General features: G+C 43.2%; 4 protein-coding genes and 2 long non-coding RNA genes across 15 annotated transcripts; 2 read left to right on the top strand and 4 right to left on the bottom strand.

Annotated features, from left to right (window-relative positions):
* Positions 1–9,574: 9,574 nt before the first annotated feature.
* On the bottom strand, positions 9,575–20,373 carry LOC146766576 (uncharacterized). Its single transcript, XR_014957269.1, has 2 exons — positions 13,256–20,373; positions 9,575–10,196 (listed from the first exon to the last, which is right to left on the bottom strand). It is a non-coding gene; the product is annotated as an uncharacterized LOC146766576 (long non-coding RNA).
* Positions 20,374–110,065: 89,692 nt separating this feature from the next.
* LOC110484836 (glypican-5-like) lies at positions 110,066–458,986 on the bottom strand. Of its 6 annotated transcripts, none has more exons than XM_085586962.1 (10): positions 458,503–458,722; positions 435,387–435,548; positions 376,381–377,075; positions 342,325–342,455; positions 337,922–337,981; positions 336,342–336,467; positions 262,655–262,775; positions 202,622–202,772; positions 179,141–179,389; positions 110,066–114,557 (listed from the first exon to the last, which is right to left on the bottom strand). In XM_085586962.1, exons 1-10 carry the CDS (start codon positions 458,666–458,668, stop codon positions 114,358–114,360), a joined length of 2,061 nt encoding a protein of 686 aa, XP_085443088.1. In that variant the 5' UTR covers positions 458,669–458,722; the 3' UTR covers positions 110,066–114,357. The 6 variants fall into 6 exon arrangements, with proteins under 6 accessions (XP_085443088.1, XP_085443090.1, XP_085443091.1 ...); XM_085586964.1 differs by lacking the exon at positions 458,503–458,722 and adding an exon at positions 458,049–458,286; XM_085586965.1 differs by lacking the exon at positions 458,503–458,722 and adding an exon at positions 440,963–441,067.
* LOC146766575 (uncharacterized) lies at positions 351,368–376,374 on the bottom strand. The gene is made up of 2 exons (XR_014957153.1): positions 361,713–376,374; positions 351,368–361,649 (listed from the first exon to the last, which is right to left on the bottom strand). It is a non-coding gene; the product is annotated as an uncharacterized LOC146766575 (long non-coding RNA).
* Positions 458,987–532,975: 73,989 nt separating the features above from the next.
* Positions 532,976–536,546, top strand: OTOS (otospiralin). The gene is made up of 4 exons (XM_085586983.1): positions 532,976–533,141; positions 533,449–533,539; positions 533,921–533,947; positions 536,055–536,546. The coding sequence occupies exons 2-4, from the start codon at positions 533,488–533,490 to the stop codon at positions 536,237–536,239; spliced, it is 264 nt and encodes an 87-aa protein (XP_085443109.1). The 5' UTR covers positions 532,976–533,141; positions 533,449–533,487; the 3' UTR covers positions 536,240–536,546.
* Positions 536,547–539,038: 2,492 nt separating this feature from the next.
* On the top strand, positions 539,039–540,827 carry COPS9 (COP9 signalosome subunit 9). The gene is made up of 3 exons (XM_085586984.1): positions 539,039–539,121; positions 539,192–539,264; positions 540,526–540,827. The coding sequence occupies exons 1-3, from the start codon at positions 539,059–539,061 to the stop codon at positions 540,561–540,563; spliced, it is 174 nt and encodes a 57-aa protein (XP_085443110.1). The 5' UTR covers positions 539,039–539,058; the 3' UTR covers positions 540,564–540,827.
* Positions 540,828–547,520: 6,693 nt separating this feature from the next.
* ADIPOQ (adiponectin, C1Q and collagen domain containing) lies at positions 547,521–553,852 on the bottom strand. Of its 5 annotated transcripts, none has more exons than XM_085586978.1 (4): positions 553,430–553,785; positions 552,647–552,726; positions 549,680–549,912; positions 547,521–549,312 (listed from the first exon to the last, which is right to left on the bottom strand). In XM_085586978.1, exons 3-4 carry the CDS (start codon positions 549,888–549,890, stop codon positions 548,786–548,788), a joined length of 738 nt encoding a protein of 245 aa, XP_085443104.1. In that variant the 5' UTR covers positions 549,891–549,912; positions 552,647–552,726; positions 553,430–553,785; the 3' UTR covers positions 547,521–548,785. The 5 variants fall into 5 exon arrangements, with proteins under 5 accessions (XP_085443104.1, XP_085443107.1, XP_085443105.1 ...); XM_085586981.1 differs by having other exon boundaries at positions 549,680–549,899; XM_085586979.1 differs by lacking the exon at positions 552,647–552,726 and having other exon boundaries at positions 549,680–549,899; positions 553,430–553,852.
* Positions 553,853–555,353: the final 1,501 nt, after the last annotated feature.

The following is a 555,353-nucleotide window of genomic DNA, read 5'->3' as shown; positions in this document are numbered from 1 at the left end:
CCCTCTGCTCACGTTCCCCCAGGAAGCTTCCCTGACATGCACAAACAGCACGTGTCAGGTTGTTTTGATCACCAAAAATATCAGATCAATCCCTTCAAACTGCTGGGGCATCTATGTACAACTGGCAAATCCAGCTTGATCTCAGTTGACTTTGTAAGACACCATTTGCCTTCCCAAAATACGAAGACCTTTTGGGATTTGTGTGCTCGGATTAATTCATCAGGGATAGCGTTCAGTAGATGTACAGAGCCTCAAGACCTTCCCAGGTCCTGAGGGAGCCAGACTGAGGCCCCAGGGCAGTGACAATCACAATTCTGGATGCTGAGGAGCAGAGGAAGAGGGGTTGCACAGAGGACAAGTGCAGCAGTGTATGCCAAGGCTGTGCCAAGCTGCTCTTTGACCTTTGGTGGAACAGACCAATTCCCTTCAAATGGAATTTTCATTTCCCCAGTGTGGCTCGTACTAGGAATATTAGGAACAACTGAGTAATTTCAGACAGAGAATCAGGCTAATGCAGGTAATTGCAACTCTGTGCTGTGTTTTGAAGTGAACCACACAATTTTACAGCAGCAACTTAAAGCAATGTATTGCTTAATGACCTCTTACCAATGACTCCACCCTGCCAGACTGTACTTGTGTTATATAAGAGTCAGAGATTTCCCAGTAGAAAGAAGTCTTAAAGGCCAAAAATGAAATAAATGCCATAAACTCGTTAGAGAAACTCCTGTTAATTGGGTCTGCCCCAGGAAGTACATTTATCCTTTCTGGGAACTTTCAGTAAAGCTTTTCCCACTCTCGAAAACATATGCAGCAATGAATAAAGAGTATCGACATGCACTTGAATCTGATTTATGTGTTATAAGCACAGCTTTAATAGTATGAAATGCCTCAAAATGGTCCCCAAAACTAGATGAAAAATCTGTCCTTTCAGCATGCCCCTATGGTGATGTGTAGAAGATTCCTTCCCACTTCCTGCAAAAGTTGCAAGTAGATGATTTCCTCTTATAATTCAAGAGGTTATGTCCTGAAGTTAACTGGTTTGAAAGAGATTTTTCAGGTGAAAACCGTCCCTCATTGTCATTGTCATCTGTCTGTGGCACTGAGCAGGAGCACACTCTGTTCCTGGGAATGCCAGCTCTACAGCCTGTTCCTGAGCACTGGTCCAAGGCAAATGGGTGAGGGATAAGCATCCCAGACTTCTTTGAGAAGAAAAACTCATTTTGATATCCCATATTAACACTTCCAAATTTCTTTATAAAGGAAAGGATGCTCTTGTTTCACTTGGAAACTGAAAGAGTCTCAATCAGGCTGTAATTAGCTTTATATTCCCCTCTCATATTGGGAAGAAACTAACAGAGTCCTCTTTTGGGGAAGAAAATAAAGGAATACTTTGGGAGTTAGCAGTCATTGAAAGGACTCAAAGCCACAAAATCTGGCCCTGATTTTAGTCTCCAACCTGAATCTGTGTTCATGTCTGTTGAAGGTGCAAACATCAGTCACATCAGAATGCTATGGATGCAAGTTTATTATATTGTAAGCTTTTTCTGGTTTATCTTTTCTTTTAATTCTGACAGGGAAAAAATAGGTGAGACTGAAAAGCAAAGAAAATAAAAAGTGTGGAGTCACAATATGGGCATCTGGCATCCCCAATAGAACTTCTCAGCTGGCACTTTATCCTCAGCTGTTGCTACATTAAACACCACAGACTAAAGCACTTTGATGAATTAATACAATTAATTGAGTTCTGCTCAAGTGTGTATTTTTCACCCCTCACATTCAGTTAGGTACAACATAACCTGTTTTTCTAGGGAAACTGACTGTGAGGAAATGTCAGAACTCACAATGTCCCTCAGACATTTTTGGAGGTTCCAGGCCCAGGTCAGAAGCATTTGAGGCCCTGGCAGGCAGCTGGAAACAGCTGTGATTTTGGATTTGAACCATGGAATGATTTACCAGCCTTGCAGGAAGAACAAGGAGTCACAAAAGTTTAGATATTAGAGTAGAAGTAGGCACAAAGTAGAGGGAAGAATTTTTAGTGCTGTACAGGGGATTTTGGTTTTGTACATGGGGGTCAGAGGTTTTAAGATGGATTTGGGATTTGGGCCGGTCCTGTCCTCCCTCTTTCTCCTTCCTCACCTCCATGTTCTTGGTGATGTTGGCACTCACAGATTGGTTTAGAGTAGAAAAGCACCATTTAATATAGGTAATAGGCATTGGGAAAAACTGTAACCATGTCACACGTAATGTCCCATATAAAAGAGAGCAGCAGCCCTGGGTGGGGGGAGAGAAGCAGCAGTCGGGGTCAGAGAGGATGTCAGGGTGTGTGTGTGCCTCTGCCTGAGCTGTGAGCAAACCACAGCAGCCCCAGAAGAAAATCTTTTAGATAACTTGCAATAAGCTGCCTTGGGACCAGAAAACAGAGCCTGCTGAGCCTTTATTTGGAAGCTTGGGTGGGAGGAGAGACTTTTCCACCACACAGAGCCACCCCCAACCCAGGGTGAGCTCTGGCAAGGAAACACTGACAGGGGTGGACTTAAAAGCACCCAACTGTCGCTATAGGACACGTGAAAGCACGACATGAGCCACCTGCTATTTGCAAGGTAAAGAAGAAAGTTTATTTCTCTGATTCCATCTTTTATACTTTCCTAAAGGTGACATTGGATTGGATAGTGAATGGGCCACCCCTCCAAAGACATTGGACATACTACTAGTACATTAAGTTTCTCCACCCCCATAAAGGAATGTAAAACAATATGTTGTTTATAGAAATTGTGGGGGAAAGTTCTCCAACAGAATGTGAACTCAGAAGGCTTTAGAAAATCTTAAGAATTAGGGTGACACCCAACAGCTCCAGCTCGGAGCAGAGGCTCTCCCACTCCAGGCTCTGTCTGTGCTGCAGGAAACCCCAGCTGGTGGCAGCCAGGGGAGCAGGTAAGCCTGCCTTAGCACCAGGCAGCTGGCAGGAGAGCTCAGCAAATGCTGGGTAGCTTTCCACACACAGGGGAGAAAATATGACTTGCAGTTTGGAGATGTGTCCTTCCCATGTGCTGCTAGTAAGGTAATTACCAGGTGACACACATTTTTAATGTGTGCCAGCCTCACTGCTGAGGTAACAGCACGTGAGCAGAGTAACAGCTGAAAGGGTTTGGGCCAGTGTGGTTTTTATTCTACGATCATTTTGTAACACAGAGACAGTGAATGCATCTGCTGTGGCTGTGTCATCTCAAAGGTGCCCTGGGACTGAGCCCACAGGGCAGAGTGATGCCAGTGTAGGTGCAGCAGCTCATCCTGGCTGCAGGTTAGGTACCCTTATAATTCAACATCCTCCTGGAATGTTACTGTTTCTTTGCTCAGCATCACATAAACACCCAGTGCTGGATTTTTCAAGATGCCAGACAACACAAACCCATCTTCTTAAGATTAAAAATAGAGCTCTTAATCTGATTTAATTTCCTCAACCTGCTAGATGGCAGAAAGAATGAATACAAGGAGATGCAGAGACATGGAGTGTTAGAAATGATAGAACTCACCAGGACACTCAGTTCTTTTCCACCAGCTTTTCAGTTGGTTGCTTGGTTTGTTTTTACATTGCTACTTTTGAGCATAGCCTTCAAAAGAAATTGTCTGTAAAAGCTATGTATTTTCACACCAAATACATAATTTTGCATTAGGAGGGACTTACCTTCTGTGGCTGCAGGAGCAAAGCTTCATTCCCTTGCCTCTATTGTAGCAGATTCCAGGAACATAGCTTTTTAAAGCATTTTAAATTGAAGTTGATGGACTGGGGGACCCTGGAGCACACTTTCAAATCTTCCTTGCTGCCTCACAAAAGCTAAGCAGTTAGGTGCAATGACTCACTCACACTGACATTTTTGGGAGAGAATGATGCCTTTTATAATAACATTGATATTCCTCCATTGATGTCTCAACACTAGCTAATATAGAAAAGAAACATGTAGTGCAAGGTTGAAAGGTCACAGGCCAGCCAAAGAACTCATGAGATCATGGGACCATGAAAGAGGCCTTGGCTTTAAAATAAAATACCCTTTTTTCTTTTTGTTTCCTTTTTTTTAAGGAAGAGAAAACTTTTCTGAAAGGCCAGGGATTTAATCTGAACTCTTCTTTCACATGCTGTACAAATAAAAACTACACTGCAGAACTACTTGGGGGGGGTTCAGTAGAGTTTCTCTCCAGAGGTCACTTTAATCTATATTGAGTATAGAAATAGAGGGAGAAGGAAGGACACACATTCACTTTTAGAATGCTGCCAGACCTCTCTTTAAGCTCTGACGTTACCACTGTCAAGCCAATAACCTTCTTAGATTATTCTTCCCACAGTCTAGTGGGGAATCTGCAGCCTAGTGGGTGTGAAATTAAATTATGAAATATTGGATTATTTGTGGCTGTTGTGTTCTGCTCTATCCACACTGTTCTTCTCCTTTTTCCAGTCTCCCCTATTTCTTCCCTGTCAGAATTAAAGGAAAAGATAAACCAGAAAAAGCTTACAATATAATAAACTTGCATCCATAGCATTCTGGTGTGACTGATGTTTGCACCTTCAACAAACATGAACACAGATTCAGGTTGGAGACTAAAATCAGGGCCAGATTTTGTGGCTTTGAGTCCTTTCAATGACTGCTAACTCCCAAAGTATTCCTTTATTTTCTTCCCCAAAAGAGGACTCTGTTAGTTTCTTCCCAATATGAGAGGGGAATATAAAGCTAATTACAGCCTGATTGAGACTCTTTCAGTTTCCAAGTGAAACAAGAGCATCCTTTCCTTTATAAAGAAATTTGGAAATGTTAATGTAGGATATCAAAATGAGTTTGCAAAAACGGAGAAGGCCTAATGTGCTGTGTTCCCTCTTCCTTCCAGTGCAGCAGCTAACAGATATTATTTGTTGATGCAATATATATAGTCCATATATCTTTAGAATGAGAATTTGTTATCAAACCAATTAGGCACAAAGTGCTTTCATAACTATAGCTCCTCAAAATGAAAAAGACAAAGTGGTTTCCTAATGGAACATGTAGTTGATAAGAGAAGAAATTATTCTTTCATGTTTTCAGATATTAAGAAAATAAAGACTAGCTTATACAATGAAGCACTGTATATTATCCCTGCTGTCCTCCCAAACTTCCATAATCAAATGCTTCATTCCTGTGCTTTCTTGTTTTTATTACATTAACAAGGTCCATAAGATCTGAAGAAACCACGTCTAAGTCACCTGTAAAGCTCACTGAACAGGGAGAAGAATTTACCACTCTCATAAACAGCATGGATTTGCTTAGCCAAGGAAGGCCTTGTGCTGGCTCCCAGCATATCCAGAGTTCTCTGCTTACAAGGAGCCTGACCCAGTGTCACAAGAGGGAGCATTTTGAAGTCTCTGTCTGTCTGTCCCTCCTAACTCCAGCCTGCTGGAACAGGAGACTCCGTCCTGACTCCTGACACAATGTCTTAGGTTACAAGATGTGGCTGGGGGGTCTGTATTCCATTTGCCATCTGTCAGAGCTGGGGCAATCTCTGCTGTTCTTTGGGCAGTTTTTTCTTTATCTCTCCCACAGCCAATCCTCCCTCCAGGAGATCTCTGCTGTCCATGGCCACTGAGTGTCCCTGCACGGCTGAGAAAATTCCATCATCCATGGGGAGATGCTGTGCCCAGGGGAGGAGCCAACATTCCTACCTGGATCCAATCTGACCTGGGAACAGCACAGCAGCCTCTGCCCTCTGCATTCCCAGAGGAGCAGCTTCCTTCTCCCTGCATTCCCAGAGGAGCAGCTTTCTTCCCCCTGCATTCCCAGAGGAGCAGCTTCCTTCCCCCTGCATTCCCAGAGGAGCCCAGGCCCATCTCCCCCAGCCCTGGAGCTCCAGAGGAAAACTCCCCCCTTGTGCAGGATCCTGCTCCAGCAGAAGCACAGCTGGCACTGCAGGAGGCTGAGCCCCCCTGGGATGGGGCTGAGCCACCTCCCTGCCATGTTGTATCCCAGGGAGCTCCTCTCACACAATTCCCCGAGCCGTGCCAGGCTGGGCGGCGAGGGAAGAGAACGGGCAGCCGCTCCCCCTGTGGGCTCTGCTGTCCCAGCTGTCAGCGTGGGGACAGACGGCAGCGACACGGGACTTGGGGTGTAACAGGATGGTTTTGTTCAGTGAGCCCCAAGACCTTCCAGGGAGAGCAAACAAAGGTTTTATATCAGAACTCAAGAGGAGGGGTGTAGGAACAGCAACCAATGAGGGTAGAGCTGGGGAGGAGTTTAAGGAGAGACTAACATATCACAAACCTATCAGGGGAAACAGGGGAGGGGAATAACACAAAGTAACCAAAAGGGTGTTGAGCCTCACTAAATAGACAGGGAATGCTCTAGAAGCAGGGGAGGGGGCTAGAAGAAACAACAGGGAATGTTCTAGGGAAAGGGGCAGGGAAAGGGAGGATTGACAACTTGGAGAGGAGGGGGTTAGGGAAGAGCTTGGGAAGATTGACACCTGGGAAGGGGAGGAGATTAGGGAGTTGGGGGTGAACAGACACTGAACAAATACTAATTAAAAGGGAAAACACAGCACCACACTGACACACAGGGGGTCAGGGCATGTTCTCACTCTGGCAGCAGTGTTTCATATTACTGCATTTGTTACTTTCTTCCCTAATAAAGAACTGTTATTCCTACTCCCATACCTTTGCCTGAGAGCCCCTTAATTTCAAAATTATAACAATTTGGAGGGAGGGGGTTTACATTTTCCATTTCAGGGGAGGCTCCTGCCTTCCTTAGCAGACACCTGTCTGTCCAAACCAAGACAACAAGAAGCTGATGAGGTACTTGCCTGTAATAAACGTGTGACCTGCCTGGCACTGTGACAGCCTGTCCTAGTGCACGCTGCAGGCTCTGACATCCCTGTGATTAGCACCAGCCTGAGAGCTCAGGTTCAATCACCAATGCCAGGGTCAGAAGTTAGAGCTGTTCATTTAAAGCTGCTCCCATGACCTCAAGACAGACAAAAGCAGAGCCATCAATGGCTGCCATTGATTTGATAGGTCACAAGAAAAAAAACACCGTGCAGTTTGTCCACAAGGGCCTTCTTGGCTATGGAAGCACAGCAGTGTCTGTAAATCCTTATAAATTATACCAGTATGCTATCTAACCTTCTTACATAGGCTTGGACAATTTCCTCCCTCCTCCCATTGCTCATTTTCCACAACTCACAAATGTCTGTTTCACACAAACAAGAAAAATGAGCTGGCAAACACCCTGCCCATAACTCAATTTTAAGGCAGAGAAATACAATTTTCCCCAAATCTTTCCTTCCTAATGTTTTGTGAAATGAACTGTTCAAAGCTATCTATTGAAAAGAAGATGAAAATCCTTCCCTTCAAAAAAGAAGCATAATGAATGTACTCTTCACTCTTCAAGAGCTGCAGCACAGCCTGCCAGAGAAAGTCCTCTTTTTCTCTGTTTATGGGGCTTGATTAAGTGCTCTGTTCATATGGATTTAAAAGTTTTGATGCCATCCTTTTAACCACCCATCTTGTGTATGAAAAACAAAGTTTGAGGTGGCCAAAAGCAGAGGTAAAACTGCAAAATTCTCTTTGTCAGCAGGGATGACTGGAACCTCTTTGCTCAACCTGCCCTTAACATGGATGGGAATGTCACTTTGCTGTTTATCCCAGATCTGACTCTTGGCTGGGGAGATGCTGAGGCACAGGGAGCTCAGAGGGTCAGTGTGGCAGCTCTGTTGTGTGCTCCTCCTTGCAGAGCCACTCGTGGTCATTGCCAAAGCCAGCCCTGTGCTCTGACCCCTCTCTTTGCACTCTTCAGCCTCTCCATTTCCTCCTGTGGGTATCTGAAGCCATTTCAAGTTACAGCTGCACGAAGAGCAGCAGGAAGAATTCCTGGGTGCCTCCAGAGCAGCACATCAACCCCAGCACCAAGCTCCAGGCTCCTGCATCCCTGGAGGAGGATGCTGGGCACAGGTCCTGCCCTCTGTCCTGTCCTGCAGGGTGCCAGGAGCCTCCTGGGCACAGCTGGTCTCTCAGGCAGTCCAGAGAAGAATGCTTGTGTCAGGTAATGCTTAGGAATAATTTGAGGCAGGAACAGGTACAAAAACCCTCTGAGGTTTGTGAATACCTTTGGTGTGTTTGTGAATGTCTTTGATGTAGTGTTTGGGTAAAGCAGAATGTTATCAAAACAATTAAAAAAAATGATGATAAAACATTCATTTTTTGGGATTATTGAAAGAGAAAGGAGTTTAAGTTGTAGTGGTTTTATTTTTTTAATTACTTTATTTTTTTTTTTTGAGATTCTGAAGTAACTTAAGAATTTGAGGGGTTTTTAATGAATAATAAATATTGGAGAACTTTAGGGATTGTTGGTTTAATGTGGTTTTTTGAAATTGTTTTTTAAATTATTTTTTTAGGGTACTTAATTTTTTTAGTGGTTATTTAGATGGGATTATTTAGATGGGATTGCTTGTTTTTTAAGTTAGTTTTAGAGTGGTGAGTGTATTTGTGGTCTTTGTCAAAAACTTAGTTTTACTTTTTATTGAGATAATATTTTTTTTAACTGCAATGGGTTTTTTTAATAAAAAAGGATGAGTAATTGTTGGGTTTTTAAATTTTTTTAACTTTAATTACAGATTTATTTTGTAGGTAACAAGTGGCAGTTTTTATATTTGTTAGGGTATTTAGGGGTGTTATTAGTCTCTAGATTTTTTAGATGTTTTTCCCCTTCCCAAATAGATATTTTTCTGTACCACATGCATATCATGATGCCAGCAAAGAACACAAGTTACAGCTGTCCAGGAAAATTCGTAAGAACTATTCAGTCATCTATTGTGATGAAATCTCTGTCTGTGCAAAACCTCCAGTAACACTGGAGTGTCCTGGGTTGTGAGATAAGTGTGTATTCCATTGCCATCTGTCAGAGCTGGGGCATTCTCTGCTGTTCTTTGGGCAGTTTTTTCTTTATCTCTCCCACAGCCAATCCTCCCTCCAGGAGATCTCTGCTGTCCATGGCCACTGAGTGTCCCTGCATGGCTGAGAAAATTCCATCATCCATGGGGAGATGCTGTGCCCAGGGGAGGAGCCAAACATTCCTACCTGGATCCAACCTGACCTGGGAACAGCACAGCAGCCTTTGCCCACTGCATTCCCAGAGGAGCAGCTTCCTTCTCCCTGCATTCCCAGAGGAGCAGCTTCCTTCCCCTGCATTCCCAGGGGAGCAGCTTCCTTCCCCCTGCATTCCCAGAGGAGCAGCTTTCTTCCCCCTGCATTCCCAGGGGAGCAGCTTCCTTCCCCCTGCATTCCCAGAGGAGCAGCTTCCTTCCCCCTGCATTCCCAGAGGAGCAGCTTTCTTCCCCCTGCATTCCCAGAGGAGCAGCTTTCTTCCCCCTGCATTCCCAGAGGAGCCCAGGCCCATCTCCCCCAGCCCTGAAGCTCCAGAGGAAAACTCCCCCCTTGTGCAGGATCCTGCTCCAGCAGAAGCACAGCTGGCACTGCAGGAGGCTGAGCCACCATGGGATGGGACTGAGCCACCTCCCTGACCCACAGGGGGACAGGGCATGTTCTGACTCTGGCACTGGTTGGTGTTTTTTTGTACTATTGCATTTGTATTTTTAATTTTCATAGTAAAGAACTGTTATTCCTATTCCCATATCTTTGCCTGAGAGCCCCTTAATTTCAGAATTATAAAAATTCAGAGGGAGTGGGTTTGCATTTTCCATTTCAGAGGAGGCTTCTGATTACCTTAGCAGACACCTGGCTTTTCAAACCAAGACACACTGTATGTAATCTTTCTCTTCCCCCACACTCCATGAATTCCCTTGCTTTCCCTGCCTGCTGGTTTTGTTCTGTACTCGACTAGAGGGTTTGCTTTAGGATGCTTTTCCTCCTCTTTGGGTAGGTTGCTTTGCCTTTCTGATGCTCCTCCTGGTCCTGCCAGTCCTGGGAGCACGAGGCTCAGGAGGGGAACTGAGCTCACATCTTCCTAAGAGCAATCCCAGAGCCTGAGGTGGATGAGCTTTCATTTCCCTTGTTTTGAATTCCCTCAGCAGTGACCCACTGCCATGAAGAGATTTTCTCTGCATGCAGGAATCAAGAAAGTCAGGAACTCACCTGCTATGCAGGACTGCTTGTAGCCATAGCTCTGGCTCAATGATTCATCAATTTATATGATTGACAGGGTTGGTAGAAGGTCTTAAGAGCTCTCCTGAGAATCAAAATCAAAATAAAATCCATATGTGAGGGTGTTTATATCTGTCTAAAGCTTCTCTTATTTGGGAACTAAGCTCATCTACTTTTAATTTCATATAATGAGAAAGTATGGACTTACCTTAGTAAGAACATGGCAAATATTAATTAAGTACTAGCAAGTAAAAAGAATATCAGTAGCTACCAGGGAGGATAAGTCTGAGAGATTGGGGTTTAGACTATATGAGGCTGAAAAAAATAATAATATCCAGAAAGCACGAGAATTAAAAGAAGTGCTTGTTAATTAGAGAATATTGAAAGCAGGGGGATATTAAAAAATGTCCACTTTTCACCTGTGACTATGGAGACAACTCCTTCCTGGAATTAAGTCTCTGGTGTTTCTGTGCATGGTGCTGTTAGGGTGGGGTATCACATCATCACTGTTAGATCACTTAATGATATGGAGGCATAATCAACCTTTAATGGTACCATAATGTACCTAATGTCCTCTTCTCCCCTAAACCCTGTGGTCATTTTGGGCTGACCTCATGAAGCTGAAATACTCATTTCTAAGAAACTCCCTCATGGAGAAAAGTCAAATTTCTGCCACTGTTGCTCCTGCACTGGCAGAGTTTCAGGGGGTGCCTGCCTGACTTGCTGCATCCGTGGCTCCCTTCCCAGCTGAGCCCAATCAGCTCACATCAGCTGAGGACCTGCATCACTTCTGCTTTCAGAATTAAACCTGTTTTATTGGGAGGACAGAGACAAATAAACTATAAATAAAACTGCATAAGGGCTTCACAAATCAGTGCTTTAAAAACTTAACTTTTCATCAATCTAACTGCTGCTCTGCTCTCTGTGATGCCACTTTATCTCAACAGAGACACAGGCAGCCTGTATTCTTTTAACCTCAGCAGGCTGTCACTGGTCTTTGATATAGCAGCTGTCTCATAGCTACCACTTGATTTCAATTAAACCAGGCTATATTTAGGGTGAAAATATGGCTATTTTAAACTGCCATACCTGCCAACTTTTATTCATTCTCAGCAGTAGTTATTTTATTTGATGTACCTGGTTTTAAGCTGTGCCATCCATAAAATTAAAAAGATACCCAAATCTGTGATGTATTTCACATTCAGAACACCAAAAATCTATCATTAAAAGCAGCAGTTCTCCAGAGAAGAACACACTTTAAGGTGATAAATAACAAAATGCTCTCTATGCACAGCCAGGGTTGCTAGCACAGCCTTGCTGTGGTGAGGTGATACAAATGATTCTCTGGTGCCAAGGAGAACTAAAATGAAAAATGTATTTGTTTTTCACTGATCACAGGGGTCTGTTGCTACCATGGAAAGCCTTGGTGTGTGGAACATCAGCGGAGCACTTTTGCTTGGTGATCCAACAAAAAATGCTTGTTTTAGGGACAGATTATGTGATTTGGGATTGAAGAGTTCTGTCTCCTCACAATTTCACTTCAGACAGTCCTTCCCTCCTCCTCTATCAATATCACGTGTGGTCTGTCAGCAGAAAGTGGGGGAAAACCCCATTAACAGGGACCTCAACCCTTTTTCCTCTTCTTAATGGTGGGGAAACCTTATTACAGTGTTCCAAAATACTGGAATGCTCAGGTCAGTGTGATGCATCAACTGCCATAAAATCTGTGCCATGCACAGACACCTTGGGAGTGCCCCTCTGACAAAACATGTGAGGAACCCATGTGTTTAGATAATGCAATTACCTGCATGAAAAGATGGGGCACAGCTTTACGTGAACAAGAAAGAAAATCTTCTTTGAGTCATCTAGAATTTAATAGGCTACGAACATGGCTAAAGCAAAAGATAACTCTCTCATGCAAAAACCTTCTCATAAACAGCCTGTAATTACACTTGCTGCTGCTGTTTGGTTGATGGCACAGGCTTTATTAAGTGCAAGAGCTGTTTTTCTGCAAGGAAGCTTACTGGAGAGTGGATTAAAACAAGCATGATCACATCCTGACATGCATAAAATGCTGATTGTCTCACTTGCCCTAAATGCCAAGTGCTTACTCTTGCAAGGTATTTGGAGCTGTCAACGCCAGCTGAACTCAGAGGCAGAGAGGTGCTCAGCACATCTTAGAAAATCCTTGGCATGGAGAGCAGGCCTCAGACACACTCGATGTTTGCCAATAAAACATACCAGGGGAATGATGGCAATTACAGAGCAGCTATTTGTGTGAGCATTACTGGAACTCCATACCCTCCTTCAGAGAAAGGATGAGACCAAAGGGTGATGCAGAAGTGCTCCAGCTCTGGCTCACAGGCTGGAAACCTGCCCAGCCCTGATAGAATAAATAAAGTGAACCTGTGGCTCACTGCATGCAAAATACAACATGAAAACAAGACTGTTCAAAGGGCCAAATGGAGCCACCCTGGGAATGCCAGCATGGTTACACCTCGGAGCTCTGCAGTGCATTGTGCTGCAGCCTTCAGCTGTGTCTGTTTGGGTGTATTCATCACCTCCTTCAGCTGGGGCATAAAAGGGACAGGACACACCAGGGCACACTCACTGGAGCACTGGGACATTATTCAACATTCTGCTTCAACACTGGTATTCCAAGCAAGGCCCTAAACACTGCCTTGTTCACTGTAATTTCACCAAGCCCAGCTATGAAAACAGAACACTTAATTTTTATTGTGTCTTTTTCAAGTGGCAAGATGGTATCATAGCACTTCAAAGCCTAATGGAATTTATGTCCACAACAAAGATACCAAATGCTCATCCTGGCTGCTTTTTTTTAAAAACAAATAAACAACCCAAAAGTTGTTTGGTTATTCTCTTATTCTTATTCTCAAAACACCACTACAAGTATTTCCTTACCTTGAAAAGAAAATAACCCTGACTGGAAAATGAACCCAATGGTTCCCCTTTGGCAAAATGATAAGCAATTGGTAAGAAAAGAATCCTACAGTGAGAAGCATGGGGCAACCATCATACATCCCCAAGGCTGTTAAAGAGGGAATTTAGTGTGTGAGTGGAGAGGGAATTCCTCAAAGCAAAGAAGGGTTTCCATTACCTGAGAGATACAAGCATAACACAAACCTCTGAATGGCAGTGATTCAGATGAGATGAGACTCTTCTTTTTTAACCACCAGGGAAGTAGATGTGAGAGCAGCGCGTTCAGGGATGTGCTGAAATTTCCATTTCTTGAAATCTTAGAATCCCCAGCAGACATACAACTAAAAATCCATTGGTTCCAGCAGATGCTGGGGATCAGTGCCAGGATGTTCCAGTGCAGTGGCCAGAGCTGTGTGGGCTGGTGGGCTGCAGAATTCCTCCTGCCCCAAACATTCCTCTTCATGCAGTGAACACACTGAGTTACCATGACTGCCTTGTCAAGTGCATGAGATTTTCTGTTCTGAAACCCATGGCTATTGCTTTTTGGGTAGTCAGAGGTCTTTTAACCCTTTTTCCTCTTTTAGTGTGCACAGCAGAGCTCTCCTTTCCCTGGGCGTGATGCCACGGGAGTGGTGGATCCACACAGGACCAGGGTGCAGCAGAGATTGCCTGGGAGCCTTCAGAACAGTTCTAGTGAGTAGGACTTGAGGATGTGTTAAAATGAGTATTCAAAACCCACTGGCTTCCCCAAATTTTGTCCATGTCTCTGTAATCACTGACAGACACACAGCAGTTATTCTGCAAAACCTCCTGGCATCCCACAGCTCCTTCTTCTGTACTAACCAGAGCAGAAGACCAAAACCTTGCAGTCTGTTTTTCTGCTTGATTACCATAATTTCTGCCTCTTCTGGATTCCTTTTGCTGGAGCTTAGCACCATCTCTTATATCTTACCTTTTCTTGGCAATGTTTACAGATTCTTCACCTTTTGTTCTAATTCAGAACCATTCCTGATGTCTTAGAGCTTGTGTGGTTTTTAACTGCATGCCTAAAATGCATCTTTAGTTCCTTGCTGGATTTTCAGTATTCTTGAGCTCCAAGGCCTTCATGCTTCTCTAACCACTCCTTATCAATTTATTCCACCTCTGATTCCCGTGTGCCAGTTGCCAATTTTTTCCCGTTGTTCTTTATTGTGAAGCTGACAAGGAGCACAGCAAAAGTGACACGGTGAGGCACAGAAATGCTGCAGGAGCAGCTCAAAATTGACAAGTGACAGCCAGAACAAGTGGCAGTGACCAGCTTTTCTCCCTGAGATCTGATTTAATGTTCAGCATTCCCTGAAATGAAATAGGAATAAAGAGGTATTTTGGTTTTAGTCCTTTTTGTGATCTCTGGTATAAAAATATGATGAGTTTAGACCCATTACTCAGAGGAACCTCAGTTTGGCTGGAGTTATTTGATAGACATCAGGCTTGTACTTATTTCTTAAAGCTCAAACAACAGATATATGACTAGGGGAGAAGAGGAGGACTTCAAGGAAGGCCAGTGGGTCTAAGAAAATCTGATGGAATGTGATGGTAGAGAGGAACCAGGCAGAGATCCAGATTCAGAGATTCAGATGAGATGAGATTCTTCTTGTTTGAACCACCAGGGAAGTAGATGTGAGAGCAGATGGGTTTTGCTGGCCCCTTGAAGGCTCATCAGAGGCTCATCAGTGTCAGGAAAGGTGTGAGGCTGTGGCCCCAGTCCCCAGGGCTGTCAGGGCCAGGGCTGGGGGAGCTCCCTCTGTGCACAGGAATTTGACCATGGAGACAGCTCAGGCCAGGCCCTTTGTGCTCCACCTGCCTGGGGACACGGGGACAAATGCAGGCAGGACCTATTGCAGCCACGGCACATGAATAGTGCCACCCACTGTAAGCACTGCCTTTGTTCTTCTCTACTCCAGTCCAACACATAAGGCTTCAACAGCAGCCTGACCTTAAATCTCAATTCACTCCCAAATCCCAAGGGAGAGGGAGCTCTGTGAGAACTCCTGGAGATGGGTCATTAAATTAACATTTTTGTCTCATTAGCTTTTGAAAGCAGCAGTTACAGCACGAGGGACTTGGCCTGCTGATATACCTACACATGCACAGCATGCTTCTACTAAACCCATTAGACCACATCTGCCTAGAGTACATCCTTGTGGCCAGAACCCATAATGTTAATCTCTGCTGTGTCCTACATCCAAAATCTAATTTTACACTTACTGTATTGGGAGATGCTGCATGAATAAAGGGATATCATCCTCCCTCCTTTTGCAGACGGTGCCACGCTGGGTCCCAGCCCTGTGCTGCAGGAATCACAGTCACTTAGGCAGTGACATGGGGACCCAGAGGCCACCAGGAGCCCAAGACCACTGCTGGGAGCAAGGATGGATGGGGCTCTGGCACAGTGGAAGGGTCCCTGCCCATGGCAGAGGGCTTAGAAATAGATGATGTCTAAGGTCCCTTCCAAGTCACACTGCGATTCTGAGAAATTGTAGAAAAAGTGTGCAGAATAAATGTGCAGAATACACCATTCTGGATGAATCTGGTGGAAAAAAGACAAAGCTACCTCGCTCTGCTAATGCTGATGTTTCTGTACAGATACAAAATTTGATTAACACATCTAATAGGACAGACAGTACCTAGCAGCTGTCAGTAATTATTTAGCCTCTGGCTGGCTTGCTTATCCTGAAAAGATTGAAGAAGCTGCAAATGTACTTCACAGCAGAGACAAGGAACTAAACAAGATTATTAGCCTTTATGAGAATGAACACCAATAAAATGACATGGCAGGGCTTAATGCTGTTTCTTGAACAGGAAGTCACTATTCTTTATAAACTGAATATTTCACAAATGCCACGATCATGTGTCTTGGGAAGAACAGTGGGAAGTCCTTAGGATCACAGATCCATTCCCTAGGCACAGGTACTGTGTGGGATGCAGTGTGTGAGAACAGGGCAGGAGTGCCCCAGGATGGAGAAATGCCGTTCACAGGAAATATCAATTTCTGACATGATGGCACAGAGAACAGGAGTTATTCTCAGGAACCAATATCCCCTACTGCAGAACTGTCATTAATCTGATGGTGACATTTGGGGCTGCCTCATTTCCCTCCTGCTCTGACTGTTAGGATTGCCCTCAGCACAAGTTTACTTCTAAAGCTTGCTGCATGCTGAATCCCCAACGCTCAGGAGGATTGATGCCAAAATTTTGGGCAAGGCAGTGAGGAATCTCAAGAGTCTCAAGCTGCACCAAGGGAAATACAGGTTGGATATTAGGAAAATGTTTTTCACAGAAAGAGTGATAAAGTTCTGGAACAGCCTGCCTGGGGAGGTGGTGGAGTCACCATCCCTGGGTGTGTTTAACAAAGCCTGGATGTGGCACTGGGTGCCAGGGTTTGGTTGAGGTGTTGAGGCTGGGTTGGAGGTTTCTTCCAACCTGGGGATTCTGTGAATATTGTATTTCCCCAACAGCCAGGAAAAGTCAGAGCAGAGAAATGGAAATGGATGGAAAGCTATCAGCAGGGAATCTAAGTGATGCCGTGGATATCTGGCTCTGCCAGGCAGTACCATACTAAAGGTTAAACCTGGTTTTAAGTGAGACACTACACATCTAAAGCACCTCCCTCTACTTAAAGCTTATTACAGCAATCTACAAAGTCAGTGGATTGCCTTTTGATTACATCCAGGAGACTGCAAACATCCCAGAGATGGGCTCTTTCCTCAGTATTTGCACAGCCTGCAGGACCAGGAGTGTCTTTGTCAGGCACTCAGGACCGTAATGAAACACAAACAGCAGCTACCAGGAGGCAGCTGCTCAGTGCCACTGGTACCTTAGGCAAGGATAATGCTTTGCATTAGCTGAGACATGACATTGGAAACAGCTGAATTAACCCAGTATTAGAGGTGTGTATTCCATACTGTGCTGTGCTTTGAGGAATTTGTGAGCTAAACGTATTTTTTTGTCACCTACTCATGAAATTGTGATGTCAGAAGACAAGAGAATTAAATATTAACTGATTCCCCAGAGGTTTAGAGATTATTTCTTTCTAAATAGGCTAAAGACCCCACAGTTAAAAATTATAGCTGAAATTTTAAAACTCAGCAAGTAAATTCAAGTTACAGTAAATAACTGGAAGATCAGAGCTGATAATAGAATTGTCTTCCCTGGCTCCTGGTCATCCTCTTTTTCATTGTTTCCCTCTTACTGACACAGGTAGTGGTGAGTGACTGGTGGCAGGCAGGGGGGCATAACATGTAGCACCTTAGCAAGTGTAAATTAGCATTAATTAGCATCCCCTTTTAGATAAAGTTAATGGCCAACGTAGTTGTCAGTTAACTAAATGAAATTTGAAATTAGAGTCTAATTATCAAAGGAAAAGTTTAAAGAGTATCTGAGAGTTTTTCTTGTTTATTTTTTTCCATCTAATTCTGATTAAAACCTAAATCCGTCACCAGGTATAGCACAAGACTGTGTTTTAGTTTTGCTTTTTTGGCTTTTAAAAAAAATCTTTTACATGGAGCAAAGTTAAATGCACTGATTTTCCCTTGAGTTTAAATCTGACGTGCTAGCTGTGTTTAGCAAAAGGATGCCATATTTGTGGAATACTAATTAAGAAGCCCCAACCCAAAATAATTCTCTCCCCTCTGTTTAAATAGAAGGCTGGTGCATATCGAACTCTGTCATCAGCTATTATTCAAATTGAAATAGGTCAGGTCCCTGAACACCTGGAAATTAGCCTGGAAATTCCCTCAATTAATGAAACTCTGCCTGCCTGAATTTATACTGCCTTACCCATAACACTTGGACAATCATAGCTGTAGCATGTAAAATTAATCTCGTTCTGCAGCTTTCTGTGGAAGGGCATTTTGATTGTGCCCTGACCCCTGAGAGGAAGGTTAATACTTGTTCACTCTCCTGCACACTCTGCTCAGCAGAGATCAGCTCCTGCAGCCCACGGAGCTGGCAGGGCACAGAATCCACAGCTGCCCCCAGGACATGCCTTCAGAGCAAGATGCTTGCCCTGGTTAGATGAGACACCAGGGTAAAGCAGCACTTTATTTTCTTATACTCTATTGACACAGAAATTTTCATATTTAATTTACCTTAAAAAAAATTATTCTTTTACCAAAATTCCTTCAGTTAAAACTATGTGGTGGTTTTAGTTTGAAACTGTGTAGAAACACTAATTTTGTGCAATGGTTTTGGTTTGTTAATTTGGGATTTTGTTAATTTTGAGATTTCTTGGGTGGTATATTAATGAGTGTGGTGGCTTTTAGTGTTGGTTAGTCACTGGTGTATTTATTTTTTGTTGTGAGGTAGGAGTAGGAGAAAGGTAAAGCAGGTTTAAAATTTTAAAAGGCTATAAAGAAAAATTTATTAATAGTAATTTAAAGAAAGAGTAATGAAAACTAGGATAAAACTTTTAGACTATTTTTATTCTTTTTACAACAACTATCAGTGGTTCTCTCACCTTCTTCCCTTTCTGTACACAGGATTTGTCCTGGAGCACCTCACTGTGCTGCAGGGTGATGGAATTTAAGCTTGGTTTAGGGGTTCTGAGCAGTGGAAAAGTTTCTCTTTTAACTTGTGCTTCTAAAGAAAGGCTGAGTAGTCTTTTGTTGTTTGGTCTCATGGTTGTTTATTTTAAGTTATCTAAAAGATTGTTTTTTTGGGCTGCTGTGGTTTGTTCAGCAGCTCAGGCAGAAGCACACACACATTTTGACATCTTTTTTGTCTCTCGTCTTCTTCTTCTCTCCCCCCACCCAGGGCTGCTGCTATTTTTTATATGATACATTATGTGTTACATCTTTACAGTTTTTCTCTAATACTTATGACTTATACTAAATGGTGTTTTTTTACTCTAAACTAATTTGTGAGTGCCAACATCACTAAGAATATGGAGGTAAGGAATAAGAAAGAGGGAGGACAGGACTGGCCAAAATCTCTCTATCTTAAAACTTCTGACCCCCACGTACAAAACAGAAAACCCCCTGTACAGTACTCAAAAATTCTTCCCTCTACTTTGTGAGTACTTCTACTCTAATATCTAAACTTTTGTGACTGCTTGTTCTTCCTGCAAGGTTGGTAAGTCGTTCCATGGTTCAAACCCAAAATCACAGCTGTTTCCAGCTGCCTGCCAGGGTCTCAAATGCTTCTGACCTGGGCCTGGAACCTCCAGAAATGTCTGAGGGACATTTGGAGTTCCCACAGCAGGGTGCCGCTGCCCCTGGCATTTACAGGCAATTCCACCCAAGCAGATATTTATTTGCCTTTCCTGGAGTTTGCTCCAGGCTCCCCACAAGGCTGAACTTTGCTGTGCTGGGTGTGAGGAGTTGGGCCACTCGCTCTCAAGCAGTGCTGCTGTTTGTAAGCAGCTCTGAGCCTGTCTCAGATCCGTGCTCTGGAGACTGAGAATGAACTCTTCATTCAATAATGTGCCAGCTTCGACAACAATGTCATTGTCACAGTGATTCAAAACAAACAAAACAGGCACAGTGCAAGTAGCTGAAGTTCAGGGGTGGATTAAGTTCAGCTTGTGCATAACACCAGCATCCCTGGTCCTGGTTTTATGGTGTGGTCTTCAACCACATGGAAGAAAATGTTCATTTGCACTCACTGCCAATGTCCTCGTCCCATAGCTAGGGTTAAATAAAGTCATATGTGAGAAAAATATACATGGACTGGGAAAGTTTAGGTTGAAATATTGGGCTAGGATCAGAGAAATCCACCTTTCCCTCAGCCTGTACGGGGTGTGCTGTCCCTCCAGGGCAGTGAAGTGCTCAGCTCAGCCTTGGCCCCAGACTGGCTCTGCCATGGACTCCAAAGGGGACTCTGGCCAAGGCTTTGTGCTGCTGCTCCCTCAGCAGTCAAATCTCCCACCAGGCCCCCTTCCTATCACTTTACCCCTTCTGTTCCCAAAGTTTCACACTGCAGATCCCACCTCTGTCCGTGTGCTGGCAGATTCCTTCTTCCAACACAGCCCTGAAATGGAATTTTTATCCACAGGCCCTAATTCAATCATGTTATGCCAAAATCTGGTGTTGAAGATAACTGCTGCAGAAAATTATCAAAGTGCTCAGTCTTCAAGGAAGACTCAGTTCTCCTCACAAGAAAGAAACTTGTCCTTTCCTTTCTTTTCTAAATGTTTGAAATCCTTTATTTTATCTAAGTGAACTTAGATTAAAAATGAGTTTATATATAGATATGGATATGAATATATATATATATGATGGCCCTAAGGGACTCATCAGACATGAGCTGAGAACAAACCTTGAATGATTTAAGATGTTTCTGCTGGTCAGGACCCAGCTGAAACAAAATGCATTCACTTGGCATGAAACAAGTTAGTTTTAAGTCACCTTCACTGACCAGAGGTGCCCTTAAATCTCTTTAATGGGGTAGTCAAATTAGCGAAGAAGTTAAAAGAGCATTTCTAATTTACATGCATAATTACATCAACCATATAGCAAGAAGAGGATGAGGTAGGACTGCAGAGTAACTCAGGGCAGCCCAGAGCTCAGCCTCCTGGCCAGAGCCCCTAATTTGGAGCACAAAGCCTGGCTATGGCACATGAAAACCTGGGCTCTGGTCCTGCAGGGCTCCCTGGGCCCATCCTGCCCTGCTGGGGATGGGATGGGTGGGCTGCTCCATGTGCACAGTGCTCACACTGCTCTGCCACATAACCACTGCTGCAAGGAGAGCTCATCCCAGGCTGTGCTATTTCTAGACAGGCTGTGCCAAAATAGCAAAAATCCAAGAGTTTAAGAGATGTAGAGCATTTTGCTTAGGAACTGTCACTCACTTGAGGCTCACCCTGCCCTGTTCAGCTGCTGTTGCCATCTGTACCCTCTGTTTGCTTTTCTATTCCTATTCTGAAACTGAATTGGTAAGCAGAAAATTCGAGTTACTGAATAAACTGCTGCCAAAAATCTCTGAAGAATACACTGAAAAGGAACGAGGCTGCTGTGTGATAGGCAAAGAACAACTTCCAGTCCAGAGAAACTCGGGCAGGGACAGACCCTGAGCATCACGGCCACGCGCCTGTCCCACAGGAGGTGGGAGCTGAGAAATTGAGAATTGTGCCATTTTTAAGAGCAACCTCGGAGTGAGTGATGGGATCAGCTGTCCCAGAGTCTCTGGTACACAGCAGCTGCTCCTACTGGACCTGGCACCGAGGGCCTGGCAGCAGGAGCCAGCTCAGGGGCTGCCACTGCCCACATGGCACGAGTTCTAAAGAGCAGCCTCTGTGAGGCTGGCCTCAAGGGCAGGAGGATTCCTTGTGGCTCAGACTCTTGCTTCAGATTGAGTTTTCACTTACTTCGCTGCGATGCCTGAAATTGGCTTATTAGGAGCATTCAGCTTATCAGTTAAATGGATTTTTGAGTAGCTCTTCATCATCTCCCTTCAATATTGTCAGGTTTTGAGGGAAGATGTTTATAAGCCATTATACAGAGATGTCTTCTATGTGTGATAAAGAGCTCTTTCTCCAAGATCTCTACACTCACACTCCAACATATAATCAGCTTTTACAGCTGTATTAAAGTCTTCAGAATAGGTGGTTGGTTTCTACAGTGGGAATCCCTGGTATATCCCTTAATTACACCATTGCTCAATACAAGAGTATAGGAATACATTTAATATAATACATACAACATTTTATAATGAAAATTGCAATTACTTTCAATAGAACAACAGTTTCCAGCCAGAAAAGCTGACCTGACTGTTCTTCTCCTGGCAAATGCTGAAACCAGCACATGCTGAAACCAGCACTTACATGCTGCAATATAGAAGAGAATCTCTCCTCTGACAGGACAAATTATAAAAACTAATGCTTATACTGTAAATAGCTTTAAATGCCATAGGACCTGTGTGTAAATTAGGGTACCATTAGACTGTGCTCATTTACACCAAGCCTCTAAGTAGCCTACAACCCTGAACAACTCCAGGATTAATTGCTGGTGCTTTGTTAGTGAATGGGCTTTTGTTAGTCCTCTCAGCAGGCGTTCTGCCTCCCTGGGTGGATCGCCTCACATGAACCTGATACACGGAGAGTTGTGGCATATCCTGTGCTCTCCCTGCACGGGAAAACAGAAGTTTTAATTGTCTTTTCTTGTTAGATCTCAAAATTCGCTTCCTTTGTGCTCGTGGAGCATGGAGCAAGAATGGCAGCAGTTTAGTAACAGTGAGCCTTTTCCTAATCTTTGCAATCAGATCTTTGGGATTTTGCTAGCATCACACAGAGCAATCACTTCACACAAGTGAGAAATCAGCACAGCTTCAGCTCCTGATGAAGCTCAGGACAGGAACCAGCTGAGCCTGGGCATGCCACATCTATCTTTCTGCTTGGTGCTCTATTTTGACAACTGCTCTGTTTGTGTCCTTTCAGATAATATTTGTCTAACACTACCATAATCAATCTGAGAGTCAAATTTAACATGTCTCAGTCTCTACCTAGGCTCCATATGTTGTGCATTCTGGCCTGTATTAACATAGCTGAGTGCCGCAAGGCATATTAACTAATCTCATCTGTAATTTGCTACTTGTTTTAAAAGAACTTTGTTGTAGAAGTTCTGCAGCCACTTCACTACGCGTGTGAAGTCAGCAGAACAACTCATTTCCTACTCTAATAAGACTCCAGTCTCTGGCTGGGATGGTTGGTTGCCAGAAGAAATGGCTTTCTTAAGAATGGAAGCACACAATTGCCCTTCTTCGCTGCTCTCTTATTCAATGTCAATCTAATGACTTTGCCATTTGTCTTTTCAGCGTTGATTCAGAGTTTTCTTTTGTGTTGAAAAGGTCACATTGCCTTCTCCTCTTCCCCTCCCATCAGACAATTTTCTTCATTTTTGTTACTACTCATTTTCAGAGCAACTTCACTCACATTTCCACCTTTTCCTCATTTCTCCCCCAAATCTCTGTACTGGCCAGCTCCTCAAGAGCGTACTCGGATCTAATTCCAGTCACTCTGGCAAACCCACTCCAAATTATCTCAAAGTTTGCCACACGTTCCCCAGAATGATCAGGTAACTTCTGGAAGTCATGAACACGAACAAATAATTTATCCAAAGCTGCTGTGTGTACATCAGTGTCAGTCTGGAAGGTTTGCATGGGAACCAACATGGTTTGATGAGGAAGACGTGCATCTTCCAACAGTCCAAATCATACATATTTTAACTTGTAGAAGCTCTTATTTACTGCCGGTATTTTCCTTTGCTCCCCAGCAATATTACATAGTCTAATAAAAACGTTCAGGTCTCCCTGCCAAACTTTCTCATAATTAGTAACTGTGAGCAAGCTAGCTGCTGTTATCCTTGGCCACTCTGGTGACACTTGGGACATAAAACCATAAATTAGGTCACTTGTCCTCAGCAGACTCCCCACTTCCTTTCTGTATTTTCACTGCACTTTTACAAAACCGCTCAGTACAGAGAAAGAAAAATAGTCTCATACAGAGAACTTTTAAAATTCAGGTTAAAAAGGCAGGGAGAGAGTAAAGGAGTATTTGAGAATTTTATGCATCTGTGATTTCTGGGCACTGATCAGTGAGAGGATTCCCTGATCTGTGTTTATTTTTCCGGGATGTCAATTTAATTTCTCTGTTTGAGTCCACTGCATTTTCACCTATTGTTCTTGCTTTTCCTTTGGGGTTAACTGATGTGGTTTTTTTTTCCAGCTTAGAAACATTTACTACTTTTCAAGTGTCTATCTCTAAATGAAAGCAGAAATTAAAGCAGTCAGTTTGTCACAGAAGACATTTTGTTTTCTTTTATAGCTGTCCTGGCTGCTCAAGGGAAATACAATCGGCATAGAAGCATTTGTAGTCTTGATAACAACTGATAATTTTTCTGTTAATTTTCTGACAGTCTTCTGTTACTGCATTTATCTGAAAAAAAAAACGGCCATGAAGTTTTCCATTCAGTCCTGGCACAAACAGCACAATTCCCTTGGGCACTAGTCCATATTGCACCTATTAATATCGTGACATGACCTGAGACTACATTTTCTCCTTCAATACCCTTAAACAGCTCTGAGAACATGGCAAGGCATTGGATCTTGTTATTAACTCATTCATACCAACCCCTCATTTCTGTCATGCTTCAGCCACATCGGGACAATAAAGGATTGTTTTGTCTACCTAACTCAAAGCATTAGCTCTTTTTATAGCTTTTAATTTTAACTTAAGTAGGATACCTCTTGCTAAATCCATCTTCCTTGGACTTGCTGTCTGTGTGGAGAAAATTAAGCCAAGTTTGGTGAAACAGATCAACTAAATATTAAAAATATGCACTCATTTCTACCCCCTCACACACAGAGCAGGCAGCAGCATTCGCTACTGAGACACATAAAGGGAAAGGATATTTCATGAGTAAAGTTTTTCCTGAGCCACATGAACTTGTCTGCCTGCCTTAAGTGTGCTGAACTCACCTACAGGCTTCCCATCAGCATTTGTAACACCTTTAAGGGAATTACATATCAAAAATATAAAGTTTGCCCCAGGAAAAGTGATGAAAACCTTTATTTAGCCCCTATCTGTAAGGCTACAGAATACTCCTGAGACCAAAAAATTATACATAAACAGACACGGTCAAAGTTCTTTGAGACAATGCAGATTGCAGAACTTCATTTTTACTAATACATTCTGTTCTGACACCAGTCTTGATCCTGATACTTATAATGTATGACTGCAAAAATCATCCAGAAGTATAGAGAAATGAAATATTCTTTTTTAATTCCCTCTTCATAAGGAGTTTGACTCCAGTGCTTCAGTGTATCTCACAAGTACTGAGTACACAAGAGACTTTGGCTTTCTATCATTAAGAATTAATTAGAATAAACTGTGAATCCCAAAGCTCTAGTTAATAGAAGCATGAAGAGGAAATTGGCAGGTAGCAGTGAGGCAGTGGGCTGAATGGCTGCCATCAGCGAGGCCTATAAACAGATTTTTTTTTCAAAGACATACACATTTTATTACATGCAAACATAATACATTTTTTCCACTTTGGGCTAGTAAGAGATCTCATTGTTAAGAAACCTGGAGAGCACCACTTCACAAGTTTGCCTCAAGAGCAGATTCAAGCATTGCATTTTTATTCAACTTCCCACGTGCTTCTCACACCTGCTGTCTCTGCTGCAGAACAACACAAAACTGATGTGTGACTCTAACTTCTCCTTGGACACATGCACTCCCAAACTGCATTTATGTGTTGGAGGTTTGCAAAAACCTCCAACAGGACTGCTGGGATGTGCTCCTTGAGTTTTATTGCAGCATCAGTTTCATTACATGCTTGAGACAGTTAAAAGATGGCAACAGCTCACGCACAAAATTTCTTTGCTGCGGAGTATTTTAAAAACTTCCTAGCCAATAGCATATTGCTGAAGCTTACAGAGATTTGTTTTACCTAATCACTAAAAGCACATGTGCACCTTTACTTACCTTTACTGTTTCCCACACATTTATAAGCACTTTTCAATGCAAATCTGCCAGGTCGTGTGTTAAGCAGAATCTGTGTGTGAGCAGAGGCAGGTCATGCAGTGCTGCTCCCCTGCAGCTCCCGTGCAGCATTGCTCCCGTGCAGCGCCACTCCCCTGCAGCGCTGTACCTGTGCAGCACCGTTCCCCTGCAGCATCGCTCCTGTGCTGCACCGCTCCCCTGCAGCACTGCACCCATGCAGCATTGCTCCCGTGCAGCACCGTTCCCCTGCAGCGCCGCTCCCGTGCAGCACTACTCCCGTGCAGCGCCGTTCCCCTGCAGCATTGCTCCCCTGCAGCATTGCTCCCCTGCAGCGCTGCTCCCCTGCAGCGCTGCTCCCCTGCAGCGCTGCTCCCCTGCAGCGCTCACTGTCCACCTTGGCTTTGGCAAGCAGAGGCAGCAGGGCAGGAGAGGCCCGAGGGCCATCGGGGAGTGCTGTGAACACTCCAGCAGAGCAGGGCAGCTGCAGAACCCCTGCCTGGGCTTTTCAAACCCACCTGCATGCAGCAGACTTTGCAGTGCAGCCAACAGCAGTGCTACCTCTGCCCCAGCAGCAGAGTGATCACACCAGTGCTGAAGTGCTTTCAAATGCCCAAGCTGTCCACACACAGATGGTAACGCAATGCAAAATTGCAAAAAATATGCAGAAAAAACCTGCTCGTGCAGACACCAGCAATGACTGGTGATGACATAAAAACTGCAATAACTGCAGATGACATCAGCTCAGATTTGGGCACCTTGCTCACTGAAGCACCATGGAGATGGATTCAAAATGATGTTATGCTCTCTGGGAAAGTGCAAAACAACCAACCTGCAGCTGGAGTGGATCTGTAGGATTTACCTCCCTAAACCAGCCTGAGGTCCAACTGCACTTCATGTCGTGCCTTTCACTGTAATTATTCCTGCCAGCCTAGGTGGGGTAGTACAAAAATCAAATGTAAAAGGGTACAGTTCTGGTCAATCCTGCTCACTGTGCAGGATGTCTGATTTCCACCTCTACAGGGCATTGATGAACCCAGTCTGATGAGAATTCACTGGGAGAAATTTTCTCCAAAAATACTTCAGGATGGAAGCTGCCTCAGGAGAGAAACTTGAAGGAGGTGCAGGAGACAAATACAGAAGGTTGATGAAAAATGCAATAGCAGGTGAGAAAGAAGAAACCAAGACATACAATACACATACAAAAAAAGTAGGATTGGCACACAGGAAGAAAATAAAGCAGATTGAAACAGGTCTTTTCAGCAACCTTTTTGTTGGTTCTGGTTTGGAAATAAATATGTTGCTTTAGTGAACTTTGGAGGAGTTTTTGTTTGTTCATTTCTACCTTTCAGAAATCAACAGCTTTCAACCTTACAGTCTGAGCTAAATTCAAAGGCTTTAGAACACAGGCAATAAAAAATGACATAGTGCAAAGAAAGGAATATTGTGTTGTAAGGCTAAATACACCGTGCAGACAGATATAATTACTCAGGTTTCCATACACCACCAATCTCAGAGCAGCAATATTAAAAGAAAGAAAAAAATGAGTGAATGTCACTGAAAAATCCCTGTAGTTACACTTCTGTACCAAACAAAGGCAGAAACCAAAGGGTCAGATGCTTTTGTTTGGAGTGATGTTGTAAGCAGGGTTTAAGGCTGGCCACACCTGCCTCCTCCTTTGCTGTATGGGGCAAATGATGTTAAATCCACACTGTAAATCAGCTCCAGGCAAAACCACAATTCAGGCAATAGCCTTGTAGGTTTCCATTACAAAATGGACTATTAGGATTAATGTTTTTGGAGATCATTTTGTTTAAATGCAATTTTGCTTCAGCATGAGCTCATGTTGTTCTAGTGGTGGGAATGATTGCTGTTCTGAATGCCCTTGGAACCAAGATCTCCATATATTAACCCCAGTTTTGAATCAGACTCCAGGGAACTTCTTCCTTCTTAGCAAGTCACAACATGGCTGGGTACAGAGACTCTGCTTCAGCTGGATGCTTAATAGAGAATCTACTCAAATTCAGGTACACAAGAAAAAAAGCTGTGAGCAGCTCTACCCCGAGTCTCCAGGGAAATCACTTTTCATTTTGGGTATGTTGATGGATCATAGGGCAACAGCCATGGTACACACAATGAACTATTAGTGAGTTTGTCCCATAAGTTATCTGCACTTGAGATAGAGAGAGAAAAAAGTTTCATTTGCCTTAAAGGCAGAAATGTTCCACCAGAGGGGAATGATTGACTGACCTTGCAGCACTAAGGCTGATCATTTGGCACCAGTGTAAATGAAAAATTCAACATAACCAATGATTTTTGACTGCCCTAGAAAAGCCAAATATTAATATGGTTTAATGCAGCACAATTGAAAATCCAGAATGCAATAAAACTTCCCTATCATGTTAGCACAGGGATTTCTTCATGCTATTCATTCAAAGAGCAGGATATTATCCCTCTCTGTTTCAAGCTGCTGTTTCTGGAACTGAAACAATGTGGAATTACACCAGTACCTGTCACCACCCTTCCAATATATGGGCTCACAGATGTTTTCAGTCTCACAGAAATGATAAAACTCCTGTTTGAGTCTTCCAACAAGTTCTGAACACAGAGTCCTTGCATTATTTCCCTAAGAAATATTTGGATACATGCTTTGCAACAGTCTGTGAGGTACTTTGGCAGTAGGAAACTCTGGTCCAGAAAAAAAGCTGAGACAGAAAAGGGGATTTTCTCCTGAGACAGGTGATGGTGACCTTTAGAGGCTCAGAACTGGCAAACAGCCCAAGTCTGTGACACAGAGACCCTCAAAAGTCAGAGGCCAAATACAAGATTTCATATTTTTCCTAACCTGTAATTGGGATGCCACTTGTAGAAAAAAAAATAATAGTCTACCTTGGAATAGTGTAAAATACAAACTAGCCACAGGGGATTCATATTTTCTAATTAAATGCTGATTAAAATCAATTAAGAAGCTATAAAAGTCCTGCACTAATGAGGGAAATCGTATTATTACCTCTGCATTAAGTACTGTATCATCCACTAATTCCATTTAATCACAGTGAAATTTTTTTGTAATACAAGGACCTCAACTAATATTGCAGCTGATTTGAACAAAAAGTGATGCAGTTGCAGTGTTTCCCAGCCAAAGGAACACATTTTCCTGTTCACTACACGCTATGGTGACTCTAAATGCAATCTTGTGACAATTATAAGAGGCATCATCTCAATTTTTTAATTCCTTCATGTTTGAATAGTTGGGGTTTTTTTAACTCAAAGGATTGCTAGATTTTACTTGTTAAAATGCTACTGTATCTGAAGGCTCCAGTAAGGAACAAGAGAGCGCAAAAGGTGAAAGCAATATGTAATCTAGAAAAAGCACAGAAATAGGCTTATTAATCAAGGTGTTAGGGGTGGAGACAAAAAGAGCCAAACATCTTCAGGGTTATATGATGTCCTAACTTTCCAAACAGAAGAATCGTGAATGAGCAAGGAAAGAAAGCTGGATCTTTCCATTTGATTTATAGAAAAGAGCAAATAATCTTGTGGTCTGGGTGGCACAGACCCAACTTCCAACAAGAGCAGGATAGACATTCCAGCAGGAGTTCTCCAGGACACATGAAGCCTTGATTAGGTTCAAATTACTAACTAGCCTCCTCAGGAGCAAGGAAAAGGCTGCAGAAGTTAAAGAGCATCTCTTTTCTTCAGTATTAAATTGGAAAACACACTCTGTAGTTTCTTTTCTTTGTAGCTTAGTGTCATTATCCCAGAGTATGTTCTGGTAGCAAGCAATAAAGCTGATTCTCTAGTAACCTACAGACAGCCCAGCATCCCTCTGCTCCTTCAGGGAAAAGCAAATTTGTTACTCACGGGTGTGCTGCCCAATTCCTGGAGTGTGCCATCCCACTGCACGGCGGTGGGAAGGTTTTAAATGTCCGGAGAAGCCAAGGCTGGAGCTGCAAAATTTGTTGTAGCAGTTTAGCAGACCTTGCCCATTTGTAGGGAATCAGAATTGAGTTGTAAGGGGAAGAGAGGCTTTGCCAATGGGAAGAGTGAAGTGAGGACCCGAAAGTCAGAGCTCAGGCTTGCAGTGGTCTTTGCTGGCTGGATTCTGGTCTCTGTTTTGTAACTGCAGAACTGAATTGCAGCTTCCCACACTCACTAGCCACTAAACATAATTGTGTCTTAAAATGCTTTATAGTGATTGTAAGGTTAGGCTGAAAGGTGCTGAGAATTCATTCAAGGGTTACCAATAATGAAGATTTTAATAGGATTTCTGTGCTTCCCCAAGCTTTTTTATGCAATCTCTCTGTGAGACAGCTTTACTCTGTCATTACACAGAGAACGAGAACAGAAGAAAATCTACAACTGTGTTTGCCAACATTATTGCAACTAGAGGGTGAAAGGGAACAAATGTTGTCTTGGAGCCTGGCAGCGCTCCCCACGCTGATGCTCACAGAGAACAGGTAGGATCCTGTGTGCCACAGCATGCTCAGAATTTGGGAGCTGCCATGCTCCACCCAAGCCAGCTGGCCCTGCAGCCACCTCTCAAGGGTGCCCAGCACGAGCCACTCATGCAGAGCCACACAAAACTGCACAGGGAGCTTGGAGAAACAAAGTGCTTGTATTGATCATTATTTTAGAACACAAATTCATCAGTGTAACATTCCTGGTAGGTGAAGAAACACTACACCTCAAATTTAAATGGAGCATAGTGACTCAGAGTGCAACAGATCCAATGATTTGTGGTGACTCAGGGAGCTGAAGATGGGATGAACCCACTGTCATGGGAAAGATTATTGTACCATTGCATGTATTACTTTCAGAACACTCAGCCCCTAGTGAACATTGCTGAAATCTCTGCTGTTGGCAGGCAGACTTTACTGGGGATCCCAAGCAGAACTCCAGCAGCCCACGAGGACTGTAGTCCTACACACCCTGGAAACTAAAGCATTGTCACTGTAATAATTCATGGGGTTTAGAGAATTAGAATAAGAAAATCAGAGAATTAAAGAGGAAACCACTAATAAGCAAAGTAATAAGCTGCAAAAAAATCTTTAAAGTGAAACAGTGTTTATCTAAATATCATTCTTGTGAAACTTTCAGCCTCTTCATAAGTCTTGACCAGAATAACCAAGATTTACAGCCTGGGCAATTTAAGTATTTTCTGTCATATAAGAAGAGACTAACCCACATGAGTTCTCCTTGTTTTGGGCTCAGCCTTTACACCTGATAGAGATAAAAATCCAAAGAGGGGCTGGAAATACAGCATGCCACTGACAGAAACACCACTTTGAATGGTGTACATTGTCAAAAAAATTTCCATGTTGGCTTTTTATTAAAAAGCTTGCTAAGCCTTTCTAGGACTGACAGAGAGAAGGAAAATGTCTTGCAGCAGTCAAGGCTCACAGGGCAATTGTTGCAGTTTAGAGCTCATCATTTTTCCCTCCTTTCATTATTCCTCAGCCCGCTGTGGCTGACATTATGCATAAGCAGCTCACAATCACTTCCTCATTGCATTTGATTTCCCATGTTTCACACTGTGGATTTTATCTTGCTAATGAAACCCAGGGTATTTGTCCTCAGGTATTCACATGGTCCCCATTGCCAGAGAGCCTGAAGACCTGAACATCTTAATGGAGCCTTACAAATTCCACTGGCTGCTTCTGAACCACCCGAGATGAAAATAGACTTTAAGTCATTCAGGCTGGGTCACTGGTGTTGTGTATCAATTATGCAGATTCCCTCAAACGGATTCTGAAAGCATCTGTCACACATGAAAGAAAAGCTCTGTGAGCCTTTCCAAACAGAAATGTCCTTTGTTCTCCTACGACTGGGTACATAAAGGTGTGAAATGAGATGGTTGGAGCAGGCTTTCCTGCGGCACGGAGCAGAGCCTGCTGCAGGGCCGTGGGGACGATGGCTTTGCATGGATCCTGAGGGCTGGATGGGCGAGGTGGGGGCTGCCTGCCCCAGCCCAGGCCTCACCCCGGGGCAGTTCCCACTGAGGGAAGAGCATAAAGGGAATTCTGTTCCCTCTCCGAGCGCACAGGAACTTCCCAAGAGGAAATGCGCACAAGCACAAGGCTATGGAGGTTTCAAAGGCTCTATAATGAGAGCGATATGCCGATAATCAGCCTAATTCCCATTTCAAACACCAAAGTCCTTTTGTGAATCCGGCCCTATAGACTTAATCCTGCATATAGCTTAATTAGCTTAATTGTTGGCCACGTCTGGTGAAGGGAGGGTGGGCAGGACAGTGTGCTCTGGGGAAACTGTCCACACCCAGCAGGTCAAAGAGAAGCTTATGGTGGATGGGGCTTGGAGGGCTCTAAATGGAAATGGCTTTGTCTCAGGAACAAGAAGCCTGGGAAGAGGCTGCAGAAGTTTGTGTTCAGATAGGCAGAAGTAACCCGGACTGAATGAAGAGGAACCTCTTAAAGCTTTTCAGGACCAGAATGGTCCCATGCCACTGAGGATTGCTTTTTCTTTCTTGTCTCCAGACAAACGTCTCATTTCACTGCTCATCGATGGGAAAGTGAGCAGGCAAGGATCCTGTGACTTATTTCTGTACACTCTGAAAGAGCACAGCTCAAACCTGGCTGGATTTCCTTCATGTGGCCCTGGGACAGTCTGTGTGCTGGTCCCTTGGGTCACCTTACAGCACCAGCACCCAGTGCTCTGCAAGCTGCTTCCGACAGGCAGGGAGAACGTGAGCTCCTCCTGTGCAGGGGATCTCACAGGCATGGAAAGGGCTCTGGCACCAGAGCTGCTCCTCTGCAGGGACAGCCTGCCAGCCTCTGCTGACCTTCAGTCACCCTACACTTCAGATACCCCAAGTTACACTTCCCCCTGTAAATCACTAATAACTTGGCAAAAGAAACACTTGAGCATCATCCTTTCTTTAAGAATAGTTGGTATTGTCTGGGCAACTTCTGGGAAAGTATTTTCTGTTGCATGCAGGGAACATGCAATGTTATTTTATGGAGCAAAAGGCAGGTGTGTAATTGAATGTATATCTTCCTAAGTATCCATATAAACATTTTTAGGTGATTGAGACTACCAGAACTGAAGTGGATTTTAGACTTTTTTTTGATTTACCCTAGTATACATGGTTAAACAAGGAGAAAGTTGGGTCAAGCTGTCTCAGTTTGTAGAAGCCTCATTAAAAAGTAAAATAAGCTATCCTTCTGCAGTGAAGAAACCATTAAATGCAAGTTCCATAAATATTTACTCGCTGAAAGAAAACCTTAATCCAGAGAGTTTGAGAAACAGTCTTGTTTTACTTGTCCTACTATAAAAAGAATCTGAGCCTGCCCAACCTGATCAAGCTGCCTCTCTAATATCATAAACATGCGTATGGAATTGGTTTTTACATTTTCCCACGATGGCCCAGAGGACAGCATCATATTGCATTACACACCAAAGCCACAAGCATTTAAACAGACATAAAGTTCACCCTGGCTATCAGCTAGCTCCTCAGCCAGTCAGGCAAGGCAGTGAAACTGGAGTTAAAGGATGTGGAGTCATCTACAGACCCAGATCTTCGTTTACAACAGGAACTATGAGACTCCCAGGCACATTTAAACAGCCAGAAAAGGAGAAGCAGCACCCCAAACTCCTGTCCCTGTCCCCAGGCAGTGCTGGCAGTGTGGTTTTGCAGCAGATGATGGGTGCCAGTGGAGCCTGGGCTGGGGCTTGTCCTTCCTCCTGCCCAGCACAGCTCACCCTGGGGCAGATCTCCACAAGCTCAACAAGGCTGCTCACCTACCAGCCAGGTGCTCTGTACTCCTCAGCACAGGCATGAAAAAGTAAATCTCCTGCTTTGGAGCTGCACTCTAAATGCAATGTGAACACGCACCAGCTTCAGAGCGTCACCATTCCTGCTGAGGGAGACTGGGGCCTCCCAAAGACCTCCAGCTTGAATGTTTGAAGCAAAGCCTGGCTCCTGGCAGAACCAGGCTCCCTGAGTGATGGCACTCCCACCGGTGCTGATGGACCTGTGCAGGATGGGCACTGCTGAGTGTGACAAGCCCCCTGAGCTCAGCAGCACTGCCTGTGCACAGCTCTCCTTTCTCTCTGTCCCTGCTGAGCTGAACAAAGTAGCTGTCAAGCACTGCACCTTCTCTCCCCAGTGCTCGACTTGCCTGTTATTTTGGCTCCTCACACCATACTCTTTGTTCAAAGTGCTAAGTATTAGCATGTCTTTCTCCCCCCACCCGTGCTCTACAATCTGTTCTGCTGCTTCAGACAGGTGGCATGCCTTGGTAGACCATGCAGCTCATCTTCTTCTCTGTCCTGACAGTCTCTGACCCCTGCACACACTGTTCACACTTCTAGTCAAATGGGCATCTGTTTTCTCCTCCTCACGGGAAGGTTTCACCAAGTGCTCACCAGACTCTGCTCTCTAACAGTCATTCAGTAACTCAACAAATAAGAATTTTTTTGAGGGATTTTGTTTGACTGTTCATACAAAAGCCTCCTTTCCTCTTGGACACACTTGCTCTCCTGTAAAAATAAACATATGCACTATGCTTTTTCATTTAAGGTATAACTATATTATTATATTAATTTTAGAAAACCCATCCTTGTGTACTTTTCCATTATAAAATTGTGGTCCCGATTTGCAATAAACACTCTTTACTGCAAGCTTAATTGATGCTTTAGCACAGGAGCCTATTATCATTCAGTGTTTGCTAATATAGACAGTGGCTAGAATTTATATTTCTCACAGAAGTAGTGTTTAATTTTCTCCCAGCGTTACCTACCATTAGCAGATTTAGCTTATCAGAAAATGCAGCAATAAGCATCCATAACTCCCAGCCTCTAACTGGAGCAAGTTCATATTCTTCAGTTGGGATAAAGAAGAAAAGTGAAGGCAGCTTTTTGAAAGGCCCCCAATTTTACTTTTTTTCTGATTTAAAAATAAATTAACATTAATGAAAATATAATTGGCAGTAATAATTTCTAAGCAGCAGAACTATTACTGAGCCTACCTCCTCTCACTCACATCAAGCCACTGGCCATGGCCTCAGGTTGCTGTTTGGCTGCACCCTTCTGTTGCTGGGTGCATGAAAGATTAATGGGCTTGGGGTAACTGGCTTGAGACTTTTCATGGGATTGTACAGCAGCCGTTAGTTCACATGAACATGAGGAGCACTGTTTGCTCTTTTGCCTTGTTCCTCCTCCAAGAAGGGTTATCAGTTTGCAGTCTATAATCATCAAGGGACTGAGGAAAAATATACTTTATTTCCATTAACATAGACAAAGTTCATTTAGACCCTCTAAATATTCAGAAGAAAACTAAAAGTGAAGCTGGAGAAGCTCTATGTAGACATGGCTGAGTCTTCAGAATGAAGTTTGGAGGAGTGCACACACATATGTGCATGGAAAATGTGTGTGATTGTATTGATATTAACTTACAGCTTATGGAGATTATACCTAGTATCTCCATTTTTTCTGGAGACATATATAATTTATAAATATATTCATTTATAATAATATTCTGGATCATACGTGTGAAGTCACCACTTCATCTGGCTTTTCTGCAAATACTGTGGGACACTGAATATGTTTAAAAGACATATTTTCCAGATATCGTGTGAGGTAATTTTGGGAGGGTGTATCCTTCTTAGAACCAACCAGTATTACAGAATAAATATATGCAAAAATATGTTCTCATTTTTTTCCCAGTACTTTATATAGGCAAACACATGCACATTATGGATTTCCACAAAGCCTCCATACAAGGTGCATGTGTGATTTTATGCACATGTGAACTATATGCAAATTATGTATTTGGGTTCCTGCAGGTAGGAACTGACATGGATGGATGCAGATACATTAAACTGGACTGCAGTCTAGTTTTATTTCATAAAAACTGTATAGGAATAAGTTGGAACACTTCATAAAGGGATACAACAAAGGCCCCTGTATTCCCCCCAAGAGCAAGGCATGGGTACTCAGAAGCCCTGAAAAGCTGCCAGTATTACAGCACAAGAACAGATATTTAAACTGCTGTTTCTGATCTGCAGAGTTTCTGCAGCAGGGACAGAGGGAACGACTCTGGGACACAAGATCCCAAGGCTTTGATCAATCTCTGCTCATGTTCTGCTCCCGAGTCCCAAGCAGTGATTTTGTGTGAGTTTATTTTTTTTAAGTGACTACAGTTATCCAGACTTCAACTATTATTTAAAAAAAAAAAATTGCTACAGAGAAACACAGATGCAGCACGAAACTCCTTCTGAAATTCTGTGTGGGGAATCCAGAGAGAGTCCCAGTCCTTTCTGAAGAGGATTATCCATGTCCTCATTCCCCTCTACAGGGACAACAACAGAAGCTACTGCCATTAGGCTGTCTCCGTTGCTCTGCCAAATCCAAGAGGCAAGGTCCCTGCTGACACAACTCCATTAAAATCACTGGATTTTCACCTTTAGAGATTTTTCAGGGATTTCCTAGGAGGCAGAGCACAGATCGACCTTGAAAAGAAATTAAAGGCTCTGTCATTGATTGCCAATATTTGAAATTCAACCATAAGCTCTGGGAGGAGCAACACCTGGAAAGAATTCCACAAATCCTGTGGATAAAAAACATGCCTAAACAAAACAAGCACGTTTCTCTGCTTAGCCCCCAGCAATGGGAAAGTCATGTATAATGTGTGTATAAACAGGTTTATTTCCATATTTTGAGAGCCTGTGGTACACAACGCTATGGGTGCTCCACTGAGTAAAGTCCATTAAGCACACTGTCTAAACACTTGCAAAACAACAAAAATGAAGAGAAACAATATATTACAAATCTTCATTTTCAAAGTTTGGATTCCTGCGTTTGAAATGATTCACATTGGAAATTAACATGGATTAAACGTTCTTAGGATCTCTTGATACTCAACCCTAAGTCTACATGAGAAGAATTCAAAACCAAACCTCCTTTTTCCACCCAATCTTCCTCCTCCTGCTGTAGTTTCCAGTGAGGTCACCACCCCCTGTAGCTCAGCACAGTTTCACTAAGCTCAGTGGAGCTCTCTGGGCTGCATCAGGGATTTATTTAGAATGGGAATATTTGGAACCAGATCTGCATAAGAAGAAAGGGCTATTTAAAATAAGCATCTGGGGAAAAATAAAGGAGACAGGAGAGCCCATCTCGAGCTGCTAACAGCTAGGTTTGCAGTTATGGTGGGTAGGCTACACCAGGGTTAGCTGGAATCTGTCCCTGGGAATTTTCCTGAGTGCTGTCAACAGTATGCTTGGGCTGCATCTTATTTTAGCCATCCAGCTTAACCATCATCTAACTCCAGAAAAGATGCACAGCCTTCTCCTTCCATTGTGGTTCCTCTCCAAGATCTAGAGACAGAAAACCCTGCCCATGTCTGTCACCGATTACCAGACAATCCCATCCACGGGCCAGGGGAAGGAGAAACAAGGTGGGAGCCACGTGCAGTGACAGGGAATTCCCTGCACAGTGCAGTGACACCAGGCTCAGGTGCTCGGTGACACAAGAGCAGTCATGTGCCACCCCCAGCCTGGCTGGCTGCCATCCCCTATTGCCCTGACCTGCTGCTGGTGGGCTGTTCGTCTGCTAGGAATGCAAGGCAGCGAGGATTTGGCATCATTTACTACATGGATGCACTCCCCTGGCAAGACAAGCAGCAGAAATATTTCCTTGCAAGGAAAACAGAGCTCCTGAGACACAGCAACCACACTGAATGCCCTCAGTCCTGCTCCCCTGCTCACACTGGATATGAGATGGAAGAGACTTTCCTGCTGGCTGACTGCTGCACAGCTCCAGCCAGCTTGTTCACATCAATAGATCAGGCTGCTGAAAGATGAGATTTGAGGGGGGTCTGGCTGATCATTGAACCTCAGCAGACTGGTTAGTTATCAATTAATTAGAAACAAAACTCTCACTTGCTTAAAAAAAATAAGAATTAATATGTTTTATCTCAGTCCACACAATGATGTGTATTTTACAGTTTAAAAAAGCAAGAAGAGATAGAAGATTAACTTCTAAGGTAAAAATGTGAAATACTCTTTACAACTACTTTTTAAAGCAATTTTGACATCCCCAAAATGAGAAATGTTTGCTTTCCTAATAATCTCTTCCTTTTCTGTAGTACAGAGAAAGCAAAAGAGTGAATGAAAAAAAAAAAATCCACTCGATTTTTTCCCAAGAGTTTGGATCACTTGGAGGACAGAGCAATAGTAAGAGTGTGCTGCTGGCTCTCAGGAAGGACGAGGGTTTGCAGCAGCCTGTGGAGCCTCTGTGTGCAGTGGCTCTGAAACTCCCAGTGCTGCATCCCAGCAAGGGCATCCCCAGCACCAAATCTGCCTGGAGCCTGCTCCTCAGCACAGCCACCAGAGTTTGTGCTTTTCCATGACCTGTTCAGGCACTGGCTGGGCTGAACCTCAGCCTGTCTGGGGCCTTGGTGGTGTTTGCAGTCTGAGCTGGAAATGCATTTTCTGCAGGCCAGCTCAGACGTGTTTACTCAAACAGCAATGGCTGATTTTCAACACCTTTAGAAAAGGCCTTCAAACTGCTTTCTGTTCCCTTCTGGCTTTTACACAATCAGCTAGCTCATCTAATTCTGCAGATCCCACTGACCACCCATGAAAACTCTGTCAACGTGTGCTGCCTCAGTTTCACCTTTGGAAGCTTTTCCAAAGAAAAATTTCCATAGTATTTATCCAGTGAAAGAAATCCTGCAAGAACGACTGTACTCTGTTGAAAACTTGACTTTCACAGAACAGTGCCTTAATCAATAATCAAGAGAACAGCTTTGAATGCATACAAATGATGCAGGTCCACTTCACCACAAATTTATGCTGAAATTTATTTTTGAACAGCAAAACATTTTCCAACAGATTGTATGCTAATGACACTGCTGCTGGCAAAACAAACTCTCTTCACCCCGAGCTGCTTCCAGATGCTAAACAAAGCCTTAATAAAGCCAGACTGTCCTTTAAAGGTAACTATCTCTGAACCTGTGTGAATGATTTAACATACAGTGTTAGACATTCACTATCACTGCTATATAAGATATTACCTCTGAATATGCAATGAGAGTTTTCCATTAAAGCCTAAACAGAATGAGAGATTAACAATTTCTGCAAGGTTCTGCAGCTGGGTTTATTCAGCAGTTGCAGACACTGTATAGAAATTCACTTTGTCCAAGATAACCATCTCAAAATGCATTCTCTCTCCGTATATATTTTTTCCATATTATTTATTTGTTTCACACCTATGCACCTGCTCCAATACATAGAATGAAAATAAATTCTGGGAAAGTCCTGCTGCTGGAAGAATATGGTAATCTCAAAAGAGTGATGTTTAATCCTTGCCATTTTGCCATGTAAATATTACACCCCTAATTTCTTTGATGAAGCCAGAGAAAGATAAGTCAGTTTACACCTCTGAAAACATCTTAATTCTTAAATAATTAAAAAAATAAACATCATAATAAGCCACTGCATTCTCTTCCAAAGACAGATGCGTATTGGTAGAAATAAACTCATAAGATAATGCTTTGGCAAAGAAACAAGCACAATCCTGGTGAATTTGGCACCTAAGGTGTTAATAACTGTGCACTCCACACCTGGCATGAGTCTCTAACTTAGAGAAAAAAAAAAAAAGAAACAAGTAAAATAGAAAAAACATCCTTGTGTTCAGGGCAGCACAGAAAAGCAATGCTACAACAAATCAAACCCTGATCAATGTCCCCGTGGTCACCTGTTAACAAACCTTTGCTGTGCTTCCAGTGCACTTTGTATTGGAGCCAGAATATCCCCTTTCCCTGATGCTGTATGGAAATTGGACACATCTGAAACCACTTCTGGAAGAAGGACAGTCCTCCTATTTTGCTTTCACACATCCTTTGTGGTGGTGCCTACGTTACAGATGAGGCTGGAAAACAGTGCTTGCAGCTAGATCCGAGTGAAGATGGCAGAAAGCCATCCCAGTGACAGATCTGAAGGACTTCAAACAGGGTTCAAACAGAGTCACTTCTGTCACGTTTTGGTGCCATTAGTGTCTGTTTCAAGCAGTTTCTGTCCTTCCCTCTCCATTCACATGGAGCCTGGAAGGCAGAGAGCAGGGTGGGGACTATTTTGACTTTCTTGACTACAGAGGAATAAAATGAAAGAATTCTCTTTTAAATACAAGGACCTTAATTTTTAGTTCTCCAGCAGGCTGTTTCGTTTACAAGACCTATTAATAATGGAGTAAAACCCCCTGTTTGCTCATCCCACTGCCAGATGGGATTTGTCAGGGTAGCAGAGTTGCCAAGCCCTGCTGCTGCTGCCTGACCAGTCTCCTTGAGGAGGCAGCCACTATCCATGCATGAAACTTTGGGAAATGGGCACCACCAGGAGCTCAGGGGTGCTCCTGCCTGGGCACAGTCTGACAGCAGAGCAGCTGATCCAAGTCCAAGCACAGGGTTGGTGCTGACACCTCCAAAATGACAGCAGAGACATCTCTGTGCCCCACAGCTGGCCCTGCAAGCCTGGCTCCTACAAACACCTGCAGTGGAGGAGGTCCCACCCTGTTAATTCTGGAACTGCCAAAACAGCAGCCAGAACATCTTTGGACATTTCTCAGTAAAAGGTGACAGGAGGCTGGGCTACAACAGGAATCAAGCAGATGGTAGGAAAAAAAACCCAAAGCAAACCATGCCCCATGCTAAACATGCTCAGTCCCTCTGATTTCCCACTGCTGTAATCAGAGCCAAAGCCACCCTCGAGCATCCCCATGGCCAGCCACACTTTTAACTGCAGGCTGAGCCTCTGCTGCCTTGGCTCAGGCCTGGAGAAGTGTGTTTTGGGCAGCCTGCAACTGCAGGACACAAACTGAGAGCATCTTCCTGCTCCAGGGAAATTCAGCTGCATGTGAGACCCTTCTTGAGGTGTCTCTGCACAGATCTTTGCTCCAGTGGGGATGCAAGACAGGCCATTTTCCTGGAGCCCAAGGTCATGAATGAAAATGTTATGCGAGTCAAATCAGATGCAACTATTTTAAAGAAAAGCAATTTTTTTTTGTAATATTTGAAGCCTTTGAGGAGCTGTAGTCTCTCTCCCTTACCTTTAGCAAAGGACTCTGCAGCAGAAGCAACCCCCACCCACAGCTGGACTCCATCCCTCCATGGTTTGACAAGGGTGGGTATGTTTTTTGTCTAAGGCCTGAATTTGACCCCCTGGCCCAGACAAATACTTGGAAAAGACAAGGAAATTTTGGACTGTCACCACACCCCATTTCCATGCGAAGCTAAGCTCGCAAGCAAGGCTCTTGTGTAAGAAGCTTTGCATAAAAATACAAAAGAAACAAAATCAGTGTTTTCTTGATTGCAATGACTTAATATCACATTATTTAGGGTCCTACTTAGTTCAATACCTTGTCTTTATAGAAAGAACATAAAGCCCACATTTTGTTTTGAAAAAGCATCCGTATTTTCTTCAGATGTGCCTCACAGTCAGGGGTTTCCCATTAGCAATATTCTATGAAAGATCTGATTTGTCAGGATAGCTTCTCATTCCTTTCAGAGAGTCTCTATAAGATGCTTCAAAAGGAAAACTTTAGGGATGCCCATGGAGTGGAGAGTTATCATTAGTAAAGGTTTGTGTTGGAACCCTGGTTTCTGAGAATTTTCTGCACTGACAGGCACTGACCCCCAAGAGAACACTGCATTTGACCTGAGATCGTGGAGAAGACTTCCAAAATTAAATAATAGAACTAAAATAAGTGTATAATTTGAAAAGAAGTATATAATATCACATAATGGAAAACTTAGTGTTTAAAAGTTTAGAATGTAATAATATATATACAAAACAAGATAGAAGTTTTAGAGCAGAAGTTAGTCCTGCTTCATGAATTTGAGTAGTATTGTGTAATGAGATAAAGTCCACATGGCGGACCACAAGTAGTTATTAAGTTAAAAGTAAAAATAATCTAAGTGACATTTCTTAATTAAACAATTAATACTTCAAAAACCTTGCAAAAATAAAGATACACCTCAATTTTTAGTAAATTAGAATACTGTAGAACTCACAGTGCGTGAGAGACTGTAACATAGATAAAAACTAATAAACATCTAAATCCAAACAAAAAATACCATCTCACATTTAATCTCAACCTTAACAAAAATACCCCAAAGAACGCACAGGTTTGAACTATAAAGGAAAGATTAGAACTGCTCATAATTGCAACTGTGCTGGCACCACACAGAGGGAACAGAGGGGGAAGAGCCCCATGCCGTGTGCCAGGGTAAAGGACACCTCACCTGTGAATATTCTACTCAAGAATCTCCCCTGTAGACCTGTCTCCACATAATTTTTCTGTGCTTTACTGGAAGCATTTAATTTTTTAAACTTGGGGATGCAAATTTCTACTTTTGATCACAAAAGAACAGAGGCTGATGGAGATCGGCCCAAGCACGAGATCTCTGTGGGAGACAGCTGGAAGCAGCACCACCAAGCTGTGATGCTGAAAGTCTGACACAAAAATCATCTCCTCTTCTCTTCACAAGCTTCAAAAATAATTCATACAAGCCTGTCCACCATCTAATACAACTGTTGCCCTTCCAGTTCCTGGGATTCCATCTGCTCCTCTCACAGATCCAGGTGACCAACTCCCACCTTCTGCAGAGAACTGCATTTTGGAATAGCACTGCAGACCAGAAATGCAGGGACAACCTCTGGCATCATTTAGCAACAGGCTAATGCTGGCTTTGGCCAGCTTGCAGACAGCATGAAACAACTGTGCTCATCACAGCCACTGTGGTATTTTAGGGAAGATCTTAATGAGGCAACACTACTGGGAAAATGTAGTGCCTTTGACAGAAAAAAAAATAAAACAAGTCTTTAAATATAAAAGGATTTTTTCCCGTCTAATCTAGATAAAAGAGGTAAATAGGTAAAAAATATGTAAATTTAGCCTGGCTTGAGCCCAGGTTAGCCGTGGAAGAAAGGGATGTGCATGCATAACCATTTAGGTTGTTTTCTTTCTGAGCTCACACAAAATCTGCTCTCAGTGCAAAGTTTTTATAAGGACAAATGGAAATCATAAAACTCTCTCTAGAAGCAAAACTCCATGAACTCCAGGGTTATTGCAACTCTCTCCCACTTTTTTGTGATTAGCGCACATCATATCACCTGCCAAACCTTCTGTTGTTCACAGTAGAAGGTCAAAGTGCTTTAATAAGAAAAGATACAGCAGATGTGCTTTGGATAAAACTACATTTTTGATCTGGCCACAGGCTTTATGAATGCCATTCTAATTACTTCATAAAATCTAACTAAGTTTTAATCCTACTCTTTTAGAGACTGGCTTTCAGTCATGCTTTAATTAGAGATTAAAAATACACTTTCAAAAAAGCCTTCTTTAGTCAACAAAGCACCTTCAGAGCACAGTGCACACTTTCCCACAAAAATCCCATTATAAATCACTTCTCCTTAAGTCAGACAAGGACAAATCACAGAAAAGACTCACCCCTGAATTCCCAGGAACATGTGGCTAGAACCACAACCTCAAATTCCCCCATCATCTCAGTTTGCTATTGACTACTGCCACCCCAGCTAAAAAACTCAAGCCAGAGCTTTCAGGTGTGGCCAGTTCTCCTGATTGCCAGACCCACCCCACCCCCCCCAAAAAAAAAAACCACCAAAAAAAAAACCCCACAAAACAAAACAAACAAACAAAAAAAAAAAACCAAAACAAAAAAAAAAAACCCCAAAACTTCAGGTGCATTCAATGAAGCAACAATACAAACAAACCCTCAGAAGGCAAATCCTCTGCCAATCCCCCCAGCTGATTCCAATTGCACAAAAAGCCAAACCAACAGAGGCTTCCAGGTCAGTTCCTGGTTTCCAATGAATTTCCAGTGAATGCCATGTTCAGGTTCACATAGTTCTGGGGAATCCTTTACCTACGGGGTATCATTTTTGATTTATCACCCTGCAATTTCTGAAATTCTTTCCCACTAATGACAGCAGCAGCCACCTTGACTCTCCAGAGCTTTGACACATAGAAAATTAAAACTAAGGCATAATGGCTGATTCCCTGCCCCCCTCCAGAGCATGTTACCTAAGAACAGAGCCTGCTACTCTTGTCTAAAGGAAGACTCAGATATTCCCATCTTACAGATCCATGTTTGTAGGCAGGGGTTTGCAGAAAGAGTGCTGAAACTCCATTGGCCAAAGCTTAACTGGGAAGACGCAGCTCTTAGCTCACAGAGGTACTTTTTTAACAAGAAACAAGCAGAGGAATGTTCTCAGTCCCTTGGATTTGCAGCAGGTACATGGGCACTGGTAAACTGTTCCCAAGATAAATGAGTGGAACAGTCAGGTCCAGAAATGTTGGAATGTTCTTATCAAGGAAACTAGCCTGGATATGACATACCAGTTGCAATCTGTTCCCTCAAGCTCTCCTTTCATTTTCAGCAAGTCCCAGCACGTAGTGGTGTGAATTATAGAAGGCACCAGTAAATAACAGAATATGAGACATTGAATGAGAAGGGAGCAGGGTTTTGCAGGAATTTTTTTTTTTTTTCAAGCAGTATAGACAAGCTCTGACCCACAGTGTATTGGTGGCCTCAGTTAACACCTTTTCAGATGTTTCCCATCCAAGCCCTCCTGTAGCACTTGTGTTGGGTCTCTGAACATGAAATGCAGGTTTGGTGCACAGGACAGCTCTGCTGAAAGCCCTGCTCCTGTTCATGACCATGCAGGCAGCACAGAGGGAAGAGCACATGTTCCTTGGTTTGCAGCAGAGAAGCTCTTTCCCCTTTGGAAATGCCAGGCTCTCCTTTCAGAGGCAGCTTTTCCAGAGGTGCTCATCTCTGATTACCCCAAAAGTACCTGATGGCACAGTTTAGTAATGAGGGGACTCACTCAGGCACTGAGTCTCCTTAAGTGGAGGTGATTTCATGATATTCTGCATTCTTTTCTTACAAGTCTTTGCCTCACACATAAGGAACAGTGGTTTGCTTGCTGCTGCCATAAATAAACAGCAAACTGAGGGAGCGCTGAAGTTAGACATCCCAGAGAGTTCAGAAGCTTCTCAATAATTGTAGGGTAAATGTTGTACAAATATCTATATCATGTCAAGTGTGGTCTATGTATCTTGGATGCTTTTTAAAAAGCAGACTGGAGTCAGTAAGTCATGCTGACACGTTACCGATTTTGGCCCTAATTGATGATCTGCCTGAAAAGAACAAAGCTGCTACTTTGGTTTTGGTTTTGAGACTGACCACAAATGTTCACATCCCAAGACTGCTGGATTTTATTTGACTGCTCTTAGTAACAGAAATACCTCTGTTACAGCAGAGCCAAGAAGCCAGACTGAAACCATATTGTGTTCAAGGCACTGCACAGAGACAAAAGTACAAATAGCCAAAAGAGGGAAGGGGGAGAGATGAAGAGGATCAGCAATAGGTAAAACAAGTAAAAGAGCACACTCCTGGTCAGCAGAGGCACTTGAAGCACTGACAGCTTTTCCCTAATGGGCTTGTTCTCTGCCAGAGCCATTTGTGGAGTGATGCTCCTCTGAGCCTTACCTTGCTTAACAAGCTGCTTTTCCTATTTCCCTGCCTTCTTGGGGAGAACAGACAATTGAGGTATCTGTAGGACACAGGAGGCTAAAAGCAGCTTTTTACTAGGAGTGGGAGAAGACAAAGGCACAGAATCCACTTCTTTAAGGGGGGCGCAGACAGCAAGAGGGTGGAAAGCTCCCTGTATCCTCCTCTTCTGTGTCTGCATCTGCCCCACAGCCTGACTTTTGCAGAGGGGATGCCATTCCAGTGGCATTCTCAGAATGGAGCAGGACAGAGCCCTGGAGTTACATGAGAGCAGGAAGACACTACACAGTTTTACAGAGAATGTGAGCATGTACAATGTGGGAATTCTTGATTTGGGGAAAATCCAGAAGATCCACACCACCAGGCAGCTTTTTAGATAAATCTGTGTAAGATGACTTTCCCTGAGTTCACTTGGGGAAATTCTGGCTGCATAGCCCAAATCATTGGGCTTTACATTTCAGAGAGCTGGCAAGAGGAACAGCTTTGCAATGTGTGTGTGGCAATTTCAGAAGCCACGCGGCCAAGGCAAAGCAGAGCTCCTGGCTTTTGGGGCCAGCAGCATCTCGGCGTGGGAGGTCTGAGGGAGGACTCTGGGTGCACTGCTGGGTGTGGTACCAATTGTATGGTCACACCCTGAGCCCATACACTACACCCAGACTGCACAGGGAGAGCCAAATGTGCCCGAGCACAGGGAGCAGCACAGCTGCACTGGCAGAGCTTCCTGCCCAAACACAGTGCCATTCCAGGGAGGAAGCCTGGGCACCTCCACTTGGCATAACACTGGATACATGCAGCTCTCTAATTTCAGAGTTAGGGTATTAGAATAGACACAATATGCTCTCATTCTTTATGTAAGACTTTAAAAAAAGAAAAAAAATCAACTCAAGCAACAAAGCAAATTTGATAAACGTTTGATGATGCATGGACCTGCTGCTTTGGACAATGTTTGGACAACACTGGGTAGGAAACTTTCCATCATTTTCCCACGCAGCACCCCTGCACCCACAGGGAACAAGGATCAGAGGCAGCCAACAAGCCAACAAGATCTGAAGCAGATCAGCAGGACACTGCAGGATTATATTATTATGCCAGCCCAGTCATTCAGCTGAATGCATGTTAATTCAGCAGTGGCTGGGGGCCAGCCAGCTCTGTCCCCCCGGGCCTGAGGAGGCAGCAGTGTGAGCAGGAGCTGCCCTGCACAGCCCGGCTGCCGGGCCCCGTGCGCCGCTCAGCGCTGGAGCTGCGGCACCTGAGATCCCAGCTCCCGGGGAGCCCCTGCTGCTCCCCACCCTGCACGGACCCCTGCAGAACGAGTGCCTACCAATTAGTGACGCTTGCTGATTGTATCTGTGGAGAATCATTGTGAAAAATGCAAAGCATCATGCGCCCACGATTAATCTTCTGCTTTTGTTGCGTTTACTCATGGTTTATGGCCCTCTGAGGAGGATAAATGATCAAGGCATGTACTCACGTTGTTATTTGTCTATTTGTCTGTGCAACAATACACGTGCTCAGCACTAAGTAGAAGTTATTTTTCATGAGGAATGCAGCTTTAAGGCTTTTCAAGGTCAGAAGGCTTCCTGAGGAAAAAAACCTGCAAGTGACTCGGGCTCATTTGCTGCCAACTCTTCCTTTTAAAGTTACAACCCACACAAGACCATAAGCAGGCTAAGACTCAGGAGGAATGGCCAGAGGAGTGCTGAGAAATTTTTGTCTTTTGCTAGGGCACAGTATGGCACACAGGTGTGTGCACACAGATTGTAGTTAAATGACAGCTCCTCTTCCAAGGTATTTAACATATTGCTGGAACACCTCTTCCACTCTGCTTTTGGGATAGTGAAATCTCTCCTCTCTCTTCTGCTCTCCTCACTAGCTTATAGCTCATTGGGAGCAACTATTTTGGCCAAGTTTTGTTTATATCAGGGATTTATTTCTGGAGGTTAAGTTCTAGCAAGTTCAGGCTTTTGTACATCTGCAGTGGTGTTTAACTAGCCAGCAGACACTAACAAATAGCACTAAGAAATGTTCTTTGGCACTGCACAGCTCTTTGCAGGAACGGCCGACTCTGTTATGAACACAGAGTACTTAAAACAATATTAGTTCAAACCTGGGAATGCAAAAGCAATACAAATATTTTAGTAGCTGCTACAGAAACTGCATTCTGGTTAAAATGATCAGATTTCCATGTTTACTCTGAAAACATGCAGATGTAAGTTCAAACATCTCCTAAGTTTTTAGTCTTAATATAGAAACATGATACTACGGTAGGGGTGGCACTCTTGTTTTTTGAAAGATGATAAAGATGAGAAGCAGTATTTTTCATCTAATAGTTACATGGCAAAACATTTGTCCCTTCCTTGCTCAAAGAAAGAGCAAGGCTGGACCAGAGCCAACTGTGTCAGTGCAAGTCTTCCTGTCACTTCTGCAGCTTTTGGATCTGGCCTGGAAGCCCCACAAGACTATAAATACAAACCATGGCCTTAGCACCGTGTCACACAACAGGGAAGTGAAACCTGTTGCCAAAGTAGCTATCAGGTAAGGCCAAATATCTGCTGCCTGATTCCCCAAACAAAGCTCCATTCAGGCAGAGGGTTATAGCAAATATTTATAAAACACAGTCAAAGAGGAACTCGGTTTCACACCTCAGGATTATCTTTTCTTCCTGTAGTTCTTCCTCTCTGTTTCAAGTCAACCAAAAATAGCAATAGAAATAGGAGAAGATGACTTTTCCCAAGATACTTGTTAAATGTATTCCTTAAAATAGGTTTTGTTTCCAGAAAACTGTCAGTGTTCACATTTGCATGTATCAGATCCCCTCAGTCATTTCCATTGGTAGATCAGTAGTTCAAGCAATCTAATTTCAGTAAGTCAAGATGTGCAAAGAGCAAAGCTAGTGGAGTATTTGACAATAGATATTCAGACATCATGGAGGGCACATATTTTCAAATCCCTTAATGAGATATGATTGAATAGAGCTTGCCAGGTGATAAATAGGCACTGTTTTAATAGCAGGGAGTTTGCAGAACATTATCAATGCTGTGCCATGAATATTGTATTGCTAACAATAAATGTTTTGACAGATAATGATGCATATATACATAAATCAATCAGACACTACACTCTCAATTATCAGACTGTTAATTGTTCAATCTTTTTAATTGTTGTGAATGGTGCCTTCATCAAGGATTTTTTTCTGTTATAAATCAAAATGGTTCATTTAATACCTCAATTTACCTTAGTCAAAGTGCAGGGATGTGAATAGAGTGAAATTTGGCCCATAATCTTTGGAAATGATGGATTCTCTTAACCTAAAATGTTCTCTCCTTTGGCTTCATTTACAGCAGCTGCTGGCATTGGTACCATGCTTTTTTGGAGACTGTGGCTATGTCCATGCTCCAAACATTATCCTGCAATTACAAAGGTGTAGGGCAGGAGAGTCTAAACAGTTCTTCTAACATCTGAAAGTTAGTGCAAAAGCCATACGCCATCTTCCTATTTATATTATTTAACTACAAAGACAGATTTTTATCCCTGCCTTTGGCATTACTCTGAGTTGCCTACACCTTCTCCTATTACCACTCCTGTAGCTGCTGTTCTCCCTCCTGGGCACACCTGGGGAAATGCTGTTGTCTGTGTGCTCTGATGGGATGGCACCAGTGCTTCCAGAGTGACCTGACCTACTTGCCACTTCACACTGCTCTACGAGTTCACTTGCTGCCCACCATCATTTTTGGGCTGCACATCTGTTGCCCTCCGTGCCACTGAATCTCTGGGTGTGGAGTTATTTTTCCTCCCAGATGTTCTCCATGTTGGTTTCTTCTCAAGCAGATTCTTACCAGTGGCATTTAGGCCATATTTCTAGTGCCTATCCTTTCTGCTCTATCTTTCCTTCACCTTGAGCAGTATCCATACCAAGTCCACTCTGGCATTGTATCTGCTTTCAAATGCCAAAGAAAACATGTTAGGCAACAATGGATCTCATATGAATGTTGTAATTTTAACTAGAGATCATCTTCATCAACTCCCTGCTTTTTTATTTCTAATAGCTTCTTTCCCTTCTGCCTGTTAGCAAGAAAAATACACTTATGAATTCCAAAATATTTCAAAAATAAATCTTATGTGTAAGATTTCACCAGGAAGTAACTTTCGTATCAAGTCAAGCTTTCTTCATACACAACAATCCAGGTTTTAGGTCAGGTTTCACTCTTACAGCCCAGTACAAGGCATGTGTTTGTGACTTTGCAGTGGGTGCTGTGCAAGGTACCTGAGCAGTCTCACATGGAAACCTCTGCTACTGGAAAAGGAGAGATCAGTTCCCTTTTCCAACAGGGGCTCAGGACAGGAGGAGAGCAGGAGAGGAGGAGCAGGCATCCCTGTGTAGGGACACTTTTGTGCATTCCCTCTGAGCACTGGCTGCTTCTTTGAGGCTCGCAGGCGTGGCTGGAGTGCAGGCAGCAGCTCCAGCAGAGCTGCAGCTCCAGCTGGCTGGATGCACAAACAGCCCCCACACCAGTGCCACGTGTCCTTGCACACACACACTCCTCTCCTGGGGCTCACCAGAACTGCCAGGAAAGTCTTGAACATGTACCCAGATTATGGTGGGGCAAATCCTACACAGGAACTGTTCAGAAACATCAGACCCACTACACATCTGTAGGACACTTTGCAGAGGGTTGGCGTAGGCTTTCATTTTCATTTGGAAAACCCAGAAAATGTATTTCAGCCCTCCCTGTACAAGACCAGAACTTTGTACCAACCTGTCTCTGCCCCTGGAGCTTCCTTAGTGGAACAGATCTTTCTCTGCTGTTGCAGGAGGGACTGGGTGTCGGCAGCAGACCAAAGGAAAATGTGAAAAGGAAGAGGAGACTTCTGCATGTCAGACCTCCACCTGTTTTTGGAGAATCTGTAATTGTCAGGTGTGACTGACCTTTCTGGTCATCTCTGCACTGAGGCTTCACTTTAAAGAGAATCACCTGCTCCTAGAGCTGACCTTCAGTTTCTTTCCATGGTCTCACTAGAGCTTGAAATTAGATATACTAGACAGGAACTGCCAGGCTTTTCTGAATTCTGGTATTTCTAAAACATTCACAAATGCTGGATGTGTCTCTCCCTCACCTTACACATCCTAGAGGTCAGAGGGAAACCTCAGAAAAGTGTAACAACTCAGAATCCAGAAATAAAAGTTGTCAGACAGTAGAATTTTATTAGGGTAATGAAAGTTATCTGATAGAAATAAACGAACCCCTAAGAACATTCTCCTGTGCACACACACTTAGAAAAATAACCAGCAGAGGGAAAAGAGAGCAACCAAAAAAACCTTTCTCAAAGGCTCCTGTTATGTCTTTACTTTTATAACTTAAAAACTGAACCAGAGAGCAAAACAGTCGGGGGGCCTGGTTTTGGAGCCTGACCTTTGTTCCCTGGCCCTTCTTCCCTTGCAGTGCACAAACGTTTGCTGCTCTGCATCCTGCAGAGCCCCTTGCACAGGAGGCAAGTGCCAAGAGGAGATTCCTGTGATGCAGGAATGAGCTCCTTCCCAAGGCTTTCCTTCCAACCAAACACGTCATGGCTCTGTCACCGTGGCTCTGTCACCGAGAGGATGGGAAGGATCTTGTCACTGCAAGGTTCAGGTCCTCCTTTGACATTTCTCCCCTCTTAGCCCCTGAATTATTAGGCTAGCCCAGAGATCTTGAGGGGAGGAACATCAGGAGATGGACAAAGATTTCCAAAAGAGGCTCTCACCTCGATGTGGTTTTCCAGCTCTTTATTCTGTCATGTCCAGGGGAAAGAGCAGGGCAAAGAGAGCAAACAGGAAGGGTCAGGGGTTTATCCAGGCTCTGGACAGGGACGGCTTCCCTGGCTCTCCACCAACCCCGTCAGGGCAGGAAGGAGGAGACCAGGCTGATCTGATCAGTCACAGGGGCCCCAGGGAAAGGGGGGAAAATATGGCCTGAGCACACTGGAACACTCCTTCTACCTCTATTACCTCAGAAATATGCAGTGAGCTGTCACTGTCCAGGCAGGATGGGAATGAAGAGACTGATCAGAAGCTGCTGAGAGTAAAACTCCTGGTTTTTCAAACACACTGCTCTTTTATACAGAGCTTCGTGAGGACCAACTCCATTGGTTCTGAAGTGAAAACAACTCAATGCATTGGTGCAAAGTGCTTGACACACAGTGATAGAACTTAAGTATAAACAATGTGAACAACAAGAGAGATAAAGAATTACTTACATTCTTCTCCAGCTCTTTCCCAGGTTTCTGCCTGGCTAGAAACTCTCAGTTTCTTTCGTTGACTGAATCTGAGACCCACAGTGAGCCTCTATCTTTCCTACCCTGACCACCACTTTCCCTACACAGCCTGCTCCTCTCTGAGCTCTCCATTCCATTGTACTCATCTGGGAGCACTGGCACTGGCTTTGGAATGAGAAGACTTCCTCTCGGAGGAGTTTTGTGCCATGGTTCTCTGAAACACAGCAGGTTTCAGTGTGCTACACTTGCATTGCATTGCCAGGTAGCATTTAGGAATTCCTCTCATATGGGCCCTAAATTCTGCATGTCCTGCACTCATTTTCAACCCCAAAATGTAGAGGCCCAGGTGGTCCTTTGGGCTATCTTCCTTGGGAATCCCTAGAACAGGGAGCAGGTGGATGCAGCACGGTGTTGCTCGTCCTCTCCTCTTTGATCCCCATTGTTTCTGTGTCCCTCTGCTCAGACCTGTGTGTGCAATCAGCCTGTTTCCTGCCTGGACTGCTTCTCCCAGCTGTATGGAAATGAGGGAAATGAGGGTCTAAATCCCCAGACTTCATTACTCAGGTCTACATCACCTACAAAAACTAAAACCTTACGTACATTTTTTATCTTGTGGATAAAACTTCTAAGTCCTTCCATGTGCTAAACCATCTCATTTGGTTTGCTTCTAAAACTTCAGCCTTATATTTCACACAGCAATTAATTCATCCTCTATTTCTCACCACACGGAAGGCTGTACCTTTATTGAAGTCTGTATCTGAGCAGAGCTAGTAATTCATCAGCACTCCAATATCTCCACATACAATGTGCTCATTTTGCTATAATGGGCTTTTTTAATCTTGCTGACAATTGCAATGTTGATATTGTTAAGGTTAATGACCCACTGATAAATACCAGAAAACACATTTACCCTCAAATAGTTTTTAATCACAGCTGTTGCAAAGTGTGACAAGAATGCTTTGTGCCTACATAGGCTTTAGGAACAGCATTTTCTAAATATCTGAAGCGCCCTTTTACTACACAAGGGGTTTCTCTGACAGTTACTGGGTTTGCTTGCATGCCAAGTTCTTAGGTTTATTACACTGAGTTTGTGTAAGAACTGGCTAGTTTTTCTTTCACACTTCTTAATGGCCTGCATTGTGTGTTAGATGTGCTGAGATGCCTTTGATCTGCACTTTACAAATTATGAAATCAATGCAGCAGAGCAAACTAATGGAAAAGAAGAAAAGCCTGTGAGAGTTTTATTGGGGTACAGTCACCCCAAAGGTGCTCTCCCTGATGCAGCTCTGGGGACAGGGTCATAAGAAAGCAGGACCAACACTGATTTTTCAGATTCTAACACAGAGTTGCATGTGAGGAGAAGTTTGCCCTGTACTAAGCAAAAGGCATGCCCAGTTAATTCATGTGATCACTGAGCCAGTATGCAAAAAGGGCTAGAGAAGAAGTTTCCATTTTTAATCCACATTGTTTTTTGGCTTGATTTCTTCCAAGCATTGAACCAGCAAATGAATTATGAAGCACTTTACATGGTGTTCTCAGAGATACTGTCCCAACTCTTTATAACCAAAAAATGTCAATATAGCTCCACTGGAGCCTGAGCAGCACGTGCCTGTCAGCTGATGATCTGACCCTAAACAGAGATTTCTGACTGCGTGAGCTCTGTGAAAACAGACAGCAGAAATGGATATCAAGGAATGCACAGTATGAACTGATGGGAATGCAAAATGAAAATTTGCATTCAAAGCAAGAAGTATTTTGCAGCACTTAAGGGATTCAAGAGGGGAAATGAAATCAAAGATGTGGGTCTTATAAATTGCATGTATTGTCTCTACATGAGGGAAAGAGAGCCCTTTGCTTAGGCTTTTAGTGCCCTTGATTTGTCCTCTTAATTCCAGCTGAAGTGGCTGTAGAAATAGCTGGTACTTGCAGAGACTTTCAGATGAACTGAGTGTTTCAGAGCATGTTAGCCAAATGCCACTCAGATCCATCTTGCCTCACTCTGAAGCCAGGCAACTGAGCCAAAGGACAGTGCTGGGGAGGGACAATGAACTAATGGAAATGGCTAGAGATATATTACCTCTGGAAGTAAGAGGCTTGGTGAGAAATGATCCTTGCCATTTGCATGATGAAGTATAGCTGCTCTGGAAAAGTCAAGGTAACCATTTTCCCTAGGGAGAGTGGCCAACACGCCTCGGCTGTGCTCTGAAACAGCCTGTGCTCCCTGGGCTAGCACAGGGGCAACAGAGGGACATTGCAGGTGTGACAAGGAATGGGAGCTGTGGCTGCACCTGACAACTTGCACTGCTCAGGTAAAATGACAGAAACGGGAGGATTTAGGAGCTGCTTCTGGGGTGAGACCAATGGATGCTCAGGCCCAGGATCCTGACTCTGTGCCAACAGGAGAAACTGCTTAGAGAGAGCCTGTCAGTCTGGATACTCTCTGCTCTGCATTGCATTTTACTCCCCCAAAGCTGTTGTGCCAAGGATGCTGCAGTGTGTATTACTCAGCCCTCTCAGTATCCATTTCTAGACCCTTGCTCCATGAATGCCTCATCCCTTTCTGCACCTGCTCATACTGCCTGCCTCTACCAACACTTATGGCCACAAGATCCAGTTCACCACCCACTGCACAAAGAAGCACTTTCTTTTATCTATTTTAAACTTTTTTTACCAGCTCCACTGAGGTTTGTGAACACTTGAGGGGATTCAAACAATAATTCCTGCCATATCTCAAGGTAACAGTAAAAATACTTATGTAGTCCCTGTTCCAGACATGGGAATTCCAGAGTCCTACAGAACATCTTGAAAGTCTCCATGATCAAAGAATTAATCACACTTTTGGACTGATTCAGTTTTAAAGTACACTAGCAACATTATGTTGGTTTAGCCGCATAGCAGCACTCAGTGCAAAGGAAAAATAAAAAAAAAGCTCATTTTATACATGCATACACACATACCAGATGTTCTATATTTTTAGCTTGTCTGCAGGTGTTTGTAAAAGCAGTTTTGGGACTCATTGATTGTGGAGTTCTCCAACCTGTCTTAAGCTTGAACCATTCAAAAGGAGATATAGTCCTAAGAGCCTTCCTGCTAACAAGCTAAGCCCTTCACAGGAGCTGACTTTTGGTTTGGCTACATTTATTTCAAACTGTGTTATTCTCTGCTAATTAAACCCTTGAAAATGAACATCGCTGACAAGAAGCTCTGAGTAATTTGCTCAGTCCTTGACATTAGTCAGGGAGCCTCAAAGCAGAGGCTACAGAAGTACAAGAATACTAACCTCCAAGAGAAGAGACAACGGTCCTTAATTAGAGTCTTGCCTCAGATGTTGCTGGGAGGGGCGAGCTGAAGATATCAAAGATATCCAAAACCCAGATGATGCTGGTGGTAAGCCATCAGTTCAGACACACTGTGGCTACTGGATCCCCAGAGGCAAAAAGAAATGGAAGAAAGTCTGAGTATAGCTTGGAGACACAGATGCAGACTTGGCGTTTGCCCTCTGGAATTCTTGGATGCACTTGAAAAGTTCCTCTCAAGGATGAAAGTGCAGGCTCTGATTGTTTTTCTGACACCATCATATTATCTCACTCATTGCCAAATGGTCTTGTCCAATGGCTGCAACTGTTATTACATTACAAAATATGCAAAACGATGGACATCTGCTGAATTAATTGCCAAATGATTAACTGCATGTTAATGAAGCAAGACTTTAAGAACAAAATTCAAAGAAAGAATCGGGTATGAAGGGAATATGAAAACTGCTGCCTGCATTTTCAGGCTCTATCTTGCTGAAGTGCACCATTAGCCAATGAGGCACTTATTTTTAAAGTTATGAGCAGCACATAAGTTTTTCCCACTCAGAGCAGGGTTGGTAATGTAGGGAGACTTTACTCTGTCCTCAAACTTCAGTGGAAGACACTGCTTAAAAAATTAGTTAGAAAATACTCTCCCCTACTCCCTTCCCCTGCTCCTGCCAAAACTACCCTCCAGAGGGATTGGCCAATGCAGCCTTTGTGGAGATTTGGAGACAGCCGTGCCTTTTTTACACAGCCTTGTGTGCACAGGTCAGAGCTGTTGATGTCTACAGCAACAATGGACTGTGTGAGTAAATGACAGTAAATTTATTAAAAGACATACCTTAACACCTCCCTCCCACATGAGCCACAGATTTACTGGTACTAATTATTTGGTACCAATAATTGGTACCAAATTATTACCAATTTGGTAACTACCAATTACCAAATTGGTAATAATTTGGGAAATATAGGACTTATTGAAAAATGGAAGGGCAGTAGCTCTGTCATTCAGCAGTACGAAAAACAAAGGCTTAATTTAACATTTTAGAAGCAGCAATTGCAGGCAAAAAGCCTATGGCATAAGTCAGACTCAAACTCATGCCTGGCATTGTGGCTTCTTGGCACCCAAACTAAGGGAGATTGCAAGCCCAGCCCAAAGGCCACTCAGCCTCCCTGCACTGGGGCCAAAGCCCTGCACCGTGTCCCTGCCACCCCAGTGCAGTGGGAGCTGCAGGGCTGCTCTCACACTGCAGCAGGCAGAAGCACTCTCCTGGCCAGCACTGGGAGTGAAAATCCTGGCAAGCCTGGTGTGTGATGGAAATCCCAAGCCTTCACTGCCTCCCATCTCCTCCAGATTGGTGATAGGTAAAGCCAAAGGCACTGGAAGGAGGAAAGGCAAAGCCTTTCCTGTAATGGCAGTCCCCATTTTTCTTTTCACTTCATATACCACTGCACACAGCTATGTATCTTCAGTTTCCAGGCTCAGGCCAGCACTGTTGGCAGCTCTCTGCCCACCCAGCAATGCAAGGACATCCCTGGAGCACTCTCAGAGTCAGCTCAGGCTTGCAGCTCGCACTGGCTCTGCATCAGCCATGAATGCAGTCAGGCTTCAGCTGGAGACACCCAGATGTGTCCCAGCCACAGCATGTTCCCTGGCACCCCCAGACTGGTGTCTGACAGCAGGGATCGTGTTCCTTTCTTCCACGTTCAGTTAATTTATATAAAACAGCACTGACATTTATTTAGCTCTGTGTAACACTTTCTGAGAGGCTCTGGAAAAGCAGGGCTTTGTCTGGGATCCTGTCAGGCCTCAGCACAGGAGCCAGAGAGGTGGGAAGGGGAGTACAGAGCACTGCCCAGTGTCTCCAGCCCCCCAAGAGAAATCTTCAAGGGATGGATTACTGTCAACTTGCATAGCATGATTCCTTAAACATTATTGTTCTGCCCTAGGCCACTGTCAGTGTATACAGCACTCAGAGAATTAACAGCAACTGCAGTAAAACTTCATAGGAGCTGATTGAAGACTACGAGGAAACAATGTATGTTCAGGTAGTCAGAGCCAAAGGGGGAATTTGCTTGCTCCTATTCATGTTGCAAATGTGTGCTGGCAATTTTAACTTTCCTAGATGTAATCTTTCGTGTTTTGAAGGATACAGCAGCAGAGCTGTAGGACTCTTTTGCATCCCACAATCGGCATGTAACACAGTCCTCTTCCAAGCTGTCTGGCTGTTAGCACTTAGGAAAATACCAGAGCTCAAAACTCTGTTAAGACTTCCTTATTAGCCTCACTGACTCACCTCAAATCCACAACTTTGTACAAGGACCTCAAAACTTCACCAAGAAAAATACACTTCTTCTGTTCTCTTGGGTTTCTGCCAAGCTGCCTGAATGCTTCACCCTCCCCTATGTGATGGGGAGCCTTGTTCTTGCTGTTGGCCTGAAACACACCAAAGAAAAACCCAGTTTGAATCCCACTTTCACTTGGCTTCGGAGAACTTGGTAAAGTTTGTTTTGGGCCATGTCACTATGGTCTTTTTCCTTTTAGTTACCACGGCTGCTCGAGGGAGACGTGACGTGACAGAACATCTGCAGTGCATGTAGTTCTCCTCCCCAAGAGCCAGACCAAGAAAAACAAAAAACAGTCTGGCAGTGAAGTCAGGTAAGTAGCAAATGACAATTTGGGTGCTTTTTGCTGCTGTTAAACCGTTCAGATTCCTCTGGACACTTCTACTTTGTGTGTGTGTGTGTGTGTGTGTGTGTGTGTGTGGTCCTACGTGTTTCTAGCAGTGCTTCAGGAGATGGGCTTTACCTCTGCAAGCAACGTGGTTCCAGCTCTCTTCTCCTCTGTCCCCACTGCTATGCTATGAAAACACAGTTGGCTGCAGTTATGGGATGGAAATAAAACAAGCAAGGGATGCATAGAAGGAAGATGTATAGTCAACTTTCGGGGGGAAGAAGTGGGAATGACCTCCCAGCAAACATTAGCTACTGTCTCAATTTTTTCAAGAGCTTGGGAAAACAAGGAAAGAAAAAACATGCACAGGTAAATGGCTGTATATCTAACCTTAATTACGGTAATGGATCACAAGTGGCTTCTGGCACTCAGTTGAAATGTGTCACCCTGTCAAAGACCAGTGAGATGAAGCACCAGCTTGCAGCCGTAAGCCTGACCACGACAGGCTAGCAGTTGTGAAGAGAGCCTCAGGAAATCCAAAGTAGGAAAGAGTCCAGCAGCTTCACAACTCTGAGCACAAGCAGGCTGGATGCCCTGCTCAAAATCATCATGCACGGTGGATTCACCACATTGCTCTTTTATGGCAAGCACATTTCTCTCCCTCTCAGGATTTTTCATAGAGGAGCAAAGAGAGAAATGAAAGAGAAAACAATTTCTATTTCTGGTCCTTGTTTTCCCATGTGGAATGTGTTTGGAGAATTGTTTACCTGGGGTGAGTGCTTGATTGGATTCTGGTGAGGATTGTTTGAGCCTGATGGCCAATCCAACCCACCTGGGGCTGGACTCGAGAGAGGGACACGAGTTGGGAGTTAGAACAAGTAGGTTTGTAGTTTCAGTATCTTCCTTTATATAGTATAATAATGTAGTATAGCATAGTTATAATAAAGAAATCATTCAGCCTTCTGAACTGGAGTCAGACATCATAATTTCTTCCCACTGGGTTTGCCTGCATTTACAATACTCTACATGCATCTTTCTGCATCAAATGGCACTTGCAGTTAGGCTGTGTCATTTCACATTGCATTAGCCTGTATCATCTGGTATCATTTGGCAGTAAAATGATATGTCATAACACGTACATAACCTGGGGCATGTCACACCCTATATTTACAGTATTTAGTATATTTTATTTGATTATGTGACCACTTTCTCCATCTTTTTCACACCTTCCTCTTACTGAAGCTGATGGAAGAAGCATATGAAGAACTGACAGGATAATCAGGATCCAGAAGCAGAAGGAGAGGATGAGTGACAGTCTAGTTCCACTGACTTATTACCAGCAGCATCATTTCAGTTAACCTCACATAATTCTAATTCCCCTTTCTGTCTGTGGAGCATCCCCTGTTGTCATAATGTTAGCGAATGCCATTAAGCCTGGATAGTCATTTGCAAAGTCCTGAATAATCCAAAGGAATAATACTGAATGTTATTATGTTCAGCTTCTTCATTTGGTCTCTTGCTTCCCTGAAGATATCCTAAGGAATTTGATTGTTTTCTTCTTGACAGATAAGGTCTTTTCTTTCCTGGCCTAAATGAAAGACTATATGGCAGCTCTTGTTGATTACCCACAGCCAATTACAACAAAATAATGTATCTACATATAAGATATATAACATGACGTTGCATAACAATGTAACGTCATCTATATCTAGAAATATGATTACATTACATTTACTTCACTTTTGTCCTCATCTGTGACAAGACAAAAGATTTGAAAGCAGACACTGACTAGATACTGTAATAGCACTCTGAATTTCCTCTCAGCACTTATTAGATCAATATCAGTAACTGGAAAGAAACTGGTCTGGAACAAGACATGAGGATACAAATTTGTCATGATGCTGATGAGCCTCCAAGTAGAAGCACATTGCCAAGGTGGTGATGAGAAGAGACACAGAAGAGCTCTGACAATAAAACACCATTTCCCAGTCTCCTACAATTCAAGTGCTTCACTTCCAGCACACCTGTTCTTCACAACTAATATGCTCTTGGATGAAGACTTGTACAGAATTAAAATAAAAAAAATATCTACATCGCTCCAAGTCATAGTCACAACCAGTCACAATGGACAACCAATAAATGAAATATATAGTATGTTCAGTAGAAGACAGAGTAAAATTAATGAAGATGCCCAGCCCTAGAACCCATACACAATCATAAAAGCAGAGACAACCTCTCTTATTAAAAAACAAACTCTGTATAAAATTGTATATTGCTGTGCACAGGCAGTTTCTGGGCAGTTTCTATGTTACAGCACAGCAATAATTTAGCTGTACACAGCAGCCCTGCCTGGCAGTTTATGGAGAATCTATAAGGCAGCACAATATCCAAATAACATGTCGGGGGGATTTAGATGGGCACAGTGCAGTAACTGGAATTGGATTTGGGATGCTCTCACAGCCTCGCTCACAATCAATTACAAGGCCCTTTGGAGCTGCACACGATCAAATCCTTCATTCAAACCTCCCCAACAGGCTGCTCTCGGGCACACACTTAGGAGTGGGTGGGCATGACACAGTGTCCCATCCTCCTGCCTCATCTTCCCTGCTCACAGCACCCCAGGGATGCCAGGCTGGGAGGCGTGGGGTGGAGTGGGAAGCACCAGCTGTGCTGGAGGGTGGTGGCAGTGACAACAGCTCAGGGCCACACCTCCCCCTGGGGATTGAGTGCAGATCATCACCTGGTTCTCCAGTTTGGTTAACTGGGTGGCCAAATTATGCTCTTTCTTTTAAAATCTCACTAATAAAACAATTCTTTGCTTCAGACGAAGCCTCTGACTCTGTTTCTCTAAAATGACCTTTTCACGTACAGATGAACACTGTTTATGTTCTCCCCACTCCTGTCCCCAGTTTAACAGGCAATGCTCAGAGCCTGAGGTGATCTCCATCAGACCTTCTGCCACCTAAGAATTATAACACAGGAAATGATTGAGATTAGAGCCCAGGAAGTCTATCTGCAAGTCAAACACGCTGTCTGTTGGTGTCAAAGGCCAGCACGTAACGATACCCGATGACTGAATTTCAAATTCATTTCAATCAGCTAATACTTTAGCAAGCATGGGAAGAAACAAAACACAACCAGTGCAGCAGAAAGATAAGTTGAAGCATCCAAAAAGGTTGACAGACCCCATTTTTTTTCTGGACCATAAAATGTGCCAACTCACTCTTCTCATACCTACATCTGGCAGAGTTCTCACACCAATATGCCTTAAAAACCTGATTATCCCCTTTGAGACAGGACGACACCACTGAAGCCCACTTCTTCGAGTTTTCCCTGCAGCTGGGTCTATTTCTGACCATCTCCAGCTGCTCTGTGGGACAGCTTTGGCTGTGGGGTATGGGGGCTCCTTCCCTGGTGTAGTGACTGTGGGAGATGGGATGGGAGGTCCTGACAGTCAGCCCAGGCTGTCTGGGTGTTACAGAGCCAAATTTCAGTGGCCCATGGGCAGTGCTGGTGGGAAGGGGGTGATTCCCAGCACTGAGCTGGGACCCCAGCCTCAGCAGTGGTGCTGGGGGATGCTCTCAGTCAGTTCCTCAAGGAAAGTGTCTCAGCTACAGACACAGCCCTCAGCCACTGGAGGGAAAACATCTGCTAACTTGGCTCTGCATTTCTTTAATATTTCATATGATGTACTTCAAGTCACTCATTTTCTGTTTGTTTGGGTTTTTTTATTTTCCCACACTAGATTGAAAGCTGGATGATTTCCTGACCCAAGTGGGGCTTACCAGGTTAAATTTCATCCATGGCAAGATGTTGCAGCATCTCAAATCAACAGAACAGTTTTGTGCCTACTGCTTAGTTCAGAGTTAAAGAGAAACCTGCAAGGCTAACAAGTAACAGGAAGCAATTAATTAAAGTTTTGCTAATGTAATGTTTCTCTCTGATTTCACTTCACAATAAATTTTACATCTTAAAGGAAGAACAAAACCTTGGAAAAATGTGTGCCTAATGTAAGAGACTGGCAAGCAAGGTGGACTCCTCAGCACTGTCCCCGGAATTTTGGCAGCTTTAACACTGTTTATAGAGTTCAGGTCTTTATTCAGAGAGGCTTAGTCATTGAAGTGCTTCCTTAAATTGACTTTTTCTGATAAAATATTCCATAAAAATTTGGATGCCTTCTCTTTAAAAATTCACTTCTGTTTGATAACACCCTCAGAACATTTGCAACATAAGTTTCACGTTTCTTTACCTTGAGAATGAAATCTTTTTACCAAAGAAGTGTAGCACATGTATCTTCTGACACATTCAGTGTCAGCCCCTCCTGCAGACAAGATGCCAGACTGGACAGACGTGACAGCTGCTTTACTGAGGTCGTTTCTACAGTACCAACACACATGAAGGAATTCCTGCAAAGCCTTGGAGCCTGCAGTGGGCTCCACGAGTCTAAATAGTCTTGCTTTCCTTTTTAAACCAAAATTCTAGAGTCTAAATTAACTTCTCAAACTGAAAAATCCACAGATTTGTCTTTTTAGCCTAATGAGGATTATCACCTAGAACATGTTTCTAGTTTCTGCATCTCCCTACTTTCCCAAGGTTTTTCAGAATACAAAAAGCCCCTCCTTCTTAACCAGTGAATAACAATAGAAATATGAACGTGACAAGAAAATGTGACAGATGACAGCTCCTGCAATAGCAATTAAAAGCTGGGGCCCCCAGCACAAACTAGTGAGTGCACAACATGACTATTAGTTACAGATGAGACCAAGGGATGGACTCATGTATGCAGTACTGATTTTGCATCTTAAAACATTGGTAGCTGGCATTCAACTTCCGGAACAACAGCTTAAATCTGGCCATTAAATTCATTTTAATTAAATGTTTGTGAATGCTTTTTGCTATTACACACCGCAGAGATCCTGCAAACAACTGCTCCATTAGTCTCCACACAGCATTATTCCCTGTAGCAAGCCCCTTGCTGCTTTGCCCTGTTTTGGGGAGGGTGTCAGCATTAATCTTTCTGCACAGGGCCTGGTTTTTCTGCTGCTGCAGGAAGGCATCTCACTGCTCAGCCTGGCACTGCTCACCCCTCGGCAGGGCAGGGCATCGGTGTCTGGTGCTCCGGGAGCGCTGCCGAGGATGGAGCAGGCTCGCCGTGCTCCCTGCTCTACTCCTCAGTGGTTTGTCCTGCTGCCCTTCCCCTGAGGCTCCTTGCTTTCTCGTAGGCTTGAGCAGAGCTCCTGGCTCAAAGGATAGCACCAATTTCCAGAGGGTTTGGTTTTGCTTCCTTTTGTTGTTCCTTTGTGTGCATCCAGACAAGCCCTGGCGCACACAAAGGAATCCACAGAGGTCCCTGCAGTCACTCACCTTTCATCTCCCCACCTCCCCCAGAACCTCCCACAGCTTGGAGCACCACAGCCATTCAAGAAAAGTGGCTTTAGAGCCTGTTGTCACAGCCCAGTGACACAGAAGGAACTGCCATTATCACCAAGCTTATCACCATGTCCACCCCACTCCTGCACACAACCACACCACCCAAGGAGCTTCACCAGGTGATCTCTTCTGACAATCACATCCCCTCATCAGTCCTGCTGGGAGCTGCCCCAAAGTTCACCATGCTTACAGTAAAAACTTCCATCCACACTCCAGAATCTGTCTTTGGTTAAGGCCCATTTGTTTCTCTCCCTTAAGCATGAAAAATTTAGATTTAAACAATTATGAAGGAGAACTTTCTAATACTTCCCTGCCTCAGTCACCTCTGGTGCTATATAATTGTCAGATATAGTAGTAGTTAATATTTTTGCTAATACAATAACATGCCTGTATCACAGAAGAAAGAGGTTTAAGAATATATTTTTTTAATCTACAGTATGATTGGTGTTAGGTGGGTGGAAGGTTAAAATAACACAGGGAGACAGAACACTGGGTGGTGAGTAAATCCCAGCTTCTTTGCTGGAAGTGGTTAAAGATGATTTTGGAAGGGGTATCACAGCATGACTTGGTTAAGCTTTCTGTAAACTTGACAAATAAAACTCTGTCAGAATAAACTGAGAAATACCGTTTTCACATGCTTAAAGCACTAATCTCTGGAACAGAGGGACTATTAGCAGGACAGTCATTTGTCTGCAGCTGCCAGAAAAGCCAGGAAGTGGCAGAAATGGTATTCTCTGCTGCAAATGGAGGGATGGATGAAACTTTGCTTGGGTTAGTGGGTAAATGGAAGGAAGATCAAGTCTGCATTTGCAGAAACAAGAAATTACAGCAACAGCCATCATAACTTGCTGCAGAAAGCACAGGAGCCTGCAGCCGATAGGAGCTCTGAATTCCCACTGCATTAAAGTTCACAGACACAATGTAATTGGAAAGAAGTTAATTCTCCTGTTTAAATAACCCTTAAATTTTACCACAAAAAGAGATTTGAATTGAAGAAAACTCCAAGCAGATCACTGAGTAGCACACTGAGGAGGGTTGTCAGTAATGAGTTGGTACCTGTTTTCAATATCCCAGTCTTTCAATCAGGACTGGGAAAACCCTGGGAACATGAGCCAGCCCACTGAGGTCTGTGGTCACTGCTGTAAGTGCATTTAGGACATCCTCCAACAGGCTCAGTCCAGCAGCAGACTGCTGGGAAGGCAAATGTTCCCATTGGAGATTTGTGAATCAAACCCCAAGTGTATTCCAACAGAGCCTTTATTTCACTGCATACCTCGACTTCCTGCCTGTGATGCCTCAGGTTTAGCTTTTATATTTTTCACATTCTGTGCTGCTGTAGTGTGTACTTCTGAGCTTCATATCAGGGGATGGTGAGCTCTCTGCACAGAGCAGGGAGACAAAACAATTCCTTCTCTAGCTGGGGACCAAGGACAATTCATTCAAATCTCATCCCAGGAGAACAAACAACGTGGGCTGAAGAGAGAAAAACAAGCAGGATGGGACTTCATGGGCTAAAGCTGGAATTGGACAATGAACTCCAATATGCAAATGGAGCAGAACTGATCAAAGTGAGAGACCCCGGGAGCGCTCGTGCATTTTGTGACCATTTTGGGTCATCTTGGGTGCAGCCCTGGCTGGGCTCTGGTGCTACCCAAGGTGGATCTATTGAGGAGATCATTTTAATAAATCCCTGCTTTATAACTCTCTCTAGCCTCTGTTCTAGGTCAGCTTCCACAAGGCATCACCTGAGGAGCCTGAAGACTTACTGGAAGACTGAGCATCACTGAAGATTTACACTGTGCTCTGGGCAGGATTGCTGTCAGGACACCGATCAACTGAATCAGAAGGTCCTAAACTGAGGAGCAGTTCAGACACATTCAAGGAGAAAGAAAAGGATTTCAGAGAAGCATTTCAAAAGTGGCTCCTGAGATGCTATTTCAAGAAAAGAGACATATCACTTCATTTTCCAGACCACTTATCCCACAGCTCCCACTGTGATGAGTAAGAATTTCTGGATGCTCAGCAGTTTTGAAGAGCAGGATGCCTCATTTGGGAGCGGACGAGCAGTGGCAGCAGGAACGTGGTGGCTCAGCAGGAGCTGTGCAGTGCTGGGGAGGTGGCAAAATGCTCACCTACTCCCATCCAGGGGGCATCCCCTGCCAGCTCTGGCATTGGCATTTCCCAAGGCTCCATTCACGGCAGATTTCCCTGAATTCAGCTGTGCTATCCTGCAGAAGACCAGGCTGCAGGAGTTGCCCAATTTATTGGTCCAAGGCAGGTCCTTGCACGAGGAACACGGGCACAGGGTTTGCTGCTGCTGCCTGCAGGCTGCAGGGTTTGTCCCTGGGGGGGATTCAGCCCTGAGCACCAAAAGGTTGTCAAGACATCAGTCTCAACCTTCCACTTTAAAGAGAAATATTTCACATGAGTCAGTGGGAAAGAATGAGCTGCTATGGATTCAGTGCATTGCTTCCTTCCAAAATATGCTGATGCTGAATTTACATGCCCACCCAAAAACCCCCTAACACAGGTATTTTAGCTGATTCAGTTCCACATCCAGTGTGATGAAGAATCTGAGGTTCATGTTCTGGAAATGAAGGAAATAGTTTTTGGAAAGCTGGAAGAACATGGGAGATAGACTGAGGCTTTACCAAGCCTTTAAAGTACCAGTGAATTATGAAAGAGAATTTTTTTGTTTCAGACTTTCAGAGTACAAAGCCTGAAGGGCTGACTTTAATTAATTTACAATTTCTTGAAACAATCTAATTTAGATGTCAAACAAAGTTCTGGGTTATTACCTTTTGGAGAAATTACAATGTAATTGTCATTGTTTTCTGCTATAATTACTCTGATGGAATTAACAAAGGATATGTTTAATAAGATTTGCTTATCTGAGAGATAACATTTGAATGTAATATAAAGAGAATTTAGCCTTCATTCAGTGCTGTAGTATTTTCAGTAGATGTATTCACAGCAATATCAGAATTTAGCTAAAGGGAAACCTGTTTCTCTGTTAATTTTTCATCTGGATATATTCATATATATAAGCAGTAGGAAGTGGACAAGAAAACTCTTGCACAAATAATAAGATTGCTATATTTTCATTTAGAAATTAATATATTAGGCAAAATGCCATCACTCTTGTTTGGAATATGTCAACATATTGCCCTGTACTTCAGTGAAGATTACAAAGTACATCTGCATAGATCCTGCTGTCTGTCAAGGCATTTACTTAATAATTGTCCTGTCTTTAAAGAGAGTGTGCTAGCCACTGTTTTCGCCTTGAACATCAAATATTAACTTGGACAAATATACTTTGTAGACATGATTACACCTGGAAGCATGGACTGTATACATTTTGTAGGAAAATCACAATGCTTTATCACAGTCAAGAGTTTCCAGTTGTGATTTCAACCTGGAAATCTGAAAAGCATCATGAAGTTGAATTTAAAGGTCTCCAAGTTTCAGATTTCAGCATTGCTCTCTGCTATTTTTCCCCCTTTTTTTGTGGGGCAGCCAGCATTCTGAGGACCAGATTTGCACAGAAGTCACTGGCTGAGCACACATATGGGTACATTCTATTCCACACTGTCATGTTTGCTGTAAAGTAATGAGGTTTCTCCTGGGATTTGAAAGCTCTCTTCATATTTGTATGCAACTGGGTGGATAATCTCTCTGTTTCAGCTTTTCATCTCTGTGGCTGGGGCCTGGCCTCTCTACAAAGTCCTGCTAAGGGCTGTGTCAGATCTCCAATACACAGCAGTATTTTCACAGACTTAAATCATGGGAGTTCCCACAAGGCAGTGACCTCTGTTTATAGAGCTAAAGTTTATGAGCTATATATTTTATTATATGACTGTCTGAAAACCATATTGTATTAAGTACTCTGCTTTGTCATCAATCACTGTGGGACTGGCTGAGAAAATGTAGAAGGGTCTCTCCTGCAGGGTCAGGAGTACATTCCTCTGTGACCCTTCACTTCAACGTGAGGCAAGCATGGAAAATACCAAAGGCTCTTTTTCCACTGATTGGAGTGGAAATGGTCCAGAGTTTATTAAACAGAGACAATTCCACTATCAATCTAGCATCTTAAAATGGGAAACCACCAACAGAGAATAGACAAGCATGAGCCAACATTAAAATGTAGATACACACAGAGAGAACCTTCTATTTGAAGCAAGCAGCTCTAATAAAGCTATTTTGTTTTCTTTTTTGAACATATTCCTTCTGTTGCCTGAATGACTGTGGTCTTTTTTACCTTAACTATTGTGCCCAGTGAATTATGGCAATGTAAATTATTCAGGTATGTCTTGTGAATCTTTAATGAAGAACCTCCATAGAGAAAGAAAAAAAAACTGAACATGGAACTGTGTCCATCTGCAAAGGCCTTCCCTAATTCTATTCAAATACATTATATTAGAGAGAGAGATCATAAAAATAACATTTTGCTACTGGTCTATACATTTCTGAAATCCTAAGAATAACATGATCTCAGCATTGTTTTTACTGTCAGATTTTTATTATTAGAATTCTGAAGAGCTTAGTACATTTACAGAATGCTGGAGAAAGCCTAGAAATTGTGTATGACACTAATTAATTTCTGAACATGAAGAACAAAATCTCCTCCCTTTCAAGGATCTCAGTTTTTCATTTTAACAAGACAGATATTGTAGTATCTAATTTCATAAACAAAAATACTATCCACTTTCATCTACTGTAAGCACCTAGAATAACTAGAGGAGCTATGTTTTTATATATTTTATATATTTCATATGAGTTAAAAGTGTTTTTCAGTGAAGAGATAATTGATATTGTGCTTTTAGAGCAAACTAGTGAATATAAATGCTTTGCAGATAAAAGATGCTGAAAGCTTTAAAACAAACATACACCTTAGATAGCCTACCCTAATTCATCAGGCAGTTATTCACAATGGCAGGAAATACAGGCTTGAATCTTATAAGAAACTGCAATTTTTTTCTTGAAATTTATGAAAGAAAATATTTGTTTGGAAGTGTAAGTGTTCACAATGAGGCTTCCAGAAATGGCTACCCTCAAACCCTTGGTTTGAACTGGGCAATAAAAGCAGTGATTAATGGAAATTCACTGTATTTTCTTAAAAATACTCCAAAGAGAATAAAGTCCTGCAGCACGAGTCTGACCTGACATTTGTTCTCAGATCATTCAAAGTCAGCTGAAAGGTGTGGAGTTTTTGTTTTGATTTGTTTGAGTGGGTTTGTTGCTGTCGTTGTTGTGGTTTTTTGTAATTTTTTTTGTTTGGTTTGTTTTTTGTTGCATTTTTTTGTTTGTTTTGGTTTCTGGCTTTTTTTGTGGGGTTTTTTTTTGTGGTTTGTTGTTGTTGTTGTTGTTGCTGTTTTTAATGGGATCATAAGTTTCAAGGCATGTTCTTACTTTAGGCACCCAAGTAAGATGGCTTGGTCCTCAAAAAGACTTAGTATAGTGAAGTCTAAAGAAGCAACATCTAAATGGTTTTTTAAAAAATAAATCTAACATTCCCATGCTCAAATATAGCTTTATGCTTCTAGCTGTAAAATATGAGTGCTAGGACTTGTGATTTTCTTCTCCCAGGTGAGTGGCCTAGTTGCCAGGCTATAAAAGGTCATTTACTCCTTCAGTTTAGCCCAATTAATATTTAATCATGTCAGGCAAAGTGGAACAGCCTCAGTGGAAGCGGGTCTCCACAAAGCCAAGCGTAGCCCAAACTTACAAATTCATGTGGCACAACAAAAACAAAAGTGAATCCAGGTCTTCTGCATCCTAAGCCAATGTCCTAAATTGCTGGCTAGCAAAGGAAAACCAGTATTGCCTCTTCTGTCAGCTCTATTTGGTGCTGAGACCAAACCACAATAGATTTGCTCAGAGGCTCAAGATCCTTTGGGAGAAGGAAGACAGACTCCCAGGTGAAGCCTGGCAAGGATGAAATACAAGAGCAGTGCCTACCTACCCCTGAAAGTGTCAGAACAATGCTCAGCTGTGAGTGCTGAGAGGAGCTTCAGCACCAGCAGAGGATTCCTCATCTTGGATTCCAGCAGCTCGGTGCCAGGCAAGGAACCAGAGCCCCTCTCTGACCTAAGCTCTGATCTGGGGCCAGATTTTGACTTGACAATCAGAAGTGACAGGCAGGGGAAGAGAAAATGAATCCATTTGCCTGTGCACCTTGTCTTCTAGCTGCCATTCAATGGTTCATGGCAGGTGTTTTATATGCAGGAGGTTACAAAGAGAACTGCTTTGTGTTTTCTTTATGTCTAAAAAGGTACTCTTTGAACATTTGGTTTTGTTCCCTCAATTCAAAATACACACTTGCTGGACTGAAAAGGCACATCTTCCCACTGATACAAGAGAAAAATGTCCAGTTCCTATCACCATTTCATAAATTCAGTTAGCAGTTCCTAGTAGAAGCAAAGCTCTGTTTATGCTTTTATTTTATACTGCACCTGAAAGCTTTAGGCAACCAAAGGCTAAGGTGAATTAACTCGGTGCTCTCTGTTGTTCAGAGAAAATGAAATGTGGATGTTAGGGATTAGATATTTTGCTGACAGGCCTGTGTGTATGAATACTCCCTACATTTAGACAAAACCCTAATGTTGAAAGAGCACAACTGAACCCAAAGCAGATTCTGGGCCATGAGCTCACGGTGCCCATGGATCAGGCAGGGAGCAGGGAAAGCAGCATGGGGAGTGGTGGGGGGACTGTGCCTGCTCCCAAGCAGAATCCCTGGCCAAGGTACCCAGGTTGGGAAGGGTTTGTGACACCTCCCAGCCTCGTGCCCACAGTGCTTCCCTGAGCCCGGGCCTCTCACATTTGGAGCTTGTCTCCAAGCCCTGCAGCTCCTCCACTCTCCCAGTACAGAACTGCTTCCTGAGCTCTTGTCCCAAATCTACTCCAGCCCATGTCCTCCCTCCATCTTTTTTGTTCCAAATTGTGCCTCAAAGCCTCCTGTATGCCACAGACCTGAGCTCCTCAGTGTTTCTGTCCCACATCCCCACTCTCTGCCAGGCTCCCTCCTGTCTGGCTCTGTACCCACCATGGCATCCCTTCACTGTCAATGACTCCATCCATACCCACTCCCCACCTCAGGCCACAAGCCCTGCTGGGGTCCAGCTCTTCTGCTTGTGCTGATTATTGACTATTGATTTTGTGGTCTCTGCTGTTCCTCACCCAAGCTCTGACATCCCCTCAGCATTCACTGCCACCTTCTGACTTCCCAGCCCAGCCAACCAAACCCGTGTCTGCCCAGGACCCTGCAGGAAAGTTGTTCTGACTTTTGCTTCTGGCAAACGTTTTCAAAATCTGAGCACAAGCTACACTTGCCCAAAATCTGTCTGGCTCAGCTCTGAAGAAATTAAAAATGAATAGGATGTGTGGAAGCTATAAAGATCTACTAGTGTGAATTGGCTGTTGGGCCCCAAAAATAAGCAACTACCAGTGTGATTTCTCTGCACACAAATGTGGAACCAGCTCTGGTTTCCACAGTGCATTTAGTTCTATCTGCCAATGACTGGATGGTGTATAGAGGCATGCATGTTGGAAATACTGTGAAGAGCCCTGATGCTTTAAAATGTGACATAAATATCAATAATCTGTCATTACAGTGCTAAGCTGTAAGCAATGCATGTGGGCTTATCACTGTCACAGCTTGGTGCCTGGGAATGGCTGCCTAATATATAACTCCCTTTTGCCTCAGAAGCAGCAGATTAGAGTATTTTGTGACTTCTTTTAGCATGTGTTGCGTATTTTTCAGAGTCCAGGCCTGAAAATGAGTTATCTGTAGGATATTCAACCAGGCCTGACATCCAGGTGGGACAGGATTTCTGTGGACATCAATGCTGAACAGGCTGACTGCTCTGCTAGTGCTGCTCACATCAGTCCTTAGTCAGCAGTTGGGGATGGCTCACATCCTGCTGATGTTCTCCAGTTTGGGGATTTTCCTGCATTTAGCAAACCATGTAAAAGGGTCCGTGGTTTAAGTATTGCCTTTGGGGTTTCTTCTAAATATTGTGGAAGAATATTACATCTTGATTTTAACGGGTCTCATCTCCAATCTTACTTACCAGTAGTTTTATTAATTATAGGAATTTTAATAAGTATTTTTAGCATTTCTAATCTCTATTAAGTTGATGAAATAAATATTTGTTGGTATATTTAGATATGCATGTACTCAGATTGCTATTAGTATTCCCTGTTCAGTGAGGCTAGTCTGTGAGGAGAGGAGAGGAGAGGAGAGGAGAGGAGAGGAGAGGAGAGGAGAGGAGAGGAGAGGAGAGGAGAGGAGAGGAGAGGAGAGGAGAGGAGAGGAGAGGAGAGGAGAGGAGAGGAGAGGAGAGGAGAGGAGAGGAGAGGAGAGGAGAGGAGAGGAGAGGAGAGGAGAGGAGAGGAGAGGAGAGGAGAGGAGAGGAGAGGAGAGGAGAGGAGAGGAGAGGAGAGGAGAGGAGAGGAGGGAAGGGGAGGGGAGAGGAGAGGAGAGGAGGGGAGGGGAGGGGAGAGGAGAGGAGAGGAGAGGAGAGGAGAGGAGAGGAGAGGAGAGGAGAGGAGAGGAGAGGAGAGGAGAGGAGAGGAGGGGAGGGGAGGGGAGGGGAGGGGAGGGGAGGGGAGGGGAGGGGAGGGGAGGGGAGGGGAGGGGAGGGGAGGGGAGGGGAGGGGAGGGGAGGGGAGGGGAGGGGAGGGGAGGGGAGGGGAGGGGAGGGGAGGGGAGGGGAGGGGAGGGGAGGGGAGGGGAGGGGAGGGGAGGGGAGAGGAGAGGAGAGGAGAGGAGAGGAGAGGAGAGGAGAGGAGAGGAGAGGAGAGGAGAGGAGAGGAGAGGAGAGGAGAGGAGAGGAGAGGAGAGGAGAGGAGAGGAGTAATGGTAATGTTATTACCCATTTTTTTTGAGAAAAGGGACACTTCAAATGTCTGCATATTTGAAAATCTGCTACTGACCTGAGACGTTAAATACACTTATACCAATTTTGCTATTTCTACTGTCACTACAATTTATGAATGTTATATAGTAGCTCTGAAACTGTTCTGTGAACTTCTTGTGGATGCTGAGTCAAAATTTCAAATATTCAGCCCACAAAGATGGACAGGCATTTTAAATAGGCTTGATGTTCACACAAGAAGCTGCTTGAAATAGTCTGAATTTCAGAACAGCTCATCACCAGCAGCTGCTACAATCATCAGCACCTTACTCTTGTTCAGATCTCACGCAGTATCTCCCCTAGTTCTGCTCTAAATGCAGGCTTGAGCTGCAGCTGAAGCCAAAGCACACTGTTTGTCTCAGGACACCTCAGAGAATGCATAATTCTGCCTAACAAAATGCCCAGGCAGCCTGCAACAACTATATTCTAAGTGCTATAAAAGGCAAACAGAGACTTATAAAACCTTCCCTTGTAATTTGGGGAACTTTGTGGATCTCTAGAGTTTTATATAATAATTTAGTAAAGAACTGAATCCACAGAGATTTTTCTATGAGGCTCCTCAGACCAGTGTGTATTAAAGCAGTAAATATTTCATTTTCTTTATAAATGTTAACAGGAATAAAACGGAGCAAGATGCAACGAGGCTGGGATATGTAGCACTTGGCTGGGGACACAGAGTGTTCTGTCATGTCTGTGGAAGTCAGGGAGCCGCTGGAGCAGCAGAGGCAGCAGTGATGCTGAGCTGCTGCTCTGCCTCCAGAAAGTGTCCCAGAGGAAATCCCCAGCACACTCTGCATCCTGTGACCTCCTCCCACTGCCCCACTGCATCACCGACCTCCTCCCTCGCCCAGGGCAGCTGCCCCTGCTCCCCCTTCTTCCCCTGCCCAAGGGGAGCTCTGGGAATGCTGCCTGGGAGAAGGGAGGCCAGCAGTGCTGGGAACAGCTTCCCTGGCCAGGCAACTACAAAGGAACTCCAGAGTATCAATGAGAGCCTGGGAATGCCTCAAAACCAATTTTCCCTCCATCTCTAAGACAGCAGGGACATTTACCCACCTTCTCCATAAATGCTCAGGGAAGGAGCTTATGCTGGCACTAGCATCATGCCACTCCAGAATAATTCTATCAGATTTATTACATCTAAGTACTTCAGTAAATATTTAAAGAATCTGATTGCAGCATATACGGTTCTAAGAGATTAAAGAGAAATGTTACCTTACATTAGCATATAATATTATTTACTTAAGATAATTAAATCAACTAAATTTTCATTACCATGACACGCTTAAAGAGTACAGGTGATGTCTGGTTAGAAATGTTAAAGTAATAATAACAACAGGTGGTTGGTGGAGCCAAATTAAAGTGACATTAAACCTCACAAAGTATCTTCACCACTAATCTTAGACAAAAGTCAAGTTTGCACTGCTGTAGAGGAAAGTACTCATTCAGTTGTGAAAAGTATAGTTTAGACTCATTTACCACTTTCCCCCCTATAAATACTAAATAAATATCACAGTGCCCTTAACCACTTCACAAGTGGGAAAGCAATGCCCTGCAGCACACACCCTGCAAAGCAGCCAGTGGTTTTCATGAGGCCTAATCTTCTGACCTTTTATTTGATACTGTACAGACAACCCTTCATTGGAGTGCTTACAGCTATTGAGTCATTCCCTATTGGCATGCTTAGGATACTCCAAGGTGATTATTCAATATAAAGGTGGCTGGTTAGAATCATTTTACTGCCAAAAAATTGAAAGTAAAGGCATAATAGCAGAACAACAGCCAGAGAAGAATGGTCAGAGGAATCAAATCTGGGAACAGATGAACTACTGCCATTAGCAGCAGGAAAAATAGCTTTTTTTCTCGTGAAACAGTGCCACTGTATGGCTCCACTTCCCATTTCGTTTGCTCTCTGCACCTCTGTATCAGATAGTACCTGGATGCTGCTGTACTTGCACAGACACTCCTTCCTCAGGAGGAAACTGGCAATTGTCACTGCACACAACAACAGCAATACACTCAAGGAGTCAGAGCTTTCTTCCAGGGAAAAGCTGAGCTTCTACAATTTTACTGTTCTTTCAAGATGTAACTTCTGATTAAAGCTTCCTTCAATCAGAGACATTCACTGGCAATACTATTGTACCTCACCAACATCTCTGTGGCAACTGATTACAAAGGGAGCTGGTTCTCAGCAGAAAAAATATCACAAACTCTAGAGCCCCAAAGGGGAAGTAATCCAGTTTTGATTGCTGACCACAAAAAAAAAAAAAAAAAAAAAAAAAAAAAAAAAAAAGAACAAAAGGGAGCATTAAAATTAAACTCTGAATTTTTCATGGTTACTAATAAAATTAATAATAGCTTTTCAGGAAGACTGGAATTCTCTGTGCATTTTTTTTTCTCTTAACATCTCCATAAAACCTTTAGTTGTCTTTATTCTTCCAGTTATAGTCCTGAGAAACAGAAATAAGGTCATTCCATCAAAAGCAATGGAAAAAAATGCTACAGCAGGACCAGAAATTTACTTTAAATCATTATTAACTCTTGTAATCTACTGGTTACTACATATTAGGAACCTTCCTTCCCTTGTGCTGATCCACTGGGATTTTTAATGTCTTGCAGTCATCAGCCTGAAAACCATCCTCATTCAGGCACTGCAAAGCCTCGTATTTTTAGCCTGGATGTGTTGATCCAGGTGGAATCCCCTAAATTTCCATTTCCTGGGTGTCCCTCCAAGAGGAGATGGAAATCACCTCGGCCAAGTGCATTGCAGGAAAGGGGCCATGAGTGCAAAACCACGGCTGAGCATCAGCACACAGCAAGGAGTGGAGCTCCTGCGAGGCCAAAATGCAGGAGGGAGCTGGGAGGGAGGAGCTGGAGCTGCCAGCACAGCCGAGGGGATCTGGGCACAGAACCTTTGTGCTTGCTCTGCTTCATCTGTGCTCAGTGCTCTCAGTTGTAATGCAGAGTCTCACCCCAGTTATTCTGACAGTGTTGGAATCTACTGTATTGATGATTCCCAGATTGTAGAAAGTCTCTGTCAGCCCCCTGCCAAAGCAGAAGCCATAATTGGTCTGTGCTGGTTTCCAGGTTGTTTATTCTGTTTATCTCTAACATGTTCTGCTGCCCTGCCCAGCTCTGTCCTGCAGGGCAGCGTGTGGGGCTCTGCCCTCAGTGGGATGTGACAAACATTAAATACCAGAAACTCCCTGGGCTGGATTTACAAGAACGTGCCAATATCTGTCACCTACGTTGGACAGTGTGTCCCCAGCCTGAACCAACAGAAAAATGCCAACACCACAGTGACACATGGAGGGCATGAAGAAGGAGAAAAAGGACAAGACACACCCAATTTCCTCCATCTTGTCCCCTTTGGACCCCTCATCTAGAATCCTAAAATTTTACTTTTGCACCCGTGCCACACTTAATTATTGCTTATATCAAACACTCAGAGCTGGTAATTCATCCTGTGAGATTGAAAACTCTTTTCCATGGGCAGAGATCACAGCCAGTGTCTCTGGGGGCTCTGTCCAGGGGAGTTCCTGACCCCTGCCAGGGTCCCAAACCTGCCAGGGAGCCAGAGGGAAGCCCTGGACTCCCACAGCCAAGAGTGAATTCTCTGATCAGATGAACTAGGGGACAGCTACATTTCAAATCTTTAACCCTTGCAATTTAGATTCACCTTTTGTGGCTCATCCTTGCCAGCACTTACTGTATTTTCTGTTCTAGTATATAATGTACAATTTATATTCCTTTATTTTTAATCACCTTTACTGTGTAATTTTCTTAGGTACTTATCTAGCATTTCATCTCCCTGATTTGCCTAATTACCTGTCCCTTTCCTTCAGATGGTTCTTTTATTCCCATCTTACTTTTCAGAATCATTAGCATTGCATTATTATTCTTAACAGCAGCACATTTATGTTTATTATGCAGTGTTTGCAAATAAATAGAGAACTGAATTTCTGGCTGTATTTACCTAAAGCTAAAAGGAGAAAATGGAAATGTGGGTTGAATTCTCATTTCACTTACTTGCGTATTTTGGAAAGAATAATTTTTAAAGACTTTTAAGACCTCTGCTTTACAATTAGTACTTTTTATAGCTTTGATGCTTCAAGGAATATTAGAAATACTTATCAAATCATATCATTCCAATATACAAAAAAGTACTAATATTGAATCCAGTTTTCTTCTTCCTTGAATACTGCTCTTTTTCTTAAGGTAATTCTGGTAACTACATCAGATAACTGAAATGATCCTGAGTAAATGGTGACATTCTGCCCTGTGAAGCACTTCTTGCATGCCCATATTTGACTCTGAAAACCTCATAAAAGGATAACCTTACACACACAGTGTTTTACTGCTGTAACCTGTAGGACTGTAATTTTTTTTCCCCTGGCTGTGTGGTTCCCTTGCCATGGAATAAGAAGACCAAAGTGATGCCAGGCCCTTCTCCCATTCAGGTGAAGGACAAACACTCCTACAAGATCACAGTGGAAGCAAAGCTAAATTCACCCAAGCTCCCCAGCCAGGCAAGCGTGTGGCTGTGCAGTAGCCACATTTTTGTCCAAAGGCCTGTTAAATGCATAAAGATCAATCCAGACACCCCTGCCTGATCAAGGCCCAGCACGTCTGCTGATCACAGAGACACAGATTCATCTGGTGTTCCTTTGCAGAAGCAGGAGGAACGTGGAAGCTGTTGGAGTATACCATTGCTTTGTTTGAGCTCATTTTGCTTAAAATTAGCTCAGCAATTATGGTTTTGTATAAGCTAGTCTTGCTCCCTGACAGCCTGAGCACTGACTGCCATACCCACGGCAGGCTCTCAGCCAGACTACATTAAAAAAATTGACACTTCACTTTCATCAAAGGCTGAGAGAAACTTAGCCTTTGAAGAAAGAAAAATACATTCTCTCTTCCTCTGGGTTAGGCAGCAGTGCTTTTAATTAATCCAGGGAAACAGGGAACTTCTTCCACCAGGGAAGGTCCCAATTGCCCAATTCTTAGTGAACCACTCACTACATGACTCCATTTCTCTTTCTCTGCTGCTCTCTGTTTAAAGCCTGAGCTGTGCCCCGTGCCCTTGGCTGCTCTCACCCCATCCTAACATGGAGCCTGTGGATAGTCTGAGTCTTTAGGTCCCTTCTATTGCTCATGTTCATAGGAAAGAGCACTTTTTAAACACTAAAAACTAGACAGGAAGTGACCCCAACATATCCAAAGGTGATTTGATTTGTTACGTGCATTCTTTTCCCTTTGTCAGCAGCAGATAAAACTATCTGACATTTAATGGCAATTCTGTGCCTTGCCCATTAAGTGTTGTCTGAGGCTGCCAGGACCAGCTGTGTGTGAGACGTGTGAGATGTTGTATGAGCACAGGAGGCTGGCTGGTGGCTGTGCGTGGCCCTGCTCACACAAGAACACAAGCCCAGGCTGCAGCTGAGCTCACAGGACCTGGATGACTCTGGCTGCCAACACAGCAGGAGGTTTGAGCTCAGGGGATTCCATGGCGCTGGACAGAGGTTGAAACAACAGAGTGGCAAAATTATTGCTTGTTCTTCTCCTAAGAGGTATCACTGGGCTAAAGCTGCTGCTTCCATTTCTTATTTTGATCTTGTTTTTTTTCTTCATCCCAGAGATATTACCAGTCAGTGAACACATTAAATGATATACAAAGCAAAACACATCAATCTTTCCCTAAGAAGTTCCAGTTGTGTTTTATTAACAGTAACATTTCAGTTTCATAAATACTTAATGAAGTGACTGCTTATAGCAGGGAGACACTCCTGAGCTAATTGTTGCTGTGGTCAAACCACCAAGGTGCTTAATATTTGCTTGCAGTGTCATGTTACAATGAACACAGCTGACAAACAGGTTATTAAAATATTGGAAGCATCTCCTCAAAAACTGGGATTGTTTAGTTAGCACAAGTCATTGGAATGACGTGGACTGAGAGCCTGGTGCAATACTGCAGCCAAGGTAATCCATGCACCTGTACAGTAAAACCAGAGAGCTCCGATTCTGGGCAAGCTGTCGGTGACAATCTGTTTGTGCCCCTTCATGCTCACCAGAGGAACTTGAGCCTGAAGTTATCCTGCTGGATATACAGGTGGAGCAGCCAGCTACAGACCTGCAGGGGCAAGAAAATGAAATCCAGAGGACAGAGGTGATCCCAGGAGAGGTCTGGCAATATCCAAAGGCTGCCGAGCTCTACAGCACTGCCAATGAGAATGGGAGAGAGCAGCCACTCCTCCCAAAGGAATCAGGGGGATGCCTTGGGATTTCAGCTTGTATATTCTTCATGTATTTGTAATCCTCCAATTCTTTAGTGTATAACTCTAAACTCCACACACAGTGTGAGCTGCTGCTTTCCCATTTTGGGCAGACACAGCAATTCCTCTCCAGGCCTGGCAGTCAAGGACACCTCACTGCCTCAGGCCAGAGAGATGGAAACAAAAGTGAGTTGGGGGGAGCAAACTGGGGGTAAATGACTTCATTACCTGAAGCTGGAATTGGAAGATGAACCCTCAATATGCAAATGGACCAAACATATAAAAGTGTGAAAACCTGCGAGCCGTGGTCCATTTTTGGGTGCAGCCCCTGGAGGGCTTCATCTGCCCAAAATGAACCTGAAGGTCCTTTATTAAATATATCCACTTTTTATTCTCTTAATTTTGTCTGGCCTCTGTTTTTAAGTAAGCCCTGAAAAAGGCACCAAGGGCAGTGCTAGTTGCCCATCTCTTCTGAAACCAGGCAACACAAAAAGTTAGTGCAAGATGAAAGTAGATGCAGAGGTTGTACACGCGAGATACTGTAGAAGGGAAATGGCAATCCAGCATCAAAGCTGAAAACATCAAGGTGTGAAGCCTTACAGTCAAACCAGCCAGCCAGAGGTTCCTTTCACTGATGATAAAATAAATTTCTTGTATGTTAACTTTGTAGGATGCCGAGACACATTGATACAATTAAATTTATATAATTTTCTCTAAGATAATTTATACCACATATGCATTCTCATACCTAACAGAAGGGCACAAAAATGTAAAATGAAGGTAGATTGGTTTTTTAGAATTTGTTTAATCCTTATTATTATTATTGTTAGTTAACTGGCTGACACTGTTTATTTTGGCTTGCCCATGGGACAAAGCCTGACTGGTGACCTGAGAGGACAAAGGAGTGCAGCAGAAGCACACCAGAAATCCTGGGTATGATACAGTAGTCCCAAAATTACCTCCCCACTTGCTGCAGTGGCATCCCCATGTTCACTCAAAAAGCAGCACAAGAGAATTCTCATTCACACACAGGTTTGCAGCCCAGAGCAGCCCGGCCATAGTGAAACCTCTGTGCATGAAGCCCAGGGGAGAAAACAAGTAGCAAATAGTACTGAAGCCTGGAGCTTCCAAAAATAATCATCTGCTGGTCCCACTGTGGGATGGGTGAACTCCAGATGCCAGAATCACCATATAGGGCCTGAGGTATGCCTAGATTAGACTGACTGGATACGACTGACTACAGATTTTTTTGCTGTTTCTATCATGACTTCTTCCTGCTACACTACACAGTGAGTCAGATTTCATGGTTAAAATAAGTGTGAGTCATACCAAGAATCACTCCCCAAACCTGTAAAAGTTAATTTCTTTATTTGCCTTTTCAGAGACTCTTGCTGATCATCCACTGCAGCTGAGAGGTATGTAATTCAGCAATCTGATAGGATTCAAATATTGAACCAAAAAAATATAAGCTGAACCAAGCACTGGAAAAAACAGTCTCACTGAAATGTGATTTAGAAGTAAGTTTCAGAGGGAAAAAAGTTACGTCAGGTCAAAGTCTGTTGAGCTGTGAATCTGCAGCTGGCATTCTCAAAGGGTCGCCTACAACAGGCAATCTGTAAGAGTACTGGATTTCATTTCCAGATGTAACAGGGATTAAAACAAGGAAACACATCAGAAAATATAAAGTGGCATTGGAAGACTCTTCTGAAAGGAAAACACACATGGTTGATTGAAGGAAAATTTAGTTGTTGATTATGTCAGCATGTTGACTACAGATAGATATTTAAATTGATAAAAATGCATGTGAGAAAATAATCTGTTCAAAGTTTTGCTTTCACCTTGTTCCTTTCCCTTATGCATCACATCTCTCAGTTGATAAGTTCCTTTTATAAGTTTTCAAACACAGCTCACAACTTGCTATGGAGTTACCCATGGAACAACACTGCTCCATGCACGGGCACTAAGCCACATGGGACTGGTTTGTACTGGGAAACTTCCCTGTGCAGGAGCACCCTGGCTTCCCACCCACTTCTGTACAGCACATCCCAGCAGGCACCCAGCACAGGTCTGGGGAAATCCTGCTGTGAGGTCAATGGCAGCAAGGACAGCAGCTCATTTGGTGCTTTCCTTGTGTTTGGTACTGTTGAAAAGGAGATTTATGCTCTGTCGTGGAGAAGCTGGCTAGGAAGCATATAAACAAACAGGCAATCCAAGCCTGTGGGGATTGATGGAACGTGCTCCAAGCACTGAGGCAGTTGCCAATGTCACTGTGAGGCCACACTCAATTATCCTTGAAAGGTCATGGTGATCAGGAGATTGTTCTCAGGATTGGGAAAGCAAAGCTTCCTTTTATCTTCCTTCTAAGGAAGAGGATCCAGGGATCTACAGGCCAGTCAACCTCACCTTCATCCCTGGGAAGGAGCAAATCCAGGGAGGAGTCACAAAGATGACTGAGGGACTAAGGTGGCTCTGGTGTGGAGAAGCTGAAAGAGTCAGGACTGTTCATCCTGGAGAAGGAAAGGCTCAGTGGGACTTTACCTGTGTCTATAAATACCTGGTGAAAGTATAAAGAAAATGAGCCAAATGCTTCTCAGGGCACCCAATAAAAAGACAAGAAGCAATGGACACAAACTGAATAAACGAAACCCTATTAAACATGAGAAAAAACTTCAGACATGTCTTTTACTGTGAGGATGGTCTAACCCTGAAACAAGCTGATAGGACTCTGCATCCTCTAAAATACTGAAGACCCAAGCAGACTTTTTTCTGAACAATCTACTTTATATAGGTTACTTCCAAACACCAGGTTTCTGTGATTTTGTGTGATTTGGATTTTGTGTTTAAGCTGGACACTTTAGCTCAGACTAGATTCTCCTGGATTTATTTTCCTGTATGAAGATTTTAAAGTTCTTTTCAAACTTCTTATGATCTTCAAATCTGATGACCTTACATTTGAAAGGTCTGCGTTGTGGACTAGCAAACTGAAGATTATCTTTCTCCAAACCAGTTTTTTTCCCCATGAACACAAGGTACACCTAATTGCAAGGAAGAAGTTAGATGTGACCCATGTGGTCTGTCCCCTCCCCAACCTTGTTTACTGCTTTATTTTCTAGACTTTTGTGATGCTGTGATTCTTGCCAACAAGCTCCAAGAACTAGTAATAAAACTTAAAATCCCAGACTCCTAAAGGTTTTCAAGTGGTCTCTATATATCACAAAATTCTACAATGACAGGTTGATAGGAAGCTTTTTTTTAAAACATTCTTTACTATAATCTTCCAGATAGCACAGGGAGCCCTAGCTATAATATTTTCTTTGACTTAATGTAAAATTCATTAAATCCCATTACTTTAAATTACTAGGCTGTTGGAAATTGGTGTAACTCTACTGAAACCAGAGGAATTAAATCAACTGACTTTAGAAGATGATCCGACTATTAACCACAGTGCAATGGAAATTCACATTAAATCTGGGAATGCAGGTCTTTGGTGACAGCCACAAGCAATCTGATTAAAAGCCATTCTGACTTTACTCCACAGCACAGAACTTTATTTCATAGACTTCTCAGGAACTTTAGGGTTTATAGGACTATCTGACAACCCAGTGATTTCAAGTCACTTAAAAATAAATCCTGTGAGTCTCCCTTGGCCTTAAATAATATCAAGATTGAAATTATAGGCTACAGCACCTGACCTCATCACCACATCTTTCCACAAACTAACCAGGAAAGTGATTAGTTTCCTGATTAATTTACAGTTTTTAGTATTGCTATGCCTACACTATTACTAGGTTCAGCTTTTCCCCCTAAGTTCTAGACATCAGCCATCAGATCCTGCTTTTTTTGCTTTTATGGAATTGGTTCTCCACCCTGCCTCTGATACTACCCCACAGCACATACCTGGGGAACAATAATTTTGCCAAAGTAAACCAGCTAAGGCTGCTTAGTCTCCACTTAAGGGACAGGCTTTCCACCCCCGAGTGTCATTGTAGCTTTTTCCTGGACCTCTGAATGAATCCCTTCTGAACACAAACACCTGAAATCATTCACACTGTTTAAGATGAAGTTAACAGAGAACCTACAGCTATGCACAGTCTCTAGCAGAATAATATTTTAGGTTCACACTCATCTTGCTTACAGTGACAGGCATCTTCTGGTAAATGAATATATTTATGCCTTCCTTCTCCTTTATCTTCCTTTCCAAATTTAGAGCTCCAGCAGCATATAAGAAACTTATCACTGCTCCCTAGCAGCACAGACTTGCCCTGCACACTGTGGAATTACTGCTCACTTTTTAAAGTTCAGTTCCTAGAATTCTCTTGCTTTTCCTTTATGTTTTGATCCAATAAATTTTTGATCACATTTATAAGTGTACTCTCACCTAACCATGCCATTAGCAAATAAATTAAACAAGATCAATCCATCTGTGAATCTACTCTGACCTTTACTCCCCCCTTCAGCACAACCTACTGTTGTCTCACATTCAGCCCACTTAATTCTTGCCTTGTCCCTATCTTCATCATCCTGACTATGAAGTTACCATCTGGCAGGGCCACATGGGTTGCACACTTGCTGAGGCACAAAATACATGTGGGCATCCAAGGAAGGAAAAATGACTGTCAAAGACAACAGAATTAAGGAGAGGCTCATTTTAGGAGTCTAATCAGTCATTATTACTGATGTGTGCTTTCAGCATTAATATCTGAAGATACAAATATCAGACCATTAGTTTTTGGAAATTAACTATAGGATAAAGTTTACTTTATATCCAGCTTTAACTGAATTTATGTCAGTACCTTTTGCTCACACATCTGGAGATGAAGACTCAAGAGAAATCAAGCACATGAATGGGGACTGGGAGACACGGCTTCCAGTGCCAATTTGACCTCCTTTCCACCCATACCCAGCCCTGTAAAAGGGCATTAATGCCCGTAAAGATCTTTGTTCAATGTTCAGAGCTATGGATTTCTAAGCATTTCCCCTCCATACAGTCCTTGCCTCAGTTCTCAGATCCAAGCTCTGCTCTGTATGACTGCAGTATTACTCCCACAACCTGGAAGGCAACAGAAAGCATTCAAGGCAGCAAACACACAGCAAGAAGGAAAGTGAAGCTAAATTGCACATACTTACAGAGTTAAAAACATACACACCTGTGGGGTCCATTAGCCACAGCTGTCTCTGAGTACCACATGCAATGACTAATACCACATGAAGTGAGGCAGGCTTGTGCCTGGTTTCTCACCCCATCAGACAGTGTGTGGTACCATATGCAGTAAGCTTGCTATCAGTGAAATATAGCATCTCAATTATCATAACAGAAGAGGATTTATTGACAGGAAGATTCCTTGTGTCTTCCTTTCAATGCTGTGCTGTTTTCCCTGCTCTGTGTAAGAAATGCTGTGTGCCATTGCTGTCTCTAGAGCAGCCACAGACTGGTACTAGAGGCTAAAGAGGAAGAAAATGAAGCTATGTTGGTGCTGCCAGAGATGTCCATTTCCCCTACAAAGCATATCTGAGCAACCTCCTGACAAGGCAGGGAGAAAAGAAAACCTATATTGCTAGCCTGTCCTTGCTCCTCACACTCACTTGTAACACCAGTTCCAGGTTCCACTACTCCAGAAGTAGCAGAAAATCATTACTCTGCACGCTCCCAGCAGCAGCAGACAGACCACCTGTGCTACTTGGTGCAGCTTAGAACAGAGTGCTGAACACCTGAACCCAGAAAAAAAAATAATCAGGTTTTTTGTAAATTATCCCTTGTTTTTACCATCGCTCTACTAAACCTTTCAAAAAAGCAATCTGCTAAGAACCATTGTTCCACAATATTGTGCTCCTCTATCAGGTTTCACTAACTTCTAATAGGTTACAGGAGGGGTAGCAGCCACACACACAGCACCAAGGGAATACAGCCCTCTGTCAGGCTGAATCCTGAGATGCCAACAAAGGACAAGGCCTTAGGAAGTGTGCTTGTTAAAGCCCCTTGTTTTCACATGCAGTGCTGAATTATTTGTTAAGCTCCCACAACAAACACAAAAGACAAAAGGAAATAACCACAGGGCAAACACCCACCTGCTGCTTTTGAGATGGGAAAAATTAGGTACCTTTTATATTAAGACCTTTTGTTTCATGAAATAATTCTATTGTTCTAGTTAAACAATCCACACCTGGCAAGGGCTCATTCGCATTGTTCCCGATGGTTCAGAGGGTTCACAGAGTAGAGAAAAACCACTCTGCTAATGTTTAATTTCACTTCCACTCTGATGCATGTTGTGAATGACTAGAAGTCAAACACACCCTGTTGGGATTAGAAATGATAAATTATTATAATCCTCCTACTGCTGGGCAGAATGGTTAGCAAGAGTATAAATGAAAGGCTGGTACTTTAACACAACAAGCAACTGTGAACAGAAAAGGGATGGAGAGTTGTGGACACATAGTTATGTAGGAAAATGTGCCATGATTGATAGTCATGCTGTGAAGAAAGAAGTAAAAAGCCACATGCCACCTGGAAGAAATGCCTGTGCTTTGAAGGACTTAGAGAGAGAGCATGGTTCCCTTTATCAGCAAAATTTGCGAAGCAGTAGGAGGAAAGTATAAAGGGAGAAAAGCAGCCACTAAGTTCCAGCAGGCATTACACCATATGAACAACAGTTTGGTTATAACAATTGCAGTATTTTTGTTATTTTACTTCTTTCTGCTCCTGCCACACAATAGACATGTGTCATCTACGTATGACATTTCACTAATGCCAGAGTATTGTCTCAGCTCCATGTGTTTAATGAATCATCATAAAATTTGCAGTGCAGATTTATTCACAGGAACTAGAAATTATTCCCCTGTTTGTTCTGGGAGAAGTAGGGGGCATACAATCACCCTTGCACAGCCTCTAACCATTCTTGATCTGAAGAGCAATGTGCTCTCAACATTTTTTTTTTCCCCCTAAATCTCTTCTGAAGCCTGCACTCAATAAGCAGATACTCCACACCCTTAAGTCTGCTCACTTAGTACAGCAAAACCACAGGGTCACTTGGTCTGTTCCTGCAGAAATACTTCCCTCTCAAGTCTTTAGGAAAAGCCTGGAAATGTCCTGGCCTGGCCTTTGAGGTTCTGCCGCTGCTAAAGGTGCAGTACAAACCCTGTGAGTGTTTCCAAAGAGAAAAAGGAACTGGAATAGCCCATGCTATGGTTGCCTTGTAGAGTACTTCAAAATAAAAACCTGCAGAAGTGGCTACTGAAATCTCACTATTTATTTTACTGCTGAACTGAGGCAGATTTAGAAACCATTTGTACGCTGTCAAGCAGTTGCCAACATTCATGCTCAGAATGGTTTCTTTTGCATGGGCTGAAAAGTTAGTTCTTCCATTTACATGAAAGTTTAGCCTCTGGAGAAGTGGATGCTGGCAACAGAAGTCTCCCAGGAAAGTCATGTTCTGGCAGCCTTCTCACTTTTTCCAGGGCAGACGGATTTTGCAAGCCTGTCAGCAATGAACTGTGCTTACTACCTGTCTTCCAGGGGGTTTGTATTTTGAAGCCTGTTACACTCAGCCAAGAACATCTGACACTGATGCTTTAAAGCTGTTAGTGGAGCTTCTTGACATCTCTTTCAGTGTTTGCTCCTTTGCTGAGCATGGATCCTACACTGGTTTTCACACCTGCGTCAGCTCCAAACCTCTCAGAGGTCGACAAAAGCATTTGTGGCTCTGATGTGCGAGGTGGCCCCAGCTGATCTGGAAGCTGACATTCCTCAGTGCCACCTCCTCCTGCCTCAGGTAACAGATCAAACCAACCAAACCTATTCCAAGCTATGCTGTTTACTGCACCCAACAGCACCCAGGGGACTTTTTTCTTCTTGCTCATTTCAAGAATTTGTCCACCAGAGAGAAACTTTCAGTGATAGCCAGCACTGATGATGAGATGCAACACTAATATTGCCCCAGTGCAGACCCAGGCTTTGTTATGGTCCCTAAACAGGGGTTTGGCTGAACAATTTCATTCATTTTTGCAGAAGCCTAAATCAGAAAGATGCTTTCACAATCTTTAACTCAAAAACCTCTACATAAGGAAGGCCTAATTTTTCAGCACTATGAACTTCAGCTAGAGGCTAAATGAATGTTCAATGAATGAATTTTGGCCCTGTGGTCCTGCCTTTCCTCTGGATTACATGGATTAGTTGCCCTTGAAACAATTTATCAAAGGGATTAATTGTACTCATGGGTTATTTCAGACACCTCATACTCCATTACATAAACTATATGTAGTTTGAAAAACTGATATTGCTGGCCTTGATAATTAAATGTTGCAAAATCTGTTTTATTTTCAAATTTTAAGATTTAATGAGGCAATAAGTAATAAAATGGACTGGGCAGTTTCCTCTTTGCTCCTCCTTCCCAAATGTCAGCTCTGTTTAGCAGCCATTCCTGTGACAAGAATACTGTGAGAATCCAGTGTAAATAATACACTCCAGATCCATGCAGACCAGACAAAACGGAGCAAATATGTGGCAGAGACAGAAGTGACAACTGTGCAGTTTTGTTGCAGAAGAAATACTACCCTGTGCCTTAGAGGTAACAGCCTCAGTTAAAGGTTTGCTGTCAGCTCAGCCCAGAACATAATCTAAAATCATTAAGTGCTAGACCTGACATGCAATGAGAAATCAGCTAGACAGGGCCTAATGCAATAAAAGCTTTATTGTGTGTTCTGTATTTTAATTTTAATTTTTTTTCTGTGTGAACTTTAATTCTAGAAATAGTTTAATTAAAAAATAATCAAATAAAATATGAGACATTCCTATGCTGGAATAATGAAGTCAAACAAGGTTATAATGTGCATCACCAAGTACATATGAAGGGGTAACAGGATGCAGTTTTAATGACTGCTTTAGAATGCTGTGAGGAAAATAAGCAAAAGCAGGAACACCCATGTTTCCAATTCATCTCAACAATGGGTCCGTAAATGGTTCTTAAAAAGCAAAGCCCAGTCAGTGGCCTGCTGAAGTCTTATTATCTCCTTTGCAAGCACCATGCCCACAGGGACCAAATCCAAAGACATTGTACATAGACTGAGAAAACTCAGGATCTCTTTCCTATGGGAAATTCTGCTATTTTGTGAGAGCTTTGTTCTGAATTAGAACAACAAGAAGAATTTTAGAAATATCCAGAATAAAGGACATTGTGGAAGAAACAAAAAAAAAAAGTAGAGAAGAAAACTGTTTTGTTTTGGTTTCCCCTGAATGAATCAGAACAGTTTAATAACAGTTTAACAGCTCCCAGCTCTGGAGGATTTACTGTTTTCTTACTCTGAGGGATTTTGCAAGTCCTTGAAGTCATCAGTGGCATCCTACACAGAGAAGGACAAACCCTTGAACCTTTTGAGGGTCTCTGCCAAGGAGATGACAGTAAGCCACCTCACACTGAAGCCAGGGGGCCCAAAGCTTCTCCCTTCTGGACCCCATACCTGAGAACCCACAAGGCCTGAGGATCCAAAACTCTCAGACCACACGGAGAGCCTGCACTTGAATGGAGCCCCTCAGCTCCCCAGCATCAACAAGGCAGCAAGAAACCACACAGCTCTCTACTAGAAATTCATGATTGTGTCAGCAATAGGTTGTCAAACAGCCAGGTTTCCTCAAACATTTTGGTTTCGACATAAGTGACATTTTCCAGCAGACTCTCTCTTCTAGGGGGGAAAAACCCCCATGCTTGGAAAGTTCCCATCCAACTGTACTTGTGATATACACCTACAGAAATAGCACTGCATTTAGAGCCATTTCAAGCTTGATTTATATGAACCTTACAGAAAAAGAAGTACAAATGCATGTGCTGAGTTCTAATAGCACGTAATATCCTCCTGGGGAAAAGCACCTCAGAGTGTAACATATCTACGTAACATTCCTGTATCACAATCTGTACATGTCTGGCTCTTAGTCATCAAAATAACACCTTGATCTTTCATTTTTGTGACTGCTAATTAAAGCATACTACCTTTCTTTGTGGCAACATTCTCATGCACAGCTTGACATTACAGCGCACACAGATTGCCCAGAGAAATGCAAGCTTTTTCTTTTTTTTCTTTTTTGGTGTGATAATTGATCTGAACTTGCCTGCATTCATTTCCCTCAAGATGTTTCAGATTAAATGAATGAATCTCGGAGCTGCAGTAGAGTGAGTATTAAAAGGATTATGCTCACCACAAGAGACCCAGTACTCCTGAATCCACAATCACTTTTACACACTTTCTACCTGCTCTTCAGAATACAACGTCTCCTCACTAAATGTCAGCAGGTTATGGAGTTCTGCTGAGTTTAGAGATGCTCTGACATATTTTGCTCAGGCAGACTGCACACTAAGAAGTACTGCTAAGGTTAAAGACCTAATGATAACAGCAGAAGACACCTTTGCAGGCAGAAGTTCACTAACAGAATTCCTGAAATGATGATGAACTTTGCTCTCTTCCAGTTTTATTCATCCCTGCACCCTAGGAGAGTGCAATCTCCTCACAGAATTGCAAGTTGTCATTTAGCAGCAGTGTCTTTACACTTAGCGATGGTTAGGACAACCCTTTGTCATCTTCAGGAGGTGGAATCACTGTCTTAGTTGCACTAAAATGATTTCTGAAAATGTAGGATGGAACTAGCAATTATAACCACTGAAGGAAAGGTCACGAAACAGCAATTGCCACAGGTCAGCAGCATAGTCGAGTTTGTCAGCACTTGAATAGAGGAGATAGTGGCATTAAAGTGAAGTCACCAGCAGCAGGAACACCAGAGAATTAGAATTATGTCTCACCAGAGAATTAGAATTATTCTTTGCCACAGATGTCCCTCCCTGCTCAGCTGGACCCTTGGGGAGCAGATCAGTCTTACAAATGGACCTCTGGCCTCTGCTCTTTAATCTCCCATCTGACAGAACCTGATACAGACCCTCAGCAGGATCCCCCTCCAGACCCAGAACAGATCCCACAGAACAGATCACCCTCTCCAGCTCTCTGATCAAAGCATCTCATTGCTCAGAGCCTTCTCTGGTAGACTGAATGTCCCAAACATCTCAACAGCCCCCACACAGCACCTGCACTTCAACTTGAGCCCTTGAGTCCCCCAGCACCAGAAAGGCAGCAAGAAAACAGATGTTCACTCTCCATTGGGATACAAACAATTCCATTTGGTTCTCTCCAGAATGGGAACTTTAAGTTTGTAAATTTTGTATTCATATTAAAAGTACTCCTTATTCCAGTGTTGGACCCAAAGTTATTTCTGAGAAGCTACATACAGAAGCAAACAAAAAAGTCAAAATAAGTATTTTACCAAACTTTACTACTTAAACTACCCATGAACCAGGCAGTTAGTGTTGGGCTACACCAGAGACAGAAAGGAAGATCAGTAAACTGACAGGGCAGATCAAATGAGAGACTGCAGAGAACACCTAGTCACTGCTTTAAATGTATGCATTAGATGGCATTTTATAGAGCAGGAAAGGAAAGTGTTTCCTCACCAGCAGTAAAGAAGCAGTCAAATCAGATAGCAGGAATTACAGGCACCCAGGCATTCTTAAACTGACTTTCCCTGTTTGTGTGCCAGAAATAAGAGGAGGGGAAAAAAATGTAACTTGCACATATGCTGCCTCCCTGCCTACATCTCCAATGAAATGAAAAGTCATCCTGTAGCCACACATTTTCCTGGGAATGATGACTTAGATATGTCATCCCATCCTTCCTACACACACATGCACATAAAAAATCACCACATCTCCCCAGTTGTGACCACTGAATGTTGCCATTTTTGTGTTTAACCATCCAATTCCACACAGCACCATTCTGACCTGATGGTGCATCCCTTTTACCTGCATTTCAGTGGCTCACCTGGGGAATTTCATGTGGGAAGACAGCACCTTCTTCAAAGTGTGTGGCAACTCTGCACAACACAAAGGGCTGGAAAGAAACCACCGCTGGATCCTACTGAAACTGCAGGTGCACCACTCATTACACCAAGCACAGCAAAAAGAGGGCCAGGCACAAAGCCAACACACACACTCTTGCCAAGGGCACCATCAGACCTGCACTTGTCTCTAGCACTCAGTGCCTAGAGACTCCACCTCTCACCTTGTCCCCCAAACATGCTGTACTACCTCTGCTCTAGCAGGAGAAACAAAAGGAACATCCATGAGATAAGGAGAAGAGGGGATTGATAGAGGTTAAGAACTCTCCCAGACAGCTTTAAAATGCTGCCTGTATTTTAACTTCCCTATCCCCCTTTCTGAAGGGTGAATCACTACGGCCACAAAATCAGCACACGTGTGTATGGGTTGGGGGAACTTCAAGTGAGTGAAACAGATTGCTCTTTAAAGCTCTTTTACATAACATGGCCACAGAATCCCTCAATGGCCCTTAAAAACACTTCAACCAGAAAAACACATCGGATGGCTGAGCAGCACAGGGGGAACAAAGCACAGCTCTATTCTCAGCCTGACGTCTGTGAAACTTTCTAGATAGAAGTGGGATGGGAAACTCTCACATTTGTGCTGGGCAGGAAATTAATCAGGACTCCATGGGAAGCATTCCATTAAGGAATCAAGAGTATCCAGCACCTTCCCATGCTTCGGAGAGTGTGGGCCAGGATGGACAGCAGGCTTTGGAACAAAAAGGATGAGAGAGTGGGCATTTCTGAAACTGATTTTTTTTTTTTTAATGGGGTTGACACAAGAAGTAACCTTTAGAACATCCTAGCATTTAAAAATAATACTGCCTATATTGACACAAGGTAATGTCGAACTATTTTTTCAAGGCTTCTTTAAAAAAAAAGTATATGATATATTGGGGGAACCATACAAAGTATGCTTTAGCAACCATAGCAACATGAAAGCTGGCATTTAAAGGCTACTTGGATTTTCCCCTTTGTTTTTAAGAAAAGCTTGAAATTTTAATAGAAAAATAGTATGTACAGAAGGCATTTAAGTAGTTCTTGAGTAAATATCCTCTGCTTATAATGGAGCTCTCCCCTGTGGTTCCTTGCCCACAGGGAACCTGAACTAAGCAAATTCACCTGTAGGTCACCCCTTGCAAGGATACAATTATCTGGTTTCTTAAAACATGAGCGAGTTGCTATTTTCAGTGAAGCACTGGATTTCCTGCTCTCTTCTGCTTTTTCAGGACAAGCTCCCTACTAGTGCTAAGTTCAATCTGTTGGCTTAGCAGAGAGCAAGGTTGGAAAAACAAAGAACAAGGCTGGAAAAACCCATTTCAAGGAACTGAAAACAGACTGCACTATCAAATCAGAACAAGATTAAAATTGCTCCATTTGAAGTCCTGGAAAAATGTAATTTAGCTCTAGGGTGAGCGTCAATAAAAGCACTCCACTATGATTTCACACCTTATGTCAAAGCTTTACTATTCTTGCTGCAGGTAAGCTAGAAGGAGAAATTTATTGCTTTTTCACACTGACAAATATGTAACTTGTGTGAGTTGTGAGGGTGTGCTAGCCTTGGAAAAATAAAGCAGCTAAAACGTGGAGACCAACACGTTCCCCAAAAGTCACCCGTGCCAGGTCCCTTTGCTGTCCAAGTGTTTTCCGCAGCCAGAGCTGCAGCCAGCAGAGCCTGGGCCTGGGAGAAGCACAGGCTCTGTTTACCCAGGTGGGACAGGCTCTCTTGCACCACTCCAGGAAGGAACTGGCACATTCATTAGCTGCTCTTTTGGGAGTTGCAGATGGCATCCCTCCAGCAAAACACAGTTTTCAAGTACTGACATGAAAACCCTGGAGACGAAATAAATGCACAGCACACACCTAATATTAATAGCTCTGCTTCAACTGGCCCCAGTGCCCCTCCTTCCAGGAACAGACACTGATCCCACAGGGCACCACATCAGGCACAAAACCAGCTCACTGTCCCTTTGCAATGGAAATATATAGAGACAAGCAGGGAAAAAACCAAAAAAAAAAACACCTCTCAGTGTGACAAAACAGGTCATTATTTTTCATTTAATAACAAAATACTTTGCAGATGGTGCCGCCATCACCTGTGGAGAAAGAGAGCAAAGCATTCTTCTCACTGTGAATAACATGAACTGATCACCACAGGATGGCTGGGAACTTCCCTTTCTCAGAACACACCACCCACTCCAGCCTCATCTCCAACAGCATTTCAATTACACGTCTGTGCTTCAGGGCTGGCAATAGAGCCAATGCACTGGGGAGGAGACGAGACATTTCTGGGGTAGCACAGCTCTCATTAAAACACCAGATGCCTCGCTCACTGTGAGAGAAAAGCTGCGTCATTTGGCTGTTTTAACTTAGTCTTTGTGTGAGACGATGGCAAGAAATATGCTCTAAACTCAGCTTGACTTTGGATCTTCATAGAGTCATATAATCATCGGGGTTGGAAAAGACCTCTAAGATCATCCAGCCCAACCATTAACCCAGCATTGCCAAGCCCACCCTAAATTGTGTCCTCAGGTACCACAGCTACTTGTCCTTTAGATCCCTCCAGGGATGGTGACTCCACCACTGCTCTGCCAATCTCTACCAATGCCTGAACACCCCCTCAGTGAAGAAATTTTTCCCAGCATCCAATTTAAACCTACCTTGGAGCAACCTGAGGCCATTTCCTCTTGTCCTGTTACTTAGGAGCAGAGAACAAACCCCACCTTGCTACAACTAATTTTTCAGGTATTTGTAGGGAGCAACAAGGTCCCACTAAGCCTCACTTTCTCCAGGCTGAAGAACCCCATCATTCTTGCAATACTCAAGGCACTGCAGGAGCACTAAAAAGTCGGATCCACATTTTTGAATTTTCAATATTCTGAACTGCTTATAACTAAACTGCAGCCTCTTGTGAGACTAAACCCCAGTACAACAACAGGAACTTAACATTCTTTAAGCTTGATTTCTTATCTTCCTCCAGTTTGTCAGTTCAACTCAGTGGTTTCTCACGCTTTTCTCATGAGCTATGGCCAAATGCTCCTCCTTCTGCAAGCAGCCCTTCAACTCCAGTTTGTGTCTATCCTCACACCCCAGCAAACAAGCCACTCCCACCTGCATTCTGCAGAAGAAGCCTGTTCTCCAACATCCTTAGCCAAGTAGCCACCGTCACCCAGTATCCTCTCCAGGCTGTTGCCAAGGAAAGTGGTGCAGAGTCCTAGGCCAGGGAGGCTGCAACTGCCTCATCCAGAAGTTTATCTCCTGATGAAGGGAGACACGGGGCAGAGAGTCATCTGGCAGGATCTTGCAGATCCTGGCTACTGCGTCCACTCTCATGCCTCTATTGGGGCATCATCAGCTGATGCTCTTCACTGAACGGTGGCAGGTTCCTGGCAGATCCTGCTGCACCAAGTACTTGAGCACAGCTTGCTCTCTCCAGGGAAAATGTGACAGAACACCTGGAAGCATCCCAGGCCAGCCCTGAAATCAGGCATTACCACTTAGGTTCCTTTATCAGTGTTTGTGAAGGAGGCATTGGATGTAACCTCCAAAGGAGTGACCTCCATATGAAAGGGTCCAATTCCTCTGTTCCTTTAGGAAGTTGACAACACATTAGAACTCCTGTCTCTTCAGAATTCAGGGTGGGAAGAGAGAACAATTTTCTTTGCAAAGGACACAGCTTATTTTATTTTGTGGGTTTGATCCAGCAATTGGAATAGCATGAGGCAGGTCTGACATTTTAATCTTGTGATACAGCTATTAAGTAACCACTTTTGTTTATGGAGAATTTAGGTAGCAGAAAATCGGCCTTTGCTCAGACAAACCCCCTCAGACTACAGCAAATAGTGTTAGTGAGCACTGACGTGCAATGACCATGTCATTCTCCAAAGGAACTGCTTGTATCCCTGGCAGAGAGGGAAGAGAACAGAGACTGGGCATCACATACAGGTCTAGGGTGGACTAGAAATAGAAGAGAAGACTGAAGAAAAAAAAATAGACTTGACTAGTTATGCAGATAAATGGAGACATTTCATACAGACCTCTGTCAAAACAGGTAATGAGAGGCAGACAGCAAAAACAGCCCTCATGGACAGCAGCATGGCTTATGTGATCTTCAGAAACATGAACATGTAAATGAAATAAATTGTCCAGTGTGTTAGTAATTTAAATAAAATGTCATGGTTTAAGAAAGACTGTCAAATGTCACAACAGTGTACAATATGCTGTCCTCTGGGCAAAATAAAGCCAGAATATTTTTCTGCTTTAATTAATTTTTAGGAAAGAAATGTCCACATCAAACTAGGTCAAGATGACAAATCACAGTAAATAAAGCCTGCTATGTTGGTTCATCAAAATTAGGTTCTGCAATATGTTTTTGGTCTAATTGGGATTCCACAGCACCCAGTAAACCTGGCTGGGCAGTCCATGTTAACCTGTGGGAGTAGGGCACCAGAAAAATTCAACATGCCTGGATTTTGGAAGCTGCAATTGTGCCTGCAGAATCAGCCAATTAAGTATTCTTCTTCCAGGGGAGAAGTAAAGTGTTCCCACAAACCACACTGAGGTGTCGTTAACACTGAACAAAAGTACAATAGTGCTCTTGAGCAGGAAAGGGTGATTTCACAGCACTTGCAGATGAAAGACAACACGCCCCATAACACAGTATAAAAATATCCCCAAGCCTCCTGCTTCACAAAGTGATTCAATGAAGAGCTATAAATAAGCAGGAGAGAGTCAGATGTTACAGGGAAAGAACTTGGTGACTTAGCGACACATCAAGCTGATTTGGATAGTTAAGAATCAGCATGTCCCCCCAGCAGTAAGATAAACAGGCATATAAAGAAATATGTAAGCCTTTCCATGGCTCTTGACAAGGTAAACAGGAGAAGACTTTTCTATATACACTGATGAGATTATAAAAATGTGACCAGATGTCTTCTATGCTTCATAATAGCCCATGAACTCTCCAGACATCTGCAGAAAATGCTTTGAGGATATCATTTTGATTTGCTGCCTTCTGCTTCCCTTCACTAACATTGTTTCCCTTAACAGTGGACACAGATTGACTTCAAGCAGCTGTTCAACCCAGAGCAATCCGATTCTCTTCATTTTAACAGGATAAGGAGGCTACAATAACTGCGTTAAGTTGAAGGCCCTAGAGAAATAGTTTCTTGCTTAAATAGTACTTGCACTGGCAATCAATATCAATACAAAGTCAAAAATGTGGAACTTCCCTCTGCCAGACAATGCCTGTATTTCCAGGTTAGTCACACAGCATCTTTAAAAGCTGATCTATCAACATTCTCTTTAGTGCTCAGTGGCAGAACTCAACCAACAGCATAAGATCAGTTTTGTCTTATTTCATTTTATAATCCATATGAAGCTGGCAATAAAGCAATGGATGATTTAAGGATTGGCTCCAAGTGCTGGTTTCCTATGATGAGGAATACTTGTTACTTGAACAAGGGCTGTCAAAAAAAGCAGTTGGTATTGGTGACCCACTGACCATCTGTTGGATAAATAATGCTACTTTATTTTTAATTTAATTTCAGATTACTACAAAAAAAAGAAAAAAGGAATCTGAAAAGTATGAGAATAAAACACATCCAACAGACAGTAAAAAAAAGGTTACATAAATGCATGTTTTAAAGTTAGAAAAGGACACACATTACCTTGTGGTGAAAGAATTCCACGTATCCTGAAGATCCCCAGATCTGCCAGGGAGACAGCAGCACTGGCTGCAGTAACCAAACCTGGTGCTGCTGCTGCACTCCAAGGTGAGCTCGGGGGATTTCACTCCCCCAGCACAGCAGCTCTGGGGCTGTGCAGGACTTCAGTGAGAGCCACCTTTGCATCTCTTTTTGCATCAACTTCACAAAGACCCAACTGAGGAAAGGTGTTTGGCAATTCATGTGCCAGACAGATGGGTGGGAGGAATGGTACTTGGAATGTTGAGTGGTGTGAATGAAGCATTTGGGGATGGATTTGAAACATTATATAGTGAGCATGGTGTACTGACAAAATCACTGGAGCTAGAGAATCTGATTCTGCATTAACAGAACAGCTAGTTAGGATTTTACCCTGGTTTTGACTCTAGGCTTGCCTCTGTAGCCTTTCAGCAGCCACCACTCCTACTAAAAGTCAGTCGTATTTACACCATGGTGGAAAAATGCATTGGTGAGTTGCTAAGACTAATTTTAAAAAGAACTGACAAAGTAAAATTTAATGAAGAGACCAGGGACTAGAGAGCGAACATTATTTACATGTTTGTGGAGGAGTAAATCTGCCTTTAACTCTCAAAAAGTCAAGATAACTATGCAGCTAAAGATTAACACAAATTCTCTAAATAATTTTATTTTCTATATATGTCTGCATGCATAGGAGAGAAATGGGAGATGGAAACAGGGAGACCTGTAAACCAGAGACAAACTGAACAATGTTGCACTTTTAGGGGGTGTCTGGGATAAAATTATTTTCATTCTCCTTTTTTTGCTCAGGTTCAAAGCAACCACCAAGGGATGGAGATATCTTTGGATGGAGATAGCTTTGTACTTGGGATTTGTGGAGTCCTTACTTAGTTGTTCTCTCTTATTTATTGCCTGGACTACCATAACACAGCTTTAGCTTTCATTAAGGGTTCTTAAAACAAATCTGCATTGACTGAAAGCTTCTTTATAAATTTCATGCTTCTACACTGCTGTTGGTTATCAGTCTCTGAATTCTCTTAAACTTTCTGTCCATAAGATTAAAAATGCAGCGATACACACAACCATGAGCATCACTTTTCTTTTCACAATTGCCAGCACATGCACAGTCCAAGTTGTTCTTCCCTAAAATTTCTATTTCTGCAAAATCATTTGAGTTACGTCAGAGAAACCTTCAAGTCTGTGACACCAGATATAGATGATCACTGACATCTATTCATGCTGCTGTGTCATCACTGCCAGTGAACTGGGGATCAAGGAAAACACTGCAATTGTCACTTTTTTTTTTAACCACTTAATTAATTTTTTTTTTCCCAGTGACCTCCGCATGACCTTGCACAAGTTGTTTTCTCTTTCTTTTACTTCCCCTCTACTTTTACTTGGAATTTATCATCTTTAGGAAGGGCCTGTCTACGAATAGGCACAGCACATAGCACTGTGATCTCTCATTTCAAAGCAGTGAGTACTGGCAGCAACTGATGACAAAGGTCTCAGAAATTAGGGAAGATGTGACATAAGATATTTTGCATTGCCTTTTTAGATCCCCGACAACATGAGAGCTTTTCTTATGTTGGGTTTAGAGCTGGAACAATGCATGCCCGAGAGTGCTTTACAGCTCACCTATGCACTATGCAATGTTTTACACTTAAATTTCTGTTTTCCCCATGTTCAGTAAGGCGGTTTTGGTGAAAAGCGAGGGAAGAAGAGCACAACAGTAGAGCCGGGAAGGTGAGGGGGGCAGGAGGAGCCCTGCAGGTGGTTTCTGACCCACGAGGACGAGCACCCCGGGGGAACGCCCGGCGCTGCCGCTCCTGAGCCCGGCTCAGCAGGGACCGGCCCGAGCGCACCGCGCCGAGCCGAGCTCGAAACGCACTTTGTGTTGGTGACTGCTGTGTGTCGTGGATATACTTCGCGCCATCCCTAGTATGATAGATGTGATATTATTGAATATTTGTTGGAGTAGACACGTTTGTATCAGGAGTCCCCCCACCCTCACTGAAACCTGGTGCCTGTTGAAACCCGATGCACACGTCAAAGGACGGGGCTCGGCCGGGGATGGGCCATGGCTGGAGAGATCCGGGGGACCCCAGGCGCTGATCATGGCGTGAGCGACCCGGGATGGATCCATGGGAATCCTCGGGCAGATCCATGGGAATGCAGCGCTCCCGGAAATTTCATCCAGGGATTCACCAACTCCTGACATGGAATTGCTCTTCCTCATCACCAAAAAGAAAATCTTATTAACCTACGGACTCTGAATGGAAGAAAAGACTGACTGCTCAAATCTTGGCCTCGGGCGGAATTTTCCCTATAAAACCCGCTCGTGCCAGGATGGAGGTGTGTGGGCATGAGGGAAACCTCTGCTGAGGCTGACTCCTTGTTGCACACCCAGGGCCCACCCCGGGCTTGGCTCTGTTCTTTCCTTGTGGATGGCTAGATAGAATTTGATTGCAAAATAAATATTTTAGTTTTTCATTTTAAATTTGGCTGGACAAATTTTCATGTATAACAGTGACCCACCAACACCGGGGGCAAACCGAGCCGGCAAACACCGCTGAGGGCACAGAGCACGCAGCCGGCCCCGAGGGCAGCGGGAGGGGAGCGGGTGTCGGTGTCCCGGCCCTGACCAAACCAGAGCGGCACGGGAAACAGCCAGACCGAGCTCCCCGACACCACTGCGAGGACGGGCCAAAGAACTCCAAGTGAACAAAAGCAGCGCCCAGCAAGCCCGGTGATGGGCAGAGCGGCCGGGCCGGAGGAGCAGCTCCCCGGCAGTGCTTCCCTCAGCCCGCAGGAGACGAGAGGACACCTTCCCTTCCCTTCCCTTCCCTTCCCTTCCCTTCCCTTCCCTTCCCTTCCCTTCCCTTCCCTTCCCTTCCCTTCCCTTCCCTTCCCTTCCCTTCCCTTCCCTTCCCTTCCCTTCCCTTCCCTTCCCTTCCCTTCCCTTCCCTTCCCTTCCCTTCCCTTCCCTTCCCTTCCCTTCCCTTCCCTTCCCTTCCCTTCCCTTCCCTTCCCTTCCCTTCCCTTCCCTTCCCTTCCCTTCCCTTCCCTTCCCATGTGGGCCAGGTCCAGGAAGGAGAGATGTCCCCTCCTGAACCCGTGGAAAGTGTACAAAAACACATGTAAGGTTCTAATCAGGCACCTGTGCCTTAGGAACAGCCAACCTTTTTGAAGGGTGGGACAAAGCCAGTCTATTTTCTAATCTATATTTGAGCCCCAAACTATCATTAAAAACAACCTTTCTTCTCCACTTGACAGTCACTCAAATAGGCCAAACTCTCTAGTTGGGTTTTTTATACATAGCAGGCTCAAACCATATTGTTGTGAAGCTCCCTTAGGGTTTGCACACCTGCTCTATTTAAGTACCTTTTAAGTATTCCAGTCTTTATTGATGTTTTTGTGAAATTTTGTGTGAAAAGAGTTCAGCAAGCCTAGTCCTGGAAATCAGAGCTTACTAAGTATTTTTTCACTATCATTTTTCCCTCCTGTTTCCTCAGCTCACCTTCCTTTCCCCTGTTTTTTGCCTTGCCCAATGCTTTTGCCCCTGCTCACTGTAGTGTATGTCTTCTTTCTCTCTCTGTGCTCATCATCTCCAATTTTCTTTTAGAAGAAGGAAAATGCCACATGATGCAACTGTCTAATAAGTTACTTCAAATAAACTATTTTATTCCATGTGGGAATAAATCAATACAACAGACACTGGAGCTTCTGACTTCTTCACAGGGCTTATCTTTGCCTTTGGTTGCAAGTGAGAGGGTTTATTGCTGAAGGAGCAAAAGATAAACCAATATTATTTCTTTTTCACCTTGATGCTGGCTGTTGGTTAGTGCATCTGGAGGAAGATGAGAAGCAGGATCAAAGGGGTTTGGGCACATGCATCTGCCTTAATATGGAAGTGGGCTTGGTCCAGCAGTCTGGCATTAGAATAGCCCTTGGTATAAATTGCTTGAATTAAGTATCTAAGTCAAATGTGGATCTTGCACATAGTAGGACTGCTTAAAAGGAAATGTCTGAGGGAAGCCATTAGGTGAGGAAGAGAAGCTGAAAGACTCTAAGGAAGGTTAAACCTCACTAGAGAAAACCTGATAAAATAAATTTCCCCATCTTCTCTCCTGCTGCACACACAGATGTTTGCCAACTCCAGTGGAGCAGGACAGATTACAAAGGAATTTCTTCCAGAGGATATCTTCAAAGGATGTGCACAGATGTATTTTAAAATAAATTGGGTGGGTATTGAATTCACATCATTATACTATATGTACTGCTCGTTTCTTCTTTAGTGGGTGACTCTTGGGGATCCTTCTCTCATTAGGTCCCAGACAGGAAAAAAAGCACTTATTCCTTAACTGGAGAACTGTGTAATCTGTTTTTTTCATTGATCAATTAGTCATCATGCACAAAGGCCATAAAGTCCAGCAGACACCAAATCCCAAATTTCCATGGATAGTCTTTCTTTGGTGAATGCACAGTAGTTACCAAATATTCTTTATACAACAAAGAATAGGTTAAAGATGAACTTAAACCTTCGCCTCAGCTCATGAGTTACATGGATTCATAACTGCCTTTTGAGTGGAATAATAAATTTGTTCCTGTGTATAATTTGTACTGAAAAGGATAGTAAGAAAAAAAAGCTGAAGTTTAACAGAGAAGCAAACCCAATATAGCCTTAAGAGAAAATATTTACCTTTCAATAACACAAAGCATTTTATATTTTTCTGTGTATTGTTAATTTTCCTGTCAGATTGAGAATTTTCCTTTATATGTAATAATATAAGGTGTTAATAACAGGAATAAAATCTGAGAATGTTTTTGCCCTGTGACTTTTCTCTGGTGTTAGAGTATAACTTTTCTTTTTCTCCACAAATTACATTTTATAACTTCCTACTTAGTTTGCTTAGAACAATTCTGGTTTTTTTTCCCTATCCAGAACAAACAAATGAATAAAGATGACTTTGTGCAGTTTGCTTCTTTCTGTTATAATGATCTGCTGCTCTTTCTCATTTTATTCCTCCTACTCCACTCCGAGATGGAGAAGATGAGTCTGGGGCAGACAATATTGGAATTTGGTGGTGATGAATTTAAGTGAGAGGTTGAGAGTGGGAGGGGGAAACCACCACCTCTTTTTTGTTGCTTAGGGGAGGGAATGTTTCAGCTGCCTTACACTTGCTGGGCATACTCCAGACCCTGCTGAGGAGCCTGGTTGAAGACTGCTGCCATAAGTTGGTGTTGCTTTCCCTCCTGAATGACTTTGCTCATGTCTAGACCTCCCTTCAAAGGCAGGTGCTAAACACTGATAAGAGGCAGAGGGAAAACTCCTCTTGGAGTGGAACTGAAAAAGAGATCTAGACTGATTATTTTAATAAGAGGATATTGTAAAGGCAGAATGATTAGTAGCATGCAAGGGGTTAATGAATATCTGTTGATATTCTAACAACAAAATGAGGACAAAGTGTTCTGGAAGACAGCCTGGATCTAGGAGCATGATGGTAGGCAGTTCAACATGCGAAATGGAAATGTTTACAAAGCAAAAGGGATGTCAAAACCAGGTTAGGGTTTTGCAGTGGTTCAGGAAATGTGCCCTGCATGGGATGGAACAAGGATGTTGGAGACCCTGGATCCATTGCTACAGCAAATTCAGAGCATAAAGTGAGATCCTGAAGGCAGATGAAATACACATCATGCATGACTAATTCCATTATTCTCCTTTATGAGTTTGCAAGTTTTTTGAATTTACCTTGTACCTTTGTATTTTCTACTTCCTTTTCTGAGACAGGATATTTTACAGAGATGGGCCACCAGTTCACCCAGGAATGCATAATTCTTTAGGTCTTCTCTCTGGGACTCTTTGAGGTGTGCTATTTTGGTGGGTTTTTTTAAGCTTTTTTTTTTTTTCACCTTTTAATTGTGATTCCTTCCATTTACTGATTTGCCTTCTTTCTAAACTTTATGCTTATTGATTTTTGAAGATAACCACTACCGATGGGTAGTCATTACCATGTACCATGAAGTCATTTGGGAGTTCACAAAAGAACATTTGCCCAGGTAATGAGGGCTGACAGTTCACTGACCTTTGCTCATGTGACAACACAAGTACTGTCTCATACCATCATTAAAGTGAAGCACCTTGAAATAAATTATTATAGCACTGCCTTGTTTTGATCTCAGTAAACGATGAATTAAGCACTTTTATATCTAACCCAGAGTCTGTAATTCAGCCACTTTTACATTTTCTGTGGCCTCGTGCCCCAAATCTGGCTCCCCAGAAATGCTAGCAGAAATAATCTCTCTTTATTTTTCCCTAGAATAAGCCCCAGATTTGTTGAGGACTACAAGCTTAGGTATCCACAGAAGAGTGCCCATTGTAGCTGGCCAGTATGAAATGTTTCACAGTGGTTTGTGCTTTTGGCTGTTTAAAGTGTGGCTTCGAGTGATTTCTGCGTCCTTTTTCAGGAGAACAAAGCACACAGCAGTGAGCAGGGCTGTCTCTGACCTTCTGTGAGATCCCACAGCCCTCTGCTGCCTGAGGAGCAAGAGGTGTGCCCAGAAACAAACCCTGAGGGACTGCTAAGACATGGGAGGCTCAGGTGTGTCTAATTAACTTGTTCATTGAGAGAAATATTCCACTTGGTTTAGGGGGATTATTATTTTTATATTTAATACATTTTTTCCTTTTGAAATTGCTGTGTGAGCCATCCCTCTGGAGTCTGGTAGATGAACCAGCTTTTCTCACAAAAGGACCTGAAGAAACCTGCAGGTACACACAGATGTTTCTGCACAGCTTGTTAGCTATACATGGAAAGAGAAATTGGTAACAGTGCAAGACTCCTGCTGATCTGTCCACCTTCGTGACAAATTTACTTTCTGAGGCAGAGTTGAGTACTAAGTAATAGCAGGGCTGAGATGGCTCCTGGCTGCCAGCATGGGCAAAAGGTAAAGGGAGAATGACCCTATAGGTGTGCTCTGCATCATCTTGGGGCCACCTTTTACTCTAGTGTCAGTTTTGGGGGCCTCAGTTTGGAATGTAGCTGTTTACTGAGGCAAAGAGGTGACACTGACAGGTTTTTCAGTCAGTACAGGTTTGAATCTTGCTGCTGTTGCATGGGCTGCCATGTGTTTCTGTAAGGATGGAGCCCATTTGCAAGTTCTGCTCTGCCCAAGGATGAGTGATCAGGAGCTAGCAGGGAGCATCCAACAGGAGGAATCATATTCCTATTAGCTCATTTTGGTCTGGGCAAGTATCAGCCTTGTGCTTTTGACTGTTCAGGCAAAGCAAGCTGCTACTCTTAGTTCCTTGCCTGTCTGTGGATAGGAACCTTTTCTTGTGAGTAACATCAGAAAGTCAGTATTTACCAGTGCATTTAACCCTGAAGAATTCCTGTTCTGCCTGTGAGAAAAGATCAGGGAAGTAACCACTGTGTAGTGAGTTAGCACATGCTGATATTCTTAATTTGTGTTGATTTTTTTTGTTTGTTTTCAGATTTCACTCACACCAAATATAATTTCTTCTTTGCATAGAAAAAAAACGTAAGGCTCTGGGAGGTTAATGAACGTGTTAGTTCACACTGTTCTAATAGGTTACATGCCAGAGTAGGAGCCAAAAACATGAGTTCCCATTGTGGTTCTGACATGCAATGTAAGAGTGCTGTTCCCTGAGGTTCATTTTCCCAGACAGACAATGAACTATGGGGCTCTTCATCTGAGGTTAATTGGAGTCTCTGCACCTTTCCTTAAATTAAAGAAATTCCCTGAGGAAATTGATGTACCAAATGTGTCTCAAGAACTGTACATCCAATTTAAGGTGGAACTGAGAAAGACAAGTGCTAAACTGTGACCTCACCAGAGGAACACAACAGTGCATACCAGGTGTGTGTGTACCATGGATGCTTTCCAGGGAAGAGCAAAGCCACTGCCACTCTTAGTAGTTTCTAATTCCTGAAAGATCTGAGGTCGTTCACATTTTAGACCCAGTAAGACCAAGATACTTTCTAGTTCTGCAGACCAAGTTACTCTGTAATGGAAAATATTGATTTTGCAGCTAGAAAAGCGACCAACTTCTGGCTGAGAAAACAGAGGGAAGGCACTGTAACAGTTTGTATGATATGATAAGGGAGCAGCTTCCTGCTGCCCCAGCACTTGCCTGAATCAACAAATAATGAGTCATATGAAAAGGAAGGCCTTTAGTTTTTAAAGGATAGCTCTGAAACTGAAGGGTTGTCTCAGGCATAATTCCTTCCTTCCTGCTCCTGGGTGGAGGAAGATCAGTGGAAACTCTTCTCCTTTTCTTCATGCCCTGTGGGCTACCTGTGGAGCATCCATAACATTGTCTTCATGTACCTTAAAAAAGGGAGTGGCAGCATGATGTGGGAGCCACTGAGAACCCAGGGACAAAACAGGGAGCCCTGCTGTGAGAGACACCCTGTATCCTCACCCCCTTGGGATCAGGGTACAATGCCTGTGGGACCAGGGCAGGCAACCCCATAAGGATTGAGTCTTCTCTGAGGGTTTTCAGGTTCTAGGTGTTACCTTGGATCTGTGCTGCAGAGCCAAAACTCCACAAGAAAACACAGAGTAACCACTGTGAGTGAACAGGGTTCACATCTGGTGTAGTCTCCTTCTGCTTGCTCTGGCAAATTCCTTGCATCCATATGTTGTTTTCTTGAAAACAGGCAAGATGGAGAAGTAGTAGTCTGTGTTCGTAGGACATAATCCTGTAGGTGTAGGACATGGGTATCTCTTCCTTTGGAATTCCTTATTTCTTCTAAAGTTAACTCTGAGTCTCCTTCAGGACATAATAAATGCAAATAAAACCTGTCTTTTTCTTACAAAAGCAGAAGTATTTTCGGTTTGCTCTTTTAGTATGGTGGTAGTTTATGCTGGGTTCCTGAGTTAATCATGACTTCACAGGCGTTCTTTCCAAAAAAAGACTGTTTATTTTCAGATGTAAAACTGAAGTGTAGGAAGACTTCCTACACTGAAGTCACAGTGCCTCTCTCAGTATCATAAGGCAAAACATCATTCTGGTAAGTCAGTGGTTGTATCTGGAGCTGTTCCATGTTGGAACCCCTGGGATAAGGTAGGCTAAAGGCATTCTTTTCTACCTGGAGTTTGGGTATGACCAATTCCAGATGTTTCAAAGCCAAACTGACATATTGCTCAAACAACAAGAATAAATAAAAAACCTAAAGAGGAAAGATTTAGATTCCTGATAGGAGAAGCATGAAATGGATCCTGTGTCATTAGGTTAAGCAGAAGAGCCAGTTGCTCACTGCAGTTAAAGATCTTCAGTCCAAGATAAGAACTCCAGCACGACTATTAAAGAATGTCCTTGAGGCACCTCATCAGATCTGATGTATTCTCAGTATTTTTGGAAAAAACATATGGAATCAGGTGAGAAGCAAATCCTTTAAATAACCCTACAAATTTAAAGTGTCAAAGAAGCGCTTTTAAAACATTTTTGGGAAAAGAAACAACATCCTTTGAAGGGGAGGCAGGTTGGATTTCAGAATGAAGCAGCTTTGCAGATTTAGACACCTGCTTAATTAGAGGATGAGTGTGAAATCCTTAAAAGGCTTTTATGAGGCAGCACTTCAGAGAACAAGCATCCCTTTAGCATCGGCAGAGAAGAGCTGTTGGCTATTATCTTTGGAGCTGGGTCAAAACCGAATATATGAGCAAAAAGCACTTTGCATACATGGTGGGCTGAGCTGTATGCAATTCCTGGACTTCAAATAGGAAGCCTTTCGAAAGAGCTGGGGACAGCTGGAGTCATGGATGCTTTAGGAGGCAATATGCAAATCATTATGCAATCAAAAAACAAACTAAGAAAAACATGGGTAGGTAGACAGGAGGCACACATTCACGTAAACACAATCAAGGTACATTTTGGATACTGTTGTGCTTCAGTGGTCTGTCTACAGTCTTCAACCAATAGTACCAGAAGAGGAAGTAAAAGAGAGAAAACCTTTCCCATCAACTTCTAAGCAGGAAAAAAACATCTGTTTTGACAGGGCAGTGAAGAGAAAGTCATGGAAATGAGCTTTAAGAAATGCTTGTAACAGCAAAGGTCTCTGCTGTGTCACTTTAGGTAGAGACATCTGAAAAAAAAAAAAAAGATTTGTTTACCCCCTTCGAATGCAGGAAAACTGCAAAGTTTGTAACTGACAGTGATGAGAACATGGAGCTGACAGAAGGGAGTTCCTTTTTCTAGGACACTGGCCTATATGAAGACAGAGCAGCAATGTGCTCCTAATCAAAACCATGGGAAAGGCACACAGTGATTTAATAGGGCACACAGTGATTGCAAGAAAGAACTCAGTTCTGACTGTTTATGTAGGAATGGAAGTTTTTTTGGAAAAATCCTACCTGTTGTGGGAGGTATGTGGCCTTTACCCAGGAGACCACTGCACGTATTGCATCTCTTCAGGGGTACTGAGAGCTCCCAGGAGAGCAGGTAGGCACCTTTACTGTGCTTATTTCAAGAAAGGAAGAAGAACAATGATGTAGTTATGTGCTGAAGAAACAGACTTTTCTTTGCCAGACTATGGCCACAATACTGAGTTCCTCACCAGTTCTCAAGGTCTGTATCCTTTAGTCAAAGCATCATCTCAACAAATTAAAATATATTTAAGATTTTATAAACTTTGTAACTTACATCACTGATGATGAAAAACACTAAGAGGGTAAGAATAGAAATTTTAATAGACAATGACAATTTCCTGCTGGAAATTCCTATGGATTATTCCACAAATTAATCCACAAATTCCTGCAGATTATTTAATCCCAATTGCAGTTCACAGTCTTTTACAAGGCACACTATTTAATTTTTCAAATTAGCCTTGTTCTTCTTTTAAGATACTGTTCTCAGACTGTTTCTTTAAATTGCCTGTTTCATATTCAATGCTGAAAAAAAACGGAAGAAAATTAACAAATTTATGCAATAAAAATATACGCAGATATACCACAAATAAAACATGTGCTTGGGAAATAGAAATACATATTAGAGCTTGAATACAGCTTAGGGCAAAACCAATCTATTTTGGAACTTAAAATACTGAAGATACAACTAATGTAAGATAAAAATGGAGCAGCCTATTAATTCCTGTAAAGTAAAATGAACTAAAACAGACTAGGAGGCCATAACTAGTTATTTAAAAAACTGAATGGCAAAGCACATATTTTACTAGAGTTTCTATCCCAGTGTAGTGTAAACATTCATGTTGTGTTAGTTCTGATACCAAAGAACAGGAAGTAGCTGTATTATACAACAAATTGCAAGGTTTGGTGTACTGGCTTCCATTTTTATTCCAGTAGGGCTCCACAGAGTAAGTGGGATACAAGAAACATTCTCTGTAGTACTGCTGCTCCAAAAGTCTGCTCCCACCTGCAGCTGCAGTGTTCTGGGAGGAGGTTTCAGCCCTGTTCCAACCTCACCCCTAATGCAAAAGCTCAAATAAGTCAGTTAAATACATCTGATTTTCCAGTGAGCCCCCACTGACTGCCTGATGGCTTTGTGGACTTGTCTACATCTTTTGCCTACACATGGTTTGTCACCTGTGAGCCCTAATCCTGAGCTTTTTTCCAGCCCAAAACAGAACTAAAGGGTAGATGTGCTCTTCCACAACAACCAGCTGAACTCTGACACTTGCACCAAACCCAACCCCACTCAGGGGGATCTATGCCTTTGTGAGGCCTAACATCCTGCTTGTGTTTCCTTCCAAGCTGGGTGTTTAGCATAACATAGAATAATGTTTGTTTCTGTTCAGAAGAAATTTAATTTCTTCACTGTAGAACTGCAGTAACTCGGGAATTTGTCATTTTGCTAATCTGGAAACTCCTGGATAATTGTACCTGAAACGGAATGCAAAGACACACAAGCTTCAGCTGAGGCAGAACTCAGCTGCCTGCCCTCTGCTGCTTCCCTCAAGACATCAGAGCTACATCAGTCTTCTCCAAGTCTCAATTTTTGAGACCAGCTCAAGACCTGGATCCTGTTTTAACATGAAACAGAAAAATCAGACTTGATCTGCCTCAAAGTTTGATCAGTATCAGTGAACCTGCTCTGAGAAAGAATTTCTACCCTAGGAGACACTCGCAGAATAAATATCTCCTTGTAGCCCAGCTACAAAGGAGCAGAACCAGCTGCTTCTGGACAAGGGCCCTGCTGTGCCCTAGAAAGGGAAAATTCAGAAGACTCAGGGCAACCCATGTCTTACAGATTTGTGTTACAGGCATGAGATACTGTAATGCAAAAGTCAAGCAAATTTTGTAATCCCTGCAGTTACTCTTGATTTTCTGCACATGCAAAAAGATGGGCAGGAATTGCCATTCTTGGGCTAGATACGTATGTCCGGGTAAATTTACATTGTTAAACTGAAATCAAGGAAACTGTACTATCTATAGGAGCTTAAAGTCTCTTCCCACATTTCACACCTCCAGAAAAGTATCTTTATTTTTGATTTCTCAATTTTGTATGCATGGAGACTAAAAATTTTTTTCAGATCTTCTTTTTAGAAAGGTCAAATTATTTTCCTCAGTATTTTGTGCATTTAAATAGAAAATTACTATTTACCTAGAAGCTTCCTTGCAAGACTGAAGCAATCTGGTTTAATTTCCACAAGTTTAACATGGTGTTCTCAACTTTTGAACTGTATATATGTATACAGAAATGTGAAAATTACACTAGTATCTATATTCTTGAAGTCTTACTGCTTTCCTTTTTCATTACTGAACAAAACAGGCTACAAATCTGGGATACTGTAGTTAATTACGGGAAAGTGGTATCAGACTTCCTCCATCTTAACTGCATTTAAAATGTCAGTAACTATTTTAGGTGAAATAGCCTAAAAGCCTAGCCTAGCTCATAAACCCAGAAGATGTATGAAAACGTGTTTTTGCATTCCCCTGAAAAGTAATTTTTACAACTGTGCATTTGCAGGGAGTTCACAAAACTAGCAATGCATTTATTTTTCAAATGAATTGTTCATAGCCTGTAGAATAATTCAAACAGGTGCTAATTAGGTGTACAGAAAGGCCACTGAGGACAATTTATATATCCTTCTGCAAGAGAAAAAAACCCGAATAAATATTAATCGCTAATATTATACAACTAATTATTTTTAAGATGGCACTAAATTAACTGCAAATATTATAATTACGAAGTACTGGGTAATTTACTAAAGATTAATTGAAATGATTAAGTGCAAACAGCATAATTTTGCATTTTCTACATGGAAAAAAAGAGACCAACGTGGTTGTTAGTGGGAATTTAATGAAGCACTTGGAGCACATTGTGAGAGCACCAGTGGCCTCTCTTTGATGTGCTCTTCTCATAGAAAGGTATTAGGATTTCCATGGGCATAAATCCTTGTAGTGCTGGTAATGACCAGAATGCCTAAACCAGGCTATTTTAAGGACAGTGACATGGAGTGATACAAAAACATTGCATTATGATCTGTCCAGCAGTCTCTTCTCAAACTACAGCAGCTGCAGCTGCTTCCTGAGTAAGGACTGAAGCAGCTGCATGTGCAGTTGGAATGCATTCCTTGCAACTGGCAAAAGGACATCCACTGCAAGCAAGATATTGGAAATATTGCTGTGCATAGTAGTTTTAATTCACTTTGCTGAATTCAGTACCAGCTTTCTGCATGCAGCTTCCTGCTGTGCTGTGTCAAGGTGAAATGGTGATGTACCTGGAGAAGAGAGAGGGGCTCAAAAAATTGTTCTAGACCATGGGTGATTTCCCTCCTAAGGGTATTCTCCATGTCAAATGCAGGATCTTTTTCTGAATTTATTCTCTATTTATTACAGTCTCTCCCCCAGTATTTATTTTTATGGTGGCTTAATATTTAATACAATTCAAATGTAGTTATTTAGAGAGTGACAATGGAACACAGAAGAGAATTCAGTATTGAGAATAATTCTAGACTTCTGAGGCAATGGGAGGAAGATAAACTTGTGCTTTTTTTGACTGAAACATGTCAGAGCAGTAATGACATTGACTAGAAGATGTTTCACTTTTCAGTGACAAATATGCCATATGTCATTACAGGAAGCACGGAGAGCAGCGAAATGCTATAAATGAAAATAAATGATTTGTACTTATGGCCAGTTGTAACATAAAGCACTTACAATGTGCAAGATAGGGAATGTCTCCTACAGAGCTAAACTTGACCATGTGAGGAGACATGAGGAAAGCATGTATATCAACTGATTTCCCCTTTAATATGGGTAGATGCTTATCAATTTTCCATAAAAAGCTGGAACCCCTCTGACAGCATGCTAGCTAGGAAATTTTGACTGTAAATTCTGTTTAATGTGAAGAGTTCCATTCAGGAATGTAGGAACTTTCTGGATTTTTTGTCCTACTCAGTATCTCTCTTCTATGTGTGTTTCAGCTCCTTTCACTTGAGTCGACCTTGCTTAAACCTAATAATGTGCAATACTGAAAATCTCAGTAAATATGGGCAAAAAGGCTTGACTAATATTAAAATCAGGTCTGTACACAACGTCCATTAGGATAACATGAAGAAGACTCATACAGGATAGGAGCATCAAATTTTAATTTTCTCTGTATGTTGCAGTCTTGGTATCAAAAGGCAACAGGGCAATTTTAAACACAGATCTGATTTAAGAGATCAGAGAGATGTGAATCTCACAGCCAGATACCCACACACAGAGCCTCTGAAGTCAACACAGCTGGACAGTACTATTTGTGTGCCCTTATCAAGCTCTGACAGACATTTTTACCTCAAAAGGTTCATTACTGAGAGATCAGAATCACAGTTCCTTATGCAATAACGAAGCTGCACTAGAAGAGAGGGCACAGCACTGGCAATGTGCAAGCCAGAAAAAAGTGCGAGAGGCCAGACTGTGTAAAGCATCTAAACTGCAAAAAAAAGTCCAATTCCTAGCAGGTGGCTGTGAAGTTGTCTGAAAGTGCAGTCTCTTGATTCTCTGCTGCTCTTTGCCTGGCCAGTCTCCAAGAGATGATTTGGAGAGGTGTAAAAGCTGCTTGAAATTAGCTGAGAACACTGGGCTCGGGGCTCAGAGCAGCCAGCTGGAGGCTGCCGTGCCCTGGCACCCTGCAGCCACCCACGCCTCTGCCACCCCTGCTCATCCTGCCCTGGCACTTTCACAGCCAGGAAGGGGACTGGGGACACGCAGACCTGAGCCTCTTACAGGAACACAGAGCCTGAAGAGCACTGGAACACTAAGAACTGACACTGTGCCCACGGCAGCTTTGTCTGATTTGGTAAAAAGCCTGCAACACTCCCAACAGAAAATTGTACATTGATTTTACTCATACATGTGTGACAGCAGTTACTTCCCAATGCTGGCATTTACAAATGTGGGCACAGCAAAATATTAAAAGAAAATCATAGCAAAACAATAAACAATCAGAAAGCATTGGTTAAATACAATTCGTAACTGTCAGGCATGGCTACAGCAATGTTCTTAGACTGATACCTTATTTTACACTGAGATTACATAGACAAGTTCAAAAGTATTTTGAATTTAGACCTTTGTAATTACAGTGTCCTGGGAAACAAACTACAACTTCATAAAGCAGGTGTATTATTAATTTGAAAATGAATGCTTGCTTTATCTGACACAGCCAATTGGTTTTACCTTGCTGGCATAGATAGTTTGTTTGATGGAAAACATTATGTAAATGCAATTGATCCTGAGGGAAAAAAATATCATAAACCACCACTAAAAATAAACTGCATTGCCCTTTAAAAAGGCACAATTTTTGATGTTCATAGTGAACATATTTCATGCTGGTTTGACCAGTACTCTTCTTACAGTGTAGAAGTGTTTTTGCATGAAATGTATTAATTGATGTAGAGCCCTCTTCCCTCATTCTGCAGCAAGTTGTGTCTATTAAAATATTGGTTGAGTCCAATGAAATGAGTTTATTCTACCTCACCCCACGATTTGAACTTGTGTTTTGTTACAGAAACTTTGAAAGGATTGTCTTGTTTAGCTTGAGAGATGAATACAAATATTCGCCAACCAATCCCCATTCCAAACCCTTGATTTTTCAGAGGTTTCTGTTCAGCAAAATTATGCCATTTAGCCACAACAATTAACTCCCTGGGTGAATTATTGCATACTTGCCTCTTGTGGGATTTCTGCAGCTTCCTCTGCTGCAGCTGAACACACGGCTGGTGAGATCGCCACTAAAATCTTTTCCAGAACAGACCTCAGAGACACACCTGGCTCTGGCTGATCAAGTTCCCTCTCTGCAGGTGAGAAAAATCTGAAAACTCCAAACTGCACAGCTGACATCTGGCAGGATTGGAGCCCAGCCCTGACACCTTATCCGCAGGAATCCTGAGGGACATTTCCTGAATGATGACTGAGCACTGTAAGCATGAGAACACTAAATCAGCAGTCAGGCTGCAAGCATCAGACAGGAATTGCTCCAGTGAGCCAGAGTACTTGGTGGGGCAGGTGGTGAGTGTGAGCACCCAGGGTACACTTCTGTTTGTGCACAGAGCTCCTGTCTGACTCAGCCATCACAGTGCAGGATTCTCTGAGAGTGCCAGGCATTACAGAGTCCTTCCAGTGCACAAATGGTGGGACCTGCACATCTCTGCAGGTAAAACAGCACTTTTCCAAATGGCACCAAAAATGAATGCAAGAAGCAGCATTTTAAATTATGCTTCCATAGATTGGTGCAGCTCACAAACCCTGGCAAACACAGGAGAGCCATTTAAATACTTGTGGGAAAACTGATTTTCACTGATTGGACTGGGAAGCACTCTTTAGGGATATTAATATCCTTATTGCTGTGAAAAAGTTAAAACATAAAATACTTGATGTTAATGTAAGTATCTTCTCCATTTTATTTTCTTGTTTCAATATTACAATTGAATTATCTTTTAGAAAATTTAGCTGCTGCCACTTCAGAGATGCTGCCTTTGCAGCTGGGTGCATCCACGGCTCTGATCATACCTTTATGTCATAAATATGATCTAGGAACCAAAACTGGAAATGAAACTCAAGCCCCACCTTTGCAAACATAATTAGACATGTTCACTGATGCTATCTGGAAACATGCAAGTGTAGTGAGCCTTTGTTCACTTTATTGTCTGCTTGTTCTGTACTATTGTCACCTCCTGTGTGGTGACACCCAGCAGTAATCCTGGCCCATGGCACCTTCTTTGAGTCAAGCTTCTATAGTCAAAGTTGCCAACAAAATGCCCAAAGCTGGTTAGTGAGACACAGGGCTCTTCTTTTCAGTAATCCCAGTGACTGGGTAATGCCAAGTATCAAAGAGATGTTTTACAAAAACCAAAGGCAAGTGTTTTACATTAAATCTTACAAAACTGTACATAAGAATAGTCTACAACATGAAAATGGCCATTAAACAGTTGTAATAGTTACGAAATGTAGTAAATATAACAATTCTAATGTTTCATATATTTAACATATTAATCACTGTATTCATACAGTTGTGTTTGTATACATATATTCAATGGCACTGTAAACAGTTGTTGGAAAACACACATTAACTCTTAACCCATTAGAAGTTATTATAGTACTTTTTCATTCAAAAAGTTAAAATGCATCAATGTATCATTGACTTAAAAAAAATAGCCTTGTAATATAATGCACATTTGACATTTTCTAGGGTAGCAATCAAGATGAAGCATAACAGAGAACGTTCTAGATTTCAGAATGTTTTACATTTACATCTAACGTGATACAAAATTTTAAACATTAAATGTAATTAAATAATACACAGTTTATGAAACAGTTGATTTCAGAGATCCATAATGCACAAAATCTAATTAAGTGTCTAATGGGAGTTCCCAATAATTTATATCTCTGGGACCTTTATGGAAAACTTAAGTTGGTTTCTATGTAACATCTCATAGGCAAAGTAATTTTGAACTGAATTATCTTTTTTTTTCTTTCTTTTTTTTTTTTTTTCCTGTACAGAGCTGCATTCAAGTGGATAAAACATTATTATGTTTATTTATGTTTCCCTTTGCTGGACATTCATCCAATAATCCTCGAGCATATGCTTAAGCATCTGGTAATGACATTTTGTGGGGCAGGGAAATTCACTATCTATGTCTCTCAGTAAACAAAGTGGTTCTATTTTTTTCCACAGTTAAGGCAACTATACTGATATATTAGACACACCATATGTTTTTATGTTGCTTCCTACAATCTAAACAATAAGAGTGAAAAGAAGTTTCAAACATGCTTTGATCTTCTTGACCTCTCAGGAATTTCATCAAGCTGGTAGAGAGCACTTCACCCTACATGGGAGCAACCTGGTACCTGGGCTGGTGGGAGGTGTCCCTGCCCATGGCAGTGGGGCTGGGACTCGATAATCTTTAAGGTCCATCCCAACCCCATAACATTCTATCATTCTGTGAACTGTAGCACAGCTTGTTAGCTGTTCACTTAAAAAAACAAAGTGTGGATTGCCTTGAATTTGAAGACTGACCATTCATATAACTTACCAGAAAAATTAAACAAATAAAGAACAGCCAGTCAGATTCTAGCAAACGAAATTGATAGAAACAGTAACACACACATACACAATTTCTGTGTTTTCAGTTATTTCTACCCCATAACTTGAGCTATGCAGACCCTTGTGATCATCCTTGCTGTACCTTGGGTGGGCTTTGCCAAAAGCTATCTTCAGACATTGAAAGTGATGACAATTAGTATCTGCCAACTCCAGCATTTCACTTTTATTTATCCTATCACATCAACTAGAGAGCCATTTCCATTTGTTTCCAGTCGGGTAAGGCTGCAGGTGTCAATGACAGTGAAGAGGAGCACTAGCACAGCATCTGCAGGGCAATGAGCTACAGGGGACAGTGCCACAGAACTGCTAGTGCTGCCAGAACAGCAAGGGAGGGACTCGGGGCTGGGCTGCTCCCATTGCCAGTTACACTGTGTTTGGAGGATGACTTGACAGTGCTTGTGGTTGTGGTGTCAATCTTCTTCATGGTTGGTTTTGGTTCATTTCTGTTTTCCGGATGGGTTTTCTTGTCTTTGAGTATATCTGAAAACATGAAAGTAAACATGAGATTAATCACACATCTTTTAAATAGTGCTTGAACATATTTCGATATTGCTGGAACGTGGTGTACACTCTGAATAACTGAAACATGGATGGGGAACGATGGGGCACTTGCACTCATGTTTTAGTTGGGCTCAGTGTGGCTGCTCTGATCTCAGCACTCGCTGTTTTGCTCAATAAGTCTTCTCTGCCTGTCTGGTGGCTTCTCACAGACACAGCCTGAGCAGAGTAACAGGTATTCTGCATTGCAGTGGCTGGCTCAGAACCTGATCTGCTCTCACAGAAAGTACCTTCAGTATCACCTGGGCTGGGAACCAGCTCATGCTTTACAGCCTGGAGCTCGGATTGAGTGCTTCTGGAACACGTCACAGGGGGACACCCTCCAGGCTGGGGGCTGCTGCAGGAGATTGGATATTGACTTAACAGAATCCCAGAAGGGTTTGGGCTGGAAGGGACTTTAAAGATCACCTTGTTCACCCCCCTGCCATGGGCAGGGACACCTTGCACTACCCCAGGTTCCTCCGAGGCCCATCCAACCTGGCCTGGGACACTTCCAGGGATGGGGCATCCACAGCTTCTCTGGGTACCCTGTGCCAGGGCCTCACCAACCTCTGAGTACAGAACTTCTTCCTAGTATCTAACCTAAATCTCTCCTCTTTTCATTTAAAATCACTACTCCTCATCCTTTTCACTGCCTGCCTGTGTAAAGGGTCACTCCCCTTTTTGTAAGTCTCCTTTAAGCACTGGAAGGCTTCTCCCTCCAGATGCATTTTGAGGCAATGCCATGTATTTTCATATAAAGAATTGGATTCAGAAGAAAGTAGGAGTAGCCCTTTATTGCAAAAACATTGATTTTTTTTTTTATATAGGGAGAAAATAATAAATCTTTGGTTATGAAGACGTTTCCAAGCTATTTGCAAATACTACAGATACCATATTGCCCTTAAACCCTCTCATTGGCATTGTGGAGAAAAAACAAACAAACAAACAAAAAGACTATTTCATCTGCTGAAGGGATGATGATCAATCTGTAAAAGCATACCTGAGTGCTCAGAAAGAAGAAATGCCTACCTGGAAGAATTTATAATTAACAATAAATGTTCAGGTCCAAGTTTAAAGGATTTGTGATACTAATGAATGCAGAGCACATACAAAAGAAAGCAAAAGGCATGGATTTGTAATGCAGATGAAACAGCAGTCCAATCTTAAAATGAAAACTCTGAATCACAGAAGCAAGTTCCTGGCAGAAACTGGAAAGATGGAAAGTATTCCAGAAATGTAAATGCAATCTGAGATCATTGTCTGCATGTCAGTAGTTCTGAACAACCATCAATAAATTCACTTGATACTAAAAATGAGCTATTGTATTGGGAAAGCACACATTGTTCTTTTGCCAGAATAAACTGTAAAAGAAAAGCAATGAATTCCTCCATTTTACTATAATATCAACATTAATCCCAGAGGAATGTGTGATTCCTACACCTGATTCAAGAGGGACTGCAGTGAAGGGACAGCAGCTGGCAAGGCATACTTTGGGAAAAGGGTATTCTGACATTGTGCCTGAAATTCCTTATGGCAAAGTGCAGGCAGAGCTCCTCTGTGATTCTGACTTGCAGTGGAGCTCACAGAAAGGAGGGGGAGAAAAAGCATGCTCAAATATTGAGAAAATATCAGTATTCTGAGGACATTTAAAGAAAAATGGACAACCTTCAGACTGTCATTAAAGTAAATTAAGAATAAATCATGGAAATAGGTGTGTTCTGACACTGCCTCGAGTCCTTTCCATCACTGTCACTCTCCTTTGCAACTGCAGTAGAGGCACTATTTCTCTGCTGCCTCTTATATCATCCCAGCCTGCTGACTTCAGCTCTCTGGGGCCAGCTGATTAAATTAAGACCTCACTCAGGTAAATCTATTCCCTTCTTTCAGCTGGCCATGTCCAGCATTGTAACTTGATTGGCGTCTATAAATCGGGCAGACTGAAATGTATTAATTCGTTTATTTTCTTACTATTGACTTTAACAAAAATCTAGGGTAAGATTTAATGCTATCAGAGAGACTGTTGGTTTTTAAAAGCTTTCCTCTCAGTCACTGCTTAATGCACTACATAACAAGCGTTAAATAATACATTAGAAAATTCTGGCTTTATCCTTTCCAGGGAAGGACTCCATTCTGAATTCTCTCTCTGTATTCACAGCAAAGGATCTTCCGATGCTATTCATGGCCAGTTCTAATTTGGGATCTAATTGTGCAAAATTGGCATTTTATTTATAATGATCTGTTTTCCTCTTTCTTAAAAATAAATAAAAATAGCTTAACTTTCAATTCAGTTCAAAATATTTTTCAATCCTCTATTTGGTTTTTAAGGCAAAATTTCAGCAGTATAAGGACTTCCCATTTTATTCCAGTTTCCTCAGAGTTTCTGTTGCTTACTCACTCCACGATTTTGGCTGAGAGACTCTGAGTTAAATGAGTTTTTCCCTCTTAAATCTTTTCCTCTGAGTCAGAGATGGTTATGTTCAGTCTACTACTGACATTCAAAAGGAAAAAAAGTACTGATCATGCTAGGAAAGAAAAAAGTGTTAGTGTGAAGACTAGCACAGAAATGAAACTTCAGTCTCAACAGAGCAAACCCCAGATGTTCAGCACCCATGAATGCAGCCCCCGGAGTATGACTTCATAAAACCAACCCACCAAACCCCACAGCTTTGGTTTGTTCTCTTATTTACCTTCTGAATTTTAAAGGCTTTATGGTTGCCCATTAGAAGCTTTCTTCATTGCTAGAAACTCCCACCATCAGTCCCCCTCTCTGTTCCACAAATGGAGTGGCTGAACTCTCTGGAGGCTCCAGCTCACCTCAGCCTGACAATGGGATGGCCTTTGGAGCCTGGCATGTGAATATTGCTCTGTGCTGTTTATTGTCACTGCACCATGGTGGTGATGCAGCCACTGCAGCAGCCGCTGTGCTGTTCCCTCAGCCAGCTCTCAGGGAGGATATTCCAATCCTGCCAAAAAAGGGTGCTTAGTGAAGGCAGCTGCCTGCCAAAGCAGCCTTTCTGAGCAGCCTTTCGGGACTCCTGCCCAGGACAGGGTCTGCTGGGGTCACTGAAGATGGCTCAGAGTTCCTCCAGGCCCCGTGATTACAGCTCAGTTAGTCCAGGGGATTGAGTCCACTTCCTTAGCTGAACCCTCATCTGTGTTAACTGCTGCTAAACTCACATCTTGACAGTATAAACAAAGCACAGAATGAAATGACTTGACCTCACTGTTGAGAGTGTTCAGGATTATCTTCACCTCTGAGCTGTAACCACAGATTGCTGCTCAGTAACGCACGTGCTGCTCCGATGGCACCGAGCTACTCATAAATACCTCTATGGATCAATACTATTCCTCAGAGAGACCAGTTTAGGATGACAGGAGAACCAAAACTGCACTGACATCTAATTTAGGAACAGGAAACCTCCCCTACAGTGAGGGCTGATTATGCCTTCAAATGCTTTCAGTGAGCCGCATGCCGAAGTACACCTGAATTGGAGGCAGTAAAAATTCTGGGGTAAAACAGTGCCATTACAATATTTTTAGGTTATTACCCAGTCATCAGACAGAAGTTCAAATCATATTGATACCCAAGCTGTCAGCTCCCCGTTCCTAGGCCAAATAATTTTCAGTTTGCTACTGCTAGGGATTATCAAAGATATAACTATTTACTGTGTTCTTGCATGCTATTGCTCTCTAGTCAGGGTATCAGCAGCATCTGCTTTAATCTGTTCATTTTTCCTACTGTCCTGCCAAGGGATGAACAAGTTCAGCTACTTAACAGAAACTTCCTTCCATTTTTGTCCTTCTCCTGATCTCATTTGAGCTCGGTCCTTTTTCTGTGATGGTAAATGATGACCTCTGCTTGTCAGGCACTGCACTCGTGACTACCCAACAGCCTGAGTGCCTCTAAGGCTGCAGATCCTCTCACCAGACAGGGGTACAGCCCCTGTGAGGGGAGGGGGAAAAAAACAAACCAGAGAGATTTGCCAGACCAGTCCTATAAATGTTAATTACAGCAGCCTGGTTGCTAATGGAGTGGGGCACTGGCAGCAGAGAATCCATGCTCATCAATCCACCATGGGGATTCTGGACACGTTTCCATCAGTTTTAACCTGGAGCTGCTAGAGAGAACTTTCAACCCAGCTACTTGGGGAGACAAAAGAAGCAGAGATTGTTTATTTCTGCTTTCCCCACATTAAATACATCAAGTCAGACCATTTCTAGACTCTTTTCTTGTCCATTTCTTTCTAGATTTTCCTGCAAACACTGTGCTTTGAAAAGACAGACTGTCAGCATCTGTGATAGCAAATTAATGCCTTGGTCTTGAACGCCTCATCATGGGTGTAATGACACTGATAATACAGGTCTGAAGTGAACTGGTCAGCATCTGCAGTTACTCCCCACCTTGGATCTCAGTTGCTTGATAAATTTCCCTTCGATCACAGGCTTGGGTTTGGCTGACAGCTTCATAAGAAATTAAAGCTAGGTGCAACTTGGTGGAACAGGCTCTTAAATTACAGTAGATGCTGCAGTGTTATTATTAGCTTTTTATCACCTCGGGTAGCAAAAGCTGAAATTACTTTTACATATTCAAAGGAAGAAGCTCTGAAATTGCAAAACAATGCTGTCGCCATAAAATGTACCAACAATTTCCAAATAATCCATTATCTTGACATTAAGACCAGCAGTAATTATTTCCAGTTACAGCTGCAGCAGACAAATGGAAACAGGAATGCTGTGGAAGTGGGAATGTGAGAACTCCTAAAGTATGATAACTCGTGATGCAATTCTCCAAATTCTGTAGTCTGTTATTTTGGTCTGTATAATACCAGTCAGTGAAAGGTGGGTGTAATGTATGCTTTGTGGAGCCAGGAGAAGGGAGCAATGAACAGCTCTGTTATGTGCTGTTCCACCATTTTCTATTTCAGCCTGAGAACGTGGTGTCCAGAGAAGCCTTTTCCCCACATACCTTTAAATGGAAACCTGGTGTTAGGAGGGAAAAAAATGATCTTTAATCAGAAAAAGAAAGAACTCCGGGAGTTTTGAGTACATAGACAACTCTCCCCACTGAATTCCTGAGTGGCATTAGCTTCAGGCCAGCCTTTCCAGACAACCTGTGGAACAAGATTATGGGGGTAAGCTGATGTGTCCCAGTTAGATTCTGAGATATTGCCACTTCTCTTTTTAAGAACTTTCTCTATTTTTAAAGAATGAGTGAGGGGATAATCATAAATTGGGACCAGGATTATCTGTGTCCAGGTTTTAATTCTATATTAAGCTCTGTGTGATCTTTGGCAGATTGCCATTCCCTGTGAACCAGTGAGAGAACTACTTTATTTCCTGCACATTTTGCACATTCTGGATGCAATTTCTTCTGTCGGAGAGCCATACCCACTATCCAAAAGCAATAACATTGGCTGGAACTTTCAGGAGCTAATTCAAATGCAATAAAGAAAATGCAGGAACAGTCATGAGACAATTTGAGATGTCAGGTGCCTAGAAGCCACACTTACATGAAATGGCAGCTCCTTCCCCTTCTCCCAAGCAATCTTTTAGTCCATTCACATCTGAGTGCAATATACACGTGCACAGAGAGCAGGACGTTATCTCAGCTGTCCTGCTCTAAGGAAACCTGTCACTCTATGTGTTTGCCTTCTGATATACAGTGGCCATAGCAAACCCTGCAGGATTTTCAGGAGCCACAATACAACTGTATTAGTTCTGGGTTTAAAAGTAAACCTGCACATAGAACTGCTCCTGCCATGGTAAATGTCAAGCAGGAACAATCCATCTTTTCCTTGGGAAGAAGTAATCCAACCTAACAAACCTCGTGTGATTCAGCAGTACGTCCATTAATCAATCAGTCATTTGCAAGAAAAGTGTTTGTCATTTTGTTTATATTAATATGGGACTTACTCAAATGCAGGCAAGCTGAAAGTATAAGCTTAAAACATGCCAAACATATTTTACATTTCCTGGCAACATCTGCTTTTAGTCTAGTCCTAGGCACATGTTTGTGGTTGCATGTTTATGCTTGTTTAGTTTGCCAGATACCTCGTACGTAGTATAGCACAGCTGACATGATATCCTGAAACACAGCATGGATGTATCTGTAAAACATGATGTTCCCAGTAAATCTGTGGAACATTTGTTGTAACTTTCTTGTAATAAAAGAAACAACTCAAAAGCCCTGTAACAGCCTTCTGCCTTCCCTATATGGTGCAATTAATTAGCTAAGTTTGGAAATTGTGTACATGCCTCACTGGCAATATCAGGAAGACTGAGAGCGATCCTGATCCCGCATGCCTCACATGCTCCAGCTCCTGTTAAACTTAATGGCAGTTTGGGGGGACGCAAGGAATGCAGGGCTGACCTTTATGGTTGGAGATGAATGTGAGCTCCAGACTTCAAAGATTAGGTGCCCCTGCCAGTCTGGAGTGTGCAAGTGATCAGCACGCCAAGTGCTGAAGGCATCTGCTAAATATCACGCCACAGCTCAAAGCTGTAATTAAGAAAAATATAAACTTGCTTGAGGAAGAAAAATATTAGTAATAATTGAAAATGCTTTGGCTCTTGCTTTTGTCCTGATGATCTCATTAGTTTTGGTTACAGAAACAGTTCTCACACCGGCTGACGTGGGGCATGCTTTGTTTGTGCTCTCCTTCTACCCACATCTTTCCCAGTTAACTTTTATTGCTCAATACAAAGGTCAAATTGAAGGCTTAATTAAATTGTATGTGGGGAAACTATAAACTTATTTTGGACGGGAGTACAAAAATATTTAAAGCCATCCCCACTCCTCTCCCCCAGACACTCCTTAATTTCTCGTGAAGAAAAGGAGCATGTGTTATTGGCACTCTTTCCCTTAAGGAAAAACTGCACCTTTTCTGGCTTCAAAATTTACATTTTATGAATATCCAACCTTTTTATAACCTGCTAATTGTATTTGCAATTGACATTGGTAATGAGGATTTTAATTTAGTTCTGCTGCTCTAAACATAGAGAACTCCATTTTTTAACAGGCCTCGATATGATCTTATACTTCAGTAGTGTAAGTTTAACTTGCAACCAGGATTGGAAGTTCCCTTAAACTTTGCTTAACTTTAAACAGAACTCAGAGCACCAGGATAAATACTATTACCCACCTGCTTAAGTTAGGCACATCTCTTAGCCCTCAGGTCTAGAACTGAAAAGTAGTTCTGAAAACCCTCAGAGGTCTACCTAAGCAGCATTTAGAGTTTCTTCATGCCATGAGAAGACAACCACATAGCTGGAGAGTGTACAGCAAGGCCAATCCTCAAGGAATTTCAGGCTTCCTTGTGCCAGGCTACTACCAGAGCTGTGTTCACGCACCAGTGAGATTCTCAATGCTCCCACTCTAGGGAGCCCAGGGACAGAAGGATTCTCTGCCCAGCCCCAGGGATAGAAGGATTCTCTGGATCCTTCTCCATCTCCAAAAGCCCTCCATGGTTTGTCTTTGTGCAGCTGGCAGCCCTGGGAGCTGTGCTGGAGGGGGAGGATGCTCTGCAGGTCTGCAGACCTTGCCAGCACAGGCCTGGGGCTCACAGCGAGGGCAGGAGAGCAGAGAGGAATCTGCCAGCTGGGGCAGCAGTGACAGATGATACCAGGGCTCAGACCCTTCCTGTGAGTGATCTACATGGGGTGCTTGCACCCAGGTCTCTTGGGCACTGTCCAGTCAGAGGAATTGTGCAGGGAGGGCATCTCAGCCTGAAGCAGGCTCTGCTTTCACTGCCTGGGTCTACCATGGAAGCAGACTGGCCCAGAATACACTGGAAATGACTAATCACTTAACTAACAGGGTGTCAGCCAAAAGAGAAGTGACAATAGGGACTGCTCTGTGCCCCTGCAGGAGATGTGTTCATGCCTCCCCAAGGGGAGGGCAGCGAGGGGCAGGAGCATGCACTGCTCTCTGCTCATCCTCTCACATTTAGCATAAGCAGATCTCATATCTGCAAGGAGTGAGCAGGAGAAAATCAGCCCCTGCAGAACTTCCCTGCCACCAAAGGGCTGGGATCAGGGCAGAGCCCTTTCAGCTCAGCAGCCTTTAAAGAGAGGCAGGGAGAATTCAACACAGGCACTGCAGGAGGCTCGGCCAAACCTGGAGTGAATGGCCACAACTCACAGCAACTCCAGCATGGCAGCCACAGGAAAATGATCACAAGCATCTCTAAAAGATATCTGAAAGGGTCTTTTCACCCTGCAAGCAGGCTGCTCTCATCATTCCTCATTCATTAAAAGACAGTTAAATTCCTCCAGTTATTCCCATTGCTCCCTTAAAACTTGGGCAGATACAATTCTTGCTTTAAGATTCTGGAGTCACCAGATCTCAATGGCAACAGGGAGGGTTTAAAAGGCTTTCTGTATTTCTGCCATTTCTTGAGCAGCCACCGAACCACAGAACCTTATACTAAAGATCTCTTAAGGAGGTTCAAATAGGAGATAATAATAATAATAATAATAGATGTTTAATTACAGAATAAACATTGAAATCACCTCAATCTACATAGCATCTGATTGCTTTTAACCTAGATAATAAAAAGGATTAGTTGTAATGCCAAACAATACTTCTAGTCCTTGTATCAATCAGTAGGAATTTTTTTGTATTGAATCTTTCCAGTATTTAATTTCACTCAGAACTAAAATCAGAAGAAACTGTGGCAAGATATTATCCTGGATTAATAATTTTAGCCTGAACATCAGGAATAGTATAGAAGAACATCATGGCATTAGGCTTGCTTCAGCTCTGGTATGGGAAGCTTTAGTAAGTCTTTTCTCCTGCTGTAGACTGGCAACTCCTCAGCACTGCACATCCTCTATTTCACATTGCTGGTTTATCCAGCCAGCCAAGCCCCAGCTCCATCACAGCTGACAGTTATTGACAGGGAGGATGATTAGAGCCATCCCTCTGCTGAGGAGCTGCAGCAGCAAGAACATGTTTCATGTGAAAACACCAAAGGGTTAAAAGGATTATCTCATTAGTAGCATGCAGTGAAACTGATGAACTCTTATCACAGTCAGCAGGATGATGAATACCCAAATCAACACAAATGGAAAGGAGATATACAACCAATGCAAAAAAATCAACTTTTCTCATAGAAAGTCTTACAAAATGAAGCCCCATCCATTAGCGTATGCATAAGGCTATGTTCTGTCAGTGTTCAGGCTGTGGGACAAATTAAAGGAAGGAAATTCTTGTTTGGAGCTGGCAATGATCCCTTTCCCTGCTCTGTTTTTGTAAGCATGTGAACTGCTCCCTCCAATTTTCATGGAGTCACCTACAGCAAAAGCACCAGACTGATTTGAACAAGTCTGCCAACACTGGTACATAACAGACTGAGGGCTACAAATCATCCCCTTTTTTGGGCAACAACACTGCTTAACTTTACCTTGGCCAGGGTTCTCTCACTTGGCCAAAAGGAAAAACATTACTGCCATTAGCCCTCATGGGCTAACCCCTGCTGAGGCATTATGTCCATCATCAGAATGCTTAAAAACATCATTTTGAGAGTGATAAATCCTGCACTGGAACCCAAAGGTCTGGCTTCTCTCTGCACTGATGTGCTCAAGCTTGACTGCCCAGGTGACACCAGTGACAAAGCCCAAGGTCGTTCTGCAGGCACCTGTGCATGGATCCAGGGGATCATGCCAAGGGCCTTAGGGTGGGTGGTGGTGAGAAAAAGTGCTTGTTTTTAAGGACAAGGAAGCTGGAGAGCGTGCAAGTGTCAGGGTGTGGCTGGAAGCATGTGGAGAGCAGTGGGGACCCCAGATCAGGGAATTTAGTGGGCTTTGATGAACATGAAGGACCATCTTTCTGCTTCCATGCACACAACTGGCATGAACATACACAGAACACTTCTCAGGTGATTGAGCAGGTGGCTTGACCTCTGTGTGTTTTCAGCCAGCCAAAGGAGCTCTGACAGGCCCTCAGCCTGCTCTGAGATGTATCAGTTATATATATTTTCTTTACTGCCACTTCCTGTCACAGCAGCTCCAATAAAGAGAAAAACCCACTGGAAATTCATGAGAGCTGACACTGTGCTGCAATGGATCTGTTGGCACTGCTGTGGTCTGTTATGCAAATACACATCAGTGGACTTTGTACAACATAAATTATGTAAATACCCATGTTGAGGCTCTTCAAAATGCAGATTACTTGCGTGATGTTTGGGTACAATAATTAAGATCTCTGATGTGAACCTGTAGTTGGGATTGCTGTGCAACTTGGGCCAGCCTGTGGGTGTCCAGGCCTAGAAAACCTCATGTCACATGCAGATTCCATCTTGGCATGAAGAAATTTGCAGTCAAAGTTGACTGTGTCATAATCTACTTAAGCCACATATCACTGACACCACAGGCTATAAGAAATCCTTGAATTTACAGCTGCAGAAGGGCTCCATAAGATCCTAAGGGATCTTATGGAGCCCTTCTGCAGTTGTAAATTCAAGGGATCTTATGGAATTTAGGTATTCACTTGTTCATTTAGGATTCTGAAGGGTTTTCCTTTTTAATGAAGGATTTGAATTTCACTTTGACGTCTGCATGAGGACAGGTGGCTCATCCTTCTGTGGGGCAAGGGTTGGAGTTCTCCAGGGGGTTCTCCAGCCCTGCAGTCTGCTCCTGGCCTTGGCTGAGACCTGAGTCACAACCAGCACAGACAAACTGGACTCTGGGCTGGACCACGAGCTCAGGTCACCAGTGTGACACAGCAGGCAGGGTCTGCTGCTCAGGGCTCCTGCTCAGGAAGCAGCTCAAGCAGTGGGGTGGTTTCACCCCAGCTGGCAGCTGAGTGCCACACAGCTGCTGGCTCAGTCCCATCACTAACTCTAAGGGCAGGAGAATCAAACAAAAGAATCTAAAAAAGGAAATCTAGCAATAACTGCACTGAAAAGGAGAGAGGAACAAAAGCCAGGAGAAGTCAGTGGTGCAGTGCACAGCTGCTCATCACCTACTGGCCATGTCCAGCCTGTCCCCAAGCAGTGACCTGTGCCTCCTGGCCAGCTCCTCCCGTTTGCATACTGGGCATGTGGCATGGAATCTGCCTTGGGCCAGCTCAGGTCATGCTCCTTCTGCACTTCCTCACTGCAGAGCATGGGAAACAGAAGGCCTTGACTCAGGGCAAGTTCTGCTTAACAACAATCAAAACATCAGTGTCTTATCAACATTATTCTCATCCTGAATTCAAAACACAGCACTGTAGTAAGATGAAAATTAACCCTATCCCATCTGAAAACTGGGTAAGCAGTTAAGATTTTTTTTCCCCAGAGAACACTAAGCACCTTGGATTGGGCTCAGTAGGCCCATTCCTGTCATCTGACATCTTAGAAAAATCTAGGCCAAGAAATACATCCTTTGCTGGAACAGAAAACATCACAGACTGCCTACTTGTGTAAATAATTTGGACAAACTAGGTTTTCAGGAATAGTAAACTGAGCATCTGTTGGACTTCATTAAATTCTTATTTAATTTGAGTTGAGATCAGTGAAATTAACCTTTATACCTCAACTGTGCTCTTCCTGCTTGAAGCAGCTGAATCAAAGCAGCTTACCATCCTTCTGCTTTATAACTTCAAAGAACATTTGTTCAGAGATAGTATGTGAGGATCACACAACTGGAGCCAGATGATGGAGAAAGCACAGCAAACTGAGGTAACCGGTAAAAATATCTAATTTAAAGATAAATTGGAGATCTGAAACAAATGTTCATAAAGACTGGTGTGTTACAAAGCAGAGGTAACAATTTCCCAGACAGGCAGAGACAGTGCAAGGTGAGTGGAAGTCTTTCTAACCACTGCTGCTGAGTAGTGTTCCCTGAACCACGAACTATAAAAAGAGAAGGAGCTCAGAAGATGGATTTGCAACCATGCAATTTTCTTTACTGGCCTGTGCAGGCTCCTCAGGACGTGGACAGTAATGTCTTTGCAACTACAGTAGCCAAGGTTGTGATCTTGACTGAGGCATTCATGCACTACTGTCAAATCAAAAATGGGAAGATATAAACAATGGTAAATTAAAGGGCAGCAAAGAACAACAGTGTACATTTTAACATTCAATTAAACCTCAACATTTACTGGTATCCAGAACAGTTACCAGGTTACCAGCTATCCATAAGGGTGCAATCAAACCCTAAACTAGAACCCCCACAGATTTACAGTTACAAATTTGTATTAGAATCATCCAAAATAATTAGAAGGGCTAGAACTGATAATTTCACCGAATCTTCTCCAACTGACCACGAGTGTGTCCAAGTCTGGGATATGCACTGAGACATCCCTCCACCACTGACCTGATACATTCAAGCACTACAGGCTCCTGACATCTCCAAAGCTGAATGCAAGTCAAGGCTGTTGTAGCAGGAAACAGAAATACTCCTGTGATGTGTACCCAGCCATAAGAACCCCTCAGTTCTACCATGGATATTCCAAAGAGCAGAAGATTTTGTGAGATGAGACCTTGCAACACTCAGAGCATTTATTTCTAGCTAGGGAGTGGGAGAAGGCAGGAGAAAATACGATCTTGTATCTGTTTCTCTGCAACAAATTGTTGCACCTCACTGAATATCAAATGGCAGTTTAGTTCTGCCATTGAAAGGAAATGAAAACAATTGCTGTGGAGTGACGGTGGTCACACAACTTGGTGCAACTTTAATGGAACCAATAACACAGTTTCTTTGTAAAATACCAATCCTTGTTTGTGCAAGGATTACTGTAGTGACATCCCTTAGGAGCAAAACAATTCTTTGTACATGGGCTGATGCACGCCACAGTCTCTTCCCCACACCACGCTTCCACCAGCTTCCATTAAAAAATTAGAAGCAAATTGATGGACTTGTGAGTTACAAGCCTTACACCGTGTGTTTAAAAGTGGACTGGGAGAAATGCCTGAAGTTTGCTCTGGACTTTACTCTCACTATCCAGTTACACAGGGATGCTTTTTGGTAATAGGTTTTGCTTAAAACTGACATCTCTCAGAGAGAAATAATTTTACTAAACTGTCTCCAGTTAGTGTGGCAGAGCATGGAAAGGCAGAGAAGTGGTGGCCCCACACAGCTCAATAAGGAGTCCCCCTGTTCAGCCAGCCAGGCAGAGATGGGATGGGGCACACAGTGACAAAATGGAGAGCAAAACCTCCAATTGCACTGGAAGTGGCAAGATGTGAAGGGCCACAGGAAAGGCCCATCCCCAGTGAAGGGAGACCAGGAGAAATGTGAAAAATGGTGACAGAGGACACTCAAAAATGGAGGTATTAAATGCCTTCTCTGCCCTGACGTTGCTAACAAGTGATTGCTCAGGTTCCCATGGCTCAGTCTGGGGAGTGAAGACTCCCAGGGCAGAGGAAAATCGAATTAGGGACTGTGTGTTGGCAGTGGGATGAGGACCAGCACCAGGGCGATGCAGGCAGTTGCCTATGGGATGCTGTGAAAGTCCTCTTGGTGAAGGTTTTAAAACCCAGAGGAGGCACACAGGGATGAGTTTGTCAGAGCTGGCTCTGGCCTGGGACACTAATCCATCCTACAGAAGCTTCTCCATCACTGTTTTCAATCTTCCAATGATCCATTCAGTTTGATGAATCTACTCCATGTGAAAAGCAAATGAAAACAAAGTATTCAATCAGTTTGTGACTAAATTTGTAACTATCTATAAAAACCAAGGGTGAACATCTTGTAAAAAGAATATACACTGGCAGCTCCTGCTGATGAAGTGCTATCGATAGGCATTAAAGCTGCAAATGGCAAGGTGTTGGCAAAGTGAGAGGAATTGCTGCAGAAAGTAAAAAGCCAATCTGTATGATGAACAGAGTGTACATAAAGTACAGCAAATTACCAGACACACAGCCATGAGAGTACAGAGGCATGGGAGCTGATTAAGAAGTCCTTGTGAAGAAATCTTGAAGGCTGGCCAGTTCCCCCAGCTCTCTGGCAGGCGCTGCGGCGCTCCGCCAGTGAAAAGAGCACTGTCTGTGATGTGAGCACACGCAGGCGTGGATTACAGGGAGATGATGGATGTGCCATACCACAGCGAATGGCTGCTTGGAACTGGCACCCCCTCAGAACAATCCTGCTTTTCAAAGCCTCCGTGCTCCTGGCTGAAGGCCAGCGAGGGAGACTCGAGCAGCTCCTGGGTTCCTCCGCGAGGAATACGCCGGGCGTCACCGTCACCTTGCCCAAGTGACAGTGGAGGCTCTGCTTGCTGAACACCTTACCCTGCACGTTTGTAAGCTGAGAGGGAGATGATGGCCATAAGACCTCAGGAGCCAAACAGCTGCTGATCTTCTCTAAACCCAGGAGCCTGATTTTTATTTATTTTTTTCACTTCCTGGGTTTTCTCAAGACGTTTCTTCTTTCTATTTCCTTCTAATTAAATACAATGGAGCCTTGCTCTTTAACCTGCTAACTAGAGAAAAAAAAATAATGACTTTCTGGTCATTGTTTAGACTGGAGAAGACCTTTAACATCATGAAGTCCAACCTCTAATCCAGCACTGCCAAGTCCAACACTAAACCCTGTCCCTAAGCACTGAGGCAGGAGCTTGGACTAGATGACCTTTAACAAAGGTTCCTTCCAACCCAAGCTATTCTATGATCTTATAAAAATATGAATTATTTGAGTACTGCTAATAATGACTTGTGCCAAGGAAAAATTAATTGGACTGAATTTGATGTAACTGAAAGATGAGCTTGGCTTAGAGTGAAGAAAGGACTGATTAAACTCAGGGTTTGTACTGGAAGACTATTCTTTGCTTTACCAGCTCTCCAGGAAAACTTCAAGGCAGCAAAATCACAAACATGACTAAATTTAGTCTGATTTACCTGTCAATTTGAAAATTACCAGTGCTTTAATTCTTCCCATTGCTGATACAGTCTGCTTTAAATGAAAGCTGAGTAGGCAGAGGTAGCCTGGTAAAAATTCATTACAGTCTTATTGCTTACCTATTGAAAAGGAAAGACCACCCCCCCTCCCCCCCCAGATTACAAACATAACTGCTTTAATTGGGGATTCTGGGTGCAGCATCAATGGAAATAACAAAGCATGCATGAGATTATGATTGTTGAACTTCCATCAATTTACCTCATCGCCCTACAGCCAAAAATAATCGTAAATAGGCAATTGCAGACATCAGCCAAATGCTAGTCCAAGGGCATGTCTAAGTAATTTGTCTTGTTTTCAGACAAACCAAGTATCTGTAACTCCCATTAAAATCAAGACCTTGAAATGCATCTCCAGGAAGATCCCCCTGCAGCGCTGTGGCAGGGCCAGGGAGCACAGCTGAGCAGTTTTCAGTGCTGTGCATGCCCACAGCACGGCAGCAGCTGCTCTGTGCCCAGAAACACTTCCAGGAGTGTTCACTGCCTCTCTAGCAGGGCACACACAGCCACAATGGGCACCACTTGTTGGAGGCAGCTCAGTACCTGGCACAGCTTCCCTGGGAGCCCGTCCTGCCCAGCACAGCCCATGCTGCACACAGGTTGCAGCACAGATTAATGGCAGATCAATGGCAACGTTTCTGCTCTTCCTGAGTGGAGTGGAGAGGAGGAAGAAGGGGATTGTGGAAGAGTGTGGGGATGGCAATGGGATGGGAGGGAAGGTACAGCTGTTTCCTGCACCTTCCAATGTGCTTTGGTCTAAACCAGCAGGGCACGCTGAGCTGTGGTTTTCTTTTCCAAAGTGCATCTTGCACATGCAGCTGAGGGGATCTTCCACTTCTTGACACCCTCCTACATCACATCTGCCAGCCTGCCTAGCACTGCTCAGCACTGTGTGCACCAGGAGAGCTGGGCTCCTTCTGGCATGGCTCTGAGCCACAAAGGTCAAAACACTTACAAGTATAAAATACTTTTGACTCAGGTGTTGTTGTGCCCTTATGTAGCCTTTAAAACCACTAAATTAAACCCGTGGTTTTTTCAATAGCTCTGAAGCTGTGCTGCAAATATATTATGTGACTTCTGAAGGAACTGCCTGTAAAATGTGACAGAAAATGAATGCAACTAAACCCAAACAAACCCATGTCTCACTCCCAGAAACACCACATCTTTTACATCCTGGAATTTTTCAGTAGTTAAAGTCATACTTCAGCTGAATTTTAACTGTTTAGGTAAAATTTATGATGCAACAGCCAAGTAATTTATATTCTTGTTTGTTATGAGATTTCTAAATTCTGCTTTACTACAGATGTCAGCCACTATACTATATTCTATCATTTGCCAGTGAAAGCTTTTCTTTGGAGTTAAGACATTCAGATGAATCATGTCTTCTTTGCATCTTTTTTAAATGAAAGGTTTCCTTGTCTCTGTAATTCCCACTCCCCATCCTCCAGTTTCTGTTGCTCTCACTCTACAGAGACAGACTGAGATATTTATTCCCTTACTTAACAATGAATAGTACAACATATCAGTGAGAGCCTTTCTGAAATCAATGAGACTTTTTATGGAGTGTGGTACTACTCACTGTGAGCAGGAGTGTTTCAGTTTGGCCTGAAGAAAGCCCCAAGATGACATAAGCTGCAATGAATAGAGTTACTCAGCACTACAATACACGTGTTAAAGAGACCTGGGCAGATGGAAAACCATTTCAGCAGCTGCCAAGTGTTCTGACCCCCTAGAACAGGTAACAAGAGAACCTGGCAGTTCTTATATCAAAGCATGACCATCTTGACAGTAATTTAAGAATAATCAATGGAAGAAGTAACTTTTTACATTCCTAAAAAGTCTTTAGTTTGAGTCTTAACAGATTATTACAAACAGTAAGTATGGCAGCACTCCTGGGAAGTATCATTCCCATTTTTCAGATGAAGTAACAGACATGGAGTGGCTAAAATGATCCAGGTGGTGTCACAGCAGAAACCTGCAATGTCCCTCAGAGTCCGCACTATACTTCCATCTTCAGTCCAGAAACCACTGCAGCCAAATGTCACTCCATTCCAAACCAAATGTCACACCATTCCATTTACTAAAAGCTAATTTACTGTAGCTCCAAATAAAAAATAAACTGTAGGTGGTGACACATTGGCTTTCCAGCCTCTAGCTCACATGTAGCTCATGGTTCTTAGCCCACAATATCTGATGAGGGATTGATTCTCTTTGTTCTGTTTGTACAGTCTGATCTAATACCAGGGCTCCAGGAATATCTGGATCATTCATGTGTTGTAATTAGCTAGGGTGTACCATATCTGAATGCCTGTCCTTGCTAAAAACAGGATGGACATAGAAAATAAAAAATGTGGAATGAAAAATAAACAGTAATAATCAGATGTGATGACAGAAGTACACAACAGCTGCTGCTCTTGTGAGGTGCTGTGAAGTCCAAGCTGGAAGTATCAAAGCAGAGTTACAGTGGAGAAAGCTGTCAGCAAACAGACATGGAGCAGTGTAAGATAAAATAACCTTCCCCAAATTATGCAGTCTATGAGAAGTTTCCCATGTGATGTGATACAGGTTACCCCATGTGATACAGTGAAGTTTCACTAAGTTCAGTATTTCAGTGTGTGGGTGTGTGATTTGGGGTTTTTTAATACTTCCTGCAGTGGGAATGAACAGTACCAGGTTCCTGATGCACAATTTGATAGACTTACTACAAACATCCACTTAATTCAGACATTCTCAGCGCCTGTGAGATGTTACAAAGCCATGCAAGCTACCCCTAAAATTAAAGGTATCCAATGACAACATATGCCTCAGCATCTGGAGATCACCATGCAGCACGCACATCAAACCTTGCTTGCACAGGCTGACACAGGCAGGAGTTTGCTTTTTATCCCACCTGCTACACTGTTAGATTATTATCCCTGAAACACACTGGATGATTATGTAAAGAGAACTTCATGCCTGACCAACTATACAATACAATTAGCATTTTAAAGCCACTCTGTACATGTCTAATCTTATTGCTGTCTTCATCTTTGGCCATGTTCCTGTAGTGACCAATACTTATCTCCCTGTGTCTCAGTTTGAGACACTGGCCCCAGGCTTCTGGAAGGAAATGAAGATTCTTTCCTCAGGTGTCTCTAAGCAATTTGCTTTTTCCTCTCTCATTTCTGGCTTTCTGCACATCCTGATTGCTTCCCCTAGTCAAAGTGCTATTTCTCCTGTTTGCTCCAAGTGGTTTTGTGTTCCCTGTGTGCTAAGGGGAGCAGCACAAGTTCTCTGGCAGGGAGGGCACAGTCACCAATAACACCTGTGTAGAAACAGAGCTCAGCCTTTTTCTGGGGCTGGGCATCTGTGTAGGGAGCTCTGCTGGGGGGCACTGTCCTGGCACAAAGGAACCTTCATGGACTGCTGGCATGGAAAACCTTAACACCTGCCTTGCATCAGAACAGGAGAGAACACTGATTAATGCAGAAATATTGAGTATCATCTGTTCTAAAAGACAAAGGATGGTTAGGCTTTATAGGGAGGCTGTGCAACCCCAAAGCTCTCATTCACATCCCCTCTCTGGAAGTGGCCTTGCCCATATCCACACACTGCAGGAGGGACTGCCATCCTGCACAGCCACGGGCTCTTTCAGGCTGCAATCAGCCACTGGAAGTGAAAGAATTCATTTGTACACGTAGAAATGCAGCATTAGGAATGTGCAGTAGCACGCAGAGCAGTCATTTCAATTTTACTTGTTTATGTACCTCTTGTAAAAATAACCATTTATGGTCATTATAAACCCGCTCTGATGTAAATCAAATGAACAAACCAGGACATTGCTGCTGTCTGCTTTGCTCAGGTTTATTTGGCAGCTGGGTCTGTCAGCTCTGTCAGAACCCAGGTAATCAGTCACCCACAAACGAGGTGGGGCTGAAGAAGAGGGGAGTGCCACGCTGAGGTTGAGTATGGAGAGTGAGCCCATCCCTCTCTGTGCAGGAGGCAGAGAGGGGCTGTTCCTATGATGCCTTAGGAGTTTAGCTTGTAAATTTTTCATATATTTGTAATCCTGCAATTCTTTAGTGTGTAACTCTAAAGTTCCATAGCCTGTCAGCTGCTGTTCTCCTATTTTATTCTGACAAAACAATTCCTCTGCAGGCCTGGCAATCAAGGACACCTCACTGTCTCAGGCCCAGAAAAGTGCAAACAAAACTGAATTTGTGGGGGAGCAAACTGGGGTAAATGACTTCATTACCTGAAGCTGTAACTGGAGAATTAACCCCTGATATGCAAACAGCCCAAAATTATATCTGTCTGAAAAACTCATACCATTGTCCATCTTGGGTGTATCCCCTTGGGGAGGCTTCATCTGCCCTTAATGTACCTGAAGGCCCTTCGTTAAATATATCCATATTTATCCTTTTAATTTTATCTGCCCTCTGTTTCTAGGTAAGCCCAAAATAGGCATCAGTTTTGTGTTTCTTTGCACTCAGAAAGCAAAGGAATTACAGAACTTCACATGATACTAACCCCATCCCTTGATAATCTTCTTCTCATTATTCCCTCCCAGGTGACTTCATTCAGTGACAAAGTGGCAAACCAAAGAGAGATGAAAACATGGGGAGCAATGCCTAAATCAAAAGAAAGCCTTGATGGAAAAATCTTTCCCTTGAGACTTCTGGCATCTCAAAATACGAATTACTTATTTTTACTGGAGAGCTGCCTGGAATAATCTGGGGAGAAATAAGTGCCTGTGACTTGCTCCAAGTTAAAAACATTGTTGAGAGGAAAGCTGAGGGCACTTTTTGCTTGTAGCCAGCAACTTTTCTATGCAGCCTGATAGGTATCACATTGTGTTATGCATGAGCACAAAAGAGAACACAGAGGAGCCCGCTCCTTTAACAGAACCTCAAAAAATAAAAGAGATTTGAAAGGAGATTTTTTTCCCCCCTCTTGAAGAAGTCACTTATCAGCTCAAAAGAGTCCCTGTGGGGAAATAAACCTTCAGAATCCTCCAGTAAAAAGCTCCAATGCATTTAATCCTTCTTGAAATATAACCTAGGGTGCCATGCAGGAAAAGAATGGGATAATGGGGAGAAGAAGTGCACACACCAAAATACCCCTGACAATAACCTGGGCTGTGCCCCTGACAAACCTTGGTGGGTTTCAGTTTCCTATGGGAATGTGCCCCTAGGCAGAAAAATCCTCAAACCAACCCTATTTAGAACCTCTGTGGCTTATTTATCTCTATCAGAAATACAGTCTGCATCTTGGTCTGGCTCAGAAATGAAGACATTTGTAAAGCAGCCAGAGCACCTCTGAGTTCTACAGCCTTTAAGGAAAGATGTTATGAAATCCTGCAGTTCTCTGTATTCCCTGGGCAACATCCTGCACAGTGGTGTTAGCTGCTCAGCATCCAGCTCAAAATGAGTACAGACAGGTATTTGCTCTCATAATTACCATTTGATAGTAGGGATTATATTCTGTCCTGAATCTGCCATCTCCCTCTAGAGCAAACCTGCCTGGATGACGAGCATCCATCAGAAATGAGCTGAGCAGGAGCTGGACTTGACACCCATGGTTTCCTCCCTGCTACTCACACGTCCCTTTCCGTGTTGGGATCCAGTAACTCACACTGGCACTGTGACCCAGAGCTCAGGGGTTAATGGGATGAGGCCTGGCAGTGCACAGCAGAACACAGCACACACATCTCAGGAGTGGCACTGGCAGGTGTCACCCTGCACAGTTCCACACGCCACAGGAGCACTGCCAGCCCCAGTGAGCCATGCAAGGGGGCTGCAGCTGCAGCTAGAAGCCTCACTGCTCCCTTCCCTGCTTGCTGCCATCCCTGTTGTGATTCATCTGTAACTCCCCATGAGGGGCAGCACTCTGGTTGTTCTCTCACACTCTGGGCAAGGAGGTGATGAGAAAGGAAGTCCTGTAAACTGGAATAGCATCATCTCTGGGTGATGTCTTCTTCAGAAAAGCCAGACTGTGAAGGATCTAAAGGATGCTGTGTGACACACCTACTTCCAAAGATGACACCTCTGGCAGAAGGAAGCTGTTACCCAGCATGGACATGTCACCAACAAGGCCACAGAACACATGCAAAAGGACTGGAAACTTGCTCTCTATAGAAACATTTCCTGTACCCCAAACTCTGCCCTAGAAAATCAGACTTCAAGGCAAAGCAATTCCCCAAACAAACATCTCCAACTGGCACCTACTAAGAAAATCAGCCTTGCAAATCACAGAATTCACAGAATGACTAGGTTGGAAGAGACCTAAAGGTCTCTTCATCATTCAGTCCAACCCAGCCCCAATACCTCAACTAAACCCTGGCACCAGTGCCACATCCAGGCTTTGTTAAACACACCCAGGGATGGTGACTCCCCGGGCCATTCCAGAGCTTTATCACTCTTTCCATAAAAAACTTTTTCCTAATATCCTACCTGTATTTCCCTTGGCACAGCTTGAGGCTGTGTCCTGGTTCTGTCAGTGCTGCCTGGAGAAAGAGCCCAGCCCCAGCTGGCCACAGCCACCTTTCAGGAGCTGTGCAGAGTGATGGGTCACCCCTGATCTCCTTTTCTCCAGGCTGAGCACCCCCAGCTCCCTCAGGGGTTCCTCACAGGGTTTGTGTTCCCAGCCCCTCCCCAGCCTCGGTTCCTCCTCTGGATGTGCTCCAGTGTCTCAACATCCTTCCCAAACTGAGGGGCCAGAGCTGGGCACAGCACTCGAGGTGCAGCCTTGACAGTCACAATCTGGCAAATCTGACCCCTTCTGGATCCCATTTCCAGCACTGTGCAAGGGATTTATCTTCTTCCCAAGGCTGGTGAAGGAATAAAATCACTGTGTAAGTGTAGCTGCTACAGTGACAAGTCAACCCAGTTCTTTATTATGTCCTACATCCTTCTGCATAGGAAAGAGATTAATCCCTAGGGACTGACACTGAAAGGTTTTTATGCTTTTTCCTCCTTAAAAAATAGAACAGGAAAAAGCACAGCTGAGATTCTTGGTATTTGGTGATGACTGATGAAGGTCTTACTGAATTTCCCCCCAAATTTTCATGTAAGCATTTGATCAAAAGGTTACTTTTCTACAGTAGGAGGGGATAAATTATTTATTTATTGTTAAAGGCAATTCCATATGTAGGGAGATGGGATTCTTCAATGCTTGTAGCAAACTTGTAAGAGGAAAATTCATTTTCTAGCAGTTTCATAAGTCTCAAGGAAATTTTGAAAGTTTGATGCCTTAAAACTTCTGTATTTTTTAAGCAGTTAGCCTTGACTGTTTAAAATACTGTTGCAGCATATTTACTATATGTAAATAGACCTGCTAGCTGAGAAATCTTAATTACTTTTCAACTGGAAGCAAACATTCATCAATACACCAAAAAATCTCATGGATTTGATTCTTTGTTGTAAAAGACAACAAAGTGATGATAAACATGAATGAATGAATGAGAGAATGCAATAGAAAACTCGTCCATTTTTTTTCTTCAGAGATTTGCTAATGTAGTGGAAACAAGAACATACATTAATGAAGTTTCACTGCATATTTACAAATAGTGTGGGAAACATTGCTTTACTGAAGCTGTCCAAGAGTTTGATTTTATCTAAGCCACATTACCAATGAAAGCATATTTTAATTAAAATTCTTACTGCACCAAACACCTCAAATCAATATTTACATCCTATTAACATCAAAGAGATACACTTCAGTGCCCTGCTGAATAGGGACAGTCTGGTCATTTTGGGACATTTCTGCCATGAATCAGCTTCTGCCAGCTCCAGAGGAATCTCCTGACAGCAGAGACAGCAGCTCTTAGGTCTGAAGTCTCAGGAAGCTACTCTTAATGAAACAGAGAATTAAAGAAAAAAGAAACAGTGCACAGAGAAAGTTTGAATTCCAAGGAAAGTGCAAAACAACTGATAAAACATTGCAGTTGCAACTATTTGCATGGACAAGATTAGCTTCTGCACAGAAATAGAAAGCATTTGACTGCACTCCCTACAAATATTAGTGTCTGTGTTGTATGAGGAAAGGAAAAGAATTGGACAGTTTTAGGCTGAATCACCTCTTGTTTTAAGCCAGCTTTACTGGCTTCAGCGAAAAGAGACTTGCCACGTAGCTTTGAATCAAAGATTTTAGGATTCTTTTGGGTGTGACTGTACAATTCCTAGGACTTCTGCACACTTTCTTTTCAGACTGCCAGCTTTTCTCTCCCTTGTCACTGAGGAGGTGGCTGCTCTCTGCCACTCTGAGCTTCTCACTGCTGCAGGTGCCCACCATGGGCTGGACATCCCCGTGGGAGCTCCAGACCCTCAGAGCATCCCTGAACAGCACCCCCTGAGTGTTCCTGATGCTTTTGCCCATGTCCCTGCCAGGGCATGCAGGCTGCAAGCAGACAGATTGTCCTCAGAGGCACCAGCTCCATGGCCAGCAGGGCCAGAGGGGCCTCAGCACCTGGCAGGATTGTGCCCATCCATTTCTGGAGCCTGGGCTGCCACCAGAGTGTCTGACACATCCTCCTCCCTCTCTGCTGCTCTCCAGTGCCCTGGAAAGCAGAGGTTCAGACACAAATGTGGCCCAGAAGCAGCAGCTGACTCAATGAGCTGCCTGGGGAAACAGTGCCCTTTTGCAAGCCCGTGCTGGCAGCTTCTGAGGTGTCTGGATCCAACGAGGCAACTGCTGTTTGCTTTTACCATCACAAATACAGAGAAATGCAACTTCACTTGAAGAATTTGCTGAAAACATTCAGACCAGTTTTCATCCCATCTACTTGAACTCTACATGTGCCCTTTTCCACTCAGCAGCACTACAATGGGAAGTAATGGTCTGTGACTGCAGAAGCTCTCAGGTAAGATAGGGCCCTCTCAAGTTCACAGGCATCCTCAAAAGGTCGATTTTGTGTATGTCTTGCTCCAAGAAAATATTTGGAAGAACAGTTTAAGAGATTAATCAATTTTTTCATGATGTGGGATTTTTCACTGTGTGTATTTTCCCGTCATTTGGTCTTACAGAGATGACACTGCTCTGATAAACAGACTGACTTGGTGTAATTCATCAGGAATTTGAACACTCTCTCCAACTTCTAATTTCTTCCTCTTAAACCCTGTACTATGGAAATCCAAGACCAGATTTTGCTTCACCAAGCTCTAATAAAATGTCTCTGTACAACATTTATATACAAATCCTAAACCATATCCAGGAATGTGATTTTAATGGTCTGAGGTCATATTACTGTAGGTGCACAGCTCACGGTTTACATGACCTGCTGGCTGCTTTGTTTATCGAAATGTGATGGTGGCTAATTCTGTTTTATGTGTCTGGGCTGGGCTGGGGTGAAGGTCAGCTGGAGGAGACAGCCTGGGGCTGCTGGCAGTCACTGAGGGAGGGACAGACAGACAGACAGAGAGAAGGCAGCACCCTGTGGACACACAGCCATGGGAACAGGGCAGAGGAGAAGCTGGACAGAGCACAGACGTGGCACGTGGGTGAGGGCACAGGAAGCCAAGCCCAGACAAGGAGAGTTGTGCTTTCCAAACTCACCTCCTGCAACAGAACCACGGCAGAGAGAATTCCAGCAAAGAAACAAGAGGCAGAGGCAGAAAAAGAACTGAGAAAGAAAACTGATAAAGCATGTGGGGAAGCACAGGGGTGAGAGGAGAAGGTGTTGGAATCTGAGGTATTGATGATTCTGAGATTGTAGAAAGTCTCTGTCAGCCCCACTGCCAAAGCAGAAGCCATAATTGGTCTGTGCTGGTTTCCAGGTTGTTTATTCTGTTTATCTCTCACATGTTCTGCTGCCCTGCCCAGCTCTGTCCTGCAGGGCAGCGTGTGGGGCTCTGCCCTCAGTGGGATGTGACAAACATTCAATACCAGAAACTCCTTGGGCTGCATTTACAATAACGTGTCAATATCTGTCACCTACGTTGGACAGTGTGTCCCCAGCCTGAACCAACAGAAAAATGCCAACACCACAGTGAGACATGGAGGGCATGAAGAAGGAGAAAAAGGACAAGACACACCCAATTTCCTCCACCTTGTCCCCTTTGGACCCCTCATCTAGAATCCTAAAATTTTACTTTTGCACCCGTGCCACACTTAATTATTACTCATATCAAACCCTCAGAGCTGGTAATTCATCCTGTAAGATTGAAAACTCTTTTCCATGGACAGAGATCACAGCCAGTGTCTGTGGGGGCTCTGTCCAGGGGGGTTCCTGACCCCTACCAGGGTCCCAGACCTGCCAGGGAGCCAGAGGGAAGCTCTGGACTCCCACAAGAAAGCCCAGAAGGCAAATGGAGAGGACAAAAAAAAAAAGGGTGACAAGAGCATGGCCAACAATGGCACAACTGTTGCCAAAGAGGGGTGGCTGTGACAGAACACTCCAGCCTTTGGATGCACTCAGCAGTTTCAGAGTGGCCTGGTGCAGGCAGAGCTGACACGGGGCCAGGGCAGGCACACAGGGCTGAACTGGGACTGCCCCATGCCCAACGTGGGGTGGACCCGCCGCCCGCCAGGCTCGCTGCCACCGCGGGACAGCACCTCCAAATCAACCAGGCTGAAATGCCTCGAGGGGGGATCTTCCTTCCTGATTTTATCATTCTGTAAAAAGCCTACCCTGGATTTGCTTGGGTACTCCAAAAAGCTCTGTCTGTATCTAGAAGGTCCTTTGAGAATTTGCCCCAAACACAGATTTGCACATCTGCATTCCAGCATTGAGGTTTGGAAGTGCTGACAGAGTTGCCCAGGATAGCGCTGGGAGACTGGCTGAGTTTCAGAATATTGACTAATGCTGGTTTAACTCTAAGAACCTTTCCAGCCAGGATTAAAAAAAAAAAAAAAACCAAAGCCACAAACGTACCTCCAGTTCCCTGTATGACATACGTCAAAATACTTTGTACCAAAAAACTTTTCCAGAGTAATTCTGGAAGGACAACCCTGTTCAAAGATACACTACATGTTGGTGCTGTCATTTCCCAGACTACCCTGTTCCACTTCAGCTCAAAATAAGAGAAAAAGATAATAAATTAGAGAAAAACTACGTCCTTATGCATGTGTCTGCTGAGAAGCAAGGAAAGGAGTTTGCCTGTATCATATAAAAGAATTTGAGTAAGATCCATTAAAGCCAATCTTTAAGACCCCACAGAATGCATTGCACAGGGTTTCATACCCAATACTATAAAATTTCTACATACAAACCCAAGTACACCAGCACAGGTACACATGCACAAAGAAAATAACATTTATCTTCATCAGCTGTAAGTTAACACATCCCTAAAAGGGGGAAGACTTGTATTCAGCATGTGGATACTCTTGGGTTTGACATTTAATATCTGTAAAGATTTCCCACAGAATCCCTTTTTTCTTTCCAAAAATCCTCATGCAAAGCACATTCGAGCCACCCATTTAAAGAGAAACTGTCTACTTGAGATAAGCTGCTCCCTACACATTTCTGCATTTATAAAATATGACTTAACTGAGAAAACAAAATGAAAATCTATTAGCTGCAATTCAGAGCTGTGACTGCAGTGTAATGGCTTCATTATGAGCGGGATGATAAACATGCCCAACTGCAGGCTGGGTCTCAGCAGCAGCTACCCAACAGGAGCTACTCTGGAGCTCAGTGACAGCACACAGTGCCCAGCCCTGCTGCAGGGCAAGGACCTCAGGCTGGAGCTCCCAGGAGGTGCATTCCATCCCCTGCCCTGAAAGATTTCCCCGGAGCCTTTGGAAAATCACTGTTTTCTGTGTCCCTCCATTCCCAGCCTGCACATGGGAGAATGAATGCAGACGAGGACTGTGAGGCTCTGTTTTATCACAGCAACTGGCCACGGAAACATCTTCAGAGAGTTAAAGATTTATGCCATAATGTATCAGCAACCCTGGTGTTCTAAGAATTTTCATCTAGCCCCCCAAAAGGAGTCTGAGGAGATATTGCCATGGTTTGGGAAAGTGGAGCTGTTTGCTGAGGACTCTTGAGAAATTGGAGACTGAGCTTTGTTAGACTCTGATGTGGCAGAGAGGATCAAAAGCCACCCCCTCTCCCTGTGACACAGTGTTCACACCCCAAAACCCAGAGCTTGGGGCCAGAGCCTGCTTTGTGTGAGTGATAAACTCCCCCACCACAGCAGAGCTGCAGGCATTCCCCGTTTGGAGAATCTGTTCAGTGCGAGGTGCAGAAACACACGTAGAGTTCAGCTGCCCCCATGCACTCCCTTTGTGCTCAGCTTGAATTAATTGCTTAAAAATCCAAATATGAATTACTCACATATTTGCCTGTAAATTAGAAGCATTCACAGCAAACATGGGCAAGTTATTTACTACCCACACAGAGCTCAAAGCAACCTTTAATAGTAGTAGCCACAAGGCCAAGTCCTGAGCTAAAAAAGCATCAAGCTTATGAGCTTTACAAACACAGAGTTAAAAAACCTGCTCCTAATCTGAAGAACAAATAGGGGATTTATTCAGAGAATGCCAGAGGGACTGTGGTAATGCCAGCAGACTGCTGCAGCCAGCCTCGTGGAAGGTGAGCAAAGTTCAGACTTGGTACACTGAAGCTTTTAGTCCAAGTCAGGACAAAAAAAGGACATGAAAAAAGACAGAAGCTGCAGAAGAACTTGAACCAGTGTGGTTAGAGCTGATCAGGGAATAGACCAGGCTGTTACAGGTAAGCACAGCATAGAAGGAGGCCAAGCTTAGACCCAGACTCCCAAAACCAGTGACAAATTCAGCAAAACCACATTCCCTGTGTGTAATGCTGTGGCTTTATGCTGTTTGTTAGATAACACCCTGATTGCCCCAGGGCTGTGTTCCCTGGCACTGAACTCAAGTTCCCACCTACAGATGTAGAGACACCCCTCCTTCCTTCCTTCCTGCAGAACTGGCACATGGGGCAAGGTGTGGTGCTCGTGGGATGGCCTCTCCCTGACCTTTCTGAACAGCTTAGAAATTATGAGAGTTTTTAGATAAAAGATTTTTATCTTTCTTAGACTAAAAAAAAAACCCCAAAAATCAAAGGAAAAAAAAAAAAGAAAACAACATAACCAAAACCCACACAAATTCTTATTTATTTTTTGTTTACAAAGTATGTTGTATTTTAATTCATTTGCTTCTACATTTCCCATGACTGATATTTCTGGAACATCCCATTTTTTTCTGGAATTGATTCCTCCAAGTGGGGTACCTTTCCCTAAACTCATAATTCCTGTTCCCTAAGCCCCTAATTCCTTGGTGAGGAGGAACAGGGTGAGTCTCACTCACTAGGGAAAAGTGATGTTTCACCTTTGGAAATAACTACACACAATAATGCAACCTGAAATTTGAGAAATGGAGCATTCAGGGGTCAAGAAATGTAGACAGAAGGTGGAAAAATTACTGTCTTCAATTTCAGGCTTTTGTCATACACTCTGATTTCTGTCCAAGAGGGAGAAAAACTTAAAATTTCTCACAACACAGAAGCAATTCTAGGAAGTCCCTAGGATACAGACTGATACACCAAGGGAATTGTCACTTTTACATTTGTGAGGGTTTTTTGTCAGAGACAGATCTCTGGCAAAATTAAACTACCCTTACACTCGTAACTTCTGATTCTAAATTTTAAAATATATGTCTATGTTTACCTTAAAAAATAGAGACTGAAACATCTCTTACAGAAGTTTGTTTTATGAAATTGAACAACTTGGCCAGCTCTCCCTAAGTTAAGCCCACCAAACTGCAGCTGCACAATTGACAGAGGAATGCCCTGGAGAACACAGACCTTGGCACCTTCAGGTAGTGCAAGATGAACTCTCAGAGTTTCAGTTCTATTAAACACATCTTAACTACTTGGCACTAGCAGAATTTATTCCCAGTAAACTTAATTTATGTTAATCAACACCATTCTCTATCATTAGGCAAAATCAGTTTTCTGGGAAAAGTCATAGTCTAGAGGCAACTTCATTTCAGAGTGTTCCAACTCTGAGCAGTGTGTTGTAATAAAAATCATTTTTGGGGAGAGGAGAGGAGAGGAGGAGAGGAGAGGAGAGGAGAGGAGAGGAGAGGAGAGGAGAGGAGAGGAGAGGAGAGGAGAGGAGAGGAGAGGAGAGGAGAGGAGAGGAGAGGAGAGGAGAGGAGAGGAGAGGAGAGGAGAGGAGAGGAGAGGAGAGGAGAGGAGAGGAGAGGAGAGGAGAGGAGAGGAGAGGAGAGGAGAGGAGAGGAGAGGAGAGGAGAGGAGAGGAGAGGAGAGGAGAGGAGAGGAGAGGAGAGGAGAGGAGAGGAGAGGAGAGGAGAGGAGAGGAGAGGAGAGGAGAGGAGAGGAGAGGAGAGGAGAGGTTTATGGGCTCCCAGCACATGGCAGCACTTTTGTTTGCCCACGTGGCTGAGATTCCTGCTGCTTTTGTGGGAGCTCAGCTAAGGCCTGGGAAATCCTGCCCATGCTGCTTCAGACCACCAGCACAGGACACTGCAGTCATTACTTCTCCTTAAAACTGACTGTCCTGTGGAACAGCTGTGATGCTCTTTAGAGTAAATTTCTGCCTTTCCATAAGTGATTTAGAAGTCCTTTAAGAGTTCTTTGTATATACACTTACTAATTGGTTCCTGTAACTTTAAAATGCAAGTGTCCCAGCAGCTGCCTTGTCCCAGCCTCTGTAAGCATGTGGTCATCCTGGTGATCCAGAGAATGCAGGAATACAATATTCCAACTCATTGTCCAGTCAATAAAGTGAAAAATGCCATTCCTATTTTAGCAGATGGCAGCAGAAACGCAATACAAGGAGCAAGAACACTAATATAGAAATCAATATCTATTACAGTTTAAATCACATTGCAGTCCTGAAATGATAATAGCAATCCTTTAAAAGCTAATGCTGATCCTGTTTGTATTAGAAATCGGTTCAACGTATTTCAGGTTTTAATTCTGTTACAAAAATAATTACCTTTTAACCTAGACCCCCCCAACCCCAGCCCCCTCCCCCTTCCCCAGCCCCTGATCCCACAGAAGAAAAACAAACCAACCAGCAAAAAAGCCCCCAAACAAACAAATTTAATCACTTCCTTCCTTCCAGTCCATGACTGGGGAAGGGATTTTTATAACGGGAATTCCCACAGGCATGGTCAGTGCAGAGGGATAGCTCATTGCTGTGCAAAGCCTTTCTGGACAGCTACAGAGCAGCATGAAGAAGGAAGAAAAGAAGTCTTCAGAAAGTGCTGACTGAGAAAATGCTTTATTTTACTTCTTTGAGTAAAACTAGTGTTTTGATGCTAGAACAGCATCTTTTGATATAACCAGAAGAGCTACTTGCACAGCAGTGCTGGTAACCCCATCTCTGCTGGTTAATGGTCTGCCAGGATCAGCACAGTGAGAACTGTCTGGGGATCATTTCCATGACAAACAGCAAAGAGCAGACACCGGGAAACACCCACCAGGCCCTGGGTGTGCTGGGTCACCCGGGGAGCCTGGCAGCAGAGGGAGAGAGCCCCAGGCTGGCTGCAGCACCCCTGACCCGAGCAGCTTTACAGCTACAGGGACCACAGGGGCTCAGGCACAGAGCAGGGGAAAACCAAACCAGTTCTATGGCCACTGCAGCCAGCAAAACCCCACACTCAGCACTGGTGTTCACACATCAGGGGAGAGCGTGATAAATTCCCAATGGATCTAAGTCCTGAGACTGATTAAAGGATGGGAAAACACATTTTACAGCGACAGTCTCAAGGAGTTCAATTTATTTAGTTTATCAAAGATTAGGTTAAGGCATGTCTGATCACCAAGTAAATACTTACTTGGGGAAAAGGAACCTGATAAGAAGAGGCTTTTCATCCCAGCAGAGGTGCAACAATCCCAGAGGCAGAACATGAAACCAGACAAATTTAGGCAGGCAAAAGCCACATTATTTTAATAATAGAGGAATAAACCACTGGAAAAATTCCTGATAATTTTAGAATTATAGATGGGTATTTCTTTAAGAGATACATTATACCACAGAGTAAAATTTTGGCTAGCTCCCAAAGTTGAAAAAAGCCTAGAATAAAAGGTAATTTTATTAGCTTTTTGATTTTTCATTTCCTCTCTCTGTAGCATTCAACAAATGTTGTTTGATTCAATAAAAAAAAGCCTCAATGTCATAGATGTTGTTTCTAGCTCATTTTACCTCTCCAAAACCTACTCCTTTCTATTTCTGAGTACGAAACTACTCAAAAACTTCATCTGCTTCCTTCTTTGAGTAACTGAAGTCTTTTTATGTGAGACAATCTTTTTTGCTTCATTTGTTTCTTCAGTTTCATTTGGAAGAATTTCTGTCAGTGTCCTTAATGGTACATGTGTGTATGCATACACACTTCACATGACAGGGCAGAGGGGCTGCAGGTCAGGCTCCTTTACACCATGTGCCTTTCAATCCTTGCTGTCCTTCATCCACGTGTCCAAGTTCTCAGGAAGTTCTCTCTCATTTTTGATGATTCCCTGTCCTTCCCAGTGAGCAGAGGTGGAGGGTTGTCTCTTCCTGGGCTGGGGAAGAGGAGCCCTGCACTTCCTTCAGCTTCACTCCAGGCTTTATGGAGTGCACTGACCCCAGTGGTGGCTGCCGGGGTCCTGCCATCTCCTGGGGGCTTCTGGGAAGATCCAACACCCTGACTCAGTCATTTCCCCCTTCCACTTGCCAAAAACAGTGTCTTCTTTGCCTGTTGCCATTCAGACTGTGGCTGGCAGAGCCCAGATCCACTTCCCTCTGATCCTGGGCTTCTCCTGCTGTCTGCTTTCCTCCTCCCCTCCCACTGCTCCATCCCACATACAGGGGATGGCCAAGAATGAACCTCCAGCATCTGCCCCAGAAAGAGGAAACTCTGAAGAATAAACCTTTGAGATCAGCCTCTCAAAACTTGCAGGCAGGCAGGTCCCAAATCCTTGTCCCTTGGAAAAGCCACTCTGCCTGTGACAAGCCACTCTCTGCAGCAGCCAGGAGCAGAGAGCACAGGAGACAAGGGCTTGTCCAACACCTTTGAACAAAGGATTTTAAGGAAAAAAGGCCAGGCTGGAGGGACCGCCACCATGTCCTGCCTTGGCTCCCATCTGTGGGACTCACCCAACAGTTCCATGTTTGCTCATGTGGGATGCAGCACATTTACTCCATTACCCCTGATTATTGCTAGCTGAATGGCCAGTGTCTGTCTGTCCAGCAGCTCTGGGAACAAAGCCAGTGGCCACCCCTTGCCCAGGGCACAGAGTCCCAGCAGGGTGGGGTCAGATCACTGCCAAGAGCTGCTGCCCTGGACAAGCCCTCACCCTCTGCCTCTCCTGCTGCCAGCCATGCTTCCTGGATGGGAGCTGCTGTGCTTGAGTAAAAGCTTTTTGTTTTTGGGGGGAGGGATCAGTGTTTGTCCAGGGCTGTGATCCTTGACAACAGCTCCTATTGTAAATGCAGGTGAACCCAATGGGAAGAAATGACGATGTCTGTCTCAATTAGAAGGCTGAATTATTTCTTTATTATAACTGTGCTATAATACATTAATATACTATATAAAAGGAGGATACTAAAAGTACATATTACTTTCTCTGACCCTAACTCTGACACAACTCGCGACCCTCTCCAGAGTCCAGCCCCAGGTGGGTTGGATTGGCCATCAGGCTCAAACAATCCTCACCAGACTCCAATCAGGCACTCCAGGTAAACAATTCTCCAAACACATTCCACATAGGAAAAACAAGAAGCAGAAATAGAAATTGTTTTCTCTTTCATTTCTGTCTGTGCACCTCTATGAAAAATCCTGAGAAGGAGAGAAATGTGCTTGCCACAAGCTCCTGCATTTTGCAGTGACAGGAATGACATGAGAGCCACTTGTCCAAATGGTTTTGTCCACAACACTCTAGACACCAGAGATCTGAGCAACAACTGTGCACATTGGAGCTTTTCTATTCACTGATTTGAGAAAACTAACCAAGTGTCATTGTTAAGAAAATCCAAACTTAATTTCCACAGTCTTAGCCCAGCTGCAGTGTCTGGAAATTCTGGGTTTAACTTAATTTTTTTTTTTAATTTTCTTTATTGTCAGTCTCATATCAGAGCCGAGATCAGTCAGCTTACATAGCAATGTAACATCAGCCTTTGGATAAGGATCATAAATGAAGATTTTTAAGAAATCTTGACAAATACCGAACAGTTAAAACAAACACAATGGCTAATAGGTTACATACATCACTTAGTATAATAAACCTCTGCTGATTTATTATGTTTTTAATTCTTGCAATATGCAAAAACCTTAAATTAATCATTTCTGTAGAGGCATAATCATATTGGGCTCCAATGTCATATCTCTGCAGTGCAGTTTGCCTGGAGGACTAATAAAAACTGATCATTAAAACAACTGGATTTGGCTTTGATTAGAATCACCATAGAATAAAGGGAATACAAGGAATTACAAAGAAAAATGGAGAAAGTAAATGAAACAGACAGATACTGCTGAATACTGTACATTAATATTTACTGAGGAATTAGGATAAAAACTTTTAATATGGCCAGCAATGAGGTGTGAAATACACCATATTAACAGGTTACTCACTGCTGCACCAGAATATAAACCAACAGGATAAGGTGCAATCAGAGGTCATTTCCATCCTTCTACACTAAATTACCCTCTACCCCATTTGGAAACACAAACAAAGCTTTGAAACAGAACCAAAACCTCTCTGCATATACAAGAATGAAAAATAAATTACTTTGTTAATCATGTTAGACTGAAGATCAGATTTCACCCTGCTCCCACCATGACTGCTCCTGTCACCATTCTCTACATTTCGCAGTCAAATGTGTTTTTCCTCTGCAAAGTGGCAACTTTCTACTTGAAAAACTACCAACTGTTTCTTTAGCACAAGTGGCAAAATATTTAATAGGAGGTCAAACACTGATTGCTCTTTTTAAAATTTCACTTAAGTTAGCAGTTCCCACATCTCCCTTTCAAATTAGTCCCACTAATATCTAGAGGTGGAACATATTGAAATTTACACTTAATAGTGTTTTGGCAAGGACATGTTTCTGGTTTGCACATTCCATCCTGCCTTCATTTATTATGAGGAAGAGGGTGCAAAACCACCTGCTTTGCTGGGGTACCTGTGCTGCCCTACCTGCACTGAACTGGTTCTGCAGCTCCTCACTCCAGCCTGGGACCCCAGTCTGCAACCTGCCCAAGTCACCACTCACAAGCAGCAGTTTTGATGATTTCAGTGCAACTAAACCTCAGAGGAGGGGATACCTTGCACCATGGAATATTTACAGCATTGGGGGACAGGTTCTTTCTGTTCTGGAAATGGGCAGCGAGAAAAAGTCTTTAATGTGTCAATATGGAACACAAGGGATTTAATGTTTGACTATATGCTGGTAACTCTTTGGACAACGATTTTAGGACTTGCCATGTGAAAATCTCAATGCCTGAATGTTCTCCATATGAAAAAGCATTTGGATCAGGCTCTGAAAACAGAGGTACTTATTTTTTGACTTCCTGAGCCTTGACCCTGTACATTAAGTTTCTGAAACTCAAATGTAACTTAGCTTCACTCTGGATCTAGGACAGAAAAACAGGACAAATGCCTTTTCCCTAAGGCAGATGATTTTCTCCAGGCACTGGCTGAAAGCCTCAGGTATGGTGCTGGTAGCTGGGATGAGGATGAAGGTGGACAGTATTGGCAGTGTCACCTTCCCATCGACATCACTGCCAGTGCCCCAGCACTAACAAAAGAAGTCATGACTTGTTTTTCACTCTCTTCTCCTGGAAAGATACCTTTAACAGCTCATCAAGGGAGATCAAAACTAGCAGTGGTAAACATTTTAGGCTAAAACCCATGCAGAATCAATGTAATAAGCATAACTCCTATTGTCAGTCCTTCCACAGCCCCATTCATCAGGTCCCAGCCTTTGCAGCCACTTGGGCACGGGGCTGAGCTGCACAGCGTGCCCCAGGCTTAGGCACCTGTGACCCCTCAAGGTGAGCATTGCAAATAACTGCAAGCCAAAGAGGTATCTACTGATTAGCTAAACAAAGGAAAATGCACTCCAGAACCTGTTTTCAGAAGGTCCTTTAAGAAATATTTGAACTAGAATCCACATCCCTATTTTATACTGTTCCTCAAAGTACAGCCCTGAAACCCACCCCCAAACCTGCCACAACAAAAGGCCTCACCACAGCTGAAGTGGTGGCTTCCAAAAAGGTCTCCCTTGGATAAAAGTGGCAGATTTGAAAGCTCCTGGGGGCAGAGCCAGAGTGAGTGTCCCCTCTGCCCTAAGCTTGTACCCCATGGACAATCCCTGCCCATCCCAGTGCACTGCCTGCAGGCCATTGTGATAAGCAGGATGGGAGAATGGGCAAGTTTTCAACCCAGACCAGTTCTTCAAACTTCATCACGTGTGCACAGGCAGAGTTATGTGAAAATAATGGAAAGGGAGGAGCAGAACAGGAGTAAACAGGGAGGCAATAATGCAAACTACCATTTCAAAACCCTTTCACTCTTCGTGCCTTGCTCCTGTTAGGAAAACCAATGAAGAAACATGCCTAGGTCTCTGTGTGCTTTGTTGGAGTGTGGATTCCCAAAATTCAGTTGCATCTCCAGGGTGGCAGAATTGAGACAAAGGAGAACTTTCAGGCAGGGTCTCAGGAAGGGCAGAACAGTTCAACACATCCAGCCCAGGCAAAACTAGCATAGGGAGCCTGAAAGATGCAGAGGAGCAACTGCCCCTTGAGCCATGGACTGGAGGGAAACCATCTGGAAAATGTATTTGACAATATTTAATTGCTTAAGGTACGAGCCACAGATTGGTTTTACTGTTCTTGTATTTTGTTTCCCTCTCAGGAAAGAAGACAAAGCAGAGCAGGAGATGCACAGAGCAACCCAAGTAGAAATTAGAGACTGTGAGGGAAAACACAGAGAGCAGGGAATGTCACTGAGGGACCTCTTGCTTCCTGTGATACCTGCAGATAAGATGAAACATTTGTATTTTCCACAGCAAATAAAGACTTGCTTTGACATCAATTATCTACACAGCACATCCTTCCAGTGGCACAGACACGAGGACAGGGTTAGAGCAGGGTTAGAGGACAAGAGTTCTGCTGCACTGCAAGCAACCTGCAAGACTGCAAGTAATGCACAGAATGAAGCTGTGGAGTAGGTAAGCACAATTAAAGTCAGTTAGTAATTTTATACAAAATGGGTGTTGTGAATAACAAATCAAAAAGAAAGAAAATTCCCTGGTTACACTCCACATGTTTGATAAATAATGATCACTTCATCATTGTGATAAGGCTTTTATATGGGGTTTGATTTAGTGCACCATAATATTCTGGTTAAAAACAAATTATAACAAGTCAACTGAAAAAATTAAAGTGCTAGCTTGCCAAAGGATCATCATTAAAAGAGCTTTTTACTGGGGCTTCCTAATGAATTGTTATTGGTCTCCCTGTATCTTTCAACACTTCCACCCATACTCCAGATGGGAATAAATTATAACTGCTAGGAAAACCTGGGGGTAACATAGGTAAATAATGAAAAAAGGGTGTATATACAAAGGAATACAGATCACCCATCTCAATTACAGAAATTAAACTTGAACAGAATCAAATGTGACATGGTAAACATGTGTGAACATGTTAATCATCCTGATGTGCATTTTACACTGCCTGCAGTTCACATCTTCCTCCAGCCTTCAAACAACTTCAGACATGGCAGCTACTGGGAGGAGAGGCCCAGCAAAGCCAAGTTTATGTCTGGCTTTTGAAGTTTATAGTTCATTATTCCAACATTATGCACACTGACCAATGAGATATGTAATTCCCAATACCAAAGGCACTGTTGGGGAAAGCAATCTGAGTAATGAAAACCATTACTGCACATTTTGTACTGAGCACTGCTGTGCTCTAGTGTAAATGGCTGCAGCAGTGCCTGACAAAGGAAATCCTCCTGCCTCTCACCATTTGTTTCTGCTGTTTCTGTGCTTTCTGCTCTTTCCTGCTGCTGCCAGCAGCGAGCCTTGGTCACCTGCCTGTGCTGCCCCATGGGAGTGTCACACATGGGAGTGTCTTCCTGAGCCCCTCTCCAGTTCAATGTGCTACTTGGAGGTCTCTTTCCCACTCCTTTAATTGTTCTAACCCTCCAACTATAAGAGCTATCATTGTTAAGAGTTCATCACTTGTTCTCTGTTGCCTGAAAGCTATATAAATAGGAGCAGCATGTGGCCTGACTTGTTTGAGGATACAACTGCTATGGAAATTGTTAAACACAATCAGATTTTGATTGTGTTGCCTTCCTTTCCTCCCTTAACCCATGTCTCAAATCTCTCCCAATCCATCTTCCTTATCCCTTATCCTGTACTCCCCCATGCTGTGCCCCCAGGACAGCTTCCCTGAGTTATCTCTTGTACATTTTACCTCAGAAGAAGGCCAGGCACACATAAGCATGTGAACAATAACCCACACACATGGCTTGCTCATGTGAGCTGGGGGTAGCCTGTAGCCTAGGTCCCCAGGGGGAACTCACACAAGCACATTTCCCTGATTCCACAATCTCATTTGCTCTGCTGGAAAACGTTAAGCATAAGGAATTATGCAGAGCACAGAATGCTGTGTGAATGGAGGTCTGAGCAGGGAAAGCTTGGGTGTTCTTAATGAGCACCTGCTGCAAGAGATGCTGCCAATATCCTGTGCAGATGACACCAGCGAGAGCAAGGCAGGTATTGATTGGTGCCTCCAGGGTGCAGGAGGAATTGTTAAGGGTCTCCTGAAAGCACAAGCCCCAGCAGTTCCTCGGAGATGTGTGAGTTGCTGGTAATAACATTATCCCTGCCATCCCAGCTCCCGGATCAGCAACGCGCCGCGGAGCAGAACCAGCAAGAGGCTTTCCAGAAATAGAGATGCAAACAAGCATCCCATTTACCAGCCCTGTCACTTTAAAGGAACTATAGATTAAATAAAGTCCAACTTGCTGTTTCTGAGTAGGCAGATTGTTGTGGGTAAGACACTTCCTACTGTGTTGACTTCTTAAATCTACCAGAGCCTGCTCGAAGAGGGCTGAAACCGATTAGACCCAATGTGCTAAATGTCACTTAGTCATGATATGTGAGGCTTCTTCCCACCTCCTGTGGACTGGGAGAAAACAGGCTGAGCTATAATTTCCTACCAGTGAGAGAAAGTTCGGTCACCAAAGGGCCAAGGAAACATTGCCAAGCTGGTGAGGGTGGCAGGAGGTGGAAAGAATGGGGAAAGAAGAAATAATAAATACGTGAACTGTCGTGAAAGCTTTAAGGAGCTACAATTAAAAAACTGGGGAGATATTTTAGGGAGATGAAACACTTGTTAATGTGATGCTTATATTAAAATTGTAACCAGATTGGATAGTGGTATAAAACATGTCATTGGAACCAGCATTTCCATATTGTATGTTATGAATTTTGCCTTAAGGGCAGAAAAAGCAGCAAATGAAACAGGAGATTTCCACTCCACCACCCCAGCTGAGTTTCATGTAGTTATTTCAGCAGGCTTACTTAGCAGGAGGCATACTGCAAAGAAGTATTTTTAACAGAAGCTATCAGAATCAGACAATTCAACCCTTTTTTTGACTCTTTGGTGATAAGATCTTAACCTGAGGAAGGTGGTTTTAATTTTGTTTGAGTACTTTTTTATCTCAGTAAAATGCTGCAATATGGGGCACTTCAAGTAGCTCACTTCCAAAATGACAGCAGTATTTTATTATTTGTTGCAATGGATCTCTGGGGGAAGCAGCTGTGAGGGACAGAGAATGGAAAGGAAAGAAAGGTCAGGGGATTTCTTTGGGATGAACCCAAGTCACCCCCACTCCAAGAGGAGACAGGATGCCATGCTGGCATTCCTGCTATTGCCAGGCACCTGCAGGGACACTCTTCTGAAGGGAAGGAAATTCCCTTTTTGGGACTTCTCAGTCCAAATGGGAGAGCACCTCCCAGCATGGTGGGGGCTCACTGCTGAAGTAGTTTCCTTTGTCTAAAGGTTTGTGACAGGAAGGAAATGATGAATCACCCAGACAAAATGATGCTGTCAGCACAAATCGAAGGCTCTCTCTCAGCAGAAGAGAGCTCAGGGAACCTTCACTGTAGGAGAAGCTGCCAGTGCCTTGTGCAGCTCCACAGCAACAACAGCACCTTTCACCTCTGGCTGTATCCACCCAGATAACTCCAAAGGAGGCATATTCTGGCAAAAACTGGACTTCTCTTATACCTCAGCATGAAAAAAAAAATTGCAACCGAAAGACTATAAACAAACTTCTGTGGATCAAGTTTACAGATTTTGAAAATAGGTAGTAATAAAATACAGAGATACTCCAGCCTATTTTCCATGCCATTTATTGCACTTGGACAGAAAGAACAAGCACCAGGCAGATTCTTCATGGGTGGGGAAAGAGGGTATTTAGGATGACAGGAATTACAGTAAAATTGTACTGAAGACTAATGGATATGGCACCTCCATGTGTGGAATGCCCCAAAGCTGGGCCGTGACTAGTAAAATAGCTTATTTAAACCCCAGACTCTCTGTAAATTTATAGAAATGTGGATAGCAGTGATAAGGCAGTTGGTATGGAACCGAGAAGAAGTTCTGGCAGCCCTCGACTTCTCTCTGAAAACTGAATTCTGGCTGCTTCTTACGTGATTCAGTGTCTGCTAAATGTTTGACTCCCCCTCCAACTTACAAAATATGTTTGGCAGAACATTGGTTATTTCTATGCTAGCCTTGGGTTAAATGCCCCATAACCTCTCAAAAAGCAGGCCCAGCCCCAACACCCACGCCACACCCCAAGTTGGGCTCCTGTGCTGCACACAGTTTATCTGGAGGCTGAACTTGTCCTGAAGTTCACCCTGACACTGTGAGGCCCAGCAGGCAGAGGTGCCTGAGAGGCAGGATGGGTCATCCCTCTGGGAAACACTTCTGCTCATTCCAGTCAGATCTCTGCATCCCTCAGCTGTGGCAGAGGCTGTGCTTTCTTCTTTACCCAGATCAGAAGATGGCCAGGATTCTGAACTGCACAGGAAAACCTTGGCCACACTGGGGGGAGTTTCGCCATTTCCTCAGGTATTATCTTTAAAATCTCTCACCTTTCAGTGATCAAATCACACTCAAAGCATTTTTTCCAACACAGAAGTAAGAATCCCTCTGGGTTTTTTCCCTGAGATGTGAATCCCCAAGGCAGTGCTTCTCACAGATCTTGCTGTGGAATGGTTCCAGCAGTCTGAGATCCTTTGCTCACTGCTCACTCACTTAGAGCCCCTGATACAGGAAGTACTGACACCCTTGTCATGATCCCAACCATATTAAACCAAGCTTCAAGAGTGATTCTGTGGCTGCAGCTTTATAAATATCAGCAGCCCATCTGAAGCCCAGCTACCTGGGTAATTATCACTGAATTATTAACCTGGAGGCTCAGTGTGACCCCTCTGGGACAAGGGTGGCTGCAGTATGGGGGCAGTTTCCCTTGGCCTGAGGTGTCCCCTGCTGCCCTCCTTCCCCAGAGCTCTTTCAGCCCCACCTTGGGGTGCCAGCACCACCAGCTCCTTGGAAGCCCTCGGAATCCCATCAAAACACACCAAGACCTGGCATTTTCGCTCGTGTCAGGAGAAACACTGCTCCTGAACAAACACGTGCTCAAGATCAGAATTTCTCATTTAACCCAGGTCCACTCCTAAGAACTCATTAAGAGAAGCACACACTTATCTCTAATAACCATTTGCTTTGCTCTGTCCTAAATTCAGATCCTTTTCACTTTCCTTCAAAAGATATTTATCACGGTGAATTTCTCCATTTTACATCTCATCCCTTTAAAGGTCAGGGTACAATGCTGTATTTATAGAAAAATCATAGTTATCAACAGCTAACATATGGGCTGCACTGAATAGCAGAAGTCACGGTATTTATATCATATTTACTGAAAATGTGTTTGCAGCCTCATCCCTCCTGTACTGCTGGGTGATGTACTAACTTACAAATTAAACATTAACAGTGATGGCAACTGATTTACTAAATAGAAATCATAATGATTCACTAAATCACAGCAGCACCTGCTGTTACATATTGGCATTTATGAGCATTGATGAATTTTAACACTACAAAGTGTTAGAGATCCCAACTAATATGCTCTCCACTCAGATCAATAGGGCTCATGAAAATCAGTACCAATTACTCTGTTCCCACTGGTTCCAACGTTTGCCTTCATGTTCAAGGTTGTACAGTTATATCTGCTCAATTCCAATGAGAGGCACCAGGACAATCCAAATTAATTCTGTCAGGAGAGCAAAGCTCAGCAATGAAGCCGTGTTCTCCCCTGACTTACACCTCCTGTGACATCCCCAGCTCATGCCCACCTTCCCCTGAGTGGAAAGGAGAACTGCAAACCCCAAACCACTCTGATGTTGATTTATGGCAGTGGAGCTGCCTCTGCTGCAACCTGTCCTGCCTCGGTGGGAAATGAAGGTCTTTTAGAGCTGAACTGCTCTTTAGAGAGTGATTTATGTCCTGAGATGCTGCAGGCACTAATCCTGTGCCATGTCTGGTGCCAGCAGTGCCCTCCCAGAGCTCCCACACTGCTGCCCAGGTGAGCCAGCTGCTGCCAGAACATGCCAGCTGCAGAGCCACAGAGGCACCGTGAGGCTCCAAAACAAACTCAGTTTGGGGCTTATTGCTTGTTTGGGTTTTTCAAAGCTTGGCTTTCCCCCAAGAAAACACTTAGTATGGGCTCAGTGCTGCACTGTAAGAACAAGTTTCTCCTTTCACCCTCTCTCCTGTGCCCTGTGACCCATCTTTGGAAAACCAAGGAGCACCTGAATGAGCGTCAACAGCAGAGTGGCATCAGGGCACATTCTGCCTCTGATCTGCCCACAGGCACTGGCCTGGGCTATCAACTATTGATATCCTGGGTTATCAAGTACTTAATGTGCACTGCTGGCTGGTGGTTCTGCAGGGCCTCCAGCAAATGGACTGGGGCTCTGAACCCAAACACTCCCTCAGCCTCAAGGACAGAAACTGCTTCTCCTCCTCTTGCATGCAAGCTCACCTAGCTCAGAGGAGAGGTTTGCTGGCTTGCAATGTGAGAGCTCAGTGCTGCTGAGGGCAGAGCAAATGCCTTGCTTCCTCTGATTTAATGGGAATTCTTTTGGTCAGCTTGTGTTACTCTGCCAGTCTCCACAGATGCTGCGAATCAGATCTGAATGTGCTCAATAGTTACAGGACTGGATCTTGATTGTTATGCACTGGCCTCAATCTGTTAGAAAGGAGAGATAAACCTGGTTGTTTTATAGCCCTTGAAAAGAAACATTTGAACCCACTAAACATATATAATGTGAAGAAGCTGCTTAACATGTCCACAGAGACAGTATTATGGGAAGCAAAGGATGCAGTTCTCCCTGCAAAGCTGACAGTCATGACATGGAAATCTCACTGCAAATCCTCTGTGCTGCCACCCTCCAAACGTGGCAGCCAGAGCTGCTGGGGAGTGCTCAGGATGGCAGGCCCACCTCATCACAATCACCTTATTAAACCATCATCTGTCATCGTAATTTAATTACTTGGTGCCTAGGCCATTCCTGCTCAGGATTGTTTTTCAACACCTGTGGTAGTAGATCATTTACCCAGATGACATTTTATTTCATTTTTACAGTTCTAATCTAAGCTGCGAGCTAGCACGATTGTTTTAGCTGTCGTGAATTCAGAGGCACACCAAGAGCTTCATTAGACATCAGACTCTTTATTTTGCTGATGCTTTAAGAAAAATTTACTAAAACTAAGTATTCCTCTCATTTCAGTATAAACTCTCCAATTCTCTTCAGATTAGACTGAAAAGTATAGCACTCCATTATCACAGTACATTTCAAATATGCATTAAGCACAAAACTACACCTAATCATGTTTAATGCCAACATAAAGCCAGATCTGTTATCAACTTGAAATGCTAGATGGTCTCTCCAATTACTTAGTGTTTGAATTAAAGAAAACTATTATTTTCATATGAAGTACCTGATCATGCAAACAACAAGCCCTCCTCACACAGGCTGGGGAGTGGTGGAGGCTTCACTTTCCCCCCTCAAACACCTGATTTCTGTCTGCTGTGCCCTGCACAGGGAATCCAGGAGCTCCCCAAGCCTTTACAAATCAGACTTCACTCCCTTGGGAGCTGCACAGCCTGTCAGAATCTGTGGGGAACTGGCACAGCCTTTTTGGAAGAACACTTCTTTTATTAACCCCGCAGATTACAGAGAGCTGAAGCCTTTGGGTAGCAAGGGAAGGAGATGTACCCAGTGATGTGGGGATGCTGGCAGCCATGCCAAAATCAAAACTCTGACCTAAAATGCCTGGCACCCTGTGCTGAACCCCTTGGGAACTGGCATTGAATTCCCTGGGTGAAATTTTCAGACAATTGAGTGATTGTGTGTCTCCTTCCAAGCTCTGGCCACGCTTCTCTCAGCAGCTCAAGGTTATAATTCAGTGGCCTCTCCCTGCCCCACACAGGACCTGCTGTGCCAGGCTGCCAGCCACACAAAGAGCCCTCCCAAGCTCCACACAGCCTCCCCTCCACAAAAGCCAGGGGCACACATCTTCTGCCCTCCAGGGTTCCTCTGGTATCAGCACTTTCCTACACACAGTGCAGCTCACACCTCTGATCTTCCAGCACAGAAACTGATGCCTTAGGATTTTAGCTTGTATATTCTTCATGTATTTGTAATCCTGCAGCTCTTTAGTGTATAACTCTAAACTTCACACACAGTGTGAGCTGCTGCTTTCCCATTTTGGGCAGACACAGCAATTCCTCTCCAGGCCTGGCAGTCAAGGACACCTCACTGCCTCAGACCAGAGAGATGGAAACAAAAGTGAGTGGGGGGAGCAAACTGGGGGTAAATTACTTCATTAGCTGAAACTGAAATTGGAAGATGAGCCCCCAGTATGCAAATGGACCAAACTTATAGAAGTGTGAAAACCTGTGACCCGTGGTCCATTCTTGGTTGTAGCCCCTGGGGGGCTTCACCCTAAATGTTTCTGAAGTCCCTTCAATAAATAGAACTTCTTTTTATTCTCTTAATTTTGTCTGGCCTCTGTTTTAGGTAATCACAAAAAGGCATCAAAAGACTTCAGCAGAACCATAAAACAGGGCTTGTGCTCCTTGTGCCCAGGGCTTTCCCAGCTGCAAGGACTCAGGAGCCTTTGATATCATGGATGTATCCCTATGGATGTGCTGGGGAGTTGGAGCAGTTGCTAAATTTCTTAAATTGAAAAAAATCTAGTTTATGGATCTGCCATATGAAATAAAAAATATGGTTTGTTAATATTAATTAACAATAACCAACATTAAGGCAAAACAAACAAACAAACAAACAACCCAACCCACCAAAGTGTCTAGAACAGCCAGCACAGGCACACTTGTTCAGAAAAGTCACAAAAACATGCTCTGGGACATGGAGTGGGCCCTTCCATCCTATCCAAGGCCTTTCCTCTGCCCCTCCTGCTGAATCACTGTTAAATTCCAGTTTCCCCCTTGTTACCTGTTGGTTGGGGGCTCCTGGCAAAGCCTGTTTGGGCAGGGTTAATAATTTGTGATCCCTCCCCAGGGCTGCTTCCTGCAGCCAGCATTAATCACTGCTGCCAGCAAGGCTCCCACTGGCCTGCAAGGCAGCCTTATGAATTAATTGTTCCAGCAGGGATCTCACTTCCAGGGAATGATTAAACATACTTTTACTTATTTATTTATTTTTGAGAAGTGCAGGATCCAGCTTCTATTTCAGGTGATAAAACTCTTGCACACATTTACCTCTCTGGCAAATTTGTCCTTACTACTCTCTTTTTTTTAGTCAAAGCTCAAAGATTTTTCCTAAGATATGGTTATTCACAACTTTTCTATCATCTCAGTATAGCAGTTTGATGCTCCACAGGAGCTCTATAGTCACCTATGGGTTATAGAGAAGGGATGAAGGATACAGTCTTGAAAAGAACCTACAAAAAACCCCCACCAAACCCCAATATAAAAACACAGAGAAAAATCTCAAATTCACAAAAACCTCATTGATCTTTCAGGATCCCTAAGTTACAGTTCTTCCAGAAGAGACTTCATATTTGAAATTATGAAGGGTTTATGCCACTCTTGAATTTCCTTTTCAAGCAATGATCTCTTTTACTTTCCTTTAATGATATTCTTCAGACCTCAGGGTATCCAGAGGTACTTTTGTCTGCAGTGCATTTGAAGCTGCACAGAGACTCACAGGTTCTATCCCATTTCTGAGGGGTTTTGTTTTGAAATCTCTTCCCACTGGTTTAAGATAATCTTCATCTTCTTTTGATGAGATGTATTTGCTTCACTGAAACTCGAAGATATTGAGCTGGGAAGTGAAGATTCCTGTCCTGGCAGGAGCAGCACTGCTAACATGGACACTGGATTGTGCTTCCATTCCCAGGGAACCTGTCCCAACCTCCTCCTCCTCTTCCTCCTTTTTACATTAGTGTAGCAAATGGGATGGAGCCAGAAGGGAACAAGGACTACAAATAAATATCACAGCTGGGAAAAGATGAGTCTTAGCACTTTTCCGTTCCCTCCCTACCACCCCAAACCAATACTGAAATATTTTTTCTCATTTGTTACTTATGCACATCAGTAGTCACCGAACAGCAAACAAACCTGGGATGGCATCTTCCAAAAAGGAAGCTGCAAATGGGCCTGCTGAGGCACGTGGAAAGATCTGGCATCCAGATCCTGAACTAATTCCCCTGCAACAACCAACCAGGACAACTCTGTGCCTTTTCCCACAAAACTTTGGCTTTTCCTCCTTCCTCAGGAACAAAGCAAGAGATTTACACCTGCCAGCTGAAGTTTGGGGACCACAGACTGATTTTTCTTTCTGAAAACCTACTCAGACTATGAAAGTTGTATCACATTAAAATGAGAAGGTACTTAAGAGAAGCCCATTCTTTTGCTCTAAACCAAGAATCAAACACTGCAATGATTTATATCACCTGCTCCCTTCCAGCATCAGTATCACTTACATGTGACTGAGAAAAATATTCCATCATTTTGGTGGATCAGGGAAGATAATTAACAGATGCATAGGCTAGTCTGCATCTATGCATAATAATCTCTAACTGTTAAGGCTACCTTAACTGTTAAGTCAGCCTTAAGTGTACAAAATAAGAGATTGCCCATGGCTTCTTGAAAACTCCTTTTTGTCCTGCAGAACTGGACCTGCTCCAGCTGGGAGGTGACAAGATCCACAGGAGAGCTCAGCACAAACACCAGCCTGGATGGCTACAAGATCCTCAGAGAGCTGTGCCAGAAAATCTCCCCCCAAAGGTTGCTCTATTGGCAAACATAGTTATTCAGGAGAAAATCCCTTCTGTGCATGAATAAGGTATCAGCACAGCCAGGATCCAGTTCACCTCTGTGCACAGAAAAGCCTAAAGTTATCCTGAACCTTAGGACACATGGGTCCTTTCCTCTGGAAGCATCCAGGAAATTTCAGCTTCATCCATCAGCATGAGCAGACTAGAACAGACTGAAAGTAATCCATACTGTAAAATAACAAACTTCACTGATTGATTACATCCTCATTTTCTCTAACCATCATCTAATATACACCTGAAGAAATCCTTTTGCCTCAAAGAACCAAGGTGACTTCTTGACACCCCATAAGGGAACACAGATGGAATACAGCAGCAGGAAAAGGACAAGCAGATCAGATTTGTGGCTTTCCCACCCTCACTGGCAGCTCCTGCAGCCTGGCAGCCACTGCCCTCCCCTGCCCTGGGCCCTTCCAGCTTCCCTCACACCCATGCAGCCTGGCATCAGCTTGACTTGATGCACCTGCCCTTCAAAATATCCTCTGACTGGAGAGAAATACGATATCACAGATAACTTACACAACTGTTTGCAGACAAGTTATTTGTTAAAAACCATAAATAAATGTGGGCACAGGAAGGGGACCCTTGCTTAAGTGAGGAGGGAGGAGATGCCCTTGTCAGAGAACCCTTCTGAGCAGAGCAGCCTGCAGAGCAGCACACCTTTGATGCCTTAGGATTTTAGGATTTGTATATTTTCCATATATTTGCAATCCTGCAGTTCTCTAGTGTATAACTCTAAACTCCACACACAGTGTGAGCTGCTGCTTTCCCATTTTGGGCAGACACAGCAATTCCTCTCCAGGCCTGGCAGTCAAGGACACCTCACTGCCTCAGGCCAGAGATGGAAACAAAAGTGAGTGGGGGGAGCAAACTTGGGGTAAATGACTTCATTACCTGAAGCTGGAATTGGAAGATGAACCCTCAATATGCAAATGGCCCAAACTTATAAAAGTGTGAAAAGCTGTGAGCCATGGTCCATTTTTGGGTGCAGCCCCGGGGGGGCTTTGTCTGCCCTGAATGTACCTGAAGGCTCTTCAATAAATAGAAATGCTTTTTATTCCCTTGGTTTTGTCTGGCCTCTCTTTTTAGGTAGCCTCAAAAGCATCACCTTGCTCCTGCTGGATTTCTGGCCAGAATAACTCTGTGTTATTCACACAAAGTGTGCTCCTGCCCCACCACTGATCCCCAGCCTTATCAGCTGATCTGTTCTCCCTGCCTCTGTAACCATCTGGGGATTTACTCTGTGGGGAAAGTGTTTAATTACACACAGCAGGGTGGGCTGCAGTCACACAGAATCCACCCAGGCACAGCGCTGACAGCTTGGGAAGGTCTGAGGTGAGCCCTGGCAGGAACAGCCAATGCCCCCAGCACAGCAAAAGGAGCCCCAGAGTGCTGTAAAATGTGTGCAACAAGATGAACTGTGTTCATTATTTTCAAAATTAGCATCAGAAAACAAAGTCTCGAGTTTTAATCCTGATTTATTTCCTCATTTAAATATCACCTACTTTTCCTGAATGAAGCCTGCAATATTTTGATTTAAATTACAGTCATCAGTTAAATCACTCATTTCAGGTATGACAGTAAAAGTGATGTGTTGTAAAATTCATTCCTCTGCTAACTTGATTTTCCTGTGTGTGACTCAAACAGCTGCTGCTTTCTGCTTTTGCCTTTGAATACACCTCCAGAAATAGTGAGGCTGAAGAAATTCTGTGGTAAATAAAAATTGCTTTCTCTGGACTGGTTTCTGGCAGCCTTGGATGTGTAAAGAGAAAGACATTGGCTTTAGGAGCTATCCATGTTTATGAGAATGCTAAATATATTCATGAAAAGGCACACTGTTCATGGACAAGGAAAGCAAGCTGTTTTCAGGAACAATTTGCATGAGATCTTACCCACTAACCTAGAAAAATAAATAGTGCATCCTAACACACTGAGGAAAAAGAGCACAAAACCAAAAACAACAATTCCTCCAAAAGAGCAACATACCCTTGTCAAGGAGAGAAACCAAACACATAACACAAACTGGCATCCTCTCCTGCCTTGACATCTCCTCATCACTTTTATACTTATCAAAACATTCTGTAAAGTCCTGACTCACCAACAGGGCAGCACACATAGGGGTAGAACATCCAGCATTTCCACCTTGCTTCCATAGTGCTTGAAGGAGGGAGGAAATATCCAGGTTTGATGGTGGCACCCCAGCCCCTGCAGCAGACAGGAGCCACCTTGCCCAGAGCTGTGCCAGCTGAGGTGGGCAATGCAAGCCCAGATGGATTAATGCTCAATAAATCCTTCTCTGACAATCACAGAAACCAGTTTAAAAAGCAACAGTACAGAAAAAAGTCTGGTGAGGTGACTAATTTGGTGAGTGAGCACAAGCAGGATCCACAACAGCTGCAGGAGGCTCGCTTCAGGCCCAGGACAGCTGTTGCTACAGGACACATGAAAGCACAACGTGAGCCACTGCTATTTGTAAGGTAAAGAAGATTTATTTTCTGACTCCAACTTTTATATTTTTCCAAAGGTGACAGTGGATTGGAGAGTGAATGTGCCACCTCTCGAAAGACATTGGACAAACAATTAATATATCAAGTTTCTCTACCCCTATAAAAATGTAAACAACATGCTATTTACAGAAAGTCATGTGAAAAAGTTTTCTAACAAAATGTAAACTCAGAAGGCTTTAGAAAATCTGAAGAATCAGGGCGACAGTCAACTGCAGGGAAAATGCAGCTTCTCATCAGAGCAATGAGGAATGCAGAGCAACCACACGAAGCCCTTGTTCTCGGAGCAAGCCCGGCACTGAAGGAGGGAGCAGCTCCCACACAGCCCCGGCTCCCCTGGGCAGCCTCGGGGACACGGCACGGAGCCAGGCCGGGCTGCCAGGCTGGGATCCCCATCACACACCTTGAAAATGAGCCCTCAGACACGGGGCATGGCCCCTGCACTGGGCGACAGCCATGGCACTGAGATGTCGTGTGGGGACACCTTCAGCAGGACACAACAGTGCCTGCCCACAGCACAGCCTGCCCAGCCCGGCCCAACGAAGGCCAGCCCCTGTTACCTGTTCCCAAACCAGAAAAAAACAGAAAGTTCCTAAGTTTCTTTCGTTTTTTTGTTGGAATCTGTGCTATTGATGATCCTGAGATTGTAGAAAGTCTCTGTCTGTCAGCCCCCCTGCCAAAGCAGAAGCCATAATTGGTCTGTGCTGGTTTCAAGGTTGTTTATTCTGTTTATCTCTCACATGTTCTGCTGCCCTGCCCAGCTCTGTCCTGCAGGGCAGCGTGTGGGGCTCTGCCCTCAGTGGGATGTGACAAACATTAAATACCAGAAACTCCCTGGGCTGCATTTACAAGAACGTGCCAATATCTGTCACCTACGTTGGAAAGTGTGTCCCCAGCCTGAACCAACAGAAAAATGCCAACACCACAGTGAAACATGGAGGGCATGAAAAAGAAGGAGAAAAAGGACAAGACACACCCAATTTCCTCCATCTTGTCCCCTTTGAACCCCTCATCTAGAATCCTAAAATTTTACTTTTGCACCCGTGCCACACTTAATTATTACTTATATCAAACACTCAGAGCTTGTAATTGATCCTGTAAGATTGAAAACTCTTTTCCATGGACAGAGATCACAGACAGTGTCTCTGGGGGCTCTGTCCAGGGGGTTCCTGATCTCTGCCAGGGTCCCAGACCTGCCAGGGCAGCCAGAGGGAAGCCCTGGACTCCCACAGTTTTTAACATGTGTTTTTCACAGCAATGTGTACAGCTTTCCAGTAGCTCAAATTTTGCATCGCTTCTGTAAATACCTCCCATACAAAACCAGACACAGCCACACCTGTAAGCTGGGAAGTGTTTCCACAGCCTCCAGCATATGCCCCTGTGTGACAGATGAGTGATGCCACGGCTGACTCTCACAATGAAAAGGCAAATATCATGTATATATGTTAAGAGAAGTTCTATAGACTCACAGTTATGTTTTACCCCTTGTGCTGCTATCAGGGGTGCCCTGGGTCTGGGACATTTGGGAGGGTTGGCTCCTTACTGTGGCAGCTCCTGACCTCCAGTCGAGATGTCAGAAGTGATCTCCAGCACTGGGCAGTGAAGGACAAGTAAGGACAGAACTTTTTGGGAGCTAAAGGGTTAAAAAGTGAAACTTCCTTTGTGTGGCTGAGCACATGGTGGGAAAAATCCTCTGCTTCCAGTGCTGTAATAATTTCTCTATTCAGTCTTCTGTTGTATGTTTGATAAGGTTTTAATAAAAAATATAAAGTTTTGGAAGTGAGCATCATTTCTCACACCTGTTTCCCTAAACACAGTCCAGTCCTGCCACAGACACAGCAGCTCAGTCTGGGAAACTCTGACTCCATGTCCTTGCCCTGATCTGGTGGGAGAGGCTGGCACAGGTGTGTCTGAGCAGAGCTCCTCTCTGCACAGGCCTCAGAGCTGTCCCAGGCAGTGTCACTGATGTGAGAAATGACTGCTCACTTTTTAAAAATGTTATTAAACTTTAACAAAAACTACAACAAAGAACTAAATAAGGAGAAATTACAGCACTGGGAGCCCCACTCCCCCCCGTGGCTGCCTGCCATGTGGCTGATCTACAAAATTGATGTTCTGCCTTTTATATGCTTTGCCCCTCTGAAAGTCTTGTCAGTAAACTGTCTGTGCCATCCATTGGTGGAGATGACTTTTTACACTTTGACTGGGGCCCAGGTGTTGTTTTGCTGCATCTCCTGGTAACAAACCAGCCTCCTCTAAATGTCTTGACTACTAAGGCTATTACAAGGGGGGAAAGAGGACTATGGAATGACATATTACAATAACATTACTGTACATCTGTATAATATCCATCTTTTAAATTGTGAGAGCCAACTATTACATAACTTATCTGAAACACTGAGAACAAGGCTGGGGAGCTGGGAACACCTTTTGCCTTCTGAACCTGAATGCTTAAAAACAGATACTGTGTTTGTAACTGTGTGATGTGCCTACACTGAGCACCAACCCCTCCCTTCATGCCTTAAAGGTGACTTTGCAAATGTTCCCACCCTGCTGCAGACAATTCATTGGCTAGTTGTGGTGAGTGGAGATTCTTGTAATGGTGGCTTAGAAGCTGCACCAAGTTTTTCACTGCGTGCAGAGACCACCACAGACCTCAAAGCAGCAAGCAACACTGTCACCAGGTGCTTCCCCACAGCCACACACACACAGAGCCCACCTTGCCCCTGCTCAGAGGTGACACACAAGGTGGCAGAGCCTTGGGACAGAAACCACAGCCCCTTTTGCCATGCTGACTCTATCCAAGTTCTGCACAATACCCCTGTTCTTTAGCCACCTTTTCCTCCTGCTCTACACTTCACCATCCTCCCTGCTCCTGGGCAGCCCCAGGGCAGCTGAGGAGGGTGGCAGCAGCAGGACCTGCACCCCCAAGGAGCAGAGCTGGGCAGCAGCAGGGTTTGCAGCACAGAGGGGGTGCTGCAGGGTGAGGGGTGCTCCCCTGTCACCCCCAAAGGGAGCAGGAGCTGGGCAGCAGCAGCTGTGCAGGAAAGGGTTTTGCTGCCCTGCCGTGTTACACAGACACAATCTCATTCTAAAGAGCAGGTGAAATGCACTTTGGAAAGCTCCAATAGTTCCAAGTTCATCTTCCCACGCACCCACTCACTTATCTGAAAATTTAAAGGCACTTTACACAGCTTGTCCTCACTCAGAGCCTCTCCTGCCATGTATATATTTCCTTCCTCCCATCTTGCTTTCATTGTTACACTGCCACCACCACTGTCAAAAGTAATTTTATTTCAATTTCATGGCTTGATTGGGTTGAATGTAATGGAACCAGATGCTGTGAATGAATGAAAGTTCTTTCTGTGAAGACCCATCATCTTTTTGAGCTAAGTGGGCCATGTTCAGCTGCATATAGGTACTTCATATGCTTTCAGAGTATTAATCTGTCTGCACCAGGTATGAAGCCAGTCCAATGAGCCGAAACTAAAGTAAAAGCATTAAACTGGCCTTTGTTGTTCCATAAAGAAAAATATTATAAAGCTTTAATTGCTAGGTAATCAACATACTCCAAAATAAATTAATCATACTATTTTTCTCGGTGCTTACATGGTTTAAAATAGCCAGAAAATTACACGCTCGTTTTCCTCCAAGGGCTTTCAGTTGCAAACTGTTTCAAAGATGAAACAATTTACTCAAAACATTTTATTTCAGTATAATCATTAGGCCACTGCTGAATAAGGCTGCATAAAACTCAGTATTAGAGAGTGCTAGTGGCTGGTGTGCTGAGTATTTCCTTCAGAAACATGATTTTCCTGAAATCCTCTTTTATGCTCCCATCCAGTGGAATGACAGGGTTGTACTGTGCCAGTGAGAGAAGCCAGCCTGCATGGGCAATACTTTGGAGACTACTAAAGCAGTGCTTGAAATTATTTGAAGGGGTTTCAAAGCAGCATTTTCTCTAACTTTTCCTAGTGGCTGCCCAGCGGCAGAGTTCAGGGAACTTGGTCCAAAGATATTCATAGGATTCCCTTTCAGATAACTTCAGCAGCAATAAAACATAGAATTCAACAAATGAATGAAACATAATGGAACAAACCCACTGCATTATAGAGGTATTTAGTATAATACTTCCAAAATCAATCAATGAACAGGAGTATTAATCTTCAAATGTATAAATTTTTAAAGCAGTCTCAGGTAGTGAGATTCCAGCCTACTGGAGGCAGAACTTGCCCAAAGCTTCAAAATTATGTTGGTGGGGAAAATGAATCTCCTTGGATGTGTGAGTGGCCTGAGCACAAGCAGGACTGAGATGTCAGAGGCCATCAGAACTGAGCCCTTCCTTTCCTAATGGCTACTACAGCACTATTCATCAATATCCAGTGGCAGACCTAAATGCCTATAAAGCATCTTAATGTGCACTAAAAAGCTCTTCAGAAGTCTGCTAGCCTTATTACAGTCCTTCTGCCTTCTGGGTATGCATTTGAGTGCTCTGTGGGGCAGGAAAAGCTTCCTGCTCTGTGCCCAGCATCCAGCACATGAAGGTAACAAAGACTCCTGGGCTCTCCAAGGCCTCCAGGCTCCTGCCTTTTGTAGGGTTTGGCTACTAAACCTTTCCAGGAAGATTACTAGCTGGTTTAGGAATAAACACCCCAATTTAGGTGTAGTTTCATAGAGATGGGAATCTGGATGTGAGGAAGCCCTGGATGTGCAGCAGTGTTACTGACAGCAGCTCTGGAACATGGTACATCTAAGTGCATTTCCTACTGCTGATCTTATCTTTGTCCAGAGTGACAAAGACGACAGAGCATCAGCAATAAAGACGTTTTTTCCTGAGGGTTTTCCTTGGGTTCCCCACATGGGCAGCTGAGCATGACCCTGTTCCCAGGTGAGATTTGGGGTGTCCCCCAGCCTGTGTGGGTCACAGCACACACTGTAATGGAGCAGGTGACCCTTTGGATGAGGGGCTGAGCCCTTTGGATGGTGATGGATCATCACCACCTGTGATGCCTTAGGATTTTAGCTTTTATATTTCCAAATTCTGAACTGCTTTGGGGTACAACTCTAAAACTCCATAGGCTGTCAGCTACTGTTCTCCTGGTTTATTCAGACAAAACAATTCATCTCTAGGCCTGAAACCCAAGGACACCTCACTGCCTCAGGCCCTGAAAAATATAAACAAAATTGAATTGGGGGGCAGCAAACTGGGAGTAAATTACTTCATTAGCTGAAGCTGTAATTGCTGGATAATATGTGAATGGACCAAACTTATAATTGTCTGAAAAACTCATAACCATTGTCCATCATGGGTGTAGCCCCTGGGGGGTTTCACCTGCCCTTAATGTACCTGAAGGCCCTTTATTAAATATATCTGCTTTTATCCTTTGAATTTTGTCTAGCCTCTGTTTCCAGGTAAGCCCAAAAAAGGCATCACCTGGACAGTGATCCCTCACCCTGCATCCATAAACACACAGGGGCTGCTATCAGTACATGCTAGCAATGAACCCAACCAGTTATCACTAAAATGAGATTTGAATTCAAGTAACACTTATTATGGGAGGGTGAGGGGTGCTAAGAATTTGAGCTTCTAATATAAAGCTTGAAATTCAGAGAGCTGCCTATATTAACTCATCCACTCAATTTCCACATTTAATTGCAATACAAACTAATTTTGTAAATTTAAAAAAATATCCTTCTGAGGTTAAGTTCCATATTTCAATAGCATCCCAACCGTGTTTCAAAAAATTCTTTAGATGGCCAACTGACAATTTTCCCCTCAATATTTTTGGTAGATGGCTCGTTATGGAAAATCAATTATGTTGTTTCTCATTAAATGGTCCAACAGTATCATGAATGTTAAACGTAATAAATTTCACATTGCAAGACAATTTCCATAGTTGAAATCATGAGGTTAGTGACATTATTAGCCTTTTCCCTAGATAAAGCTCTTATATTACTTCTGATTTTCTCTTCCTCCTAGGAAGATATAATTTATGAGGGCAACCTAGTCTAAGCTGGGTTACTACTTGAATTCTTGCTATTGAGAAACAGTCTTATCTACTAAAATAACAGAATAAAACTACTTAAATATTTCTAGAATATGGATGAATTTTCCTGTTGAAAAGAGATTAATTTAATATACAGGAATAGGCACAAATTTGACTGAATTAATACACCAGGCAAAGCGAGGGAAAACTGCTTCTCGTGCAAAGAAATTGACAGTCATGGTTCTTGTGTTGGGCATGGAAACCTCAGCAAGGAACTAAAATTATAAACAGAATGCTTTCTCAACACTGAACACAACCTTTCCTTCCTGCCCCGGAGCACATCCAGCAGAACCTGAATCCATAAACAACCCCATGGTGTGCATTAATGGATTTTCACCGTTCCCAACGTGCAGAAATCCCTGGCCATGGGGGTTCTTGCAGCTGCACAGAAGCTCTGCCTGTGGCCTCGAGCTGCCACTCCTCTGACAGAAGGTGCTTGCTGGGGTCACAGACAGGCTCCCTATCCAACACACCACCAGTGCCATTTATGTTTTCCAAAACCAACAACATAAACAATATAAAGTTATTTTACTTGACGTGGAAAGCATGACATGGTCTGTGAAGGATCCAGAACAGTTTCTGGAGCAGTCATCTCCAAGCAGGCAGAACCAGCAAACACACAGACCTGGGAGGATGCTCTGGAAACCACTTCCCACAGCCAGCAGCAAATCCTGCACTCCCAGCACAGCCTGGCAGGCAGGGCAGCTGGGGAATCCCTCTCCAGAAAGCACACATGTCACAGACACACCAAAGGAAAGAGGAATCCTGGAGCACGAGTATCCCTGGGCAGGGCTGGCACTGCTGGACTCTGCCAGAGGTTTGGCAGTGCCTGCCCTGCACCCAGGAGAGGAGCTGAGTAAGTCTCAGGCTGGAGCATTGCTCTCCTGCTACCTCAGGGCAGCTTCTGCAAGAAGGATTTGTGTGAAACTGGAGCAAGCCACACTCGATGCTCCTGGCACTTCAAACCTGTGAAATTCAACTGTGGAATTAAAATTGGCCAACCTGGGATTAGGATTGGAGGTGAGTTCCGATCCCAGCAGGACTGCCCAACACATCCCTGCAGCTGCTGCTCAGAAAATATCCTTCTGCCCTCTGCAGAACCTTGTTTGACTGCAGGAAAGGAAACACTGAGTTTGCTTGAGTCCTCAATGACTTAAAATGAGCACTGGGATTTTTACCCCCTCTCCTTTTTGCTTCCTTAGGTCTTTTTAGCTGTGGATGAGTGGATGAAAACGTGTTGTGGTTGAAACCATGCTTCAGGCTGAGGAAAGTGTCTGTGGCTTGCAAAAGCACAAAGGCATAAACCTAAACCTTTCTATTAATAACTGAAGGAAAGAAATTTCTTTGCACATTATATCCTTGTAATAGCTTTTGTGATTCTATTTTTATAGCACCATGGATTGCCTTACCAATCTCTGTTGTCTAATAAATTTTCAGAACACCTCACATAGGCAAACAAGCATTTTCTAATGTATTCCTAACTGTAAATATAGTACTACAGAACACAAAATTAACTAAAATTGCAAGCAAGACCAGGGATGGAAAGCAAACCAGCTTTGATACTTTCCCCAGAAGAGAGAACAGTGTCTGCTGTTCTTCAGCCACAGTCAGCCTACCTCACCTGCACAAGAGAAGAGCAGTGCTTCACTTCAGCTTAAATCCTGCTTCTCCAGTGTTACAACCCAAACTGTCCCCTGCACAAACTGAAATTCTGGGGCTAGAACACGCTGCAGCCTGTAGCTAACCCAGGTGCCTAGCACAGGATTTCAGCACAAGCATCTGCCTGTTCCTCGGGTTTACCCTCTGAACTGCAACACCACACACAAAGAATGTTTTATCAGAATAAGGAATTCCAACTGTACATCTTCTCATCCACATAAAGTGAGAGGAAGTTTACAAAAGGCAATGAACAAGCCCTGTGTGACATTTGCTCAGGCAGCTTGCAGCACCTGAAAGTCCCGAGGCAAGAAGCTGGCACACACATCAGTCCCAGCCCAGTGGAGCTGCCATCTTCTCCAGGAGAGGAAGGTTTCACAGAAAGTCAAGTGGGAACCTGAAAGCATTGGGAGCCCTGAAAGGTGTGGGGACAAGGAGCAGCATTCCAGGCAGAGGGATATGCAGGCATCCTTCTGGGTCAGGAGCTGGGGCACTGAATGCTGCTGGAACCTCTGATGTCTGGGTGGCGGGGCTAGGCTGAGAAGAATAAGTACTGAAGCCCTCATTAGCTGTACCAAAAACCTGGAGTTTACTTGGGTGCTCAAACTCAGCTGAGACTCGGCCATGGTGGCTCCACACATTGCACACAGGACAGGCAGAGCCAGCTTGGCTTTGGGGGGCTCACTTATAGACCAGGTCCTGAAGAGGGAGAAAGGGTTTTAAAATACTGGTTAGTGCAAGGGAGAAAGAGGCAGTGAAAATAACAGGCTTGGGGAAGGATCTTGAGCAGTGTTATTTCAGAATGTAAAAATAACTGAAGAAAACTGAACTTCTCACATAGCACAATCTGGTACAACTCAACTGCAGAGGCAGCACCACTTCCAGCAGGCAGGAATCTGGCCCAGCTCATTGTCTCTGCTCAGGAACAGCCACTGTAAGATTTGGGAGCTCAAGGCAGAAAAGAACCCCAATCCATTCTGCTCAGCACAGGTAGCATACAAACAAAATATTCACCATGTGGGCCCTGCCCCTCGTGAATTGTTTTATCCTCCATCACTCAAGGCACAGATCTGATCTCTTCCTTCAGCCCATCACCTGCAGCCTGCACAGCACTGGATGGTGCAAACAGGTACTGCTGGACCTTAGAAAGTCTGTGCTGCTCCAATCCCCTTGGCCAGACATTAAGGAGTGTGGGGAAAAGTCTGAATACATTCCCTGGAAGTTTGTCAAGGAACCCCAGCTTCTTTACAAGGAATATCATACAAATTCACCATCAAAGGCTCTCTCCCTAACAAGCAGCAAAAGGAAAACAGTGTCAAATACAGTATGCCCCGAGGCTCTATAAACCTGAAAAATTCTCTTTCCTGGTTGTGTGAACTGTCCATAACCCAAGTGCTGGGTCAGGAACACCAGGCAAGAGAGCAGAGCAGGCACCAGAAAAGGTCATGAGATGGTGACCATTGCACTGCAGTCTCAAAGAGCTTCTTCTCTGCCCAGCTTAACACCTCCCTGGCAGAGCATCCTCTGTGAGTTATGCAGTGTGAAAGTAAATTCTAGGGGTTTAACTGTGCAGTCATTAAGAAAATACAACTTCAAGAGTGAGGATAAAAACTGTGGAGTCATTAAAAAATAGAGTTTGAATAAATGACTGGTAAGCTGAAAATGCTGCAAGATACTTGTTTGGAAGAATCTGCACACGCTTCCCTTTTTAGGGCTGCAGAGACAGGACTGCTCATGGTGGGAAAAGTGCAAGATCCAGACAATCTGCTGCAGCAGGTAATCAGCTGGATAATTTAATATGATTTAAGGAAGAACAATTAGACATCTAAAGCAAAATACATCATGATTAAGGTTTTTCTGGAGGAAATGGGAAAGGCTAGAATACTCTAGGAATTAGCCTATAGAGAAGAATGATTAGCACATCAGCTCAGTACAGATGACTTCTTGCAAAGGGAGATATAAGAGAAAGAATCTTGCTGCTGCTCCAACCCTCCTAACAGAGAATAATGTAGTTCTAGGCTCAGCTCTGGTCAGTGTATATGCAATGCTAATTTCAGTTTTAAGATACTCTTTCATATTAAAAAAGTGCAAAAAACCTCAAGGCACAACACCAAATCAGGGACCTATAAAAATATTTTCAGTAATTACAGCACACTTGGATGAACAAGGCAAATAGATGATACTTCTTGAAAGCTCATCACTGTAGATTCAGGATGCCATCCACATTTTCCACCAAAATTAAACATTTTGCATAAGATACTGCATTTACTCAAAGCCTTTTTTGATGAGGATTTTTTAAAACTGTCTATAGAAAAGAAATGGCATCCTGAATGCTGCAGAATCTAGACCAGGTGCCACTTGACAGAAGGAAAGTGCACACGACACCACTCCTGAGGCACCATGGAACATCTGATATAGAAAGTTTTTGATTTTCACTTCCAGGGTTTTGCTTGTTTACTGATTTTATGGGGGTCAGTTAAGCCTAAAAGCAACTCATCTGCCAACCTGTCAGAGGTATGAAACATACTCTGCATCTAAAAAGAAGAATATGAAGTTTTAAGGAGGTACCTGCATGAAAGACCAGTGAATGTCTTTAATTACATTAAAAAAAAAAAAATCTACAGCACTTGCCCAAAGCTCAGGCTGCAAGTTTCTGTGAGTACCTGCACTCTGCAGCAGCCACTGCATGCTGGAGTCAGGAAGGCCAGAGCCTCTTGCCACAGCCCCTGTGCCCTGGGGGGAAACCCAAACCCTGCAGGAGAGGCAGGAGAAGCCCAGTAATGAGGGATGCAGATGGAGGGACCTGGGATCTCTGCACAGTTAAATCTGTGAGAACTGAAAGCCACTGTGCCTCACTCTCCTTATCTACAGAAGGGAGATTATCACCCTTATCTCTGCTGAAGTACTCTGGCATTTATGAATATAGAGGAAGTTGAGCAGTCAATCTTTCCTTTTTTGAGCAAATTAAAAAAAATAATGTGCTGCTATTTTAACACTTCTGTTTTCCCACATGCAGAGAACATCCTGGAGCTTTCTCCTCCACCAGTGCGCTGTCTCCCTGTCTTCAGTTTCTTAATACACCAAAACAAGAGGGCACGAGCAGAAAGCAAAAATAATATTCATTTCACAAAAAGTAGAAAACTAACTCTGGGTGTTAAAATAGCCCACAAAATTGGTATATTTTCAGTAAATGGTTGCACATGAACAGTTTAATTTTCTTAGCTGTAAGATTTATATAACAGCATTTCTTACACATTCAAAGCCTCACAGTGTTTACTGGTTCATTGTAGAATATTTAAAACCAGGGTCTGCAAAAGAAAAATATTCTGTAGAAAACAGAACAGGACTTTTAGTGCTATACTTATGTCCAAATAACAAGGCAGATATCATTTTTGAACACTTTACCACATACACTCCTTCTCATTTCATTTAAAAGCATTAGGGCTGTTAAACCTGTAAATGGCAGCCCCAGAGCCAGGCAATAAAAATGCACTTAGAGCTATTTTAGCCCCACATGTAAGTAATTCAACCCTTCAGGTTATTAGAAAAGACACCAATTGTGACAAAAGTGAGAGGCTTTTTCCCACCATTCATACAGCAGGCTGAGGAGGAGAGATGCTATTTCTCCAACCTGCTCCATCCTCACTTTGTGCTGATAACCCTCTTCTGGCCAGGGGTGGGTTTCAGTCTGTAATCAGCCTGCTCAGAGACCCTTGCACACCCCAGTGCAAGCTCTGCCCTGGCCTGACAGACACACCTGGAATGCACAGACAGAAATGTTCATGAGAGAGGTCTGAGCCTGGCTCAGGGCAGCCTCCAGCACAGCTGGACGGGCTCACCCTGCTGGGATTTTGTCCCTGTGTGCTCACGGGCTGGGCCAGACAGCACTGCAGAATTCTGCACTTGTTGCCAATTTTCAAGGTCAAGTCCTAGAAAAAAGCCTGGAAGAAAGGAGGGTGAGGGCTCAGAGGTGACCTTGTCACTCTCCACAACCCCCTGAAAGGAGGTTGTAGTCATGGAGGGTTGGTCTCTTCTCCCAGACAACAACTGACAGAATAGGAAGATACAGCCTTAAGCTGCACCAAGAGAAATTCGGGTTAGACGTTAGAAAAAATTCTTCACTAAAAGAGTGACTGGGCACTGGAATCGTCTGCCCAGGGAGGGGGTGAAGTCACCATCCCTGGAGGTGTTTAAAAAAAACCTGGATGTGGCACTCAGTGCCGTGGTTTGTGTCATGAGGAGGTGTTAGGGCATGGGTTGGACTAGATGATCTCAAAAGGTCTTTTCCAGCCTCATTCTTTCTGTGATCCTCAACTGTGAGGTTCCCAGGCACCCCAGCCCTGCCCCTGAGCTGGGTCACACCCACACAGGGGCTCTCCCTGGCATGGCTGGCAGACTGAAACCCACCCTGGGGAAAGCCTGACTCCAAACACAGCCCTACAGCAACTGTGCTTTCCTGCCAGTTCAGCATTCACATCGAGTATCCTTGCTGGAGCAGCCCTGATATTGAACGTGCCTGGTAACATCTGCTGGATACTTGAATGTATTTAAAGAGTTAAATTACAGGAAGCAAATTAATGCCTTGCAAATAGAACTCGGACTAAGACACATCATAATATGTAATTTCAACTAGTACAGCTAAGCTGGTAAAACCAAATGCTTTCTCAGGCAGTAATTGAATTTCTTTGGTACAAAGGGCTAAACAAGGACAGTATCATTGTCACCATGAAGGTATAACCTGTTTCTGTCAAACCCCTTTCCCTCACTTATTTCAGACCTGGTGGAATGAGACATGGTTTTGCCTCTGGTCAATGCACTGGAATAAACTCCTTCCAACAGTAACCTGTGCTGGCCTCAAAATCATTCCTACACGGCAGAGCTGTTCCTCTCTCCTTTGGGCACATCTTGGAAAAATAAAATTACTGTTTGTTTATCTGGCTTTGTTCAGAGCCCAGCCAAGTTAAGGATGGATTTCACTCTCCTCCCAGTGACCAGCAAATTAAATCAATAGGATCCCTGTTTCCCACTTGGAGGAAGGGATTCCAGGGTAAGCTCTGCTCTGCACTGCTCCATAGCCAAGGGGCAGGAGACATCTCCTCAGGTAATTTCTCCTATGGAGTGAGGAATAAATTGCACATAGTGCCCCTCAAGGGGAGCACAGACAGCCACTTGCAAGGAGAAGCACTCCCAGCTCCCACTCAGTGAGCTCAACCAACACCTCCTGTTCCCCTTCCCAGCCAAAGGCCAGGCACAGGCTCAGCTCCTGACACCAGAGCACTGCCAGGGCTCCCACACCACTTCTGCAACCCTGCTCAAAATGCCTTTGCTAGATTCATTTCAGTGGGCATAAGGATGCCATCAGAAACATTCACTGTCTCTAATTAAAAGAAGATGCATCATAAAAAACAAGTGCAACTCTTTATTCTTCATTCATAGGACTGGAAAGGGTTCTGGCACTGAGGTCAACCCACCTGGCTACTCAGCAGTGCTCTCTGAGCCAACACTTGGCCATTACAAAGGGTTGGTGTATTTTTGTTTTGCTCTTGGCTTTTTTTGTTTGTTTGAGGCTTCTTTGTTTTGCTCTTTTGTTAGGGTACTGGAGAAGTTTAGTCCAAAAGGGTGGCATCCATTTAACAGAGAACCTGGCTGGAGATCCAGAATCCTTTTATTCTGGGTTCCTAAAGCTCCTCCTCCACAGTGGAAAGCACAAGCCTGCTCACACCTGCAGGGTCTCAGACATCAGGGAAGTTCCTTGTTCCTCTCACACTTCTGAGAAGGCAAATCCAGCACTTAAACTGCAGCCAGCTTATGCTGGGCTGATGGCAAGGGACTGAGGGCCAGACACCACATTTTGGACACTCTGGCTTAGAGAACCCAATATGTCACTGGGGCTTCTCATCCATTCTGTTATTGTGATATCATTATAGCCCAGGGGCAATGAAAAACATCACTGCTTCTAACCAGGCTGGTACTATAACCACCCCAGCCTAAAGGCTGTCCTGAAGGCTCTGCATTTAGGAATTCAAAATAGCAAGTGTTGGTCTCTACTCCTGATCTGTGCTTTGAGTTCAGCCTTTTTTCCTCTGGGCTTTCTGACTTCCAGTGTGGTTCCTCTGAACCAGCAGAGCTGCCTGTCTGGATTGGCCAGAAAGGAGCCTGGGACACATCAGCAGCCCCTGCCTCTTCCAGCAGCTGGGATTGCCTGCAGGGAGGGCAAGAGCAGCCTGGTTTGCTGCCAGGGCCAGTGATAAGGAAACAGTCCCTGATTAGCTGTGCTCAGGCCTTGGCCACAGCATCCATCACAGAGCCACTTCCCCTCCTGAGCTGAGAGAACACCCAGGAAAAACCTGATTGTAACCAAGAGGCCAAATGTCCTTCAGAAGGAAGCTAAAGAACTCCTGACACATCCACAGATGCTTAAAAAAACCTGGTGAAGTCCCAAAATAGTAACCAGTAAAAGTAGCTTTAGGAGCTACTAGCTTTGTTGATATAGTATCTTCCCAGTACAATAATATTTATTCATTTCTGGTGAAATCATTATTTGTTAAATTGAATCTCCAGAGAGAGCTTTTACTGATGGCTGAAATAGGTGGATGTTTAGGAACTGAGTTGGTCTGAGTGCAAAAAGATCTGCAACAACAACAAAAGACAGGCTTATATAACACTCACATTATCTCTGCATCTCTGATATCAACTTGTTATCATACTAAGAAAGCAAGAACCTTCCTTTAGATGCCAGAACTTATCCAAAGCTAGAAGAAATAACACTCATTACAGATCAGCCCTGTTCCTTTAGAGCAGCTGAGTCCTGGAAGCAATGCTGTGAAGCAGCCCCCATGCCAAGAGATGGATTGCACAGGCTGTTTTCATAAACCACCCTCAAAACCAAAGACCACATTTCTTCACTTTGGCAATCGGTAAACCTAATTAAAGAGGAGAAACATTGCAAATGAATGCACTTAATTTTGAAGAAAATGTGCAGCGTATGCAAACTTGTAGCACACTGAAAAGATGGCTGGGCATCCTTTTTCCTCTCCTCAGGTCTCAGGAGCTCTGCAAGAAAAACAGCTACTGAGTCAAAGCAGGGGAAATGCACCAATTCTTGCCACCCAGGTGTCACAAATCACCCCAGATGCTTCTGCACACTCTTTTCCAAAGTCATGGAATCACTAGTTTGGCTTGGAAGGAACCTTTAAAGGTTCCAGCTCCCCAGAGTAAATAATTGATCTACAGAGGCTTGCACACAAAAATTCTGCTCTGGATGAAGAACCCTCAATGAGCAAGGGGCTGATTCAGTGTGGCCAGAGAGGAAGGAGCAGGGCACCCATCCACAGACAGGCTCAGGGATCAAATTATGTGAAGGTAACTCCCCTGGGATTCACAGACACAGAATTTCCTCCCAACAGTGAGGGAACAGCATTGCCCTGGTGTCCGAGCAGGGCAGGGCTCAGCTCCAAAGCTCACTGAGTACATGCAGTGTCACATGGGGCTCGTGTCACTGCCAAAACTTCTGGCCACAACCTATTTAAACATGTTGTGTTTTTAAACACTTCTTTCCAAACAACAATAACAAAACAGTGACTGGCAATAATAGAACTGGAGGTTGTATAAAAAGGAAATGGGGAATTGTTTAGGCTAATCTTTAAAAGGACCCTTAAATAAGATAACATTGCCTACAACACACGGGGCCAAAGATTAACATTATGTTGATTTTGTACTGTGGTTTTTGTTTTTTAAACCACTGCAGGAAAGGAATAAAGTCCTGTTTATTAATGTTAGCTTGACTTGGAGAAAAAAAAGAGGGTAATCTGGCAATATAAAACTCAGAGGGGACAGGGGTGGACCTAAAACCTGAAATCATGTGGATTTCAGCATTTGCAATTACCTTAAGGTAGGTAAGGATTCAAATGCATCCTTAAGCATGGACTGCCATAGTCTGTGGAATCTATGTTTCTGTTGAGATGGTTACCAGTCCCTTCAGGCCTATTGCAGCCCCTAGTTAATCAGTTAATCAGCCCCTAGTTCTAATAAAGCGAGGGTTATGGTATTTGCTCACTGAGTTATGGCCTGCAAAACCTTAGATGGTTTATTTAGCATACCTGATTTCAGCAGCACAATGACCTCGTGACATGAAAGGGCTCTGCAGCACTCCATGGCACAGCCTGCCAGCCACAGAAAGGTCTCAAATGATGCTGCAGAGTAAGGACTGCTCACCCCTGCAACTACAGAGAGGCTGGTCTGATGATTGGCAGCAATCAAATTATACTTTCCAATATGGCAAGCAGTGGAAAAGGCTGCTCCAGATGAACACACTGCAGCAGAGACTTCTTCACTCAAAGTTCTGTTACCTAAAGCAGCAGGAAGGGAGAAACACTGCAAGGAGTGAAGTGTTTGATGTAGAGTCAGAGCCACAGGATTGCTGGGACATGCTTCATGCCCTGGAACCCCAAAAGTGACAGCCACACCATGGAATATATCTGGAAGGGACACTACTGGTTTTGTCCCATTTGTTTTGCCTGGCAAAACAGATTTCTTGTCAGCTCCAGGCAGGTTATTTAAAATATGATGGAGCCTGTGAAGGACATCAATATTTGCAGTAGCGCCATATTTCAGATTTTCCAGACATTTTTTCTATGCCCAGATCCAAACCAAAAGCAGATAGACTGTGATAGATTCTGTATCTTGAAGCTCAGAGCAAAAGGTCTATGGAGAAATTAAAAAAAAAAAAATACCCAACCAAAAACGTAAAGAAGTGAAGTCTCTGCTTGTTTTTCCCTTCCCTTTTCCAGGGGGGAACAATCCTTCATTGCAGAACAAATGAGGCTCCAACTCCTGACTTGCAGCTGGCACACAGAACATTGAACAAGATTATGTACGGCACAGAATGCAACACAAACCAGTTGTTTCCCCAAAAGCTCCAGAAGCATGGAGTCATACATCTGATATGTACTGAACTCCAAGGTCTGGCCCAGATTTTTATCTGGCTATGTGAGTCCTGCCAATGAACACCACTCAAACACTTGGCCTGAGCTGTGTATTTCTGTGGAAGTTGGTTGTGTAGAACTGAAACCAATGCACATGGAGTCACAGAGCACTGCAAACACTGCACCAATGCTGCTTCTCTGCATTTCTGAAGCCTGTAGCTGCAGGAGTGCCAGGCACAGGCGAGCATAGCACACCCCATGCTACTTCTACAGAGGCTCCTCTCCCCCTGGAGCTTGCCAGGGCTAAACACACGCTTAAATCCCTGGGTCACCCTCCCAGTTTGTTGCAGTCCTCATCACCTATCAGGCTCTGAGTGGGTGCAGCTGGTCATTTATCACCTATCAGGCTCTGAAGTGGGTGCAGCTGGTCATTCTGCTCCCTTTATCACCTTCCCTCCAGAAGGTTATCACTCTCCCTTCAGAAGAACCCTTCAGTGACCAGCAGCACAGTGGAGTGGCAGCCAGGCACCAGGAGAGCCTGGCTCTGTTGGCAGTCCTGGTGCTGGGAGATGGCAGCACAAATCTCAACCCTGCTCTGACCCTCTTCCTGCTCCCCATCCCTGCAGCCTGGCACAGCTCTCCCAGGTGAAAGTGCAATTCCTCATGTCACAATACCCTGGCATGGATGCATCTTCTTGACAGAAAAGCAATGCAGCTTTTAAAAGGCTGGAAAGATTTCATAGAGTCAACATCTGGCAGCAGTTGCCAAAACAAACACAGCATAGGAATATTTGTAAAATAGCTGAGGAGCATTATGGATAAAAGGGCATTATACTAGAAACAGAGCAGCATATTAATCAAGGAACAATAAAGCTTTTAATTATATTTTAAAGAGTCTCACTTAAAACCAATACAAAACATAACTCATGTGGAATGACTGGCCTATTTCCCATTGGCTCCCTATGCCAGTTCTCCAGCTGTAAAATTAAGAAAACAAGTCTTGGGGGCATGAGGAAAAAAAGATTAAAGTCTAAAGAGCTCTAATAGAGGTGTAATTGATACCATGTTAAGTAGGTGGGCTGAAGATCACTATCCAAGTACTACATAATTGTGTTTGTTTGGAAGGAAATACCACAAATATGAGAAGAGGACTTGTGGCCATCGAGTACACAAGTGCAGATTCAGTGGGGAGGTCAAACACCCTTCAGCTCTCTCCCACCTCCTGTGACACTCTGAGAGCTCACACCAAACCTTCTGAGAACACTGACACTGCCTTCCCACAGCCACGAGGCCACTGTCACCCACTCACTGCATCCTGTGACAGCTGGCCTGCCAAAATATTCCTTCTTCTTGAGCTTTGAGCAGGCAGAAAGAGATAAGGCTGTGACATGCTCCTAAGCTGCACCAGACAGGGCATTTTACACCAAGTATCTGGAGCACACATGAATCAAAGGAACTTTCAGACATAAAGGAGAAAATATTGACAATATCTGCTGGTTTGAGGTGCTGAGAAGAGAGACTGTCATAGTTTACTGTCAGCTACACAAGGTCTGTATGGCCCTCTGCAGCACCCCCCTCATCTTCAGCTTCCACCAGAAGTGTCAGATTGATGGGAAGCCCTGCACGAGCAAGGTGCATCTCCATGGGAATCCACTGTGATGAAAGGATCTGCCACAGGAGATGGAGACCAGAGCAGCTGGGGCTCAGTGACACTGAGTGACACCCAACCGATGAAATGGCAGCACTGCCACAAGCACTTTATGAGTTTTTTGCCTTAAAACCCACCCCACTCAAACCCACTCTGTTCAAAATGACCTTCCATCTTGAAATTTCAGGATAACTATTGTTAGAAAACATCAGGGCAATAAAAGCTGTAACAACTCATCAGATATTACCAAAATGAGTGCTCTGTGTGAACACTTCCCCAGGCCCCACATGCCCAATGGTTTTTCCTATTCCTATTCAAGGGACCTAAGCGTTCTGTCTTCCACAAAGCTCTTCTTTGGAACTGCACACTTCCAAAGAAGCAGGACAGTAATTTGCAGTGTGGGTTTAACACACAGGACTCATGGGAAGTGTTCATGGCACAAACTCACAGTCTGGTGTCATTTGAGAGCCTCAAGGAAAAAACATCACCCCAGCTGAACACCCAGAACAAGTGGGATATTGCAAAAAATGGAAAAAAAGGATGGTTAATTAGATTCTAGTGACCAAGGAGTGTAAGGGTAGAATGTGAGATACCAAAAGTCATTCTGAGACTCGGCTACAGATGTGAAAGCTCATGACATAGATGTTCTGCAGCTGGATTTGTTAAAAGGGAACAGTAAAGCAGAAGAGGAGCTGCCTCACTGTTCACCATGTGGCTACACAGTCCCTCAGCTTTGGGATTATTTATGATTATGCCAGTGAATTTGTACAACTGGAAACAGAGACTGGGATGTCTTAGCAGGAAATGGTCTATGGAAATGGCCCAATGTCCCATGTTCTGTCTGGGAAGGCACTGGAAAACAGAGATGCCAGAACACAGAACTTGGAACAGAACAGAACTTAGCACAAAAGCAGCCATCCATGGTGATGTCTCTGATGGAAAACAACAACAGTCACAACTCCAGGTCAAGCTGTGATTATATCAAAGTCTGTAACAAACCCTGGCTGAGGGCAGAATGTGTCTGTAGGGGAATAAGGGTAGAAACCCACAGGACTGATTTGTGCTCTGGCCTTCCAAACTTTTTAGAGCAGGAGACAGATTGTATTGCTGAAGGCTTCTCTTGTCCAAACCATGCCAGCAAGAGCCTAAAGTTATTTTCTGCAAACAGGGGAAAAGTGAATCAAATTTCCAGCACTGGACAATGAACTTTTCAGCTCAAAATAAGCAGCAGAGATTCTCCTCTTTCCAACCAGGCTTCAACTGATGAATCCCTCAAAGAGAAGCCTAAGTGGTAATTTATATTTAAAAATATGCAGACACCATCTCATGAGTAATAGGATATTTAAATTACAGGCTAGCAGCACTGTAAACAAGCCAGGTCAGGCCCAGGAGCTCTCCTGAGGATGGGGTCCAAGCTTTGAGCAGGGCTCCAGGATGTGCCCTGACACAGGCAGGATGAGCACCCTCCACTAAACCAGGCAGAGATTACCCTGCCTTGGGGCACTTTTAGTTTTGACTCTTCAACTTAACCCAGCAGCCACCTGCTGCAAAACCACTTAGGATGATACAGGCTGATTCCAGGATCATCTCTGTAAATTACCCATGCTGGACTTGAACAGAATGAAGGCAGAAAATAGTGGTGCCCAGGTAAAAGGCAGGAGAACACTCTCAATGCTGGGACAGCAGATAAGCTCAATGGAGAGAACCTGAATTCATTTTGCTGTATTGCACAGGAGACTACACAAGGGATACTATTATACAAAAGAATTATTCCTTATCTAATTTCTGCACACCCAGAGGATTGTGCCCAGTGCCTGCAGACAATACATCTAGGTAGAATATTAGCACACTATCCAAGAAGCAGGCTGAAAGGCAGTACATTTTCACTAGGGCCTAATTCCACAAGAGAGTATATTTTTATGGAAAAATCCATTTTTCACTTTCACAGTGATGTTTAAGTATTGCAATACATTTTATGATAGTTTCCTCAACATTAAAAATACAACTTCAAATAATACAGGGCAATAAATGTGACACTTATGAATATGATGGCAAATGAAGCAGGAATGAGTTCTGAGTTCAGTTCTTTAAGGTGGGTTGATATATTGGGCTGACATACCTGTAAATGCCACTTTTCTTTGGCTTTGTTTTTTTCTTTCCTAGGCTTAATATTGCCAATGTCTTCTTGATTGGTGTTGGGTATTTTAGAGAGGACAGAGGAAAAGAAACGAGGGGCAGGATGATGCCAGTTGCTGCATCTGGCACTCGGTTGACAGTTTGAAAATTACTTTTAATTAAACAAGTGTTGATTTTTAAAGTCAAGAGTAATCTGAGCCTGTAACATGCAGCTGGGAAAGCAAACAGACATGAGTTCAGCTGATAAGCACGTGCTGCAGACAAGGAGAAGGAGGATAGAGACTGGGATCCCACATGATGCAGACACTCAGAAAGGCTGGGGCTGTGTGTGCACACGTGTGTGAGCACACGTGCACCAGCAAGGCCTGAGCCAGCCAGGCTGGGGCCAGAGCTTCAGTGAGAGGCTCTCCTCAGAATGCCAACTGATCAGAAAAGCAGGTGATTTGCAGGGATAATGTGACTTCTGATGTGACATCACCAGATACCACACCACCCTTGGCAGCAGACTGACTGGAGGAGTTGCCTTAGAGAGTTATCAGTCAACAAAAGAAGCCCCCCAGTCCCTGTCCATCCCCTCCCTCACTGCAGCTCAGAGGAAGGGGCAGGAGAACCAGCCCTGGCACACAACAGCTCTGCAGAGCAGGGAGCTACATGGGCAGGCAGTGGGGAAAATCCCACTGCAACAGAAGGAAACACTATGGACACCTGGCTCAGGATGGACAAAGCTTGTTCTTATCTGCTCCAGAGCCAACAAATCAGCTGAAATCAGGCCCATGGATGGCCTGACTGCAAAGGAGAGAGATGGGATATTTGCAGTAGCTCCTCTGTGGGTTGGAGCCTCTGGAAGGCAAGCAGCCAGCACTGCCCTTGCTCTCCCCACTCTCAGGCACTGCAGGTAAGATCAGTACTGTGTGCTCTCTCCACACTACTCAGATCTCCTTTCTCCTCTCACCCCAGATCACTACCAAATCAAGAGAATGTCCCTGAGGACTGCCCTGTTGGCAAGCCAGAGTCCAGAGGAGCTCAGGGCTCCTGCCCTGGTCAGCTGCTGCTGTCCATGCTCCACATTTGGCCAGCCTGGCTGCAGCTGGAGCCAGCGGGGCTGAGCCAGAGGAGCTGGGAGAGGGATTCCTTTGGGGAGTCCAGGCTGCAGAAAATGCAATCCTTCAGCTGAGAGAAAGGGGAGAAAGGGATGATGAAGTAGATTCTAGTGAGCAAGGAGTGTAAGGGCAGAATGTGAGATACCAAAAGTCAACCTGAGACTGAGCCGGAGGAGCTGGGAGAGGGATTCCTTTGGGGATTCCAGGCTGCAGAGACTGGAATCCCTCAAGCTGAGAGAAAGGACTGTGTCTGGAGGATGTTGGAAAGTTATTTCTGATAGGCACTGAAAGCTGGCACAGAATTAGCAGAGAATTAGGCTGAAATGGAGTTATGGTGCTCAGATGGGTGTGATCAGGCTGCAGCACTTCCAGGAAGGAATGTTTGAGGGAGCCAAGGCATGGAGCTCAGCCTGGGCACAGCTGCAGGAAAGGCAACCCACTCTATCAGCAGAGCCCAGGAAAGCAGGAGCTGGGACAGGGACACCAGAGGGGGCTGGGAAAATGAGGAGCAGGGGCAGCTGGCTCTGTGAACCTCCAGAGCTGTGTGAGCAGCAAAGGACTCTGGTGCTACGCTGAATATGTTCTTTACTGCCTATAAAAATGCCAGTATCTGAACCCAAAGGCATCAACAGCTTCTGAGATAGTGTCAGAAAATGAGAATTTAACTTTTTACCCAAAAGCAACACCAAGGGAACGTTAATAAGGAACAGAAAGTGAAATATGGGTTCACAGCTCACAGCCACAAGAAGAGCCTTGCTCTTTGAAATGTTCAGCTGCTCCCCACGCCCCAGCACTCCGTAACAAAGGCTCTCCTGGCTCCTTCCCTTGGCTCAGCCAGGAGGGTCTGAGAAAACCTGGCAACCTGGCCAGCACCCAGGCATTCCCCTCATGTCCCTCAGAGAAATTCACATTTGAGACTGCTGAGATCCTCAGACTTACTCATCTGACAAAAGTGCCCAGGAATTTCAGATAAAATAAAGAGATTTTGAATACTGCATAGATTCTTGCTATCTGTTGTGAAAATTGATCATTGTACTACGTTTTCTGTGAGGAAAAACCTAAAAAGAAATAATAATAATCAAAAAGCCCCAAATCCCCAGGCTGAGATAGTGACCTCTAGAGAGGTCAGAAGAGATGAGATCTGAGAAAATGAAAACTATGCTGCCATTTATTCACATGGCACAATTAAGGTAGTTTGAGAAAATGCACTGAAATTTCAACACTTCTTGTAAGCTGTTACACTTTAAAATCAAGGCTGTTCACAGACTGTCTTTTTAAAAACCAAGTATTTTTTTTTTTTTAATTTCAGTAACTCAGAATGTTTCATTTCTCAGTCATAATTGCTAATCAGGAAGATGTGATACAATCTGCTAAATCTCAAGAGTGCTAAGATATGAAGGGCCTTTAGCAGTGGTACAGGTAATTAAGTTTGTTATGATTTTCTATATATTCTGCAGCAGAAAATCTGATTGTTCTTTTGGCAAGGGGCTATGTCTGTTCATCTTCAAAAATGACCTGCTTTAAGTTTCAAAATAAATATTATTTAAAGTTGAAGGTAATTTTATTTTAATAGAGCATACAATACCAATGTATGTTCTTCATTACATACAGCAATTATTGGTTTTTGCTGATTAACCATTGCATTGAAAATGTGTCTGATATTTTTAATACATATTCAAAAGATGGAAACACTAAAGACAGGTGGTGTTAACTAAGATGACAGATCCTGTGGAGCTGTATTAACATACTGCACACTAAGAGTCTGGAATTTCATGCTGGCTGTAGTAAAGGGGAAGATTCAAGGAAGAGGCTTTGAACAAAAGGAGAACTTAGCACAACTTTTTCCTAATTATTGGTATTTCTCAGCAATTTCCACAAGACATTATGAGAAACAGTGACTGTGGGAGCTCTCCAGGGATTTTGCTAGTTGACAGTGGAAGGAGAATGTTATTTTGGGAGGATCATGGGGTTAGGGGCTCCCATTTCTCTGGACTGGGGTGAATACAAACCCTTTGTGCCACTCCTTGGGAGTGTTTCACATGGAATTAGAACTACCCTGAGACCTAAAAAATTCCACAGGTGTTCAGTACCTTGCGCAGAGGTACTCTAAACTCTCATTAGAGCCAGCTCAAAGGTGATTTATCTCATTAAACAGAAATTTGCACACCCCCTGATCTTAACCCTTGAAAATTCCAGCCAGTATTCAGAATAGAACCATTCTCAGTGCCATTAATGCACACACGTGCCATTAATGCACATCTGCTTCCAGCCAGCACATCCAATTCATTTTCTTCCTCAAGAAACTGTCTCAAGTGAAGCCCCTAACCACATGCATCTCACCACTTCCTGAGATTTACTCCCAAAACTATTTGACAAGCTATTAGAGTGAACTGAAAAAAGAAAAAAACAAACAAACAAAAAAAAACCCACCAAACCCCAAAAGATCAGTGCAACCATGTAGCTGCTTTACTGTACAGACAGCTGCTTTAGCAGCTCCATAAAATTAAAAGGATCTGACCAATTCCCATGCAGAGGCTTTGTTAATGTACAGGCAAAATTTGGATTTCTGGAAAATGCTTACTGTCGTCTATTTTGAAATGATACTTTTGCTTTGGTATATTATATTATTGAAGTCTCCAACTCTAACAAATATGTTAAAAATAAGCCAAGCTTGGTGCACAGTCATTTAACTTCATCATGTTTGTGTATTTTTCCTAAAAAGTATTCACTTAACACAAGGCAATAATCAAAATTAATTTATCTACACCCTGTAACAACCAGGTTTCCTTAGCACAGACTAACATACTTGCACTACCTTAGCCCAGGGAAGAATTAAAAAGAAGAATTAATGCAGCATTTTCAAGAAAAAGGTGTGAGCTTGCCAGGGATGCATCAATTATTACATTACCACCTACTGCCTGGGAATTTAGCCATCGTGCTTTTGATGATGGGCATTTTAAGGCATTAATGCTGGGCAATTTTCTCAAAATTCCTTTCAGGACAAATCTCCTTAAGCTCATAACATCTTAATGCTTTCCAAGAACAAAAGCCTTCCGTTCTACGAGAGCAGTGCTAATGCAGGATGCATTTGTGAGGAGTGACTTGCACCAGACCCCAGGAGAAAACAGATTACACTGCTGCTGATTCTGTGGGGGCAGCTAGAGAGGCCAGCAGGCAGAGAGTGATCTGCCGTAGCCACACAGCCCTGCCATGGCCAGAGAGCTCTGCCAGCTGTGGCTCTGCCAGCTGTGGTTCTGCCATGGCCACACAGCTCTGCCAGCTGTGGCTCTGCCAGCTGTGGTTCTGCCATGGCCATACAGCTCTGCCAGCTGTGGCTCTGCCAGCTGTGGCTTTGCCATGGCCACACAGCTCTGCCAGCTGTGGTTCTGCTATTGCCACACAGCTCTGCCAGGTGTGGCTCTGCCAGCTGTGGCTCTGCCATGGCCACACAGCTCTGCCAGCTGTGGTTCTGCCAGCTGTGTCTCTCTCAGCTGTGGCTCTGCCATGGCCACACAGCTCTGCCAGCTGTGGTTCTGCCAGCTGTAGATCTGCCATGGCCACCCAGCTCCACGGGCACTGCCAGGGCTCTGTGTGGCCCTGCAGACTGCGAGTCCCAGAGAGAAGATTGCCATGGGAAATCCTTCTGCCTCAGAAGGGAATTTATGAGCACATGCCAAACCTCAGGAACCACTGGCATGTGTGACAGGGGTGAAGTGAAAAGAGGAGAGGACCTGAACACTCGCCAGGGGAGGATTTTTGACTGTTTACCTTCTAAACTCACTGGCATTTACCCAGCAGCTGTGACCAGTGTGGAAGAGGATCACTGCAAAGACTTAACCTCAAGGCTCTTTCAGGGGAACATAGCAAACACAGAAAAGTTACCTGCACCAAAAACCAAGGCATGTATCTGCAAAACAGGGGAAAGAGCCCTTAAGTAAAGACACACCTGTGCCAGTGCTCAAGCCTTCTCTGTAACACTAGGGAACAAATAAAGAAGGATCTCTGTTTTATTACAAGCTTCTGCTTTTAAAAAATTACACTATTAAGGTGTATAATCCATAAGTCTATCTAAAAAGAATGCACATGGCAGAAAGAGATGGTATTTGATTATGTAAGTGGTGGCGGATTACATTGCACTCCAGTGTCTGCAGAACATAAAGGATTTGAAAATAATGATTTGATTTTTAACCAGATGCAGAGAGTTTGTCCATGGTGAGTCAGAAGCATTGTACTTTACATAAATGCTTCACAAATGGTGACACAGTAATTACAGCACAGAAAATGGCCACTATCTGTCTGCTCTGCACTTTACAGACTAAATAGAGATTTCATGCATAATGAATACACTTGTGTTAGCTCAATTCACTTTTTCAATATTATTTTATAAGGTGAGAATAATAAAAATTTAAAATCGTTATTCAAGTGTTACATCTATTTTATCAGGAGTTACATTTTTAATAAAATGCAACTTTACTTGAAGCACACATAATGTTTGCATAATCTGTGGAAGAAAATTGGCACTCTAGGAATTTATAATTTGCTTATTTCTTATAAAGCCTTTTGATGTATTCTGCAGATTGATAGGGTTTCAGTGTATTTCTACAGATAGAAAAATATTTTCTGTGGCTGGGTATTTGTTCCTTTGAATAGACTTATTTACAGTTTGCAATGCATTTTCATATAGTTTGCAAAAATAAGTTTATGATTTATCTGCAGTTTAAAAAATTCATTTCAAATCTTCTTTGAAACAACACACTTCCAGTTTCTGTTGTGACACAGATTATGCAAATGTGCTTGACAAAGAGGATGCAAAGTGATTTTAAAGTGGAAGTTCTGCTGACAGTGCCCAGACTGCTGTGTGAGCTCAAAAGGATTGGGGGTTTACAGCCCCATGGATGGACATTGATTACTTGGGGCTTTTCTTGGATTAATGGGGAGGCTCCCACTGGGCATTTCCCAGTGATGCATTTGGGTGTGATACCGAACCACTGCTGTGTCCCCATTAGTGTCACACACCTTTCTCATTTACTGACAAGCTGTCAGGGATCTGCTAACATGTCAGGACTCTGAAATGTGATTAAAGTTTTTGTTTGTTTGTTTGTTTGTTTTTGTTTTGTTATGTTTTTGTTTTGTTTTTGTTTTGGGGGGTTTGTTTGTTTGTTTTTGTTTTTGTAGGGGTTTTTTGTTGTTGTTTTGTTTTGTTTTTTTGCTAAAGCTCTTTTCAGTTCATGATATCCATGTGGAGTTTGTGTGAAGGCTTAAAGCAGCTTGAAGGCAGCCAGTACCTTCCTACTGAAGTGTGGAGGACTGCACATGCAGCAGAATCCCTGGAGCAGGACAGAACCACACAGGGATGCTGCCATCAGAGGAATCTCACGTGCTGCTCACCAGTGCAGGAATCCCCTCTCAGCACCAAGGGACCTGAGCAGAACACTGCTCCATGAAATCTGCATTCCCAACCCCTCAGGATCAGGAGGTTGGGGGGAACCACACACACCAGTGGCTCTGGGTTGGAGAGAGAGAGGAGGGAGTTCTGCCATGTGTAGTCACTGAAACTGTGGAAGCAATGCCTGGACTGCAAGTCATGCCTTAGGATTTTAGCCTTTATGTTTTTCAGATCCTGTACTGCATTAGTGCACAACTCCAAACTCCATACAGAGTGTTTGCTACTGTCTTCACATTTGGTCAGACAACACAATCCCTCTGGGCCTGAGATCCAAGGACACCCACAGCCTCAGGCCCCAAAAAGTACAAACAAAAGTGAATTGGGGGGAGCAAACTGGGGGTAAATGACTTAATTAGCTGAAGCTGTAATTGGAAGATTAACCCCTGATATATAAATGGACCAAACTTATAATTGTCTGAAAAACTGGTGCCCATTGTCCACCTTGGGTGCAGCCTCTGGGAGGTTTCTGACTGCCCAGGGTGTAGCTATTGAAGGCCTTCAGTAAATACCCACTTTATTCTCTGAATCTTGTCCAGCCTCTGCTCTAGGCAGCCACCCCAAGGAATCCCAGGGGTGAGAAGCTGAGAAGCTGTCTGGCTTTCCTACAGGGCAATGCCATATTCCACCCTGTCCTAGGGGAAAACATACAAATGTGATAGTGCCAACCACAGCACTGCTCTGCAGCTACAAGAAAAGCCTCCAAACGTGAGGCTTTGACCATGAGGACACAGCCTCATGACTCTGCTGATGCTCTTCCTTTTTGGAAAAGCAAAACCCAGGCAGCACCTGGCTGATGCCATGCTCCAGTGCATCCCTTGGAGGGTTGGAATGAAATCTGCAGGGACAGTGGTTGGAGAGACCCTGGCAGGCAGGGATAAGGCAAAGAACTTCCTAGAAAAATCCCTTAAAGTCCATGGAATGAACACAAGTGCAGCAGGTAGTGACCAGACTGCTGGAACACAGGGATGTTTTTCACACCAAGGACTCAACAAAAGGAATGATGTTCCCATGGCTTTAATAAAAAATGTAGAGCTCCATGAAGAGAGAAAAACTTACTTCCAGTAGACATGAGTAGTCGATAATTTTCAAAAATAGTTATTTTTTTAATGCTTGAATAGAATATTTCAATTCCCAGGACTGTTCAAGTACTTTTTATGATAAGTGATAAAATGTCCCTGCCTGGATGCAATTGTACTGAACTATTGTAATGGGATTCTCTGCTTGAACTTGCAATGAAGCTGTATCCCAGATTTGGGGCTGCATCCTAGTTTTGAGAAGATACTTTATTATCAATAGCTGAGTTTCAAAAGGGGCCATGACCTGTGTAAATGAGATAAACCAGGATGTTATAAAAAGACAGTATCACAGCTGTTTAACCTGAACCAATGGACTTTCTGTGCTGGGGCACAGGCCAAGCTCACTGCTGCAGATCACCATGGCCAGAATCTCTGCAGCAGCCTTGGGGTTACCACGCTGGGCAGGAGGGAGAAAGGGCTGCAGAACCCAACTCTTGGCTCAAACTGTTGTCTCATTTAGTCAAAAGCAAAATTCCCAGCGATAATTACTGGGTCAGAATCAGGCCAAACTCCCCCATCCTGTTTTTTTCTGGCCTTTATATTCTTTCTTGTGAATTTTAAAATGCAATGCCTTTAAATTGAGAACTTTCTGGCTAAAAATATCAAGCTTACTATACATTATTATTATTGTTATGAAAGCTATATATTATTTGCAGGGGGCAAGATATTCCAGCTTGAATCAATATTTTCCCTTTTGTGTTCAAAACCTACAAGAAATATCCCCTGAAATTAGCATTCTTCCAATTGCATATGTACAACAAATGTTTCCATTTTTCAAACTGAAACCTTTTCGATCGAGAAACAAATTTGTGGGTTTTTAAACAGGAAGAAAACTGCTTTCCCTCCATCAGCTCTACTGTTTTCCTATTGTGTAAGAGATTTATCCTGATGGAGTTTAGCCCAGGGCGCTGTGCTTGCCCCTCCACGTTCAGGTTGCTGCAAATGTTCTTTGTGCTGTTGTAGCAGTGTCCTGAGTGTGCTGCAGCTCCATACATATTTAACCAGGCTGTTGCTTTACAAGCACATGTTCAAAAGATTTTATCTAATCAAATTTTAAAAAGGAAATTACTTGTCTGACTTCACATCAGAAAGCCATTCCTTTCCCTGCTGCTCCAGATTGGCTTATTAGGACTTCACTGCCAAATGGTCAGCAGCGTGTCTGAGTCACCACTCCTAATTCTGGGCTATAAATATCAGATGATGATTTATTACTAGGCAGTTGCAATGCTGCAGTAGCAAATTCTCTTTAATCTCTTTAATTTGGAGAGGAATGACAAATAGTTTGGAAAGCTGAGAATTTCTAAGGCTCTCTGTGCAACTAACAGTTTTATAAGCTGATTTCAGTGTCTCCCTCCACTTTCTGGTGATTCCAAGAGGTTTTCATGCCCACACTAACCAGTCCTGCTTATGTCTGTGAATTAACTGCTAACTGTGGGCAGCAATTCCATGGTAAGTGGGCTAAAGCTGTGATGGTGAGAATGTTCACTGACTTACACAAGTAAATTGAATAAACTTTAAAAGAGTAGTTGTTCTCTTGTGTGCTACCTGCCTCACCACTGTTCAACACTCCTACCTCATCTGGACTCAGGTGAGAGTTTATGGTCTGCACAGTGACAGAAATGGTACTGTCTGCATATTCAAAAGTTGGAGTCTGAATATCCATTTACTGCTTTCAGCTCTTCCAAAATGCTAATTATGTTTCTCCTAAAGGGAACCAGACCAATGTGTCTCATCCTTTTTGGGAAAGGAGCTGCCCAGGCAGGTTACTGGTGAAAGAGAGGTTTACTTGTGCAAATCACACCTGGATCAAGAACGTGCATCATTTCAGAAAGCACAAAAGCAGGAAATGGACTTAAATCTTGCTGAAATGAAAAGTAATCTGCAAACTTAACAGGATTGTTTACTTAGAAGTAAAACTAATGAACTAATAAACAAACTAATGTGACACAAGATACCTCAAGAGATAAAAAAAACCCAAACTGAAACTATTTTCTTAATTTCATAATACCTTTTTGACACATTCAAAGTTTGGTTGGTTCTTTATAGTTTTTTATTTCAGAAATAATTAAAATTTGGCTCGACAAACTATTAGGCATTCAGAGAAGAGCAAGCTAAATAGGGAGATTAAAGAAGACAACCTAAGGAATGTCAGACAATCTGTCTAAATCCTAAAAGACAGGAAGACAAGGAAAGAAAACATTTTCTGATTGTGATATTTAGGAGCCTGAACTAGGAATAGAATGTAATTTAGAAAAATAAAAGCTTCTGATACAAGTAAACATGAGGGGCAATTACTGGAGGCAAACAGAGGAAACCAGACTAACAGCAGTGTTACAAGTGCTGTAGGATCTTGTATCCAGCTGACTTTTCCATCACTGAGAACTACAGCAATGACCCTCAGTTATCCATAATTTAGGGACTTCACTCTGTTTGTACAGATTGAGGCTCCACTCTTCAGCACCTCATATAAACACAAAAAGGTTTCTAGCTCCCCTCTTTTGCAAGTTGAATCTGGTTCCTGAGTTTGGGGCTACTGGATGATGTTACAGCCCAACACACCCTAAAAGGCCTCTGAAAGGTGTCAACTGTCCTGTCCAAACTGGAGATTTCAGGGAAATATTACTTGGCTGCTTTCAGGATCAAAGGACAGAAATAAACACTCCTAAAAACCAACAGACAGGAGACACTGTGGGATAACCCAGATGCAAAACCACCTGCTGAGGAATAATGTGCTTAATCTTTGAACACTTCACAGGGAAGGTATTTAAGTACATGCAAGATCATCAGCTGGCTTAAGTTATTTTAAAGTACCTTGATCTCAAGGCAGCCAGATCCAGCCCTATAAATTCTTGATCCTGTTGATATGTCACATACTTTCGCCTGAAGTTCTGTTCCTTTTGTAGTAAATCGAGTCTAGAGTACAGAGCAGTTGTGCTGTGCTCTCTGTTACTGTAAAACTAAACTGTGCTTTCTTTCAGGGTATTGTTTTGATCCTAAATTTCTCAGCTGAGACATTCTGATGGTATATCTGCTGGCTTCAGGCACAACAAAACTCTTTTAAAGAGTGTTATGTTACCTTAAAATGGACAATCAAGGAATAGAAAACCTCCAAATGTGCACCTGGTGTACTCAAGGCAGCTTCTCCCTGAAAGCAAAGACAAAGCACCCCCAAGAAACATTGGTTCAAGAGAGAGTGGGAGGGAAAACAAACCAGAGCAGTTCTCCTCCTCTAAAAGAACAGTGACTGCTTAGGCTTTCTTGTGAACCATAAAACAAGGGAAGGTGTCAGCAGGGAGAAACAGAAAGTGTATTTTCATTGCAGTAACTTTCAGCTCTATTTCCACTGCCAAGCAGCTGCACTAGCTGCCTCTCACTTGTGTGCAATGAGAGATGACAGAGGGCTTCTTAAAGCCTTTAAGGTTGCAGTAATTCATAACCTTACCTTAATTAACCCAGCAGAATTTACCTTTGGAAGAAACAAGGCCCAAGGTTTGATTTTAGTATCTTCCTTCCTTGGAGAAACGTGAGGAGGGGAGGTGGCAGAGGTGCCATGGGTGCAGGACATGGAGCAGAAACAACGTCCCTGTCACCCGGCTCCTAACTTAGACTTACCTGGAGGGAAGTCAGTGCTCCTCCCTTGTGTGGCACCAAAACCAACTGGCAGGGGAACATTTGCCTTGGGCTTGCAGGATTGTTTTGGTAACTTCTAATCTAACAGCATTAATATTTTTAAGAGAGCTTCCTCTAAACGATATGTGTTATCTGTTTTGGAGCAATTTGAAGGACCTTTCACTCTTACTCCTCTTAATTAATTTTGGATTTATGGCCTTTTGGGGGCAGATTGCTTTAGCCTTCACATTTCCCCTATCACTGTGTGGCATGACCAAGATATTGGAGCTCTCAGGTGAATTCCTTGCAGAAGGATACAAACCACACATCTCACAAGAGCTCCATGTGAAGGATTGCTTTTACTCTCCTGTGAACTCTGGGTGCCAGCCTGCTCCTTCAAATTACATTCTCAGAAAAAAGCACCACAACTGTGGGGTCAAAGAATTCACCTGAAGAGTGCTCCCACAGCCTGAATCAAGATGTCCTGCTTCATGAGTTTAGCAGTGCAATTTTTCTTAGAAACCTGCCTTTCTCAAATTTTAGCCATCAAACACCAAGCTGCTTCTTTTTGTTCATGGTCTTTGGGGTTTGACTATGGCCCTGTTTAGGACCATTCAGCTTTGTGACACTTCTGTTTAAAATAAGTTCTTTTTATTAATACTTGTGAGAAATGCTACTGAGTGGGAACTCACTGGAAAATGAGATCAACGAGTTTTCAGTTTAGGGCTATTTTCAAAACCCATCTCAGAAACAGATGTACACATGGAATTACTCCTGTGGAAAGTAACCAGATAAAATACTGCTGACAAGGGCAGTGAAAATTGTTCTGCTGTAAAAAGTGTGTTCAAGGGACAGAGATTACTGGTAATATTTTTAGTAGAAGGTGGTAAAAGTGCATTACCCTTCAGTGATCTCCAGTGCAATCCCTGATAGCTGCTTATACAGAACTACTGCAAACACTTGAGCCCCAAATGTCTTTATCTTGATCTCTCCAATGTTTAATTTCCTCCTACAGAACAAGCATTAGAAGGCTTAGGGTACCTTAAGCAACTAAAATGCTTTCCCTTTTAATTTTGTCTAAATGCTGCTAAGACGATCAGAAATGTGCTGTAATTTACATTTCTCTGGTGAAATGGTAAAACTGCATTTCCCCAGTTACCATTTTGCCTCCCTGAAGGCACCAGAGATAGCACCAAAGCTGTTCAGAGAGTCACAGAGCTGGCACACAGTCTGTTGCTCCTCTAGCTACTGCTCTGCTCAGCATTAGGAGAAATTCCTGCAGGGGATGTGTTTATCTGGTCGTGCAGAAAGACATTTCTACAACTTGGCAGAAACTCCTGTCTTGAATGGATCTCAGCAGGAGCCCTGGTGGTGCTGGGAACTCTCACCTCAGGTCTGGGACTGAGAATCTCAAGGAGCTGAAATCCCATTCCTTTACACCTCAAACTGTCACATCAGTACTGAGGCTGAGGATTTTTCTTCTGTTCATTTCAGTTAAAATTATACTGTGTAATGTAGAACACTAAACAACAAAAAATAACTTACTCCTGTATTGCCAGATTATAACATAGATTTATCCAGGGACAGAGACGAGGAAACCTTCTATCTCTCTCTCTTTTTTTTTTTCTCTTTTGTTCTCTCCCCTTGCAACACTCTCTTCCCTTCTCTGAAGCCCCTCTCAGCTGCCCTCTGATCCCCACAGCACAGAGCAGAGCCTGCAGGAAATGCCACTGCCACCCAGAGAATCTCTCAGCCAGGTGTACCCAGGAGGGAACGGTGGGACACATTATGACATCAAAATAACTCACCTCAGGACCAGACCTTGCCAAGTTCAAATAAATAATCAAGAATTGGCACTTTTATTTGGATTATTTAGGTTTCTCTGGTTTTCTCCGCTCCCTTGTCTCTTCCCAAACTGTATCATAAAACAGAAGCCAGAAATTTGCCAGCTGTGGAACTACCACTGATTCTCCTCCACACGTGCTGAAGACCCTGGCAGGGTTTGCTTCTGCTTCTCTTGACAGAGGCTCATGTCTCTCTACCACCCCAAATGGCAAGCGTAAGGTGGAGTTTGCCTGAAAAATCAAACTTCTGTAAAGGCTTAACCTGTTACTGTGCTGTTTTGAGGACAGAATGAGGCATTTATGCCGAGGGCAATCTAGGAATTTATAGGCTTTCTAAAAACAGAGTTGGAGATAAAATATCTTGAGCAACACAGGATGTAGAAAAATGGCTATGCAAAGCAGCAGGATGGGGAGGAGGTGTGATGGAGAGGTTTCTCTAGGCAGGAAGATAGAAGACACTGAAAATGCAGCATTTCTGCGAGCCAGGATCATCTGTGAGGACGTGTGGCAATGAGAAGCTGATGAGCATGGCTGACTGCCAGCAGATATTATGATCTCAGAATATTGATGTTTTGTACTAATAATTACAAAATCAGCAGCTGTACAACTGCGTATTTGGATAAATACAAGTGTAAGTGCAGCCTGTGACACAGTGAATGGAAATGAAGTATGATTAAAATGACAGGTCATACAGTAATACTGATGCCAAGAAAAGACAGACAAGCTGGGAGAATGATAACATAATAAAGCATTAAAGAATCTTGATATTCAAAAGGAAAAAACTGATAATGGAAACATTCATAAGCACTCAGAGAAACGCATTAACTTTCCATTGCTGTTGAGAGCAGATACAGATCAGACAGAAGACAATAAGAAAAAAGAAAACTTTCTTGTCTGCACTCATAAAAGCATATTGGGGCAAAAATGCATCCTTCTCATATGTCCTAAATAAGAAATCTACAACCAGGATAATCTCTTCAGATACTCTGAAAGATAAGCAGAAAGCTGGGGATTGTCTACACAGCCAAGAAGAATGCCAAGAGTTGGAATCATGTAATTGGAATGTTCCAAGCAGATTTGTTATAGATTCCCACCCAGGCAATGATCTGTGACAATAAGGCAGGATGTTCAACTGGGATGTCCAAAATTTGAAAGTTCTTGTTAAAGGGAGGGAACTTCATGAATTAGGAAGAAGTGCAGAGGAAAACTGTTACTGGGATTAGGTAAGCATTTGGCAAAAATCACAGCAATAAAACACATTTAGCCCACAGTCATGGTCAAAGTCTGGCTGCGATGTCCCAGGATTTATTTTTATTGAATGCCTGCACTGACAGACATGATTAGAAGTACTGTAAAAATCTGGTGTGCCTGAGGGTCAGGCACTTGTTATTTCATGGACACCCACTGCTTTTGGGATGGGGACACAGCAGAAGCCCATCTCTGTGTGGAACAAGGCAGTGAGCCAGGCCAAAGGAAAGCTCCATATTTCCACTTTCCAACAATCTCAAGTTTCAAGGCATGTCAGAAGGAGCGGGGCTAACACCTGCCCCACCTGAAGACTGAGCTTTTTGAGCCATATACAGATTCTAACCTCAGAGAGGTGAATCTGAAGACTGAAGTTCAAGTACACCAGACATTTGGGGTTGTCTGCTCTGTTCAGTGGAGGAGCTGTTTGCTTGCCCTGCCAGGCAGAGCACAGCTCCACTCCCTGGGACTTTGCACCATGTTGCATCAGGCTGGGATGAATTTCTGCCTTGCACTGGCTGTGTGAAACATCCAGCCTCAGACACAGGGATACAGGAATCCTTGGGTGTCCCCTGCATGCAGGGTACTCATGGACTCGTGCCCAGAGTGGTGTCAGCACAACCTTCTTCACTACAGTGCTCCACAACTTCCACACAGCCCAGAGCTCCACACAGCTGCCTTTGGCCTTGCACTCTACACAGGCTGAAGCACATCTGTGGCCTAAACATCTCCTCCACCTTTATTTAGGAGTTAATCACCTGATGATTTCCCTGAGCTGACACCTAATGTTGGCTGGCACTGCTTGGGTGTGGCCTCATCACAACACAGAGCTGGGAATTGGAATTCCTTGCACAGGCTTCCTTCCCACTTCTCACCAAACATTTTTCTCCTCTGAAAAGGAGGCAGCAGAGGCAGGACCCAGTGTGAACCTGTTGCTGCTCTCTTTTCATGAGCAGCAGGACACTCACTCCTCTCCCTCAATCCTGCAGGGCACTGAGCACTCCCTGCTCTCTCCATGGAAGGGCTAAAGAACAAGGACTGACACCAGTAGACTCACTGATCACATCCATGGAAAACAATGGCTCTGGGAGCAGGCTGGGCTCAGCAAGGCTCAGCCTAAGATGCTGCTTTGCCCTTCTGCCTAGAAACCTGCAGGAGTGCAGCAGGGCAAACCACAGAGCAACTTCCCCATCCACGCTCAAGATTTATATGGCTGGCTTTCCTCTTCTTAAATCTCCCCCAACAAAGCTTTGTTCAAAGATGATTCACAGATGCTGTCATTAAAAAGTTGGGACTTGCCAACAAATAACACATGGGCCTGCTTGAGAAACTGCTGTTCCCACAGCTTTCCCCAGGAAGAAATACTTGGGGTAATTGGTAAGGCCTGTGAGAACGGGACATTATAAAGCATCTTCCACCATCCGTAATTTTTGAAGAGAATTCTGGTTTCCTGAGAATTTATCTTGTTAATATAAAAATCACTTGGATAAACACACATGATAGAGAATAGATAATTAAGCCCACTATCATTAGTGTTGTTCTTTTCAGGTAATAGGGAATGGGTCAAACAAAGACTTATGTGCAACAAACACAAACAAAATCCCAGCACCAGCTAATAGACAGCCATGTGCCTTAATTACAGCCACAAAATACAATGATTAATTGACATGCAGGCATGAGTCTCAAAAAAAGGTGACAAACAAAAGGACAGGACTGTACTGTCCACTGCAGAATGAGCTGAACTACAGAGATTGGAAACCCCAATGAAAGAGAATAAAAAACAACAGAGGGAAAAGGGTGTTACAGTGACCTGGCTGGAATATACACATGGAATCACTTGTGTGCTCACCCACTCAGGACATGCTGAAATCTAAAACCCAGGAGCCCAGCCCTCTGTTAGCAGCTTGGAAAAGCAACGTGGGGAGTCAGCAGGGGACCCTGTCTAGGGAGATCTACAAATAGCTATGAACAGAAACATGTCATGATGGTAACCCATATATTGACAAAATTCTTGGTCATTTAACAGTAAAGAAAAGGATTTTTTTTTTTCTTGGAGGTGGAAAGAAATGAGTATTTGGTAGGTTTTCAAAAACTAAAAGCAATGTCAGTCTTTTGCAATGCTCTCAACACATAGAGCAGTAAATAAAATTTTCATATAGTTTGGAATAAATGACAGATGTAGTACATATTTACTACATTCTCAATTCTGCAATTAAAGGCTGACATTAAAATATTTTCCTCTGTTTTTCATGGGCCTGTTGTTAAAAGCATGACTGCTCTGGCAGAAAGTTTGTGTTTGGAAAGGCTTTTATTCCTTTTTCATTCCTTTTGTCCTGCTGTGTGACTCCATGCTGCAGCATGCCCTGAAGAGCTCGGTGGCATCTCACAGCAATCCTTGTGTCTCACCCACACCTGTGAGGACATTCCCACTGAGTTCACCACCCTTCAAACCAGAGCTGCACGTGGGATTTAGCTTTAGAGCCAATTCACCTCTCCATTTCCAGGCAAGCAGGAGCAGGCAATGCTGTCATATTCCACTTCCACAAAACTACGGGTAGAGGGACTGGATGAGTTTCAGCTTAGGAAATACAAATTCACAGACTGTACAACTGCCAGCATCATCTCACAGACACGCAGCAAGGGGAAATTCAATTAATCTGATGTTTGTTTTTCTTTAACATTCTATTAAAGCATAGCAGCTCCATAATGAGATTACTGCATTTTATCTCTTAATTGTATCCAGATATGGAAAAGAGATTTACTGCTAGTGGCTTGTATATAGTACAATATTTTAAAGCTAATTATGATAGAGCATTACTATTGTCACACAATGAAATACTTATTCTTATGTTATGAATCAATACCATTTTCTAAAATTTATTGCAACTACATTTTTAATTGGATATACCCTGCTAAATTCTGAAACAGACAGTTATATAATTATTTTAAATCCAGGATGATATCAGCATAAAATATTTCAATTAAAAAGTTTGCAAAAAAGGAGAAAAAGTAACATTAAATAGCTTTCCATTATTAAAGTCAGCTGAAAGTCAAGTCTTGAAAGCATTCAAGTTTTTATTTTTTAACTGCCATTGTCCATAGAAGCATGGATACACATCCTTCCCACATGGTGTATTAATAGTTTGATTGTTCATTGAAGGCTATGAAGCACCTGACTTTTGTTTCTATTACTCCACACAGAGAGGAAATCATATTACAGTATTTATCTTCCTAAATCCCCAGGGTCTAAAACCTCTACAAGTATTTTCTTTGCTTATGGATGAAATACAGTAAACAATTTAAAAGTTACGCAACGAGTTTTAAAATAACATTTTATCCCAGTTTCTTCTTCAAAAATATAGGTGAGTAGTATAGGTGGTGAAAACCCCTGCTTGATCTGCCAATTGTAATTACTCAACAATTTTTAAAAACAGTGTCCTTATGTGATGAGACCCTGATCACACAGGGCACCAATGCAAAATAAAATTCAAGTATTTATAGGCTGGTGTTGCAATTACCTGTAACACTTTGTACACATTCCAAGGTACATCTCTAAGCTTGGTTTTCCTGCACACATATTCACAACAAGGACAGCTGAAGTCTTGACCACAAGCTGATCACAGCAGGTCTGCAAATCTTACCTGGGTATGAGACCTCCTCCCCCTCTCCACTCAGTGGCAAAGGCACAAGGAAAACGCATTTGTTTCCCTCAGCAGAACCAAGCAGCAGTTTAAAACCCGCCCGAGCTCCAGCCATCCCCATGAGCATTGTTTTTAGCACTCACATCTGTATTTCATGTATTTACACATCCAACCCACATTATATTTACACTATGGTAAATTAAACCAGTTACATTTTGGTGAGGTAAAATGAATCAGAACTTAGAGATGAGGTAAACCATAATATCAAGTATTTAGAAACATCTTACTTTTTTTTAAGTTACTGAAAGGATTTAACTGCATATATATATTTCCAGTATGCTGATGGAAGTTGTTCACTATTGAAGCTGATTCTACACTTGATGACATATTATCCAAGTAATTTAATGAATAAATATTGCAGAATGCAATATCTGAGACTATCAAGAGATTTCATTTAACCAGCAGCTCACCACTATGGAAAAACCCCACAGTATTCCTTAATGTTTTTTTTCAAGAATATATACATTGAGCCAACTCAGGATCATCCTTCAGTATCATTTTGTAATAAATAAATGTTTATGTTAACACTTAGCATACTCTATAAGGTCATCAATTTTCTGTTTATCTGAAGGACCCACATCATCTAGGAAGGCTCTTCAGCATTCCTGTGATTCAGATTTCACTGCAGACATTATTCATTTTACATTTAAGTCTTTTATCTGCATGCCAAATGTTAAATTATATTGGGTTACTGGCCATATTATTCTATTTTTACTGCAGCTCTTCACAGACTAAGATTCAAATCCTTTGAATTTAGTAGGATTTTGACAGCAATTCAAGCAGTGTTAAGTCTTAGCTCTGTCCACCTAATTGTGACTTAGGAATTTCTAAGCTCTCCAAGCTGTATTTACCTGCTGTGTGCATCCTGTCCCCAGATCCTTGGCAGCCATCCTCATCATCACAGTCTCCACTTGACTCCATCTCCTCACTCCTTCCAGCCCCACTGCCAGCATCTCGGGCACCCCATCTCTCCAGCTTCATCTTTGCCTTCTCAGCATCCAGCTGCAATGGAAGAAGTGACAAACCAACCATGGTCAGACTATTCACACGGTTCCTACCCCTGGCACCCACCTGGTTTATGCAACAAGCACTTTCTCACGCATTTTCAAGAGCAGCTCCTCAAGCTGAAGGCCGTTTCTGGCAATGGCATTCAAATATTCTGGAATAACAGAGTATGCAACCAAATGTTCTGCACCATAGATGACCAGGAGCACTTATCAAACTTTTAATTGAAAATATCACATCTACCATTACTACCACAGTGCTGTTCCTACATCTGGGGAGTCTTTGCTTCTTTTCTGCCAGGGTTGGGATTAAATGTGTGAGATGGAATTTCTTGTTTGGACTCAGATGTTTGTTAGTTCTTATCTATGTCACAGTCTCACAAACTGTCAGTTCTGCAGCACTTCACTCTAACAAACTAAAAATGGAGTTGTATCTCTCGCTCTACAAAGCCTTTTAAGGACAAACTGTTCAATTAAGAAATTACACCTAAATTATTTTTACTTTTAACCCAATAACCAACCACCCGTGCCCGCAATGTGGACTTTTTTATCCAATTGCGCAAGACCACCCAAACCCACGGAGAAGAAGGTGAAGAAGAAGGTGAAGAAGAAGGTGAAGAAGGTGAAGAAGAAGGTGAAGAAGAAGGAGCAGCCTCTACCCTAAAACCTCCGTCTTGCTTTATATATATTACTATATCCTAAAGCCTTAAACTCTTAAGTTTCCACCGTGTGATATCACACACTTATATTCAAACTCCACATCCACAATCCCAGTTCTATCATTCCATTTTGGAAGCTTCTCCACAGCCTCAGGTCAATGCAGTGTTCTCCTGGGGGTCAGTGCCTGTCAGCACAGAAAGTCTGAAATTCTCATCAGCCAGGGTTCCAACATACAGCTTTTCCTTTGCCAAGCACAGTTTGGGGAACACTTGTTAACGATGGAACAATCTGCCAGCTGTCCAAGAACTTGTTTTGAGGGATTTACAGTTGAAGACCATGACAAACTTCAGAGCTGAGAGCATTTGCTACTTTTCATGATGGGCTTGGTCACTTGGAAACCTTGCCCCTGGATATGACTTTAAGATGCTGCCATTTAAGATGCCTATTCCAACTGCAAGTTGTTAATTAGATTTCACTTGAAATATTTCCAGGACTGAGCTAAAATAAATCTAAATCTATCACACCAGGTCATGTTTGCTCTAACAACATATTTACCCCCCAACACTCAACTTTTTGATGTTTAGCTAACTCTTTCTCTTGCTGTCACCATGAACAGCTGCCTACTAGCAGCACTGTTCAAATAAATGATTTTTCATCTCACTGGTAGTTCCAAAAGATGAAAAATCCCATTTCCTTGGGAGTGAATCTGAACCCAGTCTGTGCAGGTCACACCAAGAGCAGCACTACCTGGAGGAAAGCGCAAAACCAAACCCAAATGGCTTAGACTAATAAATTGTGTTATAAGGCAAATATTCATCAAGAAGGATGGTCCAGGAGAAGCCTGAACCTTTCCCCCACACCTGAGGAGCACTGACCAAATGGGAAGACTGTACTGCTCTCAAAGCCTCTGCACTGCTGCCAGACTGGATCTATCCAAAACCCTTCAGCACAAGTATCTTCCTCCCAAAGTACTCCAGACCCATTTCAGGCTTTGTGATCTGCTCCATCCCAGAGGACTGATTATTCTTGGAACTGAGCAAAATGTACTTTGGAATGTAACACTTTGGAGATTCAAACACTACAAAGGAGCTGTTCTGGGAGCTGTGGGTGAACTGGAGCACAGGGCTAATACAACTGTATTAACTGGGCTGAAAGGATGGTGATGGATGCAGCAGTTTCTCTCTAGTGGGAACCTTTGTGTCACAGTCTCCTTCTTCTTCAGGGTCTGGAGCTGCCATCCTCCACTCCAGGGCTGACAAATTCTTGGAGCAAAGATCTGTGGAACAACAGATGCCAACTTCTACAAGGCAGAACTCAGCAAATTCTGCACACTCTCACTGAAAAGCTCAGTTTGCTCCTTCTGAAGACACAAATAACTGCACAGTGCAGTGGGAAGGTCAGTAAGTGGGAGCAGGGGCATGGACTCGAGTGGGGAAACATGCTGAACACTCTCTAATTGTTCCTTCATGTCTGGTTTTTATAAACAAGTTGCTTAATGTTGAGCCTTGGTATTCACAGCCATAAAGACTGATGTCACGGCAATACAAAACAACATTTTGTTAAACAATTGGAAAAATTTGCCTATGAGGGAGAAAGATAACTCAGTTCTTTCACAAATTTATTGTGTCCTGGTCATATTAGAAAAGACTCATCCATTCTCAGTTATAATCCTTCAGAATGAAAAGAATGGCTAAGTGGCAAACAGAACAGACACAGATTTAATAAAGGCTTTTAATGACTGTTTGTAAGTCAGAGCAGAAATGTTTACTGCCTATTAAGGCACTTCTCCTTTGCAAGGATCTGATTTCATTCATTGCTCATGGCTCAAATCCTGCCCTCTGCTCAAAACAAGCAATACTTGAACCAAACAGGCCCCAGCTCCAAGGAGGAAGCTGAGCTTTCCAGCATGGTGCACTGCAGCATTTCTGGTTCTGGTGCCTTCACTGCAGCAAGAGAGGAGCTGGAGCTGCATCTCCTCTGCATCTGTGAAGGTGCATCCAGCCCTTTCTTGGCTGGTCAGTAGAGAGGGGCCACCAGATGACCCAGAGCCCTGATATCCAGGATTACCATTATCACTTCACATCAACTCAGGTGCGACCTACAGACCCTTTGCACCCTGAATACCCTTTCACAGCCTCTTCACAACAGGGCTTTTATGTCCTGTGGTTACCACTCCCCTAGAATGATGGACCAGAGCCTGACTTTGTGCATCAGTAATGCTTTATCTACAAAGAAACTCATTCCAGGAGATGGGATAGTGTAGCCTCTTCAGTGAGGAGCTCCAGACACACTGAGCATCCCTGTTGAGAAGGCAATGTCACCTTTTCACAGTGACTTGTGACACAGCATCCTTCTCTTTTCCACATTCTGAAGGCAAAGCTCTCCTTTGTCATTCTCTTTTCCACATTCTGAAGGCACAGCTCTCCTTTGGCTACTGCCACAGGACTCCAGTGAGATCAGTATTTCAGATTAATAGCAAAACTTATGGCAGCATGTCCCAATCTCCCAATCGCCTTTTTTTTTTTTTTTTTTTTTTTTTTCCACAGAATGAAACCTGTCTCAGAGGCCTAAGACTGCACCCTGGAGGTGTTTAAAAAAAGCCTGGACGTGTCATTCAGTGCCGTGGTTCAGCTGATGAGGTGTTAGGGTATAGGTTGGACTAGATGACCTTAAAGGTTTTTCCAACCATGATAATTCTGTGATTCTGTGATAACAGCACCAACTGCATTGGGATGGACTGGGAGCTTTAGAAGACCATAATGGAAGACACTAACCATCACTTTTCCCTCTCTGGTCCCAGGGGTTGGGTGTGGGCAGGTAATGGCTGCTGTGCTCTGTGCCTGTGGGACTGCAAGGTCCCCAGCAGAGGAGCTGGAGGTCACCTGAACATTCAGATCATCTTCAGAGACAGCCTGGCAGACACAGGTCTCTTAAAAACCTTGAACAATTCTCCAGGCTGCTGCCCCCAAGCACAAATCCTCCTGCTTCCCCAGATGGCTGTAGGGAGAACCAGAGTGCCTTGCCCCTATTTAACACTGGGGAGCAGAGATGGGAGTCAGACATGGCATTTCTATCATTGCTTAAGAGCCACTCTTAAAAGGTATTATTTTGGTGGCTCTTTCCCTGCTATCCAAATGATGCCATCCAGCCACTCTGGCAACTCTGCACAGCAGCTCCTGCCTGGGGGTGTCCTGCTCTGGAGCTGAGAATTGATGCCTCAGTTAAATAATTGCAATGAATTTCAGGCTGGGCCCTGGAGCTGGTGCCTAGATACCTGCTGCCTAAGGTTCCAGGGAATACTGGAATCTTAACAGTTTAAAAATTAAGTCTTCAAGTTTTTGCCGTATGTGAAAGATTATTTTTTTTTCCCCTCTTGAAAAGGTTATATAAATAGATCAATAAGATTTGTACAGTCCAATTGGAAACTGACTCAAATCAGGAATTTTCCCAACTGCAATAAGCTTTGGATAAGGTTCATAAACCTTTGAAGGGTTTCTGAGAAACTATATACTGTTTCTGTGGGGAAGTTTTAGGGACTGTATCTGACTCAGCTGAAGGGTAAAAAGCACATATTACTATTCAGCTCTGAGTCACACACAGATGACTCTCCTGCATGGATTTTATTTATTCCAGCAAAGGTCCCAACCTTAAGTGACATTAAAATAAAAAAAGAACTTCTGCTGACATAAGGTTTTCTGCAGAAGAAAGAATTCATATGAGAGTGGCTCCTGTCTTTCTCCCCTATTAATACTTCATGATGTAGCACACGCATTCCCAGTCACATAAAAGAGTCCTTCAGACTTCAGAGGCTTCAAAGAGCCCCTGACACACAACCCCTGAGCTCTCCACAGCCAGTCTAACCCTAATTCTCACTCTGAACACAGGTGTGACAGAATACAAACTCATTATCGTGTTTTTTATGAAGCCACGTTCCACCTGAATACATCCACACCTTAATTAAATAATAACTGCTTCACTCCATGAAAACCATTGTAAAAAAGGTGCCAATTTCTATCTGTTTCATTGATCAGTCTATTTGCATCATATATGCATATGTATGACTTCAAGCTGTAGGATAATAACCCCATTTTATCAGAAAATAGGTTTTAAAAATGATATTTTACACCAGTTTCAGATTTCTCAGGTCAGTGAACACAACAATGAAAATATTTTCTCTGAATAAAGCCACTTAAAAGTTGTGTGCTTGGAATATTCAGAGAGAAATTCCATAGAATAATCGTTCCTAGGGGATTTGTTAATTAGATTTCTACACGACAGATTGCACTGTGAATGCTTTTTCCTTCTGAAGTGAAATGTGACTTGTGTCCACTTGCCATGTGAGCACACACATCACTCTCTGGTCTTTCCAGTGGGAGGAAAAACCAGTGATTGTACACTGCATTTAGGAACTGTAAGCTAAGCATGCTTTTTTCTCAAGGTACTTACAAGTAGCTGCCTTTTTAAAAGTGCTCCAGTGACATAAATATGATTTGCAGAAACAAAGGTTTTGCCAGCTTATGCACAAATAATACACAAAGCTTCATCTTGAAAAGAGGCATAAATGACTCAATCCTCCCATTCATTTCTTTAAAAATAAAAATGAAAAATCCTTTCTAAACCATTATTAGGTCAGAAATGACTACAACTGGAAAAGACAATGTGCCTTTGTTTTTGGCCTGTTATATACATTTTTTGTTAGGAACTGACATACTACTTTAGGCATAAAGCTGCATTTTACTGGTGCCTTGTGACTGAGCAGATGTTCTGTCATTTCACAAAACAATAGCAACATAACAAATTTTAGACATAACTGCCACATATACGCTTATTCCAAGTGGGACCTCTCTGAGATAACATTTATGGTTCATTTTCCTCCACATATGCTCTTATCTCCTTTATAAAAGCATGTGGCAGTTGCTTTTTCTTCTTCTTTTCATGTCATCTAGCACTCATCTATTACAACGTTAGTAACAAAAATAAACTTATGTAGCTTCAATTTTGTCAGACATTTCCTTTGGTTCGTTCTTCCTTTGTCTCTATTTGACAGAAACTCAAAAAGGCCTGATGAATTATCCCCTTCTAGTTTCTTCAGGATGTAGTACAGCTCAAGGAGGTTTCTCTTGCTGTCACCACAACAGCTGCCTACTAGTAGCGCTGTGAAAATAAATGATTTTTCAGCTCACTGGTAGTTCCAAAAGAGCTCCAAAATTCCCTTTTTAGCTGAAGGGAACAGACATCCAACCTTCTGCAGCAACCAACACCCCCAGCCCTCCTTCTGCTGTTTATTCAGATCCTTCCAATAACCTTTCATGACACATCCTGCTTTACAAGTCACCTGGACACATTACAATAATTTCAATGAACAGCTATACATAATTTATGGGGCACACTTAGGGGCTGACAATGGCTTTGGAATTTTGTTCACGTCCCCCCAGAGCAGACCTTTCCAGCTCAGGAACTGGACCAACACTGGTAAATTCCTTTGTTCTGTGGTTTTCTCTCCAGCCTAAGCACCTCACATTTACATACATTGATATTTGTATTTATTGTCTGCTGTGCTCACGCTCCTAGAATATATAAGTATATATATTCTTTATATACACTGAAGGGAAGGCTCTCTTGAAGCACATGGAAACATGCTAAGTGCAAGTCTCAAGAAGTGGGGCCTGACACCTTCTTTTGCCCTCTGCCTTAGTGCATGTCTACTCAAGCTACACACAGGAATTTCAAAGTTCTTTTTCCATTTTTGGCAATTTTTTCCCTATTTTTTTCTAGCTATTCTTTCATCAAGTTTCTCAGAATAATCCTACCCTCTCTATATTGGTTTGGGACATTGTAGCTCCCCACAGAACCAGCCTTTGGATGAACTGCACCAATTTCTGGTTGAGCAGGACAGGTTAACAGATCCACCAGCAGGAGGGTCACAGTGACAAAAGCTCCCTTGGGATCACTGCAAGTGGCAGGGGAAATGACACAGCTGCTTCTAGTGTCTCTTCCACGTTGTTTTTAATCTTCTGCTTCATCCTAGGATTATTTTGTTCCAATTATGTTGATTATTTGACCAACCCTTCCACTGTTTCTGAGCATCTCCAGTAGGAGCTGTACATCTTCTGGGATGGTCACAACTTGTTTTCTGATTTTATCAATCTTTTATTAAGCCAAAAAGCTGTTGGAATTGGTGTTTTCATTTATTTTGACTTGCTTTTATTCACATCAAATCACTAAATTACTGCTTTCAGAAACAGCATCTGTATTCCTACAATGGCTTTAGATTCTTACGGTTTCAGTGGAAGTTTCTTGTAAACATTCCTTTATTTTCTCTATGTTTCCCTCCTAATTTTATAGCCTTAGCTTCTCCACACACACTTTCCATCTTCTGACATTGAGGCTGTGTATTTGCCCACATCTGTGTATTTGCCCACATCTGTCTCTACCAGTGATTCCTTTTGGCTCTCCTGGTTTATGCAGATTGACTCATTAACCTCTTCCTGATATTTTTATTGCCAGGTGACACACTGGACACCTACAAATCCACACTTTCACTTATCTTTGACTACTTTTCATTTCTTCTCTGAGTCCTTTCTCTAACCTGGCTGTGTCTCTCCGATTTCCTGGACATTCCACTGCAGATCCATACCCCAGAGCAGAGGAGCTACAAGCATTTATTTTTTCCTGGTTGGATTACAAATGTTTCAGCAGGAATCTAAAGATGGTTTTTAGAGATTCACTTTGTTACACTGCACAATTAATGCTTCAATTTTTGCAGTTTATGGTTTCTGTTTTCCAGCTGCTTATCCAAGGTGAGCTAGGAGACTGCTAGCACCAGGATCAGCTCAATATTCACTGAATTAAATTACACAAGCTACAGATGTTCTCATATTTACTGATTACACTGTGAAGGAGCAACAGGAATGTGCACTCACAGAATCTTAGCACTATTAGCAAGAGCTTCATAACAACAGTTTGGGTAAAAGGGTCACCCAAAAAGCACTAATTGTGAGTGAAGTGAGAACAAGTTAAAGAAAAAAACAACTTATTCCAGTTAATAACGTGCTTAAACAGATGTTTAAAGAAAAGAAAGAAACTCTGATTTAAATTCAGCAAGTCAACTGGGGCAAGGGAGCAGCAGACACCTCCCCTCAAAGTCTGGTCATGGTGTTGGGCTGTAACTTTTTGGTATTTTATGATGCACTAAAGAAGAACCTTCTGATCTGGTATCTAACATGCCTAACTCAAACATAAATATTGGGTTAGTCCCTGCCACAGCTGTGAATTTCACCTGTGGACAGAAAATGTAGCCCAGTGTTGCCCAAAAAAATAACTGGCTTTTTAAGAGTCAGCACGTGTCGTTTGAAAATAGAGCATATGGCAAAAAAATCTGTTGTGTTACATTGAAGACTCTCTGCATCTTGTTAAGGTAAAAAAAAGAGGTAAACACTTGCAATAAAATTGTAATATTTTGTAATAAAAATGTAACATAAACATAATTATTGGTGAGGAATAGGTAGTAGTTGCTTACAAAAGACCTTAGACTCTTCAAAATAGTTCACTTTGGGGAATAAAAAACCCTTTAAGTGGCATAGTGTACTTTTTTCCTAAAATAAAACCTGCTCACAAAAGACCTTTTACCCTTCAAAATAGTTCATTATTTGGGAGAGGGTCTGTTTAATACAAGAGCTTCAGAGGCAGAGGGTTTCCCACAAGGTGGTGAGAATGATATAAAATCCAGAAGTTTGGTTTAAAGACTAAGAATGTTAATGATCAGAAATTGTAGGTATTTCTGACTCTTTCCAGTGGGCTCTTGCTTACCCCTCAGCTCTCTGTGCATGATGTTCACTACAGGATGGCTCAAATTCCAAGTTTGTATAGATAAAATATACTAAGATAAACTACTTATATAAAATAAACTATATTTTATATATATATATATATATATATATATATATATATATATATATATAAAGTTTATTTATGTAAAAGATTATATATGTAAAATATACTATATTAAATATATATATAGTATTTTACTATATTAAATATATAAAATATTATGTATACATAAAATATACTATATTTTACTTAGTAAAATATACTAAGAGACTGAGAAGACCATGCACAAAGATAACTGGGACAATCTATCTGGTTATTGCTGGCAAAAGGTATTTTGCCTTTCCCTTAAATGTAAACATCTCTGAGAATAAAGGAAACACAGGAAAAAACAGGTGGAAACAAGCAATTTAACTATCAGAGTGATGAGTTTTGGGAGCAGCCTCCCACCGGGAAGGTGGGGACAAAAATTCTCAAGCATTTGCAAGGCCTGGCTGAATAAATGGGTGAGGGGAGTCGCCTGTGGTGTCAGTGAGCTACATGTGGTATTCCAGGAGGTCTCTTCCACACTTCTATCCTCTAGCTCTACACTCTTCTGGTTTCTAATATTAGAAAATTGATTTGTAAAATCACAAACCAGAACTACCCCCATTAGCAATTAGGAGTGGTTTTTTTTTTTTTTCTTGCTTCTCTGATTTCTATGTGGGAAAATTGTGTCTACCTAGCAAATTACATCCATTCTTTCTTCTAGGCTAAGAAGGAAGCCTCTTAATTGTGCCTGAAGTCAAAATGTGGTTCAAAAAATGTATTAATTATTACGAGGGCTTAACAGGGTTTACAAATGAGCTCTGACTCATCAGGGTTTAGATGTCTAATAATAGGCAAGGACCTGTGTCTGATCAGGCTTGGGAAGTGTGAAATGAGAAGTGCCCGCAATCAGCAGGCTGGTCACACTCCACCAGCCCTGGAATGGCACCCTTCTGCTAGGCTGCATGTTTTTATGGGCTAAGTGAGTAAACAGTGGCCAATCTCCATTTTCTAAGGAACAGAGCCAACCTTTCTCCTTGCTTTGTACTCTGACAGCAATTACCTTTGTTATTTGCTGAGGGAAATGTTCATGACATGCTCCAGTGCATGTTAATTCTGTTTCATGTTCTTGGATAATTATCTGTTTTCAAGCTCTATGTTGGGGAACATCATTTTCATAGTATGAAAAGTTTGACATTTCATTGGAAAGACTTGTGAACAATCAAAGTCTCTCATTTCTTGGTAGTGCTCAACAGACCCAGGCTTCAAATTTGACATTTCGTGTTAAAACATGACAGAAACAGGGATCTGCTCAGGCTCCTCCACACTAAATCACAGCAACAAAGCACTAAAATACAACATGGAATGAAGTATGGAAAATATGGAAAGAAGATGGGTAATGATGTTTGTTATCCATTTAGCATGTATCAATGTTGGGAGCTAAATCACCAATTATTCATTACACGAGCTAACCAGCTTTAATGACACTACAACCCAAAGCCACATATAAAAACAATCCCACTGTCTCAGGGCCACCACGGTTCTCTGAAATCCTGAATATCATAAATATGTTATATTATTTAGAAAGTGCCACATGTACAGGAAAAGAAAGAGAAAATAAAGGATGGGAGCCTATGCTGCTATGAATCAGCAAACTGAATTCTGTGGAGCTGCTCCAGTTTATTCCACATGAAGGGCCAGCCCAGATTTTTTCTGTTTGGGAAAGCATGGTGGTGTAACAGAACAGACAAATGAATTTCATGTTGCATAAGTCTGACAGAAGAAAAGACTCTCTTTCCAGATGTTGTACTCCCACAGTTTTGTGGTAACATCTGAGGACATGATTGAATGCTTTTGCTAAATCATTTTTATTTAAAAAGGGAAGAAGAGGGAAGAAAATATACTTCTGCAAGCAGCAGCTGTCACTGGAGCTTTTTTCTTATGATTTTTCCTATGGCTTTTCATTGATAGCTTCCATGGAGGTTCTGTGCCCTCACAAAGACTTAGTTCACAATACTGTGTTTTTACCAGCAAGTGTCTCTCCTCTCAGAACTCAAGATCTGTTAAATTTGATTAAAATTGGCTAAAGAGTAGGAAAGATCCAGCAGAAGTGGCAAGGCTGAGAGGCAGGGACATGGCAGAGCACGTTACATAAGCCGTGTTTGTTTATGAAACCAGGTTAAAACACAACGAGAGGGCAAACAACCAACTGCCCTCCGCAGACCAGCAGTGAAGTTTCTGGAGAGCAGGAAGAACTCTTTGTCTGATGCAGCTTTGCTTTTCCCTTCCCAGGTTTAAATTCTGTTCAGGCTCAGAACAGGCACAGTAAGTGGAAAAAGGTCAGTGCATCGGTCTTCACAGAATATCATCTGCTCCTGCTGCCTTTTGAGAGCCACTAACAAGATAATCTGATCACAAAGATCAAAAGCTCTCTGGTGGTGCACTGGGAAAACTGATAACTGCATTCTCCTGTGCTGAATATCCTATAATTCAGAGCTGGGAACTGGCCCACATTTACCAGAGATGTAAAGTGGCTTTGAAAGTCTGTCTTTATCTCTCATTCACACTATATAAAGGAACTGATATTTCCTGGGAGAGAACAGGAATGTTCAGAACAGGGCTGCAGACTTGTGCTACCAGCACTTTACTGCAGGACTCATTTAAGCCATTTCAGCACATCCAAGAAACCACCACTCGCCCTGATGCTTTACACTTATATTTTATACTTATTAATTCAGAATGTTTTCTTGATAAATGACTAAGCTCCCACTTAATCAAACAGAATATTTTTCACTGACATATCTTCTGAGATTTCTGAACTTCTCCATTCCATTTTTTGTTTCACCAAAAATTTAGTTCTTTATTTAATTAAAACAATCATCCTATTTTCTCCATTGATGGGTCTAAATTAGATTCTGCTCTTGTACAGCTCTGCAGACCTCACCTAAATTTCAAGCAGTGTTCAAAAGGAGCAAAGAAAATATGTCAGCTCTGCTAAAGACAAGCGAGAATTCTGGACTGGAGCTGGCTTCTATTATTGTTAAGACCTAGTTTGGAACAGGTGAAAACCCAGGAAAATGACCTGAGAACTACCAGTGTATGACAGTCAGTGGAAAACAAAACATTCTACCGATCGATCTTGTTTTCCCCCTTCTCAGCAAGGTGCCCTCCATTTCATTTGTATATCATCTTTCTTGCCAGTTCTTCACTATTTACTCGTGACCCACCCCTCTTCTTTTTGCCTTCTCATGGAACAGCATCCTCTTTCCTGCCTAAATGCAGTCATCATCCCACTGAGCAGGAGGGCTCTTGGTCCCTTTTTGAATGCATCACTGGGTTTTACATGTGGAAGCTCCTCTTCTGGAGACCAGTCCCTGGTGGGCTGCAGCAGCTCTGCCCAGCAGACACTGAGGGCTGTGAGAACCCTTCAATCCTCCCCCGTGTCTCTTCCCTGCCTCAGATCTCTGGAGAGCGAGGCTGGCCTGCCTTTCATTTTGCTCTCTCACAGCTTCTGAACTGTTGGAACCCTGGATGCTGAAAATTCCAGACTTTCTGTGCTGACAGGCACTGACCCTCAAGAGAACACTGTGTTTGACCTGAGGCTGTGGAGGAGCTTCCAAAATGGAATGATAGAACTGGGATTGTGGCTGTGGGGTTTGAATAGAAGTATGTATATCACATGGTGGAAAACTTAAGAGTTTAAGGGTTTAGAATACAGTAATATATAGAAAGTAAAACAGAAGTTTCAGGGCGAAGACTAGTCCTTCTTCTTTACCTTCTTTCTTCTAGGTTTAGGTAACACTGTGTAATTAGAGAAAAAAAAATCCACATTGCAAGGCACAAGTAGTTAGTTACTGAGTTAAAAGTAAAAGTAATTTAGGTGTCATTTCTTAATTAGACATTCTTAAAAAAACTTGTAGAGAAAGAGATACAACTCCATTCAGTAGTTTGTTAGTAAAGTGCTATAAAACCCACAGCTCGTAAGAGTATAATATAAACAAGAACTAATAAACATCTGAGTCTGAACAAGAAATACTGTCTCGCAATTTAATCCCGACCTTAGCAGAAAAAAGCAACAAAAAAATCCACACTGTACCACTCAGAATCTTCCTTTCTGCAGGGATTCTCAGTGGAAACGAGGTGGAATCAGCCCCAGGGATCTCACCAGCAGGTTTCCCCAGGGTCTGGGAGCTCCTGGATGAGCTGTCAGCAATGCAGAGCTCTAGGGGAGAAACATGGGCTGGGCAAGCTCACACATTGTCATGGACATGGTCCCATGAAAGACCAGATTCATGCCTAATTTGGATCAGATGACCAAACACACAGCGGGCTTCTTGCTGTACTTCATGTTCTGTTTCAGCAGGCATGAAATGACCAGACCCAGGTTCTGGCTCTTTGAAGTATTTCTGAGGTAATACAGCTATATTTAGCTGCTGAAACGTAACATGAAGCAAAGCCATGGACCTCATAAAACGGGAAAGCTGGACGGGACAGAACGCACATCCAACCAATATCATTAATGCAACGTTCTCCCCTTTATTATTGAGAAGATGGCAGTTTATATACACTTCTGTATAGTTTACAGGTTACAAAGGCACTCTGATTGGTATGCTAACATTGTTTACCTTTGCCTTAAGGTGGTCAGGCTTTTCACACTGCAGTTCTACTCTACACTCAAATAGGTGATTACTTTGTAGTTACCTTGACATAATTTCTAACTGCGCCACAACTGAATTCTCACTGCCTCAAAGGCTTCTAGGCCCTGTCAAGGCTGCTTATCAGGGCTAGTCTAAGTGGGTAGCTCAGTTCTCACTCCAGACATAAATGATGCCCTCTCTCTCTCAGAAATTCTGTAACAATGAAGTACAGCAAGAAGCCTGCTGTGTATTTGGTAACACAACATTTCCATGCTATTCAAGGTAAGATGGCTCTAGGACAGCCCCAGGTGGGGTGCGTGCCCCGCTGCCAGGGAGGGCTGAGGTGTGGCTGTGCCAGGGCTGCTTCTGTGCCAAAGCCCTGCTCTGCTCCCGCCGAGCTGCGGCCCAGAGGCAGCACCCGAAACAAACACACCCTGGAGACGCCGTGCCCTCCCAACAAGGAGCTGAGGGTGACAGGCCCCGGATTTCAGAGCTGGCAGCAAACACCGAGCCTGTCAGTGCTCCTCCCTGGCCCGGCCCCGGCACCGCGGTGACGGACGAGCTGTGGCACTGTCACCTCACCAGCTCACCCCAGCCTGCTCGCCGCACCGCTGGCCCCAGGCACGAGTGTGCACACACAGCTCCGGGAGCACCCATCGCTTGGGATGGCAAAAAGGATGATCTGAGCAAAGGCACGCTCCGTGCCCTTGTCTTCTCACCTGATGCCTGAGCAATTGTTGGAACCTGTGCTATTGATGATTCCCAGATTGTAGAAAGTCTCTGTCTGTCAGCCCTGCTGCCAAAGCAGAAGCCATAATTGGTCTGTGCTGGTTTCCAGGTTGTTTATTCTGTTTATCTCTCACATGTTCTGCTGCCCTGCCCAGCTCTGTCCTGCAGGGCAGCGTGTGGGGCTCTGCCCTCAGTGGGATGTTACAAACATTAAATACCAGAAACTCCCTGGGCTGGATTTACAAGAACGTGCCAATATCTGTCACCTACGTTGGACAGTGTGTCCCCAGCCTGAACCAAGAGAAAAATGCCAACACCACAGTGAGACATGGAGGGCATGAAGAAGGAGAAAAAGGACAAGACACACCCAATTTCCTCCATCTTGTCCCCTTTGAACCCCTAATCTAGAAACCTAAAATTTTACTTTTGCACGTGTGCCACACTTAATTATTACTTATATCAAACACTCAGAGCCGGTAATTCATGCTGTAAGATTGAAAACTCTTTTCCATGGACAGAGATCACAGACAGTGTCTCTGGGGGCTCTGTCCAGGGGGGTTCCTGAGCCCTGCCAGGGTCCCAGACCTGCCAGGGCAGTCAGAGGGAAGCCCTGGATTCCCACAAGCAATCACATTACAGAGCCCTGATTCTGCCCTGGGCATTTTCCTAACTGTGAATCACAAAATGCAAGGCCGAGATGGCATGGAGAGCCTGTGAAGAATTCACCTTCAGTACTCTTGCCTCCTGTCCCTCCCCGGCGCTCGGACATGGCTGTGCCTACTCTGGCAGCAGCCACACCAACCAGCGCTGCCTCCAACCCAGCTGGGAGGGAGCAGCGGTCCCCAAAGAACCCCGGCACCACTCCTGCATCTGGGGGAGTTGTTTGGTCTGGGTCTTTGAAGTATTTCTGAGGCAATACAGTTATATTTAGCTCCTGAAACGTAACATGAAGTATAGCAAGAACCCTGCTGTGTATTTGGTCATCTGATCCAAATTAGGCATGAAAAAGAAGGGATTTATCTTTAGTTTAACTTCAAAGCCGAGGCCACGGTTCTTGCTGTCGGGCAGGTAGGCCCGGCAGTGACAGCTGTGATTGCAACGTGGGGGAAATTACCCACGGGGAAATCTGAGGCAGCTGGAAAGGCTCAGCAGCACTAATGCTCCTCTGCCCCTCTTCCCTGGCTGCTGGCTAAGTTATGGGGCAGGCCAGGGCTATTCATTCCCATTATTCTGATGTCCTCAGTGCCTGAGTACCAAATCAAAGCCTGCCAACTGATTTCAGTCAAGGTGATCCCTCAAAAAATCTCCCCTCCTCAGTCCCCCGCCCTGCCCATGCTGTCACACAGAGACACAGCCACCAGCACTCAGAGGGACACAAAGAGAATGGTGCTACAAGCCTTTTTATAGAGCAAAGTGGGCAAAAAGCCACTGTGGGAATTGTGTTAAGATCCACCTCCACCATAAAGCTCTCTTGTGCTCTCTGTCACCCTCCCCAGAGCTTTACCTGGCCTCCTGTATTTGCAAGCTCTGCAGGGACTGCCTACTCTTTAGGATTTATTACCACCTTAGAAGGCTGTTCTTAGTTGGCCCCTTATTCCACCTGTAATAAACATGATTAATCAGAATAATTAAAAGGATATCCTCCCTGCTTTTTGTTCTTTTATTGCTATACAGATGGTAGGTGGTTTCTTTCTGTTTTCTGTGATGGGTTTTTCTTTTCAAATCTGATCTCACCACTTCTTCACTGCAATGTATGTACACAGCAGACAAGTAAATGCAATTTTAATAAGGGGAATGGTGTTCAATTCTGCCCATTTTTATAAATCATGTTTCCTCTTATCCCACTTCATTTGACACATTACACTCCAAGTAATGTGGAGCTATACCAGTTATGCCATGACAACACATATTGCAAGTTTTGTGGTGATTATTTAAATACATGGTGTCCTGATTCTTATTCATTTCAGCTGGTTTTTGTTAAAAGAGATGGGAATATGGAACCATAATGAAGGACCTTGTCAAATTTAATCTTCAAGGAGGTTGGATTAATGTGAAGCACACAGCTGAGGTATCTGTGTTTTGAAGGGCCTGAGAGACTTTTTAATTGCTGCAATCTGTTGTGCCTCTCAGATGTGTTTGGGAAGGTGTTCAGCACGGTGTGTGCTTTGCTGATCAGCTATTCTTTGTCTCGTAATGAAGAAATGTTTTGTCTTCTGTCAGATATTAGAGCCACTGATATTTAAATGTTTAAGAATGGGAAATGAAAGAATGAATATTAACAAAAGAATGAAAACAGTTATGATAATGGCTGATAAAACATTGTAAGGTAGTGTTTCACTATTTTATTATGTTTTGTTTATCACTCTTCTGTTCATTAGCCAGAAGCCCGTGAGTTTTCTTTCAACAGATCCTCTAATGCTTTCTAGAAAGAGGCAGTTTATTACCTACAAATAAACTGTTACTATGGGCTACATACATATGTTTTCTATATCCTTTCTTTGGGTCTACAGTGGATGTTTTACATTAGTGCTCTCTCTCAGAAGTTCCCATTTGTAAGATGTCTCTAAATTGTCTTGAGACAGGGAAATACACAGCAATAGTTGATTATGCTCCCTAATTCTTCTTAGTATTCTATCAAAAATGAGAATTTATGTCACAACATGGGTGGGGCTACCACTGAAGCAGAAAACTTTCATAAATGTTGATTTTATACTACTAATAAATCATGCCTATATTATCTTCATAGTAATCTAATATTTAAAATAAATGTCCAGTGTAGAGCAGACCAAGTCACTGCTCACTTGTAAGGAAGGGGAAACTGAAACAACCATATTTTGCTGTAATTTTCATGAAGTCTCCCTTCTCCCTGTTGTATTTCTCCCACAACCTTCTGATGAGTAATACATATCCCAGATAAACACCCTAGGGCTTCTCCTCATCCATCCCACCCCTGCTGTGCTCCCACAAGCAAATGTCTCCATTCCCCTCTCCCACCACTCTGGGGTCATTTCTTCCCCCTTTACCTGATCTCACACAATTTATTCTGCCTGCCCTCGCTGCAAAGCCTCCATCACTGCAGTTTGCTTCTCACACCTACTCCACGTCCCTTTATTCAGTTATGAAAGAGTGGAAGTACTCGGGGTGCTGATCTGGAGTTGCTGCCTTTGTTAACTTTTTTTTGTACTACAACTCCCTTTGTACAGTGTCTTCTAAATTGTGGTGTACCTGATACTGGGAGCATGATTTAATCTCGTTTAACTCTTTGGAAGTTAGTGCAGCCTGCAAGATCAGAACTAACCACTCTCAGGCTACTCATTTTCACAGATCGTATTAGTCAAGAGTTTTTTCATTTCTCGTTCAAGTGCCAGAACTGCCAATGGAAGGTGAGGACTAATGATGTACCTCCAGAACAGAGCTTAATATTTAATGGTCCATGATCACTATTTAATTTGGACCAATCCCATATTGTATGCCATAGAAGTCTCTCTCTCTACTGTTCCACATCTGTTCAATATTTTATATATTTTAGCTTTATATTTATGTAGCTGAGGTGCAGTATAATAAAGCCTGTTAAAATCAAGAGTGTATGAGGTTATATTGGGTATTCTGAGAAAGACAGATTTAGCAAGCTTAATGGAAACCATTCACTCCTCTGTGGAGACGTCACATTTGTTTCTCACAGTTTAGCACACTATGTTTAACTCAGTTTTTTCCATCAAAGGCAACTGATGTCTTCTAGCAACACATTCAGACATGGTTTCCTTGTTAGTTCCAGCTTCTCCGGAATCAATTAATATGACAGACAGTGGCATGCATGTGAAGAAGATCATTCCGTATGCAAAATGACGTCTCCATAAAAACATAAAGGAGCACATCTTACTGTCTACATCTACTGGAATCCTTCCTTCTAAGTTTCTACTGGGCTTCTTGTTAACATTTGGGCACCACATTCCCATTATGGCTAAAAACTCTTGCTCTGATTTTCCTAAGCTTTAATCAGCCAGGAATGTCAGGCTAACACCACAGCAATGCCTCCTCATTTTCAGCAAACTGTTCCACAAAGCTTGAGTGTCATTAGGTGGATGGAGCATTACAGATGTGTCTCTGCCATCAGGATTCTGTCCACAACCCTCTGCTGTCAGTATTTTTGCTAAAATCAAAGCTTTTATCCTCAGGAAAGACTCCTACCCTGAAGCAGGACATCTGTCTTTACCAAAGACCAAATTCCCTAATGATATTAGGGCAGGTTTAGATGAGTGAAGACAGAAGTACCCTCAGATCACATCCTCACTGTTACAACTGTGGACACCACAGTCTTGGAAGCAACTGAGAAATGCAGACCCGGCCAACAAAATGTGGGAACAACTCCCACTCTCACTCCTCACTAAAGTGTTTCATAGTGATCTCACTGGGCAGGGGTACTGGGCAAGGCCTAATGATTAAAATGGATGACATAAACTTGGAATTTGAGCCCTACTACAGCAAATATGATCCTCACAGACAGCTGAGGGGGAAGCAAAAACCCACTTAAAAGAAAGAGACTGGCAGACATATCTACTGTTTCCTATCATTTACATCCTTAATCTTTAAACCAAACTTCTGCATTATTTATTTGTGCAATTAAGCAGATTATTTCATCACTGGCTGTGCACAGAACTTGGAGGATTTAGTTAAGCTCTTAAGCAATTCTGAAACGTACCGTGAATACTTGTCCAAAAACGTGCCCATACCATATAGCATGGACAGGTAAGAGAGTTAATCAGAGAAGAAAAAAGCTGATGTTAAGGAGGAAATGCTCTCAGGAGACATGAACACAAAGCAAAGGACACATTATGGCTTGTGTGAATTACTTACAGAAGCATTTGCTCTCTTATTGCAGCATTAATCTTTGCAGTGGCGGAGTTTCTCCTCCCCCGTGCCGTGCAGCAGGCAGGGAGCTGCAGGTCAGCACTGCCTCCTGCCCCCCTCAGCCCCTGACAGCACTGACCTCCTGCAACTCCTGCAGTTCAACAGTGCCTCTGGCAGAGAGAAGAGGATTTTTACCCTCTCTCTCTTACAGGTACCATTCAGACAATGCAGAGAGTGTCGCTGGACCTCTCTCCCATGTCCCAGAGGTTCCTCTCCTCTCCCCTTCCTTCCCACAAGCACAGGACCACACCAGCTAATATCATCTTGGCCATGTCCACCCTGAGTGCCACACTCCAGACCCTTGTACTCTGCTCCCATTCACATCAAGGGTCATGAGGACCTCTCTGTCCCCTGAACTCCTGCAGAAGGAAGGGCTGGATCAAGAAAATGTGGCACTACACAGGCAGAGGTACAAAATCCCCCCTGACAAGCTCCCACGTCGCTGTCTGGCAGTGCAAGGCCACTTTTGCAGGGCTAGGTTTTTGTCCCAAGTAGAAAATTTAAAAAAACCCTTCTGAATCTTGGAGGTGTCAAGCACAAAAAAGAGATAAACAACATCTGCTCTTCATAAAATAATAAACACACCAAACTTTTCAAGCTAGAGACTTCCTGAACGCAAAGCACAGCCCCACATAACATGACCTTCCAAAAGAGAATTATCACCTCCTGATTTATACTTGCAATATCACATCTTTTCTGCATGAATTTCAAAGTGTATGATAATGTACTACAAGTCCTCAGAGCCAGAGTGAATTGCTGAATAGCTGGCTCGGGATCAAAATGATCAGTATGCCATAAAAATGGCCCTACAGGTTGAGAGAGGAGTTCATCCAGCCTACTATTCTGCTCCTGATGGTGGCACAAACCTGATACTGCTCCGTGCCCCTTCAGGCAGTGTGTTCATTATCCCAGTGACACCAGGCAAAGGAACTTGCTGACTCCCTCCTTGGGGAGCTGAACTGCAGCTGGTGGGGAGCATGGGGACACGGCCAGAGCAGGAGGTGTGGCAGGCTCAGGGGACAGGTGACAGAAGGCTTCAGGAGCCTGTGGCCAAACTGCCTCTTCCTCCTCACAAATCTGCTGCTCTCCCAGCACTTAGGTCTGCCTGAGGGATTCCTCCCCACTCTGGGACTCTGAAGAGCAGGATGGGCAGGACATGCTGGGTAGAGCGGAGAGCCATGAGGGAACTGCAGATTGGAGACCAACACCATCAGTGAAGTTTCTATCAGTGCAGCTCTTGGAATCCTGCAGGTGAAGATGTGCACCTGTGCCTGTCACACTGTTCCATTCCTGAGTCTTCCCGTGGCCACAGTTCCCAGAGGGCATGTTTGGCACGGCAGGGCACTGATGCCTTAGGATTTTAGCTTGTATATTCTTCATATATTTGTAACCCTGTGGTTCTTTAGTGTATAACTCTAAACTCCACACACAGTGTGAGCTGCTGCTTTCCCATTTTGGGCAGACACAGCAATTCCTCTCCAGGCCTGGCAGTCAAGGACACCTCACTGCCTCAGGCCAGAGAGATGGAAACAAAAGTGAGTTGGGGGGAGCAAATTGGGGGTAAATGACTTCATTACCTGAAGCTGTAATTGGAAGATGAACCCACAATATGCAAATGGACCCAACTTATAACCTGTGACCCATGGTCCATTTTTGGGTGTAGCCCCTTGGGGGCTTCGTCTGCTCTAAATGTACCTGAAGGCCCTTCAATAAATATATCTACTTTTTATTCCCTTAATTTTGTCTGGCCTCTTTTTTTAGGTAGCCCAAGAAGGCATCAGCAGAGCTCCATGAGGGCTGTGTTGCAGGCTCAGCTGGCTCTGCAGCACTCACTGCCACCAGCTTGTGTCTCCCTCTGTCCCAAACACACCGGGGTGCTTCCTACAGAGCTCCTGACAGGCTTTAAACACCACAGCTGCAGATCTGGTCCTGCTGACCTGCAAGAGCCCCCACCAAAGGGCACCCACCGAGACCAGGGGAGAGCCCTGGATGTGCCATCCTGCTCCAGCACAGCCTGGGAGCTGGGAGGAAATGCAACCTAAAGTGTCCATTTGTAATCCCTGATAGCTCCCATGAAATAAAAGCAGGGGCGTAGAGGAAATGCCTGACTGATGGTGTAAGCACTCATGTAAATGTGTGCAGGCTGGCAGGCTGAGTTTCATCACTCAGGCTGCTCTATTCTTTGAAGATATGTCACTTGCCTGGATCACGCAGCTGTGTGTTTGAAGCTCACACTAGTTGGACAACATGATTTGTTCATGATCTTAATGTTGAGCCCTTTCACAGGAAAAATTTCCAGCACTTCAAGCTTTTGTGAGTCTGAAAGGCTCATTCAGTTTTTACAGTTCTGCCTTCGCTTTTCTATTTCAATTATTTATTTGAAGCCTGAACAGGCAACTTGATGAATGAAAGAGAGAGAGCATGGACAAGAGAGGACACAAATATCACACTGTATATAATTTTGCCAATTATCACGCAACAGTCCTCACCCAGTTGAGAAGATTTAGTATTTTTGGTATGCTACTGCACGGGGTTTCTTTCATTTTCTTGTTGCTTTCCGCTTTCCTTATTATTAATTAATCTATTCAATCAAGAGAGAATTTAATTTTAGAAACCGATCCTGATGTTTTTGCCTACACAGAGCAGTAGTTATGCTATGTTATCTTTAGGAAACCAATGTCCTGATCCAAGAAAAATCAAAGCACTGGATTCCAGAGCTGGAGGGATATTCACTTCATTCAAAGCTGTTATTCAAAGATGTTGAATTTCTCACCCCTGCTTCTTCTGTGCATATTTTTACAATTTTAACCCTCTGCATACACATGTGGCTGATCTCCTCCCCTGCATCTCAACCAATACACAGAAATTTTAATAGAAGATGCTGTTATTTCAGGAGTGTCACTAGTGCAGGGAAAGGTGGTTGTGGTGTCTCTCAGTGAGGCAGGTAAAGCACAGAACATCCCATCAATGTAGTTGAATCTTCATCTGACTCACTGTGAGGCTTCACTCTTTCTGAAGTGACACATTAATCTGGAAGTGAGACCCAGTGCAACTCCTCCTTTATTGATGTGAGTTTGGCCCTGAGAGGATCTGCCCCTACACATCTACAAACCTGCTGGCTTCTCCATATGATAAAAAGGCATTTTTAGAGTACTCCTTGCAAAAAAAAACCCAAACTCAAAAACAAAAAGAAAAACAAACAAACAAACTCTGAGGGAATACTTTAATAAAGAATGGTAATTCTTGCAGAGCTCTTAATGCCAACCTATTTCCCAGCAAAAATATTAATTCAACATTTTGCTGAATTTCCTTGTTTTGTTCATCAGGACAATCTCTACAGACAGTGCCATGCTATTTCTTTTCATTCTACATTTTCCAGAGGACTTCTCTACTGGGGAGTGTGAAATTTAGGCCTGAAAGCACTGACTATTTTTTGAAGCTTACCCTAAGCCTCTGAGCTACTAAATTATTTCTTAAGCAGAACCAGCACACTCTTCATTTAAGATCATTCAGCATCCTCTTGATTACAGTCTGTCATTACTTAAACTGCTGGAAAACTTTAGCTAGTCAGTAAGTTTTACACTGATCGTATTTTGCCAGTAAAATTTTAACTGTGACACAGTTAAAGAGACATCTTTCATAGCTGCTGACTGAATATTAATCTGATTTTTTATTTCCACCAGACTCCATTAGAATGTAACTAAACATTAAAAATGAGCTCTAGATTCGGTGACGCTTATTCCCCCATTGCCCATCATTATGTGACTCCCGAGTCCTGTTTCTCTTCATCCCATTTGAGGTCCCATCCATCTGATTTATGGAGCAGGCTGTGGCAGGAAGTGGAAAGGAATTCTAAATCAGCACTCACTCGTCAGACTTCAATACTAAGTGCAAAATATGGCATTAAAGCAAGACTGAAAGCTTTCTTAGAAGAAAACACCGCCTTGCTCAGGGCTGCACGGAACAGCAGAGGGAATGGGATAAGTGGTCAGGAATTTCCAGCACTCAGCTGCTCTGCACCTGCGTGCCAGCAGCCAGGGCAGAGCTGGGGGCAGGCTCAAACATGCAGAGTACATTCCAGTTTTTGACTTAATTGTGCTGAGCAGCAGCACTGTTAGGTTGGATCAATGGTGCTGAGAGGAGCATTTCCACGTCTGGGAGCTTCCCACACCGATTTGCAATCACCCTGCAAACTGTCCACTCACTGCACTGTCCTGCACGATGATGCCTTTTCCAAGAGACATTAAGGGCTTTCATTTCTGCTGCTCAGCTTTCTTTTCCATCTTAAACTTCCAAAGGATTCATGCTAGCTGACATATGGTGCTTATACTATCTGCACTGCTGAATTACTGCTTCAAAAATGATACAACCCATTTTAATTAGATTTATGGGAAATCTTCCTGAGGCAAATTCTTCCCAGTTGCAATTACAGAGCACACCTGAGATAAAGGGACGACAGTGGAAGGAATTATCTTCTTTCAACATGAAATATAGTTTATTTGGCTATTTTCATTATCAAAAGAGGTAATAATATTTTCAAAAGAAGCAAAGTGGCTCATCTTTATGAATCATTAACCGTCTATCCATAAATATGCACAGAGCTGCAAGAAATAAAGGAAATTAGGTTTCCTGCCCTAGAGAGTGTACAAGATGATGCTATAGACAAACTTGCAGTGGCAGCAAAGCACTGGGGAACACCTCTCACTTGAACTGTGTGTGCAGAATGAGCAAAGACTCAAAATTACCACAGCAAAATTTCCCTAAGATCTTTCAAGACAAGCAGATGCCTCTGGACTTTGGGTGCTGAACCCTGGGAGTGCAGGACTGCCTCTCTTTGGGATGAATCCAATGTGATGCCTCAGGTTTTAACTTTTATATTTTTCACATTCTGGGCTGTTTTAATGTGTGGGTCTGGGCTTCATATCAGGGCATGGTGAGCCCTCTGCACAGAGCAGAGAGACAAAACAATTCATTCTCTAGCTGGGGACCAAGGACAAATGATCCAAATCTCAGCCCAGGAGCACAAACAACGTGGGCTGAAGAGAGAAAAACAAGCAGGATGGGACTGCCTGGGCTGAAGCTGGAATGGGACAATGAACTGCAAGGTGCAAATGGAGCAGAAGTGATCAAAGTGAGAGACCCCGTGAGCAGTCGTGCATTTTGGGACCATTTTGGCTCATCTTGGGTGCAGCCCTGGCTGGGCTCTGGTGCTGCCCAAGGTGGATCCATTGAGGAGATCCTTCTAATAAATCCCAGAGTTTATTCTGTAACTCTGTCCAGCCTCTGTTCTAGGTCAGTCTTCTCAAGGCATCAAATGCACCTTCCCAAGTCCTGAGCAGGGCCAGGAGCAGCAGTCCTGTGTGAACCTGCCTCTTCCCATGCTGCTGACAGCCCTTTGCCCTCCTCTGCCCAGCACAGCACTTTGGGAGGCACAGCCCCACCCCAGCTATGCAGAAGGCAGCTCTCACAGACATGAGAGCAGGGCAAGTACAAGCAGGGGGAGAAGATGGGGTCAGGAAACAGGAGAAAACACGTGAACCATTGCCTTTTGCTCTCTTCATTACTCAGAACTGAGCAGCCTCCATCAGCATAAGAAGTTTGCCCAAAACAAGGCAGACATTGAAAGGAAACCCCCCAATGGTGACTTCAGGACGCCCCTGCACTGGCTTTGCAACGCTTACAAGAAGCAGGGCTTGTTTTTATCACTAGCTGCAGAAATGAAAATTGTATTTCATGCAAAAAGCTGCTCTGCTTAAATGGAACAGCTGATGAGAAGTAACCCCCTCAAATTGTGTTAACACCTGGTCCATTTAGCTTCTGCTTTGAATGAGATTTTCCAGTTGAATTCTGAGTTGCTCAGGGAGGGAGGCTGGGAGGGAAGTGCTGACATCCCCTTCCCACGGCTGTGCTGGGAAAGGTACAGCAGTGGCACATTTGGGATGTGAGCTAAATGGGAAGTCAGATGTTGTCACTAATATAAACCACAATTTTCAGCACAAAAGTTATCTTACATTTTTGGAAATGCAGTAGCAGTAATGTTAAATTTAACAAAATGCTGGCATGCAACCTTCATGCAGACTAAGCACAGCTAGGACTATATATGCAGATCCACGGCCTCAACTGCATTTTGTTAGGTAAGATCCCATGATATCTATATTATTACACCATAAATGTAGCTTTTTTCTAAATATAATACATGTTAATTGTGGCAGATATGATGTCACCAGGACAATGACCCGAACAGAACTCTTAAATGATGCTGCAACAAACTGCAGAACAACAAAAATCAACAGCAAACAAGAAAACCCCAAATCAAGAATAAGGTGATCTTTAAGGTCCCTTTCAACCCAAACCACTCTGTGATAATATCTGTATTATATATCACCAGGATACTAAACAAATCTGACAGAACAAGAACCATTGAATTCATCATCTGAGAGAGGCAGAGCTACATAATATGATGCAGGATCTAATGAAGTCCTCATGCATTCTCTGCAAGTAAATATTTTAAAGTATTCATGTAAGAGCTGCACACAAGTTTCTTATGTGGAACTCTGGACCAGCTCTCTCTCATTAGCAATACTAAATCCCTGGAAAAACCAATACAAATAAAAAATATTCCTGTCCTTTCAAACAGTGATTTAAAATGTTTTTCAGGAACATGCAATTATCCTAGCTGGGAATGGAATGAAACCTAAATAGAAACACGTGTAATCATCTCCTTAATAATGTTCTGATTTACTAGATGGATAAGCTCAACATCCATTCCATGCAGGAGAGATGATTTTAGCTCCTTGAAGCTATGGAAGTTCTGGCACAACCTTCTAAACCCAGCACAGAGCAGTGCTTGATGAGGCAGTGGTGACATCCTGGCGTCCTCCACACTGTCACACTCCATGGGGCAGCAGGGGTGTCCCAAAGGATGGATCTCAGATCTCACAATCCAGTCTGAGCATTGCTCCGTGCCACACAGAAACGAAAAGATTTTCATTCTTCGGAGAGATGGTTAAAAGTGTTTCTTTTTGTGCTCACTATTATCACATCCACAACTTTTCTGCACACCAGGGACTGCCGTACGTCTAATGTTCCTCCCAGCCCGACTTTTTTTTCTTGACAAACTCTTACTTTTTACATATTACATATATGTTTATATATAATGTATATACATATACATAACATGTATATGTTATGTATATACATATACATAACACATATGTATATACATATACACATATGTATATACATATATAAAAACACACACATACATAATATATATAATATAAACATATGTATTATGTATACACATATATATACATATATTTTAATATTTTATATATCTAAAAATATATAGCATATATAATATAAAAATATATAATATATACTATACTATACTATACTATACTATACTATACTATACTATACTATTATATTATATTATATTATATTATAATTTTATCTACATATACACATCTATCTATCTATCTATCTATCTATCTATCTATCTATCTATCTAAATGTTTAAAAATCTGCCCTGAATGTGTTCTTCAGATGCTGAAGTGAAGATACCCAAAATGGAAGCAGCAACACACGTACCAAATGTTAGAGTGGTCAAACGGTCACTTGTACAAGTATTAGCTTGTTTTGCAGCATTCAGTATTTCACTCTTGGCTCAATAATCCTGGTGCACTCCTCAATCCCAGTCAATATCCATTTAATATTTCATGCTCGAGCTCAGCAGTGAGCACCAGATCAATGTGCCTCCCTGAGCTCTGGGGAGCACACAGCAGCCCAGGGAGCCAGGAATGCTCCCACCTGTCCCCCAGGGCTGCCACCCCTCACCCAGGGCACTCTGGCCTGTCCCCAGGGGGAAGCAGGTGACAAATCTTCCCTGTTGGGCTCCTTGTGCTCCCTCTGCTCCGAGTGCTGCAAGCACTCAGCCTTGGCTTAGCAGAACAGGGCAGCCTCAGAAGCTCAGAGCTGTGATCCTGGTGGCTGTCCTGCTGCTGGGAGCTGTGCTGTCCCCTGAGGATGGACCACTTCTGGTGGCTGTCCTGCTGCTGGGAGCTGTGCTGTCCCCTGAGGATGGACCACTTCTGGTGGCTGTCCTGCTGCTGGGAGCCATTCTGTCCCCTGAGGATGGACCACTTCTGGTGGCTGTCCTGCTGCTGGGAGCCATGCTGTCCCCTGAGGATGGACCACTTCTCCTGGTGGCTGTCCTGCTGCTGGGAGCCGTGCTGTCCCCTGAGGATGGATCACTTCTCCTCAGTGCATCTTCTCCCGTGCCTTCCAGCTCCATGGGGCTTTGCTTGGGTTGTTTAAGGAGTACAAAGGCTTTCATTCCTTGTCACTCTGCTTTGCCTGGCTGTGCTGCAGAGTGGTGGGGGGGGGGGGGGGGTCACCTTTTAGGTATTCTCCATCCCCAGCTGCTGGCCAAGTGTTTGGGCTTTGCCTGTCCCCCACATCCTCCCTTATTCCTAAGAAGAATAACTGGGTTTATGCAAGGGAAGAATAACTTTGCTCTCAGTGGAGGAGATGTACTTGCCAAAGCAGAGGGAATCATGTTTTACTGTTAGTGTAGTTCAGGTGCTGAGAACACAACTGGCATTGCAGCCTCTCTGAGGTGATGGCACAGCTCCACCACTGCAGTGGATTCACCTCTCCATGACTCCTGGGAGGTTTGCCCTCATAATGCCCCTATTAGATAAGAGATGCTATTTTTCACCTGAAAGCCTAAGAGCAGGTAACTTGTCCAAGCACAGAGATGGTGGCAATTTCCTAATTTTGGGAAAATACAAATTTCTGTCCTTCTCACTCACAGTGCTTCCAACCAAAACTGAGCAGATAATTTGATTTTCAGGATGTGTACAGGGAACTCCACTCATTAGCCAGCTGAGTGAGCACAAGCTAAACAAGAACGCTGACGTCCAGGACCACACTTCAACTGCTCACTCTTTTTACATTTTCAATTTAGCAATTACATTCCAAAGGTTTGTGTGTCACAAAAGAAACAAACAAAAAATGAAAAAGGTGAGGAAAACCCACCAAATTATGAAGAGAAAGGACAAAACCCATCCAGCAACAAGCATTACTTGCGGGACCAAAGGCAGCAGCAGCAGCAGCTCATGTCTCAAGTGCTCTGGAGCAAGTGGAGGAGTGGGAGCAGCAGGGACATGCTGGGACAGTCACTGCTCCCCTCCAGAGGCACTCCTGCAGCCCTGCTGCTGCTGGCAGCCAGACCCAGCCTGCAGCTCCTGCTTCTAATTACTGTGCTTGCTGTGCAGTACTGCTCCTCAGGAAACTTCTCATTTCCAGCCCTGAACTCTGGAGATCAGGCTCCTTCCTAGTTATGGATTGATCCTTTTGAACCCAGACGCCTCAGGGATGTTTAAATTGCACATTTTGTAGTGGTGACAGAGACCTGTGCTTTTCTTACAGTGTGTGATTGTGCCTGCAAAGTTCTGAGCTACGTAGAAACTTCACAATTTATTTTGGGGTGAAAAGTCTGAACTTGTAAGCTTTTAAGAAAAGCAGAATTGTTTCAGATTTAATTTCTTTTATGTTACTGCTTCAAGTTTTGGCATTCAGAAACCTCAGATGCAGGGGAACAAAATAAAAAGGGAACTCAATTAAATTAGTGGCTCCCAAAGTTGTGTCTATACCATTGGCTTGCCTCCTGATCTCCAGCTGAAATAAAACAGATGTGAGGGGAAATTAAGGGAGCAGCCAAAGTAAACGGTGTGACTTGGTCAAAAGGAACTCCCTCTCCCCTGCCAGATTTCAAGACTCCCCCTGCACCAGAGTCAGCTGAAGGGATATAAATACTTTGCCATTTACACCTGGTTGAAGCTTTCTGGATTTCATTTCCCCCCTCCAATTTTCCCTCTTCCTTTCATGTCCCCCTTATTCCAGCCGTGCTCGGCACAGGTACACATGCACGTATGGAAACACACCGAGAGAGAAATGCACATTATGGGCTGAATTAAAAAAAACCCATGACTTGCAGGGTAATGTATTCTGAAATGTAAAATCCTATCTAAATACTATGCAGAAAATTGCAAAGTGAGTCATTAAGACAATTTTTGGAGAGAGAGTTGGGTGTTGGAGCTGCAGCATTAGATATTAGTTAGTATTTTGTGCAGTGTGGCTTTAAGTTAACACCAATTACCGTCAGCCCTGTCACTAAAACAACTATTTTCTTTCACATTGCTTGGACTTTTCTAGTGGCACTTCCTTTCAAACATAAATTGTGCAAAGCATGTAAACAGCTACGGTGTTTTCATTAAGCACTATTGATATCTCAGTTTATTATTTCATCTTGTTCTGCTTGTAAGCTGCTCTGCAGTTTGGGAGAGCAGAACAGATGCTCAGCACCACCTGGGATGGGGCTGCCAGGGCGAGGAAAACCATTCTGCCAGCTCAGTGGAAAGAAGCAACACGCCCCTCAGAAGGGGACTTCAACCAGCTGATGTGCACAGTGCAGGCTCATCTGACAGCAGAGCTGATTTATGGAAGAAAAATTCTTTAATGGGAAATCTAAGAGAGAGACAGAGACAGAGCCAGGATGGAGGTGAAGAGCAAAATGCAAACTTTTGTCATGTCCAGCTGTCAGGGCTCACCCAACAGCTGTCTGTGAGAGAGAGGGATGATGCTCCTGTTTGATGAAAAAGCCACAAACTGCACCATGGGCTGATCTCATCCCAAAGTGAGACAAATGTGTAGGCACCTGTTATTGAGTCTAAATCTACTCGTTTGTTGTGCAGAGATAATTCAGCAGTGTTTGAGGTGTTTGGGGTCCATTTGGAGGCTCCAGGTTCCCATGCTGCTCTCCCAGTTTCTCTGGAAGGTGGTACCAGAGGGAAAGAGAGCCCTGGGGAGCAATCTGTGCCCTGACATACAAGCTCTGTCTGCTCCTCACATGCCTCGTGTACTTTGGGTTCACTAAAAAGCCTGCCCCCGCCCTCCTGTTCAATTAAACCCGGGGAAAATCCACAGCAACCATTTGTTGAAGTGTTGTGAATACCCCCACAAAATAAACTTAAAGCCAACGTGAATTGGCAGGGCTTCATTTTCCCTCATGAATATGCATAACTAATATAGAAAATGCTAATCTTGCCCTCCTCCACTTCCTTTCTGCCTTCTCCGTCTGCCCCTTTTGGAATTAAGCACTTATCTCCTATGGAGTGAATAGGGCTCCATTATGTGGAGGGCTGCAGAATTTTAATGAATTGCAAAATATAGTTAATTATGGAAAAAAGACATCTTCTGCACTTTTTCATGTAAATTAGACAAATTAATTGGTGTTCGGTATTTTTTTAAACACATGCAGCCCTGGGAGGGAAGGAAAAAAAGCCACTTGACAATTCAGCATTGGAATGGTGACAGAGAAAGGAAAACTGAGGGGGCATTTCTGATCATGCACTAATCCAGGCCCCAAAGTGACAACCATAATTCCAAGCAGAATCGTGAGAAAGCCAGGGAAGGCTGTTTCCACAAACTGAGTTATTAATTTTTGAAGTTTTCAGCTCTTTGAGCTCCCAGATCTCAAGAACACGTATGAATAGCTGGGTCTGAGCGGAGCTCAGGGTGGGAATTGTGTGGGATTTCCCCAGCACTGCTGGTGCCACCTCCATGCCCATTTCCCTCCAGGTGACACTGGTGGCACCCTGGATGGGAACACGTGTCCTGCTGGGGCTGCAGTGACTGCTGCATGAGGTTTTGGTTACACTCTACCAGCATTTGCATCCTGCATCTTCAAAATGATAGCAAGCTTGTTCTGCTTGAAACCCTGTCCACGAAGAAAGCACTGCAAATTGCACAGGCTCTAGCAGTGAACAGTAAAAAATATTAAATATACTCCAGGAGAGTCTGAGTCCTTCAAAACACAACGTAAATCTGCACTGCTGACCTAAATAAAGCACCTACATCCTGCTCTGGCTGCCCAAATCAATACTCATGTGTGGAAGGAGACACTATTTGTTGCAGGTGGGTTAAAGGAGCTCTGTTTAACTGGAGCTTGGAACAGAGCACTCTATCAGCTGCAATAAAAGGAATGGGTTTATTTCTCAAAATGTAAAATTGACTCTGGGTAGTTTCAGAGAGGGTTACTGTCACAAAACAACACAGCAGCAGCAATAACAGCATCTATTAAAATGACTATATAAAACATGCCATGGCCTATTAGGACTGCTCTTTATAAATAATATTGCACTTTTACATTGCAGCTGGCATCTGTAACAGAAGCATTCAGGCTGATTTATTTCAGTGCAGCAAGGCAGCATTACCACACTGTATTATTTTTTTAATCTGGCTGGAGAAGTGCCCCATTTGGAACAACTGAACCCAGAATGTGCTGACATGGAGTACAATTTCATGTCCTGAGAACCTCTAAAGCAGTGCACAAAAATGGGTATTGGAGGGATCTGGGGTATGATCATCTGGGAATGCTGGTTGTCCCCACACACCCTGTGGTCCAGCACGTTCCTCCCCTATTTCATACAGACATTCTTTGTTGGTATGTGGAAAAAAACACTCCCCTTGGAATATTTCCCTCCCACAACTGGTACGGCTTCTGGCTTTATTACCTAATACTAAAAAATACTAAAAGCTTCAGCGAAGATTTGAGTCTTTGGGTACTCCACAAGCCCAAGAGACAGGAGATGCTCATGAAGATGAAGGTGCTGATGCAGCTAAGGGAGAGAGGAGCTCCTTCCTCACAGGGAGATGCCAAAGCAGGAACTGAACTCAAAAGGGTCTGAATCTCTTTCAGTATGTCTCTTCCTCTACCCTAAACACAGAAGGATCCTGTGGACACTAAAAAGGACTAACATCAGCCTTTAACAGCATTCCTTTATCTCCTCATTAAAGAGATTAGATGAAAACACCTGAAGCGATTCCAAGTTTAAAATTTATTACAAATACTAACAAAATGAACTTTAGAACATTAATATGAGGTAAACACAAGAAAATTTTCTTTCTCGTTCTACAGATGGAGTAATTGACATTATTTAGATTGATCTTAACATTTAAGTAACATTAAAAAAATCCAAATTAAAAAGTAACTTGGCTCTGATGGAAGAATGATAAATGCTGAATGCAATTTTATCCAAGTAAGAGTTCAAAGCCCTGCAAAGCGCAGCTGATCCTCGCTGACATGAAGAGAGCATGCCTCAGAGACATCAGGGCTTGTTTCAGGAACTGATTTATTTGAAACATGAAACACTTCTTAGAAAAAAGCTGCTGATTAGAACTTTTTAAGAGGCAGCCAGTAAGTCACTCGGTGAGTTGGGCAGGGGATGAACTTTGTTGTGGGTCATCTGCAGACAAGTTGAGACATGGAAGTGCTGAAAGCGTTAGGAAGCATTAGCAACAAACTCCAACCAGATTAAATTCTTGTAGGAAAACCTGCCTCCTCCCAGGAAACATTTGTGCCTTGTTAGGAACTTTAGAAGATTAGGAAGGGTTTTGCATCACAATTTTAAACACTTGAGGGAACTTCTGCTAACCTTTCTATGTTTCATTTTATTGATCATGATTTTCCCTCCACACTGTTCTTTTCCATCCTCAATCTTTGAACTATGCTACAGCTGTCTTACGTTTTGTTGTCAGATAACACACCTAGGATCAAACATCCTTGGAAATCCATACAGGTTTTTAGGGCTACCTGGATCAGGCCCTGAATTAGCATTGAAGCACTTCAGCATCTCCTTAACTCTTAAGCAGATGCTACATCCCCCTCTAGCCAATGATGAAAATTAAGATTATTTTAAGTCCTTTTGATGCCTCAGGTTTTATCTTTTATATTTTTCAGATTCTGTGCTGCTTTAGTGTGTGGATCTGGGCTTCATATTAGGGGATGATGAGCTCTCTGCACAGAGCAGGGAGACAAAACAATTCCTGCTCCAGCTGGGGACCAAGGACAAGTCATCCAAATCTCAGGCCCAAGAGCACAAACACTGTAGGCTGGAGAGAGAAAAACAAGCAGGATGGGATTTCATGGGCTAAGCTGGAATTGGACAATGAACTCCAAGGTGCAAATGGAGCAGAACTGATTAAAGGGAGCAAAACTGATCAAAGTGAGAGCCCCCGGGAGTGCTCGTGCATTTTGTGACCATTTTGGGTCATCTTGGGTGCAGCCCTGGCTGGTGGATCTATTAGATCTGGTGGACCTATTGAGGCTTCCTAATAAATCCCTACTTTATTCTTTAACTCCATCTAGTCTCTGTTCTAAGTCAAGGCATCACTTTGCTGAAAAGAATGGAATGAAGCACCTTCCTCCCAACGAGGCCTAGAAAACAACAGAGCCAATGAGCAGAGCCCTTCTTTGTACAGACACTTTAAATGGGAAATGCAATTACCTTAGATAGATGTATCTGACAGAGCATTAGAAATCACCTAAGCAGCATCACATGAATCAGCTTTGCTCTGCATCTCCTTCTAGCCAGACTTGTCTGGGCTCCTGTTTTCTTAGGGTACCTCATGAAACACAATCACATCTGAAGCCTGTGAGGATGCAACACTTGTGAAAGTTGTTGAGTTTAAGTTTCTATACTAGTGGTACCTCTAATTTAAGTCTTAAGTAACTCAAGTTCTGCTGTGAACAGGGAGAGTGTCAACATTGAACAGCAAAAGCTGCTAAAATCCCTTCAGCAGGTACTCCACAGCTGGAACACCCCACAAATTAATGGACTCTGCTGGTGAAGAGTAAATCAGCCTATTTCAAGTACCACCAGTTAGCTCTACACTGCAATTTCATTTGTCAGCTAAAACATCCTGAATGTTGCATTATCAGTTGCAGTGTGCTGATTTGAAAAGGGTATGAGATTCCAGGCTCTGTGTTTCCTGCACTGCAATCAGGAACAGCTTCAGCAGCACTCCTGTGGAAGCAGGATGTGCCTGCCTGGCCACAGCTGTGCAGAGCTCAGCTCCCCCACGCAGGCTGCACTAGCATGGCAGCAGCCTTGAGTAAAGGGAGGACAGAGCACCAATCTCCCTGCCACACTGGAGCCTCTGGAGAAGCACAGGACTGCCAGCTGGAATTACCCTCTGACCCTGAGCCAGCTGTCAATGCAAGGTCCCAGCCAAACGTGCATTAAAGGGCTGCAGCAGAGCTCAGAGCAATGCAGGGCACCTCTGCAGGCTGAGCTCACCCACCTGGGCAGCTGCTGGGCTATTCACCCAGGTAAAATGCTCAGACAAAATTCTGTAAATCTTATTACTATTCCTGAATCTACTTAAGAAAAAGCAAGTTGAGAAAAGTAAATCAAAAGTACATTTTAAAGAACAGGTTATGTGTAATAATGAATTCAGTTCCCATTATCAAGTTTCATTTATGTTTGTCTAGATAATGAATGAGATCTATCTTCCTGATGCTAAAAAAAATATTTGAAAACAGATACTTCCGTTGTCCAAACCACTAGGAGATGCTTTACCTGATAAACAGACATTGTACAATATAAATAGCTTTGAATGGCATTTCAAAGATATGGTTCATTTATTTCTACTTTATCTGCCTGGAACAAAAAAGGAGATTGTGATGTTTTTGCTTGAATTCCTCATCTTAGCCTGTTTCTTGCAACAAGAATTAATTATCACAATCTATCCATTATATATCCATGACAGATGCCCTTCATTTTTTTCAGGTATAGACAGCAGAGAAGAATTTCAGTGTCCTTTTAAATAAATATTCTAGTGTTAAATATATGTTGTGTACACAGAATAACCATTGTACAGCATTGTTCTGCATGCACCATTTAAAAAAATCTGTTTTACCTTTAATTGTTGGTGAACTGATCATAGTTATGAGGAATTTGAGATGAAGTAATGTCTTGAACTGGTGGTAAGCCTGCTTAATTTTCAGGGGACAGTCTTCCCTAAATAAATCTGCATTTTGAAATAAGTGTTCTTAGAAAGAAACATTTTAAAACAATGGGATTACAAAATCCTAAAAGACGGGCTAATTAGTACAAACAATCCCCTCCCTCAAAGCAGAAGGAATCACACTGCACTGGAAATGAGGAAGTTGCAGTTACTCCTCCAATTCCCAGTTTTCCAGGAAAGCTTAGAATTCTGCAAGGTCAGAAATGCTGGCAAAGAAAAAGTGATTTCTATGAAACATGTTCTCTCATCTGTCCAGCCCAGCATTCCTCCTCCACCACAATGCCCACTATTGCTTTCTAACCCAGAAATAAAGGCAGTTTTTCCAAGGACCACATCATCCCTTCTTCAACAGCATTTCCAACAAACGATCTAATGATCCTCCAGTGAAAAATGATGACTCTTAATTCCCTATTTAATCTCATTTTTTTGTTTGATCACAGCTTTTTGTCCAACCTACTTTCTTCAAAAGCCTTCATTAAGACTGAAATTAAGTGTATTTGATGAGCCTGTAGATAAATTTCACAAAAACTCCATCTTGCCTGAGCAGAGCCACTCAAACTCCTATGAAATCTGGTTTCCCTTTCAGTGTGACTCTACAAATCTCTATGGCCTTGTTACAACATTCTGTCCATGAACACTGAAAGTCTTTGGAAGGGAATGGAAAGGAAAAAGGGAAAGGAAGGGAAGGGAATGAGAAGGAAAAAAAAGGGAAAAGGGGAAAGGAAAAAAAAAGGGGAAAGGAAAAAAAAAAGGGGAAAGGGAAAAAAAAAGGGGAAAGGACAGGACAAGACAGGAAAGGACAGAAGGGAAGGGAAGGGAAGGGAAGGGAAGGGAAGGGAAGGGAAGGGAAGGGAAGGGAAGGGAAGGGAAGGGAAGGGAAGGGAAGGGAAGGAAGGAAAGGAAAGGAAAGGAAAGGAAAGGAAAGGAAAGGAAAGGAAAGGAAAGGAAAGGAAAGGAAAGGAAAGGAAAGGAAAGGAAAGGAAAGGAAAGGAAAGGAAAGGAAAGGAAAGGAAAGGAAAGGAAAGGAAAGGGATCAATGTCTACCTGTTCCCAGCAAGGCTGTGGCATGCTCAGCCTAATGCCAGCCTGGTGGGAGGCTCTGAGGTGGCAGGAGAGTCCTGTGCCTGTCTCCAGCCCCTGCTCATGGTCTGGCAGCTCTCAGCAGCCCCACCAGCAGCACAGCCTGAGCATCTCCAGCTCTCCTTCCATGCAACAGCTGGGCTTGCACTACCACTGACCCTCAGAACACCACAGGAGGAAGGGACTGTCTGTCTGTCACACAGGAAATGCTGTGAAGGACAGACATGTCCTTGGGAACACCAGGGGCTTGTCTCCAAGGTTATAACTAAAACTGAATTCTCATTTGTCTTCTATATCCACCCCGAAAACTTCTCCATTTCTGACAGATAATCATCCTTGGCTTCCATTTGACTTCCCCAATTCCTGCAAGGCTGCCTTCCTCCAGCTGAATGCTGAGAGGGATGCTCATGATGAAATAAATGGCCTTTTAAAAAAAGAAGTCAGGATATTGAGCCTTATTTGATCACCTTGCTAGTAAATGGGCTGTTAGCAGCTCAGCCTCAGCGTGGAATATTTTGTAATAATAATCATGAGTTGTGGTGATGAGAACTCTCACTACCAACCTATTCAGCCTCTCTCAGGGACTGGGAAAGATCAACTATTTCTGTCTGGATTAGCAAATTTAAAATCAGAGAGCCTGCTTTGTTTACATTTAGCAGCATTTACCATTGACAGCACAATGTTCCAAGTGTGAAACTGCTTCAAGTGAGGCTTTGCATTTCCTCCTCCTCCCTTTCCACACCAGCTACACCTTCCATACAATAAATTTAAAAGCACCTTGTAGAACTTCATGTAAGAGGTGTGTCTCTCCTGGGCAAGGCCAGTAGGCAGATCTGGACTCTCACCCCTCTCCCACCGAACACAGAGCTGGAAGGAAACACCAGTTCAGTGCCATGGCTTTCTCCCCTCTCTGGGACATGGACAGACACTTCAGGGCCTTCACACAGAGAGGCTCCTTCCACTTCCACCTGGGAATGGGCGCTGGCAGCCAATTCTCTGGGCACTGAATGATTAATTAAACAATAGATACCAAGAAAAAGGAAAGAACCCCCCTTTTAACAGAATATATATTTCTCTGAAGTATTTCCTTTCCCTAGCATAAACAATGAATACAATCTTTGATACAGGTTTAAGTATAAGGCTTCTATACTTCAAACCACTGCATCCTATAAAGAACCCCTGTTCCACTGGCAAGTGCCAAATTGTTCCCAAAAATGTGAAGGAAGCTGAAAAATTTTGGGAGGAACAAGCACAGAGATGCAGATAACAAATGTTCCCATTGCTTCCTTGGCATTTCCCCTGCTGGAAAACTGGCAGAAACAGAGGTATTGGAACACCAGGAGGAAACTTGTTTTCACAAGACTCCTACCAGAGGGCTGTGGGTACAAACACAGAGGACAGTTCCTACGTGCATTCCCAACCCAGGCGAGCTCAGCAATGTGAACTCCTGACAGTTTGGCAGTTCATTCATCAAAACTTAAGAGCTTTCCCCCTCCTTGAAAAGGTTTTTTGTTTGTTTTTTTCTTTTTTATGAGTAACCTTTTGCCTCCTTTTGTGACGCACTTTCCCATCCCTTTTTCATCTCTTCTCTGACTCTTTACCTTTGCCATTAATCTGCAATAGGCAAAATTGTCAAATGTCAGCAACACCCAAAATGTCATTACAGGCTTGAAATAACTTGAAATAACTTTTTCTTTTTCTTTCTTTCTTTCTTTTTTTCTCTCTTTCTTTCCTTCTTTTTTTTCTCTCTTTCTTTCTTTCTCTTTCTTTCTTTCTTTCTTTCTTTCTTTCTTTCTTTCTTTCTCTCTTTCTTTCTCTCTTTCTTTCTTTCTCTCTTTCTTTCTTTCTTTCCTTCTTTTTTTTCTCTCTTTCTTTCTCTCTTTCTTTCTTTCTTTCTTTCTTTCTTTCTTTCTTTCTTTCTTTCTTTCTTTCTTTCCTTCTTTCTTTCTTTCTTTCTTTCTCTCTTTCCCTTTCTCTAGTTTCCTCTCCCTTTTCTTTTTCCTTTCCTTTCCTTTCCTTTCCTTTCCTTTCCTTTCCTTTCCTTTCCTTTCCTTTCCTTTCCTTTCCTTTCCTTTCCTTTCCTTTCCTTTCCTTTCCTTTCCTTTCCTTTCCTTTCCTTTCCTTTCCTTTCCTTTCCTTTCCTTTCCTTTCCTTTCCTTTCCTTTCCTTTCCTTTCCTTTCCTTTCCTTTCCTTTCACGTGGCTCTGACTTTCAGCATGACTCAAAACAATTATTTTCTAAAGAAATGCAATTCTAAATCCAAAGGAGTTCAAACTATCATCATTTGGTTTGGAGCTCCAGCACCTACATGTCCCTAAGCCTCTATTTAAGTATGCAGAGGCATGCTCCAAAACACAGTAAAAGTGAAACTTCTGTGAATTCTAAATTTTTCAATATATCATGGTATGAAGCAACATGTCATGTATAGAGCTTCCAGTGAAATTTTGATTACAATGGGATCTTGATATCTCCTATTAATTGTGTAGGAAGGAGGCCCTTTTTGAGCTGTTTCCTGAAACCAAAGTCATTCTGATGCCCTGATCTTATTCCTAATTTAGCCCTGAGCCTCTTCTAGCCCTGACTTCATGGATATCTGGCTGCTGCCCCAGATTTCTGTGCTAGGGAGACATGAGGCAGCAAGTGATGATTTCCTCCAAACAGAGCCACTTTCCCAGAGCCCAGCCCAGGGTGGGGATACTCCACAGGAATCCCCACCAGAGAGCCCTGGAGCCAGCCTGCAAGGAGGGAGGACTGGAGCTCAGCAATTGTGCTCCCCACCCCGGCTTACTTTGCCTCTGTAGTGACCAACTCCCTCAGGAAAGCCCTGTAGAAAGAACAGGTTTCTATTCTCAAGCCAATAAATCAGATTTTACGAGGATGGCTATCCAAACACCAGGCACAAGAATTTACAGAAACAATCCTATTTTGACTGGCTCTGAAATATTTCTGCTTAGACTTTGAAGGCTGCTTCAGACACATTGCCCACATTGGGCTTCTTCAAAAAGTTCTTCTTTATCCTGGGCTTCTTCAAAAAGTTGCGATTTTTCACTTTTTTTTTCACAAATCTGCCCCAGAAGTTACAGGCTACAGTAACTGGTTTCTTGAGCAGAAGCTGAGAGCTGTAGCATCACAAGCTGCAACTCAGGGGGATTTCTCTTGGGTTTCTTTGATGGTTTTCCTGCCTGCCTGAACACCTCAGCTTTTCTTTAAGTTGGGAACTGCACTTACATGGGATTGGCTTTCCGGAGATCATTTTCCGTGTGTAACCATCTGTCATTGCTAATTATTGCCACGTTGTTGGTCTACATGAAAAATAATAGCCAGGTTTTTGAGAGTTTTCTAACAAAGCTCTCGCATTTGAAGCATTGAAAGGCTCTGTGGCATTTAAACATTAATAATTCAGAGTCATTCAGTCCAAAAAGCACAATATGTGACTGACAGATGTCAAATATATGACATCACCCCTCAGTTATACAATATCATAATTTATGGTCCAATGTGTTCAGTAAAATGAACAATCCACAGAGAAGCACAGAAACTTAAAGGTGATATCCAGGGGAGAGTTCCTTCCTGAGCTGTTAATTTAGATTTTCCGGAAACAGTGGGAATGAGCAGTTCTTAGCACAGCAAGGCCTTTCTGAAATGAAATTAACTTTCAGCATGTGACCATTACCCCACAATGGTCCAAGATCACTACGTGAGAAACTCAAATTCTGCTCTGAAAAATACACAGAGAACATTTTCCTTTCAGTGAAGTGAAGCTCTTAACAATTCTTATTCATTACTGTGTTATGCAAATGAAAACCCAACACACAAATATTCAGTGTTTTGGGTTGCAGATGAATTTACACAGAAGAGGCAGCAGAAAGCAATGGCTGGAAAGAGTAAGAAGAGGCACATGGAGTTACTTATCTGACAGTAAGGAGTTTAACTGCTCTCACTCTCCAGCCCAGGAAACAGGCAAGTTTAAGCACGTTTTTGTTCACCAAACTGCTGAGGAAAAGGGGAAAGCACAACTGAACACAGGCACAAATGAACAAGATGTTCTGTGGGAAGCAGAACACAGCCTGAGCACCTCTGGTTTTGTGTTCATGGCTGGATTATCTCACCTGCACTAAAGCAGGAGACCTGACTGAGGCTTTCTCACAGCTGAGCCACTGGTGACTTCTCATTCCTTCCCCTTAATGTGGATTCTTTGGGATGCAGAACACAGCTCAGCCTTTCTCTCTGTGGGACATAAGCAGGATCTCTCTCTCCAAACTCCTTCAACTTCTATGGTCTCAATTTGTTTTATATTTTTGAGGCTAGAGCAGTGGTTGAAATGACTGACAGGCCCAAGAGTTTCTGGGAGGCTGAGCCAGGCACCAAGCTGCTCACTCCCTGATGCTGAGCAGGGCGTGCTGCCCCTCCCTGCACCTGTGTGCCACATCCCAGGCAGAAGCCAGGGACTAAATATGAATTTGCTAAATCTCCCTCTTACTGCTCTTCCCTCTGACAGACACTGAGGTGCCAGCTTTGCTAAATTCATATTATTTACCATTATTTGAATGGTTGATACAAATGCTGCTCACAAGGCTTGCAAGGAGTGAAGGGAAGCTCCCCAGAGCCCTGCTCTGTCTGGGCATCTGCTGCAAACACTTCCCAGGCCTATGCCCTGCTTTCCAGAAGAAACACTTGAGCTTCTGCCACGTGGAAATGCCATGTGAACAGCATTTGGACCAGTGAACTTCCCCCTTTATTTCTGCTGCAGCCATTTCCCCTCTCACCAGCTTTTTCAATTGTTATTAAAAGAACACAAAGAACTTGCAACTATAGGAGAAGATTGCTCTCTAACAGCAACAACAATTCAACATTTTCTGCAATGGTGAGGGGGAAAAACCCAACAAAACAACCTAACCACCCAACCCTTTGAAAGGCACTCGTTTGCCTGAAGTTATACCCTTACAATCTGGGGAGAGATGGAAGGGAACCTTTATCTTCAAAGAAAATAATGATTTGCAAGATGCCTGTATTTAAAGATACCACGCAAAATTAGCCACATAATTCTCATTTTTGGAGAGGAACCAGCTCCAGGGATGCTGCAGAAATCCAAATTTAAATAGTACAATCTTACTACACAATGAATATCGGATAGGGCAGGCCAACAGAGAGTAGCAAGGAATTAAGGGCAGCCCTCGACACATTTTTAATTAAAAGAATCCAGAACAATAAGTGTGTCTAGAAACCTCCCAAAAGGCCTGAAAAAGATAGATCTCAAGGACAGAAAATCCTTTTCAGATCTGCACCCTTGTAAAGGTCATACTTTGTAAGGGTAAAGTGCAAAGTTACAGAAGTGTGTAGAAACTTGGCATCCCAAAACACTCAACAACATAAATTCTTGCCCATAGATTGAAAATTTTCACTAAATTGTATTAAAAGCCTGTAAAATTGGTTATACTAGGTCTTTCTACTGGGATGTGCAGAGCACTTGGTGTATCAATTCAAAAGTATTCCCAAAGGAACACCCAGAACTCAGCTGCTGCTTCAGAGGAGCTGGAGGGATTTGCCTCTCTAGCCCCTGTGCAAAGGGCAGCTTGAGCCAAAACCTCTCTGCCACAGTCAGGTACAGCCCTGTGCCCCTGCAGATGTAGCTGTACATAACCATGGCAAATTTAGATTTGGGAAATCACATTTTAATCTAAAAATGTGAATAGGCATTTCTGCCTTAGACAGGAGCTACCATACCCTGACAACAACTGAACTAGAGCAATGCCATCGGACGCTGCTGAGACTTTAGTCTCATGTTAGAGCAGTGCTCCAAAAAGTGGCACCCAGCCTAAACACTTAGTGAGCTTAGAAACCTAAAGAGAAAATGTTGTCTTGGCTAGAATATGAAATAATAGTTATTGAATGATTTTAGCTTTTATATTTTCCAAATCCTGTACTGCATTCGTGCACAACTCCAAACTCCATACTGAGTGTTTGCTACTGTCTTCACATTTTGGTCAGACAATAAATCCCTCTGGGCCTGGAACCCAAGGACACCCCACAGCCTCAGGCCCCAAAAAGTACAAACAAAAGTGAATTGGGGGGAGCAAACTGGGGGTAAATGACTTAATTAGCTGAAGCTGTAATTGGAGGATTAACCCCTGATATGTAAATGGACCAAACTTTTAATTGTCTGATAAACTGGTGCCCATTGTCCACCTTGGGTGCAGCCTCTGGGAGGCTTCTAATTGCCCAGGGTGTAGCTATTGAAGGCCTTCAATAAATACCCACTTTATTCTCTGAATCTTGTCTAGATTCTCTTAATTAACTAATTCTCTTCATTCTCTTAACTTCTTACCTGTTCCAGGTAGCCCCTCCAAGGCACCAATGAACTACAGGTGCAGGTGAGCAGAGGGCAGGGTGGAAGGGATAAGATGCATTTTAAGGATCAAGTACCAGCCATGGAGCTGCAGTGGGCCTGCAGGATTCACAGTGGGAGATGCTGCTGTCCAGAGTGAACTCTCTGCATGGGAAATGAGCACAGCAGATGGCAGAAAAAGGCTTTTTTTGTGGATAACCAGCCACTTGTCTTCTTTCAGACACAGAGGGGGGAAATCTCCTGTCAGTGTGACAGCCCCAGGTAACCCACCTACTGACAAAGTTTGCAGTGGCATGTGAGCATCCAACTGAGCAAGCAGCTTTTGATTCTGCTGTTTTCAGTCTGTGATGCTCAAAACTATTTCCATACACATACACACATCCACAGACGCCAACCCAGCAGATTACAGCTGACAGCTCTCTGAAAGCCACCAGAGTCCAGATAGGATGGAAGCCTGCTCAAGCTGTTGGAGATATTTCATCTGATTTGTGTCTCATCCAAATGCTGTATAAAGCCACAGTGAGGCTCCTCAAACCACAGACTGAGCTGCCACCAAGCCCTGTGGACTAGCAAGTGCTAATGAGGATTTTGGGGTGAGGGAGGGGCTCAGAGGCAAAGGGTAAAATTCTTCCTCAGTCCCTCATGTTGTCAGGACTCATGTTGCAATTTTCTGTTTAGTCCTAGACTGGAAAATTAAAATACAGCACATTTGAGTTTTCAGGATTTTGTGTTCTTGAAGAAATCAAGGCCCTTTTTTTCTTCAGGAGCCAGACTAACCCTGCCTTCTCCCACTCCTCTTATGGGGCTTCCAAAATGGTGGGAGAAACTTGGCTGATTTAACTGCAGCAATGGAACTGTTATGTGCTTGTAGCTGTGCTTGTCACGGGTTTAACCCACATCCCAGGCAGAAGCCAGGGACTAAATATGAATTTGCTAAATCTCCCTCTTACTGCTCTTCCCTCTGACAGACACTGAGGTTCCAGCTTTGCTAAATTCATATTATTGACCATTATTTGAGCGGTTGGTACAAGCAGAACAGAGGGATGCTGAGAGTGACCTGAATTCTGGGGTTTGCAGTGATTGCCACATCCCCAAACTGCATCCTCCACCCACCTGACTCTTCCAGGAGAAGCAGAGCCGAGGCTCCCCCACAGCCCCACTGGGCTGCTTCACACACGTGGGGCTCCTGCTCCACCCTGCTCCTGCCACCACTTACCACAGGCAAAATTAAACATTTCACTCAGCAGGGACGAAAAGGAGGGAGCGAGAAAAAAGGAGAGTAGGAGAGAACCAATGCCTTCTCTCATCCTCTCGAGTCTGTCCACAGCCATTTTTACTCCACCCTGGAAACATTCTCTAACACTCAGACCCACAATATTAATAGAGACCAGGCAAGACTTGCTCTTTTTAGAAATTTTCTAATTCCCCCATAAAAAATGTTGCTGAAATCTGCCCTGAGATGCAACCAATCTCCTATGGTTTTCTGCACAGACCAAAATTTCCTTGGATTCAAGGTTCTAGAAAATGATCTTGTTGTTTCTCTGTGTACCAGCCAGGAGAACAAATGTATTGATCATATGAACTCTCTGAAACTGCCAGAGCCTAACAGCAGGCAGCACAGCAACTGCACACACTTTAGCTCCTTTTCACCAGTTTAACTCCAGCCTGACAGTTCATATGGAACTATTTTAGCTCACCCCAGTCATTCAAATTTTTCCCTGCCTGAACTGATAAAAAAAAGCATCCACACACAAACCTGTTCTCAGTTAAAAAAAACAGCACCAGGGTCCCAGCTGAAAGTGTGCCCAGGCAATTCCCAGGCTGAACACAATGCCCTGCATCCTCTGCCCCCTCCACATGCCCAGTGCATCTCTCAGGCATTCCTTCCATCAATCTTTTCCAGGAATTGAGGTGCCATATGTGCTAACCTGTCAGTGCAGCCCAAAACCTCCTGAAACAGGAGGAATGGGCATGGAGAGAAACCTGCCCAGCTAAACAGGCTGTGGAAATGTGGTTGGGCTCCATCACTTCCAAATGCTGCTGGAGGAGCAGGCAGGCAGGACAGCTTGGGCTGCCTGAAAGAACACAGCCCAGAAATGGCAAAGCCTTTACTGGACCTGAAATGTTGCACAGAGCTACTTTTTGCCTCCTTATTAAATAAGGCACTTTCTTATTTTCCTGGGCCCTACCTGTCACAGGTTTTACATTGCACCATTTAGCTCTTCTAATTGACTTTTACGTGTCATAATTTCTCCTTCATTCACTTCAGTATTTTTCTTTTCTTACTTTTGCTACCTTTGAAATCGTAAAGTGCTTTTTCTTTGCCCACTGACCTGAGGTGGTTTATGACCAGCTAATCCCATTTCCTGAGTGTGCACTCACGACTTTCTGGCTTTTACCATTACACTTCGAAGCTAAATAGAAACTTCTTATTTCCAAAATAAATTATTCACATTTTCAAATTAATGGAATATATTTAGTCCTGCTTGACCGCCTCAGAATTAAGCAGCAATTTATTACATTTTGTTTGGATTATTAGTTAATATATCATATTGCCAACACAGAAAGTATTCTATATCACTGGTTACTGGTGTGCAATTTGTAGTCTACCAAGTGCTTGAAAGTGATTAGCAAAGCTAGACAAAAAACCCCTCAAAATATTTTAACCAATAACCAAAATAATCTTTATAATCAGGAAGTATAATACTGCTTCATATGGTTCATAGGCACTGTAATTGAAGTCCAAAATTGAACTTTAATACCCGAAGTGATTAATTTTATACACCTCAGTTAGAACTTCTGTATGGTGCTGCATGACTCAGAATTACCCTTGAGACCAGAACTTCATGCAACACAGCTCCTTAACATTAAACTTTTATTTGAGGGACTGGCACAAATGGTCAGCTTCATCAAGGGGTTCAAAGTGCCTGCAGCTCACCACAGCCCCTGGCCTCTTTATGACTTCATCCAGCCCCAGTAATAAGGCCTAAGACAAACCTCAAGCTTTCCATTTACCCCTCTGAAACCCATTTGATATTATTAGATTCTCTTATTTTAAATGCCACATCAAATATGGCTCAGCTTCATTTTCCTGCAGCGAAGCATGAGCCATATTTCATTATGTTACCCAATAATGACATTGTTTGTCTCCAGTTCACTCCCATGAACATGTCACTTTGAAAAACTGCTGTGAGAGGCTCCTCTTATAGGTCCTGAAAGCAAACAAGACATAGCCCTGGAATGATGTTGAGCACTTTCTGATTCTGTTTGCAAGGCTGATCATTTGTATCTGGACATATGGCAGCATTCAAAACACTCCCTGCTTCCTTATCAGCAGGCTACATTCTGCTTATTTGCTTCTGGCTATTAAAAGCTCTGTTCAAATTTGTCTATCGTTTGAAACCACTTCAATTACTTATTAGACATACTTGTATAACTGTGAAAAAGTCCTCATCACATAGAAAGAAATCTTCCATATCAGAGTTATTAATAATAATTAATAAGCTGGAAACCTTTCTTAAATGTTTGAAACAACAGATTGTGTACATCAGGGTATTTTTCTTTTAGTTACACACATTAAAATCATGTAGAGGCCGACCTAAATTCATCTTCAGATGTGCCTGAACTGTGTAAGACTGAGGACACGTTGTGGCTGCTCTAAACAATTCAAGCCTGTTACCTGTCCCCCTGGGGGTGTCTGTGTGTGCTGGGGCTTGCACACTGCTGAGAGCCTGGCACACACAAACACCTGGGCAGGAGCACATGGGGACAAAGCTGGGGAGAGGCTGGCAGGGGTTACTGTGAGCCTGGCCAGAGCACCCCTAATCCCCACTGTTGTTAATGGAGAAGGGTAATGCAGCAAAAGCCTCAAGATTTTGATTTATCCCCTCAAAGAAGGCAACAAATATACCAGGAGTTCAGAAGGCTCACAAGGCCCTGCATCCTGCTTATTTCTGAGCATGCATATAGTCTGTAATTCCACACAGTGTGAACAGCCAGTGCAATTATTGACATCTTTCGAGTTAGGGACACAGGTGAAGATCAATTCTGGGCTCGAGCACAGTTACACATGCTGGCTCTTGTTTGCTTTACTAGACCAATGTTACCTTTTGCAAACACTCCCCAGGGCTGCTGTGTTATCTTCTTGTGAGCTCTGAGCTGCTGTGAGAGGCAGAGAACTGCAGCACTGCTGCCCTGCAGGCACCTCCTGCACTGCTGCCCTGCAGCACTGCAGGCACCTCCTGCACCTGTCTGGGAGAGGCTCCTGCTCCCTGAGCACAAACCCCAAACCCCCGGGCTGGGGGAGCACCTGGGTGAGGAGTGGGTGATAACAGGCTGCCCAAAGGATGGATTTCCTCCAGAGTGATGCCTGGGCTCCCTGCACAGCTCCCAAGGCAGCCTGGGGACACTGGGATGGAAGTGATGGAAGTGTGCAATTCCTACACATCATCACTGCCTCTCAGCCCTCACCTTGATCACTGTTCAGCAACACCAAGGCTCCCCATTTCTGAAGGGACTCACAATGGTCTCCTGGGCCACTGTTCTGCATAATGACCAGTTCATCCATGACATATGGGACTGGGAATAGTCAGCTCCAGCTAGAGCCACTCCCACATAACCTGTACTGAGGCACAGGCTCATTTCAGATGAAGCAAAAAGGCAAGTGAAATAAATGTATTATCTCGTTTACAATGCATACAGTCCAGGAAGCAGGATAGATTGGAGGTGTCACTGAACGGTGCATAGTAAATAAATCATATTTGCAATGCAAGACACTCCAGCCAGCCACAGCCTGAGGTGGTTAGGGGCATAGAAACTGAGGGCCTGGACGTTTTCAGGACTACAGAGCTCCAATCTTTAAGCAGCATTTTCCACCATGAAATCACAAATAAAGGCAGAAGTCCCATCTGTGTTCAGGAGGCAGAGCTGCCTGCAAACCCACCAGAGCTGTGGCACACAGCTCTTACACACACCCCACTGCTATTCAAAATCCAGCTCCTCGCTGTAAGAGCCCAGGCTTTCCCAGCACCATGTGCACAGTAAATTTTCTTCCAACCCGCCAGTATATGCAAATTCTGTGCTCTGAAAATGAGGTGGCTGCTGCTTAATCAGCATTCTCCATTTATTTACCTTCAACTGTCTGCTGGGAATCCAAGTCCCAACAGGAATCAGCTTCACACAAGATCTGGAGACACACTGTCTGCCTTGGCTGCCATTTCCTTTGGATGTTTTCCTATAGGAAGCAGAACTTCCAGGTGTCTCGCTACTGAGCCACATAAACATTCCTGTTTTATACACTAGGACATATTTCAGTGTATAAAGGTACGAAGTGCCTATACTATGCCTAAGACTTATTGTCCTGGAATTCAAGCTGGACCCTGAGAACACAATAAACAGGAAGAAGTGAGGCATTTAAGAGTAGCACACTTATTTTCATAGAGATAAGCAAGCAAGCAAACACAAAGCAGAGGGGCACCAGGGAAGAGATGGAATCTCTCTCTCTGGAATGATGCAGGACCTGGTTTTACAGGGCCTGGATAACCTAATCTAAAGCCCTGCTTTCAACAGAAAGCAGTCTCCAGACTGTCCCTTCCAATCTCAAATTATCTACTACTCTGTAGTAACTTTACAGTCTAGTAAATGCTGGTACAAGATGCTAGAAGACTCAGAATTAAAATATATGCCTCTAAAAATAGTTTTATTGCTAATGCACTTTGAAAAAAAAACCCTTTAATCTCAACTGACTATTACATGACAGCCATTCCCATCAGAGCTCTGTGGGGGTCTCTCTGCATTTTGTCATTTGAGCACCATGTAATCCTGCACACACAAGCTGGCTTGGACCTGGACTTGCATAGGAGGCTGAGGAAGGTCTGATTTTTACCATTCCTAACTATGCAGATAGAACAATGTGTTGGAACCCTGGATGCTGAGAATTTTAGACTTTCTGTCTAAAATTCAGACAGACACTGACCCCCAAGAGAACACTGCATTTGACCTGAGGCTGTGGAGAAGCTTCCAAAATGGAATGACAGAACTGGGATTGTGGGTGTGGACTTTGAATAGAAGTGTGTAACATCACAGGGTGGAATACTTAAGAGTTTAAAGGTTTAGAATAAAGTAATATATATGGTGCAAGATGGAAGTTTTATGGCAGAGCTGGTCCTTCTTCTTCACCTTCTTCACGTTCTTCACATTCTTCTCCATGGGTTTGGGTAGTTTTGTGTAATTGGACACAGAAGTCTGCAATGTGAAGCACGGGTGGTTGGTTATTGGGTTATACGTGAAACTAATTTAGGTGTCATTTCTTAATTGGATAGTTTAGCCTTTAAAGACCTTGCAGAGAAAGAGTTAGCCATTTTGTAGCTTGTTAGCAGAATGCTGTAGAACTCACAACTTGTAAGACTGTAACATAGGTAAGAAATAATAAACATTTGAGTCTGAACATGAAATATTGTCTCGAGTGCCTTCAATCCTGACCTCGACAGAAACAGAGAAAAGAAAAAAAAAAGAAAACTGTGTCTCCTAGGACCAAAGACATTCCTTGCTATGTTTTCCTCCTCAGCCCACGTGCTGGTACCTGCACAGGGCTGAATTGAGTTAGGAGCAAACTGCACAGACTGTCTGGAGCAGAATGAAATCAGCTGATACACTCAGTTTGTCGTGCCTTTAAATAATACAACTAACTCAATTGCTCTACTATTGGCTCAAATGAGGCTGATTTTCAGAAACAAAACATTTCAATATGGGCAAGAAAGGCCAATCAAAAAGGAAGGTAAAGACTAGTCTATATGCTCCTAAAAGTAACAGATGGTGAAAATAAGAGTGTGGTAGGGTTTGTAAAATTCCTACTAAAGCTTCTCATATTAGCTGAAGTCATGATCTTTGCAAACCTCCAAGCCTTGACACGAAAGCAGGGAGACAAAAAATAAGAAGCAAGCAGCTATAAACTGAAGTGATACTCCCTATGAGATCATTCTCTCACTCCTCATGTGTTAAGAGTTCTGGATGCTGAGAATTTTAGACTTTCTCTACTGACAGGCACTGACCCCAGGAGAGCACTACATTTCACCTGAGGCTGTAAAAGGCTTCCAAAATTGAATGACAGCACTGAGATTATGGGTGTGTAGTTTAATTAGGAGTGTGTAACATCACAGATTAGAAAATTGTGAGTTTGGAGTTTTAGGATATAGCAATATATATAAGGCAAGATAGAGGTTTTAGAGCGGTAGCTAGTTACTCTCCTTCACCTCTTCCTTCTTCTTCATAGGTTTAGGTAATTTCTTATAATTAGACAGAGAAGTCCCCATTGCAGACTTCAAGTCATTAGTTATTAGGTTAAAAGTGAAAATAATTTAAGTGTCATTTCTTAATTAGATCGTTTAACTTTTAAAAACCTTATAACAAGAGATAGTTAGCCATTCTGCACCTTATTAAGAAAAGACTACAAAACTCACTGCTGTGCTCACTACATCCTGACTGGTGTAGCCAGCAGGCAGGAAAGGCTGCAGGCACCTCTCTGCCTCTGGTGTCTGATGGGAAGCTCACTGTGGGAATTCTGGGCAGGGATATGGTGTGCAGCATTAGGCTCTGCAAGGAGAAAACAGGCTGGCAGCCACACAGAATTAGTGCTGCTGATGGAGGGGTGCTTCCCTGGGGAAGCAGCAGTGTCCCAGGGTCAGGGTGGCAGAAGGTCCCAGCTCTGCCGTGGGGCAGGGGGCAGGAGGGCACCTCCCTGCACCTGGGGGGCCCAGCCCAGCCATCCTCAGCACCCACAGCTCTGAGATCCCCCTGCTGAAATGAAGCTCCAGAGGTCTGCATCGCTGTGCTTTTGATAAAAGAGAAGTAGCAACAGTGATTGTGTCAAACTGGTGCTTTTTGATTTCACTAATTAGGTTGATGCACCTATACACATCTTGCTTTTTTGATTCCAGCTTGGCAGAGGAGCTTGTGAAGAGATGAGGAAAATGAGAGGCTGATAATCTAGGATCAGTTCTGGGTTTGGTGAACTCTGAGCCTGGCTCAGGGCTGTGTGAGCTGTAAGAGACTCAAACCTTCACAAGTACAGTGCACAAAGCCAAAACAGTGCCAGAGTGTCAGAAGCAGAACAGGCCTATTTTAAGACTGAATTTCTTTGAAGTGACAAAAAATGCTGTTTCACAGCAGTGGTTCTGCTTGAAACAAGAGGATTGTTTCCTTTAGTCCCCCAATTTACTAATTACTTGTGAATGTTTCCCTAAGTAGAAAAGTTCTTCCTGGCATGGCCTCTCTCCAGCATTCAGCCTTGCTCTCTAAATTCCAAAGTGTAAGGCAATGAACACTGACAGAAAAGCAGGGTAGAGCAAGAATTCCTTTGCCTTGCTCATGGCTCTGTCTTCTCCTTCAGGGACCACACAGTGACACTGGGAAGTTTGGACAACCTCACATCACACCCACCATCAGCTCTTTTCTGCTCTCCAAGAAGGACACGACTGCTCACGTGAACACCAAACATTCCCAGGTTTTACCTCTCCACAGCCTGCAGCTTCACTGAGGAGACAGATTCAAAGGGTGCTTGCCTGGGCAGACAGGCAAGAACCATCTCACTTGGAGCTGTCCCAGCTCAGAAACGCAGACCTGAGGCTGCAGGTGCTGTCCAGGAGCTGCTCCTGAGCTGCTGGCTTGTGCAGGGAGCTTCTGGGCATCCAGGTAAGGGAAACCTCCCACAGGGACAGCTGGGCTGGCTTCCAGCCCACGTCTGATCCATCCAGCTGTGCTGCAATACAACCCAAATTGTTGCTGGAAGCTGGTTGTTTGCTGTAGCTGCAAGTTGTTGCAATGTATTGGCAAGGGTTAGGCCACAGAGTGCAGCAGCCAGCCTGCTTCTAAGTTGTCAAAGCCTCAGGAACTCATCAAGGCTGTTGGAACAGAAACTGTGCTAAAGTAAGAAAGAAGAAGAAACTGAATACCAAGACCACAAGAAGTAGATAACAGAGGGCTGTGAAACACCTGGACTGTGAACAATCACACATTCAGAGAAATGCAGGAAGAAAAGGAGTGAGCAAGACGAAGGCACCAATCAAGAAGTGTGTACTTAGCAGTCTGTAGAATCTATGAATATGTGTGCAGTGTAAACAATAAATCTGCTTGACCACACTGGTCAGTTGTTCAGGAGTCCTGGATTTCCCCAGGAAGTGGCTGAATACTTCAGCAGCATTAATCCTCTCATCCCCAGCATTAATCCACTCATCCCCACAGTGCAGCTCCACTTAGGCTCTACAGGACAAGCCTGGGGTTTAGATGGCCTTAGTCCTCCTCTCCTGCCCTGCTGCTCCTGCCCTGTTGATCATTGTCCAAATCAATTGTTTGAAGACCTTTACTCTATCCTAAAGAAAACAATGATTAGCCCATAAAGATCTGCTTTCTTTTCCTATTATGCTAAACTTACCACCTCCAAAAATAAGCAAGTTATTGTACCTCAGGAATTAGGTCAAAAGTAAATACCATGATCTCACTTCTAATGGTAATTACTTAGACAATGTATGTAACTCAGAATGGCTAGAGTGATAAGAAAACATAGTTAAGAAAATAAGTGTTTACATAGAAAAAAATTGTAATTTCAGCTAATTAATTCAGTGATAACTGCTGACTTTTTTGTCTATAAAAAAATCAATTCCCATCGAAACAAATAGGCCAGATCCATGAGTGCTCCTCCCTGGGACCCCCAAAAGGGGAGTGCAGAACAACTCCAGCCTTGGGTGCTCCCTGCAGCCCTTGTGCTCCCACCCTGCCCTGGGAGATCACAGCAGATCCCTCCACCATCCTCTCCTCAACAATTCCACCAGAGCATCCAAAACACTTCCCAGTGCTCAGGCCTCACTCAGCACTGCAAGAACTGGGCACCCACCCCAAGGGACACACCCCAAATTTTTGGGGTTTTTTAGGGCAAAACTCTCCCAGCTGTGTCTTTGTGTATGTGAAATGCTTTGGCTCAGTTCTAGATTGGAACAGGAGCTCTGCCCTCCTCTCCCCCACTTGGCTCAAGTCACTACTGAGATTCAATATGTGATTTTGATTTATTAAGACTAATTTCCCACAATGAGCAAAACAAAACACATACAATGGTCCATCTGGGCAAATAATTTCTGAGAAGGCTTGCAAGACAAATAGCACAGCACAGTCTGAGACACAACACATGAATAATAAAAGGCCATTTTAGCATTATATATTTGCTAGCATATAATAAGATATGCTGGATTTACACTGAGGTTTAGATTTGTCTTGTTTTAAAATGTTAAATTCTACTTCAGTGGAGCCAGTATTTCACATTACTGTTTCTACTGAAATCCTGATGCTGGTTCTAGTACTAAAAGGTAATTTCTCAATTCTAATTAAAATTATTTAATTATATTTCAAGTCACTATGTTTAACAAAACCAAACAAGTAACCTGCAGCCCTCAGACCAGCAAAAGTTCACTGATTTCTGCCAGGGATGATATGTATCTCAATTACCACCAAATTACTATTTTAACATATGCTGCCCATAAAACAATCTTCCAGTGATGTTTTTTTCAGTGCACTGGACTAGAAAGAATTCTCCTGTTCTGATTCATGGACAAATCTCTGGCTTTGACAGAAGTTTTAGTGCCACAACAGAATCAAGGTTAGAGCTTCCAAATTACTTTTCTTTTTAAAATCCAAGAGGATTGGAGAGAAAAAAACCCCACTGCCCACAGCCTGGAGCTGCCCAGCCCTGAATGAGATCCCACATCTCCAGATGAACAGCCCCGTCACCTGCTCAGCTTTTATATATATAAATATAAATATATATATGTATATTTCCTAAGAAATAGAAAGGCATACAGAAGAGGCCCCACAGAGAAAGATCATTCTCAGTCTTTGAGTGAACTGGATTGTTTCAAGCATTGGGATGAATTGTTTCATTGCATATGGATCATGAAAAAGATTGTAACTGATCTCAGAGCTGAACATTCAACATCTATATCTGGAAGCAAAGACATGTTTAACTTAGCAGGGGAGAAGAAAAAACTGCTCATGAATCCAATAACGACAAACATATTGGAAAAAAAACCAAAAACAACAGGACGAGAAACAAACTTTGTATAACTGATGAAGTAATCTGAGATGATAGTTTATTTGACTATAAGAGTGAACAATTTTTATACAGCAGGGCAGGAAATAAAAAACCAAAACAATACCGTTCATTTAGTCTTTCCTAGTCTTCACAAGATCCTAAACATAATTGTTTCAGGTTTCATTCATTCTGTCTTTATTTTCCTCTAGTATGTGCATGTCTTGGTGCTATTCATTAATCTGCCAATAAATGTGGTATTAACTCAATTATCCCTGCTGTTTGCTTTGGGAGACCAAGGTGAGGAGGGCTGTTAATGTCCTCCCAGTGAGGTGAATTCCAAAGGGAGCAGCACAGCTGCAGAGGTGTTTCCTTCAATGAAAAAGTGCTTTTTACCTGACTGCAGACAAGCTCAGGCAAGATCCCTCTGTGAGGCTTCTGTGCCCGAGCCTGGCCCAGCTGCCCTGGGAATTGACACCTCTGCTGTGTCCTGAGCAGCTCTCACTGCCTGGGAGGGGAAAATGCCCTTTTTTGTGTCAGTGACAGCTTTGGGAGGGATGTGGGGGACAAGCAGTGGTACCTGTTCAAAGCTTGTTGGGGCTTTGAAATACCAGGGGACAGAGGAAGGAAAGCAACAATCTTTCTCAGGTGATGCCTTTCCTCCCGTGCCTTCACTGGATGAAATGAAGAACAGAAAATTCTGAATCCTAGTCCAAGTCAGCTACAACTTTGGCTAAAAATCAAACCAACTTGTCTCCACTCACATCTCATATAAAATCTCTACAACATAATAAATTTTATAGATGTCTAAAAAAATACACACTTTTAAATTAAGTACTACTTAAATTATTTATTATATTATTCCCTATTGTATAACCCAACTAAATTGACTTTCAAGATTAAATTATGGCTGGCTCATATTATTGGAATGAAACATCTCAGTGCTGTTACTTTGAACTCTGCTCTAACAGAATCCTCTGTATAGAAGTCTGAAAGGAATTAAGTTACAATGCATTTCTTAGTTCAGCTGGCAGATCCGTGAGACTTTGGCAGAGAATAAAAATAAAACGCATGGGTCCACATTCAGAAAGATTTGCTTTGACATTACTCTCATTTTCTGCACTAGGTTATTGCACTGCCTTGAACTCCAGCCATGCCCTAAGCATTCATCTCTGACAAGAGCAAAACACACTGATTCACAAAACCTGTCAAGAGGAGATTTAGGCTGACAAAAACCAAATAAATCAAACTTGTATAATACCTATTATATTATAATCCCTTGAGAATGTTGATACCTCCCTGCTAGTAAAGGTACAGTCACAGCTTTTCCATTTTTCCCAGCATTCTCGTTTCTTCCCAGTGCAATTGATCCTTGAGGATTTTTAACCTTGGCCTGAGAACCAGTTTAGTTTGAACTATGAAAAGCATTAGGCTGAAGAAAAACATTAAAACATTTAAGTGTGATTTTGTGGCAAGAAGCAGCACTCAAAAAAGGTGCAGTGGGGGATTATTGTGTTTAACATCAATTGTGGTTCACACCTGTTCCATTCACAAAAAAGAGGGAGGAAAATATGTTATTTCTGCTGCTTTTTCCAAATCAACTTGGGACTTCACTTGATCTGTTTTTGCATTACTAGAAGTTACTGTAAATTGTAGCTCAGTAATTCTATTGATATGTGAATCAGCCACTAACAATAAACCCTTCAACCACCTTATCTGTCAAGGATGCAAATAAGAGTAATTGTTGAATAATATTCTCAGAATTTCACTTTACTTCCAGCTTTGCCAAGTGGATATAAAATAGCCTGCTATTTTCATAATCATTTTAGAAAAAAAACAACAACGATGTGCTGAGGATTTAAGTCCCAGATTAAAAAAAATGAGGAGCTGCTATAATCTCCAACAAAGTGGCATTTCAGCCTAAATGACAGCAGAAGTGGAAGATGCCTTGCATACAGATTATTTGTAACGTGCTGGAGCTGGGATGCACCAACTAGAACAGGAGCAGGACAAGAGTTTTGCTCACATGCATGAGATTTAGGGTCAATGAAATTATTGATCTTTTACCTTTGTGGACATAATATGGAGCTCACAGAAAGGGCAAAGCCAGTCAGGGTGGGATTTGAATGAAGGAATTTTTGGCTGCTTCTGCCTGGCCAGTGCCACTCCTGCTCAGGGAGGAGGAGTGGAAGAAGAAGGTGGAAGAGAAACCACCAGAGACAGCTGCAATTAGATTTGCTCCAGAAAATCATTAACAACTGCTGAGCTAAGGCAAATCTTTTAGGAAAATTAATCCTGTTGATTTGAACATAGCTCTCCCCAGCCTCAGCAAACTGATCCACAGCAGGTTATTCTGATTTCAAACACCCCTGAAAACCAGAGAGAAAGTGAAATCCAACAGGTCCAGGCTCCCCGAGGGATAGACCCAGCAGGGCTGGAGCTGGTTTCCTTGAGACAGAAATGTTATTCCTTCAAAAACTTCATTTCTCTTACCCAAGGATATGCTTTCTCCTGGGTAGTTTAGAATATTACTGAAGTGGTAGGAGATTGCTGGGGCCCAGGCACACCAAAGCTCCTCTGAGGCACTTTGGGGGCATGGCTTTGCTCTCTGCTCCCCTGGGATTGCTTCTGTGTGCATCCACTGCTCCAAACAGTGCTGCAAATGTGAAGTGCTCCAGAAGATGCACAGACAACACCTTATTTGAGCAGTGCTTAAATTTCACCCTATACATCACTAAAAAAAAATAAATTTAGATGTATTCTTATGAAAAAAACCATTTTGTCCACAAAATTAGTAGTGGAATTCTGTATAACTCTTCAGTCTACACACACTATTGATGACACTTTAAACTCCCGAATTAATTGGCTTTCAGTGTCAGTTTTTATTTGTATAATAATATCACAACTGATACAAAAATCCAAGAAGTAGAAAACAGCTACATGTGTTTGAAGTGGTATGTGAAAGCCTCAGATATTTAGCAACTTCTTTGATGCTTTGATCTCCAAAGAAATCTTACTAAAATTATGATCAAAGCATTTTATATTATTCTAAGTACTTAAGAACAAACCATCTTAGGGCAATAATCAGTATTCTGTTTAATCCTTCACCCTTGGAATCCATTATTGCTAAGCACCTCGATCTGATGGGAGTTACATTTACTTAACAAAGATATTCTGAAACTGTTACAAGTACCAAAAAGCAACACTTCCAATTTAGAGACAGAGCCAAGAGCTGGATTTTATTCTGCTGGCTAAAAAGTGCTTTTTGAGACTGCTTTTAAAATGTATGTAACTTAAGAAAATTGGTATGCAGCTCGGACCAGGCAGATTTTTATTTTTCTACAGCAGACCAGGAAACAGAATTTCCAATACACAACTACTTTTGATTTAATCTAACTATTTCCTATTGTCAGTGTTTATAGAGCACTATTACACAGATGGATATATCTAATATTTATAGAGTAAATTAACACTCTACTTTATAACGTGCAAAGACAGATAAATAATGAATTATGCTTTTCATCAATCTGACCACATAATGCCTATTTCAGTGTAATATTAAGTACTGCATCAGACTGGTTGCTGTAATCCCCCATGGTGAGTTAAACAGTGTGATACAAAGCATCCCTAAACTGCAGCCTTCAGAACAGGAGAATATTAAAGACCAGAAAGATTTAACAAAAAACACTAATTGCATCTTAGATTATGGATTTAGAGATTAGGTTGATGAGAGGTAAGGAGGCATTGTACTTTTTCAGCAGCAAGTAGAGGAATTCCTGACTCCCAGTCACAGCCACAGCCTTAAGAACCTCCCAGATCCTGCCTCAGCAGCTCCTCCTCAGATTTACCTGTGCAGATGATTGCTCACCCTGCACACCCACCCACCAGGGCTGGTCTCCCACTGATTCTAGACCCACGTGCATTGCTCTTCCATGGTGGGAGATGTGGAGCAGGGTGCTGTGAGCGTTCCTGCAGGCTCTAAATGAAAACCAACCTCTGCTACAGCTGCTGGCTGCAGCTCTGCAACCACAGAGCAGCAGCACAGGCAGCCACGCTCAGCTCTGCAGGGTGGCACCAGCAGTGCCACTGACAACTGCTCAGAGAGTCAGATAAACCTGCCCAGGCATTGCTCTGGGAAGTTTGGGGAAAGTCACATTTTTGTATCACCAAAGAAATAAGTGGTGAGATGTGATTTTTCAAGTCTCAGTCAGGAAGAGTTTGTCCTTCCCAGTTTGTCTCAGAAAGGTGTTGCTGCTTTAGCCCTTGCTGATCATAGTGGAATTATTCAACCAGTACCACCAAAAATGATGAAAAAAATGCATGGCAGATGACAAAATATTTCTGCTTAGATACTGCTGTCTTGATGTATAGCATGTAATTATTTTTTTTAAATGTCACCACAAAATTAGAAACATCTCAGCAAATATATATTAAAATTTCTGAACAGTGAATTTTATTCTTGTTTATTCTTCTTTATTCTTCTTATTCTGCCATACATATATGGCAACTCTTAAGGTTGTATGACAAATTATTTCATGAAAAGCAGGTTTTTTTTGAAAAGTCCTGGGGGAAGTTTTAGGAAAGTCCAGATGTTTACAAGAGGGTGGTGTGTCTCATTAGCCACTGGTGCGAGGGATATTAACTGAGGACCAACCAGGTCCACCTGTATCATAGCTGTCTATAAAAGCGTGTGTTTTTTAATAAACTAATCTTTTTTTTTACCACAAAGAAATGGAGTCCCACATCATTTATTCCAATGCCACTGCATCTGTGGGACCCACACAGATGGCAGAGGCAGGCACAGCTTAATCACAAATCTGACAACCTGAAGGTTACCTGTCCTTCTAGGGAGAAGAAGGAAATGTTTTTCTAGGGGCAAGGTGAATTCATCTTGGAGCACCCTCTGTCCTGACTTCAGCATTTACAGTGTGGTTGTCACACCCTCACTGGCTCATTTTGGGCTTGATCTGTTGGCATCTATGCCACTGAGTGTGGGAAATGGATTTGGAAAGAATTTTCAAAGCTTGACAGAAGGTTCACATAGTATCTGCCTGTATGCAAACTTTGAGATAAGAAATGCTGACTTAGAAATGCCATGGAATAGGACAGACAAGGTTGAGAGAGAAATGGAACTAGAAACAAATTTCAGGGGATGGCCTTGCAAATAAGACTAAATACTCTGGAGAAACAGAACTATGAAAGATGTATTGTAGTAGGACCCACAAGGGGTAGTTTTAGATTAAGGCATTTACAGCATGGTGTGGCTAAAGCTGATAGGCCAAGAAATATTTATAATGTATTGTAATTAGGAAATAGTTGGTTTCTGATTGTGATAGTGTGAATTATAACATCTGTATTGTCTCACCCTTCTCATGAGATGGAAAATGGAATAAAAGCTTTTAAATCTCCTCTCAGTTGCCCCATGTCTGGGTCAGGAAAGAGCTCAGTCTGACGCTGAGGAGCAGAAGGCTGCACAAGCAGAGGACAGTCCCCCAGCCCAGCAATGTCCCAGCAGGAGCAGCCCAGGCTCCAAGGGACTGTGGGAGCAGGAGCTCCCCTGCTCCTGGGGCTCCAGGGCAGCTCAGCAGCAGCCAGGGAGCCACTTCCAGGGAATTGTGCCTGGCTGGAGCTCACAGCCCAGCTGGGACAATGGGATCTTCAGCTGCCTTTAGCACAAACCTGTCCAAGACCACCCTAGGTCAGGGGTGGCTTTGTGTGGTGAAAAAACTTCTCCTCCCACCCGAGCTTCCAAAGAAAGGCTCAGCAGTCTCTGTTGTTCAATCTCAAGGCAGTTTATTGCAAGTTATCTAAAAGATTTTCTTCTCTGCTGCTGTGGTTTGCTCACAGCTCAGGCAGAGGCACACACACACCCTGACATCCTCTCTGACCCCGACTGCTTCTTCTCTCCCACCCAGGGCTGCTGCTCTCTTTTATATGGTACATTACATGATAAATGTTTATAGTTTTTCCCCAATGCCTATTGCCTATATTAAATGGTGATTTTCTATCTTTTATATGGTACATTACGTGTTACATGTTTACAGTTTTCCCCAATGCCTATTACCTATATTAAATGGTGCTTTTCTATCTTTTATATGGTACATTACATGTTACATGTTTACAGTTTTCCCCAATGCCTATTACCTATATTAAATGGTGCTTTTCTATCTTTTATATGGTACATTACGTGTGACATGGTTACAGTTTTCCCCAATGCCTATTACCTATATTAAATGGTGATTTTCTACTCTAAACCAATCTGTGAGTGCCAACATCACCAAGAACATGGAGGTGAGGAAGAAGAAAGAGGGAGGACAGGACAGGCCCAAATCCCAAATCCATCTTAAACCCTCTGACCCCCATGTACAAAACCAAAACCCCCCTGTACAGCACTCACAAATTCTTCCTTCTACTTTGTGCCTACTTCTACTATAATATCTAAACTTTTGTGACTTCTTGTTCTTCCTGCAAGGTTGGTAAATCATTCCATGGTTCAAACCCAAAATCACAGCTGTTTCCAGCTGCGTGCCAGGGTCTCAAATGCTTCTGACCTGGGCCCGGAACATCCAAAAATGTCTGAGGGACATTTTGAGTTCCAACACAAACCCACACCACAGCCACCTCAAACCTACAGTCCTGGAAGGTGGAATATGATGAGCAGTACCACCTGAAGATTTCAGCTCCACAATAAAATGGGTTTGTCTTAGAAAATTACTTACTTGATTAAAGTGCTGAAGTTTATCAATTAAATTGTTGATGAGTGGGTCCAATCCTCTGACTTTCAGTTCTGGATTATTAATTTGTGCCTTCAGTCCATTGGAAACAACTCTGCTGGTATAACTGAAAAACAGAAAAAATAACACATCAGTGAGTGGAACCATATCCATCAGAATTAAGAAACCTATTACAGGGGATTTACAACAAGAAAATGTTTTGTAAAAGGGAATAAAATTTATTATAAATATTTATGTTATAAAATACACCAGCCAGATTATCATTATCACCAGCAGTATAATTTACTACTTTATTCAAGTCATGAACCAACAGCAATTTCATAAACCACAGAGAGGTTTGTTTCATTCATAATTTAATATTTGAGCCTTTGTAACTAACATTCTCAAGTTCTTCCATGCAGCATTCAAAGCTGATAGCTTCCAAAAATTCACTCTTTTGTTATTGCACTTAAGACAGAAGTTATGTTTTATGAGATTGAAGCAAATTCCAACGAAAGGGGTGCAGTATTCACAGTCTCTGAACAGAGAGACATGATTCTCTCTCCCAGGATTTTTCCTGGGAAGTTGTGAGGTGCAGTGAGGAAGCTCAGAGAAAGAAGAAAACAATTCTTATCTCTATTCACTGCTCCTGTTTGGCACACATGGAGCATGTTATGGAGATTGTTTACCAAAGAGGGATTTGTTAATTGGACACTGGTGATGGGTGTTTGGATTGATTGGCCAACTCAGTCAAAGCTGTGTCTGACTGTCTGGAGACAGCCACGGGTTTTCTTTAGTATCTTTTTAGTATAATATAGTTCTAATATAGTATAAGATGATATAATAAAACAATCAACCTTCTACAACATAGAGTCAAAGCAAATTATTCCCCTTTCAAGGGTCACTCAGGAGAGCAGGGCTTGCTCAGAGGGAGTTGCTGTGTGGATCTTGCCTGGGGAGGGTCTAACACCAGTGAGGCTCCTGGGGAGCTCTGGAGAGCAGCAGCTGCTGCTCTGCAGTGTCCTCAAAGGGTCTGTCCCCAATGTCCCCAGCTGGTCTGGCAAGAGGACTCAAATTCACACGTAGATTATGAATATTTTTCAAATCACACTCCCCTTTTATTGAAGTAGTGACCCTAGAAATACAGGGACATGTCACAGCTTCCTGAGATCATCTAGTTGTAAAACAGGAGAAATGTAATTTAATGGGTCAGCTCCTGGCCTCCACCAGTCTGTTTGGGGATTCCCTGTGTGTGCTGCTTTGTCTGAGCAGAAACTCATCCCCAGCAGCAAAATGCAAGGTTTTCCTTTTCACTGCTCTTGACTGCTCTCCATTCAATCCCTGGTTAGAGCTGTTGGAACTTCTCTGGAGGCTTACATCACTATAATCCAGGATAACCTCTGGGTTGGCTGGGATGTTTTTTGGCAAATGACATTGTTTTTTTCCCCATGAATCACCAGCTTCCATTAACTGCCCCTAAGTGCTATTACAAACCTACAGCAGTGTATGGAGTTTGCACAAACATGGCCAGAGACAGCAGCAGCACCAATGCCAGAGCCCTCAAAGGGACCCAGAATGGGCAAAGCCAGGCTCAGCCAGCTCATTCTTCCTGCTGCTGCTAAATCCTCCCTTCCACACACAGCATTCCCAGGAAACCAGGGCCACTTGGAGGGAGGGAGCTCACAGCCCACGGAGACAAAGGGGCTCTCCTACCCTTCAAGTTCCACCCATGATTAAGGACTCTCTCTTTAAAGCTCTGGAGATATGCATGCATTATGCACAGATATTGCTGTTCCCAGTTAATTGCATCACATAGCTTGACTAAATTCCACGTGTCAGAGACCACACGGAATCTGTGTGAATCCTGCTTCGGCTCCTTCACCTCCCTGCTGCCACCAGCAGCACATCAGAAGTGGCCCAGCTCTGGTCTGGAATGTGAGCTGCCTGACTGGAAAAGCCCAGAAAACCAACTGGAGTGGTGAAACAGATGGGATCTGCCCCGTGAATGGGTTAAAATGCTGGTGGAAAAGGAGGCAAAAGACTTGCAGAGCACAAAGGCAGCTCTTGGGTTTTCCCATAATAATCTGTTTCAGCCTTTGTTGATCATAGTGGAATTGTTCAAGCAGTACCAACAAAAACAATGAAAAAAATGCATGGCAGATGACAAAATATTTCTGCTTAGAAGCTGCTGTCTTGATGATGTATAGTGTGTAATTCATTTTATAAAAATGTGATTACAAGCTGTTGTTGTCCTGTGCGCTCTCCCTGGGAGATCCCTGCTGGAACAACCCAGAGCAATCAGGAGATGGGGATTTCAGAGAAAAGCCCTTGAGGAGGAGGAGGCAGGGCAGGGAACTGCAGGAGAACTGCACACCCAGCAAGAATGGAACAATGCCCCCAGCCCATCCCAGCCAAGAGCCAAAGGCTGCACTAGAAGCAGACCTTTTGTCCATCTGACCCAAAGCACCACCCTGCAAACTGCAGAGCCTTCTACTACCTCTGTACCACGTTAAAATGCTTTGAAATAAACACTATACATTTCCTGAAAGATAATCTCATTACTTTACTTCTTTGCACTATCTAAACCACTTTTTTTTTTTGGTTGACATCAGATCCTGAATTACTGGAAATGTACATTAAGTAAGATCAGGAATTGGCTTGCTTTATTTAATAACCTGCAATTTAACTGAAATATTGTACTACAGAATTGTTAACTCTGGTTACAGTTCTTGTATTTCATTCCAACTAAACCCAGAAATGTCAGCAGGAATGTCTAGGAAAGCTGTATTAAAATATTGCCACTGGAGCAATTCTGAAAGTAACTTAAACTGGAGCCCAGTGAACAGCTTGTGCAGACAGAATTTTCATCCAGACCTCAAGCCTCGGGCCAATGTTATTCCATTGATTGATCAGGCTAAGCTATGATACTTTAAAATAACAAAAGCAAATGATAAAAAAATCCCCCAGCCTCCCAAACCCAGTTTTTCTTAGATCTTAGGTAAGGTTCATCTCAAGTTTAAAAAAAGATAAAAAGTGAAATGCTGTTTACACATGGGACTGCATTTCAACTGAAGGCATATGTTTTTATCTCACCAATAAATAAAGATAGATTAAGATATCTGCGTAAAAAACCCTGCTTTAAAAAGCCAGATGCTGTTCTGAAATGTATCTCTATAAATTCTTAATACGAAAATGAAGAAAGCTACAAAGTTTTCTCAAAGTCAAATATGCCTTAAAAAAAAACAAACAAAAAAAGGCAAGCAGAAAAAATAGAAATAACTTCAAATTCCAGGGAGATGACTGCAGAAGCTGTATTAGGGACAAATATATATATATATATATATATAATATTATACATATTCTATATATATAAATGTATATTTGATATATTTGATATATTGATATCTTTGATATATAACTGTATATATAATATATATTTTATATGATATATCTATAATATCTACACACATTTATATAAATATAAATATAAATATAAATATAAATATAAATATAAATATAAATATAAATATAAATATAAATATAAATATAAATATAAATAACCAGCAGTGATATTTAGGTACAAAAGCCCAAGAAAAAGGGTGCTGTTCTTGCTGTTTTTACACTACTTCCCTGCCCCTGCTCTGCAGCAGAGCCCAGCAGCCAGGGTGCTGTGGGCAACCTTTCCAAGTATCATCCAGGGATTATGGAGCAAGACCCCAGCACATTCCACACAGCTGGGAACAGGCACTGAGCATTCCAGGATTCTCTGTGCTGGAAATTCAGGATACCTGGAACATGAACTTCATCTCAAGGCAGTTCCCTTCATTTTAATTTTCTGTTCTCTGCTTGAGTGTTTGACCCAACAGAGCTGAACAAGAGGCATCAAAATTTTATTTAATTATGGGATAAATGGAACATCAAACATCATATGGCAAAGCTGAGAATCTCAGCCTTATAGTCAGTTCACAGGAATCCCGGAACGGCAGCTAACATCTCTATGGGACAAAAACTGCTTTTGATGAAATAATTTGTCATACAACCTTAAGAGTTGCCATATGTGTATGGCAACATAAGAAGAATAAAGAAGAATAAAGAAGAATAAAATTTATTGTTCAGAAATTTTAATATATATTTGCTGAGATGTTTCTAATTTTGTGATGACATTTAAAAAAAATAATTACACGCTATACATCAAGACAGCAGTATCTAAGCAGAAATATTTTGTCATCTGCCATGCATTTTTTTCATCATTTTTCGTGGTACTGGTTGAGTAATTCCACTATGATCAGCAAGGGCTAAAGCAGCAACACTTTTCTGAGACAAACTGGGAAGGACAAACTCTTCCAGACTGAGACTTGAAAAATCACATCTCACCACTTATTTCTTTGGTGATACAAAAATGTGACTGTCCTATTTTCTGTACAAATGTAAAAGCATTCAGTAAGAGAAGAACACACTGGAAATCTGCAAACTGGAGCACCTAAAAGAAACTACCTGCTTTCTCAGCCTTCTCAAACTCAACCTGCTAAAGCCAGCGAGCTCCAGAGTCATTTTCTAATTTTCTTTTTCAGTCATTTTCTAGCAAAATCATGAAGTGTTGAGACAGAGACTTTACAGCACTCATTTCACATCCAGCTCTGCTTCTTTCATCTGGGAGAGACCCGTGTTGCCTGCACACCCCCAGAAGCAGAGGGCACTGTGAGCCAGAACCAGAGGGAACTGAAATGATGCATTGCCAGAACTCAAAATGTCCCTCAGACATTTTTGGAGGTTCCGGGCTCAGGTCAGAAGCATTTGAGACCCTGGCAGGCAGCTGGAAACAGCTGGGATTTTGGGTTTGAACCATGGAATGATTTACCAACCTTGCAGGAAGAACAAGAAGTCACAAATTTTAGATATTATAGTAGAAATAGTTACAAAGGAAAGGGAAGATTCTTTGAGTGCTGTACAGGGGGGGGTTGGTTTTGTACATGGGGGTCAGAGGGTTTAAGATGGATTTGGGATCTGGGCCTGCCCTGTCCTCCCTCTTTCTTCTTCCTCACCTCCATGTTCTTGGTGATGTTGGCACTCACAGATTGGTTTAGAGTAGAAAAGCACCATTTAATATAGGTAATAGGCATTGGGGAAAACTGTAAACATGTAACACATAATGTACCATATAAAAGATAGAAAAGCACCATTTAATATAGGTAATAGGCATTGGGAAAAACTGTAACCATGTCACACGTAATGTACCATATAAAAGCAGCAGCAGCCCTGGGTGGGAGAGAAGAAGCAGTCGGGGTCAGAGAGGATGTCAGGGTGTGTGTGTGCCTCTGCCTGAGCTGCTGAGCAAACCACAGCAGCCCCAGAAGAAAATCTTTTAGATAACTTGTAATAAACTGCCTTGAGACCGAACAACAGAGACTGCTGAGCCTTTCTTTGGAAGCTTGGGTGGGAGGAGAGACTTTTCCAGTACACACAGCCACCCCCGACCCAGGGTGAGCTCCAGCACTGCTTTTCTACCCCTGTGCTTGCCAGGCTGCAGCAGCTGCTTCCTCCAGCAAAACCCTCAGCACAGAGCCAGAGCAGCCACCACCCAGCCCTGAGAGACTCAGAGGCTAAAGGGTGATGGGGAGAGGCAAGGGAAGAGCTCTCAATGTGCCATTATTTAGGAGCAATGAGAAATATGGAGAAGCTCCTTAACCAGCCTTGAGATCCCCTGAAAAACTAATTCAGTAATATGAGGCATGGTTCACCAGATGGTGTGTTTTGTCTTATATTTATTCATAATTTGAACCTTGCGCTGGAATAGTTTGCCTGAAATTCAATTGTGTGAATCCACTGATGAGCTGCAGCAGTAAGAGGTGTCCCCAAATTAATAATTTTTGGACATTTCCCTTGAGTTTTCAGATGCAGCCCCTGGAGCATGCAACCCTCTGACCTACAGAGCTCTGCAATCCTTGTTTTTTCCCCAATTTCAGTTGCTTTTACCAACTAGTAAAAGCAGTGGCATAAGCTGCAGAGCTGCAGAACGTGACATAATTTATCAGGATTGTCAGCTTTGATCTGACCCCTCTGCCCACTCCTTCACAAAGTGGCAGGAACGAGCAGAGCACATGGCAAACACATCTCCCTCCCTGGTTACCACAGCTGCTCACCACTCATGGGAACTCCAAGGAAGGAAGGAAAATGTTGTTTCCCTGAGCAGTTTCTGAGTTTGAACACAATTGTCCAGGAGGAAAAGCCAGGCAGGGCAGGACTCCCCTGGGACTCTGCTTTCCCTGAGCTGCAGAGGGGCGAGTCCCCCCTCCTCCAGAGCCTTGGCACTAAAAGTGACCAACACACAGGCTGTGCTTCATCTCTGAGCAACTCCCACAATGGCACTGCTCACAGAAACGTCTCCCATCACACATTCTGTCATTTCTGCACCAGCTTAAATCTGGTCACACTCACTGAGCATCACATGGCTGAGAGATCTCAAAAAAGGGATGATCAACCCATGACCACTACTGTTCTCTAAGGAACTAAGCTGCCAAAATAAACACTTAAAAAAAATAAAAATTAAAAAAAAAATAAACACATATTGGTAAGTGTACCAGCACATAATCAGCAGCCATGTCTTATTTTTGAGGAAAGAACCATGGCATTTATGACAGAATATAATTCTGCTGAAGGAGGTGGAGTCACCAGGATAAAATCTGGATGCACAAAGGAAAACAATTTCATGTATTCTACAAAATCAGCTGAGCACAACTGCTGCAACATTCTCTGAGAGAACGGTTTCTCTTTTGAAAAATACCTATACAAAGAGCTCATTTTGAAATATTAAATAACTGCCAACAGACTAGAAGAAAGCTCAAGGCTGGCACAAAATGAGTTTAGCTGCCCCAAAGATCCTGTGAAGCAGAACTGACATGATGAGAATTCCATATCTGCCAGAACTATTCTAATAGTGGAAGTTTCACAAATAATCTTATTATTAGCAATTATGGAAAATGATGAGACAAATGCAGTGTGCTAATGGGGTAATTAGAAAAGAAAATCACAAAGCCAAATAGCATTTAAAATGATCTTTCTCCACTTCTATAAGGCTGAAAAAGAGCTCCTGTAGTCTAGACTATAAAGACAGTTTTAAGACTGCAGCTACAAAACCAAGTTACCAGATGGCTTCAAGTGACTGGATGATGCCAGTCCATGAACACCCTGAAAATCAGTGAAAACCAACAAGAGAGTGTACATGGAAGAGATGTCAGCCTCCAAAAAGATGTGTTCATCAATTTGTCCAAAATTATGCTAAAATGTACTGACTGGAGCTGCACAGAATATTGAACATGCTTGAAGAGTGATGGTAAAAAATATTATTCCAGAGTGTTGGTGGAACAGCCTTCTTTCTTTTCCTTGGTTTATGAAAAGTTACCTTAAGGCACACCACAGAAATTTGTAGAAGTTAATTGGACAATCTTTATTGTGTCAAGGGAAAGAAAATACTTGCCTGGAATACCATCAGACAGGAAAGCTCTTTAGTTGCAAGTGAAATAAACACTTCAGGACACACAAATGGTACCTCTATACCTGTTACACAGAATAGAATGAGCAATGAAAATGATACAAACCCAAAAGCTGATAACCTAACTGGGAACTGGAGGCATAAAGAGCATTCCTCATTATAATGACTCGAGCAACAGAACAGAAAATAGAACAATAAACAAAAAAAAATATACTTATCAAAGCAACATCTGTGGCCATTCCTAAGGGAAAAGTAAAGCTAATCTGAAACACCTTTTCCTCAGCAATTCCCAGGCTAGGAGAGAGCCTTCCTTGAGTAGAAACAGAACAGTCAGGATAAATCCTGAGGGAGAAGGGGATGCTGCTCCTCTCGGAGGCTGGCAGCTGCCACTCTGCCCTGCTGGGCATAGCAAATGGGAACAGGGGATGCCCAACTCCTGAAGGGGGAAGACTGGTGGAAAACAGAACTGACTCAGCAGAAAATACACTCTCAGGAGAGGACTTGAACTCTTACAAGAAAAAATAAAAGCAGAAAGCAAATAAAAACAAAAACCAAACTTAGCAGAGAAGAGAGAATGAGCATGGAGCAAGGGCTCCCATTATTTGGTTGACAGGATTTTAGACAGGCTGAGGCAGCAAGAATCCAATTGCCTTTCTGAAAACCCTGGTTGCAGACACTTAACAATTAGCCTTGACAGATGACCAGGGCTATACAAAAGGGTATTCTGTGATAGGAATTCCAGCATAGGAATTTTTATGAAGCAAAATGGAAAATGTCCTAATTTGCACACTATTCGCATATGTCACAGGGAGAAGACCTTGCCTGTGGCTCATTAAAAGCACAGCAAAACAAAACAGAAACAGATTAATACTGAGGTCAAAATCCCAGCTTTCCTTAGAAGCCAGTTTCTCCAAATGCACGTAGATACATGTGGGAGATGAAAGAACAGCTGTCAATAATGAATACATGAAGTGCAGCTCTGTGTGAACTCAGCTCAGGGACTGAACTCTGCCCTCCAAGCCCTTGCTGATCCCCCTGGCTTCAGCCCTGATTTCATTCCCTTGTACAGTTTTTCCAATATATTTGTACAATACATTCACTGCAGTTCTCATCTGTTCCAGTGTCTCCACTTCTGCCCACATCTTAATGCCTCAGAGCAGATGTTTGGTCCTTCAGTCCCAGATGGAAAAGTTATTTACCTTTCTGGGCTGCCCTAGTGCAAGGTACATAGCTCCAATTTATTCCTATTTCCAGGTTAAAATCTTCATTGTGAAGATGGTGGTGCTAAATTTTACAGAAGTAAAAATGAAACAGAAGACCTTAGTGCTCTACAGAGATCAGACACTGAGACTTCCAAGTCTGCTGACTCAAGAGTTCTTAAACTCCTTCCCTTTTGCTTCATCTTTTCCACCAGCAAGACAGAAAAATCATCATTCCAAAGCACCCAAGTTTTATTCTTGATAGAGGAATCTGTATTTTACTGCAGAACTTACCTGTCCATCTCCAGCAGACCTATACATTTCATCCAATTTCTTCCTTTTGCAACTGCCTGACATGGATGAGAACAATTAACACTTAATGTCCCCCTAGGAGTAAAACAAGAGCCCAGTTGCACTCAGCAAATCCTGTGCCACTGGTGATGGCTCAGTGTGGGAAATGGATTCCCACAGCCACAGGCACTGGACTGGGCTCAGCCTGGAGCCCTCCTCACTGCCAGAATTCCTACAGGCACACCAAAGCCTCTGCCACACTGGCTCCACAGGGGATGTGCTCAACACAGACCTCTCCAGTGCCAGCTTCATGGTTTAGAAGCACTGTTAAAGCAGCACTTTCAATTTGTTCTAGCTTTTAACTAACTAAATATTTGATGCAGTATTTCAGTATGTAGCAAAAATCACTGTATTTATCACTCCTGGAAACACTGCAGGAAATGTCAGTAGTAGTAAAGGGCAAGTAGGGTCCAATTATGGAGACCAGAATGTCTTTGCCCTTGTCCAAGACAAATGTTTACCCAGGTCAAGGTTGAAGAGCTTTAGAGAAATTGTGGGAAAGTGAGCAGTCTCTATTCATGTTTTTGTCGTTAAACACAAGGCATTGTTTTCCCTGTTCCACTGTTTGGTACTTCTCACAAAATAACTGCACTAGAAGAGAGGTCAAATGTAGAAAGATTTTCCTGTCACCACAAACCTGGAACAGAGAATATTTATATAAAAATCAATTTATTTGACCTATACTGTTCAATTTTTCTGCTAATACTGCTGGAGATTTATGTCTGGTTAAAACTGTTCCCTTCTGCAATTCTGCATCTCCCCCCCTTGATTTTGCAGAAGGGTCACAATCCCGAGTTCATGATTTTATACTTTGCTGCCACAGAGACAAACAGCAACACAAATTCACTGCAGGATTAATGACAGCAAAACCACACTGCTGGGGAAACACATTTACTGCACACAAATGCATGCACCAAAAAGTACTGTGCACAAGAAGAGCTAAGAAGAAAAATAAGGCAGGGAATTCCTTTCCCCATGCCACAAATGTCCTCTTCTTGAAAACCCAAGCTGCCAGTTCAGTCATGGGATGCACAATCTTATTTTGGTAGTTACTTTTAAGGTAGACCATAGCAAATGGGAAGAGGAACCACTTCTGACATAAGTGCAAGTTAGTGGCTTGTTTCCTCTAAAGTTTTGATTTTTGTTGCGGAGATTCCCCTTCCCTTAAACCCCTGCAAGAGCTGCAACCCTCTGTGTTGGATGCAGACAAAATCAAAATCCTCAGTATAAAATCCCCAAGTAAACAAACACAAGGCAGATGAGGAGGCTCACCAAGGCCAGGTAAACTCAAATAATCTGCCCATCAAACATATCATGTAGCACACTCACAAACATGCATGTTTTACTTGTTAGCTAAAATGTGCAGATGCCTGAAAACAGAAAAAGAAAGAAAATTACTGACATAATATAGAAAAACCCAGGCCTGACAGGACACTGCTGCACACAACAGAGAAAACCCCTCCAGCAAGGTCCTGATGTTGCAGTGATGGCCCTGCAGCCCTCCCCTGGAGAAAGCCCTTTTCTCTGCATGTCAGCATAACCACAAATAATCTGTTTAGCAATAACATTCTATTCTCCTCAGTTTATATTCAGGGGATGAAGTTACTGTGCCTTAAGCAGGGATCCTAAAAGGACCCTGTTCCATCCCATTCACACTGATCATCTGGGCCTAAAAAATGTAAGCTCAGACTTGAAAGATTCCAATGGGCAAGGAACCAAACTCTCTCCCACTTGCCAGGGCGAGGCACAGAGGGCAGGAACCATCCAGCAGCCCCTGATCTCAGTGGACATCAGGTGCAACAGGAAACACAGAGAGCTTGAGTGGGACCAGCCCTGGCTCAAGGAGGAGCTGACAGCTCCAAGTGGCTGCCACTGGCTGAGCAGACAGAGAGCTCTTAGCTCAAGCCCAGCAGCTGCCCTGACCTGTGTGCTTTTCAAGCCCTTGCTGAGATGCTGAGAGTTTTTGCCCACCACACACAGCAGAGCTGATGCCCCTCAGCATGGGAAGTACAAACTCAGCCATAAGGAAAGGCCTGCAGATACCAGGGAGACAAAAAAAGCACAACAAGAGAATTGGCTTTGCTTTTCTGCCAAAAAATCAGAGGGGAAAAGGAGAAAAAAAATAGACAGGAAGTCTCTTTTCTCCTTTTTCTTTTTTAAGATGTGTACAGTATTAGAGAACACAGAGAACCAAAGTAATTTTGAACACAAGACAAAAGGAGTGAGAGAATAGCAGGCAGTTTGTTGTGGCACAACTATGGGCTACAAAGCACCCCTTGTTATCTGTGTGCTAAAAATACTGCCATGATTAACAGCAAGGACCAAGGAGAAAACAAATAATAGAAGAATAAATGATGTAACGATGGTAAAAAAAAAAAAAAAGAAAGCATGTGACATTTCAACATTTACAATAGGATTTGAACAGACTTCTGTTGTCTGCAGCACCATCCATGTTGGAGGTGTCCTGAAGAACTTCCAGAGGGTGGGTTGGGCTGGTACTGCTGAAGGCAGATGGAACTGGCATTAGTCACTGTGAACAGCACACAAATATTGCAGCTGCTTTTCAGTATGGGAAAAACTCTGCAAGTCTGCACAGCTAATGCTGTTGGATACTTAATTCCTCTTTTGGACATGATGGCCAGCATGGCACAAGGACACTGCTGATGGACAATTATGTCTGAAGCTGTTGTACAGAGATTTACAGGGAGAAATCACCACATGCACAGATCCACAGGCTTTGGGAGTTATGCTGGACAAAGGCAAGAGGAGCAAGAGAAGGAGGAAGCATTGGCTGTCATGTCCTACCAGTGCACAGAAAATCTTTTAACAGAGCAACTGGGTTAACAAGCTAGGAACCAAGTTGGTTTAAAGTCATTAAAACAAGACAAGTGTTCCCTGTAGGGAATGGCAAAGTATCTTCTGCAGAGATTTATTAAACTTGTCAACCTCTACTTTTGAGATTGCATTTAAAGAACAATTAATGCCAAAAGCTTTCTAAATTAGATTAAAAATAATCAAAAGAGGTGCAGGGGATGAGGAAATAGTTTATTGCTTGCATTTTACATGAATCACCTCTTTTTACCATGGCAACAAATTAATCAAAAAAAATAAGAATCAATTTGGCAAAAGGTAAATTATTTCACCTGATTTTCTCTCTTAATGTCTAAACTAAGAGTTCCTTAATCCCTGAGGTGTACAGGATATTCCAATGTGTCTGTCTAGTTTCACAGACACTTACAAGCTTCTGTCTGGATCTTGCCTTAACATGAGGCTAAATACTACCAAAAATGACAAGCCTCCATGTAGACAGTAATGCTCAGCAATAATGGTCTCTCATTTATTTTGGAAAAGCATCTGAAACTCTAATGACAGCTCTCCCCCTGGCAAATGATGCAAACACAGCAAATTGCATGAGGAAAAAAAACATTTAATCAGTGTTTTACTGGTTTTCATCTTGAATAGAGCAAAATATGATCCACATAAAAAGATAAGGTAAAATTATTACAAATTACTGGATGATTAGCCCAGCACAGGCCAAATTTGTTAGGAAATCAAAGCCTGTGGCTTAATGCCACTGCTCTACAAGGGACAAGCCTGGAACTTGTAGAAGCAGAACTAGCAGGCAGTTGTAATGATGCCTCAGGTTTCAGCTTTTATATTTTTCACATTCTGGGCTGCTTTAGTTTGTGGGTCTGGGCTTCATATTAGGGGATGGTGAGCCCTCTGCACAGAGCAGGGAGAAAAACAATTCCTTCTCCAGCTGGGCACCAAGGACAATTCATCCAAATCTCAGGCCCAAGAGCACAAACAATGTGGGCTGAAGAGAGAAAAACAAGCAGGATGTGACTGCCTGGACTAAAGCTGGAATTGAACAATGAACTCCAAGGTGCAAATGGAGCAGAAGTGATCAAAGTGAGAGACCCCGTGAGCAGTCGTGCATTTTGTGACCATTTTGGGTCATCTTGGGTGCAGCCCTGGCTGGGCTCGTGTACTGCCCAAGGTGGATACATGGAGGCCTTCTAATAAATCCCAGAGTTTATTCTGTAACTCTGTCCAGCTCTGTTCTAGGTCAGTCTTCTCAAGGCATCAGTGAGAGCTCATCAGGGTGGTCACACCATGAGGATGTAGCATCCAGCCTCCCTGCACCCAGAGGAGCAGCAGCTCTGAGCAGAGCTGGGAACTGCACTCCTTTGCCCTTGTGCCACCTCAGTGCCAGGGAATTGTCTCTCAGATGACACTTTCACCTTCACAAAGCTGCCTGCTCTTGCACAGATGGGTTCCCACACTCGTGGGCTGGACTGCAGGCTGGAAACCTCAGTTCTGGTCTTGTATGTGCACAGATCCACGGGGAACACTCATGGATGGAAGCTGGACACTGTTTGCAGCATGCAGACAGACAGACACAGCACACCCAGCAGGACAAAAGCTCCTGATGAAGAGCCCAGCCACAGCTGGAGGAGGATGCTGTGATGCTCACAGCTCCCCATGCAGGGTCACGAGGAACCGAGGGCTCTGGGCTGTGTTTCGGAGGCATCACCCTCACCTTTGGCACCCCAGAGCCTGGGAGCACAGGCTGCTCCCAGGAGCAGCCCAGGCTCTCTGCTGAATGCTGAAAGCTCTGGCCAAAGCCCTGGCAGGTGTCCCAGCCCAGCCCTGCAGCAGCCAGCTCAGCCTGGAACTAGAGTAGAGTGGGGAGCAATGGCAGGACTGCCTTGCTGAGGAGGCAGAGATTTCTGCACATTTTCCATCCTGGTTTTTTACATTACTTAGCACATGGAGGCCTCAGAAGGATATGAGAATGCCATATCTTACTCCTCTCTTAAACTTCCAAAACCTCTGTGAATCAAAGGAGAAAAATAAATAAAGTAACTGGTGTAAGAAAACAGCTGAAAGCCAGCAGGTAAGTCCTGCTTACTTCACCTATCCCACATAAAGCTGCTTAATTCCTTTACCATTACTATCTGATGGTCAGCTCGGGCAGAGCAGCAGGGCTGGAGCCTGTGACAAGCCTGCAGTGACACAGCTGACACAGCCAGAGAGCCCTTCCAGCCCAGGGCAGTGCCAGCACTTCGCTGTGTTTCAGGGACCCCCAGGTTGATGGGGCTGTTGGGCAACTGCTTGTCACTGCTGAAAAAAACCCTTTATAAGAGATGGAAATTTAAAAAGCAGCTCTTAGCAGCAGCAGTTGTCCCTGCAGGGAAAGAGCAGCATCTGTCACACACATGGATGGCACAGCAGGGACAATGTCTCAGAGTTTTGGTGGCTACAGGACACAACAAAGGCTGAGCACCCCTTGCAGGGTCTCTGTGACTCACAGCAGCTCCTGGAGACCACCCCATCTCTGGCTCTGTACCTGCACCATGCAGGCTTCTTTTTGGCTTTTTTTTTAATGCAGAGGAAGTATTTTAACCATAAAATCTGTTTCCACTTGCCTTGCTGAAAACCTGCTCTGTGTCTCCTTCAAGCTAGCCAGAGCAGCAACCAGAGGCTGCCAGCACAGCAGTGGCATGGAAATAGAGTTCCACGCTGTGCCAGGGCAGGGGAGCTCAGGGTCCCAGGGGGACCATGGCCCAGCCCATGTGCCCTGCAAAGGCTCTGGGGACCCCCAGAAGTGAGGTGGGCTCACAAGCAGGACCTCAAGAGCACCTCCAGTAAGAGGCAGTGATTAATCACACAGCTGTATGCTGTGGGAGTGGAAATGAAAAGCCTTTTATTGGCAACCTCATTATTTAGTGATAATTAGAGCCCAGTGTGCCATAAACTGCCCCCAGATTATATTTTTACAAAGAGAAGGTAAATTCACTGCTCCTTCCACAGATCTCTTCAGTTAGCCCCCGAGTATAGAGGAAATTGGAAATGCAATGGCAAAGTTAAATCCAATATAGATTTAAACAAACCTTTCCCCACTCTGTGCTTTTCAGGGAGATGGGAAAGGGAGAACTGCTGCTTAAATTATTCCTGCAGCTTTACTTGCTTAGTCTCCAGCAGCTCTAATCTGTCTCATTTGTAATTTCTCCCAACTGCAGGAGGCACATTGGAATTGCCAGAGAAGATCAGTTCACCAGCACATTTAGCCCTGAATTCCTGCCTCTGGCAACTGCCTGACTTTTAACTTGCACTGTAAAGCTAACAAAAGGTATTTTTCTGAACCAGGATGCCAGCTTGTAGCCCCAAGCTTTCAATTCACATCTTGCCCCTCACCTTTCCTCCCTAAGAAATATATGGTCATTTACACTCTAGTTATGCTGGTGTGCCTTTCCCAACAACAAGACACAGAAGGAATTTTTTCCCCAATGAAAGAGATGTCATGAGGCAGATCCCAGGGCTCAGAAGGCTGGGATGTGTTCTAGGAGTTACAGAAGAAACACCCAAAGCACCTGGTGACTGAAATTACACCTCCAGCTGTAATTCTCTAGCAAACTCCTGGCCTTGGCTCTGGCTTTATATCAAAGGAGTGTATTACCACATTTTCTTACAAAGCAAACAAGCAGAAATTTCTGATTAAAAAAACCCAACAACCTTTAAGCTTGGCAATAACCAAGGAAAAGCCACTTCTAGCTTTTGTGACAGAGCACAGGCCCCACTCCCAAAGTGCCCAAGGCACCTGAGAAGGGCAGGGACAGGAGCTGGTGTGTCCCCTGGATGCCTGGGACCTCCCTGCAGCCAGCACCAAACACTGCTGCTGCTCCAGCACACTGCAGTGAGTGAAGCACACTCCTACTGAGAATTAAACAGCACTGAACACTGATCTGGGGTGGGAAAGAAGCTCAAGACTTTTCAGTTCTAATTTGAAAGCCAGTGCAGTAATTTTGTGTCACTTCCTTGTGCTCATTTGACATGCCAATCACAACAGGTGAGGAAGCACACTTCCATTTTAATGCAATTTTGAGTAACAACAGCACATTATTGCTGCAGTGATTAGTAGCAGCACCTCCATCACAAGCTGAGTGGCTCAGTATTACTGCTGAGTTCAGGAGTGATCACTCCTGCAGAATCTCTGGAGTTCTTCCACTGCATTCAGTGGGGACAGGGACTCTGTACATCACTGCTGCAGCTGAGCAGGTTTATAAAAAATCAACTCTTTGTGAATTACTGTATTAACTCAGCAGAGAGGAAAAAGCCAGTTTGTATGGATTCTAATGGAAAAAATTCAAGTCGTTTCAGTTCCATTAAATTATTACATTCTTGAAATTGTAATTTTATAGTTAAGTCCAATCCACTGAGCAATTTAAAACAGAACCTGGCTGGGGATGTTCTGTACAATCTATGAATATTCAGCAGCAATTTGAACCTTGAGCTCCCCCTTGTGCCACGCAGCCAAATCACCAACAGAGTAATTGGGGTTTCCTTTCCAGCCTTGGCTGGGGGGATTTTGGGAGAGTGGATCCAAGAATGCTGGAGCAGTCCCTGCCAGCCCAACATCACACACAGCACCTGACTGGAACAAAGACTGAGGGCAGGTGACAACAAGGGCTTTGTACTTGTGCTCAGCTCACAAAATATGAATATTTCATAATGCTACTGACACATCAAAATGCAGCTGCAGCTCAGTGCGTGTGATCCATGTTACATGCAAGATGCAGGATCCAGATTCTCTCCATGGATTTCTTGCTTTTGACCAAAACACTGTCTGTGACACGTTTTTCAGTGAATATTTTCTCCCTGAATCCACATAATCTGAGGCATACAGTGCTACAAGAAATAGCCTCTGAAAGCCAAGTGCCACCTCCAGCCTGAGCCAGTCTAAAGACAGAGAACACCACAGGCAATAACTGTGTAAACAAGAAATCAGAGTGCCTCAAGGACAGCCTTTGAGGCTGGGCATTCCACCCCTCATTCCGCATTTATTCTTTTACTCTGAAGTAATAGCTCATCTATGAATTAATAAGGAAAATACTGGTTGGTTACATTAGCTCCACTATGGGTAACTCGTGCTGACCCTGAGAGCTCCAAGAATTGCAATCACTCATTTCACTAACGGGAAAGTGTTTCTTCAAGCAGAGTTCCCTGGTTTGAAGTATTTTTGTTTTTCTCATAAGGAAAATTTGTGCCTGTAGCTGAGTTTAGCTTATAAACCACACACAAATAAAAAACACTTAAAGGTGACAGTGCTTAAAAACCAAACTAACGCACATATAAGATACGTCTTAAAAATGTGTATCAAGAATTTCCCTCACACCAGAGATTATATCAAGCTGAAATGCTGCTCACCTTACAGCCAAAGAGGAATTAGACTTTAGCAATTGCATTTATATTGAAATATGAAAGAGCTGTGTTTATTAGAAGTCTGTGGTCTGATGTTTTTCTGGGCCTTCAAGCACAGCTCTGCTGTAAATCTGGTTTTCCTGAGATTGATTCCACTCTCCTGCCCTGCTTTCTGAACCAGGGGCTCCCAGCATAATTGCAAGGAGCTGACATGAGTAGCCTTCAAATATCCTCCTAGGTTTTGAGGGTTTTTGTTTTGTTTCAATAAATTCCTATATTTTCCCATCATTTTCTGTGACAGTGATTTTATATTTTTTCCCCCAGACACAGGTACTGATTTGCACTGGGCTGAATGCAGATCCTCCTGGAATGAGCACAAATTAAGCAGTTTCATTAGATGGGTATTATTCATTTCCAATTTGGAGTTTTTTTGTGATCTTTCAGGCAGTCAATCCAGTGGATATGGGCAATATGGATTTAAGAATCACACATGGTTTTACTCAGAATGTTGCTTGGCACTATGTCAAATGCCTTAAAGAAATCTAAATGTACTAACAGAGTTAACTTTATCAAACTTCTGGGCATGCCAACAAAAACCCAGCATCAAGACTGCCTGATAAGATCCTGGAATGGTCCCATATGACCTTTCCTAGCTGCAATTATCAACTGCTTGAGCATCCCTCTCTGATTCTGGAACAGGGACACCCCTTGAGCTTCTCCTCCCAGGCTTCCCACGCTGCATTTGACAAATGTCTGTGACCTCAGGGATGGAATCTGTCCCCACAGGCTGCACACAGCCATCCCTGGAGAGACACAGCACCCACAGGGTCACACCCTGCTGACCCCTCAGCAATTACAGCTGTGTTTGTACCTAAGCTGAGCATGTGGCAGCACATTTTGGTAGAGAAACAAAGAAAAAGGGTAAAAGCAACTGCTTGTCGTGGCACCCAAAGGCTGCCCTGTATTTGCAGAATTGGGTTCCCTCCCACCCATCTTTCACAGCCTCAGCAAATCACAACAGCTTCTGTCAGGACCAGATCTACTGCACGTGAAACTGCTGTTTGTCTTTTAAACCAAATTTGTTGTGTTTCTTCCAAATAATTTAATTCCAGGCTAATTCTGCTGCTGTACAAACCCTGATAGTCAGACTTGCATGGATCAGGAGGGCATTTGGCTAAAGCTGATTGATTGTACCTTTTTCTCCACTTTTCCCTTGGGATGTGTGAGCTGAGCCTCTGGTCCTCAGTGGGAGAACACCTGGATGTGAATGTTCCAGTGCTCCCACACGCTGCCCCCAGGAAGAACCAGGAGCAGGCAGCCCCAGTTCCTAAGCACAACCATCCTTTGGCTGATGTGGTCAGCAGACACTGCAAAAATAGTTTGATGAATCCCCAGTGCTACAAGCTTCAAGAAATTCGGTGAGTGTGCAGATATGAATATTTAAATATTTAAATATAACCAGCACAATCCTCACTCCTCTTACTCCCTTAAGCATCATAAGGAAGAATGTCTTAGCTCCCAGTGCCACCACTCTTCCCACAGCTCATTCTGCCTTCACAACCAGAGTGTATTTTTTACACTCACTTTACACATTTACTGTTTACAGCAAGAAAAGATCAGGAGGATATATTTTGAAAATTTAAGAGTTTTTAGATGCAAAAAAGAATTCTTCTCCTTCCTTATTTTCCACAGCAAAGTAGAGAAGAAAGAAAACAGAAGTGCTTACAAAGCTACAGAAAAATATAGTTATATAAAATCATTGTTTCTCTCTTGTTCAATGCTAAATGAAAAATAAATTCCCAAAACTGTATCATGAAGAACTCCAAAATTGGGATTTTTTTTTTGATATTGCAGTTGTTGATTGAGCTTGCACATCTGTGAATTAAAAAGAACTACCATTTGGGGAGCACATTTATCTCTTCTGTTGAAGATGTGTGCCAGTTTTCAGACATTTTTTTTTTTTAATAAAAAATAAAAAAACATGATCAACTGCCCATGCTTTCTAATAAGAGCACAGCAAAAGGCTGACCATTAGATTGCCTGGACACAAAAACTGAAACCAAATTTGTGGAATTTCAGCTCCAGAGTGTGTGTTTCTGGGAGATAAACATGTAATAAATTCTAACAAAACAAAATTAATCTATTGTTATCTCTTTTATTTCATCAGCTCTTTGGATTAGACTACACAGCTTCACTACTGTGCACCAGGAACTGAGTAGATGGAAAAGTCTTTTTTATTCTTCTTACTTTAAAGAATACATTTTTCAAAGCCTGATTATAAATCCTTGGCTGGCAGGAATTACTACCATAAGTACTGTGTAAGAAATATATTCTCAGCACAATGCAAAAGGCTTTCGTGGTGGATTTCAGAAAAGTAATGAAAATTAACATTAAACCTGACAGTGGGCAGACACTGCACCTTTCCACACCAAGTCCAACAGCTTACCTTCAGATTTGCATACTGGCCCTTATTTGATATTTTTAGCCACAGAGCAGGTGCTTGTAGACATTTTTAACACATCTGCATATTTCTGCCTGTCACTGCACTGTGGTGCCTTAAATCTGAAAAGGAAAATGCACCGAACCTACATCAGATCACTGCCTGTAGAACATACCCACAGTGACCGTGTCCCCTCCTGCATCCAAACCCAGCTTCAGCAGCACCTGTGGTTTCCTTGTGCCCAGGATGGTGCCCCACACCCGGTGGGTGAGGTGGTGCAGGTGGGCACACCTGAGCAGGGGATGCTCCCCTCCACTCCCCTCCTCCCACAGGGCTCTGCTGTGCCCAGGAAAGACCAAACTCATGGTGTGGGGCTGTCCAACACCTCTGGCAGAGCCCCCAGCAAGGCAGATTGCTGATCCCACAGTTCAGGGCAGTGGGGAACAGAGAGAACCCCAAAATCCAATGCTGTGTGCTGGGACAGGCACCCAGGGGTGTCTCAGTGGTGTCACTGTGCTTTGTGTCCTCCTGCTCCACACTCTGCACAAAGTGACAAAGGAGTTGCAGAAACAGTGGGTAAAATGCACCAAGACCACCAGGAAACTGCCACCAAATGGGATTTTTTGCTCTCATTAATTTTCTTCAGTCATCTCTCCTATTATTCTTGGCCCTTTTATGAGCTCCTCTGGACTGTTACTTTTTGTGCTATCTGCTGATAATTGCAGGCAGTGATGAAGTGGAGAACTGCTAGCAACTGGTCTGCTGGCTCAATAATGCAATCTCACATATGGACAAACCCTAAAAAGCAATCTATCAAAAGAAGAATAAGCCTCCCCTTTGTCCCAGGGGCAGAGACAAGGTTTTATTAAAAAAGAAGGAGGGGGTTATGGGTGAATGTCTTTGTTGAGAATTTTTACAATTATATTTCAGTTTTCCTCTCAACACTGAACTGCCACTTCCCCCCACATCTCCTGGGTGTTTTGCCTGTGTAAAACAACAAAATGCAAATGGGCCAGTTTTAATTTAAAAGCAGACCAAATAAAGGATAACCCTTAGGCTGTAACCTATACAACAATCATTAAGCCATTTCAGGCTACTCTAAAAGGTGCTTTTCCACTGAAAAAATTTCCAATGAACTCTCAAGCCCGTCCTCCAATCTTGCTGAACTCATCAAGTTTAGCAGGAAACCACCACACTAAATGTCCCACAGTAACAACATTAAATTCTCTGGATGTTAGATACTTATTCTGCATGTAGTGTATTACATGCAGGGCAATAAATGCTCTCTTAGCAAGTAAACAACCTCTCTTCACCAAAATGAGCTCACTCAGATTCTTAATGACAGACAAAACCCCAGATACCCATGGGAGAACATAATTCACTAAAAACCAGACCATCTCTGACCTCTCACCCCTTATGAGAGATCTTCAAAAACAGTTCTAAAGCACAAGCTTTGGAACTAGAATTCATAACTCTGCTGGACATTAAAAAACCCCCATAAATCAGACTCAGTTTATACACAGTGGTTCCAAAGAATGTTCTCTTTCCCCATCTTTGTGAGATGCAGACTATGAAGGACCTGTCTCCTCTTTTCTCTCTCTCTGCCTCTGGAACTCCCCACAGGCAACAACCCCTGCCACCTGCCCCATCTCAGGGCTACAAATTCCCTGCCAGCATTTCAGATTGTGTGTGACATTCTGGCCTTTGCTCTGTTTAAGGCACTCACCCAGGAGCAGCAGTCAGTGCCCATCAAATTACCCTTGGAATAGTGTCTTTATCCCAGCACAGCACAGGGAGCCATCTCACACTGCATTCCTGCTTTCTCTCCTGCTGCTTCCTCCCATGTGCAGCCCCTCCTGATGGGCTCTGGGCTCCCAGCAGGTAAAACAAAGCCTCATCTCCAGCCTCCTCCCTGTGGGAATCCAGGGCTTCCCTCTGGCTGCCCTGGCAGGTCTGGGACCCTGGCAGAGATCAGGAACCCACCTGGACAGAGCCCCCAGAGACACTGGCTGTGATCTCTGTCCATGGAAAAGAGTTTTCAATCTTACAGAATTACCAGCTCTGAGTGTTTGACATAAGTAATAATTAAGTGTGGCACGGGTGCAAAAGTAAAATTTTAGGATTCTAGATGAGGGGTTCAAAGGGGACAAGATGGAGGAAAATGGGTGTGCCTTGTCCTTTTTCTCCTTCTTCATGCCCTCCATGTCTCACTGTGGTGTTGGCATTTTTCTGTTGGTTCAGGCTGGGGACACACTGTCCAACGTAGGTGACAGATATTGGCACGTTATTGTAAATGCAGCCCAGGGAGTTTCTGGTATTTAATGTTTGTCACATCCCACTGAGGGCAGAGCCCCACACGCTGCCCTGCAGGACAGAGCTGGGCAGGGCAGCAGAACATGTGAGAGATAAACAGAATAAACAACCTTGGAACCAGCACAGACCAATTATGGCTTCTGCTTTGGGAGCAGGGCTGACAGACAGAGACTTTCTACAATCAGAATCATCCATAGCTCAGATTCTGACACTCCTCATCTCCTCCCTGTCCCCAGGCCAGACACAGCGAGTGGGACTGACCACGAGTGAGCTCAGCTTGAGGCACATTCTGCTCAAGTCATCAAAGTGCATTTGGGGCCATGTCCAGTTCTGCTGCTGTCCAAACCAATCTCTGAATGGGCACCTCTGTGGTCCTGCTCCCACAGTGCTTAAATAATGAGAATTCTTAGAAGCACAGCCCCAGAGACCTCAGCTGGACAAAGCCTCTGTCTGTACTGGGCCCCATGCAACCTTAAATTTCCACCTGCTCTCTGTGACCCTGAGCAGCTTTTCCCACTTTCAGGGTTATGACCACTCTCATCCTACCTGATTTTCCTTGAGAAACAATTTCTCCCTGTCCTGGCTTGCTCATCGTGCCCACGTGCTGACTGGCAGAGCAGGACAGCACAGCATCAGAAACAAGAGCAGCAGCTGCCTTTTCACATCTGCATCAGCAACCAAAGAACAACTACTGCTCAAAAGAACTTCCTCTGCTTGCTGGTAATGACCCCATTAATTGCATGAGTAATTAATTAATCCCAGCTGAGTAAGCCAGGAGACTGATACAGCCAGGTGACTGCAGTGGATGACAGCCTGCTTTCATTTCTGCTGAATTTCTCCATGAAATTCTAGTAAAATCACCAGCTGAGGACAGCAGATCTACAGGTGCCCCTTCTCTAGGTGTGTTCTTCAAATGCTTAGACTTGGTGGGAAATCAATATTTCTTCCTGAAATTTGCAATCATAGGCTAAAACTGAAATAATCTTGTGAATGTGAGCTCCAGTTCTGTGTAAGGAAGCACCGAGGACACAAATCCAATCCAGGGGTGTCTAAAGTAGCGATGGGTTTTCAACTCCATTATATCCTCCCCTGGGAAAGTGAAAAATAAGATAGGCAGGACCTGTGAAGTGGGAAAATGCTGTATTCCACTCCTCCTCTCCTGGACTTCCAAAGTTGAGAGAAAAATGTTCAAAGGTATGGACAGCTCAAAAGATAAATTCTTTTCTTGGTCCATTCCAAACTCAGAGAAGAAAAGCCAGAAAGCTGCCAAGTGCTCAGGAGGGCAAACAGACTCTTTGCAGCCAGGGGACCAGGTTTGCTCAAGGATCCCTAATGCTGGGCTGCCTTCTGTGCCCACTCACAGCTCACTTGCCCTGTGACTCCCAAATTCACACCATGGAATTCAATTGGAATTCAATCCCTCTCCTGGGAAACTTGTCTTCTGTCTGTCTCCTTTGCTGGGCCTATCAGCTCAAGACAGAATTTACTGCAGTTAAACATTGTTTAGCATCTGTTCAGCTATAAATTAATCACTGCCAGATAGAAATAAAGATAATTAGTTTCCTGGAGTGCATTTTTTTTTTCTTTAGTTGTTAATTACCTACACAGGGACCTGCACCTTTCATGGAGTCAGCATAATCACAGCATTGAAATGCCATTATTCAAACTCCTTCTGAGAAAATATTCACCATCTTTATACCTCAGCAGCATGGAAATATCTACATTTTTTATCAGATGAAGACACAATTATATTCACCATTTAAGCAAAATGAAATAAACAAGTCATCACAATATTTAAAGCTAAATTTCTTTGCTACTGGATTGTAACACAATAAAAATGTGCCACTGCAGGCACACCACACTCAGGACACCTGGATTCTCCTTCCACTGACCATTCTATATGGCTGCCCCTGTATTTCAAGCACCTTCTTCCAAATTCAGTGACACTTACCCTAGGCTGCAGCCTTTTGTGCAGAACGCTGTAACTGCTATGTATGTATAGGGTTTTGAACTGCCCTCTTGCTTAGCATTAAAAAATTCCAAAGTTGTTTAGAAGTTGATTATTTACAGAAACGCCTGATCAAAAAAAATGAACATATATTTCTATAAGGCTGTCCAGAGCAGAAAACATAAAAACCAACAATATATAAATTTAACTTCTTGTACTGTTATACAATAAATGTTTTTCAGAGCCCCAAACACACAGAAAAACCCCTCAAGTCCAAACAAATATTTAACACATACCAATTTCTCCCCATGAAACAAGAACTGCCAGCTGTGAATTTGTATGCGAGTCCAGTAAGTGGACTTCTCTCTGCCCACAGGATCAGAACCTGAGACACAGAAATCCTCCCCTTTCCTGAAGCTTGATTATCTGATACCTCTGTATTTCAGACTGAAATAAATGACCAAGGGGAAGGAATTCTCCCACTGGCTGCCAGAGCAGAGGTGCAGCTCTGGCAATGCAGCCTGTGGAGAAAGGGAGCCCATGGCTGTCCCACAGCCCTGCAGGGTGGGGAGAGCAGCACCTTTGGGGAATCCACTGGATGGATCAGCTCAAGGAGAACATCTCCCATTTCCTTCTGCTCTGCAAACAAATGCAACCCCAACAAATGACTGAGTCTCAGAGCTGTCAGACACACACTGAGGATCCACTCAAGGGAGCTAAACCAGTGCTTAAACTACCAAAAACTAAACTGTTAGCCCCAAAAGTGGGTAAAACTAGTTAGATTATATCCTGTTAATACTTTGTTCAGTTTATATTTACAGAAATTCTATGCCAGTACTGGAGGGGACAATGGAAAAAGGGGTGCATGGAAGGAATAGCTCTTCCCAATACCACCAGTGAAAGCTGGAAAAAGAAGGAGAACAAGCACATGACATTTTCCCTGATGGAACATGCTGGAAATCCAGATCAATAGGCCTTTGAGAGCAGAACTCCTGAAGAAAATGACCTCAGGAGAGGCTTAGGCTGAATATCAGAAAAAGTTTTTCACCCAGAGGGTGGCTGGGCACTGGAACAGGCTCCCCAGGGCAGTGGGCACAGCACCAAACCTCTCTGAGTTCCAGAAGTGTTTGGACAACGCTCTCAGACATGTGGTGTGACCTGTGCAGGGCCAGGAGTTGGACTCGGTGATCCTCGTGGGTCCCTTCCAACTCAAAATAATCTATGATTCAGAAATAGACTGTAAAATTCAAAGTTAACACCAGAATTAAAATTCAAAATAACATTCGAAGTTAACACCAGTACATCTCCTCGTAACATAAGACATTGTAATATTTTTCACTGAGAAATGGTCTGAATATCCTCTCCTGCAGCTGCCAGAAGGTGGTAGTATTTCAAAATATTAATATTATTTATGAGGAAACGCACTCCCTGTTCATGAAGGCTGCCTGCCTGCCAGGGCTGTATTTATTGGATCCACAGGAGTCACAGGCCAAGCTCTGCAAAGGGCCTCGACCCAGAGCCCTGGGTGTCAGAGGGACCAGAAAACAAAACTGCAGAGCCCTGGCACTGCACACTGCCTGCTGCAGGGGGAAAATGCATCAATGCCTGCTTGGGGCAGGCTGACACAGATCAAACATCAGTGGGAGCTGCTGGAATCTGAAATGAACTGAGTGAAACATTCCCAGGCTGAGATCTCAGAAGGATCACCTGAGGCCAAGTCTCACCCTGGGAATGAACACCTCTTTACAAAGTCATTAAACCCTCCAGAGCTTCTTCTGCTACCTTCAGAAATGACTTCTCCAGTGAGGACAAAGCAAGTTTCAGGATGGATCCGTAATTAAATAAGGCTGCCAAAGAACAAGTCTGACTCATGTTAAAAGCCAGTTCTTGGCATATGGGGTCTGAGTGTCTATCAAGGTAACCTCAACAAAAGCAATTCCACAGAAGTGCCAGAAAGGAATTCTGAGCATTTGTTCATAAATGAACAAAATTCTGCAACCTTAGAACCAGGATGGAACTGCTGCAGCCACATAAATAGAGTGCATGTTGCTTAGACCAGATGTGGTTAGTCAGAGGAACTGGTTATAGCAGACAAAAAGCAGATGTCCTAACCAAATAAATGAAATCCAATGGATTTTGGCAGGATACCACAGGCAGAAAGGGCACTGCTGGCAGATCCCTTCTGAGCAGCAGATCCCCATTAGTGCTCTCAGGATGAGCTGAGGGCAGGTGGCTCAGGGAAATGGCCATTTTGGAAAACATGACAAGAAAAGATCCCAGTAATTCTGCCAAACTGGATCCACACAGCGGTGCCAGCTCACATTATCACAGAACTACTGCCAAACATCTCCTCAATGTGGACTATTGCAGTAAATTTTGTGACATTCCTCCTGTTGGTGGAGGCTGAAAGGATAGAGAAGACAAATGAGGATGATGGCTGTGCCCTCCCAGTCCTGTCCACGGACAGCTCCTTCCACTCCATGGATTTCCTCAGCAGCTCTTCGCCACCAGGAGCTCCACAAGGGCTGCAGGAGGTGACACAGCCCCAAGACAACACCTCTCCCCTCCCCTGGAGATGGGGAACTGCATGCACAGAGCCTGGAGGCTTTTTCCAGGGAATATCTCCACCAATAATCTCATTCCTGGCTAGGTTTGTGAAGCTCTTGCATGACAAATCTGAGAAAAGCTGAGTGGCGCTGCCCAGGTCTGACCCACCCAGCCAAGCCACAGCCAGAGGCTCTCAATGAACCCATTATTTATATTTACTACATGCTAGCTGAGATATTCTTCACAGGTGAGGTATTCTTCACAAAGGTGACCCTTCCTAAAGACCTAAATAACACTCATTTAGAAATTCCTCCATGTACCTACCTGCTGGTAAAAGAACTGGAAAACCTCTCTCCCCCCGCCCCAGAGCTGCACATATTTAAAGTCAATAAAATACTCCTGATTCTTGCATTTTGATTTTATCCCTACATCTTTAAGAAATAAAGTTTGGCAGAAGGCGCCTTAAATATTCAGGAAAAAAAAAAAAAAAAAAAAAAGGAGATTTTTACAATAGCACCCCAGGAACCAGAACAATAGTGCTGCCTTCATTCTGGTGTGATCTGTGCAGCTTGAAAAGTCATCTAGAAAACTCAAGTGCTATTCAAAGGGAAAGATCTTTTCTTGGGGAAAATAATTCCTTAGGGCATGATACACAGAAAAATCAAACCACAAATTCCATGGATCTTGACTACACTGAGAGAATTGTGTGCTTCAAAAATGTTAGCTCAGCTCTGGTCAAAATCCAGTCAGAAGGAATGAGGCTGAAAAAGAAAAGGCTACATGAGAAATCCCTGGTGAATCAAGATCAGCCTCCTTCCAGAGAAGAGGAAACAAGCCCTGGCTCCTGGCTCCCACCACCTTGTGATGGGTGTGCTTTAGGAACAGGGTAATGGCTCAGGGAAAGGTTGGTTGTACATGGTGTAGAAGTTTGGCCTTTGAGGCATGAAGGAAATCCCCTGAAATTTCTAGGAATTAAAAGCAAAAAGACAAAACAATGTGAAAGTAGCAGGAGGCAGAACAGCTTAGACTGGTATGGTCAATCCAGCTTTATCACCCATAAGAGAAAAATATTAAACACAAGGGAACCCTAGGTAGAAATTTATTTTTTGAGTGTGCAAAAACCACCTTTCTGTTGATCTTTTTAGTGAGAAACATGATCTCCAATGCTGAGCTAAGAACTGCCCTGCCTTTTGCACACACACAAGTAAAAGCAACACAGCTCTGTGTGTTGGGGACAGCAAAATTTCAGCCTCCTTTTTTTTGCACCATGAAGGATGTTACACCCAAAGTAGAAATGTGTAAAAAGGAACAAGAAATCTCCCAGTTTTCCTACTGGCTGGAGTCACAGCCCAAATGCCACATCTCCTACATCCCTCAACGAGAATAAAAAGTGATTATGTGCTCTGGGCTGACCTGGAAGTGTTAGGTCACTGCAAATGTTGATTTCCCTGGACTCTGCCAGACTGAAGAGAAATTGAGTCCCTTACTAACAGGAGTTTACCTTTTCCATAGAAATGTCCTATAAAAAGATATTTATTAGATCATGAACTGCAAAGGGCTGTCAATTGAAAGTGATCTCTCATGCAAGCAAGTGCTCACATTAGGCAAAATCTTGTTTTGGTCATTTAATCAAAGGAAATGAGTTTATACATTAATTCTGCATATGAATCCCTTTTCTACTATTTCCTCTCTTTAAACAATTTAAGATAGAAATTCCAAACCCATCAGTAACACTAAATGCTCACCACAATAACAATTCACTATTTAAACACCTCAGTGCACAGCAGGACCTTCTGCACTCCAGAAGCTGCAATCCAGACCGAGTGTCCCAGCCTTGCCACTTGCTGCCTCACACTCCAGTTATGAATACTGTGAGTAAATATTTCAGTGCTATTGCCACATACACAGGTAAATCTGTGAGCAACAGAACTAATGAAGCCTTTCCTTTGAGGATTTTTTCATGTTTAATAAAGCTGCACTCACAGCTTTTCAATGAATGGAAATATTAATGTGGTTTCTCTGTGCTTCCTATTCTTGCCGGATTTGTTAAGATAATATTGTGGAGAGCTCTTCCCTTCTATCAAATGGGCTTAGGCTAGTTCAAATTTCACTGAAGTTCTCCAGGAACTGAGAAGAGCAGAGGAGAACAGTGTTGACTGCAGACACCTTGTTTCTATAGGAAACAATGACAATAAAAAGAAGAAGAAAAGGCTTTTTTAATAATAATACTTAACTGCAGGGGGAAAAAAACAATTCAGCTGGGATCCTTGTAAAGGCCTGGCTAGTTCTGTTCAGGTTTTAAACACGCATTTGTTTCAAAATTTAATAATTGTGAGATTGTTTCAGGATTTGTACTTCTGTAATGTCTGATTAAAGATTTTAGTGTCTTCAGGCAAGGTCAAGGAACAGTGTGTGAAATCCAACCTTTGAGGTCAAAGCTGCATCAGCAGGAACATTTTTAGCACTTTTTAGGCTTGACAAATGATTTGAAATGAGAGAATTTGCTTGTACTGATCAATGAGCAGGGATTGTATACAAGAACACCAGTAAGATGGAAGCACCAACATGGAAGGGTGGGGCTACACTAATTACAAGAACATTTTGAATGAAGAAATTTATTAATTTATTTTATTTTTAGTAAAGCACCACTCCACATACATACAGATGACAGAACAACCAAGCCCTCACTCAGTGCACACACTGTTCAATGAAATGACTTCTATGAAAACAGATGGTTAGTCTTTGTAGACCTGTCCTAAAAGTGCTCTCACCTGACTGCTGTCAGCCTAAAAGCTAGAATCATTTATTTGTGAGCTCTAAAATTCTTGTCAGAGCTGTGGGAAGGAGGAACAGGGGCACCTGGATGAGGCAGCAGAGAGGTGGTGTGATACAAGGCATTTAATGTGCCTGTCACACAGCATTGGTTACTGCTTCACTTCTGAACAAGGGACAGCAGAACTGAGAGGGGTATTTACAGAAAAAATAGCTTCTCTCCAGATTGCTGCTCTCCTGGAAGACCGTCAATTTTCTCTTTTTTATGGAATTCTCCTTCTCTGAAGGCCTTTCACACAAAGGGGGCCCTTTTCTGACTCGGCACAGACACCTGAGCTCCTCCTCCCACACACTCTGCATTTGTGCTCTGGCTGTAAACTGTGTATTTCTTGAAAGCAACAGGCAGAGCAAAAAGCTGACAGCAAGTTCTGCCACATTTTATTCCCTGTATGCTGAAGAATGAGAAAATTAGGGCAGGCCTTGGGTGAGAAAAGCTGAAAATCAGGATGATGCCAAGAAAGTATTTATGGGAGGAAGTATTATGAGAGAAGGTATTGGGAGGGAAAATGGTGGCTGAGCTGCTGAACTGGAATAAATAGCACCACTGACTGTAAGAGTTTGTCAACTTTCCAACTATTCCCACCATTTTTGGGAAAGCAAAGGGACCTGGGCTTGTTTGACAGGGCCACAGCTTTCAGGGAGTGACCCAGGGAAGCAAGAGGACTCAGTGTGCCCTCACCACAATATTTAAACACCCCATCTTCCCCAGCTATGAACTTCTGAACTGGCATCAGTAAATTCTGAGACGCTTTCTATAATGGATGAAGTCATGTAGCTGAGTTTTATCTCAGTAAACCATCACCTTGTACCGTGTGTAATCATTTATGCTTCTCCAAAGTAGGTAAATACGTAATTAAAAAACTGTGGATTTTCTGCTGGCGTAGGTGATTGGGAGTTGACCTTTTCCTTCCTTTCCCCCAAGAAATAACAATATTGTTTGAAAGCTGTACTGAAGTCGTGTAAGGAAAGTTAATGCTAGACTTCAGGAACAGACCAGAAGTGAGAATTTTAACATTCTTTGTCCTCTTGATATGAGAAAATCTCCTACACCACGGAGATGGGCACCAGCAGTGATGCAAAAGCAAAGTGTCCACGGGCTCTTGCTGGAGCAGAACTGAGTGGCTGGGCAAAGGATGGGCTCCACCAGAGATATCAGGCACCACGGGGGCCCCGAGTGGGTTCAGCAAATCCTGCTGTGTGCATTCCCTGCAGCCCCTTCCCAAAGCCAAGGTGCTGTTTGGAAACACGCCCTGACTGTGCTGGCAGAGCTCAAAGCAGACAGCACGAGCAATCCACACCTGCAAATGCACTGGGGGAAAACTAACTCATGGCAAGGACAAAGGGGACAAAATGAGCACTTCCAGACAGGGACAGAGCTGCTAATTCAACCTTTAGGAAGAAGACATCTCTTCATCCTGAAAAAGGTCCCCTGAACAGGGGTAACCATTTCAGAATTCCTGAGAAGCTGCAAATCACAGAATTCACAGAATGACCAGGTTGGAAGAGACCTTTAAGATCGAGTCCAACCCAGCCCCAACACCTGAACTCAACCCTGGCACCCAGTGCCACATCCAGGCTTTGTTAAACACACCCAGGGATGGTGACTCCACCACCTCCCTGGGCAGGATGTTCCAGAGCTTTATCACTCTTTCTGTGAAAAACTTATTCCTAATATCCAACCTGTATTTCCCTTGGCACAGCTTGAGACTGTGTCCTGGTTCTGTCAGTGCTGCCTGGAGAAAGAGCCCAACCCCAGCTGAGCACAGCCACCTTTCAGAAGCTGTGGAGAGTGATAAGGTCACCCCTTTTCTCCTGATCTCCTGAGCACCTCCAGCTCCCTCAGGGGTTCCTCACAGGGTTTGTCTTCCCAGCCCCTCCCCAGCCTTGCTGCCTCTCTGGATGTACTCAAGCATCTCAACATCCTTCCCAAACTGAGGGGCCAGAGCTGGAATTCCTGGAGCACATTCATGGTTTGTGCGCTGGCATGGAGAACTACACACCTCAAAGACATGTCTGAGTTAGAAGACAATTCTCTTTACCCAGTCCTGGCAGCAGCAGAGCAGTTTAACTCTGGAGAAACTGGAAGCACCTGAACAAAACAAACCAGCAAGGGTCCAGAGAAGAGCATGCTGCTCCACTGAAGTCCTCCTGGCTGCCCAGCCTGCATCCCTCCTGCCACAGGTGACTCCTCACCAGGAGAAGAAGGGGTTCTGGGTGCCACCACCTGAGCTGGCTCCTACTGAAATTTTTTTCAACTTCATTTTGCCTGAAATGGTTTAGATTGAAATAGAAATCCAAACTAGGAGAAAAGCAGGGTTTTTACCCTTGTGCGACTGACAAGAAATTGAGACAAAGGGAGACTAAGTCATGTTTGTGAGCAGGAATTGTAGATTAACTCCTGTATCTCCTCAGATCCACACTACAAACATCAGACTTGCCAAACTCTTCTCCTTCTTCCTCTCATAAGACAGAAGAAATGGAAGCCTTGATGGTTTTTGTGAGCCTCTTTGACTCAGGGGAGTTACCACAAGGCCAAGCTCCACAGCCCCCAAGCTCCATCCCCCAGCCCTGCTCAGCTCTGTGCTCACACACCCTGCTGGGTGTCAGCATCAGGCCCTGGCTGCCATTCTCCTAACAGGATCTAAAACCAGATGAGCAGTTTGAGAACTTCTATGCACAAGGACCAGAATTCCAAACTATGCTTAAAAACAACTAGGGCATAAATATGTATACAAGAGGAGAGAAAGCAGAGCTGAAGAATATGTTATCAGTATGGCTTCTGCACTGCTTTGCAGCCATTCAGTGATGACAACAGTGAGAGTGATGGACAGCCCAGCATCACTTTACAACACACTGTGATTTGAGCAAAAGGTCATATCCATGAATTATAGATGACTGACTCCATCATGACTTACACTAATGCAATGCTAGGGCTTATATTGTTTCTCCTACCTTGATGCTCCTGGTGGAATATTAGATAGAAAAGGCATGTGCATCATAAACTATCAAAGTAGCCAAAAAAAGTCTCAAACTCCAATAGAGGCTTGGAGAAGCTGGAGGTAAAGATGAGAAAAGTCCTTGGCACAAAATGCATTAAATTTATTGAAAATACTATCCTGAGTAGCATCTGGATTTTTTCGGGGTCCTCTGCCAATCTATTTTCTTCAATTCTACCAATGGCAAGCAAGTTTTTAAAAGGATTATCAGCCTCTTTTCCAACTTAAATCACAAGCAGAGAATATGTTACCCTCACAATGCACCAGCCTCACTCCCCTCAGGCTCTCACTTTGCCCATGGTCACAGGCAGCAGCACCACCCAGTGAGGGAACATCTGGGACAGTGCTCACACACACTCACTGCTCCCCCAGGAATTCCCCCATGGAATCACAATCCAGAGCCTGCCCTGGACTCCCTGCTGACTCCAAACTTACACATGTGGAATAGGGTGATTCATTCTAAAACTACAGGACCTGACTCAGTTTCCATCCCAAGAGACTCAGTCCTCCTGCCAGCATGTCAGGGGCACAGAGAGAGCACCAGGAGTGTGCGCCACCAGAGGAGACATTCATTTACAGCAGTGGAAAATGTGTCTGCTGAACCTCAGTGCAGATATTCCAAATCATGGCTGCTGCAACTGGGACAAGAACTGAGCTCTCTGAGAATCAAACTCACCCTGATCCAAGAATGCCTGGCATTCCTCCCTCACCACTGTTGTGTCTGGCACAGACAAAGCATGCATGTAACAGAAATCTTTCTCATTAATGTCCCTCAGGAATTAGGGCTACTGGAGACTAAGGATCATGGCAACAATCACATAGCAGACCCGCAGGTTAGGGAGGAAAAGCCTTTTTTCTCCAGTGTGGCAGGGCCCCACACACGACAGCACAGCTACTTGGGCTTGTGGGGAAAAGGGGAAAGACACAGCCCCAAGAGAGCAGAGGGTGAATAATTCTCTCTCAAAAACTGTTTTCTATGTACAGTTAAAGCTTCAAAGCTCTAGGGAGCAGGGAGCTGGTTATATTGTTCAGGCTGTGGTTGGGTTGCTGGGATTTGGTAAATAAAAAACATTTTACAGCTCATTAAGTGGCGCTGTGGGAAATGTTCTCATATCCGTCTTCAAGGGGCTGTGGAGAGCTCGCCTTGCCTGGTGGGTCAGGGGAGCAGTCATTTCAAAGTAAGGGCTCCAGGAAAGGTGTGTGCATATATATTTATATATATATAGAGAGAGAGAGAGAAATAGTGGTCTGAGGAACCTTACTTTACTGATATTGGTAGTTGCTAACGTGTTATTGCTTTCACTTGCTAGATTTGACTGAAGGGCACTCTCTGCTGCTGTATAACGAAAAAGAATATCAAACAGCCTGGAAGAATGGGACAATATCACTGGGGCACCTTAACAGATTCTGCAAAACCACGGAATTGCTGTTATACCTTCTCCACATTGTATGAAAGCTATTTTCTGTGTGTGTAGGTGAAATTCCCAGGTGGGCTGCACAGGAGAGCTCCTGGCCTCGCAGGGCTTAAGGGACAGCAATCTTTCCATTACTTCTTGATATAAACTCCCTAAAAACCCACACACGTTGTCTTTCTGAGAAACACAGAGCATTTACTGCAGGCTGTTATTCCAGAGCAAGCTGTGCCAGTGGGGCAGAGCACTTCCAGCCATGGAAGGCCTTGGTTGTACACCAGGAGACAGAAATGTAGCAGCATCTTTCCATTTTCCCCTCAGACAGCTCATGTTTGGGGTCCAAAATATTCTAGGGGAAGATTTTTGTTTGTTGGTTGGTTTTTTTAGATGCTGTCTCATCTCAGAATCCCAGTCACAGGCAGCTGTGTGGAAGCAACCAAACATGTTCACCTTTCCTCTCCTTTACCTTTTCCTCCAGTGTACTTTCACGGGAGGAAGCAGACAGACATTCTCTACTGCTTATTTTTAGTCTTGCAATCGTTGGTGCAAAGAATACCCACCCCTGCTCTCTGTACCTTTGAGCAATTTGATGTTCTGCCTGCAGAACTATGAGGAAAGTAAAAAAATCCTACAAACACCTTTCAGCATGCAAAACTAACCAAAGTCTTTCAAAGCGTGGAACTGCGTAAACCTGCATTTTGAGCCATATCTAAAATTGAAAATTGCACAGGAAAGCAAACAGATGGTCAGTAAAAGTGAGAAGTAACTTCTCCCACATCAGTATTTTAAGGACTTTTTAGTTTCCTTTGAGATTAAAAAGAAACAAAGCAAAATCAACAAAAAAAAACCCAACCCCCCCACCAAAAAAAAAAAAAAAAAAAAAAACAACAACAAAAAAAAACACTCAAGAAAAATCTTATATATTAAAGTGTAATTTTTTTTCCTTGTGGAAGATCAGTTAATTAAGAACCCTGCAGGAATGTCAAAACAGTCAGGGGTTTGCAGGTATATGGGAAAGTCTTGTAAGGGTTGGGCAGCATGCCATCCCAGCCAACACTGCAGTGGCCTGAGAAGCAGCAAAGATGTCCCTGGGAAGTTGTCGGTGGTTTTCACTCCAAGTCTTATGTTAGCAGTGAGCCTGAAAGAGAACAGCCAAGCCAAGAGGGTGTGCCTGCAATTAATTTATTGGAAGGAAATTTGCTGATTGGCAGCAATCAGGATGGAGCTGACAGCCAAACATTTTCTGGGGCTGACTCAAAGAAATGATCCAGCACTTGGTTTAGAGTGTCCCTAAGGACAGAGTCTGTCACTGCTAATTAGTTTATCAAAACGATGCTCTAGAACCAATTGGATTCATCTTCACATTTGCTAAAAGTCCCTCAGTGCTTTTTTTTCCAGCCAGCACACATGTACCTTTAGAGAGCCTTCTTATAAGATGAATTTTAATTCTTCGGTGTTGTTCCTAAATCTTAATTGCCACAACTCCTTGTAGCCCAGTGCCATGTCAGTAGGCAGAGTGACAGAGTCTCATCTGTCACCTCCATCAGCATCATCACCAGTATTCCACCAGTTTGTGCCTTTGTGGGCTGCCTGCTGCAGCTTCTAAGACCATGAAGCTCTGACACACAGCTCACACTGCCAAGGCAGAGGAAAATGTTTCCTAACAGACATGAAGGAAACAGGAATCTGAAATTTATGCCCAGGAGTTTTTGAGCATTTCACCTCCCAGTGAGGTGGCATAGCCTCGATGTCTTCTCCTTCCCATGCATGTAAAAGTGGAAGAAGAAAGTTCTGGCAATGAAAAGGATGCTTGTTTTAAAAAAGAAAAAAAATCAAACAAAACCGTCACTTAAACAAACAAGAAATAAACCATTTAAAACAATTTTAAAGGTAACTTGTGTGCAAAACTCCAACAGCACAGCTTGTAGCTGCTTCAGCAACAGTTCCACACAGATGTCCAGACTTACAGGAAAAAAGGTAGGAAGCCCCAGAGCAAAAACAGGAGAGAGGTTTGTGTTTGTCTTGGGGTTTTTTTAATACTTTTGTCATCCCTTTCTTCACTGGTAAGTAATAAATCTTCTGCAGGAAAAAGTACCTGCTAGTATCATTAAGCGACTTAAACACAGCAAGATAAAACTCCCTGAAGCCAAAGCAGCTATTTGTGTCAGAGCAAACAATACAGTAATTTATACTTCCACTCCCAAATCCTATGTTACTGCAGAAAATGTGCTCCTTTAACAATTAATCATAAATCAGAGCACTGACAAGATATTAGTCTCCCTTTCCTCTGGGAGACAAGTGGAATGTGCATCAAGAAGCAGCAGCAGGAGCTGGGCTGCCAGCGTGTCAGAGGGAAGCTGTGTAAGGGGATCACTGCATCTCCCACCACAACAGCAACACGGAATTTCTGATTCAGCATTAGCCCAGCCAAGTGGGTGAGCAAACCCCAAATCCCACAGGCTCCATCTGAAGGGAGCTGCTCTCTCAGAACACTGAAATGTCACTCAGGAGCTGCACACTGTTTTTACACTTTTTGTGATAACTCCAAGGCAACAGGAAAAAATCAGCACTGACTTTTCCACATGGAAGAGGGGCAACTTGTGTTTGTTTAGTTGGTGATCTTTATGAAACAACCAGAGCTGCTAAATGCTGGAAACTTCAGACAGAAATTCTGAAACAATTCACACAGAGAACAAACCTCAGGAATAAACTTAAAATGCCTGCTGCAGAAATAACTTCTGCAAGAACCTTACTGAGTTGTTATCATCTCATACTGCATATTTGCCCAGCTGACTGCTTGCCCCAAAAAATGCATAACAACAGTCCTTTATTTTCATATAAAACAGCATTCTAGGCAAGGGGGTAATGTTGTTCCATGTGTAGACAATTCTTTAAAGAAGCGTCTGAGGTGAAGAATTAAAGGTATTTAGGATAAAAATGGAAGGATTTCTGAGAGGTACTTAGCAGTGTCTTCTCCCCCCTTCTCAGACAGCCTGGAGGGTGACTGGCAGCACAAAAAGCACTCCCCAGATGCCACAGGAGCTCCCTTGGTGCACCATCCTCAGTGCAAGGCAGAGGGGGAAGGCATGGCACAAAAACTCAGGTCAGCACTTGCCCCCCCTGCAAAAACCTCAGGAATTTACAGATTACTCTTATTCATCAAATAAGCTGCTTTTAGGTTTAGGGCTTTGTTTTTTTTCAGTAGTGGCATTTTTAGTCCCCTGAAAGGAAAAAAAGCCAAATCGTACTCCCCCCCCCCCAAAAAAAAAAAAAAACAAAAAAAAACCAAAACAAAACAAACAAAAAAAAAAAAAAAAACACCAACCTACAAAATTGTGCACATTCTGCAGAAAAAAACACCCAACCCAAACCCATCTGAACAATATTAAAGTGCAATGTGTGGTGGGAATGAAGTGGAGAAAAGCAATCTAAACTCGGCAACCACCCTCCCAAACATCTCCCAACAGCCAATGGTTTCTTGTTTTAGGGGAGCACATTCACACCACTCAGGTTTGAATACTCAACACTAAACACAAATCTCTCATCAGTGTGAAATATTGCTGCCTGCCTGATCTCCACATCTTTCTCAGCCCTGCTGGCTCTGCTGGGATTGCTGAGCTGACAAGTACAGGACTAACCTCTAATCTTTTGTTTTCCAGGGAGATTTTTTCAGACAATTATTCTTACATTTCTCACAAAACAAGCTATGATTTCACAATTTCTGTGACCAAGGAATAAGAAATCCTTATTACCATTTCCATAGGGAATGCAATTAACAATCTTGTGCTTACTTCAAATAACTGCTGAATGGATTTTGTTATTCCTATGGGATTTCTCACCTGACCAGGAGATCATATTTGAGTGCCCTACATTAAGAATTTAAGTGGCATTCAGTTATATCTACAAAAATTTATCCCTGAAAAAAAAAAGGACAGAAAAACAGCCTGACCATGAGCAATTAAAAGATGGAGCCATTCCCCCACAGCCATGCAATGTCTTCTCAAAATCTCTCAAGCCTTTACAGAGCTCAGGTGAAACCATTCAGCAAATCTTGAATTTGCATCGTTGCTCTCCTCAGTAATAGAATATACTGGTATAAGTAACTGATGATATCAACAAGTATCCTGTGAGCAGTAAATCCTGCTCATGGTCCACATTTCCTTGGAATTGTTTGTGGATGGTGGGATACTTTTTAATGGACAAAATCACAATGGAAAAATCTTATACAATAGCCAAGAAGACAACATTTTACAATATGTGTACTACTATGGTGTAGTTTGAGGTTTTTTTCTATTTCTTCTCCTGAACTGACTGAAGAATTAGGTCACTTAGACCAGAAAAAGAAGTTACAAAAGGCATTACTGAACCCAAAAGAAGAAACCTCCAGTCTTTCTCAGCTCTAGTCTCCACGTATAACTGTCACCAAATGTCTGCATCCCCCAGTAAGACTGAATTTAACACTACTGGAGTCTCTGAAAACTTCTGTTTAGCTTGGTAATTCCATTAAAGCAAGACTTCTATTTTAAATACTATTTCATGGTTTTCAGTAGAAAAGTTTCAAATCACTAATCTTACTGAAAAATGAACATATGAACATATTTAACATATGTTAAGGATTCTTCAGCATCTCTCAGAGTTATGTGAGCAGTTGAGACATGTACCAGCAAGAGCCAAAGACAATCTGCTTCCAGGTGTGCTCGGATGAACAGCATTTAGAATAGTTCTCAAAAAGCTGATTTTGTCAGCTGCCTGTGCTGAAATCCACCCCTCACTGAGGCTTTACACAAGGATGAGGAGCCCTCCCCAGGTGACTGAAAACCATCTTGTTACCTTATTGCTACATTCAATAAGAGGGCATGGAGAGAAAGGTTAAAGGGATGAAGGATTCTGGTAACTTTTCCTTTTCCAGTTTTAGCTGGACCACTCCCGGTCAAGCATTACAATATTTAGTGACATTTCTCTTCCTCCTGACTGTGAGATCTTCCCTTTTTAACCAAATCCCTGCACACAAGAAGCTCAGCTGATCTCTGCATTGCTTTTTGAATCTCAAGCAATCATTGAAGCCAGAGGATGGAGAGAACCAGCTTACTTTTATTGCCTAGGAAAGTAAGAAATATATTCAAAGCAATGGCAATTGCACACACTGTGTTTGCAGAAAGGCTGTTCTCTTTTGAAGTGTAGTTTAATCTCAGAAATACTTTGCAGCATTACAGCCATTTTACAAATCTGTTTTGGATGTTTAAAATAGAGCATCTTTTACACAACTATCTCAAAAGAGGCATCTTGAAAATTATTCCAAGTTTATCACCCAGCTTTATTTGGTTAAAGGAAGTTCCCTCAGTTAATGTGCTCAGTTGTCTAAATTGTTGGCTATCTACAAAGTTTTTTAAGAACTGAGGCCTGGCCTCATCATCACTTGCATCTCTGCAGAAGGGCCAAACAGGTTTTGGCAGGAGGATGAGCCCCATACCCCGTTTATCTGGATTAAACTGGAAATAAGCTTCTTCAGCACACACAAACAGCCTGCAGAACTCACTAGCACAGAGTACAAGAGCTTGGGAAGGCTCAGACCAGGATAACACATTTATACAGCAGTGGAAATCTGCACTCACTGGGATTTGTCTGAAAACTCAGCTCTCCCCAGGATCACACCCTCCAGACAGCTCTGTCCTACCCACAGGTGCTCGTGCACATGCCACAGCATTCATACTGGATTCACTGCATTTACAAAACCTAGATTTTTGAGCAGACTTCTGTGCATTGAACCACACCAAAAAAATAAAGCTGAGAGTTGCACAGGAGAGTTCAGTGTCTCTGAGCTGCTCAAATATAGAGTTGTTACTTGTAAACAGCGAGTGTGCTTTTTATGGTTTCTAACCTGAAAACATACTTATCTTTTCAACACAGGATGGATATAATCCTTCCCCTTACTTTCCTTCAAAATGAATGTAAATCAAGCACTTTCTGAAAAGTCACAGAAATGTCAAACTGTGCAACTGCTCTGGATGGACTCACTGTCGTGTTCAGTTTATTCGGGAGAAGATTAAATTGCAACAAAAAGCAGAAAACATTTAAGAATTTTGCACCATTTGGCGTGCATACAAGCGAAGGAAAAGGCATTCCACACATCTGCTTCTTGTCATGATTCAAGCCAAAACTCATGTGACAATTGCTTTGCTTTTTATTACCATGCATTCCATAAAATTCCAAGCCTCTCCCTCCTATTATGGACATAGCGGTTTCCAATCTGTTCCTGGATGTGAAGTGTGGGGTAAAATTCCTGGTTAACCAGCAATTCCTTATGAACTGCTAGGTACCAGGGAGGGTAGGATTCCTCCAGAGAGCCTCGTGGCAGGGTCACAGCCACGCTCAGAGCCTGTGAAGGGCTCCCACAAGGGTGGAAGGTGTGAGTAACAGCACAGAGAGTGTCTCCAACTCGCGCCAATCCCATCCCAGGTGGTGTTTTGGGAGCTCTGATGGAGAAGGGTTTCAGTCCTTTGTGGACTTTGGGGTGGAGTGGCCAAAGGCACTGGTGGTGCAGTTTGTTTTTGTTTGTACTGCTCAGCTCCCTTACTGAAATTCCCCATTTCCACATCTCCTGAGCTCACGAGGAACTGCAAATGGAAAATGAGGAAAAGGAAACAAGGAGATGGAAAGGGTGAGGTCAGTGCTCAGCACTGTGCCTGATGCCTGCCCTGGCTCCTCTGATGTCCCACCAGGAACTCATAATCCAGAGCTGGGCATCAGATATTCCACCTAAAAACCCCAGAGAATCAGGGAAATACTTAGGTTGGAAAACACTCAGAAGATGATCAAGTCATGCCAATAATTTAAAACAAGTCCCCCAGTGAAGCACATCCTGAAGCACCACATCCACACTTTTATAGGAGTTTTTATGCAGCAGGGAGGATCCACAGAAAAAATAATCTGAGACAACACAGCACCAGGGACTATCTGCCAAGAAATCAGTGTGGAAAGGGTGGAAGGGGAAAAGGTGGGGCTGACTCTCAGTGCAGAGACAGTGAGGAGGCAATGGGTGCCCTCCTGCTGCCCATGGGCCTCTCCCCTCAGCAGAGTTGAACAGACACTGCACTGGATGATGATAAACAGAATAAACTAGAAAAGCACTAGGTCCTGACCAATTTACCTCACAACAATTCATTCTTACATAGAATCACAGGATGGGGTCAAAAGGAACCTTAAAGAATATCTACCTCCAGCTCCCCTGCCATTACAAGCCTGTAACTGGTGAATTTTAAGGAAAGTAGATAAACAGTGAACTTTAGGTCATCCTTGACTTTGGCCAAAAAGTAGACAAGTATTTATACAGTCTCCTCGACAAATTTTCTGTGAGGAAAAACCCAAACTCCACAACCTTTTACCCTAAAGTGAATGGTACAAAAAAACACGAGCTTGATATGACTGGAGAGATTTTTCTGACTTCCCAAACATGACCCAGAACACACTGCCTGTCCCAGAAAAGTCCATACAATCAGGCTTTAAAGTTCTGATGTTCCTGAAGAAACAGCTAAAGTTCCTACTGAAAAATACTGCTCTTGATTTCAATCTTTGTGGCACCTGACCTCTGCTCAGCTGGGCTAATGAGGTCACCTTCCCAAGCAAATAAATCAACATCTCTGCTCTGAAGTGAGCAGGGCAGCATTGATTTACAGCTCTTGTTTTGGGCCATGGAAAATAATCTTTAGGCTGTGAGGGCTAAGCAATTCTTACTGGTGAAATGTAGAAAGCAGTTCTAACATTATGTAACAAAGATTTATCCAACATTTCAGTTGCAGAGTAGGACTCCTGCTTTGCTTTCCAGTTCACAAATAATACAGTCTTTTCAAACTCTGCTGAAATATATTTAAACTGGGTGACAGTATTCTACCAGCAGATGGATGGACAAAGCAATGCTTTGACATCTTCCAGAAAATTAGTGAATCCTAAATAACCTAAAATAGAAATCGTTTTAGTGCTTCTTGTTCTTAACGTTTTTGCTTCTCTCCTTCACATTCACAAATGAAACACATTTCCAGCACAAAAATCAGCAAAATGGAATTATTTAGGTCATAACATTTGTGACTTCTTAAAACACACCCAAGAAAGCCTGAATCCCTCATTTCTTGGAACATTTTCTCCTGCAAGTTGTGGTTTGATACTGTAAAGAATCATCTATTTCTGCTTTCCTCTCTCATAACAGCTGAACCAAACACTGGAAACAAAACACCAAAATTTAAAACCCAACAGAGGGTAATGTTTTCACTCAGCCATTCTGAATTTGTGACCAGCTTGTGAGACTGAGAAGAAGAGAAGACTCTGCTGTGTCCTGGCAGCCACAGCAGGGCTCCACCACGACTGCTCTGTGCAGGGCTTGGAGCCTCTGCCCTCAGCTCCTCTCTCACACCAACCTCACACGGACAGCAACACCCAAATACCCCTGGAGTGTAAAACACTTCTCGTTTGTCTCTGGAACCTGCAACACAATCAACAGAATGCCAAAGATTTTAATTAAAGACTACCTGGAAACAGTTTCTGGTTTGGAATTGAGTGCTAGAATGTGGTTTGCAAACCAAGGCTGCAGAACCCTGTGAATGTGAGACTTCAGATAAAATGAGTCAGAACTCAAAATGTCCCTCGGACATTTCTGGAGGTTCCAGGCCCAGGTCAGAAGCATTTGAGACCCTGGCAGGCAGCTGGAAACAGCTGTGATTTTGGATTTGAACCATGGAATGATTTACCAACTTTGCAGGAAGAACAAGGAGTCACAAAAGTTTAGATATTAGAGTAGAAGTAGTCACAAAGTGGAGGGAAGAATTTTTGAGTGCTGTACAGGGGGGTTTAGTTTTGCACATGGGGATCAAAAGTTTTAAGATGGAGGGATTTGGGCTTTCCCTGTCCTCCCTCTTTCTCCTTCCTTACCTCCATGTTCTTGGTGATGTTGGCACTCACAGATTGGTTTAGAGTAGAAAAGCACCATTTAATATAGGTAATAGGCATTGTGGAAAAACTGTAACCATGTAACACGTAACGTACCATATAAAAGATAGAAAAGCACCATTTAATATAGGTAATAGGCATTGGGAAAAACTGTAAACATGTAACATGTAATGTACCATATAAAAGATAGAAAAGCACCATTTAATATAGGCAATAGGCATTGGGAAAAACTGTAACCATGTAACATGTGATGTACCATATAAAAGATAGAAAATCACCATTTAATATAGGTAATAGGCATTGGGAAAAACTGTAACCATGTAACACGTAATGTACCATATAAAAGACAGCAGCAGCCCTGGGTGGGAGAGAAGAAGCAGTCGGGGTCAGAGAGGATGTCAGGGTCTGTGTGTGCCTCTGCCTGAGCTGGGAGCAAACCACAGCAGCTCCAGAAGAAAATCTTTTAGATAACTTGCAATAAACTGCCTTGAGACCAAACAACAGAGACTGCTGAGCCTTTCGTTGGAAGCTCGGGTGGGAGGAGAGACTTTTCCAGCACATGGAGCCACCCCCGACCCAGGGTGGTGTTCGGCAATGGGCTGTAACGAAAATCTGTTCTCATTAAACTCCATCAGCTACCTCGTTTCTGATAACTTAAGTCAAGTGATTCTGTTGCTAGGGGTTATCTGTGAAAACATTCTCTCAGTGTTACTACTTTTTGAAAGTATTATTCTATCAGATTTGCAAAACATCACAGATGAAACATAATTGTAATTAAACATAAATGGTAATTTGGACTATGTCTTTCTCTTCAAGAGTAGGTCACTCTTGAGTGGGCCTGCTAATGTGAGGCCATTTCCCTGAATAGAAATGGAGACTCTAAAACTGGGGTTTATAAACAGCCCAGACTTTAGGGGGAGAAAAGACAAACAATGTAAAAGGAAAAATCATGAAGTAATTGCACAGGCCAAACATTTCTAGCAGTATTTTTCTAACTTCTCTTTATTTTGTATTTTTCAGCAAAAGCAAGCTGGAAAATGCAAACTGATGCCAAAGTTTACTGAAAGGGTACTTGATTCTGGAGCAAGTGGCCCTAAGATGTTGCTGACAACAATAACAATATTACCCAATATTGACAGTACATGTTGAAAGCATGTGTTCTCCACCAGATGACACAACTTCTACACAGACTGGAAGCAAAGAGCACATTGGACCCTGATGAAACAAAGGAAATTAGAAAAAGAGGAAAAAGAAAAGAAAATACAGACATGGTGTGGATAAATGTTTTATCAAATAAAGAACCATAAAGAAAAAGTTTTGGGTTTTTTTTTCCTTAAACACACAACAGATTTGTAAATTATATTAAGGAATAGTCTGACTGTATGGCACATGACAAAGATGCCTGAAAGTGTCAGGATAAAGTGCCACATTCAGGCAGGTTCCATATTCTGAAAATCCTGCTGGAACTCCTGAGGAATATCCATTTCTGTATTTGCTTACAAAGGTAACAACATAAAATGTGCCTTGCTCACCTGGCAGTCAGGGAGCCAATATATGGAAGGCAAACAATAATCCAGCTTTTAAAGAAAAATATCCTGTACAGATGGGAAAATGAGGAATTGTTTTTGTGTTTTGTTGAGGGGTTTCAACGATTATTTGGGGCTTTGGAGGGAGGTTTTCTTGTTTGATTTACTATTTTTTCTCTCTAACAGAATAAAAAGCAGGTACAAGCAGAAAAGGAATGGAGGTTTTTTTTTCTTTTCTTGATGTCCTATAGTCCTCATGGTACCTCAGATTTAAATATTCCCTTTCACACAAAGCTAAAAAAGGCAAAAGTAAAGACAGATTTCCCAGAGGAAGGCAATGCTTCAGTGACTCCTTAGCCAGAACAGGGGACTCCTCTTCCCCTGCAGGAGCAGGCATATGGCAGGGTGGGCTGGAGCCAGGATAAAGCTGAGCCTGGCCTCTCATCCAGGGGAGGAGGCGTTTTTGGCAGCCCGCACAGCCCAACTGCAGAGCTGCATCACCCCCTCCAAGTGTCTGATGCTCTCTGCTGACAGCAAACAGGGACCGTGGCCAACAGGCTCCTAAATCACTCGCCTCAGATAAGCTGCTAAAATTAGGAAAGGGGAATTGAGGCAACATCCAGGACAGCAGAACGATGCTGCAGTGTTTCAAACAGGAAACCTGGCCTTGCATGGCACAAAATGAAGGCAGACAGGCCTTGCTGGCTGCTGAAATATCCCAGGCCAATGGAATCTTAAATCCCTTCACAAGAAAGGAGCAGCATGAACTCCTGGACAAACATATTTGGTAGTTCCATCCATTCCCTTGGTGTCTACTGGAAAAAACCTGTGTCGGAGGAACCAAGGAGGTTTGGCTCACAAATCAAGCATTAGTATCTCCAAATTCTGCCCTGATGGCTGTGCAACAGGGAACAGCAACACCACCAACACCCACCCACGGGGCAGGAGTGACCTGCCAAGGGGATTGTGTCCTGGCCATGAGCAATGGGAAATGGGACTGGGATCATGTTCCAGCCATGAGCAATGGGAAATGGGACTGGGATCGTGTCCTGGCCATGAGCAATGGGAAATGGGACAGGGATCATGCCCTGGCCATGAGCAATGGGAAATGGGACAGGGATCGTGTCCTGGCCATGAGCAATGGGAAATGGGACTGGGATCGTGTCCTGTCCATGAGAACGGGAAATGGGACTGGGATCGTGTCCTGGCCATGAGCAATGGGAAATGGGACAGGGATCATGTCCTGGCCATGAGCAATGGGAAATGGGACAGGGAGCACAAGTCCTGCATGAAAGCAAAGGAGGATGCACACAGGAGAAGGGTGGTGCTAACGAGGACGAGCTGCTCTAGAAGCACTGCAGCTCTTCCCATTGTGAGGCTCAGCAGGGGAAGGTGATGCCTTGAAGGGGCTGTAGAGCAGAGGCTGGACAAGATTCAGAGAATAAAGTGTGTATTTATTGAAGGCCTTCAATAGCTACACCTTGGGCAGCCAAAGCCTCCCAGAGGCTGCACCCAAGGTGGACAATGGGCACCAGTTTTACAGACAATTAAAAGTTTGGTCCATTCACATATCAAGGGTTAATCCTGCAATTACAGCTTCAGCTAATTAAATCATTTACCCCCAGTTTTTGCTCCCCCCAATTCACTTTTGTTTGTACTTTTTGGGGCCTGAGGCTGTGGGTGTCCTTGGATCTCAGGCCCAGAGGGATTGTGTTGTCTGACCAAAATGTGAAGACAGTAGCTAACACTGTATGGAGTTTGGAGTTGTGCACTGATGCAGTACAGGATTTGGAAAATACAAAAGCTAAAATCCCAGGGCATTAGGTGTGGCTGGGATGGCTAGGAGAGGCTCTGAGGACAGACCCCTCTGCTCCCCAGCATGGCCAGAGAAGGGGAGCCATGGTGCTGCTCCTCCCCACAGCAAGGAGCGGGGCTGGAGGAGGAGGCACATCCCAGGATTCCAGCTCCTGAGTCCCAGGAGCCTGGGCAGCCCCACTCTGCAGGGTCAGGGGGTGGCAGCTTCTACAGGCACCACGCTCCCTCTCCAGTTTCCCTTTCGGCTGGCACATTCCACAGAAATTCTCACTAGCAGCAAAGAAGTGTGTCAGCCTTTGCCATCAGCTCCCACTGCCCTCCTGGAGTACAAGAACAGTTATTTCCCTTTTGGATCTGGCATATCATTAATGTCTAATATAATGCATAAAAGATTTTTGATAAAATACGATTTGGCCTGAAGCATACTTTTATTAAAAAGCTTAACTCTACTATATGCACAAGCATTAATAAAACACCAGATTATAATTAAAAATAAAATATCCAAGTTTTTTCAATGTCCTTAGAACTCCCACACACTTTTGTTGTTTTCTTTGGTTTGATTTGTTGAGGGTTTTGTTTGTTGGGTTAGTTATTTTTAAACAAATAAAGTTGGTCAAAACCAAGATGTTTTCCACCACTGCCTTCTCATAATGACAGTTAGCATTCTCCATTAGCATGTATACATATCTTGCCTGAGTTAAAGTTTTTAACTGGAAAAATGAGTGAAGTTTCTATTTGTCAACTTCAGAGTTAAGGAAATGCCAAATACTGCTTTGTCTGAAGATAGTTTAGAACACCTCTGCTCTGGGAAATCTTGGCTTCTGGTCTGCTGGGAAGATGGGAGCTGGAGTTCATTTGATCCTTTTCCAGACAGGGTGTCCAATAAATGCTCTCAGCCCAAATCTGATAGAAACAATCTCACAAAAAAATCTGTAGCTCATCTTGACAGTTCATATCAGGAATTTTTTTAATGACACAGAAATTACCATTTCTTTTGATTTTTCCCCCCCAGAGCAGATTTTTCATCTTATTAAAAATCTAATGTTGGCTGTTCAATGACAGCAGCCTTCTTTCAGTGCAGTCTCAATCCAAGAAGAGCGTTAGTATGGATTAAAAGCATATGGTGGAGCAGGAATTTCTGCATGTTCTACCTTAGGCCAGCCACTTCCCTGCTCTGAGAAACACACTGCACTTAATTAGAACTGAATCAAGACTATTTGGTTGTACTTCAAAGTGCATCTCTAAGGTAAACAGAACAACCTCCCATTTTCCTGAGAAACTGATATTCCCAGAAGTGAAGTGACTTGCCCAAGGCTACAACCCCTGACTGCCAAACCCAGGGTTAGCATCAGCCCTTCCTGCCAGAGAAAATGCTCAGCCTTGGATTGCTTTGCAAGCTCGAGGTTCATTCTTCATAAAAAAGGGATGAAATATAATTACTTATCTCTGAGGACTCCTGTGGTCTATAAATAACATTTGTACATTGCTAAGTCAGAGCCAGCCTTGTCAGGGGTGGCAGTGGAAAAGTAGCTCCTTTTTTCTGCTGTGTTAGTTAGATATGCATTTATGAATAAAGCATGTTTTTAGTCTCCAAGAGTAGGCAAAATGCTGCCATGCCAGCTGTGTACAGCACCAGCTTTGTGGGCAGGGATGCTGCCAGCAGAGCAGACCTTTTGCCTTTAGAAGCATGCAATATTAGAAGGATATTTTATGGAAGGAAAAGTTCAGATTATTTCACAAAACTGTTTCATTTTCCCTAACTTTTCACAGATGCAGAATTGTGCAGACAGTTTTCAAAATTTGCTTTCAGATGAATGCCATTGCACCTCACACATCAACTCCTGGCCAACGCTGTCAGATTACACATTTTGGGACATTTGATGCCATTTGCAGCATTTTGCCTACTCTTTTAGACTAAAAACATGCTTTACCCATAAATGTGTCCAACTAACATAGCAAAAAAAAGGAGCTACTTTTCCACTGCTGAAGGATTCCCAAATGGACAGACTCATTGGGGTTGGTGTGAGAGCCTCCACTCTCATTTCTCCTTGGCTTCTTGGTAGCCACAACCTCAACTTAGTCAAGGTTGCAGAAACCCCAACTTAATTAAGCTTGCAGAAAATTGCAGAGGCAAGTATTTCTGTTCATCACACTGCACAGGAACATACTGAAATGACAGGAAAAAAAACCCTCCATTCCTTTTCTGTCAGCTGCACTATGAAAAAAAAAATACACCAACAGAGACAGCAAGGAAAATCATGAAAGAAGAATGTGTGCACTTCTAAATACTGTTGTTTCTTCTGAGGGAGTTTTTTCTCCTAACAAATGTAATAAAATACTGCTTCAAATATTTCCTGTCATAAATTTCTTCCATTTTCTGAACTGAGTTTTAATCTGTATGTTTACAAGTGTAGTGCACCCCACAGGTGCTAACAGAAAATCAAAAGTAATAGAAGCCCTTTTTGTGTCAATCTGTTCTCAGACTGACACAAGTGAAGCAGGAAACAGCAGCACACACCTCTCTGTGCTGTTCTTGTATGCTCAGTATCCCAAGCCTTTCCTAAAGTTCTCTCAGAAGTTTTTTAATTACTCCATGCTGGCTCCCCTCCCCAGACAGCATTTGGAGAGCAGCAAAGGAGCAGCAGGGCTTTTGAAAATCACTTAACTGAAGCCCAGCTGGAAACCTGAACACCCCATCTTTTGCTAAGCCTGTTCTGCTGTGCAGCAATTCTGCCAATATAATGAGCTGTTTTCTTGTGCCTTGACACAAAAGGTGTTTTCAGACATAGTGTGAAGTGTCACGAAGAGGCATAAACTTCTTCAGAACAATCATAGGCTAGAACATTGATAGTGAGGATGTTTTATTAAATATCACTTAAGCTCAGATGCAATCCCTGATCCTACAGGGCATGTGAGGAAATTCAAGTTCCAACACCACTTCTTAAACCTACTATTCCATTTACTTAAATTCCATACCCTTAACAGAAAACTAAATGGCTTTATACACACAACACTTGTGAGTTTCACAAGGATGCAGTAACATAACAGCAAAGACATCTGAAAAGATTTATACTAAAGCCATATGAATTAACTTTGAAAATAGAAATAGCAACCAGTGCAAACAGCAGTGTTCTAAGCAGCTGAATGAGTGTTCCAGTGTGGAAGTGGGGATTTTTAGATAATGCTCCTCTGTAAGTGTTATTGCCAATTCTAATAGCAGCAATGCACCACTTCTGCAATGAGCAGATACTGTCAACAGATCATGGCTGTCCTGATAAAGCACAGGATAAACATGTACTGGGGAAAAAATGTCCTGCAGGTCAAGCTCTGGAAAAGGGAGACAGAGATGAGAATTAAATTATCTGACTAAGGTGGTAGTCTGCTTGTGGCAACATCAGGAACACAAAAGAAATCTTTTCACTGCCAAATGGCCCACAGGTGACAGGACAGAAGCATAAAGACCATATTCAGTAGAAAACGTACTATGAATCACACCAGACTGGAATCACTGATTCTGACTCCCTTACTGCTTCAAGTGCCCTAAAACTGGAACCACGGACAGCAGAACCAGCCACCCCATCACCTTCTTTTTGCTGTTTGCTCCTTTTCTGTGGAGAAGCTGCACTAGCTTCACATCTTGCCTGCAATGCTGATCCTTCAATGCCATTCTCTGGGGCCTGGGTGTGGTCTGGGTCAGGAGCCTGCCTGGTACAAGCACAGGATGCTCTGTGCTTCACCTGGGGCTGGTGAATACTGGGAGCTGATCTCTAACAGCACTGAACTTCTGCACGAAGGATCTCCCACTGCTGCTGCACTCTGAAAGGTGCCAAAAGCTGATGGATTGTGACCCATCCAGCCCCAGCACAAAGGCACCAAACACAGTCCCCTCTCTGCCTTCTTCTCTCACAGTTCATCCTTCCAGTGACGTGTGGCTTCTCTTTTAGGAAGCTTCCTGCTATTTTTACCAGGATCTCTGTTAGCAGAAGAGAACAAGCATCATTCTTAGGAACAATGCCAAATCACCATTGTGCAGACACTGCTTGGTGTTCACTCCATCCAGCTGAGCTGCTTGCAGTATTATCAACAAATCCTACCAGCAAGAGGTGGCACAAAACATCAACAAACGGTCCCTGCCCAGTGGTGATGGATTTATGGTAAGTGCCTCGAATTCATCTCCCACCTGTTCAACAGGGCATGAGAAGAGATTTATGTGCAATAGCCACAACTTCCAGGGAGTGGGATGGAGAAAGGCTTTCCCCCTTTGCTGGGAAATCTGATCTTCACCAGAACACACTGCAGAAATGAATGCAGTTTGGATAAATTCAGTGGTCCAGGATTTCTGCGTTTCTCATGTTCCTACATGTTTTGTGTGGGGTTTTTTCTTTCTATTTGATACCAGCAGCACAGTATAAATGTAACTGGCAGAATGTGTCATCCCATGTTTTCCTTTCCATTCAGCTGACGTGCTAATTTTGTGTAACACAAGAAATGAACAGCACTTTCCAGATGTATAAAATTGGGTTTTAACGACCAAGTAAGGCAGGATTTTTTTTTTTTTTAATGGGATCACAGTTTCCTCAATTAAATTTTAAGAGAATTCAGCTTTGGAAACATTGAATGCTGTATTTTAAAGTTCTCTGAGGGGAAAAAAAAAGTGAGGTGGGAGGATGTATGCCTATTTTCATAGTACAGAGTTAACAAAGCATTACTTGAAATTCAGTGATTTTCAAGTTGGTTGTTCATTTCTGCTTAAATGCCTGTGGGTAAGTGTGCTGAGGTCTGTAACACATTCCAAATGGTCAGTGCTGTTATGATACTCTCACAATTACTGCATTACAAGACAGATTAAATCAACCTTTAAGAGTTGTAGAAAGGAAATATTTTTCTCCTTTACTGGCTAAGACAGACAATTTTTCATGTCACAACCCCAGCTAACAGCTCAAAAGGAGGGTGGCAGACTGTCCTGAAGGTGCTGTGCCACGCAGACCCCAAAAGCTCTGCCAGGGGTGGGAGCTCATCAAGCCTGAGCTGGCTGGAACTGTGCTGGGGGCTGAAGGGCTTGAGCTGCTCCTACCAGCAGCAACCTGGGCTTTCCAACAGCTGGAGCAGAAAACAGCATTTTAAGGGGAGAAATTGCCGATTTTTCCACAGACAAAACAACTCCTGACCAAGGGAGGTGCACATGGGTTTATGTGCCTGTCCACAAAGAGAGAGGAAATCTGAATCTATATACAGGCAAGACAACTACAAAGAGGAAGTCAACCAAGCTGTCAGCACAGAACTCCTTGCAGAATGGAAGGACGCAGAACTGCTCAAAGAACTGAAAGCATTAGAAGTTTGAGGGTTTTGAGTTACTTGTCCCCACTGAGGAGAGGCATCAGTTCAGACTGGGGACACTGGCACTGACACCATTTTGTAACCACTCAAAACAGCAAAACTCCCTGAAGTGACACCATCTTCCAACTTACCAATTTCACAGTTAATTATTCTTGCAAAAGAACATGGCAGAAATATGACACAGAGACAGGCTCTGACCTCCTCTTCAGAACCAGCTCAAGAGCATGTTCGGAGTTAAACTCCACTGAAGTAACAGAATTTACCAATAATACAAATGTATTCAGTGTGTGGAAAATCACAGCAGTCCTGAAAGGGGGATTTCATGATATTGAGTGACTGGGAAAGAGCTGAGGGATTAAGTTGGACACCACCAGATGTAGCCAGAGAAAAGCTGCCCTAACCAGCACATTGTGGGGCACACAATCAGCCACCACTGCTCAGGACAGAGCAGAGGATTGTTATGGTCACTTTGGGAACATCAGCTCACTGTTCAGCCATGGTCAGAAAGGGCAAACATGATTTATTTTAAAATTTTCTTTCTTAGATTTCTTCCCCATTCCCCCCCCCCCCCCCAGTGTAATTTTTTTTTACCATTTCAAAGTCACAGTAAGCTTTGTATCTTGGACACTCCATGTATTTCTGGTTATCCCACCTCAAAGAGGACACTGCTAGAGCACAGAGAGGTATAAAAATGGCAATAAATATTTTAAAGATGTGGGGTAGCTGGAATACTAGGACAGGCTAAACACATTAAGGTTTTTCAGCGTGGGAACTAGATAGCTGTGAGTGGTATGATTAAAGTCAATAAAATCCATGAATGGCCAGTAAAAGGAGGAAATTCGGTTTTTACACAGTCTCAGGTTGATTGTGGAAGAACAGGACATTAAATTAAGCTATCAGATAGCAGGGTTATAACAGGAATATACTTGGTTTATCACACATATTGGCAGCACTGCCACCATGCAGAGATCAAGAGAGTAATTCCTAACACACCCAAATGTTCTGCTCAGGCTGACAGAGTCAGCTCTCCCCAGAGAGCTGCAGGCTCTGCCAAGCACTGAAGGGGAAGAGATGAACAAGATCTTTTGAACAGCACTTAAACTTGCTCACAGAAACATGTTCCACCCATACCTGCATTGGGCTTCTCTTTTTGCAGCACTCTGAACCTCCAACAGCAATCCCAGTGGCTACAGCACAGTAACAACTGGGGTTTTTCAGTCGTATTCCTACTTTTCTACTCAAAGTCTGTCTTCAGGCTCAAAAGCTTCTTCCCAAGGCTAGAGCCCCAGGGCAGAGAGGGTGAATGCAAGGCAAACACCCCAGGAGCTGCTCTCCCCCAGATCAGGGTCACTGCAAATGGCACAAAGCTCCAGCCTCTGTGCAGTGCTATCAAATACTCACCATCTCCTACACACACAGACACACAGTGCTGCTGCTTGTGTCTGCTAACAACAGTGCTGATTTCTGCTACCTCTAACCATAACCATCATTATTACTATTAATAATAATGCAATTATTAGTAATAAATTACCAGTGTATTAGTAATTTATAAATTCAATAAATGATTATATAATATTAAAATATGAATTAAAATAATTTAATAAATTAATAGTTTATTAATTAATTACTAATACCAAACGGTATTTAACAAATCTGTACCCAGATGCTGTGTGTGTACTTGTTACATCTACCAACATAACTCCCTGTATTTTACCTTTTTAAAAAAGCTAGAGGAAAAAAAGGACAAGCAGAGTGTTATAATTTCTGTTGTGCTTTAGGCAATAAATCTTGAATTTGAATTAGTAGTTAGTACATTAGGATGATGTAAAACCCAAGAGGATAAATCTATAAATAGATTACAAGGCTGACTTTCAAAAGGATTTTAAGTATCCTCTCATAACTGGTCCACCCAGTGTTACTGAAACATCCAACCAATTTTCAGATTCTTTTAAATTAAAATATATACCACACAGTGCCCACATCAAGTTTTCCATTCAAAAAATATTTTTCTTTTTTAAAATTACACCTTTAAACCCTAACGATTATCAAAACCTAATCTACCTGAAACCAGCCTGAAGATTTGTACCACTCTTTGCAGCCTGACTCAGCAGTGCAATTCACCTTTTGACAACAGCAGATCAATTAGAAGGCATCAAACTGATCAGCTGAAGGCCCCTGGCTGCCCAGCCCTGTGATCTGCACTGCCAGGAATGTCCCATGGGGAAAGGACAGATGTGGAAACACCCACAGGGACCCCCAACAAGCACAGGGTGCAGCTTGTCCTCAAACCATGCCCTGCAATTACAGCACAACCAAGTGGCATTTCCTGCCCACACTGATCACTCTGCTTCTTTGGTTTTGCTCCTTTCATTTAAACTGAATAAATAATCACAGAGCAGCTATTGCCTTCTAGGAAAAACATCCAGTGAAGACAAACACAGTGCAGTCTTTCCAACTGAGTCATCTGCCTGGACACTCATTTCCCCTCTTCTGTCACAACCCTGGCAGGAGCCACCTCAAGCAGTGGGAAAGCCCTAACACTGCAAACACACCTGGGCTGCTCTAAGGAATTTACTGAAGTGCAGATCTCCAGCTCAGCCTGTTTCTGCAAACATTCATGCTTCCTCCTTCCCTTTTGTCAGTATTTTGTTGAAATTCCTTTTAAATTTAAATTTATTTATCTGTTTGGATTTCAGTTCACACAACAATACCTCACTCACTATGAAAAAAACAAGACAAGTTGGTTTGGGTTTTTTTCCAGGGGAATTAATGTTGAGCAATGTGAAACCATGGTAACTGTCAACTTCCACAAGGTTATGCTATAAAAGAAAATGAATTGGTGCAACCATCTCTTAAACACTTCTGTGGGTTATCACCATAGTAAATCTGACAAACCCACACTTCATCCTATAACCAGATTTTCATTTCAATAAGGCAAACCATTGATCATTTTAACAAGCTATTTGTGATCTACAGTCAGCAGTTCCCATAGGAAGTAAATCTGTGCTAAGGGAAACAGGGGAAGAGTATTTCTTTCCATGGTTTCTCTTCCACCAGCACAGGGCAGCAAGGGGTGACATTTAGGGGCCCTGGCTGGGACAGGAAACACTCAGTAGGAGCAACTAGAGGTATCTTGCAGCACAAGAATCTACAGAAATGTTAGGCTTCATTGTCCTTTGAGCAAGGGAAAAATAAAGACCATGAGGGCCAATTAACCACACAGAGCTGCTGAAGCAGTAATGAACAGAGAATAAACCTGAGCACAGCAGAGCTGGGGATAAAAGACTTCCAGGGAAAATTTCTCATTTATTAGACTTCCTACAAGACTCTACAGCAATGGCCAGTGACACCCTGGGGGGTTTTGCTCACATTCCTCCTTCCTTTCCAGGATCTGCACATGAAACAAGGAGAGTGGATGAGATGAGGACTTCTGTCCCACCAGAGTAACTCAGGAATCCCTGCTCTCCTACATCCAGCCTGATAATGGAGGCTCTTTAGATGGCAGCACTCCTTCTAGCACAAGGATTGCAACTGAGCTCCTGAGCCCAAAGGCTTTAGTCATGCTTAAAATGTTTCTTGTTAAAACAATGTGGGTTAGTTGACCCTCCATATTCCTCTCAATGAACTGCTCCAGCAGTTTGGCTCTCCAGTGCACTGACATCTGATTCCTAGATAGATGATCCACTCTGCAGTCTACACCCACCTCAGGCCTTTGCCAGCAACCTTTCACACTTAATAACTCTTCTCCCTCTCTGGAGCAGCAGGCAGAGCCCCTGAGGGGCTGACTCAGGGCAGAGCCCTGTGCCCTGTGTGCCCAGCTGGGCTCAGCCACAGCTCTCTGCTGCCTGCCCCAGCCTGTGCTCAGCCCTGGGCCCATTACTGCCTCTCTGCACTATTTCCTCTCGCACTGAGACAGAGTGAAAATTTAACAGGGTAGAAATCCATTTGGATTTAGGTGAAATGTGCCACTTTGAGCTTGCTAAATATGCTGTTTACTCTGGTGACTGCAGGCCTAGCAAAACTACCTCAGCTAGGGAGAAAGAATGCAAATTTCCACACTAAAAGATAAGAGACAAGAAAGACTCCTCGGACCTTGACAGGGCAGAGTGACCCAGGAGTTCTTTCTGTACTTTCTGACAAAAACTAAGTACAAGTGTAACTAGCTGTAAGTGCAATGTGAAATCAACATAATGAATATGCATTAACCTATTGTGCAATTCTATGCATATGGAAATTAGTAAGGGTAATAAAAAAGGATTGGGAGTTCTCAGGGGTGTGCATGTCCATTGAAGAGCAATGAGTCCCCACATGTAAATAAACATACCCATTCCCTACAAATCTTTATTGGAATTGTGGGGTTTGATTTTTCATCCGCGTTTCAGCACAGAGCAGCATCACCAGCTCCATCCCCACATCCCCAAGCTTCCTCAGGATGCCTGGAGCTCTGATGTGCACTGCCTTCCTCCCAGCCCTGTGATCCCCCTGCCCTGAGCCCTGCCTGCTGCTCTGCCACCTCGCTGCTCTGTTCTCCACCTCCATGGAACACACGCAGCCTCCAGGGCCCTCCCTGCCTTGTTCCCACTTCATGGTCCCAGTTTATTTGCTTGCCACTGACCACATCCATGTCCCCAGCTGGGTTCAGCACTGTCCCCATCAATAACAGCACTTCTGCAATTACAGCACTTAGCAGCCTCAGGACCAGGCTGTGGATTCACACACGCTCGTGCATATGTGTTGACAACAGCTAATAAATTAGACTCAGGCAATTTTTTACTACAGATGATCATGAATGGTGTTTGAATTCTGTTGCTAAGATAGGTTTTTAACTCATGTGCCAGCCCTGACACTTCCAGTTTGTCCCATCAGACAAAACAGAGTGATTTTTAGAAAAAGGAAACCAGCGGTAGTGACACATTATTGATCCATCAAGAGAGCTCAGGGGCTTTTTTGTTTGTTTTCTTTTGGTTTTATGCACTGAGCTATCTCTAGAGAGAGATCACACATCATTTTCATCATATTTCACAAAAGAAATGCAGCAGCAAGAAAGGAAAGACTGAGGTGACTCTAAAACCCAATGCTGGTTAAAAACACAACAGTAAACACTGTTGAAGGTACAGCCTTTTAAGATCAGAGCCTCAGAAATGAGCCCAGTAAATACTGGCCCTGTCAGACACATCCTTTCACCCAAAAGATGATCATTCCAGCCCCAGTGAGAACACAATCTCTGGCTTCACCAGAAAACCCAAATGCTTCAGCTGCAGAAAGGAATTTCATCTGGAGCTCTGCTACCAACCTGCACAACCCTGGCCCCAGATTGGGAAAAGGTTCTGAGAGATTCCACTCTGTTCCCATAAACTGCAGGAAACACAAAGCTGCTGGTTTTTAGAATAAATTTAACCTTCCCCAAATCTCACAACTGGAGTAAGCAGAACTCCAGACAAGAACTGTCAGACAACAGGCACTCACAAGGCCACTGGTGAATTGTTCAGGTAATTACACAGACTCAAAACCTTCCTAGCAACTTTGTTTTGTCCTGTGTGCATGCTAGGAGGGCTGAGAAAGTGAAGACTCATCTCATTATTCTTTACAGCTATCATTCCAGAGGTATAATTTAATCTGAAAAGCACCCATGGTACTTTTTTCTGAGTTTCTCTGTTTATGAAGAGAAGCAGGAAATTCAAAAACTGCCATTATGAGATGACACAGAGTCAAACCAGAATTCTGCAAAGATTCAGAACTCTGATTCCAAGGTTTATGATGAATTAATTGCAAAGAAAAATCTTTGATTATTCCATATTTTTTTCCCAACAGATACTGGAAAATAAACAAAAATAAAAATTTAGAGTCTTAGTTTAATTTCTGAACCTCTTCATGCCTAGTTAATAAAATGAAGCAGCCTATGGCATTAGTTTGTAGTAGTGAAGTACACATTTTTAAATACTTGGTAGACAGGAAACTAAAACAACATCTGTCAAAACAAACAGCTACTACATAACAACAATCATGTACTGAAACAATTCCAATTTTTGCTGGTATATGATGATGCACCTCCACTGACACAGAAACTGCAGCAGCTGAGGGACAGAGACTACGATGGACAGTGGCTCCCAAAAAGTACTAGTTAAGGAACATTGAACAGACTTCCCCAAAATCTGAGTCACATCAGATCAAGCTTGTGTTGAAATCTCACTGCTGCTTAACACATTGTATTGCAAAAAAGGTGATGGAAGTAAATTCTAATTATTTTTTTTTTTTTAGAAGCAGAAGATTTATAAGGAGAAGGTGCCCAATAATCAAGCATATTTTTTCATGGCATTGATGATAAATAAAGATACATTTAGTGTGTGATAACTTAAACACTTCTAAAGAGGGTCACCTTCTAAAAAGGGTCACCTAAATAATTTAAATAAAGCCTTTTCTCACTCTTCTTACAAGCAGTGACCTGAACTACCTGCCATGTTTTATGAATGGACAGCTAACATCATCCAGCACTACTGACACACACACTGCTACTTTGGGAACAACTCAGACTTAATAGCTATTAACCCTGCCACACAGAAAAGCTGAGAAAAGTATTATTAACACAATGTAAGCATCTTGATTAATTAAAAAGATCTGCTTTACACACAGAATTTTCTGCAAAAACTTAGAAACCACACACACACAAGTTGTCATACAAACTGAATGCAGTTTGTATTTTTAAGCTGGATTAAGTTCTATTACCTAACACAGACCCTTATATAGAGAACTTCTATTAACTCTGTAAATAATTCTCATCAGCCTCTGAAGATGCAACTCAAAACCCCCCTTTCTATTAAAAAGGAACTTCATTATGTTCCAAGTCTGCTTGCAATCAGCAGTTCTTCACAGGCAAGGTGGTTTAGGTCCTTTGCCAAATCTCAGTGTGTGGTCATTCCATAAAACTGACTAAATCAATGCACTTGGAATTCTCCACAAGTTAATTTTCCAAAGAACTTGCCTGATTCTGATGTATTTAATATATATCTGTAGAAAAATGCATATTACATCAGTTTCTATTTTTTTAAAGTTTTTACATCTATTCAACTTAATTCCATTCCCATTTAACTTTTAGGTATGTCAGCATCAGCTGTGCTCAATGCTAATTCCAGCATGCCTTATGAAAGGCTATAAAACATTAAACTCACTGCTTCCATGGCTCTAACACCAAGCAACAGTCGCACTCCAAAGGTGTGAGGAGAGCTATAATGCTCACCTACCATTATTCACCATTATCTTTGTCCTGGGTTACAAGATGTGGCTGGGGGTCTGTATTCCATTGCCATCTGTCAGAGCTGGGGCATTCTCTGCTGTTCTTTGGGCAGTTTTTCTTTATCTCTCCCACAGCCAATCCTCCCTCCAGGAGATCTCTGCTGTCCATGGCCACTGAGTGTCCCTGCATGGCTGAGAAAATTCCATCATCCATGGGGAGATGCTGTGCCCAGGGGAGGAGCCAACATTCCTACCTGGATCCAATCTGACCTGGGAACAGCACAGCAGCCTCTGCCCCCTGCATTCCCAGAGGAGCAGCTTCCTTCCCCCTGCATTCCCAGAGGAGCAGCTTCCTTCCCCCTGCATTCCCAGAGGAGCAGCTTTCTTCCCCTGCATTCCCAGAGGAGCAGCTTTCTTCCCCCTGCATTCCCAGAGGAGCCCAGGCCCATCTCCCCCAGCCCTGGAGCTCCAGAGGAAAACTCCCCCCTTGTGCAGGATCCTGCTCCAGCAGAAGCACAGCTGGCACTGCAGGAGGCTGAGCCACCATGGATGGGGCTGAGCCACCTCCCTGACCCACGGGGGGTCAGGACATGCTCTGACTCTGGCATTGTTGTTTTGCAATACTGCATTTTTATTTTTATTTTTCCTAACAAAGAACTGTTATTCTTACTCCCATATCTTTGCCTGAGAGCCCCTTAATTTCCAAATTATAATAATTCAGAGGGAGGGGGGTTTACATTTTCCATTTCAAGGAAGGCTCCTGCCTTCCTTAGTGGACACCTGTCTGTTCAAACCAAGGCAATCTTACAGCTGCAGCCTGCTCTTCACAGTGCTATGGCACTGGAGACACCCAAATGTCTGCACACACCTTTGCTTGTTCCTGCACTCCATTTCTTGTCAAAGACAACTTCTCCCAGGCTGCCCTATGGGCAGCTCCAGCAGCAGTTCCCAGAGTTTTTCAGCATTCCAGCAGCTGCAGTTTTCTTCCTGTCAGTCCTGCTTGGGCTGACCCCTGGAAGTGACACCACAGCCAACATCTGCCCCAGCAGAACAAACGGGATGCAGACAGGGAATGCTGCAAGGGAGGCCACTTAGGAGGGCTGGCAGAGTTTTCCAAGTGCTCTGTCTATCAGAAAAGAACCAGGAATTAAAATTTCAAAACACAAGCTCTTTGGTGGCAGAAGAAGAGGATCTGATTTAACAGCCCTTCACTTGCAGAGGAAGGGCTTTCGCCCCAGGAAGAAAATTCAGGTACAAACATATCCATCCTCACTTTGTTTTCTACCTTATTTCCATAATGCTACTACCTTCCTCATGGTTTGATGGTTTAGGTTTGAATTTCCTTTTGTTTTAAATTTCCTTTTGTGACCTGTGCCATTGATGCCATGACAGCTGACACACTCTGGGCCCCTGAGCAGGGAGCTGCTGGACATCACTTGTGAGGTGGCTCCCACACCAAGCAACACAATCCACGGGGGCTGACAGAGGCTCAGCAGCATTTGCTCTGAATTTTGGGTCAGAGCCATGGAAAAAACCCACAGTACTTCTCCATCCCATCTGTTTCCAGTCCAGTCTACCTCACCATATATTCTGGTGAAAACTCTCACAGGCATTTAACCAAATATGTTTTAAAATTAAAAGTACTGAATGTTAGATGATACTCAGCTTTTCCTGCCTCACCCAGGGAATAACACAGAGCTAAGCCAAAGCAACAGACAAGGTATCAGCAGAGGGCTTTGTAGAAGACATTTAGGCTGTGACACCTCACCTGGAATTTTAGTGCATGCTGTTGAATTTTGAAATCTATTGAAAAGGCTTTCTAGACAGAACTCATTGCATAGAAAAGAATAACAAAGAAACTCAAGAGAATACATTATTAAATGGATTTCCAAGAATTAAAATGGAAGGGATTAAAGCACAGCTAACAGCCCAATACATTTTGTAATTAAACCTGAATTCTCAACTGTAAGAGTCTAGTTACTGAATGTAAAAAAATAAAAATATTTAAAAAAATAATCACTTGAGTAGTTCTTTATCTTCAGGATGAAAAACATGAGCCAGACCAGCCCTGCAGAATCAGGCAGAAAGCATTTTTCCTGTGGTTTTGATCAGCAAAAACTACATTAGTTCCACATAGCTGAAATTAGTACAGCGGGAAGTTTTAAACATTTACTTCCATCAGAGAACTGTGGTTTTTTTATATCCCAACTCTGTGTTGGTGCTGAGGAGGCAGCACCAGCCAGTGGGTGCCAGGCAGGGACACCTGGGGCACCCCCAGCACATTCTGAACTCAGCAGGCACAGCCACTGCTCCATGGACCCTTCCTGCCAGGAATGCTCCCAGTGAGTGCTCAGCTGGAGCTGGGTCAGCAAAGGGCTCAATCCAACACCCCTGCTCTGTCCAACTGATCCTCCTGCCAGCTCACTTGATGCTGAGGGTGAACTGAGATCATATTTTCAAAATATTTTCTCACCCATGGTGCTACCAGAGATCTTGGCCCAGTAAGATCTGTTAATAACCCAGCAGCTCTTTACATTGATCAGTTAACAAACAGAAATTACACCCAGCTTGTCCAAGTGATTGCTGCAAATATTTCACCACTTAGGAACTGCCTGGTGCTTTCTCACAGGAATGCAGAATTTTCACTTGCAATGCACCCTGGCCTGCTCCTGACAGATGTTTAAAGCACAATGAGAGATAATTCCCTTCCCCAAGTCAACCAGAGATTGTCAGGAGACACACAAAACTGAAGCAGAACTTACAAATCAGGCTCAGAAAGATCAGTTCTTGCAAAGACTTTCATTGCCAGAACTCATTCCTCCAGGTAAGAGAGCACTTTGCTGCTCCTGTAGCCACTCACCCTTTCAGGAGGGCTGTGCTTCTGGAATCACAATGCTGGGAAGCAAACATCCCTGAGCACAAGGGCATTCTGTCCCCTCAAAAAGCTCTGGTCTTCTCCAGCTCTGCCTGCCTGCCACCAGAGACAGCAGTTACACCTTCGCAGAGTCCCAGCAGATCTCATGTACTCTGCAGTAAGAAGAGAATTCATCTTCTTAACCCCACCACATCAGTGGCAGGACACCACTGCCACCTCACAGCAATGCTGCTCCAGCCATCAAACCCTGCCTTCAGGCTCCCCAGCTCCTGCCTGCCAGCTCTGAGCTCAGGGCTCGTGGAGCAGCACGGCTCTGACACTGCCCTGTGCTTTCTGCAGCTCAGGGCCAGCTCCAGCTCTGTTTTGCACATTTGAGCCACGTTCCCAAGAACACTGCAGAGGTGAAGGTAGCCTAACAAGCTCTTGGAGGGGTTGCTGGAGCTGGGTCCTCACACCCAAACCATGGAGATGCTGACAGGCTGCTAGGCAGAGTCACACTAAGCAAGCACAGGATTTGCTGTTTGCCATGATCTTCATGCGCCATAGAAACCTTTGAAGTACACCTTTCCTTTTATTGCCTTTTCCCTGTAGTTAAGGTCTCCTTAAAAAGCAAGGTTTGTACCATGAATTCAAACATCTTGGGGGAGTTGTCTGACACCACACAGCAAAGACATCAACCCTCTCTCCTTCCAGTCCAGCTGCAAATGAACTCACCCAGCTTCTACCTTCAATAAAAGCAGACAAGGTGTCAGAGTACCCCCACGGGGAGCCAGCCAAGCCAGGGAAACAGATGTGCTCGAATATAGCTGAACTTCTGTAAAACTATCCCTGCCAGGGTAACCCTGCACAGAAGTGGCCATTCTTCTCAGCTTAGCTCTACCTCACCATGTATTCTGGTGAAAACTCTCACAGGCAGTTACCAAAATATGCTTTAAAATTAAAAGTACTGAATGTTAGATGATACTCAGCTTTTTCCTGCCTCACCCAGGGAATAACACAGAGCTAAGCCAAAGCAACAGACAAGGCATCAGCAGAGGGCTTTGTAGAAGACATTTAGGCTGTGGCACCTCACCTGGAATTTTAGTGCATGCTGTTGTATTTTGAAATCTATTGAAAAGCATTTTCTAGGTTCCCAGGTAGTGCAGCCTCCCAGGCCTTCCCACAGAGCAGTTTGTCCCCAGGGGATGTGGCCATGAGAAGCAATCAATTATCATGGATCAAATCTGTCTCTGGTTTAAAATGGCACAGTTCTATTCAAATTAAAACAGCTCAAAGGATGCCAGTTCTGTATTCCAGGTATTGAAAATATACCTGAAGAGAAGATGGGACTGAAGCACCAGTAGATTCCAGGGTGGGGGTTTTTTTGTTTGTTTGTTTGTTTTTGTTTTTTTTTTCTTTAGTCTGTTAAGGTTTTGGTGGCATTTCTTCTCCTGCACACATTGGAAGAAGGCTGAGGAGATATGAAAAATCCTGCAGTAACCATGGCAGTGTGCTACATCCCACTAACTGTGCTCAACCATCCTGCCTGTGCAAAACCAGAAAATAAAATTGCAGTTGGTTTTGCTTTGGCCCCAGGTGCTTTTGCAGCAGTTTATCCCTTTTTGTCTTGCTTTAGCCAAAGTATTTCCCAATTAGCTGATGAAGACTCCCCATCACGAATCCACCACAGACATTTAAGAAACTGGAAGGTCTGCTGCTTCTCCTTAGTGAAACTCAACCTCCTGTCGTGTACTCAAAATCCCAATACATACACTGAATTTCCTCAGTACTTCAGGGATAACATTTGAAATGCATTTCTTTGGAATAAGCCTGCTGATCCTGAATCTGGAAACTCATGTCTGTTTCTATGTTCTTGAAGTAAACCAGGTGAAATTCTGATTTTAGACAAAGAGCCTGCCAAGGTTAGAGGCTAACACTGAACATTGTATTTTTCAAGTTAACTTACAGTGTTTCTCCCAAGCAGTTTAGCACAAGGAATTTGAAAGGACTCCCATAGCTGGGTGAGGAATACATAACTTGCTTTAAATTTCTGTATGTGGAAATAGTGTACTTATTAAAAACAGAAGTGATGATTTGCCTTTTTTACATTGAGTTTCCACAAACATATTGTTCAAATCATGCGCCAAATTCTTCAGTGGAAGTAAACTGCCAAGTGCTGGGTATGAACAGAAATAATAACTGAATATTTATAGATAAATATTATCTGTAAATAAATGTGTTTATAAATAACTTAATTATTATCCAAAAAGTGAGCCTGGGAAAATTATGAAGTCACAATCCATACCACTGCCATATTATATTATTGACTGTAAAACTAATTTGTTCAAGGGTGAATCCATGAGCTGAAAGGCAAAGTTAACTCCTCTGTTCAGTCAAGAGTTTTAACAATTCACTCTCAACTATTCATTTTTTATTTAAAATATGCTTTGGAATTGCATTATTGCAATGAGTGAAAAATCACAGGCAAGTCAGATATGGGCCCTTATCACCAACTCTGTCTCTTCAGGTCATGAAGTTTGTCAGATTCTTCTAAACTATCTGCAATATTGAACCAACTTCCATCAAAGAAAGACTTCTAATTTTTCACATTTATCAAACGTGTGCTTCAATATTTAAATGTATTTATTCTAATTAAAGGATGGCATTCATGTCAGAAGAGTTGACAAAGCAATAATCTCTTCTACAGATAATTACTTGACAACATTCTGCTCAAAGAATGAAGTAAATTTACCAACAGTCTTGAGAATTCTTTCATTTTCAGGAAAGCTCATGTGGTGCCTTTTGGCCTGGAAAATAAGATAATTGGGGGGTTTTGTTGGTTTTCAAAGCCAGCTTTGAAAAGTTTTCATCCTGCTCAAATTTGCTTTTCCAGCACCAGCTTTCAAGAGCATTGCAAATGTTTCTACAATAAGTGCTGCCAATAAAGACACTGAGATGTTTGCACACCCTGTGTTCCTCCCCTCATCACATCAAAGCTCAAGTGAGCAGGGCTGCCAGCAACACCTCTACAAACAGAATTATTCCTACACCAAGTGAAGCAAAGACACAAAGAAACACAAATCTAGGTCAAGAAGGAAATAACTGCAGCAGAGAACTGAAAAAGACATAACATTCCCTACTTAAGCATTGTAAGAAATTAATTTAAATCTAGTACGTGGAAAAAGCAGTGTTGGTAACTTCAGTTATTTGTATTTTTTTATTCTGAATAACACAAAGATAAGCCAGGCAGTTCCTAAGTGGTGAAATATTTGCAGCAATCACTTGGACAAGCTGGGTGTCATTTCTGTTTGTTAACTGATCAATGTAAAGAGCTGCTGGGTTATTAACAGATCTTACTGGGCCAAGATCTCTGGTAGCACCATGGGTGAGAAAATACTTTGGAAATATGATCTCAGTTCACCCTCAGCATCAAGTGAGCTGGCAGGAGGCTCAGTTGGACAGAGCAGGGGTGTTGGATTGAGCCCTTTTTTGACCCAGAGATGGGGCAACTGAGAGGTGTTTTAAAGACTTTTATTCCATTTTCAGTCTCATGAGAAGGGTGAGACAATACAGATGTGATAATTCATGCCATTACAATCAGAAAACAACTATTTCCTAATTACAGTACATTATAAACATTTATTGGCCTATCAACTTTTGCCATACTACTCTGTAAATACCTTAAAACCAATCATCTGAAATTACCCTGTATTTGTATGCAAATGTATTTGCATGTAAACTTTCTATCAAACTTTGAGAATTCTTTACAAATCTATTTCCCACTGAGGGGAGGTTCAAGTTCGACTCATCAGCTGAGCAAGGCAAAACTTCCATCAAAGCTCCTAATTTTCTTTATTCCCATCAACCCACAGGGTTGTGGCTGTGGCTGTGGTTAAACCACCAATTCCCAGCACAGAAAAGCTCATTTTAAAAAGCATTACTGGGGAGGTCGGTGAAAGTACACACCAGGCAGGCACAGAGCCAGCCAGAGGGGTTTCTATAATAATATGGAGAGACTGTGGGATAAACTATGTATACATTAAACTACTTTTAAATGATACTTAATAATTGTCAAGCTGTCTTTGTGCCTACTCATTTGATGAGGCAAACCTGCCTGTACCCACAAGGCTCTGAATCCTCCTGGAGTCAGCAAAGGCTCTGAGAGAACCCCGTGTCACTGGAGGTCACTTTGGGGCTGCAACGAGGGCTTTGTTCTGCCAAAAATATCAGCATTTCAGAGGTTTACCTGCTCTGTGCTGGGAAAACACAAAAGCTTTCACAGGAGAACAAGGTCAGCCCACCCCACAGCCTCCCTGTCCAAGGGGAGATTTGTAGCCAGGCACCCCAAGTGCAGAGCACCTTTCGGTGGGATGGGAAATGTTTTATCCCTCATTTTATCCCTCCCACCCAGAGAAGCTCCAGCAGCACAGAGTGACAATCACCCCACAGCACAACAGGTTTCCTGGCAATTTGGGACACTCTTCAGCCTTCCAAGACAGAATTCAGATTAATTTTTTTTCCCCCATTTTGATGAATGAACATGTTTCAGTGAAAACCAGCCAATAAAAAATAAAAATGCCTCTCCTTGATTCCAGCCCCAACTCTGGATTCTACCCCACCTTGCCACAGAAATTTCTCTCAGAAGTTGCCTGCACCTGGATGTGTTAAATCACACACACATCACACTAGACCAAAGACATTTTCCCACCAAGGAATACAAACCAGCAAAAAGGAGATTATTTAGGGTCTTTTAGCACGTAAGGCTTGGAGAGAGCAGAAACAGATTGCTTCTCCACCCTTTAAATACAAAGTGCCTGAAACACAAATAAAACCAACCCCAAGGCCTAATTTAACTTCATGACAGTTTGCAGCAAGATCATCCTGCTAGCACAGTAAAACCTGCATCAAACTTCCAGGTGTGCATATATATGTATATATTTCCCAGTTCAGTTAATACCAATACTCCCATCCAGTTCTCATTTCCACTCATTTCTACTTCTCTGTCTCAAAAAACATCTGTCAGGAAAGCAAGAATTGTTGCAGAGAAGCTTGTACCACCATATATATGTATATGTGTATGTATATGCATATATATGTATCTAGATATAGATAAATATTTCAATACATAACTAAATTATTTCACACAGATATGTATATGTGTTATTTCACACAGATGTGTATCTACATATATGTATATGTAAATGCATATATACGTATCTAGATATAGATATATATGTCAACATGTAACTAAATTATTTCACACTGAACAAGGCACCAAGGTGGGAAAAAGCTGGACAATTGTGCAGAGATTTTTTTCTGCATTTCCACTATAAGATTTGTATTTAAGCAACTACAGGTTTTATCTCAGCAACACCTTCCTCACATAATTCCCTTCTATTTGAAAAATGTAAAATTTATTATTTGACCAGCTGTATTTCAACACTGACGGATTCCTGCTTCAAAGTCCACAGAATTTAATGCAGGGTTTTTTTCCATTGACCTGCTCATCCCATAGAGTCTACAAATGCTGTTTTCATCACTGCTGGGACACAGGACGAGGAAAGGAAAATGAGAAAATTCACTTCCAACTACTTTTATTAAATGCACTGCTACTTTTAAGTCTCCAATTTCAACTTGAAATAATATTAAAAATTCAATCCTGAAAAATACCAAAATCCAAACATCATATAGGAGACCTTTTCATCCAACAGACCAAGGCACCACACTTCCAATCCTACCCCACAGTTTTAGGAGAAAGGATTAGGTGTATCAGTATTAAAAACTCTCTCACTGATATCTCATTTAACTGAGATTCTGAAGAATACATTTTCAGCCCAATATCTCCAGGCCTTGAGAGGATTTATCCCTCTTTTTTGTATTGCTGCATTGCATACCCACTGCAAATGAAAGAAAATTAATTGTACTTCCCTCCAGGAAGAATCATTGGCTAAGACAGACTGAAGGATCAGATAAGACTTTCACTTTCTATCCTTTCAATTGGACTTTGAGTGTGACATTTCCTAAGAGGAGCAGGTACAAAGTCACTCTGTTGAGCTCTGCACAAGAAAATAAACTTTATCTTGGAGATATTCCACAGACTTTAACCGTGTCTGGTTTGCTCATGTTAGAAGAGCTTCAATTATTGGAGCACTACTATTTTAATACTGTAGTATTTTAATTGGAATGTTTCAGTTTTCTGACTACATAAGGGCTGTTTTTTCCTTCTGAATTAAAAAAAATAACATACAAAAAAAAAAGAGTACTTTCCCATCACTCCTTATGCAATAAAAAATATCCCAAACTTGCCAAAATAAAAGAGATACAATGATAGTATCAAATTAGTCCCTGTTAATTGCATCTGCAAAACACTGTCCCAGTGGAGCAAGGTGGTGATTGGATGACAAGATTTATTCTTTCATGAATCCTGCTGAAATGAATAAAGTAGACATTGAGTAGGTACCAAATCTGAAGAAACTCTGAAATCAAGTATTAATTATTTGTGTTACAGTCCTTCAACACGAAAGAAAATATTAAGTGCTGCAGTGTCAAAAAATGCCTTTGCAAGTCAAACATCCATTTGAATTTACAGGAGTGTTTTTCAGCTACTGACCTAACCCATCCTTTCCAACTGCCTGGACACACCACAGGAACAGTACTAGCTAAAAAGAGTGAAGTCTGTGACTGCAAGGAAGGTGAGAGTGTGATTTCACAGCAGGAGGACTGCTCCCAAAAATCAGGTCATTCCTAACCAGCATGGGCACGGGGTCTCCATGAGTCACCCAGGGAACTTCACAAAATCAGAGTGATTTGTAACTACAGCATGCACAGAGCACAACCCAAAATGCAATTTGAAAACAAAAGGTGGGGAAAACCCCATGTTTATAGAGAAGCACTGAAGTATTAAAGCTAATTCTGTGCTCCTCCCCTAGGCTGAACTGCAAAAGGTTGGGTGAAGCTGCCAGCAGAGCTCCTCAGTGACCCCAAAGCCAGCCTGAGCATCTCCTGCTGCCCACCAGGATCTGCTGTCCCAACTTCTCAGCACTCCAGGCCAGGAGGACACAAATCATTCCATCAAACCTCCCCAGCAGGGCTTGGGTGAGCTCTTCATGCCTTCCATCAGGATTCACAGGCTCTTTGTGTGGCACATGAAGAACTTGCATCACAGTGGCTCCTGGCTACCCTGTCAGAACTCAAAATGTCCCTCAGACATTTTTGGAGGTTCCAGGCCCAGGTCAGAAGCATTTGAGACCCTGGCACGCAGCTGGAAACAGCTGTGATTTTGGGTTTGAGCCATGGAATGATTTACCAACCTTGCAGAAAGAACAAGAAGTCACAAAAGTTTAGATATTAGAGTAGAAGTAGTCACAAAGTAGAGGCAAGAATTTCTGAGTGCTGTACAGGGGGGTTTTGGTTTTGTACATGGGAGTCAGAAGTTTTAAGATGGAGGGATTTGGGCCTGTCCTGTCCTCCCTCTCTCTTCTTCCTTACCTCCATGTTCTTGGTGATGTTGGCACTTACAGATTGGTTTAGAGTAGAAAATCACCATTTAATATAGGTAATAGGCACTGGGGAAAAACTGCAAACATGTAACATGTAATGTACCATATAAAAGATAGAAAATCACCATTTAATATAGGTAATAGGCATTGGGAAAAACTGTAACCATGTCACACGTAATGTACCATATAAAAGACAGCAGCAGCCCTGGTGGGGAGAGAAGAAGCAGTCGGGGTCAGAGAGGATGTCAGGGTGTGTGTGTGCCTCTGCCTGAGCTGGGAGCAAACCACAGCAGCCCCAGAAGAAAATCTTTTAGATAACTTGCAATAAACTGCCTTGAGACCCAACAACAGAGACTGCTGAGCTTTTCTTTGGAAGCTCGGGTGGGAGGAGAGACTTTTCCAGCACACGGAGCCACCCCTGACCCAGGGTGAGCTCTGGCAGCTCCGTCTGTACCTTCATACAAATTCCCCTCCTGACTCACATTTGCTTCTCATCTGGAGCTGGAGCTGGAGAATTCAACACATTGCTCCTTCCTAGAGTTAAATTTTCTCTCAATAACTGGCACATCATTACATTTAATGAAATGCCTACACTGAGATCAATCTGTTGATAATTTCCAGGACTGAAATCCTTAAAATTGTCTTTCCTTGATTACTGCATTTTAAAAATCCACAAAACAAACAAACACCACATCACCACCAACAAAAATAAAGTTCTTAAGCATACAGATTTTTCAGTTTATCTTACAATGATGAACTCCAGCCAGATGGTCTGACACAAGTATCTGTGGGTTAGAAACCATGCACAAACATCACTGACTTCTGTCACTTTTCTTCACACCTTTTTTCCAACTTGGGTCATAGTGAGGACCTGCCTTGAACTTTTTTAAATTTGTGGTGAGGAAGAAAGGAACAAAACCAAACAAAACATCATCCCAAGTCCTGGAAAATACCATAAAACATCAAAAACATTGCAAAAATATAGATAGCATTTTGCAGTTTACAGTCACAAGCAGATCTCCAGAAATTGTTTACACTGATGGCATGAGAACAACAGAAGTTAAACATGCTTTAAGCAAGCTAAGGCTAAATGACTGTCTCTGTTTTCACATCCAGATGGCTGCTTGCTAGAGCCTAAGGAAATGAGAAAGGGGACAATGAAAGTGCTAAACTCATAAAAACTGAAAGTCTCTAAAGGAACACATTTTGAGAAAAAGTCACTATGATTTGCCACTTCCTTCCTCAGCCAGCTCTCACAGGCCCTGTGAGCCTAACAACCCACGACATGATCTGTTCAAGCTCATGGACAGGTGTCCCCTAATCCCCCACTCAGTTGCACAATCCAAAAATAAAAAGTTAAGGAATGAAGGAGAGAAGGAAGGAAAAGAAGTGTGGGTCCCCACTAGGCTGTTACAAAACATCCTTCTTTTCTCTTCCAGGTAACCTGGCTTAAAAACCATTTACATGTCCAAGTTTTTAACCCTCCACCTGAAGTTCCCTGAAAAAGGAACTCCAAGTGGAAAACAATTGCTGTGAAGTATCTCCTCCCCTGTTCCCCACCAAATCAGGGTACTGCACATCAAACTGCACTCTGCAGTGACAGCAGTGTCTATTTATACCTTTGGACTCCTCAAGCACTACAAAACCACAGCAGATATAGAGAAAAGAGAATGAGGACTTCGGAGTGTCTCGAATGTTTCTACAATACCAACCTGAAGTCTGCCACATTGAGAGCAACCCATTCTAGCTAAAATCCACACATGCACACCTGAGCAGACACCTGTGCAATGGGAAGCTGTGTCTGACCAGCAGAATATTTCTACTTCTACCATCAACAATGAGATTTCAGATCTAGCTAACTGGCATCAATAAAGCGACCATTTCATTTGAAACTCAGAAAATTCCCTCTAGAAGTGGAGAGGCAACAAACACAGAACTCCCTAGAGTGATTTTCAGAATGGTTTTTCTTTCCTCACTCCAAATAAATCTAAGTTCGATCTTCTGCTCCAACAATTCCGTGTAGGATCCAAGTTAGAAATGGCTATAGCTCAACAGTCATTAAGCTGAGACCATTCATTAGTGCATAGATGATTTCTTACATGAAGTCTTGCTTCAGGAACAAGATGCTCAAAAGAGCAATTAAGACAAAGAAAGTATTCCCAGTGCAAATATTTCTAATTTTGTCCTGAACTGACACTGAAGGATTCCTAGCAAAGCCATCTCTTCCTGTTCTCTGAAGAGCAGGCCAGAGGCAGAGTCTCAAACCAGTGGGAATCTCTTTTTATGGTGTATTTAACTGGCACCTCAAACTTCTTTTTCCTGCAAACGCAGTGATTTAAACACAACAAGACCCAATCCAAAGAGCTAAACTAAAATAAAAAGGTAAACCTCTAATCCTGTTTATCAGACCTCAAGTGTCCTCTCTACCAATTGAGTGAATTCTTACTCATTTCTGAGTATTAATTTCATATTGCTTCAGGATGCATTTGTGTGTCAAATTGTTTTTAAAGCTGGAGTTTGTTTTTCCTAAAGAGCTGGCATGCCAGTTAGCACAGACATGAATAATGCTCGGCCTCCCAGCAGCACTGTGAAATGCAAGGAGTGTGGAGGAGGCAGATCTGCAGCAGTGCCAGCTCCACAGCCCCAGTAACCCTAACTCGAGTTCACCCATCAGGGTGATCATTTGCTGATCCACAGGCAATAAAAAGGTTCTGTTTTGAGCTCAGAGCTGTTTACTGCTGCTGATATTGAATGCTCTGGGAGGGGAGGAAGAGCAAAGAGGAAAGCATCTTCAGGCACCACCAGGGCAGGTGTATGTGCCACGTGGGGAGGGCTGTGCCAGGTGATGAAAGGAGCAGAATGTGCCAGGAGGCTGGAGATGTGTGTGTGGCACTGTAGGCTGCCCAGAAAGTCCCCTCCTCTTAAGGCAATCAATACTGGGAGAGAATATATTTATATATTATTATATTTTATATTATTTAGCTACCTATCTATAGCTCTCTGATTAAACACATGAATTTTACCTTTTTGTTTTCCATTATGCCCATTTGATATGTTAACTACAGACACATATCTAGGTTTGGTGGTGGGGTTGGTTTTTTTGCTGCTGTCATCTTTGAGGGTAGGTTGTTTAGGTTTCCTTTTTCTTTTGTTTTTTCTTTGGAATTCAATATATGAGGGATTTTGTTAGTCTTTTCCCTGCTACTTTCCTCAGTTTCCCATCCCTTTCAAACTTGAAACTTTTTCATGTGTCTCCAATTCTGGGAAAGTTACAGACTAACAGAGCAACAACAGCTTTCCCCTTCATGCCTTTCTAAAACATGTGTATCAGCAATTTGAGTGGTTTGAGCGTTTTTAAAACAAAGTAAGATAAAAATTAAAAGCAACTTTTTTTTTGTCTTCCCTTTGAAACTAATACAGAAAAGATTTGGTTTTGTTTGTTTGGCTTTTCCTGTTTTTCTTTTCACCAGAAAGCTGTTTGTTCTAAAAGTTATCTGTGCATCCAGCAACACACCACAAGCAATGATATGGAAATATTGATAAGAAATACTGATCTTCTTCTTCTTCTTCTTCTTCTTCTTCTTCTTGTTTCCTTTCCATTACTTTTACAGTAAAAACTTCAATCAGTATTGCAATCACTACACATCAGTATTTGGAATATTGCTTTGTTGCCAAAATCTTCAAACAAAGAAGATATGCCCAACAAACATAAGCCCTACAATTAATTTGTAATGACAATATATATTGAATATTTAAGTTATTTTCGGATGTGTTAGACATGCATTTATCTCCAAACAGCTCAGATGTAATTAAGCTGAAGTTATTTACACATAAGAAAACTCAGCAGAGCTGTGTGAATCACAGCCCCCATGAATGGGACAGACAGTAAGTGTCACATCTTTGCTCCATGTTGGAATTCTTCAGAAAGTTCTTACAAGAAAACCTGGGACCATAAAAATTGTTTTAAAGCACGAAAACAGAATGCTAGAACTTTATCTTTTGTAACTGCTACAGACCACAAAATCCACTTCAAAAAGAAGCCTCATGAAAGCCAACACAATCCCATGGAACTTCTCTGTTTTGACAAAAAGAAATTTTTGGAGAAACTTCACTGGCACACTTCCAAGCAGCTCTCACTGCAAAAACTGATGTATACTTTGACAGTGATAGTAAAGATACAGTTTTGTTCTAAACATCTCTTTTCTCCTCGGGGTGATGTTGCCTCATGTTACAGAGAATAAAAGCAATGACAGCATCAAGTTTAGCTCATAGAAATGCAAGTGTATATTCCAGTTTAGAGTCTGAGGGGTGATGGGAAAGACACTGATAAAATACAGAGGGGAAAAAATCAGCTGAGAAAATGGAAAGGTCTTTTCACCCTACAGAGCATCTACACCAGTGTCTTAGAATGCTGCTGAATCATCAGCAGTATGTGAAAACACCTTTTTTCACCATTTGTCCTGGTTTTGCATGGGAGGAATTTAGAGAAGTTGTGGGGGGAGTAGAAGTGTTCTGAAGGGTTTGTTTTGATTCTTATTACTTTTTTCTTTTAGTTACTGTTAATAAAATTTTCTTTATACCCTTTTAAGGTTTTGAGCCTGCTTTGCCTTTCTCCTAATCCTATCTCCCAGCAGGAAGTGAGTGCACTGGTGACTGGCCAGCACTGAACCCACCACAATCATTGGTGCATTGGCTGGCAAATATAAAAATTGGCGAACCAAAACCACTGCACCATGACAGCACATTTTTCCTTGTAACTTTACCTTTCTACAACATCCTCTCCATTCCAGCAGGTCGAGCTGTCTCTCATCACCAGGTCTCCATCACAAAGCCTTTCTGCTATGGAGGCATAGAAGGTTCGGGACCGCTTCATGTAACTGATGAACTCTCTGCAACGCAGGAAGAACTCATTAAACAACACAACAGCAAACTCAGCCCTTCACTAAACCCCCTGCCAGCCCAACCCTCCATCACATCAAGGCTTTAGAAAATAAGCAATCCAAATTAATTTCTACTTCTAGTGTATTTTTACTCCTTATAGAACATCCAATTTTACTTAGTCCGGTGCCGATACACATAATTACAGAAATAAAGGGTGCTTTTAACACATGGTGTTAACGTGTCTCTCAGTAAATCTGAAAAAAGGCTACACCTACTCATTATAAACAGATTAAAAAACATTGAGAAAATATCATCACAAAAGGCATGGCCAGTACAGATGACTGTGTATGGAAAAATGTCTTGAGGGCAAACTGCTGCCTGTTTTATAATCTGGTTATAATATATACCTGGCTGAGGTAGCCATAAAAACAAACTAACCAAACAAGTGTTAATTCAGCACCCAACTGAGAGGATTTCAGAATGAGAAATTACCCTGCTGCACTGCTCTAGAAGCCCCTGTTTGGTATGTAGCAAGATTCAGACACAGACTGAGCTAGAGCCATCACTGGGCTCTGTGCCTGTCTCGGAGCTCCCCTGGGCAGCCCAAAGGACTCGTTCTGGTTTGTGGTTTCAGCCTGGCAGGCACTGGAGAGGTGCCTGGGGTACAGCTGGATGGAGCTCAGCACAAACCAGTCAACATTTATCTCTCCTCAGCAGCAACAGGTGCTTCAAACACCCAAGCCCACAGGGAAATACCTATCCCTGACATCTCTCCCCACAGCTATCTTTATACCTTCTTTATACTTTCTCAAAAGTGTTCAACCATCCCATTTACCTTCTGTGATGAAATCCTGCTCTAGATAAATCAGTCATCACATGCTCCTGAAAACTAATTTAGCCTAATAGAGCAGGAAAGCTGAGATTTAAAGCAAAGAAAAAAAGCAGGAAATTTGGGGGCTTACAAAGAGGTAATCAGCATTTCTACTTCTTGAGTACCAACTTACAAATATGAGCTCTGAGTATTTCTATAGTAAAGCCAGGCCCAGCCAGAACAACCTGGGAGGATCCGTTCCAAAAGGAAACAGAGATGCCAAAGATTTTACAGGTTCTAAATCAGTCTTCTCTGAAAGAGGAAACCAGCACCCTTTTAATAGCTAAAGCTTGCCTGACTCAGCTCAGCCCTAGAGGTTTAAACTCCTTTGCCTTCTCAGCAGAGTGGGGCTCTGACATTTCAAAGCAGTATCTGAGCAAATGCACAATTCTCTGTTCTGACTCTCAGTCTTACTGAGTGAAAATATTTACTTTTCATCATTGTAAAACTAAACACTAGGGGAGAAAATGTAGTTTCCCAGTGCCCCACAATGCAAATGCAGCAATCAAAAGTATCCCAGCTCCTAGATTATAGCTGGAGGTGAGCTAGGTGTAGAGACAACAAAGAATGTCACCTTGTTTTCATTCTTACCGAGAGATTTTTTTCAAACTTCTTGATTTGTCATTCTTTGAAGCTTTCAGAGGCAGAGAACTGGAACAGGCCAGGGAGAATAAGCATCAATCAGGATAGGTTGGGGAGTAGGGAAGAAGCAGGAATTCAGGCAAATGAGGAAAAGAAATGAAAAACAAAAGAGAAAAGTAAAAATTACTTGAAAGAAAGGTCATCGAGCACATGCATAGGACAATATAAGAAAATAAATAAGGAGGAAAATTATAATGAGATTTTTGCCAAGTATACATGCAATCAAAATGTCAATTCAATATTGGAAAAAAGTACAACTGAGACAATTTGTCTCAATCATTTTCAAGTAAGAGCAGAATTACAAATGCAGCGCACACAGCAGAAAGCTGAAAATAAATTCAGTGGTACTTAAATTAAGTGTAACTGATCCCAAATGGAAGGACTGTAAGTACATGAAGCTGTACAAGAAAACAATGGCAAACAGTTTAGGATGAGAACCACGGGAAGGGGGATACAATCCAGTGGCATTCATGTTCCGGTACAATGAGCAATTTTACTGCCTGTTAATAAATAATATAAATACAGGTATTTTTGCTGTTCTGGGATTGCTGAAAAAACACCTTGTTGTAAAACTGGAGATACAGACTTTCAGGCTACAGTGGAGGAAGAACTGTGGAAATATCCCTGGTGCTTATTTAGAGTTGTTACTGGAGAGAGCAGCCTGAGGCCACGCAGAGGATGCAGCTCTGCCATCCCAGCTCTGGCAGCTGATGGCAGGAGTGGCCATGGGACAGGAGGGACCTGCACTGGCCATCAGGTGAGTGGCACCTGCCTACAGGAATTCCAACACAGCCACTCAAAAAAACAAATCAACATTTGTAACAGGGAAAATCTGGATCAGCTGAGACTTCAGCCCTGGCCAGTAGTTCATGTGCATCTGACATTAATAAGCTGGTTTGTACTAGCACTTTATTACTCAAATGTTAATAAAATCATGCGATGTGTGACGCAAAGGACAGTTTATTTTAAATGAAATAGATATAATTGACTTCAAACATTCCCAAATAATTCCTAAGTTGTTGACTTTAAGATATATAGAAGCTCTGTAAATTCATGGCATAAAGAAATCCCAGTAAAATATAATTTCAAAGCTTTCTTTCTCCAGTCAGGGACCTAATATGTTGTGGCTCTTTGTTAAACATGTTTTATACACGGCTCTGTAAGCAGTCTGTGCTTAGTGGTTTGAAATGTTCCATGGAGCAGAGATGCTAAAGGCAGGTATTCATCTTTGCTGGGAGACCAGAGCTGACCAGAACAGCTCTTTGTGCTGAACTCAGCAATAACATTCCAATTTACTGAGATTCTGCACATGCCATTTCCATTCCCTGTACCATCATATGGTTTCAATTTTCTTGTCATCTCTATTACATGTTATAGTAACCTCCACATTAAAAAATGACTACAGCAGCAACGCTGCCAGTTCCAGTTAATCCCTGACTACGATTGTGTAATGGTAAAAAAAAATAATAATCAATTTTATGCTTTCCAGTTTAATCATAGGAAATGGTTTCTTGCAAGATCATGCAACATTTATTCAGGTTTCAGCTTCTTTCATTATTGTCCCTGACGCTTAAGTGATGCATGACAAAAAATATGCAGGAATGGAATGCAGAGTCAAATCAAGAGAGATGGGAAATCTCCCAGGAACTCATGAGAGTAAGAGGAGAAGAAAAGGGTTCAACTACTGCAAAAGAGGATGCAGCTGCTCTGTGCATTCAGGGACCTTGCAGATCTGGCTCTGCAGAACAGTGAAGGGTGAGGAGGGCTGGCTTCAACCAGACCCCAAACCCCTGAAGAACCAGGTCAGGCCAAGGGACTCCACTGAAGGGACACCACAAGCCCCACCTGTCCTGCAGCAGCAGCCCTGGCTCTGCCCCACAGCTGAAACCAGAGGTTCTCCCACTCCTTGGAAAAGGAACCTGATTTTTCACATGGCCTAGCAGAGACTCAGCACCTCTGGAGCAAGCATCCATCTCTAGCTGTCTGGCACCTCTGAGCAGGTTGTACACAAGACAGGAGAGGCCACTTGGTTGTGGTTTCTCCTCCAGATGTGCCAACAACCACAGAGGCTCTTCTCTCTGAGCTAGGAAATGCTCTGACACGTCAGGGAACAAGCCACAGCCTTTCTGTTTACTTGGGGAGTGTTGGCTCATTCCTTCTCTTTTTCCTTCCTTCCCCAAAAAGGCTGGAGTCATGTTCCAGCCTCCCCTTGAGTGAAAGGATCATTTGGAAGGATGTCTATTGCCCAGACCTACAGACAGGCTCAGCAGGACCAGGGTGACCTTGCACCTGAACTGACAGGAGCTGACATTATTGCCCTCCCTCTCTCAAAACCACCAGAAGGAGGGGCTTCACAAAAGAGTCACATAATTACTCTCATCATCTGGCTCCCCGTAGCAATTTTCTGTCACTCTAAGTGCATTTTACACAACCCACTGCAGAAATTATTTAACCCATGTATTACAGATTTTTATTACCTTCAATTGATTTTTTATTGATATCATATGTGATTAAATGATGGAGAATGAACAACACAGTGATGCAGCCAACCACTGTCTTTCACTCTATGGTTTCCCAATTGTTTCCAAGAAGCAGAAGTACAAGCTTCAGGCAATGTGTTTTAAAGGAAGTTGTGGAGAATAGCTTCAGATTTTCCACTTCTTACTATTTATGGCATATTTCCATCATTCATTTTTGCTGTACAAGCTCTCCACAATACCTATCAACACTGTAATTCAGTAATTTTTCATGCTAATTATATAAGCAGGGACGTAGTTTAGATTTTTCTTGATAAATTAATTTTCAGACCAATTCTAACAAACTGTCTAATTTAGAGAACATTAGTTTATTTTCTATTCCATCTACAAGCCTTACATTTTAAAAGGTCAATATCCAAATAATTCTAGATGGTTGGGAAGGGGAGCAGGCAGATCACAGGTGAGAAAGAGCAGCTTTCATAACATTGAACACACGATCTGCAACTTTTTAAGAGATCACCTGTTGGCAGGTTGGCAATTCTGGCTTTTGGGCTGCCAGTGTTATACCCCAGCCAAATCAGTGAGTTACACAGAAGACGGCCCAGGGCTCTGTGCTGTTAAAAACCTATTTCAGTAATTATACTACAACTGTTCTTTGGATTTTTACTGCTGAAGTTATTAATTTAATTTCTGCAATGCTCCTTTTTTTTGATTTGCATGGTAAAAATTGATTAATTCCAAGCACTAGCACAAACTGTTATGGTTTGCCTTTACATTGCAAAAGGAAAAAAAATTATCACAATCACTCAAAAAAACTTCACTTGCTGTTATTACTTTTATATTTTAAAACAGTGTTTATTCCATTCATGCAGCTGAGATTAAAAAAGAAATGGATAAAAATCTCATGTTAACAAGTGAAATGCCAGAACCCAGTCTGCAGGAATTTTAACATTTAACAATTTAAACATTGCTCCAGACATCCACTTATGCAACAGAGATACCCATGGACTGCCTGGGCAGTTTAGATGCTGCTTTTGGACAGAGGTAAACCCAAAACAACTCCACTGATGGAGCTTATTCCAGATTACCTCTGCTCCTACAAAGGATAAGGTGCCAGCCAGAAACAGGCACTGCGAGTTTATGGGCAGTTTGCTCTGACATCTACTAATGTATCATGACTGGGATTGCAAAAACATCCTCTCCTTGAATGTACAGAAAGCCAATTCAGGAGCTACACAAGGTAAAGTGACAGAAAATCTCAGGAGATCTGGGAGCAGGGACACTCCCAGGCCAGTGGCAGTACTGAGCTGCAGGTGTCTCAGATAGGGCACAGCTGAAGAACAGGAGCCAAGATGGACACAAGAAGCCTAAAAAACTCCTTCAGCTCTTTGTTATGTAACCAATCAATGAGATTCCAAAGGATCTCATCATTCCTGCCCAGTCCAGGGCAATCAGGAACTGAGTTGGTGTCAGGGCAATGAAGCTTTCCTTTTCACCCCTTCCTCCTTCCACTTCAGCCCCTGGATAAGCTCATGTCCTTACAGACCTGGGCAGTTACATCTTAAGTACTTTAGACTCAGCTGTGGAAATCAGTTTCCTCAGACTTTGTAGAGGAAAAGCTTTCACCATTTTCACTGAAGGTTTCTGGAAATAATGAACACCTTGGTGTTAAGCAATGATACCAAGCCTGGCCTTTCTTGCAGAGACCCAGTGTGACCCACAGAGTCACCTGTGTGACTGCCAGTGGTGGCAGTGGCTGGAGAGCACACAGAGGGGGTGACAGAGCTGTGGCTTTGCCTTGAACAGTGCAAAGAACCAACAGCACAAATTGTGAGGCTGAGGGCTTGTTTCAAAGCAACTGCAGCCTAGGGTTACCTTCTTTTATTGTTCAGGCTGGTGTGAGCCATCACAAATGTCTGGGTTCCAGTCACTTCCTTCACTGGCACAATATTGGCTGATGACAGGTTGCCTTCATGCTGTTTGGGCTGTCCACACACTTTATCAACCTGTAAGAAAGGGAGGGAAAGGGAAACAGGTTGTGAGGGAAAAAATAAGATTTACAACCCCAGAAAAGTCTGCCTGTTCCTTGTTGTCTGTGTTCACTGCACAGGACACTGTTGAAGGATTCTTCCTTCAAGCAGCTGGGAAGAATTGCCCTGCAAAAGAAGGAGCAAATTCCAAGGCAGGGCAAAGAACACCAGAAAGTCATCAGTCATGGATTTCCCAGTGGCTACCTGGGCTACAGCACACTTGGAGAGGCTGAAGTAATGCCTGATGAAGTATTGGCAAGCTAAGCTTTGATTTAGAAACACACCTGGAGCTTAAAGCTACACGGATTTTGGTGGAACATCTGCCTCATGTATAAAGAACAGAGTTTATCTGGAGTTTGAAGGGGCTTGTAATCAACAGATAACCAATTCTTCCAGTCTTTAACCAGGTCATGTAACATCACTCAGTCCTCATTGCCACTCCTGAAGCCCCTCCTTAAGGATTTAGTATCAGTCCAGGAGAAAGCAAGCTTGTGTTTTATCCTTTCTGCACTGTGGATCTGGCACTACTTGTGTATCCTGACACATTTATTTGCTGTAACAGCTATAAGTGACAAGAGGAAGACAAGTCTCTTCCCTTTCTAATCCACAAATGAGTAACCTGTGATGTTTTACCCACACTTAAATCCCCAAACAACCATGAAGAGACCACAAAGGGAAACCTACTCTGGGCATGGTACCAGCAATGACCTGAATCACACAGAATCCATCATCCCACACAGCCCTGGGTTTGGTATCCCTTCCTCAAGGTCCTACAGTAACCAGCCAGGGTGAGATGGATTCTTACTGCTCTGTGCCCTTTCCTGCACCCTTAGAGCCTTTGCAAGTCTGCTGAGTGTTTCAGCCCACAGATGACTTCAGGTACCTTTTCTGTCCCTTTGCATCACGATGAAGCAGATGGCAGCACCAGCACAGGACAATTTTCTCTGCCTTAGGCCATTTCCTCCTGGAGAACCACAACTATGTGAGGCTAAGACATCCTCCTCTGAAAGAACAGGCAAACAATGTGGAAAACTGGAAGCTCTGTAGGCATGAGAGTTACTGTCAGCTGTAGTTGTTTGACTTCCAGCCCAGTCCAGTGTAATGTGCTGTGAAGAACCTAAAACTGCAGCAATGGAATGGGAACATACTGGATTAATCCTGACACATCTCCAGCAGCAGGGTGGGAGCCAGCTGCCTCACTCAACACCACACACTGTGCACACTGGTCTGGTCTCAGCAGGGACTAGCACAGTCCTGTTTTAAACTACAGCTTTGGGAAATCAAATAGTCCGTTCCAGTCCCTTCTAAGCTTATGAAAAGGAGAAGAAAACACTCTGTGCAAATGAAAATATGAAACAAGAAAGCCTTTTGAACCCTTTAGAGCTGGACAGAGGGTATGACACAGCTGGAGCACATTCCTGCACAGGAGGCTTTCTTCCCTGCACCCCAGGCTGCCCAGCTCCCCTACAGCACACAGACCCCAACTCCCAGCAAAGGTCTCTGCAAAATCCAACTCAGATTTCACCATGTCACTAAAGTTCATGTCTTCAAATTACATACACCTCAAATCTTGTCACTATGCATTTGAGACTGTTTTACCAACTAAAATCAGAGTGGTTTGCAAAAACAGTGTGGTTCTCATATACATGACCGATGAAGAACTCCCAAGTTATTTTGTGTTTCCTGAAAGAAGATTCAAAGATACTGAAGTCATCATTTCTGTTGTGAATCAACAGTTTAAGCATCCAACTGAAAACACCAACTTTGTTTTGATTTGAATTTTTGGCACTACAGAAATGACTCTTTAGATTGCCCAGGTTTCAGTATTTCCTATGCCAAACCTACACTTTAGGAATTTCTTTCTAAGCAGTAGTAACAGTTTCTTGCATATCAAACAAAACCACACATATTTGAAAGAAAAAAAATTCTCACTGGAAAATTTTAACAAGCTCTGCTCTATTAAGAATAAAGTTGTTAAATAAAAGGGCAAATCACACTTCTTTTATCACAGAGGCCTTTCAATGTCTTTCTTCTGAGCCAGCACCCCCAGCTGGTCCCAGGCCAGGCAGTTCCAGCAGCCCCTGTTGGGGGTTATCCCTGTTTGGCACATTTGTTTCAGATTCTGAATGAGTTAAACAGAAATCTAACTTTTTTTTTTTTTTTTTTTTTTTTTTTTTAAATGTGGACTTATTTTCACATCTCTCCAACATAAGTATTTTTCTGCAAACTAAAACAACAGAAAAGCCTGAATTTTACCACCTAATTTGAGCAGTCACAAAGATGATGTCACAATTGAGAACACTCGTGTATGAAAAACTATAAAAAATAAGATAGTGCTGTGCAAATTGAAAAGCATGAAGCATGCCATTAAAAACCCAAAAAGGTTTTTTAACATCTGCAATCTCTGCAACAAGTTTCCTGTGTGTTAGCAGTGAGGGCCACAGAGTTTCCCTCCCATCCTAAGGGCTCCACAGAACTGCAGTACCACTTTAACCCAGAGCTCCTGAATCAACCCCCACCCAGAGGAAAATCAGTGCACCTGGAAATGGGGACTGAAATGCCAAATTAATTAATTATTTTTATATTAATTAACTTAAAATTAATTTTTAAATTAAATTTATTTACATTTAATTTTACATTAGTTAATTTTTCTTATCCTAATTTCAAGGTGTAGGACTAAGAATAATCAGGAATCAACATAAAGAATGGCTGAGCCCATTTTTTGGGTTTTTAAATTTAAAATAAGTCTGCCAATCTTAAATTGCAAACTGACAGAAAATCATCCTTTGCTAATGGCAGGACCCTCTTGTAATTTTTCTTCTCTCTGCCATGATATTTAAGCTTATCTTCTAACAGTGAACATCTACAGGTGAAAACTGGTATTCCCCCTACCTTGTTACCTTCTGAATCCTCAATCATGTTTTACAGTTCTAACATATTAAAGCTTTTTTCTTACATAGCAATGATTCTTCTTAAATAGCTGTTTTCCTGGCAATAGCTACATTTTTTCTGCTGTGAATTTTTCTTGATAATGAAAAGCAGAATCACATATATACACATTTTTGACCTCTTACTATTTGTTATTTAAAAGAATGACTATTTACAATTATTACAGAGGCTTAACAAAATAAATGGAAAAATTCTCATCCAGAATCTTCTTGAACTCTTACAGCTTGAGTAACCTTAAACATTGAGGTCATATTTAATACATTTGATATAATCAAACATGGGAAAAAATGTCATGCCCTTCTGGATACCAAGAGAATCTTATCTCTCTAAAGCAGGAGACCTTTTCACTAGTCCAGAACAGTAATTTTCTTTGATTCTGTAATGGGAAGATTAGTTTTAAAGTACAAGATTTTCCCAGTGAGGGGCTTTGAGTTGTTATTATGAAAGCACTGACCCGTTTGCCTGCAGGTTCCTGTCCCTGGATGTGTGCCCAGCTCTGCAGAACCCCTCTGCCAAATGACACCCCCAGCCCTGCCATGCCCAAGTGCCACAAACACCCTCCAGAGCAGAACTGGAGCTTGCTCTCATTCAGGTTCCAGCTGCCAAGTTTGGAGTGAAGTGAGGAAGGGAGAAACACTGAATTATGTGGTCTGAGTTTCCAGACCTGTCTGTTCACCAGGAGCTTTCACTTCCTCAGGGTCACAGATGTCCCTGCATCACTCCATCACCCACACTAAAAGAAACCAACCAGTATCATTTGTGATTTTATGCTGCCCAAGCATCAACCAGAGTTCACTCTGGAAACACAGAATCCTCTCCTTGGGGCGGCTGTCACCTGCTACCAGAGCATTGTTGTAAAATATTCATTTCCAGTGCTCAGAAGCTGAGTGGGAACCCACATGATAAAATGCAAGTCAGGGCTCATAGCTCATTGCCACTGCCTCTATCTTATTGAACAAAATCAGACAAGAGAACAAATAACCTCTGATTTTGCCTTCTTTTAAATATTCTCTCCCTTATGGAACATGTTTCCTATTAGGAGCATTTTGCTGGTAGCAGAGTTCAGCAATACATAAGCAAACTAAGGGATTATTAATTCATTTTCCTACAGGAATATGTTGGCTTTCACTCAGGAGGGAAGCATTCTCTTCTCTCTTATCTTGAATCTACTGAATAGTTCAATTTCAATTAATTTCCTACAAATCTGAAATCTGGCAGTTAGAGAAGTTGACCCTTAGATAGTAGAGACAGCTCCAAGGAGAAAAGCATTATGAATTCCTCAGGGGCTGAAAAACCTTGTGTCAACCTTCACACTTAGACATCAGAGAATTCAGCCACAGAACTTAAATCCATAAAAAATAAGGTTCTGTGTGTTCTGTCAGTGGCAGAAGAGATTCAGGTACCAACACTGGGCACAGGGAGTGGACAAATTCTGCAGCAGTTTTTCAAATGATCAAATTCTACACCAGATAAAAGTACAAATGATGAGAATTGGAGCACTGTTCTGTAACACCATTAACAAAGAGTGCTGAGATAACCTGTCCTGGGCATGCCACAAAGCTGCATATGAATGCACACACAGAGCCTTTGTTCACAGGGAGAACAGGCAAGAATTCCTATAAAAATGTAAAATAAATGCTTTCCGTGACCACCAGGCATTTCAAGAATTCTACCCAGTTTGTATCTAACAAACTTTTACCATAAATTACAGCACTGTTATTTTCTGCTCCCAGTGGCTTTTAAAATTTCACTTTTTTGGTCAGTGTATCAAACTATCCACAGTGCATCTCAAGAGCTAGAATCTTTTAAACACACACAAGTGAGTAACTTTGTCTATTTTGTTAGGATTTTTTCAAAATATTTTTGTTCTAACTGTATATATATTTACCCAGCTGAAAAGAGAAGTTGTTATTATTTAAAAAGCCAAAACAAAATACCAGCAGCACCTGAGAGGTCAAATGATATCTCCCATTCTCCTGCACAATCCCCCCTAGATTCAGAACTAATCTTCCCTGGCCTTTGTTACTTGTGACATTTGTCTTTAGATATTGACAACCTGCAAAGGTTAAGCTCAATTTTATAATTAATTACAATGATCTAGCATAAAAGGAAAATTCCATTGGGAGCCAATCCAAGTGAGCCACTTTAAGAGCTCTCAGAAAAATTAGGTGACTTTAAAATGTAACAAAATCAATTAAAAGATTTTATTCAAATTTCCTTTTAATCACTTTTCAATTTAATTACAGTATATCAAAATGATATTTCCTGTTACTGTGTTTACTATTTATACCCATTCTTAAGGGAAAGCAATTATCCAAATATCCCTGGAATTTCTTTGATCACTGCAAGCTTAAAATGTAACAAAGAAAACCCCTCCCCTGTTTGTTTTTCCAAAGTTCCATACTCAAGTACAAAAAGCAGCAGAGACAAACTGCACAAACACATACAAGACAAGGAAATCCTTTCAGGTGCAAACCCGGGCAGCAATTCCTGCTGATGCTCCCGGGCACAGCTGGCCCTGCCCAGCAGCAGGGCTGGACCAGCACCTCCCCTGGGGATATTCCCTGGCCCCTGTGAGCCACAGCAGCCCAAAGGCAGAGGGAGCAGCCAGCTGGGAGTCCTGGGCTGGAAGATGCAGCTGGGCTGAATTTTACTGCCATCTGTTAGAGCTGGGGCATTCTCTGCTGTTCTTTGGGCAGTTTTTTCTTTATCTCTCCCACAGCCAATCCTCCCTCCAGGAGATCTCTGCTGTCCATGGCCACTGAGTGTCCCTGCATGGCTGAGAAAATTCCATCATCCATGGGGAGATGCTGTGCCCAGGGGAGGAGCCAAACATTCCTACCTGGATACAATCTGACCTGGGAACAGCACAGCAGCCTTTGCCCCCTGCATTCCCAGAGGAGCAGCTTCCTTCCCCCTGCATTCCCAGAGGAGCAGCTTCCTTCCCCCTGCATTCCCAGAGGAGCAGCTTCCTTCCCCCTGCATTCCCAGAGGAGCAGCTTTCTTCCCCCTGCATTCCCAGAGGAGCCCAGGCCCATCTCCCCCAGCCCTGGAGCTCCAAGGAAAACTCCCCCCTTGTGCAGGATCCTGCTCCAGCAGAAGCACAGCTGGCACTGCAGGAGGGCTGAGCCACCCTGGATGGGGCTGAGCCACCTCCCTGACACACAGGGGGCAGGGCTGCTCTGACTCTGGCACTGGTTTGTTTTCTTTTTTTTGTACTATTGCACTTATATTTTTAATTTTCCTAATAAAGAACTGTTATTCCTATTCCCATATCTTTGCCTGAGAGCCTCCTAATTTCTAATTTATAATAATTCATAGGGAATGGGTTTGTATTTTTCATTTAAGGGGAAGCTCCTGCCTTCCTTAGCAGACACATGTCTGTTCAAACCATGGCACTGGGCTACTCAGGCTCTGTTTGAGCTGGCCCAGTCAGTGGGAGCCACAGGGCAGGGCTGACAGGCAGGAGGGATCATACCCTTGGTTCAGGGTTCAGCCAATTCCAAAACTTCACATCTGTCCTTAGGCTCAGGTACCCCCGTACACATCCTTTGGTCAAAAAGAGTGTGTCATCCTTCTAGTCCCTATAGATAAGCCATGGTTTTCTCAAATTAATTTCAGCCATGCTGAGGCATACCTGACCTGTTGATGATGCCCAAGAGCTCCCCAAGACAAGATCCCTTTCCAGCCCCCTTTTCACTAAATGCTGGGGTGATCCCAGCCCAGCACAGCCAGTCCCCTTTGTTCAGCAGAACTCAAGGATGGCCCAGTGACAGCAGGGACCAACATGCAGGGCAGGTTACTGAAAGAGGGAGTGTTTCTCCCTCTGCTGGCATCTTCTTTTGGCACTGCCAAAGACAAGTGGGTAGGACACACCCTTAGTCTGAGCCACCTGCAGTCTCATGTTCCTCTAGACATACTTATTGCAATTGTAATTACACCAGAGTTGCAGCAATGATGATTTTAAATAACTGGCTGAGTTGACTGACACTCATTTTTCATCTATGAACAAATAACAATTTGCATTGAATTATGAGGAACCCAAGCCAGATTTGATCTGGGGATAACTCAGTCACATAGTTCTTTGAACATGCAATTCAGCTTCATTTTCAGGTTAACACACTTTGGTAGGTGGCCATCACCACTCAGGTATTCAGGCACAAGCCCAGACATACAAAGCAAACATCCTAACAGGTTTTTTGGTACAACAGACAGTTCTCAGGGAAGTGTTTTGTCTCCAGGCTTTATATAATGCAAGCAGAATTGCTTCTTAGCAGTTTTCATGTGGCTGGCATTATACAGGATATCCAAAAGAAGGCAAGAAACAGCAACACAGAGCTAAAATAGCTCCTGGTCAAAATCTCCCCTTTATCTGCAGGTAGAGATGTCCTAAGAACCAACTTTCAGGAAAATAAATGGGGGAAACATTCTCTAAGTGAAAGAGTTCACTCCAAATCCCTCAGATAAACTGCTTCTGCTATTTTAAACTGACATCTGAGTATGTTCAGGGGATAATTACATCTGTTATACATACAATAGATATTTGTTATTACACATATACATATGCATGAAAGAGGAACGAGAATGGCTGGTGGTGCAAATGTAAACCAGCATTTAGGATACATGAAGTCATGACTATCCTATGTATTAATAACAGCACTTATAAATCAAACCTGAAAACAGTTGCCAAAATAGCAATCAAGAGCAGAAAAACCCATAAATTTCCAGCAGAAATTTAAAATCCTTCTATGATTATTGTTTTCTGTTCATCATTACTGTAAGTGCTTCATGGGAAAGGTAAAATACCTGAGCTTTCTCCAAACAACATCATAGAAGTTGCCTAACAAAAATATGTAGGAAGTAGAAGGTCATTATACACTTTCACACTGTCTTGTTAGACAAAACAATACTGCAAGTTTATGCAATCATTAAATCAATATGCTAATAATAATGTCAACACCTACAGAGAAAGAATAACTTTCTATTTTGCATTTAACTAATATAATAATTAGAGAAGACTGATAAACACATACAATTCTTTTTTCATGAGATACATAATTTCAATTATAATTTACACACCAATTTGCTGACAGTTGCTGTCAAAATAAACATATTCTCTCATGCCTTTTTTTCTGAACAGAAATAAGTGATTTTGGATGACTCTGAAGAATTCAGTAACTATCCAAGACCTGTAGCAATAGTATGCAGCAAAATTATCAGGGCAGCAACAGCCACCCTTTTATAAAAATATTTAGAAGACATTTTGCACACTGAGACAATTACACCACATTTATCAGCAAATTCTCAGACTTCTCTCCTGTCTCCCAAGGAAATCACTCCCAATGCAGTAGAGATGTTTTGCTTATAGTGGGCACCAAAACAGCCACTTTTCTGCTCCTTTGCCTTAGGACCTCAGGAAGGCTCACCAGCAAAGAGGACTGGGACCCTGCACAAGGGAAAACCTGCAGCCTCCCCTGGAGGTCTGAATTATCAAAGCTGGACCTCACCTGCACCACCAGACTTCTGATTTCTAAACAGAAGTCACAGATTGCCCTTGTACACTTGAGGAAAGGATGGATGCTTTGAGCATTCACTACAGTGATTAATTAAAATGGGATCTATTGGGACTATTAAACCAGTCATGTCACTTCACTGGCTGACCATTTCTGCAGCTGAAACCTGTGAAGATACCAAATCTGCAAGTTTAAGTCCAAAGCTCAGATCAGACCTTTAAGACTGCACCTTTGAATATCAGAACAGAGATCTTTCCAGCAAGACAACAACTTATTTACTGGAGTAAAGGCATTTTGTTTTGAACTTATAAGCACTTGTTAAATAAAGGAAATATAGTTGAAAGATTTAGCTGGAGGTTTGTATTCCATTTCCCATCTGTCAGAGCTGGGGCATTCTCAGCTGTTCTTTGGGCAGTTTTTTCTTTATCTCTCCCACAGCCAATCCTCCCTCCAGGAGATCTCTGCTGTCCATGGCCACTGAGTGTCCCTGCATGGCTGAGAAAATTCCATCATCCATGGGGAGATGCTGTGCCCAGGGGAGGAGCCAACATTCCTACCTGGATCCAATCTGACCTGGGAACAGCACAGCAGCCTCTGCCCCCTGCATTCCCAGAGGAGCAGCTTCCTTCCCCCTGCATTCCCAGAGGAGCAGCTTCCTTCCCCCTGCATTCCCAGAGGAGCAGCTTTCTTCCCCCTGCATTCCCAGAGGAGCAGCTTCCTTCCCCCTGCATTCCCAGAGGAGCCCAGGCCCATCTCCCCCAGCCCTGGAGCTCCAGAGGAAAACTCCCCCCTTGTTCAGGATCCTGCTCCAGCAGAAGCACAGCTGGCACTGCAGGAGGGCTGAGCCCCCCTGGGATGGGGCTGAGCCACCTCCCTGACCCACAGGGGACAGGGCTGCTCTGACTCTGGCAGTTGAATTTTCTTTTTTTTTGTACTATTGCATTTGTATTTTTAATTTTCCTAATAAAGAACTGTTATTCCTATTCCCATATCTTTTCCTGAGAGCCCCTTAATTTCCAAATTATAACAATTTGGAGGAATGGAATTTACATTTTCCATTTCAAGGAAGACTCCTGCCTTCCTTAGCAGACACCTGTCTGTTCAAACCAAGACAAGCCCCATGAAAACTCTGCATCTGCCTGCTCTGCAGGATTCATCCTGGCTGTGCTCAGGTGCAGGAATGGTCCCACTGTGCCAGATCTGTGCTGGAGCACAGGACCAGCCTGAAAACAAGGAATAAATATGCTTACAGCAGCATCCAAGATCACAACTCCTCATTTATGCTTGTCAGGCCTTTTTTATTTCTGAACTTTATTTGTGATCCATGCTTTCTTAAAACAAAATCAACAGAAATATTTACTTTAAACCATTTTATGTATTTTTATAGATAGCCAAGGAGTTTTGTCATTATTCACAAGCCTAGGAATAATTTCCTCACTGATGCTGCATTGAAATTTGTGAGATGCATTCATGTACCTTTCTGACCCATTTCTGATGCAGTTCTGCAACAAGAGCAAAGAATAGCCTTTCTTTCAACTTGAGATTCCTCAGACTTTCTACACAACCTCAAAGAACATGAAGGAAATTGGGCAGAATGTTTTTGAGCTGGAAGGTAGGGAAAACTTCACATTTTTACTTTTAAAAACACATCATAATCCAAAGTAAGTCTCCTTTTACAATGTTTTGTCTTTCTTAAAGAGAGACAAATTCAAGAAGGGACATAAAGTGACATCAACAGTGAGTTACAGTCACTCCAATAACTGTAATTGCATTCATTTCATAAAAACCTTTTCCAGTGACTGACTGGAAAAGAGTTACCAGCTCTGCCTACAGGTAGAATTACTGCCAGGAACGTTGTCAAGAATCAATCATGCTTTATCAGCCATGCAGAAAAGCAGCACATCAGGCATCAGATCACATCAAAAGCAGCACGGTGAACATGTGTGGAACTTCACAGCCCACTGGATGCATGCAGAAAACTGACAGAAAATCTGGATTCTCAGCACAGAACCTGAATTTGCAAGGCAAAGATGTCCCAAAAGGGCACCGGATTGGGCATCAGAAAACTTTAAGTGAGCCAGCCCTACAGGTGAAGGCTAATGGTAGCCCCGAGTATTTCCAGTAATGATCTTCCCTTCTCTCCAGCACTGCAGGGCCACCCCAGAACACTGTGCCCAGTCCTGAGCACTGCCTGAACCCCCTTGAGCATGGGGGCTGGACATTCCAAAAGACATTTAAGAGCAGGGAATTGAAAATCTGGATGTTCCTGCTGGACATGTGGATCCTTAATTGCAGCACAAGAAATCTCAGGAAGGGACTCAAACTAAGCAAGCACTCAAAGAAGAGGGCAGCAAAAGTTACGTAAGTATCCACAAACCTCTACATTTTCTCCCATTTTTAAGTTAAAATCAACAATGGAAGATTAAGATTCAGTACTTTGGTTTCCTACCTCTGGAAGGTACACAGGGCTGCCCCTCCTTACAGCACACTGGGTGTTTAAGCCACTGCATCAGGATGAAATACCAGATTAAAATCTGGAGGCAAGAGAACTCCCCAGATTGATGGGAATTCGGTGCAGTCAAATTGCTGTTGTTCAACACCCGTTCTAAGCACTTCCAAAGGGAACAAAAAGAAATCTGAACTGCAGAGGGGAAAATAACTTAGTTAAATTCAGACAGCTCATGAACAATAATAAAAATAAATTAAACAAAACACTATCTAAAAGCACAAAGTTCCCTGCCAAGACTTGTCTGCCTAGCAAACACCATAGCGCAGCATTCCCAGCACAATGACATGCTCCATGAGACCACTACCCTTCTGGGAAGTATTCTGTTCACTTCCAGTCTTTTATGGCATTTATCAGCACTGTACCCTTCTCACTTTGCAGCCCTCACCTCAAGGCAGGCAGTATTTTTATCTCCATTTCTCAGATAAGGATGCTAAAGAAGTGAGAAGAAACCAGGCCTGGAACTGACCAACTCCTGACAACCAACTTCCTTCTTTGACAATGAAATCACACTCTTGAGTTGCACAGCTTTGGCAAGCTGCCTGCATGTTTAGATACTTGCCTGTCTCTAACTTGTGCATTTGGGCTGCAAATCCCAAGAGCTGTTCTCACAAACATCCCCCTGGTCCCAGGCTGCCCTGCAGACCTGGATGTGCAGACAAGCCAGGCATGATCCCCCAGCTCATGTCCAGGACCACCCAGCAGCCCAGCATAGCAACAGCAGTTGGCAGCCACCACTGCAACCCAACTTATTGTTCCAGCCTGTAATTAAACTGCCCTGAATATGCAAACTTGTTTCATTCACTGTTTCACTTGCCCAAAACAGGAACTGGAAGCAGTTGGTTTCAGCTATGTGGTCTTGCTCATCTGCTCTTCAAAACATGCTGCACAGGATTTTTCCATTAATAATCTCTATTTCTTTACTTCCTTCAGTGCAGCAGGAAAGAGTGTAATTTCTGTTTTTCCCTAACCTCTTGAGCACTACTGGCTCAAACTGAAGCTAAATTAAGCCACTGGTCCTTTTAATACATGTGCCAAGAGGCACTGTCCTCAGAAAGCCATCCCACAACAGTGTAAAACAAAAGAAGAGGAAAAGGAATTTAGTGTAGGTGGCTTAGTCTGAAGGCCATCCCTCTGCAAGCAGTGAGCTGCACTGAGGGGGCACAGACAGCCCTGCCCTGCCCCTCACACAGCTCAGCACCCTGCTCCCACTGCTCCCACAGCAATTCCAGCTTCCCAAGGAACTTCCCTGTGAACTGGCAGCTTTGGAGAGCCCATCACTGCCTTCTCTACAGCACCCTCAGTGGCATCTCCAACTCAATCTCATTTGTAGATGATTATTGCAAACCAGCAGAGCAATTATTCCATCCTCACAGCCTGCTGCCCACAGCTCACTCAGCTTTCATTCTCTGGCCTCCTCATTTAAGTAGGATCACTATAAAAATCCCTTAAAATTATCCATCAAGGTTTTTATCTTGCAGATCCTGGGGTGTATTCTCCCAAATGTAGCCAATAAATCAGTAAAATGCTAAATTTTCAGCATCTACTGCGATAGAAGTGAAGGTCTTGTTTAGGAGCAAGTTCTTGAAGCAAGAGCATGGCAGACCAGTGAGAATAAAAGTCATTATTTGGTTGCAGAGAAAAAATTAAAGCTGGGGAATACATACATAACTGGGGTCAGTTAATTATCACATAACCTATGGTGGTTACCATTTGATTTTCAATTTTAGACTTTTGCAAGGGAACGTGATTAGATATAGGTAAGACACTTGTACAGTCTTGTACATTTGGGGCTCATTTTGGCCTGGTTTTGTGCTAATTGGAACTGGTTATTAAAATCTGCTGAAAACACAACCACTTACACTATTCAATATGCATCCAGGATAAATGGAATAACTTGTCTACAGCAAGCAGCTGCCTCAAACCCTTCAGCCACAGGTTAACAAACACCAGCAAACAGCAGGCTGAGATTTGTTTTCCTAAGCAAAAACTGTTAAAAATTGCTAGTCCCACTTTCTTCTGGTTGGTAAAACCAGACATGACAAAACCTGTCACCATAATGAGACGGAGAGAGAAAACTGAACAATGAGAGAGAAAAAACTCTCTCCTGAATTCCAGATGTTTCAGTGTCTCCTGGAGCCCAAATCTCAGATGTCTTGGGTTGAGATTACTTAATATAAGAAATGTAATTTGGGATGGGAGGGCAGTGCTTGTAGCAGACATTTTTTGCTACCTTTATATAAAGTTGTCTGTCTGAAATAGCATGAATGGGAATCAAGACCAAACTCATTTTCTTTTCATAACCATTAAAAAATAAAAAAGTAAAATCTCAGCAACCTAATAAAACACATGGGAGGTTAAAAAGTAAAACTGCTTGTTACTAAAACAGGTCTTAATATAGAATGCCTCTAATAATGAAAAAGGATAAATGAAAAGCATGCTGATTCCTGTTATTCTTTGAGTTAGACCATGCCCTTGGGTAGTACATGAAACCCCAGAAATGCAAAATATGAAAGTAATAAACATACAATTGCTCAGAACTTGATAATGATCTCTGTGAAACAAAATCTGAGGATTTTTGGTAGGCTTTGATGATTCTGAACATGGAATTAAGCTGAATGTATTTTAAATTAAACCTAAAATAAAAACAGCTGCTGGAAAACATGCATGACCAAATTCCTCATCTGAACACGTGCTGCTTTTGGCTATTTTCTCTTAGATTTTCAAACTTCACCGACCTTCTGTATATTCAGCTCCAGTATGAAGCATAGTACAGTAGCTACTGCTGGCATCCAGTTAAGCCAATCTAATTTTATAAATGTTTGCCTGATGACTGAGAACCACTGCTATTTCCATTGACGAAGGATTACACCACCAAATAAATTTATTCCCTCTAGTAGCTGCAATTCTATGTGCAACAGGGCCTAAGAGAAATACAGGCATTGTTAAGGTTCAGGAAGTTCCCCCTACTGCTCTGATTGCAACCCTCCAAGTCAAATAATCATATGGAAAAAAGACAGACAGCTAATTAATTTTTCTAAGAGTTAATCTGAAGAGCAAAACAAGATGGATTCCTAAGTGGAATTTTTCTGTATGAAAAAATTTGTTCCATTTAAAAAACAGGAGTTTTTTCTGCTTGAGAAACAGGGGAACAATACAGGAGAAGAAATCACTTCTATTCATAAGCATATGAAAAAGACTTGTTCCAGCACAGCAAGCCAAAGCGCAAAATTAACAAGATGTATAGAACTCATTTCCACTTGTGACTGAATTACTCAGCAAAAGATATCCATGTCACAGTGGAAATGCTCTAATCAAATAAACTTTGAAATACCATTTATTTGGAAATCTGATCCCTCTATTCCCAGATCTACAAGATTCCATGGAAATTCAGGAGACATACAAAACTCAGTGTTCTGCAGCACTGTGAAATGAATAACTTTCAGACTTGCCATGGTTTTGTTGGCAAAACTATAAACCATGTGTATGTATTGTTTCCTCTGCACTTGGTAGGATGACAACAAAAATTTGAAAAATTAATTTCACAGTAGTCAAAAAGCAGTTTTCTATCCCATATCCTTTAAAACCTGGGTATCTTAAAAATAACCTACATCCTAAAAAAGGCCATTCCTGTAAAAACCTTTCTCCCTTTGTTTTAATCTCCTTGTAGCATATGCATGTCTCAGAAAACACGTAACAATGAAAAGCCAGATGGTTTTTTTTAGTCTAAAATCTGAAGGCCCATAATCACTGCCAAAATGAGGTAGTATTAACTATACCTAAAGACCAGAAGATAATTTTTAGAATCTAAGTATTTCATAAATCTGAAATACCACCAAACAGAGACAGTATGAAAATATTTCTACGCATTCTGGGGAAAAAATCAAAACCCAATACAGTCCACTTGGTACACTCCTGAAAATGCCTCCAGCACAAAGATAAACTTTAATAGTTTTTTTGCAGGAGTAATTCTCAAGGGTTTTGGGTAACCAAGCTACACATAAAGTTGTCCATGACAGCCATGGCCACAGAGGACAAGAGTAGAAATGAAGCTTTATTTGTGTATAATCCTCAGGAGCGAATCCTGCAGCTCCAAGAGCTGCCTGCCCCCCACAGTCCCACCTGATCTGGCTCCAGGAGCTGGGACTGATACAACTCCAGAGTTTCAGATTTCTCTTTTCCACCCATCAAGCATGAATTTCACTCCTCGGCCTTCCCTGACACCCTGACTTGTTGAAGGAAAAATATAAATTTATATAAAAATATAAGCAACCAAAAAAAAAAAAAAAAAAGTATCATAGAATCATCACAGAAGGTTTTGGGTTGGAAGGGACCTTAAAGATCATCTTGTCCCACCCCCTGCCTTGGCAGGGCCACCCTGCACTACCCCAGGCTGCTCTAAGCCCTGTTCAGCCTGGCCTGGGACACTTCCAGGGATGGGGCATCCACAGCTTCCCTGGGCACCCTGTGCCAGGGCCTCACCACCCTCACAGGGAAGAAATCTTCCTAATACCTAATCTAAACTTACTCTCTGCCAGTTTGAAGCCATTTCTCCTTGTCCTGTCCCTCCAGGCTCTTGTAAAAGGTCCCTCTGCACCTTTCCTGCAGGCTCCCTTCAGGCACTGGAAGGCCACAATGAGGCCACCCTGATCCCTTCTCTCCTCCAGCCTCAATAATCCCAATTCCCTCAGCATTCCTCACAGGAGAGACGTTCCATCCCCCTAATCAAACCTCAAACCATCATGTCCTGTGTTCCTGCTCCACTGTCCTTCCACAAGGACAGAAAGAGTGACAACAGGAGGGCTGCAGGGACGTTTCTGCAAGGAACAGGAACTTGCTAAGGAGTATTTAGCAGCACCCAGGCTTTTATATGGTGGTCAGAAGACCACCACAAGAAGATGCAGTTTTCCAGGAGTGCAGGACAGCACTGCTTTCACCACATGCAGCAAAATCTTCACACAGCGAAGCACCAGAGCTCAGTCCCAACAAGGGCAGCAACCCCTGACACACCAGCTCCCCCTCCAAACGTGGCAGCACACGGAGATCACACTGCTCAGGGGAAATGTCACAGAAAAGCCCTCTTTCCTTCTCTTTTTTCCAGGTTTTCCCATAGTTTATTATGGACTTTTTATTCACATGTCAGTATCAGAATCCATTTACTAAATGAAACCTAAATAACGTCAAGGTTATCAAGGCATTGACCTCAGAATCAAAAGATTCTGATCAAATTCAAAATCAAATTTTATTAAAGCAGCAAGCAGGACCATTTCCAGTACATAAAAATGTGCAAGAGCACAATACCAATCATGTCAGCATGTTTTATTGCAAACATTTTATGTTTGTCTTGACAAAAAAGATGAAAAATTGCAGAAAATTAAAATTAATAGTTCTGATTTTTAAATATGAGGGGCTTGTTTTCTCTTCAAATATCTTCATGTTCAAAAAAGTTCAACCGCCTCAAGTAAATGGACATAGCATCTGTTTTACAAAAGTGAATTTAAGAAAGTCACAAACATCAAACTGACCAGTTACACATAAAAATATGTATGTTTGATGTCACATCACCAAAATATCCCAGAAAACATATTCACCATGGGTCCTACCACTGGGGTTCACCATACTTCACTCTTGTTTCATTACCTGGAGCAGAACTGAGACCTTATTTAACTTTAATAGTCATAAATAACATTACATCAATTTCCAAATTTGTACTTAAATTCAATACACACACTTTGGGCATTTCATCATCACTGTCACATTTAACTTTTACTGCTTTCTTTAGATGATGTGTTTGAAACAGATCAAAATACTTTCATTTAAATTTTTTACATCTCCACTTCCAGTAAACTCTATGAGCATGATCTTGAATATATTCAGTGTATTTACAAAGCTCCTGTATTTACACTGGAGTAGTGAACAAGTTACAGGGCCAGCCTGTATTTGGATATTCCCAGTGCATAATTTTGAATGGGGATGGCACTGTAACTCAGTGCTTTGTGTCAAAAGAATGCCAAGTGCACACTCATAACAAGCAAATGAGCTGAAATATAAAAATGTGCTGTGGCTTGGAAGCTGAAGAAACTTTCAGGCACCAAAAAAAGCACAGCAATAAAAAGGGAATATTTTGCTATGCAAATCTCAGTATATTTTTTTCCTCTACAGAGTATTAGGTCCCTAAGTAATTCACAATTAATAGGCTTGTTCTTGACAGAAAATGTGTATCTTATTAAAGTTAGAGAAGTTTGTTACTTTTACTCAAACAGATTTAAGAGTTTCCAAAAGCTGAAAGTGGCGTAAGCACTTCTTCAGAGAGGTACTTCTCCTCAGAGGTATAATCTTACCCTTTTCAGAAGGGGCCTGTTAAAAGAATTTATTTGTGAAAGGATAATCTTCTGCAGTTTGAACTTTCTCACCAAGCTGCCTGCTCATTGCTATGCAGGGTGGGAGGTGAGGCTGCTTGCAATGCCAGCCATGTCTATCGAATCAGAACTAACCTTTTGTTACATTCATTTTCTCTGCAACTTTCTGCCATCAGCAGCCACCTCAAAAAAAAAAAAAAAAAAAATACACTTTTGAAGCCTTGGTGCCTTTTAGGTAATTCACTTCCAAGCTGGTTCAAAGTAAGGAAGTTTGATGGTTTCGTGGAAAGCCAATCAGGACTTTTTGCAGAACACAGGAATGTGTGGCCTTAACTTTGTCACCTCCACTTTGTAAAAGCTCATCAATGCAAAAATAAAAGGAATGTAATCTCATACTGTAACAGCAACTTACACCAGGGTCCAAAAATTAAAGACCAGAAGACAGATTTCCATTAGTTATCAATGTCATCAGAATAGCAAGATTCAGACAGCAAAACAATTTCAGAAAGAAGATCCTAATAACAGTCAGCACTAGTGAAACACAGAAACACACTAAGGAGAGCAAAGAAAGATTGATGACTACAGTACTCACTTCACTTTACAGAAAAGCAGTATTCTTAAGGAGTGCCTGTAACTTACACCACACACACAAAAAATATTAGTGCTTGCTCACTAAACATCATAAACGCCTATAAAACCATAAAACACACACACAAGTATCCTGCAATCCAAAAAACCAACCCATGGTCTCTGAAGGAAAAGCACACAAAAACAGCATATAAAATTAGAAAACCTTATTAAGCAGGCACTGGGGATGTCTCAAAAATGCAGCTTTATCACAATCCTAAACCAAAGAAAAAGCACATGATAAAATTATAAGTTTTTATGGTTTCTCTTTTCATTCAATTTAATTTTCAAAGTATTAAAAAAATAATTTGGTAAAATCATGTACTGTAGGGGTAGCACTGGGGAATTTGGTAAAGAAGAAAAATTTCTTTGTTAGCCAAGCCACAAAGCATCTAGAGAGGCTAATTCATCATGAAAATGCCAGGATGGCTGACAGCTGAGTGACAGAGCAGCCCTGGGCTCACTCCCTCTCCCCCTGCATTCCGTGTCTGCCCCTCCTGGGCAGCACAGGGCTGTGCACAGGGCTGCAAGCAGGAGCCTGGCTCAGGAAAAGGGGACAGGCTGGGCACAAAGCCCCCACCGCCAGCTGGGAACTCACTGCATCGCTGAATTCCCAGTCAGGTGTAAGGGAACCTTTCCACCCCTTTTCCTTCCCCTCCCCAAGGGAGATCAGGGGACTCTGCCCAGCCCGTGCAAGCACCAGGCTCTGGCAGTGCCGCCTGACACCTGCCCAGGTGCCCATTTCCAGCAAGCCCAGTGCTGTCACCTGGAGCTGCCATCCCACATGGAACTTTCATCCCACCTATCCCACACAGAGCTACCATCTCAGCTATCCCACCTGGAGCTGCCATCCCACCTGGAACTGTCATCCCACCTATCCCACACAGAGCTACCATCTCAGCTATCCCACCTGGAGCTGCCATCCCACCTGGAACTGTCATCCCACCTATCCCACAAAGAGCTACCATCTCACCTACCCCACCTGGAGCTGCCATCCCACATGGAACTTTCATCCCACCTATCCCATCTGGAGCTGCCATCCCACCTATCCCACATAGAGCTACCATCTCAACTATCCCACCTGGAGCTGCCATCCCACCTGGAACTTTCATCTCACCTATCCCACCTGGAGCTGCCATCCCACACAGAACTTTCATCTCACCTATCCCACCTGGAGCTGCCATCCCACCTGGAACTTTCATCTCACCTATCCCACCTGGAGCTGCCATCCCACCTGGAGTTGCCATCCCACACAGAACTTTCATCTCACCTATCCCACCTGGAGTTGATGTCCTGCCTGGGAGCTACCATCCCCCCTGGAGCTGCCATCCCTCCTGGAGCTGCCATCCCCCCTGGGCATGGAGGAGCAGCCCTGGCTGGGGCACAGCCGAGCGAGGAACCCGAGTCCTGCTGCACATGCAGGGTCAGGGATTGGCAGTTCAGCCTTTCCAGCTGCCACTCAATCTCCTGCTCACTTAAAACGAAGCCTGGGTTTAAGTGCTTTATGGGACTGGGGCCAGACTGCTCAGATTCTTGCAGAAGTGAGCCCTGTGTTTTTATATCCATAATGTTAGCTCAATCCTTCTGCCAAGTAAACCTCTTTTCCCAGAGTTTTGTTTATTTTTCAGGACTGAGCTCAGAGAGGGCTGGGGTTTAACCTCAAGTACAGTGGTCTGATTGCAATATATGTTGAAGACACTTTCTACTGAGAAGGCAGCTATATGAAGTATATTTAATTTATTAGTCCCTAACTCCGCAAGGGACAAGCAAAGCAGCACAGGGATAAGTGAAAGTGGGGTTCCCCCATTCAATTTGTGAAAGAATAGAGAGTATGTAGATGAAAAAGTAAATTAAGTAATGCCAAGTCCAAGTAACACATCATTGGATCATTTATGCTTTCAGTACCTATTTTTTTTTTCTGTATATTTAAAAAATCTAAAACTCTAAGATAAAAGAGAAAGGGAAACAAGGGAGTACTTGGAAAAAAGACTTCAGAAGCAAACACTTGAGCAAAACCACTCAAATAGAGAGATTATTTTCCTAATCATGACCAATGTGTTGGTGAGAAATGTCCCTAAAATAACCCTAAACTTTTATACCCAAAGAAAATCAGCTTCCAAAACCGAAGCAAGAAATAGTTTGGGACCAGGAACTTTGTGGGAAATTCATCTCTGTAACACTTTCCCCAGGTGGTAGCAATGGCTGAAAAGGGTCAGGTGGGGAACAGAACAGGACTGAGCTCTGTCCCACAAACCCTGCAAGGCCACACAGCTTTGAAGGCTATGAAATCCAAGCAGATTTGAAAATCTCTGTTTGCCTTCTGCTGTTTGAGTAAATCTACTTCCTTAGAGAAATTTCCCTCAGAAATTTAAGAAATGGGGGGGGGGAAATAGAGCTAAAATGGAAAATTATTTACAGTCTTATGGCTCGGCTCAAGAAAATTTTGATGTTCCAAAGCAAAAGTGGCCATGAGGTCTCTGGCAGCAAACCAGTGAAGCACAGACTTTCTTGTTCTATCCCTAGCCTTTCACAAAGCATTTTACAAGCAGACAGTGTACACAAGGAAAACTAGAACCATTCAGCCCTTGCAATGACAAGCTAATATTTTAAGTCTCCCTCACCCATTAGTGCACAAAGTAATGACAGGACAAAGAAAACTTCCTTGGAGTCTGATGTCAAAGGATGGTATTTATACTGCAGAATACTGTAAAGAAGTGATGAAACGTTTTCATGGGATTGCATGCACTGGGGGGAAACATGAAAAGACTTTTTAAAGTGTAATGTCTTATGAATTGGAAATCCTGGGTCAAATGTAGTCTCAAAATAGAACCATGGACTGATTACACATTTTCTTAGTCAACAATAAAGAACAAGCCTTTCTTTTTTAATGCCAGATCATGACAAATGTCACTTCAACTAATCATCATGAAGAATTAAGCTAATATCAAAACTCAGGGTCTTCCAATGGAACAGCTCAAATCTGCAAGAAGCTGACTTCATCATTCCATCACGGATGAAGCCCCACAGCTGAAGGCACATTCTGGGCAAGCTTAGACAAGGAGAAGTACAGATTATACATCCTTAATGATTAAAGATTGCAGGGTAATGCATCACATACCTCACAAAAACCCCAACAAAACACAAAGTGCCTTTTTTTTGTAAAACCCATAGGACCAATTAAAGGGAGAGCACCAAAAGAAACTGGACAAAAGCCCTGAAGATGTGCTGCTATGTGGGTGTGAAAGAGGGAGATACACTCCTGTCCCTCCCCAGGTATCAGCAGCAGGGAAGCAAACACCTGAGAAGGGCAGACTGAGCGCTCTGGAGAACTCACACACAGATCAGTCCAGCCACGCCCCCTCCAGCATAGGTAAAATAAAGCTAAAACCAGCTTGAAATGGTAGGATCAGCCAAGCAGGACAGTCTAAGGGACAGACAGACAATATTGATGTTGATAGGTCCTCACCAGCATTCAAGACTCTTCAAATACAGGAAGGGTGGGGGGGTGTCCATAATTGTTCTTCTAGCTCTTTTCCATGTCTTGTAACTCAATTTCCTACATTTCTTTCCCACTGCTTTGCCTCCATATTCTTCTACATCTCTTTCTCCTGGGTGAGCCCTTTTTTCTTTGCACACAAACAAGATTCTCACACAACCACTGCCTGTCTCACTCTAACTATGAATAGTGTAATTTCTCTGTTACCTCAAATAACTGTTTCAGTTCTTCATGTGTGCCTCTCTCCCCTTCTGCCAATGTCCAGCAGTTCAGAAACATAAATTCCTGTCACAAAAAAAGGCCTTCCCAGACATGATGGACAATTCCTTGGAATTTGCCATGTTTAACTTCTTCCTGCAATCTTCTGTTCCCTAAAAGATGTGTTCCTTGAGTCTGAGCTTTTTCTCCCCAAATTCTCATCTGTGTCACATACTCAGTGAAAAAAAAAAAGAGGGGAAAGCATGTAATTACAATATAGAGATCATATTAGGAATGAGAACCAAGGGTAAACTCCATATATCAAGTACAGCAGTGAGTCAAAACAATCTGTCTCACTGAGTGAAGTTTTTAACAGAAAGTATTGACAAAGAAAGAAAACGGGACAAAGCACGGACATCTCCCTAAAAAGAGCCAATGGACCTTTCAAACAAGTATGTGCACATCTTTGGGTACTGCCACTATGATTCCATGGGAGCAAACAAGGATCCTTCTGTAAGGGTATATAAATGGGGCATTTCTGCCCAATCTCCTCTTCCATCTGCCCCTCCATCCTCTTGCTGTACATCCAATTTCCTGCTGCTCCTGCCAGTCCAGCACACCAGGGCCCTGTGCTCATCTTTCAGACTGCACTCCTGATCCACTCCAGCTCCAGAGCACAGACTTGAATGCTTGAAACAGACAGTCTAGAAATTACTGTATTTCTTCCTCTTTCCCCTATCCTCTGTTCCTTATTAATATTTCCAGTAGTAAATGCCTTCTAGGGAGCTCTGTAACAATGAGGCCCACCTCTGGGAAAATGAGGATTCACGTGTTGCCATGGCTCACAAGCTCATGAGCTATGGGTCTGTAATAAAAGCAACACAATTTCATTAGAGAGGATTAAAACTGTTTGATCTCCCAGAAAACAACTACAGGGGATAGTGCAGAGCACAGCAGGTTTGCAAAGAAACAGATTAGAGGCACCAATATACACTTCAGGTAAGGAGACAGAGGCTCTCAGCATTGTAAAAAATCAGCTTTGGAAGTTGTGTCAGTGACTGCCAGTAACTCAGGTGTAACACAGCTGTCACAGTGTTCAGGCTCTGTCCTGACTTGAAAAATCAGGTATTTTATACAATCTCCAGTTAGTGACATATAAGCCAACACATGCTTGATGTCACAGACAACAAAATTTGTGTATTTTTTGACAAATTTTGCTCTGAGCAGAGTCCCCTTGAGCTGGTCAGGGCAGACACTTGGATGGCTGCAGAAAACATTTGTCTGCTACAGAAAGCATTTCTGCAGCCTTAGGCCACATGTCTCTCTAGACTTCAAGTATTTAAAAGGAAATGCAGGTCTTCTATAAATGCAGGTACAAGAAGTCCAAAACTACCTTTTATAGTTTCATTTTCCCTTATATAAACTGCACCCACTTCTCTGGTTTATACAGACGTAGGTGGACTGGAAGAAAACTCAGTGAAGGTTTTGTATAGCTGGACTAGAAGAATAAAAATTAAGTAAAGCTTCACTACAATTAATAAAACCTAGAGAAACACAACAAAATCACCAGGGCCTTTCACCTCATCTGCCACAGAAGGACACACACCCCACGAACCACCAGTTCCCTGTTTTCCAGCTGTGCCCCAGGTTCATTCACAATCTGAGCATTTCAGCACCATGTGCTGATGCTGCTGCCCTCCCTAGCACAGCTAGGAAGCATTACAGCGTTTCTACTGTAACACCAAATGCTGGTAATGGTCATTTTTTCCTCAGTTTTTCAAATTAATGTTAACCTAACTGAATGATTTACTGGGAAACAGGAGAGGAAAAGAAAATTTTGTACCCAGCTGGATGAAATATGTAGTTTTTCCCAGTGTACAAGACAGAATCACAGAACCACAGAATAATGAGGTTGGAAGAGACCTATAAGATCATTAAGTCCAACCTATAAGACAGAGCTCTTCAGAAGAGGCAACCTCTTTTGAGGCAGAAGGTGACAACAGTGCCAAGTGGCTTTTCACTCCAATCCCATGGCCCATCTACTGTCAGCAGGTTGAAGCCTTGAACTCGAGACAAATGGAAAACCTGAACATTATCCTCAGTTCCTGTAAGTGCCTTCAGTGAAGCTGTGACAGCTGAGGACCTCCTCACTCTCCATCTCTCCTTGGCACAACCCAGAGCTGCTGTCCCTGTGTCTCCAGACACGGCTCCAGCTCATGCCTGAACTGTGGCACACTGGGAGGCAGCCAGCACTCGTCACATGAAATATTTGACAGGTGAGAACACATTTTTATGTTCTTTCACACACTGAATCCACAGACTAATGTCCACAGCTCTGGCAGGCACATTCTTCTCTCTCTCAGGATTTTTTCATAGAGGAGCACAGAGAGAAGAAAGACAAAACAATTTCTATTTCTGCTCCTTGTTTTTCCCATGTGGAATGTGTTTGGAGAATTGTTTACCTGGGGTGAGTGCTTGATTGGATTCTGGTGAGGATTGTTTGAGCCTGATGGCCAATCCAATCCATCTGTGTCTGCACTTGAGAGAGGGTCACGAGTTGGGAGTTAGAACAAGTAGGTATGCAGTTTCAGTATCTTCCTTTATATAGTATATTAATGTATTATAGCATAGTTATAATAAAGAAATCATTCAGCCTTCTTGAGTCAGACATCATAATTTCTTCCTACTGGGTTCACCTGCATTTACAGTAGACAGCTTTAATTTTTTTAAATTCTTCTAGTCTATGTATACAAAACTCCCACTGAGTTTTTCTTCAGTCCACCTATATCTATATAGACCAGAGAAGTGGGCACAGTTTATATAAGGGAAAATGGAATTATAAATGGTAGTTATTTGACTTCTTGTACCTGCATTTATAGAACACCTGCATTTCCTTTTAAATACTTGAAGCCTAGAGAGACATGTGGCCTTTCTAAGGCTGCACCAAAAGCTACTTAGGAGCAAAAAAAAAATAAAAAATAAAAGGAATGCAAAGGAAAGACAGAAGAATTATTACACAATTTCAGCTGGAGATTGAACTGACAAAACTCCAAGCTGTTTGTAAAAGAACCTGCTTATTATTTGGCACTGCAGCCCCTAAAAGGTGAGCAGGGACATGAAATGAAGACCCACAAGTTAACAGATTAGCCCTCACATGCCTCACTGATAACAACAGGACTGGAAGTTACTGATAGAAAAAAATCTAAAAGTTAATTTACAGTTTATTTTTTTTATTCAACAAAATGTTAACACTGTTCAAGGTACAGTGGTTGGTGTTTGTTTGGGGTTTTTGGTCATTTTTCCCCCAAAATCTAAACTATGCTAAATGCAAAATCAATTAAAAGCTTTCTGACCTGTCTTAAAAATGAAACAAATCTGGGAATATTTATTGTTTGAAGTGGCAAATCCTCTACTGGCAACCAAATGGTTAAAGAAAAAATAAGGGAAAAAAAGCCTTGAAAGACTCAGGAGAATTAGCTGTTGCTAAAACAATTTTATGGTCCTTTCCACTCCAGTGGAGGTAGTTTGTATGGCTGACTGGAATCTATTCAATGCTGTCAAACATCTAACACTCCCATAGCCAGACGCCTCACAATGAATAACAAGCAGCCTCGCTGCCAATATGCTCGAGCTGCATTTTTTACCAGGGACTGGACCCCAACCCAGCAACACTCCAACTTCATTGTTCCATGCCTTGTTAATTTATAGGACCAAAAAATAACCACAACTAACAGAAGTGCCAAAATTCTAAAGCAATGCAGCTACAAAATCCATCATATTTAACAAACCACAATACAGAAAGTCATCTTTGTAAAAAGAACCTGCACATCTAATTTCTCTTTTGTAGTTTAAATTGATTTCGTAATAGAAAATAACACTCAATTTCAGCAGACGACTTCCATAATGTGGGGAGGCTTACAGTAAGTGCACAGAATAAAAAAGAAAGAAGTAGAAACAATGAATAAAGTGTACACAACTCTCGTTGAAACACTGAGCACATCATCTGTCATCCTGAGTATCATCATTTCCATAAATATTATCCCACCCATTGATTGCCTTGCTCAGTGCTGTGCTTCAAGCAAAATCCTGGACTCTTACCATATTTACATCCTTCATCTTTCAACTCTAATAACGGAGAAGCGCTGACACCAGGCTCATACTGCAGGGAAGACAGAGAGTGCTCAGTGACAGCCCTGGCTCTGGGAAATTACAGCCCTGCTCTCTTGGCAGCTTTATGATTATGGCTCTGACAGGCCTTGTGTTCTGGAGCTCATATCTGCCTTGGGCACATCCTCCTCTCCTACAGCACCGAGCTAAAGTCAAACAGGACACTCACATTACCATGGAGGTATCCTTGAGCACTTTCAGCTCTGGGGGGGAAAACGAGCACCATTCTCACCACGTTTAAAACAGCTGATGACTCTGGGGTTTACTTTTAATTATACTTGCTGCTGGAGTTCCCAGGATCTAATTCTCCAGGAACCATAAGGTGGTGCTGAAAAATTCCAGAGCCTGGGTTTGTAAAACAAAGTGAAGCAAAGCAGCTGTTCTGAGAAAAAGTGGCCATATCACACCAAAAAAACCCAACCCAAGTCCACAGCAGAACTCATGAGCTCACTCTTATTAAATAAAAATTGCTGCTGCACTTTCAGAGCTGAGTTGGTTACCCACATTAAAAAACACAGCTTTGAAGGTGTGAAGAAAAGCAGTGGGCTGTGAGTATCAGTGTGTGCACAAGTGTTTGTGGATGCTTGTGTTGGTCTTGACAGCACTTGAACATCACAGAGGGATAGGCTGAGCAGCCCTGCAATGGTCAAGGACACTTGCTCCATCAGCCATGCACTTTTAAGGATGTATTTAAAAGTAACATCAATGAGGTATCATTGTTTTCAAGCCTAAAGAAAGTAACAATGAAGGAAAAAAATTTAAAGTTCAGGGATTTACTATCACTGAATTATTTTACCTAAATACAGGTAGCATCCATAATATGAAGTGAATTATCTTTTTTAAAAATTTTTTACAGCGCTGTTTAGGCCTCTTGCTCTGAAAGCAGGCTATTTCTTTCTACTTATCATTAACCTGCTGTCCTTACTCTCTACATCTGGCCCTACAACCTTCATTAGCACATTCAATGGAGAATAAGCACCCAAATTATGCAGAATTTCATCTGGTTTGAAGCAGCATGCATGCATATCTGCAGAAAACACTCACTTAATAGCATTTCTGGGACCCCACAAACACACACAAATACCTGACACATTTTCAACAAACACTTTGGCAATAAAATTAAGCCAAACAAATGTACCTTGATTGTAAACAGGAAAAATAGTCACAAAATGACAAATAGTCCCAAAACCTTAACCACAAATGATTAATCACAGATAAAGCTGGTCTCAGACCAAAAGCAGGTTAAAAGTTACATCCATCAATTCCACTGATATCAATGTTTAACATAAGGCTTTCAGGTTACATACTTACACAAAATCCAAGATTTAGGGAATGAAAAGTAGAACTTGAATACTGCTCCAGCAAGCAGAAGAGAGCTTTTTATCTTACTAGAGACTAATGAGTCATTAACAGTGTGGTTAAGCACTACCAGCAAGTCAGCAGCCAGTTGGGAGGCAAGATGGGCCTTGTGAAGGAAGCCTTTGGGGATGAAAAGACATCCATGCAAATGCATCATCACTCCTGCAAAAGCAACTGAAGGCTGCACAATTTATGTCAAATCAAATTCTTAGCCACATGTTTAGTCAAACAACAAGACAGCTGGATAACACCCAGCAAATATTCTCAGAACTAATTCAATTGGAATTACGTGGTGTTTCTTTATTCCTGCTCCACTTGATAATAGATTTTGGGAAATATGTATTTCAATTTAACCTACTCCATTTTGACATAAATACTTCATTTCAAGCAGTTCCATCACTACAGATGAGATGATCCTTACCACCAGGAAATCAGGCTACTCTGTGGTGTCAAACACCTGCATGGAACAGAACTGTCATTACCCAACAGGGGCCAGGAAGCTCCTTGTATCCCCCCAGGGAGCTGTTCAAGGCTACATGAGCTCTAATTCTCCAGAGGACTTCTGTAACAGATGGAAATAAGGCAAATGCATTAAACAATGTAGATTATTATTTCCAGAAATACTTCTACAGTACTCAAGTGTCAAAATGCTTTTAAATCAAGCAAATGGCACGTGGCAAGACTTACAAAGCTGACTACAAGAATTAGATGCTTACATTCCATGAAATTCAGTTGATTCCAGAGATACAGCTCCACTGCTTTTTCAAAATTCACCCATGACTGACCATAAGATGAGAACAGTATCTTAATGAGTATAAAGCCCAAGAGAAATAAACCAGAAATTTAATGCTGACTTATTTTTGCATGTTTTACACCATGATGAAAGCCATCCTCTTCCCTTGCCCTTGGGCTAATTCCCCTGGCTTTTGAAAGGTCTCCTCCTGCCCTGGGATTCACAAAGGATTTGAACCTGATGTACATTCACATAACCTGAGTTCATGAGAACCAAATATGAAAGGACTACAAGAAGTGCTGCTGAATCAGACAGGGCTGCTTGGAGATCTTTAACACAAACCCCATCACAGCTGAGGGCTCCTCCAGTTTCTGTTTTCAGAGGAGGTTTCCCGCTAAGTGCTTAGAAAAAGCAAAATGTCATTTAAAGTAACATAACTTTCCCTGTCCTTTTTTACGGTTGTTTTCTGCAGTCTAACCACAAGGAATTGAATATACTGCTTTAACCTCTGCTAAGTACAGTTTTTTATACTTATTGACAGCTGGTGTTGATCATTTGAATTGGAAAACTTGCAGGAAGGAAGCACCTGAGTTCAGCCGTGAGTGTTCTCCAAAGTCTCCAGGAGTGTTTTATGATACCGTTCAATGTCATTAATCAAGCAATTCATTACTGCCTGGCAGAAACTCTTTGTTGCTGTGAACTCACTCAGCACAAAGTTATTTTGTTCATAGTACTGCCACTTCCTTTTCAAATTTGTAAGGTTACTGTGCATCAACCTCCTGCTGCTGCAAATTTGGCACTCTTTTCTCTAAGCTTTTCTTTCCCTAAAGGTGACCATTTAACAGAGCTTGGGTCTTTTTTTGTTTATTTCTGCATTCCTCATAATTTAAGACACCTGAGTTATTTTCCGTAAGTCTTCCAGACACTGTTTCATTTTTACCATAAAATTTACAGTAAGATTTTATGTTTGTTTTCCCCAGAGGCCCCTCCCCTGTAAGTTCTGGCTCAAGGCCACTGCAGTAACACAGGCATTCCAGGATACCCCAAGTATGTTTTTCCACAGGCAGATGTCCCCTTCTATCCTTAAACTCAAACTAGAAGATATCTACATAGTTTGCTTGCTCAGTGCAAAGGTCCTATATGCTGCTTCTCAGCAGGGATCAACTGTTTTGGTTAAATGCAACATTTAAACCCACTGATGGGAGGAGATTGATCGACCAGCCACCAAGAACAACCATCTATCTACATGTATTTTCTGTTTGGTCTTTTTTTTTAACTCCCCTAAACTCTAACTCACTGTTAATTCTTTGTAATTTGCCTCCCAGGTCCCAGTGACATCCCCAGCTGCAAAGGGCCACAGCAGAAGTGGCTGGACAGGCATGAAAAATCCAACCCCTTTGTCTGGATTTTCTTTGTCAGCAAGGACAACAGACCTTGCTAGCTTTCACCTTCTCATGCCTTTCTTGCACTTCTTCTGAGTCACATGAACTTCTAAGAAACAACACTCAAATGATCTGCCAAAAATAGGTATCAGAGAGTCTCTTTCATTACAACCTGAAACCAGACCCTTTAAAATACAGATGGTATTTAATGGATCTTTTCTCAGTATTATCTATCTTCCTCCTTGCTGTCTTCACAACTCGTAGAAAGGTTGTCATCGATTTTGATCCAATTTTGATCACAATCACTATTTCTGTGCTTTCCTGACACTCCTGCAATTTCATGCATCTTGCATCTTAAACATCTCTCCCTTTCTGTATTTTTCCTGCCTGTATCTGCTCCTCTTCCAAAAGTTTATTCTTCTATCACTTTTTTATATCACTGTTATCGCACTAATTGGTGAGCTTGTCTCCAAGAAATTAACCACCTCCAGGCACATCTTTTTGCTTTCTCCTAGTGCTTAATCTCTGATCATATCTCGGTTTTATAATCCCTATCAAGCCTTTTATTAGCTTTTGCTTTTATTACTCCTAAAATCACAAAACACAATATGCTGGACTTTGCTCTTGTGTAACAGTAATCCATTGTAAAATTAGCAGGTCTGTGGCTTTTTACATTCTCCTCACTTAATGCTTTCTCAGCCATTATAACATTAGCAACAAGATAAATACTTGATGCTTATGAGCTCCTTGCAGCAAGAACACAGAGAAACACGTGCTTTCCCACATTCCAAATATTCTGCTAACACACATCCCTTTGTGCTTCCCACCCTGTAGGCAGGCAGGCAAAGGGATTCTGTTCCAGAGACAGGAGAGGGGAACCTCTGGGACCATGAGGTGGCACAGCTAAAGGAAATCTGGCCCGGGCAGACAGTGAGTCATGAGTGCCCACTGGTCCAGCAGGAAACCCATCCCATAGATCAGGGATGCCTGGCAGAAGCAGCAGTGCCCCTGTGGGGGCAGGATGACCAAGCTTCACTGATATCCCAAAGTGAAGCACTCAGACCTGGAGTTGGTCAGATTCCAGCATTTCTGATCCAACAGAAAACTTCACCTTGTTTCCAGCACCCATCCCCATACACAACCTGCTGGAGCAGGACTGCACATCCCTGCTGGCCCTACACGAGCCATGGGAGCACCTCAGTGGGGTTTGGCTCCAGGAGGGTGGGCAGCGTTTGTTACCCCACTGCTGCTACACCTGCCTGAAGTGCCAGCAGCACATGCACCTCAGAACTGCCTCTCCTCCTCCTCCTCTCTGTGTTTCAGCTGAGAGGAGTTTATTTTCACTCTGAATAAAAAATAAAATTAACGTCAGGAATGATACGTAAGTACAGAGTTTGTACAGCATTGCAGTAACGGAACACATGAAAAAGCAGACCAGCTTTAAAACAGAAAGGCAGAAAAAGAAATAAACAAAGGAAAATGCTAAGGAAGGGTAAACCAAGTGGGTGTGGGTAGCTGGCAGCCAGGGCTCCCAGCAGGAGGAAGGACAATTAGATTGAGCAGATGAAAGCAATGATGATGATTGCTGGTGCTGCAGACCCAGGCTGGCCTGCATTAGGCTAAGTAAGCTGGATGCAAGCCAGCATCATTGAACAAATGGCATGGCACATCCCCAGCAATCTGAGGAGAGATTACCAATATCTTAAAGGTGACCTTTCACACTTGCTATCCCAGCAAATCAGGCAATTCTCTGGCCTTTAATGGACAGGATCAGCAGAGGCCACTCTCCTGAAGTTATGCACGCCTCATCCAAATAGGATTTTTAGGTTTAGATTTAATATCAATTGACTGCACCTCATTTGAGCAAAGTATCCTAAGTGGTTTATTGGTTTATTTCAGCCCTTCCCCATTTTAAAGAAAACATAATCTAACTTTCCATTATTCATTATCATCCAGGCAGGCAACAAGAGAAAAAAAAGAACCCTAATTTTTAGCCATATTGTCTATTAAAAATGTAAAATGTTTCCTAAAAGGGCAGGCGCATTAATTAAGGTTGCCTCAGGATAAATGAAGATTACTAGGAGTGCTCTGCTTTCCTGGATGAGTTTTCCATTATAATCAAATGAAACCAATTACTGCATTTGTAATGGAAACTACCTGAGCTGAACATTTCCACTTTTGCAGAAGCTGGAGAGTAAAGCTTACAAGCAAAAAAAGGTCTCCAAACACTTAGGGAAGGAAAAGAGAACTTATCTTTTATGGAGAAAAGAAATAATCCTGTAAGAAAAACCAACAGTAAAACACTGGGCACAAATCAAATGGCCCCAGTGTAATTGAGAATCACAGCCTGGATTCCCAGAAGCCATCTCCAGCAGGAAATCCTGAACCTGAGCGCTGAACTCCCTTCCGCTTCTTCAGAGGAGAAAATAAAGCTTAATTAGGCTCAATTTTCTAAATAATGGTTATCCTCTGTAACTAATCAGGAAAATTTTAAACCAGTATCAGATGAATGCTTGTTCAAATAGTGAAACATGCTCTGTCTTCTAAATATCATCTTACTCTGCAGGCAACTGAAAGGATCGAGGGTAGCACACACTGAGGCATAGCTTTTATTTTCAAACATTCTTTGCCATCCTACTGAGCAGCCCCTAGAAAAACACACAACAACACCTTCTTCTGCACGTGGAGGTTCTGCCAGTGACAGAAAGCAAAGCTAACTTCAGGGAAAAAAGAATTAATGGCATTTCAAACACAACAGCATTTTCTGAACTTATTCCAAATGGAAGAAGGCAAATGTTTAAAGGTATTGCTAGGGAACTAAGAAGGCCCAAAATAAAATTATTTGAATAATCTTTAAAGAGAATCCAGAGCCTGAAAGACACCTTAGAGAGAATTCTACTTCCAAATCACCTAAAAGCAATATACCCATTGAGTTCACCCATAATTATCCAATATTCACCTGGATCATGAATTTTACTCCTCAGTAAGCTAAGCAAGAGGATGTTAATTATGAGGCTGATAAAGACAGTGGTAAGTTATGTTTTAGCATTCTGTCCATGAAATCAGCAATGATGCTCTACAATGATTCTAGGGGTATCCATTTATAGTCAGATAAAACCAATATACAATAATAGTGTACTTTGATTTCTAGTTCCCTTCTAGACTCGTTTAAAAACAACTTCTGAGTATAAATAGGGGCAGATGCAGGAACATTGTACATGGCATGCTCTAAGTTTAACATTCCTCCATGGGGTACACAGTGACCAACCAGACTTCAGCACAATGCAGACCTGCAGCACATGCAGGCTCCAGTGCCCACCATCCTACTCAAGAACCTGGACAAATTTCTTAGAGATTTTCCATGTTCATCTTTAGATTTGAGATAAACTAGTAAGTTTGCCATTCATTAAAAGGAAAGGAAAACTGAGGCAGAGCTGAGTTTTAATTAAATATGAACTGAGTTTTAATTAGAACACCAAGTGAACTTCTATCAGATTACAACAAGGGGTTGGGGTTTTTTTATAATTTATGTATTATACTGAATCTAGGTATGGCTCTGTCAGATGTTCTACAGTGAAGGGAGCTGCAATACTAGGGATTTTGGAAGGTTACAAACACAGAAGCATTCTTCTCCTACTAGAAAAACCTTCCTTTGTTTATAATAGACTCTGCCACAGCTTCTTTCTGTGGAACCTCTAGTCTATCTTCTCTCCTACACGATGTGATGACCAAAGTTCTACACAGAAATTACATATCTAAATTTGTGCATGTCCATCTTTGTTCTCTCCACAAATTCCTTTCTTTTAAAGACAGGCAGATCTACCTGCATTTTTTAAATTAGTATTTATACCCTACTTAAAGCCACTCTGCTACATTTTTTTCCACTGACAGTTGTGTTAATACAGACGCAGTCAGCTGCATCATCAGTCATTTCACTAATTTCTAGCCTAATCTCCAACACCTTGAGAGAATACCTGTCAGTCATATGCTGCTGTTATTTATGTGACAGTTCTACCATCCTAGTTCTTTCCCCTTAATCTACAGCACTCACAAAGCTGTTTCAAATTCAAGTGGATTTTTATCCTTTACTTATGTAAATGCTACCAAATAAGTTTGGACTTTTTCATGCTCTTTTTCCAACTTCTGTATGATAGGTGTATTATTACAGACCTGTAGCACCTTGCTGATGTCTCAGTCAACACAAAAGTAAAGGGACTGTAAAATTGTGAAAGTCAATTATTTTGCCTTTATTTAAAATCTCACTTTTCTATGCCCTTATACCAAATCCTGTGGGATGTCCCCACATGCCAGAATAACCCTTGATCAATATCCAGTATCACAGACCCCAAATTTTTGTTTAGGGGACCATGCAGACAAGGCAGAGGTCTCTGATTTACTTGGTTCCTTCTAAAGAAACAAATCCCCCCAACCCTTTCATTTCAAAGCAGATTCTACCGAACCCCACCAGAATTAAAGTCCGCATGGATTATTAGACACAGATCTAGTTAAAGACTAAAAACTGCTGCAAAGACAACACCGACTTCTTTAAATGTTTATGCACCGAAGGAGGAAATTGATGGACGGGCGTAACAAATAATTCGGGAGCACTTACTGTGGCAGAGAGCTGCGGTCCGTTCAGCTGGGCGTGCAGGATGGCCTCGTTGATGGAGCTCCAGATCCCCGCCAGGGCCATTTCCAGCTCGTGCGAGGCAGCCATTTCGTTCGTCAGATATTCCAGCGTGGAGATGAACTCCCTCCAGTGTGCATCCAGCTCGGCCACGCTGGCCAGGCAGCCCCTCATGACGTTGAGGCAGTATCCCACGCAGGGCCTGATGAGCGTCAGGCCCTGGCAGTGCGGGCAGTACTGCATCTTCACCAGCGCCCTGCCGCACTCCTTGCTCAGCGCGGCGTGCTCCGTGCTGTTTATCACCTCAATGCCCAGGCTCAGGGCCTGGCTCAGCATCCTGCTGGCCCACAGAGATTTGGACAGCTCTGTAACCATGTTTTTAGAATAGTGTCCAAAAGGATTTATGTCTTGCCTTGTAAGCCGCAGACACTCTGTGTAGTCCTCTGACAGATCAGTAATTCCTGGGTTTATTAGCCGGCTGTACACCAGAGGAAAGAGACTGTCAAAGAACCGCAGAACTGCACTTTCCACTGTGGTCTCTGCGCCCAGAATGTAGAGAGAGATGTCTGTAAAAAGCTCCTTAACAGGCTCTGCTGCTTCTTTTGCCATAGGTCTGTAAGCTGTCTCAAACAGGGAACTTGTGCGGTTTTCAGCAAAGCGAAGCAAAGACTCAAAGGCCTCTAAAAAAGGGGTAGGGGAGAGAAAGAACTAGAGGTTAATGGCAGGCACCTGAAATCTTGGTCGCAGGACTAACACTGTCTGAACGGGACATCAATAGTTACATGAAATCTGCAGTATCAGTGCAGTAACAGGTAATACAGCTTTCAGCAGTAATGTGATTAAAGGGATCCCCAAGTATTGCCCGTGCATAATGAAGGCAACACGTAATTGTTTCTCTTAAACAAAAAGATGAGTCTGTTCTCGCTAGCCAGACCATGATCCACCAAGGACTTGCACAGATTCCAAGCCAGGGCTGGAGCACAGCACAGGGCTGTGTAAGGTGGTTTTCAGAAGCCACACTGCATTTGAGCAGCTCAGACAGATACACTTCCAAAGCACCCCTCAGCTCAATTGTGAGGCAACTGAATATACACAGAAGCTGAAGGTTTTGTTTCACAGTGCTTGAGGGGGTGGCTGAGAGGCACTTCTTGCAAAGTACAACCCCAAGATGAAGGAAAAGAATAATGCTGTGTGAATAAATTCTCTCCCCATTAACACTGCCCATTTATGGACACCAGCCAGCGGTTGGGGAGGACTTGACATCATGTCCACTATGACCCAAAACCAAAGTGAAATAAACAAATCAGGAAAAAACTATCTCCTCTAATTACAACATTTCTGAGAGACCTAAAAAAATAGTATTTAGGGAGGTCCACATTTAAGACATTTCAAATGGCACATGGTAAGTATTATACACCCAAACCACTGACTGGGGTGCTAGAATTCATGGACAGGGCAAGGAAGGGATCAGTTTTCCAGATTATTTTTAATGACACAGAAGACAGTAATCCACACCTTTCCCACAGCTTTCTTTGGAAGCTCTCCAACAAAAAGCCTCTGACATAAATCATCCTTGCACTCCCCTGGGTGGCAAGCAGCTCCAGTCGAGGCAGAGATCTGTCACTCCATACCTCCCGAGCCTGCCCAGATAATGGGGTTTTGGTCTAATCCCCCTCTCCATTCATGGAACATCCCTGTGCTCTGCAGGACAGCCCCACACAGAGCAAACACAACACACAGCTCCAGATCAGCACACAGGGGCAGGGTTTGCAGCAAAGCCCGCACTGTGCTGCCCTGGGACAGCTCCCCGGGCAGCTGACTCTGCTGCCATAAGCATTCAATCCTTTTAGCACAAAGTGTGCTTTAACTCCACACATTATACAGCACAGCTCACCGGACATTCAGCAGCAGCATTTTGCTGCAGAAAAATCACTTCAGCACTCACACTGCTATTACAGCAACTAATAGCTTGGAAGTGCTTATAAAATCCTAGAAATTAAGAAACCAGATACACTCGAGTTGAAAAAGATGACAGCACATTCTTGGCAGAGAAACACCTTGCCAAGTTTCAGACTGAAGCAGAGCTGACAACAATTCTGAAAATTGGATCCAGGATAGAAATCTTGACACAATCTAAACTGTGGTTTGTTGTGTGCTACTCACAGTGTTAAAAGGGGTTTTTGTTTGCCAGATCACCTCAATGTGTTCATTTCTAAAGGAAACCAAAACATTCTTTTTATCATAGTAAAAACTCAATAGAAGCATTACAAAACATAAAAAAAGGTTTTTAAGTTTCCTCCCTATGCATGGTCCCTTACAGATACTCAGTTTATCATTAAACTATGGGAGCAGGGACTGTTGTCTGAAGTGCCACCAATCTTACACTCTTACAATCTTACACTCTTCCCTTATCTTCCATATCCATAAAGGCAGAACTGCAGACATCACTCTCCTTACCTGAAAATTAAATTAAATTCATTTATCAATATGCTAGTCTTGTTATTTTCCCAAGAAAATAAAAGCCCCAGTGAAACATATGAGCAAAACATCCACTGGCAGCGTGCATCTCAATAAAAGATTTCAGCAGATTCCTGGGATACTAAGTTACAGGCTAGAAACCATGTAGCATTTTACTTTCAAACCTCTTAACTGTGAAATTCTGCATTCTATTAAATAAAATTCTGCATTATTCTGAGACAAGTGTGAAATCATGATATGTAATTATGACATTTATTTTTCATGGCGTCAGGGAAAAATTGTGATGGCAAATAGCTTCATTCCTCCTGCATGAAGAGCCCTCGCACCAAAAACATGGCACAAAAATAATGCTTGGGATAACAGAAGTGCTGCAAACCCCTGTAAGGCATCATGGGCTTCCTTATAACCATTGGTCAGACACAAAATGTGACTCGTGCCTGAGGGCATTTACCTTTCAGAAGGAAATATGCAGGTGCTTTTCTATTTTTAAGGCATTAAGAAATGTTTGAGACAATCCAATTACTGTTCTTAGACCTTTAAATCAGAAATTATTTAAAGGGGCTTCATGCAGTCAAATGATGTGGCAACAATGGACAGCTTGAGTTGTGGCTGTACAGGGCAGGAGCTGCTGAGGTGATTATGTGCTTTTTAGTGCACTTTGTGTGGTACTTTGTACAAAGTTTCTAAACTCCAAGGAAGGTTTACCACTATCTGCAAGACCAGCTTCTTATCTATGCTGTCAAATGCAGCAAACTTCAAATTGTTATGAGCTCATCAAAAGCTGAATTCTAAGCCTAAAGATACACTGGGAGAATTATTTGATCATTTTTCAGTGCCTTTGGCTTCAACATAACCCTACCAGCAGCATGGAATATATTGTAAATATATCAACTCTGAACAGAAATAAGTCTTAACTGAAATAATCCAACATTTGCTGAAAATATCAGATTTGGAAGTTTTTTGTCTTCCACTTGTATGAAAACAAATAGGAAGGTGGATAGCAAGGTTTGTTCCTATGCTGCTGAGAAATCTTTTTTTGATTTAAGACTACAGGAAAAGTGAAACAATTAGTTTTGAATTTTGAACGCCCACACTGGTGGCTTCTTAATGAAAGTCAGGCAGCATCACCTTCCATGGGGAGAATTTTGTTCAAACCATGTGCTCACCAAACCCTTGTGCCTGGACATTCCAGCACAGTGATCAAACACAGCTCACCTCTGGAACTTCCCATCTGTCCTGCTGGGGTTCTGGAATGGGCTGTGGGCCCAGCCCAGCTCTGCCAAGATCCACGCTGCGTTTGCTGCTGCAGTGACAGCAGCACCCTGCCAGGACACCCAGCTAAAGCAGCCCAGCCTGCCCCAGCCTCACATACACTCACACTGGGTTATGCTCAGGCTGACACACACACATGAAGTGTGGAACTGAACTCCCCAGCTAGGTAAAATCACAAAGTGGTGTGTTTGTTGACAGTGCCCGGCACAAGGGGAATTATTTCTCAAAGGCAGGTGCAAAAAATCACAGGCTCCTGCTCTCTATTTATCAAAAAAATCTTACATACCCATATCATTCCCAAAATAACTAATACATATTCATTACCTAACCCCACCTACCCCTTCTACATATTAAAATGTATTCAAATAACTCTGAAGTTCCTTTTAGACCCACGCAGTCTCCTGATTGAACTGGGGTGGTGGGTTCTGAAATGGGACAGTGGGTCCTGAAATGGGACAGTGGGCTCTGAAATGGGACAGTGGGTCCTGAAATGGGTCAGGGGGCTCTGAAATGGGACAGTGGGTCCTGAAATGGGACAGTGGGCTCTGAAATGGGACAGTGGGCTCTGAAATGGGTCAGGGGGCTCTGAAATGGGACAGTGGGTCCTGAAATGGGTCAGGGGGCTCTGAAATGGGTCAGGGGGCTGCTGAGGTCAAAGTGACCCTTTACTTTTGCCTTGTTGGCAGACTTTGTACCCCTTGGCTATAGCTCAAGCTTCAGGGCCCAGGTGCAAGCCTTCTTTTTCACAATTAAATCTTCATCACAACCTGCTTCTTTTCTTTAAAGAGTAAAGACAGGCAGGTGATATATTTCCCTAGCTTTAACTATTTTATCTACTGATAATTAACTATCCCTTATTATTTCTACTCTTCTTGCTATACTCTTAATTGTTTCTATCCCCCCTAACTAAAGCTAGCTAAACTTTTTTCAGTTTCTTCAAACCCTTTATTCACACACAGATGGACAAACATTGCTTTGCATGTACAGCATTAGTGCTTGTTCATCCCGAGCATGGCACAGCTTGGTTTGGAGCAAGAGCTCCCTTCTGACAGAAACACATCCACCCTCACACAGAGGACACTTCCCCTCTCCTCAGCCAGCAGCTACACATTAAATTCCTCCTGCAAGGAAAATCACAAAGGTTCCTGCCTTATCTCACAGCACCTTTTGCACTGAAACACCACCGACTCCTTCGGTGGGATTTAATCCTGCTTTAAATCCACTGCACGTCACAAAATGCTGCAAGAATGGAAGTGTTTCTGCTAAAGAACAGTGCTACAGGGAGAAATTAATGTAGGAGGAATGTGTCAATCTGCTCAGGGCCGCTGCACCGGCATTCTCCAAATATCTCCTCTATTTTCCCACCACCTGGGGGTCTCTTTGGGGAAAACCAGGTAGATATTAAGTTTCTCATGTCACATAAACACCGCATTCACCAACTTGCGTGACCTCCTTTCAGCAGGAATAGCTGCTTGAGTTTTTTAACTGCTGTCACCTCTGTTTTAGTCTAATCGAGTGCAACAGCTCTCCAAGTTTGTGTCCAGGCCACCACCTCTTCTACTGCAGCCTTATCCTCCAGCCAAGAACCAAAGATACAGAAGTACCACACATCTATTTGCCACACTTTCTGCAACAAAAATCCTTCTGGGTGTGTTTATTTTGCCAGGCTCTGAGACAAACAGCAACACAAGCTCAAGGAAAGATGTGAGCTCAAGGAAAGACTCAATGAAGTGCACAGAGCTGGTGTCAGAGCCTGCATTGAGAGCTGCCTTCATCTCATGAGCCCTGGGTTTCTTACAATGCATGGAAGGCAGCAGATGTGGTCTCAGGGAACACACACAGATAGGAGCTTTCCAAGAAAATCTGGACTGACATATGATAGCCATGCTCAGAGCAGGTTCATTTGCCTTCCTCACTCCTGCAAGACCTTCACAAACTATTTAGATCCTTATTCTGTAAGCAGCTGTGGGGCTCACATGGAGAGCATTAGGCAAGGTTAAGCAACTTCCAACTTGCTGGATTACGATTCAGCCCAAACCTACATTCTTTTCTTTTCAGAGATCCAACACAGGAATATTAGCATGGAAACTTCAGCAAAACAAAGGCAACCTACACACCAGATATCTCTGCTCACAGAGGATTATTTCTGTCCCAGAGTAGCTGAGGCTAAGATATTAATGCCTGAGCCCCTTTGTCTTCAAAAACCAGACTAATACTCCTAACACTCACTGCAAACCATGACATTCCTGTGTGAAAGGGAAGTTCCTGCCACTGCCACCAGACTTGTGTGTGCCACTCCAAGCTGGCACCTTGCCCACAGAAATGACCAGGTAAGACCATTCTGCTAAAGCAGCAGCTCTCCAAGGAATCAGTGATTCCCTACACTCTGCAGTAACTCACTGCCTGCTGGACTTCCATTTAAAAATTCCACAAACACCTTAAAAAAATTAAAAATTAAACAGTTATATTTAAACATCACAAAAATATATAACAATGTTCAAACCCCAAAACTATCTATACAGAAACAACATCTGTGTACATTTTAGATTTTGACTGTAATCAAGAAAGAAGAATGACAAATTTAAGTAGCTCCATTATTTGTTTGGTCTCTCAGGACCACACTAATATTTCACTCCTTTCCTTCCAACATCTTGCATTTATTACAGAGCTCCAGAATGAATGAAAGCTACACTTGGTTGAACAATGGCTTCCTTTTCATGCTTTCATGTCCACTGCATCTTTACAACTTGCCAAAATAAAGAACAGCATATTCATATTTTGCAGCAGTAGAATTTAAGTACAAACTGTTTGCAATGTGCTATAGGGATAACAATGTACAAAGCAGAAAAATCACACCCAGACATACATCTGCATGGCACACAAATAATAACATTCATCACTCTGCTTTTTGGGTGTAAAGTGATTTCTAAACATATTTAAGATAATTGCTTAAAACCTGTTATTAAACAAGGTGAACAAAGGGTTGGGTTTGGCTTTTTCTCAGATTATTTTAAAAAAGGATATAAGTACAAAGGAAATTGTATCATGTTTGCAAAGAGAGAACTCAAAATTCATTCATTCATTCACTCAACTGCTTTTGTAAACAACTTTGTGTAACTTTCAGCTTAATTTCAATTCTGTGACATTTTGCTAGGAGCAAAATTTCCAAGCATTTGAAGTTTCCTACTTATCTTCCTTATTTATCCCCCTGCAGAACACAGGGCCAAAGCTCTTTATTGATACCCTACTTTCCCATGTGCCTTACTGGCTTTAGAACTGCAGTCTTCCTATACATAAACACAATTGCTCTTGATGAAGCTGATAAGAAATAACATGTTAATAAACACATGTTAGTAAACATGTCAAATGAGAGAATGATGTCTACCACATCCTGGCTGCCACATCACCAGCATTTGGAGGAAACACAGCAACCTTGCTCCAAAGCCATCCTGGGCCAGAGAAAACCCTGAAGTGCTCAGAACCTGGGCCAAGCAGAAGCATCTCTTGCTTCCTACTGACCTCCTGTAGCTGCTTGTAACAAGGCAGGGCCAAAACAGTTTCAGAAGTAAGCAAGCAAAGTCAGCTGTGGCAAGAGGGAGGAAAAAAGAGTTTGAATTTACTCACCTTGACAGTCTTTAGAGTTCATTAGTCCTTCACAATATAGACCAGATGGGAAAAAAGCAGCTTTCCATTACTGTGCATAGGGATGAGGTCTTTATTTAACAGCCTCCCCATGAGCTTGTCTACACTGACAACATCTGATAAATACCCTGTTCTGTGGCTGTTGATAAAACTTCTGCCCAAGCTGGAAAGAAGCCTATGCCTCCTTCTCTGTTCACACCAACAGCTACAGACACTGCTCATTAATCAGAAATCAATGAGCAGAATTATTGACAGGTTACTATTACCTCCTTTAAGCTCTGCTTGATTCCACGTGTAATTCAATACTGTTTTTAACTTTAAAAAACTTATGAAAAGTTGTAAGGGCTTTAAAAAGTTCTAGAAGTGAGACTTTGGGAGCAGAAGAAAACTTTCCTTCCTGGCCTTTCCTCCAGTGCTGGGAGCTGGCACAGTGGTTTGTTTGCCACAAGAAAGCCTCATGCAATGTGAGTGTCCAGCTGACCCCTGCTGGAATTTGGGAATGTGGGCAAAGCCATGACACTCAGGAAAACCCATTTCCACATGTTCTGCTGGAAGACTGACTTCCAAGAGCAGTAACAGGAAACACACCATTGAAGGACCATCTGAAAATTTCTGTCTTGGGCTGAAGATTAGTCTTGCTTCTTTTATGTGCACAAGTCTATTCTGCCAGTCTTTGCAATTCTATAGGAAATAACCACCCCCTCAGACTGCTGCCTCAGCCAGCAAACCCACACCCTTTGCTCCATAACACAGTCCTACAGGACACTTCCTTCTTTTACTATTTCTTCTTCTCATTTTTTGTAAGTTTAACCATTCTTATACAGGGAGAAGGGGGGTGAAAATTCAGCTCATTTTGGTGCCATCGATGTACACTAACTTTGGGTTATTCTGGTATTTGGTTCTATCAATAACAGAAATAACACCAGGTTTAAAACTGCTTCAGAGGCAAAGGGAAAACAGGCAGTGGATGCACAGCCCAGGAGATGCCTTAATAACAACAAAATGGGCCAGTAATAAACACAATCATTTGTTCTGCTCTGGTCAGTTTGCCATGAAATCACAAATAATGGTTTCTGTAGACTGTGCTGGGGAATGTCTCCAAACTGCTGGAAGTGGAAACCAGAGTGCACATATTCTTCAGACTTAACGGGCTTGGCTTCATAATTTCTTCATCATTTACAAACCAGCAATGCTTAACAAGTTACAGCTAACTGCAAAACTACTGGCCAAAAACAGACTAGAGACAGCTCTACACGCTGCTGCCCCAGAGCAAAACTGCCCTTTTTAAAGAAAACACTACATTGAAGAGTTTTCTAGAAAATAATTAAGTTGTTACACTTCACAGAATCAGTTACAGTTTGCTTGCTTGACATTGACTGTTCACTACATATTTCACCTTCAAACTTTTTTTGTGAATACAATGAATGAGCTGGTAATTAAATTTAGCTATTTATTATTTCTGTATACTCGATTTCAGTACAGTTGTACATTATTTTATACACTGTCATTATAGGGTAAAATGACATTTTTTTTTTCAAGTGAGCAGACTCAAGTAAAAGCAAGTCAGTTGGCTGGCAGAAAGCTGGAGACCAGATGTGGAATTAACCTTTTATGACACTGCTGGGCTTCCACTGACAGATAAATAAAGCAAGGAGTTCTCTGGGAGTGTTTGAGCAGTAGCAGGCTGATGGACACACAGCAGCACCATGGTAAGATGATCCAGAAGAGCAGGGAAAGCCCTGAGGAGAATGGCTGGATGTGGCACAGAGCTGTGGCAATCACTCTTATTCCCCTCTCATCAAAACAGAACTCCTTAGGATGATTCATAAACTTCTTATCTGCCAAGTTCAAACCTGTCAGCTGTTACTTAAAAATAGCAATTCACAGTTTTAACAGGATTTGCAGCAAGATAACTGAAGAAACAGCTATAGCTGGGCTTCAACAACATCATCTGTGCCCTTTGCTGGCTTTCCAAGGACAAGTGATTTATAAAAAACATTTCTCACCATCTTTGAGGGGAACCCCACAAGCAGTTGTGTATCTGTAGGCAGCCAGCTGGTCACACAACTGTAACCATCTGAAGTTATTTGGAGGTTCAACAGCCAGAGTTCTCTGATTTATTTCATCAGTCACTTACAAGGACAGTGATGACAGGAAGCCACAGCTACAGCAAGTAGCACAAAATTCCCAGGATGGGTTCCAGCACAAAGCACTTGCAAAACAGCTCTGAAAGACAACTCTAGAACCATCAGTGATTCCTTCAAGGCAGGCCCACAGGAGCAGTCTACATTGCTTAAATTAGGACTGATCTAATTAGTCTAACGATCTATGATTTTGCCACACGAAAAAAGCATGCAGTTTATTTTTCTGGGCTAAACCCCTGTGTACTGTTGCAAAGATGCACCATCAGCTGAGAAGGTAACATTTTTCCTTATAAAATAAAGTTTTCTGGTAAAAAGAAACAGCTTGAACAGTATTTTCCTAGAAATGAACCATGGCTCACTACTTCAGGGGAAGAAGGCAAACCCCTGGTGTCTTTGCAAGTAAGCATCTTGCTGTGAGGCGGAGTGGGATTGGATTTTTTTCACATTTTAGCACTATTATAAAAACACAGCCCTAAAAAGTATGTTGGCTTAACAATCCAAGACTTGCATGGCCCTAGACAGGATGAATACTGGCTGTAAAAAATGGACTGCCCTCAGTTTGGACACACTGGTGTAGACACCAGTGGTTCCTTTGGGTGAGCAGAACCTCCAGCACCAAAGGGTTGCACATTCTTTGTTCCTGTTTGAAACACACAGTGGTTTATTCAGCTATAACTGCACATTTCTCAAAGCTGGTGGGGTTGTTACCCAAGCACCCAGTGAAGGGTGGAGCTCCAGGCACCATCAGGCCATGTCTGATTCTGGGGTGAGCTGAGGAGTGACACCACACACACTGCCACCCAAAAATGCCATTCCTGCTGGGACAATGGTGCAAAACCCTTACCTCATTCTTCCTGGGGCTCCATAACCTTTATTTTTCCACATGTTAAGCAGTTTATCAGAGCTGAGAATCACTGCAGTACACATGACAGCACAGGGGTAGTTGATAAGTGAAAATAATGCCTATATTGCAATCTCTAGTATGGCTTCCAGGTAATCTCTTCCTACAGGCTGCTGAACAGAACAAAAAGGTAACACTTCTCCTTGGACTTCCTAAACTACTGCTCTCAGAGTAGTTTGGAATGAACTATTTAGTGTCAACAGTGTCGTTTCCAGAACTAAGCCAAACTTGTGAGAGAATCTCTGCACATTTTTGACTGCTGTACGGGCTGGCTGGAGGGCCTGAGGCAGCACATCCTTGATCGTGGCACTCCAAATGCCCTGGGCCTTTATGGAGCAAAAAATCCTCTTGACTGGAACCTGTGCCTAGGTAAGGGCAAGGATAACATTTAAATGACAATGTGTGTAAGGCACACACACAGACAAATATCCAGGAGCAAGCAAGTGGACTGTGGCCAGAAAATCCAAAATGCAACTGCGGACACAGTTCATGTACAAGTAAAATGTGGCTGTGTGGAGATACTGCTGGTTGATATTACTGGCTTACATTGCCTGAGAAGAGGGGTTATTCAAATAAATACTGGGCAAAAAAAAGGCCAAAAATTGCTTCTGCAGCCTTCCTGCAACTGAAAACCACAGAGAAGGTAAAAGCTGTGCCAACTGTGCCCCGTGCCAGGTACTAATACCAGGGAGAGCAGATGCCATGGCTGGAGAAAGAGAGGGCATTCCACGCTGGTGGTCTCTTGGAGCTCAGACACTGCCCAGGACACAGCGGGGCTTGGCCAGGGGCCAGCCAGGCCTGCCAAGGCTCTGCACACAGACTGCTCTCTGTTGGGATGCCTCAGCTTTTAGCTTTCCTATTTTTCATGTATCTATAATCCTGCAGCTCTTTAGTGTATAACTCTAAACTCCACACACAGTGTGAGCTGCTGCTTTCCCATTTTGGGCAGACACAGCAATTCCTCTCCAGGCCTGGCAGTCAAGGACACCTCACTGCCTCAGGCCAGAGAGATGGAAACAAAAGTGAGTTGGGGGAGCAAACTTGGGGTAAATTACTTCATTACCTGAAGCTGGAATTGGAAGATGAACCCTCAATATGCAAATAGCCCAAATTTATAAAAGTGTGAAAACCTGTGAGCCGTGGTCCATTTTTGGGTGCAGCCCCTGGGGGGCTTCATCTGCCCTAAATGTACCTGAAGGCTCTTCAATAAATATAACTGCTTTTTATTACCTTAATTTTGTCTGGCCTCTGTTTTTAGGTAGCACCAAAAGGTATCAGCTGTTTGGCTTGCACAGTGGCACCAATGATCCCTGAGGCACCAAATGCTGGGACTTACCTGTGAAGTATAAAATACAAAACATATCTTTAGAATCCAGAAGTGACCAGGGTGCCCAGGTCACTCTAAAACTTGTCTCTGAACACTGCTGCACCGCAGGTTCATGTTTCCTGCAGAAACACACTTCAGAATCGTCAGTAACTCTGGCATACGAAGAAAGTGAGGTATTTGTTTGTATATATCAGATCTATTAAATACTATCAAGAAAGAAAAGTACAAAATAGTGTTAAGACTTGCAGTAGTTAAGAAGAAAGAACCAAAAATCCATCTCATGAGTTAATCAGGAGTAAGGAGGAAGATGCAGAAGACTTCATTCTTCTGGGAATCTTTTCATTAACAGAAAAGCAACAAGACAGGGGTCTCTAGAGAGAATTTTCTCGACCCTCTGATTAAGGAGTTCAACTGGCAGTAGGAAAACTAATATGTATGTTTCACAAGGTCATGAACTATTTCATTATTTCCAGCTGAATTATTTAGGTGGTCCATTAAGATATATTTCTAAAAATCTAAGCAAAAAATAGCTACAAGAGACAGGGTTAGTTTAACAAAGATGAAATATGGGAGGACCTGGCTGATTTTTCATGTTTTTGTTTAGGTACTAACATAGAAATACAAGAAATAATGTCCAAGTTCAGTTAAAGAGTAGGGTCATAAATAAGACTAAAAAAAAGTTTTAAAAATCGAGATTAAATCTGTATTTATCAACAACTTTAAAGCTCTCTGTGTGGAGAGCAGCAATGAGGCAGCCTCTCCAGCCCAGCCGTGCCAGCTGGCCGAGTGCTGAGTGTGTGTGGGCACGTCCTTCAGCTGCCCAGGAACAGCAGCAGGGCTCTCACAGAACCACCAGGCTGGAGGATGCCTTTCATATCACTGAGTCCAACCCTGCCCTAACACCTCACCTCAACCCTGGCACCCAGAGCCACATCCAGGCTTTGTTAAGCACATCCAAGAATGGGGACTCCACCACCTTCACAGGCTTTCTCATTCTTTTAGTAAAAAACTGTTGGAATCCTGGATGCTGAGAATTTTAAACACTGTGCTGGAAGGCACAGACCCACAAGAGAATACTACATTTGACCTGAGGCCATGGAAAAGGCTTCCAAAATTGAGTGATAGCACTGGAATTATAGATGTGTAGCTTGATTAGGAGTGTGTAATATCACAGAATGTGAAACTTAAGAGTTTAAGGTTTTATAATATAGCAATATGTGGGGCAAGATGGAGGTTTTAGAGCAGTGGCTGGTTGTTCTTCTTCACCTTCTTCTTCATGGGTTTGGGTGGTTTTGTGTAACTGGATAAAAAAGTCCACATTGTGGACCTCCAGTGATTGGTTATTGGGATAAAATTGAAGATAATTTAGGTGTAATTTCTTAGTTGGATGGTTTAGCCTTAAAAGGCTTGCTAGTTAGCCATTTTGTGCCTTGTTAGTGAAAGACTGTAACACAGATGGGAAAAAATAAACATCTAAGCCTAAACATGAATTATCATCTCAAGTGCCTTCAATCCCAACCTTTACAGAGGCAGAAAAAGAAGTCAAGAACTGGCAAAAAACTTTTTCCTAACATTTAACCTGAATTTCCCTAAATTTCTGTCAGTTGTTGCTGGAAAAAGAGCCCAACCCCACCTGAGCACAGTGCCAAGGCCACCTCTGAGTCTCCTCCAGGCTGAGCCCCCCCAGCTCCCTCAGCCCTCCACAAACACAGTGTACTTCCCATGTCCAAAAACATGAGCCACAGAACCTTGCTGCTGTTTCTTCTCATTCTGGATTGACCAACACTAACTTAATTTTAACTTCACCCAACCTTCTGTCTCTATGTAGGGGAGCCTTGGCAAAGCAAACTAGGAAAATATTGAAGTACCATAGCTAAGACTGGTGCAGAGGCTCTTTTATAAAAGTTGTCCTCTGCAAACATTTTAATTAAGGGGCTTTTGTGTTTTCCAGGTCCTTGGACAACTCCTGTCCACAAAAACCAGCGACAGACCAGCACGAAGTATCCTCACCCAAATGTGAGCTGGAATGGTGGCACAGACCAGCTGGGTGAGGGCCACTGGGCTCTTCAGCAGCACCCAAAAAACCATTTAACTCACCTAGGATTAAAGGCAGAGGTATTGTCCTTGGAGAAAAGACACAGGAATGCAATGCTTGAAAAACAGAAACCACTCCTGCAGCATCTATTTTTGGCTGTGTCCTCTCGCAGATTACTCTGAAGACATATTTGATACCACAACACTGGAAGGTAATTGAAAGGACATGTTTGCTTGGAGACTCTGACCTTGTTCATGGACTTTCATTCCATTCTGAACAAAGAATTTCACTAGACTATTGAAAAAAAAAAAACCAGTGGACGAGACTTCCATGACTGATTTCAGTGGAGACTGACTCCAAATCACTGTCAATTTAGGGTGTTGATTTTTAAAATTACACATGCTTACAAAATCTCACTCAATGGAAAAAATTAAAGGTGGATCAATAGCTAAAATAATCCTATAAAAATAGAACACATATTTCTTTATGGTGAATAGTTTCCCCTCAATTTATCTGCCAAATTCCTTCAAGTAAAGTGACTGGCATGTGTTCAGCACATGGGTCAGAGCTGGCAGAAGTACATGTGCTGGTGATTTGATAGCTGACCAGATGTGTGTGCAGAACTAGCTCCAGCTATTCCTGAGGGAAGGCACATGAAACCCGTTAGCACTAATCAATCAGAACACCTATTTTTCTCCCAAAATTCCTTCCTTAGAAAATACACAAAGGTGAGATTTTTTTTCCAGTCACACTGGCTACAGACATTTTTACAGGGCAAGTCTCCACCACACCAAAGACATGAAATTCATGTGTAGAAAACTGCAGTCCTTGATAAAAATGAAACCACTGTGACACTCTATTTCTACATTGCCACACAAACCCAGACACCTTTTCAGATGAGCAGGGTTCACAAGATCACGGAATTTCCTTATATTCAACAAGCTGCACGTTGCAACCTTGTGTTTGCTTATTCATGCCCTGACTCTGAGGTGAGATGACTGAACTGCACTCCCCGGGTCTTCCTTGTTTCCCTCTCTAAAAGAGGGTTTCTCCTTTTCCAGTCAGTGGGAACTTGACCAGACTGCCAAGATTTCTCTATGATGGACAGTGGTTCAGCCACTACATGTGCCAGTTCTCTCAGGATTGGCATCCCAGAAGAGTTCAAGGGCAGATTTTTTTGGGAATGCATTTGTTTCCTTCTCCTACTTTCTCACACTGTATTATCAAAGTAATCATTGCATTGCTTCCTCTGTTGCTTAGGGTTATTTTTGTGAATTACTGAGGGTTTTTGGTTAAACATGGGTCATTAGTGATGGGAACTCAACTGCAGAAATATTATACTTGAAATCAAGGGCCAAACCATCCATCACATCTGCCACGCTGAAATTTTAATATTCAATAATTAAAATCTCTCAAATACCTTCAGCTTTTATAGTTCTGTTTAAAGTTTTGCAACCTTTCACTCAACAACTTAATGAAAAATAAAGATTGCAGACAAATCAATCTGGTAATGAAAGCAAATTAGGCATTCTGCTCCAGCAGAATTCCAGCACGAATGAGTATGCCAAGATTGACTGCAGCAATAAAATAAAATGCTCTCCTGAATTCCAATCCAGAGCTTCCCTTTCCAGGAGATTCTGAGGAAGTTCAGCAAACAAGTTTTCAGAACTAAAGCACCAAAACTGTGATCTACATAAATGGTACCATAAGCTTTGACAAGCCCCAGCCAAGCCAGGAGTCTCTCTTAATTCTCATGACTGTCCTGGCTTTTCAGCAGCACAGTTTTTTAACACACCAAAGCCAAACAGTTACTTCTATTCTCTCATTAAGACAAAAAAAGTTAATTCTAGACAGAGAGTTTCACAGTATGGTCACTCTTGCTCTTCTATCCTATAAACTCAGTTGATTTTAATCACTGAGTGCTGTTCTAAATTTTCATAATTTACCCTGTATGAAGAATACTTAATACAGAGAGCAAACAGATGCTTTACCAGAAGGCAAAGTTTAAGAAGGATTTATCTTCTTAAAATGCTTATCCTCATTTCAAGGTCACATGGAATCAATAAAAATAAATAATTTTCTGTACCTTGCTCATTTAGGTATCGCATTTCTAGCCTAGTCGGATTTAAACAGTAAAAATGAAGCTTATAAAAGGTGGTGGTGGTGGGAGAGTAACTGTAAAATATTCTGACAGCAATTTTGTTGGTTTTGTTTCAGGAGAAATGTCAAGATGCAACTATTTTCACGAACAAGTAAATTTTCCACTTTTTCTCCTGTCTCTTTAAATTTAACAGACCCCTCCCACTGTTTAAGTTCTACTCTCTGAAGCCCTAGAACTGATTGCTTATTTTAAAAGAGACCCTTTGGCATGAAACTTTATCTGTGTAACCCTGGAAATGGGATCAAGCCCTTCAGAAGCACTGAAAGAAACCAAGAGAGGCACAACGACCCAACCAAAAAGGAAATTACTGCCAGGGAAAACGAGGGGGTAACAGATAACTCCTAAGAAATTCTGGGTCCTGAAGAAAAGCACATTTTTGCATTTCAGATCCTGTTCAAAAAAGCATTTTTATACAGACAAGGTTTATCTTAGTTCTGCAGTGCTGTTCTTGATCCACAAAATCCCACAGAACTTCAGTCCTCACTGAAGTTTGCTGCCAAGAAAGAGGATTTGTAAAAAGGGGCCTTAAACTTTGCAGAATCATTTGAATTCTGTAAGGCCATTTCTGTTCCTCTGACAAATCTCCTGCCTTCTTGTTCCACAAAGGTCAGTTCGTGGAAGAGTTTTCTTCTGTCTTTCAGATCAATCTTGTATAATGATACTTTCACAAGATTATGAAGAAAGATGTTGACTTGATTAATTTATTCTGGGAAGTGTTAGGAACCAGCTCCTTGTAATAGAATAAAATATTTCAGTGAGAAGGGACCTACAATGACTACACCCAGTCCAGCTGCCTGACCAATTTAGGGCTGATGAGGCTGTATCCTCTTGGTAAGGGCACTGTCCAAACACCTCTTAAATCACTGACAGGCTTGGGGCACTGAGCACCCTCTACAGAGCCCACTCCAGGCTCTGGCCACCCTCTTTGCTAAAGAATGCAAAATGCCCAGATTACACCTCACCTGACACAGCTCTTAACCAATTTTTGGAACAAAAATCATCCCATCTTGTGGAAATACCATCCCTAACACATTTTTACCCCATCCTGATGGAAGGAAGCTCTGTAAGAACCAAGAGCTTCCCAGTTCAAGAGACTGCCAAAGCACCCCTTAAATAAAAACCCACTGATGCTAAAAAGCCTGCACTGTAATTTAGTGAGGCACAGCTAGAGACAGCACACCAAACAGTAATTTAGCAAACACACACTGAGCAAGAGACACAAACCATTACAGCAAAAGTGGCACCAGGTGAAGGGGTTTTCAAATTTAGAGGATATGACCTTGAGGATTGCTTTTCTTCAGAGACAAGGTGTTGTGGAGATTTGTCACTTGGGGAGTTTCAACATAATGAAAGTAGCAGAGCACTAAGCAAAGGAGAACTTCATTGGAGCCCTGGTTCTGACTCTGAACAGGACAGAACAAATCAGTATTTACAAGCCTTATGAAATTGGAAGTTGCTTACTTTAGGCAATGCTGGTTCTTCAAGCAGGTTCAGGAACACTGTGAGTTTCTCTACAATACCTGAGCATTTGTTTCCCAATCCTGACCTATGAGAGAACAAAAGCCAAGCACTCTGCCCCACTGGCCAAGATAAACATCCATCTACATCTTCTTATGCCTGGTATTACAGCAGGCCCTTGAGGGATGCAAAAATATACGCCCACTGCTCCTCAAAATCTGACATTTGATTTCACTGAAAACTGCTTAAATATCACAGAACTATCCAGGGAGTACTGAGGAATTATTTCTGGATCTGGTGGTTAGCTGGGATGGGATGGCATGGACTTTGGGACACAAAGCAGGGCTGCCCTCAGCTTCCTCACACAAATGAAGCTGCTGAAGCCCTGCAGCTGACAGCTCCAGGGTACAGGGCAATGTGCCCAGGGGACCTGCCCAGTCTCCCACAGTCCTTCCTGTCTTTAACATACCACAAGAATTTCTTGTTGTTTGTTTTTATGTCTTTGACTCTTTGCTCTTCAAATTTTCTTTCAGGCTCTTCAGTTTCCTTCTCACAGTGCCCACTTTGGTGTGTGCCCCTGTCTTTAGGATTCACTAGTGTTGGATTTCCAGTTTCTGACAGCCATTTCTTTTGCTCAAATAACCTCCTGAACTCTGTGTTTAAGCATATGGATTCATTTGCCTTTCTGCTCCTTTTCTCAAAGGGTGCTGCTCCCATTTGCAGTGACAGGATGTGGGGGGCTCAAGCAGCTACTACGCCTAAACTAAGATTTTAATTTCTATACTTAATCACAGCCATATATTTAAACAATGTTCACATTGTTCCAGTAATCAAGAGGGGACCCCAAGAATGTCAGTCATTATGTTTTCCTGTATCTGTATAATCTATGTTGGGCTTCAACTGTAAACCTCGACTGTGAGTATGAGATTTCCTGCAGGTTTAAATGCAAGTCTCCATAAACCAGACCTACTCTTTAGCTGACTGAAGCAATAAAGGTAGCAGGTAATATTTGTATCTCAATCAGATACAGCAGTGGCATCTCCAAAATCTGTCCATATCATGTGGATAAGCAGTGGGTCGTTTTAGCTACCTGTATTTGTGCAAAAAGTTCAAATAGCAAAACTCTCCAAGTGCCCTAGGCTCTGAAAAGCACAGCATCTCTGGAAATACTGCTTATTAAAACTTCTGGGCAAGGTTTGCCATCAAGATCTTAGCAGTTTGCATGTAAGTGACAAATACAACTTGAAAAAACTTTTCATTTCCTGAGATGCTGGCAGACATCTCAGCCCAGAGTTCTCAAGCATTTGGGACTTGCTTTCCATTTCAACTAACCTGACAGCACAAAGTTAAAAATTAATTGGAGACTGATTTCCTTACCACAGAAATCATCCCATTCCTTTCAGGAGGGCAGCTCCGAGAGGAAAGTCCTCCTCCAACAAAGAGTACTGAAATTTGTCCCCCACCACTGCATGGTTGGTTTCAGGGGTCTCCCTCAATCAATCACTTCATCCATAGACTAATGACAAAATTAAATTGCAATGTATCATCCCTCTCACATCTTCAGTATCCTCCATGGATTTGCCTCCTTCAGCCTCTATGAATTAATTCCCTCCACTTCTGCAGACCATCCATCAGGCTCTTGCCCACCCTGATGATTCCCTATCTCCTTATACCACAGACTTCTTTCACCTCTATTGCAAACTTTGGAACAGTTTCCTCAAGCCTGCTAATCCCTCTCTCCAAACGATTCTTCCTACAGCCAGATGCCCTCCACAAGTCCTTTCATAGCAGAATTTTGTCATTCCACATTCCTTTGTGTTCAGCTACTGAACAACACAGAAGTTACACATACAATAAAAAGCAGTAAGTTCATACTGCTTACCCATCTGAGCTGTAAATAGGCTGCAAATAGGCTGAAATGCACTTATTGGGGATTAAAGCTTTTATATGAAACTTGTCAAAAAATATAAATGTAATTTACCGTGCTATCTTTTAAGCGTGCATTTGCTTTAGAAAGCACTTTGGAATACATTGATCAGCACATAAAACTTTTATATCATGCAAAAAGATTGAAATAAAGGTCTTCAATATGGAAGCAAATAGTATATTTTCATTTATGTCAACATTATATTTTTTTTTAACATCAATGACCAATAATAAATAGATCTGCAATTTTACTGAACAAAGACAAAAGTACTGTCCCTTTCTAAAAATCTTAAAGATGTACTGTCTATTTCAGACCCACTTATATAGTAAAATATAGGAGGGAAGGGCAGCACAGTTACAGTACAGACAAAGACATAAAGGCATGAAATCCTCTCCATTTTACAGCTACCTCTGGAAAAAAAAATTCTTTTCCTACAACTTAGCATTGCACATAAAAACAAATACAGCTGCCTGCTAAAGACAAGCATGACAAAGCTCTACAGCGAGTCAGAAAGACTTCCCACGTTGTACCAGAGAGAGGAAGCAGCTCCTATTGAAGGGCTGTCACACCTATCAGCAAACACAAAATGTCTGTGCAGCCTGCAACAGTGGAACAGTGCCAGGCCAGCCCTTGGTGGGCCAGCAGAAAAGTGAAATGGCTTTCCCAGAAAAGCTGAAATTGCTGCTGCTGCTCAGGGACACTTCTGCAAACAGCAGCACCAGCACCCTGCACTGCCCCAACAGCTGAGCAGCTCACAGCTGCACTTGCTGCCTGACACCTCCAACACCGAGGAGAAACTGCTCAAAATTCTGGAATGGACATGCCAACAAAAGTCATTGAAACTGCATTCACCTAGGTGGCTCAGAGGAAACAACAGTAGATTATTAACACTGCATGAGAAAAATCTTATGCAACAATTCAAATTACTACTCTGACTTTGTCCAGTCATCAGCCTACATATTTTACACACTGCACAGTAATTTCACAATCTTAACTAGTGAGAAGTTGTGACTGTTTTCAGGAAGATGAAGGACATTTAACTGTGGGTGTACCAGTGGCAGGGGAAGTAGGGTGTCCCACACAGCCTTTCTTTCTGTGTGTCCTTCAGCTGCTTCCCACCATGGCATTGGCTCCCCTCTGTCAGGAGCCACTTTGCAGAGAGGCATCCCTGGAGTATCAACCTAAGCCTTTCCTGTCACCTCGGTGGGTAATATTCTCTCCTTTTTCTGAGGACAGACCAGCTGCTGAATACAGATTTCTATATCTAAAAAAATAAATCAATAAATAAATTTAAAAATTAAAAAATATAAAAAAGAACACAAACCACCAAACCAGTAAGAAGAACCAAGTTTCAATTTTTTTGAAGCATCCAGTTCAGATATCACTGAAATCAGAGGCTGAAGTATCATTCTTCCTCTCATTTCCTCCTCCTCTTTTAAGTTTTAATTTAAGAGTTAGAGATTTGTCCAGATTTTTGGCCCACATCCCTCTCCCTGAGCTGCTGAGAAGCTCTGATGTATTTCAGCTCCACACACGAGCCTCGAGCTGTGTCCCTGTGCTGTGTGTAATAACCCAGGGAACACTGCATTAGTGCTGCTCTGCTGAGCACAAGGGCTAAATCTACCAAAAAGCATCAGACTTTTCTAAAGTCATGCTGTGCAACTGGCCTAGACATTAGTAATAAATGACATTTCCCAAAATATTCAGGATTCCAGCAACAGGACATTTATTTGCAAACACAGGAATAGAGTAGTGCTAATTTGGAGCCTCAGAGTTCAAATATTATCATCATTCTCAGGAACTGATAAGAAAGCATAACTGGCTTTGGGGGGAAAATGGTAATGCCTTTAAATTTTTTTTTATATTCCTTTTTGAGGCATTCCTTAAAATCTTCATTCAAAACCTACAAAACAAAACTCATTTTCTGATTATAAATAAACTGATACATCAACCATGCTTTCCTGCTTCGTTGAAAATAGGAGGGTTTTTTTAAGAATACAGAAATGGTAGGAAAATATGAACCATTATATAGAAAACATTCTAAAAAGAAAAGAGGAGCAAGCATCAGCATGGAACAAGCTATCACCTAAAATCAAGCGATGAGAACTGTTTGTCTCTTCAAAGAGCAAGATCTGATATAGGAATAAGTCACAGATCCTTTCACATTATCCAACTCCACCAAAAGCAGCAGACAGCACTCAGGGAGCATTCCCAGAGCCCCCCAGCAGTACGGCCACATCTGCACTTGATTGCCTGGAAATCTGACTCCAACACCACATAAGGAAAGATGTTTTTTGAGGGCAAGTGTGAAATTCTGCTCTGGCCGCAGTGAATACAAGTGAGTGTTTTATGAGGTGTCTGTTATCTGTGCTGGCAGAAAGCAAAGCTGCAGAGCTGTTCCCACTGATTTACCTCCACATTTCCATTATCTCTCTGCATTTCCTTTGATACACAAGTTATACCTTGAGGTCAACGGGGTTTTCTTTAAAACTGGGGTAAAACACATCTTTTTCATCTCTCAGTTCAGGTCTTTCTCTGCTATGGAGCAAAATCCCTCACACTCAATGCTGATTATTTGTCTAAGTTAAATGCACAAAGTGCACCAAATTAGTCTAAAATGTACAAAGTTAATAAACAACTTTTGAGTTCACAATGTTTGCTTACTATAAACAGCTACATTATACAGTCCCAAACTGTAACATAAAAAAGCAATTTTAAGCAATTAAGAAATGAAGCCATTAAGAACTGCTTAAGAAATCAGGCAATCTTAATTTATTTATAGTTAGCCTTATTGAGCCCAAAGGAGTACCCACGTGCACACAACTGAAAGTGTTTGTGAGTACCACCATGGTTTGGACTGAACAGCACAGACTTAGGATATAAAACCTGAGGTCAATTACTCCTTAAATGCTTCCAAAAATTCTGTAATTTAACTGGAATGCACTACTGTATAGATTTGAAACTGTACTCTGAGCTATCCTTTATTTTTTCTGCAGCTTTATTCCCCTACCACCAGCTTCCTGACAGGTGAGATATTTTTCTACTGACAGGCTAGCAATTAACCTGCTGCCACAAAAGAATAACAGAGTAAAACAAAATGTGAAAAATGAAAGATTCATCATAGGTATCACAGAGAAATCTAGGAACAGCTTTGCTTCAATTAAGGTTCTTTTCCCTATGGTCATATAGTTTCTCCTGTACAAATCCATTGTTGTTCAGTTATTATTTCAATCTCAGGATTTAATTTCCTCCTCAGCACTTGATGCAAGTAGGAAGAAAAGCAGAGAATGAAAAACTGGAATCAAAGCCACTACACAGATCTTGTACTTCACCTTAGTTGATAAACCAGGAGCAGCAAAAGGTTCAGCTCCTTTCTCTCCAGTCCCAAGTGAAACTGAGCCAGCTTTAAAATCCCAGTTACTTTTTACTCCTCAGAAAACTGAGTGGCTGCTGTTGCCTTTTGTTTGGTTATTTCCATTTCTCACTAACATTTCTGCCTCTTCAATGACAAAGCTCAAAACATTCAGCAGAAGTTACTTTGGCTTTACAAGCACTTATTTTCATTAACGTCTTCAGCACAATAAAAAACTTTCACATCTTGATTCAAATGCCACTGTTCACTGAAAAATATTTTGACATAAAACCTTAAGGTGATTCATCACTTCTCTTAGACATTCCTATTTCTGGAAGTGACCTCCTTCTAGAGAAGCCTGCCATGCAAGCAGCACAAACAGCACGGTGCAGCGAGGAGCAGCTGCTGGGTGCCCTGGGTGCATCCTCCTGCATCCAGCCCTGTGTGCCCGGGCTGCCCCAGCTGGGAATTCCCACAGCAGCTGCTCCAAGCCTCTCTCAAGCGTTTATCCTAAGGACCAGCCCCAGGCAGGATGGTGCACACTGGCTGTGGGATGTTTGTTCTCACCTCACCCACCTTTACCATTACACTTCATAAATTGTACCTGCAAATAAGAATTGTCCAAGACATTCACAATAAGCATCTCTCTGCACAAATTAAAAAAAAAAAAAACACCACAAAATCAAAAAGCAACCAACAGTTAAAAACTGTTATATGGTGGGCTAAAAGTCACCAAGCCAGTCTGACGCCATAAAAATCCATATTTATATTTGCAAGTTGAAATTCCTTTGTGAAAAAAGTTGACTTCTGTTGTGCCACCTGAGAGGTTTAAAGCAGTGACCATCTAAATGACAAATTAGGGAATCTGAAGTTGTAACTCTCTGCTATCTCTCCTGTATATAAGAAATACACACCTGCTTGAGTGAAACAAACCTGGATTCTTTAGCATAAACACACTCAGTTTACAGCAGACAGAACAGGCACCAACACTGGGACTACACCCATGGAGAAGGGATAAAGCACACAGAAACTCCACACAGCACAGGAGACCCACAGCACAGCCCCAGAATAATAAATCCTGGTCAGAAATGGTCCAAGATCTCTCAATGGCCCCAGTGATGCAGCTGTCAGACTATACCACAAGAGACACTCTATTAAACTGATGGTCCCATCCTGGGCCCTGTTCTGGTGTAGAAAATCTGACACAGGAGGCAGGTAAAGCTCTCTGCTGCACACAAAACCTGTTCCAGGAACGTGATGTGATTCCTACCCCTTAGAACAGCACAAATGGAAATCCCCCAGATCTATCTGTCTACAGGAGGAGTTTCTATAGATCCACAGAACACTGGAAAGAGGGCAAGAGAGGAGGATTGATGAACCCATTTCAGAGTCCCAAAGTTTAAGAAAAAGTCTATTACCAGATGCCTTCATGTTCACTATTCAGAAACCTACACCTGCACTAGAGAATTCTCAGGAGTGAGAAAAGCTTAAAAATTACCAAGTTAATGAGACACAACTGCCATTTACAAGCTTCTACTAATCCCAGAGGTTTAGTCCCAGCGGTGCTCAACCAGTTTTTACTTAATGCACAGCCAGACATTCATTCCCAACTGAAATTAGTCAAGCTCTTGTGAATGACGACTGAATAAAAGCAGAGTTATGACTTAAGGAATTGGTCCCAGGATGTCAATTCACTGTCATGAAAATGAAAACTGTGTCCTGTATGCACACAATGCTTACTGGTACTACTGGGAGTTACTCACTGTTGAACAGGCACAGGAATTAAGGCTTGTTTGGCTTTTTTAAATTTATTTTTAGGCTATGATGGAAATCCCATTAGGGAAATTACCTTTGCAAAACTACAAACAGACAGTACCTCAAAGCAAGCTACCAAATGTTGCACATTTAGGGTCACAAAACTTTGCAAAGAAGCGAGACACTTCCAAACATTGCTCTGTTCACTTCCCCACCTCCTGACACAACATGGTGGGCATTTCCAGGAATTTCACCCACTGAGCTCATAACCTTGGAGGACAAGGTCTGTAGTAATGATGAAACCAGGAACAACTCAAGGGCCTGAAAGACAAAAAGAAGTCAGGGAAACTCAGGGCAACACCAAGCCAAGAACCTGGCAGAGGAAGCCCACATGATCCAAGGAAAGAAGAGGACTGGAGCACGGGAGCACAGCCCCTGAGGAAAGGGGTTACCCAGCCCAAAACCACAGTCTTATTACCCAAAAGACTAGAGAAGACTAGAGAAGATGCTCTAAAGTATTGAGATTTACAAGCACTCCCAAATGAAATACTGAAATTGCATTAACTGGTGTGCTTTTCACACTAGACAACTAGACTAAATTAGGGAGCCAGCATAACCTCTAAGCTCCCTCAACAGAAAAAGAATCATCTCAGAGAAAGAATCATCATTCTGGGAGAATTATTTCCCAAAAGAACTTCAATTCTCATAGACGTACATAAAGATTTCACTAACATTTTTCAAAAGCACATCTTGTACAATTTTCATGCTTTCTTGTGAAATGGAAGTTCAGCTGATACTTGGAAATGGTAACCAAAAGGTTATATTCTAATTAAGAATACTGTCCATCTGTTATGTATGTAGGAAGGACCAATTAGAAGAACAAGGTCTAATTCGATCAACCTCAACTGGCCAGGTTAATCCATGAATGGGTCCAAACGAATATATAATCTTTTTTAATCATACTGGATTAGCTGGACAAATCCAACTGGTGGTATATAATGTTGAACACATTTATTTCAAGTATCCCGCTCTTTCCATTCCCCTTTAAAAGCTACATTAAATTACTTTAAGGCTTTGCAAGTTTTTGGAATTTTATTATGAAACCAGAAAAGCAATCTAGTGAGTAATTTTTTTTTTTTTTTTTTTTTTTTTTTTAATGCAAAGAACACTCATTCCCTCCTTGGTCCTCAATAACAAATGGTAAACCATCATTTTGGAAAACAGTGACCATTCTAGTGTAAGGGACCTGACAATGCTTGCTGGCTTTAATTTTGCATCAAAACCTATCTGAGAAACAGGAGGTAACTGCAATTAATAATCTCTCCCAGCTATAGATTTTTAGAACTGCCCAGTGGGCATCCTCACATTATCTACTGATACTTGCTGGGCAACTCCTCAGACCAGATGGTTCCTCCAATTCCAGGGGGTCTTTAACCCCAAAAATCCCATGAAGAAGAAAAGGACCTCCCTCCCATCTGTGGTTGACCTGCTTATGAGTACTGGGAGGAAGACCCAACAATAAAACAAACCCACATCCACTGGAAGGGACTCCTGGGGGGAATTCTCTCAACCAGCTCCCCTCTGGATTGTCTCTTCCTCATGACAGTGGTGGATTGACAAAACTACCTGTGACAAGTTTGGTGAGAGGAAAATGGAACTGACCTCCTCAGGAATCGAGGCTGGAGGTGCAGATGGCAATAGCTGAGCCGGGGAGGCTGACTGAGCTGGGAAAGGGAATCCCTTGCTGCCAGCAAAGGGAATCCCTTGCTCCCTGGCTGCTCCCTCTCTGACCAGACCAAGGAGCACCAGGGACTGTCACTCCCTGCTCTGACACAGATTGTGTAATAATTGACTTGGCTTCTGCAAACTGTGAACAGAAGTTACCTGGCAACACTGGATGGGGATACAGGAACTTCCTAATGCATTTGATAAGTTTTCACTGTAACTGCTCCACTTACACTTGCACCTTGCTCTCTTCTCACTTAATGAAGCGTAGCAAATCCAACCCTTCTCCAACTTCACTGATTTCAGTCTAGGAATTAGATTTTCCCCTCACTTATCTTGCATTATCAATGTGGCAATGAGAGTCATGACCCGTTTCATCCTGACCCTATCATTCCACTCTCCCTGTCTGGAGGAGGCTGCCACCATTTATTCATTCCCAGGCACATTTTTCTCTTGTTTTCAGTTGTACAAATGCATACAACAGAAAAGGTGTTTTATTTCCTGCTATCAAACTGGATGTTTTGATTAGGAGAAACTCAAAGACCTTGTGTGCAAAGTGAGTGTCAAGCAAAAGAAGCTGCAAACCCTTTGAAGAGATGCTATTCTGCAACTGAATGCATAGTTTTTGAGATAATTTAGGAAAAGAGAATTAGCTAGGCTTTTCTGATGAGATTATTTAAAAATTGACTAATGAAATGAGGCACTTAACTCCCTTAGGCCCATTTTTAAAAACTTCACATTTAATAATTAATCCCAGTCTGATTGTGCCAGAGAAGAATACATAAATAGCATTGAGATCAGGGATGTGTAGCTCCACCCAGCTCCAGGTAAGCAACAGGAATATCGAACAACTGAAGCAGAGCATGATGCATTCCTGCTCACACCATAAAGCTGATAAAACACATTTCAGACACTGTGAAATACTGCCAAATTAATGTTCTGGGAACCTATTACTCTTTATATTTCTTACTTTTAAAAGGTTTTATCTGGGCAATTTCAATATTGTGTACATACAGTTTGTATCTTCTATAGATAAAATATAGAATAATGTAGTTAATATAGTTCTCCTTAGCAGGGAGAAAAACTGAAGTATTCATGATGTTAAAAAAAAAAAAAATCACCTTGTTCAGAGTGCTTCCCTTCAAACAGATCTTAAACCTCCACATGACCCATTTCTAACAGAACCACATAACAATAAACTTTTAATTTCCTCCTCCAGCACTTCTCAGCATCATATCACTCTTTCCCATCACCAACAACAAGCGCAGCAAATCTTTAGCAAATGACCTGGAGGGTTCTACAACATTTCTTATAAGTTACTTAATAAAACTGTTTCATTCACAAGTGTCTAGAGAGTTGCATGTTGATAGCTTGAAAAAGGCTTAAAAATGCAACTTGGATTCCTAAGGGTTTACAATGGAAGATCAACATTAGTAGTAATAAAGACCCCAATTTAACACACACTTACAGCAGGTTGTAAATAAAAGGTATAAAGACAGAAAAATAGTAGTTCTTAGATGGAAAAGGGGGAGATTTTGAAAGTTGAGAAAGTTAAATAAAATGTACTGGAAGTTGCCAAGTTTAAAAATATTTTTCATCTGTACTGTTTCTGAAGTATAACATAAACAAATCCAATCATCTAATTACATTGATAATAAACAATTAATTCTGCTGCAGCTTTGGCAAAGATGACGAGATAACGATTCACAGAAAGTCATTCCTTCTGCCTAATTACAGGACAAAAGGTGACCGTGGCTTGAGAGCCTGGGTGCAGATCCCAGGGGCAGCATGGATTTCTGGGGTGTGAGGCTGATCTGCAGGTGAGGGGCTGGCTCCTGGCCACCCACTCCAGGGGCTGCTGTGGAACAAGGAGGGTTTGGGGGGGACACCTGGGGACACCCAGTGCAGCAGCCCCCTCCTTCAGACTCAGCCACGCTGGCCGTGACCACACTGCTCAGCTGCACACCTCAGTGCCGTGGTGCCTTGAGAAGGCTGGCCTGGAACAGAGGCTGGACAGAGTTACAGAATAAAGCAGGGATTTATTAAAGGATCTCCTCAATGCATTCACCTTGGGCAGCACAAGAGCCCAGCCAGGGCTGCACCCAAGATGACCCAAAATGGTCACAAAATGCACGAGCGTTCCCGGGGGCTCTCACTTTGATCACTTCTGCTCCATTTGCACCTTGGAGTTCATTGTCCCATTCCAGCTTTAGCCCAAGCAGTCCCATCCTGCTTGTTCTTCTCTCTCCAGCCCACGTTGTTTGTGCTCTTGGGCCTGAGATTTGTCCTTGGTGCCCAGCTGGAGAAGGAATTTTTGTATCCCTCCTCTGTGCAGAGGGCTCACCATCCCCTAATATGAAGCCCAGACCCACACACTAAAGCAGCACAGAATAGGAAAAATTTAAAAGCTGAACCTGAGACATCAGCTGAACCCAGAAACTCACAGCTCCCGAGTTTGCATTGTTTCCCTCTCTGCGCACTGGGACTTGGCTTTCAGGTCTGGTTTTTGGTTGGTTCAGGGCACTGTGAGAATGCAGAGTTTAGGAAACACAGCAGATGGTCTGTGTGAAAGAATGTCTTTGTGTCCACAAACCCATGCCATGCAGTGAGCTCATGCCATCAGCAGCTACGTGATCCTTCCCACTGTGACACCCTGCTCAACTGGGGCTCCTCACTGAGCACTGTCACATTATCCCATGGACAACGTGACACCAGGCACAGGACCCTGCAGTACCATTTAGTGGCATTGCTGATATCCAGCATTTACTTGAAAACCAATATAATGAACTGCTGTTCGTTCTGTGGGCAGGAATCTCACCAGGACATGGCTCTGCTGGCAGGTGCTTGAAAGGAGGCTGAAAGCCTGGACCAAGTTCACAGGATATGGCAAAGACTGCACCAAATCACATACTAAACAGAAATGGCATGCATCAACTAAAGACACTAATTCCACAATTATTTCAGCTGATTTGGAGCATTCATCAAAATACATGTTTGCTTAACCCTAAGTTTCAGAAGAATTGCTGTGAATATATTGGGTTTTGTGCCATCACCCTTATTTTCCAGTATCTAACCACTTCTACATCATTCCCAGCTTCCATGGCAATAAAGGAGAGCTGTGCCAACACTGAAGAGCACATAATTACCATATCTACACACAGCCTGACACAAAGGCTCAAAGACATCAACTCTGCTTCTCTCCAAGGCCTGCAGCAGCAAAGCTGGAGCTCATGAGACTGTCTGGGTACCAACACCATGAAGAGAATCATCTGTCCTTAACACAGGACTGTGGGCTGAGCTGGAGCTGTTACAGGACAGAAATAATAGGAAAAACAATGCAGGAGATTCACAGAGATATGGAAGCAGAGAGAGAACAAGATAGAAACACAGGAAAGTAATAACTGCCAAACCAGAGCAGATTTCCTTATGAGGGGGTAAAATAGAGAAGACAGCACTAAATTTAATCCGTGCATGCAGAACTTAACTTTGGCAAACCTCGACTGCAAAAAGCCAAGGCCTAAAAGAAACTAAACTCTTGTCAGCATAGTCATAAAGTTGAAAGAATTCAGGTATTTCTCCCAAAAGAGGATCTAAAACTCACAACTTTAAAACCTTCCCGATGAAAGAAGCAGGAAAGGCCCTGCACAGCAGTCAGTGCTGCTGGCTCCAGCCGGGAGAACGTGTTGGAAGCTCCAGCTCCACATCTCCTCCACCAAGGGAATGCACATTGCCATTTCACCCTGCCCATGTGCAGCACCCAGCTCTGCAGGCTGCCTGAAAAGGAGAATTTAACCCACTCTCTGGGAATCAGGACACTCTGCAAACCAAATGCTGCAGCTCAAGAGCCTGTACGCCCTAGCTGGAACAGATGTGCAACACAAATGACTTAAAATGCTGATGTCAGTCAACTGATACTTGCAGAACTTTAGATTATTTTGAAGTTTTGCAAAAGACTAATTAGGAAACTGATGGGCTGGCAAATCACATTCAACTGTTGCAAAGAACTAACTTCTATTTCATCCTGATGATGAGCTACCTCCATAAAGCTTTTAAGCTTCTACAGAAGAAAAGAATTGGTCTTCACTCATCCTTTTTTGTCTTCTCAAGGTTGCAGCATCCTGGTGCCAGAAGTAGAATGACACCCAAGTTCACCCAGCACGGCACAGTTTGTGTCTGGAAGCAATACAGCTGCATTTATTTTGTTGCCCTGCTGCCAGACTGACTTGATCAGGTCAGGACAAGCTGAGAGATCTCTGAACTGCAGGCAAGTGTCACTGACCTCTCCTCTCCCCAACACATCCTCCATGGATGTTCTCACAACCTCAGCTACATGTGTTTTGAATAATCTGTCCTAGCTGGGTTATAAACTTACCCTTTTACCACCTGGAATAATCAAAAACTGACAATATTCAGAATTGAGGCCCTTATCCTACAAGTGCTAAAAAGCAGTATTTCGCTCACCTCCACAAACAAAAGTATGTTTCATAATAAAGCACTAACTGGGATAAAATTACAGGCATTAAAATGGCATTAAATCTTCTGCTTTTAAAAATTACTACTTCAGTTCAACATGTAAAAAAAAAGTATATTTTCTAAACACTGGGGAAAATGTCATTGGACATATTTTTAGATTAAACTGTCACAATTTAAATGAAAATGCACTTTTAAGACAAGTTTTGACACCTAAAATAAATTTTCATACCTACTATATTGACTTAGGAAATTCCTCAAGACCACAGACTGCAGATCCTACCAGCCTCCTTGGTTTATCCTGCCTTTCATGATCATATTGAGCATTTCAGAGAAGAATGCTGGCTCCAAAGTAAGCAGGGGCTGTTGGATGTGAGCTTTGCCTGAGAATCTGCCTTGTGGCCATGGCAATAATATTAATGAGGCTCCTGGCTCGTCTTTTATTAGAGACATGAAGATTTTATGAGTCCAAACCCTCTTAGAAAAACTCCTGTAGGTCAAATGTGAAACTCAACTAGATGTTAGAAAAGTAGTTTACTTGATTCAATCAAGACTAAACAAAAGTCGTTCTGAAAGGCTGAATTTTCATCAAAAATACTGGATATCAGATACATTCACATGTGGATTTGTAGCAGATTAAATGGTTTAAGACAAGATCTTGCAAATGGACCTCGTTGTTTGCACAGTATCAATGGTGAAAAATAACACTTTGAGACCTTTTGTTAAACATCTGCTGTGCTGGAACACAACAGAGTGCTGGAAAACAACACTGTGATGAGAATATTTGGAGGAGGAAGCAGTGTTTGTTTTTCTGGGAATCCCTTGAATGTTTGAACTTCAGTCCCACTATGGCCTCAGTCTCAGGGATAAGAATTATGAAGAACAGATAGTGTGGAATGAATGTCTGTTAATTCATGCCCATTTATCAAACCCATATGTATACAACCATCTCCTATGGAGCTACTGTAAGCACTTAAGTCTCCCTCAAGTAAGCTGCATGTACAACTTGCAGTGAATCATTTAAAGGAAAAAAAAAAAGCCCTGAGTTCACTGTACCAGGACAGACTGATTTATCTTCATTTCTGCTTTAGCTTATGCCAAATTATATGTAAGTTTGTATTTAATTTTATTCTATAAATAAAAGCTTGCATTTAATTTTGAGAATGCAAATGGTCTCTTGGGACCTGATGGAAATACTCTTTAAATTAAGCACATTCTGGTCTTTCAGGACCCTGGGAATTTTCTATCTCTGCTTTTAGCCCGTGCCAGCCCTACATACATGATAGATGTTTGGGGAATACATTTTTTTACACTAAATTTCCACATACAATTCAAAGTAAGTAAAAACTTACACTACACTGGATTGTTTAAGATACTTTACCCGAGCACATTACTCTACATAAATCAAATGTCTTCAAATAATGACTAGAGATTAAATCCAAGGCTTTATACAGACAAGCTTCTTCTGAAATTACCTCTGTATTACAAAAGCTGGAATTCATTTCAATAGCATCTACTTTAATAATAATTTATACTTGTCACTAAGCCCTCCAGTATTTAGCAAAGATGATTTTGACTGAGATAATTTCCTTTTTCGTACATTTTTCTTTTAAAAAGTAGCCACCATAGCTTCCTGCCTGAAGCAACTCTTTAGTCTCATTGACAGTCTCTTTGTGCTCTCCTAGCTCCTCAACTACTTCCCATGAAAATATTACTTTAGAATTTCAAGTCAGTTATTTTAAGAAGGGAGCAGGGCTGAGGTCTTCTGCCCCCACTTGAGGTGACAGCAGACTGTGTGACAATGGCCAGCAGGACTGAGGGACCAGGGACAAACTGCTGGTGAATCACGGCAGGGCTGCAGGCAGCCTCCAGCTGAAGCTTCCCATGGATCAGTCCCTGTCTCCAAACAATGATGCTAAAGTACAGCTGTCCCATTTTTTAAATTACTTTTTCCCTCCTTCCTCGATTGCTGTTTGTCTCATCTGTGTTTGTACAGGAAAACCAAAAGATCTCAGCCTAACATTTTCCAAGGTCCCATGGCAGGTCTGACACTGCTAAGCCCATGGAAGTCCTGCCTGCTCAGCTGACAAGAACATCCTCTGTACATGGACCCTTCTGTGTCATGTGGCTAAGCCATCTCAAAAAGGGACCAACAGCAGTACCCTACCACTAATGAATCAAGCACTGCATCATCTCCACAAGAAGACAGAATCAGTTTGGTTTTCTGTGATGTAGATCTGCATTTGTATCACCTCAACAATATAAACACAGGTATGCATTTAATTAAAATTAATTTCAGTCTAATTTTTAATAAATACTGAGAGTAAATTGCTCACACTCAACCTTATCTTAAGATGAACTGCCCAGGGGGGTTTGCAATCCATTCTGCTAAACAACACAGATCCAGGGCTCTTAAATTTACAACACAGACCATTTCTATCACAAAGCTGCAATACACGTGAACATGTGGAAGATCATGAAGTCTGATGCTGTATGAACAATTCCTTTAATAACTGAACAGTACCAAAAGACACCAAGAGCTCCTATAAGTAAAAAAGGGTTCAGCCATCAGCCCTCTGCAGATTATTTCAAAGAACTCAGCAGGACTCAGATTATAAAAGGACTGCCTGCTGGCCATTACATGCATATCTTACTCTAATTTCTTTAACTCTCAAACCATTTCATTCTTTGCATTACCTTTGCAAACACAGCCCTGACTCTGAAAAAATTTGTTGCCATTCTTTACAAGGAGCTCAGCAGAAGGCAACAATCTACAAAAAGTGGCTGCATAATTCCACACAGGATCTAAATTACTGTAACAGGAGAAAATACAACATTTCACATCTTCCTGCATATGAGAGCTTAAATAAACCCTGGAAAATAACCTGGAAATCTTCATTAATTACACAAAACCACCCTGGGGATTATTTGAATTCCAGCAGACAGAGATACTTACTGTAGCTCCTCCATGCCAGTGCTTCCCACTGCAGGTGGAGCTCACGTTTCCTGAAAGGGCAATGCCAGGTACCCACCTCCTGTCCTCTTTTACAACACTGCATCAGTATGTCAGCTTCACTCCCAATCTCAGAGGCCTGCACTCTATCCAGTAAATTAAAGCTACTTTTCCAAAACTGGAAAGACAGAATAAACATTTAAGATTTGGCTTTTATGCATTTGTTTCTGCTTACATATAACATTAAAGAAATTCCTTTGCTTTGACAAATTTATCAAAATTGAGCATGTTTCATATATCATTCACGTGAGGAAGGAACAGACTCCAACTTAGAAACAAAAAATTTACCTTTCTCTCAAATATATTCCAACAAAAAAGTTTGTGCTCTTTGGTCACAAGCATCAGCAACATTAAAATGCCATTTTAATAGCAAATGTCAAGCATGGGAACATATTATATGAGATATTCCAATTTAAGCCTTCTGAAGAGCCAGGCTTCCCTAGTGATGTGAAAGATTCTGGTGGCTATCAGAAGGCCCAAATGATGCAAACACTCAAAGATTAAGTACATACCACTAAATTAAGTGAGATTAGTAATGCTAAATTTGTTTGCATTTGTTTGAACATTACAGCATGGTTCATATCTCACTTATTCCAGAGGACCATGTTTAAGAAATAAACATCATTTAATGACCCATCCTCTTTATGACTAGAAAAATACTCATTCCCCACATTTCATTTTCAAAAACAAAGAGAAAACTATTTCCACTGTACATTTTTTGGGATTTCAGGGAACACTTACACATCTTCCTATGACTGGGCTGTAGTTGATGTAAGAGCAAGATTAAATTGTGAACAAAAAACACTCTTCAAAATTTCACAAATACAAAATTGGGGTTTGGAAGGCCTACCAGTGGGGACAAATAACAAATAAAGCCTACAATGCTGCAGGAGAAAGCCCTTCTTGTTCCAGGACTTCAACCACTCTGTGAAGGTTTGCCTTTAATTCAACTATAGGAGTATTATTACAACTTCTGCAGGAAGAACTCCAAGTTACAGCCACAGAGATCAGAATGCACAAAGGAACAGATTCTGGTCACTAGGACACATCTCTAGCATCCAAAAGCAGTCAAATAATCTCTTCCAAAAGGAAGATTGTTTTACTTCTGTTACCCACTGGGGTATGAATTTGGAATAACTGAACACAAAACACTAAGCACTTAAAAAGTCAATCTACCTTTTGCAAAAAGCTGAAAGAAAACACTGATTATTCCTATAACTTGTAACTCTCTTACACTATTCTGAAAATAAAGCAGTACTGACACTCAATATGCTCAGAACTGCTTTCATACCAGTACAAATGCCCTTGTCTGAAACTGTAGAACACTGGCAGCTCTCTCAACCCAGATATGTCTTGTGGGGGACAACTTAGCTCAAACTGAACCCTCTGGACAGGTGAAAATGTGAACTTTCATCTCTGTTTTCAGCATAGCTGCAAGCCCTGACGCCTGCAGTGTAACATGAATGCTCTCTCAGATTCTGGCTCTGTGAAGCAATAAAGAGTTCCAACTGCATAATTACTCAGCCCATCTCCCATCTTAGGCTTTATCCCCTGGGTTGGAAATTTCAGATTGGTATGAAAGGCCATTCTCCAAGGCAGGAAGAGCAGGCTCTGTATGAGTGAACTAGGCAGAAAGTACATGAACTCCATTAGTGGTGGGGTCAACTTCAACCTAGGTGTATCAATCTTGAGCCATTTTCATCTTTTCCTATATATTTTTAAAAACCTGTTTATCCTTTAAGGGCTACAGGAATTACCACACAGCATACATCTTCTTTGTAAAATCTCTGCACTTGATCAGCACTCTATGGGACTTGGCCACAGACACAATTCTCAACAGCATTCCAAATGCACCCATTCAACAGCCAGCAATCTCTAGTGACGGCTGTTTCTGCCCTGACCCTGCTTTCATGTGAAGAGGCAAGAGTCAGAAGTTATTTCCATCAGAGCCTTCATGAATTTCTTTAAATGTATTTGCTAATTTGTGATTATGCAAAGCCAAAAGTCCAGCTTGCTCTTCCGAAACGTTCAAAGTTTATCAACAAAAGGCTTCTGAGGGAGCTCTCTCCTGTCCTTCTGCAAGCCAGCCACACTTTCCTGCTGGGAAGAAGGGTACTCCCTTGCTTTAGCATCTGCACGTGTACCTGGGACTTGGAACACCCTACAATCAAGCAATTGTTTAGGATGGAAATGACCTTTAAGGCCACTGAGTCCAACCATTAACCCTGCCACCTCCACCACAGAACCATGTCCCCAAGTGCCACACCTATGGCTTCTAAATCCCTCCATCGCTGGGGACTCCACTGCTCTTGGCAGCCTTGCTTGACAATTAATTAAATGTTTCCCAATGTCCAATCTAAGCCTCCTCTGGCACAACTTGAGGCCATTTCTTCCTGTCCTTTGGAAGAAGAGACTGACCCTATCTCATATGATCACCAGTCTCCTCTCAGGGAGCTGTGGAGAGCACAAAGGTCCTCCCAAGCCTCTTCTTCTTCAGGCTGAGCCCCCCAGCTCCCTCAGCTGCTCCTGGTGCTCCTTTCCCTTCACTGGACATTCCGTTCTTAAGGTTATTGTTCTAATCAGAAAAGCATTCAACTTCCTATCACAAGAAACTAACAGCACAGTATTGAAGTCTTAATTTCAGTAAAAATCATGTGAATGGCTCATTACTTTTCAGTTTTGCTGCTTTGAGTGATTCACTGCATAAAGTAAATGACGTGTAAAGTGGAGAACAGTTCAATTTCTACAGGCTATTAAAACAGAAATATGGAAGGTTGGGAGCAGGGAAAACATTCTGCAGGGGAGTGCTGGTCCATTTAGAACCACTGCACGCATCTGAGTTTTACAGAAACAAGAAAAATTATACTGAAAAATGAACTCTTTTTTAAAAAAAGTATTGCCCATTATAAATCATGCTCTGCAAGATACACAGAATACAGAATAATCCTTGAATCATCACACACATTTGGCCATACTGACAGCTCGTGCACTTACTGCCACAATATAACTTCTACTACACAAAAGAATTTTGAAAATCCCCTTTTTCAAATATGGATGGCCTCTCGTTTTTGAGTCATGAGATCATATCAACAGGAGCACTTGATTTTCTTTTTCTATACAGAAACTGCTGAGAAACCTCTTAAGAGGCAAAAAAAAAACAAGCTCCAAGAAGACCAACACTGCAGCCCAGGCTTTATGGTATTATCAGTATGCAGATCAAAGTCAAGCAAAAATTTTCTCATGACAAAGATTAATAAGAAAATCCTGGTTTGGTTTAGGGCACCTTGGCCTTGATGTGTTAACTTGTCTAGTACCTCTGGGCTGCACTGCACTGCTTGTCCCAAACAAGCTCCTGATAATATTCTCTCCTCCATATGCACAGAAATACCTTTTGAGTATGAAATTATGTCACTTAAAATTAAGGTGGAGTACTCACCAGGCTACTAGTTAAGCTGTTCCTATTAAAAGAGAAGAGCCTAAATCCTTTAGACTATCAAAATCCCAAGCTTTAGAAGTCAGCAACTCTCCTCCAAAATCTCCTTACCAGGAAGCTCTGACTCTTGAATAAGAAGTTTCTGAATGAGGAGAATGAGATTACTGCTGGTTTCCTCTTCAGGGACCTCATTAACACACACATTGAATCTTTCCAGCCTGTCTTTAACTGCTCCATGATCCTCTACATCTGCAATAGAAAAATCCTTCCTTTTCCTACAAACTGCAATGCCCTCAATTCCCAGAGAGTCCAAGCCCCTCTTTGCTCAGCAACTTTATCCTTTCCTAAAAGAGCTCACCTACTACTGACTGTTCACCTTCAAAAATGTAGTTTCACTTATTTCCTCCAAAACTTCACTAGGGAGACCTGGCATTTCCTCCTCTTTCCCTGCAGACTCAAGGTGTCATGAAATCCTTCCTCTGCCCCGAAAGCCACTATCCCATAATGTTGTTGTGAGCAGTCACTTGCAGGTGAAATAAATCTGGAGTGTTCCATGCCATTCTAACTGCACTGCCAACATTCTATCCTCTGCACACACAATTGAAAACACACAGCCAGCATTTCCCCTGCTGCTGGAAAGCTCAGTTGTTCACTATCATGGAATTTGACCTGGAAGACCTACACTAAAGTGCACATCACTGACATGGCACAGGGAAAACCTGGGAGAAGTAAAGCTCTTAAACAATCCCCCAAGCATTTCTGGGCAGATTTCTGTCTGAGCATTCCTTTGGTGATTCCTTGTCACCTTTATTTCAAGACATCCCATAGGAAAAAAGTGTGAAACCCATCTCTGTCCACTGCCATCCAATAGCTTTATCCAGTTTAGAGAACAGTCTTTTAAAAAGCTTTGAAAGTTGGGACTGGAGTAGACACCAGTAGGAACAGACATGGGACTAAATGCTGTTCCTGAGGTCTTACCTGTGTGCTTCTAATTCTGCCTTCAGGAGTGTGTGTGTGTGCAGAATCAGAGCCCACAAAGTCTCTGCTGACAGATTTACATCATGGCCATAACACATTTGTCATACCTGTATTTAAAGTTCTGGAACTTAACAGCAATAATATAATATAGTAATATATTATCATATAATATTATATATATATATAGTACAATAAATATAGTATAACATATATATAGTATAACAATAGTAGTAATTATTGCTTATGTTTTCTTTTTCACTGGGACCTAAACAGTTAAAATAGTTTTATTTGAAAACACACCTCAAAATTTATAAAAACAAAAAAAAAAAAAAGACATCACTTTCTTTTATTAGAAGATGTACTGAATGAAGAGAATATGTCAGAGGGTACTAAAAAACCCAAAGAAATCATCAACAGGCAACATGAGTTACTGTACTGCCAAAAACACAAAAACCAACCCAGTGCAACAGTCACAGATTTATTGGTCTGGAAAGAGAAAAGAGCCTCTCGAGCCAAGAGATGTTAGTGCATTAAAAATTGCACTGGATCAAAACACTAGATATAATTTCACTAAGGGGAATCATAGAGGAGCATGGAATTTACATGGGGTTTCTTTACCCAAGAATACATGAAGTCAGCATCTGGCTTCTTTTATTAAAAATAGTAATTTTTTGCCTTTTTGTTTAGATTTTTTTTGGAATAGCTCACTGTTATGCTGTACAGGCAAAACTATTTTATTCTGCTGGCAAAAATGTTCAATGTGGATTTAATAGATAATATAACTGGGAAGGTAGTTAGCAAGTATTATTTTTCACCAGGAGATTCTGCTCTGCTGCCTACAGCGAGAAGCTCTCCAAGGTTAGTCTGAGGCACTGATGTGTATGTATGTTGATGTTTTGGGCTGGGTTTTGTTACTAACAAGGCACATGACTTCTGATGTCCCAACAGCACCATTTTGATTTGAAAATGCAGTGAGTGCCAATTGCTGCTAATGCTGATCTAGGTGGGATTTTTAGCTCTATTTTTCTGGAATTTTTTCTCTATTTTTTCTGGAATTCTAACATTATCAACAGGTGTGACTGCAAAGCACAGGGGTTCTGTTCCAGGGTAAAACAGATCTCTTTAGTCAGAGATGCTGAAGAACATTCACAGAACTAAGATTCAGTCTGGCTCTGATTTGAATCAAGTTGATGAATTGTAAATAGAAACACTCCAATCCCACACAGGGACAGCAGGGAACTCCCAGAGCCCCTCCAATGTGCTGAATGGGTTCTTTTAGCAAGGAATGCCACACTTCAAGAATGCTGATTGAAAAAAAATTCATTTTTCATTAAAAAATAGGAGGAGGGTATTTTCTTTTTTTAAATTCTCCCTGGTACCAGCCAAAGATGCAAACACAGAGTTTTGATTAATTCTGTTCCCTAATTTATAAGAATAGTGTCCACACTACACAGTGTTCACATGCCTTATCTCAATGTGTTTTTCCAGTTGTTTAATAGATAACACAAAGTCATGGCTTAGACCTTAAAGATGTTGCATGTGGAAACCACCTGGTGTAAATGGGAGGAAATCACAAGGCACAATATTTTTGGTCAACAGATTATATGGGTTCAGGTTTGCTGCTGTCAGAATTATTACTTACATTTTCAAAACAGATTTTAAGCAGAATGTGATTCTCACACTTTTTTTTTTTTTTCATTATTTTGGAAATGTTTTGGTGTAACCCTCCCATCCATTTCAACTTGATCTACAATTTTATGTTGATTGACCACAGTCCTAACACAGAATAATTCTGAAATAAATTCTGGGACTTTTCTGAGTTACAAGTTTTTAAAAAACAAAAAGACCGCACAGCTGAAGTTTTCACATGTTTTTCCACTGCAAAGCATATTCAAGTTCCTTCTCTATAATTGCTACTTCTAAAACATCACATACAGAGCCATACTTTAATTAATATAATGTAGCCCAACAACATTAAATTGTTCTCGAAACTAAGAGGGATGAAAAATATACAATATACATATTTTAAAGATTCATTACTTTTTTTTTTAATTGAAGAGTAAAACTCTTTAAGAACTAAAATGCCAAGGTCCTCCTCCCTCATGCAATGAGCACAACCTGAGATAAAACCAAATGAAGAATTTAAACAGAGTCCAAATTTGAAAATAAGAAAATGAACATATCCACAGTTCTCTATGCTTATAAGATACACTGGAAACAAAAACAACCAATCACAAATAGCATCCAAATACTAACAAGAAAAAAGCCTTTTCTCACTTACAGTTCAGCACAGATATTAAAACCATTTCAGAGAAAGTTTCATTTCCCACATCATGGATCAATAACTGCATCAGTTTTAAATAGCAAGCCAAGATGAGAATGTGTCCAAATTACTCTAAAGGTCATCATAAAGGCTTAATTCCATTTTTATATCCAATTTTTTATTTAAACATATTGTCATGCATGTGAATCTGAGAAATTCAAAGGTTAGTGTGTAAATAGACTTGAATTACTTGACTCAAGAGCCCTCAGGCTGTTGAAACTCATATCCTGGCAGACCAATAAAACTTGTACGAAATCAAAATGTTTGATCTCCAGAATGCTGAGTTCTTTGGTGCCAAGCCAATAAAGAACCTAACCATGTGTCTGTCTGTCTTCAAAGCACATGAATGCAGGGCTGACCCTGACTTGTGCAGCCAGTGAGCCACAGCAAATGGCTGTGGAAGGAAGATGAGAATGAGGAGTTGTCCTGAGGCATCCAGAAACTTATTTGAGAGAACAACAATATACTGAGTGTTCAGATTCTTTTTCAGACAAACTGGACTGTGCAACACAGTCCTCCTAGGCTGGAAGACCGAAGCATATTCAGCTGATGTGCTGCAGACACCGAGGGCCTGTCTTAGGTTTGAAGATGTGGCTGGGGGCCTGTATTCCATTTCCCATCTGTCAGAGCTGGGGCATTCTCCGCTGTTCTTTGGGTAGTTTTTTCTTTACCTCTCCCACAGCCAATCCTCCTTCCAGGAGATCTCTGCTGTCCATGGCCACTGAGTGTCCCTGCACGGCTGAGAAAATTCCATCATCCATGGGGAGATGCTGTGCCCAGGGGAGGAGCCAACATTCCTACCTGGATCCAATCTGACCTGGGAACAGCACAGCAGCCTCTGCCCCCTGCATTCCCAGAGGAGCAGCTTCCTTCCCCCTGCATTCCCAGAGGAGCAGCTTTCTTCCCCCTGCATTCCCAGAGGAGCAGCTTTCTTCCCCCTGCATTCCCAGAGGAGCCCAGGCCCATCTCCCCCAGCCCTGGAGCTCCAGAGGAAAACTCCCCCCTTGTGCAGATCCTGCTCCAGCAGAAGCACAGCTGGCACTGCAGGAGGGCTGAGCCACCCTGGGATGGGGCTGAGCCACCTCCCTGACCCACAGGGGGACAGATTGGATTCTGGCAGTGTTGTTTTGGATTACTGCATTTTTATTTTCTTTCTATTTTCTTCCCTAGTAAAGAACTGTCATTCCTATTCTTATACCTTTGCCTGAGAGCCTCTTAATTTCAAAATTATAATAATTCAGAGGGAAGGGGTTTGCATTTTCCATTTCAGGGGAGGCTCCTGCCTTCCTTAGCAGATACCTGGCTTTCCAAACCAAAAACAGTGCCATGTTCTGCCCTGGCTGAGGCTGAGCTCAGCCCAGGACAACCCCAGCTGCGATGACACTCCTGAAGGGTCGCACAAAAACTGGGTAACTGTGTGGAAATGCTCTCAGGAGATTAAAAGCTAAACCAGGCTGTGAGGAGAGACACCACAGGGAGGGGGGGGACTAATCAAGCCCACTCATCACTCCTGGACAGCACTGCATGAAGCATGAAAACAAAACATGACAACTCACTGTGTTAGAGCAAAGCTAGCCTTAAACTGGCTGCTCTGCTGCACAAAATAAAACCACAGATACTAAGAAAAGGGGCCTGTACAATTAGGATTCAACAGGTAGGATTTGTTTGCAATCATGCAGCTGCCTTTGAGGAAGGAATGTGTTGGGGGTTAAGATTTTTCCTTTTCTTTCTTTCTTTCTCTTATGGAATTTTCTCCCATTTGTTGCTGGGACAATGATGACTGGTACTTAAGAGAACAGACGATGTGGCTGGGAGGAGGAGGAGGGGGAAGGGTGCAACTGGCTACTCTTACCTGGGGTTTTCTCTTGAGAAGGGCAGAGATATGGGTGAGGGGCTGAGCTCAGCTCCTCTTGCTCTTGGTACACTACTTTGGAAGCAAACCAGATAGAGTTTCCAAGCCACAACTACAGTTTCATAGGAAAATTAAAATAAAGGCAGAAAACAGTGGCTTAAACTGACAGAGTCAGGGTACAACACCCTGACACCCTGTTGGTCAGGGTGGTGGCAGCAGTCCCATTAAATGGTGGCTGCAGTCCTGTTGGAGGGGTAGATGTGGTCCTGTTGAAGTGGTGATCCTGTAGAAGGGTCTGGTCTTCCTCTGAAGGTCCAGTGGTGGTTATGTAGCTCTTGCTCCCTGGGAATGCAGTAGGTGAGGCTGGCTGTGGTGTTCCAAACCTCAGTTTATATCCAGGTAGGAATGCTTGGTTCCTTCCCCTGGTTGCAGAGTCTCCCAGTGGGATGATGGAATTTTATCAGTCATGCAATGAGACTTGATGGCCTGGTAGCAGAAGAGAGCCCTCAGAGGGAGTTATCAGCAATGAGTCATGGAAGAGACAAAGAACACTGCCCCACCTGGTTTTAGCAGCTTAGGGAGATGGTGACAAGGATACAGCCTCCTGGTTACACCTTACACTGTAACCTAAGGCTCTCAGCATGGGAGGAGGATGGCTGAGCTGTCCCTTGCTGCTGGGAGAATCACTGCCAGGACCTGAGCCCAGCCCTGCACTGCTCCTCCTGCCCTGGGTGAGCCTGTGCTTGTGAAGAGCAGCTGGCACACTGGGCCTTACCAACACCCAGTCTGACTGGAAAGGACCATCACCATCCATCCAGGTGCCTCAGGAGAAACCTGAACCCAGGACCCCGAAGCCTCCCATTTCCCATCTCCAGACATCTGTGCCAGGAGAAGGGGGCTGTCTTCAGACACTCACCTTGGGTTTACAGCACGGTGCTCTTTGGTCAGGACAGGCAGGCAGTGATGCTGATGCACATGAGCACATCCATTCCTTTCTCATCCATGGCCATGGAAAGACAATGCATTCTGTCAACAGCTCTTGCTGGGCCTGGGTGCAGACGTGTGGGGTTGCTCCCCAGCACTTCCCACAGGGAAAGTGCCTGGATACCACACTAACACAGGGAACTGCCTGCTCATCCTCTCCTCCTCTAGCAGCCTTACCCACTGCAAGTGAACCCAAAGTTATCAGAGCTCTCAGGTGCTGGATAACGTGGCTGGTTTTGTTATTTTAAGCAATGCAGATTGGTATATTCACATTTGACTGTGCTTCCATCCTGTCAGGCCTGCAATCTTACCACACAATTTCTAAGCAACATGCAGTGCCAGAACAGCTCCATCCTGATTCCTGCTCAAACAGGACCTTGTGCTGCACCACCAAGCCCAGCACGTGGCCTGGTGGCACTTGATATGACAGCAGTCCCAAAACGTGTGTGACAGTGTGTGAGGGGAAGGGTGGGTGGGCTGGAAGCCTGCACTTTGCTTTTAGTATTTCAGTTTTACTGATCTTGAAATAAAAACTCACTAAAACTTGCTATAAAGGCCATCAGTCATAAAACAAGATCAAACGCAGACCTATAGAAAAGATGTCTGTTGGAGGAAAAGACCTTGATGATGGTTTCAGAAATACAAGAAAGCACATCCTTAAATAAAGTTTATAGCCTCAAAACTGCTCTCCTCAGACAGATTATAAAATTAGATAAAACTATCTATTGCCTTGAGTGATGACAAGAAAATGAACATTTCATCCTCTACAAAACCAGGAATCTTCAGATAAGATTTGTCTCTGCCATCACAAGATAAATCACCATGGGTCTCATGCTGCTGTAATTTACAGCAGTTGCACCTGGTGTAACTCCAAAGCCTTCACTCAAGTTACTCCACCTGCAAGGAGCCATGAGGAGAATCAGTTTTCTGATACAGAGAGATAATTTAAAGATTGTTGAAACCTTCATTAGTTCTTTGCATTTTCCTTGAAGCTGTGCCATCCCCAGCCTTATTTTATCTTTGTTATTCATCAGTACGTTATTTTTAAGCCTACAGTGGGTAGATGTGCAGGTACGGATTTCTTTTTATACAGCTTTTTCTACATGTCTTATTCGTCCTTGAATTTTTGAGTATTCCTTTCTGCAAAAGTAAAATCATTGCTGAGGTTAGTCCTGCTGCTCAGACCTAATGAACATACTTAAGAAAAAGGGAGGGAGGAAGTTTGATGAATACTTTAAAAAAAAAATGAGATGACAAGCCTCATAGCCCATTGAAAAACACCTAGATTACATTGCAAAAAATGACACAACAAATTCTGATTGAGAGCACTGAAATGACACTTCCTATTCTCCAGTTGAAGGGTCCCTGACTCATCAGTAACAGCTTTGCTGGAAGGAAGGTGGGCTGAGGCTGTTGGAAAATGAAAGGTTAATAGGGAAGGATGGCTTCTGTTATGACATGATTTGACATTCTGGATACAGAAATTCTTCAGCCACAGAAATCTGAAGGTCTCAGATAGAAAAGTAGTCCATTTTCCTTCCCCACTGTATTAATGAAACAAAATATCTCTGTTTGGTTTGAACCCTAACCTTCTCTCTAACCCTTTGCACATTTGAGTATCAAAGCATTGATCCTCTTCCTCCATCTTTTCCAAATTTTGCTAGCACATACAAAGCAGGAAAAGTGAGGTAGGTATGATAAACAGTCTCAAAATCTGGAGAGAGGTGGTGGTGAAAGAGTATTTTTGCTGCTGTATTTAGCATCTTAGCTAAAACATTAGGAGGTCATAAGAGTAATTTTGTTTTCAACAAAAATTAACTGCAGTGAGTTTTGATTCTTTATACATTTACTTCCTCTGCAGGACTACATCTCCATAAATTGTATTATTAAATCCAAATAAAAAACAGCATATGCCTGCCTCCCTTTGCATATGTATATATCAGTACTTTACCTTTTTTGTATCTTGTATGTTCTTTTGGCACTTCCTGACATTCTCCTGTCCCCCAGCAGGACCCCATGGATGATCCTTCTCTCAGGAATCCATTTTTGCAGGTTGCCGGGAGGTTTCTCAGTAATGAGTTCAAGTTGCCTCGTACCCACTGCAGTTCACTCATTTGCCACTTAACAATATATTCCATGGCACATCCCAATAAAGTAATCTTCACTGGGGAAACGGAACCCTTCCCTTTTCTTGGCATCATAATTGAAAACTTTTCGTTTCATTCTATCCTCGGAGCCAGGGCCCAAGCTCAATTAAATCAGTGCAAAGATTTTCAGGGTTTTTAACTCCTTTTGGACCACAGCCAAGGTGAATGCTATGTTCTGTTTTGTAAAGACTACATTCATTTAAATTAGAGAAAGCTTTCTCACTCCTGTGTTTTCAGGTAAAAAACAATATTCATCTTGGTAAGAGCTACTTCATCACTCACTGGTACTAAACCCACCTAGTATCTGCCAGCACCATTCAGGAGCTTCATGCTCAGGGACAGAACCTGCATGCCTGAAAGCTCTCACCTTCCTGAGAGTCATAAATATCAGTCACTGCTACATAAATCCTTACAGCGACTCCAGGACAGCAGCAGCTTCAGCAGGAACTTCTCAAGGAAACACTTCTGAATCACTGAAATTCCCTTTACTCCCAGTGCACAGATACACTCTCATTATTCCCAAGGGTACTGAAATTAGTTACATACATAAAGACTGACACATTCATAACTAATCCAAAACAATCAACAGAAAGGCAGTCTGGGTTAAAAGGATTCACCCTCCTGAACGTGGTCTGCTGTTTCTTTAATTTGACATTTTCTTGCCAGTGCCCCCAAACGCTAACTTTTTTGGTAATAAATTTAGTGGCTTTCACATTTTCTGACCATCTTCCCAGCTGACTATACTTGAAGTAGTTAGTATTTGTGGAGCAAATTTGTGGAGTTTAAAGCACTAAAAAAAATTAAAACTATATCTGAAATTTAGATTTTTGTATTTGTACCTCTAGACCTACTCCCCATTCTGTGTGCCATTATTTTGTCTGGAGTGTTCCAGCATTTTATACCTCATGTTTACAACTATCATGTGCTCCTTTTCTGCCAAATTTAGTGAAGAAGGATGCAATGTGCTACAGGAGGTGAGTCCTGCCAAACCCCAACAGCCTCTTTTCACCCCATTCGCTCTGCAGAAGGAAGTGCCTCAGATTCAGCAGTCTGCAAGAGCATTTCAGAGACCCACACACCTCTGTGCTTTTAAAATATAAACATTTCTCAGATTTAATGTTAACTGCACACCTATATGACTGGCATCTGGATCATTTCCTGCTGAGTCAGATGCAGAAACAGCCCTGATTTTTGACTTCTAGTCCACAGGAAAAAATAAACCATCAGGTCTTTGCCACATGCCAAAACTTTTCCTTAGAGTAATCTGCACAGGTAGAAACAGAAGGAAGGTATTCCAGAGGGATTAGACCATATTTTCTGTTATGACTTTCACACAACCACCTGGCCCAAAACTACTAAAGAGAGAAAAGGAGGATATAACACATAAGGAAGTGATTAAATCCATGTAGAAAAGACATTCTAGCTTAGATAACTGCTTTCTGTCTGCTTGTCAGCTGTTATTTCTCCAAATGCTATTTATCCACCCAAAATTATTGCCTATCCAGCTGTATGAGCACTGTTGGGTTGAACAGGACCCTGCACTGGGCTGGAGAAAGCTAAGCCTGGTCATGGAGAGAAGGAATGAGGAGATGTTCCCAGAGCAGTGACTTCTACAAAAGGTACCAGTGGGGCACAAGGCTTCAAACATTCAGCAATCTCTGGTCATTGATGTGGAAAATGCAGATACTACAAAGAAGTCTTCTCAGAACACAGCTAAAAGGGGCAAAAAGAAATCTAAAAGTTTCCACATATGCACCTCTAAAATCCTGGTAGCAGAGACGTACAATGGATTGTTATGAAAAGTCTCTATTCCTGTCCATAGCCTTCTGTTTACAATAAATGCTCTGAAACCCAACAAAAGCAGTAATAGAAAGGGTAAAGAAATTATTATATCCCCTACAGACATACCTCTTTCCCACAGCAATCTAAAAAGGGCTAAAGGAAGCTCTCACAAGCATTTGACAGCACAAATCAGAAAAAAAGTTACACAACTGCAAAACAGTCACAGCAAAAAGGGTAAGAACTATTAAAGCTCTTCTTTCTCTTAAAAATCCATGAAGCTTTGCATCAATACTTACCTTCCAAATGTAAATATCTGCAGAGATTCCAATTTTTGCATGGTACAATACAAAGACAAAAGTCTCAATACAGGAAAATGAAGAGAGCCAACCTCAAGCCTTTCTCTTTCCAATTAAAAGATTCAGAGCAGATGAAGCAGGACAAAGCTGTTGCATCCTCTCACATCTGAGAAAAACCACCTTTTAATTGTTATGAATAGGCCTGTAGGGCTGAGGGAAGGATCTGGGAGCATGCAGGGAAGACATGACCCATGAATTCCCTAGTTCCAAGTCCTACTCTTACACTGCTTTCACTCAGATTCACACCAGAGCCCAGAGCTCCTCCACACCAAGTCTGAAGAACAGGAGAAGGGTCAATGGGAAGCTGCTAGGGAGCATCACCAATCCTTTCCCCACTGAAATGGATAGGAAATAATGCATCACATTTTATTTATAACACAAATCTTCCTAATCCCCAAATCTAAGATATCTGAGTGTAGAGAAAATGTCTTGAGTTTTTTGTCAGGTTGGTGACAGTTAAGAGATTCAGTTCTTCATTAAGGAAACCCCAAATCTCAGGAAAATAGCAAACAAAAGGCAAATCCAATAGCTGCTTCCAAAATATTTACACTCCATCTACACAGCCCAAAGTGGAGAAATGCAATCCAAACAGATGTCCATGAAAAAGGCAGAGGACCAGAAATCCACATTAACTTCCAATCTGGCACGTGTCATTTTACTGGTATTTCTGAGGACAGATGAAAAGCCATGTCAATTAAAAACCATATGGCAGAGTCAGTTTTAGCGAGAATTGTGTTCACACACCATGGATGTGAGGAAACACCTCTACATGGCTGTAGCACAGCAGCTACTTTGATATAGTGGCATTTCCTTAAAAATGCCACTCACCCCACACTGGTGCACACAGGGCTGGTCCAGGTGCTGCTCCCCTTGCCATGAGGCAATCACACAATCACAAAAAAAAAAAAAAAAATCACAATATAAAGGACAGTCACAAAAAAAACTACACCAGCAGAGTTAGCTTCCTCACCTCCTAAGTCTGCTACAAGTCTAAAAACTTTTGAATGTGTTTTGTCTGAAGTAAAAACATAAATAAGCTCATTTAAAATCAAGTACATCTCTTTTTAAATTCAAGTATCTTCCAAGCTGCCAACCCCAAAGCTCTCAGCTGACAGGTGACCAGCAAGCCATAACATTCCAGATTATCAAGATAATTGTGCACTAAGATCAAATATGAATTCTGAAATCTGATCTAAAAAGGCCAACACAACTCAGAACGCTCTCTCTTATACTGAAAAGCACGACCCTGTTGCTTTTGCACACCCTCCACCTGTCTGTGCTCCTGCCTCTTGTGTTACAGGAACTGTGATCTTCCCAGGACTGTCACACTGACTTGGGGCTTTATGTGCAGCCCCAGCCCATAAACCAAATACTCCACAACAGCAACGAGCCACTTTCTGTCCGTCAATAATTGTGTCAAAAGAAAACTTTATTCTCTTTTTTTTACAACTAGACACAGCTAACAGTTTAGATCAGTGATGCATCATGTTACACAGCATTACTAAAAGGCATACATTCAAATTGCTCTAAAAGCAGAAACATATTATATCTGCAGAACTGATTCATGAATTTGGCTAAAAACCCCAAAATAATCTAAGTTACTCTACCTTTGCCTTCTAAACCAAGGCAAAAAAAAAAAAAAAAAAAAAAAAAAGGTAGCGTATATGTAAACCTACAAAAAATTTAATTTTCTGAGTACAGTATCCATCCACTGAGTCTACAGTTGGCACACTGCAAACAGAAATGCCACTGGGGCAACAGAGCTGAGACTAGAATGTATTTCTATTTCCTGTGCTCCCTTGATCATACTTGCTTTGACATTCTGCTCTCTTAACCTTGCAGTCCCAGTAATTTTCTTTTTAAGTCTGAAAATGCAATGGTGAAAATGAAGAATTTCCAGTAAATTAGTCCTTTTACACCAAGTTATCTATAAGGGTTTTACTCATATTTTTATTGAGCTGCCCAAAATTTACAATATTGCAATAGCAATACTCTTGATCAAAAAACATCTACAATTTTGGATCCAGAAATGGCCTAAGAAAATGCCTCTCCTGTTTTCAAATTCACAAGAAAAGGGCTCATAAAACAACAAAAGGAATTTTTAACAACTGATCATCTTTGGGAGAGAAGGATGCATAATAAAAAGCTGAATTGAAATGCCCCTGAACTGCCAGTCAGAGGTCTTTTCATTTCAAAAACCACTTTGGAATAAAAGTAAAAAAACAAAAAATAAATCCTTTGTGCAGGATCTTCATACACTTATGCTCTTATTCAGAAATTTGTCAGAACCCATCCTTTCTCAGGTCTTCACCTTCTTCTCAAAATGTGAGCCTGACTTTGGCAAGCAAGAACTTGAGACTCGACTGCAGGGGGAACAACTGGATTTCAGAAGATTTCCAGGAGCACTGCCACAGCCAGCAGCAGTCACTGGGCTGAGGGACTGGATGAAATCAGACTGGGCAGTCAGGATGGGAATTTCCTGATGGAAACACCATGTGAGAACAAAAGGGAAATAAAGGGAGAAAACCACCCACCTTCTAGAGAACGAGAGGAGACAACAGAAATGTCACAATGTGGCTGTGAACGAGGTGTGCAACTCCTGAAGAAAGGACACTAAAGGAGGTACCAGGTAGCCAAGCCCCCAGATTCATTTGCTCACTTTGCTTTTGCAGGCTTTTTGGTCTTTTTTGGGGATTTGGGGGTTTGTTTTTTTTTTAATTAATGAACACTTTTCTCCAGCCATCTTCGTGTTTTCTATCTCAACTAACACCTCATTAGCTTGTTGGGCTAAGTTCCACCATGTTTTTCTACCCTGAAAATACAGTCAACAGCCAAAAAAGTACTGGGGAGAACAAAGAGGAAGAAAAATACAAACACCAACAGGTGAAATATGGACAGGGATAGAAGATAACCAAATACATGATCACGATATGTATGTGTGTGATATATATGTGTGTGTTCATTAGATTTCTACCCACACTCCCTGAAAACCAGTTATAAATAGATGATGAAGAGACCATCCCTGCCCCAAATTGCTGACATTCTAGGCATCAAATGGCAGCCACAGCCAGCCAAGCTCAGAACATGATGATTATCAAGGCTAAATGGATGATATCTTATCTGGATGATTTGCTGTTTCCTTTTAAATGTATTTAATGTTTATTTCTCTCACCACCTCACATCATCCTGTCCTTGCAAAGCCTCAGGCCAAACAGTTCCATAAAATCTGTATTTAATAAAATGCATGTTACAAAGATATCTAAACTATACAGCACTTTTGCTTAGCAGTCAAAGCACAGCAATCCCAGTAACCAGCCAAAAACTTCAACACTGAGAAATATATAATGATTTCCAGTGTAAGCTTCTGGCAATATTCTCCAGTTCTCCAGAAGCCCAGCTCTGCACATGCACTGCTCAGGAAGAACTGCACCATTTCACAAAGCAAACCTGCACACAGCAACTCCTGTAACAGAGAGCTGCTCACAGTGCTGGGCACTGCCAAGAGTGACTGCTGGTTGCCACTGGATAAAAGATCATTTCAGTGTAGCAGGTAAGACTCAGTGGAGGGTTTGCCTATGTTTAAGGAGAAACCCACTATTAACAATACAGTCACTAGCTGTAGTTACCCTATAAAGACTTACGTGGACGTGATCATTACTGAATTTAGTTTGCAGGACAGTGATTTCCATTCTACAGCTAGAATTAAGCAATCTTCCTAGGTTTTCATTTATTTTTCCACTTGATTTAAAAGCATAAAATCATCAGAATTTTCTTGTTTCCTCCATTATTCCTCTGATATTTCCTGTGTTCTTTTAAAGACTTGTGATTTCTTCTTCCTAACAAGCTGCCCAAATGACAAGCAGCAGCCAAGGGATACATTAATGCAATCAGAAACACACAGAAATTACCAAGATCAACAGGTATTTATATTTCAGAGGAGTTAGGGATGCTGATGAAACACCAGCGTCACAGGTGGATAAATCCTGGCCATGAAGGCACAGAGAATCTTTACAGCTCACACATCTCTAACATGAAAGGAAAAGCCAGAACTGTTCCCATCTGAACTTTTATACTGGGAGAAAAGGCTGGAATTGCTGGCCTGTGACAGTACCTGACATTTAGATCACAGGTGACCAGCAGCACAGGCTACAGTGGAAAATACAAGATAAAAGGTGCATTGTAAATGCAGGAGGTGAGCACTATTAAGGAAACATAGAATGGGATCAATAGTTTGATTAGGGAAATTATATTTTCTGTACAATTGAAATAACCTTGAAAAAAGAGTGAAAACCATAAAAACCCATCAGATACTTGGTTTTTGTAATGTCCTCTAAGGAAAATGAAACATTATGGGAAGAATCTAGAGGCACACAGTCTTAGAGGACATGAGAGGCTGGAATTAACTTCTGGACAGCTTATTTTGTATTTGATAAGCACTACAGGAAAATTTTAAAGGTGACTTTATTTGGGGGTTTTCCCCATTTAATTTTCAACTTGTATGTAAAAATAAAGTAAATTTCTTAAACTATTCATGGATAATACATAACACTGATTTCAATTTCTATGAAAAACGGAATAATATAAGACACCAAGCAAGAAACATTAATTCTTTCAGAAATGTACAGCATGAAAACATCAATCTGAATCTAGAATCCTGACAAAAACATACACACAACTTCTGAAAAGATCCAAAGCATCACAGGTAGTCTTTCAGCCAAAAAAAAAAAAATACCTCACACCATTCAGAAAGTTTAGAGACAGAAGACATAAGCAGCACAGAGAGAGTTCAATTATCTCCATTTACAATGTAATGTTAATATTTACTCACAGTCCCTGGCCCCCACCAAGATTTTCTTTTAATTTTGCACATTCAGAAGATAAAAGGTGAGAGCATTAGGGAACAGCACATTGCAAATGTTTTATTTTACTGAGAGATGGACAATTACAGGAAAGAATTTAACACTCCCTTCCACCACTCCATGTCCAAAGACTGAAATCTTAGCAAAGCCCTGGGCTCTAAAACCATACATGGCATATGGAAGATAAAAAAATATATTTGTAGTGGTAACATTTCAGGATCAATGGACACCATGGAAAAATGAGGCAGTGTGTTTAAAGCAGAAGAATTGAAGCACAATTAAACAGCATCAGCACATAGTTGACATTGCCAATTCTGTTGTGACACCAAAAGATAACCTAGGGAGAAGGGAATTCAGGGGCAGTGAGCCCAACAATGGATAATTACACCATTGGATAATTTGTACATCTTGGCCTAGTCTTGGCAAGCTCTGGAATTATCAGTTTCCACAGTAAGAGGGAAGCATGTTCATATTTCTAACAGATTTCCCTTTTCATTTACTGCCCATGCCCTCATTTAGGGCAAGGCTGCCGGTGCCAAGATCAAGGACAAAAGGAGCATCTCTCAGTCCTGCAGCAAACACCCCAGGAGACCACATAAGACAAAATTCCTTCCCTCAGAGGTCTCTAGAAATCTAGAAAATACTTTTTTAGAGGGATCCTATTGCATATGATGTTCCACTTCAGGAAACACATCTTCCTTCCCCTGTCCCTCCCTTTATCTGTCTGCAGCACCAGCACACCCACACTGAGGTACTGCCCACAGGTGCCTGAAGTCTGCAGACACAGAGCAAGGACCAGCAGCAGCTGAGCCAAGGCTGGCTCTGTCACGGGGATGAACACAGGCTTCTGCACCCACAGCCCCAAAGGCAGCCAGCAGTGCTCACCAGCAGGCAGCTCACAGCTGGGAAGGGACAACCCAGCCTTGGATGCACAGTTGGGAAGGGATATTCCAGCCTTGGATGCACAGCTGGGAAGGGATATTCCAGCCTTGGATGCACAGTTGGGAAGGGATAACCCAGCCTTGGATGCACAGCTGGGAAGGGACAACCCAGCCTTGGATGCACAGCTGGGAAGGGACAACCCAGCCTTGGATGCACAGTTGGGAAGGGATATTCCAGCCTTGGATGCACAGCTGGGAAGGGATATTCCAGCCTTGGATGCACAGCTGGGAAGGGATAACCCAGCCTTGGATGCACAGTTGGGAAGGGATATTCCAGCCTTGGATACACAGCCCAGCTCTCACTCCTGGAGAACACAGGTCCTCCTGCTGGAGAACACAAATCCGAGCCACTCCCTCTGGTGGAAATCATTGTTTGCCTAGAGCCAAAACCAAATTCTGCATCCTGGCCTGCTGGAGTTTAGGATGATGAGAATTTCAGACTTTCTGTGCTGACAGGCACTGACCCCCAAGAGAACACTGGATTTGACCTGAGCCTGTGGAGAAGCTTCCAAAATGGAATGACAGAACTGGGATTGCAGGTATGGAGTTTGAATAGAAGTGTGTGTGATATCACAGGGTGGAAAATTTAGAGTTTGGGGTTTTAGTATATAGCAATATATATGGTGCAAGATGGAGGTGCAAGACTGGTCCTTCTTCTTTACCTTCTTGTCCACAGGTTCGGGCAGTATTTTGTAACTGGACATTCTGTGCCTTGCTAATGAAAGACTGCAGAACTCACTGCTGTGAGACTGTAACTTTCAGCTCAAAGGTCAGCAGAGTACAACACAAGTGGGAAAGGGTGGGGAACAACTTGTCTGAGTAAATGACCAAGCAGTACAAGACTACAAAAACCTATTTAGAAAACATCACTTCTGAATTTCTATAATCCAGCAGTAAATAACAGGAACCAGAAGCACTGGTGGTGATTTTTGGCAGGTTTCTGCTGGTGATGGTTGGCTTTTTTTTTAAATAGCTCATTGATTCTGGACTGCATCCATCTCCAGCATTGTGGCTACACTTCATGTAGTAATTTACTTCAAACCAGAGTGCACTTCTACAGCCAAGTCTTTGTTTTGTCACTGCACTTCAACACCATTAACCAGACACCTCTATTTAAAGCTGATAGTCCTAAATTCCGTAAAAATAAGTACCACCAACACTGCAACAGAGCCAAATGAAAACTGAAAACGTTTTTGACTCCACAAAGCCCTGAGTGCAGTGTAGTGTATTATTCCTTTCTGGGAGAGTTCAGATCAGTTGATTAATAGGCTCACTGGTGTCATCCATCCCAAGATCCCCTGAAACCATCCAGTCATCCCCAATCCCCATGGAGGCTTTCAGAGGAAAATCTTTGTGCTTAAGGACTTTATGGATAAACTAGGCATTAACTTTGAGGCATTTTACTGACAATCAGAAGTCCTGGACTCCATGCCTGCTACAACAAGCTGCCCTTTCCATCATTCTTGCCCTTCCCAGGCTGCCTGCTTGGATCAGATGGCAACGGGGCAAACCAACGTGCATGAACTGCAATGTCAGGGCAACTGCAGCTGTTAGAAACTGCAGCAAGGTGCTTTCCCAACCAGCATCTTCCCATTCCATAGAAAGCAGAAGGTGAGCACAGCTTTCCAAGCCCTGTGGGTTAGGAGTGAGAAGAACAGAGCTCCAAAGCTCATCTTCCCTCCTATAGCTGGGAGAACACTGGAACAGGTCCCAGCACCTGACCCTCAAGGTCAAATGTATGTTATTTCAAAAAGCAAGACAAATTAGTTTTTTATGAACAACAAGCTTTGTTCATGGAAGCTTCTCTTCAGAGGCTAAGTGAACAATTCCTATTGCCTACTGTAAATATAAGTGCAGAGAACAGGAAATCTTTTAAACTGTTGAACTCAAAGTTTTTCACCATATCTCTGACAGCTGCTAATTTGGTGACTGAAAAGTGATGTAGGTTTAAAAGTATCTTGTTCTGCCTCTGTGCAGAGACCATCGGCAGAACAAATAAATTATCAGTGCTTGGATTCTCATTACCACAAATTAGCCTCAGCATATGATGACAGGAGCAGAGCCAAGCTGTCTGTGGGTCCTTATGTGGCACCTGTTAGCACTCCATAAAACACAGAACAGGGAGGCCAGGTTCCCTCTGCTGTCTGACCACAACAAAGCTTTCCTGTCAGACTATTCATGCCTCTTCTGACAGCAACTTTCAGCCTGCACACCCACACTACTCTGAACAATGAAGCAATTGCCACAATTGGAAGTGTCCCTAAAGAGTGCAGGGACTGCATGAGGAAATTGGGGCAAGGATGGAAGACTCTGCCAAATAACAGGTACTATCACCACAAAGACATCTATCTCAAACAATACATTTGTTTACATGCAAGCCTAAAACAACCACTGCGACAAAGGAAACAGTAAGTTCAGAAGAGAATCTTTGGGTTACCAAAGGGAAAAGTGAGATACAAAATGAAAGTGTCCTGTTTCATCATTCATTTAAATAGTTCTGCTGGGCATTTCAGGCTGTAGCCACATGAGCAAAGACAGGCAGGCACATCTTTGGGTGGGATCAAGTGACCTGCTCCAAAATGCATCCACAAGAAAGCCAGCTGTGGAGAGCCAGAGGCTGACAGGGAGGATCACCACAACAGGCACATTCTCCTCTCCTACACTGCTCCTATTACAGCCTGACTCACTTACTCATCTAATGCTCTTCCTCCTCCTTGCCTGTGATTCCATTTGGAGCAGTCACACATCTGTCAAGGGACTAAAACCATGCTTAGGACCTTGAGGCTACACCATGGACCAGAACATGAAGAGAAAGCAAATGCATCAGCTTTCCATGAAACCCTCCCACAGGCCCTGCTTGCATTCAACCTGTCAGACCCCCAGATTTTGTGTCACTGCATGGTTTTGCAGGAGCTGATTCTGATGCTGTGCCTCCCAAGCAGCCAGCTGGCCATTCCATTCCTGCCCCTGTCCTGTTTCCCGTGGGGAGGGCATTTTTCACTGAAGTTGGTGCCAGTGGGGCTCCTCCTACTCAGATCAGTGCCACGAGCACTTGAGAGAGGTATTCAAGCAAAACCCATCCATGCAGGAGCTTGATTTAGTGAAGTGTTTCAGCAAAAAACACTTGGAAATACTGAAAATTTTAAAGGGGAAAAAACAGTGGGACAACCTTAGTACTGGAATTGTCCATGTAAATGGATTAGGCACTAGCCCAAATACAACAAGCCTGCCCACAGCTGTGATATATTTAATCAGGCCTTACAGATTAATTATTTTGCACAACAAAATCCATCATCTGTGAAAATTGTCTTATTTCAGCTGTGGACAAAGCTACTTAAACAACATTTTCACTTTAAAGAAGAAAACCCAAAACAGTATCTCTTCAACTCCAAAATACCCACAGCCAACTGCAGTGCCAAGGCAGTGTAGAGGGAATATTTAACCAAATTCATATCAAACTCCTATTCACGTGAGAAAGCTCCTTATTATTAATACTTGTGGCACTTAAATGTCCCCAGAACTGTCTTTTGACTTCTTTTAAAGAATATAAGGAGATTATATCTTAAAGAAAATCCCCAACATTCTCTTTGGGAGTCTCCCAAAAAAGTTTTCTCTTTTTCCCAATAAAATTTAACTGTCACCACTGTGTTCTCAGTGATGGACTACTGAAAATCCATCTCTTACACCACAGTAATCTTGAAAATCATTTCATCAGCATTGATGTAATATTAACAGTATTGTCTGCTTAGAGTGCATAAAAAGCAGCTTAGATTTCCTTTACTCAGAGGCAGGCAGCAAGTCTAGCTACTGCTTTGCTTTGACTAAACTAACAGTACTAAAGTGTATATATATAAAAGTAAATTGTGCATGAAAATTGTACAAGTAAACACCACTCCATACAAACGAATAAAGTGCTATTTTTCAGTAAGTCTGAGTCGGTTTCCCCTGCTGCAAAAAACATGAAATCTAAAAAGCATCTGAAAGCTTCTAAAAATGAGGGTTTCCTTTTCTCAGGCTGTAAAATGTGCTGTTGGCACACTCACTTTATCATTCAAAACAGCAACAAGTGAAAACCGAGCAAAAGGACAGAGTTAATTCAGTGCAAAATCTTCTCTCTCAGTAAATGTCTTACACAGCACCACTCTTAGCAACAGAATGTTTATCCAGCACAAGATAAAGAGAGAGGCTTTTCCCTGACACCTGGGACAAAACCAAAGCACAAAAGCAGCTCCCAGAGGAAGCCAGCAAAGTTACATTTTTCAAGTGTTCCCACCTAATGTAGACAGAAGGCCAGCCACAGCAAATCACAACAAACAACCTATTTACCCACTTCCAGAAAATGCTTGTAAATTTAAACTGTGTGAAATGTCTAACTACTGCTTTCATTCCATCAAAAGGCTTCATCTGCAATGGACAATAAAGCCTCTGGCTTGACCTAAAGGGGCTGGTAGGTTAATCTATTCTGACCTTACCTTTATTCAATCATAATACTGAAAGATTGCTTGAATGAATAACCAACATTTAACAATGCCAACAGGCACTCTTTCACTACAGTGCTCCTCTGAAGTGCCACCCGAGACAATTTTTTAATGAAAAGGGATATCAAACATTTTCAAAAATTAATTGTAAAATAAACCAAAAAGCCATTTCTCACTCATGGGTAAAAAAGAAAAGATATAAAAAAAACCAAAAGCAGAAGAAAATATTTCTCTTGTCCCTTCATGTCTCTTTCAGACTTCCACCATCACTTATTGTCAATTTTTGATAATATGCTGTCTCTTATTAGCTGTCAGTCACATCTTTTATTTATAGTATTTTCACTCAAATGGGAAAAACCAGACAAAAAAAAGATACTACTGATAAAACCTGCCTTCTAACAATAGATCTTAACCACCCAGGCCTCAACACTTGGTATTTTAATAACTACTGGCTTCGTTTCAGAGCCCATTCCATGAGGGTGCTCAGCACTGAACACGGCAAAGCAGAGTTAAAATTAAGCATATAATTAGGCCCACAGAGGTCAGTAAGCTGGATTCACCACTCATTGACTGATTTAATCACTCAACTACCATAGGTTTAAAGTTCACAGCCTATGTTTAAATAAATGCCCTTCTAGAGAAAAGCCTCCAGTAATCAACACTACAGTGCACAGTGCTACCCAAGCATTTTCCTCCCTGTAGCAGTACAATAACCCCCTGTATGAAGGACCTAAATAGTCTGATAGAACAAGGTACTCTTGCATTTTGTCATGGAGCAAGAGATGTATTCCGATTTGACACATCAGTTACAGCATTTATTTTTCAGCATCAACAAACAAATGCATCTTCGTTTATTAATCTATGCCTGTAAATGGTTTGGCAACACAAGAGAGTATCAAAAAGCATGACTAGCAGGCACTGAAAAGACACTTGAAAATGCCTTTAAAAATCCACACTAACCCCAGAAACAAGGTCTCAGCTTAAATCTATTCCTAATTAGATTTAGGAAGATGCTTAACATACCAGGCAAGATTAAGTGCCATCACCTTTATCCAAAAGCACAACTATCAAATAACTGGGAAGCAAAAACCATAAGGCAGTGACAACAGCATGCAATGCAAGAGGAGTGAAAAGTAAAGACAACAGCTTTCCTTTAGGTTGCAGAGGATACTGTTATAAACTATTCAAAATTTCCTACCTTGAAAAGCTGTGATGTGACCAACAATCATGTACTTCAGCTCAAAGTTCAGTGCCTGGATGCTCTGAGTCCTCTCCCTTCGAACAGCTGCCTGGTAGCTTTCTTCCATCTTTTTGGTGCAACATGTTGGTGCCCTGTGTTGACAGATCTGTAAATCTGACTCTTAAAACAAACAAGAAAAACACAAAAATTAGAAAACCCCTGAACCTACACCATAAAAGCAATGCATCTTAACGTCAGAAACACTACATTTTAAATTTTGAAACAAGACAAAACCCACAAGGAATGACACTGTGTAACTCAGCTGTTGTCAGAAGGACACAAAGTTGTGATTATTTCATTTGAGTAGCATGACATTATCAGCTGATAAGTTATTTGACACTGTTCAGAACACTGGGCACAGAACTCACCTGAACACAATCAGGAGCACAAAAGAATCACAGTCATGAAGATGCACCAAAGGGGGAGTATTTCCACCATACACCTTGCACTAAAGCTATCAAAACTTGAACATGTGAGTGATAACCTTGCCTCAAACTAGGATCCAGTACTCACCCCTGGTGTGCCTCAAGGAATCACCTACTCACCTCTTACACTAGGGGAACCTTCTTAAAAAATCTCTGGGCTCCTAGGCAGCTCACAAAAAAAAAAAAAAAAAAAAAAAAAAAAAAAAAAACCACCAAAAAAACAAACATTTAAAAGCACTGCAATCACTCTCACCTTGCAACTAGAGAGAAAGTTGAAAGCTGATTAAAAACTTCATTCTTGTAGAATGTTTTTATATATTTTTAGTCATTCCATCTTTGTATGTGTTTCAGTAAGGAAACTTCCAAGGAAACTTCCTTATCAAGGAAACTTGGTAAGGAAACCTAGATCACAGAGTGGTGATGGACACACTCAGGGTCTGTTTGTTCTACACCATGGGATTTGCAGGTTCCAATAAGGATCTGGTACAGCCTGCAGGTATTTTCTAAAGCTCCACAACTACACATTTTTAGAAGGGGTGGGCAGGGAAAGCAAGAGACTGTTAAGCAAGCAAGCCACATAAATAGCAGAGCCCAAAGAGTCACACAGCATTAAGTGTGACAGGGTGTCAGGGGCTTCCTTCCCTCCACCTCAAGGCAGAAACAGAGGTCCTGAGGGAAAGGGGCACAGTGTCCACCTCCCTCCCATCCCTCAGGCCCTGGGAAGCACACAGCCTTTGCCAGAACACCAGGAGCCCACAGGTCCCACAATTGCTGTGTGGGCCACTGTAACTGGAGCTGGTGTGTGCCCACACTGCCCTCTCTGTGCCCAAGGGGTTCTCTGTTCTCAGCCTCTGCAAACACCACTGGCAACCCCTGCCACACAGCACCAACAGGCCTGGATGAAAACCACCCCCATTCTCCAAAGAGCCACAGTTCCTCCCGAGCGTTTCTCACCCAGGCCACTGCAGAGAACCCAGACCAGGCCCTGGCATGGAAATATTAAAGAGCCATCACCTGCACTGCCCCTCGCACCTGGCCTTGCAGCTTAATGCACAGCAATGCATAAGTGACAGTGATCAAACAAGAGGATGCACTCCGAAAAATCAGAAGACATCCTCAAAGTTCCAGGCTCTGCTCAGAGCCAGCTCCAGGTCACCAACTTGCTGAGACCAAACTGCACAAAGAAGCTTCAATAAATCTCCCTCAACAGGGGAAAAAAAGTAACAACACCGAGTTAGCTGAAACATCTCATCTGACTTGAAAATGTTGCTTCCAGTTCATAGCCATTCTTATTTGAAAGTGCAGTTAATTTATGGTCAAGACCAAAGCAAAGGTCAAAGAAGGTCAAGACCAAAGCAAAATATTTCAATTCACTACATTTTTATATAAGTTTGCAAACGAAGATCAAAGTTGTCACAGACTGAGCTGAGCCAGGTACCATTTTGGAGGTGGATTTGCTCCGTACTTCAGTCTAATCTCAAAAATGGGAAACAAGGAACAGTGTGAAGCTGAAGGCCCTGCCAGAAGCAGCAGCAGGAGGGCTGTGCTCGTCACTGGCTGGGCACGCTGGGCCCAGGTTGGAATTAGCTTCTTGGACAGGCTAATTTTAACTTGGATGGGTTCCCTGATCCACTTCACCCCCTGAACACGTTTGTCCTGTCACACGGAGCTGAGGGTCAGGGAAGGACCTCTGCTCTGAGCTGGCACCAGCAAAGCACCAGTGAAATTAAAATAGAGACTGCAGAGCAACTCAGTCATTCAGCAAGAGGAGTCTGAGCAGAGGGGCTGGAAACGTCACTCAGCATCTGCAGGGCTGAGATGCTGATACCCAGAACATTTCTCCTTACAGCTCTGTTACAGCTAGCAATGCAATAGTTGGCTTTCACAATTAAGAGAGAAATATTATGTAGATGTATAGTAATGTTATTGTAATACGTCATTCCATAGTCCTCTTTCCCCCCTTGTAATAGCCAAGACATTTAGAGGAGGCTGGAAGGTACCAGGAAGGGCAACATAACAACACCTGACCCCCAATCAATAATCTCCACCAATGGATGGCAGAGAAAGAGCTGACTAACAAAACTTTAAGAGGGACTAAGGAGATAAAGGGCAGAGCATCCATTTTGTACATGAGCCATGTGGCTAGTAGCCATGGGGGGGGCTCCTAGTGGTGTAATTTTTCCTTATTTAGTCCTCTATTGTAGTTTTTGTTAAAGTTTAATAAAATTTTACAAAGTGAGCAGTCGTTTCCCACATCAGCCCTCTGCTGTTTTGTTGGATGGAGCTTTGCAAAGCTCAGACCTGTATCAAGAAAGGTTTGAAATGGCCAGTGCTCTGTGCTGACTCTGTGCTGGCCCTGGCTAGGAGGCAACCTGTGGCTACCAGAGCTGCCCCTGGCACTGCCCTCTGAACAAGGCACACAGGAACCTGCTTCTCCTCCAGAAAGCTTCAAGGATATTGATACTCCAGCTGGAACTGCACTCCTGGGCTTTCCCACCCAGCTATCTCTCCTGATGAATGCTCCAGGAGCCTGAGGACTGGGATTTGCTGGTCCAGAGCCAAAATGACACAGAAGGCACTCTTAAATAGAAACAGCACTAAGCCCCTGACAGTTCAGGAGCCTGATGTAAAACACAGAGCACTGAAGGCCCAGCAAGGAGCAAACCCCACTCTCCTCACAGGACTGTCAGGTCAGTGCTGTCATGCACGCAGCCTGGCAAATTCATTCGCTCCAGGATCAGCCTCAGGGTATCACTTTAAACACAATTATAGACACCTAATAAAAGGTTTCACTGCTATACATGCCTGGGTGCAGAGATTAAATTAGAACTCATTAGTAATGTCTTAACGTCTCTAATAACTCTGATGCTAATTTTAGTTTATCTCATCTCTTTCATCTTGATGAAAAATACCCTCTCCAATGGGAAGAGGGGAGGAGCAGTGACAGAGGGGTGACCGAGGGGCTGAGCCCCCCAGAGACAGAGCACCCCTTTAGCCCTGCTCAGAGTGTGCTGCCCACCAGGCAGGGACACAGCCCTAAGGGCAAATCCTCCCTTCTTTAAGGAACAAAGCCATTCCATACACCAGACAGAAAGCACTGCTCCTGAAAGACACAAGTTACCAACAGCATCATCTCAGGATTTCACCCTGCTAATTTCCCTCTAGGACTTGCTTACCAGCCTTCCCCAAGCTGCCCCTCATTTCCTAGCTAGCACTTTGGGAGGAGCCTCTACCTCAGCCTCCCCTGAAGGCTCTTAACTACCTAAGAGCTTCACCCAGTCAAATTTTAAGCACCTACAAAAATGAACAATACCACAACCTCTCAGAACCCATTTCAGTATTTGACTACACTCATGGTAAAATAAGAAAATTTAAAATTCCTATCTGAAGATAATTTCCCATGTTCCAACTCACATCTGTGGTTTTTCAGCATCCAGCTATGCATGAAGCTGACTCCACTTTCTCTATTTACTCCCAAAAGGTAGCTGAAGACAGCAGTATGGCCTCTCTTAAGCTTAATCCTCCTACAACTGAACAAACCCAGCTCTCTATTCCCATGTGTTCCAGCCCCTGACCATGATGAGAGCCCCCTGCTAGATTAACTTTATGCCACAGATGCAAAGCACCTGCATCCAAGGCACCTCTCTATTTCATTTTCTTATGCATTAATTTACTGACAGAGCAGAACACTTTCAACTCTACATGCTTGGGCTTCAATTCCAAAAGGTTTATAGCTTTCCTAAAACAAATTAAATTTCTGCTTCAGATCGGATGTAAGGATTACTCTGCTCATTATGTACATTATTTTTTCATTCAAGTCTTTTTCCCTTGAGTACTGATTAAAACTATGGCCTGGCTTATTTTTTAAAGTGAGAAAAACTACAGACTTTAAACCCTTACTGTTATTACAAAAAACAGGATAAAGTACCTTGCTCCACTTTGAAAAACAGTCACATTCAGAAGTGCAGGGAAAAAAGAAAAAGCACCTGAGCCTAAAGAATGTGTGTTTTGGAATGCATCAATGATCCCTACTGAAAACTACTGTGCAACCCCAAAGCAATTAATACATGCCAAAGGCATCACCTTCAGACACTTCCCTGTCACAATTATAAATTACTTTAGGTGCTAAATGCACAGAAAACTGTGTATTCTTACCTGACATCCATCTGGCCAGCTCTAACAAAATCAGCTTTGTAGTATTTTGTTGTGTGTTGCTTGGAGAACTTTTTGGTTTGAATCAAAAAGTTTGGGACTTCATTTTGAGCCTTGGTACAAAGAAATCTAATACTCTGGCTATTAAAAGTAGCTGAATCAGTATCATTTCCTAAAAGCAGAGAGGCCTGTTTAGCAAACAAAATTAACTTTTTCCAAAAGCTGCATATATATTCATTTTGTTAGCTGGTCAGATAGTTTAGTTTAACAGTTCTGTCTTTAAAATGCTGTACACACTGTAAAAGCCACACTCTGAAACCAGAAAGCCAAATTTCATACACACTAACTGTTCTACCTGCACCAACTTTTTCAAAGACATGCTGATTTATTTTTTTAAACAAGCTGAGCCTCTAATTTCCACTGCAGAGTCCTGAGCCAGCACGATCAGAGGGTGAGCTCAGTGCAATCTTTCTTCTGACAGCTTTTGCTTTTGTATTTTGACAAACATTTCAACAGTATTTCTAAACAAAGCTTTAGTCCAAAGCCCAAAATTGTAATGTTGTACAAATATCCTCAAAGGCTCCAAGACTGATTATGCCTTAGTAACACAGAGAAAGGTGCCAAAAGTACATTGCATTGTGGCTGGCCCAGCTGAACAGGAGCCAACACTTCATCCTTCTTGAGGCTCATCGGTCTGGTAGAGCTGCTGCCTCAGCTTGAGGAAAATTCAGCAATTAAACACAAACTAATTTGGGGACGAGGTCAAATCAAATGAAAAAGGAGCTATTTCCAACAAGGGCTCTCCCTGCATGACTTGGGGCATGAGCAGAGCCCACACCAGCACAGCCACGTCAAGGAAAAGAAATCCAGCCACTGGTAGGCTGCCCCAAGTTTGTGAAGTTCTTTTTTTATGCAGCTTCTGTGCCCCAGCAGTGGTAAAACCATCACCACCCTTACCTGCAAGATTGCTGTCAAGAAACTCATCCTGTGGCCATCCTCACCTAGCAGGGAGCACAGCTCCCTGTGCACAGCCTTACACCACAGCAAGGAATAAAATGTTTGCAACTAGAAAGACAAGCAAAGTATCTTCAACTCATCAACTCAACATGTGCAGAGTCAAACAGCTGCTATTTTATGTGTCAGTGTGTAAGATATGGTAGTGACTGTGCTTGAAGTAGTGCCAGGAATTAGCACAAAATTCAACAAGCCAGTGTACCAGTGCTCTGGGACATAAAATAGCAGCTAACTCAATTAACCTGCTCTCTGGGCTAGCAGCAAAGGCCAGGCAAGCCCCAGGGAGCAGAGTCTAAGTCAAACTGAGGTGTCTTTTCTTCCTGCCTCAGGTATGCTGGAGCCAGGCCCTCCCACACACATTTTCTGATTAGGCAGAAAAGAACTTTCCAATCTAAGTCTTTCTTCTGTTTTGTTAAAACAATGCTACTCTCAGCTTTAATATAATGATCACACAGATAAATAGCACATTCAAAGGTCCCTTGAAGGCAAAAAGCTCATGAAATACCAAAGCAGAGCCCGAATTTGCCCCATCCACCTACATGCATACATCCAGCAGAAAACTTACAAGTGCAGTTTGGAAAACACAAGTTCTGAAAATTTCCTTTCCCCCATCCCTTCTTTGATAATGTACACTAACAGAGATACTGTTTAATTTGATCAGTAGACTTTGCATTCTCACTGCTCTTTTGAATACACTGAAACATGGCTAAGGCTATGACCAGATGTGCTATTCCAGTTGAAATAATCAAGCCTAAAAGGTAAATACCTCTTTTATCAAGCACAGCTTAGATAACTTAACTACTAGCAAGTGTAGCTACTTCCAGCTTTGTCAAGTCAAATAGTTGCATTTGCTCAAGAGTCCTTGAGTAGACAGGAAAAAAAAAAAGCATAAAACCCCACAAAATGGAAGAACCCCTTGATTGCACTGGAATTAAAGCTGCACATCCAAGGGTGGTGGAAACCTGGAGTGGGACAGAAGGGGGACAGCAGGAAGCACTAGATGTCATGGCTCCAGAGAGCTGGCAGCATCAGCAGGTGCCACAGCTTGCAGGACAGCTGGAGACCATCAGGCACCAGCCCTGATCAGCTTCCAGAGCAGGAACTCTTCCAAATACACAGCTCTTAAGGGCAGCATCTGCACGATGAAATGTTGGTAGGCCTGTGCTAGGTGCATTTTGTTTGAGTTTTTTCCTTTTTTCTCTTCTGTTTCCCTGGTTCTCACTGCTCTTGTACTCTGATTTTTGGTGTAGCTTCCAAAGCACCTTCTATCCTATTCCATAGGTCACTGCCTGGTAGGATTTTCACCTTGGCTTGTGCCCCATAAAACCCATCTTGTGCCTGGACCCAATGAGCAAAAAAGGCATCTGAGTTCCCTAAACCGAATGTCCCTGCACTCAGTGGAGCCTACACAGGCATAAAACAGCGCTCCCTTCACTCCTCAGACCAGATTCCCAGCTATTGACTCTCCCCTGGCCCCTCAGCTCCCCTTCTCCCTGCCTTCCTCCAATTCTTTGTGCACCTGCAGGACACCCTGGACACATTTCCACAGCTTCCCTGCAAGGAGGAGCAGCTGCTGCAGGGAGGGACCTCCTCATGTCACTCATCCTCAGTTTTCCAGGCTGTTCCTTAGAAAGTCTGGCTGTACCCAGGAGGCTGAAGGCAAAGAGCTGAGAAGGCAGCTGTGGTCACTGTTCTTGCCTTGTGCCTGTTACCAGACCTCTGGCAGGAAGAGTAGGGGATAAAACTCACACACAGGAATAAAAACTCCTGTAACACATCTACAAAGCACCTACAATTGGAGATTTTCCAGTGTTTCCCAGAACAGCCTGCTTGTCAGTAGGGTGTTGGAAGATGCATCTTTGGCATCAATGCCCAGCAGCCATAATGCCACTGCTGGTAAACAGACTCCTGAAGGAACAAAATTATTGACTTCCACAGTTCACTGCCCCCTCCCTCTGGTCTTCCCCACGCCAGCCCTAACCTCAGAACCAACAAAATTTCAGTTGGAAGGTACAAAATCTCCTTACAGAATTTCACTCCAAACTCTCAGCTGAGCAGCTGAGCAGAGGCTGAGCTTGGTACGTGCAGGAGCAGCAGGCAAGCACTGCCTGCCGTGCCCAGGGACTGCACTTGGCCACTCCTCCATGCCTGGCACTTCTTTAGGTGGGTGATAAATTCTTTAATGCTGACTACATTTAATAACTTCCCATGAGCCCAGTGCTAAGCGAGATATTCTCTGAATGTGGATCTGTCTGGGAGGCAGGCAGCAGGACACTGACTGCTGAAGAGTTTGCTAACTACACACTACATGCAAATGCAAAAGATTTGTGCTCTCAAGGATCCATCCTTTTTCTCCTAGAATTGATACAAAAGCATGAAGACTGAGGTACATAAAATACATTCTAAAACAACTCAGGCTGGTAGAGACCAGTGGATTTCAGCAAGGGGGTTTCTACATTTACAGCAACGCCAACTCCTTCCTCCGTTTTCCTGGGACAACACATGTAACTGAATGCAGAGGGGAGAGAAATACTACAAGAACTTTCATTAATTTAGAGTCTGTTATGACTCATCTTTCATTATGTCCCATCACATTTCAAGCAGTAAATCCCATACATTTTCTCCACCACCAACAAAAAAAAATCATAAACTCATACAAAATATTTTCTAGATGAGTCTAGTAAACCTTCCTACTCCGTATCATCCAAGGACAACAATGCACCAACAGCTGCATTTCTGCTCTCCAGAGGGGACATCATTTCACTGCCACAGAACTCTGCCTTACCTGAAGAATGAGACACTGAAACCACAAGAGGTGGGGAAGCCTCAAGTGGAACACAGCTTACAACAAAACTGAATTGTGTTTAAATGAAAGGAGTAGGTTTCTAGGCCTGTACAGTTAGGAAAAAAAAGCACCTTCTGAATGTAAATCACACAGGCTGCCTATCTAGTCCTACAGGGAGGACATAAAATTCTTTATGGCAGGCATGAATCACCTCATTCATCTCAACTTCAAACCCTAATGATAATTCAGATGTTAGCAACTGTTTTACCAACTTTTTAATACAAACTATTTCCTAATATGCTTTACCTGCTGTGGTAAGATCCATATAAGGTGGCAAAGCACAGAAAATTTTCCATGATATTGACAGGGTCACAATAAAATGTGTTTCCTATTCCTCTTCATTTTATCTGTCAATGTAAAAATCTGTAAGAAGGTTAGACTGGAAGAAGAAACAAAAGCAAAGATAAATCTAAAGGAACCAAGGGACTATTGGACATTTGGGCCACAGCCTAAGAAAGGGAAATTACAAGAACAGTATTTAAAAGGAAAGGAATAGCAACTCCTCAATAATCCTTTTCCTCCCAAAATGAGTACTTCTGTTTTTGCCATCTCACTTGAAAGCCACACATGAAGACAAGTGCTTAGATACCTATTTTCTCTTCTTTAAAAATATATACTAGTCTTGCCTAAGTATTAATTTTACAGCCCAAGTCCTACAGTTTTCAATGAGTTTGCCCTATAAGCCTGTAGCTTAATTTCTGTGTATGACTTCAGAATGAGAAATGGCTGATTTAGATCAGTTTTTACCACCATTTGAACATATTTCTTTAGGATCACATTCTCACATTCATTATTTATTTTTAGGGAGAAGAAAGAGGAAAACTATAAAAACCCAGGCGAAATACCCAAGAATTTTAAGGAAAGCATCCTGCCCTCTTGATACTATTTACACAAAAGGAAGAACTGAACCAAAAGTAAGCAGCTGCTTACTAGACACGACACCCCTCACCAGGGCCAATTCCTCAACTTCATCACCCATGACACAGTAATTAATTAAAACAGGCTGCAGCAAGACTCCAGCATCACAAGGTCTCTGCACCTCGTTCCCTTTCTGTGGTTCCTTATGCAGACAATGCCACTGCTGTCACTGCTGGAATTTGTCACAAACTGCAATTTGATGCCACAAATTGGACCCACAAGCACTGGGAGACATCCCACAGCAGGAGAGTCAAGAAAGAGCACAGCACATGTGACAGTAACTGCAGAGGAACACTCATTCAGCAGAACCATGCAGAGGAACCAGCTGACAGCCCCACAGGTCACCTACAAGATACCAGGAGCCTGTTTCTGATGGTCTAGCCTCAGCTTAGATTTATGCTCAGATCACTTCTACCACTCCAGACCACGTGTGTAGGAAAGAGGAAAGGTAAAAATATCAGAGACCTTGGTTCACCACCCCTGATGTCAATGGAGACACCCAGTGGCATCAAGTCATACAAAATACAAGGAAATACAGTCAGACACAGTGCTGTGCTGGGCTTTATGTGGGGATTTAGCAGCTTGAGACTAACACAGTTCTGTACCCAGAGAACTTTGGGTCAAACTCTTGAGTAGCTCCTGGAACAGGGATCACAGCCAGGAAACCTGAGAAAACCTGCCCTTAGTAAGAAAAATCAAAATTAAGAGAAAATTGAACATACAAAGAATTATGATTTAGAAATGCTTTCATTACCTTAGAGTAACTTGCATTTGATTTCAGAGAAGTGCTTGTGATTTTTAGCTGCATGCATTCAAAGAAAACCACTGGCAGGTGAAGCAGCCAAAACCCCATCATGGAGCTGGTGACAGCATTCATGGGTCTAAAGCAGCAAGGGCACACTAGCAAAGTTCATCTAACCCCCATGAAATGAATGGCACCACAGTATTCCCCCTAAAGCAGTGGCAGTGCTTAGGATGGGACTGGCCTTCTCCCCTTTCTCATTTGTTTTGGCATTGCTTTGTTCTGCCTGTCTGGCCTTGGAGGATGTTCTGATGGTAGCAGGAGAACGAAGAACTGGAGAATTACAGCCCACAGTGAAATCTCACCTGAAGGGGCCATGCCCTGATTTCTGGGTACCAGTCACACCCCTAAGTAGAAAGCAGCCAAGCTCACTGCACAGGACACCACATTCCACCAGTCTCCCCAGGACCTCAGCAATGTGTTCAGCAGGAAAACCTGGATCTTCCTGGGACTTCTTGAGCCAGGATAATGGATTCTGAAACATGCTGCTGACCAAAGGCTATGGGGAGGCAGGAGGATGTTCTAAAAGCTTTTAAGCTGAGACCACAGACAAATGACTTCCAAAACCGAGCATGGAAACCCCTGATGGGATCCTACATGTGGCAACACTAAAATAAATTTTGACCTTAGGCCAGTTCCCTAGGCTCCACGCTGTTTCAGACATGGAAAAGAGGAAGATCTCTTCCATTAGTTTGCTCAGACTAGTAAGCAATTCTTAGTGGAGAGTGCCCTCTGCTATGTGGATGTTCAGTCTTTTCCTAAGACCTGCTTTTGATTTGACCCCTGTGCACCTGTTATATAAATTAAGAAATCATGTTTCTCCCCTGACATCACTCCAACAAGGCACCTCCTCAGCACATTGAACTGATTATCCTTGCCTCCTCGCTCGTGCTGCTCCACTCAGAACTTGCAGCACTCCTGGAGCTCTGGGTGGGCAGCACAGCCCTGGTGTCACAGAGCTGCCTGCAGCCAGCTGGACACGGGGCAGGCAGCCTGGCCCCACTCAATCCATCTTTGGGAACGCCAGGGGTGGGCAGAGGATGGCAGCCACCGAGACACAGCAGCCAGGCTGGCACAAGCTGGCCCCAGGCAGCCCTTGCTGCTCAGCTCATGTTTTGGCACCTGTGATAGTGACTTAGAACAAACTTTCCAAATCGAAGCCAACAGTGCTGCCAACAAATGACACTGACGCTTTTCATCCCAGCTGGGGTTTGCTCCTATCAGAGGAGGCACAGCAGCTCTGTCACCAGCAAGGGGGAAGCTCCCAGTAAGCTTCAGATCCCAAGCAGGTACAGCCAAACCACAGCTGCTTTTTGGGGAATGCAAATGTTTAGATTTCCTGACATATCTAAAGCAAACCAGATTAGAAAAGAGTAAATTTGATTATTGCAGCTTGAAACTGAAAACGCAATGCTTTAGCCAAATATAACTTTGGGCTGCTTTGAATGGCAACAGTTACATTTTTTTCCCAAACTTCAAAACTAAGATTAGGAAATTAAAGCCAAGTCTTCTCTGAGCAGAAGTTTGAAAGCCTTTCTCTGAGAGCTGTGGTTCCAACTCCTTTTTTTTTTTTTTTTTTAAGCCCTAGTCTGTTTTGGGAAGCCAGTGGTTCATCTACATATGCTTTGTTCTCTTGCCTTCACACTCATTACACCACTCCTTTTAATGACCCATGTGAAAAGAGAAGGAACATTGCACTTCTCAAAGCTGGATCTTGTTTGGAGTTGCAGAGAGGGAATATTTTCATCACCATCACAGGGCAACCATGTAAACCCCTGGGTGTTGTTCCCCAAATATTACTAAACAAGCCCCTGCTTCCAAAAACATCACTCCAGCCTTCCAGTTCCCACTTTTTTGCGTTTCCTTATGGAAGCACAATGGAGCAGGAGCACAGGACATTGGATTAGAGATTGGATTAGAGATTAGTTGTTTAGCCTGCAGAAGGGCAGGGTTCAGGGTGAGCTGATTACAGCCTTCCAGTACCCAAGAGGAACCTACCAAAAAACTGCAGAGGAATTACTGCCAAGAGCATGGAGTGACAGGACAAGGGGGAGCAGGTTCGAACTCAGAGTAGGCTTAGATTTGATATTAAGAAGAAATTCTCTGCTGTGTGGGTGGTGAGGCCCTGGCACAGGTTACCCAGAGAAGTTATGAATGTTCCATCCTTGGAAGTGTTCAAAGCCAGGCTGGGCAGGGCTTAGAGCAATCTGGTCTAGTGGAAAGTGTCCCTGGGTTGGAACAAGATGATCTTTAGGGTCCCTTGCAACCCAAACCATTCCATGATTTCACCCTCTGAGAGATTCCCAGGACAAGCCATGTAAAGCCCAGCCATGCAGCATTCTGCAGACAGACAGACAGACAGACATGCTTTGGGGAGGCAGGACACAAGCTCTGAGCTGTAAGAGAATGATCTGAATTTGGGCACAGCATCATGCCAGGGATGGCTATGCTGCTGGCAGCACAGGACTGGATTAGAGGGATCTGGAGCAAGACCAAATCCACCTGAGGACGTAAAGTTTACCCTCATCTTTGAGCCTTTCTCAGCCACGAAGAATAACTTCCCTACGTCAGTAAAAATAAAACATTGCTCAAGAATGAATACCCTAAAACAGTGAAACACTGATAAACAGAGGGTTAAGGACCAGAGCTCCCCTCAACCTGAAAAATCAGACTTGCTGTGTAAATCCCATGTCTACTTGCAAGACATTTTGATCAATGTCTTCTGATTTCAGTAGCCTAATTGCCACTTCACCTACACAGCTGCAATACAGTGAACTACCTACCACCAGCAACATCTAGGGTGAATATTTTATTTAAATTAGGAGCAAATGCTCTACACGTCTTCAGATCTCTCCATGCTGCCTTTCTGCAACAATGCAGTTCCCCACCAGCAGTCTTGCAACTCGACTGCTGCTCAAAGTTTGATCACAGGAGAACTGATTTTTCTGCATGCTCCCATATACCACTACACAGCAAATCTGTGAATTTGTTATGTTGCCTTCCCGACCATGGAATTTTATATCCCCATGCTCTATGTTTGCTCCTTCTTCACAATACTCAAACTTATAGAGGAGGAAGAAACCTATTCTTAGGGCTCAAATACCAAGTTATAATCCTTAATGAGTCACCACATCTGGAATTCACTTCATTCATTCCAGGTGCATGGAACCCAAATTGAATTTAGATTCATTTACACCAACAAGCTTATTGCTCTGGGACCAGTGCAAAAGCACAGAGCATCGTTTCAGAGCAGAACAAACCACAGCAGTTGTCATTTGAGTGTTACTGCAAAGAGGAAGGTCCTAAGAATAGGATAATGCTGTATTTTAGCAAGGAAGAGCTACGTTTTGCATTAGGAAAAAGCCTATGCAGTAGGCTAATTAAGCACTGGAACAAACAGACAAAAAAGGCTGTGATCTTCTCTCACCGATTTAAACAGTTTGTTCTGGCCACAAGTAGAGGGAATGGAGCAGATGATCACTTCAGGTCTCTTTCAGTATTATTTTCTGTTATTATAATCTTTCAGCAGCTCTCAGCAGTGTATTTTTCTAATTACATCCAGTTTTCAACAGATTAGCCTCCCTGCATTCACATTTCCTAGCACAAACACCCAGAGCAAGCTGTTCCTGGACACCAGCTCCTTTGGCACTATGTTGCTGTACCTTTTGTGAGGATTTGGCCCTTAAGATCTCTCAAGAGTACAGCTTTAATTTCACAGCACGGATCTTGCTCATTTTACTCCATATTTACCGAGAACAAAGGGAAGACTATGCAAATGCCCTGCTACTTAGACCTGAACAAAGTGGAAGCAAACATGTAGATGTGAATGGGAGACATAATGGTAGGGAAAAAAGCAGCCCTTTTCAAAAGTGAAATGACTTTGTCAGGGTCCCTTTGCACTACGTGCATGGATGATTTGTGACAAAACAAAAAAGTGCTAGCCTAGCACGTCACCCATGTCAGAGATTAGAGCACTTCAAAACCTTCAGTAGTTCAAGCACTCGCTGGAACTTGAAAGGCTTTCTTAGGCAGTGCTGAGCTTCTTTATGGCTTTTACACGACTTTGATGTGCACCTAAGAGTGAGGAATCTTAATCTGAAAGTTTTCTATGGAAACACCCATTTTCAATAATAAATCAGAAAATCTCATCACCCTGATGAACGCCGAGGGAAATGTTTGCAAAAGTGTTTCTGCCAGAAGTTAATGATTTGGAGTCACTTTTTTGATACCCAAATAAAAACCCCTGAATTTCCAAGCACTTTGTTACTTCCAAAAGCTTCTACAATAATGGCACTGGTGTAGTATTTCTGATCACTGACAAAGATGGTGTGCAAGGAAGTAGGTGCTTATGCAAGTGTCACCTTCTCCCCCATTCTCACTCCCTCTTCAAAGCAAAGATTTGAAGTTTTCCTTAAAGTTAAGGGATCTGGGGAAACACAGTCTGTTTCTCCTGTGTTACAAAACCTCTGAGTGCAAACATGGACATGTAAACATCAGCTTCATTTCCCCCCTCACTATACACCCTTAACCCCTAGGAGCATTAATGAGAATTATGCATGCATAACGAGCACAGAATAGTCTCCTTATGAATAGGGGCCTTGTTGGAACAATGAATACATTTAACCATTAACATCTAGGGATGTGCCCAACTATCCAATTTAACTAGCTGCCTAACAAAGCCACCATGACCTAGCTGATATTGTCAGGTTTGCAAGTGCAGCTCTCTGAAATTTGTCTCTCCTTTGTTTCTGAAGGAGGTGACAGTGCTCAGCGTGGGGGCTCTGTCACAGGGAGCTCCTCGCAGGAGGAGGGCTCCAGAACCCTGGCACATCCACCACGGGAGGAAAGAACTCTGCACAGGCAGAGACTATCACCCCAGGAAGCAAGCAGAGGCATCAGAAGATCCAAAAAAATATATATAGCATTTAAGTACATATATATGCCGGCCATCAGTATGAATAGACACTCAGTAAGAGCAGAGATAGATAGAATATGGCACAGAATCACATAAAGTAGGCTGAGAATTACATTTCAAAAGAAAATAGTGGAAAGACACGTTCTAGGTGAATAATTTTGTCCTCTACAGGTCTGAAATTCCTACACAATTGCCTGGCTACACTTGCTCTTTATTTCTGTATTTTAGCTATCAAAATGCAAGCCAGAACCTGAGGATATGTATCAATTATACCCTCCTGAGACTTCAGAGTCCACAAAATAAATGTAATGGTATGATCTGTGATACTCAAAATTCCTCCATTGTTTTAACCTCTTTCTGCATTCTTCCAGCTTGTGCTGTGAAATTTCACAAGTTAAAACTTTACTCATTATTCATGCATGTATGAATACACTAAGAAGGTAATTAATAACCCTCCTTTAAAACTGATGTACTGAAAAGACTAAAATAGATAGATTTATTCTACTGGAGGTGCATGCACAGTGTGCATGAGAAAAGGCAAGGTTGTGATTGCTCCATCATAAATCATTTGTGCAACATTGCTGAGCTGCTTGGTGCTGTACACTGGCACAGAGCCCCAAGAGGGTCCAGGACAGGCAAGCAGTCCATAAAACTCACCTGTCAGACTGCCAGGGTCAGCCTTTGGGCAGCAGCTTGGGCAGAAGGGAGCACTGCTGACCCAGGGGTTCCTCTGGCTGCCACCCCACCAAGCTGTGAAGCTTCCCCTGCCATCAGATACCACGAGACCACTGACTCAGCATGGAATTAGCAAAGCTACCTGAGATTCACCTCACATCCTGAAACAGGGAGGCAAACGTGCTCCTTAGGTTCTTCTACAAAGTAGTCTGCCAGACCAGTGTTGCTGCAGCAGCTCAGACACAAAGGGCTCATGGTGTCACCATCAGCATCACCATAAAGAATATTTATCTGATGGGAGGGGCAAAATGCAGCCATAAAAAAGTGTCAGAGCAGGTTGGTACAGTCCTGCTACAGCTGCTCCACACACAGGACAGGCAGTTCCCTGTCCAGACTAGGCTCAGTCCCCAGCACACCTGGATCTAAAGATCACTGGGTCAGGAAGGACACAAAACAGGGAAAAATCCTTGGGGAAAAATCACAAAACCTTGTCCTCCTCAGTCTGTGCTATGGAATCCTGTGCACGGTTTCAAGCTCTTAGCTTGAAGCTCTGGTTATTCCTGTGCGTCTAAACAGAAGATACTGTGCAGAAATATTTTGTGTTTTGCCATCAAATAATATACTGCCTTGAAACACTAAATTCTAACTGCTTAGCAGAAGATTTAAACAGGCTTGCCTCTCTATCTTATTCTACCCTTAGGATAAATCATTACATATTAGCTAGATGCTTTATTTCATCCATTTATACTGCTCAGAAGTTCCTTGTATGTGAACAATGCAAATACCTTTAAATATATCTTCATGGATATGATGATGAACTTATCATCTTAAATACTGATACCTAATCAACAGATCAATACACTCCACATAAATTTTGTCACAGGCCTGGCTGCTGTCTGGGAATTGACTCTGATCCATCAAAATTTGTATTTTCCCCTAGAAGAAAAAGCTATGCTCTAAACTGGTACGTGATGAGCATGCATTTGAACTATTATTAAACATATGCCTCTTTATCATGCCATTTTATGCTTTCATGGGACAAAGATTCAATTTCAAAGACTTTACATATCTGGACCTCTAGCTCTAGTTTTATACCATTTAAAAGCAAAACCATTTCACCACCCAGGGTGCATTTTACACATATCCTTGCTTTTTACTGATCCTCAAGCTATGACATTTTTCATAATTAATCCTTATGAAAGCTCTTACTTATTTTGATGTATTTATTTTATTGATTTATATAGCGATTATCGTGCCAACTCTTCTTCCACTTACCACATTAGTGCCTTTTCATTAGGAGTGCCCTTTGGTTAAGAGCTGTCTGCTCAGACCTGCCACACTGGCATGGGGATGTAGGAACATTATTCTTCTATTATTTTCTGATAACAATCTGGTAGCAAAACTTCACTGGCACATAAAGTATTCCAGAGGCAGCTTTTGGGAGCCACCAGTATTTCAGGATGAGTCCTTTCCTACTAAGACTGTTTTCCATCCCAAGGTCCAGTTCAACTCCAGAAGCACCAGATCTTGAGCAGACCATTAAAAATAAAAATTGCTACACACTCTTTTCAGCAGAGATTTCTCCAAGAATGAACAGACCATGTGAATTGCAGCAATATTTGACACAGTCTGACACAAAGATTGTGTGCTGGGGGAGAGTAGGTTCTCTGCTGACTCTTGGATACCTTCCCAAGACATTTACAGGAAAGGCTGATTTGAGTAACTAAGTCATTTTTCTTCTCACCTGGACCAAATGCTCATGCAAGTCACCAAGGACAACGATCTTGGGGCTCATGGATATGAAAACTACAGGTTTCCATCTGGCAGTGGAACGGCAATTCCATCTTTATGAGGCATTAAGTCAGTTTAAACACATTTTTTCTGCCTATAGATTACTCCCAAGAGGGCATTACAGAGTGGGCAGCTGGTCCTGCGTCAAACAGAAATTTAAGACATGGGAAAAGAAGGCGGAAAAAGATGTTACTGCTGGTGAGATCTTGCCTGTATCCACAGTCATGATCAGCTTCATGTTAACATTTCTGGTGACAGTCTGAGCCTGAAGAGTGCTATAAAATCCTGAAAAGATTAATGAAGGAAGGATCCTTACTCCAGAGGAGCTGCAGGCTGCAAAAGCAAAGCTTTCCTTCAACTCAGAACAGCTATTTCAGCAGGCACAGACCACAGCCCCTGACTGGATGAGAGAAGTGAAGGAAGGACAGCTTTCAGGTTCATCTCCCAGCTCAGAAACGAACTAACTTCTAGCCTTTTCCCTCACCTGAGGAAAGAATTAAGTAAAAGTCAGCCTGAAGAAGTGAAGGTATTTTTCTAGCTGCAATCTACCACCCTTTCATGGTGGGTTTTCAGCAATAAAGTTACAGTAATATATCACTATATAGGCTGTAGACAGGGAAACTGAGGCACAACTCTTCTGGGCTACTCAGAGAGGAACAAAGATGGGAATAGAATCCATCTCACATTGAACCAGCCCACCCCCTCCAAAAGGTATCTCACCCCTTTGTGATAAAAATCACCAAGAAGCCTGTGTGCTCATAAATAAGCAAATACAAAGTGTAACAGGAAAAACACCTTCCCACAAGCTGCAAGGTAACACCAAGGACATTTCAAACTTGGATAACAATCAGGTTTGCCAAAGAGAACCAGGAACCTCATGGAAACAGGACTATTTGTTGTGCCTTTTTTAACAATTGTAACCACCCTATATAGTTCCTCTGCACAATCAGAAGCGTGCTCATCCAGCAGTGTCTCCTCTCAGATGTACCCTTCATCCACCCTGCTCAAGGCAGTCCCACACAACTACATGTGCAGGTGGACAGAATACCCAACTGCAGCTCACACCAGAGGACTTTAGTTTCTCATTCTGATGGGGAAAAAGCTTCCCAGAGCCAATACAGCACGTCCATGTCTCCCCTGACACACAGCAGACACTGACAGAAATGTCTCCGTGAGCAAAATGCCTTCCTGCACTACACCTTCACCAGGGGAAACTTGTTGTTCTCATCAGGGAGGCAGAAAAGCTGAGCAGTAATAAAAGAAAAACAGGAAAAAAGTGTGGCATGCCTCACTTCATAAGAAAATGGGCAATTTAATAGATATTCTTGGACATATACAAAATAGAGATCTAGCTCATGCTCCTTTCTCAACACACATGGGAGCTGTGCCACAGACTGAGTTGGAAGAGATTCAGAGATGCTGCACCACATACAGCAAGAGGCTTCTGGTCAGAATCTAGGGCTTGGGTGTCATTATTCAGAAAGTAAAAGAGCTTTAATGCATAAATTGTTAATGCACGTCCAGCTCTACAATAAAATTCTATATATACACAGTAATGAACACTCCTACTGATTTAAGGTGCAGGATGACATAGGAAGAAAAAGCAGGTTTTACTAGAACAAAACCTGCCCTCCAGAAGCAAGTTCCTGAGCACAGCCTGGGCATCTTCTGCAGTCTTTATAAATCAGTAGTACAACAAGATAAAGCTAACCATCCCTGTGGTAGCTTTCTACAAGATGATTATTTATAAGGTTAAGAGTTCCTAAAATTCTTTCATAAATCACATATTTTTCCATGCTTCTCAGAAACCAGCCCAATTCTTCTTACTTACCATATGTTTACAGACCGGGTTTTTGCATGCTCAGACACTAGTCAACAAGCCAGAAGAACTGAGCATATGTGAATGAGTAGGACGTTCTGGTGGCTACATGATTACCCAAGGAATCACAAGAGAACTTTTATTCTGCTTCTGCTACCATTCACAGCCTGAATGCGGTCACAGCACGTCACAGTCTCCAGTTGGGTTCAACCAGTTGTCCTCCTGAGAGCTTGGAAAGCAGTGACAGGCAGGCACCACCATGCTCCATGTCCCAGAAAGGCCTGGGGGTGTCGGGAACCCTGGCAGAGCCGTGCCAGGGCGCAGTGAGGCTGTAACACAACCCAGGCTGCAGGGCACGGCCCCCGCCCAGGAGCCATTCCAGACGGGGCAGCACGCCTCAGGTTGGAGCTATCCAGACTCCCTGGAACCAAAGGCTTAGTCCCTTGGCAGGATTAACACTGCCCTCCAGCCTTGGAGACAGCTGGAATCCTCTCTCATCAAATTGTCAACCAAGGAGCTCCTACAAAAACATGCCAGCTCAGCCTGTGATAATCAAAGTACACGATCGGGGACATATTACCTCATTTCTCAGTCTGGGGAAGGCACAAAAAGCCCTTCCTGTGGATCACAGCCAAGGCAGGAGTAACTTTTCCTGACCAATCTTTGCTATTTCCAGCAAATTACCCTTGAAACATTGCATTTGTTCCAAAAAAAGTAGGGTACCAGAGAGAAGCACAGATTGCACCAGAGGAGAGGGGGAATCTTGCAGACAGACCAAGCAGATCTGCCATTTGAAAATGCCTGCAGTTTGGATGTCTTACCCATCCCATACCTAAACATGTCCTTAGCCCTGCACTCATCAATGGAGTAGACTTCACAGTAGAAAAATATCTCATGTCTTTTGGGGGGAAGCTGTGGAAGAGAAATTTTAAAGAAAACTAGAAAACTCCTGCTCATCTCTAAGAGCTCAATTCAGGTGACAATTTTCAGGCAGGTTGCTGCCAGATCCACATCACACCTTAAGAGCAAAAGCCCTTTTTTATTTTTCCATAGGAGTCTTCCTCCTTTCCTTGCCACTACATGTTATCCAGGGATAACATGGCAGGTACTGCCCAAACTCTCCACCTCGCTTCAGGCCATGCTGACAGCCTCTCCCACCACCGAGCAGTCCCAGGAACCTGGCTGCAGACAGGCGAGCACAGGGATGCAGCTCCCAGCACACCAATCCCTGTCAGGTCGTATCCAGGCTCCACTGCTGTATCCCAGATCCACCAGCTGACAGCTTCAGCACTGCAACCACAGTGAATGCCAAAGGAGGGGGTAGGCTACTAATTCTCCCAAGCATTTAATTTGATTCCAGGTGAAATGGGCACCAACCCTAAGAGGACACAGAAAATTTACACCTGTCTGTCTGTCAGTCCCTCCCCGGACCCTGGGTTGACTGAACTGCTGGTTTTCCTGAAGGGTCTAAGAACCTAATATCATTAAGACTCTAACCTCTGACAGATCTGTTGTATTAGCCCATAAATACTGGTTTGAGATTAGCCAAGGGCTTTCAACACTGGTGACTGAAAATATCTAGTACACAGACAAGACTGCAAAAGTTTCGTTTTTTAAAGACAAGCCCCAACCAACATGCAGGTGACTGAGGAGCACCCCAGGGCAGGGCAGGGCTGGCCCATGTGAGCAGAAGTGAGCAGCAAGCTCCTGGCACTTGACCCAGGCTCAATCCAGCCCAGCACACTGCTCCCCAGCGCCAGCCCCAGCTGCCCACCACTCTTCCACTTTAGCTGACATCCAACATCTCCAGGGGATGAGCTTCAACATTTGCGTGGCATTAAAATGCAAAATAAAATGAGCCCAAGCGTCCAGAGAAATGTGTGTATGTTAAGATATATCCACTGATAACAGCTGCCCATGAAAATGCTGGAAAACACTTCAGTGTTTAATTAAAAGAGGGCACAAGACAGGAGGCATTACTGCCCAGCAAGGGATCATTAAAGCACACCAGCTTTGGTGGAGCGCAGTGATACTCAAGGAACAGGGAAGATCAATATGCACCACTTGTCCTCAGCTCTGCTCCAACCCTCTTCAAAGGAAATCTCTATGAGCTAAAATTTAAAAGTATTTTATCATCCCTCACCTTCTCTCCTGCCATTTCTTTTCTGAGAGCTTGTTACTCAACCGGGAACTTGGATAGGACACAAGAAGACAAAGAAACCTGTCCACAGCAGCAGGGTTGGAACTAAATGAGTTTTAAGGTCCCTCCCAACCCAAATCATTCCATTCAATGATTCCAATCATTCTGTGATTCTCTTCAGCATCACAGGACCTACACCTTCCTTCTGAAAACACACAACTTTTTGTGAAAGTTTCCACTACAGCACTAGAGTTTTATAGATAATGTAAATCCCTCAATTTAAAGCTGGAGAAACTTCTTCCAAGAAGAGCTCAGGAGAGAGGGTTAAGCTTGCATAAAAATGGATGAAAAGCCTTGTTTTGCCTCTCTTTCACCTCTCCAAAACAACCACAATCTGATGCCTCTGTCAGCAAAGAACAGTAAAACCAAGCTTCAAAATGCCATTCCTGCAAATCTCTTCTTGCCAGAAAATGACAAATGATTCTTCCTCCACAGGTAACTCTACACCCTTGTGCCATCTCGACTACTTCATGCGAAGTGAAGATCACCAGCACTCTGCAATCGATTACAGCCACAAGAGATCAGCCCAATGCCCTATCAAATTTAATCCCCAAGACAGAAATCCATGCCAGAAAACATATCCAAAACTCATCTAAGAAGTCTTTCCATCAAACTCCACAGGCTTTGAGTTAAACTGCTCTCAAAAAAAAAAAAAAAAAATTAAAAATAATAAAACAACTACCCAAAATGAAACTTGTACCACCACACCTCTAGTCAATTGCAGTGGCGTTAGGTAGCTAGAAACTGTGTGAGGAGATTGACGTTCTCATTTTTATTTCAATGCCTGCAAACATTGTCTTTAAACAGATTCACTAAATTGTTTACATGGAAAATATGCAAAAGTGAGGAATGTGACTTCATTATCTAGATTAGGATACATTTATGAGAGTTTAATTACGAAGTGCTTCATCCAATTACCAGGTTAGTTGTAGAACATACAATTTAAAAAGTCTATTCTTTTTATCTGTGTGTTACATTCCCCTTTCAGTGCTGCCAGGCATTGTTCCGAGAAGGCAAAACGGAGCAACACTGCTCATCAACTTTCACAAGTGCTGCAGACTTACTGCTTAACTAATGCTTAACCAAGTTCTGTTGGCTGCGTCCCTCCGAGGTGTCACCTCTGCCTTTCCCTTTGACAGCGCACGATGACTTCCCGAGTCGGACTCCCGGTGAATTCACCGCTCGTCTGAGGACCCCACAGCTGGCCGGCGAAACGAGCCTGCCAAAACCCACCCGGCGGCGGACTCGCCTCCTGCCAGCGGCCGCTTCCCGCGAGGAGCGCCGTGCCCGGGCACTCGGCGGCGGCTCGCGCGGCGTGAGGCGCGGCACGGGCAGCGGCAGCACCGCCCGCGCGGGGCGGCGGGCTCGCCGCGCTCCCGGCCGGGGAGCGCCGCGCTACCGCAGCCCGCGGGCACGGCGCTCCCCGGCTGAGGGGAGCCCGGCTGAGGGGAGCCCGGCCCCGCCCCAGCCCCGCGTCCCTCCCGCGGCGGAGCCACCCGCGGGTGGCCCGGTACTGACCGGCCGTGGGCACGTCGGGGACCAGCTTGAGGGGCCCGATCTGCCGCAGCTGGAACGCCGTCCGCACTTCGTGGCAGCTGGGGGACCTGCCCGCCGCCGCCGCGCCGCACAGCCCCGCCGCCAGCAGCCACAGCCCCAGGACGGCGCGGCTCCCGCCGGCGGCCATCTCGCACCCCGGCCACGGCCGCGGCCGGCCCGAGCGCTGCGGGGCGCGGGACCTCAGCCGGTCCCGGCGGCGGCAGCGCTGCCCCCGCCCGCCGCTCCTCCTCGGCGGGAGCGGCCGCCGCCCCTCCCCGCCCCTCCCCGCGGGGCCCGGGGGCCGCCGCCGCCCCCCGAGCGCGGCGGGGGCAGGGCCGGCGGCGGGCCGGGAGCCCCGGCCGGGCGGGGGCCGCGGGGCCCGGAGCGCTGCCGGGAGCGCCGCGGCCGGCCGGCCCCGCGGGACGGCCGCGCTCAAGTTTGCGCTGAGCATCGCTGCGGTCCCCGCAGAGCCGCCCAGCAGCGCCCGGAGAAGGGAGATGCGCGCTCCCGGCGCTGGGCTGGGAACAGGTACAGGGAGCAAACGGAGCAGGAGGAACGGAGCCCCGAGCACTGCAGGTTGCACACTCCTTCGCGGTTTGCTTCGATCCTGAAATTCCTAGCACATGACACGGAACGGTCTTCGTGAGACAAGTGTTAACTCCAGCCAACAGTCCCTGCAGAGAATAGAAACTTTACCCCAGGAAACATATCGGTGTACACCAAATGCAGATATAAATTGCTTATTTGCACCAAAGCCAGCAGCAGTCCCATCCTATGTGGTTCCCGGGGCACAGCCCCCTCCTGGGGATCACACCACCTTCAGAGAGGTGGTCTGCGATCTTTTCACTGCCCTCAGCAAGCTTTGGTGTCAACTGCTTTACCACACGTTCGAGCACAGAACTATGCTCAACACTTATGAATATTTTCCATTTCATAAAAACATTCAATTTCCAGAGAAGCCAGACCCCAGCAGTCTCCCACAAAGAGTCCCATTTGCACAGTACCTCTCAGGCATATGGAGCACGTTACCAGCTACAAGAATGACTATTGTTTGAGGCCGTTATGTCTGATTTCTTGAAGGTTACTTGCAACCCTCAAGATGCTTCTAATGTGCTTCTGGAGCAGCAGGGGAGCCCACCTGCAGCTAATTTAACCATTATACATTCCCATAGGTCGTAATGAGAGGCTGAGCTCAAGTGCTGAAGTTGCCTGAGTTGTATTTTAATAGCTAAAAGCACAAATCCTTTAAGCAATTTACTTGTATTAACTTTGTTCCTATAAAGACAACAAGAGATTAATTTCCCCCTTTTCTTTGAGAATTAAGACTACAAACAATTTGATGTAGACCATTTAACTCATAAACTAAAAGAAAAAAAAAAAAAACAACTGGAAGAACAGACCAGCCATATAATCAGGCTTCTTAATTCAAAAGTAGAGAACAAGTCACCTTGAAAGCGCTCTGCTCACCCAGTTTAGAGCTGCAGTCCCTGGCTCATCCTGCAGCTTTCCAAGGTCACACGAGAGCCCAGGACACAACGGAGAAAGCCAACACACCAAAAGGGCTGAGCCCCAGCAAATCCAGAGCCCATGGACACCGAGACAGGTTATACAGCCAGCAAGGATGAAGGTGCACACACACACACACACACACACACACACACACACACACACACACACACACACGAACAGATCAAGGTGGCAACAGGTAGATTGAAGAGAGATGAGGGAATAATCAGCATCAGTGACAGAACAAATTAGCATCATAAGGCACAGTACCCCAGCTGCCAAACTATTGTCCAACATGTCGGTTTATGAATCCAAGGAAGATTAACAATTTGTCCCCAGTTGCATTTTGTTTAACCTCGGGCCCAATCCTAAAAGACTTTATTCAGACAATACCCCCATTTGACTTCAGTGGGAGTTCTGCCAGAAAAGAAATGGCAGGATGATGGATCTGACAAATAATTTACTTGACAAATAACAGCATTATTTGGCATATACGTTATTCTATGAATAGCATGGAATCAGTGCTGTGTAAGGGCTTGAGGCATTTAATTCAGTGGGGGTCTTGCTATTGTTTTCAGTGGGTGGCAGATTCAAATCCCTAGTACTTTTCTAACGTGATTTTAGTGCCTCATCTTTGTATGATGGGTGTTCTTTTCATCACCTGTCTTTTTAAGTTATGTCACTTATTTGTAATTGGTCCTCATATTGTTAGCAGAGGGCAGCCCATTACATCATCTCCAGTTCCCCTCCTCGCCTCAAAATCCTGCTAAGGAACCAGAATTATTCCTGTGCCCAGCAGAAAACTCAGTGAAGTAGAATGTCCATACATGTAATACTGGTTACTTCATTACAAAAGGAAACATTTACATTTCTCATCATTTTGTCATATCTATACTGAGGAGCATTAAATAAAGAGGGATTGTTTCAGGCTGGAATTTAATTTCCTTCCCCCCTCTTTCAGAAGAATAAAAGTAGATCCTTCCACACACTGCTCAGGTGCATGTTTTTGCCACTGATTATATCCATAACAACGAGGTGTAACAATGAGATAGTCATCATCACCTGAGCCGCCCCAGGTGATGTGCATGCACACAGTCCACAGGAAAATGCTGCCCTTGCATCCCAGGGGTGACACTTACCTGTCACACCTCCTGACACTGCTTAGGTGACAAATGAGAACCTTCTGGCACCACTGAGCATCCAAGATCACTGCTTAAACCCAGCAAGTGAAAAGTGTCAGGCACTGCAGGGGTCTGTCCCTACAAAGTGACCCTCACACCCAGCATCATGTTTGGCTTCCCAGAGGACTGGGAACACACACCACAGGCATGATACAGTGGGGTCCATGGAATTTAGTCCCCATTTCTCCAAAACACACACTCCACACAGAGCAGGGCAGTCAGACTGGCTGGAGTGGAGGTAGGCAGGTGCTTAATGGCAAACACACGCCTGAGTGCTTTGCTGGAGCAGGGCTACAGAAAACACGAGAGCTGTTCAGCCAATTATTGTACACCACATTCGACCACACTTGAGCAATTTGCTTGGAACAATCATAGTTTACCTTGTCAACAGGTGTCCTGTATTTTAACAAATGAATATTTATCAACCGTATATCACTGAGAACTGTATCAGTACTTCTTACAATGAATGGGCACATAAATCTGCCCAAACAATCCGCTCAGCCTAATCCTGCTAAAGTGACCACAGTACTCAGCATGAGCTTTGGATGTGTAAGAAAAGCTGGGATCAGGCTTAGAAACAGGGTTTTGTGTGCCTGCTGCCTCAGCCCTTCTCTGGTTGAATATAGCTGGAGCTGTGCCAGTGATTTAAATGGAAGCTGGACTAATTCCCTTATGTTTAAAATAAGCTCCATCTCCAACTGGACTTCCCACCAATGGGGCTTAATGGGCACGAGGTCTGCTCTTGCTTCCAGAGGGAAGCCTTGCTGTTTGTGTCTCAGCCATGCCAGGAAAGCCAGCAATCCAGCCTGTACAGCCTTATTTTATCTTTGGAGGTCCAATTCTTCCAGGCACATGTTTCACTGAAGCACCTGTAGAACTCAGTGAACAGAAGTAAAATTAAGGAATCTATTTGTATCATTGGGATAAACCCAAATGACATGCTGATTTTCACTTAAAAAATAACTTAATTATCCTCAAAAGAAGTATAAAGTCCTCTATCTATAATTAAGACTAGTTTCCTTTTTCAGGGTTTTATAATTTTTTGGTGTTTCTCCTTTTAGGAAAGTTAAATTTATATTCTGAAGACTATTTTAAATCAGACCAAACTTTAAAGCTGAGTATGAAATTTTAAATATAGCTCTTAATAGTAAAAAAGTCATACATGAAATATTCATAAATATGCCAAGACTAAAAAGCCCTACTAGAAAATTATTTCTGGTGATTTTACTCAAAATTTTCTCATCCTGTTAAATGACGAACATATGAACCTATTAGAAAAATTACTAGTCTATGCCTGTCATTAATTGTTTTTTGGGTTTTTTTTTTGTTTGTTTGTTTGGGGTTTTTTTGTTAGGGTTTTTTTTTTGTTGTTGTTTTTGGTTTTGTTTTTTTTTTTGCTTAGAGATACCATTTCCTTCTCTTCTCCTTCCCTCCCAGTACTGAGCACAAAGAGAATGATCATGCTGCCACACCATGAATTGTTTCCCATGCTGCATGGGCTCCACACAGAATAACTGTGTGCAGCCCTTTTTGATGGTCAGAATGCAGTATTCCTGTGCTGCCTCATTATTTCAGGGATATTTTTCACTTTACCAGACCTATTGAAATGCACACTTTAGAAGTGCCTGTGGTATGTTTTTTTTCCCCCTGAAAAGACCCATCATACCTGAAAAGCACAGCCATTAACTCTACCATAACACTAATTTGGAAAAAAAAATATTAGACCACCAACTAATCAAAGATCTATGGAAGAAACACAATTGTTGTGGTAACCCAGCAAGTCAGAACAGCCACTAGTTAAGAGAAAACACCCAATAGACAATGCTGAAGATACTTCTACGTTTTCATCTTTTTCCAGTGTTTCAGCAGTTTGAGAACAATTATTTTGTATCAGACCAAAAATCCTTCAGCCTCTTGACTTATCTCCTGTGGCATAGATCAGACCTGCTGTGCTTATTTAGAGATTACATCGTGTACAGCATATCAGAGTTCTCCCTCTCTAGATCTGTTCCACGCCCCATCCTGGCCCCCAGAGACTGCTGTGAGCTGAGAACATCAGCCTAAACTCCCAGAACAGCGGCTTTTTGGTCATAAAAAAACACCCTGAGAAATAGTTATCTGAAAATCTCACTGGAAATGTAAAGGAGGAAAAGACACAGATTTTAATGACTCAGAAAAACAGCATCTCCCAGGGCTGATGAGTGATACAATCCAAGAGGAACACCATGGGAAGGTGACTGTGTGGTATCAGCCTTCCCATCTCAGTAGTACCAGCTCTTTCAGACTGAATTCTTCCTCAAACATCCTGGTCACCCAGCAGCTGAGAAAATGAATATACTCTTTGCCCTCACCTGCATGGCTCAGCATACAAATTAATTTAACTGGGACAAGCAAGAATATTCTGAACTTTCTCATGTGAGAAGCTGCCTCACAGCCCAAGGGAAATCAAGAAGATTACTCAAGGAGTAAAGGCTGCATAACAGCAGCAGAAGTATCTAGCTCTGGTTTTGCTTACTTCAAAATACTAATAAGGGAAATAAGTTTCATATTGCAAAAGTCAGACTGGATACACAGAGAAGAGGGATGTGTGGACAGGCTGTGACAGGGCATTCAGGCTTCTCACATCAGCCACCCCCACACCTCCCACAAAATCTGTGCTTGGGGCTTCCATAGTGAGACACACATCGCTTTTAAAGTGCTGAATTTAACTTTAAAATATGTATCAAAACCTGCTATAATTTCTGATACCCTTACAAGAACTCCTGGCTTTTTCCTCCCTGACAGATAAAGATCACAACATGTTGGCTGCCTACAATTTCTGATAGCCGTACAAGAACTCCTGACTGGTTCCCTCCTGACAGGTAAAGACCACATGTTGGACTTTGTTAACAGACATTGTTATTGAATTCAAAACTGCTTCTAAAACTTCAATTTATTCTTCTTAGAAAATAGTGCCCTTATTCAAAAACCTGTGGTAGGAACAAGATCATCTTCCAAAAGTACTATTTCATAAAAAATTTAAAAGATCACATAAAATTTATAATAGAAGTATGAATAGCATCATTATAATATTTGTAATAGCTTTTTCAAGCAGGACAAAATGCCCCAACTTCCACTCTTCTAGCTGGGCACTCAAAAGAGCTGATTTTTAACTATGTGTCAGAATTTGAAGTTAATTAAAACTAATTGCCCACTGTACTGTAAGCGATGCCGCTGCATTTTCAAACAGCTCTGTTTCCATGGGATGATTTACTTAAACCTGATGTCTCTCATTGACTGAGTTCTGGGTTTGCCTTAATTGTATTGTTCAAGTTGTTTATCGTTGCTTTCTGCCTTGCAACTTTACATGAAAGGTCATCAATAGCAAAGTTCCTTGCTAAGATTGACACTTTATCAACATGAGAAAAAGCATCCTAGAATATCAACTAGTTCAGCAAAATAAACAAACTCCTTTGCCATCTCACATTACCATTCCCACCAGCCACCACTTTCTGTCCTCAGAATATCTGTGTATGTGCTCAGCTTTTTAGCAAAACTTCATGGCTCAGAACCACTGTAGTCTACAGCTGCATTCATTATCCTGCCCAAACGGGGGTAAATTAAACCTCTTTAATGAGCACTTGTGCACACCAAGAGCCTTTCTGCTGCTCCCAGTGCCACTGGCGTGCACACAGACCTCTTCAGCCTCATGTGTCCAGAGTGAAAATCTCTATGTGCTGGATGACACAAAGTGGTGACACCTCCTCCTTCATGGGAGGCTGTGAAGGGTAAAAACCCAGAGTTAAATAGGGGCAAACGTGGCCAGGCACAAGTTTCTGCTGCCCTCCAGCACGAGGGGCTGCAGGACTGCAGCAGCGCAGGGGGATTGTGTCTGTCAGGAGTACAAGAAACAGGGGAGGAGGAGAGTGCTCTGGACTTCTCATGGCACAGGTCAAGCCTAGTGAAAAAGCACAGCCCTGCATGCAGTGTGACAAAAGCAGGGGTTGCCCCACGCTGACGAACAGCAAGGCACGCTCATGTCACCTGCTCATTCAGCTGGTGGCAGCACCTGCCTTCAACTCACCTGCTTCCCACCTGACATCCAAAGAGTGCTAGGACCAGGTTTCCAGGGCACAGGCAGCCTTTGGCATTCCCACCTGATGCTGTGGGAATGCAGGCTCCACGGGAAGCCCTGGCACAACAATCACTCCTTTCCCTGTGCTTTGGTTGTGGGAATTACCCCAGGAGATCCAACAAGAACCCTGGAGAAGTTCAGCACACAGCCAGCACACAGCACCTGCCCTGAAAATAAAGCATGCTCCAGTCAGCACACAGAATCACTGGCACCAGCAACCAGTAGGTCCTGAAGATAACTTTTGTTGCTAAATAAAATGTACTATATAGAGGACCAGATGCTGTACAATTACATTTTCCAGCCTAAGAACATGCCTTCAAAATTAAATTTAACAAGCACAAACCCACCTCATTCCCTGAAGTCAAATCCTTCCCAAACCCATCCCAAGGGCCAAGACCCCTATTGAAGCCCTTCTCCAGAGGTCAGGTGGTGCTCAGATGAGACAGGCAATGGGCTCTGAAGACAGCCTTCACTTGCCTTGCACTCTGGACAGGATCCTATGCAAAGTCACTCAGCACAAATCATCCACGATCTGCATAGAGACCTGCTGCGTGTATGATGGGCTGGAGGGCAGGACTGTGTTTAAAATTGCTGGCATGGAGACAGACCATCATTTACCATTACAATCTGCAGTGGAGAGATGTACAAAGTGAGAGACATGAAAAAAGCACCACATTTCACCAAGTCCAACTTCCAGATGTTAAATTCATACAATATTCCTAGTCCATTATGAAGGGCAACAGCAGCTTGATAGCCTAGAGACTGGATCAGGAAGAGCAGAACAGGCACAAGTCACTGTTGAAATATGCCTGGGAAGTTTGCCTGTGCTGTCTGAAGCACATTTGGTTAAAATATGCTATTCATAAAAAATACACGTTGTGAAGAGCTTTTTCTAATTGGCATTCGCTGTTGTCAGTTTTAGACAAACACTCTTGCTTAAGATCTCACTGCAGAAGACTTTGTGATAAACATTTCCAACAGGAGGATTCTGGAGTGGAAGTCCACACTTCAAGAAAACTGTGAAAAGCTTCCTGGCTCCACAGTGCTGGCAGCAAGTCCCACGCTTTCTTTTTGGTTCAGCAACTGCCCAGTGCATTCACTGCAAATGGACTTGTGGAGGTGTCCCTCAGAGCAGGAGCTGGAAATGGTGGGTTTGGGAAAGTCTCTGGCATACCTTCTTCTGTAGGATCATTGTTGCTGCAAACACTCAGCACCTTTGCAAACTGGGCAGAAAAATAAAGAGTAAGCATGTTTGGTTACATTTTAATGTATGATATATGCTACACATACCACGTTGTTTTTTAAAAACTATACTTAACCACTGGTTTCTTTTGTTTGAATATAGAAAATCACCTTTTGCTGCTTTCCCATCACACCATAAAGAAACTTGTAGATATAATGCAACAAGTAATCCTGGAGCTGAAAAGTGCTTTTCAAAGGGAGAGAACCTGGATGCAACAGCTCAGTTAAACCCTGTGTGTGAGTGCAAACTTTTCCTAGTTGGTTCTGCTCATGAGTAGCACAACAATTGCTGCAATTTTTTGCAATAAGCAAAACAGGGACGTTCAACCCCTTTAGCTCCAGTCCTGCTGTGGGAACAACCCTTCATGTCCACCAGTTTCAGTTAAAGTTTTTTCCCTGTTGGAAAAAACAGGTTCTTGCCAGCAGATCAGCAATTTCTATTGCAACTCATCTGAGGACACATCACTGCAGCTTCTTAATGCCATGAGTTTTGTGGTGCTTTCACTAACAGAGGGTGGAACAGTGGCACAGTTCCTCTGTTTGGGGTCAGGCTGCTGGCACCCCTCCCTCAGCACACACTGCTCTCCGGGATGCTGAGCCTCGTCTGCTGGACACCCAATTTTTCATGCACATGGCTGTAATCTCTCTTCTCCAAGAGATTGCAGGAAAAGGCAGATGAGCCCTAAGCAAGTATAAATTAATGCTGACATTTGCTGGAATAATGTACTCTCTCGAGCCTCTGCATCTGTGACGCAAATAGAGGCTGCTGGCGACACGAGTTTATATGCAACTTTCTGCTAAATCAGAGCATCATCTGCACAAATCAAGCACTTGGGAGACATCCTGAGATTTGTGATGGTCCCTAGAGCCATAGCTGGGTTCTGAGCCATCTATTCTCACTGACTGCTGAGATTCCTTACGGGCAATTTCTAGTGACAGAACTGAGGATAAATCCCACCCGTATTTCACAAAGTAACAGGCAAGCCTTGTTTGACTTTGAAGTACAGATTACTCAGTGCTGATAGCACTACCTATTCCACACTGCTCATTTTCTTTCTTCAAAACCAAATCCAAGGCTGGTTATAAGAGAGTTTCTGCCCTGCACTGTCAATCTGGGACAAATGTGCACCCCAAGGCACGTTATCCCAAGTTCTTCACACAGTTGGAGAGTTGAATGAATCAGGATTTTTTACCTGTGGCAAACTGTGTGTGAGAGCCAAGACTCCTCAAAACCAGTGCAAAGCTCCTGTGGCCCCAGTGAGCTTTGGGACAGGTCTGCTGTGGCCTGGTGCTCCTGTACAAGTTCACCTCTGAGCATGCAGAGACAAGGGCTGGTGCCGTGCTGTGACTCCCAAGGATAACACCCACGTTCTGCAGAGCCTTTGCCCCCCCAAGTCAGCTTTTCCAGCTCACTGGGAGGACCTCAGCCTGAAGCTGAGGGTGTCCATGTTTCCTTAATAGGATTTCTACACCTTCCATCAAACAATGTATTAACCACAGCTCTTCTCAATGACTGAAGACAGCGTGCAAGAATTTAGCCCTTTAAGCTATGACTTAGGGGTATAGATCTATCCAAAATAAAGCCTTAAAAGTCATCAATAAACTGAATACTAGGACTAGGTATATACTCACAACCAGAATTTGCACTTAAAAATACTGATATGAAGCAAGCTTCTTTGTGAAGGAAAACACAGAGAATGAGAAAGGGTTTTTTTTTAGCTCTGATATACCACTTAAGCTGTGGCATGCTTCATTTGCTGAAATGGAATATAATATGTCTTTGTATTGAATTATACTTGGGTTGGTTATTAAATGAAAACTATTATTCCATTATAGCCATAAGAAATGAGAGTGCTGCAAATGGCTGTGTGCAATCCATTAACTTGCTTTTGGAGCCCCAGACCCTTCAGAGACCATTACAAATCCATTCCATGGCCCTCTCTGCCAGATTTTACACTCTGATATCTGCACTCGAGGCAAGAGGAATAAGGCTCTGTAGAACCACTATTAATCAGCCTTTATACACTGTTTGTGCCAGCACAAAGAATATTCCAAGCTTAAACCTATTTCTCATGTATTAAAGCCATTCCTCGTGTATTGTTTTTTAGGTAAGTGTGTGATGAATGGATACAGCTTCCCTCTTCCAGGCTGATGTGCTAACCAAAGTACATCAGAGTTGTACATGAGCTGAAGAGTTCACAAGCAGCTCATCTGCACCAATGCCCATCTGAACCTGCCTCTTGCAAGGCAATCATTAACAATACAATAATTAACAAAACAAGGCAATAATCTTGCACTATGGGGATATTTTCCAAGGGCACAAAGTGAGTATAAAAAGGAGAGTTGCCTTAATTGACTAATAGACAATCTTCCTTAATATTCCTCCTGGTGGCTGGGGGTTTTTTTATGCAGAACTCTATTTTCTGTGTACAGAATCTTTAATATTAGAGTTATTTACAATGATTCAGCAAGATCATTTGTTTTTGCAATGTTCTTTGAAACAATATGATCATCCAGATATGAGTCTGCATGGTTTGTGTTTAAAAAAGGTCAAACTTACAGTGTGAAATCGATCTTTTGTAATTTCCTTTGTACCATCTAATGTGGGAGAGCAGCTTGGATTTAAAAGACACCAAGTAAATGACTCCAACAAAGATGCTAGTTGAAAGCAAAATTTGAACTAAGTTTTAACTAGGAATGTTTCAGTACCCAAAATGAGTCTTTCCTTTTGGTTTTATTTGGCTAGATGAATTTTCCAAGCTGCCTGACGCAACCAGTTTTTTCCTTTCTCCATTAGGCATAGCACGCTCACCAACTCAGCATCAGTACTCAAACCTTTACCTGGAAATGGTGATGACAGAAGGAGGTATTGGCTCCCTGTGAGTCTGGCCAGGACTGGTGAACATGTTGATACAGAAGTCCCACAGAAAATGGTTTGTCACCAAAGCCAAAGGGGGATGTGTTCCTGTGAGTTGCACATATCCAGAAACCTCATACACAGCAGCATCCAGCCCAGGAGAGCACGGGACAGAGCCCTCAGTAAAGGTGGTGACATGGAGACAACAAATCCAAGCTGCTGTAAATGGACCCCTGGCTCTTTTTGACCACATTCAAGGCAGAACTGCGCTTCTCTTTGCTCATGTTCAGAGGATGTTTCTTACTAACATGTAAGAGAGAGGGAAATGTAGGAAAATGCTCAAGGAAGAGCCAAGAAGGAATTCTGAGGTGCTTGGGGAGCAATGGCATTGACAGCTCAGTGTGTTAGCATCTCACTGCCAGAGCTTTGAAATATGCCTTTACTTAAGACACACACAGTCTTATGTATTTAGTACATTTCTGGCAATAGAGTGAAAGCTGATGTGCTAAAAATGCATGACTCATGCAGGCTGTTAGATTTCATTTCCTCCTGAGGAAAGACAACTGCTCTTGTCTTTGTCTTAGGGCCAACATTTTGGGTAATCTACCTTTGACACTTACAGCCCTAAGCCAGCTGGGATTTCTCTCTGGGCCAATTCCCAGTCCCCCTTCCAAACAGAACAAATGCAAAAAGCTGATGCAATTCCTCAAAAGCGTGAGGTGGCTGTACAATGGGTGTGGGCTGCCTCAGCAAGGCAGTAATTAATTGTCTAATTAGCTGTTCTGAATCGCTACCACTGTGCACACAGGGATCCACAGGTGAGCTGTGACAACAAAACATCTTTTTGGCAAGCCTGTTATGATCTGTCATAGCTCAGTACAGGAGCTGAGACAGCCCCACCTCTGAGATACCCAATGTACTTTGCAGGAACGAGCCCTGAACTACAGGAGACAGCAACCCAAGGGGCTTTTTTCATATTTTTGTTGACCTGTTGTTGCCAGGGTCAGAGTTATTTCAAATTACACTGCACTCTACCACCAGGAATTTTCTTACAGACTTCTTTCTTCATTCAGTACATTCATTGAGAGGAGCTGAGAGCAGATGCTTACACAGAGGTGACAGAAGAGGGAAACCTGCCCAACTTGGCAGCATCTAGGAGCATCTGGTAGCAATAACACATCAGAGGTTGCTATTTGACTTAGAGAGACTCTGTTCCTAATGCAACAGAAAACCCTTCCCACAACTGGCAACAAGAACTTGACAAATTCCTTTCCATTCTATTTTTCCCACTATTTTCAATACCATGCCAAGCTTGTGGCCAGAAGGGATCCTCCTTTCTGTACCTCATCAGTAGGGCACTTGCCTTTTATTTTTTTTTTTTTTCTCCTTAGCACCAGTGCTTTTGAAGAAAGGAGAACAGCCAAAAATATCCTGAAAATGTTCTCAAGGGAAACATCTTGCTGGAAAGAGGAATGGGAGATAATCCACCCTACTAACTGATGTTCATGGCAGACATGCTCCTCCTAGGCATTTAAGGTTCTCCTGATATCAAATCAGTCCAGGCTTTCAAGCCCCTTCCTAGAAACTCCTGAAAAATCTAAATGTATTTTTGAACCCGAGGCTAAAAATTCAGTGAGCTACAATCACGTCCACTCCAAATTCTTCTGATTGAAGAATTTATTTTATTAGGAAAATTCCACTCTATTGATACCTCAGCTCACCCATAAGAAAATAGGCATGTAGCACTTTTTAGGTGCTACATTCCTTCACAGGACAAGTACAAAAGCATTCTTTACGTGAAGCTGCCTGCACTGAATATTATTTCCTCATTTTATTTCCTTTCTGCAACGACACCTTCTCCCCTGTCCTTGTTTCATACCAAAGGGAAGATGAACATCTCCAGACATTTGCAATCAGGACTTCCACAGCTGTTCACTGGAACAGGGAGATCATAGAAACAACTCCCTCCTGTGCCCCTTGTTGCACCAGGATAAATCTGCATTCCCCTGCTGCAAGGACAGGGGAGTTCACTGAAGCTGAGCCAACAGAACAACCTCTCATCCTCCCTGTCTGACTGCAAGGAAAAGAAAACCTGCTTTGGCACAGCACAGGGGGCCTGGAGGTGTCAGCAAGGGGCAGGCATCAGTGGAATTGCAATTAGCTGACAGAAATGGGCACACAAGGGCTGCCCCAGTGGTCAGGGTGCTGCCCTCTTCAGAGGGAGCCTCTCCCTGTTAGGAGGCACCCTGCAGAAAAAGGCACTGCCACTAATTCAGAATTCCACCTGGAAAAGGGCAGAAATTTCACAGGAAATGTGAATTTCATAAATTGTAAGATTTCAGCAGGTTGGGGCAAATCTCCAGAGGAGGTAAAACTTCAAATAGAAACATAAAACTTACTATTAAAGGCAAAGGCAGATCAAAGTATTTCATATGAAGAAAAAAAAAAAATCAAGCTGTAAAACCTTGTATCTTCTGAGGAGCACAGTCCTCTGTCAGTTATGACAACACCTGGAGGATGCATTTACCTCTCAACACTTCCTGACTAAGGAATCATTTGGATCAGATCATTTTTGGGAGGGTAATTTCTCTGTGCAGTGACAGACCTGCCAGCTGAATGCCAGGGTCTGTACCAACAAAAGCAGAACTGGACTAGAGCCAGAACTAGACTAGCCTTGGTACTACAAACTTCACATTTTAAACATGGTATTTTACTCCTATTTAGTACTTTAACAAGAAAGCAGATTTTCCCCCAGTTTAAAGGGGTGCTATGCACAAATTCTTGAGCATTTCCCATTTTTAGAGAACGTCTCTGGTTTCTATTTGTTTCTTTTCACTTTTTTGGTAGTTAAAGTAAATTTTTTTCCTTTCTTAAGCCAAACCCTCTCTCCAGATGACAAAACACTATAGCTAATGAAATTAAAATGATATATAAGAAAAGAAACCTCCATTCAGAAGAGTTCTTCCAAGTGGTTGATGAAAGGCATTCTGATATAGTAAACACATGTTAGAAAAAGAACAGAATTTCTGCTTATAAAAAGACAGTTCTCAAGTGTTAACCATTAATTTCAAATTAAATCAGCCTAACAATGTTCTAAGGTAGCAATATAGCTATGTAATTTCCCCATTAGATTTAGTAAGTTCTTTTGTGGGCACCAAGATGACGTAAAGCCCATGATACACAAATAAATCAGAAAAAAGAAAAGAACTACTGGATATTTATTTTCATAATTTCTCCAAGGACACTGAAATTTCTCATTAAAAGAGGGCCTGGCTGCAAAGAACAAATCCATATAACAAATTAATATACTGGTGATGAAACATGTGGAATATATACAACAGGATTATAAATATGGATTTTATGCATCACTATACAGAATATGCAGTAAAATCTCCTCTTCCCACAAATGTAATAAAGGAATAAACATGTTGCAGGAATAGATTTATTGCACAAAGTTCCACATTTAAGAGGTCTCCTGAGCTGTGCTATATGCTAGGTAGGCTCTGATTGATAGCAGCTTCCAGTACAGGCCCCTTTATCCCCTACCATATCTCCCTGGCAAAGCTACAAACTACTTTTTTTCCTCTTTGTCTTTTTCTTCCATTCATGGACAGTTGAAACACTCCTAAACAATGACAAATTTTCTGTAAACCCTTTCTCATATTAAAAAGGCTATACCCTACTAAATTTCTAAACCATCCTTGCTCATGAAGCGTTCTTTGACTCCATCCACCAGTAAAGGATATCCTTTTTTGGGATATCCCTCTCCCCTTTGGGGTTTTCCTGGCCCTTTTGGGGTCCCTCTGCCCTTTTGGGGCGTCCTTTTAGGATCTCCCTGACCCATTTCGGATATCCCTAACCTTTTTAAGGTAACTCTGACCCTTTTATGAAAATAAGTGACAAAGACTGACTTTTCCTTCTTACTAATTTATATAGTATGATTATACTTGTTACAAGCTGGAATTGAGATTTCCCCCGTGCTCCTTCAGTGTAATTTGTGTGTTGACTGTTTGTTTTTAAGGTATGTTTTTGGGGGTTTTTTTGGGTTTTTTTTTTTTTTTTTTTTTTTATTTGTATGCTCTTTGTTGAGTGTTTGTTTTAAAACAAGGTTTATTAGGCTTACCTTCACTGCAGTTCCATGGGGTAAGGGGTACTGGATTTTTTGGGTATTTGTCACTAGGTCCCCCCACACAACAGGAGAGACCTGAAGAGTCTTTTGAAAGCTGCCTTGTGTGCAAGGAATCCCAGAGCAGCCTCTGACCCTTCCCATTCACAGCCATGGGAATTTCCTTACCAAGTCACACAATCCACTGCAGATCATCCTGTTTTCCTCAGAAGAAAAGAGGCACTGCCATTTATCAGAGAGCTGCACAGTGTGCATCCTGTCCTGAGGAAGAAGGAACATCCCTCTGCAGCTGTGGCTGAAGCTCACCTGACAGATCCATCAGGAAAAACAGCAAGGAAGAGATGATCAGCCCTGGGCCACTGTTTTTAAAGAAAATCCCCCTTTTGAAAAATAAGTCAGTGCTATCTGAACAGGGTTGTGCTCTGAGTTTTGTATTATTTTTAGATGTGATTGTCAAATCAATCTGAAATGCACCTTCGTTGATAGGATGAGATTGTTTACAAACATAAAAATGAAAATCTGTCTGACACCTGCTCATTGAGGATCCTGTTACTGGCTTTGGAACCATTTCTGCTGTTTGCCAAGGCTGAGCATAAATCCCCAGGCCTACAGAGTGGACAAATGCACTCACAGCAGCTTTCAGACACACTGGACCAATTTATTCACCAGTCCAAACCAAAATCTGTTCTAACTTCATTGAATCAGCCTCACTTCCTTTGAAGATACCAGTCTTATGCCAAACCCTGGTAACTGAACATCATTTGTTTGTTGTATGCATCGAAATGAAGTGCTAACTAGTACATCTCCTGCTAAAGAAAGAGTGGCATTGAGTAATTCTAATCAGTTCCTTTATGAGAAAGTCTGTTTCCCTTCTGCCCATGTTTGCTGTCTGCATGCTAATTCACCCCTGCTTAAACATGCAGTGTTGTCACCACTTATCCAAGTAAATCTAGATTTTTTTTATTATTAAACCACATTAAGACAGGTGCAGTAAATGATTTATTCATCTGATTGGATTGTTCCTGAGACAGAGAACATCCACAGACACCATCATAAGTCAGTGTAAAATATGCATTTGCTTTAGCTACACTGTTCAATTACCAATTCCCTGCATGTCTAATAGTTTTTGTATATTCTGTCTCCTCTATCTTGGGCAATGTGCTGCCATTTACAAAATTCACTAGAGGAAACCTATGGCCTACTGCCCTACATTAAAGCCCTGCTAATTAATTACAGATATTCTTCCAGGACTGTGTTCTGGATCAATGAGAGGAAAAAAACGTGTCCCATACTTCCCCTTTGTTTTTCCATTTCCACGCCACATCTAATGGCTCTTGTATTGAAACCCTATGCTGAATGTAATGAGATGCAAGACTCTTCTGCATCCATGGTTACTATTTACTAACAAAACTGATGATGTCAGGAATTTAATTAGGTTGTTTCTAGCACAGAGATTTTAAACCATGAAATCATTAAAGTGTCTAATCTTTTCTTTGTTTGCATTTTATAAAAAAATAAACCCCAAACTAAACACCATTCCTGTCACAGAGAGCTAAGCTTCTCAGGGTTTGCCAGGCATAACACACTAACAGGTTTAAGAGTAATTACCACAAGCTAGTCCACACACTATTATTTTTTTCAAACTACACCACAGCAGCATTGCTGGGCTTCAAGATAGTACCAGTGTTTTTATTACAGATCCTTACTTTCAAGATTTATAACTTGCCTGTAAAGATGAGCTTCAGGCTCAAATTTGGCATACACACTCCAGGAATTTGTTTTGAACACCAGAATTGTTGTGATCCTGCACAGAGTTGGGATTGCTGGGATACCACTACAGAGAAAAGTGGGTGCAGGGGCTGTGGAAAAATCCCATCTCCCTTCATGGGAGCCTCCCCTGCCTGCCCCAGGGCCAGGGGCTGGGCAGCCTCCATCAGAGCTTGGTGGCAGAGGGGCTCCAGCCCCGAGGGCAGGGGATGGAAGGACACACATCTCCTCACACTGCTGCCCTGGCAGAGCCTTTCCAAGGGCCAGCAGCTCCTCAGGGAGCCAGTGATGAGGCCACCAAGCACAAGGCAGCCAGGTCCAGGCATTCACCTGTGATCTGAGCAAGGTTCACTTTCAGGGTGTGACAAAGTGAACTGCAGTCACCCACCCATGTGCTTATTTATGCTGGATTTGGGGGATTTTTGATCAAACCCTTACAGCCCTCAGAGATCCCTCAGGAGGAAGACCCCCTGGCATGGTGCTGCTGCCACAGCAGCTCCATGGTGAAGGCACAAGGATGGGAGCACACAAAGCACCCCCACCCTGCCAGCTCAGCCCACACACTTGGAGCTCAAACTTTCAGCACCTCAGCTCACACTTGGGACCCACCACACTCCCAGGTGGGATGATCAGAGGGGGCTGTGCAGCAGAGATGCAGCCTGTGTTCAAGCAGGGACAGAGAGCACAGATTGCCAACAAGCAAGATAGCTGTTACCTTCTCTGCTCTAAGCTAAAGGAGAGCAGCACTGAGCATGGGCCTTGTCCCTGCTTTTATACACTAACACACCTGCAACCCAACAGAATCAGAAAAAATTCTTCCTGGAGCAAGACTTAACTGAAAAAAATTAACATTTTTTGCATGATATCAAGGTAGTTTCCACTGGCTGCTCTGAAGGTGGGCTGGAAATGCTGCTCTTCCCCACCAGCATCACACTCATACCGAATTCGGGGCCGCCTGTGATGTGTCCTGCTTGTGCTGCTCACCAGCTGAGTGGCTGTGTATTCATCTCCATTGCAGGAAACCCATGCTGCACAATGCAGCAAGAAATTAATATTTATTGCATGATATCAAGGTAGCTTCCACTGATGTCTAGAGAGGTTACCTGGAAGAGAGGCTAGACAGTGTTAAAGGAATAAAGTAGGGATTTATTAAAAGGCCTTCAAAGGATACACCTTGAGCAGTGCAAGAGCCCAGCTGAGGCTACACCCAAGATGGTCCCTGGGGCATGAGTTTTCACACTTTTATAAGTTTTGGTCCATTTCTGCATTGGAGTTAATTGTTCAATTCCAGCTCCAGGTAATGCAGTCCCATCCTCCCAGTCTGCTCTCCCCAGTTCCCTGCTGTTTGCACTTTTGGGGCGTGAAGCTGCAGTGGTGTCCTTGGTTCTGGGGCTGGAAAAGGTTTTGTCTGACTGAGCTGTGAGGAGAACTGCTAATACTTCTTATGGAGTTCAGAATCTGAAAAATAGAAAAGCTAAAATTAAGGCATGCCCGCCGGCTGCTCTGCAGGTGGGCTGGAAATGCTGCTCAGGCTCCTGGCGAGCTCTGGGCCAGCTGTGCTGTGTCCTGCACAGCTGCATGGCCTTGCATGCATCCCCTGCAGGAAACACACGCTGCACATGCAGCCAGGCTCCCCAGGGAGGCCACTGCAGCCACACAAGGGACAAACAGCAGCATTACTGTCATGCTCTTGGGAGAATTAGAGCATGCCAGGGCAACTCAGCCCCCTTCATCTTTACAAAAGGGATAAAAATGTTCTTTATCACTATTACCACCAAAGCTTCTTAATGTACAAAGCCAGAGGTAGCCTGTCAAAAAGCAGTAGGATATCAGACAAACTAAAGATCTCCATTAAACCCAAATTTCCCAGAGTCATGTTTCTGGAGTTTTGATGGCTTCCTCTTTGTCATCAGGAACAGAAACCTCATGAAAGTGTCTGAAGTTCTAAGTGACAGGAATGTGATCACACTTAGGAGTAAAAAAAAAAAAAAAAAAAAAAAAAAAATTCAATAATCAAAGGTATAACTTCAAAAGAAAAATAGGCTAGAAGTCAAATAAATCAACACATGGAATTGCTAAAGGCCCTAAATAAGCATTTTCCTGAGCATATCCTTTTGAACAGAAAGCTGTTGAAAGGTAGATTGGAAGAAGATCATTGCATTGGAATATAAGATAATGGTTTGATTTTCTCATGTAAGATAAAAGCAACTCAGATTTACTGCTGCTTCACATAGCAAGATTCTCATGAAATTTAAGATAAACATTGAAGAGGATTGCAGTGGGGTAAGAGGGTTTTTACTTTTGAATGATTAAACTTCTCCTAACAAATGCTATGGTGGTTTGGTCAAAGCCTTTTGCCAATCTTAGCAAATTATTTTGCTTGTAAAAGAAACCAGAACCTGAGGTTTCTTCAGTTCAAACCCACTTGTTTTCTGTATTATATCCTAAAATTTCATTAGAAGATTGGAGTATTTAACAGAGCACACACACACAGAGGGTGGCACACACACAGAGGGTGGCACACACACACAGAGGGTGGCACACACACACAGTGAGCATGGCACACACACACACCTCACTCCTGAAACAGCTCTGCACAGCATTTTGCCATTTTGATGTTGCTCTCCCCCTTTTCCAAGGCAAGGCTCCCAAAATGAAGCAAGGGGACTCCTGTGTGTCACCATTTGTGGATGGGGCCACAGCAGGGCTCTGACCTCAGAGCTTTCTCACTCCAGGAGTGGAGCCACTGTGGTGCTCCAAGGAGAGCTGGAAGAACCTGCAGGCAGAAGATTTGGCAGCAAGCTCTTCTCCAGACATGCTTTTAGTAAAGAGATGCCTCATTGCTCATAAGTCACCTTAGAGCAGCAGGCAGAGGGGACACTGAAGATGGATCTGAGTGAGCAGCTATTACTTAAGTGAATGACAAAGACTGTTCTAACTGAGCATTTAATTACTTTGACCTTGTAATAAAAAACATCCCCTTTATATTTGTTCCAGGTTTGCATAATCAGTTTCTTTCCTCTTTGATCACTTAACCACATGCAATTCTCCTGCACAGAGCTTTGCTATTGTTCCCATCAGACTCCAAAGTGCCACTGTGCACTGTTATTGCACAAAAAGCAGAAACAGCAAGTTTGGGCATTCTGCCATTGCCATTTCACTTATTTTCATCTTAAGTGCAAAATGGTCTTTGTTTGGCAAAGAATAAGATGTGTGTGTCACAGTGGGGAGGGTAAAAATATGAGCTGAAAGTCAAGCAGGGTACATTGTACTCACCATGCTGTGTTTTTGTGAAAGTCACCCATGATCAGTGGATCCAAAACTCACCATGGAAAAAAATGAACCAAATAAGAAGCAGAGGAAAAACCCTTGGGAAAATCTCCCAGCGTCACCTCAATACATACAGATAGTGAAGAATTACCAAAATACCCTGGTCTTTATTTACTATTGGAGACTGATATTTTAAGCACTGGTTTTGTCAAAGGACAGAGGAGCAGGCAGAGCAAAGGGGAGTTAACAGAAAGGAAAGTACAGCTTTTAGCATACCTGTGTTACCTTCTGCCTTCCACCAGAAAAAAAATAGGATGAACACAGGTAAAAGTATAGGAAGAAGCAGAAGGGTCAGCAAAGAGAAATGGCTTGAATCTGTGGTAGCTGGAAGGTCCTTGAAATGGCTGCTCAGTTGATGTGTTCCCAAACCAAAGTGCAGGGCAAGCGCCTGAAGCCAAAAAAGAAGAACACAGCTTGTCCCAGCAAGCAGGAATTGAAGACTTCAAGCTTCCCCTCGTGCTGAGCCACAGGAAGAGTTGGCAAGTGGAAAAATGCTGCAGATCCATAAGAAACCAAGTCTGAGTGATTTAAATATTTCTTCCACTAGAATGATGGCACAAGGGAAGGCAGATCATAGTTTCAGAAAGGATGCAAAGCAGCTGCAATTCATTTCAGCAGCAAAGAATCAGTAGCAAGAGCAAAACAAAGAAATACATTTGTGTAAGTGAGGAGTCTCTGGGGAGGCAGTGGTAACAAGGCCCAACTGGGGCTCAGAAGAGATAAGACTGATCTGGAAATTCACCCTAGAAAGATCCTAAATGAACAGAACTTCTACAATATGGCCTAAACAGGAGCCTTAGAATAATTTGAGAAAAAAATAATCCCTTTTAATTGTTGTTTGGTAGGACATCCTCTAATTCATCAATAGAAGTTAATCATCATTAGCAGTCACTGCCAACTATTTCAGCTAAAGATTAACAGTCCCATCTGCCAAGACACAAAACTAAAGTACCAAAACTAACATCCAAGTCTGGAATATATGAGATCTGCATTCAGTTTGTGGCACAGCAACAGACCTGAGGGCCCATTTCAAAGAGAGAAGAAGCAGATAAGGGTAGAAGAGTATTTTCTGCTATGACATACATTAAAATGTTGTTTTAGTTTAACCCTTTTAAATCAAATCTATACGGACCTCAGTGAGAATTTTAGTAGTTACAGAAAGCTAGGTGTCATGACAAAGCATCACTGCCTTCAGTTCTGTGGCACTTTTTACCTGTTTGTGAACTGAGACTGACAGATAACAGATCTTGTCATCCTGCTCCATTCTCACCAAACTTTGCAGCACAAGCTCTGTTCAGATCAGAGTTCAGTGCCTGGGACAAAAGGGCTCTGAACTCATCTCAGATAATCAATAACACCCACATGATAAGCATCAGTAAGATAACCCAGCCTCTAGAAGTCTGTAGCTGTATAAGAAAGCCTAAAAACAACACTGCTTCTGCCAAAATGCAGAGAACTGTTTCATCACTAATGGGACTGCTGGTAAACAAAAAAAAAGCATTTTATGATCTAAAATTGGTTCATGCATGAAGTGTGTTGGATGCCACACGCTGGGAAGCTGTGTTCTCCTTTTCTGCTGTGGGGAAAGGATGTTTGGCAGCAGCCTGGCTGCAGACTCCTCCAGGGCTGAACTGCTGCCACCTTCTGCGGCACAGGCAGAGCTCACAGGGTCTTGCACAGAGGCAGCAGCTCCAAGGACTGCCTTGGACCTGGGGCTGTGGAGGAGCTGCCAAAATGACAAAACTGGGATTGTGGGTGTGGAATTTGAATAGAAGTGTGTAATACCACAGGGTGGAAACTTAGAGTTTAAAAGTTTAGGATACAGTAATAGATATAAAGCAAAATAGAGCTTTTAGGGTGGAGGCTGCTCCTTCTTCTTCACCTTCTTCTCCATGGGTTTGGGTGGTTGTGTGCGACAGGATAAAAAAGTCCCTGTGAGTTTGTGGGTTTTATGTTGGGTAACTTTTGGAGGGTTTTTTTGGTAGGGGGCAACTTTTTTGAAGTAGTTTTTTGTTAGGAAAAGTAGATGTATAGGGTTTTTTGGTCTTTAGGTTTTTGTTCTATTGTTATTTTATTATGATTTTAGTACACTGTGTTTAGTCTTTGTATGTGTGAAAACAGCACAGAAATGGTTAACAAACTTGTGTTGTAAGGTCTTTTTAAGTTTAATCAAAAACTAAACTACTCAATTAAGAAGTGACACTTAAATGATTTCTCTTTCCAACTTAATAACTGACCTTTAAAGACTCACAGTGTGGATTTTTCTACTCAATTATAAAATACCACCCCACCCCAAACCCAAGAAGACAGAGGAAGAAGAAAGAAGAAAGGAGCTCGAGATAACACTCTGTATTTTTATTTTGTACTTATTTACAATATGTCAAATATTTATTTACACTATCCTAAAAAATCTTAAAATCTAAATTTTTTACTTATGTGACATACTAAGTTACTCTCTACAATTTCTACAATTTATTTCACACTTTTGTAGTCTCTAGTTTACTTGGAGGCTTAGGAGGCCTTTTCCATGAATGAGTGTCAGAGTTTTCCTGGGAGTCAGAGCACCCCAGGGCAGATAGGGGGATATTCCCCTGCCCTGGCTTCCCACAATCCCCATTGTGGACTTTGACGGATTAATTACTGGGTTAGAAGTGAAACTAATTTAGGTGTCATTTCTTAATTGGATAGTTTAGCTTTAAAAGGCCTCGTACCAAGAGAGAGTTGGGCATTTTGTGCCTTGTTAGTGAAGAAGTGTAGAACTCACTGCTGTGAGAGTGTACCACTGATAAGAAATAATAAACACTTGAGTCCAAACGTGAGCTGTCGGCTCGAGTGCCTTCAATCCCGACCTCAGCAGAGGTAGAAAAAAGAACCAAAAAGCCCCCAGCAACCTGCCACTCATACCTGTTATGGTTTGGAATAGGAGGAAAATTTAGGGAAGTGATATAGAAGTTTTTAGTTTAATTGACAGTCTGTTGAACTACTGAGGAGATGAATACGCTCCAACCACAAGAAAACTGTTTTTTCCTCTTGTAAAAAAGTCCTCATAACCTTAACAAGAAAGACTTCTCTCCTTAAGTAAACTGAAGACTATTTTAAAAGTAGTAAACTAACTAAAAATATTAGGCTTTGTTTCTTTATACTGTCAGTAAGAAAGAAAAGGTTGTGTGGGAGAAGGAGTGTTCTAAAGGGTTTATTCCCCCCCTGCCCCTTTTTCATTTATTTGCCTTTAATAAAATATTCTTTATACCCTTTTAAAGTCTTAAACCTACTTTACCTTTCTCCTAATCCTGTCTCACAGCAAAAAATAATACTTATAAAATAAAGTTAAAATAAATATTAATAAAATAAAGTTAAAATAAGCATTAATAATTAGCCAACATAAAATGCACCATACTCATTATTGCATTAATTAAAAAGATGTCAAAATTTAAAAATCTGAAATTAGCGAATAAAAACCACTACACAAAATATTTCCACCGAATTTCAAACTAAAACTGATGCAATACCTAAACATTTCCTAATATCTAATATTAATCTAATATTCTAATATAATAGAATAACTAATGTTAAGTGTAAAGTACTTGAAACTTCTAGGAGGAGGAACAGGTTGAAGTTCATATTGTTTTTTAGTTCTACTACAGATCATCACACTGAAGGTCTCTCTGGGCTTCTGTGGGTATGTAAAAATAGGAATAAATGCCTCCAGCCACATATTTTTAGCCAGAAAAGCTCTGTGTTACACACCTGAGTTATTGTGTTACTGTCCAGTATGAGAAAGATGCTCAGCCCTGCAAATGGAAGGGTGAAATAACACATTTGAGACATGGATCCCTTTCAAAGTTTGTCTAAAGAGTTTCCAGAAATACTGAGCTATTTCACAGAGTCACAGAATCATCAGGGTTGGAAGGGACCTCTGGAGGTTGTCCAGTGCATCCCCTGCCAAGGCAGGGTCACCCAGAGCACAGGAACACATCCAGGTGAGCTTCGAATATCTTTTCAAACTAATCCTTTATATCCAAATGAATCAAAACAGATGGAAGTGAAGAAGAGTCATTTTTTCTAGCAAGAAGGCATTGAGTTTCTTCAATGTGACATTCTCAGAAGAACTGAGACAAACACGAATTGCTTCTCCATGTAATGTAGCACTTATTCCTTGCCCCTTGATCAACAGAGTGGACTTTCCACAGGTCCTAATTTCATTTACAAGAACAGTTCCACATCATACTTTGCACAGGCTACTTTCAGGTAAAAACAGAGTGCAAAATAAATAACTATAAGATTTTTTTTTTTATCATATAAAGCAAAGATTGTTTAAAGTTTTTTTCTCAAATCACACTGTGATTGCTGTTGCAGCATTTCTGAGAGAGAGAGGGCATGATTTATGTTTGGAATGAGATTTGAGCCACTCCAGTTTTGGCCTCAGATCTGGGCCTTGTGAGGCCTTCCAGCCTGTGATGCAGTTAGAAATTAAAAGCTTGTGGCGCAGGTAGAAATTATATCAAGGTGTGATTTGAAGCACTGGGTTTTCTGGGTGTGAATTAGTATAGGTTTATAGTGTGAGGTTTAGGCCACCTCAAGACAAAGACAAACAATGTTGGTTTGCCAATGAAAGTGCCTTTGTAACCTGTAAACTATATAGAAGTGTACAAAAACTGCCATCTTCTCACTAATAAAGGGAGAACATTGCATTAATGATATTGGTTGGATGTGTGTTCTGTCCTGTCCAGCTTTCCTGTCTCATGAGGACTCTGAATAGGCAAGGACTGTTACTGACTGCTCCACACACTTACTTTGTCACCTGCTGCAGTTAAAATGCACAGCAATGGACCCTCTCCCTGGCAGCCCCAGTGCTATCCACTTCTTTACCAAACAGAGAGAAAGCAGCTTTGGAAAGCTATCTGTGAAGTTTTCCAATACTTCAGCTCTGGGGTTACAGGGTCTGCAACCCAGATGGGTTGCTGCTATTCTCAGTGAAATATACTATTAATTAGCTGCTGACAGCACAAACCAGCTTTAAACTGTACAATTGGAGGAGGGTGGGGAGACATCAAATGAATCTGATCTTCAGGGGACAAGATAGAAAGGTAACAGATGTTGGTGTGCCCTGACCTTGGTCTCATCACTGTTCCTGTAGCACTAAGGTAAATAAAATTTAACAACCAAAGAAAAAAGTGAAAGGGATTCATCTGTAACAGCTCCCAGCTATGCTCTAGCACTTTGGCAGATGATAAAAGCAAGGGTTAGGTCCTCACTTAGCGTGTGCAAGTGTAGCTGTACTGAGTGCCAGGTGAAGATCTCCAAGCTCACAACACGGGTGGGACCCAGCAGCAGAGCTCTGGCAGGATCACACGTGAGGAAAGGACCTGTCATTCCATCTTTCACTGGCGATGGAAACCACACACTCGGGAGAAATGAGAAGACAGAGTGCCCTAAAGTCATTAAACAGCCCTTGGCCCCTGGGTAGCACAGGGCTCTGACACAGGCACGGCCTCAAGCCTGGCTCCCTCATGGACAAGGAAATGTCCTGTGCCTCTAACAAGCCAGCCTGGGTGGTCAGACACAAATACCACCTCATCCTTCTAGTTCTGAAATCCATGAAACAAAAACTAGAATTAAAAACAAACAGGCAGCACAGATGACTTCTCAGACTGCAACTACAGCAGTGACTATCCAATACACAAACCAAACTCTAAGGTACCTACATATGCTTTGGGCAGGAACCATGACATAAATCCACAAAGTGTCTAACAGGAAAAGCCACTGGGACTACCACGACCACAAGAACAGCTGAGAAAAGTGGCTGAAGAATGAGACAAGAGGCTGAGAAGCAGCAATAGAGGTCTGAGATCAGGGAAGGTAGATATGGGAAGCACTAAAATGCCATTCAGTTGGCAAGAATTGTTCTGCTTGTCCACCAATCCTGGCTTATTTATGACTTCCAAGAAATTAGGCTCATCTCTGGATGCCCAGCACATCACACCAAGTTGAGACCTTCAGAGTGGGCTCTTAAAAGGAGCCATGATCAGACCTGTAAGACTGAGAATAAACAGAAGGACAGTGTACTGCTATTGCTCCTTGTCCTGCCCTCACAAATTCCCTTCCATGTGATTAAACAGACAGAAGAAGCACTCCTGGAGCAGGATGTCACAGCTGATGAGTCAGGCAGATTATCAAGCACAGTTCGTGCCAGCTGATATCAGGATGAGCTGATGGTTTCTGAGAGGCTTGGTGTTACTCACTCTGCCTTTTGTGACACGACTTCCACTGGGAGAGGAAAGAGCTGAAGGGTTCTTTTCACTGCAGAACCCTCAGCAAGAGGAAAACAATCTCCTTTCTGATGCCAAATCCATTCTTCTACTCTTCAGCCTTCTTGCTGACATCCTAAATCCAAAGCTACGTGCAGGATGAGATCATGTCAGTGATCTCAATCTGAGTGCTACCACATGGGTTAATTGTTTTGCTGTCCCCATACAGAGTGGTTTAAATTTCCCACAAGTTCAGCAGTCCAATTTAAGAAAACAAATATCCCAAACTTTAGACATTAATCTTGGGTGCAATTCCAGTACAATCAATGAGTCACAAAATGGAAAAGAATGGCAAATTCTTTTATTTCAAACAAGACTAAGGTTATATGGGCTACAGAGAGAAAAACTGCCTATTTTTTAGAAGTCAAAAATAAAACTCCACATTTGACAAAGAACGAAAACACATAATACAGTGCAAATGCCACCATTTAAAATGTGTGTGTCAACATCTCTCACAAAGATCAAGGAAACAGTAATGTTTATGTGCTATCAATAAAACTTCCAGAATCTCTTTCTTGACTGAAGTCATGGCCAAACTCAGCTTGTCACAGATGTAATCCAAAGGTGTTTGAATTTAGACACTGAGGTTTTTATATATAAAAACTGAGATCTGCAATCTGCATGTATGGACACAAGAAGGATAAATAGCTTACAGCCATGAACTCTGTGTATGGGTAGAAATGACAAAGGGCTGGACTCAAAATACACATATATATACATACATATAGACAAATACATATACATTCTATATATATAGGTTATACACAAAGACTGGACAGATTCACTTCTGACCTAGAAGTAAAACACATCTCTAGGAACTAGAAGGATGAAGCCCAGGTTTGCAAGGGTATTTAAAGGACTTAAATATACAGGTAAATGCTGAATGGATTTTACAAAAGCTACCTGACCGTGCTAATATTTGCCTCACTGAAAAGCAGCCTCCTTTGTTAAGCTGTGCAAATCCCTGGTAGGAATTTACCCATATTTAGCTGCTCCAATGGCTTTATGAATCTTTTTCCTTATCTTCCCCCCCCTTACCTGTGTTGGCTTTAAGCCATCAGCTAACTAATGGAACAAATCTGAGTAAAACACCACTCAAAAGATAAATAGGGAGAACAACCTGCTAATGGATAAAGCAGGAGATTTTTTGAAGAAAACCCAAATGATTAGTGCAGACTGAATAAGCACATGATGAACAAATGGTTAGAAACACCATCAGCACAAGGACAGAGGAGCAAGTGATCATATTATTACAGAAAAAGGCAAGAGCTCAAATTGGCAAAGCTAACTTTGTGTCACATGGCCTACTCACACATCCATACCATGGAATGATGAAGTACCTACTTACATTCTGCCTGCTCCATCCTCTTCATAACGTTGATATTAAACTTATCACTGTTTCCCACCCATTTTCTGCAACAATCTTCCCCCCTGCCAAAACCTGCTTTAATGAAATTCCCTCTAATATCATGACATGGCAGAGCTGACTCGTGCTTCTAGGCTGCTTATCTGTTCTAAAAACAGCTTCAAGTTTTCATCATCCACTCATTTTTCAGGCTGAGGTATCAGCAGTATGACAGCCTTGACTGATCTCATGGGATTCCCATCTGCAGACACTCAGTTCCTCTGTTAGGAATCCAGATTCATCCTAAGGCAAGCAGGTAAGAAACCAGCAATACCTTAGGTTTTAAGTTTTTTGCTCTGTTTTGGTGTGCAGCTTTTAGCTTTATATTAAGCATTACTAGGATCTTTACACAGGGTGGCGAAGACAAAACAATCCTATTCCAGCTGGACACTCAAGGAAAATCTCTTCAAACTTCAGGTCCAAAGCATGAACAATGTGAGGAGGGTGGGAAAGCAAGCAAGGAGGATGAAACTTCATAATTTGAAACTATTAATTGGACAGTTAACTCCTAATGCAAATGGACTAAAACCATAAAAATGTGAGATCTCATGCCCAAGCCCTCTTTTGCTCCCACCTTGAAGCCATCTGGGCAGAGCCACAACTGTGGCTCCAGTCCTGCTGGGGTGTGGCCTTTGAAAGCTCTCTAATAAATCTCCACTTTATTCCTCTGATCTCCTCTAGCCTCTGCTCCAGCTCCTTAAGGCATCACCAGAATACAACTCTATCTTAAAAATTGCATTTTCAGATCTCAGTCAGTGAGCAAATAAGCCAGAAGCAGAAGCCTATCAAGGAAAGGTTAGAGGTAGCTAGAAAACTAAATCACTCTTAGGGCTTCTGAAGATTTGTATTATTTTGGCTTCTCTACTTTGCATATGATTCCTTACTAAAAAAAGGAGACCTTCAAAAAAAGGGAAAACCCCAAATAATTACCTTTGCAGATGAAGCAAGAGTTATAGGCCATGCAGAAAATCACTACAGCAAAGCAACAGCAACCCAGTTTTGTGTTCTTTATAGGCATGTCATCGAGTAGAAATGAAATATGTGACTGGAGGTGGGCAATCAGGCACTCAAATCTTTACTGAAGCCCCTCTGTCTGCAGCCAACAATAAGTTGAAAGAGAAATATTTAGTTCTAGAGTCTGACCTAACATGTAAGCAAATCCATTTGAACATCCAATGACATTTTGATTTAGCTGATTAATGAAAAAATATAAAAGGTGACAGTGGCATGGTGGAGAATATTCACAGTGAGTGAAACTGCAACATGCCTACTGCCTGCAACAATTTGGCTACTCATTATTAAAAGGAATAGTGTGAGGAGCTGTTATATAAAGTGACAGGAGCAACTCCCATTGAGGGAGAAAAAGAATGATGAACATCTTGGAAAATGTTATTCATCCATTCTCATTTGTGCTGTTTCCCCTGCTCTAGAGGAACCTAACGCTAAAAATAAAAAACCTCCTCAGAGTTTAACTAGGATTTTATCATCTGGTACCTTCCATGTTTAAAGGAAATGCATCTGCTAAACTTGGAAATTAAATAGAAGGCAAAAATTATGGAAGACCCAATTTTGCTTGTAACTTTTGCTCAATAAACACAACTTCCCAACTGGTTGCATCAAATATGATGGCACTAGGTTTATTTAGCAGCTTCTCCTGTGATGTTGTACAGGGAACAACTGTGCTTTGTCAGCAGAATTTATTGGTTTTTGGAGCACACAGAGAAAGCCCAGTAATAACCTAAAAACCAGAGCAGATGCATTAAGCAGTACCTCAGCTTGCAGCAGAATGTTGTCTCAGATCCTCCCTCACACCATTTATTCACTCGCAGCAATTGCAGCAGGACATTACTGTGTATATTAGGCAGCTTGCTCCAAACACTTAAATACCAATTCTGAAGAAAAACCCAGAGTCCTGTAGGTCTACACCTAGTTCTGAAAGACTGGGAACCATGCAACTAAATCACAAAACCCCTCATCTCTTTAAAAACAAAGCTTATTTCTAGCCAAAACCCCCTTTTCAAATGTCAGCAGAGCGACTTCTTGGGAATGCATTTTCCTAAGCATGATCAGCATTGGGATTGCCCAGAGTAACAGCAGGGCTTGTTCAGAGCCACATCCCTCAGGAGACCAAGGGAAAAAGGAGAGACCTGGCAGGAGGGCACTGGATGTGGCACAGAACAACACACATGCTGAGATCAGAACCTGGGCTCACTGCTAGAGCTGGGACCAAGGGCTGGGTTTTTTATGGTCTCACTTCTCAGCATGTGCACAAACCATCTCATTTCTCCCCTCACCTCCAGAAGGGCTCAGGCCCACTTGTTAAGGTGTACACAGCTACAAGTTCTGTTTCCTGGTGTCATCTGGTAGGTTTAAATTAAAGGTATCCTACTGGAAGCAGATGATGTTATCTTTGGGACACTCAAAATACCTAATGTTTCCCACTAGAAACACTTCACAGTAATTTTCAATTCATTCTGAGGCATAATTGAACTTGCACAAAGTTTATGAAGAACAGGGTTCCACCTCACACCCTCCTGCCATTCTAAGTGTTTTAATGGTGATAATTTACTTAAAAATTAAGGCCTAAGATTGGTCTTCTAACAGGTCTAAGACACTTTCCATACATTCAAGTAGATACTGTCATTATCAGATAAATGCTTAACACTACTACCAACAGATAACATAATTTTTAGAGGTGTATCAAGAGCAAATCACTCATTAACTCTTGCACACATACTTTTTTTTCCACAAACCAAAGGACAAACCCTTCAGTATTTTCTTCTCAGGAGACTGGCCAGTAAAAACCACACTATTAAAAAGCCCAAAGGAGCATGTTTTAGTCACATCTTGAAAGCCCTCTCAGATACTGAGAGCTTGTTGCTGTATTAAAGGAATCAGAAGAGCTGAACCAGAGACCACCTGACTCAGTGGGATCCCAATTTAGGATGCTGTAATCCTGAGGGAGAGCCAAGCCTGTGAGTCAGATCTTTCAGCCAATAACCTACAACACACTTATCTATCATCTCAGGACAGAAAATATTTTTCTCACATCAAAGACCTCAGATTCTCCTGGTGGCATATCAAACCTTTAACATAAATATCACCAGTGGCAGGGGAATAGATGGTAATGTAAGGGTGGGAGAAAGGCATCAAACTAAGGAAGCACCTCCATCAGAATAAAGATTAAAACAAGAGTGGAGAGCTCAGTCAAAAGTGGAGATGGCTGCAGTGCCTTCAGCCTTCCTTGATAAACCTGTTATCTCTAAAGCTCTCAGCTTGCAGAGCAGTTTGGGCTTTACCTGCTGTGTCAACAACTTAGGAGCTTTACAACTATTCCAGGTTGCTTCTGTTTGTAAAGACTCCAGTGTAATGCGGGAGCTGATGTGGAATTCATCAAATCACACAAAACCAAGTCTATTCACTTTCAATCTCCTTTCCTCAATGGATGTGTGCCCATCCACTGGGGACATGGCTATAGATGTCTGCAGAGAACTGCCCTGGCTCTTGAGGATTTGGAGCCAAAGGGAGTCCAGGGGTCACAGCACAATCTTGCTTCAAGCTCCTGGCTCAGGTGCATTTTCCCACCACAAGGCAGCAGCAGGTTCTCAGGTGCTGGAGCAGAGCAGACACCTGCATGCAGGCTTGGAACTGGAAGCAGCCCTCTGAATTGGGACATTAATGGTAATTTGATCGTTGGTTGTGCTGCAAGATCTTTTGGTGCTCTGACTACACCGATTACACAACAAAAAGGGAAGTGTTCCCAAAATTATATTTTATTATTCCTCTGGAGATGCCAATCTATCTGAAAATTGTAAACTTCTCTTAGGGAGTACCTTCCTGATAGCTTAAAACTCTCATGGCGCCAAGGAAATTATTAACATCCTAAAGGTTAATGTCATTTGGTTGCTTTCATATTAAGTACACAATAATTTGATATCAAGACAAATTCCTCACCTGGTGTAAAATACAACAGCTTCTGCATTTATATTTATTGAGGTTTCACTTCATTTCAGAGTCTTTGGAACTTGTAAGATATTCTTTGTCTGGTAATTTGTAAGTTACTCCATTCTCACTTTACCACTTATTTTCAGAAATAGGTTTTATAGTTCTTGGTTTTATGCTTGCAGCATCCTGTTTACTTCAATTTGCCTTGAGACAAATGTAACCATGTGTTTGCTTACTGGAGCCACAGAAAAATCTTTAAGGATTGAAAATATCCTTGCAATGTTGTCCTGCCTTCCTGAGAAAAACAGTGTCCTGATAAGTTTCTAAAGCAAGTGCAGCTGGACTAACTCTGGGTGGGAATTTTCCTTAGGGGAGCCTGGCTTCAGTTTTTAAAACTTGTGCTAGATACCTCAGAAAATGCCTCCAGTTTTTAGGAGCAAGAAGAAAAAAAATGCAAAAAGGCAAGAATTCAAGCCTACAGAGTGGATAGAGAAGATGAGAGCTCCTGAGAACATTTTGTCCAACTTACTTCATAAATAATTGGCAATAAAAACTTCAGAAAATTTAGCCTGTACACACTGCTAATTGGAAGATCTCTTGATAACACTTGAGTGCAAAAATGTTTACTTTAGTCATCTTATTATTTCTGGAACCATCACAGAGCCAGTGTCTGATCTCCTCCCTTTCTCATTCCATTGCCTGATAGCAAGCACACAATAAAACAGAGAATGAAACATTTATAGGTAACAGATGCAAGGCTGAAGCTTCCTTATTTGCTAAGATTATTTTTCATGATTAACTGTTGTTACTAATTCTTTACATGTGGCATTACAAACAGCAATTAGAGTATCCTCAGGGCTCACCCAGTGCTGTATTTTGTATTACACACGTGGAGCCTAAGACAGCCAAAGCTGAACAAATCAAGGCACTTCAATCTTGCTGACCATCACTAACACACACATTTTGGGATTGGGAAAAATCAAAGGAAATGCTCAGTCCTAATAAATCTCACAGGTATCAAGCCTGACCTGTCTGTTCAAACACCTCTGGTGATTTTTAAGTCCCCTAAACAGGTGGAGGAACACGTGCTATATGCCCTCACCACAAAGCTTCATAAAGGGACTTCAGCCTGGACAAAGTGTCAGTGGCTTTAAACAATTAATTCCTGGCCTGTAACATGTCCTGGGTACACTGGGATAATTTACTTTAGCACCAGGGTATGTTTACTACCCTTGAAGGTGTATTTTGGAAGCTACATATGAGATTTATTGCAATTGCTACAGAAGTGGTGGTCCAGTTTCTAAATCATTCCCTACAGTATATCAGGGAAGACCTCACGGAAAAAAAAAAAAAAAAAAGTTGCTAAGTGCAGGTAAAAAAAAAAAAAGTCAGCTCTATATCATTCACTAAATTTATTCTTATTTCAGGCTAAAGTCACAGAGAGAACTTCCCTCAAGGGGTTCATCTGAAAAGATCACTAAGGGATGAGCACTGGAAATGTGGCTGCCACCTCAGTGAGGAGGGAACGTGGCACTGATCATTGTTGTTATGTTGGGAGTCCTTGCTCATTTTCAGAGATTATTTGCAAAACAAGGTTATTTTGCTTCTTTCCTCCCACCTTTTTGTATCAGCTACCTAAATTACCTTCTTTGTTGAGCAGCCCTTCTGTTCCAGGCCTAATTACAGCACAGCAGACTCATCTCAGGGCAGCCTTGATCTCTAAACTACCCTGCAGAGAACTGCCACTATGAAAACCAGAATATTTTCATTTCTTGACCCAAGTACTCAAGAACTGTCATTTACCTGTCACATTCACAAGATCTTTTTTTGCATGCAATTCACTACATAACTATAGCTTTCTGTACAACCAGAATTCTAAAGGACTGAAATAACTTCTCACAGTCTAAATATAGCACTATAAGGAAATGTGATTTTAAATCTTTTACTCACTACAGGAACAAGTAGGAGAGTTTTTCTCTGTGAGAAGAAGCAGTACTTTGTGCCAGGTTGAGTTAGGTGTCCATGAATATTTCCAGTGGTTACCATACCAAAAGGCAGCAACTGGTAACATAGTTCATGTTCTAGTGAGCACTGTTTGATAACCATTTTTTGAGCATGGGAACATGAATTGTCTTCATCCTCATTTTAAAGGGTAATGCAACTCAGTATTTACCTTTCTCAGGTTTACATGATTCTACATCAGCATCCAAAAAGTGAATTTGGAGGTCACTACCACTCTTCACACCATACTAAAAGACAGGTTTGGTTAAGCTCAGAATTAGCTGTCCTATAATTTTACCAGCACCAGTCCATCAGGACTGTAACCTACTACAAAGGGGCAATCTATAAAGCACCTCATTTTCATTTCACATTCATTTCACCAAAACATCTGCCCAAGCAGTTTTTGCTCATGGGAGACAGGCTTTGTGCTGCTCAGGCTCTGGACTCTTCAGTGACTACAGCCAAACCCCACAAACAATACCCTAACAATACTCTTCTCTAGAGAGGGAAAATCAATCAAATTTGAAAGCTAATCACTTACTAACTCAACCTGAATATAGCTTCTAGGAAGAACCTGCACTTGGATGCACTGCCTTTGTTCTGCCTTGGTCCTCCCTCAGCTCAGAGATGGGATCTCCTGCAGCAGAGGTCACTCAGCTCTGTAATGACAGAGAAACACTGAAAGATGAACTGAGCATTGCTTCACCGAAAAGCCACCTTTAGAAAAACCCACCAAGCAAGCAGCTGTTACACATCTGATCCTTAGCATGCATCCAACAAGAGCAGCCCAGATTTCCAGCACAAATGTGTCAGTTTTACTTTCATTTAGGAGTTATCATAGCAGCTGTGGATAAATGTGCTTGTACATGGCAAAAAATGATTAAAATAGGCTTCTTAGGAAGAGTTCTACTACAGATAGAAATTTCACCCCAATAGTGCAATTAAGAGGGGAACTCCAAAAAACATTTAGTGCTTCAAGTTATAAAAACACAACATTTCATTTATTAATATTTTAAGAGGGAAAGCAGATTAGTGTAATGAAAATGCTGCACTTCTGAGTTATTGGGGTAACCGTACCTACAATCCCAAACACACTCAGTAACTTGTTTCAAAAAGCTTCTGGGTGCTACAGGGCAGAAGTGCTCTGTGTACTGCCATACAATTGGCTCCCTTGCATCCATGCAGCACATCCATGTTTTTGCCACATCCCATGTCCCAAAGTGCACTACAAAGAACCACAGGATGGATTTTTCCTTCATTTCCATTGACCTGGCTGAACTGGCACAACAGGAATCTGCTCTTCCCTGTGGTCTCTCCAAAAGTGCAGCAATCCAACCTCTGGTAAGACTAGCCAACTGCAAAAACCCCACAGGCCCTGGGTTCATCTGGAGCCATCAATACATATTTGTGAAGAAACCCTGAAGAATGTTCAGGTTCCTCAGCCCTAAAGCATTGAACAATGTAACAACTGGAAAGAACACATTTTTAAGTGAGCATTGTATAAACATTATTTTCTGCAGTCGTCTGCATCTTTTTTCTGCTGTAACCACACATACTTCAGCATGACTCATGCCCATGACAGAAGCCTGGAATTCCCATGTCCCAAGCTGTAAGCCAAGACAGCAAGTTATCCAGTTTCCACAGTCTCCTCCTGTTTTCAATCCAGCATTTCCTCTCACCCAAACCTCCCTTCTATATAGCACTTCGCATTCCAAGAGTTTTAGAGACAGCCTTGTCCTCCTCTTCTGTTTTTTTTATACATGGAGGACAAGTTGTGGTTGCTCAACTCATATGGATTAATGACCATACTTCAAAACAACCCAAAGCTGCAAGGTCACCCAACTTATTTTGGAGGCACTATAGTTTGGAGGAGTTTTTTTACACACACATATAAACTGCCCAGCAGCATTGCTAATATCTGGATATCTACTGTTCCTGCAGCAAACCCTGTGTTAGCTCATTCCTCGAGCAAGGCAAAGAACATGATCCATCAAGTGTAAGCAATTTTAGAATATCCTCTAAAAATCTCTGCATCACAGATATCACACTTGTCTCAATAAGCTGATATTTAGTAACAAACAGCACTGACACATTCTGAACTTTAACTGGCAATGAAATTAGCTTAATTAGCTACATACAACAGGGACCTGGGACATTCTCAGTGTGCAACTCCTCTGCCCACAGAGGATCCATGTTAGGGCTGAATCCAACCTGCAGTGCCTGCTGCTTGTTACAGCACTCACTGTGCCTCTCCCCTCATAGCAAAAAAGGAATCAGGAGATGAATTACAGATGCAGACAAAATCTTCCAAGCCACATTCAATTTGGTTTCTTTATCATCACTTAGTCCAGATACCATGAGATGTTCAGCTGCACAAAGGCACAGACTCAGATGTCGTATTAATGTTATCTATTATTCTGTGCCTCTGGGAGGGGGAGGGGAGCTTTCCCTCTCACAAACTGCATATTTTTAACATCTGCTATTTTAATGCAATTTAAAAAAAAATTATTTCTGAGCTCTGAAGCAATGAGATTATTGGATGGCAGAGGCCCACAGAGTCTAAATTAGGTGTTTCAGGTCACAGGAATCTCTTATTTCAGCCTTTTTTTAGAGGCATACAATACCTGGGGAGAAAGTTCAGCCTGTTTGCATCTAAGAACACACGGTGTAGAAGAATGAGGATTTATTTAAAGCTGCATTTTATACATTTCAAAGAGAAGATATGACAGTTTAAAATGTTGAACAGCAGCTGAATGTGTTTTTAACCTTCTCCTGGCTGTGTGGACACCAATCTGCCAAACCAAGCAGAAGACTAAAAGAGCCCCATCTCCTGACTCCTGTTAGTACTGCACAGCGCTATTGCCCAGAGAAAAGCTTTGTCTGCTCTTCAGAACTGAGCAGTTCCTTGTACAGGGAGAGGCTTCCCTTCCCAATACCTTTTCCCCAGGAGAGTTTGGAGCAGGAGACCACCGCAGCAGGGATTCCCACAAAGTCTCAGTTCCCCCTTCAATGTCCCTTTAGAACAGAGGGCTCTCCAAAATTCTCAACCGTGTTCGCTTTTTGTCCTAGAAACATGGACTTAATCATGAAATCTGACACGACTGAAGTCAGTGGTTTTGATCCAATGGATTGTTTGTACACTTAATACAGAAAAGCTGTATCTGATTTTGTTGGTCCCCACTAACAATCAGTGCAAAATGATGAGGTATCGATGCTATCTGAATTCCTTCCTCATTACATCAAACTTCAGAAAACATGCTGTGGCAATTTGCACTTGTGACATAATGAGTGTCAATTGTTACAAAGGAAGCACAGACAATCTGAGAACTAAGGGATGTGAGGATTAAAGTGATTCTCACAGACACTTTTATCTTAACTAGGAGTGTCTTGCTATATAAATTCCACAAGCAAGCACCACTCAGAAAAACTCAGTTGGTAGCAGTGCCCAATTTCCCACATTTTCCAGTGCAAGGAGGTGCTCAGAGGGTCTGGTTCTCCTGGGGAAAGCCCCAGGGCTGTTGTGTCCCTTTTCAAACACGGACAGTGACTCCACACACAGCATCAAGGAAAGCTGAAGCCAGCTTTTCCAGCTCACCAATTCACCACAGTGCTTCTCCACTTCCCCCCTCAACTTCTGCATGCCCCAAATTTTCTCTCAGAAGCACCCCTTTAGCCCAAGGTGTGCTGAGCCAGGAGCACAGAGCTGTCTGTGCAGCTCTCAGCAGCACAGGGCTCACCCCACAGACCCCACAGGTCTCCCCAGGAGCCCGGAGCCATCTGCCTGTCCTCACCTGCTTGGTCGTGGCCTCCAAAGGAGCTCATTCCAAGCTGGCTTGGGTAAATAGAAATTGTTCAGTCTCTTGCAGTGCAGACGTGCCTAATCCACACCAGCATGAGATTATAGATCAAACACTTGTTCTTGTTTTGCTATGGGAAGCAGGCTGTTTTTAAGGGGAGGGGGTTGGAAACCTATGCCATTTCCAAATATATTGCAGTTACTGATCTCATCAAACTAAGAATGTTTCCTTAATTTTTCCCCTATCACTTAATTTTTGTTTTGTTGCCTGTTTTAGTCTCAATTTGACTTTGAGATCATTGGTTTCAATACATTTATACAGCACCAAGTACAAAAACATTAAACATATGTGTCTTTAGCATTATCAAAATATAAATGCATAATCATATTCTTCATCTCTAACCTACAGAAAACAGAGCTAGCATAGTATGTAAGAGTCCTAGGGCAGGATTTCTTCCACTCTGCTGCATTCTGTGCAGGAAGCCACAGCCTAAAATTAAGATTTTTAGGTATATAATTCCCAAACCTGAAATGTGACATTCAGAGGCATGGGCCAGCTTGGCTCCAGCTCAATGAAATGCTGTAGGTGCAGGATGCTGAACAGTAAATCAGAGCATGTAATGGTCAAGACCAGATGCAGGCATTGATGTGGGTATTCCCACACTTTTTTGGTCCCTGAAGTCTGTCTCAGCTGGATGCACTGCAGTGTAATCACCCTGACACCAGAGCAGCTCCAAAGAACTCCTCTGTGATGAACCGGCGGGACTTGGCTCAACTCAAGCAGGAGCCCCCAGCTGCAAAGGTGGAGCAGATAGAGATGATGCCAAACTGACCAGAGCTAAAAAAGGAAATTATATGAGTGCATTTGCTCTTGCCTTCATTCCTCCTGTCCTCCAAAATGGGCTAAAGCTTTGCCCTGTCAGAATCTGTTTGAGAAACAATGTGCTCCACTGCTAATCCTTTTTTGCTGCTTTTCCTGCAGTACAGTGGCTTTCCAAGCTAAAACCAAGGCTTCCAGATCCCTCACCCTGTGTGTCTAGAGAAAGCATTATTAGCCTGAGTTTATAGGTGAGGAACAGACAGATTAAACACTTTGCCTCCAGATTACTCAAAAAATCCTGAGCTGAGCCCAGGGCTGAGCTCAAGAACTGTCTCCCAGCCAGTCCTTCAGACAGGCTTTTCTTGTCTCCAATAGGATCTGTAGTTATTCCACTGAAAAAATATAGAAATTATCTGTTACCATTTCTGCACATAAATGGCCACATGAGGCTGACAGAAGGAAGAAAAATAAGGCAGTGGGGAGTAAAGTCAGAGAAGGTAGCAAATGATAGCTGTCAAAATTGTTCAGGGCTGACATTCCAAGGTTTTTACACCCAAGGAACTGAGTCAGCTTCCCCCCAAAATTTATTGGGATTACTGGCCACTTCCAAGGTCAGCATGTGCCAGACACTAACATTACTTAAAACAGCACAAACAGCTTTCAGCAATCATGAAATTCATCATTCTCCAGGTGCTGATAAGCCTGTTCCTAGTCCTACTCCGAATTTGTTATTTTTAATAACTTACTCTGGAAGGCTTTGGAATGTGAATTCCATTTTCCATTCATTCCCTTCTGTTATTACAGTCAGGGATTCCAGCAGTTGGTTTCAAGTGATATTTACTACTAAAAGCCTGTCAGATGTGCTGACTGGTAAATATTCATTACACTGAAAAAAAAGAAATCTTTCTGTTGATGCACTGAATTTCTGCCCTCCAGGTGGTCAGCTGCATACCACACAGACAATTTAAAAACTAGGAAAAATTTTGTTTTGAATTCCAGAACTTCAAATATTAGTAGCAGCAAAGCAAATGAGCACCAAAAATGATGTTTTCAGTGACCTACATAATTTCCCTCAATCAGCCAGCAACATTGTTAGCCAGTAAATGCAGAAGCCTGTAAGCCCCAGCTCTCATCTGTTGTATCACACATTCCTGCTAAGCTTTAAAAACTCACCCTCTCCGTGTTCCACGTCAGCCTCGCTGGGGAGATCCTGCACTGGGACCTGAGGAGGGGACACTGAGCTCTCAGGGTTTGTGCTGGTTTATCACCTGTGCACCCTTCCAGCCCAGGTGACCCTGCTGGCCACAGCAGCCTCACTTGGGCACTTCAGGAGGATGGATGTGGTCAGCTGCTCTGACAGCACCTCCCTGTAAATCCAGGATTCCAAGAGGAACTTCAGACTATGGATGTGCAGAGCCTCAGCTGGGAGAAACCTCCAAAACAAATGCAAAGAAAGCCCTTTGCAGCATTTCCACCCTGGGAAAAGAAACCAGAGGAATAAAGGCTCCCCAGTTCTTCTCCCTTTCCCAGGTTTCACAGCTGGTGGACAGAAAAGGACAACCCAGCTTTGTGAGGTGTTTGGGGCTTATCTGTGCACACAGCACTCAGGTTTGGAGGTCAGACCAAATGGAGGTCTGCAAGGTTTCCAATGTGCCACACTGACATAAAAATCTAACTGGTGGCAGTAAAAGATGAAGAACTGAGTCTAGATTACAAAACCTTAGTTTTCAGTAGTTCAGATGCAGTTCACACTGTGCAGAACTATTACAAAAACATTCCACCAAAAGTTCTTCCCAACATCTGTACTTTTTCAAGTCACAATTAAGGGCTGCTGAATGTTCTGTTCCTGCTGTTTTTTCCTAAAAATCACGTCTTGGCAGAAAACCCAGTGTGACATCTTTCCTGCTGCAATGTCCTTCCTATGCCAGCTATAATGCCAAGCATTATTTATAGCCACATAAAGCCAGGATGAGCTTATACAAGAGTGTCTTAGCAAACCCAAATTAAGAAGGAATTGCAAACAGATCAACTTCTTTGTGTAGTAAATCTGTTATCACAAATCTAGGACCTAGAGAACCACAAGCCTGCATAACAACAGAGAAGCTCATTGGCCGAGTCCTGTCATCCTCCCTCAGGCATAATCATAAAATTATTTAAGTTTGGAAAAGACCTTTAAGGTCAAGTCCATCTGTTAAACAAGCAGTGCCAAGCCTAAGCCACAGACTAAACACCTCTGCCCAGTACACCTCCATAAAGCACTGTGAGACTGTACAAGCACCACCAGGCTTCTCTACTCATCATAATTTTGCATTCCAGACTTTCACAAAATTCACCCTGACCTACTCCAGTGTAATCTCATATACAATCAGACAATTATTTCAAGGTGACACAGCAGCAGTTTGGAGAACTTGGAGAACACAGCAAACTGGGAACAGCCCAGAGGGATGGTGTCATTGAGCACCAAAGAAAAGGTGATGTGACTCCTCCCATTCCTGGGTATTTCAGGGTGCTAATTCTAGCTCAAGAATAGCTGTGAGATATCAAGGTATGGGAAGAGTGGGGCCTCTGGATAGGGTGGGCACATCATGAGAATGAGACCTGCATCAGACTGCAACACAGAATTTCAAAGGGAACAAGTGAAAACAATGAAAACAATGAGCTCACTGCAGTTAAAATATTATCATCTCACATTACTTCTTTGAAAAACTATAAGCTTTTCCCTGTTATGATGAGGAAGATCATACTACACACTTGAAGGTACCAGACATTTTTAAAGCCTGCTTTCAATATACTTTAAAAAACAAAAGCAGAAACTTCATCTTGCAACAATCTTCTCTCAAGTCTTATGGTTTTCAGAACCCCAGACCATAGTGACAATTCAAGGAAGGACCCAATGAATCCAACATTTCCTTCCCTAAGGACTTTGCTAGAGATGCAGTCACCAGCTGCCAGGCTTTTCTTCCCCAAGAGAGGACCCACTGCTATGAACTGTACATCAAACTTTCCTGTGACCCTGTGTTCTGCTCTCAGCCCACCCCTTCCTGCTGCTCCATCACAGAAAATTCCTGCAGCTCCCGTGACTGGTACACAGGCAGAGAGCTCAGCAACAAAACATCATAAACCTTCTTCTAGCCAGCACAGCCATGCTGGGACACCTCTCATTCCACAGCTTTTTTCATATCTCTAACCATGGGATATTAAACCAAAGAGGTTTCTAGCAAACTTTGGTATGAGTGTGAGCTTACAACAGGTTCTTAAATGAGTGCAGTTGGGTTACTGCAATTAACTGTCCAAATCATTCTATAATGCCAAAATATCACAACATGGTATTTGCAAAAAGGAGAAAAGTATTTTAAAGAAGCACTGAAGTCCCCATCAACAACTACTTAAAATCCTTCTGGAAATTGCTTCTTCACTCTATTTTAATCTTTTTATAGAAGCAACACATTTAACTGGTGCTGGGATGCTGAACAAGTAATGAAAAGGTCAGTCCTAGCAACTATAGCTATTTCAGTCTTAGGTATTATACCACTCCTATCTATATTAAAAACACTTTAGCAAGGTTGCAAAGCCAGGTGTTCAATAGTTCAGAGATCTGCTGAGCTTTTGTCTTGCTTCCTGGAAAGCCTGTATGATGATACAGTCTAATTACATGATCACATCTTATTTTTCTCCAGAAGCTCTCCATCTTATTCCAGACACAGAAAAAAGACAATATTACATTTCATCTCCTGTGACCAGTACTTACCCTTCTTTACTGCACACTGCTCAAAGCATGCACTAAAGGAAAAATATTTCCTTATGGCTTCCTCCAGTGCTCGCCTCTTGAATCCAAGCACTTCAAACAAATTATTCTCACAATAAAACAGGGAGATGAGGTGCTTTTACTGGGTATACAAAACAGACTCTGCACCTATGATAATGCATTCCAGACCTTCATCTCAGCCAGCTAACAGCAACTTTCAGAACTCTTGACACAGAACAATTTGTAGTCAAAACTGGCTCAAGGGGAAGTCCAGGACTCTGGGCACTGAGCAGAACTACTGAAAATAATGGACACCCAAATAGCAGATGGTGCTGACTCGCTTCCACAGGAGCCCAGGGTGGGCACAGATAAGAGGCAAGGCTCAAACTCCCCTTCCATACATTCCCCTTCTCCCTGCAGTTCTCAGCTCCTCCTGTGCTCCCCTTAGCTCACACACCCTCAGGCTCAAGGGTGAAGTGTTTCTTGTGGCAGGAGGTGCAGTCAGTCCCCAGGCACAGCCAGGGAAGGGGTGAGCTGCAACAGAAGCTCATGAGGTAACCTTCATCCCACCACAGCAGACTCTCCTCCTCTGAGCCCTCACCACTCCACCTGCTTTTGAGTGGTTTCATAGGCCTGCCTGTCTTAAAGCTAGCTACTCTTCCACATCCAACTCTTGAGGCTTTTCACTCCTAGTTTTCTTTTCCCATCTCTCCATTTAGCTTTTATCTTTTCTGCAGACCAGCCAAAGTCATCCATCCTCCAGTTCTAGGATGTCACACAGCCACAGAAAAGGAGGTGGAAAATCACATGTGGGCTATATTCCCTAGGAGTCAAGCTCAGGCATTGTCAGGATGAACTGGGAGCAGCTACCAAACCAAATCCTTTCAGTCTGCAAGACTGGAAAGCATGTTAAGACCTCTCAACTTGGTCATGTTTGGATGGCTCTTCCCCACAGAAGCAGAGACCATCTCATTAAACCAAAACATTCTGCACTGGAAAGCTTAGTCCACAGCCCAGTAGTTTTAACCTTTCTAAAGAAAAGTTTATCAAACAGTATATAAATACAGGTGCCATTGCTGCTGAAGCTTCCCAAAACCATCTGGCTGGATGCAGATATGCAAACTGAAAGTTTTAGTCCCCAGTACTTACAGCCTGACGAGGTTTACAAGAAGGGGCAATGGACCACTTTACCTGAAGGTGTGGCTCCATCTCTGACTGTGCAAATAATCTTCTTTAAAGTGCTACAGCACAAACAAGAGGAAGCAGAGCTGCCCAGCAGGCCCAGGCTGCCTGACAGGCCATCCCAGGGGCCCAGACTCTCACCTGGGTGCAGCTGGGCTGTCCACACACAGATGTCCCAGTTCCTATGGAAACAGAGGTGGTGTCAGCACTACGATGCAAGTGGGGCTGAAGGGGAGACAGATGAACTAAAATTAACATCTGCACATGGATTGTGAGCAACTAAAGGACACCAATATATCAGGTTGCATTTGTCCACCACATGTCTAAAAAATACACTTGCAGACTTTGAGTTTGAACTCAACACTGTTGACGTTTCCACCACTCCTTCAGTATCCTGTGCTAAGTGTGGATATTGCCATTCCATAACAAAAGAGGCCAAAAAGTGCCACAAAAGTGCCTCTGCTCCCACGGCCTCCTCCCCCACCACGGGCACATCAGTCAGCACAGCAAGCTCTGCAGCTCTCCAAGGAACTAAAAGTAGCAACATTGGAGCAAAAGTATTGAGTGTCACTGGTGATGATGAGAAAATTTTGTCATGAAAGAACAGATACATCTGACACATGGAACAGCAGCAATAATTTGGAAATTAGAGACCCAGGCATACGCTTTCTAAAATTATCCATGAAACTAAAACCAAGGGCAACATACTTAAAATACTCTTCCAGCAAGCCTGCAGACAGCCTGCATGCATGCTGCAGGCCTGCCCTCTGAACTGGACTGGCAGAGCTGCCTGCCCTGGGCTGGACCTGGAATCTGCCTTTGGATGAGCACAGACTTCAGCATTAGCCTGTCCATCCCCACCTCGAATGCCAGTGCCTCCAGCGTGTGTCATGGCTGGGGGGACACACTCACACAGACCTGGGGGAGCTCTTGTTTCATGCCAGATTGGGCAGAGTAGTCCACATTTATTTTAGTGCTGCCTAATTGACTTCCCTCCCCCCAGGATAGCAATAAGCACAGCCAGAACACTTATTTGTTTGATGCGATGTGATTTTCAACCAACTGCAGAAAAATTGGCTTCTCAGCTGGGCTCTCAAGGACAAAAGTGACAGTGCAGACAATATTTATCTGAAAATAGCCCCAGTTGCCCCTCAGCACAGCCCTGCCTTCAGGCAGCTGTCCATGACCTCACCCTGCACTAACAGAGAGGGAAGAGCCCCCCTGGCACAGAGCAGCATTGGGTCAGTGGCAGTCACATGCAGACAAGACAAAACTGGGCTCTGGCTCACCAGGACAGCATTCAGGCATGCTGATTTAGCTCAGTCACAGCTTCCCTGGCAGCTTGCAATGAAGATAACATTCTCAAGTGCCCATGAAGCATGAGATAGATCAACCAACAGCTTTCTCTTTTTACCAGCCATTCCCCACCTTTTCCTCACTCCGTCAAAACCCCCAGTTTCAAACAAGCTTGTGGTATGAAAACAAGAGATTTTGACACCAAACCATGCAGCAGAAGTGCTCGTGGTCTGCACTACAAGCCACTGAAATCAGTGACCCTCTCTCCTCCCAGGGCTGGGGTGTTCCAGGGAGCACAGCAGCAGTGCCACAGCACATCACACTGGGAACAGGGCACACTGAGAGGAAGCCTCTAGTGGGAATGCAGCCCCAGGAGCAGCCAAGAGCAGGACAGGGCAGTTCTGGTGCTTCTCAATGACAACCACGTGCCATCCCACCTGTACCTGCGCACAAAGGGGGAACATGGATTCAGCATTACTGGCAAAAAACAAGTGTTTGAGAAAGGATTTTGATGGGGAAAAGACAAACTTAATGGAGCATTTCACATGAAAAAGAAAAAAAGTGAGACTAGGGAACAGTGAGCCTTGAGAGGAAAAAAGATTAATATGGGCATTAAGGTGGCATTATTAGTCCAGCAGAAGGAAGAGTAATAAGCAACCAGGCTGGAAGAAAACATGTGGGAGTTACATAGGTAGTCTGGATAATCAGACAACATATGGCCATTTTAACAGTAAGGCTTCCACAAAGTCAATGAGGAATGAATTCTGCCACAAAGCCTGAAAGCCCAGAAAGTTTATTTAAAAGGATAGACAAACCCAAATGAGCTACACATATTCTTCAAAAGCCAACATACAGAAGGCACAATGTGATTTCATGCTAAGGCTACAGCCAGCTGCACTGGGACTGGAGCAGGAGCCTTTGCAGTTCAGGTCACATCTGTTTTGATTTGCTGTCCTTGTGCTTGGCTGTTCACCTCCAAGAAACCGCCAGGCTCTTTCCTCATCACACCAGGCTCTACTGGTGCAAGAAGGTTGAGGGGTGGGTCATGAACTCCGCCTAAACCTGTGCCCTCTAAAACAGCACCAGAGCTGAGGAGGTGAGGTGATCCTAGATAATCTGGAACCATAAACAGGGAAGGCACTCCTACCTATTTACCTCCCTCCCAACTACTCAGCAAAATCCCATTATACCCTGAAGTGGCAGCTTGCATAAGGCAATATCTTGGACTATTCCAGGTTAAAACCTGCCCAAAAGTCAAGACAAAGCCTACTGTGCACAGCAGACCCAGCTAAAGCTGTGCACCAGTCCCTCAGCAGCTCAGGGGCTGGGCAGCAGAAGCGAGGAGAGCCCTCACCCTTATGAGCAAGGCTCTTCCTTCAGGACACCTCAGGGTGTCACCCAGGGGTGACTGTCCCCTCTGCAGCAGCAGGACCAGGTGCCATCCCTACCCTTAGAGCACAGAAAGGGCTCTTGCCTAATATCTGCAATAAGGAGAACAGCCAGGTAAAGATTCTTAATTTTGTCACTCTGAACAGGGAGTGCAAAGTCTTTGCTGAACACAGACATCGTTTTCAGTCTCGAATCTATCAAGATGAAATGCCACAGTTCTTCCCTCACTACTGGTTTTACACTCAGCCAGGACCCCAGAGCCTGCACCTCCTGCAGTGCTTTAGCCCTGCAGATGAAGACTGGAACCAGAGTCAGGGTTAGCATTTGGTGCCTTCAGGATCTGGTGGCTAATAAAAGTCAGGAAGATATTATGAAAAAAAAAACAGGAGTTGTTTCAGAAAATTGAGACAGGTGACAATTCTCAAGCTCCTTGGCAAAAGCTGAGGTTTGAGTTTGCCAAGACAACCTCAGGTCTCATGAAGACTTTCAAAACTTGGGCCAAGGTCAGGCAAAATACAAAAGAAAACAAGTAAATATTCATGCCTGGCTTTATGCCTGTTTATAAAAATTCAGCCCAGCTTCAGTCCTAATTTTCTTATCATTTCTTAGCATTGTTGTCACCCTGTATGAACTATGTGCTATTGATGTATGTGCCCAGTGTAAAGATTAATTGAAGAACCACAATTCAGGAGGGGTAACTTAATTCCCTCCTGCAGGTGCTCTGCAGTATTTCATACAACTTGTGGCCAGGAATATTTTATTAGTTCCAAGCAGGAAGGCTCATGGCAAGAGCTGTTGCTCAGCCTTTGCTAGCTGAAGCTGCTGCACAAATTCCAGACCACGGAAGAGGATGGGGAGGGGACAAGACAGGGAAGCTGTCAGGGAGGACCCGTTAGTTTAAGGACAGAAAACAGAGCTTTAACATATCAGGATGGAAGGGTAAGTGCACAATCCTCCATTTCAGACTGAAAAGGCAAAGGGCTGGGGCAATGGTACCATTGCTTTTGGCTCCCAAGCTAGCAAAAATAGAGTTTGTGGGATAAAGTTTTCCTTTCAGTTGTCCAGTGCTTTCAATAATAACAATTAAGTGTGATACACACTCTTAGTTTTGGGAATAATTATCCAACAGCTTGAAACACCTTCACCTAACTGGGGCAAAAGCAAAGGCCAACAAAATAATCCTGCTGGTACAAAAACCTTTACAGAAACACATTAATAGATGTTGTGCTACTACTTGAAGCAGTAAAAAACCCAAACAAAAGACAGCCCTACTCTGAGGACAGGAGAATGAAGCTTTGCAGGCACAGAAAGCTCCTGCCTGGCCAGGGTTGGTCCCAGCTCAGCTTCAGGTTTCTCCCAGCACTCACATTTCCACACCTGCTCAAGAACAGAGAGAGCAGGAGAATTATACCCAAGGCTTCCTTAGCCTCTACTGGGCTGCTCCCTAGACTTGGTTTAACATTATGGAAGTTTTATTCAGGCAGTCGACGACCTTGTCCATCCCCAAGGGAATTACTAACCAGTTTCTGGAAGTTTCTGGAATACTCAGACCCCTCAGTGACAACTTCTGAAAGGTGTCTATTCCGGGAAGCAAAACAAGCAGCTTAGACACAAGGCTGCACCCAAAGTCTTGAAGAAGATAATATATTGGTTAAAACAGAATTTCAAACTAAGTATTTAGAAAAAGAAAAACATGTCCAATAGGAAATTGTGGTAACTGGCAATCTGAAAGCTCAGAATAAGTGTGTCTACACAGAAGTGTTTTTACATCAACTCCTAAAGTCAGATCTCAGTCCTGCAGTTGAATCAGAGCTCTGCTCATGGTGCAGGAACTTTTACGGGTCTCACCAAGATAGCCTTTTTTGTAATTTAATAGAAATACCAATTTCAGCATGCAAATTAACTGTGAGGTAAACTCTTTGAAGAGCTGGCTATCCTCAATTCCCAGTGAAGTCAAGAGAGTCAAAGAATCCATAAAGGCACAGGATCAGAGTAAATTAGGAAAGGGATGATAACCATGCTATGAAATCCTGATACATTCAGTTAGTTAAAGCTTCTGAAGAGTGGAAGTGTAGCCAATAATAGGAGCTAATAGTTCATTCCAAAGAATTAGAGGAAACTAGGGGCAGTCAAATTCTGTATTTCAGCCTAAATATTATTAATGTGTTCCTATATAGGTGTGAAAAAAAGTCAGCTGTTAAGTATTCTCTAAGTACAATAATTAAGGTTCCACTGTGACATGTCTCTGTAGACATTTATTTTCCATTAACAGAGGATCAGAATTACAGTTTAATTATTCATAGGGTTCTAAAGAGATACTCTATTTTATTCAAAAAGTCATTGACTGGATTACAGGAAAAGTCCACCAAGCTCCCATCCACTTTAATAAGGCAAAGCAACAGACAAAGAGCAGCCTCAGGAGAGAGGAGGGAGAGGAAGATGGGAGAGCACTGGCAGGGATGTCACCCCAGGCCAGACGCGTGGGACACATCCTGGGTCACCCTTCTCTGGCCCCAGGGCACTCCTGCACCTCCTGCCCAGGGAACTGGAGAAAACTGAAACACTTGGACTGTGTTCACCTGCACAGCATCTCTCCTGCACAGCTGCCCCAGCCTGGCACTGCCACAGGGCTTTACAGCGCACAGGTGCCCGTGGCAGGCAGAGTTCAGCCCTGCCCGCCTCACCTTCCTTTGGAAATCCCAGACTGGGATCATTCCTTCATGTACAAACCCCCACGCCCAAAACCCACATGAACAAACCCCTGTGCTCCAAACCCCACACAGACAAACCCCTGTGCCCAAAACCCACATCAACAAACCCGTGACCAAAACGCCACACAAAGCCCCCATACACCAAACCCCACACAGACAAAACCCTTGTGCCTCAAAACCCCACACAAAGCCTCCATGCCCCAAAACCCCTGTGCCCCAAAACCGCAAACAGACAAAACTCCACACAAAGCCCCATGCCCAAAACCCACATAAACAAAACCCCGTGCCCAAAACCCACATAAACAAACCCCACCATGCCCAAAACCCACATAAACAAACCCCCCCATGCCCAAAACCCACATAAACAAACCCCCCCATGCCCAAAACCCCTCACAAACCCCCATGTCCCAAACCCTACACAGCCAAAGCCCCGTGCCCCAAAACCCCACAGACACAGCCCCCAATACCCCAAACCCCACACAGCCAAAGTGCCTCTGCCCCAAAACCTCACACAGACAAGCCCCCCACACAGACACAGCCCCCAATACCCCACACAGCCAAAGCCCCATGCTCAAAACCCCACACAGACAAACGCCCGTGCCCCAAACTCCGCACAAACAGAGCCCCCCCATCAAAGCCCCAAACCCCACACGGACACAGCCCCGTGCCCAGGGGGCAGGTACGGCAGCTGGAACAGAAGGCACAGGCACTGCACGCCGCCGGGGCCGCTGCGCACCAAGCGCCGCCGGGCAGGGCAGGGCAGGGGAAGGAGCGCGGCCCGGCCGCAGCCCCGCGGGGACACGGCGGGCCCGGGTGTGCTGCCCTCTGCCGGCAGCGACAGCGCACCGCCGGCGCGGCGCGGCGCTGTGTGTAGCGGATATGCTTCGCGCCATCCCTAGTATGCTAGATGTGATATTATTGAATATTTGTTGGAGTAGACACGTTTGTATCAGGAGTCCCCCCACCCTCACTGAAACCTGGTGCCTGTTGAAACCCGATGCACACGTCAAAGGACGGGGCTCGGCCGGGGATGGGCCATGGCTGGAGAGATCCGGGGGACCCCAGGCGCTGATCATGGCGTGAGCGACCCGGGATGGATCCATGGGAATCCTCGGGCAGGTCCATGGGAATGCAGCGCTCCCGGAAATTTCATCCAGGGATTCACCAACTCCTGACACTGAATTGCTCTTCCTCATCACCAAAAAGAAAATCTTATTAACCTACGGACTCTGAATGGAAGAAAAGACTGACTGCTCAAATCTTGGCCTCGGGCGGAATTTTCCCTATAAAAAACGCTCGTGCCAGGATGGAGGTGTGTGGGCATGAGGGAAAGCTCTGCTGAGGCTGACTCCTTGTTGCACACCCAGGGCTGACCCTGGGCTCAGCTCTGTTCTTTCCTTGCGGCTGGCTAGGTAGAATTTGATTGCAAAATAAATATTTTTTTTCATTTTAATTTGGCTGGACAAATTTTCATTTACAACACCAGCTACACCACCCGGCACATCCCGGCCACACCGCAGCAGCTGGGAGAGCACAGAACGAACTTTCAGGTGTGGAAAGGAGTTAAATCATATACTTGAATATGTAATTTTGTAGCAGATGAGCACCAGGTACTAACAGAATAACTATAGATTTCCTTAGATAAACATGTTTGGGGAAACAAGCTTCCCACTTCCCAGAGGAAGAGTTTAATTTGGATTACAAATTTCCTACCCTTATAAAAAAAGAAATTGAAACATTTTTGTGAAACACTTCTGATTAGTAAAAAGCCCATCAATTATTTTACAACTTCTCGTCAATAAATAACACAAATATCTGTAATTTTTTCTCTGAATTTATCTTAAAGAGAACTGGATAATTTATCCTGGAATTGGAAGTAAACCCCCTGAACTAACTATTTCTAGGACATGTAGGTGCAAGTGATAGATTTAAAACCAGAGATAATGTCCAGGTTCCCCCAGACAGAATCACTCTCTGGTGGAAAGATAACTGTAAAGAGCATTGCAGTGTCACTGAATATTCGTGCAGGATTGGCATCCTGCAAAATCCTGGTCATGACAGCACAGGAGCAGCTCACAGACACAACTTGAGTGTTTAAACCAAAGTGCATTGCCTCCTATCTATAAAGAGAGGTCAATTTAACACACAAACATGTATCTCCCATTCTCTACTTTTAAACTAGCAGAATTTTAGAACTGGCCTACTTACTAGTCCCTTCAGTATTAATTATATTAACATTAATTACACACTAGCTCCAAAATTGCACATGTTTTGTCTTATTTCCACAACTAACACAGGCACTCAAAAGCAAAACTTCAAGTCAGAATTTTCAAGAGAGCTCTCACGTAGTTGTTGAAAAAAAAGGACTTGTTTCAGATCACTACCACAAAATAGTCTTCAAACATGCTCATTAATAAAAAGTCATGAGGACACACAGAATTCAAGGTTATCAAGGATCCCATAATTAACTAACCGAGCTTGCTGTCACAATCAAAGGTGCTCTGAGTTGAGGTGCTGACAATAATATGATAAAATAATAGTAATGGTTACAGAAGGCCACTGCAGCCCCAGGTTACACAGAGCTATTTGGAAGTTACAAAGCAAGTTTTGAAAGAGAAATTCTCCTTCCATAGCTTAATCAGCTTCCAGTCAAACCCAGAGGAAAACACCAGGTTTATGGCCAGGGTTTATCTGTGCCTCCTCCTTCAAAGGCCCGTGTGAACACCCAGGACAGAGGCCAGGACCCTCTGTGCCCAAGGCTGTCACATTTTCCCATGCTGGGCTGGGATTGCAGGCACCACCACCTCCAGGGCTCAGCCTGGAGGATTCACCTCCCCTGGGTAAGTGCTGTGCAAACAGGAGATGGGAGGCAGCAAACCCAGGAGCTTAAAACATCACAGCCACCTCATCATGAGCTCACTCAATTGCTTTAGCAGCATTTCTCTTTCCAAACCCACCTTACTCTCAGGCCCAGCCATTACATCCTTGGCCTCCAAGACCACTTTGCCCTGCCAGTGTGCTCCAGGAAATACAGCCCTGCTCCCAAGGTGCCAGGGATGAGAGAAGGAATGATGCAATGGGGAGCTGTACACAGAACAAGCTTTTGGGGAGTTTTCCATTTCTAACTTGTGTTTTATATTCCAGGCTCAGTCCTTGGTGTTTTTTGCATTAACTAGCCCCTTGCCAGGTCCTTTTTTTCTTTCCCAAGACCAATGTGCTTTATCAGCTCTCCAGCTGAACAGGCTGGAATGGAACAGGGCAAACACAGCCAGTCTTCAGCCCTCGGTCCCCCAGCCATGCTCATCACTCCTGCACCTTCCCCTAAGCCAGAACAGCTGGCATTCCTCACATCCCAGTTTCCCTGAGAAATGCCAGTTTGGGAATACAGTGGGCTACAGAGCAGCAGCATGGCTGTGCTCCTCAGCCTGCTCAGCTGAGCTACACAGGGCTCTGTGGAGCAGAAGTCTCACTGCCCTTGTGAAAGCTTGGCAGGCTTTCACACATTTGAAATAGAGAGACTAAAAAAGTCTTCACAGTCCCACCCCTCTAGGTCAGCATACGGGTAATAACTGATAAAATCCAATAAAGGCCCAGTGCATTCCAGCACAGGGTCCAGCCTGGGAGGGCTCTCCAAGCCCAAGGCCTGAGAAGGTCCAAGGGACTGATGGAGCATGGCAGCTCCCAGGTTCCGACCAGCACAGCCTGATACTCCTCAATGGGGAATTACTGTCAAGGCAGAACTTGAGAAAACTTAAACATTTGGACTGTCTTCAAGTGACATCCAGATGAAGTTAACTGGCTTTCCTTCTCCTCAGCACACCATACCACTCTTGAAGAGAAATCAAAGGAAAAATAAAAAAAATAGGAAAGGCACACCTTGTGATGAAAGGGGAAATGGAACAGCCTTGCTGAGGGGTGGGGAGCAGTGCAGGGGGTGCCGTCTCAGAGACACCAGCAGAGGAGATTTGCTCATCTCAGAGACCAGCCCTCACTGTGTGCTTCAGGAGCACCCACCTTGATGAGCACAGCCAGAGATACTCTGATATGTACCAGAGCATGTCCATTAAACAGGGGAGAGCTGCAGGGGCCACGCCTCAGTGAAGGGTTAAAATATTAGAAAGAGCATGCCTGCCAAATTCTAGGAATACAAAATGCCAGACCTCCCATATTTTTATTGCAGGCTTCTGCAATAGGAGTCACTCCATTAGTCCCCACCAAAAAAATGTTTGTTTCCATACTTATGTCCCTGAGCTTAACAATTTCTAAGGGAGCCCTTTCACACCCTGGAAATCAAGCCAGGCTGGAATGCGAGTGGGTGGTACATGAGGTTTGTATTAACTCTCGTATGTCTAAACAAAAAGGTGTCAAGTGTTGAAAGTCATCAACTGCAAAAAGTCTCACAATTTAATTGCAAACACACCCCTTGTGTTTCATTAGAGATTATTAAATCAATAGTGCCTTTGCCCAGACCCAGAGGGGTCCATCAGAGAGGGCCCAGAGTTGCTGACCCTCCCAAAAGCAGCCCTGAGTGTTCACATGGTGCAGCCCACAGACACACAGATGTCTCCTTTTACATCCCAGTGCCCACTGGGCCAGCAGGACATTGTTCTGTAAGGAGCAGAAACATGCATGTAGTTACTGCCCTTAGACCTACAAAATACACTGAAGTTATTTTAGACCATGGTTCCCAATGAACATAACTTCCCCACAAGTGTTTTTCTCCAGAAAGGTTTAGTGCCCATTTAAAGCCCCTGCATTCTCATCTTCCACTCTCCATCTGCAAGTTTTCCTTTATGCTTCTCTTTTGCCTCTAATTGAAGGCAAATAACCTTAAAATGACTACTGTGTCCATCTCTTAGAGGAAATAAATCTCCACAATCAAAAGCTTAACTTCATTAATTTAACCAGAGAATTTTAAATTGAAGATGTCAGGCAGCTCACTCTGGGGAACAGGCTGCTACAGCCACCTGGCTAAAAGCCCATGCCTCTCCAGGCCTGCAGGCTTACATGGACACCTGTGCTAAGTGCCCACTTCAGCCTCTCCTTCTAACCTGCCTGGCTCCAGCTCCTCGCAGGCAGCTTCCTCCTGCAGGAACTGAAGGCAGCTGTCCTGAAAATATTGAAGGGAAACACCTCTTTGTTAATCATACAGTGATTAATGAATAGCCTCACTAGTTTCTCAGTATATCCTTCCTGCAAAATGGAGGCAGATATTACCACACATAGCAGTGACATTGATTTATCTTCTTTTTTGTTTGGTTGGTTTTCAAAACGAAAAATTCAACAGAAAACTCTGAAACACCCAGAAAAATTCCTTCCTTAAAGCACTCCCACATAACAAATAGATTCCTCCTTTCATTCTGCTCATTCCACTAAAACCAGCACGTGGAAAATACCTGTTTATATCCCAGATAGACAGAGATCAAAGCCATAGACAGGAAGAGTTTAAACTTCTGGCCCTCGAGGGATCAAAGGCTTTCCCTTTGAGGAAATCCCCACCTCAGCAGACACCCAGCACAGCACAGACCCCGGGAGCAGCAGGGATGAACCTTTCTGTCCTGCCCCTGGTTTTAAGGGTTTGTGTTCCCAGCAGCCCTGGGGAGGCCACTGAGGAATGGAGACGCCTTGAGCAGCTGCACCTGCAGCCACACCTGCACTTAGTGTCTTAATTCGGATTTAACACTGGAAAAGACAAAGCTATTAACAGTCCCAAAGCAAGGACCAGGGAGGTGGGGTGCACAACTTTGAGCAGAGCCATGGCTCAGCCTAGTTCAGGGGTGTCAGCCTCAGTTCTCAGCCCACTCTGGGATCACCAAAATAAACTCCATGGTCAGGTGTGTGGTGCTGTGGAGGTGCAGGGGCTGTCAGTGTCCTGGCACCCTGGTGCAGCAGGGCTGGACAGACCCCACAGCTCCGTGCTGCCCAGCCCTGTGTGCTCCCAGACTGACCCCAGAGCCACAGGCAGAGCTGCAGGGATGGGCTGGGGGGTTGGTATGCTCAGGGCAGCAGGGAGCTGCTAAAGCTCTGGAATGGCTGCCCGGGGAGGTGGTGGAGTCACCATCCCTGGGTGTGTTTAACAAAGCCTGGATGTGGCACTGGGTGCCAGGGTTGAGTTCAGGTGCTGGGGCTGGGTTGGACTCAATGATCCTGAGGGTCTCTTCCAACCCAGATATTCTGAACTGCCCTTGGGGCTTCTCCAGCCCCAGCTGGGGGTGGCTGGGGGATCAGGGAGCAGGAGGCTTCCCAGAGAGCAGCTCTGGGTCATGAGGAGAACTGGTACATAAGCAAGGTCCTCCCAGATTGATTTCTTTCTCCTGTCCAAAATCAGCATCCCTCAGAGGGGCTGTTCTGGTAACAGAGGGCTGTTTATTTTCATCCTCACCATCTCATGGTTTCTTGTCCTCCTTGCTCTTAAGTCCAAGCCACAATTATCTCTGCCCTATTCTGACAATGCAGCTTGTGAAATCCATGACTGAGATATTTCCAGGTCAGCCAAATTCAAATTCTCATACTTCAGCTTTATCCTGTGGGAGATGTGCTTTATTATTCAGATACCAGTTGGATGTGATTAACACAGCAGGGGACAGAAATGCTGAGCCATATTCTTGCAAAAACATGTATTCCTGAGATACCTGTACAGAAAAATGTGCCACTTTGAGATTATGCAAAATTAACAGCTATCAAACAATCTGTTGGAAACCTCGATTTTCTTACTGTGCCAGTGGAGCCAAAATCATAGCTTAATTATTTAATTGCATTTATCCTGCCTCTGAATTTGATTAGGGAGAATTATTATAACCAAGGCCTGGACCCTGTTGTGTCAATTACAGCCAGAAAGACTTTCAAACAGAGCTCCTGCTTCAAAGGCTGTTTTTTCTCCATACCCAGGAACAGAGTGTTTGCTATTCCCCATTTCCCAGATAGGGAACTGGGTCACAGCCAGCCTTTTGCCTGAAAGGGGAAAATATTTCACCACCAACTTGAGTTCAGCAGCAGCAAATGTGGGGCATGGTGAGCCCAGTAAGGATGTTCTGGACACCCAGCCCCTTCTGGAAAGGCAGGTGAAGAGAAGGGCCTGGCTGTGGCCTTTTCAAAGTGTCCCCAGAGCAGAGGGTACCTGGCAGCCACAGGGTGAAATCTTGCAGAGGGTAAAAATGCAGCATTTCCTGGGGCTGATGGTCAAAGAGCAGCTCACAAGTGGCTTTATTGGGCAGGACTCCTTCTTTCCCATCATGGAGAAGCATTTTTAATTCCATTTGTCCCATGTCTGTTTCCCTGAAGGGGAATGGACCCCTCCAAGTGTGTGCTTTGGCCCTCTGCTCTGCACCTGCCTTGGCCACCATGTTCCACTTTGGGAAACAGGACTTTTCAGAGGCTCAGGCCAAATGCTGGCTGCCTGACATCCATCCAGGAGAAAGGGGACCGTATGCATCTGTGAATATAATTGTTCTTTGATCTCGTTGCTGCTGATCTAAACCAGTGTGAATTTGCACTGAAAATGATGAAGCAATGCTAGCATGGAGCCCATGTATGTGAGAGGAAACTCAAGCTTCATGCCTCCAGCTTGTATTTAAACCTGCTGCCTCCATGGACTGCTGTGTATGACACAATTAAGATAACACATTGCATAGTGCTGGAGCCAGATGAAACAGCATCTGCCCTGCCTGCCCTTTCCTGTGCTGTTGGACACTCCTTTGTGCCCACTGCTACAGCCTGACTGACAAGAGACAGATGGAAAACAAAAGCATGTGCATGGCTATGTGTAGTGTGACCCCCCGAAATCAAAGCAGTCTGTTCATCCTCACTTGGGGTCACCAATTGTGGTGTGACCCCCCTGGGGGCACCCAAAGTCAGGTCACCAATTGTTGCTGCAGACCCTCTGCTGGGTAATAATTAGCATTGACTCCATGATTCAGAAGGCTGATCAATTGCTTTATTATTCTATCATCTTTAGTACATTCTATTATATTTCTCTTACACAATATTACAGTACTAAGAGCTCTCACCCACCCCCAGCTCGAAACTCCGTGACTCTGCTGAGAGTCCCACACAGCTGTGGCTCTGACTGGCCATTGAATCCAAACACCACCACCAGAATCCAATCAAGCAATCACCTTGGGTAAACAATCTCCAGAACACATTCCACATGGGCACAACACATGAACAGAGATAATAATTGTTTTGATTCTTTCTCCTGACTTTCCCAGGCCAAAGCCTGAGAGAACTCCGTTCTCTCTTCAGATGAACTGAGAGCTTCCATAGCTATGCTCCTGTATGGGCTCAGTTTATTCCTGAATATTGTCATCTACAAAATATTTCTGAGCAGGGGACAGGGGACATTTTCTCAGTGTGGTCTGGTCCCAGCTGTTCAGCATTTTGCTGCTGCAGAGCAGCTCCTTTTCTCCCCAGCTCATCCCATACAAGATACAGAGGCTGGAGAGGACAATAGCTAAAATGTACATTGTAGTTGCCATCTCCACCAGTGGTCTCAATTCTGCAAAGACTTATTAATTATGATGGTTCTATGTATCAGTTTTTGAAGTATGTAAATCTTTCTTTCCCTCTTTCTCTCTTTTTCTTTTCTTTCTTTTTTCTCTTTCCTTATCCTTCTCTTGTTCTCTCTCTCTTCCTCTCTTTTTCTCTCTCTTTCTTTCCCTTCCTTTCTTGTCAAGATTAGATCATAACTGATGATAGGAAACTCTTTCCTACAGGTAAGACCTTCAAGTGTCCCACATAGGCAGAACACAACCCAGTGTCAGTGGAAAGCAAGGAAATGCAGTCTGGCAACTTTCAAAATGTCTTTCAGTACTGGATCTGTGACTGTGGCACTGTTACCTGCTATGGTGACAGACCAGGCTAAAAGAAATGCCTTTCCCAAGAAGGTGACACACAGAGGATGTCACTGCTCCAGCCCAGCCAAGTGTCCTTTCCAGGAGCCTCTCACCATACAGACCCAGGCTCCAGACTGGGTGAGGTCTGGAGCTACGTGCCAGTTGCTGATGAAATGTAGAACTCTCTGTTGCTCTCAATTTTTTTTAAGCAGAACCAAAGCTACAAAATATTTGATTTTTATTCAGCTATATATAGCTTTTACACCCCAAAGGAGCTCAGTAACAAAGTGAAACATAAAGTTTTAAAGAAAGAGGAGTAGGACACAGCAATTTAGGTGAAACCAGATAAATGAGTCTAAATTCTGCATAAATACATTGACAGGAATAAGCCCTATCCGAGATCCAGCGAGATGACTAAAACTAGAAATGCCTAATTTATATTTTAATATTACACTTATTACTATTCAAATCAAAGCAGCATTTTGGTCCACAATTCCCCATGGTTACAGTGGTTCTTTTTTATCCTGAACTGTGCTTTGGAGAAGAGGCTTGTCTCTTTCCTTAGTGACAGGACAATGATGTATATTAAAAAATATACTTTTGAAGCCAAGTTGTCAAGGCTTCAAATTTCTCACTATGTAACCAATTCTCACAAGATGCCAGGTTGTGGAAATAGGGGTCAGAGACTTTGAGGTTTTCCCACCCTTAACATTTACATTCACAAATGGTTTGCAGCATAAGATTCTGAGAAGTGGTCAGAGTGATTTTCCCATGTTTGTTTGCCCACGGTGACACTGGCCAGCTAGCTCATGAAATAGTAATGAGCCTGTTTCAGTGTAATACACAAAGAACTGCACTTTCCATAGAGTTCCAAGTCACATGGGGCTATCTGTCATTTTTGTAGCTGAACTGAATCAAGTTGCTGCAACCTTCAACCTGTATTATCTTTCCCTCACTGAATTGCATTATGGAGTTAATTTAAATTACTTCAGGAAACAATTGTGGCACTGGTGGTGCTCCTGTAGATAAAAGTGTGCCTTGGGGCCCTGGCCAGGTCACACACACATGGAATTAAGCACTGGAGCCATACAGTGGGCAAAATACTGGCCTTGCCAAAGCTAATGGTAAATGGCTTCAGTATAAACAGGACTTCTGTCTGTCTTTCCATGCAGGGAATGAGATAGGAGGGAGTAACAAAAATAAGAAGGTGATAAATCCTGAGTGCACAGTCACCAAATGTAACTGGTTGCACAGTGGCAGCAAACTAGAGACCTCCACACAGCCCCTTGTTTGGCATTAGAGATTACCCTTTTTCTGCAGGTCTTACACAGAGTTCAGGCCTAAAAAGGAGCTTCGAAGAGAACAGCAGAGCAATGTGTTGAATCTTGAGAATCAATCATATAAATTATTTCTGAAAGTACCCTGCTCTTTACCAATGTCACCCACACATGTGATGACAACATTCTGCTTTTGGTCTATAGCCTGCATCCACAAGTGACAGATTTTTGAAAAAGCCCCATGATTTACCTCTATTACAGAGACAGTGAGCTGTGAGTGCTCTGTGCTCCACAGATGTGGGCTACCTGCATGGCACAGCAAACCAGCTGCATCATTCCTCAAGGGGATGAAGATTGAAGGGGTGACAGCACAGACTCTGCCCTGCACCCCTTCTTTGCCTCGAATTCCTGCTTGTACTTTGAACTTCCAGTGTGCAGCTTTCTGGGATGAAAAGCTACAGCCCCTAAGCGTGCCCAGAAGCTCTGACTGTTCCTCTCTGCCTTTGGCACCAGACTCATGTTCAGACTGGTTTTGCACATTTCCCAAATTTGGTCACATCATCATTGGGAGGACGCAGGCAGTCACTGGGGTGTTCAGTCTTCCTCAACGGCTGAACCAGATAATGAAAGACATTCCTGTTGGGAAGAGTTTCCCAGCCTTCCCTAAGTAACTGGTGTCAGCATCAATACAGCACTTTTTGCTTTTATGGCTCAGTAGCATTTATGGTGGGTTTCTTTTTTAACTATGCTTTCATTTTTTTTCTATTTCCTGCTCTTAAAATCTTGTCCGTAAATTCCTTGTTTGGGTTTTATGGACTTTTTGATCATATTTCTTAAAAGATAATTCTTTTGGGATGTCACAACCACAGAGGAACTTGAAAGAATTACCATCGTTGACAAGATGTTTGGCCATGGACAAGTGTTCCTCATTAAGAACAGGTTCTGTTTTCTACTTATAAAAACAAACTTCCTGCACACTCCAGTTACAAGGAAATGGCCTTATTTTTATAAGGATGTGTTTATGTTTGAAGCCAGCAAGGGGCTTCGTCCTTGTCTGGCCTTTTATCACGTTCATGGTTGCTTTCCCTTGCCCTTGCAGAACTTGAGAGAAACTCCTCTCAGTACACCATCAACCCTTGACCCAAAGCAAAACAAAAGTACCTTAAAAATAATCTCCACATCAGAATGAGATCTAGAGTAATCCCACCCATTCTGAGTTCCTGCTGGCTCTGCCCTTGCCTTGCATTATTAATAACAATTTATGACTCTTCTGCCATGTTCCTCATCTTGCAGCACATACACTGATGCAAATTGAATGCCAGGAGCCATAGCATGAACTGCCTTTGGTTACCCAGGAAAGCTGTGCTAGAACTCAAAATAGAACCTGGCTCTCTTGGGTCTCATTTGAATTTTGTTTTTTTTCCTTCGTTGTGCCATCTTCACAGCCTCCCTAGCTGCAGCTTGGCACAGCTGACTGCAAGGGGTTGGCAGGCAGGAGCAATCCAGCTGAAAGGAATGGAGTTGTTGGAAGGCTTAAAACCAATCATCTGGATAAGCTACCTGATATCACACAGGGTGAAGACATTGGAGATCTAAATTTCTGGCTTAAATCCTGGCAGAAGCCATGATTCAGTAGACATTAAAGCAGGTAGTTAATTAAAACCTCCCACTGCCCCATCCCTGGGCAATCAGGCTTGTGAATGTGTGTTTAAGCTTGTCAGAATTAGCTGCTGCCTACCTTGTTGCCCAGAGCTAAGTACTCCACAATTTTCTGCCTGGCTTTGGACCACTGTGGAGTTGTTGGCAGAATTAATGAAGACTTATGGCCACACTGCAATGGGAAGAGTATTGGGTCCCCCCTGTGCTGGTTCTGGCAGCTGTGCCCATCTCACTGCTGTGTCTGTAAGAGCATTTCCCCCTTGCTGTCATCACACACTCGTGTGCCCTCAGAAAGGTCTCCCCTGCTCTCAGCAAGGCTGTCTTTTAGTCCTCCTTATGCCCCATAAATCATCTTCTTAGTTCCTTGTGATGTAAACACAGGGCCTGAGAGGGATGATATGTTGACAAAATCTTAGCTTACTTTTACAGCTTCAGAACAGATAAGGATAGTCTAGGGTTTTACATGAAACCTGTTTTTTCCATTGTAACAATTCCTGGTATTTCTTTATAATCTTTAGTTAAGGATGACAAGAAGGCTGCAGGTAATGGGAAGGAGGGGGGCACATTTAAATAATTTCTATTTTAAAGCTTTAACAAAGGCTGTTATTTGCATTACCCTTAGCAAAAAAAAAAAAAATCTCAACAGAATCTCCCACAGAAGGGTATTTCCCTGTCTCAGGCAGCTCTCACAGCAACGAGCCTGAGTTAATTTTGGCTCCCTGCTCACACACTCTGGGCTCTGGCCCCAGTCCAGCAGAGCACTTTGAGCTGTGTTTCTTGCCCGCCAGTTCAGCAAATCCCTCTGCCTTTTTTCAAAGATAAGCACGTGCAGAAGGCTGTGCTGGAGCAAGGTCAGAGGCAGCCCACGGACACTGAGCCCCTTGTATCTCTGCAGCATCTCCAGGGCTTCAGAAGAAAGGCACTGCTCCATCAGTGAAGCCAAAGTTTACATATGGAGCTGTCTGTAAACTTTAAAATGTAACCCTCCAGAATGTGACATACCCCCACTTGCCTTTTTTTTTGTTTTTAATAAGCAATATGTAAAATATTTCCTGCCTCAGAGTTGATACAAAAGTAATGGCTTAATGACTGTGCCTCTTCCAGATGAGAAGGAAAAAACCCATGCAAACAAGCTCACAGAGTGAAAAATACTTCATCTTGAAGGATTCATAGATTGGATTGCTGGGTCCTCCTGTTCTGCACAGATGAAAATGGGCATCTAATCATCAGCATGATGATAAAAACATTAAAAAGCATGTGAGAACAAGAAAAAGGAAGAGAGGTGGGCCTGACCCAAAACAAAAAGCACTGATGTGAGGGTGGGCTCACATTTATGAGCTGCTGGCAAAGGGACAGGGGTGGGAGCAGTTTGTGAAGCAGTTTTGGCTGTTGGACTGAGTGGAGGGCTGGGGGAGGGAGGTGTGCATGGTGAGGAGAGTTAATCATGTCTGCAGTGTTTTGGCAAGGTCAGGAGTGGATTACGTGTGTCAGGCTCTGGCTTCCCTTGCAGTTTGAGAGGGATTAGGAATTGTGCTGGCTCAGGCAGTGAGAAGGTGATGAGACTTTGTTATCTCCCATACAGGAATTTTCGATAATGAGGGGAGGAAGGACACTGGGGACTGGAGGAGAAAATGAAAAGTCTCTGCCCTTAGGCTAAGCAAAAGGAAAGCTGCATAATGAGCAGGGACATTTTATACAAAGGGTGAGGGGTATTCTGGCACCTTGTTCAGCAGGAGTCAGAAAGTAACATAGCAGGTTGGTTATGCTAAAAAAGACAAGTTTGTGGTGTAGGGTAATTTTTTCCACACCTGCTAATAGAGAGGATGGAAGGGGTGAAAGGAGCAGAGACACCAGCAGGGATGTACAAACACTGCGAAGCACACAGTTTACAGAGAATCCCAGGCCCTGGGCTAGCAATCAGGAAACAAGCCTAACCAACACATATGTGACAATGCATATGATGTCTCCATTTATTGAGTATGGTTGGAAATGGGTTCCCAATATCCCTTTTTAGTTTTCCCTAAAGACCCTCATTCTACTGGATCTTGAACGTGGACAGCCTACAAAAGCAGTAATCACCACTTGTTAGCAGTCCCCATTTTGGGGTGCTGCTGGGGGGAGCACAGGAGTGTCAGTGCATGCCTGCTCTCCTGTGTGGGGCCAGGGCTGGGCACAGGGGTGCTGGAACTCAAAATGTCCCTCAGACATTTTTGGAGGTTCCAGGCCCAGGTCAGAAGCATTTGAGACCCTGGCAGGCAGCTGGAAACAGCTGTGATTTTGGGTTTGAGCCATGGAATGAGTACCAACTTTGAAGGTGGAACAAGCAGTCACAAAAGTTTAGATATTAGAGTAGAAGTAGTTACAAAGTAGAGGGAAGAATTTTTTAGTATTGTACAAGGGGGTTTTAACACCTGTACAGGGGGGTTTTTACTTTGTACATGGGGGTCAGAAGTTTTAAGATGGAGAAATGTAGGCCGGTCCTGTTCCTCCTCTTTCTTCTTCCTCACCTCCATGTTCTTGGTGATGTTGGCACTCACAGATTGGTTTAGAGTAGAAAAGCACCATTTAATATAGGTAATAGGCATTGGGGAAAAACTGTAACCATGTAACACGTGATGTACCATATAAAAGCAGCAGCAGCCCTGGGTGGGAGAGAAGAAGCAGTCGGGGTCAGAGAGGATGTCAGGGTGTGTGTGTGCCTCTGCCTGAGCTGTGAGCAAACCACAGCAGCCCCAGGAGAAAATCTTTTAGATAACTTGCAATAAACTGCCTTGAGACCAAACAACAGAGACTGCTGAGCCTTTCTTTGGAAGCTTGGGTTGGAGGAGAGACTTTTCCAGCACACGGAGACCCTGAACCAGGCCGGGGTTCCGACACAGGGGTTTGTTTGGATGGCCACCTCCACCCAGGCCAGGCCACAGAGGAGCTGCTGGGAGGGCACAAGGCAAGTGGAGGCAGCTGGCAGCACGTGCAGGTGTAGATCTGTGAGCCCCTGTGGGTCACTGGCTTTTCTCAACTCCTGTCCTAAGCTGTGAAATGCCCCAGCTGTCAGTGTTCAAAGTGCTGGAGCATCCCACCCCCTCCTGGGGCTGCACTACCATCTCAGAAATGTTTGTTAGGCCTTAGTTTTGACCAACAGTACTTGGGCTCAGCTCTTCCTGAGCTTATCTGAAACACTCTCCACTCCCAGCAACCTGGGTTGTCAAACAAGCTCCTGGCTCCTGGAACAGCCTTGAACACTTGCTTTTCTTGCTGAATAGCAGCCCAAGTGGGACAATATTTTTGTTATCAAACTTTCAAAGAAAGATAAATAGCAGCCAGGATGGAAAATTACTGTGGCCAAAGCCCACTGTCTTGTGGCCATATAAACAGTGGTGCAAAGTGAGAATCTGTTCTGGGGCTCTCCTGGACTGCAGCAGGCTGAGACCAGCACCTCTCTGAGTTGGGGCCTCTCAGAGCAAAAGAGCTCTCAGCGTTGCTGTTCCTGCAGGACCATCACCAAACCACAGCAACAGAGCCTGGGCTGAAACCCCCACTCCTGGGGGCTCAACCTTGAGATGCAAAGACACCATGTGAACTCAAGGGAATTGTCACAGGTATTTACCTTGTACATGCTTCTGCAGGTCTGTGTCAGTGTGCTCTAGCCAGTGTACAAGGGATGCTGCTCTGCTGGATTCTTGAGTGCTTTAGAGTCATAAGTAAGTTAGGCCTATAAGTGTGTTACTGTTGTGCTATTGGGACTCCTGTAAGAATCTTTTGTTAAATTGTTAAAATTAAAGTGCTGTTAAGTCTAAGTGCTATTAAAACCTTCAGGCCTAAAGGGTTGGTGAAGCCCAAGGCAAAGTTTGGCAAGGGGGTTCACTCTGAACATTGTGACTCAACAGGAGGGTCTCCTTTATTCTTTCTTATCCTCACCCTTTTCCTATCCCCATCCTCCAAGCAGATAATTTTTTGTTGATTTTAGTTTCAAATAGATTGATTTTAGGTCTCTGTGTGCTTTACCATCCAGTAAGCAGTAGAGTGAACCTTGTCAATAAACTTTGTCAGGTTTCCATTTTAACATTAAACCTGATTTTGCTGATATCTTTGCCAGCAATTCTTTGAGCAACCTAAAACACTCTTTCATGACAACTTTGCTTTGCATGTGCTTGTGCAGGAGTCATACCTTTCCTAAAGAAAAAGAGAGCACTCTGGCACCTTGCACAAAAAGAGAGCACTCATGTGAAGGAAGGTTTGGGATGCACTGCCATGCACATATTGCCCAGACCAAGAAAATAAAAGCACTGGTAAGAACGAAACATTAAAGGAAAAACTCCTGCCCTTCTCTCCCAAGAACAGCTGGGAGTGCCTGCCCAGTGCTGGGTGCAAGGCACCACATGCCTGCAGCTGCAGCACTTTGTACCCTTTCCTTTCTACTAGAATTCACAGACATCGGCCTTGGGAAGGGGACAGGAGGGATCACAGGCATACAAGCTTGGGCAACAAAGAGAAATCACCTTGAGTCAGTCCCTAGGCAGCCCATTTAGTTATTATTCCTGTCTTAAGCTCCCACCAATACTATAAGCCACGAGTCAAGGTGAGTTTAAAATTCAGCACATTTTAAAGGGTTTAAAATAGGTATGAACATGACTGTAGATTAAATGTATTGATAAACATGTAAGCACCCTCATCGTTTTCCAGGGTCACATGGGAAGACATGAACAATACCAGGAGCTGAATCTGTTTGCCAAGGAATACTTTAGAGCTTTGCCAGCAACATTGCCCTCACCATTCTTCTCCTAACTCATCTGTTATCTTCTTTACAAAAATTTGAGCAGTTTTCCTTTAACTGACAAACATTTTGTTGGGGGCCTGAGGGCACTAATATACCCTAAAGGCCTCAAGAAGCTTCACCTGTAGCCTCCTCCCATGGCCCTGCCCATGGTCCCAGGGAGCATTAAACTCAGCCCAGGGCCACTAATCCCTGACTCTCTTTTGTGTGGGTGTCAGTCTTTGGCTCTGCTAGAATTATGAGTGTTTCTGTTTTATGGCTCCTGCTTGTATGTTTAAGCCCCTAATCTAGAGCAGGCTGGTGTGAATACTGCTTTCCTGTAAGGGCTTATGGAGCCCAGCCTGGGGGAGAAGGGGGTTTGGGAATGTGGTAGTGGTTGTTTCCCCCCACCCTTGATGGTGTTATAAATGAAAATTTGTCTAGACAAATTAATATGAAAAATTAAAATATTTATTTTGCAATCAAATTCTATCTAGCCATCCACAAGGAAAGAACAGAGCCAAGCCCGGGGTGGGCCCTGGGTGTGCAACAAGGAGTCAGCCTCAGCAGAGCTTTCCCTCATGCCCACACACCTCCATCCTGGCACGAGCGGGTTTTATAGGGAAAATTCCGCCCGAGGCCAAGATTTGAGCAGTCAGTCTTTTCTTCCATTCAGAGTCCGTAGGTTAATAAGATTTTCTTTTTGGTGATGAGGAAGAGCAATTCCGTGTCAGGAGTTGGTGAATCCCTGGATGAAATTTCCAGGAGCGCTGCATTCCCATGGATCTGCCCGAGGATTCCCATGGATCCATCCCGGGTCGCTCACGCCATGATCAGCGCCTGGGGTCCCCCGGATCTCTCCAGCCATGGCCCATCCCCGGCCGAGCCCCGTCCTTTGACGTGTGCATCGGGTTTCAACAGGCACCAGGTTTCAGTGAGGGTGGGGGGACTCCTGATACAAACGTGTCTACTCCAACAAATATTCAATAATATCACATCTAGCATACTAGGGATGGCGCGAACTATATCTGCTACACATAATGCTGACACCATGCATCACCTTTACTTGATGCTGTAAAGGTGAGTGGTGTCTGCATAGAAGATGTAAGGTGCTCCCAGTTCCTTTTTGTAGAGGAAGAAACTGATATATCCTTCAGTCTGCTGAAATGGGGCTTTCACTTTTGTACCTTTGGTCCTGCTTTCTATCTGTCTCCCGCTGCAGCTGAAGTTCCACCCCGACTTTATTCACATTGCAAGCGTGCTAGAGCCGAGCGGGCTCTGCCTGCTGCCCGTGCGAGCATCTCGGGATGTGAGCGGGGATCCCGGGACAGCAGAGGGAGCCTCAGCCCCGGGCTGGACCCGCTCCCCCGGGAACCTCCGGGCTGCTCTGTTCCATCTCTCTGAAACAGAGGTTTGTGGAGTTAACAAAATAAATTAAGCATTTCTATTCTAGCTTGTAGAGTTATGTGCTGAATTTTAACCTTTTACTTAAGAAACCTCTGCCAAGGTACAAAAGGGCATAAGAAAATAACAAATTTCTGAAGCTTCTTGCATAAAGAACAATACCAAAAAGGACCGAAGACATAAAGAACTCAGATAAAGAGGCTCCTCTGTCCCTAAGCCTATCGAGACTGACAGGCAGTACTCAGAAAACCACGAAAAGATGCACAAAGGAGAAAAGTTTAAAAGTTCAACCATGAGGAAGACCACGATCTTCAGCCTCAGAGACCACCAGAGACCCCCGCAGGACCACCACAGCAAACCACACCTGCCTAGAAAGGCAGGGACCTGTTTAACATGAGAGGTGGGGCCAGGGGTTGAACATGGGGTTGAACATGCATGGCAAAGTTCTGCAATGTACTGCATATGGAATACCTTTGTGAATAAAGGTTTGGGTCAGACTGAGGCTCGGGGCACGAGTTTTTGGAGAGATATCTCACTTGTGCCAGGCACTGACAATGCACACCCACTTCAGAACTACCCCAGCTCTGGAGTCTGTTATTTATTCCATGTATCGCTTCAGTGCAGCTTGTGTGGCCCCACGGGAACGCAGCGAGGACCCTGGTAATGCTGCTGGGCAGGGTCTGCTGGCAGCACCCCAACAGTGTGAAAGGCCTTTTTTCCCTAGCCCAGCTGCCAAAGAAAAGGTCTGGAATGCGTGAAGCCGAGTTTTCAAGGTTGTTTATTTTTTCTTATCTATAATAGTTTCTCTCTGACCTGCCGAGATCTGCCTAGGACAGAAGCCATGGCAATCTCCTCTGAGCCCCGGGTGTCTCCCACATTATATACTCAAAATTACGTGTACCATGTTTACAGTTCCCATACCAATATCTAAAATCTATGTGGGACAGTGTGTCCCTATCCTAGACCAATAGAAAAGTGTCCCTATCACACCAAGACAAGAAGGAGGAAGAAAATGCCAGGGCACGCCCAGATTCCTCCATCTTGTAGCCCTGAATTACATTCTAAAAAACCCCAAAATTCTACTTTTCCACCCTGTGTCAATCCCTCTATTACACTACTCAAACCCTTTTGGTTTGTAATTCCTCATATAAGGTTGGCAGCCTCTCCCATGGGCTAAAATTGAAGCCACAGGTGTTTTTGACTTGCTGCCAAGGTCCCTGAGCCCCTGCCAGGGTCTCGGGGCAGCCAAAGGGATGTTCTGGACTCCGACAGCTGCCCTGCCCATGCACACAGCTGAACTTCACTAAGGGTGCCAAAAATGGCATTAAACTGAGTGGTGAGGCAGGTCATAGTCTGAGCTGCCAGGCAAGGTCAGATGCAAACCGACTGCAAAATCATGTGTCAAACATGGGCAATGATCATCAAATTACAAACTGCAATAAATGCAGGCAAGAATGGCTTTCCCTGTGTTTAACTGTATGTCTCAAGGAATTTGAGAGTCAACAATGCTGTTTTAAAGATTTCTTTATTTGGTCCTGATATAATAGGTGCAGTCTTGTTCAACTGCACTGGAATTTAGCACATCAGTCCAAACTAGAACCTCAAATATAATCTCTGCAAAGTTGCTTGGTAAGGCCACTAACTTCTAAGGCTAATCTCTGCCTTCAGTATATAAGGCAATAATCTGAGTATCCATGATTTACAAGCTCCTAGAGCTGTGCAGGGTTTGCTCTCCAGCTGCAGTGTTAGTACTGACCACTGTTACCCAGAAAACCTAAGGCAGAAGGTTAAGTGCTGTTTCATTTTGGGATGGTGACTGACAGTCTTCACCCTGTCAGTCTTTAAAACAGCAAGACTTTGTAAGGTGGATAAACAGAACAATTCTTTCCAGACCCACATGTGATGTTCCTTGGGTTTGCTAACCTGCTCTGCTTGTAGCAAAGCCTGTGTGGCTTTTGTCTGGCAATAGCTGCAATTATACAGCCACTCATTGATTGCTGGTATCAAATATACTGGCAACTTGCTCACATTTGTGATGGATTTTTTTGTAATCAAGCTCATCTCTTCATCAATCTAGTTAATCAATTTTATTGTACCTAGGGCAGAGCTGCTTGTGGACAGGTATAGCTGGTGATATTGAAGTAGCCTTGGCATATGAATCAAAGGGAAGAAAAGACCCTGTGTGTAAAGAAGCTTCTATTTATCCTACTGAATCTAAACTTTGGTAATGAAATATTTAAAGGACTTTTATTTAAAGAAACATCTCTATGAAATGAAAACAATAAACAACTGCTGTTGGCTTAATAGCTTAAGTGTAGCTGGAACATTCAATCAATCTGAAAAAATTGTGAGTATATTTCAAAATGGTGGAGGTTATTGCTATGATACATCTAACCTTAATGGTAATGGGAAAAATATATCCTCTCTTGAGAGTTCTTGAATAAACCTGTCTATCTGTGACTAGTTTATTACATTCTCTCCTGAGTTCAGTCATCTGTGGCTGTGCTGAGTAAGGCTAAAGCACACAGCTGACCAATTTATCCAAAAAGGTGCCTTGGATGAGCTTAGGCCTAATGCAGGAAGGGTGTCCTAGATGTCCTGCTGCTAGAATACAGTTGCTGCTGCCTCTCATCCTCCCTGCAGCAGAATTGCTTGGAAGCCAGGGCTCCTCACTGCCATGTACCTCCTGTGGTGCTCACAAGCACTGCCAACGGTGTCTACTGAGCAAGCAACATGCAAGAAATCAAGTGGACTTGTTGGCTCTAATAATCCATTTTGCCTGTAGTAAAATAGTTTGAAATAATACCAAATCCTAACCCACTCTGGTGGCAGGCTGGGTGTGAGGTTCCTGTCATTCACGTGAAAATTTGCAGATGGACAGTAGAAAAAAATTGTTGGTGTCAGTGGTGATAGGAGGGGAGAAGTCAGCCTGCAGCTGTTCTTTGCTGGCTCGGGAACATCTGCTTGACTGGTGAGCAGAGGACCAGACTGCTGTGTTGTGCCAGCAACATTGGAGACCCTGGAGAAAGCCAAAGCTGGTGCTTGGAGCTGGCAGTGCTGCCCTGGGAGGGCAAAGGAGCAATGGGGGAGAGCTGAGGATACTCCTGGGGAGAGGCACTGGGACACCTGGCAGGATCAGCTCCCTGGGAGCCAAGCTGCACTAGTCCTGATGCCAGTAGGATTGCTGCCCACCTTTGCTTTCAGTACCTGCTGCTGCATGCACCACTGCCTGGTGCCTCATTTTCATGTACAAATATTACCTTTCTTCAGTTAGAGGTTAAAATGATAATTTGAAATAAATGATGCACTTACTTGTTGGCTCTTAAGTGTGATTGATTTAAGTGTACAGCTACTCCTTAACTCAGGATTGTAACTCTGACCTTCACAATTAGCTCTAGTACATCTCCAAGTGGTTTATTTTCACTGGGCTATCTCTAATTGCACTGCAGTTATTCTGTTAATGGTTTTGTAACTATCCAAATCCATCTGCTGTGTCACCTTTCAATTGTTTCCAGGAGCTATGATTATCAGGATGATCAAACCACTGCTGGCAGGAAAGCTGTCTGTTCACAAGAACTGGAAATATGTCATATTTCAGTAAAACTGACTGTAAGATCAGACACAGGCTCAGCCTGGGAGCTCACCTGGCCAGCAGCAGAGGTATCAGAGGAGTGAGAAGCAGAGCAGAAGTGCAGAGCAGTTCTGCTCCCAGGCCAAGCTCAGACACTGCAGCCAGGACACTGCGTAGTTGATAACACATCATGATAAAACCTTCCACAGTTTAACTGTATCCAAGCCCATTACCTTTTGTTTTGAATAAACTTTTGCCAGACTTATTTGGTACTTCTTGGTAGAAATCAAGATCTTGTCATCCTTGTGCTGGCCTGAAGGGTCTCAGTCTGCTTTAGCTCATCCTTGTTTGCTAATTCCCCTCACGCTCTTCTTCGTATCCTGTCTTGTTCAGTCATGACCTTCTGTTATGTGAGACCAAAAATACAGGTAATATTCAAAATGGGACTAACTGGCACAATGGCAAAGTGATATCTGATGGGTTTTGTTTCCTGTCTTCTTATTTGATTTGTCTTTTTGTCTATGACTGAGCATTAGGAACAGTATACCACAACTATCTTTGGTAGCTCCAAATCTAGTTTGAGTGGGAATGGTCAAAAACCACACGCCTTGAAAGTGGGAGAAATTACACAGGTACCTTACTTTACATTTACTGGTCACTTTGTTACTTGGCTCGTTGATACTGTGAGGTCCTTACACCTGTCTGAGCAAAGCATATTCCAGTCACAGGGATCTCCTTTTGACCTGTATTATCTGGACAAATTGCTGGGGGAAATAATCAAACATTTGTTGTTTGTTATTTTTAGGGATGATCAATATATCACTGTCATTAGTTGTTTCTGATGTATAGAAGTGCTGTAGCCTATGGAGAACATTTTGTCTGCTCAGCTCAAGGGCAGAGCGCTTCAGATGCATCTGTAAGTCCTATTTAGTTTTTACATAAGTTCCTATGGAGCTCTTCATGCACTTGTTTTTGCCTATTGATTTAATAAGAAAGATTCTGGCTTTTTAAACAGGGTTTTTTTCAGTGCCTGGAGCATTATAGATTTTTGTGTGTGTGATAGCAGTCTAACACAGCTATTGAGAAAGCAAAGGCATCCATAAACTTGCTTTTATGTATTCCTTTATCTTTGTTTCAAGTTAATTGACAAGGAGAGCTGAATTGCTGCTCCACAGGGGTTGGTTCTGGGTAAAACAGCCTGTTAGTGAGAGGCCCATCTGTGGGAGGCTGGCAGCTCCAGGACTGCTCCCCATGGAGTCACACAAACACCTGTGCTGCCCAAATTACATTCCCCTATTCCCAAGGGAACGTCCTCTGTGCTCCGATTGATTTCTGTCTCTGACACGGCTCTGTGTGGGATTTTCTGGCTTTGAGAGCCATCTACAGAAATCCATATTGGTTGGATCCTCCTGGGATGTGGGCAGGAAAAAACAACAGCCCTTTCTATCGTGTAGCAAAGCTTTTCAAGTGAATGGCTTTAGCTAAAAAACTTTATGCAAACTTTAGGGAACTGAACCTGAAGAATTTCTTGTCAGCAGGAATAGCAACTTTTTGAGCTAATGGGCTGTTCTGACAAAGGAGAACAGTAAATTTCTTTCCAAAATAAGTAGAAATTAAGACACTGAACTCATTAAGCAGCTGCCCTGTTAAGTGCTGTAGTGTCTGCTGAAATGTGGCTGCTACTGAGCAAGATTTGCATTTGTGGGCACCATGGCATCTCCAATTACTGCTCAGCAGTGAAGAAGCCTGCAGGGCAGCAACTATTAGCAGAGGGTTCTGCTAACTGATCCATGCCAGCACTTGTGCTGGACACCCAGTACTGTTATTTTAATTGCCCTCTGTGTTAAGTTTGAAAAAAGGAAAGTGCTCATAGAGAAAGAAAAAAAAAATAGGGGATGAAATGAATGTGCTTGCAGGCTGTTATAAACCCTGCAAGTCAGAGCACCGTGTGCTCTGGGACCAGCCAGAGAACACAGTGTGCACTGTTTGGCACACTGAACCCACCAGACACAGTCCTTCAAGCAGCTGATGAAAACTCCTCAGTATTTCTCTAGTCCAATGCTGTGTTTAAAACAGACTGAGTTGGGACAAGTAGTCCTGTACAGCAACAGAAGTGTTGATAGAAGAGGTTGTAAGCTGTGATGCAAGTTGTTTTTAATGCTAAGTCTTATCCTCTTTTTAGAATTTCCTAGGCATGCTTTAGCATGGAAACACTGAGAATTTATTTGCATCTTCAATATGTGCACTAGCAAGTGCAAAACTTTGATTTGAATTATGTTGCAAGTGTCTAATTGTTAGAAGCCTGTCACACAATGTCAGATCAGTGATCCTCCTGGCTCTGGAAGTAACTCCAAACTTCAAAGGACAGAATAAGAAAATGTAAAGCAGGTAGGTGTAAAGGTGTGTGTCAATAGCTGTGGGAATCTTCCCAAGATCATCCAGTGTTGTAGCAGATCATGTTGTGATCAGATAGACCCCCAAGCTGATAATCTCTGGGACTTTGTCATCCTCCTACAATGCTGTTAATATCTCAAGAGGAGAGCAGCAGGATGTGGCTGCATTAGGAGCATCATTATTCTCCTTTGTTATCATCTGAAACATGTTATCTCACCTCCCACTTGGAACTACACCTGGTTTATCACCAGCCAAAACAAAAAGCTAAATAATAGCTTTATGGCAATTATTCAATTGCAGCTGATGACTTTTTTGTGTGTGTATCAGCACACTTCAGTGCTTCTGTTTTTTTATTGGAGCAGGATATGCAGACTAGGCAGTGAAAGGGAAAGCTTGGCTCTGCAGGCAGTGCTGGTGGTGTACTCAGGTACATGGATGAGCACAGGACTCCAAGAAAATGCCTTTTCCCACCCACAGCTGCTGCAGCCCAGGTGAGTGGGTGAGGTGCTGCAAGAACATGGCTTATGTAGGGAGCCCTCCTACAGCCTAGGAAATACATATTGAGCAGGAGGATTAAAGCCTTTCAAAGATGGAATAGGTTCTGCTTTCATAATATTTTTCTTTTCACCCTCCACAAGACTTGGCACAGCCTAGTGTGCTACAAAGAACCCTTTTTTCCCCTTACTCAGAACATCTTGAATTAATTCTTGGCAAAACTATCTAACTCTGTGTGTAGATAGGAACAAACTCCAGCCAAGCTGGGTCCTCCTGCAAGGCCACTCACCTGGCTCTCCCTGCTCCAGGACTTTGTGAGTGCACAGATTTCCCCTGTGCTCCTGTGGCAGATGGGTGCATGTGGTACAGCAAAGGCACCGATGTCAGGAGCCACACACGCAGCTGGGAAATGCAGATGTCTAGAACTGACACAGAGAAATGCTTTTGTAGACCATAAAGGCAACTGAAAATGCCCAGCAAGAGAGTGAAGCTCAGATCAGCATGTGTACAGTCAGATCTCAGAGCATGAACCTGCACAGTGAGCTCTGCACTGGCATCTCAGCAGCTCCTCTCAAGAGAGGATCCATCTGGAAATAGCTGGAGGCTTGGCCAGATGATCTGAACTGCCACATCTTTGAGAAGAGTGGAGATCCCCAATCTGCCCAGGGGTCACAGAACACTTTCTGCTGCACCTTAGTCCCTGACCACACCTGCTGTCATCAGGGCTTGTGTGCTAGGTGAAAATCAATCAAGATGTACGTGACAATTGAATATTCTCCAAACCGTGTCTCCCCTTCAGGCTTCTCAAAGTGCTGGATCCAGCACCCTGCACAGGCTGGAGCCCAAAGCACCTGCTTGGTGTGGGAGAGGAATCTTTCCAGGAAATGGGTATAATGTGAAAATGCATTCCAATGCACCCTATCGACCCTCTGAAGGCACCAGCACCATCAGCATGGCTGTGGTCCTCGGGGACCTCCTTCTTTACTTACTGTAACCCAATTGATTTTAGTGGGCACTCATTGCCTGGTATGTTTTAAGGTTTAGATTTTAAGGGTCATAAGTAAGAACATAAAGCACTGTCAAGTGTTTCTGGAGATTATGACTGAGCTGGAAAGGGAACCCAATATCCTTTTAGCAATTTACTCAGCTAACATTTTTTTAAATCTATTTGTCTGAAGGGGCAGAAAGAAAATCAGGAGGGCAGCAACTGTAGTAATCACTGAATTTACTTCTGGATTTTTTTCCCCTCTATCTTCCAAAACCAAGTGTTACTGCCAAAGTTAATTCTGATTTCCTCTCAGAAACTGTCCACTATTACTTCCATGGGCAGTGCTGAAATATAAGGCAAATGTGAGCAGTTAAAATACCTGAAGAAAACAAAATCAGATTGGTGTAGTAACTCAGTGACGTTTCCCCCTAGCCCTTCCTTACAAAGCACTGCTATTTTACAGCAATATAAATCCTTTTGGAGTTTTGTAGCTGACTCAGAGCTGCAAGAAGAAGAAAAGAAGAGAGAGAGGTAATTTCCAAAGTGAAATTAAATTAACCACAAAATCAAACATTTCCAAAGACATTTGATTTCATGTCGATTCAGAGGCACCTTTTGGATTTATGCCATCTAAAACCAAAATATCAATACACATTTCAGGACTCACGGTCTTTTAATGCTCTGTGTTGCAGTTCAGAAGCTGTAAGAAATATGATTGGATTTTGTTATGCCTAAATTAGTAACAAGAATCTATTTTGGAATGTATTCTTCTATTAAAGCAAGAAATAATAGAGTTTGTGTGATTATTAATCTCTGGTAATACTCCTCAATTGTGCAGATTACGTTTCAAAAACACGAGCAGTTTCTTGCAGACAAGATGACATTTACTGGCTTATTTTTCTTCTGTATGCTGATGGACATGCTAACAGGTAAGATTACTAATGAATTTATTCTGGTTTATTTTTTCAAGCCACCACCAGAAATATTTTGTTACAAATACAGTATTTAGTAATTATATAATAATTCTTCTTTAATAATTCTGTTTAGTATTGCTGACATTTTAATCCCAGCTGTTTAGGCTGTGAATTCTGACTAACAGCCAGACTAAGCTGGTTCACAGCTATGACTGATTGCAAATGGGAAAGTCCTTGCTTTGCTGTTCAAGAAACAAGAATCTTTTGGCTACACAGAGGGTCCTATGTGAGCATTAAAGAACTTGTGAGCTTCTAGTTATACATGGAAAATGTTTGGTTAACAGAAAGTCTTTCTGTGCAGGAGCTGGTACTGATGTCTTTCCTCTTTGCTTACAGATGCCCGATCCATCCAGGATGGAGATGGTAATTCCTAATGTGTTTTTATTTCCTTTGTGTCACTAATAATTAGGAGACTAATTTGTAACTCCCAGACTTGATGCCCAGCAATGACTTTGGCAGGAATGCTTATTAACCTCAGTGGCCTATGGAAAGGATTTCAATTAGTTCTGTTGGAAAAAGAACAGTGAATTTTAAAAATTCCTTTAAAATTTATTAAAAGGTGGTGACATATAAATGTATAATAATAAAACTAATATCCACTCTTAAAATGAAAATGGATTACAGTCAAGTCACTAATTCTGTTGTACAAAAGCCTAACTGGAATGCACCAGATGTATAAATGTATAGGACATCTGAGAATTTTGCCTGTCCTGAACAATAACGCTGTATGTGTATCTGCTTTTTGGCAAGAGATACCAGCTTTCATGACAAAAAGCTTAAAATTTACAGATTGCAACAAATCCAATTAGAGAAATGTTGGAATAAATCCCTTAGCACAGCTACCCTGTGGTTCATGTCACTTTGTGTGATTAGCCCATTGGATTAGTGTTTGCCTTTGATTAAAAAATCCTCAACACCCTAAAGATGTTTACACTGGCTTACTGATGATTCTATTGTTTAACCTCTTATGGGCTTTTCAGAGAATTCTGTCTGAAAACAAAGTTGCACAGAAGTATGTGCAATTACCAAGTACTGCCATTGCTGGTGTGCATCTCAGTTAACCACAGGGCAGCCAGCAGCACCTGCAGTGCACAAATATGCAGAAAGTATTATAACAGATATCAACAGAACAAATACACAATAATATGTGTACTTAATATGATTACTTATCATTCAAACCTTTTCTCCCCTATGCTCCATCCTATTTCTTTAGAAATAAATATTTTAAATATATCAGCTCTAAAATATTTTTAGTATATCATCTGTGTTTGTGTACAGCAAATATTTTTGTGGCAACTTTTGCAAGAGTCAGGAGAGCCTGCATCAGTCTAGAATTAGAACCCTGTTTAGGCTGTATCCTGTTGCTCTCATTACCAGCAATTATTGTTTTCTCTCACACTGGGCCAAGCAGCAGCCTGCAAAGTGAATCTGAGGTCAGCTGGTATAAACAGTGAGTTCTCTGCAGACTGGAGAGGAGCATTTGGCTGGTTCATTTGGTTTGTTATCTGCCATCTGTGCCTGCACGCTGCAAACTTTACTCCGTAAAATTAAAGTCTGACAACAGGATTGTTGAAGGCTCTTAATTCCTACTAAAGACCTTGGCCCCAAGCTGAGTGGAAAGACTTTCATTCATCTAAATGGGCTTCAAATCAAAATAAAATACTGTGTTTAGCTTCACTTCACAGAAAGACATTTGTGACTGTGCTCTCAGCTGCTGTTTACATGTTATATCTGCTTCTCTGTTTGCCCACATTTGGGCCCAAGGGTGGTCGGTTCCTGCATTTTCAGAACTGGTTTTGTTTTGCTGCTGAATTGTAAATCTTGTTTCAATGACTATATCACATTCGGGTACTGCTAGAGCAGGAGGCCCAAAGGCAGCAGCTGTCTCCCAAGTGGCAAAGCCTTTCCTCTCCGTCCCCATAGCTCGTTTTCTACCATCTCCTGAGAGAGGCACAGCTCTGCAGCTGCAGGCAGTATCAGGGAGGTATGGCCCCAGTCCCTGGCAGTTCTGTGGGCACTGTGCTCAGCTGCAGAGGCATGCCAGAGAAGGTGGTGCCTTATTCTTTATATTTTTATATCAGGCAAAGCAAATTATGGGAATGAGGGAAAATGGCTCTCAATTGCAATCGCTTCTTGCTTTGAAATGACCAGAAGCCTTCTAGAAATTAAACCAGCCCGATGAATTCTTTAATTGGTGTAAATGTGGACGTGTCCCTTCATTCCTGCTCCCCATCTGATCCCACTCTGTCAGTCCTGGTGCATCTGGAGCAGGGAATACCAGCTCCATTTTCTGCAGTGGGTCATAGGGAGGGGTCAATGGCTCTCGTTGCCTCTCTCCTGCCAGAAGAGCACACCAGCCCCCAAAGAGAACCCACAACCCCAAACCACAGTAGTTCCAAGCTCAACCTCTCAACAAAATCGCTTCATATTATACTAATCTGCAATATTTTATTTTGGTTGGGTTTTTTAGATCTCTATGGGGAAGCTGCAGCCTTGCCCTACTGGCCCTTCTCATCCAATGATTTCTGGTCCTATGTGGAATATTTCCGGACCGTAGGAGCCTACAACAGGATCAATGACATGGCCAGAGCCTTCTTTGCCCAGTTCCCTTTTGGGAGCCACCTTGGCTACCACGTGCATGACCACGAGCATTGAGTGCCTCGCTCAGCCTTGCCAGAGCTGCTGCCCAGGTGTTTGGGTGAGCACCTGCCTGCCACTGAACACACCTGGGCTGCCTTCACCTGCTTTGTGACACCATGGTCACGTGCAGCATTTTATGGCTTCAGGACTCTCTTTTTTACCATTTCTTGTAAAGGTGTTTGAGTGAACACCTGACTGCCAGCAAACACTGTGCCTCAGCCACTAAGTGACACTGTAGACACATGCAGCATTTCAGGCTTTGAATTAATCCTTTTTACAATTTATGCTTCTGTGTGATACAATAAACTTGTTCATTCTGCTACATGGCTTTGGGAACTCTTTTTTTTTTTTTTTTACAGTGATGCTCTCAGCTTTGTCTTGGGAGACTGCTGTCCATGCAGAGGAGTTCTGTGTGTACAGGAGTTATTCAGCCAGTGCACCCAGTCTGGGGGCTGGAGAGGCCACAGGTATCAAGTTGCACCCACCTCGTTGGTGTTATAAATGAAAATTAGTCCAGCCAAATTAAAAATGAAATAATAAAAAAATTATTTAGTATTGAATTCTCTCTGAGCCAGCCACAAGGAAAAGGATAGCACCGAACTGGGTGACAGGAAGGAGCCTCTGGCAGAGGTTCCCCTGGACACACACACCCCCCTCCTGGATCCTGCAGTTCTTACAGGAAATGTTCTGCCCGAGACCAGGATTTCAGCCATCTGCCTTTTCTTTCTATTCAGAGTTCCACATACTCATAAAGTTCTTTTCTCTGAGCCAGGGTTGAACAATCCAGGTGCAGGTGTGGACAATTTTTCCTGATGAGGTTATGGGAACCGTGGCATTCAGATGTATCAGCCCGGAGGACTCCAGCGATCCCAATCCTGGGTCGCTACCAGCATGATCAGCTCCCAGGTGTTCCAGTGTCACCTTTTGGGACAGCCCATCTCCAGACCAGCCACACGTATTAGATTGTAAATGAGGCATTGGCCAAGAAAACCCCGCTCTGGGGTAACCGAATATGTGGGGGGGCAGCTCTCAGTGCTGGTGTGTGCATTTTGTAATAACTAAATATTGTACATGCCAAATCATATTTCCCTTGATTCAATACAACAATATTCCATTGGCACGAATTATAATCATACATAACTTTGTCAAGCTGACGTCTCACTGAAGCCTGAAGGGGCGCAGGGCCTGCTGTCACCATGAGGATGGGGCGGGTGAGCAGGAGGCGGCCTCCATTGCTGCCACCATGGGGAGAGGCTGAGCAAGAGGTGGCCTCCATCGCTGCCACCATGAGGACGGGGCAGTGTGGAGCAGGAGGCGGCCTCCATTGCGGTCACCATGAGGACGGGGCGGGTGAGCAGGAGGCAGCCTCCATTGCTGCCACCATGGGGAGAGGCTGAGCAAGCTGATGGCCTCCCTCGCTGCCACCATGGTGACGGGGCGGATGAGCAGGAGGCCGCCTCCATTGCGGTCAACATGGTGACAGGGCAGTGTGAGGAGGAGGCAGCCTCCATCGCTGTCACCATGAGGACGGGGCAGTGTGAGCAGGAGGCCACCTCCATTGCGGTCAACATGGTGACGGGGCAGTGTGAGGAGGAGGCAGCCTCCATCGCTGTCACCATGAGGACGGGGCAGTGTGAGCAAGAGGCCGCCTCCCTTGCTGTCACCATGCTGACAGGGGCAGTGTGAGCAGGAGGCCACCTCCATCGCTGCCACCATGGTGACGGGGTGGGTGAGCAGGGAGAGGTCTCCATTGTGGTCACCATGAGGCGAGGCTGAGCAAGAGGCGGCCTCCCTCGCTGTCACCATGAGGACGGGGCAGTGTGAGCAGGAGGCCGCGTCCATTGCGGTCACCATAGTGACGGGGCGGGTGAGCAGGAGGCCGCCTCCATCGCTGTCACCATGAGGAGAGACTGAGCAGGAGGCGGCCCCCATCGCTGTCACCATGCTGACGGGGCGGGTGAGCAGGAGGCGGCCCCCATCGCTGTCACCATGAGGAGAGACTGAGCAGGAGGCGGCCCCCATCGCTGTCACCATGAGGAGAGACTGAGCAGGAGGCCGCCCCCATCGCTGTCACCATGCTGACGGGGCGGGGTGAGCAGGAGGCGGCCCCCATCGCTGTCACCATGCTGACGGGGCGGGTGAGCAGGAGGCCGCCCCCATCGCTGTCACCATGAGGAGAGACTGAGCAGGAGGCGGCCCCCATCGCTGTCACCATGCTGACGGGGCGGGTGAGCAGGAGGCCGCCCCCATCGCTGTCACCATGAGGAGAGACTGAGCAGGAGGCGGCCCCCATCGCTGTCACCATGCTGACGGGGCGGGGTGAGCAGGAGGCCGCGTCCATCGCTGTCACCATGGTGACGGGGCGGGTGAGCAGGAGGCGGCCCCCATCGCTGTCACCATGCTGACAAGGGCGGGGTGAGCAGGAGGCGGCCCCCATCGCTGTCACCATGCTGACAAGGGCAGGGTGAGCAGGAGGCGGCCCCCATCGCTGTCACCATGCTGACAGGGGCGGGGTGAGCAGGAGGCCGCCTCCCTCGCTGTCACCATGCTGACGGGGCGGGTGAGCAGGAGGCGGCCCCCATCGCTGTCACCATGCTGACGGGGCGGGTGAGCAGGAGGCGGCCCCCATCGCTGTCACCATGCTGACAGGGGCGGGGTGAGCAGGAGGCCGCCTCCCTCGCTGTCACCATGCTGACGGGGCGGGTGAGCAGGAGGCGGCCCCCATCGCTGTCACCATGCTGACGGGGCGGGTGAGCAGGAGGCCGCCCCACCGCCATGGCCGCGGGGCGGGCGCGGCCGCGCGCGGGCGGAAGTGACGGCGCGGAGGGGCCGCCATGAAGCCGGCGGTGGACGAGATGTTCCCTGAGGGAGCGGGCCCGTACGTGGACCTGGATGAGGTGAGGCGGGCGCTCCGGTGCCGCGGCCGCGGAGCCGCGGGGCGGAGGCGCTCAGCGGCTGTTCTCGCAGGCAGGGGGAAGCACGGGGCTGCTGATGGACCTGGCGGCCAACGAGAAAGCGGTGCACGCCGACTTCTTCAACGGTGAGGAGCGCCGTGCCCGGAGCGGCCGCAGGCCGGCCGGGCTGCCCGGGGCCGCTGAACCTGTCGCTGAGCACATCTCGGGGAGCGCCGGTGCCGGCGCTACATCGCGGGGTTTTCCTCTCCGGGGAGTTAATCCATACAAGGAGAAATATCCTGGTCCCTTCGCATAACGAATAGCTTATGTTAAACAGAGCAAACGCGTGTAAAAATGTGGGCTTCTCTGGATAATCTGTTCCGGTGCCTCACCGCCCCTCACAGGGAAGAATTTATTTCAAAGTCTGAACCTACATCCTGTCAGTTTGAAGCCACTCCCCCCTGTGCTGCCCCATCAGGCCCTTGTAAATAGGCTCAGTCTTTTTTGTAGGCTCCCTCCGGTGCTGAAAAGCTGCAGTTAGGCCACCCTGAACCTTCTCTTTTCCAGGCTGCACAATCCCAATTCTCTCAGCCTGCATGTAAGTGTTTACAGCTGCTTTGAGAGAGCAGCTACATATCAGGCCACGCAGGGGTACAATATACAACACTGTGCTGCACTTGGTTGCTAAAGGGGTTTTTATGCTTCTGAAGAAATGCATTTACACATTGCAACAGTGAGTTTTACAAGATTTATTAAATCTTGCAGTGGCAGTGTTAATATCACAAACTGCTGTTAATTCCAAAATAAAGTATGTTTCTCATTTTACTCAAGACGTAGAACACACGAGTGAAATCCAGTTCTTCTCTCAGCAGTTGTGGGGACACCCTGTTGGAGCCAGCATATTCAGGAGGAGCTATTTCCATCAGTTTCTATCCTCACACTGTGGCATTGTGTTCCATTGGTAGTTTAGGGCTCTTCTAAATGAGGATTCATCCTCAGTTCATTGTAGGTGCTTGTAAATTGCCTTCTATAAGAAAAAACACTGTGTTCAGTTAGGCGATTAGTTTATGATCAGTGTACAAAGAAGATGCAAGGCTGAGTAGTTAGGAGTAATTCCAAATGTGACTGGAACCATTTCACTACTGGGAGATGTGTTCTGAGACAGAAATGTTATTGACACCTTTAAAGCAATTAAATGCTTTTGGGGAAGGGGTATTTAACAGAAATCCCAATTTGTTAATCTGCAAAATCATCACCCTGATGCTACATTTCTAACAACTGATGGTGCAGTTATCTCTGAATTCACCTTTATTTCTGTCCTTAATCCAAGGAAAAAATACTGTACTTGCATGTGCATTTGTAACACTGAAATTCTGAGGTTGATTTTTGTCTTGTTTTCCTGACTAGATTTTGAAGATCTCTTTGATGACGATGACATCCAGTGAACTTAATTGTGCAGCAGAGCTGAGATGTGGATTTCTCTCTAGGATCACCTTTGCAATCTATTATTTATTAAATTAATCAAAATGTGAAAATTACAGAGGGGGGAATAAAGCCTGGATAAGCTGCTTGGGGAATATGAAAACCAGATGGTTAAAGGTAACTAAGGAGGGAAATGTGCACTGTTATTTCTGGGAAGCTGTGTGTAGATTTTCTTGGAAATTTCATTGCTGATGTGCTTGTTGAATAAAATACTGAAGAAACACTCATCTCTATGGCTTATAAAAGTAGATATTGCTGTCTTCTGAGCTTCCTTAGAGTGATTATTTTGGTATTAAATAATTCACTGTTGTTTTTGGATATTACATAAAAGATACGGATCAGGACACGTGGCCTAGAAAAGTTTTGTTCATCCCACAGTAAAGGATTGTCTCGGGATCAGATGGCCACTTGTTCTGAATAGTCCAGCTCGCTTGTTGGTCACACAGGGAACAGTGTGGATTGTCTTTTGTTTCAAGACAGAGAACTACCACAGCACTTCACTTTTAATTTAAGGAACACAGAAACAAAAAGGTACTTCACCTTGATATGTTAAGCAAAGGAATGTTCTGACCCGAGATTAGGGGAATGCTTGGATTTTTTAAAATACAAATTTAAAAATATAATTATATTCTTGAAATTGCACTTGATAGAAAAAGAGACCTAAAATTATTTTCTTTTCCTACAGAAGCTAATGCACTTACTGGCCATTAGAGGTACAGTTGTATGAACCAGGCTGTTGAAATACTAGCTCAGATTTTGACATAAGCTTTTCAGAACGTATAAATGTTTCATTCTTACCTTTTAGTGACCAAACTGAATCTCAGAATGAAAGGAACAGGTGAGTTTTTAGTAGATTTTTTTCATAATCAAGAGTGTAATCCTGTCCAATATCAAATGCAATCTGTATTCTATTAATTGATCACAGAATAAATACTGTGACTGATCTTTCTTTAAACACTTCACACTACTTAAATTTTACCTGCAGTGAAACCCTTTCATACCTCTGTCACATTTTTATTTCTGTAGTTTGCCATGAAAAATGAAATCTTAAATCTAAGAGTAACTCTTCCAGCCAGTGAGTTTAAAAATGCAAGCACAATAAACCCAGTAGGATTTGGGTGTCTTTTGATCGTGCTGCTGTGGATTTCTGAAAAGCCTGTGTTTCATCATGCAGTGTGCTCTAAATCAGACCCTGACACGTTCTCTGCTTGGTGCCTGACACTGTGCTGTGTCCCTGGAGGAACAGTCTTGCTCAGGCAGTGGCCTTTCCCTTTTAGTGCTTGCCCTGCTGAGAGCCTGGGCTTTCCAGTTTTTCTCAGTGAGACCAACATAGAACCATTTGAGTGGTGGTAAATGGGCTTGGACTGACTCAGGCCTTGGTGCTGTGCTTTCTCCAAACTATGTTTTGAGAAATGAGTTGCTGACAGGAAATAGAGGCAGCATTTTGGGTAGGGGCAAAAGATGAAATAAAACTCAAGAAGCAATCCTCCTCTGCTCTTTTATCTACGTGTGCTGATTCCTCAATATGGTTGGTTTTGGAATACATCCTTGCCAATGTTTTATAGATGCTTCTTTGTTTTTCATTTGCTTCCTTAAGTTGTAAGGGACTTGAGCTTTAAGTTTGATCACAGCAGCAGGAGTATGTTCTGTGATACAAACCCCCTTGAACAGCTGCTCTTCAGTATGGATGGTGCTCTCTATCCTTTAAAGATGTGTGAAACCTCAGTGAACATTGGTCTGAAGGTGCTGTGGGTGAGTGGTTCTGGTTGTGTAACATCTCACCTGATCAAAGCATGGAATTCTCTCTGTGGAGCTGGGTAGAGGGAGGATGATGCTCCTGGGTCCAGCAGATTTCATCCTGGTAGGATGTAACTATCCACTCAAGGTAGGTAGAGGATTTCCAGAAACTCAGGGTTTCACACAGAAAAGCAGCATCAGTAGTACTGCTGGCACCTGGGAGGTGTTTGTGTGTCTGTGGGGAGGGAACTTCATCTGTGCAGTGTTTAAATAAAAGTGTTTGAGTTAATCAAAGTCCTTAAGCTGTGGAAAACTCTGGAATCTCATGAACTGCCTGGATGTGCAGGTAATGCTGCTCTGGCTGTAGCTGCTGGGTCTCCTGGGCTGGGACAAAATGAAGGAGCAGAGTTGGGATATTACCAAATGTGCATCTTGGAGCTGTCTGTAGTAGAGTGTTCCCTCCTGCACAGTGAGAATGGATGTGCATCTCCAAAGAGGGCAGTCAGTGTGTTAAACTTCCATCAGGAGCTGTGGTTTGTTTGGGTCCCTGCTGGAACAGTGGTCGATGAACAAAATGCCCTTCAACTTCACATTGCTTCTGTGTTCCCATTTGTCAAGGCTTTCAGTCTAATTAGACTGGGGGCAACCAGCCTTTTGTCAGGAAATAATCACAAGATGTCAAAATCTAATAAAAATTGATTGAAACAGCATTTGACTGCCTTGGCCAATTCATTTCTTGAGTTTTGATTCCTGTCCCTTTTGTGGAGATTGACACCTCTCATAAGAAGCGTTTCTTAAGAAACAAGGCTGTTTAAACAGCAATATGCAGATATTTGGACTGATGTGTATTTGTTTATAAGTTGCTGGGTACTGCTGAGTGATTCAACATCCAAGTAAAGGCTCTAGTCTGAATAGTTTTGTGAATTGTCCCAGTGATTGCAGTGGGACAGCTGACAATCCATAAAGCTGAGACTTGGCAGGATGAGGTCCTAAGTGCTCAAATGCCTTAGAAGGGTGTAGCCAGTGGTGCAGCACAGATGAAAAGCAATTCCTTCAAAACACTTAAATGTCAGCCTGTTCCCTTCCATTCTCTCAACAGGCCATGGCTCTGTTTGCAGGGAACTGCAAACTGTCCCAGTACATTCTTTGGAAATAAAAATGTGCAATCTGTTTTGAGCTGAAAAGAATCCATTCATTGTGAGGGAGAGAAAGTTGCCATGCTAAAGGAAGCTGGCTGTCATCTGTGCATAATATTTCTGCAGTGCTGCTTCTGAGCTGGTTTCCAGCTTATCCAGTGTCCAGGGTTCCACTGCTCTTCCTATGAGCAGGAACAGGCAAGCTCTGACCTAGTGTGGCAATAGTGGATTTCCTTGGTGGCTTTTTGCTGAGTTGACTTCCAGGGAATAAAAAGTTTTAATATTTTATTTCAGTAATTGAAGTGGAAGGTATTTCTCTTGATAAAGAAGGAATTCATTTAGATGAATAAATGGACTTCTTCCTGTTCTCAGTGTGCCGTTGTTGAGAGCATGCTGGGCAGATGACAGTGCTGCCCTGTTCCCTGCGAGTCCCTGCTGGTGATGGGGCTGGAATGCCAGTGTCACATCAGGGATATTTTGGAAAAGCACAATGCAAGTCAGTCCTTAGCAGCAGGGGAGGCTTTGAGCACAAAGATTTGCTTCTATGTTCTTGCTGTCAAGTTTATTTATTCTTCAAGTTTGCCTTTTATATTTGTTCCAGTTAGCCTTTGACAAGCAGCAGGGTAAGAATCCTAACCCATGTTAAAAACCTTTTATTCAAGCTTCTAAAGGAGTTCAGAGCAGAGGGAGACAGGAGCAGTGTCTTTTAAAATTCACAAATACAACTATTTTGTGAATTCTGCTTGCTTGCTTGCAAAAAAAGTTTCAGGTAATCTTGTACAAACTCGTTTAAACTTAAAGCCTCCTGGAAGAAAGGACTCTGTTTGGAATATTGTGAATAAACAGATGCACAGCTGAGGATGTTGGGTATGAGGTGGGTGACAGAGCAAGGGGATATGGATTGCCAAGGGAATGTGACAAAGCATCCCTGGTGCTGACAGGAGCTGCCCCAGTGCCAGCTGGGGATGCTTTGGCGAGGACACTTCAGAGGGGACTCCTGCCAAGGGACAGTGGCTCTGGTCTGTCAGAGCTTCATCCTCAGGGTGTGTTCAGCTCCCAGTGCAGCTCGCTGAGCTGGTCCTGCTGGGACCTTCTGGTCTCCTGCTGCTCTGGAGCTGCCTCTGCAGGGCTGGGGTACAGGTGCTGTGGTGTGGGAGTCACCTTCCCTCCCTGTGCTGTGCCTCATCGGGATGGCAGATCCACCTTGGCCTTACAACGCCTATCAAAACAGAACTAGCACAGCTTCTCTGGAAATCCCTGTCAAGGAGCAGAGAAGCTGTGCTGTCCTGACTCTTTAGGCAGAGCTCCTTTCAGAGATGCCCAAGTTTTCAGAGGGAGCTGGGTGTGTTGGTTCATACCCCCCGTCCTTCCCTGCCTGCCTCCAGAAGGGAATTAAAGATAGATTCCCTTCAAGTGTGATCTCTCTGCCTCCATCCCTGATGCCTCTCCATAGATCTGTCCTGCTTTTATGGGAGGGATTCCACAGATTGCCTTGAGGGTGGGAATCTCTACAGGAAGAAACAGATACTGACATTTAATGCTTCCATTTCATTGGGAAATAAACCTTTCGTTTCCCCTGGATTGGCTGGAGGGTAATGAACTCACCTCTATGTAAGGAAGTTTCCCAGTGTTCTCAAAGAGCAGTGGGCTGGGCTGATCATCCCAGGGTGAGCTAAGGGTGGGTTTGCTGTTTTACAGTCCCACAGAGACTGAGTCTTTTCATCAGATACCTACACCCAGCACAAATGCAGTCAGAGAAACCTGTGGCAGCCTGGGCACTGGTTTCCTGCCCAGTATTTCAGAGACTTTAAATCTGATGGCATTTCTTGTATGGAAGAAGAGTGGCTGATTAGCCAAATGTCAGGTTTGATCGTAATGCCTCCTCCTGCTTCCATGATGAAAACCCTCTAGTGAGTTTTTACTTCAGGAATGCAAGTCTTGCAAGCAATTTATCTTCTTGTTGTAGCTCTTCATGGTTTAGTGCAGATGCTATTTGTATTCTAATTAATTACTGGCACAAGTGATTACACGGGGTTGAAGTACAACTGGGACCAGCCTATGATTGTGCTGGAAAGGGCTTACAGATGGTTTCCCTGCTGGATGAGACTGGTCAGTCTCTCCAGCTGTCTCCAGTTGTCTTCAGCTTTTCATGTTTTTTCTCCCTAATTGTTAGTGCAGTGACTTCAATCTTTCACTGGGGAGTGTTCTTGATTTCTGCCTCTTAGAGTACATTAGCTTCTAAAGGGAAAAGCATGCATTTAAAGCTGCCAGAGAGGCAGTAAATAGTGAGACATAACTTTGTACAAGGCATCTGCTGTCAGGATTGATTAAAAACCACAAACTAAAACACTTAAATTTGTTGGAGAGCAGGTGATTCTGTGCCCTCTCAGCATGCCAGTGTTGTTCTTGCTCTTTTCTTACCAGATAATTGTGTGTCCAATGCAGTGTGATCCTCAGGAGCAGCCCAGGCCTTGGAGATGTGCCTGTGTTGGCCAGGTTGTCCCCTCCATGGGTTTATGAAGCATGGAGGGATAGTAAAACCACAACTCCATAATGGAAAAAGGCTGGATTCTTAGGAACTCGCCTGAGCTCATCCCCCAGGACCTCATTATCCCCCCAAACCCTGTTTGCAGCTCTTCCTTGAAAGCAGCCCAAGGCCAGCATGGTGCCCTGTCCATGGTCAGCCTGGCCACGTGCCCCTGATGTGGCAGAGCTGGTGAGGTGGAGGTCTGATACCCATCCCACATGCAGGAATTTGGAGGTGCTGGGCCAAAGGACTCCCCAGGATGATTGGTGGCCATGCTCAGCTGCTGCTCCCAAAGCTTGTCAGCGCATTTTGGCTGGCTGAGACCCCCATGCAGACCCCTGCAGGGGCTGGGCAGCCTCAGGAGGCAGGAACAGAGGGGAAAGGGCAGCTGTGGGGCTGCAGTGGGGCAGAGGTGGGGGTGCTTCTCTGCCTGCCCTGTGTCTGTGCTTGCTTCCTTGGAGGACTGAGTCTCTGTTGGGAGCAGTTGCCTTCTAAGAGAGATGGGAGGTGGCTTAAACTGGAATCTGGTGCCTGCTGGGAAAGTGCTTGTCTGAGCCGAGCAAGACTCTTACAGAGATTTGAAGTGAAAGGCTTCTTAAAGCAGTCCCAGTCCCTACAGGGAGGGCTCTGACCCCTGTTTCCATGGTGGGTGTTTACCTTGGGCTGCTGTTTGCTGGGTTTTTTGAGGTGCCTGGCTGGGACGTGCATGGGCAATACAGGCACTCCCCTGGAGTGTCCTGGTGAAGCTGCAGTTCAGTATTTGTGTCTGTGAGAAGGGGGAAGAGTCACTACATGGAACAGCAGTGCCTTAATGACTTTCTTTAACATTTTTCCCAAGGTCTGAGCCTGAGTGTTGGTGTACTGGATAAAGCTGTAAGCATGTTTGCTCCCGCTGCATGGCAGCAAAGAAAGCAATCATTTGTTTTGGATCCCTCTTGGGAACTGGTCTTTAAACTTGTGTAGCCTCCTAATGTTTATCCCAAATGCCTCTTAGTACTCTGGCTGTTTCAATTTCCCCTGTCTTCTGAAGATCCATCTGAAAACATTTGAGAAAAACAGTGCAAAAACTCTGACTTGCTGCTTTCAATTTAAGCCTCTTAGCCATTTGATCCAGCAAATGCTGCATTTTTAAGTCTGTTTTTTATGGATTTCTGGGTTTTTTTACCTTTGCCCTGTTCCCTTCCCATTAATTCCCATGATAAGGGCAGGGTTTTTCACATCTTACTGAACTTAGCATAACTAGATTGAGCATCAGTTTCACCCTTGCTAAATCCAGTGTGCATGAAGCCTTCAGGGCCAGCAGAGGCCCTTGCTCTTGATGGCCATTTAGGCTGGATTCATGGTATTTGGTTGGGGAAATAGTGTGAAAACCAGAGCTCATCTTACCCAAAAAGGATGCAATACAGTGTAAGGTGGTGAGATGCTGAAGCCTTGATAAAGTTTAGAGTGTGGAGTGTTTCTAGGAGTATATCCCTTTCTTCAAGTCCTTCCCAACAACACACACAAAAAATGTGGAAACATTCTCACTGAGAGAGTTTTTTATTGTTTTTTATTTGCAGTGTGGTAATTCACTGGAGTGTGGAAAATGATGTTGCAAGTAATTTCAGTTGAAGCTCTTAATGCTGTTTTGTGCTTGTAATACTGCGTTAGCTCTGATCTGTGGTAGCTTGCTCTGAAACTTAGTAGCAGGAGTCTTCTTTGAAAGTATCTGAGAAACCATCAAATCCTCTTTTAGCTAAAAGTCAAGCAGGCTCCTTGGAGAGCAGTTTGATGGCATTGACACTAATTCCAGCCTTAACACTCTTCTGCATTCAGGTAACCTTGCCCAAAGCTGGGGCAGGGATGGGGGTGTTCACCCCAGAAGCCCACTCCACATGGGAGGCTCCAGCACCACCTGAAGCTCTGCCTGGTGGGCAAACCATGGCTTATGGCACACTTAGGGCCTGGAAAAATACCAACTTCTGGCTGCACCTGGGGGCTGTTTAGAGGGGAGATGGGACAGGATCTTTGTGGTCACCTCAGGACCCCTGAAACCACACAGTCAATGGGTGGCTTTTGTTGTGTGGCCTCACTGGTGCTCACAAGGCTTCTCAGATAAATCACAACAGAAGATCCCTGCCCTAAACCAGCCTGCTGTCTGCATTAGAGATAACAATAGGGGACAAACATAAAAAAGAAATCAAAGGATTAAAATCAGTGGATGTTAATAACCTGAATATATTCAAAGATCTGGCTGAAAAAAGGGAGACAACAAACCAGGATTGGAAGTTAAAGGCCCTAATAAGTGGGACTTACATAAAATTGAGCCATCTGTTCCAGCTGAAAACAAGAGCACTCTGCTCTTGTGAGTAGTATTTTCCCTCTTCTACTCAAACTTTAAAACTCTGACTAAAATTTCTACAATTGTTTTAGATTAATTTAGGTGGCTAAAAAAGGGAAATTTAGAATGTTGTATTTAAATGCAACCAATTTTTGTCTTCTCGCTTTTAAATTTAAAGGAAAGTTAAGCCATGTTGAGAGTTTTTCATGACATGGCAGGAGTGGTATTTGATTTTGGGCTGAGGCTTCCACAGGAAAGCAAGAGCAGAGGTAGGAGCGGACTCTTGGTTCCATGGAAGCACTGGTATGATGTCAGTGATTTCACAGGAGAAAGGGTACCCCCTTGGCAGTCATTGCCCTTGCAAAAGGCAATTTTCTGGTAAATACATTATAGCTATAGCGCCAGTGCCCCAGGACACGTCTGGGGTTAAGCCACCTCCTCCTTTTCCGTGCAGCACCCCCTACTTTAGTAGTTGTCTGGGTCAGGGTACAGGAGGAAGCCCATGAAAGTAGAATCATTGAGGTTGTCAGCATAGACCCCATTTTTGTCCCCGTTCCCATACACCTGGAGCCAGACCTCGTCCCCGGAGCTGAGGTGCAGCAGGACAGAGCCGCTGGCTTGGTCCACGTTGTTGTTCTGGAACTGGTCGTAGGTGAAGATCACGGCCTTGTCCTTCCTGTAGAGGCTGACCTTGACGTCCGACAGGTAGACCGTGAGGTGGTAGGAGAAGTAGTAGGTGCCGGGCACGTTGCAGAGGAACTTGCCCGTGCTGGGGTCGTAGTGGCCCTGCTCGTTGTAGAAGATCTTGCTGAAGCGGATGGGGACGTTGGGGGCAGGGCTTCGCTCCGTCAGCCCCACGCTGAAGGCAGAGCGGTGCACGAAGGCATCTTTGCCCTTCTGCCCTGGGATTCCGGGAGTTCCAGGAGATCCGGGGGGTCCGGGAAAGCCTCGGCTTCCTGCTGGGCCCGGTTCACCTTTGGGGCCTGCCGGACCTGCAGGACAGAGCGGGGTCTGGGGGTTGTGCTTGCACTGTGCCGAAATGCAGAGGGGGCTGTGGCATGAGCCCTGCTCAGCAACAGGGAGCCGAGGAAGGGCTCGGGACCTCAGGAGCACCCAGGGGCTGAGGCAGTGAGTGGAAACCCTGCTCACCCCCACCCTGGCTGTGTGCAGAGCTGCTGAGAGCAGCATGTCACAAAAAACACCATTAACTGGGGAAAAAAGCCCTGCACCAAATTCTTTGACTTGGGTTTTGGAATTTCCACCCCAGGAGACAAACAAAAACCATCTGGATAAAGATCAGGCATGGACCCACTGGACATGAAACCTCAAGCAATGACATACCACCTGCTTCTCACCAACCTTCATCTCCTTTATCTCCCTTGAGTCCATCTCTTCCATCCTTCCCGTCCCGGCCAGGGACACCGTTGTGGCCAGGGTAGCCGGGTGCTCCTCCCATCCAATTGGCACATGGCATTTTGGGGTCAGGCTGGGTGTCCTGGGCAGCCACCCCACTCGAGTGGGGGGCCAGCAGCAGCAACGAGCACAGCAGGAACCCTGCCAGGCCCCTCATAGCTGGTTCCTGATGTGGACAACTGCTTTGTTAAATTTAAAAGTTAATAGAGGAAAAAAACGTGAAGACTCTTCCCCCCTACCCCCCCAAATAACAGAGAGGCACAGAAGACCAAATTTCAGTCTGCACATCTGAAGGAAAGCAGTTTGTGCTGCTGGTGTGAGCTCCTCCAGCCAAGCTGGACCCCTGGGGCATGGCCAGAGCAGAGAGGAGCAAGCACCAGCCACTCCCCCAGCCCTCCTGGGCTCTGTGCACAGGCACAGATGTTTCAGGACCAGCATGGCAAATGTCAGGGTATCTGTGGCTGATCTCCTTGCAAAGCTCTGCTCAATTAGCCACAAAAAGCCCTGACTCCTGCCGGGGTGAGTGAGCAGCTGATGGGAGGCAGGGGTTGTCTCAAACCCTCCACAGCCTTGAAGCCAGGCAAGGTGGGTTCTCACTGCATGTACAGCCTGCTCACCTGGCTCTACCTAACACAAACAGAAACCACAGCCAGGCCTCCCAGCTTCCCTGAGCCACAGTATGAAATTATGATACTGGAGTTTTTTCTATCTGAATTGTTTTTTGATTATGGGAAGACAAAATTGTGCAGTGTTTAGGCACTGTAGGATTGCATTTCTCTTTAATCTGGCTGCTTTGCTGGTCAGAGCACTTACTGCAGCTGCCCAAAACCAGGTTGGTGGTGACACCCTGCTGCCAGCCTGGTTTGTCCTGTGCTCCCAACTCCTGGTGGGCTTTGAGTCAGGTTTTTAGAACAGAAGATATTTTAAAATTACCATTGCTGTGTGATACTGCTCCCTGGGCAGGGTTTATACCCTGGAACAGTAGAGGTATCCTGTTAGGCGCATTGTAAGTGGCATAATAAGCAATAAAAAGTGAGCAAGAACATGGCAATTAGAGTCCCTTAGATCTGTAATTTTCAAGAAAAATAATATTTTGGAGCAATTTCTTTGCAGGGTAGATTTTCCTAGGCAGTGTCATATTTAAAATAATGTCTTATTAGCTCTGGTGTAATTGCTTCAGAGGAAGCTAAAGAAATATGCTGGTTTTAGCTGGGGCAGAGTTTTCTTTGCCGTGGGTGGCATATGTTGTGGTTTGGATTTGCACTGAACACAGGGCTGATAACACAGGGGTGTTTTTGTTATTGCTGAGCAGTGCTTGCACAGCATCCAGGCTTTTTCTGCTCCTCACCCCACCAGTGAGGAGCCTGGGGGTGCACAAGGAGTTGGGAGGGGACACAGCCAGGACAACTGACCCCAGCTGACCTGAGGGATATTCCAAACCATGGCATCATGCTCAGCTCTAAACCAGGGGTAAGGCTGGCCCCAGGCTGCTGCTCAGGGGCTGGCCAGGTATCAGTCAGTTGGTGCTGAGCAACTGTCTTCATTTGCATCACTTGTCTTTCTCTCTTTGTTATTTTCCTTTCCATTAAAATTTCTTATTGTTATTGTTACTATTTTATTTCAATTACGACATTGTTCTTATCTGTATCCATGAATGTTCTCACTTTTACCAGTGCAATTAATTCTCTCTCTCCCATTCTGCTGTAGCAGGGGTGAGCAAGTGGCTCTCTGGGGCTCAGTTGCAAGCTGGGGTTAAACCACAACACTAACAAATAGGTTGCCATGATTTCAGTTTTTGCTGCAAAAAATATTGATATTGAGGATATTGAAGGGACTTTGAAAAAAAAAAAAATAAGAGCTCTCTTTAATAGCTTTGGTGGGCAGTGGCTAACACCTAAAATCAGGAAACTCCCAAATCTGTGCCCACCCTCCAGGCTCCAGCAATCCAGCAGCCACCCAGCACTCTGAGATAGGGCCAGTGCCCTGGATTCGGGGCAGTTTTGGGGCTGAGGGTGATGTGAGGTCCAGTGGGCACAGCCTGAGCCTTAGGCAGTGTTCTTGTGTCCCTGCACTTTGGGAAGAGAAAGGTCCCTGTGCAGCAAGGGATGTAGTGATTGTCCATGAGCCAGCGTGGAGCAGTGAAACTGATGTTATAAATCCTGAAAGGGGCTTGGTTTGCCAAGACAGGTGTGCACAGTGACCACACCTTGCCATGCCCCAGTAGAACCCTTGTCCCCCCTGCCTGGGTCCCCTCCAGCTCAGGCACATGCATACCCTTCCAAAACCAGCACAGGCTGTGCTGTGTCAAAACACAGTGATGATTCATAAAAATCTGGCTCAAAATTTGGTTTCTTTAGCTGTGTTTTGCTGGTGTTGTTGGGGTGCTTCTTTCTGGTGCCCTGCCTAGAACTCAAATATCATCTCAATTTTAGTGGTGTTCTCCACAGCAAGGTCTTCTGCTGGTGCAGAATAAGTCCCTCCTGTAAGGTCACAAGCAGTGCAGGTGTGAGCAGCCAAAGCAGGGCTGCAGGGAAGCTTTTCTGGGGGCTGCCTGGCCAGTTTGCTCCAGAGGGCTCAGAGCCATGAGGGCAGCAGTGCACACACATCACACACTCAGTGCTCTCCTTTCTCAGGAGAAAAGTGCTGTGATATGCAAGGAAAGAACATCTTATGTCCCCACAGTTTAACTCAATCCCAGGTGATTTCTATGCTTGAGAAGCCAAGCAGTTCTCTGGTATAAGTATGTCTTACAAAAGGGAAGTTTTAAGCTGTGTCTACCAGATCTGAGCTTAAACTCTGGTTTAGAAGTGACATCCCTTTACTCGGTCTTTCCCATTTCCTTTTGGTTTTCCATCTGATGCTTAGCATCAGTTTGACATGAAATAATGTGCTATATTTGAATGTCAGTCATACCTTTTGGACAAGAAATAGATGAACGAGAAATAGATGAGCTCTGTACTGCTGGTGGCTTTCAGTGATTGCTTTGGCAGCTGCTGTATTAAAAGCACATATGCATTATATGAAGTTTATTAATTTATCAGCAGAAACCACAGTAGCATTTGAGAGAACAATGCCATTCCTAAGGGCTACATAATGATTCAGAATTTAAATTTTGAATTGCACTATTAAAAGTTATATACTCTAAGCCCCAAAACTTTCTGTGCAAAACAGAGTGAAAAATCCATCTGTTTTCCCACTGGAGAATTTCCCTCTAAGGGTATTAACCAAGGCTTTGGCTTATGTCAAAGTTTTTTCTTTTTCTAATTCTCGTAGTGTAGTTTTTGCTGATGTTCCAGAGGGCTCACACCTTAAATGTGGGTGCTGCAGGTTTCTGGTGAGGAACTGATGCTGCTCAGGGAGATTCGGGCAAACCCAATCTTCCCTGGAGTCTTTGAGGAAAGAGGAGAATCGAAAGGTGCCAGTGCAGTATTTACTGTTATAGCCATGCAGTTTCTCACTGTTTCTCCTGACTACTTTTTGATTTAGGAGTTCTGTTCTCTAAATAGTGTTTCCAAAAAGGGGAGTATGAATCTAATGGAGATCAGCTATTCTTGGTTTAAAACACTCTCTGGCTATTACAAGAATAACTCTGAGAAAGACAACTTCTTGCAAACAGAAAAGTCTGTCCAATTCAGCCCAAAAGAAGAGAAACTCCTGAACTTAGTAAGGAAGGAGGGGAAAAAAAATCATGCTTACCAGCTGCTTTGAGTCCTGGTTGGCTTGCTGCAGTCTGTTTAGAGAATGAAGTCTGGCTACTGCATCGCTATCCTAAGGGCACGGGGAGCTGTCAGCTCAGGCACTGCCGTTTCCATTTGCTATTGCGCATGCTGACCTAAAAGTTGGGTTTTCCCATTAATTTTTCCTGGACACAACTTAAGTTTTGGAACAGATATATAATCCACTGGGATAGCTTGTGAAGATGGCCTTACAGGGAAAAGATGGGTTTGGGAATTGGACAGGAACTGGAAGAGCAGTGGTTGGCTGGAGAGCCTGTGTGAGAGCTGCTCAGCCAGCTGTGCTTGTCCAGCACAGGCTGCTGCTCTCTGCAAACTGGGAAATGCTTTAGTGGCTGGTGGAGAAAGAGTGTCCAGCTCACAGCAATGCACACACGTGGGGCCTTCAGTGTGTTAGTAAATGAATTATTGTGGAATAAGTTTGGGCTTCTCCTTTTGACTGCAAGAACCATTCCTGGAGGCTGGAGGCTGCTGCCACACCAAAGAAGGGAAAAGCTGCCTGAGGGGGAAGGCAGCACTGGGGGAAAGTTCCTTTTTAAGGCACTTAAGCATGTGCCAGCACTATTGTAAATGACTGGAGTAATTCCAGCCCTAGGATGGCTTCCCACCTATTGAGCTGTTTGGCTTTAGGTCAAAACCAAGTCTCTTTCTCCCTGTATCTTCTTCCCAGAGCAGAGGTTGAACCTTAGCTAGCAGAGGTGTTCCTCTGCAGCTGCTCTGGGGTAGTTCAAAGTTAGTTAGCCTGGCAAACCTGAGTTCCCAAAATCATACCAGGAAAAAATTGTGTGATGTTGCAACTGGGCATGGGGAACTGGTGTGCTTGTGAGAGGGGAAACTCATCTGAGTGAATGCCAGTATTGGCATGGCAGCATTCTGAATTGCTGAGTTGTTTTCAAGACCTAGCTATTGGGAGGGACTAAAAAGATGTATAAGTGAGCATATAAATGAATTTTTACATGTAGAGCTGGGAGTCAGCAAGAGTGAATTTTTAAGCCAGAGGAAAAGGTGCAGAAGGGAGGAGCCACAGGACAACTGCATACTGCCTGCCTTGTTCTGGACAAGCCCTTAGTCCAACATTGAAGAATATTTATAGTTTTTGTTGGATGACGGGTTCTTCATGCAATGTTGAGATTTAAAACAATCTCTCATGCAACCTCAGTAAATATCACAGTAGTCTAGTTGGATCTGTTTTGTTATACATGTGATTTTCTAGGGCCATGTGGATTTGTGTGCATGCAATGCCAATGTTTCTGTCAAAATCTCCTGAGCAGGACCTTGGAACTGAAATTGGACCTACTTTTGCTGTGGAGTGAGAGATTTTCAGCTGCCCCTGCCCCAGGTGTGAGCAAGACAAAGCTAGGTCCCCTGTCAACTTTTGGCTTGAACCCCAAAATGCATGACTGGGATATTTGTTAGACTACCAGGAGGTGAGGACTGGGCCTGAAGTGTTTAACAGGTAGTGCTGCAATTACCTCATGGTCTTTCAATTCAGTTGTCAGGGAAATACCACAGTGATAAATTTTTCAGTGGTCCATCAAACATCTTCCCAAACATTATCCCTGCCTCCCAGAAGAGAGGTGGAAGAAGTTTATCTCTGGGGGTACAACCAGCTGATACAACCCCAGGCTTGCAGCTATGTTGTGTTGCACACTTGGTTTGCAGGTTGGTGCTGGCTCCTGTTCCTGCTGCAGAGGGAGATCTTGTACAATCCAGAAAGCTGCTTCTGGCTTTGTGATAGCAGAACAAATAAATTTGGCTCTGCTTGGTGACAAGCAAAACCTGCCACCAAATGTGGGCTGTCCTGGCAGTGCCCACAGCTGCGGTGCTCAGGGACAGCAGTTTGGATGGACTGAGGGGTGTTTTGGCACAGAGAAAGCTGCTGCCCA

The sequence above is a fragment of the Lonchura striata genome, chromosome 9 (genome assembly GCF_050655825.1).
Source record: "Lonchura striata isolate lonStrDom1 chromosome 9, ASM5065582v1, whole genome shotgun sequence".
Taxonomy (NCBI): Eukaryota; Metazoa; Chordata; class Aves; order Passeriformes; family Estrildidae; genus Lonchura; species Lonchura striata.
The sequence above is the reverse complement of the archived record's forward strand: the minus strand, read 5'-3'. Positions and strand labels throughout refer to the sequence as shown.

Bases quoted from the DNA above. Each gene is read 5' to 3' on its own strand.
- LOC110484836 (XM_085586961.1), bottom strand. From the start codon at position 458,971: ATGCTCAGCGCAAACTTGAGCGCGGCCGTCCCGCGGGGCCGGCCGGCC. The intron at 435,549-458,502 runs GTCAGTACCGGG...GTTTGTTTTAAG, and splicing joins CCCCGACGTGCCCACGGCCG to AGTCAGATTTACAGATCTGT. The intron at 114,558-202,621 runs GTAAATACAGCT...TCATGTTTTCAG, and splicing joins GGACAGGATGCACACAGCAG to ATATACTCAAAGACAAGAAA.
- OTOS (XM_085586983.1), top strand. From the start codon at position 533,488: ATGACATTTACTGGCTTATTTTTCTTCTGTATGCTGATGGACATGCTA. The intron at 533,540-533,920 runs GTAAGATTACTA...CTTTGCTTACAG, and splicing joins GCTGATGGACATGCTAACAG to ATGCCCGATCCATCCAGGAT. The intron at 533,948-536,054 runs GTAATTCCTAAT...TGGGTTTTTTAG, and splicing joins ATCCATCCAGGATGGAGATG to ATCTCTATGGGGAAGCTGCA.
- COPS9 (XM_085586984.1), top strand. From the start codon at position 539,059: ATGAAGCCGGCGGTGGACGAGATGTTCCCTGAGGGAGCGGGCCCGTAC. The intron at 539,122-539,191 runs GTGAGGCGGGCG...CTGTTCTCGCAG, and splicing joins CGTACGTGGACCTGGATGAG to GCAGGGGGAAGCACGGGGCT. The intron at 539,265-540,525 runs GTGAGGAGCGCC...TTTCCTGACTAG, and splicing joins GCACGCCGACTTCTTCAACG to ATTTTGAAGATCTCTTTGAT.
- ADIPOQ (XM_085586979.1), bottom strand. From the start codon at position 549,890: ATGAGGGGCCTGGCAGGGTTCCTGCTGTGCTCGTTGCTGCTGCTGGCC. The intron at 549,313-549,679 runs GTTGGTGAGAAG...TCTGTCCTGCAG, and splicing joins GGGAGATAAAGGAGATGAAG to GTCCGGCAGGCCCCAAAGGT.